This window comes from Rhinichthys klamathensis, unplaced genomic scaffold (assembly GCF_029890125.1).
Source record: "Rhinichthys klamathensis goyatoka isolate OS25496 unplaced genomic scaffold, OSU_Roscu_1.1 h1tg000404l_1, whole genome shotgun sequence".
NCBI lineage: Eukaryota > Metazoa > Chordata > Actinopteri > Cypriniformes > Leuciscidae > Rhinichthys > Rhinichthys klamathensis.
The window spans coordinates 1,093,660-1,579,508 of record NW_026606905.1 but is presented as its reverse complement, the minus strand read 5'-3'; the positions used below and the strand labels follow the sequence as shown (position 1 = coordinate 1,579,508).

At 39.8% G+C, this 485,849-nt stretch overlaps 5 protein-coding genes across 6 annotated transcripts; 2 read left to right on the top strand and 3 right to left on the bottom strand.

Moving 5' to 3' along the window:
• Positions 1–34,321: 34,321 nt before the first annotated feature.
• On the top strand, positions 34,322–234,440 carry gnal (guanine nucleotide binding protein (G protein), alpha activating activity polypeptide, olfactory type). Of its 2 annotated transcripts, XM_056234746.1 has the most exons (12): positions 34,323–34,754; positions 34,937–35,009; positions 35,715–35,769; positions 35,897–36,016; positions 94,959–95,056; positions 165,682–165,736; positions 165,814–165,887; positions 187,233–187,291; positions 188,201–188,321; positions 190,595–190,725; positions 232,868–232,935; positions 233,123–234,440. In XM_056234746.1, exons 1-12 carry the CDS (start codon positions 34,616–34,618, stop codon positions 233,267–233,269), a joined length of 1,140 nt encoding a protein of 379 aa, XP_056090721.1. In that variant the 5' UTR covers positions 34,323–34,615; the 3' UTR covers positions 233,270–234,440. The 2 variants fall into 2 exon arrangements, with proteins under 2 accessions (XP_056090722.1, XP_056090721.1); XM_056234747.1 differs by lacking the exons at positions 187,233–187,291; positions 188,201–188,321 and having other exon boundaries at positions 34,322–34,754.
• A 2,124-nt stretch (positions 234,441–236,564) lies between these two features.
• Positions 236,565–337,045, bottom strand: mppe1 (metallophosphoesterase 1). The gene is made up of 9 exons (XM_056234736.1): positions 336,486–337,045; positions 335,927–336,035; positions 318,175–318,278; positions 316,741–316,821; positions 316,551–316,659; positions 281,969–282,037; positions 281,676–281,798; positions 280,719–280,859; positions 236,565–236,768 (listed from the first exon to the last, which is right to left on the bottom strand). Exons 1-9 carry the CDS (start codon positions 336,710–336,712, stop codon positions 236,586–236,588), a joined length of 1,146 nt encoding a protein of 381 aa, XP_056090711.1. The 5' UTR covers positions 336,713–337,045; the 3' UTR covers positions 236,565–236,585.
• An 11,285-nt stretch (positions 337,046–348,330) lies between these two features.
• Positions 348,331–371,134, top strand: LOC130070364 (uncharacterized). Its single transcript, XM_056234738.1, has 2 exons — positions 348,331–348,731; positions 370,005–371,134. The coding sequence occupies exons 1-2, from the start codon at positions 348,497–348,499 to the stop codon at positions 371,132–371,134; spliced, it is 1,365 nt and encodes a 454-aa protein (XP_056090713.1). The 5' UTR covers positions 348,331–348,496.
• A 50,892-nt stretch (positions 371,135–422,026) lies between these two features.
• LOC130070366 (E3 SUMO-protein ligase ZBED1-like) lies at positions 422,027–422,802 on the bottom strand. The gene is made up of 2 exons (XM_056234741.1): positions 422,688–422,802; positions 422,027–422,566 (listed from the first exon to the last, which is right to left on the bottom strand). The coding sequence occupies exons 1-2, from the start codon at positions 422,755–422,757 to the stop codon at positions 422,190–422,192; spliced, it is 447 nt and encodes a 148-aa protein (XP_056090716.1). The 5' UTR covers positions 422,758–422,802; the 3' UTR covers positions 422,027–422,189.
• Positions 422,803–423,001: 199 nt separating this feature from the next.
• Positions 423,002–424,624, bottom strand: LOC130070360 (E3 SUMO-protein ligase ZBED1-like). The gene is made up of 2 exons (XM_056234733.1): positions 423,645–424,624; positions 423,002–423,485 (listed from the first exon to the last, which is right to left on the bottom strand). Exons 1-2 carry the CDS (start codon positions 424,622–424,624, stop codon positions 423,002–423,004), a joined length of 1,464 nt encoding a protein of 487 aa, XP_056090708.1.
• Positions 424,625–485,849: the final 61,225 nt, after the last annotated feature.

The following is a 485,849-nucleotide window of genomic DNA, read 5'->3' as shown; positions in this document are numbered from 1 at the left end:
CTGAGCATATTGATATAACAAAATTATTAATATGACACAAATATAAGGATATTTTACAGAATTAAAAGACCCCTACTGATTCAATTAGTTCTCAGTTATAAACAAAATGTCAAACATAAAAGGTTATTGTCAGATTTAACAACCTTAGTGCTGCATTTGAAATGTATTTGTTCTGCTTTCATTTTAGACTCTCTGAGATGAAGCCTAACACTCCATCCACGGCTTGTGGACCAAATGTGTGGGTTAATAAACTGAAAGCTGATCTAGAATCCAGGCTTGATTGCAAGTTGGCACGTACACTAGCCAGAGTTGTCCTTTAATGAAAAGAAAAAGGTGAAACAGTTAATAAAATTACATCAAATATCATAAACGTACATACAGTAGCTGTGCATTAAGAAAATATACTGTACCTGGTCACTTCTGCATTGTGGTCACTTATGTCTTTACGTACCAACTTTGGACTGACATTTTGACACAGGCTTTTAGTTAAACCAGTGGCAAGGTCTGAAGCCTCGCCCTCTGTTAGTGCACTAAAAATGCTTGTCTTAGTCTTCATTTTCTTGGGAAGATTGAGGACTTATTCAGGGAGATTTTTTTTGCGCCCCTTAAGAAAAATGAACAGTAGTGCTTTAGAACTAAAATAAAATTAATAGAGAGATGAAAACAAATATAAAACATAACTGATAACTTAATATATCGACCTTATCAATTTAAAAATCAACTTACTCCTAGCAGATCTCTGAAAACATTAGAGGACATATTCTCCCCTTCTATTCTGCGCTGAATTTCTTCTTTTGTGACAACATATGGGGACTTTCTCTGACCAGTGAGGACTAAGCGTCCAAAAACTTTGATGTCTTTAATGTCGTCTGTGGGGTTATTCAAAGGACAATCTCCGCTGTCTCTTGCCTCTATTTCCTCATTTTCAAAACCTGCATCCTTGCCAGTGTCAAAGGTTTGTGGCTGTCTTTCTTCCTCGCTGTCTTGTTTTTCCCCCCTATCTGGTGAATCACTTGCCTTTCTTTTTTTACACTTTGATTTTTTTTTTTTTACTTCCACTTTTTCTGTTTTGTGAGTTTCCCTTTTCTCTTCTTCCTCTTGTTTCCTCTCATCATCTGGAGGTCTTCTTGTGCTTTCCTCTGTCTGCTTACTTTCTCCTTTTTGTAGATGTTTAAACAGTGTTTCCTTCACCTGCTATTTGAAGCATCAGCATAAACAGCAATGCCATTTTAATCTCAGGAGGAATAATTATTACATCTATAGAAAACATTAAAATGGGTGTACAACTAAACTTGTACTGGGATACATCATCCTCTATACATCTACAATTTGTGGACTCTACCAACAGTTCTGAAGTCATACATTATAAGGAACAGACCAAAACAAAACTGATTATTAACTAATAACATTCCCCTCTTACTTCAGCAAAACATACACTTGTAACTTTCTGAGATTTGTCTAAATGCATAATTGTATTTTTTGTGTTGCTAAGACAAGAGCTGATGTAAAAAGATAGTATGCACACAAAATTGGTAATGAAAAAAGTGCGTCACCAGAGGTCAAATACCTTCAGTAGTCAAAGCACTATTAGACTATTGAAAAGACTGTTCCAGAAACAAACTGTACAGCACTGCATAACATGCATATAAACATACCCTTATTCAAACTGCCCATTCAATTTAAAAAATATCCTTAAATTTGCTTTGAAATATAGTATGTAACATTAGATACTTGTTTTGATTTTTGTAGGAGTTTCACCGCAGTTTCCACAACTTGCTCTTTTAGCCTGCACATTTTATACAGTGTGTTGAATAGCTGTTTGTTCTTGGAATTGAAATTACTTACAAATTACACAGATGCCACATGGTTTTCGCAGACATCTCAAATGGCTGTGTGCACCGCATTCCTGACAGCACACCTAAAAGTGAAACAATGCTTGGTTGCTTGCAATTAATTACAGTATCAAACAGATTCTTCTATTTACCTTCTCTTTCATTAGGACACTCCAGCACACTGTGCACTTTACTCCTCTATCTGCAGGGAAAAAAAAAATCATATATTAATAATCAAATGAGTAGTTTTGCCTTGGCCATGAGATATTAATTTGTCCATGAGATAATTTTGTTGAGGTAGTGACATTCTTATTGTCACGAGGTGGCAAGGAAGAGGAGAAGCAATGATCCAAAACCGATCGGTCTGTGCAGCGCTGCTTCACGTTGAACATATACAAATATGTCTTTCTCTCAACTTAGGATCTTGAGGCCACAATTTCACATTGCATGGCCAGAACATAAGGAATAAGGATGTTGTTACTTCAACAAAAATATCTTGTGGTCATGACATATCACATTCTCACTCATTATTATTAATTAATTAGCCATTGCCGCTGTCGCTTCTCACCTCTGGCTTGCTTAGTTGGAGACATTTAATATTCAATAATATTATTGATCTGCCTTCATTGACACCATTGATTAAGAACTGAACTGAGCTGGATGATGACGTCACTGTTTCTCCAGAGCTGATAGATAAATTAACTGAATTAAGAACTATTTTCTTCTAGAGCTACAAAAAAATTACAGCCAAAATTATCTTCCCTCTATCAATGTAAAGCTGCTTTGACACAATCTGCATTGTAAAAAGTGCTATATAAATAAAGGTGACTTGACTTGATCTAATATCTCATGGTCACGACCAAACTAAGTGAAGGGGGTGGTGATGGCGCAGTGGATACACCACTGTGAGACACCAATGTGTCCCTGAGCAAGACACTTAACCCCTAGTTGCTCCAGAGGCGTGCGACCTCTGACATATATAGCCATTGTAAGTCGCTTTGGATAAAAGCGTCAGCTAAATGAATAAATGTAAATGTAATGTAATGAACCGAATGTCCCCCCAAATTTATAATATGTATGTTTTGCTTTAGTTTTTATGAAAGTGAGCACCTAAAGAGGAAAACAGAATGTTGCAGAACTGTTCCCTCAGCTGGGGTATATCCACGGAGGCATATCCATCCACGAAACCTTTTCCCTCAAGCAGGGCCTGAGCAAACTAAAATATAAATTAAGTTAAGTGGGCATTTTAAATACTTTATGAGAATGCATAAAAATAAAAGTACATCGACCAATTTTAGAAAATTAGAAAAAAATACCATTAGCACATGGACCCCACAAGAATGTCCATCCTCTTGTCGTGGGTGGGGCACATGATTCCATGTCCATTTCCGGGCACATCCCTTAGCTTTGGCAAAATAACTGAAAAAAAAAAAGCTTAAAATTAGGTCTTTGTTCTGAATGTAGTGTTGATACAGTATGTTGTTGTTTTTTCATATGCTTGGTCATTTAAGGTAATGTTTCACTATTATACTAAAATCCATTAATAATTTTGTTGTGTAGCAGGACTTTAAAAACAACACACTTTGGCAAGTATCAAGTACTAACTAAATGAAAGTAGACCGTAGACCTCCCTAAAAGTTTAACCCCTTAACTGTCACCTTCCCGGTACCGGGACGCCTACGTTTACTTCACTAAAATAGATATTTTAGCACTGTTTTTTGTTACAAATTATGTAGGAACTTATGAATTTATGACAAGAGTGCACCTCAAAAAAATCATCATGTTTCATAATTTATGATCAAAAACTTTTCTAATCTTGACAAAACACATATTGTCAGAAAGGTCTGAGTCTCAATGTTTCCATATTTTGTGAAAGAAGTGATATTTGGACAGACATGTATTAATTTGTTAAGGCAGAATGCATACAATTCGATTGGAATGTATGTCACCAGGTAATATTTTTTTTATATTACGCCTAAACAAAATCTCATGGTAACTTCAATTTTTGTGTTATCTACTTCAAATTTGGAACACAACTTGGTAAGATATATGGCTTTGATTTTATAGTAAAAAATAAAATAAAGGGGGGTGAGAGACATTGAGCTTCCCAGGCACTATACCCATCTCTATAACTCAAGACGATATAGACCTTAGTCAGGGTAGTGCCATTTAGCATTTTGTGTATGAATGTGTGTATGTGTGCCTGTCAAAAGATCGGAAACATTATAACATTTTTATTTTTTTAAGCTTCTTCTGCTCATCAAGGCTGCATTTATGTAAGAACGGTAATGTTGTGAAATATTATAACAATTTAAATGAATTGTTTTCTATAGTAATACAATTAAAAAGGTAATTAATTCCTGTGATGCAAAGCTGAATTTTAAGCATCATTAAATATTGTTATGAGACCGTAAAGGCATCATTTTCAAAAGCTTGTGTTTTCAGGCTCCCAAAACGCTGTTGTCATGTAAATGAACGGCCAAACGGACCAAATGATTACAGCCTTGAAATAAAGAGATACTGTCAAAATCTAAAGGTTATTATTTGTTAATCTACTACCTCCAATTCTTCAGAATCTCGTTTTTCTTTCCATTGGCTTCACCAAATGGATCCATGTATGTGACTTCTTGTTGTGTGAGGTCACAGAACTACAAAATAAGATCAGAAAATTAGTAGATTAAAAGAATCAATCATCAAATACCAATCCTAATGTGTAATTTTATTTAATTTATTTTTAAAGTTTGCGCAAGGTAACAGTCAATTGTAAGAAATAATAGTTCCCTTTCAGTCGAGAACGTCAGACGTAGTCGACATCGACTGAATGGGGATCATGCTAGGGAGCCTATCGTCTTCGAGTATCTTTAGAACAAGCCAATGCACATTGGCGTGCGAGATCTGCATCTCACACTCCGCCCCGCAGTGCGGGTATAAATACGGAAGTAGATGCACGCACCATTTGCCTTTCTCTTCGGAGCCGAGCTTCATGTTCAGGTCTTCTGAAGAGTGTTGTTATACAACGAGCGAGTGTGTCGTAGCTTCTTCTGGAAGTCTCTTCTGGAAGTGTTGCTGTTTACAGCGCAAGTGCAGCTGTGATCGCAAGCTTTCGAGGTCTCAACTGCTGTTCTCATAACACCCAAATTTCTGTTTGTGTTGGATGATTGGTATCTCGAGATGGGCCGTGCTGGTTCTCAGCCCGCCGCCCCAGTACCCTTCTTTCCCGAAGTGCATGGAGAGCTTACTAGATCGTGGATGGCACCTTTTACTGCCGAAAACTGCCTGCGTGGTTCTTCCCCCCTCGCTACCTTTAAGGGAGGAGCGGTTATGAGGCTATCCCTCCAGTGGAGCGGTCTATTGCGACACACCTGTGTCCAACGGCTGCTGCATCTGGGGGATCCTTGTCTCCCCTCGCAGGCCTGTGAGCTCGCGTCAGGTTTGACCGTCAGAGCTTACAAAGCTTGCGGGCAAGCCGCCGCCTCATTGCATGCCATGGCGTTGTTGCTGGTCTATCAGGCCAAGACACTCATGGACATGCACAAGGGTAGTCTAGTGCATGCGCTCATGAGTAAGCACTCAGGGGCACGAGTGTCACAGCGTGCGTGGTCGGTCTAGTGATGTCCACCCTAGTGGTCCAGGAGCGCCATCGTTGTCTCAGCCTGATTGAGATGGCGGATGCGGACAAGGTTTGGTTCCTGGACTCCCCAATTTCCCAGGTTGGGTTGTTCGGCGGCGCAGTGGAGAGCTGCACCCAACAGCTCTCCGCCGCTCAACCGCAGATGGAGGCCTTCCGACACACCCTGCCCCGGCGGCCCGCTGTTGCTTCCACCCCGCCGCCAGTGGCAGTTCATCTGCATTCGCCTTATTATGCAACCCTTATTGCGCCATGGAGACAGGTAAGTGTTGTGACGTACACTCAGACCCTGCTTCGGGTCACCCCTGGGCCTTCGGAGCCAGGTCCCTGTCCTCCACCTCGCTGCCCCACCTCGGGTACATCTGTGGTCTTCTGGGCCTGGTTCGGAGAAGCGGAAAAGGTTTCCGAACCGATCCGGACCAGACCGTGACCATCAGACTCGGCTATGCGATTCATTATCACTCTGCCCCTGCTCAAGTTCAGTGATAGTCATCACACTTAGGTGTTGACCAGATATGCTCCTGAAGCTCAGTGATATTCATCACACCTAGTGTTGAGCAGTGCTCCTGTCTTGTCCGCGCATGTCGCTGTCCTACTGGCGAAGGATGCGATATAGCCGTTCCCTCCAGCCGATATGAAGGCCAGTTTTTGTAAACTCGTTCTTCATGGTACCTAGTATGTGGTGGGTCGTGACCATCTTGGACCCGTGCATTGGTTCTAAAGATACTCGAAGACGATTGGCTCCCTAGCATGATCCCCATTCAGTCGACGTCGCGCGAACAAGAACGTTCTATTGCATTTAGTCTGGTATGGTTTCCTACTGAACCAAGCCTGGCGTATTCAGAACGTTATGATTTGGCCTACTTACAAAAAGGGTCCAGTGATTTTCATTTTCCAGGAGGGCACCAATAACTTTAGTGTAGGTTTTAAATAGGTCTTTCTGGAAAGATATAATTATTAATTGAATCAAAAGAAGTCTTATGTGGAACATCATGTGTTCTTCTTTTAAAGGGGCTCTAGGAAAATTTAAAAAACTCTTGTTATTAGCGACACCTGTGGCCATGAAGTGAACTCCAGCCAGCAACTTATTGCTTGTGCTTGCGGTCGTGCTCGCAATCCATAGTTATTCGAGCAAGACTTGGCCAAAACAGTAGCCGACATCATGTTGACAGATGACGTTCATTAAAATTACACTGTTAAGATAGGTTCCTTTGGATTTTTCCGGCTGGTCCGGGATCGACAATATCAAATCTACCCCGTATTGAAGTGATCATGATGGTCCAGGATCAACATTATCGAATCTACCTCGTATTGAAGTGACCATGATGGTCCAGGATCAACATTATCAAATCTACCCCATATTGAAGTGATCATGATGGTCCTGGATCAACATTAGCGAATCTACCCCGTATTGAAGTGACCATGATGGTCCGGGATCAACATTATCGAATCTACCTCGTATTGAAGTGACCATGATGGTCCGGGATCAACATTATCAAATCTACCCCATATTGAAGTGATCATGATGGTCCTGGATCAACATTAGCGAATCTACCCCGTATTGAAGTGATCATGATGGTCCTGGATCAACATAAGCGAATCTACCCGGTATTGAAATGATCATGATGGTCCTGGATCAACATAAGCGAATCTACCCCGTATTGAAATGACCATGATGGTCCTGGATCACCATTAGCGAATCTACCCCGTATTGAAGTGATCATGATGGTCCTGGATCAACATTAGCGAATCGACCCCGTATTGAAATGATCATGATGGTCCTGGATCAACATTATCGAATCTACCCCGTATTGAAATGACCATGATGGTCTTGGATCAACATAAGCGAATCTACCCCGTATTGAAATGATCATGATGGTCCTGGATCAACATTAGTGAATCTACCCCGTATTGAAATGATCATGATGGTCCTGGATCAACATTAGCGAATCTACCCCATATTGAACTGACTATGATGGTCCTGGATCAACATAAGCGAATCTACCCCGTATTGAAATGATCATGATGGTCCTGGATCAACATTATCGAATCTACCCCGTATTGAAATGATGACATAGCAATTATCAAAATTTTGATTACAATCATATTCAAAAAGCAATTATTCTACTGTTTTTTTATGTCATATACTTTGTGCACACTTTATTCTGACTAAAATCACAGTAGTCTGTTTTAAAGACCTGGAATTTATTGACATTGTTATAAAATTGTATTAAATATTAAATGTGTATTTGTGTATGAGAGAAAGAAGACTTTTAGAGGTTATGGAGTAAAGTAAGCTTAGCTATTAGCTAAACGGCACATGGCTGTTGTATGTATGTTCAGAGTTGCATTACATTAGGCCATTTAAGTGTTCTATTTCAGTATTTTTTAGTGAATAAATACATTTACAGAGTCAGATTTTTAGTTACAGAGAGGGTCAAAGAAAGAGGACAGACAAAATAACTTACCTTTTGTCAGTCAGCCGAGGTAAAAGAGGAGGGAAAATTCAAAATGGACTGATTGCATTTAGTCGGCACACACTGATGACATCAGAGGCTTGTGATTGGTTGATTAAATGTTGATCCAGGATCAACAAAATTTGTTGATCCAGGATCACATCTTACTTGGCAAAATCACGGTGACCTTCCTGGTCAGCATCTCATAGACCAGCACATTTGTCACTTTTCCCCCTCACAGGAAAAAAGTTCAGATGGGGATACACCGGTAGTAACATGAGGAGTGGCACGGTAACTCTGAAGAAACTCAACTACTGACGGTCTCCAAGCTTTTCTCATTTGTTCCGCAGATAAGATACACTCTTTCAGTACTCTGTTCCAGCGTTCAACTGCACCATTTCCTTGTGGGTGATACACACTTGTACACAGGTGTTTGATACCACGTTCAGAAAGGAAATCCGAAAAAGCTGAAGATAGAAACTGAGGTCCATTGTCCGTAACAACAAACAAAGGGTTTCCTTCTCGTGCAAACACAGAATGTAAGAAAGAAGAAACAACCTCAGTAGTGACATGTGAAGAAAAAACAACTTCTGGCCATTTGCTGTAATAGTCCACCAATGAAATTGTGAAATGACAACCTGATGCAGCATGTTCGAAAGGCCTGACGATATCAAGACCCAGTTTTTGCCAAGGTCCATCCGGCAAATCTACAGGTTGTAATGGAGCAGGAGCTGTCTTTATCATTGAGTTGACAAGTAAGACAGGTTGAAATCACTGAGTTAACTAACAAATCCATTTTCGGCCACCAGTAGAGTGCACGTAACATGGTGTGTTTCGTGAGCCAGCTTCACCAGGGTTGAACAAAGAGAAACAGGAACAACGACAAGATGGTCACCTCGCATGATCAATCCGTTGTATACTGACAGTTCATCATGAATGAAAAAGAATGATGATAGAGCTGGATCTACATCCTTCTTGTTGTGTGGCCAGCCATTCAGTATTTGCGTTCTAAGTAAACACAGCTCAGAACAAGATTCGTAAGCTTTTGTGAAATCCTCCATGGACACTGAATGTAACCCTGAAAGGACTGCGGCAACCATTTCTGGTTCCTCAATGTAATCAGTCGTCACTGGTAAGGGTATTTACCAACAGTGCGTTCTACACCATCTGCATGGAGTTGAGTCAGTACTAACCCATGACCATAGTCCGAAGCATCAGTTGACACGATCGTAGGAAGAAAAGGCTCAAAAAGTGCAAGCACTGGGCTCTCCACTAGAACAGCTTTCAGTTTGTTAACCCTCTGGGGACGGCAAACGCACCGGTGCGTTTTGGCAGTTTTTTTTCACATAGCAGAAAAATAGACTTAAACTACTCCATCATTACTGGTCATACAGAGTTAAGACATATTAAAAAATAAACTGTTAAATGTCTACTTTTGTATGTGCCCACCTACAATCGAAATAAAATATTGTGCTTTTGTAAAATAAAGAAAATAAACGGGGTGTGCGTTCTGCCTCTCCATGTCCGTGAACTTTTTTTCTGGAGCACGTCTCTAAACTTAAACAAAACTCAGCGAATACTATTCACCCAGACATGAGCAATATATGTTTATGATCATTTAAGTTTGTACTTTTAAATTATCTAATTAAAACTAAAATAAATATTCTCTGTTTATGTAATCTATATAAAAAGAGAGAGGTGTCAGCCGTTCTCATTATCGTTCTCGCATCTCATTATTCCGCTAATGTGACACGCCCACGGAGAGCGCGCGCTATTCAAACGCTAATGATCTGAAGCAACACATTGAGACGTGTAAACGCCCACATAAACTCGGTAAACACACTATATTTAGTCAGATTAATGTACTGTCGTCTTGCGGCTGTGAGGAATAATCCTGGGACATTTACCTACCTCAGAACAAGTGCTGGTTTATTTTCACTTCGAGGAGCGAGCTGAGCTGTAAGTGTTTTTATTCTTGTGCTTTGTTCTAATCGCGATATATTATAACAAACTCATACTTCTATGAGTAAAGTTTACTATAAATCTGAAAGTCTTTTGGGGAGGGATCTGCATACCAACTTCTCACAATCATAAAACTGGTTGATGCCAAAAAAGAACATTAGGACAGGAAAATGCTTTACTTCGTAGAGATATATTATGAGAAAAGAACAATAGTGAAACGCACAATAAACCCAAAACCCATTAGCATACCATAATACAATAATACAAAGTCCTCAACAAACAGAGTGTAATGTTGGATGCAACGGATAAGGATATACTTGTATATCACAGTCCATAGGTGAAAGAAGAACCCTTCTAGCTGATGTAGATGTACATAGTTAGTGAATCCTTGGTAATAGTCCAGATCAGATTCAATACTCCACACAGCAAATCCAGACACAAGTAGAAAACAGTTCTTATCCTCTTCATTAAATATCCCGTTTCGATGACCCAAGGCCAATGAGATATTATGCAGGTAGATTACTCCTTTCTATTCCCAAAATGTACCATGTAGTAGGAAAAAGCATCATTGGTACAAAAAAGGGTAGGTACAAGGAGTCCTTCTACAAACAAAATATTAAACATTATTATAAACCCTACCAACAATGGAATACAATTTGTACAGCACAGCCACCATTGAATATATTAAAAAAACCTTACTTTGATTGAGCATAAAACGGTAAGTTTCCCAATCAGGACATCAGTAAAGGTAAGGTTACCAGAGGGAAGCCATGCTTTCCTCTTACCAAACATCTCTCCCTTCTTCTACTCCCTACCGGTATTTAAACAAGCATAAACGAACCATGGTGTCCCCTAATGGTGGGTAGTAGAATAACACCATAAGTAACATTTAACTGTTACATACCCCCCTGATCAGAAAGAGATTTGTCATAACCATAACAAGTTTTCAAATTCTGCACATGATAAGTCTCAACGTTTTCAGAATCATTAAGGAAAGAAACAGAATAGTTGACAGGACCAAGACATTTGACAATCTTAGTTGGACCCTTCCACTTTGCGGCTAATTTAGCCATAAAGCCTTCTTCAGCTCTGGATAAAGGGTGAGATCGGACCCAGACTACATCTCCCACCTGAAATTTACAATACTTGCGTCGCAGGTCATAGTAGTATTTTTGTCTATGTTGAGCTCGTTCCACATTTTTCTTCACAAGATCAATGAGGTGTTCTTGTCTTTCCAACACACTATAGGCAGGACTACAAGGAGCCGGAGGTCGATTTAAAGCTCTCTCTAACGGTCCCTTTAATTTCCGTCCCAGAGCTACTTCGGCTGGTGTGAATCCTGTGCTCTCCTGGAAATTAGTATTGATTGCAAACCTAAATTCAGGTAACCACTGATCCCACTGGCGATGCTGATCTCCCACATACGAAGCAATCATTGTCTTTAGGTTGCGATTGATCCGTTCTGTCATATTCGTTTGTGGGTGATAGGATGTGGTCAATTTTTGTATTACTCCCCACTGTTTGCAGATTAAGGAAAGTAGCTGTGAAGTAAACTGAGCTCCGCGATCCGACACTAGATAAGCAGGGGTGCCCCATCGAGTAAAGATTTCCTTTACTAGAATTCTGGCTATTTGGGGAGCTTTCGCCACTCTCAAAGGGTATAACTCCACCCATTTGGAACAGTAGTCAACGATAACTAAGAGATGTTCATTTTGCTTGACACTCTTTGGGAATGGACCAGATCAACTCCAAGCATATAACCGGGTTCGACTACTGGTGTGGACTGTAGATATCCAGATAACTTGGTTAACACAGGCTTATACTTTTGACATGGCTGACACTCTTTACAATACTTCCACACATCAGTTCTCACATTTGGCCAATAGGCTATGTCCAGAAGTCGAAGAAGGGTTTTTAATCTTCCAAGATGACCACTTAATGGGTTATCGTGTACATATTGCAAGAACTCTTTACGAAAACACATTGGTATGACGAGCTGTAGTTTCTGTCCCTTATTTCCATCAGGTACACTGCGAAACAGTACTCCATTCTCGAGCAAGTAATGTACTCTTGAAAGGTCCTGAGAAGTTTGTGAACTAGCCTTTTTACATATCTCCTGGATCTCCAAATCATTCTGTTGTGCAGTAGTGATCTGATCAAGATCTACAGGTAAATTTGTTGGAAAAGCAGTCGACTTGGTAGCTTTAACTACAGCCAGCAGCTCTGATGATCCTGGATGTTCTTGGTTTCTAGACAACACATCGGCTACGACATTACATATACCTTTTCTGTATTTAACTGTGAACTGAAAGCCTTGTAGACGTATAGTCCACCGTGTGAGACGAGAGTTTGGTTTGGGATGCTGAAAAACCCATGTGAGAGCTGCATGATCTGTGACGACTTCAAAAGGTTGCCCTTCCAAGTAATGTCTCCATTTCTCAACAGCCCACACGACAGCCAAACACTCTTTCTCAGAAACTGAATAAGCTTTTTCTGCTCCTCTTAATAGCCTAGAAGCATATGCTACCACATGTTCCTCTCCTTCTGTTTCCTGGGTTAATACAGCCCCCAAACCAGTCTCACTAGCATCGGTCTGTACCTTGAATGTCTTACTGAAATCTGGAGGAGTTAGTACTGGTGTTTGGGTAAGGTCTTTCTTTATTATCTCCAAGGCACGCTGACATTGATCAGTCCAAATCCATGAAGCTTTCTTTTGTTTAAGAGCATGTAAAGGTGCAGCTTTTGTTGAAAAATTTGGGATAAAACCGTGGTACCACCCTGCCAAACCCAAGAAACGCTGAACATCCTTAATCGATTGGGGTATCGGAAAATCCTGGACAGCAGCTACCTTCGCTGGATCAGTTTTTACTCCTTCTGCTGAAACAATGTGACCAAGAAAAGTCAGTTCTCTTTGGATGAAGTTGCATTTTTTCAGATTTAGAGTGAGGCCAGCATCCTGTAGACACTTGAAGACCTGGTTTAAATGTTGAATATGCTCCATTTCGTTCCGAGAATACACCACCACATCGTCTATGTATACCAGACAACATTTTCCTCTTAACTCCCTGAGTACGTGTTCCATTAATCTTTGGAATGAAGCGGCAGAGTTTTTCAATCCAAAAGGAAGCCGTAAGAATTCAAATAACCCTGAGGACGTCACAAATGCTGTTTTCTGGATACTATCTGCTTCCATCTCCATTTGCCAATAGCCACTTTTAAGGTCGAGTGTGGTAAACACAGCAGCTCCATGTAGTGACTCTAAAATGTCTGGAATTTGTGGCATGGGATAAGCATCAAGATGTGTCTTCATATTCAGTCCTCGATAGTCAATACAGAATCTTGATCCACCGTCCTTCTTTGGAACGATTACCACCGGAGAAGCCCAAGGAGAGATTGAAGGACGTATGATTTCTTGGGCTAACAACTTGATTTCAGTACCTATGAACTGCTGCTTATCCCTAGAAACTTTGTAGGCTCTTTTCCTGACCGGTATTTCATCTGTGGTAATAATGCAGTGTTTTATTAGGTTTGTATGTCCAATGTCGTGGGTACAAACGGTTGGCCAGTCTAACATAACATTTTCTAGATTCCTTTTAATCCAGGGTTGAGTGTCAGCATTTTGAACAAGTTGCTGAATTGTCTGCAAAGTGCCATCAGGAACTGGAAGATTGGGTATAGCAAGATAAAAATGCACTGTGGAACAGACATCATTGCTCAAAAATGAAAAAAAAAACATCTGGCTTAGCTCCTATGGCAGAAGGCAACGCATACTGAGCTTTTTGGAAGTCTAACACGATTCCCGTCATCAGTAGAAAATCCATGCCTAAAATGATTGGCACGGTCAAATCAGTATCCCTCATAATGAACAATGTCAGATCCACTTGCGATCCTTGAATTTCACCTCTCCAATTTACCTTTCCCAACGCTGTCTGCCTCTGTCCATTGGCTAGCATGAAGGACTGTCCTTGGCACTGCTGGTATGGTTCTGCTTTACACAGTTGTTTCCAACAGGATTCCTGGATAAGGGATAAAGTGCTACCAGTATCCACCATGGCTGAAAAATATCTGTCTCTGATAACTATGGGAATATAGACAGTTTTAATGTCTGGTCGTGTTGAATTTTGAGTGGATTGCATGACTCTGGTATTAGCTATATGAGGTTTTCGTTGAGATTCACGAGAGGTTTGTGTCCTCCTTTGTTCTTCACCATTCACCTGACTCCAGTATCTTCTAGACTCCTCAAAATCTCGCTCTATCTGTGTGCCAATTCTTACCAGTTCACCCATATCTCTCACAGTTCCTCTCATCAGACTCGCTAACCGTGGATTACAATTCCGTAGAATAGCCTGTACTACTTCTCGTTCAGTCATCTCCTTTTTCTATCTCATGCACAAAGCACGGTAGTGAAAGGCAAAGTCTCGAATATTTTCTTTGACTCCTTGTTTCCTTTCTAATAACTTTCTTGCAGCCACTTCTTCATAATCTTCACTCAGAAATGAGAGTAAGAAAGCTTCCTTAAATTGCTTCCAATTTCTGACATTCCTTCTTTCAGCCATCCACCAATCTTTAGCTGTTCCTTTCAATACAGTCGTTAAGGCAGCCAGTATCTCAGAGTCAGAAAGAGGACGAACAGCAAAATACTCTTCACATCTTTCAATAAACTCTACAGGATCTTCATCTTGAGTATTGCTAAAGTCAGGAAAGTCGATTTTTACAGGAGGGTTGTATTGCATTGAAGACTCATATCCAGTTACGGGACTAGTGAGCTGCACATCAAAAGTTTGATCTCTTCCATTCTTGACTGGAGTGGGTAATGAGGAACTTAGATGGGGCTGTTTGGGAGTAGACATGTTTGACATGAGAGATTTGAATTTTTGATCAATCTGGATATCTCTCCTTTTTAGACAGTCTACCATGGATCTTCCTAAATCTTGTATAGTAAATTCCAGCTGTTTCTTAACTCTGTCACATTCACGTTCTACAACATAATGTAATCTTGCTTCGATGGCTTTACATTTGTTTTCCATCTCATCCTGAGAGACACATTCATCCAATCTCTGATGACAGTCTCCAACTCGGCCTTCAAGTGATGTTACTCTTCCATCCAGTCGTTCATTAACAGGTGTAACAGAGGGTATTGACTGTCCCAGTTCTCTATCATCTTCAAGTGGCGGAGGGGGCGGTAAAGGAAAATTATCCAGATCCTCACTGGAGTTATCTTCCTCAGAGTCCAGGTACAAATCACTAAATGTATTGATTAGTTCTTTGAGTGGTTCTCTGTGAGCGTTGAAAGACTCTGATGAAAACTCCAGGCTAGGTACGACCTCATCCTCACCCAGAGTATTATGGCTTGTCATTCTTAATAAAGACTCAAAACACAGTAAAACATTCGTGTGTGAAGTTAATTAGTATGTCCCTGTTCAGGCGCCATTATATAACAAACTCATACTTCTATGAGTAAAGTTTACTATAAATCTGAAAGTCTTTTGGGGAGGGATCTGCATACCAACTTCTCACAATCATAAAACTGGTTGATGCCAAAAAAGAACATTAGGACAGGAAAATGCTTTACTTCGTAGAGATATATTATGAGAAAAGAACAATAGTGAAATGCACAATAAACCCAAAACCCATTAGCATACCATAATACAATAATACAAAGTCCTCAACAAACAGAGTGTAATGTTGGATGCAACGGATAAGGATATACTTGTATATCACAGTCCATAGGTGAAAGAAGAACCCTTCTAGCTGATGTAGATGTACATAGTTAGTGAATCCTTGGTAATAGTCCAGGGGCCGTATTCACAAAGAATTTTAAGGCTAAAAGTAGCTCCTAACTGGCGAATTTAGGAGCAACTCCTAAAAATAATGGGCGTGTCACTCCTAACTTTAGGACTCCTAATTTTTTTCACTAAGAGTAATTCACGAAGCATTTTAGCCCTAAAAGTAGCACCTAAGTCTGGGACAGCTTAAAAGAAGTCGAGAGGACTCCTAACTCACGAAGACCTATTCACAAAGGATTGTAGCGCATACCACCGCCTCTCGCAGTCGTCCGGGGTCCGCGACACAAGCGGGAATGCTGCATTGATCTGCAAACAAATCCTCTCCCATTCTCACGCTTAGTTTTGCTTGATATCCCAGTGCCGAATTTCACTTTTATTATGTTTTTGGGCCAGCAGCAGTAACTGATCCTGCGTCCAGTTGGGCTTTCTTTTCCGTTTTGGCGAGTTCATAATCCTCCGTCATTCAACTATTATGGTGTGTTCACACCGAACGCGAATTTAATTATTTGCGCGAGTAGATTACATACAAAGTCAATGCAAAGACGCGAATAGGCGCATCATTCGCGCCGGGCCTTGCAAATGACGCGAATTGGGCGACGCGTTTGCCGCGAATGTCTTCCGCGGAAGTTGAAAAATTTGAACTCGAGCGAATGTTCAAGCGATAGACGCGTATTTGACGCTTTATTCGCGTTCGGTGTGAACACACCATTACATTACTTCAATAGGAGTAACATTTCCTTGCTTTAAGTAGTCTATTTAGGCTAATAGGATGTCAATTAACCAAGCAAGTGTTAATGCAAGTGTCGTTTTTTCATTATTAGGCAAGTGGCGGTTTTCATTGGGGTATTAGGCTACCTTGATTTAATTTAATTTAATTCACGACTTCTCTCTCTCTCTGCCTTGTTAGAATTACACTTCACTGGGGCCTACACAAACATTTCGATGACATTACTATTATTATTTTGTGTAGGACACAGACATATTTAGATGTCCTAAATCCATGATTTGTTGCGTCTGTGTTATGTTCCGCATGATGGCCCTGTCATCTAACAACCAATCACCGTGATCATTGCGAGGAGGCTCGTGCATGAGAAGTGACGTCATCCATAGCAACGAAGACTCACTCTTAGTTTAGGAGTTGTCATTTTTCCTTACTAAGAGTAGGTCTGAAAGGCGTTGTGAATAACTTTTAAGAGAAAACTCCTAGCTAAAATATTTTAGTGCGATTTAGGAGTACTCCTAGTGGTAAGATAAAATTCTTTGTGAATACGGCCCCAGATCAGATTCAATACTCCACACAGCAAATCCAGACACAAGTAGATAACAGTTCTTATCCTCTTCATTAAATATCCCGTTTCGATGACCCAAGGCCAATGAGATATTATGCAGGTAGATTACTCCTTTCTATTCCCAAAATGTACCATGTAGTAGGAAAAAGCATCATTGGTACAAAAAAGGGTAGGTACAAGGAGTCCTTCGACAAACAAAATATTAAACATTATTATAAACCCTACCAACAATGGAATACAATTTGTACAGCACAGCCACCATTGAATATATAAAAAAAACCTTACTTTGATTGAGCATAAAACGGTAAGTTTCCCAATCAGGACATCAGTAAAGGTAAGGTTACCAGAGGGAAGCCATGCTTTCCTCTTACCAAACATCTCTCCCTTCTTCTACTCCCTACCGGTATTTAACCAGGCATAAACGAACCATGGTGTCCCCTAATGGTGGGTAGTAGAATAACACCATAAGTAACATTTAACTGTTACAATATAATAACGTTAGTGTCTGTAAACGCAAAAATAGCCTACTGGGGCCCGTTCTTCGTACGTTGCTTAAAACATCCGAGATCAAACGAGACATCCAAGATAATATCATCGTGCTCATCATGATCCGGCTAATTAGGTTCTTCGAACACTCCTGCCGGTTATGATTAGTATCGCTGGATTGAGTTATCTGAGATAATTGCGCGTTCATGCGCTGGGTTAAAAGGGGATATGTATCGATAGTTGAAACATTGATCAGCAACGCTGCTATTGGCTGCTCACCGTGGCCAAAGAGCGCGCTCAGTTTTTTTCTCCACAGAAGAGCAAGAGTTATTGCTTGAAGGATATGCAGAATTTGAAAACTTAATTAAAACGCCAGGGAACACCTCAAAGTGTGCAAAAGCCAAGAGAGAGGGCTGGCAAAACGTAGCAGACAAATTAAGTTTGTAGTTAGATGTTTTTATCACTTATTACAGTATATATTTTTATATTTTAATAATTTCAAAATAATTAATAACTTTGTTCATTGTAATGTCAGAGTCACCACCCACTACTAGAACATGGGAACAAGTAAAAGTGAAGTACTAGAATATTGTACATAATAGTAATTTGTACTAACTAATCTCTTTTAAAAAGGCACTGTTAATAAATGTTTGCCTGTTTATAAAAGCAACCAAGAAAAAGGCTGAGAAAAAAAAAGAAAAGAAAAACAAACAGGTGGTGGTCCTGCACCCCCACATTATACCCCGGCAGAAGAGCTGACCCTTGGGTTGAGTGTGAACCTTGTGGAGGGCATCCCTGGGTTCAGCTCTTCCTCAGACACACAGCCAGAGGCAGGAGCAGAACACCTTCACTGCTGGTAAATGAACTTTAAATGATCCTACACTGTAAAATAATTTGTTGCTGCATTAAATTAAGTAGGCCTATAATCCAAATGGCTGCCCAGTCATATCAGCTGTTAAACCTTGAGTAGCAATGAATTGCTTTGACTTGTGAAAGTCTACATGAGTGACTGTGAAACTACATAGTTAATGTAAAAAAAAATATGTTGCCATAAGTTATTGATCACATTTCCCCCCAGTGTACTTCATTGTAATGAAATTGTGTTTTCCTCTTTTGTGCAGTATTAAACAATACACCAACACTTTTATGTGTTCCCAAGCATATGCAGTAAGTGGACTTTTTCTAATGTTACATCAAAAGGGAAGAAAGTAGCTAAACACTTTGTAATGGCCATTTTTTCCCCCAATGCACAGGACAGTGAAGAAACCCTCTCAGGTATCTTAAAGTGCATAAATAACTTTACTTAATTTACACTTGAGTACCTATTATTTCTAATATGAGTTGCAGGAGTCCACATCTACAGAAGAGCAGTGATGCAGAGGTGGGCAGTGTTGTACTTTTCCTTTTAATTTTTGATGCATGAGCCATGTGTTTGACAGGTGTACCCCTACCCCTAGAAAACAGAGTATTTTGAAAATACTTGACAACTTAAAGAAAAAAAAAACTGGCACTAGAGATAGAGTTGCTTCATAGGAACTTCAGAGTAAGTGCTAATATAGGCTATTATTTCACACAGAGTACAATATATATTATTTGCAGGCAAAAGATGACTTGATCACTGGCTTTTCTTTACAAAGAACAATTAAAATTAAAATCAAGGAACTAAGCATATTTGTCTTGTCTTTTATTAAACATTTAATGAAATGTTTTATATTTTTTCTGATGGTGCAATGTTGTGTAATATGGCCCATGTCACAGGCCCTGTCAGGTGCAACCCTCAGACTTTTCAGACACTTTAGTTGGCTAAAGTTCACTTCATTGTGTGCCCTTGTCCTGCTAGAGCTGCATTGCAACTGGTCTGGGGTTTGGGTCAGGGAATGGGGTCATAAAACACCTGTCTCCAAGCAGGATCCTGTTGTAATCACCTGTTTAATGGAAAAATTCAGTTCTGTTAGGATAAGCATGTATGTAATACAGTGAGCTTGATATTTATATTTTTCCTTACCATGTTCAAATAATGTGCATAAATCTCAGAAAATTCTTGAGTCATGCACAGATCCTGGCCATATTTGTGATATGGAACTAGTCACACACCATCTAAGAGATTTTAGTCAGTCAACTGCCTTTTTAAAATTTGATATAATACTAATCTTAGTATTATATCAAATTTTAAAAAGGCAGTTGAATCTGGATAAGAATCGCAATAGTAACTTGCCTGCTAGTAAAGCCCGACTCCGACGAGTCGAACATTTAACTTATGCGTTTCCAACAAATTAATGATGTAAACGACATCATCACGAGTCATGAGAAAAATGATATCTCTCAAAAAGTACACTATCGCGCTGCGCTAAAAGACTTCCCGTATCAGCTCCGCTTATGAAGCCGCGATCTAATCCTGTTAAGATGAAATAAGCCTGCTCGCGAGCAGGTTCAAGCTAGCGCACCTGTTGCTATGACAGCAAGTCCAGGATGAGCGTCGAAGAACCAAACAATCCAAGATCATGCCAAACCGCCAACAATCAAATCCAGCTAACTGAGTTAGCGACGTGAAGAACAGGCCCCTGTTTAAATTTGAATCATGTTTCTGTGTGTGTGTGTGTGTGACTAGTTTTGGATAGATTATAAAGTTTTAACTCTAAAATAGACATCAAATAAGCTTTTGTTAGCAGTTTCTGCTCATATGTTAAATATATAGTATGTTTTGTCAATAAACTAATCAACTAAGAATAGTGTTTGTTCCTATTTTGTTTGCAAGCTATATCAAAATAATGAATCCTTAACTTTGAAATATGTATGATAAAATGTATTGGCCTACTAAGACATTTATGGAAAAAGACAATTTTCTTTTCAAGATGTTTCCAACTCTAACTTTGAACCAATTCTGTAGAATGGCCCATATAACCTATATTTGAACAGGATTTGTTTCCAGGTATGACTAAAAATGTGCTTTTGACTTTCATTTATATTTTGATTTTATATATATATATGTATGTGTGTGTATTGTCCTTGCATTCTTTCTTGTGTGACACGCCTGAATGAAAGGCTCATTAATATGCGGGATCTTTGTCTTCTCAACCACCTAATTATTCACAATGGGATTGGGCCGTTCACGCCCATTCGCATATTGCCTTGGCTAACAAAAAATGTTTTTCACAATTTAAAAGAATCTATTGTGTTATGTGAATGATTAGACAGGATGATTTTCAGATCATTTTGAAGCAAAAACTCTAGGCCACAACTTCCATTAGTCAAAAGTCTTGTGGACACATATTTAATATGTGTTTTGTGGCTTTATTTCAGAAACTTTCATTTTTAGTTTTTTCAATAACCATGCATAAACAATATTCCCTCGAAAATACAAAAATGTACATACATGTTGCTCACATATTATGGTAGCCCTGTTTGTGCTAAATAGAGTGTAATTTCACCTGTGCCATTAATATGTTTATAAGCAACTGAAAAAAGCACAAATGTCAGGGCATGTCAAAACATCTCAAGGACCCCAAAAACACCTTGGTCCCCAGAGGGTTAAAGCAGCGGTCTGCAGGGACGTGCACAGGAATTTTGAGGGGCAGTTGCTCTGACCTGAAAAAAGAACTGAAACCTCGTATTCAGTTCTGATGGTACGTATGGTAACTGGGAAACTACGCATGATTTGTAGTATGATTGCGTAAAGGGAACAGGAATTCCGGTAGGGAACAGAATCGACTGCTACACCGGTTGCGTGCAGCGCTGCAGCCACGTAAACAGAGTTTGCCCTTCCCCTACTGACTTTCACTTTCGGTGCCCGAACGGAAGTGAATGAGGCTTTGCGATTTTTTTTTTATCTAGGCCTACGTGAAATTCTGCATCCATTGTACAATTTATTTATTTATTTATTCCCCCTCGGAAGGGCAACGTGAGTCGAGAAGGGCATATGGGCAGTTGCCCGGGGATCCTGAGCAACCCCCCTGTGCACGTCCCTGGCGGTCTGCTTCTGCAGTCCATTCGAACAAAGTTTCAGGAGCATTTCTCAGAAGAGCATGTTATGGTTCCACCTCCGTGGCAAAGTTTGGGAAGAATTTACTGTACCACGAGATCAATCCAAGGAACGAACGAAGAGAAGATATGTCGTGTGGAGTAGTAGCATCGACTATAGCTTCGATATGAGCAGTATCTGGTAAGATTCCTTCTTTTGAGATCACGTGACCAAGGAATTTGAGGGAAGTCTTGTTGAATGTGCATTTCTGCATGTTCAGTGTCAAACCAGCATCTGTCAACAAATGAGTTACTAGGAGTGCTACTTGGGTGTTGAGAGGTGTGTTCCTTTGGTGCTCTTCAGTTTGGAGATCCAAAATGTTTCCCAAATAAACAGTAATTCTGAGGCACTCAAAAGGAATATAAGTTTAAAAAGCCTTTATTTAAACTTGGCTATCCATTAAAAAACATTTTCTGAATTACAGTGTGAAGAGTTTTGTCTTGTTCAATCTGTGAAGCGGCGTAAACTATTATATCGTCCAAATAGTTTCTTACACCTGGAACAACTTTTAGCACCGTCTCCATCATTTTCTGGAAAGCTGAAGGAGCAGAAGCTAATCCGTAAGGAACACGAGGGAATCTGAAAAGACCCTCATGCGTAATGAAGGCAGTTAAGTCACGGCTGTCAGCATGTAAGGGTAGTTGATGGTACGCGCATGCTAGATCAATAGTCGAAAATACAGCTGCACCCCTCAACTCACTCAACAGCTCAATCATATGGGGAAATGGGTGTTTGTCAACTAATAGTGCTTTGTTCGGTCACAAAGATCAACACAAAGTCTAATTTTTTCTTTGTAGTGACTACTATTGACGAAACCCAGGGAGAAGCATCGATTCACTCGATAATACCTTGATTCAGCAGAGATTGTAGCTCCTCTGGGACTGCATTACGTAAAGAAAAGGGAAGTCGACGGAGTTTTTGGTGAACTGGCACTGCATCATCACAAGCTTTGACCTTGTGCATGAAGCCTTTCACACACCCCACGGGCTCAGTATTCGCAACACTGTGAACTGAAGCAGAGGTAGTAGAAACAGTAACAGAACAGTCATGGTTAATTGTACATTTCAGTGCTTTAAGTACATCCATGGCTAATAAGGCAGATCCGTTTTTCACAACGTAGAGTGGAACGGTAGCAGACACTCCATGTAATGGCACATTAGCTGTGAGACATCCTAGAACTGGAATGTGTCCTCATGTACGTGACCAATTGGACACTCGGCGCAGACAGTGGATATGTACTGAAATAATCCCTCTACAAAGTCTCTGGCAAAATCGAAACTACAGAGCCTGTATTCACGACAAACTCGGTCTCCATAGACTGCCCTGTGTCAGTAGAAATGTGCACACAAGACTTAATCCTGTCATCAGAATTTTTACAGTTCATATTGCATATTTGTACTTCGAACGGATGTTGTCAAACGGCATACTTTCGTAAAATGTCCTGTTTTGCCACATAAATTGCATTTAGCTTTAGATGCTGGACAATCAGATGCGTTTGCCAAGTGCTTATTAGAGCCACATCTGTAGCAAGCACGCTGTGACGCAGTAAACTTACTCGGTTTAGTTTTAGGTCTGTCTTGTGTAGTCGGTTGATAATGAGAAGTCTTTGAACTCACCGCCTGTACCGGAGCAGTATCTCGAAGTAAATTCACGCTGTGCAACGCTTGCTCAATCTGGCACGCAACAGTTACAGCAGCCCCCAACGAAGCGGGCTGATCCATTAGAAGTTTCTCGCGCACCGTTGTAGCATACGCTTTCTCGATGAGCTGATCCCGAATCATTTCATCCTCTACTGTACCATAAGCACAATCGACTTCCAATTCTCGTAACGCTGAAGTGTATTGCACAATCGTTTCATCCGCACGTTGAGCTCTCTGTCTGAACTGGTGACGTGCAACAACCACGTTGACTTTCGGAATGAAATACGCTTCCAAAGCGGACATTGCGTCATCATAAGTCGTACCTGTACCCGTATTCGGCAAAGTGTAGAAAATACGTTGTCCTTCTGTCCCCAAGCAATGTAAAAGAACTGCACGTCTTCGAGCAGCCGTCCAGGAATCTCCTGACGCATTAATAACCAGCATGTAGTTCTTGAAGATTCTTTTCCACATGCAGAAGGGTATCGGTGAATCAGAAGCACATGGCAGGAACGGAGCAGGTGTGGGAAGACTCGCCATCGTCGCCAATTGTTGTATTTTGGTAGTAATATGTAAGTAAGCAGTTAACTCTAGGACATCAATGTATTGACAAGGTAAGTAGAATGATTTAACTTCTTTATTTCACACTATTTCACGAACTCATATCAACCATGACTATTTGGAATTCTCCTCCTCCTCTCTTTTTCTTCTTGTCAACTTGAACTCACTAGTGCCCTCTAGTGCAATTACACAGAACACAACAAGTGTGTCTATTACAGGGGTGTCAAACTCAGTTTATGTAAACCCTTACATGTACTGATTTTGACAGATACAACACTGACAGACACAACCCTGCAGAGTTTAGCTTTAACATGAATTAAAAGCACCTGATCCAGCTAATTAAGTCCTTCAGGCTTATTTGAAAACTACTGGTAGCCTATGTTTGTTGGTGCAGGGTTGGAACTACACTCTATAGCAGTGGTTCTCAAACCTGTCCTGGAGTACCACCACCCCTGCACATTTTGTATGTTTCCCTATATCTGACACACCCATTTCAGGTCTTGCGGTCTGTAATAATGAGCTCATGAGTTGAATCAGGTTTGATAGATGAGGGAGACAAAATGTGCAGGGCTGGTGGTACTCCAGGACAGATTTGAGAACCACTGCTCTATAGGACTGTGGCCCTCTAGAAACTGAGTTTGACACCCCTGGTCTATTATTAGTCCTTCTTTAAGGCTTTCAATTTAATTGCCTTGTTCTTGTTTTTATAGGATACTCTGAATTTCTTTAGTCATTTATGATTATTACATAACAGTAATGTAGCAAGACTGCATTTTCTTATCAGCTCTACTAGAGAACACAGATTGAATGAACCTGCAGTCTCCGAATAAACTGTGAATAAACGTACTTTGATCTGCAGTGTTTTGCCACTCAAAAAAAGCAACCCCACACATGGATGGTCTCAGGATGCTTCACTGTTGGCACGACACAGGCCTCATGGTACACTGGCTACGTTTACATGCAACCAAATAATCCGTTAGTAATCAGATTGACGGCTCAATTGGACTGAAAAGCCTTCATGTAAACCCCTTAATCGATCCGATTGAGCTCGATCCGAATAAAATTTCGATCTGATTAAAAGGGGTGGTTTATTCCTTTTCCTATTCCACTTCCTATTCCTAATTGAGAAACCGAAACTGAAATGACTGCTCATGTGCAATGACGTAGAAATAGCGTAAAGACGTATGACGTAAGGAACGAGCTGTTCTTCTTGTTGAATAAAGTGTCAGATAAATGAGTGTCCCATCATTCTAAAATTCTCCTTTCACTCCTCAGCATCTCTGAAGTGGAGCAGGACAACGTTCCAACAGTCCTTGTTTTGGATTCTCATCCACAGACGACTGGTTTTGGGCGTGGGGAGAAAAAAAGCAACACATGGGGGCGGGGCATCTTTAACATGAGCCCTCGTTTTCCAGCAGTAAGTGGTCAACGGAATTTCTTCGTAACTCCTACCATCTGCATCTACTTTGAGTGCCAAAGAAGGAAACTGTTCAAGGTAAGTTTATTTCTTTGTTGTTATTTTATTATGTTGCACTTGTAAAACCTCCCTTTTCATGAGATATTTTTGACTGTACTACTTGGTGCGAATCACTTGTTGCAGACAGACAGTTTTCAATGGGTGATGCATTTCATTAGTCAATGTTCTAAAAACTCAGATTTTAATGCTAGGTTTAGAAATAATTGACCACAGGCTATTAGAAAAATAATGCACATCCGATGTTGTAATGCAGCCACGACTCGAAGTGCAATTCAACGGCCTGTCGTCAGGTATTCCTCCTCGGTCACTACACTCAAGACGTATTTCAGGACATCTGTGTAATTATTTCTTACTTATTACACGGCTCTGTGGAATACTTAATTCTGATTGGTCAATAGTGCCATCCAGCGGTATGTTATTCCCAGATAACAACTGCTCAAAACAGATAACCCAGACTCATCCGGGTTACTGAAGTCAGCAGCACAATAGGAACTTTTTTTCTTCATGGAAGTTTTGCATTTGGTAAGCTAATAAAGTATTAAAACTCAGTCGAATCAATATTTTGTGTACAGTTATTTAATTATGCCATCCAGTATCGAGGACTCGCTCTCTCTTGTTTCATACAAACACAGCTTCATTTTGTGACTATTGTTTTGTACACTGTTGGATTATGAGATACAAACAGGTACAATTTTAAAACAGTTTAATCTGAAATCAACATATCTTATCCCCATAATTATTTATGTGGCGAAATGCTGTGTAATAAGTGGTATGATACGTTACCGTATCTCTTAAATGTCCGTCTAGTTTGAACTTGCCGCGCTAGCAACTGCTCTCTCCACGAAGCTTTGCGTTTAAAGACCTAATAAAATATTTCAACTCAGACCAATATTTCGTGTCTAATTATTTACTTATGAGGCAAGTAGCCGTGTAATAAGCGGGATAACGTACATCCAGCCGGTTGTTCTCAGAATAACCCCTTTCAGGCTGATTAAGCCCCTTCCTCATCACCCTGTCGGGGGTTATTCTCAGAGAACAACCGGCTGGATGTACATTATCCCTTACATATCTCATCCTAAGCCTCCGTTGCTAATTCAAAATGTCATTTTAGAGCTAGTAACGAAGCTGTAAGTGCTTCAAGAAACAGCGATATTGCTACATGATACCGTTTGAATTGTCTGAACGTTCATGTAACGTTAATTCTTCTATTGCAATCAAAGCATCGTTTTCTCACAGCATTTGTTTTTATATACAGCTTTCATACACCTATTGTTTTGCTACATAAGACATTAATTGATCAGGTTGTGCATGCATCACTTATGGACTTTCCAAATGATTTCATCCTTTCATTTTCATGGTATGCATCTACAGATCTTGAATTTCTTTCTAAAAATGTTTGTGTTCTGCTGAAGAAAGGCAGTTGTATCTGGGATAGCATCAGGGTAAATGAATAATGCAAATAATTTTGTTTTAATTGGTCCTTTTTTAATGGGTCCAATTGGTTAAAGCAAGTGCTATTTTCTTTTTCTTAACTAACTGTTTGTATTTATGCTGAGAATCAGTTTGGGTCAGTTTCAGCCAATTTGTCAATGCCTATTTTTTTGCCTGTGTTTTAATAAATAGAAAATTATACTACACCATACCATAATCTATTTATTTTCTTCCATTTACCATTTACCATTTATACTTATATATTTACTTCAGTTTAGTTTAGGGTCCAATTCTCTCTATTAATAACTAACTTATTAGCATGCATATTACTAGGATATTGGCTGTTTATTAGTACTTATTACACATTATATTACACTTATATTACACATATTAATATATACACATATTAATGCCTTACTCTGCATGACTATTTTCTGGCGCTCTTCATTTGGGAGTCGAGTCACACTTGTCGTCTTTGCAGTCAAAAAGTGACCGAACCCCTGAAATGTAATTTTGTTTTTCCCCCAGTAAAATCAATGTAATATATTTTTGTTCAATAATATTTTTCTTTTGTATTTTGAGAGAATTGTATGGTACTTATTCATATTTATGCAATAATTATATATTTTTTCCCAATGAAAAAATACAAAATTTTCCCCACATATTTTTCATTATTTTTCAATTAATGCAGTATTTCCTGGTTAAAACAGAGACTAGGCATTTAACCCTCTGGGGTCTGAGGTGTTTTCTGGGCCCTGGAGGTGTTCTGACATGCTCTGACATTTGTGCTTATTTCTGTTACTTGTGACATTTTATGGAGTGAATTATGTTCCATAATTAAACAAACAAATCCAGGATTTTGCAAACAAAATCGATCTGCTCTGCAAAGGAAAACTCGACTCGCAAACAAACAGAAAGCAATGTTCAAATACAAAGGTCAATTTGAGCGAAAACGCTGTGGAGTAACACATATTGTGTTTAACAAATATAAATAAATGAGCCTAGATATTTCACAAATAAATACAAACCATCCTACAAATTGCATGAAACCTTTGAACAAATACCAAATCTAGAGCACACAAATGCATATCTGTCTGTTACGATTGTGAGACACTTGGCTTTTTATGAGATCTCTCGGCTCGATTTTCTCACAAATGTAGTTGAGCAACTTCCTCTTCTGAAACAGTAGATGGCGCTAAAATATGGGGATTCATTTAGCGCTAGTCTCCCGGGAGAAGGACTGATTTGAAACGCGCTTGCCTTTGACTACAGCTGAGGAAAATGAGCGGTGAACAGGTGAGTTTCTGTCTTACTATACCTATAATAAACATTTTGAGGTTTTCTTTTGCAAAATGTTTATTACAAGGCCATTGGGTCTGCTTGTTTAACATTGTTGAGGACAAAATTCCACATGAAAAAAAGGTAATTAGATCTGTGATTTTACACAGATATGAGACAACATATGAGAACGACAGAAATAGACTTGTTCAGTGTAGACATAATCACTGCTTTTGTCATTTCGCACGTGTCCAATGTAGAAAAAATCTAAAAAGCAACATATAATGGCAGAGCTTTTAGCTTAGATTCCCCTATCCTAGAGAGAGTGAAGTGCTACTAAGTGCTAATGTGGATTTCTGTCTAGATATATAATAAACATTTTGCAAAAGAAAACCTCAAAATGTTTAACACAATATGTGTTACTCCACTGCGTTTTCGCTCAAATTGACCTTTGTATTTGAACATTGCTTTCTGTTTGTTTGCAAGTCGAGTTTTCCTTTGCAAAGCAGATCGAGTTTGTTTGCAAAATCCTGGATTTGTTTGTTTAATTATGGCACATAATTCACTCCATAAATAAATACATATATAGCCTACATAAATAAATGTGAAAATAAATAAAAGTGGAAATATATATATATTTTTTTTTACATTTCTTCGTATATTTATTTATGTAATTATTTATTTATTATTAAGTCAGGTTTGGCATTCCATAATGAAGCAATCCACAAATGCGTTCAGCCATCCACAAATCCACAGTAAGCGATTCAAAAATGACTGCCAGGCAGGGTTGTGTTTATGGCATGAAACATGTTTGTATATATATATTTTTTTTCAAATTCCATTTTATTTATTTGTGAAATTAATTCATTTTTGTGAAACTCCTTACATATACTTGTGGATCTGATTCTATTTATTTGTGAATTTGTTTATTTTTTGTGAATCTCTCTACATTTATTTATGGATCATAATTAATATTTAGAATAAAAGAACGATTTTAACCTCATAATTACCCAGACCAAGAAAAAAGCCCCTATACTGTCTTCTATCTAAAGTACATGACCACCCACAAAAGTGTGAGTAATAATTTATATTCATTAATGTTTTCAAACAAAACATCCATAAAGCTAGAATTACTCCATAGATATAATAAAAACAACAAAAACCACTGGTAATAATGCACTATAATAAAGAAAGAGATCCATTGTGATCCAAAAGAGATCCAAATTCTGCCATGCCTAATGTCCACCAGGGGGAGACTCAGGCTCTTTATCAGTAAAGCCATAGTTTCCATTCTGCACACTAGTCTCGAATCATATTCAGTAGTGTCAGTACCCATCATTTGCATTAATTGGGCACTATTCGTGGCCTTGGAACTCTTTAAGATGAATTTTGCATCTAATTTTCATATGTTTTACATTTAAGAATCTTCCCATTGTTCCAGCTAGTGTTCACTTCTGTGTATCCTGGTGTGATAAGAATTATCCTCCAAACATTCAGAACATATATTACAATGTATATGGTCGCATTTGAAGGCATTAACAAACAGTCAACTTGAATCATTTTTGATGATTAAGAAGGTACTTTGCCACTTAAATGTTTCATTATGTCCACGTGCTTCATCACTCTTTACATTTGACTAATGCTGCAGTAGGGACCGGAGGTTGATAATATTGTCATCAGAAAGTTTATTCAATTTCAGTTTCTTATTCGCCTCCTTTTTATTGGGACCTCACCGTTTGACCAATATGCAATATGTCTCTATTTTAGCTATACACAGTGTTGAGCTGTAGACAATGTTATGCAAAGTAATAAACATAGTTTGCATGACATTCATCATATTTGCAACATGGCATTTTCCCCCAAGACATAACTGACGTTCATTTTGGAATGTTGAAACTTTAGCTTGTTATCATCAACACAGACCTGTTCCATAAAGTGTGTTTAAAAAATTGTGGATTAAATCTTGACTTAAATTAACCTAACAAATCAGTCGGGTTAAAGCGGTTACATAAAAGACAATTTAAGTTCACACAATCCTACTAATTTGACACAGGGTCAATGAGTCAAGATCATTTGATGTGCATTCTTAAGCAGCCCTAAAGGTTGATCATGGATCAAATCAATCCACCATAGCAAATAGCATATATTTGTGCTGTTTAATGAATTTGAGACATGTTTTTTTCTTCAGTGCATAACTTACATTTCACAGGTATATTCTCTATCTGTAAATGTTAGAAATTCATGCAAATATTTCCATTTTGCTGTCATGAGTAGACGAGGCTTATGCAAGAGTATCCGCTAAACTTCACAGTGAATGAGCGCTGCTGCGCACATTCTTGCAATACGACTAAAATATAAATTTTGAACATTAAATGTGCTTTATTTGGAATTTTAAACCTACAATACAAGTGTATTTTTATGATAGCATTAACTGCTAAGGGACCATTGTAATGGGGTAAATCAAATGTAGGCTAATATAGGCCTGATTACTAAGCTCAGATGAGTTGATGTGTGTTCCTCTTACCACTTAAAATTTAGTCTGTGCTTTTGTTATTATTTATTTTCATTTTTCATTTAGTTTTAACTTCTGCTTTTCGCTCTTGAACAGACAAAAACACACAAAGGTATGCCAAAATGTCCACGAGTATCCCTGTAGCACAGTCTTAAATTAGTTAAATAAAGTCTTAAAGGGGTCATATAATGGTACATGCACTTTTACAAGTTGATTGTACTGAAATGTGTGTTGGCAGTGCCTGTACACAACCATCATAAAATGATAAAATCCATCCAGTGTTTTTGTTTTAATCTCCTTTAATGTTTTCCCCTGCCTCAAATTGAGCCGTTCGATTTTGTGACGTCACACGCTCGGAAGCCCCTCCCACGATTGTTGATTGACAGCATCGTTTCAACACAGACCCGCCCTCGCTCATGAGGGAGCTGTCAATCAGTCTGCGCGGACCGGCACGGTCATTGTTGATATGCTGGAGCACTGTCTATGAGCAGAATGGCGTCTAAGCGATTGTGGTGTTCTGTTCTTGGGTGTAATAACGAACACAGCAGTCATTTTAATGTTCCTAAATCCGAACCGCTGAAGATGCAGTGGCTGAGTTTGTTTTCGAAGGGAATATTCCCCACTAGCAACGTCAATGCTCTCATGTTTGCGCGAATCATTTCTCACCAGACTGCTTTATAAACGAGGATCAGTATGAGCTGGTTTTGCTAAGAAGCTGCTCATGAAAAAAGGATCGGTACCAGCTATTCGTGTTCCTGCTGAACCTCTAGAACAACTGAAGTGAGTGTAACGTTTTATTAAACTTTATATTAATATTTATATTAATCTTTGCAAATCGCTAGCTGCACGCTTCACAATGAATGCGTCTAAGGTTTACACTTAGGGTACATTACGGCATGTTTTCTATGTATGATGTTCTCAATATAATTCATAATCCCACGTTTATACTGTACAACGCGTTATGGTTATTGTGTTACAAACGGTGTACACACAGAACAGAGAGGCGGGGTGAGCAAAGCTCATTATCATTTAAAGTCATATGCACTAAACGGCGTGCTGAAAACGGAGATGTTTTTGACCAAGTAAAATAAGTGTTTTCTTACAATACTAATGAGAATTTTTAATTAAAGTATATTACAAACTTTTAATTTAGACCCTAAAGAATCATACTAGCTTGTACAAAAATTGCATTATATGACCCCTTTAAATGACCATAAAGAGTTGTGAGGACAACGGAGGTGTGTCAGACGTCAGGTCTTAAAGTGACAGCAGCCTAATAAACCCGCTGCTGTGATGTCAGTCATTAATGTAAATCAAAGAACAAAAGAAAAAGAGAAAATCACTCACTGCTCTTGACTGAACTTTTGTAGCTTTAATAAGGATTAATCTATTTAATTTGTAATTTATGCAGTGAAGACTGTTTGATAACTTTATTCAATTTCTGCATATTTCCTACCTGTTAGATCAGATAAAATATATTGTCTTTATGTTGTTTCTACATTAATTTGGAGATTAAATGTGAAATTATTACAATATAGAAATATATTAAAAACTTTAATGCTAGGTGCGATTAATCACGATTAATTACAGAAAAATGTGCAATAATAATTCATTTAAAGGTGGGGTATGTGATTCTCTTTTTTGTAAATTTTTTCAAAATAACTTGAAATCCTATTCCTAACCCACTTACAGCCACTGAGTTAGAAGCACTGAAATGAAAATTAAGCAATTTAATCATCTGTGGAACGGGCAGGACTCGAAAAACTCCAGCCAATCATTTCCAAGACCATCAGAATCATTGGACAGTAAGTCCGTCAATCAAACGGTTGTACCACACCCCCCTCCCCCCAGCGCGCGTGACCCCCGTCGTGCGCATACTCAAAGTTTGTGACGCATCATGCGCATCTCGTCAGTAAAGCCGGTTCCATGATTAGTAGCAAAGAATGTATATTGACAAGAAGTGAAAGCCAATAGAACGTTCCATTGCAACACCAGCGCCCAGCAGCAGCGCTACGTGTCCGCCATTTTGGGGTGAAAGCGACTCGGCAGTCATATATTATACATATATTTAGTCCAGTGCAGAGGTCATTTTTAGGTTGAAATAATTAGGTGATTATTTTAACTCACAACAGTTAACGTTATAGCAGTTAAAAAGAAGGTGCTACTTAACCAGGCTTTTTCCCCACAATGAGTGGCTGTGTTTTTTTGTTTACTTGCTTTAACGGTCATTAATATAAGATAGTACTGCAAAAAACAGTTTACTGTAAAGCTATTCTATTGCTGTTATATATTTATTGTCCAACATTTACATTTTAGTACAATTACATTTATTTGCTGAATTCATTTATTTCATTAATAACTTATTTTTGTATGTAAGGTTATGTGTACCTCCTGGAAACGGTCTAACGTTATTATAACTTTATGAACTGATATCACTTTATTCTTACCTGTCACACTTAATGTAGAGAGTAATATAATTAATTAAATCCTTAAACTTCCCTGTCTCAAGTTATGTGGCCCGTGGCAATTATATGATAACGGACAATGCATCATGTTAAGATCATCATGTTTGTAGCATGATCCAGGGGATTAAAACGTACAAAATATATTTCAGGCCTAGTGGAGTTGGTAACTAAATAATAGTAGTAAATGTGTAAAGTTGCATAAAATGGAAATACTCACTAATGCAAGAAAAAACTACCTCAACAAACTGTTATCTGTGCTGTTGTCCAGTAACTCCAGTTGGAATCTTCACCCCAAAATGGCGGCCGCGCTACCGAAGCGCCAGCTAGTGGCTGTTACCAAAAAAGCATCAGAGTTTCGCCTCTTGTTCTTCTATACTCTTTGTTAGTAGTAAATCGTCATTACAATCTCTCGCGCATCTGAGTTTTCGCTCGTGCATGATTGCGCGTCCATGTTCTTCGAATGGGTGGAGTCAGAGCCGGCTTTGGAGGAAAGAAGGTAGGACCATTTGAATTGTATATTTTCAAAATCTGCCGGTCGTTTTCCAAATCACATACCCCACCTTTAATTTGTTATATTTATATAGCTTTTTTTCTGGGTACTCATGGAAGGGGGAATCTCCTCAACCACCACCAATGTACAGCATCCACCTGATGATGCGACGGCAGCCATATTGCGCCAGAACGCCCACCACACACCAGCTTACTGGTGGAGAGGAGACAGAGTGATAGAGCCAATCAGTATATGGGGATGATAAGAAGGCCATGATGGACAGAGGCCAACGGGTACATTTGATCAGGATGCCAGGGTTACACCCCTACACTTTTTCGAAAGACATCCTGGGATTTTTAATGACCACAGAGAGATATTTTTAGTATGTTAGTGTATTTGTTTAGTATGTTACCTTTTCCATTTTTCCATCCTGCTTTCACACACAGTATGTTTTAGATGTAGGCCTACCGTATCGTCTTCCTGGCAATAGCAGTGGAAAACAATGGTTCATACCTTTTTTTTTCAATACAGAAATTGACATTGCCCTGAGAAATGTGCACTAGTGTAAAAGTATTACAATCACCTTTGTTTGCCCATAAAAATGTGCAGTTTTTGTAATGCTGTTGAGAAAAGAATGAAAACAACATGTTACTTTTTTGTTTTATTGGAAACATCAGTAATGTAGACAGATAAATTAATAGAATAAATGGAGTGGTTATATATTGCATTTTAGTAATAATTTATGTTGTGAAGCCTAGCTGGGGAAGAGGATTCTGTAACAAACTCACTTATGAATGACGCCTTTAATGATGAATGATTGCATAAGCTTAAAATGCAGTGATGTAGTGGGGATATGAGAGGCTGACCTGGGATCAGCAGGTTGAGTGTGGAGTGTCACTTCCTGCAAGTGCAGAGGGAGGCAGTGCTGAGTTAAAGACACAAACACACATTACAACAAAATAGCGAGAGAGAGAGAGAGAGAGAGAGAGAGAGAGAGAGAGAGAGAGAGAGAGAGAGAGAGAGAGAGAGAGAGAGAGAGAGAGAGAGAGAGAGAGAGAGAGAGATGATCTGAGCCTCAGTCGCTTCATGTCTGATTTTCAAACATTGATCATGAATATATCGAGGAGATCCGACTGATTCTGTCGCTCGGGTGTGTGAAGGGGTCAAAGCGAAACCTTTTTTTTCCCGTGGCGCAGGGATTTCTTGCTCTATTTATCAGCCTGATACATTTTAAATCACCATTATAGGAGACATTTGAGATATTATTATTATTTATTGTGTGTCTGAGGAGTAAGAGGCTTTTGAACATGGGATGTTTGGGCAACAGCAAGACAGAAGATCAGCGCATCGACGAGAAGGCGCAACGAGAGGCGAATAAAAAGATCGAGAAACAGTTACAGAAAGAGAGACAGGCGTATAAAGCCACACACCGCCTGCTCTTATTAGGTAAGATAGGAATCTATAACTAAAACATTAATAACAAATAGATATGTGTCATCATCATCTGATCAGAGATATGTATATATTTTCATCATCATCATCATGGATGGATCATTTCTTCATGGCCCTGGAAATACTAATATTTAGGCTATGTATCATCTCATGACTTTTTTTTCTATGATTTTAAGGCGCTGGGGAATCCGGGAAGAGCACTATAGTCAAACAGATGCGGATCCTGCACGTCAACGGCTTTAACGCAGAGTGAGTGTTTGATTATTTAGCGTTATTACTGCCACTGGGCCTTTACTGTGTTTATTATAACGGATGCGGCATCCATGTCTGTTGAGGATGTTAGAATGTTGACGGGGTTCAGATGTACGCCTCTGCGTCCGGTGCGTTTTTATGGCTGACTCTAAACCTAGTGAGCTGCCTACTTAGACAGCATTTTGGGCATCATAGGCGTGTGCAACATTCTTGGGCCTCATTTTTGGTCATCATACACGCATGCAGCATTTCCGAGTCTCAAATTTGAGCGCCCACCTATACAGCATTTTTGGATATAGGTGTGCAGCATTTTTTTCAGCATTATTTTTTTTTGGACTGCGTATAGACAGCATTTTTGGCATGCAGCATTTTTGGATCTTATTTCTGGGCTGTTTACCTAGACACAGTATCTTTGGGCCTTATCTCACGGCAAATAAAATAGTTAGATAATAACTGGATTGATTATATATAAGAGTTATGTGCCGTTATTTCAATGTTCACTATCAGGATGAGGTCACTGTGTGCAGAATGTGCTCTGTTGTGACTTTAATCACAGTTTGGCCTTTGATAAGGACCACCTTTGAGTAATATGACAATCACATTCCTAATTTATGGACAATTATTATGACACTCCTAATTTTGAAATTATGTCATTCAATGTTTAATGACAGTTGCCTCCTATTTTCCTCCTCTTCTACTCAGAGAAAAGCAGCAAAAAATATTGGATATCCGGAAAAATGTTAAGGACGCCATAGTGGTAAGTCATTTTTGTGAATAAAAATTGCGCCCAATTCAATGTTTTTGTTTTGTCTCCAGCAGTTTTGTCTAGCTGATTAGTTTGGTTGAATTCATCCTGCTTTTACATCTATGTTTCTATTTTCCAGACGATAATATCTGCTATGAGCACCTTAACACCCCCTGTGTCAATCGCCAATCCATCCAATCAGCCTAGAGCAGAGTACATCAAAAGTATAGCTCCACTCTCAGACTTTGACTACACAGAGGTAAGACACTGTATCCAAATCTGTTGCAGCACTAAGCGGAAGACATAAAAAGTTTTTTTTTTTTAAATGGGAAATTGATGTCACATCGTTGGACAGAAACCTGGAATGATTGATTACACTGAAAGGGGGTGTTATAGTCTAATGACCTTATAACCAGACTGATTTTGGACCAAGTTATTATTGAAATGTTGGTTATTTTGTTGTTTAGACGGTAGGGCTGGGTATTGACACAAATTTCACAATTCGATTCGATTTCGATTCACAAGCTTGCAATTCGATTCGATTTCGATTCAATATTGATTATTTTGGATATCAGGTACAATACATGTCAAATTTTCTCAAGGTAAACAAATCTCTTAACTAATGCTGTAAACTATGGGAGTCTGCGAGCCTACTAGGCTTCATTAGCCTACTATAATATTGAAGGTAAAAATGAACTGATCTGTATACAAACACTTAAATTACACTTTTATTTATTTTTATAATAATAAAGTTATATGAAATATAAGTCGACACACTTTCAGATGCTCATTCATATTTATTTCGTGCTGTAACTGGTATTATTAAGGCAGAAGAGAAGATCATGTGCGCTCCGCGCTGCTGCTTCTCTTGAGCTGAGCTGCGCCAGAGCGATCTCATGCTACAGCGCCAAAACGGTATTTATGTTTTTGAATTTCGTAAGAAAATGGACATAATTTGAAATCTGAGACTTTGTTTCATATCACAGTAACAAAGCACAAAGATTATTGCGATTTATTAGATGGGATGCGCTACAATGTTCCATTCATTCATCAACTGAAAACAGGATGACTAGCCTAATCGATTCTTGGGATTTAAGAATCGATATCTGTTCATAAAAATGAGAATCGATTAAAATCGAGAAATCTATATTTTTTACCCAGCCCTCTTAGACGGTAGTTCTTTGTAAGTGTTTCCTCATAATTGAAGTGGTGCACAAATTCCCTTTTAAATCCAGTCAATGGTTCAGGCACATACTGCATGATGTATTTACTCTAGTAGCAGAGAACTTCTGCCATAGATTCTTATATGTCCTTTGTCAATGTCTGCTCATGAGAGCTGACATAGATGTTGTCACTCAATTTCATAACTTTGTGGGTCCATTGTTTTGGTATTATAGGGAAGATCACATTATGCTAAATTATTTTTATTTTTTTCAGTTACATGAATTAAAAATACAATGGTTTAATTTTGTGCTATTTGACTTTTTAACTAGTCACAATGTGCACACAAACACACTCTTGTTAATAAACAAAAAAGAAAAGCTTCCTTAATGGCTTAATTATAATGAAATCCATAAAGTAAATTTGTTTGTAGTCATTGACCATGTACACTTCATTCTCATTCATTTAATAATATTTTATTAACAAAATTCGGGAGGAGCACGTTCAGATAATTAACCTGATTAACACGAGAGGAGCGCATTCAGTTAATCAAATCAATTAACGATAAGAGGTATATATACAGCAGACTTCCCTCTGTTCGTTGACAGTTTATAGCATCCGTTCACCGCCCCATCTCTTCATTCTAGTCCTAACTATTCTTATCACAACCGGGGGGAATACTTTGGGTTCGGGCCAAAATTCCAAACTTTGAGCCCTCCCCTCGAACAGCACCCTAAATACGCAAAACCCTTACTCTACTTCATTATATGTAAGTGTGAACTTAACTATAACACTGAAGTGTGTGATGGCCAATACATTTTTTTAATGCTTGTAAAATATCCTAAGTCTCCTAACTCCAAAAGCATTTTTTTTCAATAGTTTGACTTTCAACAACTGTCCAATTGAAATACCATATAAATTAATGATCAGCTTATATGATGGAATAAAGTATTTAATTTAACAGGTATTAAAGGGTTAGTTCACCTAAAAATGAAAATTCTGAATGAAATAATTTACTTTCTGTCATGTTGTTTCAAGACCATACGATTTTCATTTATCTTTATAACACAAAAGAAGATATTATTAACAATCTCACCTTTTTTGTTAATCCATTGAAAGTCCACACAGGCAAAGCTTTCACACATTAAAAGTACAAAAAGACATTCACATGAATCAAGCAGTTTTATCCAATGAGGTTTGTTCTCACTCGTCAAGCCAGCACGGTTGAGTCTCCAGAAGACTTTTCTTAAACTGCTTGATTCATATGGATTACTTTTACAATGTATTTTTGTACTTTTTGATGCATGAACATTTTGATTTTGTGAACTTTCAATGGATGGACATAGTTAATGTACATAGTTATATGACTGTGAAGTGGCTTCATTTACAATATAGTACAGCCTCAAATGTCTACTATTTTTATAAAATGGTTATTATATAGTAAAAATATTAGGACACATTTTGACCACACGGCATAGAGCATGAGAACTATCTATTCTATAATATTGTATTTTCATTTAGAGAACCTTAATGCATTAAAAGTGAATACATTTTTTGGAAGAACGGCCCTAACATTTCCACATTGCCCTTAACATTACAGTGTTACCCAAATTAAAATTGTTTATTTTATTCAGAGGAGTATTATCTGCATGTTTTTGTCAGTATCAAACCATGTGGCAAAACCTTATATTTTGTTTGTGGTTTGTTCAGGATTGGAGGCCTGGTTATAGAGTCTAACTGTCTCCATGACCTCACTCCTGTTTGCCTCTGGTCAAATGCAACAGTTTTCATATTTGTCTCATGAAACCCAAAGCAAATATGTCCTCTAATTTGCAAATGTGTTTATTCAAATGGTTGTGGACTCAAAGATGTGGTGTACAAATAAACACTCATGAATACATGTTATAATGATTAAATTATTCATAAACAGATCTTTATTATCTTTATGATATTTATGCAAACATTTACAGAAACTTAAGCATTATTTTAGTGTCTTTCTCTTACAGTTATCCACAAAGGAATGTCAGACACCATGAGTAAAAAACAACAACTTTCCAGCATTAGGTCTAGGCAATATATCAAATATTCACAATACAGGTGAAACTCGAAAAATTAGAATATAGTGCAAAGGTTAATTTATTTCAGTAATTCAACTGAAAAGGTGAAACTAATACATTATATAGACTCATTACATGCAAAGTGAGATATTACAAGCCTTTATTTGTTATCATTTTGATGATTATGGCTTACAGCTTAAGGTTTTCATAGCTGTAATCCATAATCATCAAAATTATAACAAATAAAGGCTTGAAATATCTCACTTTGCATGTAATGAGTCTATTTAATATATTGGTTTCACCTTTTAAGTTGAATTACTGAAATAAATGAACTTTTGCACGATATTTTGCACGTTTTACCGATAATACAGAATTTATCTTTAAGAAATGCTCACAACGACTCAGTCTTCTTAGAAGACTGAACTGCCTGGGTGTCAGTGCTCAGATTACTGAGCTAGTGTATATTACACATATTGAAAGTGTTTTAACTTTTCACCTCTCTGCTTGGTTTGACCATTTAAACTGCAAGCTAAAGAAAAAGCTCAACAGGATAGTGTCAATGGCTAGTAAAATTGTAGGAAAACCACAAAAACCACTGTCCCAAATATACATTGACAGAACGAGGAATAAGGCTAGGAAAATCACTGCAGATAGTACTCACCCCCTTTCTAGCGAGTTTGAACTAATGAAGTCTGGGAGGCACTTCAGAGAGCCTCTGGCTAAAAGTTATTTTAGAAAATCTTTCATTCCAAATGCCATTAGTATCCTTAACCAAACAAAGTAACAATAACAAATGTGCTGCTATTTTATTGTATAAGTATATTTATTCTTAATAAGATGTGTTTTTATTTTATCTTATTAATCTAGAAATGTTTCTTCATTATGTCTGAGACATTTGTATATTTTATCTGTTTTTGTACTGTATGTTGCGGTGAGCCAAAGAAAAATTTCCACCCCGGTGGACAATAAAGATTTATTCTATTCTATTTATTCTATTCTATATTCTAATTTTTCGAGTTTCACCTGTAGATCTAAGCCTATTCACTATGATATTGCCAGTGAAATTACATTATGCAACGCTGTGAATATTGTAATGTTTTAATGCTCTTTTTATTTGACATTGACGCTTCCTAAAGATCATATCATTAGAACAGTTGGTCACGCTTTATATTAGGTGTCTTAAGTAATTGCATAAACAAAAAAACAAAACAAAAATTGGTACTTTACTTTGTTCATGTTGTTTTGCAAAACACTTGCAGCTATTGAGGTGGGATACAGGTAAGGTTAGGGACAGGTTTGGTTGTATGTGAAGTTTAAGGGAGTGACTGAGAATTCCCTTTCCCATGTCAAAGCATTCTATAATCACTTGTTGTAATCCATTTAATCAGTAGTGAGAGGAATCCATTCTGAGCGATCATGTAGCAAGAGAAAACATAGATGTTCTGACTTTCAAAAAACCCTTGTCACTTCAGGCAAATCCGCTCTATACTCCACTTAGCAAATCTAAAAATCTAAAACAAAAGCAATTGAAGTCAAACATGAAACAGTGCTGTTATACTCTAATTTATCATATACATACTAGTGCACTGCTGCTTGGTCTATCAAATTGGAGGACCAGAACTAATTGATGAAGTGAAAAATGATTATCATTTTTAATTGTCAGTTCTGTGTCCATTAGTGAAAAAACAGCAGAAAAATATGCCGTTTTGCCTGTATTATTACTGTAGTTCACTTTTGAATGTTCTGAATCTACCTGTTACTGATGGCGGTTGAGATCACCATTTTAATTATTTTCTGAGTGATTTAATGATACAAGCAAATACAAAAGTATACTGTATGTGTGGCCCAGTCATATGCTATAACCCGTTTCAAGGCTAAAATAATTTATTATGGAATGGAGAATATTTTGCACGTAAGAACAGATGTACACAGTCAAAGATTTTAATAGTAAAAGATATTGAAAGATTGTGTAAAAAAATCAATTCAAAATCCACATATTCCATACCAGATGGGGGCAGTATACCTCCAGAAAGTTGGCCTACTCTAGTCTGTTTTTTAGTTTCGGGTTGTTAATCTTCTAAAACCGTCAAATCGTCCGCTTTGTCCCGCCAAAGCCTATTTTGATCGGTGAGTGATGTAGAATAGAATGACTGCTGCGCTTGACAGGGCGCATAACGAGCAGAGAGAGAGAGAGAGAGGAGCGCCCCGGCCGCGCGCGCGCACTCTCACGTCTTCAAACAACACGAGCGCTGTCCTCCTGCTCTCTCTCTCCCTCGCGCATATTAATCAAATCAATTGACACGATCGTAAGACCGCAGTTCATTTGGAGATTTTTAGAGATTAGAGACTCAATGAACAACATCTCAACACTAAATTATAAAGGCCGGTCTCATATAGACCATAGACAGTATAAGAAATGGACAGAGCCATCTCATTGGAACTCAGTTGAGACAGTTGAAGCCCATTTTTAGCGATTTCTGAGCACTTCCGTTCCTGACGCGCAGACTCAAACCGACTCAAACTAAGCTTGATGACGTGAGCAACCTGTCTGACAGACGTTAATCTTCTAGTAGCTGTGCGTTAAAATTGCCAACGTTAATCTTGCAGAGACGGGGAACTTGAGCAAAGAGTTCTTTGGCGTGAGTGAGCAGGAGTAAGTATTCCGTTGCTTTTATGGACTCATTATCTATGGGCTTCTCCCAGGGCCGGCTCTAGCCCTTTGGTTGCCCTAGGCGAGATTGATTTTTGCGCAAAAATGCTCTTATAGTCACTCCAAAACTTCAACAAGCAAATTATGACTTGAACTATAATAAATTGTTTATACAAATGCTGAAAAAGAACGTTCAAGGATATTTCAATCATCCGACATAGTTGCATTGTTTAACTTGTAGTAGATAAATTACAATTACTACCACCACTACTATTATTACTAATCCATTAGGCTGCTACAAGGCTAGGGGTACGGGGGCATGATCCCCCGTAAGGAAATTTTGTGCATTTTAATGTTAAATTCATCAATCTGGTGCACTTTGAGAGTTCAAAATTAAAAGCTCCAACCCATATTCAGTGTTCAAATTAAACAAAGAAAAATTCAAACCTCTTTTAGTTAGTGTCTGTCTACATTACATAATAATAGTTATAATATTAGTCCCATGATAATACTCATTGTAAAACAATGCACTGAAAAATAAAGGAAAGTTTCATAAGTTTTGTACTAATTTCTATTCTAATAGAAAGAGTATTTTTCTGTACTTCACATTAAAGATGTGATTGGGCCAGCCCAGTGTCAATCAAGAAAACAACCAATGGGCCGCTGATCTACGCGTTTCATGCGGTGTCAGAAAAAAAGCTTTCTTTTTTTTACCAATGCATTACACCAGCACTAACCCAGCGCCGCCGATTAAGCAAAACAAAACGAATGGGCTATTTCTATTTTAGCCACCGGGCGCTTTTTTGCTTTATCTATCTTTTTCGACGACAACTCACTACTCGTGCCTGTTCGCTCAGCGCTCACGGCGCCCACGCCCGCTCGCGATATTATTGGAGGGGGGTCCCCTGTCAAAATTCTATGATGAAATCTTATGAGGGCGCCTACTCCGCTACACATACCGGTTTACCCACTTTTTGCGCCACTGGCAGGCTTATGTAATTGCTCCACTCGTTGCAGTGTTAATGAAGTACAATAAAAGCGGAAAGTTCCTTACTGTTCCCCTGTCAAAATTCTATGATGAAATCTTATGAGGGCGCCTACTCCGCTACACATACCGGTTTACCCACTTTTTGCGCTACTGGCAGGCTTATGTAATTGCTCCACTCGTTGCAGTGTTAATGAAGTACAATAAAAGCGGAAAGTTCCTCTGGCTCTGGCGCCCCCCCTAGGGTTTAAGGCGCTTGCGCCCTTAGCATTTGCCTATACTGCCTATGCCACGGGTCGGCCCTGGCTTCTCCCTTGACGGGACGTCCCCCCGATTGCCTGCGAGCTTCTCCTCCTGTCTGTGCGGTAATTTCTGTACAGCGCGACAGAGAGTCGAGTGGTTATGACGCAATCGTTAGCCTATTTTTACTAAAACTGTTTCTACGGGGCCAAAATGTAACATAGAAGGTAATGGAGCACTTTAAACATTGTCGTGTTTCTTTAGAAATAAATAATGGACAAATGGAGTCTTTAAACGCCTCAGATGTAAAGTTATTCGCTGTCAAAGTGACGCCAAAATGAATGGGAGTCAATGGAAATGCTAACGCAAGTGAAGTTCTGCTACAACATGGCGGCACCCGGCCGGCTTCAACTTCCGGTCGATGGATTACCCCCTTGATATAGACGCGATTGACATCAGGTTCAAGTACGCCCACAAGCCGTGCGAGTTATTCGTGTATTGGAGTTTGGCTGGTGGTTATGTATTTTGCCCGCATACCGCCACCCATGGCCGAAACTGGTATTATGACACCGGCCGGGCCGGGGCTAGTAATTTAGCATGCTAATTCAGGTTTATATCTCGGCAGCACTATAACTTGTCATTTTTTTAATGACATCATTGCATTTATTTCTTCTCATTCTTTTGATACGTGTAGCTCATTTGTTGGATATTTTTACCTCAATTTTTACATATGGCACCTTTAATAGTGAAAGAGCACTATTTAATGCAGAAGGCATGAGTTGCCACTATCACTTGTGTGAAGTTATGGATGATTTCTAAATAGATGCTTCTTTCAGAGCCAAAATAGTTTGTATTTAGTAACTAGTGCTACAGGGGAGATGGCATTAGTGTGCACAGCCACGTGTGTGTGTGTGTGTGTGTGTGCTGCTGTTACCTAATTAAAATCTCTTTCTATTGGGTCGCAGAGTGCGGTCGGGCTGTCATGAGTTTTATAAGGCTGATTTGATCAGAGTTCAAAGTGGCAGCCAGCTGACAGAGGACACACACACACACACACACACACACACACACACACAGACACAGAGCTCTCTTTAACATTATTGGACTCTTTTTCTTGGCCGTTTCGTGCAAGATGATGCTGATTATGTCATTAGTACAGATGTTAAACAGCAGTGAGTTCATAAGGGCTGTAACATTGGGCCTCATTCATGAAACTTTCGTAAATATATGAGTAAATTCTGAGTAATTCTCAAGAACTCTCTTCCGGATTCACAAATGCTTTGTAAACACCAGATTTGATGGTTAAATGTGTGAATATATATATTTGCACGTGCATTCATAATTAGCATGATCCCCGTCTATGGATTACAAATACGGAAATTGTCCAGGAACGCTGTGAAAACTTCTGGGCTCCCTTCTCAGGTTTGGCTCCAGTATAGCATAAATGCAAAATAGACTAATTGGCCATTTGCTTTACAAAAAAATATTCAATTAAAGTGTGTCTACCTAAGCGTTTTTAGCCAGCTGAAAGCGGCCAGCTGGGGGCACTTGAGAGTACTGGAGGGACAGCATTTTTCCAGCTAAAGCTTTGGTTGCTATGATTACCGACATTGATTGTGGCTGATGGCCGATATAAAACTGATATATTTATAATTTATATTTGTTTTAATTTTTGAATAAGTTGGAAATAAAATATTTTGAAAATGAATACAAAAACAAATCTGTAAAAAAACAGACTTGTAATTTATTGATTCAGCTTTTTGATTCTGAAACCCTATTACAGTATTTTTCACAAATAAAAAAATTGTTAAAATAATATATGAATAAAAGGAAGTAAACACTGTAACCAACAGGGCAGTTTGTGCATTTTGGGAAACTGATTTTTTCAAATAAAGACAAGGTAACACTAATTTTACAAACTAATGAAGACGGAGAATGGGAGCACTGTGGGCTCTGACACTGGTGTTATCAGCGCCATACGAACCATCGGCCAAACAGAAAAAAAGTTTTGGCCGATATTTAAAAAATGCCAAATAAATGCTGGTCAGCAATCTCAATAGTTTCAAATTACCTAGCTCACAAACTCGTGAAATATCACTGTCATCAGTTTGCCAAATAGAACACAAAACGAAAATACAACACGAAATTTCAACATTTTGAAAATACAAACACTTTCATAAATCTGGATTTACGGAACGGAACAGAGCGGCTTTATGAACAGTTTACATTAAAAAAACATTCTGCTTGTGTTTCATGGATGAGGCCCATTGTGTGTTATTAAAGAGAAAGACAGTTCTGCTCTTAAATGTCTAAAACAAGTTTGAGCTGCAAATTAAAGTTTTTTTGAGGTGTGTTTATGAGTTGATGGGGTTTGTGCATGTGTTTTGGTTGCAGTGCTGTCTCCATTAATTAGGCTCTTTATGTAATGTTATATTGATTTTTTTTAGTAAACATGCTGGTCAAGCGCTGGGCAGATAAGAGCAGTGGGGGGTTGTCCATCCTTCTGAACCAAAGCATGTGTCTGCCAGAAGAGAAAATGCTCAGTGAGGGCGGGATGAAATATAGGGAAAGAACTTTAACATCATAAATCATCTTAAGCTAAAAGAGAGGCAGCGCATTGTGTTTGTGACACTTCATACTGTCATACATTCTGCAACAGTAAAAACTGCACAGAAGGAACATGACAGAGATGAATTACTTAATATTGACAGATTGTTTTGTATTGTAGAATATAAATAACAGGTTCTTAAAAAATGCCTGTAAATCTAGAGGAGTCTTGTTATCTGCATGTTGTGTGTTTGCAAAGAATTTAAAGGGATAGTTCACACAAAAATGAAAATTCTGTCATCATTGACACCCTCAAGTTGTTCCAAACCTGTATGAATTTCTTTCTTCTGCTGAACACAAAAGAAGATATTTTGAAGAATGTCAGTTTTTTTTTTATGAACCAAACAGTTGATGGGCCCCATTGACTTCTTTTGAAAGTCAAAGAAGATATTTTGAAGATCATGTATAAAAACACAATTGAAGGTTGACCTATATTCTTCAAATTATATTGTTTTGTGTTCAGCAGAATGAAATTAGGGAGTGTTTCAATATATTCTCTAGCTTTTGCTGCTTGTTTGAGAGAAGGTTTTGTTGGGCAAACAGTTTGTAAAACAACTGGAAGTGTTTAGTAAGAGTGCTGTTGATTAGCGGAGCTTGTCGATATGGCAACATCAAGTTAGGACAATTCAACACTTTGGCTTGGCATTAATTTCATCCCTATGAAATGCTGTTGTGTTGAGAAATGTAGCTACTATTGCAGTTGCCTTAGTGTTGAACACTAGCATTTTGTCTTCTGCTAGAATGAACAGTAGTGAAAGGTATTGTTGTTAATAATGTGTTTACCCGGGTAATGCCTTTAGTCCAGCTGGCAAAAAAGATTATGCTTGGTTCAAATGCTTCACCGTTTATCAGAGGATATAATTGAAAGATAGTTAATTGATAATTGATGTTGGCAATATAACCAAATTCTATGTGACAATGAGTAATTTTATTTCACAATAAGGATATATATATATATCACAATAGAACAAATACAATAAATAAAAAATACAAATGACAATGTAAGGTTTTCAGCTACAGCAAGAAAGTCTTTTTAACAGTAGTATTCAAGCAGGAAATATTACTGTTAAATTGAATAAAAACATTCTGTAGTCTTAACTGTATTATTCATTAAACACTGTTTCTTATTAAAGCTACAAAAGTGATTCAGTTAAAAGCAGTAAGTGATTTTTTTCTATTGTTGTTTTAGTGCAAAAGTGCTGCTACCAGCTTATTCTGATGATATTACTGTTTTAATTAAATATCAAAATGATATAACAGTGTAACCTATGCACGGGTATGGTCCTCTGCATTTAACCCATCCATGTTAGTGCACACAAATTAGGAGCAGTGAACACACCCACACTGCAAACCATGGACACGCACACCCAGAGCAGTGGGCAGCCATTTGTGTCCAGGGAGTAATTAGGGGTTGGGTGCTTTGCTCAAGGGAATCGAACCAGCAAACTTCAGGTTACAAGTCTGACTTAGGCCACAATACCAGGAGGTTTGTCCTGGAAAAGAGATCGGATAAAATATCTAGTAGTTTATCATGGCATCAATTCTATGTTGAAATAAATTTGGAAAGACTTTTAGAAAAGGTAAAAGGAAGGCTAGAAATGTTGAAGTGTCTCTTGCAACAACAAAAAATATATATTTTAGAGGCAGACTTACAGTTATCAATAACTTGACTGCATTGATATTATGGCATTATTTGGCTAGTTTTGATCTTCTTACTGGGCTTATGTTGATCCTCCTACTGGGTAAAATACAAGTCATTATAGTGGAATTTTTTTTAACAGATTTCACTAATCGCCCAGAATGTACTTAATTTTTTTAGGGAAGAGGGAGGACTGGTGGAGCAGAATACAGATAAGCAAATGGGCTTCCGTAATGCGCCTAAACGTGTACACTCAAATGTATTCACGTAAACACAGTGGGTTATGTCTTAAGAAAACATACATAGTTGAGAAAGAATACACATGTGTTGTGTGTACACATTAATGACAACCAACATCAAATGACAAAGGATAATCACTCACTGATCTTGACTGAATAACTTAAGTAGCTTTAATATACTGTAGATTTATCTATATTTAATGTGTACAGTAAGACTATGCATTGTTATTTTACATTTGATTATCTTTTTCTTTTGTTACTGAATATCACTGTTATTACATTTATTTAATTTGTATTTTTGTTCTGTTGTATTTATTTCTCCATTTTGTTTGTAAATAGTTTCTTTGCTGACTGTTTACTTGTCTTGTGTTATTAATTTGAGGACCTTTTTCTTACGTTAGTTAACCTAGTATTAGTTTTTGCTAATTAGTTTTGATAATGGTGAAATTTCACTGATATTTACAATTGCTCATATTGGGAAATAAGACTTTGATCATATCACCCCACCAATAATTGTGTTTAATAATAGTGATTTCAATACTGACCAAAAAATAATAATGATTTTTGCCATAATCGAGTAGCTATACAGGAGGAAATAGCTTTTAAAAACTTTGCTGGAAGCTTTTGATTGATTTTAAGTTTTTTACTAGTTAATTAAGGATTTTGGAAGCATTTTGCTTTAGTGGGGTGAAGCTATTTGCACAGCAATAGATATATTTTTTTCTTCAGAACTGGAAAAGGTTTTGTTTTTGAGAAAGTATTATGTGTAAACTTGATTGTAATCTAAAATTAAGTTGCGTTGTTCTTATGATTAAATAATGTTGTTTTTTTCTAAAACACCCTAGTAACCACCTTAAGTGTAAAAAATGTTTTGCTACATGTAATGTTGTTTTCCGTCACTCAGTGACATCAGCCAGATGAGCGAAACCAAAGTCCCTTTCAAGGAAAGTTTGTTCACTCGGCGGCCATATTTGCAACGCCTCCGGGCAGCTATTTTGGCCATCCAAGACCAAGTCCTATCTATTTGAATGGGAGAATTCTGAAATCTCAAAAACTGCTTGCCAAACTCACAATTAAATAACATTATTTCAAATCAGCAACAAAATCTGACATAAACTGTCCCATAAATGTTGTTTCTTATGCTCAGAAAGCGTTAAAAATGATCATTTTTCAGACTAGACCAGCTTATGCGCTGTGTTGGGGAGTAACTAGTTACATGTAACAGCATTACTAATTTAATTACAAAATAATTGGGTAACACTTTATTTTACAGTGTCCTTGTTACATATGTTACATGTACTTACCATAACAGTAAATTATACATGATTACATGCAGCTAACCCTCAACCAAATCCTAATCCTACCCTAACCCTATAGTAAGTACATGTAGTTGCTTAATATTACTCAGTACTTAAATATATAATTACACTGTAACAATGACACCTTAAAATAAAGTGTAAACAATAATTGTAACTGTAATCAGGGGTTCAAGCACGAAATGCTGAAAACCTATTGTAATTAAGATTTTTTATTATTAGGGGTTCAAGCACGCAGTGCTGCAAACCTATTGTAATTGTTAAGATTTTTATTATTATTATTATTCCTCCGTAAAACTGATCGGGCAGACCAAACCGTAAGGCCTAGAGACTTGAAACCTGGCCAGGTGGTAGGTCTGAATTTGGATAATTATAGATTTATATCATTTGCGTATTCTCCATCATGGATATTTTATGGTTTCAGGCCTACATTTCGGTTTGGCCTAGAGCCCAACAGCATAGTTGGAATGAAGGTCTTAAATGCTTGAACCCCGTAATTGCTGCTTGCAGCTCTATTCTGTTACTGTTATTGTTACTGTTACCTGTTCTGTTACTGTTATAAAAAATCATTCAACTTCACAAACACTCACAGATGTACACATTACAAAATATTTTTTTTTAGAATTTAGAATAAGATACAACATACCCACTAATGTGTGCAACTTTGGTTTGCACATAGCCATTTTTTTCAACTGGACTTTAAACGAGCTATATGTAGGGCATTCTCTCAGTGTTATAGGAAGACTATTCCACAGGTTCTGAGAGAATGCCCTACATATAGCTCGTTTAAAGTCCAGTTGAAAAAATGGCTATGTGCAAACCAAAGTTGCACACATTAGTGGGTATGTTGTATCTTATTCTAAATTTTTTTATTTTGTAATGTGTACATCTGTGAGTGTTTGTGAAGTTGAATGATTTTTTAAGTTTTATGTGAATATTGTATATAGGATTTTTGATAATTTAATGATAAATGATGTAGATGTAAATTTTATTCTGTAATGTTTTGTGATCTTAGTACGTGGGACTACGGATGGAAATTAGCTTGTAGCTACAATCCGGCATGTTTACATGCATGTATTCCATGTTTGTTCATTAACATGCACTGTCCCAATCAAATAAAATAAACGCTATTATCGAGAAAAAATGTGCAATTAAATGAGTTACTTATGAGAATGTTAATGATCACAATTGGGGTTACACGATATGTTGAATGATATTAATTTGTTGCTTTGCCTGTTTTTGATGTGCATGATGCCTCCTGTCATCTGGCCGTTTATTGAAGCGATGCTATTCTGATGCTCATTACCGACGCTCCCTAAACGCAATTACGCAGTTTGTGTAGTGCACCAAGTCCCCAGGGGGCACCATTTTCGTTGCTCAAAAAAGCCCTTTCATTCTATATTAATATCAACATAAACAAATATATATATATATATATATATATATATAAAATGCATTTATGGTGAACACAGTAAGCACATGCCATTCATTCCTGCATGTGCGTCCCGCCCCACCTCATGTTTGCAGCTGGCTGACAGGTTGTGAGAACTATGCCCGGGAAAAGACAACAGCTGAGAAGAGAAGAAAAAAAAAAATCCCAAGGTGAATCCTGTGTGTTACTTTCAGGTAGCCTATGTATGTTCACAAACATGTGAAAGTTTTGGCTATTGAAGTTAATGGGTGGAATTAATTATACGTGTTCAACGCATTAATAATTTGACCACCAGCAACGTTTTTTGCTTGATTTGATACTAATGCAATTTATGTCACATAATTTCAATTATTTTAATGTGTGTTTTTAGCTATGGTAAAGATATCTGTCTTGGGCTGTCAATACCAGAAGAGGAGAATTCCACGGTCGAGAATCCATTAAAGCAACACCAAGGAACTTTTCCTCTGCGGTCGCCCTACAGGTTGGAAGGGGAATTGTCCATTACCGCTGTCGTAAATAATTTAGCCTACCGCAGCCTACTGTCGCACGCGCACGCTCGCTGTTTATCCAGCACCGGCTTTCGAATCAACAATGGCAGACATCCCAACCTGCAAGAAGTCATTTCAGGGAGGTATATCTTGGTGACTGGATTGTTGACGGGGGGGTGGCGGGTTGACTAGCTTTCGTGAGGCACACTCGCAAGGTCTCTCGCTCTCTCCCTCTCTGCCGTGCTCGCGCTATGTATGTTATGCGCGCAGTATGTTCTGTCTTGCATTCGCGCTCTAGATTCCGGCAGATTTGAACTAATTTGCGGGCATCAGGGAGACGCTATAGACTTGGGATGTCTGCAATGGCCATAGACAATTTAAGGAAGGGGTGGGGGAAGTGACGTATGCCGTAAAGCAATCGAGTTTTGTAGTTCTTTTTGTGCTCGGGTTACTACCCGAAACCCGAAGTTACATAGTGCGAGTAAAAGCGATACAGACCACGTCAGGCTATGGCAGACGTGTCATTTAACCTATTGTAAGTCGATGTACCATCACAAGGGTCTTGGAAATATATTATGAAGGTTGAAAAGTTCCATAGTGTTGCTTTAACCGCATTATTATTTTCTACAGCTGCAAGATTTATTAAAACCATTTAAAAAATCATAATACAGCATAGCATAATACTATCACAGGATAATTCTAAATATGCAAGTTGTTGTTCATCGTGATTTCAAAATAAAAGTTTAAACCCTCGCTCTGAGCTTGCATGTTTTGAATTTTGATGTCCACATGTTCTTGTTCAAGAAATTACAGTGGCTGTAGCATGTCTATCGTAAAGTTGGCCAAATATTATTATTTTTTAATTAATATTAAATATCAAAAATGACATTTTTAATTAAATGCTGTATAATTTGTAATGCTTGTTTGTCCAAAACCAAGGATTTGATCATGCTGTGTAACAACAATTACCAGACCATTGGTGCCCTCTGCAGGCTTTTATTATATTACATAATTTATACTACGTACATTAGATTATGTATTTTAACAGTGTTGTTCATTAAACCATAAAATTACTTGCTTTTGGTACTTTCTTTGAACTAATTATATTTTAATAGTGTTGTTCATTAAACCATAAAATTACTTGCTTTTGGTACTTTCTTTGAACTAATTATTATTGCTTATTTGTTATTATATGCACAACAATATAAATCTGCTTAGGGCACCCATTTGTCCAGCAACGGCCCTGTTGATGCTTTTGATTGGTTCTCTTGTTTGAATTTGCAGCGCAAAACGTCTGACAATTACATCAATCCACTAGCCTGGCTAACGTCAGACCCAAGTCTCATTGAGATTTGGGTCTGGGAACCACGTGTTCATTTTCTCGTATTTGAGGCGTGGTTTACGAATGCCCAGAGCCATTTATTGGGTGCTAAGAATGTCTATCAAATGCGCCTGTACGTAGCTCATAGCCAATCGTTTCAATTATACCAGATGGCGTATGTAGAGCGACAGAAATTAGACGAGGAAGAAGACGATAGGTCCGAGATTCATGTGTACACGATGGCGTGTATCTAACGGCCGTTTCACACAGCATGAGCGGCGCATTCACACCGGGAGCAGGAGCAGCGCGTGAGCGTCGAGCAGGAGCGGCGCGTGAGCAGCAGTGAAGCGGGGGTTTCGGTGTCGAATCTATTTTTGCTGCACTGCTCACGCTAAATTAAAGTGAAAGCACACTTTTGATGGACAAAAATAAATATGATTAAAACTCTGTTACACCATACAGTTTTTTTGCTTATATTTATAAAATACAAATATCATGCATTTCCATTTTACACTAAGGAACAAAATAGTATCCAACAGAACGACTTTGCATCTGTATAATAATAGGCTACCAATCGTAATTTCAAAAGCAGTTCTGTAAAAAAATTTATTATATATAGCATATGTATATATATATATATATATATATATATATATATATATATACTATATATAATTTTTTTTTTTTCAGGGCTGCCAACTCTCACGCATTGAGCGTGAGAGTACTCACGCAATTGACCCAAATCTCACGCTCTCACGCCACACCCCCGATTTCTCACGCTGAAGTGTCAACCCGGTCGGTCAAATTCCTAAAAGATATAGTTTATCTATAGATCTACCTGTTGAGCCACTCGTGATCGACTAGTTATACCGCAAATTAGTTAAAATATCCCGTAATCTATCTAGAGCGAGCGTGCATGGGAGACAGATATTGTGCTCCAAACCATGCGCGCGCATGGCAGAGAGGTCTGTTCCCTACAACCTAGAGTTTTTAAAAACATGGTTTTAAGTAAAGTGTGATTTGCCAGGGGGACTGGGATTTCCTTCTGGTCTAAACATCCCTGCTTCTGCTGAATTATTTTAATCCCCTCATATAGGCTAACGACAAAACAGTATATCTGTCGTCTCTGTCTCCGGGAAATGCGCGTCACAAAAATGAACCGAAAGCCACTTCAGCTCAGTCACGATAAGAAATCGGCTATGTCTAAAGCCTTTAAATGTCTAAATATTTAGGCTAATAAATGTTATCTGATTGTGTAGGCTAATCCATATGAAAACGAGAGGTACAGAGGATCTACTCAAACATGTAATGTAAGCGCTTCCCAATGAGAAAATGACAAGACAAGGGTGAAAATCTCGCTCTAATTAAATGTAGGCTAAATCGCCCTGAATTAAAATGTAAAAACAGATCAAGTAATGTATTTGTCGAAATGTTGCGATATTGTTTCATTTAAGTTCATAATTATTCTATAAATGTTATTTAATTTAGCAGCATTACCACGAAGCACCGTGTTTCGATATTTATTTGAATAATACAAAATAAAATAAAAACTTAATTCACAAATTGCATGCCTGGTTGTAAGGATCCAAAGATCCCTGTAGACTTTAATATTGAGTTGAATATTTTGTTCATGACAACAAATTAACAAATTAGTTTTGCTTGGAAAAAGCTGGCCCAAACCAGTTTTATTTCATCAATTATTGAAATAATGAAATATTTAGTAATAAACTTTTATGACAGAAATATCACTAGGCTACATGTAACTTAAATCATTTAATTCCTTCATTATCAACACTGTCTATGTCACGGTTTCAATGTGTTTAGTTCTGTTTTGAGATCTTGTTTCCCCCGTCTTTTGTGACTTTTGGTTCAGTCCTGTTAGTTTTCCCGCTATGTCTGATTAGTAATTCCCTTCACCTGTGTTCTGTTAATCATCCCATTAGTCCCTGTTCATTTAAGCCCTGTGTTTTCCCTCAGTGTTGGTTGGTCGTCGTCCGTGTATGGTTGTGTGTTTTGAAGTCCTGGAGTTCCTTTCCCTTTGTTTTTGTATGTTTCTAGAAGTGAAGTTTGTAAATAAATACCTATATCGTAGATACCGTGTCCTCGTCTTCAGCAGCCTACAGCAACCTGACAGAACGACCAACCCTTACAAAAAAAAGAAGAAAGGAAACCGAAGATGACCGAGCGGGAGAGAGGACATCCATTTGCGGGAACCCGGTTGGCCATATTTCGTGGGACCCGTGGAGGCCGCAGTGGAGGAGGTGGTCGAGTGGAAGCCCGACACCACTCTATATTCTGGCCTTTTTTCGACCCTGGGTTGGTGATGACCGAGCCTGAGCTTCCCTGCACGCCTGCCGAGCCTGAGCTTCCCTGCACAGTTAAGGTTAATTACGAGTTTGATGACTTCACCGATCTTCCTCCTCTCATCGGTCCCGAAGTGCCAGAGTTTCCTTCGCCGCTGGTTCCGTCCAGCCCAGCCAAGCCCGCACCGCTGGTTCCGTCCAGCCCAGCCAAGCCCGCACCGCTGGTTCCGTCCAGCCCAGCCAAGCCCTCACCGCTGGTTCCGTCCAGCCCAGCCAAGCCTGCACCGCTGGTTCCGTCCAGCCAATCTGAGCCCGTCGCCTACCCGCCAGAGCCTGAGCCCGTCGCCTGCCCGCCAGAGCCTGAGCCCGTCGCCTGCCCGCCAGAGCCTGAGCCCGTCGCCTGCCCGCCAGAGCCTGAGCCCGTCGCCTGCCCGCCAGAGCCAGAGCCCGCTGATCCTGCGCCAGAGCCCGCTGATCCTGCGCCAGAGCCCACTGATCCAGCGCCAGTCCTGTCCAGCCCAGAGTTTCCTTTGCCGCTGGTCCTGCTTAGTTCAAAGTCCTATTCACTGCTGGTCCTGCCCAGCCCAAGACTCTCGTTGCTGCCGGATCCCCCCTGTCCTGTCAATTTTCCCATTAAAATTTTGGGGGGGCGCCCACCCGAAGGGTCGTCACCGCCCTGGCCGCCTGAAGGGCCTTCACCACCGTGGCCGCCTGAAGGGTCTTCACCACCGTGGCCGCCTGAAGGGTCTTCACCACCGTGGCCGCCTGAAGGGTCTTCACCGCCATGGCCGCCTGAAGGGTCTTCACCGCCATGGCCGCCTGAAGGGTCTTCACCACCGTGGCCGCCTGAAGGGTCTTCACCACCGTGGCCGTCCGAAGGGTCATCACCGCCCTGGACGTCCGAGGGTCCGACAGCTCCACCCTGGACGCCCGAGGGTTCGTCTGCTCAGCCCTGGCCACGCCCACATCCAGCTCCGCCCTGGATGCCCGAGGGTCCGACAGCTCCACCCTGGACGCCCGAGGGTTCGTCTGCTCAGCCCTGGCCACGCCCACGTCCTGCTCCGCCGTGGCCACGGCCACATCCAGCTCCGCCCTGGACGCCCGAGGGTCCGACAGCTCCGCCCTGGACGCCCGAGGGTCCGACAGCTCCGCCGTGGCCACGCCCACAGCCTGCACCGCCCTGGCCACGTCCACAGCCGGTTCCACCCCGGTTCCCCAAGCTACCAGCTCCGCCCTGCAGGCTTCCCGTCCCTGCATCACCGTGCCCTCGTCAGCCTCCAGGGCGCCCACCCTCCCACCCCTTTGGATGTTGTACGGCGCGAGGTCGCGCCTTCGGAGAGGGGGGGGTACTGTCACGGTTTCAATGTGTTTAGTTCTGTTTTGAGATCTTGTTTCCCCCGTCTTTTGTGACTTTTGGTTCAGTCCTGTTAGTTTTCCCGCTATGTCTGATTAGTAATTCCCTTCACCTGTGTTCTGTTAATCATCCCATTAGTCCCTGTTCATTTAAGCCCTGTGTTTTCCCTCAGTGTTGGTTGGTCGTCGTCCGTGTATGGTTGTGTGTTTTGAAGTCCTGGAGTTCCTTTCCCTTTGTTTTTGTATGTTTCTAGAAGTGAAGTTTGTAAATAAATACCTATATCGTAGATACCGTGTCCTCGTCTTCAGCAGCCTACAGCAACCTGACAGTCTAGAATAGCGATTTAAGTGTGAATTGTGACTTCTCTTTGTGTTAAAGCTGCCGTCGGCAACATTTTTTTGATCATATTCAGTGAAATCGACACTATAATCTGAGAGAACAACATAAATAAAGTGGTTTTAGAAAAAACCCCGAGCTTCTAACTCCACCTGGAGCGTGTTATTTGTTTTGCAAAAATCCACAGCTCCCGGTTCATCATGTCCAATCAGCGCAGGGGGGTGTGAGATCTGACTGTCAATCACAGATCGGGCACACGCCACCCCTCGCGCACGTTACAATCACATGCACACGCCTGAAGTTCGCGGAAGTTCGCGCAGTAACGAAGAGTGATGGCGGAAAATCAAGTAAGCTCATTTAGAGTATAAATGACGTTAGCAATTGCAATCTATCGGTACATTAGCCAGGACAGCATACCTCCAAATACTCCATGGTGTTGATGGATGCTGATGAGACGGGAGCGTTCCAGGGCTCTCAAGTTTTGAAGACAGGTAAGAGTGACACCCAGCCGACGGGGGGTTGGATACATTTTTGTCATTGGTTGTTGCGTTAAATCTTAAGATACAATAGTGCTATTTTCTGATTGGCTATTGTGTAGCTCGACGAACAACACCAGAGGAAACGCGCTTGATTCATGCCGGTTCTACAGTGAGAGCGGCGCGGCCAGAGTTTTGGGCGCTGCGGCATATTAAATATATTACAAATAGTTTTTCAGCGTGAGAAATACAATGTGTGGCGGGAGTGCGTGACAAAAGACCGAAATGAGTGACTGTCACGCTCAATGCGTGACACTTGAGAGCCCTGGCGTTCACTGAAAATCTGGTGCACACGCACTGACCAGAGCTGGCACTGACGAGCATGAACTGGGTGGGAGGGTATCCGTTGATAGTGGGGGAGGGGCATGAGAGTTGTAAACATTCAAAATTTTCCTAAATCCACTCAATCTGCCAGACTTGCCGACTGGAGCTTTAAGTCAGCCTCAGACTCCGATAGCCTGTGGGGGGTTGGAGGGCCAGTTGCTGGACAAAGGTGTTAATGTTCCTCTTTCATATGGAGAGTGTCGGATAGCCAGCCTGATGAGCAGGCAAAATTATTGTAAGGATAAATCTGTGTCCAAATGTAGGCCCCATATCTTATTAAATTATAAATATTGTAGTTTATTTATTGTAGCCTATTTAAAGTTTTTTTCACACAAAATTTCAATTGAAGTTATTGTAAGGTGAATTCAACAAGGCATGCTGTGTCTTTGAAGCAACAATTAAAGGCTAAATAATTTTTTTCGTGATTTGTAGGCGTTGGCTGACACGTAGCGACATATACTGTATTATCAGCTGTATGATGTGTTTTTACCCTGATGTTTAATTTCGAGAGATACCCAGCGCGCGCAGCGAGGGAGACTAAATAAACTTGTTAAAAAGAGATCCAGCGCGAGAGAGGCAAAGAGAAACGCATGTTTTTAATTTAATTATGTTTCTTTGGACAATTTTCGTTTTGTACTGTTTTAATTGTTTAATTTAGCTGTAATTTCTTTGGCAATACAAATTTAAAATGTCGCAAGAATAAGATTAGCCTAGTGTTTCTTATTTTGCATCGCAAAAGAAATAAACTCTAAACCCGATGCAACCCTGTTTTAAATTTAAAAATTTAAACCTTGAAATGTTCGAACTTGGTTTCAAACTTAAGTAATTTTAGTGTTCTTTTACATTACACAATAATTTAGCAGACTAAAGACGAGCTTCTTCATTTTCATTTTCTGATGCAATCGGCTGACAATCTTCCTTCATCAGTTTTTGTCGTTTGTGCAGCGGCTGCGGTTCTACAGGAATGTAGCAAATTTATGTTGTAATGATAATCAAACAAAACTCTTGACTTTAAATAAGTAAACAGTTATAAACAGTTACCTATTTAAGCATCAAGGTGGGAAAATATAAACGCTGTAGGACAACATCGGTTAACAACATGTAGGCCTATGCTACATTGAGATTCGATCTCGGGTCGAGAGAAGCTCCTCGAAGCTCGTGCTGTTGCGTTGATCACTGAGCTACCGTCTGTACGCTGTTAAAGTTGTAAAGCCTCATTGATGTAGCCTAAATGTTTTTATTGCAATGTTTTATGTTGAAATGTTTTCATTATTTATTCAATTACATTTCAGTAGCCTAATTTCAGTATTGTGATTATGAATTATTTTAACTACGTTTCATTTGTTGAATACATCTGCTACCAGCTTTCAATCGCTCTGAATCAGCCGCGGTGCGGCAGCAGATTACGCATTAGAGAGAATAAACCGGAATAAACGAACACTTTTCAGAGTCTATGATTGTAGCGCCTCTTAGCGGTAAAAGGCAGCAAATACACCACACATTTTACCGCCGCGGTGGAACGGCTGATGTGGGCATTGCCATGGCATGCCTCGACATTTGCGTTTGAATAGCGCGCGTCCTCCGTGGGCGTGTCAGATTAACGCGTAATGAAGTGTAATGAGCTGGGGAAAAAAATACTGACAGCACTCTCTTTTCATACAGATTGCATAAACTGAGAATATTTGTTTTTTATATAAATTACTTCATTTAAAAGAAGAGAATTCAAGCTTCATAAAGAAAAATCTCTCGTGCCTGTGTGACAAGTAATCGCGGAGTTACAGTTAATCTTAGGACGCGTTTCAGAATGGACTTCACTGACAGAGAGAACGCAGAACTCGCATCATGTTTGTTTTTCTTTATTTGGTGAAAAGCACAACACTTTGTTTTTATTGTGAGTATCCACAAAAAAAATAGAAACTTAAGAGGATCTAATGATGTATAACACTTAAATGTAAGATCAAAATCAACCGAGTATTTTGAGTCTCTTTTGCACTGATAAGAAAAAAGCGAGCAGATCACGCCGGCGTGATTGCTGACCCCAGAGAGTTAAAGGGCCCCTATTATGCTATTTTAAAGTTTCCTAATGTTGTTGTGGAGTCTCCTACAACATGTTTACATGCATCAAAGGTAAAAAAAAAAACTGTTTAATTTCCTCATAATATACATTTGCACATCATCACATTTTCAATGATTCTCAAATGACTCGTCAAATGAATCAATCCCCCTAAATCCCTCCTTTCCGCGAGCTACTCTGATCTGATTGGCAGCTCAGCCTGTTGTGATTGGCCTACCGTGTACAGCACGTCGAAATCAAAAACGCCCATTGCCATAACAACGTCAGCTCTGCTTGTCCTGAGGCTTCCTACACTGTAAACTAAACACAGTAACGAACAAGCACGTCGATTTGACCATATCAATGCGAGCACGAGTCCGATGATTAAACACTGGAAGAGCTAGTTGTTCAACCCGAACCTCCATCGCAAGGACGACTCGAGCAGGACGTTTCTTGGTGATACACTACCGGTACTCAGTTTGAGGTACATTATAAGATGTTGCAACTGTAATTCCTCACCATCAGCATTAACAAGTTCATATCTATCAACTAACCGATTATTTTACTTGTACTAATTTATTTATATGTGTAAACTGTGCATGTATGCAATGTACATTAGCCGAGCTCTAGAGTGAATGATCTGATGTAACATGAACATTGGTAAAACAAATATTTCCTCAAAGTAGTGAGAACGACAGACAATCTGCATTAATAGACACAGTTTTAGGTAATAGTGGCCCACAGCTGATCAGCAGAAGTATTTTAGTAAGACAGTAATGATATGAGTTAGCCAGTATCCTGCATTTTGCGAATCCTGCATTGAACTCCGAGATTTGAGAAGCAGTTGTCAGTAAAATAAAGGGAACACAACAAAAGTTTAGGATTATACTGCTATGATATCATGGTAAAGATGAATTTTAACCACTGATTCTTCACATGCTCGTCCTTGGGCAGTGAAAAAAAAAAGGCTTTACCTTCACATTATAGAGCACAGCGTCTTCTCGACATGATGCTATCCATTATCCACAGGAATCAGCTGCAGTGTTTGAGTGTTCAAGTTTTCCCTGGTGTCTGTGCATGCAATACGTGGGCGGGCAATATACTAATGTTTCGTCTTGACGTCACAACGAAACGCCTTATGACTCGTTTGAATAACGATTCATTTAATTGACTCAGAGTCGACTCTTACTTTTGAAAGACAATAACTTAATATACGGTGCACTTTCAGATTTAAAACTTTGCAGAATGTTTTCATTCACTTAGAGCTATGTACACACTACATGAAAGGTCATTTTCAAAAATCCATAATAGGGGCCCTTTAAAAGACAGTTGCGCTCGCACCATGGTGGAGTATTTACATTGCGGAATTTGCAAGTGGAAAGAGTGACGCTTCTCTAGCAAGGAAGCGGATCAGCTTGTGCGCGAGGTTAAAGCGCACAAGCAGACCATCTACGGGACAAGCCAAATTCCACCATATTTTTATGTACACAATATTAATCTTTTACATTGTTAATCCTTTTATTTTTAATATTTGGCATGTTTGTGTACTGCTGCGCTATATAAATGTATGCGTCCCTATGTGTGTAATATTACAGTGTACCCACGTTGTGGACCCGCCTATAGGCGCACATTACTAATGCGCCCTTTAAATAACAAAAAAAATACTGCGCCATTGACTTTAGACCAGGTTTTTGTTGGTCAATGGTTGGTCTATTTCAGTTGCCTCAAAATATAAATGCGCCAACAATGCGCCTGAACACCTAATTTTTAGACCAGCACGCCCATGGGCAAACAGATGGGCGCAAATGCATTTGCTATTTAAACAGCGTGGTGCAGGACATGAAAATTATAACTTTGCTGAAACTAGCAAAAAACACTTGCGTCGCGCCTGGCCTAAATGTGTTTTATTAGACAGGTGAGCAACTGTTTGCTTACATTCATTGACAGAAAACTAATCATTGTTATATAGCTCAACACAGTTAGTCAGTTTTTTTATATAGCTCAACACAGTTTTTTTTTCAATTTCTTGATTTACCGAGATTATCATTTTGACCAAATTTGACCAACTTTTTACCAACGGCTTTCGTAACGTTAATAAATCTTTAATACATTGGCGGTCATCCATGAATATGATTTCTGCTCGAGTCCCGTCGTATTCTCCACCGGCTGTAGAGGTGAAGACAACTCCCATGATTCCGTGAAATCAAGGCGTCATCAAGCTACGTCTTTGTTTTGAATAAGCGACCACTATGGGTGAAAAATTACATGTTGTGCCTTTAAATTATTATAATCTTAATTCAAGTGATGCAGTATTTTAAAAGTCTGACAGTAATGAGTGTTGAGTACTACTATAAGGTTTAAATGTTTGAAAATGATTAGCAGTTAAAATTTAGAAAAATAATCAAAAAGTAATCAAATGTAATCAGTTACATTACTTTAATAAAGTAATTGAAATATTTACACTACTTATTACATTTTAAATAGGGTACCTTGTAATCTGTAACCTATTACATTTCCAAAGGAACATTCCTAACACTGCCAATGCGCATGTGCAGTCCTAAGTGTAAGTCTTGGGTTTCTATGGGAACCAGAGCTTCTAAAGCCAGGGACAAACCAAGCCGACGGTCAGCCGGATTAGTTTTTTCGCACTGTTGGCTCTACTCGGATGCTGTCGGTTTTTTTGCCGATTCAACATGTAGAATCGGATGCCATCGACCCAAACTGCGGGCCATCGGCAAGAGATAGCACTCTGATTGGCTGTTCAGTTTAATGAACGAATCAGTGCACTAGAATGAGAGCAAAAGTGATAAAAGCGAGCAAAGAAGTCAAAACGGCACAGACAGAAGGCTGTTCTAATTTTACGTCATCTTACCAGAGCATTCCAATGCGCAAATATTTTCATTATAACATGAGCGGAGTGGAATAAAGAACGTGATTAGCATGATTGATATTCAAAACGGTAAGCAAGCGCTGCTTTGTTAATGGTTTGTATACCTGCAGTCTTATTTTCGCTTTCTCTTTTTGAATGACAAATCTAGACAAATACATTGTCAAGTCAATTCACCTTTATTTATATAGCTCTTTTTACAATACAGATTGTTTTAAAGCAGCTTTACAGTGATATCAGGAAAATAATGCAACAAGTTTGTTTCTGGTGTACAGCAGATCTAGAAGAAAATAGCGTCATAGTCCAGCTTAAGTAAGTTCAGTGATAGTTCATATTTGTTGCAAAAAACGTATTAATTAAGTTCATTTATATATATATAACCGCTCAGGAGAAAAAAGTGATGTCATTGTCTAGCTCAGTTCAGTTCTCATATAATGGTGTCAATGCAGGCAGATCGATAATATTGTTGAATATTAAGTTTTACAACTAAGCAAGCCAAAAGCCAAAGGCGACAGTGGCAAACTCCATCAGGTGACAAAATGGAAGAAAAAAAAAACTTGGGAGAATCCAGCTCAGTCAGGGTGCCAGTTCTCCTCTGGCCAATGAACGAACAGTGTATGATTATGATTCAGGCAGCATTACAGTTCAGGAGTCATCACGGCGATATGGAGACGGGTTTGTTGAGGATCAGTGCCGATGGCTGTCGTGTCGGTGAGGCCTTCACAGGGGAGAGGCTAGTTGACACAATTTCTGCTGACTCTTCAGGAATGCGTTGTGGTCGTGTCTAGGTCCAGGTCCACCATCTGATCTGGATATGGTCCGGGTCTGGCTGATTACATTATGCGTTGTGCTCGTGTCTAGGCACAGGTCCACCATCTAATCTGGATAAGGCCAGGATCCGGCTAACTACAGTAAACCTCGGAATAAACAGAAAGACTAACATTAGTGTAGATGCCATTAGTGTAGATGCCATGAATAATAATGAACTGATTTGAATAATAGAGATTTATAATGTTCTATGTGTATGCCAGGTTAAAGAGATGTGTTTTTTGTCTAGATTTAAACTGACAGAGTGTGTCTGCTTCTCGAACAATGCTAGGAAGATTATTCCAAAGTTTTGCTGCTAAATAGGAAAAGGATCTACTAGGCCTGTCACGATAATTAAATAACCGTCTGATCGTGATAATTTGATCTAACCGTGATTGTTTCAGACAACTGCGATTATTGCGCTCTTTTATAGGCCTACGGCACAAGGGGGAGTCATGGACCGAAAGAAATAGACAAGCACTAATTAAGTTTTCCAGGAATATATTCAAAGTCATCTGAAGCCATTCCATAGCTTAATGTGAGGGACAGAAGTCTATTTACATCATTAAATTAAAGTTCACGGAAACTCGTCTTCCCTCCTCTGTGGCTGTCAATCATTCTCCATTCAGCATTCAAACAGCGCGCCTCGTCCGGTTACAGCAGGATGCATGGTAAAACTCTCTCCAATATTATATATTCACGTTATAATGCTTGATCTGTAGATAAATGGCTTTGGATTTGCATAAAATTACTTTATTTTGCTGGAGTTTATTGCCATTTCTAAACGACTCGCTACCGTGTGCCTGTTAGATCACACACATCACAAGGACTAGGAATTGACATCAAACGCACAATAACTGGAATTTAAAACCGTGAAGAAACAAATGATCAATAAACGGTTGGACAGATATACACTAGGATTTGTGCGCTCGACATTTCTTTGCTTTGTACTGTGAACTTTTAAATGCGCACTTGTGCAGCGCTGCACACTGTGACGTTTCATATTATCATGGTTTTGCACACTGAAAGATAATTAAAAGCCTATATTTTTCTGTCTGATCTATCATATCTTGTTGCCCCATTAAAAAGCTGCTCAATACATTTAAAATAAGCATAATTTAATTGTATATTATTTGTGTGTAGTGTGTGTGTGTATGTGTATATATATATATATATATATATATATAGATTCATATATAAATATAAAATTGTTAAATATATGAATGCATGAATACATTTTATAAGAGTACTAATAGTAATTTGTTTTTATTAACATGTTTAGATTTTATAAAATTACTGTGCAGATTTTTTCAAGAAGCTGTGAAGCTGCTTTGATACAATCTGTATTGTAAAAAGCGCTATATAAATAAAGGTGACTTGACGTTGATTTTGATATCTAGGTATTATCAACTGGCCAGAATTTTGAAAGACTATAATGCGTTAAGAGCTCGCTCAAGTACTGGGGAGCTAAATCATTTAGTGCTTTGTAAGTAATCAGCAATATTTAAAAATGTATACAGCCAATGCAGTGTTGACAGAACCGGGCTAATATGGCCATACTTCCTGGCTCTAGTAAGAAATCTAGCTGCTGCGTTTTCAACCACCCAATAGAGCATTACAACAATCTAGCCTTGAGGTTATGAAGGCATGAACTAACTGTTCCACATTTTTCATTGAAAGCATATGGTGTAATTTAGATATATTTTTAAGATGGAAGAATGCGGTTTTACAGATGCTAGAAACGCGGCTTTCAAATGAAAGATTGGTATCAGAGCACACCCAGGTTCCTAACTGAAGACGAAGACTTGACAGAGCACCCATCAAGTGTTAGACAGTATTTTAGGTTACTACATGTGGAGGTTTTTTGCCAAATAATTAGAAACTCAGAATTAAGTAGTAGGAAATTACTAGTCATCCAATTTTTTATCAGCTATGCATTCCGTTAATTTTGTGAATTGGTAAGTTTTGTCGGGGCGCGAAGAAATAGAGGAAAACTAATGCCATGCTTCCTCACAATATCTCCAAAGGGTAGCATGTACAGGGTAAAAAACGGTTCTAGTACTGAGCCTTGCGGTACTCCATACTGAACTTGTGATTGATATGACATCTCTTCATTTACTGCTACAGACTGATAACGGTCAGATGAGTATGATTTAAACCACGCTAATGCAATTCCACTAATGCCAACATAATTTTCAAATCTATTCAAAAGAATGTTGTGGTCGATGGTATCAAATGCAGCACTAAGATCCAGTAACACTAATAGAGAAATACAACCACCATTGGATGATAAGAGCAAATCATTTGTAACTCTAATGATAGCAGTCTCAGTACTATGATTCGGAATAAATCCTGACTGGAAATCCCCACAGATACCATTTCTTTCTAAAAAGGAACATAGACTGCTAGACTTAGACTGCTCGTTAAAGTTTTTGCTGGAAAAACGTTTTAATTCCTGGTTAAAATTTCCAGCTCTCACTGGATCCACTCCTCGGCTACCACGAGAGGAACGTCTGCACCTCGTCTACTGACCCGTCACCACGATTCACCAAGTTTCTTTTTTAATTTTTTCAAGCAAGTTGTTTAATGAAAATTGTGCTAACAAATAATACTGCGGTGGCTGTTGCTGACTGTTTTAATCTAGCGGGTTTGGTGTCTCGTGTTGCAAATCCAATGACGCTGGTAGTGACGATTCTCTCTGAACAATCAGTGATCTGTAGTGTTTTCACGTCACATTTTACTATCAGTACGGTATGCTTGGAACCTCAACAGAGTTGAGACCATTTAAAGCGAGCCGTACCATGCAGTGGAAAAGCGCCACAAAGTGAACCGAGCCACGCTGTACCGTACCATGCAGTGGAAAAGCGCCAAAGTGAGCCTTACCGTACCGTACCGTACCATGCAGTGGAAAAGAGCCATTAGAGGTTTAATAAGAGACAGCTAAAATGTTTTCGGTACATATCCTAAAGACAAAGATCTTAAGAAGTCTATGACCTCTGGAATCATCTCTTTCAGTAGCTTAGTCTTTATAGGGTCTATCATACATGTTGTTGATTTAGATGATTTAAATAGTTTAGACAATTCTTCCTCTCCTATAGCAGCGAATGAATGGAATTTTTCCTCAGCGACACTACAATGTACTGTCTGATGCGATACTGTAGTAGACGGTTGCATAGTTATAATTTTCTCCCTGATATTATCAATCTTGTAAGTAAAGAAGTTCATAAAGTCATTACTGCTGTGCTGCTTGGAAACGTCTGAAGCTTTATTTTTCGTTAATTTAGCCACTGTTTCAAATAAATACCTAGGGTTTTGTTTATTTTCTTCTAATAGGGTTGCAAAATAAGCATATCTACCAGTTTTTAAGGCCTCTCTGTACGCAATCTTGCTCTCTTTCCATGAAATGCGAAAAAACTAGTTTTGTTTTCGTCCAGTTGTGCTCCATTGTTTCTGGCTGCTCTCTTAAGGGCCTGAGTGTGCTCGTTGTACCACGGCATTGGACTATTTTCTTTAATCTTCTTTAAACCCCAGGGGTCGACCAGCGCGACAGCCTCGCTTTTTTTCTTATCAGTGCGAAAGAGACTCAAATAACTGTCGATTTTTTGTCATACATATAAGTGTTATATATATAATTCAAAACTGTGAATGTCTACTTTTATTCGCGTTCACTTATAATAAAAACAAAATGTTGTGATTTTCATAAAATAAAGAAAACAAACATGATGCTTGTTCTGCCAGCTCTCGGTGTGAAGTCCATTCTGAAACGCGACAGAAAATGAACTGTAACTCAGCGAATACTTGCTACACAGCAAGTAGGGGTGTAACGGTTCACAAAATTCACGGTTCGGTTCGATACGATACACTTGTGTCACGGTTCGGTACGTTTTCGATACAGCAAAAAGAAAGAAATGCCAGAGAAATTTCCTTGATTAAATTTTTTTAATTATATTTTTGTTAAAACTAACATCATAAAGTATGATATTTTTTTACTTTGAGCAATGATGGAGCTATACTTGACTTTTCTTAGGAGCATATAAAACAAAACAGCTCCTTGGACAAAATGAAATGTAATATTGTAGTAGTTATAAACAAAGGTTTATTTTAGTTCAGATTAACATTTGAGGGCAGCAATTGTATTTATGATGTCAAAATAAAACCGACGTAATGTTACTTGAAAGCATTATAGCCTACTATTCCTGCCAAACTTCCATGGTTACAGTTAGTAGTGTTACTACAGTAAATCCATGGTGAATGTTGATCTGTGGACACTGAATAGTTCATTCATGGCTAGGGTTGGGTACCGAAACTCGGTGCCAATAGGGAACCGGTTCCGACGTAAACGGTAGTAACCAGACCGAATAAGAACGACAATTTCGGTGCCTGATTTCGGTGCCTGACTTAATTAGGCACACACACACACGCACAGTCTCTTCTGTCTCGCATGCGCGCTCTTGCTCACAAGGTTTGGCTGCATTTCACGTGTAAAATTACGAGTCAAAATTAAACGTGTGCCGATAGTCTGAATCCATATAGAATCAAGCCAATTCATTGGCTAATGGTGCGGGCGCCGCCTCGACGCACTTACGTCGTCATATTATGTTGGCGCGCGCGCGCCATCTGCTTCTCAGATTTCTTTGCCGAAAAAGGAAGCTGGTCGGCAGCGCGAGGAGCTTGGCAGCGTCTCGTTCCCTATTGAGAGAACATAGGTTACACCAGTAACCAGAGATGTTCTCTTTCATAGGTTCACTCAACGCTGCGTGGCTAAGAAGCAGTGGATTTGTATTTGTAGGCTGCTGTATCACGTGCCGTTTGAACTGACGCGCTACAGCGATCTGTCACATTTCAAAGAGCCAAAACGTTATTGTGTGAATCTCGTAAAAATATTGACAGAATCTGACAGCTGTGGATTTGTTCCATATCAAAAGTAACCTTGTCTGTCGGTGTCAGTGTCCTCTTTGTCCGCGATTTTTCTCTGCGTGAGAAAATGGATGTGTGGCGTGCGTGAGAGCGTGTGAAAAGGGTCAATTGCGTGAGTCTCACGGTCAATGCGTGAGAGTTGGCAGCTCTGCTAGTAATCTCTATTAATCTCCAGTATTATTACATTGTTTGATACAATATTGTTTTATTTGATATTATGTAAATGTGAATTTTTATTTTATATTGGTTTTATTATTATTTGTATTTATATTGTTTAAAGATTTAAGTTAATATTGTGTCCAGTTTGATTAAGATCGGCTTGTGCTGCATTGGTCCAAACTGATAAACGGTCCGTCAACCACACAAAAATGAGTAGCTCAGTTTCGTTCCGCTTACATTACATTTGCCATTTGATGTTGGGCAATGTTGTGGTCACACCAGAATCTCTTACATTATGAGCGCGCTTGCCACGGGCGACGCGCCTACATTTGAAATAACAAAATTTTGGTCAGCAGGAAAAATGGTCCAACGAACCGTTCGGTTTAAAAATGCGTACGGAAAACCGAACGAAAAGCCTCGTACCGAACGGTTCAATACGTGTATCGTTACACCTCTAACAGCAAGTCTAACATATCTTTAGAAAGCTTGAAGTGTCTATTTTTAAAATAGAGGATATTTGTTTTTGATATGAATTATATAAGTAATCCGTATGAAACCAACAAGAGGTACAGGTTCTCAAGTGTCTGCTCATCTCTAATGTGACCACCACACCCACTCGCGCACAAGCGATTCACATGCGATTCACACATAATCGTCCACGTGGAGGAACCTGTAAACGCCCCAATCACCTCAAAACAAAGCATCCAACTTCATCATTCCTCTGCTTTTCATCGAGTTTGAAAGACACGCTGTGAGTTTACCTTGGATTTACCTCAGAAGAACAACACGATTTGAAGATAAGAAAGATTTCTAAGGTAAGAAATGTATTCTCATGTATTTTAGTTAGCGTTTTATTGTTGCATAAACTTTGTATTGTAATAGTTCAACTGGTGCCAGACTAAAATCTATGTAATCGACTGAAACATGTTGAAATATGAACTATAGACGGGTAGGAAACCTTTAAATGCTAAATAAATATACATGTACGGCACAAGGATGTTTTTTTGCTCTATAATATAAAACACAACCTGATATAAAATTAGGCTAGTATGAGTGTTTACACTAACATGATGAATATTATAATGTTTAGACCAGTGTGTACTATGAAATACTGTATTCTTGGATATCTGCTCAAACGTAGATGTTTATAATGTGTTAACAATAATGTTTCATGGTGAGGAGCGGCTCGATCGCTTCAGTAGATGGTCTCTGCAAGCGCCGAGTTTGGGTCACTCGCGCTGTCTATTAAAATAAAAAAGATGCGTAAAACATTAGGTTTTTACTCCAATCTCATTTTATAACATACGAATGAAAACATTTGAAGTAACATGATAATCCATATATTTAACTCTAGTGTAGTGTACTGAAGTGTTCCTTTCTAATGATTTATAGTTATAGGTCCGCCTGCATTTCCCCACCCAAAAAATAAAGGTTTTCTGTAAAGCAAAAATTATTATTAGGGGCTAGGCACTGAAAGGCACCTATTTGAAATCGTTGACATTCTTCTTATTATTATTTTTCCGCTTCTTCCGCTCTGGAAGTCTATGGCAGCCCATAGAACCGCTTTTGGGAAAGTTATGAAATTTGTCACACTGATAGGGGACAGTCTAATCTGTCACCATAGCAAAATTGAGTCTCCAACTAGGTTTGCCAACCGTTCCGTATAATACGGAATCGTCCCGTATTTGACAAATAAAAGTCTTGTTCCGTATTGAACTGATACTGAACGCACTTTGTTCCGTATTTTTGAGAATCAATTCAGTGCAAATCCATGACAGACACATAGCTTCTAATATGTCAGACAGACTATGAATGAACGAAGACCTGCTATATTGGCAAATTCGGGGACTATTATAGGCTGAGGCCACGTCCCCTTGACGGGCCCTGCGTGTAATGACGTAGAGTTGGCTCGTTGGTCGCACGTCAGAGGCGCCCGCGCCATTGGATGTGCAGTTGCCGCAGCACAGCCTATGAGCGAGCCAGACGCTCAATGTCCTAGCTGTGCAGCTGCAAATGCGTTTTACATATTGGCTTCAGTAAATCGAGGAAAAGGAGTTTGTAGGCTATGATAAGAAAAACTACTAAATTAAAAATATATTTTTTTTGCACTGGAAAGAACATTCTAGAAGTCTAATTCTATTGAATAAGTTCGCACAAGGCTACAGAAAACTGTTGTGTTTATTTTTCTTCAAATGCAGTCTAAGCCGATGAGTTTTGAATGTTATATGTTGTATTTGTTTAAGTTAAAAATAAAACGTATTATAAACTATAGGCCTACTAAGTTGCATTATAATATGCTATAATGTATGATAGCATACAATATTCACCAGAAGTCATCATTTCAGGGGTTATTTTTCAAAATGTTCTTCCGTGGGGGCATGTCTGAGTTGGCAACCCTATCTCCAACTCAATCCTTCTAGCTCCACCAACTGTCCAAAGTTGCACTCATGTTTATGCTAATAACTTTTGATTCGTTAGGGCTATAAACAAAAATGTCCTCTGATTCATTGGCTCAAGCGGATTCGATTTCTATGACGTCATTTTCGGTCATGAAAATTTTCCCACCATTTTGAATTTTCAAAAAAACTACTTTTTCGAACTCGTCCTAGACGATTGCTCGGTCCGATTTGTTCTCGAATACCACGCAAACAAATTTTACGTAATGGATGTGGAAACATACATCGCCGCAACGCTTTATCGTATTTAGACCAATCTTGGTACATTTCATCACAAGCATGACCTGAGGTGACATGCTGCGTTTTGGCACAGTGCCACCTGCTGGTCCGGAGATACAAAAAATGGCTATTTTTGCTAATAGCTTCTGAACGGTTTGTCCAAAAATCAGAATTGTGGTCTCGTTAGATTTGGGCCGTCATGTCGAGTCAAATGATTTCCAATTTTATCATATCGGCCATTTTGTCCGTCGGCCATTTAGAATGTTGTACTAAAATGCTGTATTTTATGATAGCATGAATGTATTGTTACAAAACTTGGTATGGGTCATCGGCACGATGCCCTGAAAGAGTAGGACTGAAAGTTTCTATGTTGATAGTAATTAGTAATTGGCAAAAAAATTTAAATCAAAGTCGCCCATGAGTAATTTTTTATGCTCTCATTCAAATAAATGTCTATAACTCCAAAATAAAATTAGATATTTTCATCAAATTTGACATGTATGGGCTCACTCTGAGAACACATAAAAATAGTGGTGGAACTGTGCTACTTGGTGGCGCTTTAATAGAACAAAACAAGGAAATGGTCATTAATTACAATATAATATCATATGAAATACTACACTTTACAAATGTTTTGTTGTACCATTACGAAACTTCGTCTTCGAGTCTGAAAGTACTCAATGTTTCGGGGCAGCGCCACCTTTTGGTCAAAAGTTATAATGCAATTTCCAAAAATGCTAATGAATTTTGAATAAATTAGCCTATTGCAATGAAACTGATCTTAATAGATCTCTTGGGTCACGCCGAGAACATAGATAGCAAGTTTGTCATATTTGGCCGAACTTCCTGGCCCCCCATCTTGATTTTCATTCAATATCTTCTTTTTCGAACTCCTCCTAGTCCGTTTGTCCGATTTTCCCCTAAATCGTGATTTCGTGTCGATGGATGTTACCGTTTTCGTAGACAGCAGTCATGACTCAGTATCTCTGCAATTCCTTGACATATTGACACCAAACTATGAATGTGTCGACCACCTATTGGTCGAAAGTGATAAACCATTAAATCATATTATAATTGACTATATATATGATTATTCAGCCATTTTGCCTAAAATCATCTAAAAATGTCTTTAATTGCTCCTTGCTGCAGTTGGTCTGACACTCCCTGCCATCTTGGCATGTCTTATCGTCGTCTTTGCGCTTGGCCCCGATAATGGCTGCTTGCAGCTATATTTGCTATTATTATCTTATGCAGCCTACAATATATATGCCTACAAGGAACAACAAACCTGGTGTTCTTTATATATATATTTGTGAATTTTAAAATCGCAATTTTAACTAGAAAAATCACAATTAGATTTTGTTTCCCAAATCATGTAGCCCTAGTTTATCCTTATATCAGCATGTTAACAGTTTTTTTTTTTTTTTTTTTACAGGGACCAGATGCCACTGATGAGTCCTACTGACTTAAACATTCACACGAGTCTCTGTGCATGAACATGGTAAAATGAAAAATCAAACACCTTGGAAATGACAGGTATGGTATCTCTGTCTTTAGATCAGTGTGTTCAATAATGTGTCTTTTTGTCCTTTGTTATGTATCTTTGGATTATGTTGTGTTGTAAATAAATCCAAACAATTAAAAAGCCATTATTTTAATCTCTCCACTTTCTTTGTTCTAGTTCCCCCACAATCCCACCTGATAGGGCCATTAGGGGAGGGTCTTTGTCTTCCCAGGTGTGAAAAACATCAATATTCATGACGATTCACGCCCTTTTCGCATACAGCTTTCTTACACAAAACATGTCTTACAAATTTTAAATCAATTAATATTGACATATTGTTTTATGTGAATGAGTGGGCAGGATGATTTTCACATAGTTTTGAAGCAAATATTCTAGGATACGTGATTCAGTTGTCAAAAGTCTTGTGAACAAATAATCAGTATGGGTTTTATGGCCTTATTTCAGTGACTTAAATTTATTTTTTACAAACCACGCATAAATGTAATTTTCTCAAAACTACAAACTTTTACATACATGCTGCTCACATATTATTGTAGCAGAGTTTGTGCTGAATAGAGGGTAATCAGACTTTAGCCACAAACATGTTACAAGTAAAAGAAAAAAGCACAAATGTCAGAGCATGTCAGAACACCTCCAGGGCCCAGAAAACACCTCAGACCACAGAGGATTAAGCGCAAAGGACAACTGTTTCTAAAGTGTAGGAAAAGAGCTCTTAATAGCTCTTCTAAGCTATCTGGGATGCTGAGGAGATGAAACTGATCAGGAAGATTATTTATAAAGCAATCTTTAGTGGCAGAAGTGATAGTTCTACCACATTTGTAACAGTGAGTCGGCTTTGCAGCCTTGGCTAAATGAAGTATACTTTAGACTAGATTTACATTTACATTTACATTTATTCATTTAGCTGACGCTTTTATCCAAAGCGACTTACAATTGCTATATATGTCAGAGGTCGCACGCCTCTGGAGCAACTAGGGGTTAAGTGTCTTGCTCAGGGACACATTGGTGTCTCACAGTGGATTCGAACCCGGGTCTCTCACACCAAAGGCATGTGTCTTATCCACTGCGCCATCACCACCCCGATAATGATCTGATATGTCATCGCTCTGCTGCAGAATTTCGACGGCATCACCATTGATTCCACGTGTCAATATTAGATCTAAAGTATGATTACGACAATGAGTGGGTCCTGACACGTGTTGTCTAACTCCAATAGAGTTCAGGATGTCTCTAAATGCCAATCCCAATTCTTCATTATCTACATGGATATTAAAATCACTGAGGTTTACAACAATTAGGTCTTTATCTGCAGCCAGTACTAAGCCGATAGAAAATCAGCTAATTCTTTGATAAAGTCTGTATGGTGCCCTGGTGGCATTTATACAGTAGCCAGCACAAATGTCAAACGGGATTTATCATTTACACGTGATAGTGTTACATTAAGCACCAACACTTCAAAATAATTATATTTGAAACTAGACTTCTCAGTAGTATTCGTATAATGAAGATATTACTATAAATTACAGCAACACCTCCCCCTTTGCCTTTCAGACAAGGCTCATGTTTATAACAATAATCTTGGGGGGTGGACATATTTAAAGTAATGTAATCGTCTGGTTTTAGCAAGGTTTCTGTCAAACACAGCACATCTAGCAGGGTTCCAGACTGCGACCAAATTGGTCGCATATGCGACCATTTTTTGAGAATGTGCGAGTTAAAATGTTATGTGGTCGCATTTGTGCGAGTGGACGCTTGAGCAACAGAACGCCGTTGTATCAGCTGCTGCAGTCCGTAACTTATGTTCAAAATGAACGAGTAGGCTACATCATGAATCTATTTTCCAAACCGTGTTTTTGACTTATTCTGAATCACTACGGTACGCCTATAATAAGTGTTTATATTCGGACTATTTTATCCCGGGGTCGTCTCGGCTGCGGAGTAGCTCAGTGCCTGCGTGACTCGCCATAGACATTAACGGAGAGAAGTTCCGTCTACAATGTTCTTCCGCAAGACACGTGCAGTTTATTTATTGACGAACGTAGACGTCACGCGCATTGCACACTGATGGTGAAACGCGCCAATTACGAATTCACGAATTATGATAAATGATAAAATGATAATGATAAAAATGGTCTCACGAAACACAGAGCCCCCTCCTCCTTCGTCTTTTCAGCGGTTATATTTTCCTCTGTCGAGCGATTACTCTCATGATCGCTCAGAGGAACAGAGGACAGAGGAAAAGGAAATTATTATAAAATGCAGAAGGTAAGGAGTGTGAGATTTCTGCTTTTTGTTACAACTATAAACTTTGATAACGAAAAATCTGTATCAGTTTATTATAATACTCTAATCTTTTAAAATGTAATGCATACATTTGAATGTTTAATGATTTTTAAAAGATAGAAAGATGATAATAGATAGATAGATAGATAGATAGATAGATAGATAGAATATGATTCAAATGTAAATAGATAGATTGTATATAATTCAAATGTAAAATGCTTAAAATTACAGATTAAAATTACTGTCCAAAATCCATGAAAATCCTGAAATTTGGCAATGATAATTAATATATTACAGGTATTTCTGCGGCAACCCAGAAAGCCTTTGCTAGCCTTGGTCCATTAAAACCACTATTCATCAGCATGCATTGATTAATCCCATGGCATGTAGCAAAAAAAAAGAAGGTGCGACCAAATCATATGCTGGTGCGACCAACTGAGAAAGTTGGTAGCACCAGTGCAACCAGTGGAAAAGTTAGTCTGGAGCCCTGTCTAGGTTATGATCTGTACTCATATCATTAACAAAAAGTGCTTTTGAAGAAAGGGATTGAATATTCAGCAACCCAAGCTTTATCTTTTGTTCATCTGTATTATATCGTTTTTTTATTTGTTGAACACCAATTAAATTTTTACCCCTAAACGGGTTTGGCAGTTTTTTGTTTTTCCTAGTTCGGGGAACAGACACAGTCTCTATATGATGATATCTAGGTGAAAGAGTCTCTCTGTGATGGGGATTTATCTGATTCTGTGATGTGAGACAGCCAGCTGAAGGTCAGTTTAGCCAGTCTGTCTGCTTCCTGACCTGGGCCCCAGATAGTCAAGGATCAACTCTAAGACTAAGTGCCATATTACCAGTGTTGGGAGTAACGCGTTACAAAAGTAATGCATTACAGTAACATATTACTTTTTGCTGTAACGCAGTAGTGTAAGGCATTACCAATCAATTTTCAGTAATATTTTACTCGGTACATGTTCAGTAACGCTTCCGTTACAACACACTTTTAGCCCAAAATTTTATTGTAAAAAAAAAAAAAAAGCAAGACTGCGAGACGAGACGAACGAATGAAAGATGCAAGTTATTACCTGTTCGTGGTCAGTCAAATAGCCGCGTGTGGTGTCCAAGTTTGTAAATAAAGACGACTAAATGACAGCTTCTGATAAATTTGTATAGCGATTTATTTAATCTCCCTCTATGTGTGACATAGCCCAGTCCAGTGAAGGCGTGGGCGTGTTTTACAGGAGTGCCGCGACTCCCGCGAGACATGATTTCGGCCTCTGTGCTCGCGCTGGCCAGTGGAAGAGTGGCTAATGGGTAAAGATGGCAGAAGACTGTACATTCGCGAGATGGACATATGCCCAGTGGCGTAACTTTGTTTTAAAAAGTGGGTGGGACATGTGTGTATAAATGAATGAATCACGTGACACGTGAATAAAAACATAGATCCAACTTTACAACATGTGTCCTTTAATGGTCCAGTGGTAGAACTTTTGCCGAGCATGTCAGATGTCCAGGGTTCTAATCCGCAATCATATATTCGCGCTCCACTCAAATCGCCAACCCGCTCGCTCCAAAAAAGAAAACAAATCTACATTTACTTCACTTTTAGCTTAGACCACAGGCTCACCTCCCAAAGAACTAAAGAGCAACAACAACATTTTCCAAATAGAAATGTTTTATTTCAAATTAGAAATTAGGCCTAGCCTGTAAGAAGGAATATAGTCTATACAAAAAGTCCTGTAAAATTAAACGAATAAATTGACCTAATAATATGAATAAAAATTAGGCTATATAAACAAAAATATACAAACAAGTTTTAAAAGTAAATTAACTATTAGGCCAGAATTTTGATAACTGATTTTTTTGCGCAACGCGCACGATTAAAATTTAAATTGGCTTATAGCCTATCCATTGTACACACAAACTGCTGTAAAATTAAACGAATAAATGGGCCTAATAATATAAATAAAAAGTATATAACCAAAAATGTAAAAAAAATATAGGCCTACATAAACATTTTAAAAGTAAATTAACTATTAGGCCAACATTTTGATAACTAAACTTTTGCACAGCGTGCACGATTAAAATTAAAATATGCTTATATCAATTGTACAAAAAAATGCTGTAAAATTAAACGAATCAATGGGCCTAATTATATAAATAAAAATATACAGGCTATAGGCCTACTGTAGGCTACATTAACGTTTTAAAAGTATGCTAAATGAACTATTAGGCCAACATTCGTATAACTGAACTTTTGCGCAGACTGCACGTGGATTACAGTTTAAATGGCTTATGTTGTCAAACTTTAAAAAAAAAAAAAAAAAAAAGAAAGAAAGAAAATGAATTGCTTTCCTTATCTACAGTTCTTTTGAGTTCACCTTCAAGAACACAAGTTTGGACAATGTCTGAGGCTTCAGACTCATGCGGTGGTTGCGGAGAAAACCCTCTCTGCGCTCGCAGACCCGCTTGGGATGCTGAACACAATGCGAGCTTCTTTAGCCAGGCGGGGAAAAGACGTGGAGTCAGACTCGTGGTGTGAGCGGAGTGAGCGGAGTGAGCGGGCGACGCTCCGTCCTTTTAAAAATGCCGCTCTGCGCTCTGTCCAAGATCCGCCCGCTCGCTCCCGCTCCACTCCGCTCACATGCTCTGCACCAGAACGAACAAATAGTCTCCGAAACGGATTGAAGCGCGTGTGCATGTGAAGACTGTGCGTGAGCCACGAGATAGGCCTACACTGTAACCGCACCACCGATCGCAGGCGTCAAGGAGCACTTTGATCACTTGATTTAAAAAACAACGTATTTCAGGGCTAGATAGCTTCTTTTATTTAACAAACGAACGAAATGAATGGTCTGCCAGTTGGAGATGTTTTATTTATTTCTACTGGTAGCTATCCGTGCCGCGAGAGGTTTTAAAAAGTGGTGGGGACAATATCGACCCTGGCAAAAAGGTGTGGGGACATGTCCCACCCGCAAATTACGCCCCTGGATATGCCCATTACTTCGAGTTTGTCTGCTATATTGTTAGTAGCCTGGATAGCCCACAATCATTATGCTACATCATATTGCCTTCTACTGGATGTAAAATGCTCTGTAGTAGGCTACATTTTGTCTTTTTATTTTTTATATTATAACTACATCTGTAGTTATTTTGGTGAAAGTAACTCAAAAGTAATACAGGAGTAATGTAACGCATTACAATTCTGAGACAGTAATATTGTAAGGTAATGAATTACTTTTAAGTAACAGTAACAAGTAATCTATAATGTATTACAGTTTGGAAGTAACTTGCACAACACTGCATATTACTAGAGAGAAGAGTGGCACCATCCCAGGAGGGATGAATACCATCTCTTTTTAACAGGTCAGGCCTGCCCCAAAAACTTGTCTTGTCTATGAACTTGTCTATAAACCCTATATTATTCTGCGGACACCACTTAGACAGCTAGCCAGTGAGTGAGGGCAGTCTGCTAAGTATCTCATCACTCCGGCGAACAGTAAGGGGGCCAGAGCATATTACAGTGTCTGACATCGTACTTGCGAGTTCACACACCTCTTTAATGTTAATTTTAGTGATCTCTGACTGGCGAAGTCAAACATCATTAGTGCCGACGTGAATAATCTTAGAGAATTTACGATTAGCATTAGCCAGCACTTTTAAATTTGCTTTGATGTCAGGCGCTCTTGCTCCCGGCAAACATGTGACTATGGTGGCTGGTGTCTCTATTTTCATGTTCCATGTAATAGAATCGCCAATCACTTGGGCACTTTCAACAGTATTCTCAGTGGGTGCGTCACTGAGTGGGGAGAACCTGTTTGATGTTCTAATCGGAATGAAACAGCCGTGTTTTGTTCCGCGACTATGCCGTCTCACAGTCAACCAGTTGCCCTACTGCACAGGCTAAGCTAGTCGCATCCAACGCAGTATCTAAAGCCCTTGCATTCTTGCTATCCTCGATTAAAGTTTGGATGCGTGTCTCTTGTTCTGAAATCTCCTCCGTCAGTCTGACTATCTCCCTGCATTTATCACACGTGTAGTCCTCAGCGCTAACAGAGAAGGCTATACTAAACATTTGGCAGGCAGTGCTGTGTGTTTGCCATTGGCTGCGGCTGAGAAAGTTGGTAGCACCAGTGCAACCAGTGGAAAAGTTAGTCTGGAGCCCTGTCTAGGTTATGATCTGTACTCATATCATTAACAAAAAGTGCTTTTGAAGAAAGGGATTGAATATTCAGCAACCCAAGCTTTATCTTTTGTTCATCTGTATTATATCGTTTTTTTATTTGTTGAACACCAATTAAATTTTTACCCCTAAACGGGTTTGGCAGTTTTTTGTATTTCCTAGTTCGGGGAACAGACACAGTCTCTATATGATGATATCTAGGTGAAAGAGTCTCTCTGTGATGGGGATTTATCTGATTCTGTGATGTGAGACAGCCAGCTGAAGGTCAGTTTAGCCAGTCTGTCTGCTTCCTGACCTGGGCCCCAGATAGTCAAGGATCAACTCTAAGACTAAGTGCCATATTACCAGTGTTGGGAGTAACGCGTTACAAAAGTAATGCATTACAGTAACATATTACTTTTTGCTGTAACGCAGTAGTGTAAGGCATTACCAATCAATTTTCAGTAATATTTTACTCGGTACATGTTCAGTAACGCTTCCGTTACAACACACTTTTAGCCCAAAATTTTATTGTAAAAAAAAAAAAAAAGCAAGACTGCGAGACGAGACGAACGAATGAAAGATGCAAGTTATTACCTGTTCGTGGTCAGTCAAATAGCCGCGTGTGGTGTCCAAGTTTGTAAATAAAGACGACTAAATGACAGCTTCTGATAAATTTGTATAGCGATTTATTTAATCTCCCTCTATGTGTGACATAGCCCAGTCCAGTGAAGGCGTGGGCGTGTTTTACAGGAGTGCCGCGACTCACGCGAGACATGATTTCGGCCTCTGTGCTCGCGCTGGCCAGTGGAAGAGTGGCTAATGGGTAAAGATGGCAGAAGACTGTACATTCGCGAGATGGACATATGCCCAGTGGCGTAACTTTGTTTTAAAAAGTGGGTGGGACATGTGTGTATAAATGAATGAATCACGTGACACGTGAATAAAAACATAGATCCAACTTTACAACATGTGTCCTTTAATGGTCCAGTGGTAGAACTTTTGCCGAGCATGTCAGATGTCCAGGGTTCTAATCCGCAATCATATATTCGCGCTCCACTCAAATCGCCAACCCGCTCGCTCCAAAAAAGAAAACAAATCTACATTTACTTCACTTTTAGCTTAGACCACAGGCTCACCTCCCAAAGAACTAAAGAGCAACAACAACATTTTCCAAATAGAAATGTTTTATTTCAAATTAGAAATTAGGCCTAGCCTGTAAGAAGGAATATAGTCTATACAAAAAGTCCTGTAAAATTAAACGAATAAATTGACCTAATAATATGAATAAAAATTAGGCTATATAAACAAAAATATACAAACAAGTTTTAAAAGTAAATTAACTATTAGGCCAGAATTTTGATAACTGATTTTTTTGCGCAACGCGCACGATTAAAATTTAAATTGGCTTATAGCCTATCCATTGTACACACAAACTGCTGTAAAATTAAACGAATAAATGGGCCTAATAATATAAATAAAAAGTATATAACCAAAAATGTAAAAAAAATATAGGCCTACATAAACATTTTAAAAGTAAATTAACTATTAGGCCAACATTTTGATAACTAAACTTTTGCACAGCGTGCACGATTAAAATTAAAATATGCTTATATCAATTGTACAAAAAAAATGCTGTAAAATTAAACGAATCAATGGGCCTAATTATATAAATAAAAATATACAGGCTATAGGCCTACTGTAGGCTACATTAACGTTTTAAAAGTATGCTAAATGAACTATTAGGCCAACATTCGTATAACTGAACTTTTGCGCAGACTGCACGTGGATTACAGTTTAAATGGCTTATGTTGTCAAACTTTAAAAAAAAAAAAAAAAAAGAAAGAAAGAAAATTAATTGCTTTCCTTATCTACAGTTCTTTTGAGTTCACCTTCAAGAACACAAGTTTGGACAATGTCTGAGGCTTCAGACTCATGCGGTGGTTGCGGAGAAAACCCTCTCTGCGCTCGCAGACCCGCTTGGGATGCTGAACACAATGCGAGCTTCTTTAGCCAGGCGGGGAAAAGACGTGGAGTCAGACTCGTGGTGTGAGCGGAGTGAGCGGAGTGAGCGGGCGACGCTCCGTCCTTTTAAAAATGCCGCTCTGCGCTCTGTCCAAGATCCGCCCGCTCGCTCCCGCTCCACTCCGCTCACATGCTCTGCACCAGAACGAACAAATAGTCTCCGAAACGGATTGAAGCGCGTGTGCATGTGAAGACTGTGCGTGAGCCACGAGATAGGCCTACACTGTAACCGCACCACCGATCGCAGGCGTCAAGGAGCACTTTGATCACTTGATTTAAAAAAACAACGTATTTCAGGGCTAGATAGCTTCTTTTATTTAACAAACGAACGAAATGAATGGTCTGCCAGTTGGAGATGTTTTATTTATTTCTACTGGTAGCTATCCGTGCCGCGAGAGGTTTTAAAAAGTGGTGGGGACAATATCGACCCTGGCAAAAAGGTGTGGGGACATGTCCCACCCGCAAATTACGCCCCTGGATATGCCCATTACTTCGAGTTTGTCTGCTATATTGTTAGTAGCCTGGATAGCCCACAATCATTATGCTACATCATATTGCCTTCTACTGGATGTAAAATGCTCTGTAGTAGGCTACATTTTGTCTTTTTATTTTTTATATTATAACTACATCTGTAGTTATTTTGGTGAAAGTAACTCAAAAGTAATACAGGAGTAATGTAACGCATTACAATTCTGAGACAGTAATATTGTAAGGTAATGAATTACTTTTAAGTAACAGTAACAAGTAATCTATAATGTATTACAGTTTGGAAGTAACTTGCACAACACTGCATATTACTAGAGAGAAGAGTGGCACCATCCCAGGAGGGATGAATACCATCTCTTTTTAACAGGTCAGGCCTGCCCCAAAAACTTGTCTTGTCTATGAACTTGTCTATAAACCCTATATTATTCTGCGGACACCACTTAGACAGCTAGCCAGTGAGTGAGGGCAGTCTGCTAAGTATCTCATCACTCCGGCGAACAGTAAGGGGGCCAGAGCATATTACAGTGTCTGACATCGTACTTGCGAGTTCACACACCTCTTTAATGTTAATTTTAGTGATCTCTGACTGGCGAAGTCAAACATCATTAGTGCCGACGTGAATAATCTTAGAGAATTTACGATTAGCATTAGCCAGCACTTTTAAATTTGCTTTGATGTCAGGCGCTCTTGCTCCCGGCAAACATGTGACTATGGTGGCTGGTGTCTCTATTTTCATGTTCCATGTAATAGAATCGCCAATCACTTGGGCACTTTCAACAGTATTCTCAGTGGGTGCGTCACTGAGTGGGGAGAACCTGTTTGATGTTCTAATCGGAATGAAACAGCCGTGTTTTGTTCCGCGACTATGCCGTCTCACAGTCAACCAGTTGCCCTACTGCACAGGCTAAGCTAGTCGCATCCAACGCAGTATCTAAAGCCCTTGCATTCTTGCTATCCTCGATTAAAGTTTGGATGCGTGTCTCTTGTTCTGAAATCTCCTCCGTCAGTCTGACTATCTCCCTGCATTTATCACACGTGTAGTCCTCAGCGCTAACAGAGAAGGCTATACTAAACATTTGGCAGGCAGTGCTGTGTGTTTGCCATTGGCTGCGGCTGGATGTAACCGATCGGCGAGAGTTGCTGCATGCAGGCGGGGAGGAGCCACAAACGGAGATGTGAAGTCGAACACTTTCAGCTTCCCGTAGTGACTCTTGCACTGCGTTTGCATACTTTATCACAGCTGAAGTGAAATAAATGCAATATTTGCAATACATTTTCATTTAATACTTCAATTTCTTTTAATACTTTACTGTTTAATACAACATCTGTTTGCACAAAGAATAAAGTTCAAAATACTATTTAAATACCAATTTAGTGAGGTCTATGTTTTATTTTGATAAACATGACACAATGTAACATCACGACTACATGAAAAGAAATTTTACTGTTTACAGGGTTTTTACAAGGTAGCCTTCATTCTTTCTTGTTGATGTGTTTCGGGCAACAAGTTCATAGGCACGATGGATATTACCGGTAACTTGTATTGTTCAGCCCATGGCTGTCACATCGTTTGGTTTTTTTATGCTGCCAATGATCTAAAGGGGGTCGCACACCGGACGAGAAGCGCAGCGTCGCGTCTATGACAACTCGAGGTATCGCACACCGGACGCTCACTTTGTCAGTTTATGGCCAGCAATATTATGTTTAAGGATATTATGAAATCAAGATCATGTCTGTACTATGTTATGATTGGACTGTACAATTAAATACAATCGTTGCTTAGTCTGCAGTCTGAATTCACTATCTCAGAGCGTCCGTTAACTGAATGAATTGAGAATATCACCTGAAAATCCGATAACATCAGCAATTTTCATTCAACCAGCTGATTTCTGTAAAAGAATGTAAAACTAAATGTATATTGCAGCACAGGGTGAAGTCAGTATGTACATAACGACGATTTGAGACAAATAAATATAAATTTAATATAAATGGCGCTCTGTGGCGCGGCAGGATTTTGAACAAGGTCCTGAGCAGTTGCCGTCGCTGCGCTTCTCGTCCGGTGTGTGACTCCCTTTAGACATATGGTAATGTAGTAGGCTAATTCTTACATTAACTGATTTGTTAAACACATTCGAATTATCAATAAAACGTAATATAATGTGGTAACCTCCGACTGTCAAGCTTTCCGTCTATCAGCCTATGCTATTTGGATCGTTATCTCTAGGCCTACACTCAGTGAACAACATCTCAACACTAAATTAAAGGTGTTGAGATGTTGTCTCAAATACAAGCCGGTGCAGTTCGGCGATTTGGGAAAATAAAAGCCTATTATTTGAAGTTTTACGGCAAACAGCGATTGATAACGGAATGATATTTCTGGTAACGCTGTTGAGGCTCGCGCTGCCTGTGAGAGACTTAAGTGGAGAAATCAAAACAAATGAGTGTAAGAGCACACAAAGAAACTCAAAGATGAAGTGTACTGAGGTAAAAATTGTGGTTTTTTATTTATAACATGATATAGTTAAGTAACATAACATGGCAAGGGAGCTATTTTGCCGAATATTCTTACGATTGCAAATGTTACATTGATTTTAGTTAAATAAACAAATAGGTAATATTAAATTACTTACATTTTAGACACAATATTGACTGTTTTTGTTCCAAAAAATAGTTGTTAACAAAAATAGTTCCAAACAAAGAACAGAGCAGAACTATTGAGCATCTCAAAGCAATAGTGGTGTCTGTGTCTTAGTTTCTTGTTTAAAAGTATGCATTTTTTCCAACATTTCTTATGTTGGAAAAATGTATTCAAAATATTAATCTCATAACATTATTTATTGCAGTTGTAATTTTGTAGTGTACAATATTTAATTGAATTGGTAACAGCCCTGTAGTGGATATTGAATTAATTTATCAAATGTAAGAATTTGACATGAAAGATGACATACATTTAATAAGGTTAAAACAAACAAATGGGCCTTTATAAAGGTAAAGAACGTCCTGGGGTAAAAATAAAAAATATGCAGGTTTAAGTATGTAAAAGCTCATAGTACACTGATGAAAATATTTCTTCAGAATAAACTGAATAAACTTTTTATACAACCAAAAATCTCTGTGATGCGGTGCTTTTGTGGTATTTTTTGTATATGATATTATCTGCTGATATGAAAAGTTCACTGTATATCATAATAATAAATAGCATTTATGACAGTGATGATATTTTGTTTTCTTATTACATTAAACATTAAATATTACATATGCGTATGTAATATAATGTGTATTTCCATTACAGGTTTGGTATAAATTTCATACAAGGTGGCATTAAAAAGTTCTTAAAAAGTCTTAAATTTAACTTGTTTATATCTGTAGACACCCTGAATTAGTTGTTTTTAGTTTTGTGTGTATATATACACATACACTCAAAAATATATGTATGTTATAACCAATACGATACCAATTATTTGAACGTTTATGTGCCCGATAACCGATATATAGAACCAATATTTATTTGTTGTTTTATTTCTGTTTACAACTATAACAACAGCACTGAACTGAACAAACTGTTTTATTTAACACTTTTTTAATACTAATCATGAACCCATGATTCTTAATACTGTGTGTCATTACCTGGATGATCCACGACTGTTTTTTTGCTTTGTGATGGTTGTTCTTGAGTCCCTTGTTTGTCCTGAGCAGTTAAACTACCCAACGTTCAGGTCCCGAAAATTCTTCAGTTTTCCAGTATTTTTTGCATATTTTGGACCCTTTCTAGCTGATTTTCAGATCCATCTTTTCACACTGAGGACAATTGAGGGACTCAAACGCAACTATTAAAAAAGGTTCAAACATTCACTTATGCTCCAGAAGAAAACACGAAGCATTAAGAGCCTTTAACTTGTGAACAGGATGAAGATTTTGTTTAAACAATTTTTTACTTACAAATACATGTTTTTACTTACAAATACAAGATACTTACATGTTTCCCGGAAGACAAATTAAGTACAATTTACCTTAATCTTCAAATTCAAAAAGTTTTCACCCCCTAGAATGCATTGTTTCTCTTTCTGGAGCATCAGTGAATGTTTGAACCTTTTTTTAATAGTTGTGTTTGAGTTTAACTGCTCAGGACAAACAAGGGGCTCAAGAACAACCATCACAAAACAAAAAAACAGCCGTGGATCATCCAAGTAACGATGCACAGTATTAAGAATCAAGGGTTCATGAACTTTTGAACGGGATCATTTTTATAAATTCAGCTATTTTTTTTGTCTTGTGGACTATGTGAACATCTTTTATGTAAAACACCTTATTCAGGACAGTACTAAAAAAAACATGCATTTGTATAATACAAAAATATATATATTTTGTTAAAATTATTCACATTTTCACAGATTCTGCAAGGTGTTCACAAACTTTCAAGCACCACTGTATATATATTTATTTATAAATAATTTATTACTAGTTAATTTACACTAAAAATAAGGAATATTAGCTGAAAAGCACTCTAATGTAATAGAGTTTTCAGTTCCATGACTGTGCTGTGAGATTGTCATTTGTTGTATCGTCATATTCACCTGCTTGTGTTTGTTGTCTATGATATTGTGCACAGCATTTGTGTGCAACCAGACAAGCCTGTGTTTCACACTGTACAGGTGTGTGTATGTGAGTCCCAGGGTGTGTATTTTGTGCTCAGTGGTGACAGTAGCGCTGGGTGTTTGGGAGGCTCTAGTGAGCTCAGGCTGTCATTAGCATGCTCTCTCGAGGGTCGCGAGCACCCCGCTTAACTCCCTTCTAATGACTCTTTTGGCTTCCTCTCTGACTAATGAAGGTGCAGGTAGAGAACATCTGTGCTAAATGAAAGGCCACTAATAGTCGTTAAGGTTTGTTTTCATGTTTTTCTCTTGTTCGCTCTCCCTGAGTGCACCAGCTCGTCACACTGAATTTTCCAAAGGGATCTCATCCTCTCTGACTGTGAAGAAGTTTGTGTAACAGGAGGAGAACACTGTTGTTACAAACAAAACACTTCTGTTTTGTGTCCTTGTGTTTCTTTGTGAAGAAAGCTTTCGTAGAAACTGATTTATGTGTGTCTGCTAGGGATGGGTGATATGACCAAAAATCTTATTTCCCAATAAGACACTTTATTTCACTATAGACACTTATATATAACAATATAGTTAGTTTTGTTATTTTATTTATTAAAAATAAGAACAATGAAGCAAATAATATTAACAATAGGACAAATACAATAGAACAAAGATACAGATTAAATAAACTTTCAGGTAATACCCTACAGAAATGTAATAATCAAATGTAAAAATAAAAAACACATATTCTATCTGAAATAAGTATTAATGGATTTTTATTAAAGATACAAAATTTGTTCAGTCAAGTGAAGTTTGTGATTTTTCTCTTTGTCTATTGTTGTTTGATTAATGACAGAGACGTCAGCAGGTTTATTAGGCTACTGTCACTTTAAAACCGTATGTACGGACCAAATATACTGATATACATCTGTTTTTTGCCCAACTGATTACATAGATTCAAGACATTTGTGAATACTGCACACAATGGGCATTTTGACATGCTAGTGTGCAAGCGCAGTATTTCGTTCCCGCTTTTTCAGGAAACAGGGTTACAGTCAAGTAACCCGAGACGTTCCCTTTAAAAAGCTACACTCAATGCTGCACGAAAGCGCTATGGGGAACAAGAATACCAACTCCACAGCACTGGAAGTGTCTGGACCCCTCAAGGTTGTGTAGTGTGTGCGCACAAACATGAGAAGGGCCTCAGCATGAGCTTGGGATGTCAACTCAAGTATGTGAGGGTCCAGAGTAGCGTGAACATTCAAACTATAAAATCTGATAAATGTACGCGGAGAGGACCAGCCTGCCACATCACATACTTGCTATAAGGGGGCGTCTCTTGCTAAAGCCCTGGAGGATGCAACCCCCTGATTGAATGAGCCCTAATACCTAGAGGCAAAGTTTGACCGCGTGCCTCATAGGCTAGGGCAATGGCATCCCTCACCCAATGCGTCTGTTTTGTGGCGGCCGCCCCCCCCGGTTATGGCCCCCATAATAAATGAACAGCTGCTCTGATTTACGGCACTGGTTAGCACGGTGGACATAAATCTAAAGAGCACAAACTGGACACAGTAAGTGGAGTTTCTCCTGCTCCGGCTTCGCGAACGGCGAAGGACAGAAGGCTTCAAGAATGACCAGATATATGGGTCGAGAATGGGACTTGGGAAGATAGTCAGGGTGAGACCCCGTCGACCAGAGTGTGGCAAGCCACAGATACTCTGAGAGTAGCAGGACATGTGCATGCTGATAGCTTTTCCTGCAGAACCTCCAGCACTGAAACAATCTGGCAGTGGACTGGCTCTACGTTATGTATAGTGCATCACCTTTCAAAGACGTGCCACTTAAAGGGCACCTATTATGCAAAATTCACTTTTACATGGCGTTTGAACAAATGTATGTTGGCAATGTGTGTACACAACCACCCTATAATGATAAAAATCCACCCAGTGCTTTTTTTTAAATCCCCATAAATCATAAGCACTGTCTCAGAACAAGCCATTCTCAGATTCGGGGCAATGTGACATACTTTTGCACAGGCCCCTCCCACGACTGTTGACTGAAACTGCAGTTTTAGCGTAGACCCGCCCTGAGTGAGCTGTACACAGTCCGCCATTGGTGGCAGGGCGCACTTCAGAAGCGGGCTCGAAGGACCACACAATCTGGTGAAAGAGAGAAAGGGGAGGACCTGTCTCCTGCTCTTCACACAGAGCCCCATGAATGCGTCATCGAGGACGCGCACGCTCACTCTTGTCTGACATGTGCAAGCCTGGAGCAGAGCACTTTGACAGGAAGTGTCTCGCAGTGCTCACACTCTGCATCCTTGAGGGCTGATAAATCGCGTGGTTCCCCAGACATTCTATACAGAACTCATGCGGATTGTCATCCGAAATGGGCTGTGAGCAGGGCGGCACGCATTTCTTTGACTCTCTCGACATGATTCCCTCTCTTTTTTTCTACTCTTTTCTTTTCGTTACAGAGAAAGAAGAGTGAGAAAGGCTTTTTTCCTGCCTGACAAAGCTAACTCCTAAAAAAAGGGATAGTTTGCAAGAGATTTTAGGGCAAAAAACGGACAATGCGGTTCTGAAGATAAAGGAACCTGATGAGCGCACCTGTCACACGTCGATTTATTGCCTCTGACGTGCTCATTCCAAAGACGTCATCATCAGAGGTTATTTAAGCCAAATTCTTTGGCATTTTTGCCACACATTAGGGCTGTCAAAAAGGCTGAAAAGCTAAATTCGAATTGTTTTCTTAAAGGGGAATTTGGCAACTATTTCAACTTAATAAAACCTTTTAGAAATCATTTGGATGGTTAAATAACCTGTTCCGGTGAAAATGGTGACTTTGCACACTCCCCCTAGCATTCCCAGGCGGAAAACCAACCTTGCAACATGGGGACTAACATCCCGGTAAGTTGGAAATAGGAAGTCTCGTGAGAAGCGAGAACGAGCGAGAAACACAAACTGCTTTACGGCAATTCGACATAAACACACACGCCCCCCTTAATACCGGTTAGTATTACCCACCTCAGTAGACATAGCTCCACACGATAAAGTTGGCCGGCTCCTATAATAACAAATGCACATGAGCAGCGGTAGAAAGGGGGAGGAGGGTGCCGCAAGGGAGTTTTTTTACGACAGTGTTGTGAAATATACGCCCCACAACTGTAGGGGGAGCTCGTTAAGAAAACATGCGACAACAAAAGTGAAAATCAGCGAAGAAATGGCTAGAGTTGCCAAGTTCCCCCTTTAAATATTAGCTAAATTCTAATTATATTCAAATTCTAAATGCAATACTTAATGTTACAGGGAAAAAAGTACTGTATTGTCTCCTATGGCCACAAGAGCGCAATTAGCAAATATAAACCAAATCAAGCATCGCATCTTTTATTGAAATAACATTCACTTTTTAAAGTGCATTAACTTTTGAAACAATTGTTTTTAAATAAAAAGTTCCTTAATGTGCATGCAAGGAAAATTAGGTTACAATAGTGCATAAAACTGTGTAAGTGCATCAGTAAACTGAGAAAACACTTCAACAGAGCGCAATGTACTACATGAACACAAAATTGCAAACTATTCAGAAGCAATCCACTTCTACTCACTACACATCTACATATTGTTTGTCAAAAACACCAGACGGTCAACTTGATCTGCAGTGAGTGCTGAGCGCTTTTTGTTGACAATGTTTTCAGCTGATGAAAACAAACGCTCAGCTCTGACCTTTATCTCTGATCTTAAGCTAACAAAAACAAACCACGTCAGTTACGTAGTCATCATCATCATGTCTCGCGCGCCTCTTGATACGCCAAAAATTCTAATGGTTTTTGCATTCAAATGTGCAGGGTTTTTTTTTAATTCGACAAATATTCGAAATTCTAATTTTTTATTTGACAGCCCTACCACACGTGTTCACAACTGGTCAAACGAAGAAGTTTTCCCCATAGTGCTTTCGTGCAGCATTGAGTGTAGCTTTTAAAAGGGAACACTTTACAACTACGTTATGGTTAACATGAACTAACAGTGAAAAATTATTCTAAAGCATTTATTAATCTTAGTTAATGTTAATTTCAACATTTACTAATATATTAAAATAAAAAGTTGCATCTCTTAATATTAATTAATGGACCTGAGCTGACAACCATCCATGAGTAGTTGTATTTTTATTAACAATTTTAACTAACATTAGCAAAGTAATAAATACTGTAACAAATGTATTGCTCAATGTTAGTTCATGTTAGTTAATGCATTAACTAATGTTAACTAATGTGACCTTATTGTAAAGTGTTGCCGAAATTATAATGCAGCAAAAAAAAGAGAAAATATTTTTTCTTATTATTATAAATTATTTTATTAAAAAAATAAACAGAATAGGCAAAGCTTCCCTAGAATTTGGCCCCTCGATTTGAGTTCTATTTTGCAATTTTGGATCAGATTTTCTTTCTCGGGTGTTGATGGCATATCAACCAGACGTTTGTGAGATGTCTTAGAGAGTGTGTAGCGTTGTTCATGAGCTGTGATGCGTTTGTTTTGCTTCTCTGTATCCATTTGTTTTGCTGTATTGTGATGATTATATGATGGGCCCTCACCAGGGACCTAATTATTGTATAGCTGTCTGTATCCTCTGAGGAAAAGGTGCAAAAAACAAGTATGCTCCCCAGAAACCCCCTCCCTCGTCTGCACTCACTCCTTCAGTGCTGCAGAGAAACTTTCTTTCAATGTTTTGTAATATGCCTAAAAAATATCCATCATTTGTCCGTCAATTTTACATTTTCAATAATAATATTGTTATTATTCTAGAACAAGTCTTATTCATTGATTTTATTCCAGAGCAGTTTAAATGAGCAAGTGGATCAGAGAAAATGAAGAAAAATAAGTAGTGAATAGGGCTGCACAATATTGAAGAAAAATGCGATACGCGATAACTTGTTAAATAATGCAATATTTGATGTGCAATAGGATAAAATGTAATTATATTGAAATATATTTAAAAACTGAAAATTATATATCCAACGTACACATTTCACATTCTTTTTGTGAGAAGAAAACATCCCTACAACTTCCGAAAGTGAACAGCAGTGTTTTACTGTAGTGTTACATAAAAAGTAAGTGTCATTTTACCATCAGGGAAAACCAGAGGGTTTAGGGTTGCAAGTAGGCCTACATTAGGTTTATTTAACAACAGAAATTGAATAATCAAATGTAAAAATAAAACACTGCTTAGTCTACACTGTATGAATTAAATATGTATTATTATTAAAGGACAAGTTCGGTATTTTACACTTAAAGCCCTGTTTAAAGATCGTTTCTGATGAAATAGAACGGTTAAGATTGAAATTTGGACACATGCTGCTGGCCCGAGAATTTTCGGTTTCTGTGGTTGCACCCCCCCCACCTCCACAATGGTTGCATAGGTGCACTGGAACAATCTTTCATAAAACGCATTAAACTTTAGTTTACAAAGACGTGAAAATCACCGAGTGGTCTGGGGTGTTCACTGATATGCTCACACAGAAATCGCTGCAAAAGATGCTTTCCAACAGGTTTTATCGTAGTTTTTGTCCAACTCCATTGACTTGACTTTGACAAAAACTACGATAAAACCTGATGGAAAGCATCTTTTGCAGCGATTTTTGTGTGAGCATATCAGTTTTATGAAGGATTGTTCCAGTGCACCTATGCAACCATTGTGGAGGTGGGGGGGGTGCGACCACAGAAACCGAAAATTCTCGGGCCAGCAGCATGTGTCCAAAGTTCAATCTTAAAGGAGCTGTATGTAAGAAATGTATTTCAATTAATCATAAAATGGCCCTGATGTGTCTCTCGACATTAAGAAATCATGTTCATTTCAAATACTTATATCACTGACAACAGTAGTACGGCCACGATATTGTCATTTAAAATGTGAAGTTGCAGCCCTCAACTGATGTTGATGTTGTCATGTTGTGTTTTGGCCTGAAGCCCCACCCTCCACCTATCTACCAATCACGAAGTCAGTAGTGTTTCGGCATCCGGGTTGCCAGCTTTGCTCTAGTTGAAAGCTCCTTGTAGCAGCCTACGTTCCTGCTGGATCCTGCAGCCTATCTGGCAACCTCGAGTCAGGGGGGAGGGGGAAGGGATACACCGCTCTACAGTAATTTGAAAGTGATTGCAGTACCAGTTTTGGCCACAATCTTACATACAGCTCCTTTAACCGTTCTATTTCACCAGAAACGATCTTAAAACAGGGCTTTAAGTGTAAAATACCGAACTTGTCCTTTAAAGTAAAAAAAATATTCCATCAAGAGCAGTGAGTGATTTTCTTTGTCTTTGATTAACATTAAGCACACAGACGGAAGCAGGTTTATTTGGCTGCTGCATGCATGGATCCATTATATTGTTACACGTGTGCTTCTTTCTCAACTGTTTTTACTTGAATACTCACCAAGATAGACATTTTGACATACATTTGTGTGTATTTGGCCATATAAGCTGCGGAAGATAACTGAATTCAGGATCACACACAGCGTGAGTGAGAGGCAGCTTTCTGTGCCCGTGAGTACTTCTCTTATGGCATTTAATATAGGGATGCACGATATATCGACCACATTCCACGATATCGTCCGATAAATGGTCATTTTTAATGTTATCGTTATCAATCCGATAAGAAAATTAGGCCGATATATTAAAGCCGATAGATAATGGATTATTTACTTCAGCTCAGACACTTGCACGATGTTCGCCATTATGGTTTTGAATTGCTTGATATGATTGGAATCACTTCGAAAAGGAAGAAAAGCCAAATCTGTCATATAGGCTTCATAACATAATGAGAACACGACTATAAAAGAATGTTGTGAATTCTTGTTCGCCAGTGTTTCAACGCAACAATCTCGTTGTAGCGAAAAGAGCGTGTCTACGGAGTCAAGCCTTCATGACAAGCACAGTCAAGTTCGCTTGAGCTTTCGTAACATTTTGTGCCATTTGTAAGTTGTAGTGTGTGTGTGTGTGTGTGTGCGTGTGTGTGTGTGTGCGTGTGCATGTGTGTGTGTATATATATATATATATATATATATATATATATATGATTAATCTCATATAGGACGGGATTGGTTGAGTTAATGAACGATGCAGTAAAGCGCTACATTGTACCGGTGATCATCTTTAGCTTTAGCGTGCACAGCTCAAACAGCAATGCACATTTATAACTATGATTGGGACTGTCATATACAATGACATTATAATGAGAACACTATTGTAATAAGACGTTGTGAATTATCTGGGTTTAGTTGCCGCTTCAGCGTGTTTTTGTGGGAATGGCTAAAACAGGGGTTACACATTCTGACCAGCACAGTCAAGTTTGCTTATGCATTCGCGTCATTTTGTGCAGATATAAGTCGTGATATTAAGTTTGTTATATAAATATCTGATTAATCTCATATAGGATGCGTTTCGTTGAGTTAAATAACCCGCTAGAAAAGTTATTCAGTTTCCCCGTGCTCATTCTCTTCAGCTTCAGTGTGCGCACTCAAACAGCAATGCAAAACATTAAAAGCTATGATTGGGACTGTCATACACAGTACATATCATTATAATTGTATACATTATTATTGTAATACATTTTGGGGTTAGTTGCATTCTTCAGCTTCAGTTTACGGGTATTCGTTCTCTTCAGCTTTAGCGCGCGCAGCTCAAACAGCAAAGATGTCATTTGAAACAGTAGGCCTAATATTACAGATGTTTAAGTCAAGTCACATTTATTTATATAGCGCTTTTTACAATACAGATTGTTTCTAAACAGCTTTACAGAGATAACAGGAAAATAATGCAACGAAGTTTGTTTACAGAAGAAAATAGCATCACAGTCCAGCTTAAGTAAGTTCAGTGATGTTTCAATTTGTTGTAAAAAAGTTATTAATTTAGTTAATTTATATATATATAGCCGCTCTGGAGAAAACCGTGATGTCATCGTCCAGCTCAGTTCAGTTCTCATATAATGGTGTCAATGCAGGCAGATCAATATTATTGTTGAATATTAAATTAAATGTTAAATTTAATGTCCCCAACTAAGCAAGCCAAAAGCCAATGGCAACAGAGGTGAAAAAGGCGACAAAGGCAAAAAAGGCGACAAAGGCAAAAAAGGCGACAGTGGCAAGGAACCAAAAATCCATCAGGTGGCAGAATGAAGAAAAAAAAACTTGGGAGAAACCAGGGTTGGGTTTCCCAAAAGCATCGTAAGCTTAAGTTGATCGTAGAACAATTGCCACCAATGGTCTCTACGATCAACTTAGGCTTACGATGCTTTTGGGAAACGCAGTCCAGACTCAGTCGGGGTGCCAGTTCTCCTCTGGCCAACGAACGAACAGTGTATGATTATAATTCAGGCAGTGTACTATTACTGTAATATTAAGCGTTATTTTTTTTTTTTCCAAAAACATTGATGCATTATTATTAATAACTATCACTTCTCGTATTATTTTCAGCAACAATATGGTTTGATTAAAATAATTTCCTTATTGTCCGTGCGGAGGCTATTTCATTTTATTTGTCCATGGCACATGCATTTTGTTTCTTTATATGCAGCCCAATGTTATTCAATGACTTGTTTGCATTATTTAGGTAATTTGTTTAATTTTAATTTATTGTTAGATAATATATTTTTTGGGAACACTTTACAATAAGGTCTCATTTGTTAATGCAACATGAACATTTTATTAACTAACACTAACAAAGGTTATTGCTCTCTGTTAGTTCACATTGCATTAAATGTTAACAGATACAACTTTGTATCTTAAAAATGTCTTAGAAAATGTTGAGATTAACATTAACTAAGATTAATAAATGCTGTAGAAGTATTGTTCATTCATTGTTGGTTCATGTTAACTAATGCTAACAAAATTAAACCTTATAGTGGTACCATTTTTTAATAAAAAAATTTGGCTATAGGAGTGTAAAATAAATTTTAAAAGTTAAGGAATCTTACACTGGTTCAAACTAGGCTATTGCATATGTTTGATTTATGTTGAAGTGTTTGGGACATGGCTTTTAATGGTGAGCCTTTTGTTTTTGTAATCAGGCTATCAAAGTATATCAAAATTTGAATTTAGATTTATCGGCCAATAAATCAAAATTTGAATTTAGATTTATCGGCCAATATATTGGTTATCGGCTTTTAAATGTAAAGAATTATTGGTATCGCACGTATGTAACAGTTATATCTCCAGTCTACTTTTTGTAATCTTTTGGAGTATTAAAATCATGCAGTAGACATCGGGATATGTACATTTGCGATATTTCGATGCTTGTGTTAAACATATTAGTAAAGACATCAGCATCATAGTTCATGAGTATATGCCTTAGTTTTACAGATCAACAACAGGAGTCAGGTGGTGAATTAGAATGATAATGTACAGTAAAGTGGTCTTTTGCCCCTGACAACTTCCAACTGTACAGTTTTACAGCAACTACTTTACTTAATTGTGGTTTGTTGATCACCGCATTTTCTGCTAAAAAAATGTTTTTCTATAATGTTTATTTGTTTGTTACTGTCAAAAGTTGTATATTTTTTAGTTAAGCAGTCAACGTTTTTATTCCCTTCTTACTTTTATTTTGTGTTAATTACTGTCACATAAATAGATGCTAACTCAATATTGTGTGGTGTTTCTACTTTTTACAGGAGTTTTTTGAGCATGCAAAGCATCTGTGGGATGATGAGGGGGTGAAGGCCTGTTTCGAGCGCTCAAACGAGTTTCAGCTCATCGACTGCGCAAAGTAGTGAGTATCTGTTGATATGTGTCAGCCTTACTCCTACAGTAGTGTTGTCAACTGTCATAGCGTGTCTCTGCTGAATTTCTGTGATGATTGCTGTGTGGAGATTTCTTGTTGTGTGCGGCACAACCCATTAGATTATGCAGAGTGGATATGTGTATTTGTGCGACCCACTAGTGCAGTGCAGTGTGTCCAAACTTTCTCTTCGTCCCACTTTTTCAGTATTTGGATACCTATACATCTCATGAATCAGTAAGATAAAACTTTTATAAATGCGTTATTTACAGAAATCGAGCAAAGAGTGCTCCCTCTATAATCACTGAAGCTGTCGATCACTTCAGTTCACCATGGGCTCATTGTCGGTTAAAAAAGCTGTCTACACTGCACAATGAAACTCTTATTCACATCATGTTTATTCTTTGGTTGTTATGAAAAGATTAGTGCAAGTGTGTAAAACTCAAGCTCACACTTCTGTTTAGAGATATTGAGTGGATTTGTACTAACTTTAACATTGGCCATTGCATTCATGCCCTCAAACGACATCTGTGATTGGCAACAATGCAGTGGATGCAATGTGTTCATCTGTTGGCCAGAACTGGTCCCTCGATTGAGCCTGGTTTCTCCCAAGGTTTTTTTCTCCGTACTGCTACCTGATGGAGTTTGGGTTCCTTGCCACTGTCGGCTCTGGCTTGCTTAGTTGAGGACACTTAATATTCAACAATATTATTGTTCTGACTGTCCTGACACTGTTGTATGAGAACTGAACTGAGCCTCGATGACGCCATTTTTTGCAGAACTGCTTTATATGAAATGAACTAATTTAATAATATTGATGATCTTTACAATGGATCTGAATCAACACTGAACGGACTTCAGCCGAAATGCATCATTTTTCCTGTTTATCTTTGTACAATAACAACTTTGAAATAGGGCTGCCACTAACGACTATTTTTGTATCGATTAATCAAAACGATTAATTTCCCACCAAAAATCAACAATTTAACGTAAGAACATTTTATGTCTTGCAACTTTGGCATTCAATAGTGTAACATTAAAAAAAAGTATAAATGTAAACTGTTTCAATTAAACCCCAACAGTTGGGTTTTCACATTAAACAAATGCAATGTTTAGAATCCACTGGAATCAAGTATTAAAATGTAATTAAAAAGTACTCTCAGAAATGTGTAAACAACAGATTTAAACAGACATCTCCAGCATGATGAAAAAAATAACAGAGAACTTCAGTAGTGAAACTCCAAATGGAATCCAAATTTCTATGAAATCCTTTAAAGCAAAAGTAAAGTTGGGCTGCAGCTATCGATTATTTTAGTAATCGGGTATTCTACCCATTATTCCATCAATAAATCGAGTAATTGGATAAAAATGTGGTAATAAAGATATATCCAAGTGAACAACAGCCTTTAAAATACAAATGTATAATAACAAGTAATAATAATTGGTTCAAATAAAGTATCAAAGTAATCATATGGGTTTTATTGAACAACAAAATACACCATGTAAAAAATTATATAAACTAATATAAACATAACTTATAATACGTGATGTATAACAAATGCCTGCAAAGGGCGACAACGGCCTGGTGATTATTGTTGTTACACTACGGCATGACCAAATCCTTGTTTAATATTGACCAAACAACATTTAATTCAATGTCCACTTAATCTTTAATATTTGGTCACTTTTGTATGATAGACATGCAATAGCCGCTGTAATTTCTTAAAAAAAGAACATGTGCACATCAAAACATGCAGACTCAGAGCGAGGGGTTAAACTTTTATTTTGAAATCGCAATGAACAACAATTCACATATTTAGAAACACATTTATGTATTCTCCTGTGTTGGCGTAGATTTACAAATGAGTTGCGTTACAAATCTTGGAAATGGCACACTGCGTTACCAGATGAACGTTAAGCAACCCAAACTCACAGCATGAGAAACCAGAGACGCGCTCCACACATATAAATAACAGTTGTTGCTGTTGAAAAAAAAACCTCACTGAGTTCGAGTGAGTGCCAAAATACACACAGGGACAGGGAGTATTAGCTTTCCGTGTCAGAAACGCATGTCAAACTGAAAAATATCAGGCTTTTATAAAACCCTCATTCTCTATCGAGCAACAACGCTGACGGCTGTTGCCAGTAGGGCTGCACGATTAATTGCAACGAAACTGCACGTGATTTGGCAAAGGCTGCGATTATTTTATGCACAGCTTGTCAGTGCAGTGCGGCTCATCGGTAGTAAATGCTGCTTCATCTGTGTCAAATTTACCTCAGAAAAGCCATGCTCAATCTCGTTAGTCAGCTAGAAATAAAACTATAGAAAGGGACATTTTGCTAAATATATGCACTATATCACATAATCCTTATATTTTCACCTAACCTGTTGTCTACATGAGAAAGAATGGAAGGATCTAAAAATAAAATTCAACATCGCCCATATAATTCCATGTGAAGAGCTGCCTTTCACCAAATTTACCTCTCAGATTTTAGTAATGAAGACATTTTTTTTGGGTGTGTGCAAGACATACGACAATGTTTATAGGATGCATTAGGAGGAGGCCAAACTACACTCATTGGCCAAGTGATGCTGACATTATTATGGTCTGTGACACTCTCAGATTCTGTGTAAAGAACAATTCTTTGTGACTATGTTCTCAAGTTGGAAAAGCAATTCGCCTTTGGCTAAGCCACACCCTAGAATGTAGATTGACCAATCACAGCGCAGCCAAGAACGAGCTCCCACAGAGGTCCGACACTTTTTCACAGCGCTCCATTGACTTTAACACAGCCGTCTCATATTTTTGGTCTCGGCAGGCTATTACCGTCGTAGTTTTATCAAAAATATGGTTAAACGTTGTGCCTGGGGCATTTGTAACACAGATACGCGTTTCCCAGAGAGGTTGGAGGGGGGTGTGCGTTTTTTTCCCTTCCCAAAACCGAAGTCAAATCCTGACAACTAAAAGTGTCGTCTAGCACACGCTGCTAATAAATACAACGTTATACTCGCGTAGTCCGTTTGCTTTGTAATAACGATTATAGAAGTGAATAGAGACCTACCCAGCTTTGCATGAACAGTGTTGCTCCTTGATATTGTTAGTCCCAGCCTCCGTCTCGATTAGTACGATATGCGGTGGTTCATTTTTTGACTGTGACCGGTATGCATTGCCTCTATTTTGGATGCCTTGTTGTTCCTTGCGTTTCACCTGTATGTCATGAACGTATGCCTTCAAACGTATATCGCAGCCCCTTTTGACTACTTCTATCGGACACTTTATTTGCTGCTTTATAAAAGTTTGATAAAATTTCAGCAGGAAGAGCTGTCACAGCATAAGCCATGTTGATACCAGAGCCCAGATGAAGTTTGTTTGTCGGACGTAGCAACAGTAACTAAGGGGGGCGGGGCCTAGCCAAAGGCGAATTCAATTCCTATTTTAAGTGAATCTCAGTCCCCAGGACATCCACAAGATGGATGAAAATGCTGATGCTGTAAAAGGAAGACAGACGTGACAACACATGACAAAATTAAAACATTTATTATTTTGTGGCACTTAAAATTATTTGGCGAATATGCAGAAATATAGTAACATCGTAATGACATGGAGTAACAACATTAGTCCTTCATTCCGTCCCCTTGATTGCCGATGTTAAGCAATTCAATATAAAATATACATACAGTATATTTAGGAGCAAGATATAGTTATTGATATTAAATGTGTAACGGTTCAAACTGCTCACGGTTCGTTTTGTAAGTATTTTGTAAGTATTTATTTTAAATGTTGACATGTCCTCAAAAAGATGTGTAGAAAATAGGCCTGTAATTACCATAGACTGTATAAAACCAGGCACCTCAGCTCCACCCACATCCCGCCTCTTTGCCTATTTTTGGTTATCCGGGAGTGACGCGCTACCAAGATGGTGAGGGCTGGCTCCACCCACTTTGGGCTACAAAAATGCTCTTCAGAAACCTACGGGTGACGTCACGGACACTATGTCCATTGTTTTATAAAGTCTATGGTGTGGATGGTAAGTTAGTTTAAAATGTTTGTGATACTAAAGTTTCACGTTAGAGAAGTGTCATGTTTAAATGTTTTGCTACTTGCTTGAGGATCTTATTATAGAAAACTATATATAAATAATGTGCTGAATATATGTTGTTTATATTTGTGTTTAAAGCCATGGACCAGTAGTGCACTGTAAACAGATCTTCTCTGAAAGCTATTATCGTGTGCTGCTTCTGCACCGCATACGTACTACAATACATACGGCATACGTACTGCAAACGGACCATGTGTGAAACATGCTTAAGAAGCGTGCCTGCAGTAATCACAGTGACCATCAAAGTTCCCTCTATGCTGCGCGCATAATTGAAGGTCCTGCGCAGCGCAATTTTAGACTGCACAAAAAATGTAACAACTACAGAGTAGGTGCGTCCACTCAGTAAGCAGCAATGTCAACATCTTAAGAAAAAGGTTTGTTTGACTTTCAAACAAGAATGGCTTAATGAAGTTCATACGAATACAAGTGATGGTCTTGGTAAAACAATTAAAATGTCTGACATATTCAGCTACAGTTAGTGGTATTGTGTGCAAAATTGGCTCTGAAGGGAAAACCAAAAGAGAGTTTTCTGCCAGGAAAACGTGGACAGAGTGGAAACTTGACTACCTAAAATGACACTTAAAAGGTAGGTATAAAGGAGGTGTCGGGAAGGAGACCCAAACTTGTGACATCTGAGAAGGACTGTACTTAGTGTTGATACAAAATCCTCAATCTCCCCAGGTTGTCCGGTCAGAACAATAATGAGGACGACTTTTACACTCTCATGCCACTCTTTAATGAAACAGTTTGATATAGATGTGAGTTTTGTTCATGGTTTCTAAAACAAACAAAAATAAATTTTCTCTGTTGCGTTCAGTGCTTCTCTTCTGCGCTCAGTGCTTTCTTCCGGAAACAACGGACCATATGAGATTCCAAGTCACAGTTCAGCTCACATATCACCGTGTTCGTGGTTTGACTGATCGAGACTGTTTTCCAAGATGGGTCCTGTCTGTATGCGCTAACTGTACTGTCTGTGTAAAGTATCTTCTTATTAAACTGTCTATACACTTACAAAGTTCTCAATGCTTCGGTTTGCATGTAAGGACACTCATTATGCTAACGTGTTAGTGTGGGGCTAATTTCAGCCTTGTTAATGGTATTAACTAGCGATCTCTTTTTGCTTACTCGATGCCCAATATACTAGCGTTATAAGCTAAACTGTTTTTAGAGATAAAACTCTTTATATTCGATTATCATGAAAACAAATCTCAGGGAACGATTTAGTCTGTACCAATGTGTTATTACACCCGAGGTTCATTTTGCGCCGGAGTTCTCCTTTAACAGTAGGGTAGGCAATTTTTTTATTAACACTTTGTTATACTGGTTGAAAAATTCTTCAAATCCTGATAGCAATCAATTATAGAATTGATCTAAATATTAAAAACTGTACATATATCTTCTGTGGAAGTCTCAGGACCAAAAAATGCTGCAGGTTCAAATGCAATCATACAATGTCTTACCTGCCTGTCAAAATATGTATTTTCATACCTCCGTGCACCCTGCTCGCACATGCAGCGAATTGCTGCCTTATTTTACTTTTTGAAGTCCTGGTGCATGTTACTGCGACTGTTTCATGTGCATGCTCTCCCGAATGTCAACAGGATTTTGGATAATATTTGTTAACATAATTCTGTTTTATTATGCACATGACTAACCAAGTTAACATGTTAGCGAGTTAACCTATTATGATGTGTGGCGTGAGAGGGCCATGACTTGTCGGACGTAGCAACAGTAATTAAAGAGGGCACTATGTCACAAGGATGAGTCGTAGATCCAAATGCAAGTTAAGCAGTTTTATTGACAGACAGAACAGGAGAGTACTCAAAACACCACGTTTAGCAGGCGGGCGACCTGGAAGACAACACTCCGACTGGAGACGTGAGACGGGGAATCCACAGTGAAGGCTAGCTCGAAGGCAGGTGAATGGACTCAGGCGATCTCCCAAACGGCTGGATGCGCAGTAAACAAAGACATAAACTCCGCACGGAGACTAGGACACAGGAACTGTGTGAGAGACACAAACAAGAGTGACGAACCGACACCAAGCACAAACAACTCCAGCGATATAAAGACAGCTAACAAGCATAATGATTAGCTGCAGCTGAAGGCTGATAAGTGATCAGCTGGTGCTAAGCAACAAACAGGTAGTACACACCCACAAACCCACGCCTACAAACACACCAACAGAAACTCAGAACGAACACCCGGATTGATGAACCGTGACAGTACCCCCTCCCCTAGGAGTGCCTCCTGGCACTCCCAGGAGAGCTTACCTGACGATTGTAATCATCGATAAGGGAGTGATCCAGTATGTCCCTAGCAGGAACCCAACTCCTCTCCTCCGGACCGTAACCCTCCCAGTCCACCAGGTACTGGAATCCGCATCCCCTCCGTCTCGAGTCCAGAATACGATTAACCGAATATGTAGGCTCCCCGTCTACGAGTCGCGGCAGTGGGGGAACCGGGGTGGGCGGATTAAGGTCAGAACGAAAAACAGGTTTCAATTTGGAGACATGAAAGGCGGGGTGAATTCTCCTGTACGCTTGAGGAAGTTTGAGGCGGACCGTCACCGGACTAATGATCTTGGTGACAGTGAACGGGCCGATAAATTTAGGAGCTAGCTTATTAGACACGGAACGGAGCGGAATATTCTTAGTAGAAAGCCACACCTTTTGACCCACGACGTACACGGGAGGCCTTGACCGGTGGCGATCGGCCTTAGCCTTGGTGCGCGCCCCCACCTGGAGCAGAGTCTCACGGGCTCTGGTCCAAGTGTGGTGGCACCTCTGGACGAAGGCGTGAGCCGAGGGGACCGCGACTTCGGATTCCAGACTGGGAAGGATAGATGGCTGGTACCCTACGCTACACTCAAACGGAGATAGGCCCGTGGATGACACTGGTAACGAGTTATGTGCGTACTCCACCCATGAGAGCTTCTGGCTCCAGGAGGAAGGATTCTGAGAAACCAAACATCGCAACACTCTCTCCAAGTCTTGGTTGGCACGCTCGGTCTGCCCGTTGCACTGAGGATGAAACCCAGAAGAAAGACTGACACTCGCCCCCAACAAACGACAAAACTCTTTCCAAAATTTGGAAATAAATTGGGGACCCCTGTCAGAGACCACGTCCACCGGGAGGCCATGTAACCGAAAGACGTGGTCTACAACAGCAACCGCTGTCTCCTTGGCAGACGGTAATTTGGGCAAGGGAATGAAATGAGCCGCCTTCGAGAACCGGTCCACTACAGTCAAAACGACCGTATTGCCCTGGGAGGGCGGGAGGGCAGTGACAAAATCTAGCGCGATGTGGGACCAGGGTCTCGAAGGGACAGACAGCGGTTGGAGTAACCCATCCGGTGGGCGATTGGAAGTCTTCCCACACGCACAGACTGAACATGCCAAAACAAAACTCCGAACATCACGAGCCATGGAAGGCCACCAGAATCGTTGCTTGACCAAAAAACTGGTGTGATTGACTCCTGGATGACATGCTACATTGGAACAATGACCCCACCGAATAACGTCGGACCATAACCCCTCCGGTACAAATAAGCGACTCTGTGGACACCCGGGCGGAGGCGTTACCCCTTCTAAGGCCGAGCGGACCTTCGACTCGATCTCCCAAATGAGTGTGGAGACAATGAGTCTCTCGGAAAAAATGCACTCGGGAGTGGACGGGCGAACGGAACGGTCAAAAATGCGAGACAAAGCATCGGGTTTGATGTTCTTGGACCCCGGACGATACGATAAGGTAAACTCAAAACGACTGAAAAAAAGTGCCCACCGAGCCTGCCTGGAGTTGAGTCTTTTAGCAGACCTAATATATTCAAGGTTCTTATGATCGGTCCAGACAATAAAGGGTACCCCCGAACCCTCTAACCAATGGTGCCATTCCTCCAATGCTAACTTGACTGCCAGCAACTCTCTGTTACCAATGTCATAATTACACTCTGCCGGAGATAAACGATGGGAGAAAAACGCGCAAGGATGCATCTTGTCATCCGCGGAATTAATGGAAATTAAAGTCACTAGTAGTGTACTGGAAGAAAATAAATGGATTACAGTAGTAACAGGAGTTCCCACGGACGTAACAGAGGAATCGATCAAAAAGAATCTGTCAGGAGCAGAGGTGATAACTGTAAAACGATTGAAGATGATCAAGAATAAGGAGAGGAAAGATAGTCTATCAGTCATGCTTAATTCCAGAGAGGAACAAATGCCCGGTAGGGTATTTCGGTAACACTTTACAATAAAGTTCATTAGTTAATGTATTAACTAACATTAATTAAAATTGAGCAGTCCATTTGTTACTGTATTTGTTAATCTTTGTTAACGTTAGTTAATAAAAATAGAGCTGTTCATTGTTAGTTCATGTTAGTTCACAGTACATTAACTAATGTTAACAAGATTTTAATAAAGTATTAGTAAATGTTGAAATTAACATTAACAGATTAATAAATGCTGTGTACGTGCAGTTCATTATTAGTACATGTTAACTAATGTAGTTAACTAACATTAACTAAGAAACCTTATTGTAAAGTGTTACCGGTATTTCTTGGTTTCATTAGTTATGCTGTTTGTCCATACATTCCTCCTTAGATAAGATGTTTTAAATGTCAGAAGTTTGGGCATGTGGCGGCTAGTTGTAAAGGGAAACAGCAATGTGCTAGATTTGGTGGAGAGCACGAATATGGTAAATGTGACAGTGCTGTGCGCCAGTGGATGCCAGGTCAGGAAAACGGCTGAGGAAATTCAGAATAAAAAAAGTTCTGGAAGGAATGACATGCGGAAACAAGTGTTCAGTTTCGGAGGACAGTTCAACAGAAAGTACAAGAAAATACTGGTACAGCAGAAATTGAGAGTAGCAGCAACCAATATAGTGTGAAAGAGTCGTTGATGATAGTGGACAAGGTTTCCCTCATTGCCTTCACTGCGGAAGTGTTAAACTGTTCAGCGAAAAGTGATAGTATATCTGAAAGAATTAGAATAATCACAAGGGCAGCTGGGAGATACTTGGATGTAGAGGGAATAACAGGCGAGCAAATAAACTAAATGCTAAAAGTTCAGACTTCAAATTCTCAAACTGCATGTGGTAGTTTGTAATGGTATTAATAATTCTTCAGTGGAATGCTAGAAGTATTATTGCAAATGGTTTGGAATTTAAGAAATGTATAGATGATTTTGATGAAAAACTTCAAATAATCCGCGTGCAAGAATCATGGTTTAAATCTCATCTGCAGTTTGGGGTGCACGGATATACGGAAGTACGAAGGGATAGGAAAGATGGAAATTAGTGGTGGGGTGATAACCTTTATTAAGCAAGGTATACGATTTAGAGCTTAAGATGTAAGCACGAAGATTGAAGCAGTAGCGGTGGAGGTATGGGGTGGTAATCAGAATAAAAGAGTAATTCATTTTTATAACCCATGTGAAAAGTTAAGGAATAATTTATTAGGAAAGATAGGGGTGATGGAAGTAACGGGCTGGTGTGTTGTGGAGATTTGAATGCACATAGCACATTATAGGACATGTGTAGTGTCAGTTGGAGATGAAGTATCCCAACGTTCTGAAATCATGTGGAGTTCAGCAGGGTTCCCTGTTAGGAGGACCAATTTTGTTCTCAGTCTATATGCTTCCACTAGGTGCTGTAATTAGAAAACATAATAGAAAATTTCACTGTTATGCATATGACCTACAGTTATATGAAGATAAAGATAAAAATCTGTCATTTTCTTTGTTATTAAAAACATAAGAACAAGGTACACATTACACATTACACAAAGTATTTGATACACTGCCAATTTTGCAGGTTTTCCCACTTACAAAGCATGTAGAAGTCTGTCATTTATATCATAGGTACTCTTCAACTGTGAGTGACGGAATCTAAAACAAAAATCCAGAAAATCACATTGTTTGATTTAAGTAATTCCTTCGCATTTTATTTCATGACATAAGTATTTGATCACCTACCAACCAGTAAGAATTCCGCCTCTCACAGACCTGTTAGTTTCTCTTTAAGAATCCCTCCTGTTCTCCACTCATTAACTGTATTAAATGCACCTGTTTAAACCCGTTACCTGTATAAAAGACACCTGTCCACACACTCAATCAAACAGACTCCAACCTCTCCACAATGGCCAAGACCAGAGAGTTGTGTAAGGACATCAGGGATAAAATTGTAGACCTGCAGAAGGCTGGGATGGGCTACAGGACAATGGGCAAGCAGCTTGGTGAGAAGGCAACAACAGTTGGCGCAATCATTAGAAAATGGAAGAAGTTCAAGATGACGGTCAATCTCCCTCGGTCTGGGGCTCCATACAAGATCTCACCTCGTGGGGCATCAATGATCATGAGGAAGGTGAGAGATTAGCCCAGAACTACACGGCAAGACCTGCTCAATGACCTGAAGAGAGCTGGGACCACAGTCTCAAAGAAAACCATTAGTAACAGACTACGCCGTCATGGATTAAAATCCTGCAGCGCACGCAAGGTCCCCCTGCTCAAGCCAGCGCATGTCCAGGCCCGTCTGAAGTTTGCCAATGACGATCTGGGGCCGTATTCACAAAGAGTTTTATCTTACCACTAGGAGTCCTCCTAAATCGCACTAAAATAGAGAGTTTTCTTTTAAGTTTTCTCTTAAAAGTTATTCACAACGCCTTTCAGACCTACTCTTAGTAAGGAAAAATGACAACTCCTAAACTAAGAGTGAGTCTTCGTTGCTATGGATGACGTCAATTCTAATGCACGAGCTTCCTCGCAATGATCCCGGTGATTGGTTGTTAGATGACAGGGCCATCATGCGGAACATAATAGATGCAACAAATCATGGAATTACGACATCTAAATATGTTTGTGTCCTACACAAAATAATAATAGTAATGTCATCGAAATGCATATCATGTTTGTGCAGGCCCCAGTGAAGTGTAATTCTAAAAAAGGCAGAGAGAGAGAGAGAAAAGTCGTGAATTAAATTAAATTAAATCAAGGTAGCCTAATACCCTAATGAAAACCGCCACTTGCCTAATAATGAAAAACGACACTTGCCTAATAATGAAAAACGACACTTGCATTAACACATTAATTGACATCATATTAGCCTAAATAGATTAGCAAGGAAATGTTGCTCCTATTGAAGTAATGCAATAGTTGAATGACGGTGGATTATGAACTCGCCAAAACGGAAAAGAAAGCCCAACTGGACGCAGGATCGGTTACTGCTGCTGGCTGGTTGGTGCTGGAAAAAAAAACATAATAAAAGGGAAATTCGGCACTGGGATATCAAGCAAAACTTAGCGTGAGACATGGGAGAGGATTTGTTTGCAGATCAATGCAGCATTCCCGCTTGTGTCGCGGACCCCAGACGACTGCGAGAGGCGGTGGTGTGCGCTACAACCCTTTGTGAATAGGTCTTAGTGAGTTAGGAGTCCTCTTGATGACTTTTAAGCTGTCCCAGACTTAGGTGCTACTTTTAGGGCTAAAATGCTTTGTGAATTACTCTTAGTGAAATAAATTAGGAGTCCTAAAGTTAGGAGTGACACGCCCATTATTTTTAAGAGTTGCTCCTAAATTCGCCAGTTAGGAGCTACTTTTAGCCTTAAAATTCTTTGTGAATACGGCCCCAGGATGATCCAGAGGAGGAATGGGAGAAGATCATGTGGTCTGATGAGACAAAAATAGAGCTTTTTGATCTAAACTCCACTCGCCGTGTTTGGAGGAAGAAGAAGAATGAGTACAACCCCAAACGTGAAGCATGGAGGTGGAAACATCATTCTTTGGGGATGCTTTTCTGCAAAGGGGACAGGATGACTGCACCGTATTGAGGGGAGGATGAATGGGGCCATGTATCGCAAGATCTTGGCCAACAACCTCCTTCCCTTAGTAAGAGCATTGAAGATGGGTCATGGCTGGGTCTTCCAGCATGACAATGACCTGAAACACACAGCCAGGGCAACTAAGGAGTGGCTCCGTAAGAAGCATCTCAAGGTCCTGGAGTGGCCTAGCCAGTCTCCAGACCTGAACCCAATAGAAAATCTTTGGAGGGAGCTGAAAGTCCGTATTGCCCAGCGACAGCCCCGAAATCTGAAGGATCTGGAGAAGGTCTGTATGGAGGAATGGGCCAAAATCCCTGCTGCAGTGTGTGCAAACCTGGTCAAGAACTACAGGAAACGTATGATCTCTGTAATTGCAAACAAAGGTTTCTGTACCAAATATTAAAGGTCTGTTTTTCTGATGTATCAATTACTTGTGTCATACAATAAAATGAATTACTTAATCATACAATGTGATTTTCTGGATTTTTGTTTTAGATTCCATCACTCACAGTTGAAGAGTACTATGATAAAAATACAGACTTCTACATGCTTTGTAAGTGGGAAAACCTGCAAAATCGGCAGTGTATCAAATACTTGTTCTCCTCACTGTACAAATTAAATAAACAGTGCTTTATTTTTTTCAGATACAGTAGGTGTATTTAGCAGTAGCATTGAAGTAAGTAATTAAATGAACAAATATGAAATTAAAACATTACATAGACTTCACTGTATAAATTATACATTGATTCTTATTAAAGCTACTATTAAAAGTTCTCAGTCAGTGAGTGATTTTCTCTTAGTGTTTTGTTGTTTTATTAACATTAAAGGGTTCCCCTAAAATAAAATAAAATGTCATAATTGACTCTCTCAAGTTGTTTTAAACCCTAATAAGTTTCTTTCTTCTGTTGAAAATAAAAGTTATTTTGAAGAATGTGGGTAACCAAACAGTTGCTGTGCATAACTGATATCACACACCCCTAGTTGTGATAATTGGTCAGAGCTCAAGTAAAAATCAGATTGAGCTTGCTCTTAATGGGGTTTTCCCGAATATTAAGCAGGTAGTAAGAAATTTGGGTGTATATTTTGATTCCAATCTAAATTTTGAATTTCAGAAGAAGTTGGTCCAGTTTTTTTTAATTAGTTAAGAAACATTTCCAAGATGAGGCGGTTTTTGAATTTTAATGATACAGAGAAGCTTATTCGTGCTTTTATTTATTCCCGCCTTGATTATTATAATGCTTTGTTCTCTTCTTTGAACCGTCACACTTTATCACGTTTACAATTAGTGCAGAATGCTGCAGCCAGATTACTGACAAGAACAAAGTTATTTCACCATATTACATCCGTTTTAGCTTCTTAACATTGGTTACCCATTTATTTAAGGATTGATTTAAACATTTTATTGTTGACATAAAGCTTTAAATGGTTTGGCAGTTGGCACCTATATATTTAACTGAGCTCCTGAGACCTTATGAATCAGGGAGATGTCTTAGATCTTATTTCAATAAGCTGCTGGCTGGTCCAAGAACTAGATTTGTAACTAAAGGGGATAGAGTGTTTGCAGTGAGGGCTCCAAAACTACGGAATAGTTTGCCAGTTGATATTAGATCATCTGAATGTGTCTTTGTTTTTAAATGTCGTTTGAAAAAGTACTTGTATAGACGTGCTTTTAATATTTTGTGAGGTCTTCTGTGTATTTTGGGTTTTGATATTTTTTGTTTCTTTATGTACTGTGTATAGCTCTTTATTAATGTATTTTAATGATTGTATTTTTATATTGTGTAAAGCACTCTGTGCATTGTTGCGTTAAAAGTGCTATATAAATAAAATTGTACTTACTATCAGTGTTTGAACTGCCCCATAATAGTAAGTGATATGTAATGGAGGAAATACTTGACAAAAGTAGTCTGGTTTGTATTAATGATGAAAGTTTTACAAGAATGGATGCCGTTAAAGGGCATTATTCCGCAATCGATTTGACAATTATGTCACAAAGTTTGGCAAAGGAAAGTGTATGGAAGGTTTTGTAAAGTAATGCCAAATGTTTTAGAAACAAAAAAGCTTGTTGAATTGCACTACTTGAAAAAAATATGCATTTTATTAACCATGCTTGCATTTTAATGCATTGTATTTTTAGGGCTTGCATTTTTATTGGCTGAAATTTAACATGGTTGAATATTTAAGCTGTGAATATTTCGATTCAAAACATTTCAAACATTTTCATTATTAAAAATGTAATAATCCATATTCACCTTTCATATTTCACTTCCAAAATATTCGATCTGTTTAAAAATACAACCTATAATATTCAACAGGCAATTTTCGGTCCATTTTATTTTGCTTTACAAATTCGCTTACACAAATTCAGTGGTTCAAATTCAAAAGTAAGTTCAACATTGACATCCAGAAACTGCAGGAAAAGCAGTAGATTACCCGGCATAATTTCCATCTCCATCTCCATCTGCTATTAGTCGACCTCACCAGCAGGTGGCAACAGTTAGAGCAACCGTTCATTCATAAAAACTTATTTAGAGGAAATTGAGCATGCTTTAAGTTTTTGTGATGATTATCTGGACCAGTATATATGTGGAAAAGAGATTATAAAGACACAAAAGCTGTTTGTTTAAAGGACAACTCCGGCGCAAAATGAACCTTTGGTCTAATAACACATTGGTACCGAGTCGACCGTTCTCTGGGATCAGTGGCGGCTGCTGGTCTTTCAAAGAGGGGAAGCTCTTTTTCTTTTAACTCAACTGTCAGGTGTGGGGATGGTGAAAAGAGTGAGGACTCAAGTGCAGAGTTGATGGGCTTTATTTTAATAATAATAATAATAATAAATAAAAAAATAATACAAATAAAAACTACAAACCACCACAGGACTGCAAACACAAGGAGAATAAATAGGGAGCAAACAAGGCAGGTAACGAGGGAGGACAGGTGGGGCAAATTAACTAATAATCAGGAAACAAGATGGGAGTTGACACAATCGACAGGAGACCACATGCACAAGGAAAACACATGACAAGCCATGTGCTCACACCAAACATGACAAAAAACACAAGCACATGGCCAGTAAAACAAATTACAAGCAATGTGCTCACACAAAATGAGACATGACGAACAATGAGAAGAGAACACTCATAAGCCACGTGTTCACACAGAACATGACAACATGAAAGCACACAGCTAGTGTAAAACACAAGCTGTGCTACACAGCACAAACATGACATGAAAGCACGTGACCGATGTAAACACAACACACTTGCACAGAGCGAACACAAACCCGCACACTCACACGACATGACAGAACGTTATGCACGAGAACGAGCGTAAGCTCATCCTGTGCGCTCACAACAGAAAACAAACAAACACGAGGAGCATGAATGTCCGAATCCCGACACAAAACCGAAACCAAACTAGACAGATGTGCCGTGATTCAAACACCACGCCCGCACATGTAACAAGGCACCTGACATCGACGGAGGAAATGTGGGAATTAGGTTAAACTGTGAAATGTGAAATGTAAAATGTATTGCAAATACCAAGAAATATGTTACCGCAGTTTGTCTTTCGAGTACACTTGTAAAATCCGCGATGGGACTGAGCTCGAAATCTCGAATAGCTTCCGCGTCAGCGACATTTTATTGGACGAAATCGCTGTCAATCAAAAGGAGATGCAATCCTCCAATCATCACGCAGACGCCCGGACTCCAGGCCAGCCCACTTCTCTATTCACCCCAGAGACGCTGAGCGTCCGGGGGCGGGACATAATCGCAGCATTTATCCAATGACCGTCTAGTTTCGAAGCACTGAAAAAAACTGTTCAAAGCAGCCCCATTGAAGTCAATGGACGCTCGGCTTCAACGGGGAAATGCCATAGGGAAATGCACTGTGACGCTACGTGAATGTATGAGAAGGAAATCGAGTCCGCCGACCTGCTATATCGAGCTGATTCTGAACGAACTCGTCTTCGAGATGAACGTGTTCTAACGCATTATTAGTCAATAAAATGTTAACACAATAGTACACATTTGACCATTAATCTTTTGACATTATAGGGGAAGCTGAGCTTCCCTTGCAGTCTTAAAGAAATCGCCACTGTCTGGGATTTGTTTTCATGATAATCGAATGTAAAGAGTTTTATCACTAAAATCTGTTTAGCTTAGAACGCTAGTATATAGGGCATAGAATAAGTAAGGGTGTCACGATTTCGACTTTAAATCGAAATCGACTGAAATTAATTCACAATCTCGAACTTCGAATAAAAAAATGGAATCGTCTATGCTGTCACGTCCGGTCGGCGTGCCAAGCGGAAAAAAACACACGTGTTGAAGTGCTGCGAGTCTATGGTCAACCTCCTCTAACTTAGCTACAGCCATTCAAAAGATAGCATGGCAACTGCAGATGCAGGAGACCCATCGACAGAACTTGAACCCCCTCCTCTTTCATTGAAGTCGCAGGTGTGGACGTTTTTTGGATTTCCAGTGAGTTATGTTGACAACGTTCGCGCTTCAAAAAAGCCACAGTTTGCAGACATCCCAAGTCTCGCGGAAGTTCTGGGAGTCTCCCGCATATTGATAGGGGCTTCCTGATGCACGCAAATTAGTTCAAATCTCTCGGAATCTAGAGTGGGCGAGCAAGAGCGCTCATGCGAGACAGAAAAAAACTGTGCTCCAAACCGTATTGCGCGCACGGCAGAGAGGGAGAGAGCGAGAGACCTTGCGTGTGTGCCTCATGAAGCGCATGTAAGACAGAGAGCATCCTGATTGGCCGGTTTTGGCTTTAAAAAAAATAAATGTAAAAATCGAGAATCGAATCGAACCGTGACCTTAGAATTGAAAATGTAATCGAATCGAGGATTTGGAGAATCGTGACACCCCTAAGAATAAGTAAAACAAAATCGCTAGTTAATACCACTAACAAGGCTCAAAATAGCCCCACACTAACACGGAAGCATAATGAGGGTCCCTACATGCAAACCGAAGCATTGAGAACTTTGTAAGTGTACAGACAGTTTAATAAGAAGATACTTTATGAAGACAATACACTTCGCGTATACAGGCAGGAGTCATCTTGGAAAAAGTCTTGACCAGTCGAACCATGAACGTTAATGTTATACATATAATCATACATTTTACTGTATGCTCATATACATATCTGGCTTGGTCAGACCAAGAGGATTCTGAAGGTATCAAGAACCTGATACCTTCAGGCATATGAGGGCATATGAATACAGAGATACATCTTAATGCATAATTACAAGCACTTACAGTTCATTTAATACTATGATAAAATCATAGATACCCCAATATGATATGGGCAAGCAGGCAAACATATCAAATATATCTTAGTAATGTCTTTATATGAGGAAGTTAATGAAAAGTCCATGTACGTGTGTGTGTGTGTGCGTCTTGGAGGGAGCTTTGCTTCGGCCACCTGGAATTCCTTTCTTGCCGGGGAGGGGGTGTTGAGCGATACAAATCTGTTTGAGGCTCACGCGTTCGAGTTTATGGCTGTTTGTTTTCTCTCGCGTATGCCACAAAAGTGTCAATGGGAGCAATTAGACGCCGGCTCTCTGGCGCCCTACTTGTGAGTTACCGGACAAAAGTCAGGGGTTAGAACGGTTTCCAAGTGTTGGAATTGTTACGAACCGTTGTGGGTCTAGGGCTGGTACCGCAACATTTATTTATTGAGTGTACTGCTGGAAGTGGCGTGTGGTGCAAAAACACATGTCAGACTCATTTTAAAGAGAAAAAAATAACTGGAATTTATTTCCATAAGCCAAAGCCACTGAATCCAGTCAAATAATAATGTGTGCTATATACAATAAATGATAGGGTGAATAAACAAACAATAAATAGGAAAAGAACAAAAGTGGCGCCAAAAGAAAGAACGCAAGATAACAAAACACTCCTTAATCTAAACCTAATCTAACCAAAGCAAAATGTAGAAAATAAACCGAAATCTTCGGTGCATCCGGCACCCTAACTAAACTATCTAATAAAACAGAAATACAAGGAGTGGCGCTCACTTCTTACCTGGTGTGTCTAACAATTATCTGCTACGGGTGCAATGTATATCGCGATATACTTGCCTATGTTCTTTCCCCAGAAAAGCAAACAAAAGGTAGACAACACAAATGAATCTCACCCATCCAAAAGGAAAACATGTCAAGTACAAAGCACATAGCACAACACTCATTCAGGCAAAAGCATACACAAACTCATTCCGCTACTAAGAGCACAGATCACTACAAAGAGCACAGATCACTACAGAGAGCCATAGTTCGCTACAGAGAGCACAGAGTTTGCTACCCAAAAGCTACAGAGAGAGAGAGTGCATCAATGAACAACAACATCCTTTTAACCAGCTAGGACGGCCTCCAATTAATCATCAAGCCCCGCCTTAAAGATGAATGACGTCCGACTCGGCCAATCACAGCAACCTATAAGCAGAGATAGGGTGATAAAGACAGAGAGAGGATAATGAGCATAACGACCAACACGTGATAAACACACCAACGTGCACAGAATAATAAAAACATAACACACACACGCGTGGAACGTAACAGAATGCATGAGTCAGCCTGACACTGTCCAGATACGCTACAACACGGTCATAGAACACATCCGATCTGTCACATACGAGCAAAAAATCGGAATTGGGTCATATTTCACTGACAGTTTAAACGAGGCCTGATTCTCTGGTGCTCAGGTTGCAATTTCAATCACACAGCACGGAGCACGCGCAGTGTAGGCCTACAGGAATATCTGGAGCACAGCCAATCAGAGGCAAAGACCCACCCCATCTCTGTCTCTGATTGGTTTAGACCACGATATGATCCAACCATGAGTGTGAGTTCCGTCAAAGGAGAACAAGCGCTTCGTTAATGGAGAGGCAGCGGATATGAGGACGTTAGGTGCACCGGTGCGACCTAGGAAAAATTTTAGTCTCACCCTTACAAATTTTGGTCGCATGTGCATTGAAGTATTGAGGGAAACACTAGTACTGCAGCACAGCGCCACAATATAAAGTTAAAGGTTCTCTAAGCGATGTCGGGTGACGTCACTTCTTGTTGACGTTTAAAGTATTGTCAAACAAAACGGAGGCTAGCTAGACCCTCCCTCCTCCTCATCCGCGCACTAACCCCCCAAGTCCTTCTTGTCGGTGATTGGCTGAAACTGTTTGTCATGTTTCGTGGAGCGGGTTAGCCCAGTTTGTTTTTGTTGCTGTTTGTGGAGCCTGGGCTGTCTATAGAGATCGCGTTTCTTTACAGTGTGTTCAGGGGACAGGCAGCCAGCGGATAGTGAGGAGATGTTTGCTGTATGTGACAAAAAATGTTTTGGCCTAAAAAACGTGTGACATTGCTTAGAGCACCTTTAAGGAAACTAAACCAAGAGAAAAATATGTCTACCTCATATGTAACATTTGATCTGTACATCATCATCGGGGGAATAACATTATAATCTCGTTCACGGTAGAGAAAGATGCATGTAGGCTACTCAGGGAAAGTAACCGTGAAGACACTGAATTAAACAAACACAGCCCTCATAATAATCACAAAAACACTTACATTTCTGTAAATCAGAAATCAGCTGGTGAGGTCGACTAACAGCAGATGGAGATTATTATAGAATCTACTGCTTTTACTGCAGTTCCTGGATGTCAATGTTGAATTTACTGTTGAATTTGAACCACTGAATTTGTGGAAGCGAATTTGTAAAGAGAAATAAAATGGACCGAAAATTGACTGTTGAATATTATAGGTTGTATTTTTAAACAGATTTAATATTTTGGAAGTGAAATTTAAAGGTGATGTATATAAATATAAATTTTTAACAATGAAAATGTGTTTGAAATGTTTTGAATTGAAATATTCACAGCTTAAATATTCAACCATGTTGAATTTCAGCCCATAAAAATGCAAGCCCTAGAAATACAATGCATTAAAATGCAAGCATGGTTAATGCAATGCATATTTTTTTCAAGTAGTGCAATTAAACAAGCTTTTTTTGTTTCATAAACATTTGGCATTATTTTACTTCCATAGTTTTGGATCATACATCTTTGGGTAGTGATCACTTCCCCATTATAAGTAAAAAATTAGATAAGCTTAAAGGGACACTCCACCCATTTCAACATTAATCTTTATTGAAAGTGGGTCATATATGTAGTCGAAATGTAAAATAAATTTTGAATTTGGTGCCCTCTTGACCGAGAAAAGACAGAAAATAACTTTAGGGCGCATTTGTATGTAAGACAACAACTCCCACAATGCACCACATTGCACAGCTCCGCAAGCCACTCCCACTAATCCAGAACAGCGCAAACATCAGAGAAATCACTCTTCTGTCTACAAGGCTAGCTGCCAAAAGAGTTTGAAATTCATTTCACACAAAATGTCTAGTTAGTTGGCTGTGGCGAGCAGGACGAGGGCGAGGGACGTGAGAGGACGGCGCGAGTGATAATGAATGACACCTGTGAGACACAGCGGTCTCATATCTCTCACGGAGGAGCGGAAGCACAAAAGGAACAGGCCTGATTTTATGTTGTGTTTTGTTTCTGTTGTGTGTGGCCAGCTGGCTTATACTTTTTTTTTTTTTTTTTTTTACTATTAAAATGTTTAAATGTTCGCCGGTTCCCGCCTCCTTCTTCCCACAACAACGAACCCCGTTACATTGGCAAACTCATTAGCAAATTACTCCTCGTTTGTATTTCTTTCTATATGGTGAATTATTGCATGATACCTGGATGTTCAGTCAGAACATAATGCGGTGCGAAACTAGGATGGTTCACATCACAACACAAACGTCCGTGTGCTCGTCTGATTCAGAGATTTAGTCCAGGAGAAATTGCCATAGTTGAAATTCTCTGCAGCAGACGGACTCTATCTGTGTCCGTAGCGCACAGCGAGAGCACAGGCACCAGCAGTCCGCCCAGCTCGAGCCAGTCCGGGCTCCTCGTCCGCGACAGGCAGCCACCTCCTGTTCCTCCATCAGCCTCAGCTGCTCTTCACTATATTGCGGCTCGTAAAGATAGCCACGAACAGCGGATTCGAGCAGCAGAATTTCAAAATCCTCTTCTTCCATATCATGTTTAGTTTCTTCCGTCATTGTCGTAACTTCTTATCTCCACAGCGCTTGTTAGCTTAGCTTATAAACAAGATGGCTGATATTGATTTCAGTATCTGCAAGTGAAGTCCCACCCACTGATCTGTGATAGCTCTGTTAGCGCATTAGGTCCAACCCACTATGGGCGGGTTTGAAAGGGTGGGAACTAGTGCTTGTAGTCTTTACAGAAATCCCCCCCTCTTACACTTCCTCCTACAATGACGTAAAATGATGATTTTTGCGTCATTGTAGGAGGAAGTGAAAAAGGTAAATACCGGATTTCTCTCGTCTCAGGGGAAAATGAGAGAGTGTTGCACGACCATTCAATAGTATGACTGGGTTTCTAACAATGGAAAGCCTAATGCAAATGGGTGGAGTGTCCCTTTAATTGGAAAATCAGTGGAATTGTGTAAAACTGCAGAAGATGTGATAGGAAAAAGCAAAGGAAACAGGAAAAAGAAAGCAGCACCATGGTGGACAGAAGATTGTAGAATGGCAATTAGAGTCAGAAATAGATTAAGGAAAGTAAGGAAGACTTTTTCATTTGATGATTTTATTTTGTACAAAAGAGCTCAGGCAAATGTTAGGAAAGTGGTTAGAAAAACAAGAAGTCATTGGAGAGAATTGTGATAAAATAGGTGACTAAATAGATATTTCAGATGTATGGGGAATGATTAGGAAGATGGGTTGGATCCAGGGGTGTAATAGTATTCCTGGTTTAGTAAATGAAGGAAACATTTTTATTATTGATAGTGAAAAGGCAGAAGTGCTAGCAGAGCAGATTTGAATGAATGATATAGAGAGTTTGAGGAAATACCCAAACTTATTAGACTGAAAACTGAACATTAATTGTTCCTCCATTACTGTCTTTTCTATATGAACCTAAACAAGCCCTATTGAATGTGAGACATTCAATTAATTGTGTTTCTTGAAATGTTTCATAACAAATGTCATCCTTCCCTGGGGTCGATGTCACTTTAAGTCTTTTTAATTTTGATTAATAGATTAATATTGCTCATACTTTGGTCTGAACACACGAGGTGAGGGAACGCTGGCGCGCTTGGCTGCCGTTCCTTTCTCCAATTTGTTTTTTTAAGCTATATTATTCTCCGCGCCTTTGCGGTTGCAATGTGGACATACCATTTTATATACTTTGGACTGCTGTTTTTAATTGTGTACTCCACCTGGATTAACCTGCAACGTCTCACGGAGAATTCCCTTACCGAGAATCAACGCAGTGCTTTGGCGGTGTACGTAGTGCACGAGGACTCTGTGATACTACGCTCACGGTGTGCATCGAGGATTCAACGCTGTGATCCGGCTGTGTACGCGGACTTACTGACTATGGCCCTGAGGTACTCTGCACGACAACTTCTGAGCTTAAAACGAAACTCTTATCGTTTAGTTAAAGACTCTTACGAACACTGTCGAGATGCTGGCTTGCTGCGTTCTAAACGATATATTCACCGGGGCTCGAGGTGCAGTTTTTCCGTCTCATCCTCTCCTAATGTTTTTGTCCCTGCATGCCGGCGTAAGAAAAACTACCTGCCTTACGTTGGTGCTGTTCACAGACATTTAATATTATTTCCCCGTGTGGAGACTAAACTAATGTCGTCTCCTACTCAGAGCCTGGCCTATGCTGCATTATTTAATGCCTATTTAATGCCCGCTCTGTGAATAACAAGGCCCTTTTTTTATCGGATTTTATTTCGGATAGAAACCTGGACTTGATGTTCTTAACTGAATCATGGCATAAAGAGAATGACGGACTTCTGTTTAACCAGATAACTCCTGCTGGTTTTGGAGTTTTAGATCTCCCGAAGTCATCTGGCAGAGGGGGTGGCATTATTGTGGTTTACAACCAGCAGTTCAATTTAAGCACTGTGTCTGTTCCTCAGTTTTCATCATTTGAGTGCTTGGTTTTGAGTATTTCCGCTCCTACTTCTACAATCATTGCGACCGTCTACAAACCACCTAAGACTAAGCCACATGCAGTTTTTATGTCAGAATTAGCTGATTTTCTGTCAATGCTGTCCTTAAAGTTCCACAAAATTCTTATTGTCGGGGACTTCAACATTCATGTGGATCAAAGTGATTCAACGACGGCTAAGGAATTTCTATCGCTGCTTGACTGCTTCAATCTCTCGCAATTGGTAACTGGCCCGACTCATTGTAAAGCCATACTTTGGATCTTGTGATTACAAATAGCTCATTTGTATCACAGTTATCATCTGTTGATATTGGATTATCTGATCATTCAGCTGTCTTTTTTAATCTGGTATTGCACAATTCATGTGTGCCTGCCACCCGAACGGTAACTTTTCGGAAGTGGAAGTCTATTGATCAGACAGTATTTTTCGAATTCTGTTGTTTCCACTTTCGGTGATCTGCACTTCACATCTTTGGAGGAGAAAGTCTCACAGCTGAATAACGCTCTTGCTGTTAATCTAGACACTTTTGCTCCCCTGAGGTCACGCAAGGTTACTCGCACTGCTCCATGGTATAATGACAATCTGCGCACTAAGAAGGCGGCCTGTCGGAAAAGGGAGCGAAAATGGCGTCTCACTGGCTTGCATGTTCATTATCTAGCCTGGAAGGATCTTCTAAGTGACTACGGAGCATTAATTGAGATTGAAAGATCTTTGTATTTCTCTCAGACTATTGAAAACAATCAAGAAAACCCAAGACATCTATTTAAAACTATAAACAGACTCCTTCAAGTTAATGCTGCTACTACCACGCCTGCTTCTCAGCCGCTGTGTAATTCTTTTCTTCAATTCAAAAATTGATAGTGTTCGTAAACAAATCTCTGTTTCATCTGTTTCTACTGTTTCATTCCATTGTCCACCTGGGTTCACTGGTACTTTTCTAACTAACTTTCCTCTTCTTGATACTGAGACTCTTACAAGGGAGGTATCAAGCATTAAAGCTTCCACTTGCTTGCTTGATCCTCTTCCCACATGCTTATTTAAATCTTGCTTTGGGGTCCTGTCTCCGGTTGTTCTCAGTATTATGAATGACTCTTTGCAGACTGGGGTTGTTCCAGCAGCATTAAAGATTGCTGCGGTAACTCCAGTACCAAAAAAAGAGAATGTTGCCCTGGATGATTTTAATAATTATCGTCCTATTTCAAACCTTCCGTTTCTGGCAAAAATACTTGAGCGTATTGTTGCCTCTCATTTGTGTAAAGATCTCACAAGTAATAACCTCTTTGAACCACTTCAGTCAGGATTCCGTAAATTTCATAGTACTGAGACGGCTCTGGTTAAAGTCACCAATGATCTGTTGATGGCTTCTGACTCTGGTGCAACATCTATTCTCATTCTTTTAGATTTAAGAGCCGCTTTTGACACTGTTGATCACAGTCTAATGCTTACATGTCTTGAGAGAGTGTCTGGTGTGTCGGGGACAGCTTTGAAGTGGTTTCGGTCCTACTTTGCTGACCGTTCCCAGTTCATCTCAATGGGTGACCATAGGTCTGAGATTAGCCCTGTTCTCACTGGTGTTCCCCAGGGGTCAGTTCTGGGCCCTTTACTCTTTAACATCTATCTATCACCACTTGGCTATCTCTTGAGATCGCTCTGCCTCCATTATCATTTCTATGCCGACGATACGCAAATTTATATACACTCAAAACCAGATGAGCGCTCCAACGTTGATTTTCTTTCTGGTTGTATTACTGAAATAAAAACCTGGATGAGTAATAATTTCCTGTGTTTGAACAGTGATAAAACTGAAGTTATGCTCATTGGTTCTCGTCATCAAACCTCCAAAGTTGGTTCTCTGTCTTTTAATCTTGATGGCTCTGTTTTGGGTATCCAGAGTAAAATGAGGAACCTTGGAGTTATTTTTGATGCTAATCTTTCATTTGATTCTTTCATTCAGAGTACTGTTAAAACATCTTTTTTCCATCTTAGAAACATCGCTAGATTGCGGCCTATGTTAACTTTTCCTGTAGCTGAAAAGCTGATAAATTCCTTCATCGTCTCTCGGATTGACTATTGTAACGCTCTTTTAGCCGGAGTTTCTAAATCTACACTACACAAGCTTCAACGTGTACAAAATTCTGCTGCTAGGATCTTAACTGGGTCCAGAATATGCAACCATATCACTCCGGTTTTGGAATCCTTGCATTGGCTCCCAGTTAGGTTCCGAGTCGATTTTAAGATTATGATGCTTACATATAAGTCCTTGCACGGCCTGGCTCCAAATTATCTATCTGAACTGTTGCTCCCCTATCCTCCGAATCGCAGATTGGGCTCCTCACAATCGAGCATGCTGGTGGTTCCTAAAACTCGCTTAAAATCTATGGGTGACAGGGCTTTTTCCTTCTATGCACCTGTCCTTTGGAATTCTCTGCCTCTTGAACTTAGGGAAGCCCAGACTTACCGTAAAACTTCAAATAGTAGCCCGGGCTTTTATTTACCCAAATCGTCGAACTGCACCGGCTTGTATTTGAGACAGGCGTCTATATGGGACAGGCCTTTATAATTTAGTGTTGAGATGTTGTTCATTGAGTGTATAGGCCTGTCTCTAATCCCTAAAAATCTCCAAATGCTCCACGTGAAACTGCGGTCTTCCGACCTATTACTATCGCGTCAATTGATTTTGATTAATATGCGCGAGGGAGAGAGAGCAAGACAGCGCTCGTGTTGTTTGAAGACGTGAGAGTAAGCGCGCGCGGCCGGGGCGCTCTCTCTCTCTCTCTCTCTCTCTGCTCGTAACGCGCCCTGTCAAGCGGTCATTCTATTCTACATCGATCAAAAAAAGGCTTTGGAGGGACAAAAATTTACTTTGGCGGCCGACAAAAAGCGGACGATCTGGCGGTTTTAGAGGATTAAATACAACCCGAAACTAAAAAACAGACCCGGCCTCTATTTGAGACCGGCCTTTATTTACCTAAACCTGCAGCCACACCAGGCGTGTAAAAGAGACAGGCGTCTATTTGGGACTCGGCTATTATTTGAAGTTTTACGGTATGCCACTTTTAAAGGTCAACTTAAGACATACTTTTTTAAACTTGCATTTACCTGTTGATGTGTTTGCTTTTAACAATTGTCTATTGTGTGTACAGTGCTTTGAGAAGCTGCTTTTAAAGGCGCTTTATAAAATAAAGGATATTATTATTTTTATTATTATTATTATTAACATGATATGGCAAGAAGGAAAGTTGCCATCCGCCCGGAAACATGGAGTTATCATACCAATAGCAAAACCTGGGAAAGTTCAATCAAATCTATTGAATTACAGACCTACAGCCCTAACATCAAACTTGTGCAAGTTAACCCTCTGGGGTCTAAGGTGTTTTTGGGGTCCTTGAGATGTTTTGACATGCCCTGACATTTGTGCTTTTTTCAGTTGCTTATAAAGATATTAATGGCAAAGGTGTAATTACACTCCATTTAGTACAAACAGGGCTACCATAATATGTGAGCAACATACGTACATGTTTGTATTTTTGAGAAAATAATGTTTATGCATGGTTATTGAAAAAACTAAAAATTAATGTTTCTGAAATAAGGCCACAAAACATACTAAATAGGGGTGTCACGATTCTCCAAATCCTCGATTCGATTACATTTTCGATTCTAAGGTCACGGTTCGATTCGATTCTCGATTTTTACATTTATTTTTTAAAAATGAGGCATGAGGCACATGCGCAAGATCTCTCGCTCTCTCGCTCTCTCCTGTGCGCGCGCTATACTGTTTGGAGCATAGTTTTTTCTGTCTCACATGCGCGATTGCGCGCTCTTGCTCGCTCGCTCATTCCGGGAGATTACAGCCTTGTTTATACTCGACGCGTCCGCAAGAGCGCGAGTCTCCGCTGACTGCGCGCGCGCCTCTCCAAACGGACGAGGCGTTTATACTCGACGCGCTCGCCGTTGTGCTAGTCTGTGAAACGACAGGGGGCGACTAAAGTAATTGTCCTCTTAACCATCAGGAATCAATGTGAGAAGCAGAAAGGTCCACACGTTACAATGTTTATTTTAGTACATCACCACCAATAACACTACAAAAAGAATCGTGTAAAACCCAGTAAACCCTGAGATTATTATTGTGACATTAGAACAAAATATGTGGATATAAAAACGTATGTAGGATGTAGGCTATACAACTCAATTAACGATCTTTTAAATATTTCTTATTTCACTAAACATTTAATTAAGTTTAATGGACATTTTATAAAACATGGAACTTTATTTTTATTAAAATGGCTTATGTTTGCTATAGACTCATTTTGTAAATGTAAGAAACTAATTTAAGACGCACAAACTGGATGCCGGTGCGGTGAGACATACATGCTCGGCCAGATTCGGCTCGAAGTCGTTCATCTTCGGATGCGGCGTCGCGCGCGCTGTTACAGCTGCCGATGTTAAGTTCTGTCGATGGGTCTCCTGCATCTGCTGCAGTTGCCATGCTATCTTTTGAATGGCTGTAGCTAAGTTAGAGGAGGTTGACCATATACTCGCAGCTTTTCAACACGCGTGTTTTTTTCCCGCTTGGCACGCCGACCGGACGTGACATGGGGGCGTGGCAGTATCGACGATTCCATTTTTTAATTCGATCGATTCGTAAAAAAAATAATTTCGATTGATTTCGATTTAAAATCGAAATCGTGACACCCCTAATACTAAATATGTGTCCACAAGACTTTTGACTAATGGATGTTGTCGCCTAGAGTTTTTGCTTCAAAATGATCTGAAAATCATCCTGCCTAATCATTCACATAAAACAATACATTGATTTAAACTTTGTAAGACACGTTTTGTTTGAAAAGGCAATATGCGTGGGGACGTGAATGATCATGAATAATGCTCTGATTCACACCTGAGAAGACAATGACCCGCATAATGAGCTGCATAATGAGCCTTTCATTCATGTGTGTCACTGGGTACCACAAGAAAGAATGTGAGGACTTATTTTGTATGCATGCAAATTGTATAATATCCAAGGTAAACATTTCTAGTAACTATGCAGTTTATTCTCATAGTGTATTTTCAGAAAGTTTTGGAATATATCCTCTCCCCAAATGTGTCACTAATAAAAAACAATAATAAATAATTTAATGAGAAGGCTTATATTGACCTATTAAGATGTTGCTTACATCTACCCATTTTATTAAGTTTTCACTGTAAATCAACAACAATTACAATTTTAACAATATTTCAAGTGTAATCTTTCTTTCTAAAAAGTATACATTATATCATACGCATTTCAAATTTAAGGATTCATTAGTTTGAACATTTGAACAAACACTATAAAAACATCTTAGTTGATAATTCAATATACTTTATTTTTGACAAAACATCCCATACTATATATTTAACATATGAGCAGAAATTGGCGAACAAAAGCTTTTGATGTGACAGTAGTCTTTTTTACAGAAAAAACTGTATAATCTATCCACAACTAATAAACGAAATCTTGTCTAAACATTCATATTTCGTCTGTAACAGTTTTTATGATATATTAGCATATACATGTTAATTTGCAGTTTAATATGTTGCTTATAATGGCACAGATGCAAGCTGTTCTGTAGTAAACAACAGCACGCATCTGTGCAGTTCATTCAATCACACACAGACATGCGATTCATATTTAAATAGTCTTTTTGCGGTTTACAGACACTATTGCATATCGCGATTAGAACAAAGCACTTAAGAATAAAGAACTTACTATTCCACCTCAGTTGGAACCGTTGCTCCTTGAAATTAAATTAAACCGGCACTTCTGAGGTCATTTTTCCAGGATTATTATTACGATAGTATTATTCCTCGCAGCGTTGTAAAGTACATGAGTCTGATTAAACTTGATGTGTTTTATCGAGTTGATGTGGGCGTTGGCACGTTTGCATGCATTGCCTCAGATTATTTGCATTTGAGTAGTGCACGCTCTCAGTGGGCGTGGTCACATTAGCACTTAAAGGGTTAGTTCACCCAAAAATGAAAATTCTGTCAGTAATTACTCACCCTCATGTTGTTCCAACCCCGTAAGACTTTCGTTCATCTTCGGAACACAAATTAAGATATTTTTAATGAAATCTGAGAGCTGGATCACTCCTCCATAGGCTTCTTAAGGGATCGAAACTGGCCGGCCCAAAAGTTATGAAAGACATCGTTAAAATAGTCCGAGTGACTACAGTGGCTCAATCTTAAGTTTATCAAGCGACGAGAATACTTTTTGTGCGCAAAAAACAAACAAAAAGAACGACTTTATTCAACTACTCTGTAAGGCCGTGATATTTCACGTAGTGAAACTACGCAAAGCTTCTAGGTTGCACGTCACACGTAGGCTCACTATTGGCCGACGCTGGTCATGTGTGTGATGCGTGACGTACAACCTAGAAGCTTTGCGTATTTTCACTACGTGAAATATCACGGCCTCACACAGTAGTTGAATAAAGTCGTTCTTTTTGTTTGTTTTTTGCGCACAAAAAGTATTCTCGTCGCTTGATAAACTTAAGATTGAGCCACTGTAGTCACTCGGACTATTTTAACGATGTCTTTCATAACTTTTGGGCCGGCCAGTTTCGATCCCTTAAGAAGCCTATGGAGGAGTGATCCAGCTCTCAGATTTCATTAAAAATATCTTAATTTGTGTTTCCGAAGATGAACGAAAGTCTTACGGGGTTGGAACAACATGAGGGTGAGTAATTACTGACAGAATTTTCATTTTTGGGTGAACTAACCCTTTAATGAGCTATAATGAGCTGAAATGAGAACGACTGACATCTCTCTCTTTTCATACAGATTACATAAACTGAGAATATTAGTTTTTTATATAAATTACTTAATTTAAAAGAAGAGAATTCAAGCTTTATGCCTGTGTGCCTGAATGCCTGTGTGACTGAGTATTCGCAGAGTTAATTCATTTTCGGACGCGTTTATTTTTCTTTATTTGGCAAAAAGCACAACACTTTGTTTTCATTGTGAGTATACACACAAAAAAAACACTTAACAGGATCGAATGATGTATAACACTTATATGTAAGATCAAAATCAACAGAGTATTTTGAGTCTCTTTTGCAATGATAAGGAAAAAAGCGAGCTGGTCACGCCGGTGTTACTGCCGACCCCAGAGGGTTAATGGAAAGGATGGTATTGACTCGTCTGATATATATATATATATATATATATATATATATATATATATATATATATATATATATATATATATATATATATATATATATATATATATATATATTTTATTTTTTATTTTTTATTTATCTTCATTTATATAGCGCTTTTAACAATGCATTGTTTCAAAGCAGCTTTACAGAGATAAACAAACAATTTAACAAAAATAATTTAAGGTAACAGAGATTGTTTTGGTTTTATAGCGGTTCTTGAATAATGTTATTTCCAGCTAAAGTTAATTTTGATTGATTCACCTCCGTCGAAATGATCAGACTTTAAACACGAACCTGTGATTAACGTTGACGGCGTTCACATGCACATTCAGAATTGATTCTATAGTTATGTGCTTTTGAAAATATGTGCGCAGGTTTGTAATTCCATACAACCCATGCCTAAACAAACTACTTGTCTTGCCTATAAATTTTGATACAGAATTTTGTTTTATTTTATCACTTCGGGGTACGCGAACCGAAATTCACAACGCTTTATCTGTAGAGTGGGAAAGGGATCCTCCATAGGGAGAGGATAGTTGACACTTCAGCACTGCATTGTCATCGGGTCCAGGCGAATCTCCTTCGTCAGATCTGGATACGGCCTGGATCCGGCAGGCTGCGGGAAAACCTCGGGATAAACAAAGACACTAAAGTTAGCGTAGATGCCATTCTTCTTATGATGTAACGAGTACATCAAGATTTAAGGGAAGTGTTCCCAGTTCCGGCTGACCTAATCTATGCAGCCTAACATTGAATTATAGAAGTCTATAATGTATTATGTGTATGCTAGGTCAAAGAGATGTGTTTTTAGTCTAGCTTTGAACTGACAGAGTGTGTCTGCTTCCCGGACAATGGTAGGAAGACTGTTCCAAAGTTTTGGTGCTAAATAGGAAAAGTATCTACCGCCAGCAGTCGATTTAGATATTCTAGGTATTATCAACTGGCCGGAATTTTGAGATCGCAATAGGCGTGAAGGACTATAATGCGTTAAGAGCTCGCTCAAGTACTGCAGAGCTAAACCATTTAGTGCTTTGTAAGTAATCAACAATATTTTAAAATTTATACGATGTTTAATAGGGAGCCAATGCAGTGTTGACAGAACCGGGCTAATATGGTCATATTTCCTGGTTCTGGTAAGAACTCGAGCTGCTGCGTTTTGAACTAGCTGTAGTTTATTCATTAAGCGTGCAGGGCAACCACCCAGTAGAGCATTACAATAGTCTAGCCTTGAGGTCATGAATGCATGAACTAATTGTTCCGCATTTCCCAATGAGAGCATATGGCGTATTTTTGATATATTTTTAAGATGGAAAAATGCAGTTTTACAGATACTAGACACGTGGCTTTCAAAAGAAAGGTTGGTATCAAAGAGCACACCCAGGTTCCTAACCGACGACGAAGATTTAAAAGAGCAGCCATCAAGTGTTAGACAGTATTCTAGGTTATTACGTGTGGAAGTTTTTTGTCCAATAATTAGAATCTCTGTCTTTTCAGAATTTAGTAGTAGGAAATTACTAGTCATCCAATTTTTTATATCAGCTATGCATTCCGTTAATTTTGTGAATTGGTAAGTTTCGTTAGGTTTTGAAGAAATATACAGCTGAGTATCATCGGCATAACAGTGAAAGCTAACTCCATGTTTCCTAATGATATCTCCTAATGGTAGCATGTACAGAGTGAACAGCAACGGTCCTAGTACTGAGCCTTGTGGTACGCCATACTGAACTTGTTATCGATAAGACATCTCTTCATTTATTGCTACAAACTGATAACAGTCAGTTAAGTATGATTTAAACCATGCTAGTGCAATTCCACTAATGCCAACATAATTTTCTAGTCTATTTAAAAGAATGTTGTGGTCAATTGTGTCAAATGCAGCACTAAGATCGAGTAACACTAATAGAGAGATACAACCACGATCGGATGATAAGAGCAAATCATTTGTGACTCTAATGAGAGCAGTCTCAGTGCTATGGTACGGTCTAAATCCGGACTGAAAATCCTCGCAGATATCATTTCTTTCTAGAAAGGAACACAGTTGTGAGGATACTGCTTTTTCTAATATCTTTGACAGAAAAGGCAGATTCGAGATCGGCCTGTAATTGACAAATTCTGTAGGATCAAGTTGTGGTTTTTTAACAAGCGGTTTTATCATAGCCAGTTTAAAGGTTTTTGGTACGTATCCTAGAGACAAAGATGAATTAATGATATTAAGAAGAGGATATATGACCTCTGGAAACATCTCTTTCAGTAGCTTAGTCGGTATAGGATCTAACATACAAGTTGTCGATTTAGATGAATTAACGAGTTTGCAGAATTCTTCCTCTCCTATAGCAACAAATGAATCAAATTTTTCCTCAGGGAGACTACAATGCACTCCCTGATGCGATACTGTGGTAGACGGTTGCATAGTTATAATTTTGTCCCTGATATTATCAATCTTATAAGTGAAGAAGTTCATAAAGTCATCACTGCTGTGTTGCTTGGACACTTCTGAGCTTGAAGCTTTCTTTTTCGTTAGTTTAGCCACTGTTTCAAATAAATACCTTGGATTATATTTATTTTCTTCTAATAGGGTTGAAAAATAAGCAGATCTAGCAGCTTTTAAAGCCTCTCTGTAAGCAATCGAGCTCTTTTTCCATGAAATCCGAAATACCTCTAGTTTAGTTTTCTTCCAGTTGCGCTCCATTTTTCTGGCTGCTCTCTTAAGGGCCTGAGTGTGCTCGTTGTACCACGGCGTTGGACTATTTTCTTTAATCTTCTTTAAGCGCAACGGAGCAACTGCGTCTAAAGTGCTGGAAAAGAGAGAGTTAAAAGTTTCTGTTGCAATATCAAGTTCTTCTAAGCTATCCGGGATGCTGAGATGATGAAACTGATTAGGAAGATTATTGATAAAGCAATCTTTAGGGGCAGAAGTTATAGGTCTAACATATTTATAACATGGAGTCGGCTTTGCAGCCTTGGCTAAATGTAATTTACATGAGACTAGATAATGTTCTGAGATGTCATCGCTCTGCTGCAGAATTTCAACAGCATCAACATCTATTCCATGTGATAATATTAGATCTATAGTATGATTACGACAATGAGTAGGTCCTGACACGTGTTGTCTAACTCCAATTGAGTTTACAATGTCTTTAAATGCCAATCCCAATGCATCTTTTTCATTATCTACATGTATATTAAAATCACCAACAATTAGTACTTTATCGGCAGCTAATACTAATTCTGATACAAAGTCCGCAAATTCTTTGATAAAATCTTTATGGTGCCCTGGTGGCCTGTATACAGTAGCCAGCATAATTCTCAAATGTGATTTATCGTTTACACTATATATTTTTACATTAAGCACCAATACTTCAAAAGAAGTATATTTAAAACTAGATTTCTTAGTGGTTTTGAAAATATTACTATAAATTACAGCAACACCTCCCCCTTTGCCTTTCAGACGAGGTTCATGTTTATAACTGTAATCTTGTGGGGTTGACTCATTTAAAATAATGTAATCGTTTGGTTTTAGCCAGGTTTCTGTCAAACACAGGACATCTAGATTATAATCTGAAATCATATCATTAACTATGAGAGATTTTGAAGTAAGGGATCGAATATTCAGCAACCCAAGCTTTATCATTTGCTCATCTGTATTATATCTGTTTTTTATTTGTTGAACATCAATTAAATTTTTACCCTGACGTTTTTTGGATTTCCAAATTCGGGGAACAGACACAGTCTCTATATGATGATATCTAGGTGAAAGAGGCTCTATGTGATGGGATTTATCTGACCTTGGTGACGTGAGGCCGCTAGCAGACGGTCGGGTTTAGCCAGTCGGTCTGCTTCCTGACCTGAGCCCCAGATTGTCATGTTTTATCTCTAAGACTATGAGCCAAATTACTAGAGAGAAGAGCAGCACCAGCCCAGGAGGGATGGATACCATCTCTTTTCAACAGGTCAGGCTTGCCCCAAAAACTTTTCCAATTGTCTATGAATTCTATATTATTCTGCGGACACCACTTCGACAGCCAACCATTGAGTGAGGCCAATCTGCTAACTGTCTCATCACTCCTGCGTACAGGAAGGGGGCCAGAGCAAATTACAGTGCCTGATCTCGTACTTGTGAGTTCACACACCTCTTTAATATTAATTTTGGTGATCTCCAACTGGCGGAGTCGAACATCATTAGTGCCGACATGAATAATGATCTTAGAGAATTTACGATTAGCATTAGCCAGCACTTTTAAATTTGCTTTGATGTCAGGCGCTCTGGCTCCCGGCAAACATGTGATTATGGTCGCTGGTGTCTCTATTTTCACGTTCCGTGTGATCGAATCACCAATTACCAGGGCACAATCAACATAATTCTCAGTGGGTGTTTCACTGAGTGGGGCAAATCGGTTTGTTATGGGAATCGGAACGGAAGAGTGGTTCTTTGATCCGCGACTAGAACGATCTCTCACTGTCACCCATCTGCCCTGCTGCATGAGCTCTACTTCAGCCGGAACCGAATCATGTAAAGAGTTCACTATGCTAGGCGCATCCAAAACAGTATCTAAAGATCTAGCATTCTTACCATCCTCAATTAAAGTTTGGATGCGTGTCTCTAATTCTGAAATCTTCTCCGTCAGCCTGACTGTCTCCTTGCATTTATCACATATAAATCCTATATTGCCATCGGAGAAGGCTATACTAAACATATGACATGTGACACAGGTGACAATAACAGGACAAGACATTACTCACCGTGTTTATTGACTGATTCTTACTTACCTGGACTTTATGAACTCAAAGGCGCGGGCGCGCGAGAGAAAATAAATAAATAAATAGAGCGCACGGGTGGCGCGTTAGCAGGCTAACGTTAGCGAGTTACTAGCGTGCTGTGTTAACAATAACGGAAGCTAGAGATGTAAGGTTAATCTGAGATGTTGGGTAAGCTGTATTTAGTAGTATAAACAACTAGATAGTAAATGATGGCTCAAAACAAAGAAATACGAGGCTCAGGCGGAGCTTACAACCTCGGAGCAAACCTTGAAGCAAACAAACACACAGCAGGCAGCGAGGCAGACAGGAGCAATCGATCAGCGATCAGCAATCCTCCTGATATATGTGTTGGAAAGTAAAGTGTAGAGTGTTTTTGATGTAGAGAAGTCTTGGTTACGCATGTAACCCTTGTTTCCTGAATGAGGGAAAGGAGACGCTAGTTGGACGTACCGTACTGATTGGATCCCGCTTAGGGAGCCTGTCATCTTCGAGTATTGATAAAACGAGCCAATGTACATTGGAGTGCTAGATTTGAATCTTGCGCTCCACCCCACAGCGTGGGTATAAATACGGAAGCGGATGCACGCACCATTTGTTTTTCACTGTGGAGCAGAGCGGAGCCCGGGGTCAGCGGTGGTCCAGCAATGGTGGTGATGGGACTCACATCTCCATTCCCTCCTTCAGGGTACTGATTGGGATCCCAAGTAACACGCCACCTAGTGCTGCCACCTTCCAGTGCCTAGCGAAATGCTCCTGCATACGAGTGTTAGGCCTGGTGTCGGACGGTCCGCCACGTCGGACTGCCGTGGAGGAACTCAATAGGATTCGGCTAACGGGGAACTCAACTGGAGCAAGAATGACGCACCTATCCAGTCCATAGGAGGGAAATGGCGCAGCAAGCCGACACTTCGAGAGGGGCCTACAGTGTTGACTGGCTTCTATGAGAAGAGAGCACACGGGAAGCTCGACATGAAGGCTATAGAATCTAGCGAACGTATTTGGTTTCACCCAGCCTGCAGCTCTACAGATTTCTGTCAGCGAGGCACCCTGTGCCAGCGTCCAGGAAGAAGCTACACTCCGAGTGGAGTGAGCTCGCAACCCTAGGTGGCATGGTGCGTCTTGGGATTGGTACACCAAGATGATGGCATCCATTATCCATTGGGCCAACCTCTGCTTGGAGACAGCTTTTCCCTTCTGCTGGCCTCCGTAACAGACGAAGAGCTGGTCTGAGGTCCTGAAGCTTTGCGTTCTTGTCCACGTATAGGCGCAGAGGGCGGACGGGACCGATAAAAGCCAGGGCTGGGTCTGCTGCTTCCTGGGGGCAGAGCTTGCAGGTTCACCACCTGGTCCCGAAAGGGAGTGGTAGGACCCTTGGGCACATATCCAGGCCTGGGTCTCAGGATGACGTGAGAGTCGGCCGGCCCGAATTCCAGGCATGATTCGTCGACCAAAAATGCATGCTGGTCCCCTACCCTCTTGATGGAGGCCTAAGCAAGCAGGAGAACTGTTTTTTTTAGACAGGACTTTTAACTCAGCTGCCTGCAATGGCTCAAAGGGAGTTCTCTGCAGTGCCGTCAGCACCAGAGATAGGTCCCAAGAGGGGGGAGAGGGGGAGGCGGATTCAGTTTCCTCACGCCCCTTAGGAACCTCGTGCTTCCTCAAGGATTTCCCATCAACTGCATCAATAGAGGGAACATACACTTTTAGGGTGGAGGGAGACTCCTTTCTGCAAGATGGGTTGGAGCGAAAGCTAAGCACAGTACGGATCAAACATCTTCGGGGATCTTCTCGGTGAGAATAACACCACTCAACGAAAGGTTCCACTTCAGAGCGTAAGCATGCCTCGTACAGCTTGTCGTAGACGCAGCTCAAACAAGGGAATTTATAGTAATTTATAGTGCTGATGTTAATTAGCAAGTCCAGGAATGGCTTGGGTATGCAGAGCATTCACAGCTTATATGGACCGCACGCCACTGACATACAGGTTACAAAATCAAGGAACAAACATTCTCATGTAGAGGTAGAAGGGAACGAGGAAGCTGATGCTTTAGCCAAAAATACCTTGGAAAAATTCAGAAATAGGACTAAATATTACATCAAGCAAATTCGAAACCAAAGGGTTAATAAAAAGAGCAGTAACATGAAGGTGGCAAGAAATATGGGCTAAGGAGGAAAAGGGAAGACACTTGTATAGTATACAAAGGGAAGTAGGCCATAAGATAATGGTGTATGGAAATAGAAGGGAAGATAGTCATTTCTTGTCTCCATCTAGGACAGGGGTCGGCAACCCAAAATGTTGAAAGAGCCATATTGGACTAAAAAAAAAAAAAAAAAAATCTGCCTGGAGCCGCAAAAAATGAAAAGCTTTATATAAGCCTTATAATGAAGGCAACACATGCTGTAAGTGTTATATTAGCTTTATTAGTATCAAAATGATAAGTAGGCTACAAATTAGAGCTTAGATCGGGCCCAAAAAATCAAGCCCGCCCCGGCCCGACACATTAAACGTAATTATGAGCCCGAGCTAGGCTTGCTACGGTAGTCGGTGTTACCGGTGTTACACGGTGTTCAGGCGCAACACCGGTTTCATCACTTGTCCACCGCGACACCGAAAAAAAAAATATATAGGCATATATTTATATATTTAACGCAATTACGCAGTATCCGTTTTTTTCTGTCACCCGTTGACTACCGTTGTATGATCACGCTCTTATTAATGTGAATGATATTAAGCGCGACAAGACTAAAGAGGGCGCGCTGTCCTGCCTACACACCATAGACTGTGCTACACACACACGCGCGTGCGCGCGCCGACCCACAGAAAAGACGCGTGTCAGTATCGAGTTCTCTCTCGGGCTTGAACAAACCATAACACACTCAAATTATGCCAAAATGTCAGTTTTGTCGAGTGTCCTCATAAGAGCAGTCTTAAATGATTTAAATAAAGTCTTAAATTAACGTAGAGATTTGTGAGAAAATGGGACGCGTGTCGATCGCGTCTCTGTCAGCAGCTGGTCTTATAGTGTCATTAAAGTTAATCAAAGAACAAAGGTAAGAGAGTAAATGACTCACTCAGACCCGGAGCCAGGAGGATTATTACACCGGCATCCTAATAATCATGAATGCACACTGCTATCTTTAACACATCTCCGGCGAACGGCTTCTTCACGCAAAAGAAAAACTCTTCATGAAGCGCAGTGAAATTCAGCGACCTATGGCGTTTCCTGATGGATCGAGGTTGTTCGTTAACTTAATTTTATACGTGCAACTCACGTAGCCTATAAGGACACTGACAACGTGATGACAGACAGGACCGAGCAGGTAATATTTAATATGAAACAAAGTCTCAACTTTCAAATTTGGTCAGTCAAAGAAAATTAAACAATAGGCCTACCGTTTTGTGGCTCTAATGTGTCGTGAGAGATTGCCTCAGTTAAAGACAAGTTCAAATCCACCGACGCTAATGTATATAAGTGAAAGTGAAGTGCACACTGCTGCACCAGCTTTTTATAAGCGATGTAAAAAAAATTAGTTTTGTTTTCAAATAAGCGGCAATTCAGCGCACAATAACAAAACAGTGTTGCTCCGCACGACCACCATTATGCATGCATGCCCGTGCAAACGCGCGCATTTTACATGTGCCTTTAAATTAGCGATTTAAAAGCCCCCGCCGGTGATACCGGTATTACCGGTGTTGTAACACGTCGATTAACCGGTGTGAAAAAATCCTCACCGTCACATCCCTAGCCCGAGCCCGATTTTAACCCGACCATTTTTTAATGCGTGGGTCGTTATAACTGACGTTCTCAACTTTCTTTCTCCCGCCCGCAACATTTATGTTTTGTCCCGCTCCCGCCCGCAAATAGACTTTTTTCTGTACCTCCAAATACTTTCAAGTTAGCCTATGTGTCGCCACCATACATCCTCCTGATAAATTATTTGTTATTAAAGCATTAAAACACAAACCACTGTTAATTTAACGTAAAAGCAAGCAGTTTACTGCGTGCATGGTTTGGCATGACTGAATGCGCGCAAAGTGCGCTCTCTTAATAATTCTCTAAATAAAAAAAGCTGACAATTCATCGCGATCTCACACATCTCTGTTATTATCAATGAAGCTGACTGCACAATGAATCTTTCATAATATCCACACTTTGTTCGTTATAATTAGAGGATTTGCCAGCATACAGCATTCAGCACTGAACAAAAAAGTCAGTTTTGAGCGGTGAGGGGAGTCTATCTTAAATGCTTCTGATTGGCCATTGCGTTCAAGAAATCAACACATATGTCTGTGATTGGCTATATCGCTCAACGCTGCAAACATGTTATGTATACAAATTCTGGCCTGTAAATCGTTTCTATTTTGTTTTAGTAGAGTGAGTGCATTACCGCCCGCGCTCGCACTCGGCCATCAAATCTAGTCCCGCGCCGCCAGAGCCGGCTCTCCCTATAAGCGAACTAAGCGGCTGCTTAGGACCCCGCCGCCACTAGGGGGCCCCCTAACTACATATGGTAGTCGCCGCTCAAAGTGTGGGGCGCGCCCCACTGGTGGGGAATAGAGACGTGACAGGTGCGGCGCGCCAACGGGAGGAAATTTTCCTTTTTATGCCTTTATATCTTTATTCGTTCATGGCGAGTCCGCATCGTCAACTTCATCAACTTCATCTTTGTAACGACGCAGAAAACACCAGTTTATTAATAAACAATTAAATGTCTCCTTGCTATTTTTTACACATTCATAATCATTAGCCTATTTTTGCCGGTTCGTGCGCTTGAGTGCGGCTTTATAACACTCGTGTATAGCCTATTTCAGTTATTAAATCAATATAAAGGGGCGATTTGTCCACTAATGTCCACTAAACAACTACTAGTCGACTAGAAGAAAACTTTAGTCGGAGGCAGCCCTTATTCCACATATTTTCGAACCAGCAGGGTTGAGCACGCGACCCTGAGCGGAATGAGCGAGCCGAGGAATATTCAGAAATGCGCTCTCCGCTCACATGCTCTGATCGGAACAAAGGAATATTAAAATAATAAATCATTAGTTTATATCTCATACACTGCCCATCATTTTAATCCCATATCAAACACAGTAGCCTATGTTATGTTTATTATTATTATTTTTTAAATAGACCTCTTGCCAAATGGATTTCTCTTCTTTTTTTTTAACAGATTGCAAAGTGGCACTTTTATTTCTTTTCTATTTTTGAACTTGATACACATTTTGACACAGCTGCACTTTTATTTTCTCTATTTTTGAATTACATGCAAGTTATGACACAGCTGCACTTTTATTTTCTTTATTTTTGAACTTGCTGTTATGTTATTTGATGTAGATAGTTAGTTTGTATTTAGATACTACTTGTTACTTCAATAAATTGTAACATTTTAAGCTTGTTGCATATTTTATTAGCATTGCGTTTGGGCGATGGGGCAGTGGGGCTTGAAAATTCCCCCTTGTCCAAAGTGGGGAATGACCGAAAAAGTTTGAGAACCACTGCGTTAAGTCAACCAACCGTGTCAGATCGTTGTCTTCCCTGGACTTGGAAATTTGACCGCAAAAATTAAACGTGTCTATCCATGCAGAAAAAAGAAGAATATGTTTAAATCACTTTAGAAGGAAGCAAAGAAATTACTGGTCCAACTTCTCTCTCTTTTTAAAGTGTGGAAAAGGGAAAAGAAGTTCAAAGATCGAGACTCCAGCAACACCTGTAGTATATGCAACAACTTTATTGAAGATTTGTTAGATTGGGGTTAGATTGTATACAGTTGCTGGTTTGCGGTGGCAATACTCCATTATTTACTGCAAGACAGGGCCCCAAAATTATCCTGCTTAGGGCCCCCAGATTTACAGAGCCGGCCCTGCGCGCCGCACTCTATTGCGTTGGGAGTGCTCAGCTATCTTTCTCTTTTTCCCCTTGGGATCCATGGCCCATGACACACCCGCCGGTTTGTTTGTTTGTTTGTCTGTTTGTCAGCCACCGGTCTGACATCACGCCGATCTGACAGACACGTGTGTCACAGTCTATGACGTAAATTCTTCGTTGACAGAAATGTTGAAATTAAATATTTATTATACACATTTTTACAACGTTGAACAACTTTAAGAATATTTGTCATGTTTTTCCTCCTACAGAATTATATTAAAACAAAAAAATATTTTTTCCATTTTCAAATTTTTGAAAAAGCTCCAGGGAGCCACTAGGGCGGCGCTTAAGAGCCGCATGCGGCTCTAGAGCCGCGGGTTGCCGACCTATGATCTAGGACATACTGCACTCAATCATTCTTTACGTATAATTGGGAAAACTCTCACCCAGAGAGAGTGGAGCATGCTTTATTTCAGTCATCAGATATATCTGATCACATCTTCATCAGATATAATGAAAATTTAATGTTAGAAAATCAAATCAAGTCATTAGGTATAAATGGTTTATCAATTCAGAATTTATTAATAAATTCCAAGATATTTCCAAGATGTTCCTAGATTTTTTAAAAGCAACAGACCCATTTAAAATAATTTAGTTTTATTTAATTCGTTTTTCCCCCTGTCTCTTTTGTTCTTTTATTTGTTTTATTTTATTTATTTTTATACATATATTTTTATTTACTACACATTAATGCTCCACACTCCCTCTCAGTAGGTGGCAGAAATGCACTATACGTTTGCTTGCCAACCACCACTAAATCGACAGAAGAAGAAAACACAGACGGAGCCGGATTATTTCTATAATGACCAACGCAATCTACCAGTTAGCATCTGGAATTGATATTTGACTTAATATTTGAATATTGTACCACTTACTGTCCTTCCTTAAGTGAAATTTCTTAATTAGCGGAGGAGTTGAACAAGCCTGTCATTGGTCTCTGAGCACCAATTCTAATGTCAGAGGAGTGCATGGACAGCTATTACCAATCTGTGTGGTGACAATTTTACTTCCATTTTAAAAATTTTTGTCAATTGATTTAAAGGTGCAGTGTGTGATTTTTAGCGACATCTAAGGGCTAAGGGCTCAGCCCACTGCTCACTCCTCCCTTCCGAAGAAGCTACGGTGGCTAAAACGGGACAAACATATTGTCGTCTGGAGACAGCAGAGAATAGCCAGAGTAAGCCAAGAGTGTGTAACATTGTCACTGTTTCTGTACTAGTGTTGTCAAAAATATCGATATTTCGATAAATATCGATACTGAAATATCTGAACGGTACCAATACTAATTTCCCGAAGTATCGATACTAGCCGAGCAGTCACTTTCACTTCTCTCAAAAGGCGCGTTGACAAACACCACACGTGACGCACTCGTCTCATTCGCTCTGGTTAAATAGCAAAAGTGAAGTGAATGGAAAGATGGCGAGGGCCGCGCCCCAGCGACCGGGTTTTATTGATTGATAAAGAACACCACGAGCGGGCATGTCGGAGAATAGCGCGGACACGCGTAAAAAACACACCGCGAGCGGGCATGTCGGAGTCGGAGAATAGCGTGGACACGCGCTACACACCGCGAGCGGGCATGGCGGAGAATAGCGCGGACACGAGCTACACACCGCGAGCGGGCATGTCGGAGAATAGCGCGGACACGAGCTACACACCGCGAGCGGGCATGTCGGAGAATAGCGCGGACACGAGCTACACACCGCGAGCGGGCATGTAGGAGAATAGCGCGGACACGAGCTACACACCGCGAGCGGGCATGTCGGAGAATAGCGCGGACACGCGAGCGGGCTGCGGGCACCCAACAGATTGTTTGACTATCAATAATCCCTAACATCACTCATTTTTTTAAATTATTGTATAGGTGAAAACAGCCTTAAGGAACAGGCTCCAGGGGTAGGCTACTATTTAGCAGCATATGCTCAGCATCAGGGGTGTTTGTTGTCTGGACAGACCTGCCCCCACTGCTAAAAAAAAAATCCTCAAGGAAACACTCTTCCCATTTGAACTTTTCTGAAACATTAACCAAGATGGCCTAGTATTGTTGTTGATAAGAGTCTGTGTTGTCTCGTTTTAATTCTTAAAGTTAACATAGCCTAATCTGACTGAGGAATCTTAGACAAGTACATATTGTAACTGTGGTCAAATGTAAATTAACTGGTGCCTATTTAACTTTATTCAAAAATTATTATTTAATTCTGCAATTTTCCTTCATTAGCTATTATCATCAATTTGATTACACAGATATTAATTAAACTAAACAGACAATGGCATCTCTAAATTCAATAATGACATGCCTTAACTAAAAATTGAATGTTTAATCGTATTATTATACATTACTGACTCTCTATCCTCCAATTTGATACTGTTAAGTGCTTTTTTGTTACAGTATATTTTAATCTTTGATAACAGTAGGTAATAAAAATACATCATGTTAGCTCTGGTCCAATTAAAAAATATAAACAAATAGAACTCAGGACATGTGTGTTCATGTAAAATATACCTCATTGTCATGTTCTAGACTTGTTATATTTAGCTTTAAATTTAAAAAATACCCCCTTAATATTGTGGCAGTTTTTTCTCCGTGGTATCGAAAATGGTATCGAATATCGATATTTTTCAAGGTATCGTATCGATGTTAGAAATTCTAGTATCGTGACAACACTATTCTGTACCACAGTCCATTATAAACCACATCATGGATAAAGTTTACAAAGCCATAGTCAGGTGAGGATCAAGGGTCTTAATATATAATATAATAATAGTAATCAGCTGATTGTCTCACAAACGTAACCAGCACATTTCTCCCCACATAGCAAACCCATAATACAGCGAGGGAGAAGAACCACATGAAACTATGCAACTATATATGTTTTCTAACAGGGTAGTAAAAGTTTAGCTGGCTAAATATGAGCTGTTACTGTGGCTGAGCTGGTTAAAGCGTAAAGCCTTGTTTAAACTCGACGCGTCCGCATGATATGAGCCCAAAGGTGCGTGCGGCAAAAATGACATGATTGTAACAGCGCGTGCGACTCCGCATCCCCTAGACACCATTTACTACACAATAGGTTTTTTTCTCTGATTTTGAAAACTCTTCGCGATCGACTTAAAATGCTTCCAAGATCGACTTGTCGACCGCGATCGACGGGTTGGTGATTCCTGTAACGTTACTGTTTACGGTCAATGACAAGAGTACTAATCAGCTGTCTCACGAACGTAACCAGCACATTTATCCCCACATAACACAGCGAGGGAGAAGAACTAAGTTACATGAAACAGTCCAACTACATATTTTACACCACTGACAAGGGAAAAGTCACTACTCACGGTGTTTATGGCTAGCTTCTAGGTTTCTGCGGCTTCTCTTTCAAGGTAGTGACGAAACGCGGTCTGTAGCGCTGTTTGTTCGCGTCCGGCTACTGTAGAAACATGACGTCACAATATGTCGACCTTCATAGAAGGGGGTGCCCGCGGAGATAACAACCGGCTGGATGTACATTATCCCGCTTGTTACACGGCTGCCACATAAGTAAACAATTAGACACGAAATATTGATCTGAGTCTAAATATTTGACTAGGTTTGTAAACGCAAAGCCCCCGCTGAGAGAGCAGTTGCTAGCGCGGCAAGTTCAAACAGACGTACATTTAAGGTATACAGTACAGTCATACTAATTACACAATACTTCACCAAATAAATAATTATGGGGATGAGATATATTGATTTGCCATAAAACTGTTTTAAAATCATGCCTCTTACAATCCAACAGTGTACAAAACAATAGTCGCAAAATTGCAGCAGCGACGGTTGTATGAAACGAGAGAGCGAGTCCACGATACTGGATGACATTATTAAATAACTGTACACAAAATATTTGGTAACGCTTCCTTTTACAGTCCTGTTAACCATGTACATACTATGTACTTATTATAGTAATTACAATTACTGGGTAATAACTAGGTACTAACCCTGAACCTACCCCTAAACCATGTGCTTACCTTCTATTAGCCAGTACTTTCTAGGTAAGTACACGTAAAGGAAGCGTTACAGCTCACCAAACGCAAAAGCGGGAACACGGTAATGTTACTAGGTCCCCAACCCGGCATCAATCCCAGGTCGTGTTTGCGTTCACACAGAAGGCGTTCTGGCGATTTCCCGGGATCAAAGCGCTGTGTGAAAGGGGCTTAGGTCGGATAATATACACAGAGAATTTTTTTTTTTTTTTATTCCTCAATGAAAAGCTTTTGTGTTTCACAGAAAACAATTCAGAAAGAAATTCAGAAAAAAGCTTGCCACTGGGGCATATGGATATGACGTTTTATTTATATTATATCCTATTAATACTTCTGCATTAATTTCGATCATTGGCTACACTGCTTTCTAGATTTTGGTATTAGCTGCAAAAAAAAAAAAAAAAAAAAAACCTGTTGGTCAACCACAGAATTTTTTTTTTTTTAGAAAATGGGTATAGACTTTGATCTGACAATAAACACTGGAACAGGAGATATATTACCACTAGTACAGACCAAACACGAACATGTGTGGTTATCTTTTCAACTCTTCATATATCTCACTTGGTTTCTGAAACTATTCCTCTCATGTATTTTGACCTTTTTTTCCACCCTTAATGTCTCTTTCTCTCTTAGAGCAGATATGTGTCTGTGTTTTAATTGATTGCATCTATATTCGGCTGCACATTCAGGCCACTGGAACATTCAGAGTGCAAAGTCAAATGTGCCATATAGAAACAGAGTGGCGTATGAACTCAGAGAATGAGTGACCAGGGGCAATATCTGTCCCTCATGGATTTACCTCTCAGATTTACATTACACAGCAACTCCACCTCTCATGGTAGACTCGCATCAGGAACGATCACCTCAAAAAAAAAAAAAAAAAAAATGATCTGACTCACAGCTGTGAGTTAATGTTTGATCAGACTGCTAACAATGACTGTCATCTTTCGTTGATCTACAAAAAAAAGATACATGTGGAAGTGGTGTTTTTTTTTGACTAAAGGGTTGTCATTGCAAATGTCAGCTGCTTCAAATACTGCACCTTTACGCTGAAAGTATGATAGTGACTGCCAGAGCGTGCGTGCGTGTTGCTTTGTGGTCATTTGTAGGAGGAAGTTGAGCATGCGGATGGTTCAGGTTGATAACAGGCAGAATGACAAAGAGCTCACTGTAATTTCTGCTGCTGCCTTCACGGGTCAAAAGCTTTACTACAACTAAACATGACACAGCTAGAACCCAGAGATGCAAAGCGTTTAATTAAATGTTTACTTTGGACTTGAGGTGGCACCTTATGTCATCACAGTTGGCACAAAATATAATAATTGTACATGCTGCTAAGTGTGTGATTTCATGTATTGGTTTGTTTGTTTTTTCTCAGTCTGCCAGTGTGTATAGTGTATGTAGCTTTAGAGGACATTTCATTTGATTTATAGACAGCTGTGTGGGTGTGTGAATATCAATGACATTGTATACATTTTAATCTAATAACATTATCTGGGCTTTGCCTCTTTCAATGTCAAAAAACAAAAAAACAAAACAAACAGGTGTACACACACCAAAGCGTATTGTATTCATGGAAATTGCCTACTAATTTGAGCTTCTCAAACAACACTTGCTTTGAGATGACCATTATTGTGTTAACTACTCACCTAAAAACATAAAGCTGTAAACAACAACAACTGTTTTAGCCAGTTGTATGATTAAAGACAGGATGAGGTGATTGTGCTCAAGACATTCATAACTCTGATAACTGTGGAAAAAGTTATGATTGTTATGCCAGCTCAGTCTGACTGTGTGTGTGGTTAGATGGGGGGTGTTTGAATCAGGGTCCCTCTCTTATGTAAAGTAGATGTGGATGGGGCCAACTGCTTTATTTTTAGCCGTACTGCGTGGAGCTCTATCAGGCCTGGGTCACGTGTTGTGTGCTTGATGAAAGCGAAGATCCTAGGAGTTCAGTAAACACAGGAAGGGTCGGCTGCAGGTGGAAAGATGAGCAGGTCTTTTAGGGTGTACTCACACTAGCCAGTTTGAACCGTGCCCGAGTGCGTTTGACCACCAAAGCGCGGTTCGTTTGACTAGTGTGAGTGCTGCGAACCGTGCCCGGGCGCGGCTCGATTAGCCGGCCCTGGCCCGCTTGGAAGAGGTGGGCCAGAGCACGGTTTGGTTGGACTCGGGCGCGGTTCGCATGCAGTGTGAGCGCTAACCGTGCTGGAGCACGGAACAGGACGCGTGGCGTCATGGTTTTGCGACGCTCCAAAACCAACACAGTCCGTAATCAAAGCTGCAAAGTCCTTGCTGCACTTCAGCTGGTCCCTTGCAAACCTCCTCATACGAGCAGCACGATTACGTGAAAATTTTCGCGCCACTAAGGCGACGCATCTGTTTAACAACAGGCTGTGGACCACCGTGGACCAAACGACACAAAATTATCCACAAAAAAAACAGAGCGATGGACTTCATTGTGTTCAGAGAGCGCCGCTCTTCTTGTTTATCCCGAAACCGTCGCACGCACCATAATGACGTAAGCGTGCTCCGGCACGAATGCTGAAACCCTATGTGAGTGCAGGCCAGAGGGGGAGTGGGGAGGGGGGACAATCGTACTCGGGCCCGGTTCATGGCAATCGTGCCTAGTGTGAGTACACCCTTAGACTCCATCACACAACACACACTTACATACATGTATCAGAGGAACTTCACACTGGCAGACAACTGATGTTTTTTCTAAAGGCTGTTTGAGTGTCATTGTATAATCTGACAGGTGTTGTACATGAATGTCACTAATAAACACAAGCACACACAAAGCTGCTTGTGAAATGTTTTAGTGTGTTTCTCAGTGCTGAAAAAGAGTGCAAGTGTGTGTACATGCGTGTGCAATAGATTTGTCAATAAGCATGTTGCCTGGTTTGTAGAGCAGGCAACATTTGACCACAGTCAGAAACCCCCTATATGCTTGGATTTTACGTAAGATTTTACGTACAGGCTGTTGTACAATTGGATGATTCAGTGTGTGTAGGTGATCAAGAAAAAGCAGCCAAGGAGTTCTGACTATTGACCCAGCTGTCAGTTTTTCCATAGTTATCCAGCTGCTCTGTCTATCAGTCTAAACAGCTGTGTTGGTGTATATCTTGTGAGGGTAAGTTCAGTGTCTGTAGTGTCCACTTAGTCTCAAAGTTAGCAAGAACATGAAGATCAGCAAAAGAATATGAGACATACATCTAGGAGTATGCGATATGTATCCTCTACAATAATGTCTTCAGTCATTAAACTCTAGATGGCGCAGTCTGGCTGATAGGTCCTTAATGTAATCAGCTAGCTATCACATCATTCACTGCATGGCACAAACTAATGGTCTCTGTTGCATCTGCAGCAACACATTGAAATAGTTTGGTTCAGTATTTGCGGTAAGCAAGTCTTGCAAACCTTCCATCTTCCCTAGCTCCACCTGCTATTTATGCACTTGTAGTATATGTCTTACGTGTTCACAGCAGCATGTCTGTGGATGTATTGGTAGTAGCAAGTCTCTGTACTAGCTTTATTAAAACAGCACATCTACAGATGGTCCTAGAGTAGAAAAAGTTTTTTTTGCCACTGCTTTTGACCGCTAAGTAGTCACACACCTAAAAACACTGAGACATGGCGGCCGGCGGCACTGCTATTGCGGTGGCTCTAAATCCACTTGTTGACAAGAAAGGAGGAAAGAGCCACATATGGAAATATTTTCGATTAGGCTAATGTCACGTTGACGGGCCGGTCACATAGCGCGTTTTTTGCGTGTGCAAATTCGTTATTTCAAATGTAGGCACAGCAAGTGCACTCATAATAGAAGCGACTCGGCGTGCTCGTTTTCCATGGTTGCATAGCAACGAAAGACGCCACTGGAGCACAGTTCGTACCGCTTTCTCCTTTCCACAAGCGCTTGCCATGAAGACAAGGAAGTATCAGCAAAGAATTAATTGATTTCTAGCCTTTAGCTTTACTACTAGAAATATTTATGGAGATGAGAAATAAAAAGCTGCCCTGTACAGCTATGATCAGCTGTTCGGCCGAGCTTTCGATGTTGTTACAGAAAGGCCGAAGCTGATCGGTTGGTTTGTGTCACATGACCTGTTGAGATGAGATGTTTTCATCTCGCCACGGCATAGCCTTGAAGTCATAACACTTCTATTATGAGCCAGCACAGCACATCTACAGATGGTTGTTGCGTAACAACCTCCGGCACGTAACAGCACCACTGCTGGAAACATTTCTAGGGGAAACACTGGACTTTTACGATATAGATCTGCCGGCAATGCCACAAACATGCAAGTAACCATGTTTATTTGAATGCCTGATCTGTGATCAGTGATTTCTGTTGTGTTTTCAAGTTCAGACAGATTATCTTTCTCTTAAAATCGTTCAATATGTTTTATGCATCAGTAAATCAAGCCTGTAACTAAACGATCAGCTTCACATCGTTTCTCCTAGTAGGATGAAAATAATCTTATTTAAACTGTGATTAAATTATATACAGAAAGTGATCAAAGAATGATCGCCTTCCAATCACCCAAATTGTCAATCACACAGCGCAAGTTTATCTGGACACTTCCAAAACTCGTTATGTAATAATGACGCTGTTACACTGCACAACAAAGCTCTTAATGTACTTACATTGTGTTTGCATTGTTATTTGGTGAAAGCACTCGTGAGAGTGTAGAAATTGGGTTGCAATGATGAGATCACTTCATTTGATGCTACAACAGACTGTCTGTCATCTGCTCAATGCTCATCACTGCAACCTTTCATGTGATGGGAATAAATCGAACTAACTCACAATTCGTTAATCTCGATAGCTGTAATAGTAAAAACGTAGTAAAAGATTGAGCGAGTTCCACATGTAATACTAGCTATTTCATATGCAAACATGTCAGACATTCACAGCAGTGGGTGTTTACACTGAAGTCTCACAGCAGACACGCCCCTTCAAACAGAGCGTTTAAAACAGACTAAAATCAGGTAAGGAAAAATGCCTTTTATTTCTAGATGACAATTTTTGATGTAAAAAACATACTAAAATTATAAGGGCACCCCAGGAAACAAAACAATAAAATAATCCAGTTCATGACCCCTTTAATGAACCTAGCAGCCTGTCAGACTTCATACACTGAGCTGCTGAGAGAAGGTATAAACAAGTTGTTTTTGACTATTGTAAGTTAGTTTTCATAGGTGATGTAAAATGATGTTTACCGAGATGTAAAAGTCAGGCTGTCGGTGAGCGTCTGTCAGCTCCAGTTGGGCTCACATGTAGGATTTGATGGTAAACCAAACACAAATTAATCCCCCAGATGATTCGTTCAAACATAATTCCACACAGAACTCAACACTCCAGACCCCAAATCAACAGTCAAATGGAGTGGGCTCCAGCCAGTCGGAGCTAACCAACGAAAAACCCCAGAACTTTACGGCCATGCAAGCTTCAAAGAGATGAGCCCAGCTAAAGGAAGAATGGTCAACGTTAGATAGTTTGGAAAAGACTAATTGCAGGGCTCGAATTTCAGCGGCCGGGATTGCGGGTATTGCGCATAATTCTAATCATTCCCGCAGGTCTCCCATTTATAATGCGGGAAATTCCCGCAATCGTAATCCACACAGATTATAAAATCAAATCATTCTTTTAACAACTATCTGCCAGACGCAATTTCACAAACAGTGTGAGTGTTCAGCGGTGCCGCGTCTTCTATCTCTTCTCTCAAAATGTGTTGTGCAAGGCATCAAGCGCTGCGGCGATAATACACACTCGCGTTTAGGAGTCGGGACATAACGGAATATTCACTTGCACAATCGGGCCAGCAGTGCATCGTGACTGAAGTTTACCATTTGCACGTCTTTTTCAGTCTTACCAGTTTAAACATTCAAGCGATTTTAAACTGATTAGTGCTCACGCGCTCTCTGAGAGATTATTTTCTAAGCGCACATTCATAGAAAATCCGCCTCAAAAACAGCTGGCCAGTAACAAAAGTTAGTTTTCGCGGATTATATTGCGGTCTTCGTGAGTATACTCTAAACATAGTCGCTTTTGTCTTTAATAAGCATAAAACGCATGCCAGTATAATGAACACAGGATCCGTGCATTAGCTCTTAAAGTGACGGCAGCCATATGTGTGTGTCATTCATTTTGTTGTCAAAACAACAAAAGATAGCTTTAAGTTAAAGGAATCAGGATTAATAGCCAATGCATTTAATTTATTCAGGACTAAAATACTACCCAGTGTTATTTTCCATTTGATTACTTTATTCAGTTTCTGTATATGAATACTAGTGTTAGACCTATTAAAAAACTTTTCTCTTTATTTTTATCTTTATTCTATTGTATTTATTTGTGCTACTTTTTTCAATTTAATTAAACAATTTAAATCAAGCTTCCTTGTGTTGTGTAAATTTACAACCCCATTGTAAAAATGCAATGAGCGCAAACATTTAGGCAAGATAAATGTAATCATTTTGTTTGGAAAAAAAATGCTGTCTAAAGACTGTCTAATTGGTCAGAACTCATCCAGGAGGCTGAACATTTGAGTTTAAAATCTTAGGACACAAACAAAGCATTAGAAGATACTTAGAGTAGCCATGGAGAAGCCATAACAGAGCAACCAGACAGACGAGTAACCATGTAGACGAGCAGACGAAAGAATCCAAATCAAGATCAGAAGAACATGGATTAAACAGCTTCATTCAAGCCATCTAACTACTCTCGTCTCACTTTTCTTTCTCTTACTTAGTTTTCTTTTACCGTTGAGAGTCTTGGTTCTAAGTTAAGTTTTGCTGCAAAGTTTCGGTCAACGATTCGACTGCCAGGCCCACTTCCAACTTCAAAGACTTTCCATCCAACCGCCAACACATCACGTGATTGGCCGCTCAAGACATCAATCCAGGCACGACAAGACCGCCAGCCAATCAACAAACCCGAACGCAGACAAAGGAAACCCCCTTTTCGAGCAAAGGAACGCAACAAATGCAAGTAGCCTCCAGACTCTTAGCTGAACTAGTGCATTGATATACTTATACTGTAAGTGCATATATTGCTAGAAACTTGGATGAGATTTCATCATCTCACTTTTAAAATGCAGTCTTTCCTCACTTTCTTTCCTTCAGCAACTCGTATGAATGTGTGTGTGCTTGTTTGTGTTTGTATTTTAAAGAGAAGTGTTCTTGTCAGGGTTTCCGTTGTCCGGTAATTGGCCGGGAAAAAAATGAAATGTCCGACAAAAATAAATCTCTCCGGTCAAATTGTCCGATTAAAATTGCGTAATAATCCCGCCCCCCTAACACAATATGAATTTGAGAATAAGCCTAAAATGTATAAAGCAAAAATACACCGACCTTTGGCTATGTTATGAAGGAACAGGCTCTACCGTTTGAAAGTTATTAAACAACATCGCATGCTGCATTTCAAATAAAGCGCACGCCTAGAACGGCTGTAATATAGACCTAAACAACGAACGATTGAGTGAGACGTTTCAAATATGGCCAGGCAGGCTAGCCTTAAAGGAACACACCACCGTTGTTTTTTTTTTTTTTTAATTGGGGTTATTCACGGTCTCCCCTACATTTAGATAGGTGGGCAAATGCATTTTTAGAAGAACAGGCGAAGCACTGCTACTTGGGCGCAGAGATATCACGCAACACCTGAAATAAAGCTTGCCACAAATAACCGGCGAAAGTATGATTATGCATGAAACATTTGAATTATTGATAAAGTTGATAAATTGATAAAGTTGACGATGCAGACTCGCCATCTTCGCAGTAGTGAACGCGCGCGCCTATAGAGAGAAGTGTGCACGCGCCGGCGCCTCTGTGTCCTGATTATATTGTCCACTAGGCCTATATTTGCTTCTTATTTATTAATCCAGGCAAATTTGTTGATGAAACATTGATTAAAATTAAGATACAATTTATACAAAACGAAATTTTCAAGCAAAAATAATATTCGAAGTTCGCTGGGTTGATTATTATTCGAAAATCGCACCCCTCCACCACATGCACGCACACATGCATTAGGCTACACACCAGAGCATGTGAGCAAAGCGGAGCGGTGTGACGCTTATTATAAGTTAAAAAACTTAAACATACGTTTCACATTTATAAATAATATAATGTTATTATTTTTTTATTTCATCTATGTTGATTATATGAAAAGGGAACCGCATGAGATGAGTAAGATAGGATCATAAGATGACCAATATATCGGAAAACATTTGGAATGGGTCAGATTTTGACCACTTATTTAGCTTTGTTTTGTAGAAAGCCTTTCTTTAAAGTTTATTTCGTTTTGTATAAATTGTATCTTCATTTTAATCAATGTTTCATCAACAAATTTGCCTGGATTAATAAATAAGCAGCAAATATAGTGGACAATATGAAGTGTGCATTTCTCCCAGGCGCGTTCACTACTGGGAAGATGGCGAGTCTGCATCGTCAACTTTATCAATTTATCAACAGTTCAAATGTTTCATGCATAATCTAGCCTGGGAAAACCCAGACAACTTCCGGCAAATTTAGATTTGCTCTGAAAGTTAGTCTGGCAAAGAGCTCATTCAAGCCCATTTCCAATCCGTCTAAATCGCGGCACCAATCAGAAACGTTGGGGCGGGCTTTACACGATGACGACAGCGCTGGGATTTTGAAGCAGATTTTGTAGCCTACATTACAAAGATGGATGCCGCCGTCGAACACCACTCGTTCGATCAGCTATCGCGTCTGTTTTAAGCGATTTAAACGTTTCCTTTTTGTTAAAAACCGAGCAAAGAACAACACTCGGAGATGTTTCTGCCGCTCTGCATACGTCATCTCCTTCATCGCTCTGATTGGTTTTAGGTCTATCCGCGACGTCCGTTGGTGACGCCCCTCTGGAAATGAGTTGTCTATGACGCTTTGCCAGACCATAACTCAGTTACAACTGAGAATGGTCTGGTTTTAACCAGGCTATGCATAATCATTACTTTCGCCGGTTCTTTGTGGCAAGCTTTATTTCAGGTGTTGCGTGATATCTCTGCGCCCAAGTAGCAGTGCTTCGCCTGTGTAGAGTCTCCGCAACGGCGATAGATTGAAACGCGCGTCCGAGTGAAGATTGCGCAACTCGCGCAGCGCGTCGTCCATGCAACTGATAGCAGCGGACACGAGCGCCAGGCTTGATTTAAAAAACATCTGATTTTAGCGCTAGATCTCTTATTTAATAGCGAACTAAATGAATGATCTGCTAGTTAACTGGAGATGTTTTATTTATTTGTATTAGGTACATCCGTGCCTCAATGTTTCAAAAAGTGAATGTGTGTGAAGTGAAACCACTATTTCCGTCTATTTGAAAGTTAGGCTAATAATAACATGTTGCATTCTATACGGCCTGATTATGTCATTTTTTAAGTTACATAGCCTGCCTCCAGTTTTCCTTAACTTGACTAATTAAGAGGCGATATTTGACCGGCATATCATCAAAATGTCCGTTAAACGAAACCTCTGCCGGTCACTTTGACCGGCACCATTTTTTTCTAGCGGAAACTCTGGTTCTTGTGTTATGTGCTTACAAATTTAATGTCTTAAACTTCTGATCTAAGTTACCTTGCGAAAAAATTGTGTTTTCACAAGTTTGGATATTTATATCCGCTGCAGAGTTGATAGTTACGGCCCGAATGGACGAGTCATTTGCTCGGCCGTATAAGTGATTATTTCAAGATTCCCTATAAATTAATTAATTCCCTTTTAGCTAAATTGACCTGTTTGACCCTTACACACGTTAGGGCCGTCACTGAGAGAGATCATTCCGATTGACTATTCAGTTTAGCAAACGAGTCAGTGCATGAGAATGAAAGCAAAATTTATGAAAGAGAACAACGAAATCAAGACGGCACAGACAGAAGGCTGTTCTAATTGTACGTCATCTTACCTGAGCATTCCAATACGTAAATATTTGCATTACCTGCATTAGCTACCAAATGAAGAAAGTGCTGATTTGTTTACGGTTTGTATATCTGCTGTCCTAGTTTCGGTTTCTCTTTTTGGATGACAAATTGATATCTATTGATACCTGCTAATATAGACTATTTCCTAACACGCAAGCACAGAACGCATGTGCTACTTGGTCGTTGGCTATAGTCTTTGCCGTGTGTTAGCCCAGACGCTGCTGATGCGAGATGTCATATTTAACGGTTTAAAATATTGTACATTTTAGTGTGTTTTCTTATTAGTACCGTATTTTCCGCACTATAAGGCGCACTTAAAAGCCTTTAATTTTCTCAAAAAACGTCAGTGCGCCTTATAATGCGGAGCGCCTTATATATGGATGGTGAACACACGTTCACCAAGACGGGGAGACAGCGCCGGGCGACTTACGCCACTATCTGGCAATGGATCGTGGATGCCTGGGCTGATATATCAGTCTCCTGTGATCCGAGCTTTCACGAAGGCAGGAATAATCCCTTTATTCAGCCAGCTCACATACCCGTATTTACTTCCTGTTTTCGGCCGAAGTCCACAGTAGTTGATTGTCGAGTTCGCGCGCGCGCGATCAAACCTCCTCCGTGTGTTCAACATCTGATTCGGATGAACCAGAGCCGTGGCTCTGGGATGAACTATCCATTTGAGCTGATATTCCCAGAACACCACACAGCACCGTCATCGGCTGACAGCTGACAGTCTGAGTCTCCACTGTTGCTTAGTTACCAATGATAGCGCGCGCGCACTCGACAATCGCCTACTGTGGACTTCGACCGAAAACAGGAAGAAAATGGGGTATGTGAGCTGGCTGAATAAACATCATTTTTATTCATATCTTTCACATTTACTGGAGTCAGATTCACCGTGTTCACTCACATGGCTGTGCACTTGTAATGCCACATTAGGGTTGTTAAGAGGCTAAAAGCAGGTTTAAAACTTTTCCCGTTTAAGTCAACAGGGTGCAAATTTTAAAAATAGGATAACACGGTGTAGGCAACACCGGTTTTTGTCGTTGTTATCTGTACTGACAGCACTCCAAATTTACAAAAAATGAGCTCAATGTTAAAATTGACCGGAGTTTTCCTTTAACGTTTGAACAACGTTACTATGGGAGTGAACGGAGTTGTCAGAACGCTTAACCCTCTGATGGTCTTCGGGGTCTATTGGACCCCAAATGACTTTTGCTCAAATTAAAAAAAATGTTCTCTTTGTCCAAATGGTTTGAAACTTTCTACGGCTCTCAACACTTTCTAGATCTACAAAAAAAAAAAAAAAAAATTATGATATCTGTTTTTATGTTGGCGTGACAAAAATAGTCACACTCGTGGTCTTCGGGGTCTATTGGACCCCGCAATCAAAATAGACAAAATAACATCATCAAAATCAGAAACAACGTAGAACACATAGACAGAAATGACAGAAATAAAGTGGCACACTTCCAACAATGCAAAAAACATCCACAATCCAAAATTATCATGCTCACCACAGGCGCACACACACACACAAACACACACATAAAGAGGAATACATTTATACAGGAATACATACAGACTATAAAAACTGTTCTCTTATCATTTGTAAAATAAAATAATCTAAAATGCAGAACCACCAGAAAAATAAATTGGTAACACTTAGACGCATTGAAAATGTGCGCACACACACATACACACACACACACACACGCACACAGACACACAAACACACACACACAGGAATACATTTGTAAGGCTATAAAAAGTCTTATAATTTGTCAAATAAAATCATACAAAATGAAGAACCACCACAAAAATAAATTGGTGACACTGTACACATAAAAATAAAAATAAAATGTACACACACACACACAACAACAACAACAACAGTGAAGTGCCAAACCTGCTCCAACCCTGTCTGCAGAAGTCATGCGGTTTACCATTCATAGTGTTTTTTCAGAACAAAAAATGCTAAATTGACAAAAAATATATTATTTTTGTTATAATTGTGATTTTATAATATTTAGATATGAATCCAACTGAATCCAACTTTAGAAACTATATATTTCAGTAATTCAAATAGCAAATAGCATATAATGGAGCTCTATAGCCATCTAGTGGTTAAAGTGATTTATTACAAATTTTAACCTGTATTTTCCAAAAAATGGGCAAAAATCTTACATTAAACCTTGTAAAATTATCCATGGTATCCCCAGGAATGAAAGTTAGAAATCTGGGTCTTTTGTAAAGTTTATTTAACATAAAATGCTGTTTTTTTGTAAAAATCCTATTTAATTAAATATTTATTTATTTATTTATAGAAATTAAAAAAAAAATCACAAATTCTCCAAAAACTGCACAACTGTTGAGTAAAAACATTAATAAACAGAGTAAAATTATATTTGTTAAAAAAAAAATATATTGTTCAGTTACAAAATTAAATGTTGTTGTCTGGGGTCCAATAGACCCCGAAGACCACGAGTGTGACTTTTTTTTGAAGACCATCAGAGGGTTAATAAAGTTTGACTTTATCTGACTGTTTTGTTGACATTTGTTGACATCTAGTGGATGCATAACGCAAACCCAGTCAAACGTTTGACTGCAGTATCTTATGCGCCTTATAATCCGGTGCGCCCTATATATGAAAAATGTTCTAAAATAGGTCATTCATTGAAGGTGCGCCTTATAATCCGGTGCGCCGTATAGTGCCGAAAATACGGTAGTAGAAATAATAAGAACTGAAGGAAACAATAGAACCCATCTCCACAAGGTACATAACAGATGTTTATTTCTCTTTCTATCCAAGTCTGCAATGGTGGCACATTATTTTTAACTTCTCAAATCATCTCAGGTTACGCATGTACCTAAGCCTAACAGTCAGAACCTCTATTGGCAGCCCTGAAGAGTGGAGGCCTCAACAAGAGGCCTACGACACGAACTCCAGGGCAGTACCGAGAAATCACAGAAAGGAGCTAAACTCAGTCTGGCCCGTGAAGCTCCGCAGAGTGGATACGATAACTCTCATAACGAGAGGAGGCCTAGCAACATCCACTAAGGTCAGTAGCTAAGGAGCCTCCCAGTGAGCCTAACGACCTAGCATACTACCTTACTGCCAAGCTACGCTCTAGGAGCAGAGGCCTCAGTATTGATAACTCTCAAAAGGAGAGGAAGCCTGCAACACTTAACGCTCAGGACATTTTGCAATGAGGCTCACAGAGGCCTACCACTCACAATGCTATCCTAGCGGAGCTCTGAAGAGCAGAGGCCCCAGTAAATAACTCTCAGCGAGAGGTCTAATGACGCTCGCGGCAACCAAGGAGGCTCACAGAAAGCCTAACAACTTGGCATGCATATGCCGAGCTATGTGGACGGAGGCCTCACCATGACTCTAAAAGTGCCTACTATGTCCTACACCTAGGACAGTTATCAAGGAGGCTTACAGAGAGCCTAACTACTTGACATCACTATCCAGGCGGAGCGGAGGCCTCTAAAAAAGGAACGCTAAGCGAGAGGAGACCTGGCAACACTCCATAAAAGAGGCCGTAGCCAAGGAGGCTTAGAGGGAGCCTAACTTATTATTTCCCCTTGGGGATTAATAAAGTATTACTGAACTAAACTGAACAACTCCGCGCTGCTGCCTGATCAAGCTCTGAGGACGGAGGCCTCAGCATAATGACTCTGAAGTGAGACCTAACTATGTCCTACACCCAGGACAGATATAATGGAGGGTCAAAGAGAGCCTAACTACTTGATATCGCCATCTAGGCTGAGCTCTGAGGAGCGGAGGCCTCTATAACTCGACTCTCTATAGCGAGAGGAAGCCTGACAACACTATCTGAACGGCCTACTACGTCCTACACTCAGGACAGCTGTCAAGAAGGCTCACAGAGAGCCCAAATACTTGATATCACTATCCGGGCGGAGCTCTAGGGAGTGGAAGCCTCTATAAAGCAACTATCTAAATCTAAAGCGAGAGGAGGCCCTACTATGCTCGGATGAGCGCAGAAACTAAGGAAGCTCACAGGGGCCTACAACTAAGTCCCTGGCTGAGCTTGCAGTTGTAGGTGGAGCTCAGGCTCAACAGAAAGCTCAAAGAATAGTGGAGACCTAAACTAGCTCCCATTCCAGGGTCTGCTACTCAATACCGCTGCCTTCCAAGTTCTAAGAACGAAACCTCAACAGCTCTCGAAGCGAGGGGAGGCTTACCCACGTTCACACTAAGACAGCCCCAAGGAGGCTCACAGAGAGCCTACGACTCATAAGGTGAGTGGAGCAGAGTCTGACACCATGTTCTAACCAGCCTCTGTGCCAAACTGTCTGTAGGGCAGATGATTAATGCTCTGCGACAAAACACATCATGGGTTCAGCTTCACATTACAACTATAATAATAATAATAATAAACAACTTAGACTTATATAGCGCCTTTTAGGCATGTGCCGGTATCAAATTTTCATGCTGCGGTTAATTGATTGAGCTTTTATCACGGTATACGGTATTATCACGATGTTTTAATTGCTCAAGAGAAACAGATGGATTGTGGGTATCTAAAAAAACAACAACTTGCATCACAATGTGTAATTGTGATTTTCAAAACATATGGTAACTAAACAGAATTTTATTAAGTTTAGTGACAACATGTTACAATGTTTACGTGGTACAATGACTGGTAGGCTACTGTTTGTATTATTCAATTAAATTCTTGGATTTGATTTCAATCTTAATTCAATATTGACTCATTTGGATAAATATTAGGTAGGCTACAGTCTGCATGTTAATTTTTCTCAAGAAAAAAATATATCTCACATAATGCTGTAAACATACAGAGAGAAATTAAATATAATGCAGTTTTCATTATAATAACAATTATGTAATGACAAGTAAACATATAATAAATATGTAATATAGTGCACTTATTTAGCAAAATACTCCTCGCTATTTTTTCTATTCAACTAATGTGCTGGTCATTAACTGGCTTTCCTGAGGTAAATGTAACGTTCTGTGACATAATTGTTCTCCTGCAGTTCTCTTACGAGAGGTTCTCTCGTATTGCGTAAGCTAGCTTACGCTACGGGAAAGATTCATCTTTTCTGAGAAATTGAAGCCAAAAAATCTGGGAGACTGAGGAAGCCGGCCGTCTTCGCCACCTTCAGCCGACCTGCAAGCTAGCGCCATCCGACGACGTATCCTTTACAATTGTATTTTGTTTGTGTACCTTCACAAAAGAGCAGCGAGCGTCTTTTTTAAGATGCCTCGCACACCTGCGGCTCATGCCGCGTCCCTCTCAGCGCCAGAGCCCGCCTTCTTCTGCGCTCTCTGCCTGGGACTGGAACACGCAGAGCTTTCTCTCGCCGACGGCGGATGTTTCCTCTGCAAATGGGCTTCTGTTGTCGACCCTGCGGGCTCGACTCGAAGCGTTACGCCGCCTCCCCCTCTCACCGCCTACGAGCGCTGAATGGGGGACGAGCCGCTTACAGCTGTGCCAACCGCGGCTAGCTTTCTTTACTTTACAAGAGAGCTAGCCCGGCCCCATGCATACGCATCACCGGCAAGTGGGTTTATAGTGCGTTAGTTCCGTCGAGGCCGAACTAGTCGCTGCTATCACACCCTCTTATCTGCTCGCGCTATTAAGCCTGTGTCTTCCCCCTAGCTCAGTGGTGGAACACAAAGCTTTTCGCGCCAGAGATCCGCGTTCGATTCCGGCTCTCGCAGATAATCTTTATTCAGCTCTGAGCTCGCGCCCAGCTCTCTTACGTGACAGAAAGCGGCCGCGCTCTCCCGCGCTCATGAGAAACGTTCTCATTTCCGAGCATAAAGCTGGACAAATGGGTTATAGTGTGTTAGTTCCGCTGAGGCCGAACCTGTTACTGCTATCACGCCCTCTTATCTGCTCGCGCTACTGTGCTTGTGTCATTACCCCTGTGGCTCAGTGGTGTATCACAAAGCTTTTCGCGCCAGAGACCCGCGTTCGATTCCGGCTCTCGCAGATAATTTTTATGCCGCGCGCATCACAAGTCCAGCCTCTGCAGGCTAAAAATAGTCTCGTGCCCGCTTGCAGCGCTCACGTTTCTAACACGCACTTGCACGCGACGCGCGTCACAAGTGCAGCCGATTTCAGGCTATATATATATCCCGCTGCAGGCCGCTCACGTGACCAGCCTCAGCTGAGAAAAGGACGGCTATTTCTCGCCATGGCCGAACCGCCATCAAAGTTTCGCCCTCTGTCAGTCCCCGTTCACATGGCTACTGCAGCAGTGTACACCGCCATCAACAAGCCGGTCTCTTTTCCCGCTTGCATGTGCACAAACGCCGTTTTCACCGCGACCCAGAGAAATCTAAAAAAGTGCATAAAAGCCTCTTGTGTAGAAAATGTGCCCACAACACTGTGTTCACTCATACACAAAGCACTGCATGTGCACAAACACCGTTTTCACGGCGACCCAGAGATATCTCAAAAAGAGCATAAAAACCTCTTGTGTAGAAAATGTGCCCACAACACTGTGTTCACTCATACACAAAGCACTGCATGTGCACAAACACCGTTTTCACGGTGACCCAGAGATATCTCAAAAAGAGCATAAAAGCCTCTTGTGTAGAAAATGTGCCCACGACACTGTGTTCACTCATACACAAAAGCACTGCAGCTCCCGTGTCTCACACAGAGTCCACTCTCATAAAGCGGTTCCAACCCGCTCGAGTTTCAGAGTGCATAAGCGCGCCCACGAGCCCGTGTGCGCGTCCCACCTCTGCTTACTCGGTGACACGGCCCATAAACTCCTCTCCGAGTGTAAGTCCCGCTGTTATAAACACTATGAGCGCGCTCACGCAGCCCGCTATGTGCAGCGACGGGAACCATGTAGCCATTCACCCTCTAGCGTTACGCTTCAAAGCGTGGGAAGCTATTCCGGGAATTTCCCAGTGGGTGCTAAACACAATAAAGTTAGGCTATCGCTTACAGTTTCACCGCCGCCCTCCACGTTTTCGAGCGCGGCTAGAAACTATTGTGAACCCAGAAGCAGTGACGCTGCTCCGTTCAGAGATAGCAAAGCTATTGTGCAAAAGGGCTATAGAGAGAGTTCCTCTGTCTATGAGCGAGTCGGGGTTTTACGGCCGTTATTTTCTGCTTCCCAAGAAAGACGGCGGCCTCAGACCAATCTTAGACCTCAGATTTCTGAACAAAGTTCTCATGAAGAGACCGTTCAAAATGCTCACTATCAGAAAACTCCTCGCGCATGTGCGCCAGGGGGACTGGTTCATTTCACTAGATCTGAAAGATGCTTACTTTCAGATTCAGATAAATCCCCCTCACAGGCCATTCTTACGTTTCGCCTTCGAAGGCCAGGTTTATCAATACACCGTCCTTCCGTTCGGCCTATCCCTAGCACCCGGTACGTTCACGAAGTGCATGGATGCGGCGCTCTCCCCCCTGCGGAGTCAGGGGCTGCGAATACTGAACTATTTGGACGACTGGCTGATTTTGGCACAATCACAGAGAGAGCTACTGTCTCATCGTACAGTTCTCCTCGACCATCTGAAAGCTTTGGGCCTCTCTGTCAACTGGACAAAGAGCGCACTACAACCCAGTCAGACCATCTCCTTCTTGGGTATAGAGCTAGACTCGGTCACGATGACGGCTCGTCTGTCAACACAGCGCGCGCGCCGTGTTCAGCGTCTCGCCGCATCTTTTCAGATGAACAGACTCACACCTCTGAAAACTTGTCAGAAGGCGTTGGGTTACATGGCCTCAGCCTCCGCGGTGCTCCAGGTGGGGTTACTGCGCATGCGCCCGCTTCAGCTCTGGTTGAAGAGCCGTGTGTCTCACCGTGCGTGGACCACGGGCCGCCAGCTGATAAAAGTAACGCAGACCTGTATCACAGCTCTGCAGCCATGGACTGTGGCAGAATGGTTTCAGCGGGGCGTTTCCATGGGGACCTTTTCTCGCCGAAAAGTCATCTCGACAGACGCATCCAACTCGGGTTGGGGTGCGGTCTGCGAGGGCTCACCGGCCTTCGGCCACTGGTCAGCTCAGGAGAGCCTCTTCCACAAACTGTTTGGAGATGCTGGCGGTCGAGAACGCGCTCACGCGTTTTCTTCCGCGCATTCACGGTCACCACGTGCTGATCCGTTCGGACAATATAGCCGTGGTCTCCTATCTAAACCGTCAGGGCGGAGTCAGATCCAAGAATCTCTTCCGGCTGACAGAACGCATCTTAGTTTGGTCTCAGTGTCACCTGCTCTCGCTCAGAGCGACGCACGTGCCGGGCCATCTGAACGACGGTCCAGACAGTCTGTCCAGGAACCCCATTCCCCCCGGGGAATGGTCCATGCACACTCTTACAGTCCAAAAGCTGTGGCGAATATTCGGCAGAGCAGAGGTGGACCTCTTCGCCTCAGAAGAGAACACCCACTGCCCAATATTTTTCTCAAAGAGCGAGGACGCGCTAGCCCAGACCTGGCCCAGCCGCCCGCTTTATGCATTCCCTCCGGTTTCTCTGCTACCACAGGTGCTTCAGAGAATCAGGGAAACACGCCACTCGGTGCTCCTCATAGCCCCGTGTTGGGAGGGTCAGACTTGGTTTCCGGAGCTCACTCAGCTGTCACAGACAGCCCCGTGGCCCATTCCAGTCAGAGCAGATCTCCTCTCCCAAGCTCGCGGCACGATCTGGCATCCCCACCCAGAGCGCTGGGCGCTACAGGCGTGGGTGATCAACAACTACCTGTTGCTTTGCCAGAGGGAGTGTTAAACACGATCATGCAGGCTAGAGCGGCTTCTACTAGAAGGCTCTAAATGGTCTGTGTTCTCTAAATGTTATCCGCTTCCTCAGGGGAGCTAGAAGGATTAACCCCCCACGCTCCCCTTCGGTGCCGATTTGGGACCTTTCCATAGTTCTCGAAGCTATGAAAGCTCCCCCATTCGAACCGCTAAACATGGTGGACCTCAAATACCTTTCGCTCAAAACAGTTTTTCTGCTCGCGTCAGTAAAACGTGTGGGAGACCTTCACGCGCTGTCCATTAGCGCTTCCTGTCTCGAGTTTGGGCCCAATGACTCCTTAGTCGTTCTCAAACCTAGACATGGTTATGTCCCAAAAGCGATTGGTACCCCGTTCAGGGCACAAGTTATTTCCCTATCGGCTCTGCCTGCATCCGATAGCGATTCTGACTCTAATCTCCTGTGTCCGGTCAGGGCCCTGAGATTATACATTACTCGCACTGCTCCGGTCAGACGATCCGAGCAGCTTTTTGTTTCGTTCGGTGGGCGCACCAAAGGGTCGGCCGCCTCGAAACAGACTCTATCCAAATGGATAGTTGATGCCATTGCAGCCGCATACGCATCAAAAGACCTGCCATGCCCTCTGGGCATCAGGGCTCATTCCACTAGAGGCATGGCCTCATCGTGGGCATGGTCCAGCGGAATTTCCATTCATGACATTTGTGTGGCAGCGGGATGGGCTTCCCCCTCCACCTTTGTCAGATTTTATAATCTGGAAGTTCCCGCCTTGCAGGCTAAACTACTAGCAGTCTAGTATGTTACAGCTCTTCTGGTTGAGCTGCACTATAGGGAGTTATTCACACAGACCGGTTTCGCTCTGTCCCTCTCTATCATGTGCTTATGTACTACACAATCTCCGGCCCGCTCTGCTGGCCTTTGTCACATGTACATATATTTATTCCCACTCATAAGGGTTCCCTGGGGTCTCCCCTGGGACTCATAGTGGATGCTTAGCACGCACGGCGTTGACCAGGTGTTCCCGTAGCGTAAGCTAGCTTACGCAATACGAGAGAACCTCTCGTAAGAGAACGAATCGGTTACCTAACGTAACCTCGGTTCTCTCTAGATGAGGGAACGAGTATTGCGTTCCTGGCCGTGCTTGTGCTACTAGCGTTCTCGCTTCATTCTATGAAAACCAGAGTTTACAGCCTAGGACGCCAGTAATATACTCTCTGACCACGCCCGTTTCGGCGGGCTCTGACGTAATGAGAGCATGTCAGACTCTCATTGGCCGAGAGTTCATTCGCGTCTCCTCATAGGCTTAAGCAGTTCTCTGTGAGCGAACCAATGAGCTGCTAGCTAGCCCGCTCATGGTCTTCTGCAGCTGAACTGCGTTGACAATGGATACAAAATTATAGGATAATTTTTTGGCTTCAATTTCTCAGAAAAGATGAATCTTTCCCGTAGCGTAAGCTAGCTTACGCAATACTCGTTCCCTCATCTAGAGAGAACCGAGGTTACGTTAGGTAACCGATCCGTTTTATTGACCTCTTTCCGTGTTTGAAAAAGACTGATCGATATTATGTATGAGGCATATACCTTTCGGTAAGTTGTACTGTATCTTTAAATAAAAAGTAACAGATGATCGATTTGATTTTATTTATTTTTTTCATATCAAAAGTAACCTCAGGGGTCAAAGGACTGAGTGAAAAGAAATGTTTTGAGAGGCATTTTGAACATGGGCAGGGATGGGGCAGAGGGGACGTGGAGGGGTAGACTGTTCTGAGAGCACTCAGTTTTCTGCCCACCTCGGCTGCAGCAGGTCCTGAACCGCGGGGCACAGATGCCTGTCCCGATTCCCTTGAGAAAAGGGACAAACGAAACAAAGTTTCCTCAGAGGAAAATGCTCGCAATGCACACATACAGCCCCCTCAAAGACTGAGCAGACATGCTCCTCACCCATATATATAACGTATGTGTCATGAGGTGTCACAAAACGCTGACACGGATGAACACACATTCTAAAATTCGCAGTGCTAGTGCTGGCCATATTATAAACTTGCCTGTTTAGATCGCATGTTCAAACACAGTCACCTGAAGACAATAAAAGGATGACGTATTGCACAGGTGCTGTTTTATACTCTCGATCTCACCTGTAGTGACGTCATAGGCTGCCGCCTGCCAATGTCAAGTTCATTATTGTGTTTAGATTTCCACTTCAGACACCGGTCACGCCCAAGGCATTCCCCATAGCGACCCCTAGGGGACGCAGCACGAGTTCCCTTTTGAAAGGGAACCATTTTTAGCCTGTCTACTACTCAAACACTCTAAAATAAAATAATCTGCTGACTACTGAAGCAGGCACTAATAACTAGGGATGACCCTATCCGATCCACGTCATCGGTATCGTGCCAATACTGTCCCAGAACGCTAGATCGGAGATCGGAGGGGAGAAAAAAAATATGATCCGATACCTATCCAGCAATGCTTGAATATTAGCATTTCCCTTGCTGCGACATCCAGTTAAGCGGTGCAGCCTGCAGATTGGGCGGTTTCCCGGGTGGATAAAAATTGGGCTGGTTTCGGATCAGTTCGGCGGGTTTTTGTAGCCGAAACACCGGCACTTCAGATCCTTCTTTCGGCGACCCTCTGTTGAGCAGGCAGCAGACTCACTCACTCACTCACTCACTCACTCACTCACTCACTCACTCACTCACTCACTCACTCACTCACTCACTCACTCACTCACTCACTCACTCACTCACTCACTCACTCACTCACTCACTCACTCACTCACTCACTCACTCACTCACTCACTCACTCACTCACTCACTCACTCACTCACTCACTCACTCACTCACTCACTCACTCACTCACTCACTCACTCACTCACTCACTCACTCACTCACTCACTCACTCACTCACTCACTCACTCACTCACTCACTCACTCACTCACTCACTCACTCACTCACTCACTCACTCACTCACTCACTCACTCACTCACTCACTCACTCACTCACTCACTCACTCACTCACTCACTCACTCACTCACTCACTCACTCACTCACTCACTCACTCACTCACTCACTCACTCACTCACTCACTCACTCACTCACTCACTCCCGGGTTTGGCCTTAGAAAACCAGTAAAATCGATTTTTTTTTTCATATTAATTTGTAAATATTTTAAATGTTTAATAAAGGGGCAGAAAGTCATAAACAAACATCTGAAAATACGTCAATATTTATTTTTTTGCGCAGCATTTGGTGTGTACAGTTCAAATTCCAATTTTGGTGTTCAACTTTGCGTTTTAAAAATACAACAACTGTTCATTTTTCGTTTTACGGGTTAAAAAGGAAAAACGAATGGAGGCAAAAGTACACGGTTCAATGGGTTTTTTTAAAGCTTGTTAATGATTAACTTTAAACCTGTTGGTAGCTTTAAGTACTGAAGTAGCATACCTGTATTTTTATTTATTTATTTATTTATTTATTTTTTGTAGTGTTTGAATAAAGGGTGGCAGTCTTTCATAATCAACTGTTGTTGTGGACTATATACTAGTATACTATATACTAGTAAGTATTCTCCAAAAAAGTGTTCTCCATTTGAGTGAGATATTTTTAGGTGGCTAATTGAGCAAAGTGCTGCCATTATATTTTATTAGTATTAGTTCAAGAATAAAATAAAAATCTCAGATTGATATCGGTATCGGCAAATAGCCAAAGCTGCGGCATCGGTATCGGAAGTGAAAAAGTGGTATTGGGACATCCCTACTAATAACCTACTAATAAAAGTTTTATTTCAGACACTTTAGTGGACTTTTCAGGCAAGTACCCCTTTAGAGCATGACTGTTCATCTGTCATGGACTACTGTTAGACAACCAGTCCTACAGCTATTTTTAGTGAGTGTGAGTGTGAGTGTGAGTGTGAGTGTGAGTGTGAGTGTGAGTGTGAGTGTGAGTGTGAGTGTGAGTGTGAGTGTGAGTGTGAGTGTGAGTGTGAGAGAGAGAGAGAGAGAGAGAGAGAGAGAGAGAGAGAGAGAGAGAGAGAGAGAGAGAGAGAGAGAGAGAGAGATATGCAGAGGTGCATGTCTTCATGTGTTTAGTAGAGCTGTCAGGATTTAAAATGGTCTTGTCTCTCCTCACATAAACTCTGTGGTCTGCCAGGAAAGAGTGAGACCGAGAGAGAGAGAGGGTGAGACAGGAAGACAGGATAGACACTCAAGATGTCGGTGTGACTGATGCTGTCAGTCTGTGTGCATATTGATGTGTGATCACCAGCTGCATTACTGCTGTGAATCTGTGTCTAGCGATCCGTTCACATGGCAGCTGGAACAGGGCAGTGTGTAAATGTGTATTTACTGAAGAAGATAACAGTGCATGAACGGCTGCAAAAGAATTGTAACACTTATTGTTTGTTGTCTGCTGTACTTGAGAATCAACAAACAGTGCTGGGCATTGCAATGTTAAATTTAGTGTCTAATTAAATTTATGAAAAATGACCAATCACAATTAAACAGGCAAATATTGCAGTGATATCAGATGTAGGTTTTGATTGCGGAACATTCTGTTAATGTACATACATTGGGAGATCTTATGAAAGTAAAAAGTAAAAAGTTTACACAAATCAGAAAAGGCACACTTACAGTAAGACTGAAATCTATAAAAACTTTGAATTGCGTGTTAAGCAGTTAATATTGAGTTATTCTTATTCATAACAAACATGCCTAAGTTAAATGAAGTTCTACACGTCAGATGGTGTTCAGCACTCCTCTCCTTCAGTCAGCAAACACAGGGCTGAGGTCTTTTTTATGTTGTCTACACTGATTATAGTCGTTTGTTCTTTTTCTTTTAGAATTAAGCTATACGTTTCAAGAGGTTGTACTATATTGTAACATTGCAGCATGAACCTATATTGTTAAAACAGTCACAGCTAATGGGCACAACTTAATTTTATTAAGCTGCTATGCTAACAAATAAAAAAAAATTGCGAAGGGTGCTGTGCAGTGAATTGTGACATGGTCATTTCCTCTATTGGTCACATGCAAATTTGCAGTTTAGGGTTCACCTAATCTCGCATAGCCAGACTTTTGTCTAACAATTTAAGGTCTAGGCTCTATAGCCACTGCAAGACAGCCCACTTAGTCAGGAAGAGGCCACCTGACGGCCATGTAAAATGGCAATCACAGTTTTGTTTTGTTTAGGGGCGGGTACAATAACAGACCAGCATGCTGGTACAGACTATCAGTTCTTTCATGTTTGTCTGCATATACCACAGATATTCCCTAAATTGCTACACACAAGGAGAGACCATAACACAGTTTTTAGTTTTTTATTTGTGCATTAATCTTTTTGTACATGCTGTGAAGGGGCAGATGAATTTGACATCAGTAATGGTGAAAAAAATCAGTCATGACTCATGCTGCCAAAGTCGCTTTGAATGATTTTTGTGATCTGATTATGTGTCCATCTAAGTATTTGTCCATCCAACTTTTCCAGCCCTGGAAACCACAATTTATATATCCCAATATATTCTGTAGATACCTTATTTTTGTCTTTATCTGCGTGTATTTTGTATGTAGGCCGCTCCATTTAAAGTGGCCATTCAAAAGGTGGAAATATCGATTGACACTTCCCCTTCAGCATAAAGGGGCCACCCTTTTATTAAAGGTCAGCTCAACTCCACTGTGCTGCTGTAGTGAATCAGGTCAACTACCGGTAAAAGACATTGATAATATGCTTTAAATTGTTCATGCATTCATATATGTATTGAGCATGAATTCATAAATATGTGCTGTCTGGCGGATAATGTTAGCCCAAAATGACTTTATTCTTTGACCCCCATACAGATACAGCAAGATGTGCATTTCAAAAACAGGTTATTTTGTAGCGGTATACGGTATCTAACAACTTGCAGTGCTCACCTCATAACCTTTACAGTTGCAAAAGATATGTAAATATATGTAGTTGTCAGGTCAAAAATTTAAGGCACGGAAGCAGGGCTGAAGTGATCTGTGCTAGAGCTCCACCTGGAGGCCAACACTGACACAGCACAAGACAATAAAACTTTAGAAAATGAAAAAATCATTTAAAATTCATGTTTTAGGTAGTTAGTGCAGAAAGTGTAGCATTTGTGACTAATTGTTTGGTGTAATATATATATATACACACATCTGTATCTCACGCGCTTAATCAAATTCATTAGTAATACGATAAACACACACACACACGTTTGTTTCACTATAAATGTATTACTTTATAAATTACATTTATTTATTTTTTCCATTTCTGTCAATGGAGTTCGGGTTCCTTGCCACTGTCGCCTTTTGGCTTGCTTAGTTGGGGACACTTAATTTTCAGCAATATTATTAACTTGAATGCACTCACACTATTGGATTAGAACTGAACTGAGCTGAGCTGATGACATCACTTTTGCCTCCAGAGCTGCTTATAGATGAATTGAACTCATTTCATAATTGATGAACTACACAGTTGAACCAAACAATCAACACTAAACTGATTTCAGCTAAATAACAACTGTTTACTACTGTCTTTTTAGAGCTGCTTTGAAACAAACTGTATTGTATAAAGTGATATATAATTGACTATATATTGATTTTATTTCAGGTTAATGATATTTAATCTATCGCCAAACCCTGCCCATTACAGAAACATGTGCAAAACACTAGATTTAAATGAAAACTCTGTATTTTTACATTTTAAAATAATAATAATAATAATAATTTAGTATGATGTATTATCTGTTTTCTCATGTAAAATAAACACGCAAATAATATGTCCTCACGGTCAAAAAAAAAAATGGTATTACTAACCTTGTGGTGACATTTGGTCCTCACTACATAGGGTTTACTAGGTTTACTAAACACACACACACACACACACACACGTCTTTTCATATCCAGTCAATCAGAGCAGTGCTTGTGAACCCAGTATAAATGACATAAAATGAATTTCATGATAAACTCCAACCCCAAACCCCATTCAAAAAAAAAAAAAAGTTTTAATATCAATCATATTATATAGTGGATTATTATAATTGTGTTTATTATTGTAAACCATTGTGTGGTGTATAATGTTAATTTGTCTTGTACCTATTTTCAGCTTCCTGGACAGAATTGAGTCTGTACGACAGAGTGACTACACACCGACAGACCAGGTGAGGGCACTGTCACACTGGATTTTTTTATTATTAGTGTTTAGTGTCAGTGAACAGAGTTTGTGCATTTCTTTCAGGATTTGCTACGGTGCCGTGTTTTGACTTCAGGGATTTTTGAAACTCGATTTCAAGTAGACAAAGTCAACTTTCAGTAAGTCAACATTTTGATATTATATGTTTAAATATATTTACAATAAACTATTTTAATGTACAGTGGGCTGTAAAAGAAAATATTTAGTAATTCAGTTTTAGGACTATAAAAAAATAATAAACAAATGAATATATGTAGTATGATTCTGCCATTCCTAGATCAAATCAAAGTAAATTTGTGACAATGACCTTGTAAACTCCTTACAGTACAAAAAGGCATATTTTTTGAAAATTCTCAAATCGTGCTGGAAAACATGGATCAGCATGGATTTTGTTCATGTCTGCTCAAGTTCTGTAGTCATTCAAGCAAAAGGGGCAAATATCAAAATACTAGATTTTTCAAATCCATGTTACTTTTCAGCCTGACATTTCAATTATATTTTTATGATAATGTAATTTGTAAAAAAAAAAAAAAAAAAAAAGTAGTTGCTGAATACTGAAAATTACAGTATTTAAGTTAAAATATTAATAATATTAGATCTGTAATCCATTCTTTGATCGGAGTTAAACTTTTTAATCATGAGCTGCCACCAAAGATGTCTTTAGAGAAAGTTAATGAATCTACAGTTACAAGAGTGAAAACGCTTTCTGAGGTTTTTTAACATTAACCCTCTGGGGACCAGAGTGTTTTTGGGGCCCTTGGGATGTTTTGACATGCACTGACATTTGTGCTTTTTTCAGTTATTTATAAACATGTTAATGGCAAAGGTGTAAATTCACTCTATATAGCACAAACTTGGCTACCATGATATCTGAGCAACATGTATGTACATGTTTGTATTTTTAATAGAATAATGTTTATGCGTGGTTATTGAAAAAAATAAAAATGAAAGTTGCTGAAATAAGACCACAAAACACATATTGATTATTTCTTCACAAGACTTTTGAAAATTGTATCACATAGCCTAGAATATTTGCTCCAAAACTATGTGAGAATCATCCTGACTACTCATTCAGATAAGTCAATAAAGTCTTTTACATTTTTAATGACGTGTTTTGTTTGAGAAAGCTTTATGCAGGAGGCGTGATCTCTCATTAATACGTGTGGCATTCCACACCTGAGAAAGACAAAGACCCTCCCCATAATGGCCCTATTAGGTGCTATCAGGCCCTATCATAGCCTTGCACAAAGAATGAGGAGATTTAAAAAAGAATGGCTTTTAGATTGTTTGGATTTATATAAGGAAAATACAGGGTGCATACGTCTGGACACTTCTATCACACACCCTTCACCATATAGACATGGTTTTATTTCAGTTCAAAGTTAGAGTTGGAAACATCTTGAAAAGAAAATTGTCTTTCTCCATAAATGTCTTAATTTGATCATACATATTTCAAAGTTGAGGATTCATTATTTTGATATAGCTTGAACAAACACTATAACATCTTAGTTGATTAGTTTATTGACAAAACATACTATATATTTAACATATGAGCAGAAACTCCTAAAAAAAAGCTTATTTGATGTCTATTTTAGAGTAAAAACTTTATCCAAAACGAGTCAACGAAATGTTGTCTGTTATTTAGTCTGTAACAGTGTGTATCTGTGCGTTCATTCATTCATTCACACACACACACAAACATGATTCACATTTTTAAACAGTATGCTATTTTTCCGTTTACAGACACTACGTTATTCTATATCGCGATTAGAACAAAGCACTTGCAAAAAACACTTACTTCTCAGCTGAATCTGTTCATCCTCAAAGTGAAAATAAACCCAGTGGTAAATGTCCCAGGATTGTTCCTCATATAGCCGCGCAAGACGACAGTAGATTAATCTGACTAAAAAATAATGTGTGTTTTCAGAGTTTATGGGCGTTAACGCGTCTCAATGTGTTGCTTCACATATTTGCGTTTGAATAGCGCGTGCTCTCCGTGGGCGTGTCACATTACCAGAGATAATCAGCTCGAGAACGATAATGAGACGGGCTGACACGTCTCTCTTTTTATATAGATGACATAAACGGAGAATATTAATTTTAGTTTTGAATCGGATCATTTAAAAGTACAAACTCAAATGATTTAAAAGATATATTGCTTATGGCTGGGTGAATAGTACTGTATTAGCTGAGTTGTGTTGAAGATTAGAGACGTGCTCCAGAAAAAAAGTTCACGGTGACTGAGAGGCAGAACGCACACCCTGTTTATTTTCTTTATTTTACAAAAGCACAATATTTCATTTCGATTGTATGTGGGCACATAAAAAAGTAGACATTTACCAGATTATTTTTTCATATTTCTTAACTCTATATGAACAGAAATGATGGTAGTACTTTAAGTCTATTTTTCTGCTATGTGAAAAAAAACGAGCATTAATATTAGTTCCCCTAGCCTGTATTTGGTCCCCTCGTGTCTAGAATTTTCAATCGGTGTAAACCGAGCTTTGGCTATTTTTCTCTTCTCTGCAGCTCAGACGCGCTGATCTTGAATCTCCTCGTTATGACGTCATAACGAGGAAAGGTTACCTCCCCTTTCTCTGCTTTGCCCGCCCGGAGAATTTGGCCCGCCCATGAGAAAACGAGCTAGGAACAGGAAATACGAACGCGCCGGCGCGATTTTAGTTTTTCCTAGAGAAATAGCTTTGAGATTTGAGTTTTTCCTCGAGAGATATCATGGCTTGCAAATGAGCGAAGCATGGCAGTTGATCAGTGTTCGGATGTACAAATGAACACAAAAGTATTTTTTAGTTCCTTCATCCGAGCCTCTGAAGAAACAATGGGTTAACTTTATTTTCTCTGGAAATGCGCCGACACAACTTCCCAAAGTTTTGTATGGTCCAAACATTTCACCGACGACTGTTTCCTCAACTCGATGAACGTCTGAAAATAAATCGATCGAGCTACCAAGCAACAATTTCTGATGTGTAGCCTAATTGTTCAAGTTCAGACAGGTCAGTTAATCTTTGTCTCAAAATCGTTCAATACTGTTTATGCATCAGTAAGTCAAGCCAGTGACTAAAATATCAACTTCACATCGTTTCTTTTAGTAGGATGAAAATAATCTTATTTAAATTCTGAACAAATTATACAGAAAGCGATCAAAGAACAACCTTTCCACACAGCGCGAGTTTATCTGGACAACTCGTTATGAAATCAATGACGCACGTTACACTGCTCAACGAAGCTCTTACTGTATGTACATCATCGTGTTTGCATTGGTGAAAGCATTAGAGAGAGTGCAGAAACTGCGTTGCAATGATAAGATCTTGATTCTCGCGATCAACAGACTGTCATCTGCTTGCTCAATGCTCATCACGGCAACATTTTATGTGATGGGAATAGATCTAAATACTTTAAATACTTCTCACGATTCGTTAATTTCGATAGCTGTAATAGTAAAAACGTATAATAGCTGTAGTAAAAGTATTCGAGAGAGTTTCACATGTAATACATAGCTATTTCATATGCAAGCATGTCAGCCAATCACAGCAGTGGCTGGCTACACTGAATCCCACAGCAGACACGCCCCTTCAAACAGAGCGTTCAAATCAGAGGCTAAAATCAGGCTAGGAAAAATGCCTTTTATTTCTAAATTATGACTGTTTTGATCTAAAAAAAACATACTAACATTATAAGGGCAACCCAGGAAACATTATAAAATAATAAAATAACCCCATGTCAGTCTAGGATCTTAATTTTTGGTGACTTATTTGATCAAACCATCTCAGAAAAAAGTCAGCGAACCAGTTGGAAGATAAACTCAGAAATCACAAATATATTTGTTATGATCTCATGATAAAACATTGAGTAAATATTACCGCAAGGGAAGAATACCAAGAGGGTTGCATATAGAAAAAGCTCCTACAATTGGTCAAGATGATGAGTTTTTTTAAAAGATGGAGTGAGATTCTCAGCCATTGTTCTTTGGATTTGATGCTTTTGATCATTGAGTTTTCAACTAAAGAACTGGCTGTTATTGAGAACTCTCTCAACGAATGTGAAAAATAAATTGAAGCCACTTATGATCAGAGTAAGCTGGAAGAGTTGCAAAAGAAAATTCAACACGAACTGGATGAATTTCACAGCAGGTAAACTTAACTTACAACCACTGTCCACAATAGTGGCATGCAGGTATATATATATATATATGAACAACAGGAGGGGCCCACCAACTATTAACTTAACGCTGCTAAATAATATCTTGGTATGTTTCCCAGTGTGTAGCCACAAACAAAGACAAGAATTAACTTTGTATACCTTTATGTAAATTGAAGGTGTTAGGAAAACCAGAAGAAATAAACAGAACAGTACATTTATATGAAAATGAATTGAAATAAAACCAATCTAGCGTATGTAAGCAGTATACACACAGATGGTCTGTAAAGTAAGGCTTAATCAATAGAAAACGAATGACAATAAAATAAAAAAATAGAGTGATTCTTTGGGTATGGAATCATTACAATGAAAATTTAAGTAGTCAATGTTTATGATGATGTCCAAGTCCCGTTGATGATGAATCAAAAAACCCACTCACACAAAAATAGAAAATACCCCGTCAAGTGCTCTTCCAATATTCCAAGAAAAAACAGATAGCCCACAGACACATCCTTGTACTTGGGATATTTGATAATCCACAAGGTAATGCAGTGAGAACAATCCATTGGGTAGAAACCACTTGATGTCCATATCAGTAGAGCCTTAGCAACTCATACTGATTCAACACCCCAAAATTTAAGGTAACATTTAAAGAGTCCATCTACAAAAAAATAAAATAAATCTGGCATTAGCTAGAGAGCCCACCCATAAATTATATACATCAAGTGAAAACAAATGCACAACATAAGGAGAAACAAAACTTACATGATTGAACTGGAAACAATGTTTATCAATCAGGACTCCAATGAGTGTTGCTGGAGGTGCTAGAATAAAACCATGCTTCCCTCTTCCAAACAAACTGACTTTTTCTTCTTCTTCTTCTCCTTCTTCTGTGAATTTTATTGGCAGTTTGCAATCTATGTGCATTACCGCCATCTACAGGAATAAGGTGTGATCACATTGGGACATGAAATTACCCCCCATTTTTTTTTGATGAAAGTAGAATAATTGACATATTAAATTAAAATCCTTTTCTGGACCATTATCTACGGATGTACGGTTGAGTTTTTTAAGATGTTTAAACCCAAGAGTACATTCACTTCTTAAACAACTAATCCTTCTGTAAACATCTGGTTGATGATGATGTGAATAAATTGTTAAACAAGGAAAACTGACACTACTCCTTTTTTAAAATTAAAATACAATATTAAAATTATGCCAATCTCTTTATGGAGAGATTATGTTTAACATAACAATACTTTTTTAGGAAATGTAAAGATGTGGTGGTTACGTAATATTGACAATTGTTTCCTTATTTGGACATGGATAAAAAAAGAACTACTGGAATTCGTAAACTAAATTCTAGACTAGATTCTAAATATGATTAATTTGCTAGATGTGCTAATTGTAAAAGAAAATAACAACTTCAAAACTACAGTTTTTCAGAAACCTACAGATAGAAACAATTATTATAACAATTACTATCATCCTCTTTCACTAAAAAAAGGGTCTGCCGTTTAGACAATTTCATAGATTACACAGAATCTGTGATTCCTTGGAGAGTTTTAAAGAACAATCTCATATAGTGTTTAATCAGTTTAAAACTTTAAATCCACATTATTGGCTTCAATCAGCATATAACAAAGCTAAAGAATTAAATATGCAACAATTATTGAATCAAGTTTAGGAGACAAAGAAAATCACAAATAAATTCTAATGAAGTATAATTAGTATTAACCTCTTAACCTGTTAAGCTTCAAGCCCACTTTTGAAAAATCCCCAGAAATGACATACCCAAACTAAAACAGATGCAGTTCATGAACCCTTTGCACTAAAAGCACAAGTATGATCTCATTTGAAAGCTGACACCTGGTTGTTTATTGTAAATGTAGAATTAATTATTGTCATAATGAAAAAAACAATTTTAAATAGCTTCAAAGTTTTGTAAAGTTATTAGAAATTTATTTTTATGAAACATCTTCATGAAAATAAAATTGAAGTTGGCCCTGGAGCAATCTAGAAATGCACTGCAGCTAAAGCCACATGTCTGACCATTTTATATTTAAAATCTGAAAATGATAAGTATAAAGCTCTGTATTTAATTAAATGTTTTTCAAGATCATGTCAAATTACTTTATTTTGATTAGACTCTATTAGCAAACTGATGTTTAGTCATCTTCTGAGTCATCTATTCAGTCTATTGTCTCTATTGTTTTGTGGTGCCCCATTCAGTCTCAGTCTCCCCTGCACACATTTACACCTCTCCAGACTGGTTATTATGGCTCTAAATATGCATTTCTTTTGTCTGCATTATAGCTACTAACGACTGGCTATTTTCAAACCCTAATTTCTTTTATCAAAGTTCTCACTAAATATTTGAAACTGGTATCAAATGCACTGAAACATTTCAGTAAGCATTCCTATTTAGAAAAAAATCATAAAACAATAACTGCTGTTAGCAGGTGCACCTGGGCTAGCTAGCATGTTAGCTTAGCACACCATCAATACACGACCATTTATGAGATTAAAACTATGTTTGCGCTCCAAACTCACTATATAACGCAAGTCGAGTGTTTTAAATAATCTTCTGTGATCTAACTTGGTTTCAGATTAAAAAAAAAATCAGACAGAAAATGTATTATTTAGTGTTCTGAACGATGATGAAATCTATATCGATTAGCATTACATTATAAATATAATCTATTATTATGAAATACCTGGCATGGCTTGAAGAACACAGGTAACTCAAATATCATTGCAATCATGTTTATTGTCTTCAAAACATCTTTATCTGCATGTTACAGCGATCTCTGTACTTTCTGTATCACTCAGTGACGTCCTGGAATGTCACATGACTATGGGTCTTCTTCATGATCCATATATGGACTTTTATTGGACATAATAGCGCCCCCATGCTATTGGTATGAATGGAAAACACAGCACATCTCAGTAAGAAGCGATCATTATGATTACATCGACGCATTTGGGTATAAATTCAATAAATATTATTCCTGTCTATAGAAATATGATGTGAATCTATGAGAATATATCAATATTTCTCCACATCTGCACATTGTTGAGCTAAAAGCCCTCAGGGACGTTGTTTTGTGAATCGCTGTCATGACGACAGCACGGAGTGTTTTTTATGAATGGACCAGCTGACGCTCATAATTCATATTAAAGGTATCGACTCATTTTTTTCATTTCATAACTCCTGACACAAATTAAGACATAACTGTCACTATAAGTTTCTCAGAATACAATAGTAGTCAAATACTGAATCTTGAGTCTTATATCTTTTTAATGATGTATAGTTTGTCAAGGTATAACATTAAATCTGATAGTATATTTGAACTAAATAAATAAAAAAACGCTTCAGTGCGCCGACGCTCTGGACAAGGTTAAAGGTATTCTAGGTAGGATTTTTATAAAAAAAACTCTTTTCCAAATTTGTTTAAACTTTCTGTATATATCAATGCATAATTAAAATGTAAGTACTCTGAAAAAGAAAGTATAAAAATCGAGTGTCTGTAGACCTCTCACGACTGTTTTAAAGACAGCTCATTATTTCCATCACTCCACCCCCTCCCTTCTGGGCTCCTTCCAAAGTCACGCCCCCAAAACACATGAACTCGCGACTCCGACCGCTGAGCTGAAGACGCATTATTTACCTGAGACGAGCGGAGAGGAAGGAGTGCAGTGCATGTTGTGACATCATGTCAGAATCACATGTAATAAAAAAAATCTAACTTTATCATTATGAAGATAAACAAATAAGATGTATTTTTGTACTCACTATCAAGCTAGCATATTGATATTGGTAAAGTTTAAAATATATATTTATTGATTCGCTAACGAGCTAGTTATCTATAAGGCAAAGCTAAAAACAGGTTGCATGATACACGTTTTTCCATTGCCATCATTTACACTGTGATGAAGATGAATTTCGTGTAAGATTCATAACATATATGGTGTTCTGCATGTAAGAGTTTCCATGATGAAAGCATTGTTGACTCTGATGAGGACTATCTGATAATCACTCTCCAGAGACAAGTACCGCATCGTCAGCTCGAGGACAGATAAATCGTTGTTTATCCAAAGACTTTTTGTTCATTACCTTTTCTAGTAACGTTACTGTCTTCCTTTTTTTGGCTGGTTTGCCTTCGCGAACTGCATATGTGAATTTTGATTGGTCTTTCTCTGCCATTGTTTTGCTATTCCTAGGTTCCGTGCCTCTTGAATTCCTCAAATCAAACGGGTACGCGCAAGTGGGCAGGTCCTGTGTGGCAAAAGGGTGGTTGCCATGGTTGCGAGAGAGTGACAGTCACCTAAGCAAATCCTTTGTTTCGTCCCGGATGGAAATAATGAGCTGTGTTTAGTGCAGATTAAACGGTCTAGAGTCACTCGATTTTTATACTCTTTTTATCAGAGTACTTACATTTTAATTATGCATTGATATAAATAGAAAGTTTAAACAAATTTGGAAAAAAGTTTTTTTTTATAAAATTCCTACCTACAATACCTTTAAGTATAATATCAAATTAAGGATATTATAAAGAAATATTGGAATATTCTTTTGACTGATCCTTCATTAAGAGATTTCTTTAAACACTCTCCTTTATTTATTCACAAAAGATCAGGTAACATTGCAAATAAACTGGTAAAATCTGATATAGGCACAGAAAAGAAACCAACCTTTATAAGAGGTTGATTTCCATGTAGAAACTGTGCAAGCTTACATGCTCTAAGACACGTAATCTACACGTTAAAATGCCCTTGTCCATTATTTTACATCTGAAAAACGACACATCCATTAAAAACTTGTTGAAGCGAACATAAATTTGCCATCAGGAGATGGGATGTCAATTCACCAGTTGCCAGAGTGTAATCATGATAAAACAGTTAACTTGTATAGGCATTGAAAAAGTAACAAATTCCAGAATAGGTTGGAAATGTAGAAGAAAAAAAACTTTTACAATGAGGAGCATACTCGATATATCGGTTAAAATCCTTTGGGTCTTAGCGAAGACTTCAACCTCTTGTGTTTTCTGTTGGTTTTTTTTTTATATAAATTTATTGTTGCACTGAGACTAACTTCAACCGCAATGAGAGTGGATGACGATATTGATTAATGAACAGCAGTTGTTGCCTGATGTGTCAGACTGTCTTCCATTTGTTTTTTTATGTAGTTTTATTTTCAGTTATGATACATGAAACAAAAAATATATACATAACATAACAATTGACATTTTTCTTTTACAAAATCAGACTACATAACAACCCCCCCTCCCACCCAAAAAAAAAACCACGCAATTCAGACCTCACTTATTTCGCTACACTAATCATATAAAATCTAAAATGTAAGGAATGTGATTGCAATTAATTTGCAATAAGAGAAGGTAAATGCTCCAAAAAAGATCCCCAAATTTTTCCAAAAGTTTTCGGTGAAGTTTTCCTAACATTGAAAAGGATTTTCTCAGGGGTGCAATATGAAATGAGTTCATTGATCCATTGTTTTCTTGATGGAGAATGAGTCGATTTCCAGTTCACTAATATACATTTTTTCCCCGCAGTTCCTGCCAATAGTGTGAAATACTTTTTATGATGAGAGGAATTTAATAAATCAGTATCCCCTAATATCCAAATCCTAGGATCATTACTAATTGGGATACCTATAACCTTTGAAGAAATATCAATTATATATTCCCAAAAGTCATTCAAAATAGGACAATTCCAAAGCATGTGGAGTAAATCGCCTTCAGCCCTCTTACACCTTTGACATTTTGCAGGTATGTCCGTATTAAACATGTGAAGTTTCTGAGGAGTATAATATGTTCGATGCAGAATATTAAATTGGATTTGTCTATGTTTGGTAGATATTAAAATAGTCTGCATTCTTTCCATAACACATTCCCACTCCACCAGATCATATGCACAGTCAAGATCTCTTTCCCACCTCTGCTTCAAGATTACGTTGTCAAATGGTTTAAAGTTATTTGTTAATGTGCTGTATCCTACAGAAGCAATACCTTTTGGGGAGGACACAATCTTGTTAAACATAACATTTTCAAATGGCGACAGTGTTGGAATTTTAGGAAATGTCTGGGGGGTGATCTCTTTGACCCAATGCCTAACTTGCAAATATTTGAAGAAATTATGTTTGGGGATTTTATATTTCTGGGATAGCAATTCAAAGCTCATTAAAGGGTTATTGGCATACAAGTCGTCCAGTGTCTTTAAACCTTTACTCGCCCATGTTTTTAGGGTTTTCACAAAGGGGTGAATGTGTAAGTGGAGCAATACTAAGGCTGCATAGATTATGCGATTCCATCCATGCAGAAAAAGTATGAAGTATTAACGGGTTTTTAGTTAATTTAGACAAACATCTTTTTGACCCCAAAAAAGGAATTACCTTTAGTGGGATGGAACCCATCTCCCACTGTTCTATCACTGTCCAGTTAGTATCAACCTTATCGGGATGTAACCAGACCCATATAGGCCGAAACTGCGAAGTTAGGTATTAGTGTCTAAAATTGGGAAGGTTTAGCCCACCTTTCTTATACGGTGCTTGAAGTTTAAGAAGTTTGACTCTAGGGTTTTTGCCTTTCCACAGAAAGCCAGAAAGCGCTTTATCTAGTTCCTTAAAATAAGACTTAGGGATATTCAAGGGGAGACACTGAAATGCATACATATATGTAGGTAAAATTACCATTTTTATAACATTGACTCTGCCAATTAATGATAAGGGTAATTCTTTCCATTTTAGCATATCATCTTTCACTCTTTCCAGAAGTATGGAGTAATTTTTTTTGAACATGTCGACATGTGTTAAATCAATCTGAATACCTAAATATTTAAACCCATTAGTGCACAGTGTTAGTGGTGTAATCATATATTTTAACTCATCTGGTATATTGATAGGAAATGCTTCACTCTTGTCATAATTCAATTTATAGCCAGATATATCACTGTATTCCTCAAAAACACGTAGCAAGGGGGGAATAGAGAATTGTGGATTGGTCAGGTATATCAACAGGTCATCAGCATAAAGGGATAATTTGTGTTCATTAGAACCAATTTTAATTCCCTTTATTACCGTATGGGACCTTATTGCGATAGCGAGAGGTTCAACAGCCAAGGCAAATAATAAGGGAGATATAGGACAGCCTTGCCTACAACCTCTAGATAATGCAAAGGTGCTTGACATAATACCATTGGTGTATATTTGTGCTTTAGGGGAATCAAAAATAGCTTTTAAATATCCAATGAACTTAGAACCAAAGCCCATAGTTTCTATGGTTGCAAAAACCATAGAAGTTTTGAGCAATATCAATTATATGTAATAGCTGTCACGACACACACGGGAGATAGACAGCAGATCCAAGTGCAGTAAGGATGTTTTAATGGGTAATCCGTAAAGCGTAAATCCAGTCCAGGCAAAGGTCAAATACCGTGTAAACAATCCAAATACAAAAATAACAAAATACAAGGAACAATCAGGAACAGACCAAGAAGTGTCAGACATAACAAGGACTCCGTGACATGCACTGAAACAGACAGGGTTATATACACAGGGATTTGTCAATGATAATGGGGAAATGGCTGAGTGCAATAATCAGTGATGAGGAACAGCTGAGTGCAATGACAAGACCAGGATCGTGGGAAATGTAGTTCCTGAAGTGACTGACACCGTGGGAAAGGAGGACATCTAGTGGACACCTGGGGAACACAAACCCAACACTGTGACATAACCCTCCCTCTACGGAGCGGCTACCAGACGCTCCAAGACAACAAAAACCACAAAACAAAACAAGAGTCCAGAATGGGAGGCAGAACAGTAAAGGCTCAGGGGGAGGGATGGGGGGCCAGGTCCGTGGAGGGGAACATGAACAGGGGGTGACAAATTAGTAGGCGGCCGGGGCAATGCAGACAGTCCGTCAGGGACCCTGGGCGGAGAAGACCCCTCGGGCGGCCAGGGCGGTGAAGACCCTTCGGGCGGCCAGGGCGGTGAAGACCCTTCAGGCGGCCAGGGCGGTGAAGACCCTTCGGGCGGCCAGGGCGGTGAAGACCCCTCGGGCGGCCAGGGCGGTGAAGACCCCTCGGGCGGCCAGGGCGGTGAAGACCCCTCGGGCGGCCAGGGCGGTGAAGACCCCTCGGGCGGCCAGGGCGGTGAAGACCCCTCGGGCGGCCAGGGCGGAGCAGAACCCTCGGGCGACCAGGGCGGAGCAGAACCCTCGGGCGGCCATGGCAGTGACTCAGGCGCAGGAACAGCGGACACCGGCTCAGGAACAGCGGACACCGGCTCAGGAACAGCGGACAGCGGCTCAGGAACGGCAGGCGTGCAGGTAAGCTCAGGCTCGGCAGGCGTGCAGGTAAGCTCAGGCTCGGCAGGCGTGCAGGTAAGCTCAGGCTCGGCAGGCGTGCAGGTAAGCTCAGGCTCGGCAGGCGTGCAGGTAAGCTCAGGCTCGGCAGGCGTGCAGGTAAGCTCAGGCTCGGCAGGCGTGCAGGTAAGCTCAGGCTCGGCAGGCGTGCAGGGAAGCTCAGGCTCGGCAGGCGTGCAGGGAAGCTCAGGCTCGGCAGGGCTGCAGGAAAGCTCTGGACTGGACGGAACCAGTGGCGAAGGAAACTCGGGGCTGAGTTCATGGGCTGTAGATGTGTGTGCTGCCCACACACACAAAACAGCCACAGACACCACAATGAACTGGACGGTCTCTGGCTGGACGGTCTCTGGCTGGACGGTCTCTGGCTGGACGGTCTCTGGCTGGACGGTCTCTGGCTGGACGGTCTCTGGCTGGACGGTCACTGGCTGGACGGTCTCTGGCTGGACGGTCTCTGGCTGGACGGTCTCTGGCTGGACGGTCTCTGGCTGGACGGTCTCTGGCTGGACGGTCTCTGGCTGGACGGTCTCTGGCTGGACGGTCTCTGGCATGACCGCATGCTGCACAGGGACGGCCTCCAAAACGACTGCACACTGCATGGGGACGACCTCCGAGACGACCGCATGCTGTACAGGGACAGCCTCTGAAATGACCGCATGCTGCACAGAGACGGCCTCCAAAACGACTGCACACTGCATGGGGATGGCCTCTGAAATAACCGCATGCTGCATCGGGACGACCACCGGGGCGTTGGGGAGATAAGAGGCCCTTCTTCTCCTCCTTCCTTGATGGCGAGGTGCAGCCTCAGTACTAGATGGGACCAGCGGTGAGGACCTTGGGCTGGACGAAACCAGCGGCGAGGGCTTTATGATGGACGGAACCAGCGGCGAAGATCTTGTGCTGGACCAGTTCAACAAACTTAAATTCAAAGGACTTATTATACTAACGTTAGACTAACTGAACAGTCAACACAACAGAGTAACAGAGAACATTGTAATCTATCAACTTTGAGTGATGTAATTTGTAATGACCTTCTGTCAACGATATTAAAGAAGAAAATTCAAGTCTGATACTCAACTCACATGGCATGGGATCTTCATATGAAGGACATTAGAGAATAGCAACTTAATTCTCATTCAGGAGTAACAGATTCTGTGTCCTTGCTTTGTGAATCAATAAAGTTCTTAACCTCAGATGGCGTGGAGAAGATCTTAGCTTTACCCTTGTGCAGGATCCGAAGTTTGGAAGGGTATACGAAGGAATACTCGATTTCCCGATCTCTCAACATTCGCTTCACCTCCGTGTAAGCCTTCCGATCGTTTTGCAGCTCCGCGCTAAAATCAGGGAAAAAATGAATGTGCCGGTTTTCAAGGTATACTTTACGTTCTCTCGCCAATTGAAGGATTCTCTGCTTCTCTCTGAAGTTCAGGAGTTTCGCCACGATTATCCTTGGAGTCGTTCTGTGCGACGAAATATTCCCTGTTCTGTGCGCCCTCTCAATTGTCGGAGGCGATGGAAAGTTTTCGGCGCCAAGGATCTCTGGAATAATGCGTTCCAGAAACGAAACCATATTGCCTCCCTCGGATTTTTCCGGCAAGTTAACAATACGAATGTTAGATCTCCTGCTTCTGTTCTCCAGATCTTGCACTTTTTCTTTAAGGTAGGAGACATCTTTCTCCAAGCAACTGACTGTCGAACGAGTGTCTCTCAAGTCGTCCTCTGTGGCGCTTACTCTAGCTTCGACCTCGCCCATCTGTTCAGATAATGTTGTCATAGATGTTTCGATACGGGTCAATTTGGCCTGAATGTCAGTGGTCATCCGATCAATTTTTTTGCTAATGTCCTCTTTGCTGGCTTTGATCTCCTTCCACAGAGTCTGTAGTGATATTTCACCTTCCACATCTTCGGCCATTGTTAGTGATGTTACGTCTGACACCGACGCTCCGAAGCTTGCTTCAAACTCGAACGGTCCTTGCAATGAACCACTGCTTCGGAGCTTGTATCATTACGTCATTAGTCACGTGAAAATGACGTCTGAAGCAAACACACTAGGTGTGTTCGACATCGGCTGCGGCTGGATGTAACTGATCGGCGAGAGTAGCCGCGTGCAGGCGGGGAGGAGCTGCAAACGGAGACGTGAAGTCGGACACTTTCTGGTTCCCGTAGTGACCGCTCACGTGGTGTTTGTATACTTTAGCACAGCTGAAGTGAAATAAATGCAATATTTGCCAAATACACAGATGTTTCAGAGACATTTTCATTCAATACTTTATGTACTGCTTCATACAGCGTTTGTTTGAACAAGAATAAAGTTCAACATAAGCCTACAGCTACTATCAATGAAGTGGAATCAACGTTTTTTAATCAGTTTTATTTTGATAAACATAACACAATACATCGCGACTACATGAAAAGAGTGTTTACTGTTAAAAAAAAACTGATTTGTGAGCTTTAGTGGAACTAAAGGTGTGTGAGAATAAACCGAATAAACACGAAACGCACGTGATCGTTGTCATGCGGTGAGTCCGGCCAATCGTGGAACAGCTGTGTCGTCATCAGAGCTCGTGCAGCCCAGAGCAGCCGCTCTTCAGAAGCTGCGCTGGCTGAGTTCTCCGGCTACTCTCGAATCGCTCTCGCGGTACTTTGATGGCATACGTCACAGTCACGTGGCGTCGGCGCTGTATCAAGTCGGACAAAATTTCTAACCGGCATGCACTGCTTCAAGTCTGCCGCCGATCGGTCTGCGCAGAGCTGCATGAAGTCGAACAAGCCTACTGCTTCACTCCTGTAGTGAACCACCTGACTGCTTTGACAGCCCAATCCAGTGTTGACAGGTTTGAAACCTGGCGGCTGTATTTCTTATAAAAGTGAAGCCAAACCATGGCAACACCGTGGGTTGTAGTAGTCGGTGTTTGGATTGGTGTTATTGTTGAGGAGAGTGGATTGAGTTTATTGTTGAGGAGAGTTTATTGTTGAGGAGAGTGGATTGAGTTTATTGTTGAGGAGAGTGGATTGAGTTTATTGTTGAGGAGAGTGGCAAAGAAATAATTACACACACACACACATCATGCTTAATGTTTTATTATCAAGGTGAACACATGAAATTCATCAGTGTCTGTAAACTTCACCTACATAAATGAGTTTCACAGCACTACACTGTTTCAGCTTTGATCACCTCGGTAAACACGTCATAAACGGGGCGTTAACATAAGCCTACTGGCATTTTATGGTTGTCAGCTTTGTTGCATTACATTTACTTCACCAGGAGATGGTGCTGCAATTTCTATCTGAATGAAGCTTCGAGTAATGAACCATTTTCGACACAATTGTATCGGAAAGCAATAATGCTTCGAAACGCTTCATTTGGCCATCACTAGCCATTGTTAGCGTGTCGAGGTCGTTAGTTTCGGCAGTTTTGCTAATTGCTCGTGTTTTACGTCCTTTTCGCCGTGGATTGTGTTCTGCCATAAACAATAATGGATTTCCAGATACTTAATAGACTCAAATTTCTACCAGTTAGTAAGATTAATGAAGGATTTTCGATGAATAATATAGCTAGTCAGAGGAGCTCACTAAAGCACGTCTTTCCTCACCGGCTGCATCACGTGGCCCCCTGTCTTCCATTTGTATCTTTAATTGTAGGTTGGGAGAGTAATGTGTTTTGTTAGTATGTGAATTTTATGTTGTAAGCTAATGTATTAATCAAATTTTTGGTGATTTCTTGTTAACTATTGCTAATTTGTCTTTTGTTATTCTAGACGGTGATGGTGGATTTGTTAAAGGTGCTCTACGTAACTTTTAGCGGCCTCTAGTGGTGATGTTTCAGATTGCAACCAAATTTTATAAGAGCGCTCGTGCTCGAACTCATAGACAATACTGTCTATTACGCAAATATCTCGGCGAATACTTGACGGATTCGGCGAGCACCGAGCTCGTTGGGACCATCTAGTCGAGCTGAAAAGAACCATATAAGTTCCATAGTTTTTGGTGGTTTTTTCGCGGAGATATTAGCAGAAAACCATCGGGCGCGCTGCAAAATTGCGGACGCCGGTGACGTCACGATCTCAGAAGAAAATCGCTCGTATCTCTGGAACGCAAAGACCCAGAGAGCTCAAATTCGGGGGAGGAGGTCCCAGGGGTTTCCTTGCCCGAATGCTAGAGTGGCGGGACTCGGGGATGCCCCCTACCGGATCGCCGTTCACTGGGACCCCCGATTTCGAACGGCTATAACTCGGGGAGCCGGGCGAGTTGGACCTCGGGGGTGGGCTCGTTCGAAAGGCCCCGTCCAGCACTACGAACGATTAGAGTCTTGGGAATATTGATCAAAGATTGACTGAGATATAAGCCGAAAAACGTGCGCCTTTAACCGGACGTAACTCCCTGACCGTCTACAATAGACTGTATATAAGGAGAGAGGCTCGGGAGCGCGCATGCACGTCACATCCGTTGGATTTCGCGGTAAATCCGACCCGGAGACTTCACATAGAAATAGGAATACTGGCCTTCAGAGGTAATAGCAAAACTCGACAAGTGGATCATTTTAATGTGTGATTACAACCCCTTCACACACAGGCAATAAAAAAAGGATTCATTTTAGTAGAAAAGTTACATAGAGCACCTTTAATATTGGAAGAAAATTATACATTTGAATACATTTAAATCTTGTCTAATTGATTAAATAATCAGTGATTGAGTAGTGTTTGTCAAGCACTTGTGATGACAGGCTACGCCTGGTGACCATTGGAATTAACAATTAATGATTCACTGAAGGCAAATAGGCCTTCGCTGAAGGAACGCAGTTAAAAGCTTACGTTAATCAGTTTCTTTTGGATTATTAACACGTTAGTCTATATTTGGTGTTATATCGCTAGTAAAGGTACAGTAGGACTGCATTGTTTGTGGAATGTGCTTTACTGCGGAAAAAGCGTGAACATCTCTATTAGCTACAAAGTACTAGTCACTGCAGGGCGCAAAAAAAGACATGTCCCTGGCTAAAACTTCTACGACAGCTCTTGCAGCTGATTCCACCTCCGATTGACAATGCCTATCAAAAGCTCATTTTATTATCACTATATGTGTGAGGGGAAACAATTACATCGTACTTTAAATCGTTTATCCTGCAGTGACTGAATCCTCATTTGTTTCATACCTTTAGAAAAAAAAATTACAGTTCATGTTATGCTTTTAAAGTACACATGCTGTTACTCTCTCCTGCACTGAATAATTTCATAAAGCTGTCACTTTCAAGCCGTTACGCTTTCTCCAATGGTAAGAGATACATGCACCTCTCACCTCCCTCTGGTTGAGATTCTTGAGTCTGTTCAGTAAGGAGCGTTTTGATTGGTGGATTTAAAGCTTAAAGCTCGCGATTGGCTAAACAGAACATCCTCCAAAAAAAAGATATTTATGAATCTTAACCTGCCAGGAAGGTCTCAAAAATACTGCACACATATTCAAAGCAGCCCACGCACGTGTGACAATTTCCAAATGCAGATTCAACGATCCATAAATACATGTAACATCATTCATAAATGTGTGATGGAAATTAATTCAAGAACTTTATTTGTGTAAACATTTTAAATGTATTCAGGTAAGATGCATTTGTGTGAGGATTTGGGGAAATATTTATGCTTTTACTTGTGTATTTATGAATTGTGTTTTGAATTTACGAATCCGAAATTGTAAATGTTAATTGTGCTGTGCATTTATGAATTTTGTTTTGTAAATGTATTATTTTTTAGGCTGATCTGGCTTCATAGTATGGTTTTAAGGAGAAAATACTCAGCAATGGTGTTGACTTATGAATTTGCACATGGTTTGTCAGTCTTAAAGCATATTAAAAAAAAAACATAGACATATAAACAAAATTAAAAGCTGGATTTTCACCACAGGGCAATGTTGTGGCCTCGAATAAAAAAATCAGACAGAAAATGTTATTTTATAATTCTGCACATTGATAAAGGCTATGTCGATTAGCATTGTTTTATAAATATACACTATTGTTATGAAAATAGCCAACATGGCAGGAAGAACACAGGGAAACCTAGAGGTAACCACAGGTAAAACTAAAATACATTGTCGCAATCTTTTGTGTTTATTGTCTACAAAAAGTCTCTATCTGCATATTACAGCGATCTCTGGAAGCCTTGTTTATGTAAAGGAGTTCCTGGAATGTCACATGATATGCCTGTTCATCACGAGTTCCATTTGTGGACTAAATGAGCATAGAGCGCCCTCAGGCTGCCAGTATGAATTGAAAACACAGTAAATCAGAGTATCCAGCGCTCATAATGATTACATCAGCGCATTTTGGGTAAAAAAATTACTAAATATTATTTCTCTCTATAAAAATCTGACGTAAGCATTTGAGAATCTATCAATATTTCTCCAAATCTACACAATTTTGAGCTAAAAGCCCTGAGGGACGTTGTTTTGTCAAGCATTTCCATGACGACCATACAGGAGTTTTTTTCCTCAATGGATGCTGCTGACATTCATAATTCATATTAAAGGTATCGACTATTTTTTTCATTTTCATAACTCCTGACACAAATTAAGACATAACTGTCAATTATATAGGTTTCTCAGAATAAAATAGAGGTCAAATACTGAAGCTTGAGTCTTATATCTTTTTAATGATTTATAATTTGTCAAGGTAATAACATTAAATCTAACAGTAACTTTAAACTAATTTAAACAGAACATAAGCAGAATATTGCCCAGAGTCTGCCTTCTTCCCATAGTGTGTCCTGCTGCCATCTCTTCCCCACATAAACAATTTACAATGCAGCCATCCAATTGATCTAAAAGAAAACACGATTCATCAGACCAGGCAACCTGGGTGCAGGACACAACAAGTCTAGAGAAAACAGCACATAAGGAGTGTATGACAACGAATTGGCACAGGGAGAGGAAATAGGCAGAGTAATGAGGGAGAGCGGGAGGGGCAAATGAACCAATAATTAGGTAACAAGAAGGGTGGGGTTTAGACAATAGACAGCGGAGCACATGGCACATAGAAACAATCAAAATAAAGCCACATAAAAAACATCGTTCAGACTGTCAGTCCAAATCTGACTTTTTTGCACATCCGATTAAAATCCGATCAGATTTGGCAAGAGTGAACGCCAGATAATCACATAAAAAGCTACAATTATCTGACTGCTCTGATTGGATTTCGCAAGGTTTATGACTTTCTCACGCCACGTAAAACATAAACTTCAGACATTGTTATATGAAACATGGTGAAAGTCGACATGGAAGAAACAAGGTGTGTTGTTGCAAAATGCCGGACGAGCTGGAAATGACAATATAATGGAGACATGTTTTGAAACCGGCGGAGATGTCAGCAGCTCAGAATAAAGCCACGCATACCAGCCTCCTGCGTTTCTGCGTCTGCCTCAAGACGCAGTTGTCCAGTGCGAGGCTAGAGGGGTTTGCAATACAGATGTTGTCTTAATTACAACATAATTCATGTTGTAAATTCTCCCCTTCTGGCGCGAGGCCGGTGGCGTGATTACTAATGAGCGACACCTGCACGACGCACCGGTCTCGCAACGACGGTGAAGGATGAGAGAGGCCAGGCCTGGATTTTATTTGATGTTTTGTTTTATTATGTATGGCGGCAGTCGACCGTGAAGGACTGCCATCTTTACTTTCGTTTTTGTATTTATTTATTTATTAAAATTGTAAAATTAAGATTGTTCGCCGATTCCCACCTCCTTCTTCCCATAACATCTAACCTTGTTACATATACACAAATAATCTGATTTGGACTGACAGTCTGAACGTAGCCAAAGAGCTGTCACTAGTCCATACAATACATGACAACATGAAAGCATGTGGCTGATGAAAAACACGAGCCGTATGCTACACAGAACAAAATAACACAAAAGCATGCTGCCATTGTTGAGCATGAGCTGCATGCTACACAAAAGGTGACAAAATGAAAGCACGAGGCTGATGATAAACATGAGCCGAATGCTACACAGAACACAATGAAAACAGAAACCAGGTGCTCAACAAAACATACAAGACAAGAGTGCACGGTGAGTGAATGTACACTCAACCTCTGTACATTTTTGTACTATTTTGAATAAGTAATTACTTCACGACAGCTGAAAAAGTATGTTCTATATAATATGAATGTGTGTAGAATGTATTTTGGACGTTGTACATTCGCCATGTTGGCTTTATCACATGACCTACCAGCATCAGTTGCGTCGCGTCACTGCCATTAACAAATCTTTTCCCGTGGCCTCATAGTAAATCTCAATCTTCACAATCTCTCCGGAAGAAGTAGGCCATCCGGGTACTCTTTGCCTGCTTTTTTTGAGTACTGTGAATTCAGACATTCTTCTTTTGTCTGATTCTGTTTTTTGCCTACTATATAGTAGGGGGAAGTATGTGATTTCGAATACAGCCATGGGGAATGAATGTCGGAACCCTGACACTAAACCTAAACCAGACTAGACCGAAGTGCCCGTATCTGAACACCATGTTCCACACATTCAACATTTCACGTAGATGAAAGAGTGTACGGCCCGAGCGAACTCAAAACCGCATGCTCACACAAAGACAAGACGGAGTGTCAGAGCTCTGTCACCAAAGCAAGAGTAAACCAGACCGAAGTGACAGAACCCTGACAGTGCTGAATGTGACTGAGTTGGCAAAGACAAAATTCAGAAGTGAAAGTCCATTAGAGAGGAACTGAAGCATTTAAACTAGTGATCACAGACCTTTGGACCTCACTATTTTACTAAAATTGTATTAAAACTTGTGTGTTCAAAACCTTTTTAACCACCAATCTTGTTTTTGCTATTTTAAAATCTAATGATTCAGAACTGCATGCAATCACTACATTGTAATTACTTTTTTTTTTTTCAGTTGATATACAGAAACATTTCTTATTTCTTTCTCCTTGTGTGTCAGTATGTTTGATGTGGGTGGTCAGAGAGATGAAAGGAGGAAATGGATTCAGTGCTTTAATGGTGAGCTTGTATATTCCTCAAGCTTTGTGGTAAAAATGTAAAATTCTTTGTGTTTTTTTCCGTAAATAAATTCCTGAAACCTGTTTTTATAGTTAATATATCTAAAAGTGACTACTGGTATTTATGTTAAAAGGATAGTTCCCCAAATATTTACATTCTCTCATCATTTACTCACCCTCATGTCTTACCAAACCTATAAGACTTTTGGTTAAACACAAATTAATATATTTTTATTGAAACCTGAGAGGCTTCTATACCATTCAAAGTTCAGGTAAGCAAAACTTAGAAGATCAAAAAAGGTCATTACAGTATTATAAAACAAATCGATATGAATCCAGTGGTTTAATCATTGTCTTGTGAAGAGATGAAATAGCTTTATATGATGAACAGATTTAATTTAGAATTTTATTTACATCGAAACAATGATTGACACATTCACACAGATATTTACATGTAAGCTTGTCTGTGAGTTGTGCATGCATCATGCACTTAAACAAACCTTATTGTTGTTTTTTTTGCATCATGCACACACAAGAACCAATGAGGTTTGTTCTAGCGCTTCCGTGTTTACTATATATATGTATGTGTGTCTAAATGATGTCTAGCGTATAAAGTTATCGTATCTCTTCACAATATTTGAAGATTAAACTGCTCAACTCATATGGATACCTTTGACAACGCCTTTAAAACATTTTTGGATCTTTTAAAATTTGGTTACCTGCACTTTCAATAGAGGGACAGAAACTTTTTCATTAAAAATATAAAAATTGTATGTTTCGAAGATTAACCAAAGTCTTATCGGAACGATATGAGGGAGAGTAGATGGTGACAGAAGTACAATTTTTGGGTGAATTATCACTTTAAGTGTGTGCTTGGCTATTATATATTTCTTCCTTTCTATATTCACAGATGTGACCGCCATCATCTTCGTGGCAGCCAGTAGCAGTTATAACATGGTCATAAGGGAAGACAACAGCACCAACCGGTTGCGCGAATCTCTTGATCTGTTCCGCAGCATCTGGACTAACAGGTTTCACAGTTCTGCTGTTTCTTGGGAGTTCTCAGTTCCCGTCCCAAGTGCTGCAGAAGTTATCCTGAAGTGCATCTATATGTTTGTAACAGTTACCGATTATTTTTATTAGAGGTCAGCAATAGGGCTGGATGGTGTGCTGAATATTCACAGTGTGTATATATATATATATAGATATATATACACACCTGTTATGACAACTTTCAGCAGATAGGCATGGTAATAAAGATTGGCATGGTAATGGATTTGTAAGACATGCTGCTTTTTACAAACTGTTCCGAGACTTGAGAGTGAAAATCCAAGTGCAGCATTTATTAGGACAGTCCAGAAACACTCAAAACAGCAGGCAATGGGTCAAAACACAGGCAACAATCCAAATAAACAGCAAGGCAAGAAACAGACAAAAAGGGTAATCCAATAGACAGGCAGAGAACCCAAAAACCAAGGTACATGAAATCATGAATAACGCTCAGAGATGCAGTGTAACACTAGGCAAAACCTCGCAATAAATGACAGAGTGACAGAATCATAATCAAAACAGCAGGCAATGGGTCAAAACAGGCCAACAATCCAAATAATAACTCTCAGAAATGCAATGTAACACTAGCTAAAACCTTGCAATAAATGACAGAATGAACCAGGCTTTTATAGACAGAGCTAATAAGTAACAGCTGTAGACAATCAGTGAGGATGAAACGGATCATAGAATTATGGGGGATGTAGTCTTTGATGGAATGGCAATGAACACTAGTCCGTGATGGAGTGCCCCCTGGTGGCTCTCAAGGGCACTCCAGCGGGTGATCGTGACACTACTGCTGCTGCTGCACATGTAACACACATGAATTAATCCCCCGTAGCAGATCTATACAGGTGGAGGGTTTCTGGAAGCGTGCTGCAGACTACTAACAGCATCACAACCAATATTTGAATGTTGAGCCGCAGCTCATTGGCCACAGCTCATTGGCTGCTCATCATTATCATGTAGATAATGATGTTGATCCTGGATGTTGTCACCTGCAATCGTGATGACCGTAACATTAGGCGTCTCCCGCTTGCATTTTGATCTGTAAACCCTCGCTTCCAAATTAATCTTGTTACCCACCATATTTATTTTAAAATCCTTTATATATTATATATCTTTATAAATATATGGCATATTTAAGTCCCACTTGAGTACTCCTCGACGAGAGGTGGTCCCTCTGTGTCCAAAATTGATCAAAAACATCTTGGGACAAGGTTTTAACTCCGTTTGTTTGTCCGAGTTAGCAACAGTAACTAAGGGGGTGGGGCTTACCGACAGGTCAATTGCATAAACGCAGCAGCTAATATGCTTTGTAAATTACTCCACAGACTGTTAAACATAACACTAGATTAAACATTATGATTGCTCATTTAATAAGCAAACCACACAATATGGGTGGGATATAGAGTATGCACAGGGATATGGAGTAAAAGTGTCATGTGTGGTTGCAGGAAGGCAGAAGAAGTTGAGGATAAATTTCCAACACGAAGGTTTAATGGTAATAATATAAAGGATAACAGACAGGCAGCAACACACAATATATATACATCATAGATCAGACAAAGATTGACTGAACAGACGGAACTTAAATGCAAACACAGATGACGATGATTAACTGAACACAGGTGATACAGATGAACTGAAAATGACAATGAAGATGACACGTGACATGTGATGACAGGCAGACATGTCCAATGAAAACAAACTAAACAAAACACAACTGAGACAAAAAGAGTGTTCACTTTTCTTAGTTGTTGATTTCAGATGCTTTCTATAAGCGTGTTGCAGACTGCTAACAGCATTGCTACCAGTATTTGAAAACTGGCTGATGCAACAGCAACCAATCAGCTGCACTATTTAGATAATAATGTGATCGCTACCAAATGATTTAAGGACCTAATCAGCCTGTGCCATCTAGAGTTTCATGCCAGAACTAGGTATATATATATATATGCAAATCTTTGATTACCACATAAATATTCCACATATACCATACATATATATTATATTTTTCCAGCAAAAATAACTATACAGTTATTGTGATGTAAAAATTCCTACAGGGATCTTTTTGGTCATTGCACCCATGCCTAACATTTTATTTTTTAAGTCAAAGAGAGAAGACAACTTTAAATACAAAGGCTTATCACGTAAAATGCTGGCTCAAAGCTGCGGCTGAACGTCTAGAATTGTCATCAGATATATAAATATAAAGACATGCTCAAACCGTCTCACTCTGTGTGTTTTCAAACAGGTTTTTAAGGACCATTTCAGTGATCTTGTTCCTCAACAAACAGGACATGCTGGCAGAAAAGATCCTGGCAGGAAAATCCAAACTTGAAGATTATTTTCCAGAGTATGCTCGCTACACACTTCCTCCTGAAGGTAATATCCTGTATATGATCGCATATCTAACTAGAGATAAAGTGGTATGAAAATATGTTGGAAATGTGTGCTGGAAATATTCAGAAAGTATTATAAACACATTAAAATCATTTTAAGAAGTATTATATTAAACCAACAAATAAAATCAGCAGCAATATGCAGTTTGTGTCTGCATTAACATAAAAAAATTATAACATTAACATGTACCATGACAGGTAAAAGTTTCCCTAGTGCAGGCTTTAATAAACAGCCCTAAAGGTACAGTAAGCGATTCCTGGTAAAACAAAACAAAACACGCCCCTACCTAAAAGGATCACACCTCTGTCTTGATTAGGGTTGGGTATCGGTTGGGTTTTATCCGATACCAGTACCTACTCGGTATTTTTTAAACGGTTCCGGTGCTTAAACGGTTCTTGAAACGGTACTTAAGAAAATGAAACCGCACACACTTAAAAAATAATACCCTTTTATTTACAGGGCAAAACTGGATACAATATTAACTTAAATCTTTAAACAATATAAATACAAGTAACATGGTAATAATAAAACCAATATAAAAAAAAAATTACAAACAATGTAATAATACTGGAGATTAATAGAGATTACTAGCAGAGCTGCCAACTCTCACGTATTGACCGTGAGACTCACGCAATTGACCCTTTTCACACACTCTCACACATCCATTTTCTCACGCAAAGAAAAATCGCGGACAAAGAGGACACCGACAGACAAGCCAGAAGGTTACTTTTGATATGGAACAAATCCACAGCTGTCAGATACTGTCAATATTTTTACGAGATTCACACAATAAATAACGTTTTGGCTCTTTGAAATGTGACAGATCGCTGTAGCGCGTCAGTTCAAACGGCACGTGATACAGCAGCCTTCAAATACAAATCCATTGCTTCTTAGCTATGCAGCGTTGAGTGAACCTATGAAAGAGAACATCTCTGGTTACTGGTGTAACCTATGTTCTCTCAATAGGGAACGAGACGCTGCCAAGCTCCTCGCGCTGCCGACCAGATTCCTTTTTCGGCAGAGAAATCCAATATTATGAAGCTGCAGACTCGGAGCCTGCATCTACAGTCCCCCACCGAGAGTCCCGCATTCTCAGACCCCTCGTTTTTCGAACACAGCGCCTCCTGCTGTTCGAAAGATCGTATAACACCCGAACACAGAGTACAGCGCACGCCTATCCAAATGCAATTAAAAACAATAGAATGCAATATTACGGTCTCCAAATAAATGATCCAATAAATATTTGCGTTCCCTGCTTAATGCATGTGCCCAAAAAAACTCATTGCGATGGAAGGGATACAATTACAGATTGAACTATCTTCTGAAAAATAGTATGTGATATATTATATTGCTACAATGTTTTTTTATATTCTTTTTATTCAAATTCCAATTTTTCTTTCAGTTCAACCTATAATGGTCTAATTAACATTACCATGCTAACATTACAAAATCAGTTTTTTGATATTTTTAATGCGAAGCAAAACAAATCAGAATAGACAAAACACCAATAATAAACAATTCTGTACTTTATTTAATGATCACCTAAACATCATCTTGCTGTAAAGAAAAAAGGAAGAAAAAACTGTGTTCGTGACTTTACTTTTCGTCTTCAATTGCATTAAAAAAAGTATAAGTCGTTTTGCATAATCATAAAATGATATGTTGCTGGGTTCGGCAGGGGCGACTCCATCGATGTATGGTGTACCCTGGAATAGCCTACAACAGTATAGGCCCGATAGCACATGTCTTATGATGTTTCAAAAAGAAAGAAAAAAAAAAAGAAAAAAGATGTTTGCAAATGTTACCTTCATGTTGCACTGGTCTGTTGAAGTGTCCCTTGAGATGTTTTTGAACTTTGGACAACTTTGTGGGTTTGAAATATATGGGGGCACAAAATGGGCAGTGAAAATCACTGCAGCATTTATGACATATCTACAAAGAGTCCAAGGTTAAAGGCTAACGTTAGCTATCAAAACATTTTCGGGAGGAAGAGGGCGAAAAAACATACATTAACGGCTCAAATCTTGTTACAAACTATCTTTACAAATATTAAATGGACTATTCATATGTTGTATCGATGAGCTAAATGAGTTTTATTAAAAAATAAATCAAACGAGTAGGCTACTACGATTCGCTAAATAAAATTGAAGATAGCCTACTAACGTTTTGGCTTAAGTTCTTCACATGTTCTTCACATGTTTATCCGATACAATTTGATAGGAGGCGCAGTCTCGAAAAACGAGGGGTCTGAGAATGCGGGACTCTGGGTGCAGGGGGACTGTAGATGCAGGTCTCCGAGTCTGCAGCTTCATACTACTCGAGAAATCTGAGGAGCAGATGGCGCGCGCGCGCCAACATAATATGACGACGTAAGTGCGTCGAGGCGGCGCCCGCGCCATTAGCCAATGAATTGGCTTGGGATTCAGACTATCGGCACACCCAGAGGGCGTTTTGACGCGTAATTTTACACGTGAAATGCAGCCAAACCTTGCGAGCAAGAGCGCGCATGCGAGACAGAAGAGACTGTGCGTGTGTGTGTGCGTGTGTGCCTAATTAAGTCAGGCACCGAAATCAGGCACCGAAATTGTCGTTCTTATTCGGTCTGGTTACTACCGTTTACGTCGGAACCGGTTCCCTATTGGCACCGAGTTTCGGTACCCAACCCTAGTCTTGATGCCTCCGCCCTGCCTCCGCCCCCACATTCACGTACACGCTATGCAACACAGTCAACATCTAAGGCGGAATCTGCTGTGCCTGCCACCCAAGAGTATGATGTCATCCATAAGTGAAAGTAATTTGTGTTATTATGATAATTCAGGTTGAATGTCTAATTGTTATTTAGCTTCTCTACTCCTTTGATAGCAAAGTCATGCATTGCATCCCAAAAAACAAACAAAATTTTCACGAACAGCTCTCTAAAGCTGCGTTCACACTACAAGCGACTTTGTTGCTGCAGGTCGCCAGTGGCTGCGCTGGAGGGCGTTCCCACTACTGGTTGCCTAGTAATGTTTGTGAGTGACATTCACGGATGTTACTCTATGTTAGACAACAAATACGTTTTCTTGCCGCTACAAACAAACATTTTGGAAGGAAAAGTCTAAATATAAATGGAATCAGTACATAAAATGCATAATATTAAAGATGAACGAGAAACAGTGAGTGCTCTTTGCCATCGCGGCTATTTAACTGCAGAAAACGGGCAAATACCGGTCTATCTGGGTTCCCAAAACCATTCAGGCACCGAATACCACTGTATGTACACGGAGATATATCATAAATTATACTGCTAAAATGAGCTTCTCGTTCAACTTGCCTCGATCAGACTCAGCACTGAAGAGTGACGGATCACATGCGCTCCACTGACCTCACTCCTATTGGTTGTCGCTCCCGAAAGTCGCTCTTCATTTGCATAAAGTTAAACAGATCTCAACTTTGTCGCGTCGCCAGACACGCCCCATCCGGTCGCCAACGCGCGTCGCCTAAACGTAACCCTTTTGGGTATTTTCTCTGCCATATCTCTCTTTCTATAGTCGTTCTGTCTTGTGCACTGAGCTCTCTCTCCTCCCCCATTATGAGTGTATATGACCCTTACTGCTGATTGGCTACAAGTATGTTTTGGTGACCGATCCGATCCACTTTTCAACAGCGTTTTTCAAAAATCACTTACGCCTTTAAACAAGTCAAATGTTCATGTAAAAGCATGTAAGAACATCACAAACATATAAGGAATGGGGGGGGGGGGGTGATGTTTCATTTTTGTTGTAAAAACGTTATTAATTTAGTTAAATTATATATATAGACCATAGACTGTAAAAAAAGATGGACGACGCCCCTTCGCTCTCTTCCATTGGTCAGAAGTGAAGCCGCCAGTATCCCGATATGGCGCTGACATCTTGGAACTTGAGTCTGCACAGTAGCGATTTCGGGACCAGACATGCGCAGTAGCGAGCAGGAAGTAAAGCCGCGAAATCAAGGCCCCGCTCTCACTCTCGCAGAATCAATCGCAAGCACACGCTCCTGCACTTATTATAAATTAATTATAGAAATTTAGATATTAAATTTAAAGCTCCAATCTCCTCAGTCCTCCGAAGATCCCGAAAAAAAGATCCTTTGCATGGTGATTGGTGCTTCAGTGACTACTTCGCTCAGAGAACCTGTCAATCACAGCTTGTCAATCATGACGTCACACCACCGCATCAAATAACTAACTAAAAACAAACTTATTTTAAAAACAAACACTTGAAATTACATCAGCGTGATAAAAACTACAGTAAATGACAGAAACCATCTTTGGAAAAACGATATTTGAAGTGTAATTTAATTGTTTAGTTGATCTCACGTGCCGTTGAAAAACATGGGGAGGCGGTGTTTATGACCTATACTAGGACCAGCCACCGGGGGGCGATCGAGACGTTTTGGCTTCACTTTTCAGGGCTTGTGCGGCACGCTTTCCGCTCTGGAGAAAACCGTGATGTCATCGTCCAGCTCAGTTCAGTTCTCATATAAAGGTGTCAATACAGGCAGATCAATATTATTGTGGAATATTAAATTAAATGTTAAATTTACACAAGATAGACGTAATATTAAAATTTACATCTGCAAAAAAAGTGCACTTGACATGAAATTATTTTAAAGCATTCTGTTTACCAAAAAATATGACGGAAAATGAACACTGCTGGATTATTAATAATAGGGGTGTAATGGTACTAGGGGTGGCACGGTTCACAAAACCCACGGTTTGGTTTGTATCACGGTTTTAGGGTCACGGTTTTCGGTTCTGTACGGTTCTTGTTGTTATTTTTTTCTTTTAATCTTTAACACTCCATAAATGTACTTCAGCATATGATATATAGCTTAATTATCCACAATTTAGGATACAGTATTAACAAAAATGTTATATCATGCAATCATGCACAAACTGAATTTGACTTGACTTTAAGCACATTATTGGGACCATCTCCGAGGAAAGCTAGGTGAGATTTTGATACAGCAAGAGAGAAGACATTGATGACATGCTTTTCGTTTATTTGGCAAAAAAAGTAGAATGTGTATCACTATCTCTACAGGAACTTATGTGCATTTTTAGCACACAAAGATGCATGAAGCTGCAGCTTCAAAATACATGAATTACACTTACGAATAACAGTTAAAAGCTGCAAATATTTTTTCCTTACACTTGAAGGGTGATTTACACCTTTACAAATCTTCTCTTGCGCATGCAAATTTATTTTGCGCTTGCAATCTTATGTACTCTTTCACAAATCTTACCCTGCACATGTGATTCTTTATGACATAATTTTACCTTCATACTATGGTCCTAAACCATACGGTACGGATGTCAAGGTTCGGTGCATATCATACGACACAACGAATACATTCAGTCACAGGTGATCCACATTCCAACCCAGAAGGGATTGAAACACAGTTTGCTACCAGTAAATAGCGTAAAAAGGTTATTTACTTAACCTGTTAGTAATGTATTGATTATTTAATGCATGTTTAAATAAATTTGTCATGAAAACAAGTTATGACAACCACTGTGTAAATGATTATTTGTCAAAAATGAATTGGAGTAGAAAATTAACATTATAATTAAATTTTGCAGGTAATGCAAAACCTGCCTTATGTGCGATTGACTTTTTTTTTCTTTTTCTTTTTTTAGCATTGATTATTATATCTAAAAATAGCAACTGATTTTAATAATTTGGGCTCTGTTGTTAATTGTAACCTTTAATATTATAGTAATGTGTCATTAAGGGCTCCCTATATTATAGCATTAGCCAAGATAGATTCGATTTTTCCTTAATAAAATTAATTGAATTTATTTAAACACAGACACATTTGTTAAAAAAACACAGTTTAATAAAATAAAAAAAGATGAAAGAAGCAATTTTGTGTTTAGTTTACACCTCCGTTTTAGGTACCTCCGACCCGTCATGTTTGTGTATCGTTACACCCCTAAAGAATAATGTAAAAAAAAAATAAACATTTAAAAGGAATATGATTGTTTCAAATAATCCAATAATAATTTTTGAGCTGCTTGAGCTGAAGCTGAAGAGTGAATGAACACTGGTAAACTGAAACACTTTGGAAGCGGGTTAATTAACTGAACCAAACACACCCTATACTGATGATGACTGGTTAACAAGCATCAGCTGTCAGTCAGAATTTTTTTTTAAATGAACAACACTTCTTATATTTCAACTGAACCAACTGAAAATGTTCTGTGCATCAAGTCAACATAAAATTTTGAGATTGTCCTCCAAAATCTTTAGTGTGTTTGTGATGGCAAGAAATATACAAAGCAGCCAAACAGGTTTCGGTCTTTAGCATCCAACTAGGGACCAAGTTCATTTTGTTTAATAAAATCATTATTCACTGTATAAAGTAGTGACCTGAAATTGTTACCTTAAAGAGCTATTTCTGTTTGATTTATCCCATAAACCCTAAAACCCCTTTGATTTAACCCTTAGTTATTGCCATAAAAAATAGTGTAATACGATTTTGGAGGTCAAAACTTTTACATAAGAAAAGTTTTATGTTGATTGTTGCATTGAAAATCTACGGAGCCCGGGAAGTCACCTGTTGGAAAAAAAAAACAATTCGTGGCGACGGTTTTGCAATCCGTCCGCTCAGTTTATAAACCGTACTCACGAATTCTCAATCTGTTCCCTCGGTTTAACAAATCGTGCTCACGGATTAATAAACCGTACCCACGAGTTCCCAATCCGTGCTCTCAGATTTGTAAACCGTGCCTTCAGTTTTTGCAATCTGTACCCACAAATTCATAAACCGTGCCCACGCTTTCGCAATCCGTACTCACGGGTTTGTAAACTGTACTCACGGATTTGTGGCCTCTCCCCCAGTCTGTGCCAACCAGGCCTTCTGCGGGATGCATTTAGGCCTATTATGTTTAAACTTAATTCTTTTGATGGATAATTTCTTGAATTTTCTAAAAAACGACATTTACTTGTATCTTTAAAGTCCATTTGTTTAGGAGGAAAAAGCTCAGTATAATAGAATAAGCAAAAAAAGACTTCACATATAAAAAAGAAATATAACACAAGGTTAGGTTATATAAAAATAAAACATTCATAAATTATTTTATGATTAAAATATTACTGTCTTCAGTGAACTCATTTATAGTTATAAACACAAATGATAATAATATTATTAGCCTGCATAGGCCTACATATTTAGAAGGCGCTTTTATCCAAAAAGGAACACAGCAATTAATCAAATGTCAGTCATAATACAGGTTTGACAATAATAATACAGGGCTAAGATTATCACAAATAAACACAAGATTTTGAGCATATCCAAGTGTGTGTGGGAGTGTGGAGCGCGCACTGCATGGCACGGGGGCGCGCGCGTGAACACTTGCATTTTCTTATCAACAGTGGAAACAACTTTTACTCTATCATTTCTGGTCATACAGAAAAGAATAATACATAATTTGCAACTACTTTTATTTGTCCAAACTCACATTACAAGAAAATGTAATACCCCTTTATTAAACATTTAAAATATTCACAAATTAATATGGGGGAAAAAATCGATTTTACTGGTTTTCTAAGGCCAAATTAGAACCTGGAAATAATATTTTTCCCGCAGTGCTGAATGAGAAGAGCCATGTCTCTGGAACCATACAGAGAGATGGTTTATAGGCTAATGCTAATAAATGTGTCTGAAAAAATAACGAGGCATTTTAATTGTTCGTTTAAAAGTGAACATTTCAAGCTTTATATAGGTAGGCTATGCTATATTTTGTTTCAGTTCATTTCACGGAGATCATGAAAGCGCGCCTGATTGTTTTATTTTACAAAAGCACAACGTTTTCTTGTGAGTTTGGACAAATAAAAGTAGTTGCAAATGATGTATTATTCTTTTCTGTATGACCAGAAATGATAGATTTCCACTGTTGATAGGAAAATGCAAGTGTTCGCGCTGGCGCCTCCGTGCATATAGTGCGCGCTCCACACTCCCACAAACACTTGGATATGCGTCAAAATCTTGTGTTTATTTGTGATAATCTTAGCCCTGTATTATTATTATTGTCAAACCTGTATTTTGACTGACATTTGACGAATTGCTTTGTTCCTTTTTTGGTAAAGCGCCTTCTAAATATGTAGCCTAAATGTAATAGTAATAATATTATTATCATTTGCGTTTATAACTATAAATGAGTTCACTGAAGACAGTAAAATTTTAATCATAAAATAATTTATGAATGTTTTATTTTTATATAACCTAACCTTGTGTTATATTTCTTTTTTATATGTGAAGTATTTGTTTGCTTATTCTATTATACTGAGCTTTTTCCTCCTAAACAAATGGACTTAAAAGATACAAGTAGGCTAACCTAAATTCAAGAAATCATCCATTAAAAGAATTAAGTTTAAACATAATAAATGCATCCCGCAGAAGGCCTGGTTGGCACAGACTGGGGGAGAGGCCACAAATCCGTGAGTACAGTTTACAAATCTGAGAGCGCGGATTAGGAACTCGTGGGTACGGTTTATTAATCCGTGAGCACGATTTGTTAAACCGAGGGAACAGATTGAGAATTCGTGAGTACGGTTTATAAACTGAGCGGACGGATTGCAAAACCGTCGCCACGGATTGTTTTTTTTTTCCAACAGGTGACTTCCCGGGCTCCGTAAAAATCTTCAGTTGGTTCAACAACTAAAGTGTTAATATTAACCCTCTGGGGTCGGAGGTGTTTTCTGGGCCCTGGAGTAGGGGTGGGCGATATCTCGATATTTAAAATATATCGAGATATTTTTTAAACACGATATGGATTTTGACATATCGTATATATCGATATATTGTTTATATTTAATCCTGATTTCGCCACTTTGCTTGTTTGCCTTCTCTGTGCTGTGCTCGCCCCCGCCTCCTTGCTTTTGTTCCCCCTCACCTCGCGTGTTGTCTCATTCAACAATTGTCTCATCCGCAACCAGCCCGGAGGCTACAGAACTCCGAGTGTGTCTGCGCGCGAGCGACAGAGCACGAGAGAAACCGAGTGTGAGCATTAATTGCATTAGTAAATTGGTAGCCTACATACTACAATATATAATTACTATATAAGAGGCATGGAAGTTCGATTAATGGACTCCAGTAATCAGAAGGCTACTACAAACGTCTTGTTTTAAACTATTGCAGGGCTCGAATTTCGGCGCGGGTATTGCGCATAATTCTAATCATTCCCGCAGGTCTCCCATTTATAATGCGGGAAATTCCCGCAATCGTAATCCACACAGATTATAAAATCAAATCATTCTTTTAACAACTATCTGCCAGACGCAATTTCACAAACAGCGTGAGTGTTCAGCGGTGCCGCTTCTTTCTCGTCTCTCATAATGTGTTGTGCAAGGCAAGCATCAAGAGCTGCGGCGATAAAACACACTCGCGTTTAGGAGTCGGGACATGATGGATATTCACTCGCACAATCGGGCCAGCAGTGCATCGTGACTGAAGTTTACCATTTGCACGTCTTTTTAAGTCTTACCAGTTTAAACATTCAAGCGATTTTAAACTAATCAGTGCTCGCGCGCTCTCTGAGAGATTATTTTCTATGCGCACATTCATAGAAAATCCGCCTTAAGAACAGCTGGCCAGTAACAAAAGTTATTTTTCGCGGATTATATTGCTTTAACACGCAAAATTGTCAATTTCGGTCGTCGTGAGTATACTTTAAACATAGTCGGTTTTGTCTTTAATAAGCATAAAACGCATGCCAGTATAATGAACACAGGATCCGTGCACTACCTCTTAAAGTGACGGCAGCCATATGTGTCATTCATTTTGTTGTCAATACAACAAAAGATAGCTTTAAGTTAAAGGAATCAGGATTAATAACCTATGTATTTAATTTATTCAGGACTAAAATACTACTCAGTGTTATTTTCCATTTGATTACTTTATTCAGTTTCTGTATATGAATCACGTGATTAATAATGATGACGAAATTCAGGCCCTGTGTTTAATTTTTCTCATTTGGTTACATTCTGTTATGGAAAATTAATTTTCTATTGATTGTAGGCCTATATTTTGAGTTGTATTCACATCCATTTTCCTGTAAAGATATCGAGATATATATCGAATATCGAGATATAGCAAAATATATCGAGATATATTTTTTGCTCCATATCGCCCAGCCCTACCCTGGAGGTGTTCTGACATGCTCTGACATTTGTGCTTATTTCTGTTACTTGTGACATTTTCATGGCTAAAGTCTAATTACACTGTATTCAGCACACACTCTGCTACAATAATATGTCAGCAGCATGTAGGTAAAAGTTTGTATTTTTGAGATAATGACGTTTATGCGTGGTTTGTAAAAAAAAAAAAAAAGAATTGTCACTGAAATAAGGTCATGAAACCCATACTGATTATTTCTTCACAAGACTTTTGAAAATTGTATCACGTAGCCTAGAATATTTGCTCCAAAACTATGTGAAAATCATCCTGACTACTCATTCAGATAAGACAATAAAGTCTTTTAAAAGTTGTATGACGTGTTTTGTGTAAGAAAGCTTTATGCGGGGAGGCGTTAACCACCCATTAATACAGTGTTTCTCAAACTTTTTCTGCCATTCCCCACTTTGAAGGTAGGGAAGGGTTCGTGCCCCACCTGTCCTCATGCAATTGCCCCAACAAAATCTAGGCTTTAAGTTAAAATGTATTTTGTTAACATGACATTTATAAAACATGAACATGACAGTAGATAAAAATAATGCAATTGTGTTTGTATTTTGCCTCTGATAACATCAAATTCAGAAACGGAGAAAATAAAAGTGTGGACTAGTTGTGCTTTGCTTTACTATTTTGTCACTTCGCAAACTGCATGCAAAAAGAACAAACAAAATTGAAAAAGAATAATAATAATCTCAGGGTTTTTCCTGGCTCAAAACGAGGCGGAGGTGGTAAAATCCTAATGTACGTATTTTAGGTAATTTTATAATAATAATAATTGCATTTTGTATTTTTCGAAGACTATCATATAAGCTACTGTGTTTCCCACAGTATTTTGTGGGAAACACAAAATACTGTGTGGTGTGGACCTCTGCACCCCTAGGGGGCCCGGGGGCATGCTCCCCCGGAAGAAAAGTTTGTACGTTTTAAAGATAAATTCATAAATCTGGTGCACTTTGAAAGTTCAACATTAAGTGATTAACTAATTTAGTGTCTGCAATGAGCCTGTTTTGTAGTAGGCTACACATATTTTCTGAGCCAGAGACGGAGAGCGCTCACCGCTTGACATCACAACTATTCAGTGTTTTCAACCACATAATGTTTATTTTAGGTTTCAGACATTTAAATTCACATAAGTACTAAAAAAGCAATACATTAGTTTGTCAAATACACACTTATGTCTATGGAAGCGGCAATAATAATTATTTCCATTATAATTAGACTACACGTATTATTCATATCAAATACTCATCGTGTAAGTAACTTTCAAGTTTACTCTATGCTTCTCCCAGTTCACCGGCCACTTGCTTTCATGTATTTCGGGAGAAATGGATAAATTGACATTTGTTAAATCCAACAGATCCGATTCTCTAAAATCCGGCATAAACTAACGCCCATCGCGTATAACGTTAGCTCAACTAAGGTGTTTAAACAACAAAACGCATCCACTGGCTCATATTTGACAATCGGAATATCAGATATTTCCTGCTATAGCCAACAAATTTGTGAAATAAAAGCAGATAATCAGTCATTCAGCGCTATAGGCTTTATGCCGAGCGTCACGTGACCAAGCCGGAAAACAGATCACATCGCTTCCGATTCAGGTCTTTTGTATGTGCTTCATGAAATTTTTTGCGGTTTTACTCAAGATAACTTAAAAGGAGCAAGCAAAAATGAGCATAACCAATGTCCCTCGCATGTGCAGATTGATATTTAAAAGTTTTTAAATTTTTCTTCTTCACACTAACGTTTAGATATTTAAATAGCATAAAACACCAATAACAAAGTGAACTTCGTAGGTTAGCTGATTACCTTAAAAATCCATAGATATCGTAGTTAGTTCTTACGGCCGTTAGCACTTTCTCTGACAAGCGGATGCAATGAGACCCGTTTTCCGGTTTGGTCACGTGACGCTCGGCATAAAGCCTATTGTGGCTGCGGTGTGACAAGCAATGACGCGTCACCATGGAAACCATAAAGGGATACGATCTAAATAACGGGCGCCTCTAAAAACTTTTAAACTTACGTGTGAAAAGGTTAAGTAAGGCTTAGATTGAAATGTGTCGTTGTTTTGTTTTGAGTTTATGCTCAATAAATAAAGGAATTAATAGAGATGGGCACAAAAATTACCACATTTTCTCCCGTTTGTCGCGCCCCACTTGTCATGTTTCCATTCCCCACCAGTGGGGCGCGCCCCACACTTTGAGAAACGCTGCATTAATGTATAGTGTTTCACACCTGAGAAAGACAAAGACCCTCCCCTTATGGCCCTATTAGGTGCTATCATTATGAGGATCCTTGCACAAAAAAATGAGGAGATTTAAAAAAGAATGGCTTTTAGATCGTTTGGGTTTATTTACAACACAACATAATCCAAAGATACACAACAAAGGACAAAAAAGCACATTAGTAAACACACTGATCTAAAGATTGAGGCTTGAACAATCACAACTTTGTGCCATTCCTGAAACATAGTACATACCCGTCATTTCCAAGGTGTTTGATTTTTCATTTTACCATTTTCATGTACAGTCTCCTGTGAATGTTGAAGTCAGCAGGACTCATCAGTGGCATCTGGTCCCTGTAAAAAATAAAATAAAAAAATAAACACCTGTGAACATGCTGATATCAAGAGAAACTATATGGCTGCACGACTTTGGGCATACATTGTAGATTTTTCTGGTTAAAATTGCGATTTTTATATATATATATATATATATATACACACACATACACACACACACAGTGCTTAGAATAAGTGAACACACCCATGCTAAAGTTGACTAAAAAATCATCTTAATGCCTTAATTAAAAAAATGAGGAAAACTCCAACCTTTAGGGACACCAAATTTTCTTTGTGAATGAATAATGTATAGCAAATAAGGCAAGGCAAGGTAAGTTTATTTATATAGCACATTTCATACACAATGGTAATTCAAAGTGCTTTACATAGGAGAAAATAAAATAATCAAAACAAATAAGAATAATTAAAACAGTTTAGAATAAAGAATAAAATAAAGTACAGTAAAAACAGTCGGACGAACAGTGGCACAGTGCTCATTCAGTAAATGCATAGCTAAGCAGATGTGTTTTGAGTCTGGATTTGAATGTGACTACTGTAGGAGCACATCTGATCTCTTCTGGAAGCTGGTTCCAGCTGCGGCTGGCTTAATAGCTAAAAGCGGACTCACCATGCTTAGAGTGAACCCTTGGTATTTCTAGCTGATGTGATCCTAATGATCTGAGTGATCTGTTTGGTTTATATTCAGTGAGCATATCTGCAATATATTGAGGTCCTAGGCCATTGAATGATTTATATACCAGTAATAATACTTTAAAATCAATCCTAAATGTAACTGGGAGCCAGTGTAAAGACCTGAGGACTGGTGTGATATGTTCATATTTTCTGGTCCTGCTCAGAATCCTGGCAGCAGCGTTCTGTATGAGCTGCAACTGTCTTATGGTCTTTTTAGGAAGGCCAGTGAGGAGTCCATTACAATAATCCACCCTGCTGGTGATGAAAGCATGCACAAGTTTCTCTAAGTCTTGACTGGAAACAAAGCATCTAATTCTTGCAATATTTTTCAAATGATAGTATGCTGATTTAGTAATTGCTTTGACATGACTACTGAAACTAAGGTCTGACTCTAGAGACACACCAAGATTCCTGACTTGATTTTTAGTTGTTAGACCCCTAGAGTCAAGGTATGCATTCACCTTGAGAACTTCATCTTTGTTTCCGAACGCAATGACTTCAGTTTTGTCTTTGTTTAACTGAAGAAAGTTTTGGCACATCCAACCGTTTACTTCATCAATGCATTGGCACAGGGAGTCAATGGGGCTGTAGTCGTTAGGCGATAGGGCTAAGTAGAGCTGTGTGTCGTCTGCATAGCTGTGGTAAGAGATTCGGTTCTTTCTCATTATTTGGCTCATTGGGAGCATATACAGGTTGAATAGGAGTGGTGCAAGAATTGAGCCTTGGGGGACTCCGCATGTCATGGATGTCCACTCAGACTTATAGTCTCCTATACTCACATAATAACCTCTCCCTTCTAAGTATGACCTGAACCATTTTAGGACTGTCCCAGAAAGCCCCACCCAGTTTTCCAGCCTGTCAAGAAGTATGTTGTGATCGACAGTGTCAAATGCAGCACTGAGGTCGAGTAGTACCAGCACTGATAATTTGCCTGTATCAGTATTTAAGCGAATATCGTTTATTATCTTTATGAGAGCTGTCTCTGTGCTGTGATGCGATCGGAAACCAGATTGAAAATTGTCAAAGTATCCATTCAAGCTTAAGAATTTGTTCAGCTGATTGAAGACAACTTTTTCAATGATCTTGCCTATGAAAGGAAGATTTGAGATCGGTCTATAATTGCTTAAGATGGTCTTATCCAGATTGCTCTTTTTCAGGAGGGGCTTGACAACTGCAGTTTTCAGGGAGTTTGGAAAACTACCAGAGAGAAGTGAGGCATTTACCTCTTCTAGGAGATCTGCTTCTAAGCTGTTTAACACACTTTTGAAAAAGATGTGGGAAGTGCGTCAAGGGCGCAGGTTGATGTTTTAAGGTGCTGTATGGTTTCTTCCAAAATGTTGCCATCAATTTCTTCGAAAACAGACATAGTAACTACTTTCTCAGGTTGTGGTCTGATCTGTTTGACCCCAGCCTCAAGGATGAGCTGATCACCTTTCTGATATTATTGATTTTCTCAGAGAAGAAAGAAGCAAACTCACTGCACTTGCTGTCTGAGAGCATTTCACTGGGAATCTGGCTTGGGGGGTTTGTCAGTCTCTCTACAGTAGCAAAAAGAGTGCGTGTGTTGTTTAAGTTGCTGTTTATAATATTCGAGAAGAAAGTCTGTCTAGCTTTGCCTAGTTCCATATTAAAAGCATGGATGCTGTCTTTGTAGATGTTATAATGGACTACAAGTTGTCTTTGTAGATGTTATAATGGACTACAAGTTTTGTCTTCCGCCACATGCGCTCTGCTCTTCTGCATTGTCTTTTCATGTTTTGCACAGCTGTTGAGTTTCTCCAAGGTGCTTTTTGTCTACCACTATTTTTGCTGACTTTCACAGGAGCAATATCATCAATTACACTTTTAATTTTTGAGTTAAAAGATTCAAGGAGAAAATCAACAGAGTCAGCAGATATGCTTGGTTTTAAAGATATAGCCTTCATAAATAGCACACTAATGTTCTCATTTAAGCATCTCTTCTTGACAGACACAGATCTAGCTTCAATGGCAGGAGTGATCAATATATCAAAGAAAATACAGAAATGATCAGACTGTGCTACATCCTTAATAACAATCGATGAGATGTTTAGACCCTTACTGATAAGTAAATCTAGAGTGTGTCCACGATTATGTGTGGGTCCATGTACATGCTGAGTCAGATCAAAAGTTTTGAAAACAGTTTTGATTTCTTTTGCCATATTGGTTTCTGCATTATCTATGTGAATGTTAAAATCTCCAGCAATGGCAAAACAGTCAAACTCAGAGGAAATTGTTGATAACAGTTCTGTAAAGTCCTCAGCAAAGGCTGGAGAGTATTTTGGAGGCCTGTAAATAATGATAAGTAAAATACGTGGAGCACCTTTTAACACAATACCCAGATATTCGAAAGACGGGTAATTCCCAAATGATATTTGCTTACATTGATAGACATCTTTAAAAAGAGCAGCTAAGCCCCCGCCTCTCTTACCCGCTCTGCAAACACTCATAAAAGTAAAGTTAGGAGGGGATGATTCATTGAGGACTGTTGCACTGCTGCTCTCTTCTAGCCAAGTTTCATTTAGAAACATAAAGTCCAGGTTATATGTGGTTATTAAGTCGTTGACTAGAAGTGATTTATTTTTAAGTGAGCGGATGTTTAAAAGTGATAACTTAACAGTCTTACTTTTTGTCCCCACAGCGATCTTAGTTTGGCGTGTAATAGGCACCAGATTAGATGGGTTTGCTGTACGGCTTTTGAAGGCCTTAGATTTTCTATCATGTAATTGAACAGCAATAGAGAAAGATTCAGGCACACTGGGTTCCCGCTTGTTTTGTAAACATTTAAGAAAGTTACTGTTATCATAGCGGGGACCCGACACATATCACTGAGAGTTGGTATCAGTTGTTTTTGGTTCACCGCGAGCCGCTGGAGGATGGTGTGGGCCCTGGCGCTGTGGCAGAGGCCGAAGAGCTCTCACAGGAGGAGAAGGAGGGCGAGCTGGGCCCGCAGGCTTTGGTGGTTGTGGGGCCTGTCGTTTTTTGGTTGACATCTGGGGGCTTGCAGCAAAAGAGTGGGATAGTTTGGTTCCAGCATACACCAGTTGTTCCATTTTCTCTGAGAAGCACAGAAGTGGAGTTGCTGGAGAGAGGGATAACGTGTCTGGTGAGAGGGGCTGTTGTTCTGGTGTTATCGGAGGCTGTAATATGCTGTCCTGTATTCCCTGGCTGTTTTCCAGAAAGTCGTCCTTGGGTGCTGAATCTTCTAGCAGTTCTAGTATGTCACAGTCTGTTTGTGGTGAGCTCTGTGGGCAGGGCTCAGCTGAGATTGTGTCCGTGAGCAGAGGTTGTTGTGGCTGAGTGGTGTTATCATTGTCCTTGTGTGATGTGTCGGCCGCATGTCCATTCAGGTGCAGAAGTGAAGTCCTGTGGTCATTCATACTGTGTCCAGGTGTGTGTGTGCCATTCAGGTTGAGTGGATTGGCACACACTGCAGAAGGATGATGGAGGGAGAAGTAGATATCGTCCTTTAGCACTCTTGAGCCAAGTTTGTTTGGGTGGAGCCCATCCTGTTGAAACAGTTGCCTCTGACTCCAGAAAAGATTGAAGTTGTCAATGAAGTTCACTCCTTTTATATTGCAGGTTTTTTGCAGCCATGTGTTAAGCCCAAGCAACCGTGAAAACCTGTTTGTTCCTCTTGCTGGGAGTGGTCCACTGATGAATGTCTGAACTTTCAGTCTTTTAAGTGTTTCAAAAAGTTCCTTGAAATCCTTCTTAAGGAGTTCTGACTGCTCTTTATGAATATCATTCTTCCCCACATGAACTATGAGTCGATTTGCAGTCTTATGTTTCATCAGAATGTTCTGAAGTTCCCTGTTTACATCAGAAGTCGTTGCTTGTGGAAGGAAGCATGTAGTTGTGTCGAGCTAATAATGTTTCTGATTATCGAGTCACCCACTATCAGAGTCCTGGGCTCGGCTGCGCTCTGAGCTGAGTGCCGCTGTCTGCTCGACCTTGAGCGCCAGTTAGCATTAGTGTTAGCTACTGGCTTATTCATTCTGTGTTCGATTACTTTCACATTCAGGGATTCCTCATTCATTAATACTTCAAATCTGTTCTCAAGATGTATGGAGGAGGTGGTAGGAGACCAGTGTTTGCAATCCTTGTCAGAGCCGTATCTGGGGTAGAGGATGCTACTGCGGCAATGTGTGATGCTCGTGACAATCTGATGTCTCGAGTGCCTTTGGGTCTCGCTCCCTGTTTGTGCCATCGATTTGTAAGTCGATCGGCTTGTTTCTCTACACTTGGGGCCTGCCGTTTTTTGGTTGCCTGTATTGGAACACTAGATTCATGGGACTCACCGGCTGTATACTGAGGGCGTCCATGATGAAGCTCTGTTGTGTGTTCCGTCTGGTTTGGTGGTCCCACAAGTAACTTTGTTTCAAGAACTGCAATCCTTTGTAAAAGTCTCTGGCAGTTAGTGCAGCAAGTAGATTCCAGAAGAGGCATTTTCTCTTATCCTTATGAATGTAGGCAGTTGTGTTTTCTCTTCCCCGGAATGTAAGCTTTCAGTGGGAGGCTGGTCGGAGAAAAGAATTCTGCTTTTTTCTAGTAATCAAGCGTTTGAGCACTGTGCTGATTTGCTGAAGTTAAAATTAGGTGATAAAAGGAAATAAAATATAAAAATATAAACGATAGAGCAATAAAAAATATAAAAGCGATAGAGCAAAGCGCGGAGCAGTAAGCAAGAGCGTCCGAACAGTAGCTGAGCAGGAAGTTGTCTAAATAATTAAATGTTTTTTCTTAAAATACAGGGTGCATACGTCTGGACACCCCTATGTTAAATTCCCATAGAGGTAGGCAGATTTTTATTTTTAAAGGCCAGTTATTTCATGGATCCAGGATACTATGCATCCTGATAAAGTTATCTTGGCCTTTAGAATTAAAATAGCCCCACATCATCACATACCCTTCACCATATAGACATGGTTTTATTTCAGTTAGCCTTATAGCTGGTTTGATTTGCATTGAGAGATGATCTTATGGAAAGTACCCCATGCTAATCTCTAGGTATGGTGAAGGGTATATGATGATGTGCGGCTATTTTAATTCCAAATAATAATAACAATAGCCTTTAGCATGCGGCCTATAAATCGTTAAAAAGGAACACTTCAGTACACTAGAGAAAAATATATGTTTATGTTACTTCAAATGTTTCCATTCGTTATTTAACAGTAAACATGGTTCTAAACATTATAATATTCACCATATTAGAGTAAACACTGATACTAGCCTAACATCATGCTGTGTTTTATTATCAAACATAAAAACATCCTTGTGTCGTATGTATATTAATTTCCTGCCTGTCTAAGCTATAGTTCATATTTCAACATGTTTCCGTCGATTTCATAAATTTTAGTCTAGCAACAGTTCAACTGGAATGTTAAGTTTATGCAACAATAACACTAACTAATATATTTCATAATACATTTCTTACCTTACATCTTTCTTGTCTTCAAATCGCGTTCTTCTTCTTCTGAGGTAAATCCAATGTAAGCTCACTGCGTGTCTTCCAAACTCGACGAAAACCAGAGGACTTATGAAGTTTGGTGCTTTGTTTTTTAGATAATGAGCGTGTTCGCATTCCTGCGTGGAGATTTGCATATCAATCTCTTTTGCGCGCGTGGGCGTGGTCAAATTAAAAATAATGAGCAAGCGTTTGAGAAACTGGACATCTTGTTGGTTTTATACAAATTACTTAAACAGAGAAAATTTGTTTTCGTTTTGAATCAGATCATTTAAAAGTACACATTTAAATGATTATAAAGATATATATCTCATGCCTGGGTGAATAGTATTCGCTGAGTTTTGTTTCAGTTTAGAGACGTGCTCCAAAAAAAAAGTTCACGGTGAGGGAGAGCCAGAAAGCACACCCTGTTTATTTTCTTTATTTTACAAAAGCACAGTTTTATTTCGATTGTAAGTGGACACATAAAAAAGAAGACATTTAACAGTTTATTTTTTCATATTTCTTAAGTCTTTATGACCAAAAATGACGGAGTATTTTAAGTCTATTTTGCTGCTATGTGAAAAAAATCGAGCAAAACGCGCCGGCGCGTTTGCCGACCCCAGAGGGTTAAAATACATTCAGTTCACATGATTTAATTGAGATAACTGACAATTTTTCAATGCAGCAAGTCAACTTAAGATTTTTAAATTTCATCTTCAAAAAAGGTCCCATTAAATTGTAAAGAGTGACATATGTTTGGTTGCCTTTAAATTGAGCAATATAAGTTACATAATGAAGACAGACTTCACTGCCAGTTCACTTCACTTTTCACACACACACAGTTCCATTGTCCATTCCATTGTCACAGTTCCAAATTCCGTCATGAAAATTTGTCTGCCATTTTGAATTCTCCGTAAAACCTACTTTTTCGAACTCCTCCTAGGCTGTTGCTCCGATTTTCACAAAAAATTGAACCAGATCATCTTCAGACCATGGCGACAAGAAGTAATTGAAATTATGTCGATTCGTCAAACTGTTCTCGAATACCGCGCTAACTAATTTTACGTTGCGATTGCAAAAACAGATGTAAGGCTGTATCTCTGCAACGCTTTATCGTATTCAGACCAAACTTGGTACATGTCATCACAAGCATGACCTGAGGTGAAATGCTGCATTTCGGCGCAGCGCCACCTACTGGTCCGGAGATAAAGAAAATGGCTATTTTTGCTTTTAACTACTGAACGGTTTGTCCAAAAATTATAAAAGTGGTCTCGTTAGATTCAGGGCGTCATGTCAAGTCAACTGATATCCAATTTTCCCATATCGACCATTTTAGGTGTCGGCCATTTTTAATTTTGTACTAAAATACTGTATTTTATGAACGCATAAACGTATCATTACAAAACTTGGTATGGGTCATTGGCACGATGCCCTGAAAGAGTTTGAGAAGTTTCGGATCAGCGCCACCTAGTGGTGAAAAAATTATTTACATGCTTATAACTTTGGATTTGGTTGACTTATTTTCACGGCATTTTCAAAACATGCTAGGTTTGGCCTTATGGTTAGCACAACGTTGTAAATTAGCGTTTAAAAAACTTTTGCGAACATCTTTGAAACCGTTAGTCCGTTCGAGACAAAACCACTGTAGGAAATTCGGAAACATAGGTCGCTGGCGATATGCTAATGCCCAAATGTCAAAATTTTGATAGTAAGTGCTAAAAAAAAATCCAAAGTCGCCCATGGGTCATTTTTTATGCTCTTATACATAGTGTGTGTGTGTGTGTGTTTCAGTTACACCCTTGATGGTTTAGAGTTTAACCCTTTCATTGATGTGTGCTTTTGCCTGCATTAAAGGATAAGAAATGTCTAAGGCCTTGTCTTTTTCTAAGTTTGAATGAGAAAATAAAGCCAAGAACCATTTTATTTGTAGTGCACTGACAATATATATATATATATATATATATATATATATATATATATATATATATATATATAACAAAACTTACGATAAATACTTATGTAACTTATTACAAAACTTTGAGCTGCAAATGATAACTTCTCACTCATTTGAAAGTGACCTATGACATGAAATTCATCTAAATTTAAACGATCTCATGTATGTGGCTGTTGTGGTTCACAGTCATAGTGGCCAGGCTGCTGCTATAAATGTGGTGTATTCAAATGATTTTGACATAGTTATTTTACATTTACCTGCTTAAAATGCACATTGCTTGCCGTGCACAGGTTTCCTAAAGCCACTGGGGTGGCGGGGCTTGGACCCGCCATCGCTACTTGCAGCTATATTTTTTCTTTTTCTTTCAAGGTTTTGGCCAAGTTTGTGGCCCTTGACATGCTCAAAAACTCTTGAAACTTTGCACACACACTGGCCATCAGGTCTGGGCACAAGTTGACATGGGGGGGTCATTGGGGGGCTCCATAGCGTACCTTTTTATATGATTGTATTTGAGGGCCTCTGTAATGCACCCCTTTTGACATACAGTAACCAAACTTCAAACACATATAGATCTCATCAAGCCGAACAACTTTTGCGCTCTAACCGCCGCCGACTTGAGCGTCAAAGAAGCTCTGGCCGCCCTGTCAAGGACGCTTGTCAAAAAGTACGGGGAAGCTTGTTGACGCTTTGAACGCTCTGACGTTGCAGGGAGAATAGAAGTGTCACAACATGAAATGTAATAAACAGAAAAAAACAAGCAATACATTGAAGAAACCTTTTATAATGACAGCATTTTTATAACCGTTTTGGTCACATTTGGTCGGAAAAAAAAGAATAGTTAGCTATTATTATTATTATTATTATTATTATTATTTGCGGTCAAATCGGTGTCACCGTGAGCAAATGAATTGCATTCCCGCTTTAAAACGAGCGTTCGTAAATATTTCAAATAAAAGTTGCGCTCATGCTATGAGCAAACAACGTCATGTCATAAATGATAGGAAACCCAGCAACGGTGATTATTAGCTTCTCTTCCATTTTCTCGGAACTAATGTTTTGGTAGGAACGAAAGTTTACATTGTATGTTTCTCCGGAATCAGTCAGCGCGAAGGACGTCTATATTCCGATTGGTTGCTGGCGTTTTGCCGCTGCTTTCCGCTGAACCGCGTCACAGCTTATTACCATAAAGTTGCAGGAAGGCATGGGCCACAATCCGCCGCCTCGGCGAAGACCATACCACTCCGCCCACACTCACAACAGTCACAGCAAACTCAGTTGCAGCACAGCTGGTGGCAAACGGTCGCAGCCAAAACCAGCGCAGACCCACAGGAGAATACCGCCGGACAGCGGTACCGGACCACCCACAACCAGCCAGAGCACTCACCAAGCCTTTCGATCTACAAGAACTTGAAGCTGCAATGAGCATGCTGAAACCTGGGAAAGCAGCAGGAATCGATGATGTACTGTCAAGACTTGGCTCTTAGAAATGCTGAACTCATGCATGGCAGAGAAAGTAATCCCACCGGTATGGAGAAAGGCCAAGACAGAATCAGAATCAATTTATTGCCAAGTAGTGTTGTGCACATACAAGGAATTTGCTTTGGTAATAAGGTGTTACCGAGGCAGCTATAATAAGCGCCAACTTGAGAAAAATACAGCATGACATGAGGAAAGGTGAGGAGAAAAAAAAGGCAACCCCCAGACTATGCTCCTGTAAGGAGAACAGTCTGGGAACAGGAAAAAAAAAACACCTCAGCAACATTAGCACATAAACAGTACAAACAAGACATTGCAACACGGTTGGGAGTGGGGGATGGAAGTAGTCCAGCCCAGGCAAGCAGCATCCGGTCCTGCAGCCATTATGGCGCTGGTCACAGACCCGCCTGTCAGACTGGGGGTACGAAGCGGCGAAGGCGTGGGATGGGGTGTGGGGCAGGTGCATATCTGTGTATGTGTAAGTTCATGTATGTGTAGGCCTGGAGAGAGTCGCTAAGCCAGCACCATAATCTAGGAGCCTCAGTCCGCAGGATTGTCATAGCGATACACAGCAAGTTGCCATGGAGACAACCTTGATCATGTCCCAGGCAGAGTCATCAATCACCAGGTGTCTGAGGAGTCGGGGAAGGAATGCAAGAGCGGCTCACTGCAGTGCTCTTCCGGGAGTTGTTGATCCAGCAGCGGCCTTGGCCAAGGCCAGTGCTGGTAGTGGGGTGCCAAAACAGATAAGATTGGGATTGTTTGGTCTTGGGGCGAGTAGCCGCATTCAATTTATACAGGCTATTCTCCTGGTCCATTTTGGTCTCTGAAACGATCCATTTGCCTTTGCAAAACTGTGAGCTTCTCCATGATGTTATCCATATTGTGGTTCATAGACCCAGTCTGAGTGCTGACAGCTCTGCCCACCGCTTCAATCATCACGGGCAGCCTTGCGGGGCTTTTGACAGCTGTCACCGTTTGCTTAGTTCCTCGATAAACCAGGGCAATGCCTAATCCAATCAGCAGAAGACCTGTTATCATGGTGCCGAATAGGTAGATATCTTCAATGTCCTCCACGGAAAGAGCCGCCAGACACACGACCCGCCACCTCTCCCACGCGTCCATCGTGTAGCCTGCTGCGAACGTCCCGGCAGGGCAGTCAGGTTCCCCCGAACCCAAGCTTCTCGTCGAGAAGATGGTGTCAATTGCGTTGAGAGACCAGTTGATCAAATCCATAATTTCTTGGTTTTGGAGAGCAGTGTAGCAAGAGTCTCTCAAAGTACAAGACAGTAGACGTGACGAGAGAAGCAAAGCAGGAGAGGTAAGGGGAGGGAGAGGGAGATAAAATGCGACCGCCTTCGTTGAGAGCCAAGAGAGGCAATAACCTGCCGCATTAGACTGTTGCAATTCTCAAACCTGGAAAGGATCCATCATCCCCAAAGAGCTACAGACCAATTTCCCTCCTCTGCATCACCTACAAGCTCTACGAGAGGCTACTACTCCAACGCCTTATGCCACTTATAGACTCTAAGCTTATTAAAGATCAAGCTGGTTTCCGTCCTGGCCGCTCCTGCACTGGACAGCTACTGAACCTCACCCAACACATTGAGGACGGTTTTGAGTGCAAACTCATCACGTGAGCTTTCATAGACCTCACTGCTGCCTACGATACTGTCCAGCACCGCACCATGATTAGGAAACTTTTTGACATGACTGGTGACCTCGACCTCTGTCAAATCATCAAAAGCATCCTTAACAACAGGCGCTTCTTTGTACAATTAAACGACAAGAAGAGCAAATGGAAAGCCCAAAAGAATGGCCTACCACAAGGCAGCGTACTGGCCCCCCTTCTCTTCAACATATACACTAATGACCAACCACTTCACCCACAATGCCGCCGTTTTATCTATGCGGACGACCTCTGCATCACCACCCAACAGGAGAACTTCCAGAAGATTGAGCCTGTCATGGAAAGTGCCCTCCAAGAGATGACAACTTACTACAATAACAACCACCTGAAACCCAACCCATCAAAAACCCAACTATGCAGCTTCCATCTTAAAAATCGAGATGCGAAAAAAGAACTGAGCATATCATGGGATGGATACAAACTCTCCAACCACCCTCACCCCGTGTACCTGGGAGTCACACTCGACAGGACACTCTCTTTTAAAACTCATCTTCAGAACACTAAAGCCAAGATTAACACCCGTAATAACATCCTGCGCAAACTGGTAAACTCAAAATGGGGCGCTGATCCACCAACCATCCGGGCAACTGCCCTAGCCCTGTGCTTCTCCACAGCTGAATACGCTTGCTCAAGCTGGAGCCGCTCCCACCATACCAAACTGATTGACACAGCTCTCAATGACACCTGCCGCATTATCACGGGGTGTATAAAGACAACGCCAGTCCCGTGCCTCTACGCCCTATCCGGCATTAAGCCAGCAAAAGGGAAACAAGGAGTGTTATAACTTCTGCATACATTAACCCTCTGGGGTCTGAGGTGTTTTCTGGGCCCTGGAGGTGTTCTGACATGCTCTGACATTTGTCCTTATTTCTGTTACTTGTAACATTTTCATGGCTAAAGTCTGATTACACTGTATTCAGCACAAACTCTGCTACAATAATATGTGAGCAGCATGTATGTAAAAGTTTGTAGTTTTGAGAAAATGACGTTTATGCGTAGTTTGTGAAAAAACAAAACAATGTAGTCATTGAAATAAGGCCATAAAACCCATACTGATCGTTTTGAAACAAAAACTCTAGACTACGTGATATTTTGATCACGTAGTCTAGAGTTTTGTGACTTTTGAAAATATCACGTAGTCTAGAGTTTTTGTTTCAAACCGATGTGAAAATCATCCTGTACACTCATTCACATAAAACAACATATTGATTTAAAATTTGTAAGACATGTTTTGTGTAAGAAAGCTCTATGCGAGGAGGCGTGAATCATCATGAATGTTGATGTGTTTCACACCTGGAAAGACAAAGACCCTCCCATAATGGCCCTATCAGGTGGGACTGTGAGGGAACTATAAACAAAGAATGAGGAGATATTTAAAAAAGAATGGCTTTTTGATTGTTTGGATTTATTTACAACACAACATAGTCCTAGGAGACAAAAGACAAAAAGGCACATTATTGAGCACACTGATCTAAACAGAGAGACGTGACCTTTGTGCCCATTTCCAAGGTGTTTGCTTCAGACTCGTGTGAATGTTTAAGTCAGCAGGGCTCATCAGTGTCATCTGGACCCTGTATACATTTCCTTTTAATTAAAATAAGACAACTGTGAACATGCTGATATCAGGAGAAACTATAGGGCTGCACGATTTGGGGAAGAAAATCTAATTGTGATTTTGTGTAGCCTAATGTTTGGCGCATTTTGCTTTCAAATGCACAGCCTGAGTGACCCAAACTTACAATGCTTTACATTATTGTTACCACATTAAATAAACATCTACATTTGAACAGATATCCACGAACACAGTATTTAACAGTAAACATGGGTCTAAACATTATAATATTCATCATGTTGGTGTAAACACTCATACTAGCCAACTTTTATATCATGCTGTGTTTTATATTATCAAGCTTAAAACATCCTTTTGTCCTACATGTGTATTTATTTAGCATTGAAAGGTTGGCTACCTGTCTATAGTTCATATTTCAACATGTTTCCGTCGATTTCATACATTTTAGTCTGACACCAGTTAAATTAGTACAATGTGAAGTTTATGCAACAATAACACGCTAACTATAGTAAGTGATGTCTTACCTTAAACATTTTATCTTCAAATTGCATTCTTCTTCTTCTTCTGAGGTAAATCCAGTGTAAACTCACAAAGTGTCTTCCAAACTTGATGAAAAGCAGAGGAATGATGAAGTTTTATTCTTTGTTTTGAGATAATGAGGGCGTTTATAGGTTCACGTTCCTTCACGTGGACTATTTGCATGTGAGTCCCTTGTGCGTGGGTGTGGTCACATTAGAGCTAATGAGCACACGCTTGGTAAAACTATCGTTGCTTTCATGCGGATTACTTAAACAGAGAATATGTGTTTTTGATATGATTTACATAATTTTAAAAAAGACACTTTAAGCTTTCTAAAAACATCTGTCACGTATGGGTGGCAAGTATTCGCTGAGTTACAGGTCATTTTCTGTCGTGTTTGAGAATGAACTTCACACTGAGAGACGGTAGAACGTGCATCATGTTCATTTTCTTTATTTTACGAAAAGCAGAACATTTTGTTTTTATTATGAGTGTACACAAATAAAAGTATACATTTAACAGTTTTGAATGATGTATACAACTTGCCTGTATGACAAAAATAGACAAAATTATTTGAGTGTCTTTGATAAGAAAAAAAGCGAGGTGATCGCGCCGGCGCGACCGCCGACCCCAGGGGTCTAACTGATTTTGATGAAACAGATGTGTTCGTTGTAGGAGGCCGATCTCATGGATGTAACTATTGTGAGTAAAAGTCATATCGCCACCAACTGGCAGCAGGAAGTGTCACTTTCAAAATGCTTTAAAAATCACCCTATTTTTACTCAATTTGCTTCAAACTTCATCAGAATAATGTCAAGACAAGGCAGATGTAGACTTGTGTAAGGATTCTTGATATCTTAAATACTGTTGCCATGGTAACACTTCAAACTTTAATATTATTTTTGGGTGCTTTTTAGACTCTTAAATGCATGAAACTCGACACACACATAACAAGAGTTTTCGGCCAGTAGACATGGGCAAAGCCTTAGAAATAGGTGTTGAGGGGGGGCTCTGTGGTGCCACCTTTTGACAAACGTGGAGGGGGTTAGTTTTGCCTACAGTCACCAAACTAGGTACATATATTGTTCTCATCGAGCCGGACAACTTTCTAATTTACAGTCATTAACTCCAAACCAAAACACAAAATAAAGTAAATTTGTAGTAAAGACTAATTTGTCTGACAACATTGTTTTTTTTTCAAGGTTTCTATAGACATTGTGATATATTGTTACTGTGAATTCTTTTGGCCACGATAACCATGGCGTGAAAAATCTGATATCGTGACAGCCCTATATGTGTGTGTGTGTTTTCTGTGTGTGTGTTTGTCAGTCTCATATTTTGTGCATAATATGGCTGCATTTATACAGCATTCTGTTTTTTACGAGCTGACGTAGGTGTGAGGCTGTGAGACGCGCGGCTCAAACGTACTCTCTGAAACTGATTACAAAGCATTTTACGCTGTTGTTGGTTATTTAAAATATCTAATGGATGAACTCATGCATCCACTGGACTAATTTATTTAATTACACACTGTGAATTGTGGTAAAACTCCACGGATTTATGGACACCGCCATGTTTGATACTGTCGCTATAGTTACCGCTGTAGTTAGTTAGAATGAACATATTCAAGCTGCTACTTTAATCTCCTGAATGAGCACGACATTTCAGGATTCACACTTGTAAGCAATTGCCGCTGTCAATTTTTTAAAATTGACAGTGAACGCAGCCATAGTAAACACCTTTCCTAATTAGGCCTACACTGCATAAACCTTATCTTTTGTGATGAATAATATCATTGGGTAAAAGTTCATACATAGATTTGTTACAGTTATTATTTATTGGTAAATTATTGGTTATAATAATTGGTTGACTATTCAGAAAATAAACAGATTAACCGAGAAAAAGGCCGATAATAATCGTTAGATTCATCGATTAATCAAAAAATAATAATAATAAATAAATAATCACTAGATTATAGAAATTTCGGTGCATCCCTAGGCTGAACAAAAATGTTTCCCTGGTAACTGCGCTTTTGAAAACACTACTTTATTAGGCATTAAACAGACGTAAGATGAAAAGATAATGCCATCAAAACTGTTTTTAATACAGTCGGTTCCCTTAGAGATACATTCACATAATTCATTCATTCATACATTCATTATCAGCACTTGGTTGTAAAGATTGTAAAAGGTTGTATAGGTTGTAAAACCATGTATTAAATATAAAGCCATGTTTTCACACAAAATGAAACCTGCCTTCTGCCATGTTTTCAAACAAAATGCAAGACTGTTGCTTTACTTTGCTTAAAGGTGCAGTAAGCGATTTTTGAAAACAAAAGTGTTTAAAAGGGGATCGGGCTGAGCAGCAAAACAAACTTCTTACCGATCAGCAGTAAGGGGTGTATACACTCATTGGGAGGAGAGAGAACTCAGTGCACAAAACAGAACGAATATAGAAAGAGAGATATGACAGAGAAAATACAAAAGAGGAAAATGCCAGGGGAATATAACTTTAAAAAGAAGGATTACGATCAGTCAGTTCGTGTTCCTTGTTTTTAAAGCCCTGTCAAAGTCCCTTTCAAGGAAAGTCTGCGCTCGGTGGGCCATATTTGCAAACTCTCTGGGCAGCCAAGTCCTATCTTTTTGAATGGGGGAATCTTGAAATCTCAAAAACTGCTTGCCGAACTCACAATTAAATAACATATTTAAAATCAGCAACACAATCTGACATGAACTGTCCCGTCTATTTGAATGGGGAAATCCTGAAATCTTAAAAACTGCTTGCCGAACTCACAATTATATAACATATTTGAAGTTGCAGTTTCTCCCATTCATAGGGGTGAATCGTCTTTCCATATGGAAAGATATATACAGTGTATCTGGAAAGTATTCACAGCGTTTCACTTTTTCCACATTTTTTTAGGTTACAGCCTTATTCCAAAATGGATTAAATTAATTATCTTCCTAAAAATTCTACAAACAATACCCCATGATGAAAACGTGAAAGTTTGTTTGAAATCTTTGCAAATTTATTAGAAAAAAAAATATATAAAAAAATAAATATATATATTTTTTTTTTAAATCACATGTACATGTATTCACAGCCTTTGCTCAATACTTTGTTGAAGCACCTTTGGCACCAATTACAGCCTCAAGTCTTTTTGTGTATGAAGCTACAAGCTTGGCACATCTATTTTTGGGCAGTTTCTCCCATTCTTCTTTGCAGAACCTCTCAAGCTCCATCAGGTTGGATGGGGAGCGTCAGTGCAGAGCCATTTTCAGATCTCTCCAGAGATGTTTAATTCAGTCTGGGCTCTGGCTGGGCCACTCAAGGGCCACCCGTAGCCACTTCTTTGTTATCTTGGCTGTGTGCTTAGGGTCGTTGTTCTGTTGGAAGTTGAACCGTCGCCCCAGTCTGAGGTCCAGTGCTCTCTGGAGCAGGTTTTCATCAAGGATGTCTCTGTTCATTGCTGCATTCATCTTTCCCTCTATCCTGACTAGTCTCCCAGTTCCTGCTGCTGAAAAGTGGCTTCCGTCTGGCCACTCTACCATACAGGCCTGATTGGTGGAGTGCTGCAGAGATGGTTGTTCTTCTGGAAGGTTCTCCTCTCTCCACAGAGAAACGCTGGAGCTCTGTCAGAGTGACCATCGGGTTCTTGGTCACCTCCCTGACTAAGGCCCTTCTCCCCCAATCGCTCAGTTTTGCCGGGCGACCAGCTCTAGGAAGAGTCCTGGTGGTTCCAAACTTCTTCCATTTACGGATGCTCATTGGGACCTTCAATGCTGCAGATTTTTTTTCTGTACCCTTTCCCAGATCTGTGCCTCGATACAATCCTGTCTCGGAGGTCCACAGACAATTCTTTGGACTTCATGGCTTGGTTTGTGCTCTGACATGCACTGTTAACTGTGGGACCTTATATAGACAGGTGTGTGCCTTTCCATGTCCAATCAACTGAATTTACCACAGGTGGACTCCAATCAAGTTGTAGAAACATTTCAAGGATGATCAGTGTAAACAGGATAAGCCTGATCTAAATTTTGAGTATCATGGCAAAGGCTGTGAATACTTATGTACATGTGATTTTTTAGTTTTTTTAATAAATTTGCAAAGATTTCAAACAAACTTCTTTCACATTATCACTGTGGGGTATTGTTTGTAGAATTTTGAGGAAAATAACGAATTTAATACATTTTGGAATAAGGCTGTAACATAACAAAATGTGGAACAAGAGAAGCGCTGTGAATACTTTACGGATGCACTGTAGTCTTTGGCCCCGTTTACACAGCCAGCGTCTGTAGCAGGCTGAGCCAGAAGGTGTTTAGCTGGTATGGGACGATGGCTGATACGTTAAGCCATGTTCACACTGCCAGCAACACGCAGCGACCAAGCAACATGATCCGATTTATTTTCAATGGAGAGCTGGCGACTAAAAAGATATCATCCTAATTTCACTTTAAAGAATTAATGATCATTCTAATTAGACTTAAAATATTTAAAAGTAGCATTCAAAATACAAATACAGCAGTGCTCAGTCCATTAAATCAACCAGATTAACTATCGACCAATAAATTAAATAAGTTTAAATATTAAACTCACTCATACTGGCAAAAGTTACTAAAATGTCATTCAAATTTGACTGATGTTCTTGTCCTAATAATCAACATAATGCAGGGGAAACTGTAATATGAACTGCAGTAGTGCTAAACTGCTCACTGCATCAGTCTTCACTCCTCTTGTTTGTCACTCGTTAAATTTGCTGCTCATTTGCTTAAAGTCCAACTTTTTGGAACTTTGTCGCGTGACTCCTACATTCTGTCACTAATGGTTGTCACTGCCAGTCCCATTTATTTGCAACGAGCCTGCGACTTCCGGTGACACAACCGACAGTAACCACTGGCAACAGAAAGTAGCCGTGTCAAGCAAGGTGAGTCATGCAACAAAGTTAGAAAAACATGATAAAAAATATTTCATCATACCTTTAGCCTCAGTAGAGCTACATTCTTTGTTGCGTGGGATGTTCTTTAACTAGGTTAGTGTCAAATGTGCCAATCAAAATGTGACTTTGCGAAACAGACTGTCCTTAATGTTGCTATAGTAGCCAAATATTAATGCTAGAAAGCCTATGCACTTGGCTTTTTTTATTTATTTTTTTATATTTCATTATTAAAATCCATTTCACATTCATCTTTACTGAGGAGGCAGGATAGTCCGGGTGAGGGGGCAACCCTCACGCCCCCCAAACATGCGATTGTGAATATATGGTTAATCTTCAAGCCATCTCTGGTATATTCATAAAGAGCAAGGTATATTTATAATTCAGTGTTAATCGACAGTCTTTATTACAGTATAGAATGCTATAAATTAATGTTTTCTGCCTGACACTTCAATTCATGAACTATCTATTTTAGTTTCTAATTTATTACAATATGTTACATGAGCCAAAAACAGCAAAACAATTATTTTATTTTAATTCTTCTTTTTTTTTTTGGTGGGGCCAGTGAAAAATTTGGCAGGGCAAGTAAAAATGTTAACCATGCACTGGCCTGACCAAAGTTATTAAGTTGCTTATTAATATTACTATTGTCAATACATGATTTTAATCATTTTCATTGTTTAATTCTCAGTCGCTTTTTGCATTCACTGGCTTGTCCTGGGGCCTCATTTATAACCATTGCGTACGCACAAAACAGGCCCTGAAAGAGGCGTATGCCACTTCTGACGCATAAGTTGTGATTTATAAAAACAAACTTGACAGGAAAATTTGCGCACCTGCACGCAAACTCTGACCCATGCGTACGAACATTTTGGAGACAGAGCAGTTTGGCGACACCGATGGTGAGCTGAGGGATTGATGGCATATGAAGGAAAACCACTTAAACCACTCGTTAAATCATCTAAATCGACAACATGTATGTTAGACCCAATACCGACTAAGCTATTGAAAGAGATGCTTCCAGAGGTCATAGATCCTCTTCTCAATATCATTAATTCATCTTTGTCACTAGGATACGTACCAAAAACTTTTAAGCTGGCTATGATTAAACCACTTGTTAAAAAAACACAACTTGATCGTACAGAATTAGTCAATTACAGGCCAATCTCGAATCTACCTTTTCTGTCAAAGATATTAGAAAAGTATTCTCACAACTATGTTCCTTTTTAGAAAGAAATCATATCTGCGAGGATTTTCAGTCAGGATTTAGACCGTACCAATTGCCGTACCGAGACAGCTCTCATTAGAGTCACAAATGATTTGCTCTTATCATCCGATCGTGGTTGTATCTCGCTATTGGTGTTACTCGACTTAGTGCTGCATTTGATACCATTGACCACAACATTCTTATAAATAGACTAGAAAATTATGGCATTAGTGGAATTGCATTAGCATGGTTTAAATCATATTTATCTGACCATTATCAGTCTGTAGCAGTAAATGAAGAGATGTCTTATCGATCACAAGTTCAGTATGGAGTACCACAAGGCTCAGTACTAGGACCGTTGCTGTTCACTCTGTACATGCTACCCTTGGGAGATATCATTAGGAAGCATGGCATTAGTTTTCACTGTTATGCTGATGATACTCAGCTCTATATTTCTTCACGCCCTGACGAAACTTACCAATTCACAAAATTAATGGAATGCATAGCTGATATAAAAAATTGGATGACTAGTAATTTCCTACTACTTAATTCTGAAAAAACAGAGATTCTAATTATTGGACAAAAAACTTCCTCACGCAATAACCTAGAATACTGTCTAACACTTGATGGCTGCTCTGTCAAGTCTTTGCCGTCGGTTAGGAACCTGGGTGTGCTCTTTGATAGCAATCTTTCATTTGAAAGTCACGTGAATAGTATCTGTAAAACCACATTTTTTCATCTTAAAAATATATCTAAATTATGTCATATGCTCTCATTGACAAATGCGGAACAATTAGTTAATGCGTTCATGACATCAAGGCTAGATTATTGTAATGCTATTATGGATGGTTGCCCTGCACGCTTAATAAACAAATTACAGCTGGTCCAAAATGCAGCAGCTCGAGTTCTTACCAGAACCAGGAAGTATGACCATATTAGTCCGGTTCTGTCAACACTGGATTGGCTCCCTATTAAACATCGTATACATTTTAAAATATTGCTGATTACTTACAAATCACTAAATGGTTTGGCTCTGCAATACTTGAGCGAGCTCTTAACGCATTATAGTCCTTCACGTCTATTGCGATCTCAATATTCCGGCCAGTTGATAATACCTAGAATATCAAAATCGACTGCTGGCGGTAGACCCTTTTCCTATTTAGCACCAAAACTTTGGAACAGTCTTCCTAACATTGTCTGGGAAGCAGACAGTTCAAGCTCTGTCAGTTCAAATCTAGACTAAAAACACATCTCTTTGACCTAGCATACACATAACACACTATAGACTTCTATAATTCAATTTAGACTGCATAGATCAGGTCAGCCAGAACCGGGAACACTTCCCATAAATCCTGATGTACTCGTTACATCATAAGAAGAATGGCATCTACGCTAATATTAGTCTCTCTGTTTATCCTGAGGTTTACCGCAGTCCGCCGGATCCAGGCCGTATCCAGATCTGATGAAGGACCTGCCTCTGGACGCGACGACAACGCAGTCCTGAAGTGTCAACTAGTCCCTCCCCTGTGAAGCCCTCCCTCCCTCCCATCCCTTACCTCTCTACAGATAAAGCGTTGTTGGGATAGTTCCGGTTTGCGTGGCTACGCCGAAGCGATAACAATTCTGTATTATAAATTTTAAGGCCAGACAAGTAGTTTGTTGAGGGTTGGTTTTTTAGGGAAGGACTACATGCCTGCGCACATATATTCAAACACACATACCTGTGGACTGGGCTCTTAATACGCGTGCACACCATCGGCGTTCTCACAGGTTCGCGTTTTTGAAGTTTGCGTAGAGAGAACTTAAGAGTTTTTTGTTAAAACGGTGTCGTGTTAGCGGCCCCTAAGTTAATAACTGATGATCGTTGCAACGGAGGTGAATCGATCAAAGCTGACTTTAGCTGGAGATTAACTTTATTCTGGAGCTGCTGTAGAACCAGAACAATCTCTGTTACTTTAATTTCCTATTATCACTCTAAAGCCGCTTTGGAACATTCCTTTGTTAAAAGCGCTATATAAATTAAGATGACTTGACACTTTAAATCTTCATTATGAGTCCTAATCATAAATACAGTGCATGTTCACAATAACAGTTTAGATTCAAACTATCTGATATACACATTTAGATTAAATATGCCATTCTCATTAATAAAGTTAAGCACTTAAATTACACGAAATCATTAGCAAAAAGTTACAATATTTTTTATATTCTAATAAATAGAAATATTTGTAGTGGATGCGATGCTTTTGAACATTTTTCCTGTGGCATGCTGTGTTTTAATGTTTTAACTACAGCGAGGATTGCTTGGCGCATGATAATAGCAGAACTCATGGTCTGAGAAAATATTTTTGCAAAAATGCACAATAAAGCCTATCTGTTTCCATTAAAAATATAAAGCAATTAAGAATACTATTTGGCCAGTGGAGAAGATTAAAAAAACATTTCTCTGAAATGTATTTTATACTAGTTGGTTTATTTATTCAAAAACAAGGCAAGGATAGGCTACTAAATGATTTTTAGCAATGTAATGTGACGGCACATTCGTATCTCATATTTTCCTAATGTCTTGTACTGTTAAACATGGTATCACGTGGATGAATATGCATATGCAATTGATATGCAGATGAGGATATGCATAGTAAAACTATTTTAAGCTCCATATATGGTTATTTCGGGGTGGAGACGCATGTGCGCACAATCTTCCACTGAATGGGATGTATAAAAGTAATTTTGCGCAGGTTCTGGCATATGTACGATTTTATAAGTCTGAATATTTTTTGCCGTACGCCATTTTTGGCTTTCGGGCGCACGTACACTTTTAGTAAGGATCCTATGCACAGTTTTATAAATGAGACCCCAGGACAGTAAAAAAATCCTTGGCATTGAGCCCTTTGTCGGAGAGGGCCACATTGCTTTTGCCTTTCATATAAAATTAAGACAACTCCACTCGAGCCTCGCTTGCAACTTGGGAGTGCGTTTTTTAAGCTAAATTAACTTTCATGAGTTCACATCTACATATAATTATTATGGTGAGGGTTATGCGTATTTGGCGTGCTGTCCGGGTGGAGGGCTCAGAGCTCGGAATTTCTGCCCGAACCCAGAGTACTCCCCCCGTTGGTAAGAGTAGATGGAACTAGAGATGGAACTAGAAGTGAGGAGATGGGGTGGAGGTGGGATGCTGATAAACTGTCAAGGAATCAAAGGAGGGTTATGCTGTTATTTATCTTGTCCTGAGTTGATTACAGATTGATCTCCACCTGTGCTGATTGGGTTAATCATCTGCACCTGCTCCTCCCGAACCTTGTTAATAAAACATCATTTCACGAGTTCACATCTACATATAATTATTATGGTGAGGGTTATGCATATTTGGCGTGCTGTCTGGGTGGAGGGCTCAGAGCTCGGAATTTCTGCCCGAACCCAGAGTACTCCCCCCAATAAGCAAAAGAGCAAAAGGACAGCCGCCAGACTATAACCCCCAAAGATGCAGGGAATTTGGTGGGCTGGCGTTTCAATAAGCTTGATCGCTTGACCGGGATATCTCCATGGCGTTTAACGGGTAAGTCCTGCCGACCGATGGACGGGGAGCGGCGGGGCTCGAAAAAACGGCTCACCGGGAGGGCCCATGTAGCTTCTGACATGAACGGTTCAACGGCTTTGGGATATTGGGCTCTACCGGCCGCCTGCGAGGTGGAATGAAATTAAAAAATGCCGGCTGGGCAGAAAAGATAGATGCGTGTCGAGTCCGCTGGGAGACCAATGCTCGCTGGACAGAGGTAATGGAAAGATAGATACACGCTGTGTCCGCTGGGAGACCGGTTCTCGCTGGTCGGGAGAGAGTAGAGATAAGTGCACAGTACGTCCGTTGGGAGACCAATGCTCGATGGACGGGAGAGAATAGAGATAAGTACACAGTACGTCCGCTGGGAGACCAATGCTCGCTGGACGGGAGAGAGTAGGGATAAGTACATAGTACGTCTGCTTGGAGATCAATGCTCGCTGGACAGAGAAAGAAGAAACATAGATGCATGCAATGTCCGCTGGGAAACCAATGCTCGCTGGACAGAGAAAGAAGAAACACAGATGCATGCAATGTCCGCTGGGAGACCAATGCTCGCTGGACAGAGAAAGAAGAAACATAGATGCATGCAACATCCGCTGGTAGACCATTGTTCGTTGGACAGAGAAAGAAGAAACATAGATGCATGCAATGTCCGCTGGGAGACCAATGCTGGCTGGACAGAGAAAGAAGAAACATAGATGCATGCAATGTCCGCTGGGAGACCAATGCTCGCTGGACAAAGAAGAAACAGATGCATGCAACGTCCGCTGGGAGACCAATGCTCGCTGGACAGAGAAAGAAGAAACATAGATGCATGCAACGTCCGCTGGGAGACCAATGCTCGCTGGACAGAAAAAGAAGAAGCATAGATGCATGCAACATCCGCTAGGAGACCAATGCTCGCTGGACAGAGAAAGAAACAGATTCATGCAACGTCCGCTGGGAGACCAATGCTCGCTGGACAGAGAAAGAACCATAGATGCATGCAACGTCCTCTGGGAGACCACTGCTCGCTGGACAGAGAAAGAAGAAACAGATGCAAGCAACATCCGCTGGGAGACCAATGCTCGCTGGACAGAGAAAGAAGAAACATAGATGCAAGCAACGTCCTCTGAGATACCACTGCTCGCTGGACAGAGAAAGAAGAAACATAGATGCAAGCAACATCCGCTGGGAGACTAATGCTTGCTGGACAGAGAAAGAGGAAACATAGATGCATGCAACGTCAGCTGGGAGACCAATGCTCGCTGGACAGAGAAAGAAGAAACAGATGCATGCAACATCCGCTGGGAGACCAATGCTCGCTGGACTGAGAAAATCATCAATTAGGGGTTTTAACAGGAATATTAATTCTGAATAGTGAGGAACTGGAGAGAAGACATCACTGCTGCAGCAGTGGAGAAACTTACCTGGAGAAATTGAGCTCCTGCAGGAGCAGAGGAGACATCACTGCTGTGACAGTGGAGAAAATTAGCCAGAGAAACAGAGCTCCTGCGGGAGCAGAGGAGACATCACTGCTGCGACAGTGGAGAAAATAGCCAGAGAAACAGAGCTCCTGCGGGAGCAGAGAAGACATCACTGCTGCGGCAGTGTAGAAAATTAGCCAGAGAAACAGAGCTCCTGCGGGAGCAGAGGAGACATCACTGCTGTGGCAGTGTACAAAATTATCCAGAGAAACAGAGCTCCTGCTGGAGCAGAGGATACATCACTGCTGCGGCAGTGGAGAAAATAGCCAGAGAAACAGAGCTCCTGCTGGAGCAGAGGAGACATCACTGCTGCGGCTGTGTAGAAGATTAGCCAGAGAAACAGAGCTCCTGCGGGAGCAGAGGAGACATCACTGCTGCGGCAGTGGAGAAAATTAGCCAGAGAAACAGAGGTCCTGCTGGAGCAGAGGAGACATCACTGCTGCGACAGTGGAGAAAATAGCCAGAGAAACAGAGCTCCTGCTGGAGCAGAGGAGACATCACTGCTGCGGCAGTGGAGAAAATAGCCAGAGAAACAGAGCTCCTGCGGGAGCAGAGAAGACATCACTGCTGCGGCTGTGTAGAAGATTAGCCAGAGAAAAAGAGCTCCTGCGGGAGCAGAGGAAACATCACTGCTGTGGCAGTGGAGAAAATTAGCCAGAGAAACAGAGCTCCTGCGGGAGCAGAGGATACATCACTGCTGCGGCAGTGGAGAAAATAGCCAGAGAAACAGAGCTCCTGCGGGAGCAGAGAAGACATCACTGCTGCGGCGGTGTAGAAGATTAGCCAGAGAAAAAGAGCTCCTGCGGGAGCAGAGGAAACATCACTGTTGTGGCAGTGGAGAAAATTAGCCAGAGAAACAGAGCTCCTGCTGGAGCAGAGGAGACATCACTGCTGCGGCTGTGTAGAAGATTAGCCAGAGAAACAGAGCTCCTGCGGGAGCAGAGAAGACATCACTGCTGCGGCAGTGGAGAAAATTAGCCAGAGAAACAGAGGTCCTGCTGGAGCAGAGGAGACATCACTGCTGCGGCAGTGGAGAAAATAGCCAGAGAAACAGAGCTCCTGCGTGAGCAGAGGAGACATCACTGCTGCGGCAGTGGAGAAACTTACCTGGGCAAATTGAGTTCCTGTGGTGTGAGGCATAGCGAAGGGAGGAGTAGATTGGGGCCTGGCGGGCCGGGCCGATGCTCGTCTTCTTGCGTGTTAATCAAAGACTCGAGGAAGAGGAGGTGAGAGATTAAATCCTTGCAGGATTATGCGCATCTGAAGTTTAAGTGGCCGAGCAAAGATAGCAGTTCGCGTTTAGAACAGTGGAAATCAACTGTATCCAAGTTAATGCCCAGAATTCAAATGGACGAGGCTGAATCCATGGTTTTAACTTGTGCAATTGGAATCCCGAGCTCAGCAGAAACTGTGCGGGGCTGAGAGATCGATTATTAAACGTTTGAAAATGGTCTTATTTTCTCAGTTTATTTAGTTTATTTTCATCATTTCCATTTTTTCCGTTTATTTAGTTTATTTTCATCATTTCTATGGGTCACATTCCCTGCCGATTTGTTCGTTCTGAATCAGAAAAACCAACAGTGAAGCTGTGGGCTTAAATTACTTACTTCTAAAATAAAAATACATTTATGCTATAACTTTAAGTTTCGAAGCAATTTTGTAAATAAATTCCAGGACAGTGTTAACGAAAGGTTCTTAATGATTCTGTGTGCAATCTGCACGTAATGTGCGACCTACTGTTTACGTGTGAGTTTACGCCGCAAGGAAGCATCGCGTTAATGAATGATTTCATCGAATCATCGAATCGAAGATTCTTAATCGAACGGGAAGAGCGCGATTCGGACATGTTAGGAAGGTAGGCTACTGCGGGGCCAAATGCTGATAAACTGTCAAGGAATCAAAGGAGGGTTATGCTGTTATTTATCTTGTCCTGAGTTGATTACAGATTGATCTCCACCTGTGCTGATTGGGTTAATCATCTGCACCTGCTCCTCCCGAACCTTGTCAATAAAACATCATTTATTGTAGAAGTCTATCTAAAAAAAAAATATTTTCTGCATATGCAACATTTGATTAAATGTGATGACGTGTGTATGTTAGCTTTCACTGTTACGCTGATGATACTCAGCTCTATATTTCTTTGTGCCCCGATGAAACTTATCAATTCACAAAATTAACGGAATGCAAAATTGGATGACTAGTAATTAATTCTGAAAAAACAGAGATTCTAATTATTGGACCAAAAAACTCTGCACGTAATAACCTAGAATAGTGTCTAACACTTGATGGATGTTCTGACAAGTCTTTGTCGTCAGTTAGGAACCTGGGTGTGCTCTTTGATACCAATCTTTCATTTGAAAGCCTCATTTCTAGCATCTGTAAAACCACATTCTTCCATCTTAAAATTATATCTAAATTACGACATATGCTCTCAATGACAATTGTGGAACAGTTAGTTAATTTGTTCGTGACCTCAAGGCTATATTATTGTAATGCTCTACTGGGTAGTTGCCCTGCACGCTTAATAAACAAACTCCAGCTGGTCCAAAAACGTAGCAGCTAGAGTCCTTACTAGAACCAGGAATTATGACCTAGCCCAGTTCTGTCACTGCATTGGCTCCCTGTTAAACATTGTATAAATTTTAAAATCTTGCTAATTACTTACAAAGCCCTAAATGGTTGAGCTCTTAATGCATTATAGTCCTTAACGTCCATATCAAAATCGACTACTGGCAGTAGATCATTTTCCTATTTAGCACCTAAACTCTGGAACAGTCTTCCTAGAAGCAGACACACTCTGTCAGTTTAAATCTGGACTAAAAACACATCTTTTTATCCTGGCATAACACATTATCAATTTCTATTAGCGGTGTGACAAGACAGTTAGCTCACGAGACGAGACACAAGATTGGGTTCATGAGAACGAGACAAGATTTTTGCACTGATTTTTTTAAGAAATCCTCAATGACAAAATTCATGTCTGCAGGTGCATTTTGAAATGTTTTAACTAATCATCTTGTAATGAATGTCAGTTCAGTTTCAGTATGAATTATCATATACATTGAAAGACAACAATATACAAGCACAAGCACGGTTTTGCCACAAACTCAACTGACTAGCTTCTCTCCTGTATGATTTCATATGAGTCTCTTCAGACCTTACTGTACATTAATTATGAGCTTCCAGAACTTCTGATTGAGGCTGTGTGTGATCTCCTTATTGAACTCGTTTTCACAAATTGAACATAGAAATAAAAAGTATAAATGACAAAAATAAATAATGTTTTTTCTTAGTCTTATTAAGTGCAAACAATAAGTGCAACCATAATCAAAGTACTCTCTCAATAATCAAAGTACAAACAGAGACCAAAACTAAGATGTGGTCACAACTACACAGCCAAGCCTAAGATGGGTTTTATATTCGGAGACAGGCTATTGTATGTAGCCTATTTGCATCAGGGAGCTGGCGTTTTACTTTCACTTTCAAATTCGTGATCGCGCACGTGATCGTGATTCCTGCTGCACTGTGTGCGACTCTGCAACTCGTGCTGGATGAGCAGACCAGACGTTTAATTGAAGTTACCATTATCTAACTAAATTAAATGGCTTTTATTTCTGTAAAGAAAGCAAAACGACAGTGGAGGTGGTGCCGCGGTGGGCACCGTAATGTAATCGTAGCTGTGGCATATTCTATGCTAATTTCACCCTCACACTCTATCATGCGATATCGCGAGAAACCTTTTCCCGTGACGAGAAATCTCGTCAAATTTTTTATCTCGTCACATCCATAATTTCTATAATTCAAATAATTTAAAATGATTGTTAGGCTGCATAAATTTGGTCAGCCGGAACCAAGAACACTTCCCATAACACCTGATGTATTAGTTACATCATTAGAAAAAAGGCATCTATGCTAATATTAGTCTCTCTGTTTATCGCGAGGTTTACCGTAGTCTGCCGGATCCAGATCAGATGAAGGATCTGCGCCTAGACACGACCACAACGCAGCTCTGAAGTGTCAGCAGAGACTGTATCAACTAGACTATCCCCTCTGGAGGCCTCCTCGGCCTCCCCCTGCCCTTTCCATCTGTACAGATAAAAACATTGTCAGGGTGATTCCCGTTCACATGGATCCACGTAAACTTGTAATTTCGCAATGTCACTTTGCAAAGAAAGACTACGTGCCCGCGCACATACGTATTCAAACGCGCATACCTATAGACTAAACTCGTAGTACGCATGTCCATATGCCGTCACCATTTTTTGCGGATTCACGTTTTTGAGGTTTGCACGGAGATGATAACAGTATCGTTTTCAAAACCTATTTCAAAGTTTCCATTCTCAGGCAACAAACACCGTTGTCATGTAAATTAATGGCCAGAACACATTAAAAGTTTTCGTTTGAGGGCGGTGTCGTATAAGCATAGTTAATAACTAATGATTTTTGCAACAGAAATGAATCAATCAAAAACGTACTTAAACTGGAATATGACTTTCTTCTAGAGCTGCTCTACAGCCAAAACAATCTTTGTTCCATTCATTTCCTATTATCACTGTAAAGCTGCTTTGAAACAATCTGTATTGTAAAAAGCGCTATATAAATGAAGGTGACTTGATTTGACTTGTCTATGTAAATATGCAATTTACAACAGCTGTGTGGTGCTGGAAAAGCTTGAAAATGCACCTTGAAAATGGTTGAAAAGTGCTTTCATTTGACTTTGGAAAAAGTGTATGAACCCTTTGAAACTCACCTATGACTGAGATTTTTCAAATTGTTCCGATGGATTTGCATGCATTAAACAATAATCTGTTTTCTTTATGTGCACAGCGACACCTGACCCAGGAGAAGATCCGAAAGTGTCCAGGGCAAAGTTTTTTATCCGAGATGAATTTTTGGTATGAATAATTATGTGTTTATGTTTTCCTTATTGTCACTATCTATAATGTTAAGTCACTATCAATGTTGGTATAACAGATATGTATGAGCTGTAGTAAACTTTTAAACAATAAAGTTAAAAAGTGTACTACAGCTCATACACATCAGTTGTTGCCTGACATGACGTGTGTTTGCATGAACCCACAGAAAATCAGCACAGCGAGTGGCACAGACAAACACTACTGCTATCCTCACTTTACCTGTGCCGTGGACACGGAAAACATCCGTCGTGTATTCAATGACTGTCGTGACATTATTCAGAGGATGCATCTCCGCCAGTATGAACTCTTGTGATTAGCTGCCTGGATCGGTTGTTCCTCCAATCAACACTTCTCCAGTCCCACATCACATGGGCTGAACTACTGAAGAGTGACAATGTTGTAATGTTTTTTCCTTTTTCTGCTTTTCACTTGTTTGCTTTCCTTTTTTTATTTATTTTAGTCTATATATGAGATCTGAAGTGAGAGGGGGAAGAATGATATGAATGTGTGTGTATAAGATGAAATTAGTACTATTTTGTGTTTGTGTCACTCCCAGGTCATTCCTTTCTTTATATTTTGTTTTGTTTTTCAGCATTGGCTGGCTTTAGATGAGGTTAGATTAGATGTGATTAAACCAGCTGATGTAATGAAAACCTGTGGTAACCTGTGACCTGTGTCAGGGTGGTTTGACCTTTCCCCTCCACCTAATGAAGGGGATATTGGAGTACTTGACATAGGAGTGAAGGGGTACATGAAGGGTTTAATTTTGCAGGAGGCAAAATTCACAATGTAGCACCTCTATATTTATCCTTTTTTACCATTTTTTTTAGTCTAGTTTCATTTTTAATTGCCTTTTTTTGTTGCTTTTTTTTCTGCAAAGCGTGCAGAAAGGACTTCAGGGCTAGATAGGAGTTTGTAACCAATTACAGAGCACAGAGCGTAGTGTAGGAGCAGGGGCCTGTGGGATTTGCATTTTTTGCGGCAGCAAGCGTCCATCTTGGGAGATCCGCCACTGGCCAACCGATGCCTCCTTTACTATGGGCAGCCCCCATTTTGGAGGTAGTCTTAAATATAGATAAACAGAAAAACAATATATTTTCAAGGGGTTTGTTTTGTTAATCCTAAAAAATGTGCAAGGTCACTCAATCTTGTACAGGACTTCAAAATGTTATTTTGTATAACTTCAACAAGAAAGACAACTTTGACTTGTAGAAGCTCTTTGTGCCTTTGAGTATGGCTGTACCTGTAAATGAGGATGAAGTATGTGTGATGGACAGCGCTGTACAGCTTGATGTCAAATATTACATGCAGCACAGCGTGCTGATGGGAAATCTCTCTGTAGACTGAGTTTTTTTTCTGGTTTATAAAACTACTTAATGTCTTTTACTATAAAATGAAGAAAAATTAGGCAAAAAATATTGTATACAATATGCAAAATTAACCACTTTGTTCAGAAACTGCAAATACAATATGTCTTAAAATTCTTTCTTTGAATTTCTGTTTTCGTCAAACGGACTCAGCTTTAAAACATTGGAAATCTTTTCAAAATTTCCAAAATTTTGTCCGGTTTCAGGAAGGGCACATTTTTAGAAGCCGCGTATTGCAGACTGTACGCAGGGTCGTGCCGGTGAAAGCGTGTAGATATGTGTGATTGCATGCGTGTGCGCATACACATGCAGATACTATACCACATTGTACTGTACATCTGCACCCTATGTGTACATATACATTTATAAAAACGTGAAAACATATATTCTATAAATATATATGTACAATTATTCATAATAATATGTGTGCCTATATGTATACATATTTATGAATGTTTAGCGAGGTTGTATGCATAGCTATGCATATACAAACATAATATAGAAGGAATGAGGAAGTAAGACTAGCGATTCCTTACTGGCCGTCCTGAGCGCATGCTGACTGCGCTGGCATTGTGAATGTGAGCACTGATAGTGTAAACCTCACAGCTTGAGTGGGCCCATACGGTCTCTCTCACTCACCAGTGGGACAGTTATCATAAGTCAAAGTAATAGTGCACCCCAAAATTTTTATATTTTTCATCATTTGTATATCAAATGTACATCAAATGTACAGAAATAACTGCATGACAAATCACCAAAAATACAATGTGTATTCAAAAGATAAATAAACAGCATGCAGATTCAATTTTCATTTTAATGAAAAATATTACTAATATATTAAACACGAGTGACTGCCTAGATTACTCATATTTAAAACACTATAAGCACTCGAGTCCATGCAAAATGCCCCATAAATTGTTAATTTGGATCCTTGACTGTACTCTTGCGGTTCAATTCTCAACTGGTGAAGTGCAGGGACAGTGTGTGGCGTAACTTTAGGCTGTGAATGGCTGTAACACTGGTAGATAGGCTTTATTCTCTTTACTCTACTCTGCAGCTTTTACATGTTCAAATTTATTTCAGAAATTTAAATTATAGTGACAATAAAGAAAAATTAAAAATAAAAATAAAAACTATTCTTTTTCATTTCTTAACGATTATTTTAATAACGAGGCACATTAGAAGACCTTGGTCTTTGTTTAAAATGGAGATGTGGGAAGAAATGTAATTTTGCAAATAAAATACCTCTAAAAGAAATCCGAGTTTACCTTTGAATTGAGTAATGTGTGATGATCGCCACTTGAAAAGTTGGATGTTTTTTCCTAAAATCTGTATTTTCTTTTCCAGTTGCTAATCATCTAATACTGAAGCCATTGTTTCAAAGCTCTTCATACAGTCTGCATTTAATCTTACTTCCAAAACTTGCTCAAACCACCACAGCTTGTTCGACAAATAACACACTCACATAAAAAAACAGCACCATTAACAACAGAGCATTACATTAACTTTTAAAGTTTATTAAATGATTTTTCACATAAATTCTGGAATTTGTTTTTTGCATATAGTACAAACAACAACAAAAGTCCTGAAACCAGGGCTGAAAATATTTTTTTAAATGTATAGTATAACAATTCAGGGTTCTGGTCCACTCTCTTGCTGTAAAAAAAAAAAAAAAGTAAAAAAAAAAAAAAAACACAAATCTGACACCTGTGTAGTCTTTTCGCTGAAATTACAATTAGCCATCATATTGTAAATGTTCTGCTATACATTTCAATATAACTGTTGAAATGCACATGTTATTTTTTTTATACAGAATTCTTTAATGTATTTTTAATAGTTTGGAAAGGAGTCTATACATTTGCACCACATTTTTCAAATGCTAAAAGTATTTTACAGGTGGTGGAGTATGAATGACAAAAGTGTTCATGGATTTTTGGAGATGTGGACATTGAATGCATTTTTGTGTGAACATGATATATTTACCAGTGTTGTCCACATAGACTTCTGTTTAGCTGACTATGAAGAGTTTTGACAGTGTGACTTCAGTGTGGACCAATGCAAAGTAGAAACAACAACAACAAAAAATACTACTTCACAGTTTTAATTGTGCATCAAAAAAATTATTTTACATTTTAAATTAGAAAAAAAAAGACACTGAGCACATCCAAACCAGGAAACTCATTGATACTCAACATTGAATTGTATCAGAAGAACAGTTCATGTTCACAGATGTTGCAGTGCCACAAAACTGTCTTGTGCATGTTACAAAGTCTTGTACTTTGCTAGAAAGCTATTTGTCAAGTGCAGTGATCTTCTGAACATCTTTAGATGGATGAGTGTTATCATTGCAATGATCAGACAGCTGATGCAGTAAAGCGCTAACACGCTCCTCTCCTCTGGCAAAAAACACTTTGACAACCTGAAGTTGGACCTGGAGAATATTCCCTACAGGAAGTGACAGAATATACAACAACATTTAGTTAAATATCAGTTAAAGTTCTTCGACTATTGCTGTCACTAATGCTGTCTGTAATTAATGTTAATCAAAGAAAAATGACGCGATCAGAAAAAAAAACTATGCAGTCGACCACGACGACAATGCAGTCCTGAAGTGTCAACTAGTCCTGTGAAGGCCTCCTTCCCTTCCCTTCCCTTCCTTTCCCTTCCCTTTACCTCTGTACAGATAAAACGTTGTCAAAATGATTCCCGTTCACATGGATACGCGGAAGTGACAAAAAATTCTGTCAGCGTTTTCACAGATTCGTGTTTTTTAAGCTTACGCGGAGATAACGTTTTTTCAAAAAAAATTCAACACTTGCACCTTGGAACCTATTTCAAGGTTTGCGTTCTCGAGCCACCAGGCACTGTTGTTGTGCAAATGAGCGGGCTGTTAGAACGGTGTCTTGTAAGCGGCCCCTTAAGTTAATAACTAAGGATCTTTGGAACGGAAGTGAATCAATCAAAACTAACTTTAGCTGGACAATAACTTTATTCTAGAGCTGCTGTAAAGCCAAAACAATCTGTTACATTAATTTCCTATTATCACTGTAAAGCTGCTTTGAAACAATCTATATTGTTGAAAAGCGCAATATAAATGAAGGTGACTTGGCTTGACTAATGCTGTCTGTCATTACCTTTAATCAAAGAACAAAGGTAACAGAGAAAATTACTCGCTGCTCTTGACCAAAGCTTTTAATAAGGATTAATCTATATTTAATTTATAATGTATGCAGCGCAGACTGTTTGATAACTTTATTCAAATTCTGTATATATGTTAGACAGGTAGGAAGGGCACAAGTAAATAAAACAATCCTTACATAAACCCATAATAAATGTCATAAGTTCACTTAAATTAAAAAATATATATATTTTTGAAGCCTAATAAATGTAAAAAAAATAAAATAAATGGATAGCTTTCAATTACACTAATGTTGAATGGCTATAATTAATGTTTAAAATTGGGGGGGAAATCAATTCATCAAGACATCAGTAGCAGGTATTAAAATCAGTGATACTGGCCTTCATTCATAAAAAGATGTCATTAAACAAGTATTTAAAATATTCTGTCTTTGTGTTGTTTCTATATTAATGTGGAGATTAACTGTGAAATTATTACATTATAAAATCTATAAAAACGTAAGTGTTTTTAATTGCGATTAATTGCCCCAGGAGGGGCCAAGTTTGAATTTTATGTTTACAAACATTAACTGAAAATTTCGGCATTGTGCACCTTTAAGTAGCAAGTTCTACTGAAATGCACCCCTAAACCGTTCAGTCTGGATCTAATTGAGCTGGAAGTGATGATGATTGTTAACTGATCTAACATACTGATGATTGTTGCATAAACGACTACATGCAAAATAATCAAAACAATCTCTAAACTAAAATTGAATACTAAAAATCAGGTATATTCTGAAAATGATAATTGTATTTTGGATTAAACAAAGGCAGAAAGGGATGATGGACAACAAGAATTTGCCTTGGATTTACTCTACTTATCCTTTCAAGTCTTAAGCCAATAAAATACTTTTGGGTGTATTTGCTGCCCAATAATAATGGTTAAATTGGGGTTAAATTTGAATCTGAAGAAAATCTTTACATATTTGAAATGGTTTGATCCACATTGACAAAATAATCAGTATGTCTGAGAAAACCCCAGCCCGTTCTCATACCAAGGCGTCATACATGTGACGCTTTTGACATTTCGTCGAAATCTTACGCACATGGCATCCTTTAGCATCAATATGAGACGCAGAACCCAAGGCGTAATACAGGTGACGCTCGTCTAAATCCGACGCACATGGCATCCTTTAGCGTCAATATGAGATCCCAGATCCCAAGGCGTCATAACCGTAACCCTACCCCAGACCTAAACCTACCCATAACAGTGTGTGTTATATTGACGCTAAAGGATGCCATGTGCGTAAGATTTCGACGAAATGTCATATGGCGTCACCTATATGACGCCAAAGGATGAGAATGTGTTGGAAAACCCGCCTGAAAACATTCCACAAAAAAGAACAAATTCCACTTCTGGATTCGCTATAGTATTTCTGTTCCCTTGTGAATAGATACAATGGGTCTGACAACAAAACCCTCATCATGGTTCTGCATTCAAAAGGTCTAAAGGTTTGTTTTCTATATAATAGCTCACCTTATGACAAATGTGAAAACAAAATGGCTAAACCTAAAAAACTAATATTGCATTAAGACAATAAGTCATTAAGTTCTGCATCACTGAAAAATATTCTCACATCTATTTCCTTGGTTTCTCTGGGGGTGCTTTCACTGTCAGAGTTTGGTTTATTTGGATGATGTGAACGCAGTTTTCCGAAATCAGGTGTGTACCTGCGAACCGTATCAGGGTCTGCCTTAAAGGGTGGTCTGGGGTCTTCTTGTGAACTCTGGTACGCTTCACTGATGAAATGAACAATCTTACTAAATCGAGGAAGTAAACCACTATTAATGACGTATGACTTGATAAAATGTCTGCATTACGTAGTGCAAACCATGGAACAAAACGCTGCGTCTGATATTGTCGCTATGGGGAACGCCATCCGTGTGACGGACTGTCGTCAGCCAACAAATTGGCTTCAGACACCGGTTTCATGACAAGCTGGGCGCCCGTAGGTGTAAAAGGGCACCTGTAATACACGTCATCAACTCTTTCGTCTGAAGGAGACATGCAGGGAAGCCCTAGGCATGGCAACAAGACTCGGCGGCGAAGTTTCATTTCAAAGGGAATGTCTAGGTTACGTATGTAAGCCTGGTTACCTTAGAAGGGAAATGAGACGCAGCGCCGCTATGGGGAACCAATGCCCACTAAGCCATGCTGCGGGAATGTCAGCCTAACAAAGCTGTATAATATGCACAAACATGCAAACAAAGCATAATTTGACTCTACGGATTATTTAATAATTGCAAACAGTTCAGAGTGCATCCAGATGACTTAAGCCCTATTCGCACGGTATAAGTATTACCTGGTGACCTCTAGTCATTTGTAATAATTGCGGATCTGTGATCTTAACCCCCTGGGGTCGGCGCTTTTTTTCTTATCAGTGCAAAAGAGACTCAAAATAATCTGTTGATTTTGATCTAACATATAAGTGTTATACAACGTTCGATCCTGTTAAGTGTCTATTTTTTTTTGTGTATACTCACAATAAAAACAAAGTGTTGTGCTTTTTGCCAAATAAAGAAAAATAAACATGATGCGCATTCTGCCATCTCTCTCAATGTGAAGTCCATTCTGAAACGCATCCGAAAATGAACTGTAACTCAGTCACTCAGGCATAAAGCTTGAATTCTCTTCTTTTAAATGAAGTAATTTATATAAAAAAACTAGGGCTGTCAAATGATTAATCATGATTAATCACATCCAAAATAAAAGTTTTTTTTACATAATATATGTGGGTGCACTGTATAATTATTTTGTATATATATAAATACACACACATGCATGTATATTTAAGAAAAAAATATTATTTATATATAAAATATTTATATTTATATATAATATAAATCTATATACAGTATATACATGAAAATATTTCTTAAATATATACAAGCATGTGTCTGTATTTATATATATAAAATAATTATACACAGTGCACCCACATATATTATGTAAAAAAAACTTTTATTTTGGATGTGATTAATCATGATTAATCATTTGACAGCCCTAAAAAAAACAAATATTCTCAGTTTATGTAATCTGTATGAAAAGAGAGAGATGCCAGTCGTTCTCATTTCAGCTCATTAAGTGCTAATGTGACCACGCCCACGGAGAGTGCACGCTATTCAAACGCAAATAATCGGAGGCAAGATGCAAACGTCTCAACGCCCACATCAACTCGATAAAACACATCAAGTTTAATCAGAGTCATGTACTTTACGGCGCTGTGAGGAATAATACTATCGTAATAATAATCCTGGAAAATTTACCTCAGAAGTGCCGGTTTAGTTCCATTTCGAGGAGCAACGGATCCAGCTGAGGTGGAATAGTAAGTTCTTTATTCTTAAGTGCTTTGTTCTAATCGCGATATGAAAAAGTGTCTGTAAACCGCAAAAAGACTGTTTAAATATGAATCGTGTGTCTGTGTGTGAATGAATGAACTGCACAGATGTGTGTGGTTGTTTAAAACAGAACAGCTTGCATCTGTGCCGTATAAGCAACATATTAAACTGCAAATTAACATCTATATGCTAATATATCATAAAAACGATATGTTACAGACGAAATATGAATGTTTAGACAAGATTTCGTTGATTAGTTTTGGATAGATTATAAAAAATGTTACTGTAAAAAAGACTACTGTCACATCACGCCAATTTCTGCTCATATGTTAAATATATAGTATGGGATGTTTTGTCAAAAATAAAGTATATTGAAGTATCAACTAAGATGTTGTTATAGTGTTTGTTCCAATGTTCAAACTAATGAATCCTTAACTTTGAAATACGGATGATAAAATGTATACTTTTTACAAAGAAAGATTACACTTGAAATATTGTTAAAATTTTAATTGTTGTTGTGAAACATGTGAAAACTTAATAAAATAGCAAAAAATATAGTAACAAGGTAGATGTAAGCAACATCTTAATAGGTCAATATAAGCCTTCTCATTAAAATATTTATTATTGTTTTTTATTAGTGACACATTTGGGGAGAGGATATATTCCAAAACTTTCTGAAAATACAGTATGAGAATTACCTGCATAGTTACTAGAAATGTTTACCTTGGATATTATACAATTTGCATGCATACAAAATAAGTCCTCACATTCTTTCTTGTGGTACCCAGTGACACACCTGAATGAAAGGCTCATTATGCGGGTCATTATCTTCTCAGGTGTGAATCAGAGCATTATTCATGATCATACACGCACCCACGAATATTGCCTTTCCAAACAAAATGTGTCTTACAAAGTTTAACTCAATGTATTGTTTTGTGTAAATGATTAGGAAGGATGATTTTCAGATAATTTTGAAGCAAAAACTCAAGGCGACAACATCCATTAGTCAAGTCTTGTGGACACATATTTAGTATGTGTTTTGTGGCCTTATTTCAGAAACTTTAATTTTTAGTTTTTTCAATAACCATGCATAAACATTTTTCTCTCAAAAATACAAACATGTACATATGTTGCTCACATATTAAGGTAGCCCTGTATGTGCTGAATAGAGTGTAGCCCTGTTTGTGCTGAATGGAGTGTAATGACACCTATGCCATTAATGTTTATAAGTAACTGAAAAAAGCACAAATGTCAGGGCATGTCAAAACATCTCAAGGACCCCAAAAACACCTTAGACCCCTAAGGGTTAAACTAAATAACATTTATAGAATAATTATGAACTTAAATGAAACAATATCGCAATATTTCAACAAAGAAATTATTTGATCTGTTTTTACATTTTAATTCAGGGCGATTTACATTTAATTAGAGCGAGATTTTCACTCTTGCGTTGTCCTTTCCTCATACACATAATAAACATGTAGCATATTTGTAGCGCCACTCTGTGTGGTGTGCCAAAATACTTAACTATAAACTTCAATATTTCATCCAAAACGCTTTGTGACATTTTGAAAAGCCGTGCATGCATCAAGGCCACTGGAACCAGGATCGTAACTGAAACGCGCTGCATGTTATCTCTCAATACAGGAGCAGAAGCGCTGGTTCTTATTTTATTGTTTATTGTTTAAACATGCGTGTTGGATATCTTTATTATATCTTATATTTTATATGGTCTATTGGTGAAGTATAGCATTGATTACTGTGGGGGGGCTAATACAAATAATTCAGCAAAAGCAGGGATATTTAGACCAAATGGAAATCCCCGTCCCCCCCTGACAAATTGCACCTTGCTTACAACCATATTTTTAAAAACTCTTTCTGTATAGGGAACCACATAAAGGTTTTTTTTTTTTTCTGTTTTTAACAGAACTGCTTTTGAAATTACTGGTATTATACAAATGTAAATTCAGTCATTCTGTTGGATAACATTTGTTCCTTAGTGTAAAATTGAAATGCTTGGTCATTTTATTTTATAAATAAGCAAATAAAACTATATGGTGTAACAAAGGTTTAGAACTAGACAAATCTCTCTCCATTAATCTTCTGTTGCCCACCGACATCTACAATATGAAATATAGGCTATATTGTTGTCGTCTCTATTTTTTTACTTTTGATTCTATTTTTCTGTTCTAAAAGTTTGTTCTATTCGGTTTAAAATGTACTTTTACATATTTAATTTTTGCTTTCCTTAAATGTAACCAATTCTGTTGTAGCCTAATAGGCATATTTAAAATAAAAAACTTGTATTATTTTTTTTGTTCTAAAAGTTTGTTCTATTCTTTTTTATTTGTTTAATTTTTTACATATGTAATCAGTCTCATTCTTTTCGTTCAAATAATAGTCTATATTTATGCATCGTTTGTTTAAACATCTTTATTTAATAATAAAATTATTACTTTATAACATGCAGTTTCAACTCCACCAAATTTTAGGTTGTTTCATTATTGCACAGCAAATGTCAATAGTTTTTTTTTTTTCATGTTTGTTGTAGGCTTATTTGGAAATTACCATAGTTGTAGTATTTTTCATCCTTACTGTTAATTGACATTAGCTCCACTTAAAGGTGCTATATGTATTTTTTAGCGACCTCTATCGGTGATGTTTCAGATTGCAACCAATTTTTACAAGAGCGCTCGTGCTCATGCGCGTGCTCGAACACAAGAGCGAGCACTCATGGTACCGGCCACACTGAGACTTTCAACACACCGGAGAAAGCATCACACAACATGCTGGAAACTCATGTAAACTCCCACTGCAACGTTACAATAATAGGCTACTTTTATCAGCTTGACGTTGAACTAATGCTCCATGCTCGTGCCATGATAACGTTACATTGACTGCATTTAGCCGACATGTGGTGTTATCTAGCACAACACATTTCACTAACTATTCGTGTATCTTTCACAATCAGGCAGCAATGTCAACATAGCCTAGACGAATGTATAATATGATAACGAAAATGGTTAGTGAACTAGACAGAACAATTTCAGTGTAACAGTAAGATCGTAGGAAGTAACATTACTGTACTGAACGTGTCTGGAAATGTGTATTATAAACAATATGATAGTAGTGGGATGAGTGACGTTAGACAGTAGATCTAGTACATAAAATAAAAGTTACATCCTAAAGCACCTTCTTTTTGTTATCCTGGAACAGTCTTTTGTATTCATTTCATGTCTCATGTATGTTGTAGTTTACCTTGCTATTTCATTACAGTTTACCATTATTTATTTCAGCATATCTGAAAACTTGTAATTTATCACAATAAAAATAGCGGAGGTCTCTCCATAATTCAAACGCTCTGCCGATGTTGATCCGTGTTTTCGTCCTAAGTCGATCCGATTCACGTTTGGCCTGACGAGCTTCAGCAGATACATTTTTGTTTTGTTTTGTTTTTTATATTTAGCCTATGTGCAGTTTGTGTTGGAGTCTGTGTTGTGCTGGAGGCAGGTCGTTTTTTGGTGTTATCAGACTCATGTCGTTAGCTGCAGTGCCGTCGCATAGACTGTATATAAAAAGGAGAGAGGCTCGGGAGCGCGCATGCACGTCACATCCGATGGATTTCGCAGAAAATCCGACCCGGAGATTTCACATAGAAATAGGAATACTGGCCTTCAGAGGTAATAGCAAAACCCGACAAGTGGATCATTGTAATGTGTGATTACAACCCCTTCACACACAGGCAATAAAAAAAAGGATTCATTTTAGAAGAAAAGTTACATATAGCACCTTTAAGTTTAAAAATGCGGCAATTGCAACTGTTTTTCAAAATGTCCCTTTGCACCACCTGGTGGTCATTCTGCGAACAACTTTGAAATGCGACTGGTTTATTTTTGCCTGGTGACTTTAGCCAACTTTGACTTTTGCCTCTGGCTTCCAGTATGAATTAAAACGACGCATGTTTAGAGCTCAGTAATGCTCACTCCATCCTAATATGTGTAAAAATAGGAAAAATAATACTTCTCTCTAAAGAAATTTATGATAATCAATAATTTTTTCTCAAGTGTACAGAGTTTTTTTTTCAACAGTGGATGCATAAGAGGCTTATATTTCATATTAAAGACATGGACTCGTTTTTGATTTTGTATACCTCCAGACAAAAATTAAGAAATTATTGTGTCAGATTTTTATAATAATAATAATATAATATTTTTTATATATATTCTAATGATTTATAGTCAGCCTGCATGTTAACAGGTAACCCTGCAGTTTTTCGTAAAATATAAATATTTTATTATTATCTTATTATTATATTGTTATATTTATTCTTAATTACTCTTTTTTATTTTTTAATAATGAAAATGTTACTGCAATAGCAATATTTCTTATTTTGTTTAATATTTTTATTTAGCAATAATAATAATAATCATAATAATTATTATGTAATTATTATATAAGCACAAAATGTTGGGCCAAATTGTGCAGCCCTACAAACAAGCACAACAAACCAGGTGTTCATATATATTATTTATATTTGATTTGTTAAAAAAAAAGAAAAGAAAAGAAAAACACATTTTAAAATCACAATTTTAACCAGAAACATCGCAATTAGATTTTTTCCACAAATCGTGCGGCCCTAATGTCAAGCAGGTTCAGCCACCACTACCATCACTGCCATTCTACGGTCTGGTCTCTGTGGTACAGCGAAATTCAGCCCTCTCTCAGCAGATCAGCCTGGTAGGCTTGCAAAACAGCCATTGGGTCTCATTCATGAAACACGAGCAGAACGAATTTTTGTGTAAATCGTGTGTAAAGTGGATCTGGCGTAAATTTTCGGATTCATTAAAATGTTCGTATTTTCCAAATGTTAGTTGGTACGAAAGAAATCGATACTCGGTTACTGACGTACCCTCGGTTCTCTCTAGAGAGGGAACGAGTATTGCGTAAGTTTAGCTTACGCTACGGGAAAGATTCATCTTCTCGAGATATTGAAGCCAAAAAATTATCCTTAATTTTGTATTCATTGTCAACGCAGTGCAGCAGCTAGCAGACCTAGAGCAGGCCATCTCGCGTGCTCATTGGCTGCCCTGCTGGCATCTGCTGCAGCCTACCAGTGAGCCCCGCGTGACGTCACGCCCAATGAAGGGCGCTCGCGCCTTCATAGCGTCACAGCCCGCCAGAATGGGCGTGGCTTAGCGTATAAAAGAAGGGGCTGTAGGCTGACTTCCCTGGTTTTTCGACGACTGAAGCGAAGTCGCTCGTGGCGCGAGCACGGCCGGTTACGCAATACTCGTTCCCTCTCTAGAGAGAACCGAGGTTACGTCAGTAACCGAGTATCGTTCTCTTACGAGAGGTTCTCTCGTATTGCGTAAGTTTAGCTTACGCTACGGGAACACTTTGTCAACGCCGTGCGCGCCAAGCATCCACCATGAGACCCCGAACTTTCAGGGGAACCCTATAAGGTGGAGAATAAGGTGGCCAGCCAAGCGGACAAGAACATGTTGGTCCTGTATGAACGGGAGGAAGCGCTTCAGCGCATTCTCGACCGCTATCATCTCCAGACAGTTTATGTGAAAACACCTCTCTTGGTCTGACCACTGGCCGAAGACCGGTCTGCCCTCGAACAGCGCGCCCCAACCCCAGTTGAACGCGTCTGTCGAAATGACTTTCCGATAAGAGATGGTTCCCATCATCACTCCCAGCTGGTACCAGTCGGCCACTAACCAGGGCTGCAGAGCCGCTATGCAGGTCTGAGTCACTCTGATTTTCTGACTGCCAAAAACCCAAGCTCGGCGGGACGCGCGAGCATTCAACCAGCGTTGGAGCGGGCGCATGCGCAGTAGGCCCTATGCCATACAACCCAACATCCTCTGAACTGTTTTCAAAGGGAGAAAGCTGTCCTTCTGGAAAGACGCGGCTAGGTGGCGAACACGGAGCGCGTGCTGTGCCGATAGACGAGCCGACATGGTCACCGAGTGCAGTTCTATTCCTAAAAAGGAAATTGACTGGCTGGGTAGTAATGAGCTCTTGGTCCAGTTGACCGTGAGACCCAAGCTTTCCAGGTGACTGAGAAGCACTGTTCTGTGAGATAGCAGCTCTGTCTCTGACTGTGCCAAAATCAGCCAATCGTCCAGATAGTTCATTATTAGCAGCCCCTGACTTCTCAGGGGGGCGAGCGCCGCGTCCATGCACTTCGTAAATGTACGGGGTGCTAGAGACAGGCCGAACGGCAGGACGGTGTAATGATATACCTGACCGTCGAAGGCGAATCTCAAAAATTGCCTGTGACGGGGTATTATCTGAATCTGGAAATAGGCATCCTTCAGATCTAGAGAAATAAACCAGTTCCTCGGGCGAACGTGCACGAGGATTTTCCTGGTCGTAAGCATTTTGAACGGTCTTTTCACAAGCACTTTGTTCAAATGTCTCAGATCTAGGATAGGTCTGAAGGCTCCGTCCTTCTTGGGTACGAGAAAATAACGGCTGTAAAAGCCTGACTCACTCAGAGAAGGCGGCACCTTTTCTATAGCCCCTTTGCACAGCAGCTTTGCTATTTCTGCGTGAAGTAGGTGTGCTACTTCACTATCACTTCACTATTCACTATCGTCGCGGTCCGGGCTCGAAAGCGCGGGGGACGGCGAATGAATTGAAGTGTATAGCCCTGCTTTATTGTGCTCAGCACCCATTCTGAAATCCCTGGGATAGATTCCCACGCAGCTATGTGAGCCGCTAGGGGGCGAATGGCCTCCGGGTTCAGATCGCCGCCATTTGCGGGCTTGTGAAACTGAGCCGGAGCTGAAAGCGCGGCGCGCGCGCGCTCTCTGTTCTGGGCAACGGCTGCTCGCTGAAAGCCGAAACCGGCTGATTTGTGTGAGATGTCCCAATCATAAGGGATGGGGAACCTTTTCTCCTCACTTTTTGACGCGCGAGCGGCGCTTTGGGCGGAAAAGCGTTCTGTAAGCGTGAGCGCATTTGCGCGGGCACGAGACTTACACATGTATTTGACGTCCCGATCAAAATGGATGGGGAGCGTCTTATTAACGCCCTGCGTTTTGTGATAGCACTTAAACGCGCGGGCGGCGCCCGGGGGGAGGTTTGTGTTAGTAAGCGTGAACGCTCTCTGGCGGGCACGGGACTTACATTCATAACCTGCTTTCTTGACCGTGTAACAGAGCGGGCAGATAGTGGGCACAGCCCTGTGGACACATTTCTTATATTCAACACTCGAGCGGCTTTTCTGCGCTTTATGAGAGTGTGCTCTGTGGGTGACACGATATTTGACGTGCTTGTGTGTAGGGGTGAACACTGACGGCGTGAGCCGGACCAGACATAATACTCTTTTTGAGATTTCTCTGGGTCGCCGTGAAAACGGCGTTTGTGTGCAGGCGAGAGGGTGGACAAACCGGCTCGTTGGCTGCTAAATGAACCACTGCAGTAGCCTGGTTGAAGGGGACTGACAGGGAAATAAGCTTTGACGGCGGTCCGATGGCTTGAGCTGCGGTTTTGGTGGCGCGGAGAGAGAGATCCATCGCGCTTCTCAGATCTGTAACTGCAGCTGGATCCCGGCCCTTCTCATCCCATTCACGGAGGAGGTCGGCTTGCAGGATCTGTAACACAGCCATGGAGTGGAGAGCAGACGCGGCCGACCAAGGCGGCTTGAGCTGCGGTTGAGCTCCGATGGCTTGAGCTGCGGTTTTGGTGGCGCGGAGAGAGAGATCCATCGCGCTTCTCAGATCTGTAACTGCAGCTGGATCCCGGCCCTTCTCATCCCATTCACGGAGGAGGTCGGCTTGCAGGATCTGTAACACAGCCATGGAGTGGAGAGCAGACGCGGCCGACCAAGGCGGACGTGGCTCTGCAGGCTTTCGACGGGAGGGCTGACCGAGACCGCCATCTCGCGGAGGGCGGGCAAAGGTGCGCTGCGACCGTCTCTTCCACAGGGGGAATAGCCGTGTACCCTTTCTCGGCGGCGCCGTCCACTTGGGAGAGCGACACGGAGGCCTGGGACTGAAGTCTCGAGGAGAATGGTGCATTCCAAGACTTCGTCAGCTCCGTATGAAGTTCCGGCAGGAATGGAGCGGGCCTGCTTAGCTGAAGCTGCACGGCGGCGACTTTGAAGGAAACAGCCGTCGAGCCTGTTCGGCACGGGTTCCTTTGGCAGCGACCACTCGAGCCCGAGGCGGTCGACGGCCTGCGTCAGCAGGCGCATAAGTTCCGCGTCAGCTCCAGCGCGGGAACGGCTGGATTCCTGGATCGACGAGAAGCCGGAGTGAAGCGACCATTCCTCGCTGTCCGATGCCAGGATGGAGCAGCAGTCTCTCGTGGCGTGTTCCTCGGCCTCCTCCTCAGACGCGACGGCAGTGAGGCTCGTGAGCGGCAGCTGCGCGTCGGGGAGGGGAGGCGGGGAAGGCGAAAGCGGGGCTCGAGGGAGATCCTCCGGCGAGCGCGTCGCTGTGGCCACGGGCTCCGGCTGCCTCAGGGAACGGAGCTTCTTCCTGCGCGGTCCCCCGGAGGGCGGAGCGGCTGCATCCGGGTTGAAGACTTCGAGTCGAGCCCGTAGGGTCGACAGCGGAAGTGCTTCGCAGAGCTCGCAGCCCCCGGACGCGAGGGCGAGCTCTGCATGTTCCAGGCCCAGGCAGAGAGCGCAAATCACGTGGCGGTCTCCAACGCTGAGCGGGGCTCTGCACGAGCCGCAGGAAGTGCGAGGCATCTTTAAAAAGACGCTCGCGCTCTTTTAGAAATAGAGTTTGCAATGTAAAAGGATACGTCGCCGGATAGCGTAGCTCGCACGGATGGCTGAAGGTGGCGAAGACGGCCGGCTTCCTCAGCGCTGTCCTAAGCTGGCTGTTCGCTGTTCGACGGCGGCGGTGGCTTCTCTCTGATCCAGCGATGCGGAGAGCTAGCTGAAGAGTCGAAAAATCAGGGAAGTCAGCCTACAGCCCCTTCTTTTATACGCTAAGCCACGCCCATTCTGGCGGGCTGTGACGCTATGAAGGCGCGAGCGCCCTTCATTGGGCGTGACGTCACGCGGGGCTCACTGGTAGGCTGCAGCAGATGCCAGCAGGGCAGCCAATGAGCACGCGAGATGGCCTGCTCTAGGTCTGCTAGCTGCTGCACTGCGTTGACAATGAATACAAAATTAAGGATAATTTTTTGGCTTCAATATCTCGAGAAGATGAATCTTTCCCGTAGCGTAAGCTAAACTTACGCAATACAAGAGAACCTCTCGTAAGAGAACTACACTTGCTCCCAGCCACGCGTAAATAGTGAGTTTAACATCCGAACGTTTTGCTCATTAATAACTAAGGCTGCATTTTAATTCACCTTAATCGGGTACATATTTACACAGCATTTTGAAAAAATATTATATATAGTAATTACATACGGTTTTTCTTTTTACTTCTGGGACTGTTTGATTAACAGATGAAACTCCATTAACTGCATCTGTAATATGCTGCCAAGCTTCCTTTTTTTTAGGACCTGATATGCCACTATGTAGCCTATGCTTGAAAATAAAATGTGGTGTTTTGAATGAACTTCTGATAATAAAACTTCGATTTCTGCATCTAAGAAATTTTTCTTTTTCATTCGCTTTTGAGAAGACATGTTGAAATCCTTCGTTTGGTGTCATAATATGATGCCCATATATAGTTGTCAGTCGGATTTAATGGGCGGGATTTATGGTAATTGAGAATGAGCGTGCACGCGCGTCCCATTTACGACTGATTGGAATTCATTAACACACACACACATTTCACTATCACATCTGACGTTTACAAAGTATTTGTGAATCAGGAGATGAGTTTTCGGGAAGGTCTCTTTACGCGCAAATCACTCTCATATTTACGAATGTTTCATGAATGAGACCCATTGTGTGCAAAGCACTGCAAGCCTGACTCACTGCTGCATACGCCTTGCCAATTAAGTGCGAGGTGGTCTGCAGTAACTTGGATGGCAAGACCGGAGCCTTATGTCTCGCCCTGTGAGAGATAGCTGGCTAGAGTGTTTTTAACATGGGGCATCTTCACGTATCCCTGCTCCTGTGATCCCTCCACATTCACATAATTGGAATGTGAATTGACCGTTCGCAAAGACCCGCCCCCCTTAGTTACTGTCACTATGTCCGACAAGCTACGCTGCTCTCACACACACACACCATGTTCTCACGCACTGAAAAATACATTGCGGACTGACAACACGCTGACAGACAGGACAGACCAGGTTACTTTTCGGTTACTTTTGATATTAAACATATTAAACAAAGTCTCACCTTTCAAATTTGGTCATTTTTTTTAAAAGAAATTTAAACAATAAATTCCATTTTGTGGCTCTTTAATGTGTCGTGACAGATCGCTGTAGAGCATCAGTTAAAGCTGCTCGTGATCCGATCATCTCTTCCTTCTAGTTCATTTATAGCATCAAATAAACATGAATGAACATAAGGAATGTTGTTTTAACCGCAGAAAGGCATCAGTACATTCCGTTTTTCAAGTTCAAATCCTCCCATGTTAATCTACTAACTCTCCTGACTGCTTTGTCGGACAAAATGGCAGATGGCGAAGTATGATTGGTCAGATCACCTGTCAATCAAGCTCCCTGCGAAGGGTCAATTGGATAAAACATGAGCTGAAAACGGTTTAAGGGTACAATATGTAGGATTTTTGCAGTAAAATATCCAAAAACCACAAGGCCAATGTTATATATTTTGTTAAGTTGATTACTTACAATATCCCAAATGTTTCCAACTATTTGTAAATTGTGAGAAAATTGCGATTTTAATCAAGGAAACGGGACGTGTGAGCAGGCGTGAGGAGTCGCCAGTCAATGGCGTCATATCCGCGTTACCCTTGGTTTCCGCTCGTACTGCCATAGTAACCATGGCGACAGACGTGGACAACTGGGTTATGCCTAGCAGGACGCTCACGCTGTTGTTGTTTTGTTCAAACATTATGGACCATGGCAAGCAGACTTTGAGACAAAAAGAGGACTAAAACGAAGATCAACATCTTTCGAGATGCCGAGAGCTCCACGTCCGCGATTAACTTCGACTTGACAGAGTGTTGCAAGTACTTTATTAGACAGGTGAGCAAATGTACATAAAACTTAATGTTATTTAGTTTAACATGATGAAATGTTAGAATATGATCTGTATGTTATTCTAATGTTGATCTAGCTTACTGCTAGTCTCATACAGCCAACAAACAACCTAACTAACAACATTCAACACACTCAAATGCCGTTTAGTGTGATGGTGTAACTGATAGAGAAAATGAAACAGCGCTGCAGTGCTTTATTTAAGTTTAAATAAACTGACCTGTGTGAGTAATTCAGCACTTGCGTGTAGTTCGGTAGAATGAAATGTCCTCATTCCTTTATATCCACGCGACTCGCGTGTGGCGCTGGTATAAGTTACGTCTCTCATTAGCAATCGCAACCTGCTTCATACCAATCATGTTATGTTACAAACGTCAATGTATTCACTCATCCATAAAAGATCCATCAGCTTGACGACAAGATCCATAATTCCGCTTAATGTTTTGCGTCATCAAAATACGCCTTTGTTATTGTAAGAGGTTAGCGACCCCTGGTGGCGAAAAATCCTACATATTGTATTAAATCCTACCACTGTGAATTTAGCAACATGCAATATACACTGCTCAAAAAAAATTAAGGGAACACTTAATCACAGTATAACACCAGGTCAATTAAACTTCAGGGATATCAATTTGTCCAGTTAGGAAGCATAAGTGATTGTGAATTAGTTTCACTTGCTTTGGTATAACTGGAGAGGCAACAGCAAGACAACCCCCAAAAAGTGAAAGATTTTGCAGGAGGTGGCCATAGACAATTGTTCTCTCCTTATTCTTCCTGACTGATTTGTCTTTAGTTTTGTGTTTTGTTAGGGTCCTTGTCACTGTCTGTAGCATGAGGCAGTACCTGCAACCCAATCAGGTTGCACAGACAGTCTTGTTCCTCCAGGATGGCACATCCATACATGCTGTTGCAGGGAGGTTTGGTGTGTCTCCAGCACAGTTTCAAGAGCATGGAGGAGATATCGGGAGACAGGCCGTTACACAAAGAGAGCTGGATAGGGACCTAGAAGGTATCTGCTCCCTGCTCCTTTCTGCAAGGAGGAACAAGAGGAGTACTGCCAGAGCCCTACAAAATGATCTCCAGCAGGCTACTGGTGTGCATGTTTCTGACCAAACTGTCAGAAACAGACTTCATGAGGGTGGCACGAGGGCCCGACGTCCTCTATTGGGACCTGTGCTCACAGCTCAGCACTTTGCAGCTCGATTGGCATTTGCCAGAGAACACCAGGGCTGCGTTCCAGTCCACTTTTAGACACGCACTTGTGAACTTCCCTAAGCACTTCACCTCGGGGGAATCCCTGCCGCCATTTTGAAGTGCGTTCCACTTCGTGAAGTGGACGAGGGAAGTTTATATGGACAGACACTTGTTCCCTCGATTTTGACCGAGGGAGCGAGTCTACTTCATATGTACACTTCAGGCAGTTCCATATACCACAATGCAACACAATTGTGACGTCACCACAGATCTCGTCTAATCACCACCACCACAAACAACTCTGATATATTAAATATATATTTTTAATTTAAAACAAACCAAACACACCTATATACATTTGAATGCTGCATTAAACAAATTCTTAAAGGAAAAAAAAATGTAAATAATAAATCAACTCCATGGCTGATTCCAAGTGATCAAGGGCTTAGGACGTTCCAATTCAGCCAAATGCAGTCTCCGCCAGTAGTGGGCACTCGTGCAACATAAGTAATGACGTACATCTGAGTGAACAAGACGGAGGGAAGTTAGCGAGTGAAGGGCATGACAATTTTGGACTGGAACGCAGCCCAGAACTGGCAAGTCCGCCATTGGCACCCCGATCTCTTTACAGATGAGATCAGGTTCAGACCGAGCAAGTGACAGACGTGAAAGAGTTTGGAGATGCCGTGGGTAACGTTATGCTGCGTGCAACATCATCAAGCATGACCAGTTTAATGATGGTTCAGTAATGGTCTGGGAAGGAATATCCTTGCTACCCAATTGTTCCCTTACTGCTTTTAGGTACTGGGATGAAATCCTCAGAGCCATTGTCAGACCTTATGCTGGTGAAGTAGGCCCTGGGTTCCTCCTAGTGCATGATAATGCCCGGCCTCATGTGGCTAGAGTGTATAGGCAGTTTTTAGATGACAAAGGCTTTCCCCAGACCTAAATCCAATTGAGAACCTCTGGTACATTATGTATCAGAGCATCCGAGGCCGCCAAGTGGCACCACAGGAGCTCACTGATGCCCTGATCCAGATCTGGGAGGAGATCCCCAGGACACCATCTGCCATCTCATCAGGAGCATGCCCAGACATTGTCGTGAGTGCATACACGTGGGGGTGTACACACTACTGACTTACATTATGAGTTGCTGTGATGAACTTAATGCAAGTTGGATCAGCCTGTAACTTCAGTTTTTTACATTGAGAGCCGGATTCAAAATCATACCAAAAATCAGTGTGTTGATGATTTTGGTTTCCATTGACTGTTGTCACAATTTTGTTCTTAACAAATTATAGAATGTATATAAATAGAGATTTTCAAATTGAATATTTCATTCATTGAGATCCAATGTTTGATTTAAGTGTTCCCTTAATTTTTTGGAGCAGTGTAATTTGGTTACAATATTGACTAGAAAATTAGGCTATATCACTGTTCCCATTTAGGCTCACATAAAAATCGACCTTTTCTGCCATTTTATGTATTTAATGGCATAATGCACACCTCATGTAATAATCTAAAATAATGGCTACAGTAAAATGTAAGCACACTTCATGCACTCCCGTCACTGTAATATTTCACTGTAGTCAAATGATGGAACATGTTGTATTCGTATATAAACTGAGAAAGTAGAGTACATTGAATTTAGCATTTAAGGTTATAACGATGATATCAGCTATTAACCCTCTGGGGTCTGAGGTGTTTTTGGGGCCCTTGAGATGTTTTGACATGCCCTGACATTTTTGCTTATTTCAGCTACTTACAACATACCATTGGCCAACATGTATTTTTTCTGTATTCAGCACAAACTCTGCTACAATAATTTGTGAGCAAAATGGATGTACATGTTTGCATTTTATAGAAAAAAAATATTATGCGTGGTTAGTAAGTTTTGGGGAAAAAATTGTCACTGCAATAAGGCCAATTAACACATACTGAATAGTTGTCCACAAGACTTTTGAGTTACCATTCTTGTAGGCTAGATTTTTTACTCCAAAATGATGTGAAAATCATTCTGACCACTCTTTCACAAACAACAATATAACAATTTAAATGTTGTAAGTCAGTTTTTGTGTCAGCACTGCTGTATGTGTTAATGGTCATGAATATTAATGAGATTTCCACCAGGGGAGACTAAAGACACTCCCCCAATGGCTAATGCCCCATCAAGGTGCTGTGAAGGCAGTCTGAACAAAGAATGAGAGGAGATTCAAAGGTTTTGTTTTTCAATCTGTTTTATTGTAATTCCTCTATGTGGAGGAACTAAATGTTGTGCCTCACAAGACCAGAGTGCTACATATATAAACATATAGTACCGGTGAAAAGTTTGACCACATTACTATTTTTAATATTTAAAAGAAAAAAAAAATTAAGAGTAACACAGTCACACATCTTTATGCCACTCTTGAAAACAGTTCCTGTTCAACTGAAGACATAACTGAAGACAAGTGAGTGTCACATTGCATGCCTGGCATTTCCATGGTGTTAATTGCTTTTTATCACGCACTGCTTTGCAATGCACACATGTGCGGCAAGTGTGGCAACGTCCCTGTCATCTGATGTCAGCTCAGCTCCTGGAACAGGTACATGGTCACTATTGGTCCGTTTTGGTGGCGTTTTCTGTGACACACCACAGAGCTCTGTGATACACCACAGAGCTCTGTGATAAGTTGCTCCATAAACTCTTTATGGGACACGTTACCATGTAGCTCTTTGTGCACAATGAAAGAGTTGGTGGAAGCAATGTCCAAGAAGTGTAGAAAAATCTTTCTGTACCACTTCATGGTTTTGTGCTGTGTTGTGTAGTACTGTAACAGCTGATCAGACAGGTCAACGCCCCCCATGTGTTTATTGTATGCAGTCACAGGTGCAGGACATGGAAATGTCTTTGTCCTCCATGTATCTTGTGTTTTCACCCTCCTCTGTGCAGTGTCTCCCGTATAAGCAGGATGGATGGTAGAACAGACAGATACCTCTCGTGTGTCCATCTACTTCACAAATACAAGAGGTCCATCCTGAATCCACCTGATGGATCCCCTGGCAGATTTTTTAGAGAGTGAATTAGCTGCATTCCGAGGGCAGTCCTTCCTGTTGTCCCTGTAAGTCCCACATGCACCAAACTTCATTGCAAACATGTCTTTTAGGAGCTTTGGACTTGTATAAAAATTGTCCATGTACACATGGTACCCAGAACCCAAAAATGTGCGTTCTAAAAGAGATGTTACAGCATCATATGACAGTCCATGGCCTGTGGGAAAGTTGTTCTTTCCTGTGTATACAGAAAAGTCCATAGTGTATCCATTCGATGAGTCTGCAAGAACAAACAACTTGAAACCCCACCTGGTTGGCTTGGCTTTCATGTACTGTGTCATACCTGTGTGTGCTTTGCATGCCACCATTCTTTCATCCACAGCTAAGTTTCTTTTAGGATGATAGATGGCTTTACAAGCATGACGAATGGTGTCCATGAGAGGTTTGACCCTGAAAAGACGGTCATGTTCAGGTGTGCCCCTCTTCCTGTCATTCTCCTTATCTGTATCTGGGTGACTCATGTGCACATTCCATGAAATGGTGCGGTATCTGTCCCTGGACATAATTGTGTCTGGAAAGGGTACGGAGAAAACCCTGCTTTGCCGCCAGTAGTCCCTGATGGAGCTGACCTTCACCATGGCCATGTAAAACAGCAGCCCAATGTAGCGGTACATCTCACTGATGCTGACATCTGTCCATTTGTATTTGCAGCCTGAGCATTGGTGTTGTGGCACAGAGTTGACACAGCACTTTTTGAAAAAAATTGTTTGAATAGACTCATGGGCGAATGCGAGTCTACAGAGCTCAGTTGCGGTCCAGTTTCCCGTGCGGGAAGGAATCGCAGTGTCTGGGGAACCATGTCAACATCAGTCTCTGTTTTTCATGATAGAGTGGACTGCCTGTTGCTTGCTTGCTTGCTTGCTTGTTTGCCTTGGCTCTCTTCGGAACTGGTGGTTGGACGTGTTCATTGTCACATCTGTTATAAAAAAGAAAAAAGCGTGAGCATGCTGATAACACAATCAAAGAAACTGTATTATTATCATTATCAATCACTAATTGCCATGGATAATTTTTTTTTTGTAATTTCACACAAGAATAGGTACTTTTACATTATGACGATGTAAACACAATTAGGCTAAATTTCATCTGTAAAATATTATGTCTGTGCACTTACTCAGTATGATTCTCAATCGCACTGAGAACTGAACGACACCTGCGTGTCCCTCTGCGAGGTGCTGGAGAAGGAGAGCATGATGCAGACACATTCCTAAAAAAAAAAAAAACCTGTTAGCATACATTATCCAAAGTAAACTGATGGACAATTAATGGGTATGGATGCACAATGTATGTATATATCTGTTGATGGGCCATGGGACGGAGAAATATCTGTTGATGGGCCATATAGACCGCACGCATTTAGTGATACACTCAATGAATGGATAGTTCGTGAATGACACATCACTACATGTCAAACATTTACACCTGTATTCAAAAACATCTGTGCACAAGGCAGTAAGCATGATAGTGTCATAGGTTAACCGAAACTGAACATTTATATCTGTTGATGGGCCATGGGCCGTAGACCGCGTCACCGCGAGTATCTGTTTATGGCCCGACCGCACGCATTTAGTGATACACGCAATGAACGGATCGTTCGCGAACGACACATCACTACATTTCAAACATTTACACCTGTATTCAGTTATTTACGCATGATATAGTGTCATAGGCTAACCAAAACTGAACATTTAATTATATAAAAAATATATTGTATTTAGACCTATTTTACCAGAGCCTGAAATATATTTCTCTCAATCACATTATATAACCTAAGCAGTTATTCGCAAACAAAATACATTACACATAAGGCACTATTTTAGCATAAGTAGTGTCATAGGCTAACCAAAACTCATCATTTATATATAAAAAATATATTGTATTTAGACCTATTTTACCAGAGCCTGAAATATATTTCTCTCAATCACATTATATAACCTAAGCAGTTATTCGCAAACAAAATACATTACACATAAGGCACTATTTTAGCATAAGTAGTGTCATAGGCTAACCAAAACTCATCATTTATATATAAAAAATATATTGTATTTAGACAGTATCACATATTTTACCGGAGGCAGAAATATATTTCACTAAATCAATATATAACCTAAACATGCAGATATTTGCAAACAAAATACATAACGCATAAGGCAATATTTTAGCATGATAATCAGTGTCATAAGCTAATCAAAACTATATATATTTAATATACAAATATGTTTAGAGAGTAATATCACATTTAAAAAGTTTACACGAGCGTATACACGAATGTTAGGGATATTGTGAGGCAATCTTTTCTGTAAGATGTCAAAAGCTAGGCAAAATATAGTCTGAAAATTCATTTGAGCTCTATATGATCAGAAAAGGAATTATATAACACTAAACAACTTACTCCGAACTTGTATCCTCGGCGGGATCAATTAGTTCTTCAAAATGCAGCCGTTAGTCGTCCGAGTTGCAATCTTCCTCTGAGGAAAAGGTGAATTCTTCCTCGCTGTCCAGAATCATCTGAAGGGCCTCTTTGTCGGAGTAGCGTGCCATCCTCAAAACGCGATGAACTATCAGTGAATCTGATGAAGAAACTTCGTGTTTTTATGCCATTGATCGGTGGGCGTGTGCTATGCATAACGTTAGATCACCTATTTACCATGTGAAAAGCGCTGGGGGCGTGGCGGCCTCAGCTCATTAAAGATAATGAACTGAGAACGAAAAAACTGTACCTCTCCTTGGTTTCAAACGGATTACATAAACTGGAAATATTTCTTTTTTTAATAAATTACTTCATTTAAAAGAAGAGAATACAAGCTTTAAAAAGACACGTCTCGTGTCATTTTTCGGACGCGTTTCAGAATGGACTTCACTGACAGAGAGAACGTAGAATGCGCATCATGTTTATTTTTCTTTATTTGGCGAAAAGCACAACACTTTGTTTTTATTGTGAGGTTCCACAAAAAAAATACACACTTAACAGGAACGAATGATATATAACACTTATATGTAAGATCAAAATCAACAGAGTAATTTGAGTCTCTTTTGCACTGATAAGGAAAAAAGTGAGCTGGTATCGCCGGCGATACTGCCGACCCCAGAGGGTTAAGCAGAGTTTCCAGCAAGAGATTCCTGCCAGTCCTGTTCTCTCTATTGTAAGTTAAATGAGTCAAATTACTGAGACTCTCTCCCTTTGTCTTTAATGACTCTTGAAGCCCCTGTCCCAGTCATTTAATAGTCAGGCTGATTGGATTAGCATCTATCCATTTGAATGACACTGTTATGCTGATGAGATCAGGGCTGTAACGAGCTGACTCCCGTACTTCATTTACATGATTTGTTTCCGAGTGTCTCCACCTCTATGTAAATCCCTCCCCCTTGAAAGGTATATAAACTACAAGATACACTGCCTTAGTTAGACTTGGATGACTACAGCGACGCACAGCGAAGTCCTCAATAAAGCAACATGACATCATGACTTTGCGTAAACATACACGCCACTTTCAAGTCAAGTGGCGTGTTATCTATACGCATTTTGAGCTATCCGCGTGTGTGTCCACGCCGAAACGAACCGTCATCTTTTGCGTGTATGTGTACGCCGTTAAATGTCCGAGTGATTCCGCGTGTATGTACACGCCGTTAAATGTACGAGCGAAACGAAGCAAAATGTATATTTACATCTGTGGAACAATATTTTTTTTCCTAGGAAGGTAGGGGAAGACTCATAAATGGTATTAACCCCAGTGACGGGTAGGTTTAGGGACGGGGTTGGGGTAGGTCATATATTTATATATACAGTAATGTAACGTTAAGTCAAAGCGTTGATAAACACGCTGAAAAGCGATTATGCGTGTTGATAGCACGCCAAAAATGGAAATACGAATTGGCGTGTCATACATACGCCATTTCATGAGATCAGTCTGCAATAAAGAATAACTTCTATTTGAATAACGTCTCCTGGTCTCTGCTTCGAAGGAAAAGTTTCCAACAGAACACTAAGCAATAAAATTTTATATTACTATAAGGCTACTGTTATTATTATATTATTATTATTAATATATACAGTATATATTATACTGTTATAATTTATTTCATTATTTTTTCTTCATTTACAATTAAAAACTTCACAATTACAGCCTTAAGGCCTGTTCACACCAAGAACGATAACTATAAAGATAACTATATTAGCGTCCACACCAGCGGACGATATTGTTCTGTTTATTCTAAAGGTGTGCTTGTCTGTCACTTTAAATGCTCAAGCTCGTTACAGTAGGGAGGATTCTGATTGGCTGTCAATGGTTTTTATCATTCATCAGCTGGATAAAATTATTCTGAAAGCGATTCCAACGATATCGCTTCTCTGTGCCATTATCGTTATAGTTTTGGTGTAGAGTTATATCTTTATCGTTATCTTTTATCTATTTCTAGATATCGCCCTTGGTGTGAACTCATGAACGAGTGTCACATGTGACTGGGTTGTATTTAACACTGCGGTGGCGGTAAATGAAGCGGTAATAGGCATTTTGGTTGACTACCTATTTCTACATTTAGTTACACTCTATTTTAAGGTTACGTAGTTACATATGTACTAAGTACTAAGTGTTGCTGTTGGGTATTTATGGAATGGACCACCGGAGGAAATGTCTTTTTATTCTTTGTTGAGTGGAGGGTCATCCAACTTTTTTTAGTCTAGGGGGAGGGTCACCCAACTTTTGTATTCATAAAAACAGCAACATTTCAAAGTGGCTTGTTTGGTGCATATTTTTCCATGTAGCTCCATGTAGCTCTCTCAGTCTCGGCTAGGGTTGGGTACCGAAACTCGGTGCCAATAGGGAACCGGTTCCGACGTAAACGGTAGTAACCAGACCGAATAAGAACGAAAATTTCGGTGCCTGATTTCGGTGCCTAACTTCATTAGGCACACACGCGCACACACACACACACACACACACACACACACACGGTCTCTCGCTCGCTCTCTCTCCGCCGTGCGTGTGCTACACAGTTTGGAGCACAGTTTCTTCTGTCTCGCATGCGCGCTCTTTCTCACAAGGTTTGGCTGCATTTCACGTGTAAAATTACGTGTCAGAACGCCCTCTGGGTGTGCCGATAGTCTGAATCCCATATAGAATTAAGCCAATTCATTGGCTGATGGCGCGGGCGCCGCATCGACGCACTTACGTCGTCATACTATGTTGGCGCGCGCGCGCCATCTGCTCCTCAGATTTCTCTGCCGAAAAAGGAAGCTGGTCGGCAGCGCGAGGAGCTTGGCAGCGTCCCGTTCCCTATTGAGAGATATGTTACACCAGTAACCAGAGATGTTCTCTTTCATAGGTTCACTCAACGCTGCGTAGCTAAGAAGCAGTGGATTTGTAGGCTGCTGTATCACGTGCCGTTTGAACTGACGCGCTACAGCGATCTGTCACATTTCAAAGAGCCAAAACGTTATTTATTGTGTGAATCTCGTAAAAATATTGACAGAATCTGACAGCTGTGGATTTGTTCCATATCAAAAGTAACCTTCTCTGTCTTGTCTGTCAGTGTCCTCTTTGTCCGCGATTTTTCTGTGTGAAAAGGGTCATTTGCGTGAGTCTCACGGTCAATGCGTGAGAGTTGGCAGCTCTGCCTGCTAGTAATCTCTATTAATCTCCAGTATTATTACATTGTTTGATACAATATTGTTTCATTTGATATTATGTAAATATGAATTTTTATTTTATATTGGTTTTATTATTACCATATGTTACTTGTATTTATATTGTTTAAAGATTTAAGTTAATATTGTGTCCAGTTTGGCCCTGTAAATTAAAGGGTATTGTTTTTTGATAAAGTGTGTGCGGTTTCATTTTCTTAAGTACCGATTTAAGAACCGTTTAAGCACCGGAACCGTTTAAAAAATACCGAGTAGGTACTGGAATCGGATAAAACCCAAACGATACCCAACCCTAGTCTCGGCCCCCCATCACTAGCCAGTCCCTCCAGAAAAACGCGATTATGCGATCGCATGATTTAGTGCATAATCAGCCAAAGTCCGCATATTCATGCAGGGGCCGCATTTTTTCAAATACGCCGCACTTTCGCCGCATAAATTGCCGATTTCCGTGCAAAATATGATTGCATTTTATGCGAGGATTTTATAATCCTCGCATTTTCGTTGCAAAAAAGTCATGTTGCGTTTGCTTCACACAAGAGCAGCCATTTCCCCCTGTTGCCATGGGAACGTTATGAAGTGACGTAATTACGCGACGTGAACATCATCGAAGAGCTGTAAAACAGGAGCACACTATTTTTTTATATTTTATTTATTCATTTTTACAGAAGTTGTAGCATATTCCTTTTGTAAAGCTACAGAACTTGTTTGACTCAATGTTTTGTAAGTTTGATTTGTTTATTAAGGTCTTGTAACGTGTTGTGTCGGGAAGAAAAATAGGGATAGCTCACAGCTGAAGTTAATGCAGAGGCCAGACAGACTCACGGAGGCGATTGGCATCTCACAACTCGCACTTTATTCCCAAATCGAACTCGTATAACTGTCTGTCACACGTTCTACCGTCCACATTGTTACTTAATAAACAAAATAAGATAAAAGAAGTAGCATCAAACAGAAATTACCCGCACACATGGGGTGTTCAAGGCGCATGACACATACAATATAATACTGCAGACAGTTCAACAGGGAGCGCGCAGCTCTTAAAGGGGCCACACCTTATTTCCACTCGTTACAGTCTGAAATAAAACAAGATGAGAACAGGGTGTTGGGGGAATCACTTTTTTCTCTCTTTTTCATCAAACCGCAGTTTTTGCAAGTTCCCGCAATTTTTTCATGTTCCCGCAATTTCATCGCATAAAATTGCATAAATATCCCGTATATTCCATCGCATTTTTAAAGAAAACGGGCTGCATAATCAAGGATTTTTGTCCACAACAATCACAAAAAAACTCCGCGTTTTTCTGGAAGGACTGATCTAGCAGATGGGTCTGACCCAACAAAAATCAGACGCGAAAGATAAATTTCAGTTTGGCGCTGTTTGACAGTGTGCTCAGAAAAAGTGCATCATGTCAGAACAGAACGCCAATGAAATGTTTACCCGGCAAAGCTTTAAAGTAAGAGCAAATAATGATAAAATAAACAAATAAAGCAAATAAACTTTTGTGATTGCGAATAAGTGCAGTGTCCTATGAGTGTAACTCTACCGCTGCATTAACATGTGATGTGAATGTACGTCGAGTTTTACAGTATTGGGCCTTGTTTATACTTTCGCCTGGCTCCACAGCGCTGCGCGCGCACCTCCCCAAACGGATGAGGCGTTTATACTTGACGCGCTCGCCGTTGTACTATTCTTTGAAACGACAGGAGGCGACTCGGAGTAATTGCCCTCTAAACCACCAGGAATCAGCGGTGAGAAGAAATAAGGTACACAGGTGAATGTTTATTTTAGTACACTTCACCAAAACCACACTACAAAAGAATTGTGTAAAGAAGTAAACCTTGAGATTATTACTTGTTACATTAGAAAAAAAAAAAACTATTCAACGATAACTTACATATTTTCAAATTTCACTGAACATTTTCATTTAGTTTTGAGAATTTTTTTTTATAAAACATGGACCATAATTAAAAGGGCTTATGTCTGCTATTGTAATCAAGTTTATTTATATAGCACAATTCATCCATCAAAGCAATTCAATGCGCTTTACAATGAACAATGAAACAGACACAAGAAAGATTTAAAACAATAAGATAGAAAGACGTAAGAAACTGTGAGGCTGAACAGTACAGCTAGGTTTAAGACCTCAGTCATAAGCACGTGAAAAAAGAAATGTTTTCAACTTGGATTTAAAAATCAATACGTTCGGGGCACATCTAAGATCTTCTGGTAGTTTGTTCCAGTCGTGTACAGCAGAGATGCTAAACGCAGCTTCTCCATGCTTTGTTCTACCTCTGTGCTCCACTAGCTGACCTGAGTTCATTGATCTAAGAGCCCTGCTTGGTTTATATTTTTGAAACATTTCAGAAATGTACTCAGGACCTAAACAATTCAGTGCTTTATAAACTAAGAGCATCACTTTAAAAACTATTCTATAACTGATTGGGAGCCAATGCAGAGTTTTAAGAACCAGAGTGATGTGCTCTATTCTCTTAGTCCTGGTTAATAATCTAGCAGCAGCATTCTGAACAAGCTGCAGCTGGCTTTACAGTCTTCTTCGGAAGTCCGGTTAATAGGCCATTACAGTAGTCAACCCTACTAGAGATAAAAGCATGGATAAGCTTCTCTAGGTCTTTTTGAGGCACCAAGCCTTTGATTCTAGATATATTTTTCAAATGATAGAATGCTGTTTTAGTGACCGCTCTGATATGACTGTTAAATGTGAGATCTGAATCTATCATAACACCAAGATTACGCACTTGATCCCTGGTTTTAAAGGCACGAGAATCTAATTCTTTAATAATACTTGTTCTTTTATTTTTGTTGCCAAACACAATAACCTCAGTTTTGTCTTGGTTTAGTTGTAAAAAATGTAGATTCATCCAGGTTTTTATTTGCTCTATACAGTGGCACAAAGAGTCTATTGAACTGTTGTCGTCTGAATCAAGAGCCATATATATTTGAGTATCATCGGCGTAACTATGGTAATTAATGTTATTGTTCTGTAGAATCTGGCCTAAAGGTAACATATAGAGATTGAACAGAAGCGGTCCAAGAACTGATCCCTGTGGAACTCCGCATGTCATGCCCACCCTATCAGATTCAGAATTTCCAATGGTAACAAAGTAACTCCGATCATTCAGGTAAGATCTGAACCAATCAAGGACCGTCCCGGAGACTCCTACCCAGTTTTCCAGCCTATCTACAAGAGTTCTATGATCAACTGTGTCAAATGCTGCACTTAGATCTAATAGAGCCAAAACCAGTATTCAGCCGTATATCATTTAAAACTTTAAAAAGGGGGGGTGAAATGCTATTTCATGCATAGTGAGTTTTTTACACTGTTAAAGAGTTGGATTCCCATGCTAAACATGGACAAAGTTTCAAAAATTAAGTTGTACGTTTGATTGAGTATTTCTGTTCTCAAAATACTCCTTCCTGGTTGTCACAAGTTTCGGAAAGTTTTTTTCGAGTATGGGCACGTATGACGTCAGATGCGCCGGAATTTCCTTATACGGTCCTAAGGGCACTTCTCTCGGAAGGGCGCGCGCGCAGCTGTAGAGCGATAGCCGTAACCTATGCCCATCAAAGCGCTGTGCATCGGCTGCGCTCAATATGTCACCAAAGAAGTGTGTTTTCGGTTGCCAAGGCAAGACAACACTGCACAGATTCCCAAAGAATCAAGGGACCAGTGGATGGAGTTTGTTTTTCCAGAACATCAACACAGTTGTGCAAGTGTTCTTGTTTGCTCCATGCATTTCGAGGATGATTTTTTTATAAACAAGGCCCAGTTCGAAGCCGGATTTGCTAATCGTTTAGTTCTCAAGGATGGAGCAGTCCCAACACTAAAGGTTAACGGTCTTGCGTTGGAACCGCAGGCGGTGAGTAGAACTGCTTCAAATATCTGTGTGTGTAACTTAAGCACAGCAAGTAGGCTAAACAACATGATAACATATAGTTAATGTATCTATGGAGCATGTGATGTATGCGCGTGTTTGTTTAAATACATTTGTTTAGGTGGCTACTGTAGGTGTCTGTTTGTTTATTGTAAAACCAAATCATGTCTTCATAAACCGTACTCGGTTACTAACGTAACCTCGGTTCTCTCTAGAGAGGGAACGAGTACTGCGTAATAGCTTACGATAGGGGAAAACCTCTTTTCCACGAGATATTGAAGCCAAAAATTATCCTTAATTTTTTATTAATGTAAAACGCTTTGCAGCAGCAAGCAGACACAGGCGAGACAGCTCGCGCACCTATTGGCTGCTCTTGCGGCAAATGCAGCAGCCTATCGAGAGAGACTCTGCGTGACGTAATGACCAATGGGGGCAACTCGCGCCCATATCGTCACGTCCCGCCAGAAAGGGCGTGGTCTCACTCTATAAATATGCTCGTTAGGCTGGTGCAAGCTGGTTTTCATCGCCGAAGCGAACCAGAGCGTATTCCAAGCACGGCAAGATACGCAGTACTCTTTCCCTCTCTAGAGAGAACCGAGGTTACGTTAGTAACCGAGTACGTTCTCTTACGAGAGTATCTCTCGTACTGCGTAATAGCTTACGCTAGGGGAACACAATGCAACACGCCGTGCGTACAGGGATCCAACACCAAAGTCCCAGGGGCCGAAGCCCAGGGCTCATATAGTGCATAATCACCATAAACTCACATAGAGTGGAGGAAGAGAGTCTGGAAGCGTCATTCCTTATAAAATAGCACCCAGCGGGGCTATCATATGACAATAAAACGCGCAGCCAGGGTGAAAGCTTTCAGCCTGATCTGAGCGGCCATACGTGTGTCAACACTCATGGGGCTGCAGTAAACTCAGCATCTGGGCCGCACAGCGGGGCAGATAGCACTGAATTTTAGACCGCCAAAAGCTTAGCTTGTAAGGCGGGTACCTCCAGGTTATAGTATTTTATAAATGTAGACGGCGAGGCCCAGCCTGCGGCCGTACAGATATCTTGCAGGGAAACCCCGCTAGACCATGCCCACGAAGAGGCCACGCCTCTCGTGGAGTGCGCTCTGACACCCAAGGGGCACTGCAGGCCCTTTGCAGTGTAAGCGAGCGCAATGGCATCCACTATCCATCTGGATAGGCTCTGTTTTGAGGCGGCAAGTCCCTTGGAGCGCCCGCCAAACAAAACGAAAAGCTGCTCAGTCTGTCTGAAAACAGACGACCGCGACACATAAGCTCTTAATGCCCTGACGGGGCAAAGGAGACTCGCGTCCTCCTCCTCATTGAGAACCGGAAGGGCGGACAGGGAAATTACATGGGCCCTAAACGGTGTATTGAGGGATTTCGGCACATACCCGTGCTTAGGTTTGAGAATGACCTTCGAGTCATTAGGCCCAAACTCCATACATGACGCGCTTACTGAAAGCGCCTGCAAGTCCCCTATGCGCTTCACTGAAGCGAGAGCCATGAGAAACACTGTTTTGAACGACAGGTGTTTCATGTCCACCAGCTGGATTGGCTCGAACGGGGCGCCTTTCATGGCCTCCAGGACCGTGGAAAGGTCCCACGTCGGGACTGAAGGGGGCCTGGGAGGGTTTAGCCTCCGAGCTCCCCTAAGGAAACGCACGACTAAATCGTTCTTCCCCAGCGACAGGCCAGACACCGGTTTTGCAAACGTTCCTATGGCCGCCACATATACTTTGAGCGTGGATGGGGTCCTGCCCTTATCCAGTAGCTCTTGAAGGAAGGAAAGCACTTCCGAAACCCCGCATTCCACAGGTGAAAAGCTCTGGGCTTGACACCATGCAGAGAAAACAGACCATTTCGAGGAGTAGAGCCGCCTGGTAGACGGAGCTCTAGCCTGCGCGATCGTGTTTAACACTCCTTCTGGGAGGCTAGCGGGTACCCGTTGATGGCCCATGCGTGCAGGGACCACAGCTCCGGGCGAGGGTGCCAAATCGAGCCCCCCGCCTGAGAGAGGAGGTCTCTCCTCAATGGTACAGGCCATGGGGCAGAGCTGGTCAGCTGCATCAGGGCAGGGAACCACGTCTGGTTTGTCCAGAGCGGAGCTACGAGCAGCACTGGGCATCCGTTTTCCCTGATTCGTTCCAACACCTGAGGCAGGAGCGAGACAGGAGGAAAAGCATATAGGGGGCAGCGGGGCCAAACATGAGCCAGCGCGCCCTTGCTTTTCGAGAAAAACTTCAGGCAATGAGCGTTTTCGTGGGACGCGAATAGGTCCACCTGTGCTCTGCCGAACGTTTTCCACAGCAGCTGAACCGTCTGCGGGTGCAGCGACCACTCCCCTGCTGGAACATTGTTCCTGGACAGTCTGTCTGGTCCCACATTCAGGTGACCAGGCACGTGCGCTGCTCTCAGTGAGAGCAGGTTGTGCTGAGCCCAGACCAGGAGGCGTTCCGTCAGCCTGTGAAGGTTTCGTGACCTGACGCCGCCCTGGCGATTTATGTATGCCACCACTGACATGTTGTCCGACCGGACCAAGACATGGTGGCCTGTTACCTGGGGACAAAAACGCCGTAGCGCTTTGTCGACTGCCATCATCTCCAAGCAGTTTATGTGAAGGAGCTTTTCCCGTTCTGACCACAGGCCAGCTAGCGGTCTGCCCTCGAGCAGCGCTCCCCACCCCGAGGTGGAGGCGTCCGTAGACACCACCTTCACACTCGAAGCGGTCCCCAGACTCACACCTGACTGATACCAGTCGGTTATTTTCCAAGGTTCCAGAGCTGAAACACACAGTAGGTCGACCCTGAGGCGAAACAGACACGCTGTCCATGCCCTGGGTGGAACCCGCGCTTTCAGCCACATCTGCAGTGGGCGCATGCGAAGCAAGCCCAACTGGAGTACAGAGGCCGCTGAGGCCATCAGCCCCAGCATTTTCTGAAACCTTTTGAGCGGAACTATCGAGCCGTGGCTGAATATTTAGTCCGCGCTCTGGTGACAGGCGTGCCGTCATGGACAGCGAGTCTAACACTGTTCCCAGAAAGGAAATTTTCTGACTGGGAGACAGTGAGCTCTTTGCCCAATTGACTGTGAGGCCCAGCTCCTCGAGGTGCTCGAGTAATGCGGCCCTGTGTTCTATGAGCTCCGATCGTGATCGAGCTAGAATCAGCCAATCGTCCAAGTAGTTCAGGACTCGCATGCCCTGAAGTCTCAGGGGTGCGAGCGCCGCGTCCATGCACTTCGTGAATGTACGAGGTGTTAGGGACAGGCCGAACGGCAGGACTGTGTATTGATATGCCTGGCCCTCGAAAGCGAATCTCAAGAATCGCCTGTGATGGGACGCTATTTGTATTTGGAAATAGGCGTCTTTCAGATCTATTGACATAAACCAGTCCCCGTGGCGCACTTGCGCGAGGATTTTTCTGGTCGTAAGCATTCTGAACTGGCGTTTCACAAGCGCTCTGTTCAGCTGTCGCAGATCTAAAATGGGTCTGAGACCTCCATCTTTTTTCGGTACCAGAAAATATCTGCTGTGTAGGCCCCCCTTTGCTCTGAGCTTGAGATAAAGGTTCTATAGCACCTTTGCTCAGTAGTTTCGCTATCTCGGCTCGAAGTAGATGAGATACTTCGTTTTTCACCGTCGTCTCGACGCGCGCCGTATAACGGCGGGGACGTTGAGCGAACTGTAGCGAATAGCCTCTTTTTATAGTGTTCAGCACCCATTCTGATACCCCAGGAAGCTGTGCCCACACGTTCGTGTGAATAGCTAGGGGTAGAATGAGATCTGGGCTCTGGCCGAGACATAGTGACGGCAAGGGAGCTCCGGCGTGCTGTAACGCAGACACTGTGTTTACAGTGTGTGAGGCGGGGGGCGCGCCGATCGCGGCGGGCAGCCTGGCCGCGCTCAAAACCCTTATAGCAGTTTGCTGAGGGAGAGAGAGCGGGGGGAGCCCCGTGGGGCTTAACATGTCTGTGAGTGAATGTGGGCGCAGGACAGCGGGCACATTTACTGCACTGAAAAACACCGTCGAGCTGAGCTGACTGAATGCGTGTTGGTTTCTTTTTTACAGAACCCGTGGGACATGTGGTGTGTAGTGTTTGTGGGCACTGAGACGTAGGCACATTCACTACATTTAGTGCACAATCGACATGAGGCGATTTTGTTTGTGCGAGCCCTGCATTTTTGCGGGCTGTGTTTGTGTGTAGAAATGAGCCCTGGGTTGTGGGCATTTTCAATACACTCATAACACCATCGGCTGTGGCCGGAATACCAGAAAATACACCGTTTATGTGATTTATCTGGGTCGCCGTGGGAACAGCATTTGTGTGCAGGCAAGCGGGCATGGTACTGGTTTGCTTACAGCAAAATACACTGGAACAGTCACATTTTCTGGAACTGAACGAGCGAAAATTTCAGTGGAAGTCTGGCCACGGCGAGACTGAAACACCGTCGATTTCCTAGGAAGCTAGGAAGACTTGTGTTGGTTTCGTTTTACAGAAACCGTGGTAGTGTTTGTGGGCACTGGGTTGTGGGCACATTCACTACATTTAATGCACAATTGACATGCGTCGATTTCATTTGTGCGAGCCCTGTACCGTGGCGGGCTGTGTTTGTGTGTAGAAATGAACACTGGGCTGTGAGCATTTTATTACACTTATAACACCATCGGCTGTGGCCGGAAAACCAGAAATACAATGATTACATGATTTTTCTGGGTCGCCGTGGAAACGGCCTTTATGTGCAGGCAAGCGGGCCGTGGTACCAGCTTGTTTACTGCAAAATACACTGGAACAGTCGCATTTTCTGGAACTGAACGAGCGAAAAGTTTCGGTGGAAGTCTGGCCGCGGCGAGACTAAATTTTTATCTGCTGCGAGAGCCGGGATCGAACACGGGTCTCTCTTGCGCGAGGGCTTCGGGTTCTGCCACTGGGCCACAGGGAGAACTACATTAGCGCAAGCAGATAAGAGAGCGTCATCACAGTTTTGTGTGTGTCGGCGTTTGTATGCAGGTGTGCGTGTTATACAACAGGCTCATTGCTGCAATAATGACATTTTCAGCCGCTCAAACTTGGAGCTGAGAAATGTTTGAGAAATGGAGATTAGTCCGGCCTCGGCGGGGACTAAAACACACTCTTTTCTCATTTGCCGGTGACGCACGCCCATGGGGGGCGGGGTAGATTTCTTATAACGTAAAGAAAGCTAGCCGCGGTTTTAGGGCTCGCGGTCTTGATGCTGGCCCGTTTCCCTGACGACTCGCGGACAGAAGGGGGAGGTCCACAGACTCGCCTGTTGCGCGGCGGTTGCGCGGGCGCCTCCCAGTCGAGGCCAATGCTTTCCACGGCCTGAGAGAGCAGACGCATCAGCTCAGTCTCAATGCCGGCTCTCTTACCAGTGGTTTGGCGGGAAATGCTAGCGGAGGGGAGGTCCACGGAGCTCGCCCAATCCTCGCTATCAGATGCCAGAAGAGAACACGCCTCGGTGGGTTCGTCGAACTCGTGGACGGACGCGGCGGCACGCGGCGGCCGTTGTCCGTCAGTGAGCGACTCGAGCGAAGCCGGCGAAGCTGGCGGGCGAACCGGCGAGCTTTGGCGGGCTGGAGAGAGCTCGGGAGCGCGCTGGGCGCGGCGCTTCTTGCGGCGCGGCACAACGGCGGGCTGTGGTGAAGGCTCGGAGAATGATGCCAGGCGAGTCCTCAGAGTCACCATAGGCAAAAACTCGCAATGAGGGCATCCGCCGTCAGCGAGCGCGATGGCCGCATGATCCTCACCCAGGCAGGACACACAGATGACGTGACGGTCCCCGTCGCTGAGTGGGGCGCGGCACGAGCCACAGGATGGCATCTTTAAAAAGACGCAGCTCTTTTGTGATGAGAAGTGTGAGTCGCGTCAAGTAAGCGAGCAAACACTCTCAGCAGAGTAAGGATACAAAGTGATATAAAAGGATATAGAACGCCGGAAAGCGCAGCAGGTACGGCAGTTGAAGGCGGCGAGGCCAGCGACTCCAGAGCTCGTCCCGCTGAAAAGCTTGCTTCGACGGCGCGGCTTCTCACTCCGGATCCAGCGATGCGTGTGCTTCGCTGAAGAGATGAAAATCAGCTTGTACCAGCCTAACGAGCATATTTATAGAGTGAGACCACGCCCTTTCTGGCGGGACGTGACGATATGGGCGCGAGTTGCCCCCATTGGTCATTACGTCACGCAGAGTCTCTCTCGATAGGCTGCTGCATTTGCCGCAAGAGCAGCCAATAGGCGCGCGAGCTGTCTCGCCTGTGTCTGCTTGCTGCTGCAAAGCGTTTTACATTAATAAAAAATTAAGGATAATTTTTGGCTTCAATATCTCGTGGAAAACAGGTTTTCCCCTAGCGTAAGCTATTACGCAGTACGAGAGATACTCTCGTAAGAGAACACGAGTAGACACACACAAATGTTCTAAAACTCGCGCATGACATGGTGTTCTAAAAACACAGCGCTCAAGTTCAAATCATTTATAATTTTTAAAAACACTCGATCTGATTCTGGATCAAAAATGTATGGCTGAATTTGATTGTTAGCCATTGTTTGTTTTAGTATGTCACAGCTTCCAGACGCTCTCAACGTAAAAGCTTCGCGCGCTCGTGATTATTTAGCTCCGCCCACACGGCACACCTCCACCCGCTCGGCTTTTTCCGGAAAGACTCGGTGCCTATCTTTCTTTTATAAATATAATAAAACTAAAGACTTTTTGGAGATTTGATGGATGCAATATTACTCTATAGGTACTCAAGATTAACATGAGATTGACTGAAACTGAGTGTTTCACCCCCCCCCCCCCCCTTTAATTAGGGCAGTTTCAGTACTATGCTGTGGTCGAAAACCTGACTGAAATTTATCTAAAAGACCACTTGAAGTCACAAACTCATTTAATTGAATAAATACAGCCTTCTTAATAATCTTGGCTATAAAAGAGAGATTTGAAATAGGTCTATAGTTGTTCATTATAGAAGCATCCATTGTTCTCTTTTTTAATATAGGCTTAAATGGCAGCGGTTTTCAAGGACGTTGGAAAAATGCCTGATTGCAAAGAACTATTGACTATTTGCTGCAGGTCTGTTACTATAGAGCTAAGAATTGTTTTAAAAAAGTCTGAGGGCAGTATGTCTAGACAGCACGTGGAAGATTTAAGATGTCTAACTATTTCTTCTAGGAATTTTTGATCGATTACATTAAAATGTGACATAGTAACCAAGTTATGTCTTGGTGTGTGTAATAACGGTAGAGAGTCAGTGTTAGACTGTGTAGTACTGATAGTCCCTCTAATATTTATAATTTTTTCACTAATAAAACACACAAATTCATTACATTTCATAATAGATGCGAATTCTGATGTTTGCTGTATTGGATTTGTAAGCTTGTCAACCATGATAAATAAAGTGCGGGTTTTATTAATACTATTATTGATCATTTCCGATATATGTTGCTGTCTGGCCCTGCATAACTCAATATTAAAATTGCCAAGGCTTTGTTTATAGATGTCGTAATGAATTTGTAATTTAGTTTTCCGCCACTTGCGTTCTGCTTTCCTACATTCTCTTTTAAGGGCGTTTACCGCCATGGTGGTTCTCCATGGTGATTTTTGTTTGCTCATATTTCTCTTTACTTTTACCGGTGCAATACGATCGATGACATTCAATATTTTAGCATTAAAATTATCTAGAAGTGCATCAACTGACTCAGCACTTATTGTTGGGGATCTGGCTATAGCTTCTATAAACTGAGCATGAGTATTTTCATTAACCCTCTGGGGACGGCAAACGCGCCGGCGCGGTTTGCTGTTTTTTTTTCCACATAGCAGCAACATAGACTTAAAATACTCCGTCATTTATGGTCATATAAATAAAATCAATACATGATTATAAACTATAGAGGGTCTTCTTTTTTTTGTGTACACTCACATTAACATCAAAACCTTGTGTTTTTTTTTTAAATAAATAAAATAAACAGGGTGCGCTTTCAGCTCACTCTGTCTCCGCAAAAATCTTTCTGAAACATGTCTGGAAAATTAACGGAAACTCCGCTTAATACTTATCACACAAACATGAAACATACGTCTAAAGAACGCTTTAAATTTCTTCTTTTAAATAAAACAATTCACATTTAAAACAAATATTCTCCTGCAGTGTAATCTGTATGAAACCAAAGAGAAGTACAGTTTCTCCTGTCTCAGCTCATTATCGTTAATTTGTTCACACCCACTCGCAGAGCGCGCTATCCATAAGATAATGTGTTGAGGCCATATGCAAAATAGATAAACGCCCCCAGGCAAATGCTGTAAACTCTGTAAACACACTATATTTTTTAGTCAGATTAATATTCGGCTATGAGGAATAATCCTGGGACATTTACCACAGAAGTGCTGGTTTATTTTCACTTCGAGGAGGAGCAACAGATTCAGCTGAGAAGTGTAAGTGTTTTATGCTTGTGCTTTGTTCTAATCGCGATATAGAATAACGTTAGTGTCTGTAAACGGAAAAATAGCATACTGTTTAAATGTGAATCATGTTCCTGTGTGTGTGTGTGTGTGTGTGTGTGTGTGTGTGTGTGTGTGTGTGTGTGTGTGTGTGTGTGTGTGTGTGTGTGTGTGTGTGCGTGTGTGTGTGTGTGTGTGTGTGTGTGTGTGAAAATGAATGAATGAACGCACAGATACACACTGTTACATACGAAATAAAAGAACATTTCGTTGACTAGTTTTGGATAAAGTTTTTCAAATCAAATAAGCATCAAATAAGCTTCAAATAAGCTTCAAAATAAAGACATCAAATAAGCTTTTGTTAGGAGTTTCTGCTCATATGTTAAATATATAGTATGTTTTGTCAATAAACTAATCAACTAAGATGTTTGTTCCAATGCAAGCTATATCAAAATAATGAATCCTCAACTTTGAAATATGTATGATCAAACTAAGACATTTATGGAAAAAGACAATTTTCTTTTCAAGATGTTTCCAACTCTAACTTTGAACTGAAATAAAACCATGTCTATATGGTTAAGGGTGTGTGATAGAAGTGTCCAGACGTATGCACCCTGTATTTTAAAGAAGAACATTAAATTATTTGCGATACATTATTCATTCACAAAAAATTCAGGGACATTATTCATGTCCCTAAAGGTTGGAGTTTTCCTCATTTTTTAAATTAAGGCATTAAGATTTTTTATTCCTCTTTTTAGTCAACTTTAGCATGGGTGTGTTCACTTATTCTAAGCAGTGTGTGTGTATATATATATAATTAAAAAGCAATTTTAACCAGAAACCAGTCCTTTGTTGTGTATCTTTGGATTATGTTGTGTTGTAAATAAATCCAAACAATCTAAAAGCCATTCTTTTTTAAATCTCCTCATTCTTTGTGCAAGGCTCCTCATACTGATATGGCCTGATAGCACCTAATAGGGCCATTATGGGAGGGTATTTGTCTTTCTCAGGTGTGAAATGCCATACATATTAATGAGAGATCACGCCTCCTCGCATAAAGCTTTCTCAAACAAAACACGTCATTCACATTCTAAAAGACTTTATTGACTTATCTGAATGAGTAGTCAGGATGATTCTCACATAGTTTTGGAGCAAATATTCTAGACTATGTGATACAATTTTCAAAAGTCTTGTGAAGAAATAATCGATGTGTTTTGTGGCCTTATTTCAGAAACTTTTATTTTTAAGTTTTTCAATAACCATGCATAAATAATATTCTCTCAAAAATACAAACATGTACATACATGTTGCTCACATATTATGGTAGCCCCGTTTGTGCTATATAGAGTGAATTTACACCTTTGCCATTAACCCTTTAGAATCGGCTGTGTCGTCGCCGACACAGACCAGCAAGCTGTATTCATTGTACCGTAACTCTGCAACCGTTCGCACTATCAAAACCATTCAAATTGCCCCCGACAGTAGACAACATGCGCTTTTCGGCAATATACGGCTTATTACGGTAATTCCGTCTGCAAATGACAGCAGCTTTCTGGCAGAGCGGGAAGGAAGGATTTGAACAGAGAGATACGAAGTGCGGCAGGTTAGAGTGTTTTGGATTGCATAAAATAGTAAAAGAAACTAACAAATACATCGCGAAAGAAGTGGTAGACAGCAGAAGAGGGGATTGGGATGATTTTTAATTAAACTTGGGAGGCGGATGGTCGTTACTCGTTCACGTATCTTTATATGTGGTGTATGCATGTGTGCCTATGAATGGACGCATTTGTATGTGTGCGTGTATGAAAAAAGTGTCCTAAATGAAAACTGTGCAACCCAATGTCACAAAAAAGACTTGTATCTGATGTATTATACTTCATTTTTCAACTTTAAAGTGTTAGTTCCTTTCGTTTGTGATTTTTCTGTTTTTTTCTAAATAAAAAATCAGAAAATTTATTATCGTTTTTTAAAACTTTTGTCTATTTAAATTCTATTTACAAACTCACCACACACAATAATGGTCAATAACTGTAATTTGTTGAAAGCTAATCTTTTTCTGAAAAAGATGACACCTTGCACATGAAGATAGCACATTATTTTAGAATTTTACAGTCAAAAAATCAAAATGTGTGAAAAACACCTATTTTAGATTCAGGTTCTAAAGGGTTAACATGTTTATAAATAACTGAAAAAAGCACAAATGTCAGTGCATGTCAAAACATCCCAAGGGCCCCAAAAACCCCTTGGTCCCCAGAGGGTTAATGTACCTTTTCTTAATAAAAACAGTTTACTGGCAAATTAAAGACACAAAAATGATCAGACAGGGCTAAATCCTTAACCATGACAGATAAAATATCAAGACCTTTAGAAATAACCAGATCTAAAATGTGACCATGAGTATGTGTACGCTCTTTCACATGTTGAGTGAGGTCAAAAGTGTCTAGAAGTGCAAAAAATTCTTTGACATTATTGTCTGTACTATATTATCTGTATGAATATTAAAATCCCCTGTAATAATAAACAACTTAAAATCAACCGATATAATAGAGAGTAATTCAGCAAAATCTTCAATAAAATTAGCAGAATATCGCGGTGGTCTATAAATCGTTAAAAACAAAATTTTGGGAGTACCCTTCAATATAAAACAAAGATATTCAAACAAAGTAAAATGACCTAATTTATTTTCTTTACACTGATATGTATCTTTAAATAAGGCAGCCACCCCTCCTCCTTTCCTACCATTTCGACATGTAGTCAAATACGCAAATTTTTCAGGAGCTGTCTCATTAAGGATAGTAGCACTACAGTCCTCTGTAAGCCATGTTTCAGTGAGAAACATAAAATCTAAGTTATAGGATGATATATTATAATTTCCCAAGAATGATTTGTTGGCAAGGGATCTAATGTTAAGTAAGGCCAATTTAATAGATATAGTGGGGGATCCTAAACTAGTAGGTTGACGTGGTACAGTTAACAGATTAGACAGATTTATTTTATTAGTTAGTTATTTTATTAGTTTATTAGTCATCACGATTCCTTCTATTTCCAATCATCACAGGAATAGAAATACCGGGTCCTAGCTTATACTCAACACAGTCAGCAAAGTTATTTTCACAATGGCAGGGACCCGGAACACATCACTTAGTGTTTTTTGTGCTCTGTATAGTTAATGGACAAGATGCTTGATGATGTGGCAGTTGTCTAAGCACTCGTTTTAAAAAACGGGGTGGGGAGGGACAAAGAGAAGATCGAGGTTTGCTCACTTTGGTTAAAACTAACTCCCTCATAGATGAATGTCATGAAGGAGAGGAGGGTGTATGTAATAATTGCGGGGGATGCGAATGAGGTAGAAATGGTAGTGAGAGAGTTGGGTGGTGTTTCTGATTCTGAAAGCGATTGTTTGTAATTGGAGAAGCTGGGATGAGTGAAATGGATAATCTGCCTATGAATACTGTCCTTGTTTCTTGTCTTATTTGAGAAAGGCATCCCAACATCATGACGTATATTAGCACCAAGCAAACGGCACCCCATGATATTTGGATGTACCCCATCTGATCTAAAATGGTCTTTACAGTTCCAAAAAATATTAAAATTGTCAATGAACCTTATCCCATGGTTGAGGCAAGCCGATGTCAGCCATGTATTCAGCCCGAGGAGTCTGCTAAAAGATTCAATTCCTTTTCCCATAGTTGGAAAGGGACCTGAGATAAAAACTTGTTGTTGGAGATTATTTATTTCCTTCAATAGCAAAGAGAAATCCTTTTTTAGGATCTCAGATCCCGTTTTCCTTTGTAGAATGTCGAAAGACCCAGTGTGGATAATAATCTGCATGTTGCTTGGATATGTGGAGAGAACAACTGGCAACATTTCTGTTAGCTCTCTAACCGATGTATCAGGCAGTGTTAGATTTTCAGTCTTTGCCATTCTGATATGTTTGGTTATATCATCCCCAATCAAGATCGTATCTAACTTATCCGTAAGGTTAGCAATGTTTCTTCTTTCGCCCATACTATAGTAGTTTTAGGGCCATTCCTTAGATTTTGTTTGGACCTTGTGCGAGTACTGTAGTATGCGTCCCTATACATTTCATTCTGAGTCAAAGGTTCGTACCTATTTTGTAGCACGATTTTAGGCGGTGATCTGAGGACGGGCGCTCTCATTCTTGATTTCCCGTTTGACTTATCCCTGCGTCGCACAACATCAGACCAGGTCCCCGCTGGAGTTGACGCCTTCGGTCTAGCCCCGTACCTGTGCCAACAAGACGAGCCACTGGGGAAGGTCGACTTGAAAGCCTCCCCGGCCAAACCAGTAGGCTCATTTTGTAAATTTAAGCAACTACTAGACGCACAAACTGGGTGCGGATGAGGAGTCAATAAAATTGACGAGTGTCTGTGACCCGTTAAAAATACAAACACATTTTTTTCACGGGTTTATTTTAACGTGCAAACAGCAGAACAGATCAACAACATAACCTGGATTCACATTAAATGTTCACGCACTTGGCAGTGACAACAGAGAAAAACAGAATAAAATAATATAAATAAAAAACATAAAATAGGCCTACACTAAATATTTTTTTTAACTTAAATAATAAACAAATTAAGATGACAAAAAGAAATCACTGAATCTGTTTGAAGCTTTGAAAAAACTTTGAAAGCTTTGAAGCTTTTTTCCCTCTCCAGACTAAGTTTTTTCTTCAAATAAAAATAGCAGGCCTACCTCAATCCACGCATTGTCTAGTTTTTATTTAAAAAAAGTAACATGTCTACATGATGTGGGGTTAGTCTGGAGCGCAGCCTGGCTGTTGAGTTAGACCCACGGCAGAAAGTACCCTCTCCGATGGCACAGATGTCCCGGGAACAGCAGATGTCTCGAGTGGCCAGCTTCGGGAAGCTACTTTCATTTGCTTGTGGATGTTTGCTTCGCAAGTGATATTGCATTGTACTTGTAACCACTGCTGTATTTAAATACCGCGTAGCATATTTTGCAATTGACTTCGTCGCCCTTTCTGTCGAAATGGTCCCACACAGTAGGCCTACTACTTCGCTCGCTCGCTTCATTTTGCTTGCTCATCTAAATATGTCTGTAGGCACGTGTGGTTGCGCGTCGACGCGCCCCGTGAGGTAACAAATATAGGCTATATGGTATTTTTTTAACCATGCAGCAAAAAATATATATATATATTTTTTAACTTTCCGTTTAACTGATCAATATTAATCGGTCAAAAATTTTACTTTCGGTTAACGATACTACCATATTTCTTCAAAAGCAGATCGTGGAGACATTAAATCATCCACGATCAAAAATCGTGATATTGCATAAGCACAAGTATAAAACGACTGTTATGTCTGAAAACAAACAAGTAACGGAGTTTACAAAACTGTATCGCACGCGTGCTACAGTTGTACATTTATTCATCGCACAGACCAATCTTTTCGTTGATATATGTCGCACTGTACAGCCCTGTACAGGACCCTTTTTAACAAACGTTTGGTGTAGGTCTACTAGGCATAGAGATATCTGAACATCTTTGCCAAGCGCAAACCAGTACAGAAGTAATCAATAAATTATTGGGGAGGGTCATGCTTTCATTCACAGTCATTTTGTAGGGTCATAGAAAAATGTATTGCTGGCAAAGGGAGGGTCAAGTCTATTTTGACTATAGATCTCAAAACTCCTCCGGTAGCCCCTTAAATAAAAAACGAACAGTCCCCAAGTAATATTAATTAACTACATGTACTTACTATAGAGTTATAGTTAGGGTTTAGGTTTGGTTTAGGGTTGTTACTTGTAATTATGCATAATTTACCGTAATTACTATAGTAAATACAGGTAGTAATGTGTAACTACGTCACCTTAAAATAAAGTGTTACCCTAATTTCTGCTCACCTTCAGCAGAAATGGTATCCCACATTCTTTAGAACATTTGCAGTACATTTGTGGCAGATAGACACAGGTGTCATTATGTGCTAATCTACGCTTTGTAAACAAAGCGAAAAACGCTAAGCATTTTGACAGCTTTGCCTTTATTGTTACCATCAAGCAACAGGGATAAACAGCGGCTGCAAATTAAAAAATACAGTGTGAACACAATCCAGCAGGGGGAGGGGGAGTTCGAATTTGGGTTCAGACCAGGTGTGATCTGACCAATCAAACTGAGATTCAGTCCTCTGTTGAGAATGTAGGTAATCACCGCAATACTGATATAGAGCCATATTGCCCGATTTGATGCATTTTTTTCTTATCTATCTGGTCTAGCAGGGTTTAAATTTGCACTGTCAATGGGTGTTGATATGGTCATGCTCTGACAGATGAAATGAAATGACTGATTAATTATTTATTCTTTTTTATTGGCTGCTACCATACTGGGGTTTACTTCAACATAACCGTTATGTGGTCAGTGCAATGTGGTCATCTCTGTTTGTGTTCCATGGAAGAAAATTAGACCTACAGCTTTGAAGCGACATGAGGATGAACAAAATTAAAACTCATGCTTTAATTACCAGGATGAAGCTGGGGTTGTTGCGGTTCCTCCAACTGAAGGACGGGACACTGATCTCAGGGTAGAGTTTCTCATGCAGTACCTCACAGCCATTGTGAGTATGGCCACTCAGAATGAGGCGGGGTTTGAACCACCACAAGAGCTGTTATTGAAGAAGATTGTCTGCTTTTATTATTCATATATTGTATATAACGTTTTTGGCTTATTCTGGTCAAGAAGACAGACATCTGAATATCTTTGAAAGAGTTGATGCCATGAACCTCAAAGACTTTGTCAAATGCAGCTTTTCCTCAGAAGCGATCATTCGTTTCCACATGGTTTGATATAAATATGTGCATCGCTAAATCCCAGAAATTGTATCAACATATGATTTTGGAAAGCTTGTCAGAGGGTAAAGACTGAGGACGAGAGTACAGCACCCCTCGATTAAAAGTAGCTAATCTGGTTAACGTCACGTGTCACCATATCCGGCTCCCTGACCAAGTCTACACGCTCACAAATGTTCTAATTATGACAAACAAAGTGTAAACACAGTAAATAAGATATTCACTGTGCAGTCTGTTTCTTTGATTATAATTATTTTTGCAATTGACAGCCAAGCATTTTTTGCTGTATATATTCCATTCACAATTTCATTAAAAGTTTTGTTTTTCATGCTGCTAAGAAGACCAACAGCTATGTATACTACAAAGTTTCAGGAGTGACAACCTTATTTAATTACGGGCTTGAGTCTGATATAGTCTTCAACAAGCATGCTCAGCATAACACTATATTGGTCTAAAAGAGATAAGTGAGAGCCACAGCTAGCTAAGGTGAGAAAGTAACGCAAATTTAGTGCATTACTTTCCATAAAAAAAATAACTAATTGTTTTGTTTTTTTGGGAGTAACACCATATTGTAACGCATTACACTCCCAACACTGCTTAAAATTGTGTTTACTGAGCATCTTGTTTTTTACCTTTTTAGAGGCATTCTTAGATATAACATCATAACGTTCCTGAAACAGCTGGTACCGTTCATCCAGAGGGGCTGCGTCCACACCTGTACACATGGCATCACTCACTCTATACAGAGGGTAATGCTAGGAAACATCAATGCATTATTACAGTGAAGAAAATAATACTGCAATTTCTAAATAAATGCACTTATTAGAAATACCATAAAATACTACACCTTACTAGAACTACATGTGAATAATAAAAATCTATTTTAGTTATCGTGATATATACAGAAAAATGCACACCATCTCACCTGTAGTAGAACAGGCGCTGTTGGGGCAAAATTCTCTGTGTCCCTGCACTGGCCATCATGTTGTGCACCCTAACAGAGTTAAAAGTACACAAGAACACCCGCAATAGAATCAGTCAACATCTGCATTACAACATTTTCACATATCCATAACATATTCACAAAAAAATCTTAAGGCTAAAAGTTGATCCTAATGTGGAAATTTAGGAGCAACTCTTAACAATTAGGGGTGTGTCACTCTTAATTTTTTAGAACTTGTACATTTGTCTTTTAATAGAAATTCACAAAGCATTTTAACGCTAAAAGTAGCTCCTAAACCTAGAGAATCTCAAAAAAGATCCGTAGCACGGCTGCTGTTGTCAATACGTGTGTCACATATAGTGGAATATTACATTGACTTTTTTAAAAGGCATCACCTGTATCGCAAGGGTATTTTATGTGCAGTTACTCCAGTTTGGCTTTCTTTGTCTTATCTTTGGCGGTTCTGTATTATTATTCATCACTATATGCGTTAGTTTAATTGAGTGAGGGAAACTGAATAGAATTAGCCGTAGGAGCGTGCTCAGAAAAAGTGCCATTCTCTATATTAACAAGGTCAACCCTGAGTAAGCTCTTATTTTAAGAGTTGCTTAGTAACACTTTCTCTTATGAGTTTTGTGAATAGGCTTTAAGCTAAAACTAAAATGCTAAGATAGTGGCAAGATAACATTATTTATAAATATAGCCCCTGATGTGGTTTTCATAACAAATTCCATCTTAAATCTTCACTGATATCTACAGTTTATGAAACAGGTTACAGTAGTGCATAATTGTGCCAAAAGGAACTAGCTTTCAAAGGAAACTCCCTCTTACTGTTAGACTCACAGATAAGTCCAAAAATTATTAGGGGTTTAAGCACGAAGTGCTGAAAACCTATTGTAATTGTCCTGATTTGTATTAGGGGTTCAAGCACGAAGTGCTGAAATTTTCATTCAATTTTCACCTACTTTTTCAAACTCCTCCTAGACCCTTTGTCCGAATTTTACCAAAATGGAATTGTATCATCTCCAGACCGTGCCGACTAAAAGTAATGGATTCCGTGACGATAGACAAAATCCTCTTCGTATACCGCAGCATCAAAGTTGAGGCATGCTGCTAAAATGACTATTCAGGCTTTATCTCTGCAGTGCCTTGACATTTTGACACCAAACTTTGTATGTGTCATTGTCACCACACTCTGACCACATCACATTGATTTCGTAACTGCGCCACCTATTGGTCGAAAGTGATAATCCATTAAATCATATTTGTAGTTACTGTTTGTGATTTTTCAGCCATTTTGCCAAAATTCATCTTTAAATGTCTTTAATTGCTCCTTGCTGCAGTTGGTCTGATGCTCCCAGCCATGTTGCATATGTTATCGTCTTCTTGCGCTTGGCCCCGATAATTGCTGCTTGCAGCTATATTTAGGGGCCAAGCACTGAAAGTGCGGAGGCACCTATTGTATCTGTTCCCGTTCCTATTATTATCATTCTTCATTCTTCCGACTGGGAGTCTATGGCAGCCCATAGAACCGCTTGCGGGAAAGTTGTAACGGTTTGACATTCTGATAGAGGACAGTCCCAACATCAAATACACCAATTTTGGTGTGTCTAACTCATTCCCTCTAGCGCCACCAACTGTCCAAAGTTTCACTCATGTTTATGCTAATAACTTTTGAACCATAAGGCCTATCAACAAAATTTTCTTCTGATCCCTGAGCTTACGACGATTCGATTGCAGCCTATGACGTCATTTTTCATCATAAAAATATGTCCGCCATTTTGAATTGTCCAAAAAACCTACTTTTTCAAACTCGTCCTAGACGGTTTGTCCGATTTGCACGAAAATCACACCAGATCATCTTCAGGCAGTGGGGACAAAAAGTTATGGAATTCAAGTTGATTCGTCAAACCGTTCTCGAATACCCTGCAATCAAATTTTACGTAGCGCTTGCAAAAACAGACTTAAGGCTGTATCTCCGCAACGCTTTATCGTATTCAGACGAAACTTGGTACATGTCATCACAAGCATGACCTGAGGCTACATACTGCGTTTCGGCGCAGCGCCACCTACTGGTCCGGATATATGAAAAATGTCTATTTTGGCTTATAACTTTTGAACGGTTTGCCCAAAAATCATAAAAGGTGTCTCTTTAGATTCAGGGCGACACGCCGAGTCGAATGATAATTTTGAATTATGTGCTAAAATGCTGTATTTTATGAACACATAAACGGATTGTCACGAAACTCTGTATGGGTCATCACCACGATGCCCTGAAGGAGCCTGAGAAGTTTCGAAACAGCACCACCTAGTGGTGCATTTTTTCTCTCCAATAGCTTATAATTCTTATAACTTTGGGTGTGGCCTACTTTTTCTCACGAGACTCATCTCGTTAGACTCCTGAATACTTGCCGAGTCCAACGATACCACCCATGCTAGGTTTCGCCTTACGGTTTGTGTAGCGTTGTGATTTAGCGCTTAAAAAACATTTGCCAGTATATTCGAAACCGTTAGACCGATCGAGATGAAACCACCATCAGAAGTTTGGAAACATAGGTCGTTGGCTATACGCTAATGTCAAAATGCCAAAATATTGATAGTAAGGGGTTGTAAAATCCAATCAAAGTCAGGTGTCAGTAATTTTTTAAGTGTTTCTTCATATAAATGTCTATAACTCTGAAGCGAATTGAGATATTTTCACCAAAATTGACACAGATGTATGGGCTCACTCTGAGGACACAAAAAAAAAATGGTGGGATTGAGCCTCTTGGTGGCGCTATAATAGAAAAAAACATGAAATTGCCATTGACTTCAATACAGTTCTATACAGTTCAATACAAATGCCATACTTAACAAATGCATTGCTGTAACATTACGAAACTCAGTATGTGCCATAAGCACCATGCCCTGAAGGTAATCAAAAGATTGAAACAGCGCCACCTTTTGGTCAAAAGTTATAATTTAATGTACAAAAATGCTAACTTTTGAATAAATTTGCCTATTGTAATGACACTGATCTTAATAGATTCCTTGGGTTATGCCGAAAACATAGATACCAGGTTTGCCATAATCAGCCAAACTTCCTGTCCGCAATCTTTATTTTCTTTTAAAACCTTCTTTTTCGAACTTCTCCTAGACCGTTGGTCCGATTTTCACCAAAATCGAATCGTGTCATCTCCAGACCGTGCCGACTAAACGTTATGGATTTCGTGACGATAAATGAAACCGTTTTCGTATACCATCAAAGTTGAGGCATGCTGCCAAAATGACTATTCAGGCTTTATCTCTGCAATGCCTTCACATTTTGACACCAAACTTTGTATGTGTCATTGTCACCTCACTCTAATCACAACGCATCGATTTCATAACTGCGCCACCTATTGGTTGAAAGTGATAAACCATTAAATCATTTTATAAGTTATATAATTTAAGCCATTTTGCCTAAATTGATCTTTAAATGTCTTTAATTGCTCCTTGCAGCAGTTGGTCTGAAACTCCCAGCCATGTTGGCATGTCTTGTCGTCTGCTTTTGCGCTTGGCCCCGGTCATGGCTGCTTGCAGCTATATTTTTTATTATTATTATTATTATTATTCCGCCGTAAAACGAATCGTGCAGACCAAACCGTAAATGCTAGACTTGAAACTTTGCCAGATGGTAGTACAAAAATCGAGGAGAGGTTCAGAGAATATGACCCAAATTGGCCCATAGGTGGCGCTACAGCAACCAAAAGCGCGAAACTGAAAATAGGCGTGGCAAAATACACTCAAAAGCCTATAAATCCTAAACGAAAACTCAGAACTTCACGAAAATTGGTGGGCATATGTGACATAACATCCTCAACATGCATGGACAATTTTATGTAGATCAAACCATAGGTGGCGCTATAACTGTTAAAAACATTTGAAAACCATATATTTCCTATGGTAAATTGCCTGTCTTACATTGTGAGTAACATGTCTATATATTGTGTGCACACAGTAGAAACTTCACAAAACTGTGTAGATATGGAGAACAACTGATTTTGACTGGAACTATAGATTTATATCATTTGCGTATTCTCCATCATGGATATGTTATGGTTTCAGACCTACATTTCGGGTTCGGCCTAGAGCCCAACAGCATAGTTGGCATGAAGGTCTTAAATGCTTGAACCCCGTTAATTGCTGCTTGCAGCTATATTTATTATTATTTTAGTGTTTTATTTTATATGTGATCATAAGATGTGGTTTATGATAAACATTTCAATTTAGATTTACTGCATGTCATAAGCTGTCACAGGTCAATTCAAATAAGTGTAAAGTTATTGTGTGCAGCTCAAAACTTTATAAGTCGACAAGTATTTATCTTAATGCCCTTTTTCATTTGTATTTATTTCTATAATTAATATGTGTGGCCTTCTAACCTTTTAACCTGTGTATTTTTGTGGACTGTTCTGTGTAAACTCTAATGAGAAAAGTTTTGTAGAACTCAAACTACAATCAAGAACTTTAACAAGAATCAATCACTTTAATAAATATATCATCAGCTCAAAATAGCTAAAAGTATTCCTAATATGTTGGACTTTTTTATTGAAAGTAGCCTACATTTACCTGTTGAGAGACATGCCTTCACAAGCAACTGTATGAGCTGTATTAGTGATGTTTGAGTTGAGGCATTCATCGGCTTAGGATGCTTAGGGCACAATTTAAATGTATGCTGGAAGTATTTTTTAAATTAAGAATTAAAAAATACATATTAGTAGTCAATAATAAATAAAAATAAGTAAAATATAATTATAATGTAATTAAATAAAGTATAATAAATAAAATTATATATATTATAAGTAAATATAAGCAAATTGATGAATTTAACAAACGCATAGACTATCGATTAACAACCTTGGATCGGATTATCAGCCATATCCACCTGTAGCCCAAGACTGGTTGCCCACTGAAGCTAAGCAGGGTTGAGCCTGGTTAGTAATTGGATGGGAGACCTCCTGGGAAAACTAGGTTGCTGTTAGAAGAGGTGTTAGTGAGCCCAGCAGGGAGTGCTCACCCTGTTTTCTGTTTGAATCTCTATTGACTATCATTCCTTGCTGTTCTTATTTGCTAAATTTAACTTATTCATCAACATATATTAGATATTGTCTAATATAGCCTATCACATTAATCTGACATCGCTAGCTTTTATCTAAATCATTATCGCTAGCACAACACGCTAGCATCTCGCTAACCTGTTAACCTGCCACCCGTGCTTGTCGTTTTTTTTTTTCTCGCGCACTCGCGCCTTTTATGAGTCTATCAAGCAACTCAGGTAAGTAGAATCAGTCAACAAACACGGTGAGTAATGTCTTCTCCTGTTATTGTCACTTGCACTTCGTGTCACATGTATAGTTTAGCATTCTCTGTCAGCATTGAAGGATTTACATGTGATAAATGCAGGGAGACAGTCAGGCTGATGGAGAAGATTTCAGAACTAGAGACACGCATCCAAACTTTAATCGAGGATAGTAAGAGTGCAAGGGCTTTAGATACTGCTTTGGATGCGACTAACTTAGTGAACTCTGTACATTGTTCGGTTCCAGCTGTAGAGCCTGTGCAGCAGGGCAACTGGGTGACCGTGAGACGTTGTAGTCATGGGACAAAACACCGCTCTTCCGTTCCGATAACAACACTAAACAGGTTCTCCCCTCTCAGTGAAACACAGACTGAGAATCCTGTTGAATGTGCCCTAGTTATTGGCGATTCTATTGCACGGAACGTGAAAATAGAGACACCAGCCACCATAGTCACATGTTTGCCGGGAGCCAGAGCGCCTGACATCAAAGCAAATTTAAAAGTGCTGGCTAATGCTAATCATAAATTCTCTACGATTATTTTTCAAGTCGGCACTAATGATGTTCGACTTCGCCAGTCGGAGATCACCAAAAACGTTAAAGAGGTGTGTGAACTCGCAAGTACAATGTCAGGCACTGTAATTTGCTCTGGCCCCCTTCCTGTTCGCAGGAGTGATGAGATACTTAGTAGACTGTCCTCACTCAATGTCTAAGTGGTGTCCACAAAATAATATAGAATTCATATACAATTGGAAAAAGTTTTTGGGGCAGACCTGACCTGTTGAAAAGAAATGGTATTAATCCCTCCTGGGATGGTGCTGCTCTTCTCTCTAGTAATATGGCACATAGTCTTAGAGCTCAAACATGACAATCTGGGGCTCAGGTCAGGAAGCAGACAGACTGGCTAAACCGACCGTCTGCTAGCTGTCTCACGTCACAGAGGTCAGATAAATCCCATCACATATCTTTCACCTAGATATCAACATATAGAGACTATATCTGTTCCCCGAATTAGGACATACAAAAAACTCCTAAACCCATTTAAGGATACAAATTTAATTGATGTTCAACAAATAAAAAACAGATATAATACAAATGAAAAAATGATAAAGCTCAGGTTGCTGAATATTCGATCCCTTACTTCAAAAGCACTTATTGTTAATGATATGATTACAGATTATAACCTAGATGTGCTGTGTTTGGCTAAAAACAGACGATAACATTACTTTAAATTAGTCCACCCCGCAAGATTACTGTTATAAACATGAGCCTCGTCTGAAAAAAGAAAAGGGGGAGGTGTTGCTGTAATTTACAGTAATATCTTCAGAATAACTGAGAAGTTTTAAATTTAATTATTTTGAAGTGTTGGTGCTTAATGTAACACTATCTAGTGTAAATGATAAATCACATTTGAGATTTGTGCTGGCTATTGTATAAAGGCCACCAGGTTACCTTACTGACTTTTTCAAAGAATTTGCTGATTTTCTATCAGAGTTAGTACTGCAGATAAAGTCCTAATTGTTGGTGATTTTGATATACATGTAGATAACGAAAAAGATGCATTGGGATTGGCATTTAAAGACATTTCAAAACTCTATTAGAGTTAGACAACAAGTGTCAGGACCTACTCATTGTCGTAATCATACTCTAAATCTAACATTATCGCATGGAATCAATGTTGATGCCGTTGAAATTCTACAGGAGAGCGATGACATCTCAGATCATTATCTAGTCTTGTGTATACTTCATTTAGCCAAGGCTGCAAAGTCGACACCGTGTTACAAATATGTTAGACCTATCACTTCTGCCACTAAAGATCGCTTTATTAATAATATTCCTGATCAGTTTCATCTCCTCAGCATCCCAGATAGCTTTAGAATAACTCAATATTGTGACTTTTGACTCGCATTTTTTCAGCACTTTAGACACAGTTGCTCCTTTGCGCTTAAAAAAGATTAAAGAAAATAGTCTAACGCTTTTGTTAGACAGTTTCTGCTCATATGTTAAATATATAGTATGTTTTGTCAAAAATAAACTAATCAACTGTTATAGTGTTTGTTCCGATGCAAGCTAGGCTATATCAAAATAATGAATCCTTAACTTTGAAATATGTATGATAAAATGTATTGGCCTACTTTAAAAAAATAATACTTTATAAGAGATTTATGGAAAAAGACAATTTTCTTTTCAAGATGTTTCCAACTCTAACTTAGAACCAATTCCATAGAATGGCCCATATAACCTATTTGAACAGGATTTGTTTCCAGGTATGACTAAAAATGTGCTTTCGACTTTCATTTATATTTTGATTACATGTATATATGTATATATATATATATTAGGGCCGGGACTTGATTAAAAAAAATGTATCTAATTAATTAGAGGCTTTGTAATTAATTAATCGAAATTAATCATTTTAATTGCATAAATATTTGACCTGAGAACAGTGAGAAGTCATTTTTTTCACATGGATTTTTAGTATGAATATTGAATAATGACTGAATACATAAGCTTAAGCAACAAAATAGTTTATTTTTGTTCAACCAAGTCCAGCAGACCAGTGCAATTTTTGCCATCGGGCTAACGTCCACGCTAGCTGCTATATGTTTTGCGTTGAGGTGATACTTGAGGTTCGATGTACTGCGGTGATATGCGAATTCCTTGTTGCATAGCTTGCACACAACCATGCTCTTATCGACGCTTCCATCCGTTCGTTTTGTATAACAAAATTTCCCATCCACGGGGCCAACCAAAGCAGTCTTGTCAGCTTCTTCGTTCATGTTCACTGTGGTTTGTTGTTGTCTGAAGTCATGAACGCTAGTTGGTGCTCCAGTATAATCGGTCCGCCGAAACTCATCCAGTAAGAAACGTTCAGCGGTGCAAAAATAAGTGTGATTAAAATGCGTAAAAAATGTTTAATGTGTTATTTTTTGTGTAATTAATTAATCTTAACGCGTTAAAGTCCCAGCTCTAATATATATATATATAGATGTGTGTGTGTATATATACATGTATATATACACTCACCTAAAGGATTATTAGGAACACCTGTTCAATTTCTCATTAATGCAATTATCTAATCAACCAATCACATGGCAGTTGCTTCAATGCATTTAGGGGTGTGGTCCTGGTCAAGACAATCTCCTGAACTCCAAACTGAAATGTCAGAATGGGAAAGAAAGGTGATTTAAGCAATTTTGAGCGTGGCATGGTTGTTGGTGCCAGACGGGCCGGTCTGAGTATTTCACAATCTGCTCAGTTACTGGGATTTTTACGCACAACCATTTCTAGGGTTTACAAAGAATGGTGTGAAAAGGGAAAAACATCCAGTATGCGGCAGTCCTGTGGGCAAAAATGCCTTGTTGATGCTAGAGGTCAGAGGATAATGGGCCGACTGATTCAAGCTGATAGAAGAGCAACTTTGACTGAAATAACCACTCGTTACAACCGAGGTATGCAGCAAAGCATTTGTGAAGCCACAACACGCACAACCTTGAGGCGGATGGGCTACAACAGCAGAAGACCCCACCGGGTACCACTCATCTCCACTACAAATGGGAAAAAGAAGCTACAATTTGCAAGAGCTCAACAAAATTGGACAGTTGAAGACTGGAAAAATGTTGCCTGGTCTGACGAGTCTCGATTTCTGTTGAGACATTCAGATGGTAGAGTCAGAATTTGGTGTAAACAGAATGAGAACATGGATCCATCATGCCTTGTTACCACTGTGCAGGCTGGTGGTGGTGGTGGAATGGTGTGGGGGATGTTTTCTTGGCACACTTTAGGCCCCTTAGTGCCAATTGGGCATCGTTTAAATGCCACGGCCTACCTGAGCATTGTTTCTGACCATGTCCATCCCTTTAGGGCCACCATGTACCCATCCTCTGATGGTTACTTCCAGCAGGATAATGCACCATGTCACAAAGCTTGAATCAATCGTCTTCTATCTCTTCTCTCAAAATGTGTTGTGCAAGCCAAGCATCAAGCGCTGCGGCGATAATACACACTCGCGTTTAGGAGTCGGGACATGACGGAATATTCACTTGCACAATCGGGCCAGCAGTGCATCGTGACTGAAGTTTGCCATTTGCACGTCTTTTTAAGTCTTACCAGTTTAAACATTAAAGCGATTTTAAACTAATCAGTGCTCGCACGCTCTCTGAGATGATTTTCTATGCGCACATTCATAGAAAATCCGCCTCAAAAACAGCTGGCCAGTAACAAGTTATTTTTCGCGGATTATATTGCTTTAACACGCAAAATTGTCAATTTCGGTCTTCGTGAGTATACTCTAAACATAGTCGCTTTTGTCTTTAATAAGCATAAAACGCATGCCAGTATAATGAACACAGGATCCCTGCACTAGCTCTTAAAGTGACAGAAGCCATATGTGTCTGTCATTAATTTTGTTGTCAAAACAACAAAAGATAGCTTTAAGTTAAAGGAATCAGGATTAATAGCCTATGTATTTAATTTATTCAGGACTAAAATACTACCCAGTGTTATTTTCCATTTGATTACTTTATTCAGTTTCTGTATATGAATACTAGTGTTAGACCTATTCAAAAACTTTTCTCTTTATTTGTATCTTTATTCTATTGCATTTATTTGTGCTACTTTTTTAAATTTAATTAAACAATTTAAATCAAGCTTCCTTGTGATGTGTAAATTCTTAACAACAATATTATCCCATTGTAAAAATGCAATGAGCGCAAACATTTAGGCAAGATAAATGTAATAATTTTGTTTGGATAAAAATGTATCGCACAAGGCAGTGCATTGTAGTCTCCCTGAGGAAAAATTTTATTCATTAATTTAGCATTTAGGAGAAGAATTTTCTAAACTCGTTAAATTATCTAAATCAACAAATTATCTAAATCGACAACATGAATGTTAGACCTTATACTGACTAAGCTATTGAAAGATATGCTTCCAGAGATCATAGATCCTCTTCTTAATATATCAATTCATCTTTGTCATTAGGATGCATACCAAAAACTTTTAAGATGGCTATGATTAAACCGCTTGATAAAAAAACGCAACTTGAATTAGTCAGAATTAGTGAATTACAGGCCGATCTCGAATCTACCTTTTCTGTCAAAGATACTAGAAAAGGCAGTATCCTCACAACTATGTTCCTTTTTAGAAAGAAATGGTATCTGCGAGGATTTTCAGAAAGGATTTAGACAGTACCAAAGTACTGAGACAGCTCTCATTATAGTCACAAATTATTTGCTCTCATCATCCGATCGTGGTTGTATCTCTCTATTAGTGTTACTTGATCTTAGTGCTGCATTTGATAACCATTGTTCAAAACATTCTTTTAAATAGACTCAAATTATGTTGGCATTAGTGGAATTGCATTAGCATGGTTTGAATCATACTTATCTGACCGTTATCAGTTTTTTGCAGTAAATGAAGAGATGTCTTATCGATCAAAAGTTCAGTATGGCGTACCACAAGGCTCAGCTGTTCACTCTGTACATGCTATGCTACCATTAGGAGATATCATTAGGAAGCATGGCATTAGTTTTCACTGTTATGCTGATGATACTCAGCTCTATATTTCTTCACGCCCTGATGAAACTTACCAATTCACAAAATTAATGGAATGAATAGCTGATATAAAAAAACTGAATGACTAGTAATTTCCTACTACTTAATTCTGAAAAAACAGAGATTCTAATTATTGGACAAAAAACTTCCTCACATATTAACCTAGAATATTGTCTAACACTTGATGGCTGCTCTGTCAAGTCTTCGTCGTCGGATAGGAACCTGGGTGTGCTCTTTGATACCAATCTTTCATTTGAAAGTCAAGTGAATAGTATCTGTAAAACCGCATTTTTCCATCTTAAAAATATATCTAAATTACGTCATATGCTCTCAATGACAAATGCGGAACAGTTAGTTCATGCGTTCATGACATCAAGGCTAGATTATTGTAATGCTATTATGGGTGGTTGCCCTGCACTATGACCATATTAGCCCGGTTTTGTCAACACTGCATTGGCTCCCTATTAAACATCATATACATTTAAAAATATTGATGATTACTTACAAAGCACTAAATGGTTTAGCTACCCAGTACTTGAGCGAGCTCTTAACGCATTATAGTCCGTCAGCATTGGCTCCCTATTAAACATCATATACATTTAAAAATATTGATGATTACTTACAAAGCACTAAATGGTTTAGCTACCCAGTACTTGAGCGAGCTCTTAACGCATTATAGTCCGTCACATCTATTGCGATCTCAAAATTCCGGCCAGTTCATAATACCTAGAATATCAAGATCGACTGCTGGCGGTAGATCCTTTTTCTATTTAGCACCAAAACTTTGGAACAGTCTTCCTAACATTGTCTGGGAAGCAGACACAGTCTGTCAGTTCAAATCTAGACTAAAAACACATCTCTTTGACCTAGCATACACATTATATTATACTTTTATAATTCAATGTTAGGCTGCATAGATTAGGTCAGCCGGAACCGGGAACACTTCCCATAAATCCTGATGTACTTGTTACATCATAAGAAGGATGGCGTCTACGCTAATATTTGTCTCTCTGTTTATCCTGAGGTTTACCGCAGTCCGCCGGATCCAGGCTGTATATTGATCTGATGAAGGACCTGCGCCTGGACACGACGACAGCGCAGTCCTGAAGTGTCAACCAGTCTCTCCCCTGTGAAGGCCTCCTTCCCTTCCCTTTACCTCTGTACAGATAAACGTTGTCGGGATAATTTACGGTTCCCGTGGCTATGCGGAAGCGATAAGGCTTGTACCTTGGAACCTATTTCATGGTTTGCGTTCTCGAGCCACCAGGCACTGTTTTATGCAAATGAGTGGCCGGATCGCATTAAGGGTTTTCTGTTAGAATGGTGTTGTGTTAGCGGCCCCTAAGTTAATAACTAAAGATCGTTGCGACGGAAGTGAATCAATCAAAACTAACTTTAGCTGGACAATAACTTTATTCTAGAGCTGCTGTAAAGCCAAAACAATCTCTGTTACTTTCATTTCCTATTATCACTGTAAAGCTGCTTTGAAACAATCAATATTGTTAAAAGCGCTATATAAATGAAGGTGACTTGACTTGATTACACGGCTACTTGCCACAGATCAATATTTCGTGTCTAATTATTTACTTATGAGTTGACATTGACATTCTTCTATTTTTTCATCACACTTCTAATGGAGGCTCAATTCTCTACTTCTATCTGATTCAGCATTTATTTTCAGTATATTTCTACTTCAATAGATGATTTTCTCCTTACTAATCAGATGATTTTCTCCTCCTTACTAATCGGACCGATTCAATCTCTTTTTTACTTTGGCAAACTTTGAAGGCCTTTTTTAAGAGGACAGATAATCTCTTATTCTGCTTATGTTAATAAAGAACAGAAAAATAGGATAAAAAAGTTATCTGATAATATTCAAGTCTTAGATAATAATTATAACAATAATTTTAACCCATCCAGTCAAATTTAGTGCTGTAAACATCAATAGCAGCTTTAACTTGTCAATGCTGGCAAATGACCATGGTACAAGTGAGATACAAACACACAATACTTACATATACACTATCTCATAAAAGTGAGTACACGCCTCACATTTCAGCAAAGATTTTAGTATATCTTCTCAAGGGACAATACTATAGAAAAGAAACTTGGATATATTTTAGAGTAGTCAATGTGCTGCTTGTATAGCAGTATAGATTTACTGTCCTCTGAAAATAACTCAACATACAGCCATTATTGTCAAAATAGCTGTCAACAAAAGGGAGTACACACTAAGTGATAATAGCTGTACGTCGTTTAACCATGCAAAGCAACATGACCTATTCATCATGTTCATGTTTTTGTCTGCTTGACAGGACCATACAAATTTGTGTATCTTGTATTAGAGCAGTTGTGCTTTGAGTACAATTCTGTCATACTGACCACTGGATGTTCAACATAACATTTAGTGTGTTCATTTCATGGGTGTTGTGCATCAATGCAAAGTAAGTGTATTGTATTTGATCTCTAGCAATCATATGTGCAATCCTAGACCTGTTTAATATTTAGTTTGCCGTTATAACGGGCATTAGCTCGTTGAGGTTAATTATAGGAATTTTCACGTCTTTGGAATGATGTTGCGCTGTATATAGGATGTTATATATCTGCTTAGTTGTTTATATTGATGTCATTTATGTATATTTCATCGGTGTTTGGTGCATTTAAATTGTCAAAGACTGCGTTTGAGGTATTCTGAAGTTGTTAACAACTTAATACGTGTGCGTGGAACAACAAGCCCAGACAGAGCACCGCTGACAAACTATGTGACGCAGATAAAACTGTTTAGAGTTTAATTTAATGTATGACATTTTTCTTTCTTTATTAATCTCATTTCTATATTTTGTTCATACTCATCATGTATCGGTTTTAAAACATTTAAATGTTATTATCATGCATTTTACACTTGCCTACATTTTCTGTTTTTATAGAAAAACCACACCTACTTATACACCTTGATTAAGGACAACTGCTTTATTATCTGAGTTGATGTGGTGACGAATAAACAGGTTATTCACAAATATCGGACATCTACTGACCAGTCTCTTACCAGACACCCTGTGGCGGATTTTCAACTTAACTGGCAGTTTAAATAAATGTGATTGAGCTGTCATCAGCCAACTCATTTCTTCATTTATTTATACCACTTCATTAGGGGTGTAACGATACATCCAACATCAAATTTCTCAGTTATTTAATCTTAGATCTCTATTAGATCAAACAGTGCTGACGTGGTAACCAGGAGAAACATTGTGCCATGAATGAAATGGTTATAGGCTTTAAGTCCACAAATCAGCAACATTCATGGATTTAATGTAGTAACACTAACTGTAACCGTGGAAGTTTGGCAGGAATAGTAAAAAGTTTCAAGTACATCAAACATCTTTTTCTAGCACTTTAAAACTCAAATATTATCATATTTAAATGTTATTTTTAATGTGATGACCAAAACATTATTTGTACAGCAATATGTTATTGCTTCAAAGATAACCCCCATTTATAAAACAAAAATTTCAAGATGTAGGAAAACTCACACTTATTTAAAAATAAAAAAGACATTAAATTACCATTGTTATCAGTAGGTGGCTGCCATTTCCACTCCCATATATATATAAATATAAATATATATTTGGTAACACTTTACTTGAAGGGGTGTGCTTAAGAATGACATGACACCTTCATAATCATGACATGACAAAGGTTTTATGCATGTTTATGACAACTGTCATTAAGTGTCATTCGCTCAATTATGACATTTTTAATGCAAATATGACATTGTTTGAGATGTCTTTGTTATGACAACTTGACATTACTAAGACAACACAACCTGTCATAAATATGTCATAAACATGACATAGCAGATTAATTATCAAACTTAAGAAACCACTTAGCTTTATGGGTTAACATTACATCAAACTGTCATGTGGTTGGTTTTGACATAGGCTGTCATGAGGCCATTATAACTGTGTCATGAATATTTTTCTTGACCTCAACTACAGTGGTACAAATTGAATTTGTCATTAAAATGTTATAATGGCCTCATGACAGCTAATGTCAAAACCACCTACCTGACAGTTTAATGTAATGTTAATCCATAAAGCTAAGTGGTTTCTTAAGTTTGATAATTAATCTGATATGTCATGTTAATGACATATTTATGACAGGTTGTGTTGTCTTGGTAATGTCAAGTTGTCATGACAAAGACACTGACAGGTTATGATGTATTGGTTTAAATCAAGTTGTCATGACAAAGACACTGACAGGTTATGATGTATTGGTTTATGTCAAGGTGTCAAAGACATCTCAAAAAATGTCATATTTGCATTAAAAATGTCATAATTGAGTGAATGACACTTAAGCCTAGTTCACACTACATGATTTTAAGCCCGATTTAAGCCCGATTTGCAAATCGTTGAGTTCGCCGACAGGTCAGGGTGTTATCGCGTGCAAATCGCGGGGGATTAGCGGGCGATGAACGCTCGCCAATCTGTTAGTATGAAAGAGCCAACAACGCATCAAAGACGCTCGCAGACGCCTCGCAGACACGTCGCCGAGCCCAGAAAAATATCTAGCATGCTAGATATCCAGAGCTGTCGCACGACTCAAGCTCACGTGATGTCATGAGCTACAGCCAATCAGAGCAAGGCATGTTCGCGTGTTGTGTTCTTCTTCATCTTCTCCGCTGGGTATTGGCACGCGTGCTGTTTCGCGTCATTTCCGGTTTGTTTTATCGCGTGATTTTTCGTGACAAAACGTGGTTTGTAGACAAGATAGACTCGTTGGGTGACAGAGTTGTTGTCAACTCGTGTAGTGCGTTACCTCCTGTTGCAGATCAATCACGTTGTGTCGTGTGGTGTGAACTAGCTCAACAACTTGAACACTCCTGATTTCACAGAGAGCAAGTCATGTAGTGAACCGCACAGTTCAGCCCGACGTTTTAAAATCATGTAGTGTGAACTAGGCTTTAATGACAGTTGTCATAAACATGCATACAACCTCCTTCATATTCATGACATGTGTCATGTCATGATTATGAAGGTGTCATGTCAGTCTTATGCACACCCCTTCAAGTAAAGTGTTACCATATATTTTTAATTGTTTTGCTTTTGAATTATTATTTCGACATTATGAATAAAAATTCTGCCCTCAAATGTTAATCTTACGGAAGCCCTGAACTGCAAAAAAAAAAAAAAAATCAGTAAAAAACCCCCCAAAAAAACTAGCATTTGGAGATTAAAGTTGAAATATTTCGAGAATAAAGTCGAAACATTACGATAATAGTCTTCAATAGAAGTGTGTGCATTCATAACAGTGCGCGTCCACTGGCTCAGAGCGCGTGTGTGTGTGTGTGTATGTTATCTGGGCTTTCAACAAAATTCTACACAGGTGCTAATCTACCAACAGTAATTGCCATGGCGTTGCCTATAGACGAGCGCACAGACTCCGCCGGAGTAGGTATCACAATGGTCCAAACTTTATGTGGCAGTGTTTTTGAAGTGTTTTCGTGCTCGTCTAGGCAACACTATCTGGGTCGAGAACACAACAGTAACCGTTCTGTCTCCCTCTTCACCGTAAATACGTTCTGGATACATTTTAAGTGCATCATTCTGTATCCAATCATTTGGCCGGATCCCGTGATTTCCTCAGATTTAATAACCACTAATGTTGGTTGAGGAGATATTCTCTGATATGATTGTAAAGCGCTTTGAGTGTAGGCCTTGTAGACATATGAAAGCGCTATATAAATGCCTCATTCATTCATTCATTAAGCTGGATATCTCCATCCAGTCTGAAAAGTGTTTTCCGGGTTGGTTTTCCTATAGGCTAAAGTCTATTCCGGTGCAGTATATTTTATAACGTCCTATAATGGTAGCCTAATGCTGGTAGATTGGCACCTGTTGAATTTCCTTAACAAAACACACACACACAAACACACACACACACACACACACACACACACACACACACACACACACACACGCACAGTGTGAAACATTCGCTATGCAATGCACCATTATAAATTATAAATGGCAATGTGAAACAATGGCAAGCACACGCAACTTCTACGGAAGACTGTATTCTTGTACTCTCTAAATGTTTCGACTTTAATCTCGAAATGCTAGTTTTTTTTGTGTGTTTTTTTACAGATTTTTTTTTTTTTACTTTGCGGTTCAGGGCTTCCGTATAATCTGGAGCCTTGCAAAATAAAATATATAAATCAATAAAAAAAAAATTAAATAAAATTGCACATTGTAATTTCTGTAAGTTAAGTCTATTTATTACCAAGGCATTTGTCAGTAATAAAGTCAAATTGGGGGAATGGCAGGTTTATTTAAGGTGTGCCCCTAAATTTTCTGCTTGTGTGCCTAAAATTTTTAAAAGTCTGGAGCCCTGTACATGACAATAGGCTACACCAGTGGGAATACTTCAAACATGTCAACTCATTTACACCGACATCACCCCAGAGTGTCAATGACTGGAACTAGACGAAAACAAGGAGAAACACACACGTTACAAACTATCCCAGCAGGATTTAGTGTACACTCATCTTTCTGAAGAAAAAAAATTAAAAATTAAGTAAAAGCACACTGAGTTCCATATAAAAACAAAATAGTTTTTTTCTTTGTATTTGTTCATAACTACTACAATATTACATTTCATTTTTTTATAAGGAGCTGTTTTATGTGCTGCTAAGAAGACACCCCAGAAGATGGGTCAAGTATAGCTCCATCATTGTTCAAAGTAAAAAAAGATCATACTTTATGATGTTAGTTTTAATAAATAAATAAAAATTAAAATCAAGGAAATTTCTCTGGCATTTCTTTCTTTTTGCTGTATCGAAACGTACCGAACCGTGACACCACTGACGTATCGTAACCGAACCGTGATTTTTTGTGAACCGTTACACCCCTACACTTTATACAATATAGCCTAATGCTTTAAAGCCACAAATATCATAACTACACAATTTATACAAAACAAAATTCACTTTAAAAAAAAGCTTTCTACAAAACAAAGCTTAATGAAGTGGTCAAAATCAAGTCTGAACCACTCCATGTCTCCCGACAGGCTACATCATAAGATGCGCAGTATCTTACTGATGCTGGTCACTTTTCCTAATCAACATGGATTCAATAAAAAAAATAATCGCCTGTTATAATATTTAAACATAAATATGAAACTAAATATGTTTTCTTTAATGACTACAACATGTATAGTACAGTACAGAGAAATTTCATGTCGGAGCGGGATTTGAGCAAATGTCGTTTTATCAGTGAGCATGAGCGGTTCATGAGTGGAGCGTTCGCTTGGGCCATGAGAAAATGAGTGGAGCGCGCTGGCATAGAGTCACTCCTCTCCGATGCTCTGGTGCCGATTAATCGGCAACACCGATCAATCAGTCGACCTCTACTTGTCACAGCACATACTTATTGCTGCCCTTTTGTTGGTTTATTTGCTTCTATTGTTCTGCTCATTTGAAAGTTGCTTTGGATAAAAGTGTCAGCTAAATGATTAAATGTAAATTTAGGGCTGTGACGATAACCGCATTACCGCAGTAATGAGATGCCTACTGCGGTGTTGATCGATTGCTCCTGTCTGCCTCGCTGCCTGCTGTGTGTCGTTTGCTTCGAGGTTGTAAGCTCCGCCTGAGCCTCGTATTTCTTTATGTTTTGAGCCATCATTTACTATCATTTCTAGTTGTTTATTCTACTAAATACAGCTTACCCAACATCTCAGATTAACCTTACATCTCTAGCTTCCGTTATTGTTAACACAGCACGCTAGTAACTCGCTAACGTTAGCCTGCTAACGCGCCACCCGTGCGCTCATTTATTTATTTATTTTCTCTCGCGCACCCGCGCCTTTGAGTTCATAAAATCCAGGTAAGTAAGAATCAGTCAACAAACACGGTGAGTAATGTCTTCTTGTCCTGTTATTGTCACCTGTGTCACGTGTCATATGTTTAGTATAGCCTTCTCCGATGGCAATATAGGATTTATATGTGATAAATGCAAGGAGACAGTCAGGCTGACGGAGAAGATTTCAGAACTAGAGACACGCATCCAAACTTTAATTGAGGATGGTAAGAATGCTAGATCTTTAGAAAGTGTTTTGGATGCGCCTAGCATAGTGAACTCTTTACATGATTCGGTTCCGGTTGAAGGAGAGCCCGTGCAGCAGGGCAGATGGGTGACAGTGAGAGATCGCTCTAGTCACGGATAAAAAAAACACTCTTCCGTTCCGATTACCATAACAAATCGATTTGCCCCACTCAGAGAAACACCCACTGAGAATTCTGTTGATTGTGCCCTGGTAATCACGGAACGTGAAAATAGAGACACCAGCCACCATAGTCACATGTTTGCCGGGAGCCAGAGCGCCTGACATCAAAACAAATTTAAAAGTGCTGGCTAATGCTAATCGTAAATTCTCTAAGATCATTCTTCATGTCGGCACTAATGATGTTCGACTCCGCCAGTCGGAGATCACCAAAATTAATATTAAAGAGGTGTGTGAACTCGTAAGTACGATGTCAGGCACTGTAATTTGCTCTGGCTCCCTTCCTGTTCGAAGAAGTGATGAGATAGTTAGTAGATTGTGTTCGCTCAATGGTTGGTTGTCTGAGTGGTGTCCGCGTAATAATGTAGAATTCATAGACAATTGGAAAAGTTTTTGGGGCAAGCCTGACCTGTTAAAAAGAGATGGTATTCATCCCTCCTGGGCTGGTGCTGCTCTTCTCTCTAGTAATTTGGCTCATAGTCTTTGAGCTAAAACATGACAATCTGGGGCTCAGGTCAGGAAGCAGACAGACTGGCTAAACTGACCGTCTGCTAGCGGCCTCACGTCACCAAGGTCAGATAAATCCCATCACATAGAGCCTCTTTAACCTAGATATCATCATATAGAGACTGTGTCTGTATAGTGTCTGTTCCCTGAATTTGGAAATCCAAAAAACGTCAGGTTAAAAATGTAATTGATGTTCAACAAATAAAAAACAGATATAATACAGATGAGCAAATGATAAAGCTTGGGTTGCTGAATATTCGATCCCTTACTCCAAAATCACTCATAGTTAATGATATGATTTCAGATTATAATCTAGATGTGCTGTGTTTGACAGAAACCTGGTTAAAACCAAACGATTATATTACTTTAAATGAGTCAACCCCACAAGATTACAGTTATAAACATGAACCTCGTCTGAAAGGCAAAGGGGGAGGTGTTGCTGTAATTTATAGTAATATTTTCAAAACCACTAAGAAATCTAGTTTTAAATATACTTCTTTTGAAGTGTTGATTCTTAATGTAAACATATAGTGTAAACGATAAATCACATGTGAGAATTATGCTGGCTACTGTATACAGGCCACCAGGGCACCATAAAGATTTTATCAAAGAATTTGCGGACTTTCTATCAGAATTAGTATTGGCTGCAGATAAAGTACTTATTGTTGGTGATTTTAATATACATGTAGATAATGAAAAAGATGCATTGGGATTGCCATTTAAAGACATTGTAAACTCAATTGGCGTTAGACAACACGTGTCGGGACCTACTCATTGTCGTAATCATACTCTAGATCTAATATTATCACATGGAATAGATGTTGATGCCGTTGAAATTCTGCAGCAGAGCGATGACATCTCAGATCATTATCTAGTCTCATGCAAATTACATTTAGCCAAGGCTGCAAAGCCGACTCCGTGTTATAAATACGTTAGACCTATAACTTCTGCCACTAAAGATTGCTTTATCAATAATCTTCCTAATCAGTTTCATCATCTCAGCATCCCAGATAGCCTAGAAGAACTTGATATTGCAACAGAAACTTTAAACTCTCTCTTTTCCAGCACTTTAGACGCAGTTGCTCCGTTGCGCTTAAAGAAGATTAAAGAAAATAGTCCAACGCCGTGGTACAACGAGCACACCCAGGCCCTTAAGAGAGCAGCCAGAAAAATGGAGCGCAACTGGAAGAAAACTAAACTAGAGGTATTTCGGATTTCATGGAAAGAGAGCTCGATTGCTTACAGAGAGGCCTTAAAAGCTGCTAGATCTGCTTATTTTTCAACCCTATTAGAAGAAAATAAACATAATCCTAGGTATTTATTTGAAACGGTGACTAAACTAACGAAAAAGAAAGCTTCAACCCCAGAAGTGTCCAAGCAACACAGCAGTAATGACTTTATGAACTTCTTCACTTATAATTTTGTCCCTGATATTATCGATCTTATAACTATGCAACCGTCTACCACAGTATCGCATCAGGCAGTGCATTGTAGTCTCCCTGAGGAAAAATTTGATTCATTTGTTGCCATAGGAGAGGAAGAATTTTCTAAACTCGTTAATTCATCTAAATCGACAATTTGTATGTTAGACCCTATACCGACTAAGCTACTGAAAGAAATGCTTCCAGATGTCATAGATACTCTTCTTACTATCATTAATTCGTCTTTGTCTCTAGGATATGTACCAAAAACCTTTAAGCTGGCTATGATAAAACCGCTTGTTAAAAAACCGCAACTTGATCATACAAAATTAGTTAATTACAGGCCGATCTCGAATCTGCCTTTTCTATCAAAGATATTAGAAAAAGCAGTATCCTCACAACTGTGTTCCTTTCTTGAAAGAAATGATATCTGCGAGGATTTTCAGTCAGGGTTCAGACCGTACCATAGTACCGAGACAGCTCTCATCAGAGTCACAAATGACTTGCTCTTATCATCCGATCGCGGTTGTATCTCTCTATTAGTGTTGCTTGATCTTAGTGCTGCATTTGATACTATTGACCACAACATTCTTTTAAATAGACTCGAAAATTATGTTGGCATTAGTGGAATTGTATTAGCATGGTTTAAATCATACTTATCTGACCGTTATCAGTTTGTAGCAATAAATTAAGATATGTCTTATCGATCACAAGTTCAGTATGGCGTACCACAAGGCTCAGTACTAGGACCGTTGCTGTTCACTCTGTACATGCTACCATTAGGAGATATCATTAGGGAACATGGAATTAGTTTTCACTGTTATGCCGATGATACTCAGCTGTATATTTCTTCAAAACCTAACGAAACTTACCAATTCACAAAATTAACGGAATGCATAGCTGATATAAAAGATTGGATGACTAGTAATTTCCTACTACTAAATTCTGAAAAAAACAGAGATTCTAATGATTGGACAAAAAACTTCCACACGTAATAACCTAGAATACTGTCTAACACTTGATGGCTGCTCTGTTAAGTCTTCGTCGTCGGTTAGGAACCTGGGTGTGCTCTTTGATACCAATCTTTCATTTGAAAGTCACGTGAATAGTATCTGTAAAACTGCATTTTTCCATCTTAAAAACATATCTAAATTACGCCATATGCTCTCATTAACAAATGCAGAACAATTAGTTAATGCGTTCATGACATCAAGACTAGATTATTGTAATGCTCTACTGGGTGGTTGCCCTGCACGCTTAATAAACAAACTACAGCTAGTTCCAGGAAATATGACCATATTAGCCCGGTTCTGTCAACACTGCATTGGCTCCCTATTAAACATCGTATAAATGTTAAAATATTGTTGATTACTTACAAAGCACTAAATGGTTTAGCTCCGCAGTACTTGAGCGAGCTTTTAAAGCATTATAGTCCTTCATGTCTATTGCGATCTCAAAATTCCGGCCAGTTGATAATACCTAGAATATCAAAATCGACTGCTGGCGGTAGATCCTTTGCCTATTTAGCACCAAAACTTTGGAACAGTCTTCCTACCATTGTCCGGGAAGCAGACACACTCTGTCAGTTCAAAGCTAGACTAAAAACACATCTCTTTGACCTAGCATACACATAATACATTATAGACTTCTATAATTCAATGTTAGGCTGCATAGATTAGGTCAGCCGGAACTGGGAACACTTCCCTTAAATCCTGATGTACTCGTTACATCATAAGAAGAATGGCATCTACGCTAACTTTAGTGTCTTTGTTTATCCCGAGGTTTTCCCGCAGCCTGCTGGATCCAGGCCGTATCCAGATCTGACGAAGGAGATTCGTCTGGACCCGATGACAATGCAGTGCTGAAGTGTCAACTATCCTCTCCCTATGGAGGATCCCTTTCCCACTCTACAGATAAAGCGTTGTTGAAAATCCGGTTCGCGTACCCCAAAGTGATAAAATAAAACAAAATTCATCATCAAATGTATAGGCAAGACAAGTAGTTTGTTTAGGCATGGTTTGTAGGGAAATTACAAACCTGCGCACATATATTCAAACGAATATAACTATAGAATCCATTTTTAATGCGCATTTTTAATGTGCATGTGAACGCCATCAGGTCTCAGGTTCGCGTTTAAAGTCTGTTTAGAGAGAACGCCGTCGTCTTAGTGGCCCCTAATGTAATAACAAATGATAATTTTGCTGGAAGTGAATCAATCAAAACTAACTTTAGCTGGAAATAACATTATTCAAAAATTGCTATAAAGCCAAAACAATCTCGGTTACCGTAAATTGTATGTTTATCTCTGTAAAGCTGCTTTGAAACAATCTCCATTGTTAAAAGCGCTATATAAATGAAGATGACTTGACTTGAGATCATCACCGCACTTTTTTTTTACTTTTTGGTGTGTTTTTTTTTTTTTTACGATAATGTTCAATTAAATACACTCAAACACAGGCATAAAAGACAAAAGCATAACGTAAACAGTTGGAGTTCGATTTTAATTGCAAGTGCTTATAGCGATACTTCTCTTATGTGGTATAGGCTAAGTTACAGTTAACTATTTCTTTAGACATTGTTTTTGGGTAACAGTCTGTGGATGTAAACGCACTCGTCCAAACGCAACTTGTTGAAACGTTGAATAATTTATTGTACAAAAAATGGGTTACAAACGATGACAAAAACTGTTCCATAACAACTATTAAACTCAAAAGATATCGAAAAAACAACAAAGTTATAGAAATAAATATCGCCCAAACCCCGCTCCGACATTAATTTTTTCTGTACTGTAGGCTTCTATACATGTTGTAGTAGGGCTGGATGATTAATCGAAAAATAATAGAAACCGAAATTCAGAGCCTATAACGGACGTAATTTTACCATGTCGGTTATTTCGGTTTTTTAATCATATTAATATTTCCGCCCACTGTGTGTTAATGTACTTTCCCCTTAAAACATATTACCGCGTGTGTAGTCACATAAGGGCCTGCTCACATATCGCGTCTTTTGTGCGCTCAAGTTCGTTATTTCAAACAAGGGCGTAGGTTTAGGGGGGGACGCTAGGTACTAGTCCCAATCAATATTTTGAGATGACAAATTTGTCCCCACCAATATTTAGCAAGCTCCTTTGAACTGCTATTTTGATATTTGCGCTGCTATTTGGATCGATTCCAACGGCCAGGACGACGACAGTACAAGATACGCCGTAATTTGATTGGCGGCGGGGTGTCTGACAGGCAGGCTACACGCGCGGGCCGGGACTACTTTTTGTGCTTGCACTCACTGGCAGCGAGCGGGTGGTGTGTGCGTGTGTGTGTGTTTGTGTGTGTGTGCGCGCGTGACGACGCCGACGGTAAGTTACCAGGGCTGTCTGTCTCTCTGCATGCCATATACAAAGGCCAGGGTAAAACATTTTAATATTCCGTTTTTTGCCCCTTTTTGTACTTTGTAGATCAGCTATGTCACCCAAGAAGAAGAAAGGGGACATACGAAGCTTTTTCATAAAGCAGAGTGTAAGTAGGCAAAAATAACTAGCCACACAAATAACTAGCAGTAGTAGTGAGTGACTGACCATGCTTTCAAATGCAGATTCTACTGTGGAAAATAGTTTTAACTGGTGATTCTGGTTACCCAGGATATTGTTACAGTTAAACCTAGCTTCTGCAATCTTTCAAGGTTAGGAGCATTAATTAGCGGTGTGCAGCACGGATAGACTCATAGAAGTCGCACTATCATGATAGACGTTAGCAAGTCACTGAATGTTAATTAGCCTACCTTAACTTAGAATCTTGCAGTCATAAACAGTGGATCATCTCAGACATTTTTCGTTTCTACATTCTGTTTATGTAATGTATTTGTGAGTGTAGCCTACTTGCTAGACACATGTCTGGAAAAACATGTTGGCAATGTTAAAAAGGCAAAAGTAAACACTGTTGGTTATTCAAATATAATGAATCATTATTTGTTTGATAATATCCACATAACAATATCTGGTAGGAGGGTTAAGATGGGTCAGATGGGATGTCCCCACCAAAGCTGAGACCAAACCTACGCCCATGATTTCAAATGTAGGCGCGTGGTATGCGCGCTCATAATGTAAGCATCGCTGTGCGACGCGCTCGTTTTTTCCAAGCGCATCCGCGCCGCATCGAGATAAAAACATCTAAACTTTTCAGAATGCCGCAAGCGCACTATAAGCGCACCGTAGCGAGCGTGAAACGCCAGCGTGAAACGGTACGTAATGAGCTAGTTTATGATCGAATGCACAAGCGTGGTTTCTCACAGCTCATAAGCAAACTATAGACGCCGCTGAGACATGTCACGTGTCTTTGCAGGTTGTGTGTGAACGCACTCTCTGATTCCGGAAAATCACTGGCAGTGTGAATGAACCAAAGTCAAACGAACCCGGGTCAAATCCCGGGTCACTTTTAGCGTGTATTTTCCGGAATTTCTGTGTGAAAGGGAATTCAAACACTGAGTCAACTCAGCAACAGGAGCCGCTTGTACCAAAGAAACAGCAAAAAAAGAGAGAGACTGACAAACGCCCAGCAACAAGTGCCTCCACTCCACAAAGCAGGTTTCGATAACACAAGCATTTACAAATGCTACACAATATGAAAAAGATTAGTTTTTTTAGTTTTATACTAGTTTTGTACTTTTTGTAAGTTATATTTTACTTTTAAGATGGCAATATTTACAATAATTTATTTTGTTTACAAAAAGAACTATTTTCTACATTTTTAGGAAACTTTCTTTTTACATTAAAACTTAATGACTTTATTTCAAGCATTGTATGCTTTGTTTGATTCAATCGTTTGAAATATTTTATAAATAAGCATTAAAAGCTATGTGTGTTTCCTTATTTTAGAATCACAAAGATAGGATTATGCACTCTTTCATTAGAAAAAATAACCGTGAACATATTTACAGTATAAGCCTTGCCAGTGACATATGAGAAAGAAAAAAATAATAATCGTTCAATAATCGTAATCGAGATAACTTGTTTGATTAATCGCGATTATGATTTTAGCCAAAATCGTCCAGCCCTATGTTGTAGCCATTAAAGAAAACGCATTTATTTTCATATTTAAATAGCCAAATATAGTTTTTTTTTTTTTTTTTTTTTATCTATTTTGATTGATTATATGAAAAGTGAACAGCATGAGTAAGATAGGATCATAAGATGCCCAATAAATCGGGAGACATATGGAATGGGTCAGACATGATTTTGACCACTTCATTAAAGCTGCAGTCCGTAGCTTTTTTTGGGTTAAAAATGATCCAAAATACATATTTAATACATAACCAGCCAGTGTTCAACGCTATCTGCTTGCCATAGCTCGATTCAAAGCGGTAAGCTTGTAATAATGTTTTTAATTCCAGTGGTACTGGTGGATTTCCGCGCGAAATTCGAGCTTGTCTTTGCGTCATTACATCACATCTGTACACATAAAGGAGTCTCGGCTAGTAGGCTATATTGCGTGTGAGGATGTTGGAGGTGGAGATTTATAGCCTTTTCTCACAGCACTTGATATAATTAAACTTATCAATTTGATGGCGGATCCAGAAAGGTTCAAACGACAATCACCAGTGACAACAGATTCACCCGTTGTAAAAGAGACTGCAACCGGACCAATGTGAAAACAAGGATACATATCGGAAGGACATTACATGTAGTCACGCAATGCTGACGTTGTTAACATTAACAAGTTGAGAACAAAGTATAATTTGCACGGTTTTGCGTGATGAGCGTTTTAGATTTAATCAGTGCGATTTACTGCAATGTCAGAACCAGAACAAAAGTGGATGTTACTTACTTGTTCAGATGACATTTTCCGGTGAAAATTATTGTTAGTCATACTTCCAAAAAGAATAATCTGTGATTCTGAATGCCAGTATCGACACCGGCGCGGTGACTGACAGCTGCACACTCTCCTCAATGTGTTCATCCGCGCTGTGCGGTGTCGAACTACAACTCACGTAAAGTTGATAATTCCGCGAATGACTGCAATTGCAGATTTCGAACAGAGATCTCGATTTCGAAGAGGAAAAAATGCGGACTGCAGCTTTAAGTTTTGTAGAAATCCTTTCTTTAAAGTGAATTTCGTTTTGTATTAAATTGTATCTTAATTTTAATCAATGTTTCATCAACCAATTACCTGGATTTAATAAATAAGAAGCAAATATAGCAGACAATATAATCAGGACATGACGACGTGATCTGGAGCTCGTCACATAAATGAACCGAAACTCTGCGTATAAGTTACTTGCCTCACAGACATGAGAAATATATATATATATATATATATATATATATTAGGGATGTAATGGTTCACAAAATTCACGGTTCGGTTCGATACGATACAGTGGTGTCACGGTTCGGTACGTTTTCGATACAGCAAAAAGAAAGAAATGCCAGGGAAATTTCCTATTCATTGAAAGAAAAATGATTTTTAAATAAATGTGAGTTTTCATGTTGAAACTTTTATTTTTATAAATGGGGGTAATCTTTGAAGGATGAGCAAATAATGTATAATATTTGTTAAAACATAATATTTGAGTTTTGAAGTGCTGGAAAAAGATGTGTGGTATTATTGAAAGCATTTTACTATTTCACGGTTACAGTTAGTGTTACTACATTAAATCCATGGTGAATGTTGTTGATCTGTGGACTTGCGGCCTATAACTAGTTAATTCATTGCACCATGTTTCTCCTGGTTTGCACGTCAGCGCTGTTTGATCCGTTAAAGGGATACTTCACCTCTGGAAAGATGAATGTGTATTTAAAATGGGTCATTTATGTAGAAGAAATGTGAAATTATTTTTGAATTTGGAGCTTTCTAGACTGAGAAAAGCCAGAAAATGTATTTTTGGCTTATGTGGATGAAAGACAACAACTCCCAGAATGCACTTGCTTCGCTGCCCTAGGAGGCCACGCCTACCGGTAACGGAGCGCAGTAGTTAAACAACACGTCTAGGCTACTAGTGAGTCTCCGTGATGAGTCTGCCCGGGATTTCGAGATCGCCCAAAATGTCCGGGATTCGGCTTTTGCGTTCTACAGTCGTCATTCATTATGTTTACTGTGCAAGCAGGACGAGGCAGAGGGCGTGATTACTGATGAGCGACACCTGTGAGACGCACCGGTCTGGTATCTCTCACGGAGGAGCGGGAATTTTCTTAGCAATGTTAAAACGCATATCAACCGATCACTTGTATAGCGTTCATGTAAACACTACATTCAGATTCACCAATCAGAATGAATTCAGTTAGATTGAAACAAAAGGTGTGCATGTAAACAATGAATGGCGACTGCAGAAAGCAAAAGCTAAAAAAAAAAAGAGGATGAATGGTAACCCCTACCACTCAGCTTTCTCCTACTAAGTTACTCCGCTTTCTCCACAGAACAAGAGCCTGCTAGCTTAGCTTCCAAAAAAGATGTCTGACACTATGTGTACATTCTGTGAGTGAGATCCCACCCTCTATGGGCGGGTTGAAAACATGCGGAACAGCTCCTTCTACTGGCTGTAGTCTTTAGCCTCTGGCCAAAAAATCTTCCGATGACGCAAAATGACGATTTTTGCGTCATCGGAGGATTTTTTCCAGACAAAAAAAACAAATTTCTCGTCTCAGGGGGATATGAGGGTGGAAAGCACGGTAATTTGAAATTACTACAGGTTTTCTACTAATACAAAGCTTAATGTTAAATCCTGAAGTATCCCTTTAATAACGGAGACATTTGAATGTTTCTCACTAGATCTCGGAATCGCAGCGATGTTATTACTTCAGTGGCGAATTCAAATTTTTTCTTTACTGGATTTCGCTGTGTAGTAACAGTGCTGCTTGATTAAGATCTGCTCGCGCTGCATTTGTCCAAACTGATAAACGGTGCGTCAACCAGACAATAACGAGTAGCTCAGTTTCGTTCTGCTTACATTACATTTGCCATTTGATGTTGGGCAATGTTGTAATCACGCCAGCTTCTCTTAAATTATGAGCGCGCTTACCACGTGCAACGCACCTACATTTGAAATAACGAAATTTTGGGTCGGCAGGAAAAATGGTCCAACGAACCGTTCGGTTTAAAAATGCGTACCAAAAACCGAACCGAAAGCCTCGTACCGAACGGTTCAATACGAATACGTGTATCGTTACACCCCTAATATATATATATTATATAGAAAGCTTGAAATGTCTACTTTTAAACAAAACAATTCAAAACGAAAAGAAACAGACTACTGTTTCTCTCTATAGGCGCATTCACTACTGCGAAGATGGCGAGTCAGCATTGTCAACTTCATCTTTGGAGCCGACACTGACACAGAAAAAAACAGTTTATTAATAAAATGTCGCCTTGCTATATTTGACACATTCATAATCATTACTTTTGCCAGTTCTTTGGTGCTTTTAGGTGTGTCGGCGGGGCGGGGCGGGGTGGGGCGGGGAAGGGCGGTTAACCCTCTGGGGACCAAGAACGCGCCGGCGCGTTTTGCTGTTTTTTTTTTTCACATAGCAGCAACATAGACTTAAAATACTCCGTCATTTATGGTCATATAAATAAAATCAATACATGATTATAAACTATAGAGGGTCTTCTTTTTTTGTGTACACTCACATTAACATCAAAACCTTGTGTTTTTTTTTAAATAAATAAAATAAACAGGGTGCGCTTTCAGCTCACTCTGTCTCCGCAAAAATCTTTCTGAAACATGTCTGGAAAATGAACGGAAACTCCGCTAATACTAATCACACAAACATGAAACATACGTCTTCTAGAAAAATTTCTACTTTTAAATAAAACAATTCACATTTAAAACAAATATTCTCCTGCAATGTAATCTGTCTGAAACTAAAGAGAAGTACAGTTTCTCCTGTCTCAGCTCATTATCGTTAATTTGTTCACACCCACTCGCAGAGCGCGCTATTCATAAGATAATGTGTTGAGGCCATTTGCAAAATAGATAAACGCCCCCAGGCAAATGCTGTAAACACACTATATTTTTTTGTCAGATTAAGATTCGTCTTGCGCGGCTATGAGGAATAATCCTGGGACATTTACCACAGAACAAGTGCTGGTTTCACTTCGAGGAGGACCAACAGATTCAGCTGAGAAGTGTAAGTGTTTTATGCTTGTGCTTTGTTCTAATCGCGATATAGAATAACGTTAGTGTCTGTAAACGGACAAATAGCATACTGTTTAAATGTGAATCATGTTTCTCTCTGTGTGTGTGTGTATGAATGAATGAATGAACGCACAGATACGCACTGTTACAGACGAAATAAAAGACAAAATTTCGTTGACTAGTTTTGGATAAAGTTTTTCAAATCAAATAAGCATCAAATAAGCTTCAAAATAAAGACATCAGCTTTTGTTAGGAGTTTCTGGGGATAGAAGTGTCCAGACGTATGCACCCTGTATTTTAAAGAAGAACATTTAATTATTTGCGATACATTATTCATTCACAAAGAATTCAGGGACATCATTCACGTCCCTAAAGGTTGGAGTTCTCCTCATTTTTTTAATTAAGGCATTAAGATTTTTTATTCCTCTTTTTAGTCAACTTTAGCATGGGTGTGTTCACTTCTAATTCTAAGCAGTGTGTGTGTGTGTGTGTGTGTATATACACTCACCGGCCACTTTATTAGGTACCCCATGCTAGTAACGGGTTGGACCCCCTTTTGCCTTCAGAACTGCCTCAATTCTTCGTGGCATAGATTCAACAAGGTGCTGGAAGCATTCCTCAGGGAGTTTGGTCCATATTGACATGATGGCATCACACAGTTGCCGCAGATTTGTCGGCTGCACATCCATGATGCGAATCTCCCGTTCCACCACATCCCAAAGATGCTCTATTTGGTTGAGATCTGGTGACTGTGGAGGCCATTTTAGTACAGTGAACTCATTGTCATGTTCAAGAAACCAATTTGAAATGATTAGAGCTTTGTGACATGGTGGAAGTAGCCATCAGAGGATGGGTACATGGTGGCCATAAAGGGATGGACATGGTCAGAAACAATGCTCAGGTAGGCCGTGGCATTTAAACGATGCCCAATTGGCACTAAGGGGCCTAAAGTGTGCCAGGAAAACATCCCCCACACCATTACACCACCACCACCAGCCTGCACAGTGGTAACAAGGCATGATGGTTCCATGTTCTCATTCTGTTTACGCCAAATTCTGACTCTAACATCAGAATGTCTCAACAGAAATCGAGACTCATCAGACCAGGCAACATTTTTCCAGTCTTCAACTGTTCAATTTTGGTGAGCTCTTGCAAATTGTAGCCTCTTTTTCCCATTTGTAGTGGAGATGAGTGGTACCCGGTGGAGTCTTCTGCTGTTGTAGCCCATCCGCCTCAAGGTTGTGCGTGTTGTGGCTTCACAAATGCTTTGCTGCATACCTCGGTTGTAACGAGTGGTTATTTCAGTCACTGTTGCCCTTCTATCAGCTCGAACCAGTCTGGCCATTCTCCTCTGACCTCTGGCATCAACAAGGCATTTCCGCCCACAGAACTGCCGCTCACTGGATGTTTTTTCTTTTTCGGACCATTCTCTGTAAACCCTAGAGATGGTTGTGCGTGAAAATCCCAGTAGATTAGCAGTTTCTGAAATACTCAGACCAGCCCTTCTGGCACCAACAATCATGCCACGTTCAAAGTCACTCAAATCAACTTTCTTCCCCATACTGATGCTCGGTTTGAACTGCAGGAGATTGTCTTGACCATGTCTACATGCCTAAATGCCTAAATAAGAGTTGCCGCCATGTGATTGGCTGCTTAGAAATTAAGTGTTAACGAGCAGTTGGACAGGTGTACCTAATAAAGTGGCCGGTGAGTGTATATGTATATATATATATATATATATATATATATATATAATTAAAAAGCTATTTTAACCAGAAAAATCTACAATTTATGCCCAAAGTCGTGCAGCCATATAGTTTCTCTTGATATCAGCATGTTCACTGGTGTTTATTTATTTTTTTACAGGGACAAAATGCCATGAGTCCTGCTGAGTTCAACATTCACAGGAGACTGTAATGAAAAATGGAAATGACAGGTATGTACTATGTTTCAGGAATGGGACCATGCTGTGTGACTGTGCAAGCCTCTGTCTTTAGATCAGTGTGTTTACTAATGTGCTTTTTTGTGTATCTTTGGATTATGTTGTGTTGTAAATAAATCCAAACAATCTAAAAGCCATTCTTTTTTAAATCTCCTCATTCTTTGTGCAAGGCTCCTCGTAATGATAGGGCCTGATAGCACCTAATAGGGCCATTATGGGAGGGTCTTTGTCTTTCTCAGGTGTGAAATGCCATACATATTAACGAGAGATCACGCCTCCTCGCATTAAGCTTTCTCAAACAAAACACGTCATACACATTCTAAAAGACTTTATTGACTTATCTGAATGAGTAGTCAGGATGATTCTCACATAGTTTTGGAGCAAATATTCTAGACTATGTGATACAATTTTCAAAAGTCTTGTGAAGAAATAATCAATATGTGTTTTGTGGCCTTATTTCAGAAATTTTTATTTTTAAGTTTTTCAATAACCATGCATAAATAATATTCTCTCAAAAATACAAACATGTACATACATGTTGCTAACATAATATGGTAGCCCCGTTTGTGCTATATAGAGTGAATTTACACCTTTGCCATTAACATGTTTATAAATAACTGAAAAAAGCACAAATGTCAGTGCATGTCAAAACATCCCAAGGGCCCCAAAAACCCCTTGGTCCCCAGAGGGTTAACCGCCAAACCAAGTGATTTGTTGCTTCTTCACTGCGGTTAGAAAAAAATCCCATACCGTCACAGCCCTAATGTAAATGTTGTAACTTTGCAGACCTTTTTCATGCTAAAACACTTCATTACACATGAAGGAAAGTTGAAAAATAGCACAATAGGACCACTTTAATTCATTTTTAGGTTTTCATCAACTCTCAAATCCCCTGCAGTTCCATTACAAGCCCCCCAAGTAGGCCCGTCACGATTATGAAATTCGGCTGACGATTAATTGTCTAAAAAATAATTGCGGTTATGCCGATTAATTGCCAGTTTTAGGGCTTTGGTGATTAAATGTCTGTTTTAGGGCTTTGACGATTATGCCGATTAATTGTCTGTTTTAGGGCTTTGTCATACATTTTTTTGTGTGCTTCATTTATTAAATGATTGTGATGAATTTAATCCTTTGTAAGTTATTATTTTGCAGTGTAAGATTACAGTTAAAACCTTTAAATATTAAATAAATGTATTCAATAGCTATGACAATTTTTTTTATTAAACTTAGTGAGTGTATAAATCAGCAGCAAAAAGTAATTCTTGAAAAAATCTGCACAGTAATTTTATAAAATCTAAACATGTTAATAAAAACAAATTACTATTAGTACTCTTATACAATTCATTCAGGTATTCATACATTTAACAACTTTATATTTTTATAGCTTTTTAATGGGGCAACAAGATATGATAGATACAACAAAAAAAATATAGGCTTTTAATAATCTTTCAGTGCGCAAAACCATGATAATATGAAACGCTTCAAAACAGAGCAGCACAAAGTGCGTATGCGCATCGTGGGTACAGAATGATGTGCTTAAAGCAACATGGAGTCACAGTGTGCAGCGCTGCACAAGTGTGCGTTTAAAAGTTCACGGCACAAAGCGAAGAAATCTCGAGCGCACAAATCCTAGTGTATATCTGTCCAACAGTTTATTGATCACTTGTTTCTTCACAGTTTTAAATTCCAGTTATTTTGCGTTTGATGCCAATTCATAGTCCTTGTGACGTGTGTGATCTAACAGGCACACGGTAGCGAGTCGTTTAAAAACAGCAATAAACTCCAGCAAAATAAAGTATTTTATGCAAATCCACAGCCCTTTATCTACAGATCAAGCATTATAATGTGAATATATCATATTGGAGAGAGTTTTACCTTGCATCCTACCATCCTACCGGACGAGGCGCTGTTTGAATACTGAATAGAGAATGATTGACAGCCGCAGTGGAGGGAAGACGAGTTTCCGTTAACTTTAATTTAATGATGTAAATAGACTTCTGTCCCTCACATTAAGCTATGGAATGGCTTCAGATGACTTTGAATATATTGCTGGAAAACATAATTAGTGCTTGTCTATTTCTTTCGGTCCATGACTCCCCCTTGTGCCGTAGGCCTATAAAAGAGCACAATAATCGCAGTTGTCTGAAACAATCACGGTTAGATCAAATAATCGCGATTAGACGGTTATTTAATTATCGCGACAGGCCTACCCCCAAGGGGTTTGCAACCCCCTGGGTTTAAAACAAACAATACCAGTTGTGGTAAGTGTGCATCCTAGAAAATAAATGCAACCAATTACAGAATGCAGAATTAGCATTAATACATCAAAAAGAAAAAAAAAGAAAACAGCTGGTTATAGTTACGAAGAGAAATTCAATAATTACAGTTACTGATGAAACTATTATATCTAGAATCTTTATTACCTGAAAAGAGCAGTTAAGAGCATGTGAGAGTTTGTATAACTCCTCCTCTACGCGTTGGCAGATGGGGCAGTGATCACCATGTAGTGCAACACTATTCACCAGCAAGAAACTGTGAAAATAAACAAGTAATACAGAGACAAACTATTATAAATCTTGGTGGAGGAATTGATGAAAATGCTTAGAAACTTACTTGACTCCTCTAATGGTGAGGATCCTTGCTGATGTCACATTAAATACTTGCTCAAACCGCTCCAACTTCTGCTTAGTCATTCTGCCAAAGTAAGAGAAAGACAATAAAGGAACCACACCTATATAAATCAGGCACCTGTACACACCTACTGAAAATGGCTTGAATATAAAATGACCTCTTACCTCCTGTCAGTCTTTTTTTTTTCAACAGTCTTTTTTGATTTTAGAAACATTAACAATAAAACATTAAACAGGAAAAAAACACAACAACAACAATTATACTATACATATGTCAAAACAATGGTACATTAATATCATGACGTGGTGCATGCTTAGCCAGGTTACACAGAAAATAAATAATTTTGTTCAGCTTTATCAAAAATCATATAAAGGGATTCCACAAGTTTTTTCAAAGTTTCAGGTTTTCCCTTAACAATATATGAGATAAATGAGAGCTTTCAGAGTTTTTCCAAAGACATTTGCCAAAGAAGTTTTGATTATAATAAACAGAAGATCAACATATTCTTACCAGAGTAAGGTAAAGTGCAAGTTACAGGGAAAATATTTAATTTACAAAGTTCAGGACATTTGGGACATTCTGTTTCACCACCAGTGATAAAAAAAATCTAAAACCTTTTCCCAAAAAAGTTGAACTTGGGGACACTTCCATAAGCAATGATATAAAGTTCCTATTTCTAGGTTGCATTTTATACATTGATTGGGAATGTTGGGCTTACATTTATGTAGTCATTCTGGAGTTATGTATACTCTCATAAACTTGTACTGCAGAAGTTTAAACCAGGTATTAATTGTCTGGGTTTGGGCCTTTAAGCAGATACTCTGCAATTCATCTTCTCTGTATTTTTTTCCCTGCAGTTATTAATTCCTGAAAAAACATTGCTAAATAAATCTGGCACCTTTAAACCTTTTGATGCCCAGATTTTAAACCAGCATCAATGTGTCCCTGGCGTAAAGATAATGTTTCCCCAAATAAGGGTAAATTGTAATAATTGTAAAATCTGTCAAAGATGTTTCAAAGCTTCATACCATACCACAATAGTATTTTTTAAAAAGGCATTGGAAGTGGCTTTTTTCAAACACCCTGTCAGTCTTACTGCTACATACTAATCTGATATGATGCTGACAGCATGCTACAATAAACATTTAATTTTCAAATCCACATTCTTGAGTCAAAATGTATTACAATTTCTCAAAAAAGATAACATTCAAGTCAAGTTAACATCACTTCAAAGTAGGACTATGCGATTTGGTAAAAAAGTGGTTATTTTTTAAATATTTTTAAATTTACTGCAATCCTTAATGAAATATTATACAGTGAAAACATTTTACTCTGACTCAGAAGCTCTAATAGACAATATGGGTGAGTGAAAACCACACATTGGCTCTGTAGGTCAATTATAACCCTTAAACTCACTCGTTATGGAAGCCGATGTCATGATTTCCTATAAGAACCACAAGCTTTGTGTCACTAGGATGACGGAAGATCCATTTAAAACGTCTGACATCATCATCCCAGTCCTGAGTGGAGAGCACAGCACAGTCATAATTACACTTACCATATAAATGGATATAATCAAATGATAAGTTGAAAAGAAACTGTCGACAGTCTTAATGAAATGATTTCGGCTTTGCTGCCTATTGCACTTCAACTGTTTAAAATACCCATTTTTTAAACCACAATGCTTAAAAACGCATGCAAACATTACGTTTTCGTGACTCGCATGCAGCACAGCAATGTGAGTCACATGAACGTAACGGCGTTAGAGAAAATAGTCCAAGATTTCTACCGGTTAATCTTGTCTACCGGTATATCGCCCACTCCCAAGCGCAAGTAATATTAACCCTTTAGGCGCCAGAGGTTTTTTCCTAAAACGTTCGATTTTGACATCTTAATTTCAAAAGGCTATATCTTAAAAGTGATAAAAGATAGAGACTTTCTGTAAATTAGAGAAATATTAAGGATGACCCAAAGTTTATGTAGGGATTACATTTTCCCATCTAATTTGCATATTATGACGTCATATGGTAGCGGCAATCTTGGATTATAGAATTTTCATGAAAAGTCACATTTTTAAATGATAAAATGCAGCACTTCTTTCCCCCCAAAATGTCCATCACCTTCTGTATGCTATATTGCACAATACTGAATGCTCAGGTAAATAGTAAGTAGTAAACAAACTGTGTAAATCATTACTAATAAATGGTAGAAACAAACCGAATGCATGTAGTGGTTGGCCTTTTGCTGTAGAGATTTTCTATTTACTAAATACAGTAGGCACTCTGATTCAATGTATGGGGCACATATATATTATTCATATGACATACAAACACAAGTGGACAAGACCTGTTTAGTTCAAAAGCTCACTCGCCACGGCAAGGCACAGATCATGAGTGAGATGATACGAGCAGCACGGCCAGATCTGCCTCGCGCGGGCCGAGTGTGCACAGTTTGGACTACTGTCATTGTCATTGCGAATCCCCACCCTACCTCCACGTTGCCCCCTAACTGTCCTATGAATAACTTCGACCTCGTCTAACATACCCAGTGGTATTAGACAAAGTCTCCACCACAATACTGTCGCCGCGATTGCAGAGAGGCTCTGATAAAACGTCTCACTCGCACACTAGGTCCGCTTTTGATCGCACTGATTCAATGCGCTCTAACTCGAACATTTTGTATAGAAGCATGATGTTTTTTTGAGTCGGGGATAAAGTATGACATGTCTGCCATCCAGTGGAGAGGAGGTCGAACGAAATTTGACACCCAATTTGACAAAATCGTCCGTTTTATTCAGTGCCGCATCTTGTCGAGTAAACTCGACCGTGGCGCCTAGAGGGTTAATGAGCCCAAAAATATAAGTATGCATTCATACATTTTCATGCACGGTAGCAACATTTTAGATTAAACTACTATTATGAAGTTTTATCATAAAAAAACTGCTTGACACTGTTAGATTTTGGTGTATTTGGTGAGCAGTGGTTTGGGTGGCTCGCCAATGTATTAGATTTCTCCAATACATAAAATAAGTAAGCTTGACCAGTTCTTGTGGGGAGAAGAATTTATTGAAGGTTTGTAGTGTAGCAGTCCTTCAGCAGCGATGTTAGCATGTCGACCTTCAACAATCTTAACCCAAAGTTCTGTCTGTGAGACAGAACTTTATACATGAAGACAAAGCCTATGGGCTACAAACAATAGAAACCTGTTAGGACCTCCCACAGGAGATCGATCTAACTTGCTAACTTGGGTGGTGATGGCGCAGTGGATAAGCCTTTGGTGTGAGAGACCCGGGTTCGAATCCACTGTGAGACACTAATGTGTCCCTGAGCAAGACACTTAACCCCTAGTTGCTCCAGAGGCGTGCGACCTCTGACATATATAGCAATTGTATGTCGCTTTGGATAAAAGCGTCAGCTAAATGAATAAATGTAAATGTAATCCACTCTGATTCTTCGTCATTCACACCAATCAGTTTCTGTGGGCCATACATCTGAATGGGCCATTTGGCACACACCTTTGCAGACACAGACATCTGTGTCTTTGGATTACATCTGATACAGAGTCAAAATGTAAATGAATCTGATGACTGAAAATACAAAATCTATTACTGCTCACCATTGCGCAAAGCAAGGTCCATAAAGACATGGATGAGCAAGTTTGGTGTGGAGGAACTTGACTGGCCTGCACAGAGTCCTATTCTGCATGTAAAGGCAGACGTCCCAAAACTTTTGGCAATTTAGTGTATAAATGAACTAAATTAATAACTTTTTTACAACAAATGAATCCTCACTAAACTTACTTAAGCTGGACTACTATATACTTTTAAATCGGATGTACAGCAGAAACAAACTGTTTATGTATTATTTTCCTGTTATCACTGTAAAGCTGCTTTGAAACAATCTCGATTGTAAAAAGCGATATATAAATAAAGGTGACTTGACTTCATTACAGAAAAAATATGTGATTAAATTAACAGAATAGTGAAAGTAACAGAAGCTCATACAATAAATTTTAGCAGGCTTAATTAAGCATGAACAAAACTTGCGATTTTCAGAAACAAAATTATAAAATGTACATTAATATATTTTCATAATTTTTCAGGATTGATTGTTGAAGATATTTTATCATTGCTTTGACATATGATGGTTATTAAAAGTAAAAGGGAAAAAGGTGCCACCATGTATTAGGGGTGGAACGGTACACAGAAGTCACGGTTCGGTTCATACCTCGGTTCAGACATCACGGTTCGGTACGATTTCGGTACAAGGGAGTGAAAAGCAAAGCAAAAATGCAGAAGGCATTTTTATAAATGTCTTAAGCCTTGTATTTTTTTAAATAAGTTTTATTAATAAAGGCATAGGACCAGTTTATTTGTAGTGCACTGACAGTAGTTTTATATAATTAGTTTATTAATTAAATTATTAAAAAGACGAAAAGACCTTGAGATATGTTTGGTAATTGTACCTGAATGAATTTAAAATTAATTTGCTATTTCAGATCAAGATATTTGTTTTCCTTCATTTTAATTAACTAACTTTATTCTCATCTGAATTATAAATAATTGATTTCCGTATAAAATAATACTACCATAAAAACTTTTGTTAACAGGTGTAGGTTACAGTTTGACAAGAGTTTAGAGTGTGACAAAAGCACAATGTTGTGTTTTAGTTCGAGTGTACACAAATATAAGTAAACAATTTGCAGTTTTAATGATGTCCTGTATGAAAAAAATGACGGAGTATGTTTTTACGTTTCCACTGTTCGATCGCCCGTGCCTCTCTCACACACACACACACACACACACACACACACACACACACACACACACACACACACACACACACACACACACACACACTGTTCATCGCGCGATTCGCGCCCGCGCCTCTCTCTCTCGCGCGCGCGAACACACACACACACACCGCGCCTCTCTCTCTCGCACGCGCGCGCACACACACACACACACACACACACACACTGTTCGATCGCGCCTCTCTCTCTCTCGCACACACACACACTGTTCATCGCGCCTCTCTCTCTCTCTCGCGCACACAGACACACACACACACTCCTGCATTGCAATCTTGATCGCAGCCTGTTCATTGCTGCGTTCACAGTCACACCAAAAGCGAATAGAGCGAAATTCATCGCTATTTAAGAGGTTTTTTTTATTTGTACCGTGTATTCTGCGTGCAAATTCGTGCACCGAACCGTGACGCCCGTACCGTTTCGGTTCAATACGAATACATGTACCGTTCCACCCCTACCATGTATATATATATCTATATTTTTTTTATTTTTTTTGAGTAATAAGTAGCCCTTGAGGGAGCCCTCACTCACAGAAAGGTTGGAGACCCCTGGTTTAAGGATTACAATTGCCTATTGTTGTGAACCATAGTTGTAGATCGAATAGTATCCACTGCTAAGGGAAATATTTACTGATAATACCACAAACTTTGACAAATTTAAGGGCTACCACACTTGAAATAATTAAACCTGGCTAATTCAAAAACCCAGGTAAATGGGATTCTGGTTTATCCTATTTTATGTTTCACACTGTTCATATTTTAACCAGAGTTAACAATTAATCCTGGTAATTCATAATCTGGCATAACACACTATACATTCTTAAACCCTGGGTTACTCTTATTATTATCTTATCTTATTATTTGCCTATACACTCACCTAAAGGATTTTTAGGAACACCTGTTCAATTTCTCATTAATGAAATTATCTAATCAACCAATCACATGGCAGTTGCTTCAATGCATTTAGGGGTGTGGTCCTGGTCAAGACAATCTCCTGAACTCCAAACTGAATGTCAGAATGGGAAAGAAAGGTGATTTAAGCAATTTTGAGCGTGGCATGGTTGTTGGTGCCAGACGGGCCGGTCTGAGTATTTCACAATCTGCTCAGTTACTGGGATTTCCACGCACAACCATTTCTAGGGTTTACAAAGAATGGTGTGAAAAGGGAAAAACATCCAGTATGCAGCAGTCCTGTGGGCGAAAATGCCTCGTTGATGCTAGAGGTCAGAGGAGAATAGGCTGACTGATTCAAGCTGATAGAAGAGCAACTTTGACTGAAATAACCATTCGTTACAACCGAGGTATGCAGCAAAGCATTTGTGAAGCCACAACACACACAACCTTGAGGCGGATGGGCTACAACAGCAGAAGACCCCACCGGGTACCACTCATCTCCACTACAAATAGGAAAAAGAGGCTACAATTTGCAAGAGCTCACCAAAATTGGACAGTTGAAGACTGGAAAAATGTTGCCTGGTCTGATGAGTCTCGATTTCTGTTGAGACATTCAGATGGTAGAGTCAGAATTTGGCATAAACAGAATGAGAACATGGATCCATCATGCCTTGTTACCACTGTGCAGGCTGGTGGTGGTGGTGTAATGGTGTGGGGGATGTTTTCTTGGCACACTTTAGGCCCCTTAGTGCCAATTGGGCATCGTTTAATGCCACGACCTACCTGAGCATTGTTTTTAACCATGTCCATCCCTTTATGGCCACCATGTACCCATCCTCTGATGGCTACTTCCAGCAGGATAATGCACCATGTCACAAAGCTCGAATCATTTCAAATTGGTGTCTTGAACATGACAATGAGTTCACTGTACTAAAATGGCCCCCCAGTCACCAGATCTCAACCCAATAGAGCATCTTTGGGATGTGGTGGAACGGGAGCTTCGTGCCCTGGATGTGCATCCCACAAATCTCCATCAACTGCAAGATGCTATCCTATCAATATGGGCCAACATTTCTAAAGAATGCTTTCAGCACCTTGTTGAATCAATGCCACGTAGAATTAAGGCATTTCTGAAGGCAAAAGGGGGTCAAACACAGTATTAGTATGGTGTTCCTAATAATCCTTTAGGTGAGTGTATGTGGTGTCAACAGTCATGACTGAATAAACACAAAATCACATTTGGTCTCCAACCATTGAAATTGGCTCAAATTTAACAATTTGGACACAAATCTGCATCGATTTTTCGATGAATCGTTTTTTTTAAATGTGGTCTATTCTCAACGGCCATGAATCGATTTTTTCCATATTCAGGGCTCACGGTGCTGCGTCTTCTCTCTCTGCACAGTGCACAAGGCAAGCGTCAAGCGCTGCAGGCGTCGATACACACAAGTGTTTAGGAGTCGGGACATGACGGAATATTCACTTGCACAATCGGGCCAGCATTGCATCGTAACTAACGTTTATCATTTTCACGTCTTTTTAAGTTTTACCAGTTTAAACATTCAAGCAATTTTAAACTATCCTGTGCTCACGCACTCTCAGAGATGTTTTTCACTGCGTGCACATGTAGTAAAGCCTAAATCCGCCTCACAAACAGCTCGCCAGTAACTAAAGTTCTTTTTTGTGTATTATATCGCTTTAACAGTTAAAAACACACAAAATGATGTCAAAACTCTGATCTTGGTGAGTAACCTCGTAAAGACAGTGGGTTATGTCTTAAATAAGCATAAAACGCGTGTGACAGACAGTATAATGAAACCGTGCAATAGTTCTTAAAGTGAACGCAGCCATATGTGTCTGTCATTAATTTTGTTGTCAAAACAACATAATATAGCATTAATTGTAAGGAATCAGAATTAATAGCCTATGTATTTAATTCAGTCAGGACTAAAAGACTATCCAGTGTTATTTTACATTGGATTACTTTATTCAGTTTCTGTAGTATTTCTGACCTACCCAAAAACTTTTATTTTTATGTCTCTTTATTTGTGTCTTTATTCTTTTGTATTTATTTGTGCTACTTTTTTCAATTTAATTCAAAGATTGAAATCAAGCTTCCATGTGTTGCATAAACTCTTAACTACTTGGTTACTCACGTAACCTCAGTTCCCTGAGTTAGGGAACGAAGTATTGCGTAGCTATACGCAGTGGGAAAACTCCTTTTCCTCGATTTGCTGAAACCTATATGTAAAACGCATTTGCAGCTGCACAGCTCGCCCATAGGGTGTGCTGCAGCAACTGCACATCCAATGGTGCGGGCGCCTCTGACGTGCGACCAATGGGACCACTCTACGTCATTGCACGTCAGAGCCCGTCATAAGGGCGAGGCCTCAGCCTATATTAGTCCCTGAATTCGCCATTATAGCAGGTTTATACGACTGAAGCAACAACTATCCAGTAAAAACAGTGTGGCTGGCTACGCAATACTTCGTTCCCTAACTCAGGGAACTGAGGTTACGTGAGTAACCAAGTAGTTCCCTTTCGAACGGTCACTTCGTATTGCGTAGCTATATGCAGTGGGAACGCTATGTAAAACGCCGCACTGAGTAACTGGTTGCCACTGCAACTCAGGATCCCTGAGCATACAGAACAAGCCATAACCCACATAATTATGTATACCAGACCAGACACTGTCAGGCCTAGGAGAATACATCAGTAATCACAACATATCATACCCATAGACCCCGACACCGTCTGGGTCATAGCATATGATAACACCACCAGCCTAAGCGGGTTTATAATGTGAAAATATAATTATATCTCTTCAGGCTCTGGTGTGAGCCGCGCTCTCATCGTCACCGAGATCTAAAACTATGCCCAGAAAGATCGCACTCTGGAAATTTTCGGGTCCTAGAAATGTTAGAAACTGCTGGGTCTCATGGCAGCAGCATCACCAGTACTCCGCATGGGATTACTGCGCATGCGCCCGCTGCAGCACTGGCTGAAACGCCGGGTGCCAACACATGCATGGCAGTCAGGCAGCCTGCGCATCAGAGTGAATCACGGGTGCACGGCTCACTGCTGCGGGCCTGTTTACAATAATAAAATCCCCATCCGCCTGAACTGAACAGGGGGCTGTGGGAAGTTTTGTTGGCTTCTTTGAGGGTGGTCCGGCCAGCGCGGGACACTCGCCCTCTCTCTTCGTGCCGCATGCTAGGATGACTTCGGCGGCGCCGGGGCGAGCACGACGCTGGGCCGCGGGCCTTGGCGCCGGGGCATCGGGAAGCGCTTCGCAGCTCTTGACTGGCGCTGGGCATCAGCCGCAAGGCGGGGCTGAGAGGCCTGTTTCGTCGGTTTCGCTGGCTGAGGCGTAGACGGAGCTGGCTTTGGTTTGCTCGATGCAGAGCTAGAACGTTTTGGCAGGAAGTATCGCATGGCCTGGGACGCCTTCTGTGCCTCCGTGTACCTCTCCGCGAACCCCTTCACCGCCAGGCCGAAGAGACCGGTGCTGGAAACTGGGGCGTCGAGGAACCTCGTCTTCTCCGAGTCTTTGATATCGGTGAGGTTTAGCCAGAGGTGGCGTTCAGTCACGACCAAGCTCGCCATGTTCCTCCCGATCACCTGCGCTGTGGCCTTGGTAGCCCTCAAGGCCAGGTCCGTTGCGCTGCAGAGGTCCCGAAAGGCCTCTGGATCTGGGCCAGCCTCGTCCATGGACCGGAGGAGTTTGGCCTGGTAGACCTGCAACACGGCCATCGTGTGCAGGGCTGATGCAGCCTCCCCGGAGGCGGAATACGTGCGTCCGAGGAGGGCTGACGTGCTTCTGCACGGTTTGTTTGGGTGCACGGCTCTGGTTCGCCAGCTAGCAGCCGTGTTCGGGCAAAGATGAGCAGCCACGGCCTCTTCAAGAGGCAGCAACGACTCATAGCCCTTCTCCGCCACGCCGTCCACAGAGGAGAGTGTTGCGGAAACTGCAGAGCCTCGTGATGAGTAAGGAATGCGCCAGGCCTTGGTCATGCCGCTGGTTTGTGACGAGGGGCCTGCTGGTGCCCCGGCAGAAACCATCCGTCCAGCCGACTCCGAGGAGGCTCTACGGGCGCGAGATCGAGCAGGAGAGAGTGAGGCACGCGGGGACGTGGCCGGCGCGCAAACACAAACATCCATGCTCTCGGGCTGCCATTGGCTGCGGCGCTTCTTCCTCGGCTGAAGTAGGGCCGCGAGAGGAGGCGCGGGTGAAGCGGCGTCTTCGTCCCGGGCGAGAGCTAGCCGAGTCCGCAGCGAGGAGATGGGCATGCTATCAAAGGCCACACATCCGCCGGAGGAGAAAGCATTCTCCGCGTGGTCGAGTCCCAGGCATGAAATGCAGCTAGCGCGGTGATCGGCCTCGTGCAGCTTGCGTGCGCACGTGGCGCAGGTTTTTACACAAGGCATTTGAAACAACGCCTCGCGTGTAGCAACAGTAAAAGGATATCGCCGGATAGCCACAGGTGAGACGGCGTCAGGAGACACACGGCTGAGAAGGCGTAATCTGCTGAAATAGTAGCTCGCTCAGGCTGAAAAGCTTGTTCGACGGCGAAGGCTCAGTAAACAGTCAGAGACGTGTAGTTTGTCGCTGAAGGAGTAAAATCTGCTATAATGTCAAATTCAGGGACTAATATAGGCTGAGGCCTCGGCCCTATGACGGGCTCTGACGCCCAATGACGTAAAGTGGTCTCATTGGTCGCACGTCAGAGACGCCCGCGCCATTGGATGTGCAGTTGCTGGAGCACAGCCTATGAGCGAGCTAGACGCTCAATGGGTGAGCTGTGCAGCTGCAAATGCGTTTTACATATAGGTTTCAGTAAATCGAGGAAAAGGAGTTTTCCCACTGCGTATAGCTACGCAATACGAAGTGACCGTTCGAAAGGGAACAAAAATATTACCCCATTGTAAAAACAAACATTTAGATGAGATCAATGTAATAAAACATTGTCTAAAAAATTATAACTGATATTTATTTATCTATCTATCTATCTTAAACATAAAATAACCTGATCCTGTTTGATCAAGGCGTGCGACTGTTCTGACTTGTCCAATTTTCAGCATCAATTTTGCATCTTGCATCAAAATCCTGTCTATTCATTGTATGCATTTAGTGTATAGTGTACCTAAAATAAAAAGAGTTTTATATACAGGTTTGTGGCTCTTAATTTCTTTGTATTAATTAACCACTTGTAAACTTATGTCCACTGTTCTTTTTTATAAATATAGGATTTGTATTACATCTATATTCATTATAGTCGAATCGAGAATCGAATCAGGAATCGAATTGAGAGCTTGCAAATCGAAATCGAATCGAATTTGAACATCTGAATCGATACCCAGCCCTAACCAAGATCCCAATATATCTGGGCTATCCCAAACATAAGCCCCTTTCACACAGAGATTCCGGAAAATACACGGATAAAGCGACCCGGGATTTGACCCGGGTTCGTTTGATTTTGCTTCATTCACACTGCCAGTGATTTGCCGGAATCAGAGAGCGCGTTCACACACAACCCGTGTATGTTCCGGAAAGACACGTGACATCGATGTGACATGTAATGTCTCAGCAACGTGTATAGTTTGCTTATGAGCTGCGATTTCTCTCTGGAGAAACCACGCTTGTGCATTTTTTTCTCTGATTCGATCATAAACTAGCGCATTACGTACCGTTTCACTAGTCTGCTTTCACTTCACTTCAGCGTCATCATTACGGCTTTTGTTCACACAGCGCGCGTTCCGGGTCTGAACACGGCAATGTTACTAGGTCCTCAACCCGGCATCGATCCTGGCATCAGTCCTGGGTCGTGTTTGCGTTCACACAGAAGGCACTCTGGCAATTTGCCGGGTTCAAAGCGCTGTGTGAAAGGGGCTATATAGGCTATGTGCACAAGCGTAATTTCGAACTTCCGCTATTGTCAGAAGTCGGCATGTCAGTTTCCGGTTTACGGCTGTTCATCCGCATCCGCTATAAACGAACAAGATGAGTGCTGCTGTTGTACGAAAAAAAGAGTTGTTAAACACATCTAAGTTTCTAAGAACTGTAGGTGGATCTATCATCTAACGCCCGTTTCACACATACCCCGTTTGCAGTGCGTGTTGCGGTGCAGGAGCAACGCGTGCTATAGTGCTTTCACATATGATGCGTTTGCAGTGAATAACTGATCCGCGGCTGTACCACAAACACATACTTACTATTTTTATTTAAAATCCAGAAGTTGTGCTGCAACTTTTATTTCAAAAAAAGTTGTCAGCATTGCGATTCTCTTTGTACACACTCTTTAATGGATGTATGCACGTTTAAACACAATTTAAACAACGCAAGTTAGGGCTATTATTCCATGCATTACTTATATTAAGTTGCTCAAGCAAGTGGTCAAATTTACTATATTAAAATGGCAAATATTTTAAATTAAAACTTAAAATTGGCAAAAACAGCCGACTCACATGCCTTTTCTTTTGCATTTAAATTGTAATAGCCTACAATAGATCTTGCATGTCACAAAGAACTTGTTTTTCCAGCTCCACGAATGAGACGAGTGTTGTTCATTATGTCGCCTTAATTGTAGTTTTCCTTGATTTACCCCGGTCTTCACAGTCTTCAGATGACTGTGAAAAATAGTAGTACCGGTATATTAAATGCATTTATGGTGAGATTACTACATTTTATTTAATGAAACGCATTTATGGTGAAATTACTACATTTTCAGGTCAATCTTTGTGCATTTTGACCACGAAACATGCGGTGTCACTTTAATGCAGCACAGCAGAAATAGATTCGGTGCAGTAACGATCGCTGTACTGCTGTTATACGTGCCGCATCTGGAACGGTGTGAAAAGTGAAAGCCCTAACCTGTTAACATGGTGCGTTAGGAGCACTGCTGTGTGCCACTTTGCTCTGCTTCAAGTCGCTAACAGCCATTTGAGCTTCCACCGCTTCCCGAAAAACACCAACCTTCGTGTGCAGTGGCTGCACAAAATAGACATTTTGGGCGACGCGCAAAAAAAAAAAAAAAAAAGTAAGTATGTGTTTGTGGTAGGCTACAGCCGCGGATCAGTTATTCACTGCAAACGCATCATATGTGAAAGCACTATAGCGCGCGTTGCTCCTGCACCGCAACACGCACTGCAAACGGGGTATGTGTGAAACGGGCGTTAGATGATAGCTCCACCTACAGTTCTTAGAAACTTAGATGTGTTTAACAACTCTTTTTTTCGTACAACAGCAGCACTCATCTTGTTCGTTTATAGCGGATGCGGATGAACAGCCGTAAACCGGAAACTGACATGCCGACTTCTGATAATAGCGGAAGTTCGAAACTACGCTTGTGCACATAGCCTATAGGGCCTTAAACAAAGATTCCAAAAGAACCATTTCTTAGGGCGTTTTTACACACGCGTTTTTGTTTTTGTGGTCTGAGTTAGAGCGCGATTGTTCCGGGTGCCCTCTGCAGTGTAGGTTCTGGTTTTACAAGCAACTTAATTCTATCGAACTCCTGGTGCATTTGAGTTCATCTTACGTCATCACAAACGTCCACGGCACATGATAGAAAAGAAGTGCAGGTCAATATTATTGTGTTTTATTTATTTGGTGCCATTATGGCTAGCTGAGTAATCGACAGTTGAGACTTTGAGTCCATGTTGCTTTCACATTCATGCAAATCGCGGCAGAGTTCGAGTGCAACTGAACTCAGACCACCTCCTTCAGGTAGTCTCGGGTTCAGTACCCGGTGCACACCCGGGTCCGCATGACAGCTTTCACATTACTAATTTATCATGCGAATTTCATTCCCCATTTTGAACTAAACTGCCAGTGTGAAAACACCCTTAGGAACCAGAATCTAAAATCATATTAAGACATCTTTAATACTTCTTGAGTTAAAGGCAGGCAAACTTAAGAAAAATAACAATTTTGCACTCAGACCTCTATGTTCCATGCAATTGTTTTAATACAGGGGAACAACATTTACTACATGTAACCCGCATTTAGTTAAGTCTTTTATTTTGGCGGGCCGCCCACTTCCTGCGGTTTCCCCGAACTCCCAACTTCCTCAAAGTTGCGCGTCACGAGAGTTCACTTTCTCTCTGTCACTTTCTCTCCACTGTGGCTGTGGCATGGTCTGTTCGGCGTCTCTAAACAAAGTTACAAAGTGCTTCAACTTTAGCCATTCAAGCTTTGAATACTCGTTGTTGCCGCTTCTCAACCAGAGCCCTGTCTGATTCCGCTCTGTTTAGACGTTGGGCTGCACCTAGATTAACCCCGCGTTAATCATTCCGATTTCAAAGGTCAGGTTTTTTTTCTGGACCAATCAATCCCCATTCTTCATTTATGGACTTTTGAATTCTCGACTGTCCCAACTCAAGGACTCCAATCGAGATGGCGAGCCAAAAGAACTCGGATCTATACGTGGTAGGATAAGCGGACTATACATCCACCGCGACTGAACCTACCTGGATTATTATTGCTCAACCAGTAATTAACTGACTTCTGACCGGACTCTGTCTCGGCCGTGATACACATTGCGGTTTTATTTTTATTTTCCCCTCTCCTTTCTGTTTTTTTTCTCCCTATTCGTCGGCAGCATATCATCCTGCCATTGAACTGAACTTTAAGTAGCATTGTGTTTTGTATGTGTCATTGACGACATTTTGTTCATGTTGTTTGTTTTCTTATTTTTACTGAATACACACACTAAAATCTATGACTCCAGTGTACTCATTCACAACCCAGGCTCCGTGACGATCCATCTTCTGTTGCTACATAGCATCCGCAGTCAACTGCCTAGCATATGAGTGTTACATACACTTTACAAAAATGTTTCATTAGTTCACATCAAGTCCCCTTGTGGTGAAAATAAACATTTTAATCTTGTTTATATGCCTATGTGATGTTTTTAATATGCTTTAAGACAAACCATGTGCAAATTCATGTCAACACCATTGCTGAATATTTTCTCTTTTAAAACTGCATTGATCTAAAGACAGTCTCAAAAACGAAACAGCTGTTTTTTCTGACGTCACAAACTACCTTGTAAACGTGCCGACGGGCTTTGGCATTTCATTAACTATGACCGTTCTGAAGCAGTGAAGTCTCAAGAGAAGCCTGGTTATTTGGGTTTATTTTTCTGTTTATATGAAAAATCAGTTACATTTAGCAATAAAGTGGGTGTATGATGTATATTACGATGTTATGATGAACTATATGCCTTTCTCCACTAATGTTCTGAGTTGCTCAAAGCGTTTCTAAGGATACTGATTGTTACTGAAGGCAGCTGTCTGACTGTCTAATGGTCAGTGGTGGACAGTGACGAAGTAAATGTAATTCGTTACTGTACTTAAGAAGCTTTTTTGCGTATCTGTACTTTACTCAAGTATTTAAATTTTGGGAGACTTTTACTTTAACTCCACTACATTTCAAAGTCAAATATCTTACTTTTTACTCTACTACATTTTCAAAATCAGTCGTTCCTTTTTATTTATGAGTGGATAAAAACGTAACTGGTCAAACGAGCCACCAATCACAGTACAGCGCGCGCGCTTTGTTTTGAACTTGCCTTGGCGGAATCTACTAAGCGCGAACCAGGGGTGCGTTTCCCAAAGCCAACTATGGTCGCAAGTTCCGTCGTCACCAATAGAGTTCAATGGAAATTGCGATCATAGTTGGATAACGATGCTTTCGGGAAACGCACCCCAGAGCCGTTAAATATGAGAGTTGCGAACATAGATGGTTGTGACAGTGATCTCGCCGCCGCGCGGTCACGTTATTCGTGTAGCTCTCAATAGTTCCAAACAAATCGCGTTGACAATGATTTTAAGCGGGACAGAGAGCAGCAGCTATTATTGCAGCAATTATCGGTAAGTATTGACGCATAATGTACTGCTTACGTTGCCACTAAAATGACTTGCATATAATAGCTTTTTTTTCTGGGGAGTAGCCTAGCAGAAACACTGCATTAATACGTTTTTGTGTTTGGAGGGAAATTGGCTGCTCCCATAACATAGAATATAGAATATATATATATACATAGCCTATATATGTATGTGTGTGTGTGTGTGTGTGTGTGTGTGTGTGTGTGTGTGTGTGTGTGTGCACGCGTGTGTGTATATATATATATATATATATATATATTTAATGGCGTCGTGCAGGTTTATGTGAATGTATCATAACATTAAGATGTTAATAATTATGGAGAGAAAAATATATACAGTAAATACTGTAAATGTTTTATACCTTATGGGAACAGTCCCCTTCCCTCCAAAATTAAACACACAAAAAATTAATTCAATTCAAATACATATATATATACATACAGTATATATATACATACAGTATATATATACATACAGTATATATATACATACAGTATATATATATATATATATATATATATATATCAGACTAATTAATGTCATTTCATTAATAGATCGGTGTGCCAAGAGTGACATTAGTCTTCACTTAGACTGAGTTAAGCAAGAGTCTTGTGACAAATTATAATAGGACATTATAGCCATAAAAAAAATCTAAGTACTTGGATACTTAAGTACATTTGAAGGCAAATATTTTTGTACTTGTACTCAAGTGAATGTTTAAAGGCAGCACTTCTACTTTTACTTGAGTAATATTTTACCTTGAGTATGTTTACTTTTACTCAAGTACATGGTATGTGTACTTCGTCCACCACTGCTAATGGTGAACAGGAACATGGTTTGTGTAACATTAACAAAACATTAGCTGTTTGATAACGTAGTGAAGCAAAAGGCATAATCATATTAATTACCCTTAAGTAGGGGTGGGAATCGCAGCGGACTTTAATGAAAGTAAAGAGTTGTGAGAAAATGTGATGCGGCAGGTCTTAAAGGCTACGTTCACACTGCGAGCCTTAGTGCTCAATTCCGATTTATTGCTCAGATCCGATTTTTTTGTATAGCTATTCACATTGTTGTTTTAAATGTGGCCAATATCAGATTCCAGTGCGAACAGATCACGGTCCTGAACTGACCAGCAATGTTGATCTACATTGAAGTAAATGTCACATGAATTGTGACTGTTCAGACTGTGGTTGCATTGCAAAACATCTGATCTGTATCGGATTTAGTACCACATATGGAAGTTGCACAAATAGGAATTGAAAAGATCAGATTCCATGTGGTTTGTGCTGTTCACACTGTCATGAGAAAAACAGATATGAGTCTCATGTGAGCAAAAAAATGCAAGCACTGTTAATGCAATAGATATTATTTCCAATTAGTGCAATTCAACAAGCTTTTTTGTTTCAAAAACATTTGTCATTATTTTACTTCCATATCACTACTCTTGAATGAATAACATTTGTAGCTTTAATAAGGATTAATCTTTATTTAATTTATAATTTATGCACTGAAGACTGTAGTGTTTGATAACTTTATTACATTTCTGTATCCTAACTGTTAGACCTACCTTAAAATCTTAAAGCACTGTTTACAAGGTTACATGGGTCAAAATCGATGAAAACAATAACTTTTTGTGCATTTTAACAGCGCAAGTAAAAATCTGAACCGGTCTGACTGCGCCACTAGAAAAAATTGAGTCCCGATTTATTGAAGAGCACAGGTAAATGTGACATTTATTTTTTGTTATATATTTGTTATTTTTTAAAGCCATATATAAATGTCAATTAAATGTTAAATTATACTGTAATGCTGAATGCCTATAATTAATGGCTAAAATATATATTTCACAGAGACATCAGTTAGCAGTATTGGTATCGGTGATACTGGCCTTCTTTATTTAAAATATAGGCTACTGTCTTTATGTTGTTTCTACATACATTTGTAGATTAAATGCTAAATTATTACAGTATACAAATACCGGTATATATTTTTTGAAAACTTTAATGTTAAGTGAGAATAATCGCGATTAATTTCAGAAAAAAATGTGGGATTAGTCAGAACAAACAATGAACAGCTGTATTTTTCTTAAAGCTGTAGTCCGTAACTTTTTAATAATTTTTATTAAAGGGTTAGTTCGCCCATTTAAGACATGAAGTTGTATGCAATCCTTACCAGCACTATAGTGCATACACACTGACCCACTCTGTTGTCACCTCCCTGGTCAGAGTTCTGGCCGCTGGAAGTTTTTCAATAAAGTACTCCCGGTTATTTTCCGGGGCCACAAAACTGTCCGTTTTTACGTGAAAAAATGATTTGCGTTTCAAAGCTTGATTAATTTACCACACAAAAAACACGCCGGTCAAAATTCATACCTCAGTTTTAATCTGCACTATTTTCTATCCATTTCTATCAATCCGCGCTGCTTTCAACGTCAACAGTGCGCACGTTGTGTGTATGCACTATAGTGCTGGTAAGGATTGCATACAACTTCATGTCTTAAATGGGCGAACTAACCCTTTAAAGTACATAACCAGCCAGTGTTCAAAACTATCAGGTTGTCTTAACTCGATTAAAAACGGTAAGCTTGTAATAATGTTTTTAACTCCAATCATACATAATTGGTACTGGTGGATTTCCGCGGGAAATTCGAGCATGTCTTTGCGTCATTACGTCACATCTGTACACATAAAGATGGTGTCTCGGCTAGTAGGCTATATTGCGTGTGAGGATGTTGGAGGTGGAGATTTATAGCCTTTTCTCACAGCAATTGATATAATTAAACTTATCAATTTGATGGCGGATCCAGAAAGGTTCAAATGACAATCACCAGTGACAACTGGAGATTCACCCATTGTAAAATGCAAAAGACTTCGGAGTGGCTACAGAAAAAAAAAGACACTGCAACCAGGCCCATGCGAAACAAGGATAAATATCGGAAGGGCATTAAATGTAGTCACGCAATGCTGATGTTGTTAACAGTAACTATTTGAGAACAAAGTATAATTTGCCCGGTTTGAAGTGATATGATAAGCGATCGTTAGACTTAATCAGCGCGATTTACTGCAATGCTTTTTTTCCCCTTAGTTGGTCAGAACAAAAGTGGATGTTACTTACTTGTTCAGATGACATTTTCCACTGAAAATTCTTATGTTGGTCATACTTCCAAAAAGTAGAATCTGTGATTCCGAATGACAGTATCCACACCGGCGAGGTGACTGACAGCTGCACATTCTCTTCAAAACATTGGATTAATTCGCGCTGTGCCATGTCGAGGCATAACCCACATAAATTTGATAATTCTGTGAATAACTGCAATTGCAGATTTCAAACAGAGATGGCGACAAAGAGGAAAAACTACGGACTGCAGCTTTAACTAACATTAACTAATATTAATAAATACTGTCACAAATGCTCATTGTTAATGCATTATTTAATGTTAATAAATTAGACCTTATTGCAAAGTGTTATATGCATGCAATTATTTTAGACTCAGCCACAGCTAATTGTCATATTTTGCAACCAGTTTTTAGACAAACAGTCTCCTGCTTTGTGTTTGTATGTTGTACCATCAACTGTACCTGACTGGAGCTCCACTTGCCCTCATCAAATACGTCTCCTAAAATGAAGACAACTTCTGGATTTAGAAGCCACAGAGATGTCTGGAACGCTCTTTCCATCTGCCATTCTCTGCGAAAATATAATAAAAAATACTCATAATAAAAATGTGCAGAGCTTCCTTCAATAAAAAAAAAAATTACTTTGCCCAATGTAAAAAATGTATATAATCTTTTGTAATGTTCACAGACTGTTTTTTTTTTTGTCTTCATAAATGAAAACTTTTAGATGGATTTTGAACCCGTCTATTTGATCAGTTTATAATTAGTTGAAGTGTACTGCTAAATGTTTAGGTGATTACAGTCCTGTTCTAAACATGTCCTACAGCAAAACCATGGTACAGTGATGATATGTGATGGAATCATATTCATGTAACGTTACTGTGGCATTTAATACAGTAGCCTACTCCAATGTACTGTAACAAAAATGTCTCAAAAACACATGGCAGGCCTATTAAAATAAAACTTTTTTTCTAGCATGTTTAGATAAGCAGGTCGTACGCTTCTGACACCAGATAAATACCTTCTGAGTTTGTCGAGCCAGTGTCCTCTGATGGCCCCTAATAAGTGAGTATCAGAGAGAAATAACGCCCGCAAAGGTGAATGTGAATCTTCAGCTTCAATTTGCGGCCATGAGCAACGCAGAATAACAGGATAATAGATCACATATTCACACAATACAAACACGCTGACAAAAACAAAAATCAGAGACACAGCTAATCTACCACTCGATCCAAACATCGAGATCATTGTACGAACCCGTTGTATTACTGCAATACAACACGATACACGAGTTAAATCTGTTGGCGAAAGAAAAATCGCATCTAACTAGCGTGCTCGAAGCAATATGCTCTTCTCCAGCTTCATTCTCAATAACATGTCATTTTTACATGAAAAAAACAACAACATCGAAACGGAAGAGACATTACAATATGTTTTCTCATAAGGTCGCTGTATATCTTGATGAAAAATGCATCAGTGTATCGCAGATCGCGATGTTTTTAAATCCTCTCAGGGTAACCAGCAATGTTGCAAGAGCAGTTTTGCTAAACAGACAAACGTCACAGCTGTGCGCGTGTGATGAACATCTGAGCGGACATTCAATTCATCAGATTCTGTGCGCGCTTGAAGAGTGCCATCCAGTGGTCAGTCATAATATTACGACGTTCCATTAAAAAGATTCCCTTTGAACCTTTAAACCTTTAAAGGGATACTCCACCCCAAAATGAAAATTCTGTCATCATTTACTCTACTCACCCTTAAGTTGTTGCAAACTTGTATGAGTTTCTTTCTTCTGCTGAACAAAAGGACGATATTTTGAAGAACGGTTGGAACCAAAGAGTTGTTTGGCACCATTGACTTAGAGAAAAAAAAAATACTATAGCTAGTCATTGGTGCCAAAGTTCCAATCGTTCTTCAAAATATCTTCCTTTGTGTTCAGCAGAAGATAGAAACTCATACAGGTTTGCAAAAACTTGAGGGTGAGTAAATGATGACAGAATTTTCATTTTTGGGTGGAGTATCCCTTAACCTTCAAGTTTTAGATCAGTAAGATTTTTTAAATGTGTTTAAAGGAAGACTCTCATTTATTTGTTCCAAAATACAGCAACAACAGTAATATTGTGAAATATTTTTTACATTTAAAATAACTTATCTATTTGAATATATAGCCTAAAATATAATGTCTTCCTGTGTTGGCAGAGCTGAATTTTCAGCATCATTATTACTCCAGTCTTCAGTGTCACATTACAGAAATCATAATATGCTGATTTGCTGCTCATGAAACATTTATTATTATTCTCAATGTTGAAAACAGTTGTGTGCCGTTTTTCAGGATTCTTTGGTGAATAGAAAGTTCAAATGAACAGCATTTATCTGAAATAGAAAATTTTTGTAACATTATAAATATCTTTACTGTCATTTTTGATCAGTTGAATGCATTATGCTGAATTATATTATACTTTCTTTAATTCCTTTACAAAAAAATCTTACTGATCCCACATTTTTCAACAGTAGTGTATAATGTCTATGTCTATTTCAGATAAATGCTGTTCATTTGAACTTTCTATTCATGGGAGATGTTCAACTTCACTTTCATGTTCATCAAACCATTCTGTCACAAGTCTTGCTGTATTATTGGTGCATTATCATGCTGATACACGTCACCCCCCTTCAGGGTACAATGTTTGAACCATTAGCTGCACATGGTCCTCCAGAATGGTTCGGTAGTCCTTGGCACAGGAGGGAATGAAAATATATTGCACCCCAAACCATCACTGATCCACCCCCTGGGCTGTAAAAAGTGAACGTTCAGTTGGTGCTTAAAGGAAGTATTTATATCTGATTCTACAAATTCTCATTTTGTTGTTGTAACCTATAATCAGTTTTATGTAACATAAAACAAGGGAAAACTGTTATAATGTAATGTAAGTCAAATATGTTGACTTGCATTGGGCCAACAAACAATTTCCAATAAAGCTCAGGATGGACACATGTGACACATGCGCATTTGCTCCTTGCTAATTGTCAAATTTTGCTTCAAGGAGAAATCTTGATTTGGAGTTATTACACATTATGTTGCATCAAAGTGAAAATCGCAATTGACAGCGCTACTCTTCAGCACAGTGGTAACCTCAAAATTCAATAAAAGAAACTCCTAAATGTTCAACATAACTGAACATTAAACATTAACATAAACTACCAACATCCTTCCCTTTATTGAAAAACACATTAAATAACACGTAATCCATAAATGTACTCTCCTAATGCAGTCCCTTGCAAAGCATGCTGGGTTACCATTGTGCTGAAGAGTAGCGCTTGTTCATGGGCCCTCAGTCTTTACTCACACCTTACTTTGCTTAGTAGTTTATTATATACAATGTGCATAATGATACAACTCTGTTGACTGCTGATTATATTGAATAAACTTAATTAAGTTGTGTGTTAAAATGTCTTCAATTAAAGAAGGGTAATTCATTATTTTTGAGTGTATTTACATCAAGGTGGAAAAGGACTTTCATCATATTAAACAAAAAATATTATATCAAACTTATTAAGTCATTTTATCTAGTTGGATAAATCAGGTTATATCTACTGACACGACAGTTATGCTTCAGAAAACGACTCGGTTACTAACGTAACCTCGGTTCCCTGAGAGGAGGGAACGAGTATTGCGTAAGCTTACGCTATGGGAAAACTCCTTTTCTCGAGAAATATTGAAGTCTTTATGTAAAACGCATTGCAGCTGCACAGCATACAGCAATGAGCGAGGCAGCTCGGTCATTGGCTGTGCTGCGGCAACTTGCACGAACCAATGACGGGGCGACTCTGAACCCGCTTCCAATGAGCGTGCTTCGCGCCCACGCGCGTCAGAGCCCGCCAAGATGGGCGTGGCCAAGGGCTATTTATTGGGCGCCCCGTCATCTGAGTTCTTTAGGTTCAATCGACTGAAGCAAACTGACCAAGCACAAGCACGGCAGATTACGCAATACTCGTTCCCTCCTCTCAGGGAACCGAGGTTACGTTAGTAACCGAGTCGTTCCCTTTCGAGAGGTTCCTCCTATTGCGTAAGCTTACGCTATGGGAACGCCATGTAAAACGCTGTGCGTGCTGACTTCGCTTCTATTAAGCCGGAGGCCGGTGCCTGAGCCTTTGAGCGAAGTAATTATCCAACGAGCCAGCCGAAGGCGGGCTTTATAAAAGGACAACGTGGAACGGCCCGATGGGCGTCCAGAGACACACACAAGCACATTTTTATGTACTGTCATGTATGAAAAATCCTCCACATCAGTTCCAAAGATGTGATTCTATGAGGGAGGAGACAATGCTCAGCATGTACACACCCCAGCCTATGCATAGTTAGACCGACAGTATGCTAGAGTGCAATGAGGGGACCTGTAGGTTATAAAACCTGATAAATGTGGACGGTGAGGCCCAGCCTGCAGCCGCACAAATATCTTGAATGGGTATCCCACTCGACCACGCCCACGAGGAGGCCATGCCTCTCGTAGAGTGAGCTCTGATGCCCAAGGGGCACTGAAGGCCCTTGGCTTCATAAGCCAGCGCTATAGCATCAACTATCCAGCGCGATATTCTTTGCTTTGACACAGCCAGACCTTTAGTGCGGCCGCCAAAGCATACGAACAACTGCTCTGTCTGTCTGAACAGGGCAGAACGTTCCAAATATACTCTGAGTGCCCTGACCGGGCAGAGTAAATTAGCGTCACTTTCGTCTGCTGGGGACGATAGCGCGGCCAAAGATATCACCTGTGCTCTGAAAGGAGTAGAGAGCACCTTAGGAATATACCCGTGTTTTGGCCTGAGGACAACCCTGCTGTCGTTAGGTCCAAATTCCAGGCAGGTAGCGCTTGATGACAGCACGTGCAGGTCGCCCACTCTCTTGACCGAGGCGAGAGCCAGCAAGAGAGCAGTTTTGAGCGAGAGCTGTTTAAGGTGCACAGTTCGGAGGGGTTCGAATGGGGCACGCTTAAGTGCGTCCAGGACCGTGGCCAGGTCCCAAATCGGCACCGAGGGGGGGCGTGGGGGATTTATCCTCCTGGCGCCCCTCAGGAAACGAACAACTAGGTAGTTTTTCCCTAGTGTGCGTCCTTCGACCGGTTCATGTGATGCCGCTATGGCAGCCACATATACTTTGAGCGTGGAGGGAGTGCGGCCTGCCTCCAACAGCTCTTGTAAGAAAACGAGCACACTCGGTACTTCGCATGTCTCAGGATTCAGGTTCCTGGATTTACACCAGTCACTGAACACCTTCCATTTCTGGGCATATAAGCGCCTTGTAGAGGGCGCTCGCGCCTCAGTGATGGTTCTCAACACTCTACTGGGGAGGTTCCCGGGAATCCGTTGAGGGGCCACGCATGGAGGGCCCACAGATCGGGGCGGGGATGGAGGATCATCCCGTTGGCCTGTCTGAGGAGATCTAGCCTCAGTGGAATCGGCCATGGGGCAGATTGCATCATCTGCATCAGTTCTGGAAACCACGTCTGGTTCTTCCAGAGTGGGGCTACCAGGAGCACTGCACATTTCTCCTCCCTGATCCGACTGATGACCTGAGGTAGCATCGCGACCGGAGGGAAGGCATACAGCGGGCGGCTCGGCCAGACTTGGGCGAGCGCGTCTGTGCTCTTTGAAAAGAAGAGAGGGCAGTGCGCATTTTCCTTGGAGGCAAAGAGGTCGACCTCTGCTCTGCCAAAGGTTTGCCATAACCACTGAATCGTCAGGGGGTGGAGAGACCATTCTCCTGGGAGAACTTTGTCTCTGGACAGCATGTCCGCTCCCTGGTTCAGAACACCTGGCACATGCGCTGCTCTCAGCGAGCGCAGGTTGCGCTGGGACCACAGGTGAAGCTCCCTGGCCATCGAGTGCAGGGAGCTCGATCTGAGTCCACCCTAACGATTTATATGCGAGACTACCGTCATGTTGTCCGTTCGGACTAGGACGTGCTCGTCCTTCAGGTACGGGAGCAGGGCTCTGAGAGCCAAAGCGACCGCTTTCAATTCCAGACAGTTTATATGTAGGCGCTTCTCCGGGTTTGACCACAAACCGGAGACAGGCCTGCCCTCGTAAAGGGCCCCCCAACCTATTTTGGAGGCATCTGTCGTGATCATTTTTCTCCTTGTGTTCACGCCCAAACTCACGCCGGACTGATACCAGTCGACAGCTTTCCAGGGCGTCAGGGCTTTTATGCAGCCGTGATTTGCTCTGATTAAAAAGTGGCCCGAGCGCCACGCGTGAGTGGGGACACGGCTTTTGAGCCAGCGTTGGAGAGGACGCATGTGCAACAATCCTAGCTGGAGTACAGCTGATGCTGAGGCCATGAGACCGAGCATCCTCTGAAATCGCTTGACGGGGGCGCGCGCACCCGCTCTGAACGATGTTGCAAGGCGCCGGATAGTGAGCGCGCGCTCTGATGAGAGGCGCGCCGTCATCTGCACTGAGTCTAGCACTATTCCCAGAAAAGAAATATTCTGGCTGGGGGATAGCATGCTCTTTGCAAAATTGATTTTTAGACCTAGGCACTTTAGATGACTGATAATCCAAGACCTGTGTGTCACTAACTGGCTCTCTGATTGTGCTAGTATTAGCCAATCGTCGAGATAATTTAGTATTCGCACTCCCCGCTGTCTCAGGGGGGAAAGTGCTGCATCCATACATTTCGTAAATGTACGGGGTGCCAGTGACAGGCCGAATGGTAGTACTGTGTACTGGTATGACTGTCCCTCGAAAGCGAATCTCAGAAATGGCCTGTGATGAGGCGCTATTGGAATGTGAAAGTAAGCGTCTTTCAGATCCACTGACAGAAACCAATCCCCCGGGCGAACTTGCGCGAGGATATGCTTGGTTGTTATCATTCTGAACGAGCGAATCATTAAAGCTTTGTTCAGATGTCTGAGATCTAGAATGGGGCGGAGACCGCCATCCTTTTTCGGGACGAGAAAATAGCGGCTGTAAAAACCTGCCTCGCTCATAGAGGGGGGGACTGTTTCTATAGCGCCTTTCTCTATCAGTTTGAGCATCTCGGTGCGTAGAACATGTGAAACATCTTTTCTCACTTTCGTCTCTACCACTGCTGTGAAGCGGGGCGGTCTGCGAGCGAATTGAAGCGAGTAACCGTGTTTTATTATGTTCAAAACCCATTTCGGCATGTCGGGGATATTTTCCCAAGCTTTCGCTCGCACAGATATGGGCTGAATGCTGGCCGGGGGCGTGTCGCAGTGACGTATGGCTCCCGCCAGCGAATCGTTCTGTGTTAATACCGAGCTTACAGCTCTCAGCGGCGCGGGCGCGCGCTGAGCAGCTCTGTTGAATGCCGAGTACAGGGGTGCGTGTGAGATTATAGGCATGCTCGCTGTAATGCTCACAGAGTGAGATGGGGAAATGTTTAACACTGTATGTATAGTGCTTATGGGTGGGGGTGCATAGACTGTGGTAGGCACGCGCGCCACTTTCATAAAACTTCCCGCTCGTGGCGGGAGGTTTTTGGCCATATAAACAGTGTTTGTGAGTTGGGGTGCGTGCATAACAGCGGGCACACGCGCTACTCTTATACAACTTCCCGCTTTTACTGGGGAAGTGTTTATAACTGTGGGAACAGTGCTTGTGTGTAGTGGTGCATACGTGACAGTTGGCACACAATCTACATTTATGGGGCGTCCAGCCTGAGCTGGGAAAACATTTGGCACTGCGTTGACAGTTTTGATATGTGGGAATGCGCATTTTGGTGTGGACACGTGACCCTTTAATGACACAGGCAGAAAATAGCTCTTTATGTGATTTCTGTGTGTCGCCGTAAAAACGGCATTTGTTTGCAGGTGGGCGAGCTGTGTGGCTGGCACATTGGTTGCTGTATAGACATTTCCAGCCGCCTGTAAGGGGACTGGGTAATGCTTTAAACGTTTTGGAGAGAACGGTCCGGCTCTTGCGAGACACGCGCTCTCCCTTTTCCTCCCTGTAGCTAGGAGGACTTACGAGGCTCTGGGTTCAGCACAATCTTGGGCCGAGGTCCCCGTCGGTCGGGCGGTTGCTTCCTGTTGGCAGAGCGCGAGCGGCGTCGAAAATCCGTTTCAGGTTTGGGCTGAGAGACGGGGGGCGCCGTCTTAGCTCGCTGCTGCTGAGGCGGCCGTTGGCGGCTCTGCGATGAGCTAGATCGCTTGGGCAGGAAGTGACGCATAGCCTGTGAGTCCTTACGGGCTTCGGTGAAGCGCTCGGCAAACTCCTTCACCGCTGGTCCAAACAGGCCGCTTTGGGAGATAGGCGCGTCGAGAAATGACGCCTTATCTGCATCCTTCATCTCTGTTAGCGTCAGCCACAGATGGCGCTCAAGGACAGTCAGGTTAGCCATAGCACGGCCGATGGATTGGGCGGTGGCTTTTGTAGCTCGCAGCGCTATGTCAGTGGCGCTGCGTAGGTCCTTAAATGCCTCAGGATCGGGTCCAGACTCGTCCATACTGCGGAGAAGTTTGGCTTGAAACACCTGGAGGACAGCCATAGAGTGAAGCGCTGATGCAGCTTGGCCGGCGGCGGCGTATGCGCGACCGGCGAGAGCTGAAGTGGACCGGCAAGGCTTCGAGGGATGAGAAGCTTTAGCTTTCCATCCAGCGTTGGAGGGTGGACACAGATGATTGGCCACAGCCTCCTCGAGGGGCGGAGTCCCCTCATAGCCTCTTTCTTTCGCGCCGTCCACAGAGGAGAGCGACAAAGAAAAAGAAGGCTTCAGGCGAGCGGAGTGCGGGGCTTTCCACGACTTCGTGAGTTCGTCGTGAACTTCCGGGAAGAAGGGGGAGGGTCTTTGTCGAGGGGCCTGTCGGCGCCCCTGCAGGAACCACTCGTCCAGTCGGCTGCGGGCGGGTTCTTCCGGGGAAGACCAATCGAGCCCGAGGTCTTCCACGGCCTTAGAGAGAATGCGGACGATCTCTGAGTCCATGCTGGTGCCCGCGCTCGTGCCTGCTAATGTCGATGGCGCGGGGTCGAAGGACGAGCCCGGCCAGTCGTCGGATGCAGCATCACAGGAAAAACTGTCATCCTTATCATCGTCATCCCCTGACGCGCCAAACGAGACGAGCCCATCGCTCCGCTGGAGGGGTGCTGGTCCGCCTGTGTGAACTGGACTGGCGGCGGGGAGTCTTCGGGTGGTGGTGAAGCACGCGGGGATTGGCCCGGCGTGACATCACTGCAAACCGCGTGCTCCGGCGGCCTCTGTGAGCGGCGTTTTTTCTTTCGCGGCTCGACCAGAGGAGATGGCAGCACGGAAGAGGTGGGCTCTTTCGCGGTGAAAATGGCGAAGCGAGCGCGCAGCTCGGTGAGGCCCAGGGCGTCACACTCGGGACATCCGCCTCGAGTAAGGGCAGCCTCTGCGTGGTCCGGTCCCAGGCAGCGGGCGCAAATGATGTGACGATCCCCGTCCTGAAGAGGGCCTCGACACGAGGCGCAGGAAGGCATTTGAAACAACGCCTTGTAAAATTTGCTCTTTTAGAAAGTGTCGCGGGGGCGAACACTGAAAGCTTTGTAAAGGATATTCAGATGATGCGCGCCGGATGGCTTAGCAGAAGGGCGATCGAAGGCGGCTGAAGGCGCCGGCGTCCTCGAAGCAGTCCTGCTGTAGGCTTGTCGACGGCGGCGGCGAAAAGACTCCAACAAATCCGGAGGATCCAGCGAAGAGAAGGTTCTTTGCTGAAGGAGATTAAATCTAAAGAACTCAGACGACGGGGCGCCCAATATATAGCCCTTGGCCACGCCCATCTTGGCGGGCTCTGACGCGCGTGGGCGCGAAGCACGCTCATTGGAAGCGGGTTCAGAGTCGCCCCGTCATTGGTTCGTGCAAGTTGCCGCAGCACAGCCAATGACCGAGCTGCCTCGCTCATTGCTGTATGCTGTGCAGCTGCAATGCGTTTTACATAAAGACTTCAATATTTCTCGAGAAAAGGAGTTTTCCCATAGCGTAAGCTTACGCAATAGGAGGAACCTCTCGAAAGGGAAACCTTGTTTTTTCAGGTTGGTTGAATTCAGTTATAATCAGTAATCTTAAATCATTTATTTAATTTCAACAAAACCAGTTTTTCAGGTTGGTTGACCTCAGTTATATTCAGTAATATTAAATCATTTATTTCATTTTAATAAAACCAGTAATTGTAGATGTTACCACATGAAATTGAGCGTCAGCGTCAGTTCTGGCAGGCCAAGTGTAAAAACTAAAGGTGCCTCAAATATGCTGTCGGATACTCAAGGAACTTAAAAATGTAATTTAAGTGCCTCAAAGCTCTTTCTCCTATAGTAGGGTTACTGGTGGAGCACTGACAATCTTTGCGGTTCTTGCTGGAACTTATGGGATCCTTTAAGCACTTTGTATTCAGTTCAGAGGTTCTGGAGTCACCTTTTCATTACCACGAGACCTCGAAGTGCTTTGGGGGAAATTAGAGGAACTTGAATGCTATAAAAGGGTTATTGTACGATCTTTTAACATTTAAGTGGTTCCTGGAAGATCTCTTATGTTAAAGCCAGCATCTGGAGGAACCCAATGGTTCTTGTGAGGCCAGAATACGATTATTATTATCATATTATTGTTATAGGCTACTTAAGTTTAAAAAAAATGTTATAAATATATTTCATAAATTATACTTCTAATTCAGTATACTTACATTTATTTAGTATAGGCAGTAGCGGAGATAGCGTGGGTGCTTGGGTGCGGCCGCCCCAGAGCCCGTGCCAATTAGGGGCCCCTCAAACGCCGCCGATCTTGCGTCACTGGACAGGAATGGGGCCCTCGCCAGCAGTGATGCCGGTAACTTTTTTCAGTAACGAGTAATAACGAGTTACTATTTCCAAACCAGTAATCAGATTAAAATTACTGATTACTGAACTGCGTTACTATTTTTTGTCATTTTCTTTAGTAGAAATGATGGCTGATATGCGATATGAAACCAAAATGTGAGTGAGAAGGCAGAATCGCGACACACTCCAACTCCCAGCGTTATCCTTCCCGTCCAGATCCAATGGTACCACATCTTTAAATTACTATTAGTAGGCTATTGTTTGAAGTTAACATTATAAAATACGTAGACCTACCACAGTTGAGGATAATTTCTTTAAAATTGGGCAATTCCAGCGTTATGGACGTGACATTTGGTAAAAAACTTGAAATGTAAATTCTCAGAAAATGCATTTAATACCAATATATTGAAACGTCTGTTTATCCTCCTTAATAAAGGAGTCCATACTCCAGACATTAGAAAAATATCAGTCTACACATGCGTTTTATATTTAATATGAGGGAAATACACGGACGTGACACAAAAAAACTTTAACTTTTAGGTGGCAAAAGTACAAAAAGTAATACCCACCGGATGAAGAAGGGCTGGCTCTCCACAGAACAAAATATTCATTTTGTCTTATTTTTCGTGTTCGCATTTATGAGGGAAAAACAATGTTACGAGACAGTTCCCCGTTACGGACGTAAGCGCTCTGAAAGCGGCACTGAAAGACTGCTTTTAAAATTTTCCCAGAGACATCAAACATAAAGTACAAAGCCATTCATTAAGGCGACTTTCGTTTTGTATTAATTGTATCTTAATTTTAATCAATGTTTCATCAACCATTTGCCTGGATTTAATAAATAAGAAGTAAATATAGCAGACAATAGATAATCGTGCCGGCGCGTGAACTGGAGCTCGTCTTGTGAGTCATAAATGAACCGAAACACAGAGTAGGCCTACTTGCCTTACACACCTGAGAAATATATCTATAGAAAGCTCGAAATGTGTACTTTTACAGAACAATTCAAAACGAAAGAAAACAGACTGTTCTCTGAAAAGAACGAGATAGCCTTTGTGTTTTATTTAACATATAAGCTTACTTGGCTCAACAAGTGACACATTATTACATATGCATTCATCAGATATTTTACGTTTTTTTTTTACGGTTTTAATTTTAAAATGACTTGGTAGCAGAGGGCCCCATGATGAAGCTCCGCTCCCACTGTACTGAGAGTCTAGCTCCGCCCCTGAGTATAGGCCTATTTTATTGATTAATTTAAAACTTAAACAACTACCATAAATAGTAAGTAGCCTAATAATAATGATAATATGAAGAAGAAGAAGAAGAAGAAGCAGGAGGAGAAGAAGAAAAAGAAGAAGCAGGAGGAGAAGCAGCAGGAGGAGAACATTTTTATCTGTCACAAAACTGCTGCTATTCCTCTGCTGTCATCGCTTCAGTGAATCTCGCGCTGCTCGCGCGCAACACAGATCAGCTGATCATCATGGGGTTTGAAAGTAACGGCTCCCCTCACCAAAGCTTCAGCTGTTTGTTCGGCTCTCCGTTACAAGGTTTGTAAACTCGCCAAAGAAATATAAATACAGAGTCTACTCACTATATGTTGTGAATTTGGTCCTTTTCTTTAATTTTACCTTTTTTTTTTCTTTTTTTTCATATATATATATATTTGTACTACATATCCCACAATTCCAAGTATACTACACTACATTACCCATATACCTCCTGGTCGAGGTCTATAAGTAGACCTCACTTCCTTCCTTTGTTTCTTTTGTATTGGTGAGGTGTGGGTGTTTGAATGGACACCCAACCATGTCCTTTCCTTAGGATGCGTTAAGTAAGTTTGTTTTGCCAATTGTATTGTTTGAATTTGTTTATTTGAATTGTTTAGATTGAGTATATGTTGTTGATATGTTTATTGATGAATTATATGAGTTTGATTTCCTTTATTATATTGTTTGTAGTGACTAAAGACCATCTTGTACATCCGGTTCATCCTGTCCATCCATTAACATCTGTCCATTGGCATCATGTGTATCAGTTCCATGTGAATTATGGAACTTCATGTCATATGAATTACCTAAGACTTAAGCATCCTGAACTTAAAATAAAGGAGAGCAAAGGACTGGTATTTGTCCATATGTTTTAATCAGACACGCCATCAAGTTTCTGCAACTCCAACGAACTTTGAATACATTTAACATCTGAGATTCAACAAATGGTCCTTCGAGCCGGAGGTAGAAATTTGGTGGAATGGATTACCATGCAAGACCTGCAATCCGGCGCAGCCAAAGAAGGAGAAGACCTCCTGCCCGTTTTGTTGACTGTATGGTGAGAGAATATGCTCCTCCTCCGCCTCCCTCACCAACACTAGTTGTAAGTGATCATCACCAAACCCAGTATGAAAATCCATCTTTAAGACATGCCCCAAGCTCATCTGCCCATTGTGAACAGTCTCAACATGATTTGCTCGATATGGATGTTAACCCTCTGGGGTCTGAGGTGTTTTCGGGGTCCTTGAGATGTTTTCGCATGCTCTGACATTTCTGCTTTTTTCAGTTGTTTATAAACATATTAATGGCACAGGTGAAATTACACTCTATATAGCACACACAGGGCTCCCATAATATGTGAGCAACATGTATGTACATGTTTGTATTTTTGAGAGAATATTGTTTATGCATGGTTATTGAAAAAACTAAAAAATAAAGTTTCTAATATAAGGCCACAAATAACATACTACATATCTGTCCACAAGACTTTTGACTAGTGGATGTTGTCGCCTAGAGTTTTTGCTTCAAATTGATCTGAAAATCATCCTGCCTAATCATTCACATAAAACAATAGATTGTTTTAAATTGTGAAAAACATTTTTTTGTTTGCAAAGGCAATATGCGGATGGGCGGAACGGCCCAACCCCCTCATGAATAATTAGGCAGTTCTCACCTGAGCAGACTGCATACTAATGAGCCTTTCATTCAGGGGTGTCACACAAGAAAGAATGCAAGGACAATATATATATATAAATAAATAAATATTTATATATACACACACACACACACACACACATATATATATATATACAAACAATCAAAATATAAATGAAAGCCAAAAGCACATTTTTAGTCACACCTTTTAGCCATCCACATACCATTTTTAGCCATCCACCGCAGTAAAAATAAACCAGTCGCATTTCAAAGTCGTTCGTGAAATGACCGCCAGGTGGCACAAAGGGACATTTGGCAAAACGTAAGTGGGGCTAATGTCTATTAACAGTAGCCTAAGGATGAAATACTACAAGTTATGGTAATTTCCAAATAAGCCTACAACAAACATTTATAGCCTACTCCGTAATTGTTGGTCATACAGATAAGATATAATCTTTTAAAACTGTAAAAGGCTAAAGTAGGCCTACACTCACAGGCTAAAGACAAAACGTTTTCTCGCTCATGTGAGAAACAAACGTTTGGGTATTTCTCAGTGAGAAAATTCACAGCCGAGCGGTAGAACTTACGGTTCATCATCAAGATGACATGGGTTCAAATCCCGCACAAACATCTGCTGTAAATTTCATATTTATTAATGCAGAGAGATTTGTCTAGCTCTAAAACTCTGTTACACCATACAGTTTTTTTTTGCTTATATTTATAAAATACAATTATCATGCATTTCCATTTTACACTAAGGAACGAAATAGTATCCAACCGAACGACTTTGCATCTGTATAATAATAGGCTACCAATCGTAATTTCAAAAGCAGTTCTGTAAAAAAATAAATTATATATAGCCTATATATATATATATATTAGGGTGCATCAAAAAACACAATTCTTGAATTTTGATATGGCTGGGTGCTAAAAGTGTTCCAATATATGTAGAAACAACAAATGCAAAATATTTTTCCAGTACATGATGATTTAGGGGTGCCACCGTACATCTGTTTTTGTTGGATAAAGTGGTTAACAGTGCTCAATGGTCGCCATTGAGATCTGAGGTAAACAATACTACAGCTCAAGAAATCTGAGGTGATCTTTCTGTTTGAGGTGATCTTTCTGTGTTTGGTATGTATTATTACATATTACTATCATATCTGGAATTGTATCTTTGTATACTTATTTATCATAAGTCATTTAAGTCATATTTATAGGTATTTGGTGCTCATTACATCTAGCTAACGTTAGCTAGCAACAGTTTGCTAACCACAGTTAGCTATCTATGTTAGCTAAGCTATTAAGCTTAACATCAACAGTATTCTAGAGTGGACAATGTCATATTCACAGTATAGATGACTCATGTTTATTGAGAGTAGCATTGTAGTTGGTGGTAGACTTAGTCAATGCTAACAACAAGCTGCGGAAAATCGCCCAGACCAATCGCTCCAGTGAGACTACAGCGAAACAATTGGAGAAAATGGAGTGCAGACTTGATGCCACATTTCCGCTGTGGCCTCCAAATGTTGAAAAGCTGATTGATAACCCAGAAGACCAAGCTTTCTTGGCCAGCATGAAGAATGAGAGAGTGGCCACATTTGGGGCCGGTTTCACAAAGCTATTTTAGACCGGTCTATAGTGTTAGACAAGTCTAAAATTTGCTCATAGACTAGTCTAATGCAAGTTAGACTGTTTCACAAAAATAAAGACTGACTTAATTTAGACCAAAAAAATTAGACGCCTTCCCCCCCAGGCTAACTTAGGTCTAAGACTCTGTTACCTTGGCAACCAACAGTAACAATCAGTTACATTACAAACAGCCAAAAGCAAAGGGAAAATGGCCCTTTCCAAATTAAACATTTCTTCTTGTTACTACATTCTCCGCTAAATTTCCCAAGTAAAATGTCCTTGTAACTGTTATACTCCTCCAACAAACATATTTTCCGCTGGGGTAAACTGCACTGAGCGGATGAATGCGCTTACTCGATCCGCCATGTTTTTTGTTTTGAAAAGTGTCTTATTTTACCCAGAATGCATTGCAGTGTAGTCCTACTTAAGATAGTCAGAGTCTCAAGCGCTTTGTGCAACGGCCTGATTTAGATGTCTATGTGAAGTCTGACTATCTACTATATCTAAGCCATAGTCAAAGTCTATCTTTGTGAAACCGGCCCTTGGTGTATTGGACAAAAAGCTGCAGCTCAAGAGGCGAGAGGAGCGTCAAGCTGCCGCAGCAGCCAGGCAGTCCCGCTGTGAAAAGGAGCTGGAGGAGATGACGGCAATGTCCAGCTTGGAGTCGGAGAGTGATGAGGAGACAGAGGAGGATACTAACACAGTCTATCCACCATCTGAGGGCGAACCATCCCACAAGCATAAGACTGGACAAACGTCTTCATTCCACATGACATCCTTAGCCAACACAATTTTCACAAATTTCACAAAATTTCACAAAGCGTGTTGAGATTATTTTGAATGAAATATTGAAGTTTATAATTAAGTGTTTTGGCACACCACGCCGACTGGCCCTATGCATTTTTCTAAAGTCGGGTTGTATTCTGGCATGGTGAGTTAGTGTTCGACAAACGCGGCGGCGCGTTCATTTAGATTAATTTATTTTTCTCATCAAGGATCCAAAGATCCCTGTAGACTTTAATATTGAGTTGAACATTTTGTTCAGGACAACAAATTAACATGCGTTTTTTCAGATTATATTTAGTTTTGCTTGGAAAAAGCTGGCCCAAACCAGTTTTATTTCATCAATTATTGAAATAATGAAATATTTAGTAATAAACTTTTATGACAGAAATATCACTAGGCTACATGTAACTTAAATCATTTAATTCCTTCATTATCAACACTGTCTAGAATAGCGATTTAAGTGTGAATTGCGACTTCTCTTTGTGTTAAGTCAGCCTCAGACTCCGATAGCCTGTGGGGGGGTTGGAGGGACAGTTGCTGGACAAAGGCGTTAATGTTCCTCTTTCATATGGAGAGTGTCGGATAGCCAGCCTGACGAGCAGGCAAAATTATTGTAAGGATAAATCTGTGTCCAAATGTAGGCCGCATATCTTATTAAATTATAAATATTGTAGTTTATTTATTGTAGCCTATTTAAAGTTTTTTTCACACAAAATTTCAATTGAAGTTATTGTAAGGTTAATTCAACAAGGTATGCTGTGTCTTTGAAGCAACAATTAAAGGCTAAATAATGTTTTTGTGATTTGTATGGCTGACACGCAGCGACATATACAGTATTATCAGCTGTATGATGTGTTTTTACCCTGAAATGTTTAATTTCGAGAGAGACCCGGCGCGCGCAGCGAGGGAGACTAAATAAACTTGTTAAAAAGAGATCCAGCGCGAGAGAGGCAAAGAAAAACGCATGTTTTTAATTTAATTATGTTTCTTTGGACAATTTTCGTTTTGTACTGTTTTAATTGTTTAATTTAGCTGTAATTTCTTTGGCAATAAAAATTTAAAATGTCGCAAGAATAAGATTAGCCTAGTGTTTCTTATTTTGCATCGCAAAATAAATAAACTCTAAACCCGATGCAACCCTGTTTTAAATTTAAAAAAACTGTCCCGACACTTTATTTAAACCTTGAAATGTTCGAACTTGGTTTCAAACTTAAGTCATTTTAGTGTTCTTTTACATTACACAATAATTTAGCAGACTAAAGACGAGCTTCTTCATTTTCATTTTCTGATGCAATCGGCTGACAATCTTCCTTCATCAGTTTTTGTCGTTTGTGCAGCGGCTGCGGTTCTACAGGAATGTTGCAAATTTATGTTGTAATGATAATTAAACAAAACTCTTGACTTTAAATAAGTAAACAGTTACCTATTTAAGCATCAAGGTGGTAAAATATAAACGCTGTAGGCCAACATCGGTTAACAACATGTATGCTACATTGAGATTCGATCTCGGGTCGATTGAAGTTCATCGAAGCTCGTGTTGTTGCGTTGATCACTGAGCTACCGTCTGTACGCTGTTAAAGTTAATGTCTTATGCTCTTGTAAAGCCTCATTGATGTAGCCTAAATGTTTTTATTGCAATGTTTTATGTTGAAATGTTTTCATTATTTATTCAATTTCATTTCAGTAGCCTAATTTCAGTATTGTGATTATTAATTATTTTAACTACGTTTCACTTGTTGAATTCATCTGCTACCAGCTTTCAATCGCTCTGAATCAGCCGCGGCGCGGCAGCAGATTACGCATTAGAGAGAATAAACGAACACTTTTCAGAGTCTATGATTGTAGCGCCTCTTACCGGTAAAAGGCAGCAAATACACCACACATTTTACCGCCGCGGTGGAACGGCTGATGTGGGCATTGTCATGGCTTGCCTCAACATTTGCGCTTGAATAGCGCGCGTCAGTAGTAAATAGCCTATACCTCCTGTCAATTTGATTGATTGACAGGTGGGCGTGTCTATCCTTTGATCTTCCCCCGCCCCTTCCGGTTCCTCCCCTTCCTGTCCCGCCCCTTGTCCCGCCCCTTCCGGTTCCTCCCCTTCCGGTTACCTTTGACCTAGTTCCGCCCCTTCCTGTTAAACTTTCTGTCAAAAATGATGGATTGTTTGAAGTTTGTTTGATCTAGTTCCGCCCCTTCCTGTTAAACTTTCTGTCAAAAATGATGGATTGTTTGAAGTTTGTTTGATCTAGTTCCGCCCCTTCCTGTTAAACTTTCTGTCAAAATTGATGGATTGTTTGAAGTTAGTTTGAACAAGAAAAAGGGGTGTATAGGATGTGTGACAGATAGTTTGATCGTTTGAACAAGAAAAAGGGTGTATAGGATGTGTGACAGATAGTTTGAGATGTATTGGCTTTGATGTGACAGTTAGTTTAATTGTTTGAAGTTAGTTTGAGATGTATTGGCTTTGATGTGACAGTTAGTTTAATCGTTTGGAGTTTGTTGTTACAGTTACAAAGCGATGGATTGTTATTATTTAGCGCATCCCCTCGCTATGCCTAAGCTTATCATAGCAGGTGTGTGTGAAAGTGATAAGAAAAAACTGTAAAAGTGTATCTGTTCTGTAAAAGAATTTAAAATAAAATCTTACTAAAACCTCACACAAAAAGTTTAAATAAAATGGAACCACAAAAATATTGCAAACAGTTAAAAATGTATTAGAGAGTTGAAGAAAAAGAAATACAGCTTATAAACCAGAATGATCTCACACTGCCTTAAAACAAAAAGAGGTGCTCTATGTGTGTGTGTGTGTGTGTGTGTGTGTGTGTGTGTGTGTGTGTGTGTGTGTGTGTGTGTGTGTCTTTGTCAGAGCAGTAAAGGATGCGCCGCATGCACTTATCTGTCTGTTTAGATAAAATAAAATAATCTTACATGTTTTACAGAGTTGGAAGAAAAATCCCCCGCTAGAGTCGGATCTCTCTGAAAACTATCTCCAATTATATATTTTTTTGGACCGTAGGGAGTTAGGGAGTCGTTTGTGTGTGTGTGTGTATGTGTGTGTGTGTGTGTGCACGCATATGTTGCAGCGGCATGGATCTCCTCCCCTCCCTCCACATTGCTGGGGACCTTGAAAGTTTATCTCACACAGAAGTTGAAAAACCATGTTGTTCATTTAAAATCTTACTAAATTACTGAAGTTGAAAAGCATTCTGTTCCTTTAAAAGTGTATAAATTAAAATATATCATATATAAAATAAATAGTATACTAAATTACTGAGGTTGAAAAGCATTCTGTTTATTTAAAATAAATATTTTACAAATTTACTGTACCAATTATGTTAGATTTAGATAAAAATAAAATCATCTTACATTTTCACCAGGGTTGAAGTAGCTCCTATCACATAGATGTCCATATTGACCATTTAAAGTTGAAAAGAACCCCAGAGTATTTCTCTCTTTCTCACACCAGCGTTTGACAGTTAGAGGGGTGTGTTCAGTGATCAGAATGAGACTGTGAATGTTTTGCTAAATTTATTTTCATAGTGTATAAGCATTAAAAGTTTGAAATAGACCTTTTTAAAAATATGATTTTAATTAAATTCATAAAAAACAAATATGCTATATCGATGGTCTCTGAGGAAAACTTGACTATATTTTTTATTTATCAGGGTGCATGTAAAGAACTTTGAAATTTGCGGCTCTCACAACTTATCACACACATTGTGTGAAATGTTTAATAATTCCTCAAGTAGTATCTGTGAGAAAATCCCCACATATGGCTATAGTGAGAGAGCTACAATGAAGACTTTTAGAATCTGTGATGCCTCAGGCCGAGCCCCATTGATAGCCTGCTTATAAGCTCCTTCCGATCACCAGCACATCTTCAGAGAAATACGTTACTTTACAATAATGTTAGCTTCAGGATATAGGGTGACAGAGCAGATGAGCCTCTGTGCATCATGTAATGTTAGTCTGCTAACGCCTTTCCAGAGCCAAAGTTTTGTTCGTACTAAATTTATTTCAAAGCATAATCGTAAAAGTTTAAATATGATCTTTTAAAAATGAAAAGATTGTTTAAATTAAATCTTTATAGTTTTAATACATTCGTATGTTTTAGAAGATTACTGTAATGATTTTGTTTAACGGTGACCTAAAGTATAATTGTTATTAATATAGCCATAATGATTTTTGAACTGTAACAGCATATTCTACCCCATACACGACCATCACAGAAAACTACATTTTTACATTGTTTTTTACATACTGTTTTGCACTGGTTCCATAAAATCAAATAAAGTATATAACTCAATGTATAATGACAAATGTATTCAAACAATTTAACCTTAGTTTTAGCTAAATTAATATATATAAAAATTATATATATAAATATAAAATAACTCACACTCACAATAGAGACGAGAGGAGTGACAGTCCAGATGAGCCTCTGGGGTCACAATGCCCCAGCATATGCAATGCTAGTCTGCTTTTCAGAGGTTTATTCATATTAAACTCGTTTAAAAGCATAATCTTAAAAGTTTAAATGAGATCTTTTAAAATTGAAAAAAAACTGTTTAAATCAAATCTTTAAAGTTTTATTAAAATCGTATCTTCTATTTATCTTCTTAGAAGACTTCTGTATGATATAAATGATTTTCATAAAGCTATTATTTTTTACTAAACATTGTTTGTTCAAAAAATAAAAAATGTTATAAATCAAGAACTGTGCTTTGGCGTCTTAGATCTTATTTCAAATAGTTTTTGTCCATGCGACATGAAAGATGTTGTCAAAGTTTGTCACAAAGTTTTTTTGTTTTAAAAGAAATCCCAGGACTCTACATTGCTCTTATTTAGATTAAGTTGTATCATTTAGAAAATCACCACACATCTTCAGAGACGCAATGTGCCTCTGTGCTCCATGACGCAGCATAAGTTTGTCTTGAGCGAATATTTAATTTTACTCGTCTTAATTCAAAGCATGTTCTTACTTTTTCTGCGGTAGCTACGACCTATTGTACGTATAAGATATATCATATTTACTTTTCTTGCATCTCTCAAACTATCCTTATTCATTGTGGAAGCACACAGGGTGAAACCCTTCACTGAGAATATACTATCGGTTATCTACTCAAAATATATGTAGAAGTTTAAAACCTCTTAACCGTCTCCAGAGCGTCGGCGCACTGAAGCGTTTTTTTTTTTTATTTAGTTCAAATATACTATCAGATTTAATGTTATACCTTGACAAACTATACATCATTAAAAAGATATAAGACTCAAGATTCAGTATTTGACCACTATTGTATTCTGAGAAACTTATAGTGACAGTTATGTCTTAATTTGTGTCAGGAGTTATGAAATTAAAAAATGAGTCGTTACCTTTAATATGAATTATGAGCGTCAGCCGGTCTCATTCAGAAAAAAACTCCCGTGCGATCGTCATGACAGCGCTTGACAAAACAACGTCCCTCAGGGCTTTTAGCTCAAACATGTGCAGATTTGGAGAAATATTGATAGATTCTCATAGCTTTACATCAGACTTCTATAGACAGGAATAATATTTATTGAATTTATACCCAAATGCGTCGATGTAATCATTTTGAGCGCTGTATACTCTGTACTGTGTTATCAATTCATCCTGAAAGTGAGGGCGCTGTTTGCACAGTAAAGTCCATATATGGATCACATGAAGAAGAGCCATAATCATGTGACATTCAGGAAGTCCTGCCACAACAAAGCTATCCGAGATCGCTGTAAAGTGCAGATAAAGATGTTTTGAAGACAATAAACATGATTGCAATGATATTTGATTTACCTGTGTTCTTCGAGTCATGTCAGGTATTTTCATAATAATTGATTATATGTATAATGTAATGCTAATCGAGATAGACTTTCAAATTGTGCAGAATACAATAAAATAATATATTTTCTATCTGATTTTTTTATCTGAAGCCAAATCAGATTACAGAAAGTTATTTAAAACACTCGACTTGCGCTATAAAGTAAGTTTGGAGAACAAACATAGTTTTATTCTCATAAATTGTCGTGTATTGATGGTGTGCTAAGCTAACATGCTAGCTAGTACTGAGCACCTGCTACCTTACTTCGGTGTAATTTTTATGATTTTTTTCTAAATAAGAATGCTTACTGAAATGTTTCGTTTTTCAAAAAGGGCATTTGATACAGTTTCACTGTGAAGTGAGAACTTTTATAAAATAAATGAGGGATTGAAACAGTGTGAATTGCTAGTCGTTAGTGATTATAATGCAGACAAAAGAAAAGCATATTTAGAGCAATAAACAGGCTGGAGAGGTGTGAATATGTGCAGGGGAGACTGAGACTGAATGGGGCTCGTTTTTGCAACACAAAACAATAGAGGCAATAGACTGAATAGATGCTTATAAGAAAACAATAAACACCAGTCTAATCAAAATAAAGTCATATGACATGATCTTGAAAAACATTGAACTAAATACAGAGTTTTAGACTTATCATCTTCAGATTTTAAATATAACATGGTTAGACATGTGGCTTTAGCTGCAGTGCATTTCTAGATTGCTACAATGCCAACTTCAATTTTATTTTCATGAAGATGTTTCATAAAAATAAATGTATAATAACTTTACAAAACTTTGAAGCTATTTATAACTATTTTTTTTCATTATGACAATAATTAATTCTACATTTACAATAAACTTCCAGGTGTCAGCTTTCAAATGAGATCTTACTTGTGCTTTTAGTACAAAGGGTTCATGAACTGTATCTGTTTCAGTTTGGGAATGCCATATCTGGGGATTTTTCAAAAATGGGCTTGAAGCTTAACAGGTTAAAATGTTAGCATTTGTTGATGCGACAGGCCACATGAACAGACTTCGGGGAGAGCTGATGATACTATAGCAGGAAACATGCCCCTTTGACCTCCTCCATTTTTGTAGGCTTTTTGTTAAATACCCCATAGCTTAGTCCTTAAAAGCTACGCTGTGTAGGAATTTCCCCATCTAGCGGTGAAATTGTATTTTGCATTCAAACGCATAGTGCTCTCTAGCGCTTCGCTTTTTCAAATGCATGTTGCAACTACGGTAACCGCTATGTGCCAAGAAGCTACGACATGTCGTCCAATTGCGCTTCATCGAGTTTAACTATACACGTTCTAGCGTTATGTTGCCTATATAATGAATTACACAACCACGGAATGAAAAAGCTTGTAATTTAGACCATAACACTGACTTAACTGTCGACGAGAAAGCAGGACTTCAGTGTCCCTTTCAAAGTCTTTCTCTTTCATTAGCTCTATCCACCTGGGAAAAGCTATCCCGATATTTACCGTCGTTTTGAATTTGCCGGACACGTTTCACTTTAAATTAATTTTTTAAGCTTTATCATGGCTACGAGGATTGCATTATGAAGTGCCGTGCAATCTTTCAAATTTGCCGGGGGAGTGACAAGCGCCTCTCACTGACCTTCTTGTGTCCGTTTCAGATGGTTTCAGTCAGCCGGCTCTAAACGAAAACGTGTTGAGGTAGCCTAGTGCTTTTTGTCCCTCTCCGCTATTATAGTTTTTCAAGATGGCGGAACGACATGGAGGCCTCCATGGACTTATCCGTCAGAACATCGGCAGAGCTAATTTTACACCAATGAGGTCATATTTATGAATAAAGCCATTGAGCTATTAAAATACTTTTTTAAAATGTATTTAATTCCCCTTAAAACCAAAGATTAAGTTTAATGACACAACGGTCCACCCAAAATCAAATACTTTATACGATTTGTATTACACTTTTCAAAGGTTAATCTTACTTTAAAGTTTGAAAAAATGTAAAAGCACTTCTTCATGTTTGCTGTGTTCTGACACAATGCCATTAATTGGTACTTTTTTCCTTTAAACTTCTTTTAAAATATACTTTTCTTATTTATACAAAGGTTCAATTTCAATTAATTTCCTAGCAAGTATAAAGTAAAAAATATGATATATGATATGTCTGATGCAAAGTTTTTTGCAAAAGAAATATGTGCCGCAAAACACCAAACAGTTCATCTCAGACGTAGACTAAAAATTCCCTTGGCTAGAAAAAATCTCTACAAAAGATCGTTTCTTCCTATGGCAGTGATTATCTTACATCGTACAGTGTTTTAATTGAAACAATAGAGCAACTGTTTAACTATATTATTTTTTGTATTTGTGTTGTTGATATGTGATGTGTCTTATGGTACAATGTCAAAGAAAAATTTCCACTCTGTGAAAACAGACTGGACAATAAAGTTCAATCCATCAATCAAACGTAAGGTGGTTTTTCAGATTTTCCGCCAAAAATCAAATACTGTATTATCCTTTTCAAAGATTAATCTAGCTTATAAAGTTAGAATAAAAAAACAAACATATCTTCATACCTGTTGTGTTCTGACACAAGGCCATTAGCTGATTCTTTTTTCTTTTATAAATTTACTGTCTACAAATATCAGCCTGATAAATATGTACTTAATACACGATTAAACAAGATAATCATGCTACCAAATACGTCTGACACAATGTTTTTAAGAAAAAGCAGTGTTTTAAAATGCAACTAAACAAGATGATTTTTCTTTTGACAGACCTACAGAAATGGTTGTTGATTACTAAGTTTCAGGCATAGTGCAAACATGCAATGTTTGAGAAAGTGTAATCTTTGTTCGGTCTCACCCACAAACGCAAAACTTTGTGTTGGGTGATTCGGGCATAGCTTTTTACTAAAAGAAAATATTATGGAAGTCATAATCAAACCGTAATTATATTTTATTTATTAATTATAGGGCTTCGTGCTGATTTAAAGTTTTTGTTATTAACTAATACCTTTATTTTTTTTTTACATCCAGCACAATTTTTTTAAAAAAAAAATTGTTCTCTAACCCCAAATAAACAGATAATGGAATGTTCACAAGCTACAGTTAGATATTATTCTGCTTAGTATGTGTGTAAATAGTTGTGCTTAAATGTTTGGATGTATTTTTACACGCCAACATATTTTGGTCACACCGTAGTGATGCAAAGTTCCACACTCTTGTAAAGACTATGGTCTAACTTTAAAACATAATCTTTATACATGAATTCAAAAAGACCAAATCACTAAGAAAAGCACCGTTTATAATAATAATAAATATACAAAAGTTCACAAATGATGGTTTTATTACTATTCAGATAGCAGACGACACTGGTTCACATTTTGAATGTGTGTCTGTTTTAGGTGAAGACTTTTCTTTGAGAGCCGTCAACATTCATTGTTTATAGGAATAAATGACCATTAATAATTTAAGTGTTTGTACTCTGAAGTATTTCTGTTTGAGAATGTTTGACTAAATTGCAACTTTCCCTCTATCTACGATGTGGAATCACACAAAGTATTAACGCAAAAAAAGTATGTGCATGCTGTTTTACACGTAAACTATTACAACAGAATCACATATGACTATTGCACTGAGAGAGACCTATTCATTAAGACTGTTAAACAAAGTTCGGTGTTTAAAATTAAAATTGCACAAAAGTAAATGCTAGTGATCAACTTGCTAAAACGTAAATACAACATGAGCCATACAGAAAAGCCATTCGTGAGCAGTTTTGTATGTTTGTAATTGACATCATGTTTCTTTTTGTACAGTTTGCAAAAACTATAGTCTCCGAGCGTGGTCAAACATATAGGAATTTATGAAAAACATGAACAGATATTTCTACATGAGATATTTATTTTAGAACATATTTCAGCTATGTCTACGAAACATCGACATGAAAGATGAGTATTGCTGTTTTTCTGTTACCTATAAAACTATTATACTTCAAACTCGTCTAACTATTGCCCATTTCACAGCACAGTCATAGATACATCGTTATGTTGTGTATGTCGCTAAACAACGGTTAAGCTAATGAATTACCGTTGAAAGGCGGGATGATTCATTTTTTATTCCGTCAACACCGATACTTTGACACTAGAGTTTTAGTCAGGAGTCTTTTAGGCCTGATCCAGAAAACAGGCATTGTGTTTTATGTCTTAATAATCGTTCTTCTTTTTATGAAAAGTAAGCAGTTTTTTGGCCTCATCATCAAAAATGTTTTAACATATTGTAAATATCAATTGTTATATAAATTATATATGAAACACGCTCAGTCGCATTAGAGTCGGATTCTTGTTTAAATTGAACATTGTTATTGAACCGCTAGTGTTCTTAAATTGTTTACCACGGTTTCATTTTTAACAACACTATCGTAACACTTTTCGTATTTTGTACGATGTTTTCTTTCCCCCCATGGATATCCGTTTCCTACGGTTAGCTGTAATGTTAGTGAACTCTAGGCCTTCTCTTTTTTCATATACGACAGTATTTGCATGAATCGGCTTGATTTAATAAAATGATGGTTTAAACCACAGTGTAATTTTATACCATCCTAGTTTTTAAATATCTCTTAAATTTTATATTTTAACCCTTTATGCGAATGCGAATATAGAATATCACACAAGGATCTCTAAAATATTTTTTTTCGTGTAAAACATCTATAGCCGCGTTTCCACCGCAGGAACTTTCCCCAGGAACTAGGAACTTTGGGGTGGTACTCCGTGTGTTTACACCGCAGGAACCAGGGTCTAAATGAAGTTCCGGGTAAAAATTCCCCCCCCCCAGAAAGTCCCTGCTGCCGAGGTAGTACTTTTTCAGAGTTCAGGAACTTTCGGGGTTGGACTTGTGCGCTGAACATGCTGATTGGTTCTTTTACCTTGTTCTCTCTGCCGGATGGCGCGCGTTCGTCCCATCCATCTCACGGTCATGTCCGCTAGAGCTGATAACAAACGTTGTCTATCTAGCATTACGAGCTTTCTGAAATGAATACGCTTTGGTATAGTGTTCGTCTCTTTTCTGCCGTTTTGTTAATTACCTCGTTAGTAAACCAATAGATCGCACACAAAAACAGCACAGCTTGAATCTCCTCAATACTTAAAACTCAAAACAAGTACGCGCAGACTGGGAGGAGCAGTCGCACGCAGTTCAACGTCACCAGATTAATCTTCCCGGTACTTTAGTCCACGGTGTAAACGCAGTGAGCAACCGTTCTGGGGCAAAAAAAGTTCCAATGAAAAAAGTTCCTGGGACAAATAGTTCCTGGTAATTGCGGTGGAAACGCGGCTTATGTAGGTCATAGATCTATCTATGTTTTTAAAAATACAAATACATCTTTCTCTAAGTGACCCTCAATATCTGGGGATAGCTTCCGTGTAGCTATGATGATTGATCAGAAAATTACTTTTGTCGCTTTGTTTGAAGAAACACTTTAATCAGCTGGTGCTTGATAATTATTAAACAACCCTCAATTCGGTAATGACGTGTTTTACGCGAATTGATATCGCGTTTTAATTTAAACTCAATGCGCTAAAGTTCTATAACTGGACTTAATATTTGGTAAAGCCTTACTTTCTAAATGATTTTTACAGAACTTGTTGCAAACAATTCATCCCCGTCTTTAACCTCTTAATCTTTAATGAAAATATCATTACTGGATTAAGAGAAAATATTTGTCTCTGTCAGGAAAACAATGTTTCCTACATTTAGTCGTGATGCTAGCAAGCTCTTGGTTTTCTCGGCATCTCTTTGCTTGTATACAACACTTGATATGCATTCATTTAAATAGTATATTATCCTAGTTTATTACTATAATTATATTTTGGTGCGGTAAGTGGACATCGATCTGGCGGCATATGCATAACTTCTCCATGACTTTACTTATGATTCAATGAGGCTTTAATCCTACGTAGCGGTTTACGACGTCATGACGATGACACCCCTATACAACTCCTCCTGCGGGGGTGGGCTGAGCACTATCAGTTGTCCTGATAAACTCTACAAAGAGCCCAGCCTGAGTTATAGCACACAACCCCTGGCTCCAGCTCTAATTACAAACATACAAAACTGCTCACGAATGGCTTTTCTGTATGGCTCATGTTGTATTTACGTTTTAGCAAGTTGATCACTAGCATTTACTTTTGTGCAATTTTAATTTTAAACACCGAACTTTGTTTAACAGTCTTAATGAATAGGTCTCTCTCAGTGCAATAGTCATATGTGATTCTGTTGTAATAGTTTACGTGTAAAACAGCATGCACATACTTTTTTTGCGTTAATACTTTGTGTGATTCCACATCGTAGATAGAGGGAAAGTTGCAATTTAGTCAAACATTCTCAAACAGAAATACTTCAGAGTACAAACACTTAAATTATTAATGGTCATTTATTCCTATAAACAATGAATGTTGACGGCTCTCAAAGAAAAGTCTTCACCTAAAACAGACACACATTCAAAATGTGAACCAGTGTCGTCTGCTATCTGAATAGTAATAAAACCATCATTTGTGAACTTTTGTATATTTATTATTATTATAAACGGTGCTTTTCTTAGTGATTTGGTCTTTTTGAATTCATGTATAAAGATTATGTTTTAAAGTTAGACCATAGTCTTTACAAGAGTGTGGAACTTTGCATCACTACGGTGTGACCAAAATATGTTGGCGTGTAAAAATACATCCAAACATTTAAGCACAACTATTTACACACATACTAAGCAGAATAATATCTAACTGTAGCTTGTGAACATTCCATTATCTGTTTATTTGGGGTTAGAGAACAATTTTTTTTAAAAAAAAATTGTGCTGGATGTAAAAAAAAAATAAAGGTATTAGTTAATAACAAAAACTTTAAATCAGCACGAAGCCCTATAATTAATAAATAAAATATAATTACGGTTTGATTATGACTTCCATAATATTTTCTTTTAGTAAAAAGCTATGCCCGAATCACCCAACACAAAGTTTTGCGTTTGTGGGTGAGACCGAACAAAGATTACACTTTCTCAAACATTGCATGTTTGCACTATGCCTGAAACTTAGTAATCAACAACCATTTCTGTAGGTCTGTCAAAAGAAAAATCATCTTGTTTAGTTGCATTTTAAAACACTGCTTTTTCTTAAAAACATTGTGTCAGACGTATTTGGTAGCATGATTATCTTGTTTAATCGTGTATTAAGTACATATTTATCAGGCTGATATTTGTAGACAGTAAATTTATAAAAGAAAAAAGAATCAGCTAATGGCCTTGTGTCAGAACACAACAGGTATGAAGATATGTTTGTTTTTTTATTCTAACTTTATAAGCTAGATTAATCTTTGAAAAGGATAATACAGTATTTGATTTTTGGCGGAAAATCTGAAAAACCACCTTACGTTTGATTGATGGATTGAACTTTATTGTCCAGTCTGTTTTCACAGAGTGGAAATTTTTCTTTGACATTGTACCATAAGACACATCACATATCAACAACACAAATACAAAAAATAATATAGTTAAACAGTTGCTCTATTGTTTCAATTAAAACACTGTACGATGTAAGATAATCACTGCCATAGGAAGAAACGATCTTTTGTAGAGATTTTTTCTAGCCAAGGGAATTTTTAGTCTACGTCTGAGATGAACTGTTTGGTGTTTTGCGGCACATATTTCTTTTGCAAAAAACTTTGCATCAGACATATCATATATCATATTTTTTACTTTATACTTGCTAGGAAATTAATTGAAATTGAACCTTTGTATAAATAAGAAAAGTATATTTTAAAAGAAGTTTAAAGGAAAAAAGTACCAATTAATGGCATTGTGTCAGAACACAGCAAACATGAAGAAGTGCTTTTACATTTTTTCAAACTTTAAAGTAAGATTAACCTTTGAAAAGTGTAATACAAATCGTATAAAGTATTTGATTTTGGGTGGACCGTTGTGTCATTAAACTTAATCTTTGGTTTTAAGGGGAATTAAATACATTTTAAAAAAGTATTTTAATAGCTCAATGGCTTTATTCATAAATATGACCTCATTGGTGTAAAATTAGCTCTGCCGATGTTCTGACGCATAAGTCCATGGAGGCCTCCATGTCGTTCCGCCATCTTGAAAAACTATAATAGCGGAGAGGGACAAAAAGCACTAGGCTACCTCAACACGTTTTCGTTTAGAGCCGGCTGACTGAAACCATCTGAAACGGACACAAGAAGGTCAGTGAGAGGCGCTTGTCACTCCCCCGGCAAATTTGAAAGATTGCACGGCACTTCATAATGCAATCCTCGTAGCCATGATAAAGCTTAAAAAATTAATTTAAAGTGAAACGTGTCCGGCAAATTCAAAACGACGGTAAATATCGGGATAGCTTTTCCCAGGTGGATAGAGCTAATGAAAGAGAAAGACTTTGAAAGGGACACTGAAGTCCTGCTTTCTCGTCGACAGTTAAGTCAGTGTTATGGTCTAAATTACAAGCTTTTTCATTCCGTGGTTGTGTAATTCATTATATAGGCAACATAACGCTAGAACGTGTATAGTTAAACTCGATGAAGCGCAATTGGACGACATGTCGTAGCTTCTTGGCACATAGCGGTTACCGTAGTTGCAACATGCATTTGAAAAAGCGAAGCGCTAGAGAGCACTATGCGTTTGAATGCAAAATACAATTTCACCGCTAGATGGGGAAATTCCTACACAGCGTAGCTTTTAAGGACTAAGCTATGGGGTATTTAACAAAAAGCCTACAAAAATGGAGGAGGTCAAAGGGGCATGTTTCCTGCTATAGTATCATCAGCTCTCCCCGAAGTCTGTTCATGTGGCCTGTCGCATCAACAAATGCTAACATTTTAAACTTCTACATATATTTTGAGTAGATAACCGATAGTATATTCTCAGTGAAGGGTTTCACCCTGTGTGCTTCCACAATGAATAAGGATAGTTTGAGAGATGCAAGAAAAGTAAATATGATATATCTTATACGTACAATAGGTCGTAGCTACCGCAGAAAAAGTAAGAACATGCTTTGAATTAAGACGAGTAAAATTAAATATTCGCTCAAGACAAACTTATGCTGCGTCATGGAGCACAGAGGCACATTGCGTCTCTGAAGATGTGTGGTGATTTTCTAAATGATACAACTTAATCTAAATAAGAGCAATGTAGAGTCCTGGGATTTCTTTTAAAACAAAAAAACTTTGTGACAAACTTTGACAACATCTTTCATGTCGCATGGACAAAAACTATTTGAAATAAGATCTAAGACGCCAAAGCACAGTTCTTGATTTATAACATTTTTTATTTTTTGAACAAACAATGTTTAGTAAAAAATAATAGCTTTATGAAAATCATTTATATCATACAGAAGTCTTCTAAGAAGATAAATAGAAGATACGATTTTAATAAAACTTTAAAGATTTGATTTAAACAGTTTTTTTTCAATTTTAAAAGATCTCATTTAAACTTTTAAGATTATGCTTTTAAACGAGTTTAATATGAATAAACCTCTGAAAAGCAGACTAGCATTGCATATGCTGGGGCATTGTGACCCCAGAGGCTCATCTGGACTGTCACTCCTCTCGTCTCTATTGTGAGTGTGAGTTATTTTATATTTATATATATAATTTTTATATATATTAATTTAGCTAAAACTAAGGTTAAATTGTTTGAATACATTTGTCATTATACATTGAGTTATATACTTTATTTGATTTTATGGAACCAGTGCAAAACAGTATGTAAAAAACAATGTAAAAATGTAGTTTTCTGTGATGGTCGTGTATGGGGTAGAATATGCTGTTACAGTTCAAAAATCATTATGGCTATATTAATAACAATTATACTTTAGGTCACCGTTAAACAAAATCATTACAGTAATCTTCTAAAACATACGAATGTATTAAAACTATAAAGATTTAATTTAAACAATCTTTTCATTTTTAAAAGATCATATTTAAACTTTTACGATTATGCTTTGAAATAAATTTAGTACGAACAAAACTTTGGCTCTGGAAAGGCGTTAGCAGACTAACATTACATGATGCACAGAGGCTCATCTGCTCTGTCACCCTATATCCTGAAGCTAACATTATTGTAAAGTAACGTATTTCTCTGAAGATGTGCTGGTGATCGGAAGGAGCTTATAAGCAGGCTATCAATGGGGCTCGGCCTGAGGCATCACAGATTCTAAAAGTCTTCATTGTAGCTCTCTCACTATAGCCATATGTGGGGATTTTCTCACAGATACTACTTGAGGAATTATTAAACATTTCACACAATGTGTGTGATAAGTTGTGAGAGCCGCAAATTTCAAAGTTCTTTACATGCACCCTGATAAATAAAAAATATAGTCAAGTTTTCCTCAGAGACCATCGATATAGCATATTTGTTTTTTATGAATTTAATTAAAATCATATTTTTAAAAAGGTCTATTTCAAACTTTTAATGCTTATACACTATGAAAATGAATTTAGCAAAACATTCACAGTCTCATTCTGATCACTGAACACACCCCTCTAACTGTCAAACGCTGGTGTGAGAAAGAGAGAAATACTCTGGGGTTCTTTTCAACTTTAAATGGTCAATATGGACATCTATGTGATAGGAGCTACTTCAACCCTGGTGAAAATGTAAGATGATTTTATTTTTATCTAAATCTAACATAATTGGTACAGTAAATTTGTAAAATATTTATTTTAAATAAACAGAATGCTTTTCAACCTCAGTAATTTAGTATACTATTTATTTTATATATGATATATTTTAATTTATACACTTTTAAAGAAACAGAATGCTTTTCAACTTCAGTAATTTAGTAAGATTTTAAATGAACAACATGGTTTTTCAACTTCTGTGTGAGATAAACTTTCAAGGTCCCCAGCAATGTGGAGGGAGGGGAGGAGATCCATGCCGCTGCAACATATGCGTGCACACACACACACACACACACACACACACACACACACACACACAAACGACTCCCTAAATCCCTACGGTCCAAAAATATATATAATTGGAGATAGTTTTCAGAGAGATCCGACTCTAGCGGGGGATTTTTCTTCCAACTCTGTAAAACATGTAAGATTATTTTATTTTATCTAAACAGACAGATAAGTGCATGCGGCGCATCCTTTACTGCTCTGACAAAGACACACACACACACACACACACACACACACACACACACACACACACACACACACACACACACACACACACACACACACACACACACACACACACACACACACACTCACACACACACACACACACACACACACACACACACAGACACACACACACACACACACACACACATAGAGCACCTCTTTTTGTTTTAAGGCAGTGTGAGATCATTCATACACTGGTTTATAAGCTGTATGTCTTTTTCTTCAACTCTCTAATACATTTTTAACTGTTTGCAATATTTTTGTGGTTCCATTTTATTTAAACTTTTTGTGTGAGGTTTTAGTAAGATTTTATTTTATATTCTTTTACAGAACAGATACACTTTTACAGTTTTTTTCTTATCACTTTCACACACACCTGCTATGATAAGCTTAGGCATAGCGAGGGGATGCGCTAAATAATAACAATCCATCGCTTTGTAACTGTAACAACAAACTCCAAACGATTAAACTAACTGTCACATCAAAGCCAATACATCTCAAACTAACTTCAAACAATTAATCTGTCACACATCCTATACACCCTTTTTCTTGTTCAAACGATCAAACTATCTGTCACACATCCTATACACCCCTTTTTCTTGTTCAAACTAACTTCAAACAATCCATCATTTTTGACAGAAAGTTTAACAGGAAGGGGCGGAACTAGATCAAACAAACTTCAAACAATCCATCATTTTTGACAGAAAGTTTAACAGGAAGGGGCGGAACTAGATAAAGGTCGTCATCCATCATTTTGACAGAAAGTTTATCAGGAAGGGGCGGAACTAGGTCAAAGGTAACCGGAAGGGGAGGAACCGGAAGGGGCGGGACAAGGGGCGGGACAGGAAGGGGAGGAACCGGAAGGGGCGGGGGAAGATCAAAGGATAGACACGCCCACCTGTCAATCAATCAAATTGACAGGAGGTATATGCTATTTACTACTCGCGTCCTCCGTGGGCGTGTCAGATTAACGCGTAATGAAGTGTAATGAGCTGGGGAAAAAAATACTGACAGCACTCTCTTTTCATACAGATTACATAAACTGAGAATATTTGTTTTTTATATAAATTACTTAATTGAAAAGAAGAGAATTCAAGCTTCATAAAGAAAAATCTCTCGTGCCTGTATGACAAGTATTTGCGGAGTTATAGTTAATTTTCGGACGCGTTTCAGAATGGACTTCACCGACAGAGAGAAGGCAGAACTTGCATCATGTTTATTTTTCTTTATTTGTCGAAAAGCACAACACTTTGTTTTTATTGTGAGTATACACAAAAATATTAGACACTTAACAGGATCGAATGATGTATAACACTTGCCTGTATGACAAAAATCGACGGAGTATTTTAAGTCTATTTTGCTGCTATGTGAAAAAAAATCAAGCAAATCACGCCGGCGTGATTGCCGACCCCAGAGGGTTAAACAAGAAATACTTGGACTTAAGGGTATGCTTGGTGAGATGATGTCTAGAATGTCACAGTTAGTAGTTTCTTCTAGACATTCTGAATTTTCTGAGTCTTTTGATGATGCTTCTGAGGATGATGATAATGCCTTTGTTAATCCATCTATTGTTCAAGAATTGTGTGCATGTATTAAGACAGCTGAACAGAAACCTACATGTGAGAAATGTAATTCCTCAGCTGTTCCTTCACTGCTTCCATTGAGTAGGCCTAGTTCTCTGCCTCTTCCTCCTTCCTCATTGTTACGTAGTCCACCCCAACATATGCACACACATGATATAACATCACAACTACAATCTAGTATGTTACAACCTTCTATTGTTCCATTGGTTCCTGAGCCTTCTAATTGTCATTCCCCTCAAGTGCAAACATCACCAGTGTTGGTACAACCAACTGGTTCACCACAGCCAGTTTTACCATGTAGTCCCTTTTCCCCCGCCATGGTTCATACTCAGTTATCCTCACAAGTAACATCAGCACAGTTACCTCCTCAGCCTCGGTATGCTGTTTCTCAGTATTCACAGCCATTAGGACCATCTTCTAGCTTGGCGATTCCTCGTGTATCCTCAGCTAATGTAGGCCCTCATATTCAACCACACTCTGTAGGTCAGGTAGGGAATTATGTTGCACAACCTCCTGCTCCATATATTCAACCAATTGTTCCCACTACCCAGACAACCGCAATTCCATTCCTTCATCCTTATCCATATTCCCAGCCATATTATGCTCCATATCCTGTTTCTTCCTATCCTACTTCTCGCGTTCAGGGACCTTCCTTTCCTTTCTTGGTGAATGATGACCCCCAAGAATTTGCAATGTTGCAGCTAGATTTGGCAAATTTGTTGTCACCCCATGAGCCAGAACATTACAAATTCCATATCTTGCTGGATCATTTAAAATTTTCTCCAGCTCGTGATCTAGCTTTGGCTTATGCTAACGATCCTAGGCCTTACGGTATGGCTCTTTTTGCACTACAGCAGAAATATGGGCAACCCCACCAACTAGTTTTGAGAGAAATCAAAGCCATTCTAGCTCTCCCCAGGGTGAGACCAGGTGACAGCAGAGCATTTAGTAGCTTCGCACTAAAGGTTTGAGCTTTGGTTGGCATGCTCCAATCTTTGGGCCAAGAGCAAGTTAAATCTGAATTATCCTGCGCTTCTCATGTACAGCAACTACTCAGTAAACTGCCCACAGAGCATGTGACCAACTTTGCCCGTTATGCCCGTACGATCCTAAAGGGTCAAAGCTACAACCTGATTAGCTTTTCCGCTTGGCTCCAAGAAGAAGCTAAGTGTCAAGCAATGGCGGATCAGGTTAGTGACTTTCCAAAACCATTCCTGAGTAAACCTCAACCAAAGGCCTACGTTAACACTCGAACAGTCTTGTACGGAGTTAACAGTAATTCTGTTGTGCCAAGATCCACCGATAAGCAACCCCAGAATGTAAGACACGGAGAATGGAGTTCCAAGTATTCATGCGCATATTGTCCCAGTAGAGATCATTTCATTGGCCTGTTGCCCCTCTTTTAGATCTCTAGAAGACACCAGGAAGGATGCCTGGATTAGAGAGAACAAAAGATGTTGGTGATGCGGGCTTAACCATCTAGCTGTCAACTGTGACTTGAAAAAACCCTGTCCACAGTGCAAAGGCAGACATCTTGGTATCCTTCATGGAGTCAATTGTCGTGATCAAGATAACGGTACATTCCATCTTAGTCGCCTTGGAGGTTCTGGCAGGGTACTGCTTAAAGTTGTTGAAGTACTTCTCCATTATAAAGGAAGATCCTTGCAAACCTATGCCATCATGGATGATGGATCAGAACGTACCATGTTGCTACCTCAAGCATCTGATTCTTTGGGCCTCAATGGGGTAACTGAGTCCCTAATAGTTATAACTGTGCGTCAAGATACTCTTGCACTTGAAGGATCTTCTGTAACCTTTGAAATATCCTCCATGATCAATCCAGAAAGGAAGTATTCCATTTCCAATGCCTTTTCTGCTGCCAGATTGGGACTGGCAGAACAGACGTATCCTGTTGAGATCTTGCAGAGACGTTTCAGACATCTTCGAGACTTACCCCTTCCAGCCTTCACTAATGTCCAACCACTTATTCTTATCGGTGCAGACTACCCACACCTGATAAATCCAATTGATCAGGTTTATTTCGGGCCTCCTAAATCCCCAGCTGCAATCCAGACCAGGTTAGGCTGGGTACTTCAAGGCCCGATACCGTTTCCTAACACTGATGAGATGCAGCGTCTTTTTACCATCGCTAATCCAGAAGAAGAACTTCGCCATGATGTGGAGAAATTATGGAAAGTAGACATCCTTCCTTTCAGGAATGGGAAAGTCATTACTAGGTCAAAGCAGGACCAAGCAGCTATGGACTTGTTGGCCTCCAAGTCTAAAAGAGTTGATGTGGATGGGGTGCAAAGATATGCCACTCCGTTATTGCGTGCTGCATCCACCATAAGGCTACGGGCTTCACCAAATGCAGTTATGTCTTCTCTCATATGTATCGAACGACGCCTCCAAAGAAATCCTAAAACTGCTGCTGTATATGACCAAGAGATTGCTAAGTTGGAGGAGTCCGGTTATGTTTCCAAAGTGGAACTTCCTCATGACTCATCTGATGAATCGTGGTATATTCCTCATCATATTGTGGAGCATAACGGGAAAAAAAGAATCGTCTTCAACTGTTCCTATCAATATAAAGGTGTGTCACTTTAACTAACAGTCAACTTCTTCCTGGTCCACAGTTGGGCCCTTCCTTACTTGGTGTCTTACTCCGGTTTCATCAGTGCCCAGTGGCTATTAGTGGGGATATAAAATCCATGTTCCATCAAGTTAGGCTATTACCAGAAGACCGATCTCTTCTACGCTTCCTGTGGCGGAATATGCAGAACTCAAATCCACCTGACATCTGAATGGCAAGTTTTGCCCTTTGGCACGGTGTGTAGTCCATGTTGTGCAACATATGCTTTACAAAGGCATGTCCATGATCACCAAGAAGGATATGAGGATATAGCGAGTTCTGTACTTCAGTCATTCTATGTGGACAACTGTTTAGAGAGTTTCCCAAATGTGAAATCTGCTAAGAACTTCTTAGACCGAATGCGTTCTTTACTGATGAGTGGAGGATTTGAAATCAGACAGTGGGCAAGTAACCAGCCTGATGTTGTCAGACATCTTCCTCCTGAAGCCAGGTCTGAGAGTGCTGAACTATGGATCAATCAAGACAGTTTGGATCCTAAAGAATGAGCTCTGGGTCTGAGTTGGCACTGTCCCTCTGATTCATTAGGGTATCGATCCCGAACTGGGGAGTATAAAACAACGACCCTGCGCAATATATATAAAGTCCTCGCTAGTCAGTATGACCCATTGGGTTATATAACCCCCTTTACAACGCGAGCTAAAGTCATCATACAACAATGCTAGATGAAGTCCCGGGGCTGGGATGATCCCCTTATTGCAAATACTATTCAACAGGCCTGGAAGGCTTGGGAAACCGAGCTCCCTGACCTGTCATTGATACAGCTTCCTCGTTGTTATTTAACTTTACCTTCCAACCAAATCACATCCAGAGAGTTGCATATTTTTTGCGACGCCTCAGAGAGCGCATACGGGTCCGTAGCCTATTTGCGAATGGAAACTGACAAGGGTGTGGTACATACTTCTTTCATCATGGCAAGATCTCGAGTTGCCCCCAAAAGGCAAATATCTATCCCTCGTCTTGAACTTTGCGCTGCTCTAACAGGTGCACAGCTTTGTAAGCTCCTGCAGAATGAATTGACTCATCCTTTGACAAATATTGTCCTATGGTCCGATTCGACAACTGTCTTGTCTTGGCTGCATTCCCTCTCCTGCCGTTACAAAGTTTTTGTAGCTAATAGAGTCACTGAAATATTGGAACTCACTGATCCCTCTTCTTGGAGGTATATTCCATCTGCACAGAATCCAGCAGATGACATTACGAGAGGCAAAACTCTTGTTGAGCTAGCCAAACCTGATCATAGATGGCGACAAGGTCCAACGTTTCTGAAAATTCTTCCACATGAATGTCCAAAAAAATCTAGTATCTACACCTGCTAGTCCTGATCCTGAGCTCCGTAAACCACTCTTTTGTGGGTTGACACAATTGGATGATGTTGTACTCCCAGATCCTGCCTGTTTTAAATCATGGTCAGAGTTACAGTTCGCAACAAACGTGTTATTGCGACAACATAGGGAGGACCCCTGTGACGCCTCTTCAGTCCAAAACCTCCTTTTGAGATAAGTCCAGCAACAAAGTTTTCCCTCTGAGTACCAGTGTTTAAAGAAAGGATAGCCCATTGAACCTCAAAGTTGTCTCCTTACACTTTCTCCCGAATTCAATGAAGAAACAGGATTTATTGTAGTGGGTGGTAAACTCAGACGTGTAGAGGATATGGAACCTGGAATGGTTCATCCAATCGTCCTCGACCCCAAACATCCATTATCCCATTTAATTATTAAGGATTGTGACAAGAAACTTTTCCATCCCGGTCCAGAGAGAGTTTTCTCAGAACTTCGGCGCAATTACTGGATAATTAGAGGGAGACAAGCCGTAAAAAAAGAAAATCAGTGGTCTTGTTTGCAATGTAGGAAGTGGAGAGCTAAGCCATCTATCCCTCAAATGTCAGATCTTCCACTCTCCAAGCTCCGGTTGTTCAAACCTCCCTTTTTGGTCCACCGGAATGGACTGTTTTGGTCCCTTCCATGTCAATATTGGCCGTAGAACGGAGAAGAGATGGGGCATTCTGTTTAAGTGTCAGACCACTCGATGTCTGCATCTTGATTTGTTGAGCAGTTTAGATCTGGACAGCTTTTAATGGCCCTACGTCGCTTCATATCCAGGAGAGGTAGGCCGTATGAGATTCTTTGTGATCAAGGAAGCAATTTCCGTGGAGCTGCAAGAGAGTTAAAGGAAGCTTTCCAGAACCTTACCACTGAGTTACAAGTCAAGTTGGAAAATCAGCAGATTAAATTCAAGTTTAATCCACCACAAGCTCCTCATTTTGGGGGGTCATGGGAAAGAGAGGTCAGTTCGGTTAAAACAGCTTTGCGGGTGGTACTTGGCAGTCAAACAGTATCAGAGGAAGTGTTAAATTCGAAGCCACTTGGTTACGCCTCTTCAAACATTTCAGACCTCGACCCCATCACTCCAAATCTCCTCCTCATGGGGCGGTGAGATTCTTCTCTACCTCAGGTGATTTATGCCAATACTAAGCTCCTTGGCCGCAGATCTTGGCGCCACAGCCAGGCCCTCGTTGACCAGTTTTGGACATCATTTATCCGATATTATTTACCAGGTCAGCAGCTCCGTCACAAATGGAATCGAGAACAACCTAATCTAAATGACTCTGCTGTCGTGTTAGTTATTGATTCTCAACTTCCAAGAGCATCATGGCCCATTGGCAGGGTAGTACGCCTCTTACCTAGTCAGGATGGGCGTGTCAGAGTAGCTGAGATTGATATTAATGGAAAGATGTATGTACGTCCAGTTGCTAAGTTGATTCCATTACCTGAAATAGATGAGTAATAGCAAATACATGACTGTATTTGGGGGCGGCTGTAGTGAATTTGGTCCTTTTCTTTAATTTTACCTTTTTTTTTCTTTTTATATATATATATATATATATATATATATATATATATATATATATATATATATATATATATATTTGTACTACATATCCCACAATTCCAAGTATACTACACTACATTACCCATATACCTCCTGGTCGAGGTCTATAAGTAGACCTCACTTCCTTCCTTTGTTTCTTTTGTATTGGTGAGGTGTGGGTGTTTGAATGGACACCCAACCATGTCCTTTCCTTAGGATGCGTTAAGTAAGTTTGTTTTGCCAATTGTATTGTTTGAATTTGTTTATTTGAATTGTTTAGATTGAGTATATGTTGTTGATATGTTTATTGATGAATTATATGAGTTTGATTTCCTTTATTGTATTGTTTGTAGTGACTAAAGACCATCTTGTACATCCGGTAGGGATGGGGAAATGAAGCCTCGTGAATCAATGAGGCTTTCCCCTGACTGTTCCGGGAAAAGATTCAAAGCTTCGAGAGTGTCGAGAACAGCGCCATCTGGTGCTTATTTAAAATAAAGCAGCCATAAGCCTGTGTTAAAAGCTCTGTCAGATGAAGCAACCACAACACACTCCATAATTTCAATGTTATGTGTAGAAATAAAAAGCCTTACACGTTTGTGTTTGATTTGTCCATTAATAAATAAATTATTTTACCCATTAAAGTGTGACAATAAAATATAAAATGAGCATATGATTTAATAAGATTTAATGTAGGCCTACTCTCTCTCTCCACACACACACACACACACACACACACACATAGTGAATAAGGACATTGTGTGATAGGATCATCTGTTCATCTGACACTTGGCAGTGATAGTGCTTATGTAACTGTAGGAATGACAGAAAGGTGATAAAGATTTTAATTATTCTGTAATGCCAATGTATATAGATGGGGCTAGACATGTTTCTGCATTCTCCAGTATTCAAGTGGATCTTCAGCTCTTTGTATGTTTGTCTCTGTAAGGTATTTATCCACTTCTACGAGCGCATCAGAAGTGGCATTTGAGCTTTGTTTGCGCTGTTCTACAGCACTGTCCAACAGAAGCCAAAGGTTTCCACCTCAGAAGTTTGAGGATACATTTTTTTTGTTGGGAGTGACTGTACATGTACATTGACTGAATATAAGACACATCAACGGTCAACAATTATAGAATACAATGATAAAAAATAAAATAATACCAAATAAATAAATATTTCTTTATTTCTTTTTTAGAAATGCATTCATACAGTGGAAGCTATAAGCTCAAAATATTCCCAGTTAGGGGAAGTCTTCCTTTTTTTGGCTGTTGCCATTGCTGTAAATACAAACCCGTCACCAAACATCCAAATACCAACACCAAATTACCTAAAAAACACCAAAAGTGCAACGATCTTACAAAAACAAAAAGACACAACAACAACAACAACAAAATAATAAGTAGTTTTGGTTATTTAAATGTAATGTATTGATTAACTTTCAAAGTACAGCACTCTCCTCACAAACCCATCAACCAGACTGAGCCAACAAGGACCTTCGAGCCTTCTGACCATAGCTTCTGACACCCAAAGCGAGACGCGCACGTGATTGGACAGAAAGTGAGGCTTCGTTTGTCATCGATCACGTGACCTCTGGGAAACCAATACACACCCCGATACGGGGCTTCAATAGAAATTGCTTCGCTTTCGCGATACGCACATCGAAGCTTCAGTGTCATATGTAACATCACTAACATCCGGTTCATCCTGTCCATCCATTAACATCTGTCCATTGGCATCATGTGTATCAGTTCCATGTGAATTATGGAACTTCATGTCATATGAATTACCTAAGACTTAAGCATCCTGAACTTAAAATAAAGGAGAGCAAAGGACTGGTATTTGTCCATGTGTTTTAATCAGACACGCCATCAAGTTTCTGCAACTCCAACGAACTTTGAATACATTTAACATCTGAGATTCAACACTATTTATTCAAACACATACAAACTACATTTTTTTTAATTATTTATCGTTTTTACAGTGTTTACCACTCGTTTATAGCACAGTATGTGGTATGAATGTTTTAATCTGGTAATGAACTAATGGAAACTGTTAAAGAACAATGGAAATCATTGACTTATTGTCTTAGATTGTTTTAGTCATTCACTTCAATGTATTCTACAACTGTGTCTTCAAATTGCTGATATAACTAATTAATAGCTGATTCCTGCTGTCTTCATTGGCTTTTGTTATGAATAACACAAGTGGATAGGCCTATAGTTAAGGTTAGTGTAAGAAATGTATTCTTTGTTCCTCAGCTTTGTCTAGCAGAATAGCCACGTCTGCACATTCTTTTGTATGGATGTAAGTTAAACATCTGGTTTTCATTAATAGAGGAGTGAGCTCTTCACCCCTCCCTTCTTTTTCTTTCTGTTCGTTCCCTATACAATGTGCATTGCAAAGCCTTCCAGGAACCCCAGGGTTCGAAGGAGATTCTTGCCGGAAACGGCCCATATAAAGATGTCGTTACATAAAGTCTATATGATATCCAATGATCTAATGTATGGTTCTATTGGTTAAATCCAGATAACTCCCCTTGTTATTTCATATATATTCTGGGATGCCACGTATGGAGTTCTGAGCTATTCTTTTGGCTTCCCAGCGCTGGTCACTTTTAACTTTAGCCGCGTTTCCACCGCAATTGCCCGGAACAATTTGTCCCAGGAACTTTTTTCCCAGGAACTTTTTTTGCCCCAGACCGGTAGCTTTCTGCGTTTACATCGCGGTCTAAAGTACCGGGTAAACTGCGCGCGACTGCTCATTGCTTGCTTGTGACGGACAGTAGACTGTAAAAGACAGTAATCAGTTTTGAGCGCCACATTTATAATAAATATGGAAGAGATTCACACTGTGCTGCAGTTGTTTGAGATGTATTGGTTTACTAACCAGGTAATTAACAAAACGGCAGAAAAGAGACGAGCACTGATACTAAAGCGTGTTCAGAAAGCTCGTAATGCTAACGTTAGATCTAAAATTAGACAGCGTATGTTATCAGCTATTGCGGACATTGACCGTGAGAAGGCTGGGACGAACGCGCAGAAAATTTCTCTTCCGCAAATACGCTTAATAAAGCCTGAATCTCGTCGTCGGTCCAGCTGCCTTTTTTATTTTTATTAAATTCCATATTTGCAGACAGACAACTCTTACTGCATGGAACTTCATTACTGCATGAAGCCACGAACTGCAATAGATTCTAAAAATTCCGGTTAAAATAAAATGCTGCGCGGAGTTATCCAATCATAATGCGGCGTGAACACAACCAATCAGCATGTTCAGCGCACAAGCCCCACCCGCGAAAGTTCCTGAACTTTGAAAAAGTACTACCTCGCGAGCAGGGACTTTCAGAGGGGGAAATATCTACCCGGAACTTCATTTAGACCCTGGTTCCTGCGGTGTAAACACACCGAGTACCAGGCCAAAGTTCCTAGTTCCTGGGTAAAGTTCCTGCGGTGGAAACGCGGCTTTTGTATGGTTCATTCACGATTTAATAAAGGACGGAGAGAAAAGGCACTTCAGTGTTGGAAGACTTTTATTTCTGACAGATTTGGGGGCTACGTCCGGGATGTCTCCAAACGGTAGGAATTAATTTTTTTCTCTTTTCAAAAAAGAAGGGAGGGAGTTGATTCTTGCTGTTTGCTGAGAAAAAATTATTGTTGTAATTTTAGTGCCGTGAAGTTTTACCATATTTGGTAAAATCCTCGTAATCGATTGGGAGAATGGTTATCCTCGTGTTTGAATTAACGCGGGAAGAGCAAAAAAGGGAGGATTGATCCCCCTCTTGTTTTTTTGTTAAAATTTGATTTCTCCTTATATCGTTGCGGGATGACGTTGTTCCTCGTGTTTTTTTTATTAAAAAAAAATGCGGGAAGAGCACAAAAGAGAATTGAGCTCCCTCTTTTGATGTTTGGGTTTGACCTCGTGTTTTGATAAATACGGGATAAACAGAGGAAATTGATCACTTTTCTCAGTTTTTTAGGAAGTATCTTCGCGAGATATTTCACAGAACTCCGTTCTTTTGAGGTTGTGAATGAATGATACATAGTTTTTTCTCTTTTCTATCTTTTTCCTTTTGTTTCCTATATGTACTAACAATTGAAACTACCTTTGTTTTCTATTTTACTATTTTGAAATTTGTATTAGCTTACTTTGAATTTGAGGAGAAATTTTTGTGTGGCTTAAAATGGGAAATAAAATAATTCCGCCGTTAATTGATGAAACTCCAAAAGATTTTATGATTCGGAAAGATCAAGCATTCTTTACAGAACCATTTCTTTCAAATTTATCTGGCTGGTCCTTTGGGAAATTACAGCTAGATCCGTTTCCTCGTGAGGGTTCGTTCAAAGATGCGGACATGCAAAGCGCAAAAGACATGATTTTTGGAAATTGGGGTGATCCAAATTGGGATTTTGATTATATGAAACGATCCTATAAAACGTGGGAAACGATGAAAAAATACTGGAATCGCGGACCAGAGATAGATAAAGCTGCAGAAATAAATAAAGATCAAAAAATTTCTCCCCCTCGAGCTGCACTGAGCGCGCAGCCGGAGAGAGAGACTCAGACTGCTCAGACTTCAGTCACACAGACTGAGACAGAGAAAAGCTTCTCACACACCGCTGACGTCAGCGTCCCCCACCCTCCTAAATATGAGTCCATTCAGACTCCAGCAGCGTGTGTGCCTGTGAGAAATAAACTGTATCCTGATTTAAAGGCTGCGACTGCATTTCCTTTCGTGGAAACTTCAGACGGCTTTAAGGTTCATCCGTTGCCTCTTGCTGACGTTCTAGCGATCTGTAAAGAACTTCCAGATCCAACTAAAACTCCCCATCAGTTTGTTTCGGTTTTGAAGCGTGCGACGGCGTATAGCCAGCTCACAGGACGGGATTATAGGTTTATATTAACTAAAACTCTCCCTGCTGAAATTACCGAAGACGAATTAATTGACGAGGTTGATCTTTTACACCCAGCCAACGATGCGCCTCCAGCTCGTAGCTTGGTGATAAAAGATTCAGAACCTGTTGATCTGTCTAAACCTCTCCGTGGATTTAGGGTGATGGATGATGATGATTACGATATTGATTGGGTTTGGGCCAGTTCGGGTACTTTAACTTTAACTTTTTTTCAAACAATTAACGACATTTTTGCTGAAATTGTCATCTTCTAAACAAGATATCTCTCATGCAGCAAATACAAAACAAAAAGCTGGCGAGAGTCCAGTAGCTTTTTTCAACAGATTTAAACATGCATGGATTTATGAATCAGCTATTCCGGTGGATGATGATAACTGTCAGTTGTTTGTGAACACGTTTCTGAACAATATGCATGACGAGACTGCTCAATTAATTCGAATTACCACGAATAATTTTTTAACGATGTCGATTGATGACCTTGGCAAACGTTTGCGTGAGCTTTCCTCTGCAGGAGCCTTTGCCCCCACCTGAGGAAAAACTCCGATAATGTTGCAGGTTGATGCAGCTCAGAACCGTCCGTTCACTAACAAACCAAAACTTCTAACGTGTTACTGCTGTGGCTGCCCTGGGCATGTTGCCAAGTTTTGCAGACAGAGAACAGAAATGCAGGAGCCTAATAGGAACCAGATGCGTCGGCGCTCTGATGGCTACAGGCCAAAGCCCCCTCCGTCGTTCTCTCCAGGTCAGAGGCCAAAGCCTGCGTATCCAACTGAATGGAAACGTGCCTGACGGTTTTTGATCAGGCAGGAGTCTGAGTTTTCACTAATTTCGATTCAATATCCAAATAAATCACATGTTTTGCCATTTATTGAATTGAATGTTGATCATAAACCATATGTTTTTCTCATAGACAGCGGGGCAAGCCTGTCATCATTGTCTTCTGATGTTTACACAGGCTCGGTCACGGGAAAGACGATTCGATCTGTTGGAATAGATAATGTTCCTTTGATTTGTCAGATGACACCACCTTTACCGGTTACCTCTCAGGATGTACCATCATTGTTCAAAATGCATGATTTTGCAATAATACCAAATTCTCCATTCTGCCTATTAGGTAGAGATTTGATGCACAAATTGGGTGTTAAACTTGAATTTGACTCTGACTCTCTGAAACTTCTGTTTCCTGCAGTTTATTCCGTCACGACTGAAACAGGAAGTGCTCTCTTCGAGGATGTGCCTGCAACTGAGCTCGAACAGGAAGTTACTGATGTCAACCCTCAATTGTGGGCGGAACACAAGGATGACGTAGGGTTAATAGATGTCCGGCCCTATAAGGCGAATCTGATAACCGATAGGCCTGTGTTTCAAAGACAATATCCGCTTTCAAAGGAAAAAGAGGAGGGAATTCGACCCCTCATTGATCAATTCTTGGCTCAAGGCATTCTGGTCCGCACTCATTCACCTTATAACACACCAATCAATCCAATTAAGAAAGCAAATGGTTCTTGGCGTTTAACGCAAGACCTGAGAAAAATTAATGATTTGGTAAAACCGCTTGCACCAATTGTGCCTGATGTACAGACGATAATTAATTCTATTCCTGCAGAACATATCTTTTATTCTGTTATTGATTTAAGCTCTGCTTTTTTCAGCATTCCTGTTGATCGTGAAACTCAGCCACTGTTTGCGTTTTGTTTTCAGAAATGCCAATACAGTTGGACGAGATTACCCCAGGGATTTTGCGGTTCCCCCGGCTGTTTTTTCTGCTGTTGTGCACGCAACGTTGAAGGATGTCAAACTTCCTCCAGACACCTGCCTGCTCCAGTATGCTGACGACATCCTGGTCACTGGTGCCTCTGCAGAAATGTGTGCTGCTGCCTCCACAATTGTCTGCAATATTCTGGCTGAGGCTGGTTTCAAGGCATCTAAAGAGAAACTTCAGTGGGTGCAGAGAAAAGTCACCTACTTAGGACATGAACTGTCACAAGGCAAAGTTCGTCTGTCTGCGGACAGGATCAAAGCCATTGCTACATTCAAGCATCCAGCAACACGGAAGCAAATGCAAAGCTTTCTGGGACTGGTCAATTACTGTCGACTGTGGGTGCCTAACTGCTCAATGTATGACAAAATCCTGCGAGAAGCTATGCTGGGTGATACAGAGGACATTGTATGGACAAATGAGATGAATCAAGCATTCAAACATTTGAAATCCTCCCTCTTAAGGCCGCCTGCCCTCGGCCTGCCATGTTACACTAAAGATTTCCAGTTGTACGTGCACGAGGGTGGAGGGACAGCCGCGGGAATCCTGGCCCAAGAGCATGGGGGTACTTTCCGTCCAGTAGCATATTTATCTAAAACCCTTGATTCGGTGGCTAGGGGACTCCCTGCCTGTTTGCGCGCAGTGGCTGCTACAGCTATCATGGTACAGGATGCTGAAAGGGTTGTTTTATCACATCCATTAACTGTACATACTTCTCATCAGGTGGGAGCTATTATGCATAATATCTCTACACAGCATATGACTGCCCAACGCCGTTCAGGCTATGAGGCTATACTGTTAGCAACTGCTAATTTAACGTTGAAAGTAACCTCTGTTCTTCATGGCCCTACTGTTCATTTGCACAGGTTGCTGACACAAGGTGAATTTGAGAGTGATGACCACGACTGTCTGAACAGGATCCAAACTTCGACTGCCTGCAGGCCAGACGTTTCGTCGTCTGTCCTGGAGGAGGGGAAGCATTGGTTTGTTGATGGATCCTGCTTTAAGCCAAACGACAATACATATCTGTGTGGTTATGCTATTGTTGAATTGCCTGATAAAGTCATTGAAGCGTATTCGTTGCCATATAAATCAGCACAAGTTGCAGAATTAATTACGTTAACGAGAGCTTGTCAATTGGCAAAAGGTCAGTGTATCAATATATACACTGACTCCAAATACGCGTACGGTGTAGTTCATGATTTTGCTAAATTGTGGGAGGAAAGAAATTTCAAAACCTCCGACGGAAAACCAATTTCGCATCATAGCATTGTGGCCGAGCTCATTAGTGCAGCACAGCAACCATCGAAACTTGCTGTTATTAAAGTAGCTGGTCATAAATCAGGTGAATCGGATGATGCTAGAGGAAACAGATTTGCAGATGAAGTAGCAAAATGGGCAGCACAAGAAGCGATGTGTAGTCCGCATGTAAATGAACAAGGCAATGAAGTGCCGATGATGAATTCATCATTGATTAATGATTTGGACATTAAAGTACTGCAAGCTAATCCTACTCAAGATGATTTGAATCATTGGGCAGCCAATGAAGTAAAACCAGATCAAGCTGGTATCCTGAGAGATAAACAGGGTAGAATCGCGCTACCTGCATCCACCGTTGTAATGCTGTGCAGGCATTATCATGGTGTATCGCATGTATCAAAAGAGAAAGTGATACAAAATTTGAATCAATCGTACTGCATAGCACATGTTCGAAGAAATACTTTGTTGATATTGGATGCTTGCCTGGTGTGTGCACAAACAAACAGGCACAAGGCAATCGCTCATGATGCCTTACCGCATCCTGAACTTCCTTTCCAATATTTACAGATCGATTTTACACACATGCCTCCATGTGGAAATAACAAATATCTGCTTGTGATTATTGATAGATTTTCTAAATGGCCAGAAGCTTTTCCGTGTGGCAAAGAAGATGCAAAGACAGTTGTAAAAGTTCTTGCAAAAGAAATTATACCGCGTTTCGGTATTCCAACTGTTATAGCAAGTGACAATGGAACTCCGTTTGCTTCTAAAGTCACACAATTATTAGCCAGAGAACTTAGTATTAATTGGCACTTCCATATTCCCTACGCACCGCAATCATCAGGGAACGTGGAACGTACTAATAAGACGATTAAGGACCGTCTCAATAAAGCATGTCTAGATACGGGCAGAAATTGGGTTGATTTGTTGCCTGCCGTACTGACAGAAATGAGAATGTCTCCATCAGCCACTACACAAATGTCTCCCTTTGAAATTTTCCAGGGAAGACCTTTTCCAACCCCTTGGGTCCGAGGTCGCGCTGGCAATCTTTCCACAGGTGACACGGAGGTGATCATCGCGGATTACGTGGATTCCCTTGTCAGAACTTTAAATGGCATAAATGGTGATGTTTCTCTGTCTCTCCCTCTTCCCTCAGAAAAGCCAACTCATCCTTTTGTTCCAGGACAGTCGGTGCTGATAAAGTGTCTAAAACCCACGAGACTTGGGGAACCAAACTATCTGGGGCCTGCCACGGTGATCGCTGTGACGAGGACTGGTGTTCTGACTGACTTCCAGCCTCAGTGGATCCATGCGAGTAGAGTCAAGGCGGCGCCACACCAGGGGAACGCATAAGCCTATGCGGAGGTGGACATCCAGCACTGATCGAAAGGAGAACGAGGAAGAGAAGTAGACGAAGAACGAAATTGCTGATTGAGATTAGCAATAATTATCATTGAATCCATTAAGCCATGTCTGCAAAGTTGCTATTACACCTGATCGTGCTGACAAGCATGCTCATTTATGCACAAGCGCTTGTTAGCAGTGGTAATGAAACTTGGCTGAAACATGAAGATGAACCACATGCGTTTGCCTCCAATATGTGGTGGAGATTAGCCAATTTCACTGCTAAGTCCACAGGAAAAAAGAGTGACTGTTATGTTTGTACAAAAATGCCACAAAGTGCTTCTGGACCTCATGTAAGTGTTAAATCACCAGAGACAGAGGAAGAACTGTTTTGCCCCTTATTTCTTAGTACTGTGGGAGCAATTGCACCTCAAAATTCATCTGTGAATTGGACTTGTCCTGATAGCAGGAAACTGACAGTTGCAGTACAAGTACATGCTAAAGTGGCAACTGTAGGTCCCATTCCAGACTCATTGTTCTGTATTGAAAGAAAAGTAGGAGCCGCAACACTGGGTTCAATTCCTGAGAGTAAATGCAATCAAATATATCGCCGTTGTGAAGTACGAAACACACCCTGTTGTGTTCGCTGTTTGGGGGGAGAAGGAAAATTTGACTTGGAAGACTGTTTAAAAAGGTCTCCTCTTCCGATTTCAGCTGCGATTGCTTACGCCAGGGCAACACCTGAGCTTCGAGAGTTATGCGATGAGTATTGTGGACTTTACTCGGGTAAAAATTGTAATAGGTATGTTCCATCTGTAAAAGGAACAAGAGCTTTGGGAGATTGGTTCTGGTTATGTGGACACGGGGTTTATACCTCGCTACCCTTTAATTGGAGTGGACGATGTGCTTTAGTAACCTTAGAAGAATATTCCATGATTATTAGACCACACAGAGATGGTAATGTGAGGAACCAACGAAACACACGCTCCCTCTCTGACCGCAGTTCAACTAGTAGTTTGGGTAGAGATAATCCAGTACCAAAAGAACACCGACTATGGACTGGTATGGAAAAATTCTTTGAAGGAATATTTCCAGTAATAGGAGTTGCCAGTCTTCAAATTGAAGTAGAAGTTACAAGATATGAATTGATTTCCTTTATTAAAACTACAAGGGACACCTTAGCTGGTGTCCAAGAAGAACTGCGCGCACTTCGTTTAACTGCGTTGCAACATAGACTGGTCTTGGATCAGATTACAGCTTCGAGAGGCGGAGTCTGTGTAATCGTTGGAATCTCATGTTGTACGTATATACCAGAAAATGACGAAGATGGTCATATCATAACTGATGGAATAAACAATATGACAAGAATTGCTGATGAATTACAGAGAAGAGAAGTGAGTGATAGAGGTGGTTTTGGAGATTGGATCACGAGTTGGAAACAAATGCTTGTATCTGCTTTAATACCAATAGGGGTTATCTTGTTAATCCTCACATTTATTGTTTGCTGTATTATTCCATTTATTAGGATGTTGATTTATCGTTCCATGAATACTTTTGTATCCTCTCAATATTCTTTAGCAAACAGAACTATCAAGTATTAATGATTTTGAAGGAAATGGTTGATTGAAGGATTTTTCATGTATTATTCTGTAATAATGGACATGCTGAGAATAATGTAATGTGATAATTATGTTATATGATAACTGTCATTATCAAAGGGGCCATTGTAAGAAATGTATTCTTTGTTCCTCAGCTTTGTCTAGCAGAATAGCCACGTCTGCACATTCTTTTGTATGGATGTAAGTTAAACATCTGGTTTTCATTAATAGAGGAGTGAGCTCTTCACCCCTCCCTTCTTTTTCTTTCTGTTCGTTCCCTATACAATGTGCATTGCAAAGCCTTCTAGGAACCCCAGGGTTCGAAGGAGATTCTTGCCGGAAACGGCCCATATAAAGATGTCGTTACATAAAGTCTATATGATATCCAATGATCTAATGTATGGTTCTATTGGTTAAATCCAGATAACTCCCCTTGTTATTTCATATATATTCTGGGATGCCATGTATGGAGTTCTGAGCTATTCTTTTGGCTTCCCAGCGCTGGTCACTTTTAACTTTGTATGGTTCATTCACGATTTAATAAAGGACGGAGAGAAAAGGCACTTCAGTGTTGGAAGACTTTTATTTCTGACAGTTAGTTTGGTCTGTTTTTGTTTATTTACTACAGGTACCCTGATTCTTTCAAATACCATTTAAAGCCCTTTACTGGCCTATAAATATTATGTTGTGAATGGATATAATCAGCTTTGTTCTTTTGTTTCCCCAGAACAACCACTGCATTTCTAAAATCATATGAACATTTCAGAGGCAACATTGAATTACAGTAAGTTACCTGCACCACATGCAAGTACATTATTACTATGAACTTTTCTGTGTGAATTTGTTTTGTTTGACAGTGTACTTGTGTTTTTTAATCAGTTATTCTCTGAAAATCTTCCTTGATGCTCTCAAATCTCATTCATATTACTCAGAAAACTTTTCTGGGACATTTTTGGAGCTTAACAGAATATTTAACCATTTTTACATAAATTGTTGCATTGAATTGAACTAGACAAGTGTACATAAGAATGGTTTCATGAATGATTTACACAATTCTTTTCTGCTTGTCTCATGTAGTGAAATTGAATGATGACTGGGGTTGCATTTTGCCTGAGATCTGCTTTTGGGTTCCACAGACAGAAAGTCAAACAGATTAGGAATGTTACAAGGCTAAGGAAATTATTTTAAGTTCACAACTATCACTTTAATAACATTGCAAATAGTAATTTTGGTTCTTTGCAGGGACCTCTGTAAGCTGAAATACAAGTTTGAACAAGAATAAAAATCCTCCTGTAGACCTGAAAATCATTGAAGTGCCTGGACCATCCACCAGAAAAGAGGGAAAAACAAACGGAAAATTAAGCTGCTGCATATTTTACTCGTTAAGTACCTCACATGTCCCTTGTGAAGATTTTATCATTGATTGCATTTTATGTTGCAGCGAGTAAAGGTGCGGTCACATTTTTGAAATTCCTGAAATTACACAGGCAAAAAAGTACATTGACCATTGTCAGCAGTGTAACGACGTAATGTATGAAGCACAGCTCACACAGCAGTCACTTTCAAGCAGCTTGCTTTTGGTCAAATCCAGCGAATTCCAATGACCAACTTGGTCCCATAGTGATATTTTTGACCACACACGTAATTGCTGATTGTGTGGATTCTTATTGAAATGACTGGAATTCACCAGTGAAAATTCAATGAACAGCAGATACCCAGCTAGAAATTTTACGTTCCCAGAACGCAGAGGTGGGTAGTAACGAAGTACATTTACTTCGTTACATTTACTTGAGTATTTTTTTGGAAAATTTTTACTTTTAAGAGTAGATTTAATTGTGGGTACTTTTACTTTAACTCGAGTACATTTCTAATGAAAAAACTACTTTTACTTCGTTACGTTGGGCGACGTTCCTCTCGTTACTTTATTTTAATGCAATATGTTGTTAAAAGCGTAGTTTATTCTAAGCGCGCGCTCTCTTTTTTCTGGGCATGAGCGATGCTCAATTCACAAATGAATCACTCTTTTGAGTCGATTCTGTTCAAAGACTTCATCAAACAAGTTGGGCAGATCTGTCTAAATCGGTTCGCGAATCAGTTTGAATGATCTGTTCAGTTTCCTTCACGCACTGAATCGTCTCGGAGTCGTAACATGAAGATTTAAGAACATCAAGAGGGTTGTATGAAGTGGCGGTCCACAGTCTACAGTACAGTCTAGAAAGTAAATCTGCAAATGCATCATATTTTTTGCCAGCGATGAAGATCTTAATTAGTTGAACATCTTCGTATGTTACTTCGTAGCTGTCTGTGAATGAATTATTCCACACGACGATACATTCGATTTCATTTCATTCAGGTAATACATTTTACAACCAAACAGATTATTTCACCATATAGCACTACTACAAAGTATGGCATTACCCTTTTTTTGGACATATACATTACTTTATACATTAAATAAGCTATCATCGTTCAGTTAATGAATGTGTGTACACACACAATGTGTGTATTGCGCAGTGGCGTGCGAACTCGACTTGAAAACGAATGCCTTTGCCTGCCTTATTAGACTCAGTTAACCAGTTTAAAGATGCTTTCATAAATATAGCCTACATTTAAATACATTTTGGAGAACAGACAGAAGAAGATCCGTGTATTTGATCGTTGTTTGTGTTGGGCATGACATGACTGCGAGCACATGTGAAGAGTTTTAACTCTTTCTAATCTGTGTCAATGGTTCCCATCCCTTTATGAATGCAAAACTCCATAGAGTCACTTTATTCCGACATTGTCTAATAATCCAAATGTAGTTGTATAAGTTACTATTATACAAACCAAAGGACAGGCAATGATTTTCGGGCTATAATACAGAATACAGAAATAATGTTTGTCTCTTCTGTTTTTGTTGCAAAGATAGCTTATCTAATTATGATGATAATAGTCATTTAAATGAAAAAATATCTAAATAATATCATGATATATAGGCTATATATAGGCCTATGTGATCCAAAGTAACTAGTAACTAACTACTTGAGTAGTTTTTTCATTGGATACTTTTTTACTCTTACTCAAGTAACTTTTGAGATTATTACTTTTACTTTGAGTAAATATTTCTATAAGTACTTGTACTTTTACTTGAGTACAGTTTTTGGATACTCTACCCACCTCTGAAGTACCTATTGAATAGATACTAGTACCTATTGAATAGATAGTACCTATTAAATAGATACTAGTACTTATTAATTAGCTACTAGTACTTATTAAATAGATACTAGTACCTATTTATTAGATACTAGTATTTATTCCAAATGTTACTAGTAAGATTTTTTATTTTACTAGTAAGATTTTTAATTGAACTCTACAGTGGCCGTTCTGACTAGTCATAACATAAAAGTAGTAAAAAAGCAGTTTTGACTAGTAAGATAAGAATAGTTACTAGTAACAATTACAAAAGATACTAGTATCTAAAACATAGGTACTAGTATCTATTTAATAAGTACAAGTAGCCAATTAATAAGTACTAGTATCTAATAAATAGGTACTAGTATGTAATGAATAAGTACTAGTATCTAATGAAAATAAGTACTAGTATATATTGAATAAGTTCTAGTAGCTAATGAATAAGTACTAGTATCTATTTAATTGGTAGTATCTAATGACTCCGTACTAGTATTTATTGAATAAATACTAGTATCTAGTAAACTAATAGGTACTAGTATCTATTTAATAAGTACTAGTACCCAATGAATAACTACTAGTAACAAAAGAATAGTTACTAGTAGGGATGAGTCGCGATCTTCGAATAGTCGAATAGTTGAACTGCGTTCGAAATTCGATCATAAAATTGCTTATTCGAATATCGTTATATTTTGGCGCAATTCCAATGTGACATAATTGACGGCGCGCCTACTGTCCTAGATCGCGCAGCAGGGTATTTTCCTGTCGGGACGGGGACACAAGGTGCCACTAAGTAAGGGATAATCCACGGCTAGCCATGCATTAAAGGATTTTAATGCACGACGTAGAGGCGAAGAACCACCCGACGCGAAGCGCATTAAAATCCTTTAATGCATGGCTAGCCGTGGATTATCCCGCTTATACCTCGGTTATTTGCCAAGTTAAAAAGAAGTTAAAGCAGTAACTGATGTTTACAATGTAATTTTTTTAACAGACGTGTAAAAATGACGGTTATTTTCTTAAGTTACGGCTCGTTAGTTCTAGCACTCCGTCCGCTTTAAATAAAGTAGAGCCATCGGATTGCTTTTATTTGAATGTATTATCACATTTATTTAAATTCATTATTAAAAGAGAGAGACAGAGAACTGAAAGAGAAGGAAGAGAGAGCTAAAGAGAATTAAATTAATTAGCTGTATCTGTATGTCAAACCAAACGTTTACACGGATGATGAACGCTGGTGTCTTTTCCATTTTTCCTGTAGCGCTTTAAAACTGATTTAAAGACGGCATTGCTTGACTTGAAGTCTTGAAGCCCATATGATGTTGTATTTTGTAATGTTACGGTTTATACCTGCTCTGAGACACATCAAACTTGCAACACTGTATTCGCGTCCAGCGGTAGACTGAACAGAGGCATAAAACTCCCGCAATGTCTCATTTAAAAGAGACGCAGAGTAGGTCTCGAAATCACAATTGTTCTGTCTTTGACGCAAAAAGTCACTGAAAGTGTTAACTGCCCATTTAGTTGTCTTTTTCGTATTGACCTCATCTTTGTCGTCTTCGATCTTATCTAGCTCTGTCTTTTCCCTCAAAAAAAGCCTAAAACTTAAGTAGCCTAATATACAGTATTTCGTTGTCACCCTGCCTCTCCAAATGCAAAACTGACATTAACAAACTGCAATAATGCAGTAACAGCTGAAAAAGTACTTGGGTGTGTGTTTTATTTTATATTTACCGGTCAGTAATGCAATCGCTGCTGTCTGTCCCATAGAAGAACAATGACAGCCAGGGTATGTTTTGGAACTATTGGGGCTTACATGAACCACGTGACAGCCGTCGCGGCGACATCAAAGAGCGTCGTAACTCTTTCTCTCTATGGCTCTGAGCCTACCTAAATAAACATTTTCATATGTGTCTCTCTCTCACTCTTTTGCAAGTGTAACTCTGTTACTATGGTTACCAATGTTTATAGTAGCGGATTAATTTCGAACTGTAATCAAACTGACTGGAACTACCTGTGCATTAAACGGTTTTACTGCACACCTTCCACTCCAGCCAATCAGAATCGAGTATTTAAACAGCCCGTGGTATAACATGAATGAAACCCCCTCCTGCGCGATCTAGGATACCAGCGTTTTATACATAGTGTAAACAAACAACAGAAGAAGAGCATTGTTATGACCGTTAACTCTGCGCCCAACAGAGGTGGGTAGTAGACTAACCTTTACTGTCTAAGGTAGTAACCGTCTATGGTAGTAACAAAGTAGGCTACATTTACTTCACTACGTTGGGCGACGTTCCTCTCGTTACTTTATTTTAATGCAATACATGTTGTTAAATGCGTAGTTTATTCCAAGCGCGCTGTATCTTTTTTATGGGCATGAGCGATGCTCCATTCACAAATGAATCACTCTTTTGAGTCGATTCTGTTCAAAGACTTCATCAAACAAGTTGGCAGATCTTTCTAAATCGGTTCGCGAATCATCAATCGTCTGAAGCGCTTTCAATTCACACTCGACATGGAGTCGTAACAGGAAGATTTAAGAACATCAAGAGCGTTGGATGAAGTGGCCGTGGACCTACAGTTTAGTCTAGTAAAAGCAAATCTGCAAATGCATCATATTTTTGCCAGCGATGAAGATCTTTATTAGTTTAACATCTTCGTATGATGTCTGTGAATGAATGATTCCACAGGAAGATACATTCGATTTCATTTAATTCAGGTAATACATTTTACAACCAAACAGATTATTACTCGACGATAGCACTACAAGTATGATGACATTATCCGTTTTTTGGACATATATATTCATTTATAGGCTACATTAAATAAGCTACCATTGTCCACAGTTTATGAAATGAACACCCGCCATCCCACGGTAATGTGTGTGTATTGCGCAGTGGCATCACACGAATAGTTTTGATTGAAACTAATTTGTTTAAAAAGTAGGCTTTTGCAGTAACAAGGCAGGTTTGCATAAAATCATTATGACATTATTTTTTTATCTAACGAGCATCTGGTTTGGCGATGCAAAAACGGACTGTCCTGCTTATTGTTTTTTCTTCTATGTTAACTACCGGTAAAAAAATGATGAAAACATGTTACTTGTTCAATTAATAAAGTTTGTTTGATGACAAATCGCTAAAGATGAAATTGGCCTCCCTTTCTGTCATTGTGAGTGCGTTTTTTTTTGTTTGTTTTTTATTTTCGAACGATAATCGACTTTTGCTCCTCGATTTTCGAATGGCATTTTTGGCAGAAATTCACATCCCTAGTTACTAGTCACTATTGAAATAAGTACCAGTATCTAATGAATAAGTACTAGTATCTTTTTAATAGGTACTAGTATCTAATAAATAAGTATTAGTATCTAATGAATAAGTACTAGTAACTAATGAATAAGTACTAGTATCTAATGAATAAGTACTTGTACCAATTTAATAGGCACTAGAATCTAATGAATAAGTACTAGTAACTAATGAATAAGCTCTAGTATCTAATAAATAAGGACTAGTATCTAATGAATAAGTACTAGTACCTAAAGAATAATCACTAGTATCTAAATAATAGGCACTAGTACCTAAAGAATAAGCACTAGTAGCTAATGAATAAGTACTAGTACTTAAGATACCAGTATCCAGGGCCGGCTTTAACCCTTTGGTTGCCCTAGGCGATATTGAGTTTTGCGCCCCCCCCCCCCCCCCCCTTAAAAAATTATAAGTATTTATTAAACTAAACAAAAATGCTCTTATAGTCACTCAAAAACTTAAACAATAAATTGTTCATACAAATGCTACAAAGAACATTCAAGGATATATCATAGTTGCATTGTACAAATATATTTTATCTGACCATAACTTGTAGTAGATTACAATTACTACCAGCACTAGGCCTACTATTATTACTAATCTATTAGGCTGCTACAAGGTTAAGGGGGTTTCGGGGGTATTTTCTCCGTAAGAAAATTTTGTGCATTTTAATGTTAAATTCATCAATCTGGTGCACTTTGAGAGTTCAAAACTAAAAGCTCCAACCCATATTCAGTGTCCAAATTGAACAAATAAAAATTCAAACCTCTTTTAATTACAGTGTCTGTCTACATTACATACACTACTACATAATAATAGATATAATATTAATCCCATGACAGTAATAGCCATAGGTATATATTGTAAAACAAATGCACTGAAAAATAAAGGAAACTTTCATAAGTATTGTACAAATTTCTATACTTGAAAGAAAGTTATATATTTGGAAGTAACCCAGCGCCGCCAATTAAGCAAAACAAAACAAAACGAATGGGCCACCGATGTAGGCCAACTAGTTTTATGGGCCGTTAAAACAAAAATAGAAAAATAAAAAAATAAAAGTAGGCTATGTATCGGCCCAAAAAGCACGTCGGCCCCGCGGGAATCTCCCGGTAGTCCCGATGGCCAGAACGTTTGACACCTTAATGGTTGAGATGAGAAGACTTACTTCTATACTGGGCTTTCTTTTTATCTTGTTGCTTTCTCCGTTTTCGTCCCTGTGCACCAGAGGGTTTAGACCGCTTCATTTTCGATCAAAGCGCCAGCAGCTGAGCACTTGCCTAACGTAACCATAGAACGTAACGTAACGCAACTAACCCCCGCCCCCCCTTTAGGAAATGATCGACAATAATCATCCATTCAATCTAATAATCAGGTTGACAAGTAATTAAACGTATGGCTGAGGGGCGCCTTAGGATGTTTAATAAACATGTTTTTGTTTCCCTTGTCATTCTAATTCTGTGGGAAATAGGCCAAGGGCGACACTAGAGGGCGCCCGCGCCCCCAACACATTTGTCGCCCTAGGCAACCGCCTAGTTCACCTATAGCAATCGCCGGCCCTGCTAGTTTCTAAAAAATAAGTAGTAGCATGAAAATAGAGACTAGTAGGTTTAAATGATTAAATGTTAAAACGGCTTGCCATATACTAGTAACAAAAGAATAGTTACTAGTCACTATCGAAATAAGTACTAGTATCTATTTAATAGGTAGTATTTACAGTTTTTTTCGATTGCTTACACACTAAAATTAGAACTTTCCCACAATTAGCAAAACCTTACACTCAAGGAGCAAAACACCGGCCTAGATTTGCACAACTGTAAGCACATTGTCAGCTTCACACTTTTTGCAAAACATTACACACAGTAATTTGCAAAACACTAAACACACTTGTATGCATTTGACACAGAAATTTATCATGATGTCATTTCCTTGCAATTTCAAAGCAAAGGCTTTCAAATGAACACACCCATGAACCAATTGGTTAAACACAGAAACCAGGTGTGCACACACACTGGTGCTTAATTGTAGACACACAAATCAGGTTTAAGTACTATAAAAAGGCAACAGGTAAGTTCACCTGTCTTCAAAATGGACAGTGTCAGAGGAACAGGAAGAGGAAGAGGGAGAGTGCGGATGAGAGGGGGAATCCGGAGAGAACAAGGTGGAGGTGGAAGTGGAAGTGGAAGTGGAAGTGGAAGAGGAAGAGGGAGAGGGAGAGGAAGACCTGGAGGAGTGGTAGGACATGCACAAAGAAGAAGACAACCAAATCCAAGGGCGTAGGTTTAGGGGGGGACGCTAGGTACTAGTCCCAATCAATATTTTGAGGTGACAAATTTGTCCCCACCAATATTTAGCAAGCACCTTTGAACTGCTATTTTGATATTTGCGCTGCATTTGGATCTTTGCGCTGCTATTTGGATCGATTCCAACGGCCAGGACGACTACAGTACAAGATACGCCGTAATTTGATTGGCGGCGGGGTATCTGACAGGCAGGCTACACGCGCGGGCCGGGACTACTTTTTGTGCTTGCACTCACTGGCAGCAAGCGGGTGGTGTGTGCGTGTGTGTGTGTGTGTGTGTGTGTGTGCGCGCGTGACGACGCCGACGGTAAGTTACCAGGGCTGTCTCTCTGCCTGCCATATACAAAGGCCAGAGTAAAACATTTTAATATTCCGTTTTTTTTTTTGCCCCTTTTTGTACTTTGTAGATCAGCTATGTCACCCAAGAAGAAGAAAGGGGACATACGAAGCTTTTTCATAAAGCAGAGTGTAGGCAAAAATAGCCCACCAAAGCTGAGACCAAACCTACGCCCATGACCAAATCTGTGTAACGAAATTCGTGCAACAATTGTGGACCATGTAATAAACCACGGACTAACACTGAGGGAGGCTGGACTGAGAGTACAGCCTAACCTAAGCAGGTTCACGGTGGCATCAATACTTCGGACATTTCGTCAAGAGCACAGGTGAGAAACTTCTCTTCAATCAACAGAAAATCCATTGGTTACTGCATGTATCATTTTACAGTAAGCTATGTATTTTGTTTGGCCAACATAGGATTGAACGTCGTGAGCACCAAGGAGGGAGGGGCCCCATATTCACACAAGAGCAAGAGAGAGAGATCATAAACCTCATTTTGGCCAATAATGCAATCAGACTTCGAGAAATTCAAGCCCATATTGTCAATGATCACCTCATTTTCAATAATGTCCAACAGGTCTCTCTGTCAACAATAGCCCGTATCCTTAAAAAAACATCAAGTTCTGATGAAACAACTGTATAAAGTGCCATTTGAAAGAAATTCAGACAGGGTGAAGCTCCTGCGGCGTGAATATGTGGTGGTACGTTTTGTTCACTGACTGTAGTATTGTGTACTGCACACATAACCTTTTTACTGTACATGTAATTTTACTATATAGCAGACCTACAGCATATTGATCTACACAATGTGATCTTTTGCTGTATTTCAGAGAGTTTTGCAAATGGATGCGGAGGAAGTCCCGCATGAGTTTATATACATTGATGAGGCTGGATTTAACCTGACAACAGTGCGAAGAAGGGGAAGAAACATCATTGGCCACAGGGCTATTGTCAATGTACCAGGGCAACGTGGGGGTAACATTACCCTTTGTGCTGCCATTACACAGAATGGGGTCATCCACCGCCATGCCAACTTAGGTCCTTAAAACACTGTCCTCATTCTTACATTTTTAGACAGATTACACGATATTATCACAGCAGCAAACCAAAGGGACCAGATGCAATACATAGTCATCTGGGACAATGTAGCTTTCCATCGTTCTGCTCTGGTCCAAAACTGGTTTCATCAACACCCACAATTTACAGTTCAGTATCTTCCACCATACTCCCCCTTCCTAAACCCCATCGAGGAGTTCTTCTCAACATGGCGGTGGAAGGTTTATGATCTCCGGCCCTATGCCCAGATGCCCCTCATTTAAGCTATGGAGGAAGCATGTGATCAAATTGAAGCAGCATCCATACAAGGGTGGATTCGTCACTCGAAAAGATTCTTCCTACGTTGCCTTGCAAATGAAAATATAGCCTGTGATGTTGACGAGGCCCTGTGGCCAGAACCAGCTTGGCGGAGAGATGTTTAGTACTGAACTGGATATGTAATTTGTTACAGTATTACTGTAAGCTTAAAGTACAATGGTTCATTCAGTAATACTGTATGAAAACTGGAAAATGTTTTTTTGTTGAAATGTTTACTATTGACTGACTTGAGTACATGAAAAGAAATAAATATTTTCATTAGTCTGCTAAATTTGTGTCATGTGGTGTTAGTGAATTTATTTTTACACTTTCTCTGTAAATGCTAAAAGTGTTTTAGGTTGAGCCCAGGAGTGTTTAACTGATTCAAACAGAGTCAAACCATATGATGGTTGTGTTTATGTTATGACAACAAAATAAAGTTTTTATAAGACATTGAATAGTTTTGACAAAAGTGTTCCATTTTGCAAATGATCTGGGGCCGTATTCACAAAGAATTTTAAGGCTAAAAGTAGCTCCTAACTGGCGAATTTAGGAGCAACTCCTAAAAATAATGGGCATGTCACTCCTAACTTTAGGACTCCTAATTTTTTTCACTAAGAGTAATTCACGAAGCATTTTAACCCTAAAAGTAACACCTAACTCTGGGACAGCTTAAAAGAAGTAACTCCTAACTCACTAAGACCTATTCACAAAGGATTGTAGCGCATTGTAGCGCAAAAACATTTACTGCTAATAATATTATCCACGTGGAGACATTTCCCCGCAATGTAACGTTAGGCTATGAATAACAGGACACGACACACACATAAGCGCGCGCATACACACGACACACACATAAGCGCGCGCATACACACACACTGGTCCACTATCTTTGTGGGGACTCTCAATAGACGTAATGGGTTTTATACTGTACAAACTGTAGGCCTTTATTCTGTCTCCTTACACGAATGAATTAGTTTGTATGAAAATTTTCATTGTTTTTTTCTTGTATACTTTTAAGTTCTATTTATTTGGTGCTTTGTTCAATCTCAAACCATTATTTTATTTTTATTATTAAGATGTCTGCATAAGAGTTAACTGTAATCTGTGCAAACATTAAACTTAAATTAAACGTCTCGCTTTGGTCTACACTGGAAGTGTTCGGCTCGCTCTGCTAAAGCTAAACTATAATTACTAAAACTGAAACTAAATAAAATAAAAACTATATAGAAATGTGTTTGCAAAATAAAACTAAATAAAAACTAACAAAACCATTAATGAAACTAGCTAAAACTAAACTGAAATTTAAAGCAAAATTGAAAACGATATTAAAATAAAAACTAATTTAAAAAAGCAAAACTATAACAACAGATATTCCCGGAGACAGAGCACACCCGAAGACGGCTCTCACTCAGAAATCAATGAAGTCTTCATTCGCTGCCGGTTCTCATTATGACAAGACGCGCAAAAAGTGGAAAGACATAACAAGTGCATTCAGGCCTACCTCATGTTGCACGTTTGCACTTTTTGAGAAAAAAAATGGCACAAAAAAAAACAAAAAACATTTCAGGTCTATGTCCAATGAAATGCCTCACCTGTTTCTAGTTATCTACTGTTAAAATACATATTTTGCCTGTAATTTAACTAAGGTGTACTAAAATGTGATTCCAATTTTTTTTCTCATATCGCGATATAATATCGATATCGTCCGGACAGTGAAAAATATCGTGATATGAATTTTTGCTCATATCGCCCACCCCTAGTAACAAGGCTGTGTTATGAAAATGTGGACATATATGGATATAACGTTACAGCAGTGTTTGTATGTTCGCGCCCGGTGACGTCATCTGTGATTACCAAAGTCACGTCGAACAGAGTTTTATTTTTAGTTCTTTGAACATTTTTGTAATGTTAGATAGTTTTGAAATGTATGAGATTGTGTAATGTGTGAAAAGCTAGTGTTAAAACTAAACGTTTTATATTCTAAAAGTGGTTTAAAAACAAGTTAGAAGTCTGTCAGCTCATGCATTGTGGAAGAGTAAAAATGATGCTAGTTGAAAAGGCATTTAGGAATTATATGCAAGTGGTAACATGAGCTAGGTTCTATATTAAGTTGAAAAGAGACAACTTACAAGGTAACAGAGGTTTTTGTCATTTTGATTTATTTGATCATACACAATTTATATCTCAGTAATTGCTGAAAGATGAAAAAAAAGACAAATTGTATTTTATTTTTGAAACTGTCTATTTCATGAGAAAACATTATGTGTTTGTAACCAAGTAGGATTTTAATTGTGATTTGTGTAATAAATCCTCTTGGCTCTCTTTCTGCTGAGCGAGATGAAGGACGGACGCAGACTTTGCCCTGTCTCATTTATTTCTCCTGTTTCAGAGCGAGAGCATATAAGCCGTTTACATGATACCAGCCGGTACCTGTAACATATATATATATTCCTTTTAAAGGATTTGTTAATGAGAAATTGGTCAAGTTGAAATGTTAATGTGTTAAAAAGGGAATTGATTGTGACTAATTGTATCTTTCTGCCTTGTGTTGCAAGGTTGCGTTTTTTTTTTCTGTTTTTTTTTTTGTTTGTTGTCTTGCTATTCCCTTTCCTTATGTCGAGTTCCTGCTGTGATGACTTGTGGAATCGAACGAGAAGTTTGAGCTGAAATCTGTCTCTGCCGTCAACGAGGTCAGCTCGGTGTTGGTGGATACTGGCGAGCCAGCCCTGATTTTACTGAACTTGGACATTTCCATACACGTTCATCGAGGTGGTAGGACCACACGTGTATATGCCTTTGTGTTTTGTTTTTTTCTCAAGGACATCGTTGCATCAGTGAAGTGAGAAGGAGTTTCCCATCTCATTGGTTCACTCTGAATTGCTTTGCAGTTCATAAAGGACATTGAACGAGTGAACTGAACATTGAGTTGAAATTTACTCATTTGAGTCAATCCTGATATTATTCAGTGTGTCATTGAGTATTGTGCTTTGAAGTCTATTGTTGTTTTTTATTATTTTCTATTTGTTTTGAAATTTCCTTTGAAAAGAGTCCACAAAGTTATCAAGTTAACTATTCATCTGGTTTTGAGTGAAACTGATTTCAAGAAATTATTTTGAAGGTTTTCCTGTGAAATTTACCTGGAAACTATTGTTTTATTTTAGTTTTTTTGTTGTTTTGTCCTATTTCCCTTTAATCTGAACTAATCATTTCAAAGTAAAAAAGAAAGAAAGAAAAATACTTACCATTTTTTATACTACATCTGTTTCATGTCGTTCTTTCCCTCTGTCTTGCTGCAACACAGGCTTCCGAACGTAGTAGTCTTCTGAATCTGGTCCGAGATATAGAAATTAATTCTGTGCTAAGACCGCTAAGCGCGCGTGTTACATAAGTAGTAACTAATGAATAAGTACTAGTACCGTAATTCCTCAAATAAAAGCCGGGGCCTTTATTTACCTGAACTGCAGAAAGTAACCGGCTTTTATTTGACGCAGGCTTTTATTAGAGGCAGGCCTTTATTTCTAATTCCATCTTTTTGATAAATAATAGGATTGGGCCGATAGACGATGCAGTCTTTCGTGATGGCTGACAGACATCACACTATGTTGAGACGGCAGCGCGATCCCCCCCCCCCCCCCCCCCCCCCGCTCGCCCTGTTTCCATAGTGACGCGTCATGCTTGGGCCATATATTTAGGCCATGAGACGGGACCCCAAATTTGGGCTACCGGTACCATTTTGAGGGATTAAATTTCTTTTTGATTTTCATGAAGGTACACATCTCTAGTGTTGGAAAATGTGTGATAGCATCCGATCCATGGTAGCTTTCATTAGAAATCAACACTTATATCATCCTACCTCAAGGTAAGGTGTTCAGTGACTACAAGAGAGAAAAATTTATCCTTTTATAATTTAAAAAATTTATTTTAAAAAATTATAGTTTTTTTATTATAAAAATTTATAACATTTTATAAAATTTTAAATTTATATAAAGATAAATTCATTTATCCTTTTTCTTGACATATGTTTGAAAATCGTCCTCCGTAACCAAAAACTACCTTGAATCTAATGCTATCACACATTTTTCAAATATAGGGTCATATACCTACACAAAAATCACCATGCGGTTTAATCCCTCAAAATGGTACCAATCAACCCTCTGTCTCACGGCCTAATTGTGAAAAGTATGTGAAAAACATTGTAATTAATATTTTAGAATAGATATAGTGATTAAAAACACTCTACTCTACTACTAGATTTACTACAAGTGTTCTACTAAAGTCTGCACATGGTCACTCCCTCCTCGCTCTATGTGAACATCCCCAACTTACATCATAATTGGAATCATGAGAACATAGTTTTTGTAACAGACTGTGAATGTGTCAGGAATTTGTGTTTTTTTTCATTCAGAGGGACAAAACCAAAATTGTGCATGGTTTATCTTCTAGTCTAGTTTAGTCTTTAATTATATGATGAATAAAATTATATATATCATTATATACTTTTTTTGAATCCTGAACAAGAAGGTATGTGCTTTACTCATTTAATTTATTTTACTGTGGGGGGATATGTTATTCCTGTGACCTAGTTTCATTTATTACATGTAATTTTATTATCCTTAATGTAACATATTTTACACACACACATTTGCACATTTTTTTATATAATGTTATGTTATCATAATATTACAAAATGTCAGTCCTATCTTTTGATTCTTTAATGTCAGTCCTATCTTTTGATTCTTTAATCCTTCTTTTAGTATTTAAGATAAGCTAAACATCATGAGACGTACAGTATAGGCTTGAGTATATGAGGGTGAAGGACATTTTTGTAGTGATTCAATTATTAAAGTAATTCAAGAACACCGAATGAATTTGTTTTAGTACACGGTCAGGCACTAATCTAACTGTAGATACTGTTTTGTTTGTCTTTATTATCAGGCATTTTATCTGTCCCTCCCTGATGTTCTGCACACGAGACCATCTGACTTTCTTTACCTCATAGTTTTAGTGAAGCATGTTAACTTTACTGCTTCAGGAGGAGACATTTTTTTCAGGATGATTTTAGGTAAGTTTCAATGTCAACTTTATTTATATAACACCATTAAAAACAATGATTGTTGACCAAGGTGCTGTACAATATGTAAAAAAAAAAACTTAACAACATAACAGATTACAGACAAAAAACTACACAAATCAGCTATGACTAGAGAAAATAGATATGTTTTGAGCTTTGCTTTATAATCGTGTAGTGTAGGGACAATTTTATTAAAAACAGGTAGGCTTTTCCATAGTTTTGGTGCAGCAACAGCAAAGGCACGATCACCCTTTCAGCCTAGCCCGAGGAACATTTAGCAGTCTCTGGTTGGACGACTTTAGAGAACTTACTGGATTGTAATATCAAAATTTATAGGCAAGACAAGTAGTTTGTTTAGGCATGGTTTGTAGGGAATTACAAACCTGCGCACATATATTCAAACGCACATAACTATAGAATCAATTCTTAATGCGCATGTGAACGCCATCAGCATTTATCATAGGTTCGCATTTAAAGTCTGTTTAGAGAGAACGTGTCGTCTTAGCGGCCCCTAATTTAATAACAAATTATCATTTCGACGGAAGTGAATCAATCAAAACTAACTTTAACTGGAAAATAACATTATTCAAGAACCGCTATAAAACCAAATCACCGGATCAAAATACAGGTGAAGAAGAAGCAGAAACAAGAGATAGAAGATTGCAAATGTAAAATAACGCAATCACCAAACATTAAACAGCATTTAAATTCCAAGCTGTCTAACGTTACCGAATTAAATGTCGACTCAGGAAGGGTTAACAACTGTGAGGCTTTGGGTGCTCGATGTTGATGGATTCAATCTACTCCATCTGTGTTTTGATCATCATTCTGAATCCCATCCGGACGTATAGTCTTTGACAAAAATGTGTTTTTCTCAACTTTTTGTTGAAATTTTTTTCTAAGTTCATTTGCCTCGCAAGAAGGAATGAACAGAGGAGAATTCGAAAAAGGAAAAACAAAACTTAAACAAACAAGAAAAGTTAAGATCTCCGTGGAGGAGATCACTAAGAAGAAGAGTTACATGATGAAGCCACGCGGAGAAGGAAGAGCTAAGAGAGAGAGCTGATCTTGAGGATCAGTGATTTTAAAGCGTGAAGATGTCACACCCTCTGGAGGTGTGTGAGCCAATGAGAAACTGCCCCTTGGGAGGGAGTTTTATGGCTCTCTGTCTCCTTGCCGGGCATTTGAATGTTCAATTTCATTGGGAGTTTACGAAAAGAATCTACAAGAATTCATAAAGTTAGTGTAATGTAAATTAACAAATGGGGGACGAAGATTGGAGTTTATAGAGACTAAACATGCTACACATATGATTTTGGGTTAATCATAGTATGCAAAGTATGCATTAGGAACAGACTTTCTGGCGCCCGCTGGTGAATTATTAGACGCGAGTCAAATGTTAAAAGCTTTTTACATTGTAGAATTGAATGAGTCCCAACTGACACGGTCCAGATACCCTACACCCCCTTTCGCCTTCAGAACTGCCTTAATTCTATGTGGCATTGATTTAACAAGGTGCTGAAAGCATTCTTTAGAAATGTTGGCCCATATTGATAGGATAGCATCTTGCAGTTGATGGAGATTTGTGGGATGCACATCCAGGGCACGAAGCTCCCGTTCCACCACATCCCAAAGATGCTCTATTGGGTTGACATCTGGTGACTGTGGGGGCCATTTTAGTACAGTGAACTCATTGTCATGTTCAAGAAACCAATTTGAAATGATTCGAGCTTTGTGACATGGTGCATTATCCTGCTGGAAGTAGCCATCAGAGGATGGGTACATGGTGGCCATAAAGGGATGGACATGGTCAGAAACAATGCTCAGGTAGGCCGTGGCATTTAAACGATGCCCAATTGGCACTAAGGGGCCTAAAGTGTGCCAAGAAAACATCCCCCACACCATTACACCATCACCACCAGCCTGCACAGTGGTAACAAGGCATGATAGATCCATGTTCTCATTCTGTTTACGCCAAATTCTGACTCTACTATCTGAATGTCTCAACAGAAATCGAGACTCATCAGACCAGGCAACATTTTTCCAGTCTTCAACTGCCCAATTTTGGTGAGCTCTTGCAAATTGTAGCCTCTTTTTCCTATTTGTAGTGGAGATGAGTGGTACCCGGTGGGGTCTTCTGCTGTTGTAGCCCATCCGCCTCAAGGTTGTGCGTGTTGTGGCTTCACAAATGCTTTGCTGCATACCTCGGTTGTAACGAGTGGTTATTTCCAGAGGTGGAAAGTAACGAATTACATTTACTCGCGTTACGTAATTGAGTCGTTTTTTTTGTATACTTATACATACTTTTTTAAGTAGTTTTTAAAATCTGTACTTTTACTTAAGTACGTTTTGTTTGAAGTATTTTACTTCGCTACATTTGAAATCATATCCGTTACTGAGTAAAAAATAATAATACAAGGGATAAAAAAAAAAATCACACTCCGGAAACTACTGCATTGATTGAAGGGCGGGAGAACAAACGGGCAAAAAAGGTGACGCAGACCCAGCTGAAGCTGAAAGCGAAGCGCCCTCGAATTCTTATGAAGCGGATTATGGCCAGTATGGAAATACTTTGTAGAAAAAAAGCGTGGTTATCCTCGAGGATAGATATCCTATTTGCAAAAAATGTGGACGCAAAGTGGCTGCAAAAGGAGGATACATAGGACACCATCCCTCCTGCAGATAAAGGTATGTCCCGATTATAACTTAAGGCCGAATGACTTGCGTGATGCAGAGGGAATCCTGGAATCCAGTCACGCAAAATAATGGATGGATGAGTACATGGAACTGTGTAGAACTGTGCAGTAAATCCAATCACGACATGGTCTGTGAATATTTAAGCACAAAAATACTGCTATGTAAATATATAACCTATTTGTTCTGCTGAGCTGCGCCGCTTTGTCTACTATATACAGAGCCGGCACGAGCCTTTTGGGGGCCCTAAGCAGAATTTGATTTGGGGGCCCCTCCCACTACGCGGAGTCACATGTGCTTGACGATTATTGACACAAATATCACGCAATAATGATACATTATAAATTAATACAATGAGGTTATGTATAAATACAAAATAAATACTTAATAAAAAATAGATAGCCTACTTAAATATTTTTTTTTACTTTTACTTTACTCTTTTACTAACTCTTTGAAACTTCTTAAAACAAACTGTCTCAAAACATATCAAAAAAATTATTTGCTAAAAAAATGACAACTGAGAAATTAAAAACATAATAAGAGCAAGGGTTCAACAATGACAATTATTGTTGAAAACTGTAAAAATATTATTATTTCTCAACTGTCTCAATACAGTGTAACTGTCCACAAAATCTTTTTTATTATTATTATTATTATTGTAACAGACTTTGTTGGATTGTACATGACAGAATCCAACAAAGTCTGTTACTATAACACCGGTAATGATGTACTGGCGCTCGTTGTATCTGTGTGTGTATGCAATGTATTTTTCCCCTCTGGGCTTGCCGTAGATAGGAATGGTTCAATGCTGCTCAAAACATACCGTAAATAATCATGCAAACATACTTTTATCTTGCTCTTTTTTTTCTCCTCCTCTGTCATTTTCTTCGTTCTATTTTCGGGCACCAGAGGGAAACTGTTTTGTGACATGGCTTAACATTACCGCGAGTCCGCGACTATGCGCAGTTGCGCACGAATTGTCTATGCACGCGCGAGGTGTCTAGATTATGCGCATGACTTAAACGCTGGCAGACACAGCAGCAGTTGTAGGGAGGTATATTGATCATGAAATCTGAATTTTCTTGTCTTTAATTATTCATTCATTCATTCATTCATATTAATTCATTCATTTATGTCACTTGTTTAAGTCATCTAAAAAAATATTTTTCGATTTTTCGACTCGATTGGGGGGCCCCCTGGTGGCCAAGGGGCCCCAAGCAGCCGTTTAGTTCGCTTATGCCTCGGGCCGGCCCTGACTATATACTCAAGTACGCGTGACGTTCATGGTGTTTTCAGCGTCTCACAAACAATTTGAGGACATGAATACATGAACATTTCCAAAGCTGCTCTGAGAGGACGCCTAATGAGCATTTTCATAATTTTATTTGAGAAAAACCATTGTCAAATACACTTTGAAACAGGTCTTCACTACAACCTGTCAAAATAAAAGTTCGGTTTTACTAGGAGAAATTCTGACAGAAATATATTACTATTGTAGGCATACAATAGAACGTACTTCTCAAAATAATAATAATAATAACAACAATAATAATACATTTAATTTAAACATTATTTAAAGGAATATATTTTTTTGTCCATGATTTAATTTATTAAATCTGTTTTTTTGCAGCGCTTCCCCAAAAAATAAAAGGACACAAGTTTAAATTTACATTTGATTACCACCGTTTTTGATAATATATTTGGATTAAATCATAAAAAGAAACATTAATTTTCTGAATAAAATACATTTCATAGGACTATATTATTCTTAAACATTTTAATAAATTATTAATGTTAAAAATAAGTTGTTAATCTTCATTATCAATTATTGAATTTAATTGATTAGACATGTTTTATTGAAATTTTAATAAACAAAACAAACAAATGGTTTCAAGTTTGTTATAGTAAAAGCATTTGTTCAACCAAAAAAACCCTGTTTTCTTTAATGATTTCCATTACACGAGAGTAGATGTTAAAACTTCATGCTGATTTGTACTCAGCTTTCGCCAAGATAAGCAGAAACTAAGACGTAGCTTTACAGTAACCTATGCTTCTCCATCCATTTACGCTTCCTTCTATATGGTGATGTGAATCTCCTTCTGTCCGGCGTTAACGGCTGCAGTGTACTTGGCGCGTCAGCACACACAACGGCTGCAACTATAGTGTGGTCTCCCCAGTGGACCAGCACGACAACTGTCTGGATTGAGCCGAGTAGGGGACATCTCTAGGGTCTTCAAGTGGGCACCTTACGTCCTCAGTGTTTCGTCGACTAGCCTACGACACCTCAAGAGGGCTCGACAGTGACTCTGGCGTCCCAGAGTCACCCCCCTCCGTCCCCCACTCAACTCAGCCCAGCTTACTGACCTTTACATCCCTCCTGCTGCTGAGGTTTCTCCTTCCTCGTAGTTCACATGTGACTTAACCACAATCTCTCCGCAACCCAACCATACGCGCCAACCCGTTTGACTAAGGCTGTCGAGCCCCACTGTCTTCGTAAAAGTACGTTCAGTGGCAACGGTTCCGTATGGCATACTACCTACTGCAAAACACCATATCTGCCCAATCACCAACCCTCATTCACACAATATACACAGGAATGTAATAAGTCAAGTCAAGTCAAGTCACATTTATTTATATAGCGCTTTTCACAATACAGATTGCATCAAAGCAGCTTCACAGTGATAACATGAAAGTAGTACAACACAGTTCAATAATATTGTTGAATATTAAATATCCCCAACTAAGCAAGCCAAAAGCAAGGCGACAGTGGCAAGGAACCAAAACTCCATCAGATTGGATGGAGAAAAAAACCTTGGGAGAACCCAGGCTAGTCAGGGGCCAGTTCTCCTCTGGCTAACAATCATAGGGTTTTAAAGAAGCTTTACAGTAAGTCCATATCAGAGAGTACCTGGAAAAAATACATTTAGTTAATCATGTAATATTTAGGGGATAACATATCGCCGGCGTTGAGTCGTCTCTTCGCAGGCGTTGAGTCGTCTCTTCACAGGCGTTGGTCTTCTCATCACAGGCGTTGAGGCATCCGAAATCCCCGTGAGAGGCAGGATACCAAACTGGAGCCTACGAACGCCATTTTTCTCGGGACAAGCGTCCCGAGATAACAGCAGAAAGGCAGATGGGAAATAATTAGCATAGCTGATGTTCATAATGATTTCCATTACACGGGAGTAGGTGTTAGAAAACCATAATCTCACAACTCTCCGTAACCCAAACTCTCCGCAACCATACGGACCGACCCGTTTGTCTATAAGGCTGTCGAGCCCCACTGGTGCGTTAAGCAGTTTCAGTGGCAAACGGTTCCGTATGGCATAGCAAATAACTGTAATTACTATGCAAACTATACAAATAAACCAACAGACTCTTCGAGTTTTTCAAGAATTCTACGAAAACGTAGCGTGGCGGCCTGTACACAGCCAGCCAGAATCTTTCCGTCTCAACCACAGCCAGTTGCTGCTCCTCTCTGCTGCTTCAGATAAGTTCTTTACTGTGCGACGCAACTCTTGGCCACTGAATCCGACGTCTCTGAGGAACCGGGTTGTAGAGTGTGCCACATTCCTCGACAACCCACTTCCACTGGATAAACCTGGACTCTCCATCCTCGCTGTTCTGCTTCAGTGGCCAGATGAGCATACCGCAGTTTCTTCCTCTCATATGCCTCATCTACAGCATCCTCCCATGGCACTGTTAACTCTATCAGTTGAACAATGCGTGCTGATCCAGACCACAAAACAATATCTGGTCGTAGGTTAGTGGTGACAATCTAGGAAAAATAAGCCTTTGCTCAATAAGCTTTTGCTTTCGCACCTTGTTGACTACCAGCTTCCTCCTTTGAGCTGGGCCTGCCTTGTGCCATTTAGGAGGAGCTAAACTGAGCCCAAAACCCCCTCTTCCATGCTGTACCTGTCTTACGATATCACCAATTTGAAGGGCAGCCTTTGCCTCTACCACAGATTTCTTTGCTGACCACTTTCTAACAGTTTGACCTTGGCGCACTTAAACTCCTCGGTTAAAGCAGAGACTGGCAGCTGCAATATTCCTTTACTATAAAGTCCCACTCTGCTGAGGCAGCGTGGAACTCCCAACCATTTCCTAATGTATGAACTTATTAACGCTTCCAGCTTATCCACTCTTGTCAAAGAAACCTCGTACACAGTCAGTGGCCACAGCAACCTCGGCAATAGACCAAACTGAAAGCACTAGAGTTTTAGTTTGCCTGGTAGAGCACAGCTGATTATGCTCTTCAACCCTTCCACTGCTTGTCGTCTAATTTCTCCCACTTGAACTGTGTCCTTTAGATCCCCATCGTACCATCTCCCAAGACTCTTCACTGGCTTCCCAGAAACTGTTGGTATTGCCTCACCATTAATGAAGAATGTTTTATCTACTACCTTTCCTTTAACTATCGAGATGCTCCTTGATTTAGAGGGCTTAAATTGCATTCGTGCCCATTCAATATTATCGGTTAACTTACCCAATAACCGATTAGTGCAGGTTACTGTTGTCGTCATGGTTGTCATGTCATCCATGTATGCTCTGATTGGTGGTAGTCGCATCCCAGAAGCCAATCGCTCTCCTCCTACTACCCATCTTGATGCCCTAATTATTACTTCCATTGCTATGGTAAAAGCCAGTGGAGAAAGGGTGCATCCTGCCATTATTCCGACCTCTAAGCATTGCCATGTAGTGCTGAATTCTGGAGTTGAGAAACTAAATTGCAAATCTCCAAAATAGGCTTTCACTAAATTTGTTATTTACATTGGTACTCTGAAAAAATCAAATGCTGCCCAAAGAAGCTCATGTGGCACTGAACCATATGCATTAGCCAAATCCAGGAATGTCACATGGAGCTCCTTCCTCTCCTTTTTAGCTGATTGAATTCGTTGCCAGATAACATTGATGTGTTCTAAGCATCCTGAGAACCCTTGAATGCCCGCTTTTTTAACTGAAGTGTCAATAAAGCCATTTTTTAATAGGTAGGTGGACAATCTCTGAGCAATAATGCTGAAGAAAATCTTACTTTCAACGTTTAATAGTGAAATAGGACGAAACTGACTGATGCTTGTAGCATCTTTTTCTTTAGGTATAAAGACTCCACCTGCTCTGCGCCATGCTCTAGGTACAACCTGTTTTTCCCATGCTACTTTTATCAATTTCCACAGAATTCGTAGAACTCCTGAAGCACTCTTGTACGTGCACAGGAATTTTGAGGGGCAGTTGCTCTGACCTGAAAAAAGGGCACCCCCCCCCTCCCTCCCTCCCTCACCTCACCTCACCTCACCTCACCTCACGGGCTATATGAAGGAATATATTCAGTTGAATTTGTCCCCTTCCAAATTGCCTTATCTGACCGTGTTTATGTCCAAACGCAATGCCTCATATTATGGTCTTATTATTATTTATAAAGATTGCAAAACGTCAGAGATGAGACACATGAGAAAAAGAGTTCCTCATATTATTGTTTATTGTTTTTTTAATAATAATTTATTTATTTATTTATTTTTTAATTTGAAAAGAAATAATCTGGATTGAATGGAAAAACTCGCTTCTAATAAATAAATAAAAAACGCTTAGATTTCAGGAAAAAATACAATCCTTTTTTAACCTTTTGGCTTCCCGTACATTCAGTTGTGCTTCTTGCTCGTATTCAGTTCTGATGGTAGGCTACGGGCAACTACGCATGATTTGTAGTATGATTGCGTAAAGGGAACAGGAATTCCGGTATAGGGAACAGAATCGACTGCTAAACCCAGTGCCGATCCTGACCTCCCCCTGGGGCCCTAAGCAAAATTCTGCTAAGGGTCCCTCTACCTGACCTGTGACGCCGTGAGCTATGTAAAACATTTGCCATTGCCACACAGTCACACCTGACACTTCAGTGCTCCCAATACAATCCTCCCTCCTTTAAACAAAACAGTCAAAGAATAAGTACAACAATATAGAACAGAATGAGGTTCAAACAAACAATATTTATTGAATAGAGTATTTTCTATAGAATGTTAAGATAACAAGTGAATATTAACGTAAACATAAATAAGAAGAAAATAATAAATTATAACCCTGAGCTTTGGCTTTTGGGATTAACTTTGGTTCTCTCTACAGCCTGGGTATTTTCGGCATCAGTATGATTTTTTTATTTTATTATGCATGTTGAAGCAATTCTTGATTTATGGTTATTTACTGAGAGATGTGCATCCATATTGACCAGTATGTCCAGCTAATCAACATTTTAAATTCAATATAGCCTATAAATCAATAGTCAATCAATGTCAAATTGTCAATACATTGCTTTCTATCTTGCATAATTAGTGCAGTTGTTTAGAGTTTTTAACTGCACTGAGACTAGATAATCAGTGTCTTGTTTTATAATGTGTACTTTGATTGGGAGTGCCATCATTCACGTGCATGTATTGTACAGTATGTCTGGTCTCCACACATATTTCTGCTTGAGTTTCATTTCGTGCACGCGCATATGAACGCACGATAACACACGCGACGCGGTTATGTTTTCCGAGCTGCAGTAAACAAACACCGTTGCACTTTGTCGTTTATCAAAAACAAACATAATAAAATAATTGTATTTTACTCTCACTTTTGTCAGGCACAAAGTGATGCAAGAGATGCACTGCCTGCCCAGCTAGGTTAGCAAGACCGAAAAACATCAAACTTTGCTGACATCAAACTTAGAGAGGAGAGAACACAAGTTTACCTGATTGTTGTTCCCGCAATTCACTCTCATGGTTTTTCTCTTCTTCCTCTTTTCGTGACCAGAAGGATAGTTTCGCTTAATTTTGTCATGGATGTTGTACACATTAATTGACGCGCTATGACACGAGATGGAGGCGGGGCCTTAAGTAATTTGCGGGGCTTTACGCACCGGTCGCGTGCAGCGCTGCAGCCACATAAACAGTTTGCCCTTCCCTTACTGACTTTCACTTTCGGTGCCCGAATGGAAGTGAATGAGGCCTTGCGATTTTTTTTTGATTTTTTTATTTTTATCTAGGCCTACGTGAAATTCTGCATCCATTGTACGATTTTATTTCTTTTATTTTTTTCTCGGAGTAATGGAGTCGAGAAGGGCATATGGGCAGTTGCCCGGGCAACCTGAGCAACCCCCTGTGCACAGACCTCCATTTGGTATTCTGGTGGATTGATAGGTGGGATGTCTGATAGAATTGACATAGGCTCATGCCTTTTTGCATCTGTATGTGTTTCCTCCAAATATCTCTCTAGCTCAACCCTAGATGCTTTTAAAATGTCATTCTTCTCACTGGTGATTAACTTCTTTACGAATTTGAATGGGTCTTTATAGAAATTAGCCCTCGCACGTTCCTTCTTTTTGTAGCGTTTCCATAGGCGCTCAGCTCTGCGTAATGTTGCCAGCTTATCTTTTATGGCCCTTTGTAAGAGATTGAGTCTCTCCTTCTGACTTTATTCTGCTCTTTTCCATTGCTTCCTCAGCTGTCTCCTTTCTCTAACTAACCCTTCAATTTTCTGCTGCCGTCTAGACATTCCAGGAGTAGTTTGTACTTTTTCCTTCCTTTTTTCCACACCAAACCTCTCACTTCCATATGCGTAAATGATGTCCCCAAATTTATCCCGCTTCTTTTCAACTGTACCAGTTCATCTTTCCAATGCAAAGCATAGATCTGTGTTTACCGTGTCCCATGCAGTTTTCTCACAAGCTCTTGGCCATCTAACTCCAGGCCTATGCCCGTTGAGGTTCTTTTCTCTCTTATGCTGGTTAGTCTGACCGGGTTCACAAGTATCAATATGTTCATCACTAACTGTGCAAACCCTCCTCTCCTCTATGACAGGGGTGCTGATATCCTGCGAGCTGTGGTTTGCTTCCTGTCGCTGGATTTCATTCGACTGACTTGACTGACTTCGTAAGAAGTACTGATCAATGCGAGGCCCTTGTCCCTTCTCCCTCAAGCATTTCATTTTCCCTTGATGAACCTTCAAACCCCTGACCGTTGTCGCCTTGCTCCAGCCACAGACACAAGCTTGGAGTTCAATGACTTTACTAACTGCAGATCTTGAACTAGTCTTACTCTCCATAATCATATCCGTTTCCATTCCTAAGTCGTTAACCATGTTGTCCAACATTGAGTCATCTTCCGCCCCTGCTCTCGCAGACTCTAGGGGTATTTTTTCTCTTTATTTTCTCAGAAGCCTTGGGCGGGTGTCTCCAGCATCCTGTAAACACGGAGCTTGGCGGCCTGTACACAGCCAGCCAGAATCATTCCGTCTCAACCACAGCCAGTTGCTGCTCCTCTCTGCTGCTTCAGATAAGTTCTTTACTGTGCGACGCAACTCTTGGCCACTGAATCCGACGTCTCTGAGGAACCGGGTTGTAGAGTGTGCCACAAATCCTCGACAACCCACTTCCACTGGATAAACCTGGAATCTCCATCCTCGCTGTTCTGCTTCAGTGGTCAGATGAGCATACCGCAGTTTCTTCCTCTCATATGCCTCATCTACAGCATCCTCCCATGGCACTGTTAACTCTATCAGTTGAACAATGCGTGCTGATCCAGACCACAAAAAAAATATCTGGTCGTAGGTTAGTGGTGGCAATCTCAGGTGGAAAAATAAGCCGTTGCTCAAGATCAGCCAGCATTTTCCAGTCCCTAGCAGCTTCCAGTTGTCCTGGGCGAGAATTGGTTTTAACACCTTTTCTTGGTGGTTGCTCGCCTGGGCGGAGGAATATTGTCTTCTGTGTGTAATGTTTTGCTAGAACAGGTGGCAACTTATTGGTCATGTTACGCTTGCCTTCCAATGCTAAAGCCAAACATCGCAGTACTTGGTCATGGCGCCAAGTAAACCGACCTTGGTTAAGAGCCACCTTACATCCTGTCAAAATGTGCCTTAATGTGGCAGGTGATGAACACAAAGGACAAGAGGGATCCTCTCCTACCCAGAGGTTTAGGTTCTGTGGTGATGAGAGATTAATTTAACTGTCATTTTAACTGATGATAATAATAATAACCATAATTTAATAATACCGTTTATTTATTTAATAATTGATTAATACTGTAAACCATGATATTTTCTGAGACGTTATCATACTGTGAAAATCTCATACCATTACAACCCTACACGGGAGAGTCCCCCACCCCCGCTGTTAAAAAAGTAACTCAGTAACTTTTACTCTGAGTACATTTTAAATGAGCTACTTTTTACTTTTACTTGAGTAGATTTTTAGACCAGTAATTTTACTTGTACTTAAGTCAAATTTCATTGAAGTAGTAGTACTTTTACTTGAGTAGAATATTTTATTACTCTTTCCACCTCTGGTTATTTCAGTCAAAGTTGCTCTTCTATCAGCTTGAATCAGTCGGCCCATTCTCCTCTGACCTCTAGCATCAACAAGGCATTTTCGCCCACAGGACTGCCGCATACTGGATGTTTTTCCCTTTTAACACCATTCTTTGTAAACCCTAGAAATGGTTGTGCGGGAAAATCCCAGTAACTGAGCAGATTGTGAAATACTCAGACCGGCCCGTCTGGCACCAACAACCATGCCACGCTCAAAATTACTTAAATCACCTCTCTTTCCCATTCTGACATTCAGTTTGGAGTTCAGGAGATTGTCTTGACCAGGACCACACCCCTAAATGCATTGAAGCAACTGCAATGTGATTGGTTGATTAGATAATTGCATTAATGAGAAATTGAACAGGTGTTCCTAATAATCCTTTTGGTGAGTGTATATTGTTACATTAAGCACCAACACTTCAAAAGAATTATATTTGAAACTAGATTTCTTAGTAATTCTGAAAATATTACTATAAATTACAGCAACACCTCCCCCTTTGCCTTTCAGACGAGGTTCATGTTTATTACAGTAATCCTGGGGGGTGGACTCATTTAAAGTAATGTAATTGTTTGGTTTTAGCCAGGTTTCTGTCAAACACAACACATCTAGGTTATAGTCTGTAATCATATGATTAACAATAAGTGCTTTCGAAGTAAGGGATCGTATATTCAGCAACCCAAGCTTTATCATTTGCTCATTTGTATTATATCTGTTTTTTATTTGTTGAACATCAATTAAAGTTTTACCTTTAGATGGGTTTGGAAGTTTTTTGTATGTCCTAATTCGGGGAACAGATACAGTCTCTATATGATGATATCTAGGTGAAAGAGTCTCTATGTGATGGGATTTATCTAACCTTGGTAACCTTGGGATTTATCTAGACAGCTGGCAGACGGTCGGTTTAGCCAGTCTATCTGCTTCCTGACCTGAGCCACAGATTGTCATGTTTGAGCTATAAGACTATGTGCCATATTACTAGAGAGAAGAGCAGCACCATCCCAGGAGGGAAGAATACCATCTCTTTTCAACAGGTCAGGTCTGCCCCAAAAACTTTCCCAATTGTCTATGAATTCTATATTATTTTGCGGACACCACTTAGACAGGCAGCCATTGAGTGAGGACAGTCTACTAACTATCTCATCACTCATCACAAGGGGGCCAGAGCAAATTACAGTCCCTGATATCGTACTTGCGAGTTCACACACCTCTTTAATGTTAATTTTAGTGGCGGAGTCGAACATCATTAGTGCCGACGTGAATAATAATCGTAGAGAATTTACGATTAGCCAGCACTTTTAAATTTGCTCTGATGTCAGGCACTCTGGCTCCCGGCAAACATGTGACTATGGTGCTGGTGTCTCTATTTTCACATTCTGTGTAATAGAATCGCCAATAACTAGAGCACATTCAACAGGATTGACTGAGTGGGGAGAATCTATTTGTTATGGTAATCGTAACAGAAGAGCAGTGTTTTTTCCTGCGACTACAGCTCCTCACCGTCACCAAATTGCCCTGCTGCACGGACTCTGCTACAGCCGGAACTGAACAATGTACAGAGTTCACTAAGCTAGTCGCATCCAAAGCAGTATCTAAAGCAGTATCTAAAGCCGTATCTAAAGCCCTTGCACTCTTACAATTAACCTTGATTAAATTTTGGATGCGTGTCTCTAGTTCTGAAATCTTCTCCGCCAGCCTGACTATATCCCTGCATTTATCACATGTAAATCCTGTGCTGACAGAGAAGACTATGCTATACATGTTACGTGAGGTGCAAGTGACAATGAGAGGAGAAAATGACATGACTCACCGTGTTTGTTGACTGATCCTACTCACCTATGTTGTTTAATGAAACTCGTAAAAGGTGTAAGAAAAAAATAAATGGAGAGTGCACGGATGGCACGCTAACAGGCTAGCGATTTACTAGCGTGTTGTGCTACCAATAACAATTTAGATAGAAGCTAGTGATGTCAGGTTAATGTGTGATGTTGGGTAAGCTATATTTATCAGTATAAACAACAAGGAATGATAGTAAATATTGATTCAAAACCGAAAGATATACGAAGCTTACAGACGCAAACCAACACAATAGCAATGAGGCAGACAGGAGCAAATGAGCAATCGATCAGTGTTCACCGCATTTAGGTTCAGCGCACCTAGAGCAGTGCAGCAACCGTAGGCTACAGTTTAGAGGAGTGCACGTTCGCAACGGGGAAAGCATTGGAGAATACACATATGTACTGGGCGGATGACCGGTCAGTACAACATACAGAATGTCAACAAAGGGGGAGACTCAAGCGGACAGTGACGGCAGAGCAGGTTCTGCCGAGGGAAGACACGGTCATCCCTCCGCCACCCTAGGCTGGGTTCATATGTTGTGATCCCTACAGCGATCCTATATGTGTATTCTTCCACGGTACGGTTCCTTCTGGCAAAGAAGGAACCGTACCGTGGAAGAATACACATATAGGATCGCTGTAGGGATCACAACATATGAATCCAGCCTAACGCAGGTTCCACCAGTGCATACGAGTGCACTTCATGTGAAGGGAACCCACAGAAAGCAGCGGTTCGACACATAGGCTAGATTCTAGCAAACGTGATAGGTGTCGCCCAGCCCCAAACTTTTTATAACATCTGTCAGTGAGGCACATTGTGTCAACGCTCAGGAAGGAGCAACTCTCACTTTGGACCAGCTCACCACCCAGGTAGGCACGTGCATCTTGGGAATTCTACCAAGATGAAGGCAACCACACAGTGGGCAAACCTCTGCTTGGAGATAGCCTTCCCTTCTGCTGGTCTCCGTAACAGACAAGAGCTGGTCTGAGGTCCAGGCTTTGCATTCTGTGCACGTATAACCGCAATGGAGCGGACTGAACAGAGAAAAGCCAGCACTTTTAACTTCGGCATCTCCTCATGGGGAGAAGACTCAATTTAACCAAGGGTTCCACTTCTAAGGGGGGAGCAAGCTCAATTTGAGAGGGTGCTCTCACAGAAGTGATGATCTCTACGGCATTAAAAATTCTTGCGGTAGTAACCAGAAACTCCACGTCCCGTTCTTTTAGAACCAGACCTGGAGTCTCTCCAAGGTCTGAACGCGGGTGCCATCATGCCCCGTCCCTGAGAAGTGCTCAGAGGAAGGAGTCAGGAAGGGCTGTCGAGAGGAGAGGGTCTGGTTGGGCCAATAAGGGGCAACTAGCAAGACCTGCTCCATCTCCTCCCTTTAGCACAGTTTTGTGCAAGGCGGCTCACTGGGGAACGCATTTCTGCAGGGGCCAGAGTCTTTCCGTGTCGAGGGATGGGAAAAGAGATCTTCAGCCCGTGGGTGAGTTTACTCTTTTCCAGTTGACCTGAGGACCCAACTGGCTATGGAGCACTCGAAGGGTAGGACATTGTACTGATACTTCTCACGCAAGAACACAGAATAGCCTGTGGTGCGGAAGGAAGAGATCTGAAGTACATATCCCTCAGGTCAGACGCTGCAGACCAATCTTGGGGACGGAGCATTTGGGAATGCATCTCTGTGTTTAACAATTTGAACGGAGACTTTCGCAAAAGGGTCCGTGTGAATTGACACAGGTCCAAGATGGTCGTAACCCACCAATATCTAGGGTACAATGAAGTATGGGCATATAGAAGCCAGTCATCATATCGGCTGAAGGGGGCGGCTACATCGCGTCCTTTGCCAGTAGGACTGCGATGTGCGCACACAAGACAGGAGCACTGCTCAACACCTAGGTGTGATAAGTATCACTAAATTTAGGAGCATATCTGCTCAACACCTAGGTTTGCTGGTGTGAGAAAATATTCTACATGTGTGCAACTCTCATTGGATGAATTCACATACTGATTTGCGAATGACCAAAATTTGTCCTTAACTTCACATTTTTTGATGCGGGTGTGTGAATGCGCTTTGCACCATATTCACTGCAGCAAAAATGTGAGCGTATGAGTTTCTTAATTTGTGATTTATAGAATAGGATTTGTGCACCTGCAATAAAGAACTTGAGAAGGTGTAGCTTGTGTTGTATTTGTGGGAGAGAGAAAAACATTTTTTAAAGTTTGCAACTCTTAAAACATTTTTCTCTGTGACATCAAATTTACTCTATACACATGTGTAGCTATTCTCTACAACAACAAATTCCACTGTCATAGGCGGTCAGTTGATTTACCCCAAAAATACCGTCATACCGATGTCCTCACAACTCTTTACGGTCATTTAAGACTTTATTTAACTCAAGACTGCTTATGAGGATATTTGACAAAGCGGACATTTTGGCATACTTTTATGTGTTTTTGCCCGTTCAAGCATAAAAGAGAAAATGCGGCCGCTCACTGTCTGTGTGCACAAGTGTGTGTGTCACACAGACAGCTGCGTTCCATTCGACAGGGTGCCTACGGAGTGTTGACTGCTCCCTACTCCCTAAATACAATAATCGCCCATTTGGAATGCCCTTCAACGTCAAAGAAAGGCAACATTGGCGTCGCGCAGATTATGATATTGTCACAAACAGAACAGGACAGACAAGTTTAAGTGAGTATAATAACACTTTATTAAAGGAATGGATGAGAAAGCACAGTGGGAAGGCGACACTGGCTAAGTCAACTGGTAGCAGATAATTCGATGAAGACTTAACTGGCTGGTGACAGTGTTTCTCTGTGCAGGTGAAGGACTGGTGCGGAAAGCTGGTGAGCAGATGAACAGGAGATCAAGAAAGAAGACGATGAACGGATGATGGCAGACAGAAGACGGATCAGGTAGTATAGGTAAGTTTCTCAGGTGAGTATTCGGTAGGGTCTGTAGAGCTTGTCGTAGATGTAAAGACGAGACCAGACAAGGGTGTAAGGGTGATGACGGTAGATATAGATATAGGCAGTGCAGGGAATCAGTTTTCGGGTGATTATCTGCAACAGGTGTGGTGATGGCTGGCGGAGTGCAGGCGGGGACCAGGAAGGAAATGTAGTGCTGAGAGGTTACTGAGCTGGTGACTGAGCTGGTTACGGTGACAGGGAGACGGAGTCGCCCTCTCTGGACTCGGGACGGGAGACGGAGTCACCCCCTCTGGACTTGGGATGGGAGATGGAGTCGCCCTCTGGACTTGGCGGCAGCCATCTTGACGCAGGGCCTAGGCGTGGCGGCCATGAGGGGATGAGACTCTGGAACGGCGGTCATCTTGGGACGAGATTCCGGAACGGTGGTCGTCTTGGGACGAGATTCCGGAACGGCGGTCATGACGGGACGAGGCTCTGGAGTGGCGGCCATGACGGGACGAGACTCTGAGAGGGCAGTCATGACGGGACAAAACTCTGGATGATGGTCAGGGGCTGGTAACAAGACCCGAGCGAACCTGTGGATGAGTGATGGTGGTGTCCTCATCGACCTCACCAATTGTGAGGGACAAACATAGCCACAGTACATAGTCAATATAGCTCTCCAAGGAACAAGTGGTAGCTGTTGCTGGTACCTGGTTATAAAGATCGTCGTCTAAACCGCACCAAAACATGATTTTCATGGAAGTATCATTTAATGATATTTGGTTGGAGAGCTCAAGAAAATCCTGCACATACTCCTCAATGGGACGACCATCCTGGAAGATGGAGATGATTTGATTGGCTGGACTGTTAGGGGCGAGGAAAAGGTTCATAGTGCTTTTTTGGTTATCGTTGTAGTGGTCTGGTCTTCTGTCACAAACAGAAGAGGACAGACAAGGTAAGTGAGTATAATAAAACTTTATTGCAGTAATGGAATGGTTTCCAGAGTGGGAAGGCGACACAGGTAATTCAACTGGTTGCAGATGAATCGATGAAGACTTAACTGGCTGGTGACACGGTGTTTCTCTGTGCAGGTGAAGGACTGGTGCGGGAGGCTGGTGAGCAGACGAACAGGAGATCAAGGAAGACGACGATGAATGGATGATGGGAGACAGAAGATGGATCAGGTAAGTTTCTCAGGTGAGTATTCAGTAGGGTCTGTAGAGCTTGTCATAGCCATAAAGACGAGACCAGACAAGGATGTGAGGGTGATGATGGTAGATATAGAGTGTGTTGATGAGGGAGTGCAGGTGCAGTGAATCAGTATTCGGGTGATTTATCTGCAGCAGGTGTGTTGATGGCTGACGGAGTGCAGGTGGAGACCAGGAGGGATGCTGGGAAATGTAGTACTGACAGGTTACTGAGCTGCTGACTGGTGACTGAGCTTGGTTACTGTATTGGTTACAGTGGCTCAATCTTAAGTTTATCAAGCGACGAGAATACTTTTTGTGCGCAAAAAACAAACAAAAATAACAACTTTATTCAACTATTCATTTCCTTCTCTGTGGGCCTCGAGATTTCACGTAGTTCTGTGTTGTACGTCACAACTACGTGAAATCTCGAGGCCCACAGAGAAGGAAATGAATAGTTGAATAAAGTCGTTATTTTTGTTTGTTTTTTGCGCACAAAAAGTATTCTCGTCGCTTGATAAACTTAAAGGAACACTCCGACTTTTTGGGACTTTAGCCTATTCACCTTATCCCCCAGAGTTAGATAAGTCCATACATGGACTTATCTAACTGCTGCTGTAGGTAACTTTTGAAAAAATGTGTTTGCTAAAACTGTCATTATGTCCTGACAGTAGAATATGAGACAGATAATCTGTGTAAAAATCAAGCTCCTCTGGCTCCTCCCAGTGGTCCTATTTCCATTTGCAAGAAATACACGCTCCCGGTCAGAAACAACCAATCAGAGCCAGGAAGAATGTCTTAGCAGTGTCAATCACGCTCGTGTACGCGCTGATCACACCCCTCTCTTGCACAGCGCGAGCCGTCGTTCAAACTCAAGATTGCCGGCGTGCTGCAGCTGTGTTTATGACGGAGAAACAACCTAAACTGCCAATTCTCGAGTGACACCTGCTCATAAAACAAAGAGGTAAAAGGAAAAAGACTGATGACGATAAACAAGCGAAAAAGAAAGAATTACACAGAGCCCATTGACTCGGTGTCAAAACTGTAGCCGCATAACATGTAGATAAAATATCACGCACTCTGCTAAGCAACAATTGAAACCTGCTAATTCACTGGCTTGTCATGTTGCTGAAATAATGTACTAGCACACCTTATCTAGCATTATATATCGCTAGAATAATTACTTACATACTGTAACGTTAGTTACCGTTATCTTACTAGCTATTTATAACTTATAGAAAGCGTGCAACGTTATAAAGTTACATGTAGGCTATTGCAAAATACATAATGATTTGAGGACCAAGTTTGTAGTCAAAGTATGGGCAGGCCATAGTCAATGTAAAGCATATTATTGACGTTTAGTCCCTATTAGTGAATGTGCCATATAACTTTTTATCCACCGTCATCGGTGGCCCTGTTTACCAGGGCTGTAGCGATACACTAATCTCACGATACGATACGATACACGATATTCAGCTCACGATACGATATATATCACGATATTCAGCCTACGATACGATTCGATACGATTCGATATAATTCGATACACTTACATCATTTTCTGAAAGATTTAAAGGGGACAGAGTGATTTTGGTGACATCTTGTGAGTGTTTCATTTACTTGGATTAATTTAAATGAAAACTCAAAAACATCAGACAGCTTGCAAAATAAATGCTGGACAAAATTAATCAAAGATGTGTTGAGAAAATTAGTTCCATTTATTGAAACAGTGCAAACTGTAGCTTACAAGACTTTGAAAAGTAAATAAAGTGCAACATTGCAATTTGCAATTAACAATGAAGAGTTAATGAAGCAATGAAACAATGAAGGTGCAAGCCGCCAGGTAAGTAAACATAGTAGTACCATGGCTTCTCCAAAACATCAAATAATTCAAGTCAATAAGAACATTTAACTTAAAACTTAGCTGAGTATTTTAAGGCATGTAAGCCTACACGTATGTGAGGTAGCCAGTCTAGCCAGCAGAAAAAATAAACCATGGCAGCCAGACAATAATTCAAGTTGAATTTTTTTTTACCCATCTTAGCAAAGTAGCTTAAGGCCTTAAGTGAACACTAAACAAACTCTCCTCTCCACATAACTGCAGACCAAGTGATCTACATTGTCTTCAGATTTTTGTTTAGGAAAATAATTTGATCCACATGCTCTGGGAGAAGTGCGCTTCTCTGAGCAGTGATGATATCTCCGGCTGTGGAAAATACCCTCTCAGAGGAAACGCTAGTGCCAGGGATACAGAGGTACCTTTTAGCAAGTTGTGACAAGAGTGGATACTGATACTGGTGCTCCTTCCACCAGACCAGTGGATCTTCTTTCACTTCCAGGAGATCTGCCTCCTTGTAGCGGGTCATCTGCTCCTTGGCCTCGTCCTCTTGGGTATTTTTCTTGGTTCGTGCTGCACTACCACCGTATCGTTCACCAAGAAGGGCAGCCAGTGGACAAGAGGGCCTTGGATTCCTGGGTGGAGGACGCTGACCTTCAAATAAATAAACAATAAAAACAAAAAAAACATTACTTATAGTTAAGCACATTCCATACTTCCTGCACAGAAGTTCAGACAACACACAGTGCGGATAACAATGGGTAATACTACTGACCTTGACTGCTCACTCCTTCCATGAAATGCTCTCCTTCATCCACAGCGTCTTTATCTTCTTTAGATGCCATCCCCTCATCATGAGCATGAGCATTTGCTGTGCCCTCTTCATCCACACTCCAAAGTGACTAAATTAAATAAGTCAACATGAAATGAAATTCATGAGCTTTTATTGTATAAATCTTTTAATTACTATATTAAATATGCATTTAAACCTGTTAACATTATAGTATTTAATTATGCTTTTAAAACTATTTAATATTTATCTATTTTAAACTGATGTCGGATTTGCCTTTTAAACTAGTAGCAGTACCATCACTGCCTTACCTCTGATGGCTGCATGCTCAGTCTTGCAGCCTCTACAATCAGTCCATCATAAACTTCCTGTCTTTCATCTTCAGTCAGGAAGGGAAGACTTTTGAATCTTGGATCCATCGCTGAACAGGCATGGAGAGTTGCCTTGAGGTCCATATACCTCTTCTGAAGATCCCCAGCCATGGCAGCCTTCATCTCTTTTATGACTGCAGATTCACCTTCGATCGGTTTCAGTCCGTTGATCAGTGTGTCCTGGAGGGGTGCGACGACTGACAGTGTGGGGGTCTTCTCCTTGGACATGTACTGTGTTGCCTCTTTCATAGGCTTCAGAGCGCTGACTACTTCTTCAGCTGTTGTCACATCTGACTCAGTCAGTGTGCACAGATCTTTCTCGGTCTTCCTGACTTCACTCGAGAGCAGGGTTGCGCAGATGGCCGGTTGTTGCTCCAGGAATCTTTCCAGCATGTCATGCGCACTATTCCATCTGTAGTTAAATAAAATAAATATACTTTATTTATATTTTATTTATAGACAGCATGGATGCTTTACATAAAAGACTAAACAAATTAAATAATAATGTAATTAATAAATGAATAAGTAATAAAAAAACAAATAAACTATTGAAAAGTAACCACACACTAACCTGGTAACTACATCCGTCATCAACTTGTGCTCTGGTAGTCGTAGAAGCCTCTGTTTTTCTTTCAGCATGTGGTTGGCTGTGGTGCTCCGTCTGAAGAAACTCACAATGCGTCTCACCCTTCCCAGCAGGCGTGCGACTGCTGTGATTTTGAGGGCACGCTGTGCAGCTAGATTTAGTGTATGAGCATAACATTTGACATGAAGTGTGAATGCTGCCTCCTCAGCTGCGATTGTCATATTTGAGGCATTGTCAGTGACGATTACTGGATCCTTTTCTGTGATTCCCCACTCAGCGAGGGCCTTTCTCAGATGTTCTGCCAGGTTGTGTCCGGTGTGGCTCTCGGGCATGTCCCTGGTTTGTAAAACATACGTAACGAGCTCCCATTCCTCGTTGATAAAGTGGGCCGTGATGGTAACATACGCTTCAGTTGTGCGCGAGGTCCAGCCGTCGCACGTCAGGGCAACTCTCTCCGCGCTGGCCAGGGAGGCTTTAACGTGTGCCCTTGTCTGAGCGTACAGCCCGGGAATGGAAACCTTGGTGAGGTGTTCGCGGGTTGGAATCGGATAGCGGGGCTCCATCGCGTTCACCATGCGCCTAAAGCCGGGGTTTTCCACCACTGAATATGGTCTCAAATCCTGGCAAATAAAGTAGGCAATGGACTCTGTAATTTTCTGCGACCTTGGTGAAGCAGACGGAAACTTGTGGGAACAACCGCCATCAATGTCCAGCGTAGTTTGTTTTGGGTCACGCGGCCGCTGCTGCTTTGGGTCCTCCGTAAGCATAAACTTGTCCAGGTGGTGACGTTTTAGGTGCGCTCGTAAATTTGTGGTATTGCCGGAATACTTAACTTTAGTGCCACATAGCTTACAAACCGCGACGCTTTTATCCAAGTCGTTGCTTTCCTTTGTTTTTTTAAAACCAAAGTGCTCCCACACATCTGCTTTTAAGCAGGCGGGTGCCGGATTTATATTCGCCGCCATTCTATGAATATCCTCGCTCTGACTTGGTAAACAGGAAGAGTTAGACGTCTGCGTCTGTGTACATTTTGTACGGGTAACTTGCTCTACAGCAACACTAGCGGCTGGCTGACCAAATCGCTCTTCCTGCAACACGAACGGGGGTAAACACAGGGGATTTGAATGGGACGTATGTATCGATACTCGCGGCTAAAAAATCGATACTTTCTTTGGAAAAAAAATATCGATTTATATCGCAGAATCGATAAAATCGCCCAGCCCTACTGTTTACTAGCCTGCGCGTTCACGACAGGCTCCGCTGTGGAGGACGAGCTGTGGAGGGAGGGCTGTAGCGCAGCTGAGAGCAAGGGGGTGGGACCTGTAAGTTGTGCTTGTTCAAATTTTCAGGCCAAGTCAACGTTTTCTCAAAACTCCCTACTGCAGCTTTAAACATTTATAATAAAGAATTATTTATCGCTTCCCTGTAGCCAAGTGAACCGGAATTATCCCGACAACATTTTATCTGTATAGAGGTAAAGGAAAGGGAAGGAGGCCTTCACAGGGGAGAGTCTAGTTGACACTTCACACTGTAATAAGTTGACTTTACTAAGAAAAGCTGTGGAAACTGATTGCCTCAAATTTTTCAAGCAAATTAGGTCATAATTTTTGACTTGATACTACTGTCTACTTCTTTATAGAGTTAACTTGTGTATTTGTAGAGGTTACCATAAAACTTGAGTACAGGTAACTTAATAAACTCAAGTTTAGGCAACTTACAGATTTAAGTTGAGATTTGTAAGCAGAACTTAAACAAAACAGTTAATTTAACATGTCTGCTTGTTCATTTTACTAGAGGAATGTGTGGAAACTGATTGCCTTAAATTTCTCAAGCAAGTTGTACTCAAAATTCTAAGTTGAGAATACAAAGACAGACAACACATTTGGCAAAACACTAGAATGTTTATTTGTTCAACAATAATAATGTTAAAACATTACTGGCCCGCCAACAACATTTTAGAAATAAAGCACATAATGCACTCAAGAAAAAACAAAAAAACTAAAGACAATAAAGACATCAATGTTTCTTTGTTTTTAACATCTTTACAAAGTGGTTGAAAGCAGAGCATGTAAGTCACAGAGTTTGGTACAGAATGCCTTTCCTACTGCAGTTCTCTTTAAAATTATCTTCTTATAAAACTCTATTCTAAAACCAAACAAGTAAACTTGAAATTTAAAACATCCTGTTAAATATGGATATTTTTTTTTTTTTTTCATTTTCAACAATTGGAAAACACTGACGTATCTGTAAAACAGTACTGAACAATTTTCTTTAGAGTTCTCTTAAAGGGGTCATATAATGCCATTTTTGTACAAGCTAATATGATTCTTTAGGGTCTAAATTAAAAGTTTGTAATATACTTTAATTAAAAATTCTCATTAGTATTGTAAGAAAACACTTATTTTACCTGGTCAAAAACAGCTCTGTTTTCAGCACGCCGTTTCAGTGCATATGACTTTAAATGATCATGAGCTTTGCTGACTCCGCCCCTCTGTTCTATGCGTACACCAGAGCTCTGGCGTACACCATTTGTAACTCAATAACCATAACGCGTTGTTCAGTATAAACGTGGGATTATGAATTATATTGAGAACGTCATACATAGAAAACATGCCGTAATGTAACCTGAGTGTAAACCTTAGACGCATTCATTGTGAAGCGTGCAGCTAGCGATTTGCAAAGATTAATATATTAATATAAAGTTTAATAAAACGTTACACTCACTTCCGTTCTTCTGGAGATTCAGCAGGAACACGAATATCTGGTAGCAGCTACCGATCCATTTTTCATGAGCAGCAGCTTAGCAAATCCAGCTTTATACTGATCCTCGTCTATAAATATGGAAGTAAAATAATCCCAAATGTTTTTGAAACAAAAAGCCTGTTGAATTGTACTACTTGAAAAAAAATATGCATTGCATTAACCCTGCTTGTATTTTAATGCATTGTATTTTTAGGGCTTGTATTTTTATAGGCTGAAATTTAGCATGGTTAAATATTTAAGCTGTGAATATTTCAAATCAAAACATTTCAAACACATTTTCATTAGTAAAATTTCAATAATCCATATTCACCTTTCATATTTCACTTCCAAAATATTCAAACTGATTAAAAATACAACCTATAATATTCAACAGGTGGTTTTCGGTCCATTTTATTTCGCTTTGCAAATTCGCTTCCACAAATTCAGTGGTTCAAATTCGACAGTAAATTCAAGGTTGACATCCAGGAGCTGCAGGAAAAGCAGTAGATTACCGAGCATAATCTCCATCTGCTGTTAGTCGACCTCACCAGCAGGGGGTGCAAGCGCGTGTTGTTGACGAAGACCAGAGCAACAGTTAGCGCAAGCCATTCATTCATAAAAACTCAGCATGCATTATGTTTTTTGTGACGATTATCTGGGTCAGTATATATGCGGAAAAGATGATAAAGGCACAAAAGCTGTTTTTATGTTTCATTCATTGTTACTTTCCCTGTGTAGCCTTATGTTATCAGCCTTTTCTACAGTGAACGGGATTATAATCTGTTTCCCTCAATACATCATCATACTCAAAGATTCCCCGAATTCCGTCAGGACAAAGCGCTTAACGTAGCTTAATGGACTACAGTGATATAAAAGACCAATTAATGTTTTTTTTGTCCATTAAGCTACGTTAAGCGTTTATGTCCAGCAGGGGAATCCTGACATATTGAGGGAAACCCTAGTACTGCATGCAGCACATCGCTGCAATATAAGGTTAAGGCAACTAAACAACCAAGAGAAATATGTCAAATGTAACACTGGATCTGTACATCCGCATCGGGGGAATAACATTATCGTTCATGGTAGAGAAAGATGCATGTAGGCTACACAGGAAAAGTAATCGTGAACACACTGAACTTCACATAAAACAGACGTCATAATAATCACAAATACACTTACATTTTTGTAAATAAGTTTTTATGAATGAATGGCTTGCACTAACTGTTGCTCTGGTCTTCGTCAACAACACGCGCTTGCACCCCCTGCTGGTGTGGTCGACTAACAGCCGATGGAGATTATGCTCGGTAATCTACTACTTTTCCTGCAGCTCCTGGATGTCAATGTTGAATTTACTGTCGAATTTGAACCACTGAATTTGTGGAAGCGAATTTGCAAAGCGAAATAAAATGGACCGAAAACCGCCTGTTGAATATTATAGGTTGTATTTTTAATCAGTTTGAATATTTGGGATGTGAAATATGAAAGGTGAAAATGGATTATTGAAATTTTACTAATGAAAATGTGTTTGAAATGATTTGATTTGAAATATTCACAGCTTAAATATTCAACCATGCTAAATTTCAGCCTATAAAAATGCAAGCCCTAAAAATACAATGCATTAAAATACAAGCAGGGTTAATGCAATGCATATTTTTTTCAAGTAGTACAATTCAACAGGCTTTTTGTTTCAAAAACATTTGGGATTATTTTACTTCCATATATAAAGCAGTCTGGTGAGAAATGATTCGCGCAAACATGAACGCATTGACGTTGCTCGTGGGGAATATTCCCTTCGAAAACAAACACAGCCACTGCGTCTTCAGCGGTTCGGATTTAGGAACATTAAAATGACTGCTGTGTTCGTTATTACACCCAAGAACAGAACACCACAATCGCTTAGACGCCATTCTGATCATAGACAGTGCTCCAGCATGTCAACAATGACCGCGCCGGTCCGCGCAGACTATGATTGACAGCTCTCTCATGGAGCTGATCTCACCCGCGAGGGCGGGTCTGTGTTGAGACGGTCCTGTCAATCAACAATCGTGGGAGGGGCTTCCGAGCGTGTGACGTCACACGGTCGAACGGCTCGATTTGAGGCAGGGGAAAACATATAAGGAGATTAAAACAAAACCACTGGATGGATTTTTATCATTATATGATGGTTGTGTACAGACACTGCCAACACACATTTCAGTACAATCAACTTGTAAAAGTGCATGCACCATTATATGACCCCTTTAAAGGAACACTCCACCGTTTTTTCATATTAAACTATGTTATTCCCTTAACTAAGACGAGTTGATACATACCTCTCTCGTCTCAGTGCGTGCACTCAATCGCTCTGGCGCGTCGCGACACTTTGATAGCACTTAGCTTAGCCCAGTTCATTAATTAGGATCCAAACAGAGAAGCGACCAAACACCTCCACGTTTTCCCTATTTAAATAGTTACACGAGTAGTTACACGACCGAGAATGGTGTAAGATGATTACACCACTGTAAAATGGATAACTATAATGTATGGCTGAATAGCACTTGAGAGCACTTCGACTCGGCGCAGTAATATCATCACTCCTAAAAAATCCTCTCATCATCAGGAGTGATGATATCACTGCGCCAAGTCGAAGTGCTCTCAAGTGCTATTCCGCCATACATTATAGTTATCCATTTTATACGCTTAGAAAAGCGCCACGTTTTATTTTGTGTCACCATACTTGGTCGTGTAACTACTCGTGTAACTGTATTTAAATAGGGAAACCGTGGAGGTGTTTGGTCGCTTCTCTGTTTGGATCCTAATGAATGAACTGGGCTAAGCAAAGTGCTAACAAAGTGTCTCGCGCGCCAGAGCGATTGAGTGCACGCACTGAGACGAGAGAGGTATGTATCAACTCGTCTTAGTTAAGGGAATAACATAGTTTAATATGAAAAAAACGGTGGAGTGTTCCTTTAAAGACAGCTCTATTCACTCAAAGCATCATGGCTATGATCTATTACTGCATCAGGCGATTTTTCAGTGATTGGATTTTAGGTTTGAGTGACTTGTGGCCAAGGGACAAAATCACTCTCTGTATGAAGTCGAATGTGCTCTTCAGTGCTGCAGGATACTCTAAGTTTAGAGCATAAATTAGTCCAAAGAGCAAGCACATTGCTTGTGGAAGATTTTCAAGATCATCCACAACCACTGTACCTTCCAGAATGATTGCCGTTGTTGTGGCAACAAGATGCAGGGAGTAGGGTACGGCAGCGGTTGCAGACGACTCGGGAATCACTGTCAGAATACCTATTTCAATGTTGGACTGGACATATCTTCATTGTCATCAGTCCTAAAATGGGAATAGCATATAACAAAAATGAGGTCAAAGAAAGCCACAAAACATATTTTAAAAGGAACACTCCACCATTTTTTCATATTAAACTATGTTATTCCCTTTACTAAGACGAGTTGATGCATACCTCTCTCATCTCAGTGCGTGCACTCAATCGCTCTGACGCGCGGAGACACTTTGTTAGCACTTAGCTTAGCCCACTTCATTCATTAGGATCCAAACAGAGATGACGTTAGAAGCGACCAAACACCTCCACGTTTTCCCTATTTAAATACAGTTACACGACCAAGTAAGGTGACACAAAATAAAACGTGGCGCTTTTCTAAGCGGGTAAAATGGATAACTATAATGTATGGCGGAATAGCACTTGGACTCTGTGCAGTAATATCATCACTCCTGAAAAATGATATTACTGCGCTGAGTTGAAGTGCTCTCAAGTGCTATTCCGCCATACATTAGTTATCCATTTTACTCGCTTAGAAAAGAACCACGTTTTATTTTGTGTCATCATACTTGGTCGTGTAACTACTCGTCTAACTGTATTTAAATAGGGAAAACGTGGAGGTTTTTGGTCGCTTCTAACTTCATCTCTGTTTGAATCCTAATGAATGAACTGGGCTAAGCTAAGTGCTAACAAAGTGTCTCCGCGCGCCAGAGCCATTGAGTGCACGCACTGAGACGAGAGAGGTATGTATCAACTCGTCTTAGTAAAGGGAATAACAGTTTAATATGGAAAAACGGTGAAGTGTTCCTTTAAAGGGATAGTTCACCTAAAAATGAAAATCTTGTCATAATTTACTCACCCTCAAGTTGTTCTAAACCTGCATGAGTTTTTTTTCATCTGTTGAACTGAAAAGAAGATATTTTGATGAATGTTGGTAACCAGACAGTTGAGAGTAGCCATTGACTTCCATAGTAGGAAAAAATACTATGGAAGTCAATGGGTAATCTCAACTGTTTCATTACCGACATTCTTCGAAACATATTATTTTGTGTTCAACAGAAGAAAGAAACTCATACAGGTTTGGAACAACATAAGGGTGAGTAAATTACAGAATTTTTATTTTTGGGTGAACTATCCCTTTAAGAGCACATACTCATTAAAATGTGAAACAAACAAATAAATAAAACTTATCTTTCACTTTCTTTTCTCTAACCCTTACTTTGTTTCAATGTCCTGACTGTTTTTCTTGCCTTCACAACTCTTCTTGCCAGATATCAACTGTTTGAAGAACAGTTTGCCTGTTAAATAAGAATCACATCAGAGAAGAAAATACTTACAAAACATGTCTTGTAAAAATCAGTGGGGTCCTCTCCGAGAAGGAGTGGTAGGCCATGAAGAATGGCTGTTTGTTCCGCATTGATGTTGGATTTCTGCAAAGTTATAAAAATGTATATTGAATAACGCTCGACACTAGCACAACAGCAAAAGCAACATGGGCCTATGTTTTGCTATCGAAACATAATTGTGATATGTCGATGAGCTTACGTCATTTTAATCTGCTGCAGCCAATGTCTCCACATTTAGTCTTGAAGTTATTGGTGAAACGTTGAGTGAATCTGTCACAAAATAAAAAGACAAAATAAGCTACCTGCTTGTTAGTTACACTATTTTAATTAATGCATCGTGTTGTTAATTTCCATGTGAACGACATGTGAGCATCGAACTTTCTAGACAGAATGAAAGTAAAGTTAGCTAGCTATAGGCCGCACAGCCAGGATTTTTACATATTATTAATGATAATCCCCGAACTTATAAACGATTAACACAGCTTACAAACTGTACATAAAACAGTGTTCAGTAAAAATCGATTTTTGCAACCTAACGTTAGCTAGTAAGCCACTTGTCTCAACTGGTCTCATTCGACATAAAACTAACGTACTTCAGTGTGCCTTTTCCTCTTACTGCACAATGAGCTAAATCAATTCTGTTTTTAACCCTCTGGGGTTGTTCGGCCCAAATGGACCCGAATCATTCAAATAAAAAAATGTTAAAAATCACAGCTTCTTCGGAATGGTCCGAAATTTGGTGACTTTGTTGGTATTTGGTATGTGAACACCCAAAAAAATTGGGGACAGGATGTGAACAGTCTAAGTGGTTGTAAAAAAAATTGTCACACTCAGGACCTTCGGGTCCAAATGGACCCCCATAGGAAATGAATGGGAAAATGGCAAAAATGTGAAAAAACAGTTTTTTGGGGCGTACAATCTACAAATCAGCCACAATCCATAAAAAAAGCACACAACAGTGAAGGGGAGAGTCTATAAAACATCAAGAGTGCAAAACAGACACATCCACACACAAACACAAACACACACACACTTTTATACACATACACACTCATAAATTCAGATTACTGTACATAAATCTGTTTTGAATTTTTAAAAATCACAGCTTAATCGGAATGTTACGAAACTAGGTGACTTTTATGGTATTAGGTATGTGAACACACAAAACAAATGGGGACTGGATCTGAATAGTCTAAGTGGTTGTAAAAAAAATAGTCAAACTCAGGACCTTCGGGTTCAAATGGACCCCCATGGGAAATGAATGTGAAATTGTCAAAAATATGAAAACACAGATTATTCAATATGAAAACACAGACTATTCAAATAGAATAGTCTATTTGAATAGTCTAAGTGGTTGTAAAAAAAATAAAAAAAATACTCACACTTAGGACCTTCGGGTCCAAATGTGCCCCATTGGAAATGAATGGGAAATTGTCAAAAATATGAAAACAGTTTTTTTGTGCATACAATATACAAATCAACCAGAATGCAGAAAAATGACTCAACGGTGAAGGGGTGAATCTCTAAAACATCAAGAGTGCAAAACAGACACACACACACACACACACACTGTATTATATATTTATAATAATCTGTATTATAAAGTAAAACTGGCACTTCAAATTACCATTTAAACCAAACAAACAAACAAAAAACAAGACAAAAATAGTCTTTGAGAATCTGTTATTATATTTTAAAAATCAACAACCTGAAAAAAAATTGGTATATATTTGCAAAAATCACTAGAATCCCCAAGCCTTTCTACAGAGAGCTGTAAATCCACTAGTGGTAAAAATGTGCTATTGCGTGATAAAAATGCTCAGTGTGTCCACCAGATGGCATCTATATTTTTTTAAAAATTGCTTTCATGAGGCCTAGGCTTCACTCTAAAATGTAATACAGCTTTGATAAAAAAAAAATAAAAAAAAAATAATAATAATAAAAAAATTCTATTATGTTCAATGGGAAAAAATGGGTCATAATTATTGCATAAATATTAATTATAAATCATAAAATATCTCAAAACACCAAAAAAGAAAAGAAAAAAAATTATAGAAAACAAGTTAAAAAAAAAATTATGATTTTCTTTTTTAAAATATGAATCCTGCCCTTTGGGTCCATTTGGACCCGAACACCCCAAGTGTGACTGTTAAACTAACAACCCCAGAGGGTTAAGCAATACAATGACATTAAAGTTGATAAATAGTTGTTCAAGAGGCTAGCATACCTAGTTTTGCTGCCGCATCCCGATCCCGAACACGAGATGAAGTTCTTCGTCGATGTCATCGTCTTCAAGTTCAACCGTCCAATTGCGCAAATGCGCATGCGCGAGATGAAAAAAAAAAACGAGTTGTTTCGTCTCATGCTGAAACTTCATAACCAACGAACAGTAAATATATAAAGCTCTGTAATACAAATAAGTACTGTGAAGCAGTAGCAGCCGATGGGCTTGCAAATACGCTTTAATCTTCCCAGTTATTTTATAGGTGAAAGAAAAAAAGATTCAGAACCTATTAATAAATAAATACACACGCACACGTGTGTGTGTGCGCGCGCGTATATATGTATATATAGCTATAGCTATCATCAAACCGTTTCTAATTGTATGGTATTTACTAAAAACGTTATTCATTTCATTATTATTATTATTATTATATGCAAATTCTGTGCTCCAGAAATTTGCAACAGTGTGAACATGCCTTTAGTACAATACACTTACCAATCTTAAGTACAATGTACTAGATTTGTTTAGTTTAACTATTGCATCCACCTAAAAGTTCACAGTACACAGTGTAATCAAGTTAAATCAACTGAGTTTTCAAAGTAAGTTAAATTCACTAGTTTTTCTTAAGTAGAATCAGCAATTACTTTTTAGGACTGCGTTGTCGTCGTGTCCAAACGCATGAACTAATTGTTTCGCATTTGCCATTGAGAGCATATGACATAATTTAGATATATTTTTAAGATGGAAAAATGCCGTTCTCTTACGAGAGGTTCTCTCGTATTGCGTAAGCTAGCTTACGCTACGGGAAAGATTAATCTTTTCTGAGAAATTGAAGCCAAAAATTATCCTATAATTTTGTATCTATTCACAACGCAGTTCAGCTGCAGCAGAGCATGAGCAGGCTAGCTAGCAGCTCATTGGCTCGCTCACAGGGAACTGCTTAAGCCTATGAGGAGACACGAATGAACTCTCGGCCAATGAGAGTCTGACCTGCTCTCATTGCGTCAGAGCCCGCCGAAACGGGCGTGGCCAGAGAGTATAAATTCGCCTCTCAGGCTGTAAATTCAGATTTTTCATATCTTCAGCGAGGCTACACGCATCTGCTGATCCTGAGAGAAGCCGCCGTCGTGGAAAAGGCACCTTCTAGCGAGCATCTGGGAGTCTGAGGAAGCCGGCCGTCTTCGCCACCTTCAGCCGTCCTGCAAGCTAGCGCCATCCGACGGATTCATATCCTTTACCAAAAAGCTTCTTGTATTGTGTGTGTATCTAAAAGAGCAGCGAGCGTCTTTTTTAAGATGCCTCGCACACCTGCGGCTCATGCCGCGTCCCTCTCAGCGCCAGAGCCCGCCTTCTTCTGCGCTCTCTGCCTGGGACTGGGACACGCAGAGCTTTCTCTCGCCAACGGCGGATGTTTCCTCTGCGATTGGGCTTCTGTTGTTGACCCTGCGGGCTCGACTCGAAGCGTTACGCCGCCTCCCCCTCTCACCGCCTACGAGCGCTGAATGGGGGACGAGCCGCTTACAGCTGTGCCAACCGCGGCTAGCTTTCTTTACTTTACAAGAGAGCTAGCCCGGCCCCATGCTTACGCGTCACCGGCAAGTGGGTTTATAGTGCGTTAAGTTCCGTCGAGGCCGAACTAGTCGCTGCTATCACACCCTCTTATCTGCTCGCGCTATTAAGCCTGTGTCTTCCCCCTAGCTCAGTGGTGGAACACAAAGCTTTTCGCGCCAGAGACCCGTGTTCGATTCCGGCTCTCGCAGATAATTTTTTATGCAGCTCTGAGCTCTCGGCTAGCTTTCTTACGTTACAGAAAGCGGCCGCGCTCTCCCGCCTGCATATAACGCCGCTACATAAAGCGTTTATAGTGTATCAGTTCCGCTGAGGCCGTACCTGTTTCTGCTATCACGCCCTCTTATCTGCTCGCGCTGTTATGTTTGTGTCTTTACCCCTGGCTCAGTGGTGGAACACAAAGCTTTTCGCGCCAGAGATCCGTGTTCGATTCCGGCTCTCGCAGATAATCTTTATGCAGCTCTGAGCTCGCGCCCAGCTCTCTTACGTGACAGAAAGCGGCCGCGCTCTCCCGCGCTCATGAGAAACGTTCTCATTTCCGAGCATAAAGCTGGACAAATGGGTTATAGTGTGTTAGTTCCGCTGAGGCCGAACCTGTTACTGCTATCACGCCCTCTTATCTGCTCGCGCTACTGTGCTTGTGTCATTACCCCTGTGGCTCAGTGGTGTATCACAAAGCTTTTCGCGCCAGAGACCCGCGTTCGATTCCGGCTCTCGCAGATAATTTTTATGCCGTCACAAGTCCAGCCTCTGCAGGCTAAAAATAGTCTCGTGCCCGCTTGCAGCGCTCACGTTTCTAACACGCACTTGCACGCGACGCGCGTCACAAGTGCAGCCGATTCAGGCTATATATATATCCCGCTGCAGGCCGCTCACGTGACCAGCCTCAGCTGAGAAAAGGACGGCTATTTCTCACCATGGCTGAACCGCCATCAAGGTTTCGCCCTCTGTCAGTCCCCGTTCACACGGCTACTGCAGCAGTGTACACCGCCATCAACAAGCCGGTCTCTTTTCCCGCTTGCATGTGCACAAACGCCGTTTTCACCGCGTCCCAGAGAAATAAAAAAAAATAAATAAAAAAAGTGCATAAAAGCCTCTTGTGTAGAAAATGTGCCCACAACACTGTGTTCACTCATACACAAAACACTGCATGTGCACAAACACCGTTTTCACGGCGACCCAGAGATATCTCAAAAAGAGCATAAAAACCTATTGTGTAGAAAATGTGCCCACAACACTGTGTTCACTCATACACAAAGCACTGCATGTGCACAAACACCGTTTTCACGGCGACCCAGAGATATCTCAAAAAGAGCATAAAAGCCTCACGTGTAGAAAATGTGCCCACAACACTGTGTTCACTCATACACAAAAGCTTTTCAGTTACCGTGTGTCTCACAGAGCCCACTCTCATAAAGCGGTTCCAACCCGCTCGAGTTTCAGAGTGCATAAGAGCAGAGTCCCACCTCTGCTCACTCTGTTACACGGCCCTTAAACTCCTCTCTGAGTGTAAGTCCCGCTGTCATAAACACTATGAGCGCGCCCGCGCGGCCCGCTGTGTGCAGCAACGGGGACCATGTAGCCATTCACCCCTTAGCGTTACGCTTCAAGCGTGGGAAGCTATTCCGGGAATTTCCCAGTGGGTGCTAAACACAATAAGGCTAGGCTATCGCTTACAGTTCCACCGCCGCCCTCCAGGTTTCCGAGCGCGGCTAGAAACTATTGTGAACCCAGAAGCAGTGACTCTGCTCCGTTCAGAGATAGCAAAACTATTGTGCAAAAGGGCTATAGAGAGTTCCTCTATCTATGAGCGAGTCGGGGTTTTACGGACGTTATTTTCTGGTTCCAAAGAAAGACGGCGGCCTCAGACCAATCTTAGACCTCAGATTTCTGAACAGAGTTCTCATGAAGAGACCGTTCAAAATGCTCACTATCAGAAAACTCCTCGCGCATGTGCGCCAGGGGGACTGGTTCATTTCACTAGATCTGAAAGATGCCTACTTTCAGATTCAGATAAATCCCCTTCACAGGCCATTCGTACGTTTCGCCTTCGAAGGCCAGGTTTATCAATACACCGTCCTCCCGTTCGGCCTATCCCTAGCACCCCGCACGTTTACGAGGTGCATGGATGCGGCGCTCGCCCCCCTGCGGAGTCAGGGGCTGCGAATACTGAACTATTTGGACGACTGGCTGATTTTGGCACAATCACAGAGGGAGCTACTGTCTCATCGTACAGTTCTCCTCGACCATCTGAAAAGTTTGGGCCTCTCTGTCAACTGGACAAAGAGCGCACTTCAACCAAGTCAGACTATCTCCTTCTTGGGTATAGAGCTAGACTCGGTCTCAATGACGGCTCGTCTGTCTACACAGCGCGCGCGCCGTGTGCAGCGTCTCGCCGCATCTTTTCAGATGAACAGACTCACACCTCTGAAAACTTTTCAGAAGGCGCTGGGTTACATGGCCTCAGCCTCCGCAGTGCTCCAGCTGGGGTTACTGCGCATGCGCCCGCTTCAGTTCTGGTTGAAGAGCCGTGTGTCTCACCGCGCGTGGACCACGGGCCGCCAGCTGATAAAGGTAACGCAGACCTGTATCACAGCTCTGCAGCCATGGACCATGACAGAATGGTTTTAGCGGGGCGTTTCCTTGGGGACCTTTTCTCGCCGAAAAGTCATTTTCGACAGACGCATCCAACATGGGTTGGGGTGCGGTCTGCGAGGGCTCACCGGCCTTCGGCCCCTGGTCAGCTCAGGAGAGTCTCTTCCACATAAACTGTTTGGAGATGCTGGCGGTCGAGAACGCGCTCACGCGCTTTCTGCCGCGCATTCACGGTCACCATGTGCTGATCCGTTCGGACAATATGGCTGTGGTCTCCTATCTAAAACCGTCAGGGCGGCGTCAGATCCAGAACTCTCTTCCGACTGACAGAACGCATCCTAGTTTGGTCCCAGTGTCACCTGCTCTCGCTCAGAGCGACGCACGTGCCGGGCCATCTGAACGACGGTCCAGACAGTCTGTCCAGGAACCCCATTCCCCCTGGCGAATGGTCCCTGCACACTCTTACAGTCCAAAAGCTGTGGCGAATATTCGGCAGAGCAGAGGTGGACCTCTTCGCCTCAGAAGAAAACACCCACTGCCCAATATTTTTCTCAAAACGCGAGGACGCGCTAGCCCAGACCTGGCCCAGCCGCCCGCTTTATGCATTCCCTCCGGTGTCTCTGCTACCACAGGTGCTTCAGAGAATCAGGGAAACACGCCACTCGGTGCTCCTCATAGCCCCGCGTTGGGAAGGTCCGGGTCTCGTTCTGTCCCTCCTTATTATGTGCTTATGTACTTCACAAATCCCCGGCCCGCTCCGCTGGCCTTTGTCACATGTACATATTTTATTCCCACTCATAAGGGTTCCCCGGGGTCCCCCCTGGGACTCATAGTGGATGCTTAGCACGCACGGCGTTGACCAGGTGTTCCCGTAGCGTAAGCTAGCTTACGCAATACGAGAGAACCTCTCGTAAGAGAACGAATCGGTTACCTAACGTAACCTCGGTTCTCTCTAGATGAGGGAACGAGTATTGCGTTCCTGGCCGTGCTTGTGCTACTAGCGTTCTCGCTTCATTCTATGAAAACCAGAATTTACAGCCTGAGAGGCGAATTTATACTCTCTGGCCACGCCCGTTTCGGCGGGCTCTGACGCAATGAGAGCAGGTCAGACTCTCATTGGCCGAGAGTTCATTCGTGTCTCCTCATAGGCTTAAGCAGTTCCCTGTGAGCGAGCCAATGAGCTGCTAGCTAGCCTGCTCATGCTCTGCTGCAGCTGAACTGCGTTGTGAATAGATACAAAATTATAGGATAATTTTTGGCTTCAATTTCTCAGAAAAGATGAATCTTTCCCGTAGCGTAAGCTAGCTTACGCAATACTCGTTCCCTTATCTAGAGAGAACCGAGGTTACGTTAGGTAACCGATTCGTTTTACAGATACTAGAAACGTGACTTCCAAATGAAAGATTGGTATCAAAGAGCACACCCAGGTTCCTAACCGACGACGAAGACTTGACAGAGCAGCCATCAAATGTCCTTCATCAGATCTGGATATGGGCTGGATCAGGCGGACTGCAAATAAACCTCGGGATAAACAGAGAGACTAATATTAGCGTAGACGCCATCCTTCTTCTGATGATACAAGTACATCAGGATTTATGGGAAGTGTTCCCGGTTCCGGCTGACCTAATCTATGCAGCCTAACATTGAATTATGGAAGTCTATAATGTATTATGTGTATGCTAGGTCAAAGAGATGTGTTTTTAGTCTAGATTGTCTACTTCCCTGACAATGTTAGGAAGACTGTTCCAAAGTTTTGGTGCTAAATAGGAAAAGGATCTACTGCCAGCAGTCGATTTTGATATTCTAGGTATTATGAACTGGCCGGAATTTTGAGATCGCAATAGACGTGGAGGACCATCCCATCCTCCGCTCAAGTACTGGGGAGCTAAACTATTTAGTGCTTTGTAAGTAATCAGCAATATTTAAAAATGTATATGATGTTTAATAGGGAGCCAATGCAGTGTTGACAGAACCGGGCTTATATGGTCATACTTCCTGGTTCTGGTAAGAACTTTAGCTGCTGCATTTTGGACCAGCTATAGTTTGTTTATTAAGCGTGCAGGGAAACCACCCATAATAGCATTACAATAATCTAGCCTTGATTTAATGAACACATTAACTAATTGTTCCGCATTCTTCATTGAGAGCATATGACGTAATTTAGATATATTTTTAAGATGGAAAAATGAGGTTTTACAGATACTAGACACGTGACTTTCAAATGAAAGATTGGTATCAAAGAGCACACCCAGGTTCATAACCGACGACAAAGATGCCATCAATAGACAGTATTGTAGGTTATTACGTGTGGAAGTTTTTTCTCCAATAATTAGAATCTCTTTTTTTTTCAGAATTAAATAGTAGTATCTTCAATTACTAATGAAGATATAAAAGTACATGGGTATAATGTTTTTTGCAGTGACAGGCCGAAGAAAGGTGGTGGCGTAGCTGTCTATGTTAAGTCAAGATTTGGTGCATCAGTTGTTTTGTCTGAATCTCTCTGTAGGCAAATGGAGTTTTTGGCCTTGAATGTTGAAATATTTAAGTCCCTTTCAATAACTGTTGTGGGGTGTTCTAGACCTCCATCGGCCTCCAGGGAGGCTTTATCATCTTTAAATCTTCTTTTGTCCAGATTAAACTATAGGGAACTTTTATTGGCAGGGGACTTAAATTGGGACTGGCTAAATGTTGTTTCTGATGATTTTAAATCTTTCTGTGATTCTATCAGTCTTAGCCAGTTGGTAAATGTACCTACAAGGCCTAATCTCAAAAATCCTGACAAATCTACTTTAATTGACTTGATTCTAACAAATGTCCCTCATAAATTTTTATCTATGGGTGTTTTTGTAATGATCTGAGTGATCATTGTGTTATTGCTACTTTGAGAGGCAGTAAAATACCCAAATGTAAATCGCAAATTATTAGAAAGAGGAATTTGAAATATTTTAATGAACAAGCCTATCATCATGATTTATCTTTGATTAACTGGGGACAGCTAGGCCTGTTGCCTGATGTTGAACTTGCCTGGACACTTTTTAAGGAGAATTTTGAGAAAATTGAAAATAAACATGCTCCTTGGACAAAGCACAGAGTGAAGGGACGGGAAAACCCTTGGTTTTCTCCAGAGTTGTCAGACATTATCCATCAGCGAAATGTGGCATGGGTTAAAGCTAGAAATGGTGATTCTGCCACTGACTGGTCCATTTTCAGACAACTAAGAAACAAATGTACCTCTCTTATTAAAAAGGCTAAATCAGAATATTATTTATCAGTCACAAGTGAAAATCTCAATAATCCACAGAAATTTTGGAAAGTCATCAAGTCTCTATCTGTGAATAAAAGTAATGAAGCCCTCCCAAAATTTGTCTTAAAAAACTCTCTCCCAGTCTACGACAGAGTTGATGTCTTAAATTGCTTTAATGAGCATTTTGTATCAGTTGGTTCTCTGTCCGAGTCGACAGAAGTAGTCGCTGTCACTGCATGCACATACTCCCCAGTGTTTTCTGGAGAGCCTTTTTAGGGCCCAAGCCTTGAAAAGGCGAAGGCCCTATTGTTTTCCTAAGGATTGTTAGGGCCCCAGCCCTGAAAGCGCGCAGAGCCCTATTGTTCTTCTTAGGATTATTTGTTATTCTTCTTTATTAGGGCCCAAGCCCTGAAAGGGCGCAGAGCCCTATTGTTCTTCTTAGGATTATTAGGGCCCAAGCCTTGAAAAGGCGAAGGCCCTATTGTTTTCCTAAGGATTATTATTAGGGCCCAAGCCTTGAAAAGGCGAAGGCCCTATTGTTTTCCTTAGGATTTTTAGGGCCCAAGCCTTGAAAAGGCGAAGGCCCTATTGTTTTCCTTAGGATTATTAGGGCCCAAGCCTTGAAAAGGCGAAGGCCCTATAGTTTTCCTTAGGATTATTAGGGCCCAAGCCTTGAAAAGGCGAAGGCCCTATTGTTTTCCTAAGGATTATTATTAGGGCCCAAGCCTTGAAAAGGCGAAGGCCCTATTGTTTTCCTAAGGATTATTATTAGGGCCCAAGCCTGGAAAGGCGAAGGCCCTATTGTTTTCCTAAGGATTATTATTATTAGGGCCCAAGCCTTGAAAAGGCGAAGGCCCTATTGTTTTCCTAAGGATTATTACTAGGGCCCAAGCCCTAAAAGGGCGCAGAGCCCTATTGTTCTTCTAAGGATTATTAGGGCCCAAGCCCTGAAAGGGCGAAGGCCCTATTGTTTTCCTTAGGATACATTTTTAAAAAATGTTCTATCGACTATTCGGGCACTTTTGGGGCCCTTAACGTGCTCGAAAACTCTTGAAACTTTGCACATGGGTCAGAACCTGTGGCCATCAGGGCCGGGCTGAAGCTGGTACCCGGGTGTGGCAGGGGGGCTCGACAGCGCCCCCTGGAACGGGGTTTGAACACTTGGTCCATAAATCCAACACGCTTGCATGTAATAATATGAAACTCGGTACACATATAGTGAAGTCGGCTATTTAGGGTTGTTTGGAAAACGCATGCAATGGAATTTGAAATACTCCTCCTAGAGAATTCAAACACACGGCACAAAACTCGGTCAGCATGAAGTCAAGACATTGAGGATGACAAATTGCCAGGGGATTTTTGATATCTCGAACGATTTGGCCGTGGCGAGGAAGTCAAGTCAAGTCACATTTATTTATATAGCGCTTTTCACAATACAGATTGCATCAAAGCAGCTTCACAGTGATAACATGAAAGTAGTACAACACAGTTCAATAATATTGTTGAATATTAAATATCCCCAACTAAGCAAGCCAAAAGCAAGGCGACAGTGGCAAGGAACCAAAACTCCATCAGATTTGGAAACGAAATTATGGCGCGAAAAGAGAAACAGGAAGTGTGTTATAACTTCTTTATACATTAACTGATCTTGGTGAAACTTTAGCAGTGTGTTCGTTGTAAGAGGCCGGTCACATGGATGTGACTATTGTGAGTCAAAGTTATAGCGCCACCAACTGGCAGCAGGAAGTGTGTCACTTTCAAAATGCTTTGAAATAACCCTCTTATTTTTACCCGATTTGCTTCAAACTTTGTGTATAATGTAAACACACGGCAGATGTAGACCTGTGAAAAGATTATTGATATCTTAGATACTGTTGCCGTGGCAACGCATCGAACTTTAATATTCTTGTTTGATGCTTTTGAGACTCTTAGCATGCTTGAAATTGCATAAAACTCGACAGACACATTACATTTATTAGCCAGTAGACATGTGCAAAGTTTCAGAAATGGGCGTGGTGAGGGCTCAGTAGCGCCACCTTTTGTCAAAAGTGGGGGGATTAGTTTTATCTACAGTTACAAAAATGGGTATGCATATTGTTCTCCTCGAGCCGGACAACTTTCTAATTGACAGTCATTAGCTCCGAACAACACGAAGTCAGATATTTTGGTTTGAATATGGTGAGCCTCTCTCGGAGCCTACGTCTCTGTATGGCAAGCCCTTTTAACATTTAAAAGCTAAGTTTGACTATCTGGAATTAACATTGTAGATATCAACAACGTCTTTCTGACTAGTCGTAATTACATTTTGGATAGTTTGTATTATCATTTAAAATATCTGTAACGTAATTGTGACTAGTCGAAACGACAGATAGAGATGTCTGTAATTCAGTTTTGACTAGGCAAAACTGAATTACAGAAATCTGCAATGACGTCATTGAAAACGACATTCAACTCGTCACACATCTTAAATGACAATCCAAATTAATTTCAAGATATCTATAACTTGATAATAAATATCTACAATTCAATTATGACTATCCCTAACTCCAGTTTGAGATCTACAACGCCATTTTGACTAGTCATAATTCCAGTTACAGATATCTACAACGTAATTTCGCCTAGTCAAAACTTAATTTAAGATATCTGAAAAGGAACATGTAGATATCTTGAATTGAGGTTAATTAAAGATATCTTGAACTGGAGTTATGACTAGTCAGAATCAAATTGTAGATATCTCAGGAAGAATGTCTTTGTGGAAATCTGAAATGACAATTATGGATAGGAAGAATGTAGTTGAGGATATCTGAAATGTTCTTTTTGACTAGGCAATACTGAATTACAGATATCTGCAACACATATCCAGTCTGGCTGTTAAATGTTAAGATGGCTTGCCATATCTCTGTGTCTGTGCCTGTCTGTGTGTGTGTGTGTGTGTGTGTGTGTGTGTGTGTGTAGGGGAAGGGGGAGGGGGCTAGATTAACCATTTCACTGCTGTGTGGTTTGGCCTGCATTAAAAAAGAAAATAAATGTCTTAAGCCTTGTATTTTTTAAATAAGTTTTAGTAATAAAGTAAAGGCATTTAACCAGTTTAATTGTAGTGCATAGACAATAGTTTTATATAATTAGTTTATTAATTAAATTAACTTGGTCCATAAACTTGGTCTGAATATTTGGTCCATAAATCAAACACACTTGCATGTAATAATATGAAACTTGGTACACATATACACCTCATCGGGCCAAACAACTTTCGTGCTCTAAGTTTTAAGCCAGCCCAACAGGAAGTCGTCTATTTTGGTCTGAATGTGGATGTTTTTCTGTCAATATTGGAACGTGAGTGAAGTACAAAGCCTATAATAAAGAATAGTTTAGCATCCAAATACATCGCAAATGTTAAAACAGTTTGATTCGAATGAGAGAGTAATGTGAGCCCAACACAGCTTACTTTCACTTTCGCTTTAAATTATTTCGGTTATTTATTGTTTATAGTTTTTTTTATTCTTGTTTTGTTCTGAATATCATTAAATTTAAATGATTGCTTGTGGAATATTTTGAGTGTATCATAAAAGCAGCTCGAGGGAATTCCTTTGGAAGTAGGAATGAACTAAAAAACGTTCGCTCTGTTCTGCTCGCTCATCGTCGTGGACGCGCACCGTTATGAATGCCTGTGTGATGCAGCATAACGCAGCATAATGAACAGGCTGCGATGTCAAGATTGCAATGCTGGAGTGTGTGTGTGTGTGTGTGTGAGAGATTGTGTCTGTTACAGTGACAAGAGTTTAACCCTTTAAGGCCTTGTCTTTTTGGATATATATTTTTTTTTTTATTACAAAATGTGCATACAACCCATATAATTTAAATGTATTGTTTGCTTTAAATTAAATTAAGATTGTATGTTTGGTAATTGAACCTAAATAAATGTAAAATTAATGTGCTATATTTCAGATCAATATATTTGTTTTCCTTCATTTTAATCAACACTAACTTTATTCTCATCTGAATTATAAATAACTTATTTCTATTCCAGAGCGCACCATTTCTACAACATCATCAGTGCTGAAGCGGAACTACCAAAGCCATTCGGCAGATAGCGAGCAGATATTTTGATATTTTGTGTCACGTCGTGCACAATAACCCTAAAGGCACCAGGGTGGCGGTGCCACCGGCTTGGGCCCGTAATCGCAAGCCTTGAAAAGGCGAAGGCCCTATTGTTTTCTTTAGGATTATTAGGGCCCAAGCCTTGAAAAGGCGAAGGCCCTATTGTTTTCCTAAGGATTATTAGGGCCCAAGCCTTGAAAAGGCGAAGGCCCTATTGTTTTCCTAAGGATTATTAGGGCCCAAGCCTTGAAAAGGCGAAGGCCCTATTGTTTTCCTAAGGATTATTTATTAGGGCCCAAGCCTTGAAAAGGCGAAGGCCCTATTGTTTTCCTAAGGATTATTCTTTATTAGGGCCCAAGCCTTGAAAAGGCGAAGGCCCTATTGTTTTCCTAAGGATTATTAGGGCCCAAGCCTTGAAAAGGCGAAGGCCCTATTGTTTTCCTTAGGATTATTATTATTAGGGCCCAAGCCTTGAAAAGGCGAAGGCCCTATTGTTTTCCTTAGGATTATTAGGGCCCAAGCCCAAAGGGCGAAGGCCCTATTGTTTTCCTTAGGATTATTTATTATTATTATTCTTATTATTTTTCTGCTACCTTTTGGACACTTTTGGAGGCCTTAACATGCTCAAAAACTCCTGAAACTTTGCACACTGGTCAGAACCCGCGGCCATCAGGGCCGGGCTGAAGATGGTACCCGGGCGTGGCAGGGGGGCTCGACAGCGCCCCCTGGAACGGGGTCCGAAAACATGGTCCATAAATCAAACACGCTTGCATGTAATAATATGAAACTCGGTACACATGTAGATCTCCTCGTTTCATATATACTTCACACTCTTACTTTTTACCCCAGCCCAACAGGAAGTCGGCTATTTAGGGTTGTTGGTAAAACACACGCAATGGAATGTGAAATACTCCTCCTAGAGAATTCAAACAAACGGCACGAAACTCGGTCAGCATGAAGTCAAGACATTGAGGATGAAAGTTTGCGAGGGGATTTTTGATATCTCGAACGGTTTGGCCGTGGCGAGGAAACAAAATTATGGCGAGAAACGTGAAACAGGAAGTGTGTCATAACTACTGCATACATTAACTGATCTTGATGAAACTTCACCAGTGTGTTCGTTGTAAGAGCCCGATCACATGGATGTGACTATTGTGAGTCAAAGTTATAGCGCCACCAACTGGCAGAAGGAAGTGTGTCACTTCCTAAATGCTTTGAAATCACCCTCTTATTTTTACCCGATTTGCTTCAAACTTCACTACTATAATGTAAACACACGGCAGATGTAGACCTGTGAATGGATTCTTGATATCTTAGATACTGTTGTCGTGGCAACGCATCAAACTTTAATATTTTTTTTTATGCTTTTGAGACTCTTAGCATGCCTGAAATTGCTTAAAATTGCATGAAACTCGACAGACACATCTCATTTATTAGCCAGTAGACATGTGCAAAGTTTCAGAAACGGGCGTGTTGAGGGCTCAGTAGCGCCACCTTTTGTCAAAAGTGGGGAGATTAATTTTATCTACAGTAATAAAAATCGGTATGTGTATTGTTCTCCTCCAGCCAGACAAGTTTCTAATTTACACTCAATAGCTCCAACCAACAGGAAGTCAGATATTTTGGTTTGAAAATTGTCATTTTATGTCTCTCTCTCTCTCTGAGCCTACGTCTCTGTGTGTGTGTGTGTCTGTGAGTGTGGGGAGGGGGAGGGGGGCTAGATTAACCATTTGACTGCTGTGTTGTTTGGCCTGCATTAAAAAAGAAAATAAATGTCTTACGCCTTGTATTTTTTAAATAAGTTGTATTAATAAGTAAAGGCATATAACCAGTTGAATTGTAGTGCATTGAAAATAGTTTTATATAATTAGTTTATTAATTAAATTAACTTGGTCCATAAACTTCGTCAGAAAATTTGGTCCATAAATCAAACACACTTGCATGTAATATTATGAAACTCGGTATATAGATCTCATCGGGCCAAACAACTTTAAGCCAGCCCAACAGGAAGTGGGCTATTTTTGTCTTAATGTGGATGTTTTGCAAAACCAGGCTCTACATTTTTACCCACTCCTCTTAAGTGGTTTATTTTATTCCCACCAAACTTTTTCAACATGATGAAAATACATTAAAGAAGCATAATTGTGAATATCTATTGAATATCTCTAATTGTTTTGCTATGGCGAGGGATTAAAATCATGTAAAAAAAAAAAAAACACTAAAAGCCTCATATCTTCTAAAAATTTAATTATACACCATTTATTTCTAGATAAAATTATACAAATATCACAACTAAACCCATTTTATTCTTGTTTTCAATTTAAGAGTAATGTACAAGTTTAAAAACAGCCAGGATGCACTATTCAGTTAAAAAAATAAATATATCAAATAATACATAGGGCTATACTGCCCTCTTGTGTTCAAAATCAGGTAGGCCTATTGTATTTAAATATATTAGGTAGCCTATGTGACTCCGAGAATATTTTCTCACCGGTTATTTGACGTGTAAAACGTGTTAAATCGCTAAGTTAAAAGTGAAAGTAAAGTAAGGACGTCCGCACGGACATTTATAGTGGTGGCGCTCACAGTGCGCTCGAATGAATTTCTATGGAAGTAGAAATGAAAAAACATTCGCTCTGTTTTGCTCGCTCGTCGCCATGGACGCGCACCGTTATGAATTCCAGTGCAGCCGCATACTTTTTAGTGTCACTAAAATTAGTGCCATATCGGGGACCGATTGCTTCCGGTTTTCAGGGAAAAGACAACAACAAAAGAGTAAATGACAGATTCGCTTATATAGGCGCTTTTACACAAAATATTCCGTCATAATTTTTCCAGTCAGCTCTTCACTCTCGTGATTAATGAATTTTGACTCCTGTTGCTGATCTTTGCTGCAACTTTCGTTCTGCTCACAATTTAGTAAGCAAATACGTTCAAGTTTTAATTGTAGTGACTAAATGATTTTATTATACACACACCAAATTGACGGTGGGGGGCCATGGTATATTTAAATCTGCCAATTGTAATATCTGCTGGGCACCCCTAGTCTAGTCTTATTAAATGTATGCTTCATCTTTCATTTTTAATTTGTAAATTTGATCAATAAATTCAATTATTTAGAATAATAAGACACTATATGGCTGTTACTCTAGGTAGGGGTGATCAAATTAAATCGTTTACACTGAAAAATAACAATGCATTAAATAATGTGAGATTGTTTTAAATATGAGTTGGAAAGAATGATACTTTTAAACATAACACTAAACCGTCATTAGGTGTCGCCAGGCGACCGTCTTAATGAGTGAGTCATTGATTCATTCGTTCAAATGATTCGTTCGAACGACTGAGTCATTCATGAATGAGACAATACATGTTTATGGATTGGTCATTGAATCTTTGAGTCAATCGATTCGTTCAAAATGCTGAATCATTGTGTCTCTTACAGCGACAAGAGTTTAACCCTTGTTCAAGTTTAAGGCCTTGTCTTTTTGGATATATATCTTTTTTTTAAATTCCAAAATATGCATACAACCCATATATTTTAAATGTATCGTTTGCTTTAAATTAAATTAAGATTGTATGTTTGGTAATTTAACCTGAGATGAATGTGCTATATTTCAGATCAATATATTTGTTTTCCTTAAAATTTGAACTAACACTAACTTTATTCTCATCTGAATTATAAATAACTTATTCCTGTATAAAATAAAAACACATTAGAATTTTCTTTTTTAATCAATGTAGAATGTGTAATTGAAAAATAAACAGATTAGGGCTCTGAGGACAATAAATGAAAATCAATGCGATATGGTGAATGTCCAAAAGATGGCTCCCACAGACTGTTTTAAATGGGGTTGGATAAATATTTTTTGCTTTTAGACAGTGTGTGCGTGTGATTTTAGTTGGGTGACAGTTGTAGGTTACAGTTTGACAAGAGTTTATAGTTTGACAAAAGCACTTTGTTGTGTTTTATTGCGAGTGTACACAAATATAAGTAAACACTTTGCAGTTTGAATGATGTCCTCTATGAACAAAATGACGGAGTATGTTTTTATGTGTAACAGTTCAATCGCACCCGCACCCGCACCCGCACCTCACCCACACACACACACAGACACACAGACACACAGACACACACACACACACACACACACACACACACACACACACACACACACACACACACATATTGAAACCTGAGTGAAGTACAAAGCCCATAATGAAGAATAGTTTAGCATCCAAATACATCGCAAATGTTGAAACAGTTTGATTCTAATGAGAGAGTTACGTGAGCCAAACACCACCTACTTTCACTTTCGCTTTCAATTATTTCGGTTATTTCTTAATTATAGTTTTTTTTTATTCTTGTTCTGTTCTGAATATCATTAAATTTAAAGAATTGCTTGTGTAATATTTTGAGTGTATCATCAAAACAGATTAATTCTCTCGGTTTAGTGATTCCCTAGTTATTTTTTTATTGTTTTCATTGTTCTAATCCGGTAAGGCAAGTGATATATATATATATATATATTTTTTTATTTTTTTATATATATATATAATTATATATATATATATATATATATATATATATATATATATATATATATATATATATATATAAATATAGCTGCGAGCAGCGATGAAGGGCCAAAGCCGGCGGCACCGCCACCCCGGTGCCTTTAGGTAACTAAAGGAACCGGGGTTGCGGTGCCACCGGCTTGGGCCCGTAATCGCTGCTCGCAGCTATATTTATATATATATATTTATTATTATTATTATTATTATTATTTTATCGACTATTCGGGCACTTTTGGGGCTCTTAACGTGCACGAAAACTCTTGAAACTTTGCACACTGGTCAGAACCCGCGGCCATCAGGGCCGGGCTGAAGCTGGTACCCGGGCGTGGCAGGGGGGCTCGACAGCGCCCCCTGGAACGGGGTCCGAAAACTTGGTCCATAAATCAAACACGCTTCCATGTAATAATATGAAACTCGGTACACATATAGATCTCATCGGTTCATATATCCTTTGTACTTTTACTTTTTACCCCAGCCCAACAGGAAGTCGGCTATTATGGTTTGTTTGGAAGCGTATGCCCCTGGAATTCGATATACTCCTCCTAGAGAATTCAACCAATCGCAAGGAAACTCGGTCAGCATGATGTCAAGACATTGAGGATGAAAAATTGCCAGGGGATTTTTCATATCTCGAACGGTTTGGCCGTGGCGAGGAAACAAATTTATGGCGAATAATGGAAACAGGAAGTGTGTTATAACTTCTGCATACATTAACTGATCTTGATGAAACTTCAACAGTATGTTCGCTGTAAGAGGCCGATCACATGGATGTGACTATTGTGAGTCAAAGTTATAGCGCCACTAACTGGCAGCAGGAAGTGTGTCACTTTCTAAATGCTTTTGACAAAAGTGGGGGGGTTAGTTTTATCTACAGTTACAAAACTCAGCGTGTATATTCTTCTCCTCAAGCCAAACAACTTTCTAATTTAAAGTAATTAGCTCCGACCCTCAGAAAGTCAGATATTGTGGTTTGAATAGGGTCATTTTCTCTCTCTCTCTCTCTGAGCCAATATGGCAAGCCGCTTTAACATTTAATCATTTTAACCTACTAGTCTCTATTTTCATGCTACTAGTACTTATTTTTTAGATACTAGTATCTATTCCATTAAGTACTAGTACTTATTCATTAGCGACTAGTGCTTATTCTGTTTAGAATATTCAAAGTGCTTATTCAATTTTTTTGCTTATTTATATTTTCAGAGCAGAAAATCCGATTTTTCTGCTTATTCAATATTGCATCTAAAAATGTAAGTGACTTGACGTGTGTGTGTGTGTGTGAGAGAGAGAGATGTGTCTGTTACAGTGACAAGAGTTTAACCCTTTAAAGCCTTGTCTTTTTGGATATATATTTTTTTTATTAAAAAAAATTTGCATACAACCCATATATTTTAAATGTATTGTTTGCTTTAAATTAAATTAAGATTGTATGTTTGGTAATTGAACCTAAATAAATTTTAAATTAATGTGCTATATTTCAGATCAATATATTTGTTTTCCTTCATTTTAATCAACACTAAAGCCGCGTTTCCACCGCAATTGCCCGGAACAATTTGTCCCAGGAACTTTTTTCCCAGGAACTTTTTTTGCCCCAGACCGGTAGCTTTCTGCGTTTACATCGCGGTCTAAAGTACCGGGTAAACTGCGCGCGACTGCTCATTGCTTGCTTGTGACGGACAGTAGACTGTAAAAGACAGTAATCAGTTTTGAGCGCCACATTTATAATAAATATGGAAGAGATTCACACTGTGCTGCAGTTGTTTGAGATGTATTGGTTTACTAACCAGGTAATTAACAAAACGGCAGAAAAGAGACGAGCACTGATACTAAAGCGTGTTCAGAAAGCTCGTAATGCTAACGTTAGATCTAAAATTAGACAGCGTATGTTATCAGCTATTGCGGACATTGACCGTGAGAAGGCTGGGACGAACGCGCAGAAAATTTCTCTTCCGCAAATACGCTTAATAAAGCCTGAATCTCGTCGTCGGTCCAGCTGCCTTTTTTATTTTTATTAAATTCCATATTTGCAGACAGACAACTCTTACTGCATGGAACTTCATTACTGCATGAAGCCACGAACTGCAATAGATTCTAAAAATTCCGGTTAAAATAAAATGCTGCGCGGAGTTATCCAATCATAATGCGGCGTGAACACAACCAATCAGCATGTTCAGCGCACAAGCCCCACCCGCGAAAGTTCCTGAACATTGAAAAAGTACTACCTCGCGAGCAGGGACTTTCGGAGGGGGAAATATCTACCCGGAACTTCATTTAGACCCTGGTTCCTGCGGTGTAAACACACCGAGTACCAGGCCAAAGTTCCTAGTTCCTGGGTAAAGTTCCTGCGGTGGAAACGCGGCTCAACTTTATTCTCATCTGAATTATAAAGAATTTATTTCTGTATAAAATAAAAAATCCCGAATAATCCAGACCAACCAGAGCGCACTATTTCTACAACATCATCAGTGCTGAAGCGAAACTACCAGAGCCGTTCGGCAGATAGCAAGCAGATATTTTGTGTCACGTCGTGCACAATAACCCTAAAGGCACCAGGGTGGCGGTGCCACCTGCTTTATATATATATATATATATATAAATATATATATAATATATATATATATATATATATATATATATATATATATATATATATATATATATATATATATATATATATATATATATATATTATATATATATATATATATATAAAGCAGGTGGCACCGCCACCCTGGTGCCTTTAGGGTTATTGTGCACGACGTGACACAAAATATCTGCTTGCTATCTGCCGAACGGCTCTGGTAGTTTCGCTTCAGCACTGATGATGTTGTAGAAATAGTGCGCTCTGGTTGGTTTTTTTTTTTTTTTTTTTTCTCTTTTATTTTTCTTACGACTTTTCGGGCACTTTTGGGGCTCTTAACGTGCACGAAAACTCTTGAAACTTTGCACGCGGGTCAGAACCCGCGGCCATCAGGGTCGGGGTGAAGATGGTACCCGGGCGTGGCAGGGGGGCTCGACAGCGCCCCCTGGAACGGGGTCCGAAAACTTGGTCCATAAATCAAACACGCTTGTATGTAAGAATATGAAACTCGGTACACATATAGATCTCATCGGTTCATATATACTTCATGCTCTTACTTTTTACCCCAGCCCAACAGGAAGTCGGCTATTTAGGGTTGTTTGTAAAACGCATGCAATGGAATTTAAAGTACTTCTCCTAGAGAATTCAAAGAAATGCCTCGAAACTCGGTCAGCATGAAGTCAAGACATTGAGGATGAAAAATTGCGAGGGGATTTTTGATATCTCGAACGGTTTGGCCGTGGCGGGGAAACGAAATTATGGCGAGAAACGTGAAACAGGAAGTGTGTTATAACTTCTGCATACATTAACTGATCTTGATGAAACTTCACCAGTGTGTTCGCTGTAAGAGGCCGATCACATGGATGTGACTATTGTGAGTCAAAGTTATAGCGCCACCAACTGGCAGCAGGAAGTGTGTCACTTTCAAAATGCTTCGAAATCACCCTCTTATTTTAACCCAATTTGCTTCAAACTTCATCTGTATAATGTAAACATACGCCAGATGTAGACCTGTGAATGGATTCTTGATATCTTTGATACTGTTGCCGTGGCAACACATCAAACTTTAAAATTCTTTTTTGATGCTTTTGAGACTCTTAGCATGCTTGAAATTGCATGAAACTCGACAGACATGTCACATATATTAGCCAGTAGACATGTGCAAAGTTTCAGGAACGGGCGTGGTGCAGGGTCTCAGTAGCGCCACCTTTTGACAAAAGTGAGAGGGTTAGTTTCATAGTTTTACCTGCAATCTTAAAACTCGGTAGGCATATTGTTCAGATCAAGCCGGACAACTTTCTAATTTACAGTTTTTGGTTCCGAACAACAGGAAGTCAGATATTTTGGTTTGAATGGGATGTTTTGGAGTAATCTCTGTCCCTCTCTCCCTCTCTCTGCATACCTCTGTGTCTGTGGGGGGAGGGGGATGTGTCTGTTTGAGTGACAAAGCTTTTAATTATTGTTGATCAAGGTTTCGGGGGCTTTTGGGGCCCTTAACATCCTCTAAAACTCTTGAAACTTTGCACACGGGTCAGAACCCGTGGCCATCAGGGCCGGACTGAAGCTGGTACCCGGGCGTGGCAGGGCGGACCGACAGCGCCCCCTGGACTGGGATTCGAACACTTGTCCATAAATCAAAGACACTTGCATGTAATAATATGAAACTGTGTACACTTATAGATCTCATTGGGTTAAACAACTTTCGTGCTCTAAGTTTTACGACATCCCAACAGGAAGCCGGCTATCATGGTTTGTTTGGAAACGCATACCCCTGAAATTCTATTTAATTCTCCTTGGGAATTGATCGGATTTCAAGCAAACTCGGTCAGCATGACGTCAAGACATTGATGATGCTAAATTCCGGAGGGATTTTTGATATCTCGAACGGTTTGGCCGTGGCGAGGAAATTAATTTTATGACTAAAAAAGGACACATAAAGTGTGTTATAACTTTGCTCGTTTTACCTACAGTTACAAAACTTGCCACGCATATTGTTCTCATCAAGCCAATCGACTTTCTAATTTAAAGTCATTAGCTCAGAGCAACAGAAAGTCAGATATTGTAGTTTGAATGGATTTCTTGTCCCCCTGCCATTCTGTTTGTGTGTGTGTCTGTGTGGGGAGGGGAGCAGAGGGGAGGGGAGGGAGGGAGGGTTGGTGTCTGTGTTTATGTGTGTGTGTGTGTGTGTGTGGCTGGCTGTATGATTTTTCCTGCATTAAAGGATAAAGAAATCTCTAAGTCCTTGTCTTTTCGCATAACAATTTTTGTATTTTTTTTTAAATGACAAAATATGCATCACTCCTCTTAAGTGGTTTATTTTATTCCCACCAAACTTTTTCAACATGATGAAAATACATTAAAGAAGCATAATTGTGAATATCTATTGAATATCTCTAATTGTTTTGCTATGGCGAGGGATTAAAGTCATGTAAAAAAAAAAAAAAAACACTAAAAGCTTCATATCTTCTAAAAATGTAATTATACACCATTTATTTCTAGATAAAATTATACAAATATCAGAACTAAACCCATTTTATTCTTGTTTTCAATTTAAGAATAATGTACAAGTTTAAAAACAGCCAGGATGCACTATTCAGTTAAAAAATAAATATATCAAATAATACATAGGGCTATACTGCCCTCTTGTGTTCAAAATCAGGTAGGCCTGTTGTATTTAAATATAGGTAGCTGCTATGTGACTCCGAGAATTTTTTCTCACCGGTTATTTGACGTGTAACACCGGGGGCTTTTATATCGCTAAGTTAAAAGTGAAAGTAAAGTAAGGACATTTATAGTGGTGGCGCTCGCAGTGCGCTCGAATGAATTTCTATGGAAGTAGAAATGAAAAAACGTTCGCTCTGTTTTGCTCGCTCGTCGCCATGGATGCGCACTGTAATGAATGCCACTGCAGCCGCATACTTTTTAGTGTCACTTTAAAATTAGTGCAATATCGGGGGCCAATTGCTTGAATTGTGAGTTCAATAGTCTATTATTTTTCACGGAAAACACAACAACAAAAAGAGTACAATGACAGATTCGCTTAAATAGGCGCTTTTACATAAAATAGATATGCGCTTTTTTCTAATCAGATCAGGCAAGTAATATTCTGTCTTGGCACACTTGATTTAACTTTCAATCTTGTGTACTTATTTCATGTGTCCATTAAGTCCATGAGACCGTAGGGTGTCTCATTTTTCATTTTAGGTTTCAGAAGGTTGCTCACGCATATGATATGTGCCCTCAATGCACACTTTTGCAGAGCCCACACCAATGCAAGCTCTACAGTACACATCTTCTCAACAGTCAAAGCGGGGTTAAGTTATTGCCCGTCATGCACAGTAACCCTAAAGGCACCAGGGTGGCGGTGCCACCGGCTTGTTTATATATATATATATATATATATATATATATATATATATAAATATAGCTGCGAGCAGCGATGAAGGGCCAAAGCCGGTGGCACCGCCACTCCGGTGCCTTTAGGTAACAATAAGCCTTTTCAAGGCTTGGGCCCTAATAATAATAAAATATATATAAACTTTATGTGTATAATGTAGACACACGGCAGATGTAGACCTGAGAAAGGATTATTGATCTCTTAGATACTGTTGCCGTGGCAACGCCTCAAACTTTATTATTCTTTGTTGATGCTTTTGAGACTCTTAACATACTTGAAATTGCATGAAACCCGACAGACACATCACATTTATTAGACAGTAGACATGTGCAGAGTTTCAGAAACGGGCATGGTGAGAGCAATTAGAGAATAATGTTTAAGTTTAAAAACAGCCAGAATGGTTGTTTAGTCAAAAAAAATTTTTTTCCAAATCATACATAGTGTTATACTGCCCTCTTGTGTTCAAAATCAGGTAAAAAGCGAAAGTAAAATAAGGACGTCTGCACAATTCATTAATAATGGTGCAGAGTAGAGTGAGCTTTTTCAATTAATTCCTATGGAAGTAGGAATGAACTAAACAACGTTCGCTCTGTTCTGCTCGTCCCTCACCGTGGGCGCGCAGAGTTATGAATGCCCGTGCAGCCGTGAGAATTTTAGTTTCATTTTAAAATTAGCGCCATTTCGGGGGACGTATTACTTTAATTTATTTAACAAAAACACAATGTTGTGTTTTATTGCGAGTGTACACAAATATAAGTAAACACTTTGACGTTTGAATGATGTCCTGTATGAAGAAAATGACGGAGTATGTTTCACTGTTCAATCGCGCTGAGCCACCCAGACCCCCACACACACACTGACACACACACACACACAAACACACACACACACACACACACAATAATAAAACATTCAACCTAACATATACAAATTACACTGCTATGTTGAAATAGTCAGTAGTACAATTTGTATCATTCACAGTAAGCACCGCTCCACTGTGATTTTTCCAAGCACATTTTTGCACAAGTGAAGAGGATGATTTTTTCCGTCGATATTGGAACGTGAGTGAAGTACAAAGCCTGTAATAAAGAATAGTTTAGCATCCAAATACATCGCAAATGTTGCAACATTTAGATTCTAAAGAGAGATTTACGTGAGCCTAACACCACTTACTTTTACTTTTGTTTTAAATTATTTCATTTTGGCTTTATTATAGTTATTTTTTTATTCGTGTTCTGTTCTGAATATCATTAAATTTAAAGGATTTGTTGTGGAATATTTTGAGTGTATAATCAAATAACACTAAACCGTCACTAGGTGTCGCCAGGCGACCGTCTTAATGAGCGGGTCATTGATTCATTCGTTCAAACGATTCGTTTGAACGACTGAGTCATTCATGAATGAGACAGATGTTTATGGATAGGTCATTGAATCTTTGAGTCAACCAATTTGTTCAAAATGCTGAATCATTCAGTAATGAGAAAACACGTTGCTGTGAGATGCAATGGTTCTGCTGTGATCTTTGTTTAACTATTTTCGCTGCTGAAACAGAAGAACAGTCAACATTGCATCTAAAATGTAAGTGACTTGACACGTGTGTGTGTGTGTGTGTGTGTGTGTGTGTGCGTGTGAGTGCGTGCGTGCGTGCGTGTGTGTGTGTGTGTGTGTGTGCAATCAATCCCAGGTAAGAGGCATGAATAATGAGAATTGGACTTCTAGGAGTGAGGTTAATATTCCGGAGACGGTTCCCTCGGATTGTGAAAAGGAGGCGGCGCGGGAGTGGCCAGGCATTGCGCTACTTCTGTTTCAAAGTTTAAAACAATGCTAATATCATTTTTTTGAACGATTTCATTACAAATGTTTATTTTATATATTTATAAAATATTATAAAATATAATAACTATGTTTTGTCCTATTAACAAAAGACAGGCAATGTACTATTAACAAATGTTAATAGTTTTTTAAAAGTTAAAATGATACTTTATGCATTTGTTTTGTGTCAGATGATTAACAATATAAATTAAACAAAGCTTAAAACAAACAAAATAATAAAACGAAAACAAAGCTTGAACATTTTATTTAATTGAAAAGCCTTTTTGAAATAAAATGTGTTTTTTTCCCTCTGAAATAGCAAAAGCATCGCACACTTAGCTGTACCTGCTCTAAATAAATAATAGTATTTAAATAAAAATACAAAATCGAAATAAATAAATTATATAAAACAAAATCAAATCAAAGAAAATAAATCTTATTAAAGTTATGCAGGCACACATTTAACAATAATTTTCAAGTGACAAATAAAATCAATCAAAATTCCTTACACATGGAGTTAATCCTGACGATTCCTGAGGCGCCTTTCCTCATGACACTCGCTTTTTTTTTTCGAAGATATATTTTCTTTGGTTTGATTTTGTTTTTGTAATAATTTATTTTATTTAGTTCGATTTTGTATTTTTATTGAATTACTATTTTTTATTTAGAGCAGGTACAGCTAGTGTGTGATGCTTTTGCTATTTCAGAGGAAAACAATAATTTTATTTAATTAATAATTTTTGTTTCAGTCCACCATATAATTATGTTGTGTTTGATCTATGGAAAAAAGTTAGTTGTGAAATGGTTGAATATTAACAAAAGTTAATAGTTTTTTACAAGTTAGAATAATACGATATATATATATAAACAAGCCGGTGGCACCGCCACCCCGGTGCCTTTAGGGTTACTGTGCATGACGGGCAATATCGTAACTCCGCTTTGACCTTTGAGAAGATGTGTGCTATAGAGCTTGCATTGGTGTGGGCTCTGCAAAAGTGTGTGTGTGTGTGTGAGGCGTGATTGAACAATGTAGACATATATATATATATATAAAGGCACCGGGGTGGCGGTGCCACCGGCTTGTTTATATATATATATATATATATATATATATATATATGAATATAGCTGCGAGCAGCGATGAAGGGCCAAAGCCGGCGGCACCGCCACTCCGGTGCCTTTAGGTAACTAAAGGCACCGGGGTTGCGGTGCCACCGGCTTGGGCCCGTAATCGCTGCTCGCAGCTATATTTATTATTATTATTATTATTTTATCGACTATTCGGGCACTTTTGGGGCTCTTAACGTGCACGAAAACTCTTGAAACTTTGCACACTGGTCAGAACCCGCGGCCATCAGGGCCGGGCTGAAGCTGGTACCCGGGCGTGGCAGGGGGGCTCGACAGCGCCCCCTGGAACGGGGTCCGAAAACTTGGTCCATAAATCAAACACGCTTCCATGTAATAATATGAAACTCGGTACACATATAGATCTCATCGGTTCATATATCCTTTGTACTTTTACTTTTTACCCCAGCCCAACAGGAAGTCGGCTATTATGGTTTGTTTGGAAGCGTATGCCCCTGGAATTCGATATACTCCTCCTAGAGAATTCAACCAATCGCAAGGAAACTCGGTCAGCATGATGTCAAGACATTGAGGATGAAAAATTGCCAGGGGATTTTTCATATCTCGAACGGTTTGGCCGTGGCGAGGAAACAAATTTATGGCGAATAATGGAAACAGGAAGTGTGTTATAACTTCTGCATACATTAACTGATCTTGATGAAACTTCAACAGTATGTTCGCTGTAAGAGGCCGATCACATGGATGTGACTATTGTGAGTCAAAGTTATAGCGCCACCAACTGGCAGCAGGAAGTGTGTCACTTTCTAAATGCTTTTGACAAAAGTGGGGGGGGGTTAGTTTTATCTACAGTTACAAAACTCAGCGTGTATATTCTTCTCCTCAAGCCAAACAACTTTCTAATTTAAAGTAATTAGCTCCGACCCTCAGAAAGTCAGATATTGTGGTTTGAATAGGGTCATTTTCTCTCTTTCTCTCTCTGAGCCAATATGGCAAGCCGCTTTAACATTTAATCATTTTAACCTTCTAGTCTCTATTTTCATGCTACTAGTACTTATTTTTAGATACTAGTATCTATTCCATTAAGTACTGGTACTTATTCATTAGCGACTAGTGCTTATTCTTTAGTACTAGTGCCTATTCTTTAGATACTAGTCCTTATACTTTAGATATTCTTTTGAATGCGTATTAGTAGCTAATGAATAAGTACTGGTATCTATTTAATAGGTACTAGTATCTAATGACTCAGTACTAGTATTTATTTAATAAATACTAGTATCTATTAATAGGTACTAGTATCTAAAAGGTCATTTTCTCTTTCTCTCTCTCTGAGCCAATATGGCAAGCCGTTTTAACATTTAATAATTTTAACCTACTAGTCTCTATTTTCATGCTACTAGTACTTATTTTTTAGATACTAGTATCTATTCCATTAAGTACTAGTACTTATTCATTAGCGACTAGTGCTTATTCTGTTTAGAATATTCAAAGTGCTTATTAGTTTAACCCTTTAAGGCCTTGTCTTTTTGGATATATATTTTTTTTTATATAAAAAAAATGTGCATACAACCCATATATTTTAAATGTATTGTTTGCTTTAAATTAAATTTAGATTGTATGTTTGGTTTTTGAACCTAAATAAATTTCAAATTAATGTGCTATATTTCAGATCAATATATTTGTTTTCCTTCATTTTAATCAACACTAACTTTATTCTCATCTGAATTATAAATAACTTATTTCTGTATAAAATAAAAAATCCCGAATAATCCAGACCAACCAGAGCACACTATTTCTACAACATCATCAGTGCTGAAGCGGAACTACCAGAGCCGTTCGGCAGATAGCGAGCAGATATTTTGTGTCACGTTGTGCACAATAACCCCAAAGGCACCAGGGTGGCGGTGCCACCGGCTTTTTATATATATATATATATATATATATATATATATATATATATATATATATAGCTGCGAGCAGCGATGAAGGGCCAAAGCCGGCGGCACCGCCACCCCGGTGCCTTTAGGTAACTAAAGGCACCGGGGTTGCGGTGCCACCGGCTTGGGCCCGTAATCGCTGCTCGCAGCTATATTTATTATTATTATTATTATTATTATTATTTTATCGACTATTCGGGCACTTTTGGGGCTCTTAACGTGCACGAAAACTCTTGAAACTTTGCACACTGGTCAGAACCCGCGGCCATCAGGGCCGGGCTGAAGCTGGTACCCGGGCGTGGCAGGGGGGCTCGACAGCGCCCCCTGGAACGGGGTCCGAAAACTTGGTCCATAAATCAAACACGCTTCCATGTAATAATATGAAACTCGGTACACATATAGATCTCATCGGTTCATATATCCTTTGTACTTTTACTTTTTACCCCAGCCCAACAGGAAGTCGGCTATTATGGTTTGTTTGGAAGCGTATGCCCCTGGAATTCGATATACTCCTCCTAGAGAATTCAACCAATCGCAAGGAAACTCGGTCAGCATGATGTCAAGACATTGAGGATGAAAAATTGCCAGGGGATTTTTCATATCTCGAACGGTTTGGCCGTGGCGAGGAAACGAATTTATGGCGAATAATGGAAACAGGAAGTGTGTTATAACTTCTGCATACATTAACTGATCTTGATGAAACTTCAACAGTATGTTCGCTGTAAGAGGCCGATCACATGGATGTGACTATTGTGAGTCAAAGTTATAGCGCCACCAACTGGCAGCAGGAAGTGTGTCACTTTCTAAATGCTTTTGACAAAAGTGGGGGGGTTAGTTTTATCTACAGTTACAAAACTCAGCGTGTATATTCTTCTCCTCAAGCCAAACAACTTTCTAATTTAAAGTAATTAGCTCCGACCCTCAGAAAGTCAGATATTGTGGTTTGAATAGGGTCATTTTCTCTCTCTCTCTCTCTGAGCCAATATGGCAAGCCGCCTTAACATTTAATCATTTTAACCTACTAGTCTCTATTTTCATGCTACTAGTACTTATTTTTAGATACTAGTATCTATTCCATTAAGTACTGGTACTTATTCATTAGCGACTAGTGCTTATTCTTTAGTACTAGTGCCTATTCTTTAGATACTAGTGCTTATTCTTTAGATATTCTTTTGAATACGTATTAGTAGCTAATGAATAAGTACTGGTATCTATTTAATAGGTACTAGTATCTAATGACTTAGTACTAGTATTTATTGAATAAATACTAGTATCTATTAATAGGTACTAGTATCTAAAAGGTCATTTTCTCTTTCTCTCTCTCTGAGCCAATATGGCAAGCCGTTTTAACATTTAATCATTTTAACCTACTAGTCTCTATTTTCATGCTACTAGTACTTATTTTTTAGATACTAGTATCTATTCCATTAAGTACTAGTACTTATTCATTAGCGACTAGTGCTTATTCTGTTTAGAATATTCAAAGTGCTTATTCAATTTTTTTGCTTATTTATATTTTCAGAGCAGAAAATCCGATTTTTCTGCTTATTCAATATTGCATCTAAAAATGTAAGTGACTTGACGTGTGTGTGTGTGTGTGTGAGAGAGAGAGATGTGTCTGTTACAGTGACAAGAGTTCAACCCTTTAAGGCCTTGTCTTTTTGGATATATATTTTTTTTATAAAAAAAAATGTGCATACAACCCATATATTTTAAATGTATTGTTTGCTTTAAATTAAATTAAGATTGTATGTTTGGTAATTGAACCTAAATAAATTTTAAACTAAAGTGCTATATTTCAGATCAATATATTTGTTTTCCTTCATTTTAATCAACACTAACTTTATTCTCATCTGAATTATAAAGAATTTATTTCTGTATAAAATAAAAAATCCCGAATAATCCAGACCAACCAGAGCGCACTATTTCTACAACATCATCAGTGCTGAAGCGAAACTACCAGAGCCGTTCGGCAGATAGCAAGCAGATATTTTGTGTCACGTCGTGCACAATAACCCTAAAGGCACCAGGGTGGCGGTGCCACCGGCTTTATATATATATATATATATATATATATAAATATATATATATATATATATATATATATAAATATAGCTGCGAGCAGCGATGAAGGGCCCAAGCCGGCGGCACCGCCACCCTGGTGCCTTTAGGTAACTAAAGGCACCGGGGTTGCGGTGCCACCGGCTTGGGCCCGTAATCGCTGCTCGCAGCTATATTTTATTATTATTTTTTATCAACCTTTCGGGCACTTTTGGGGCCCTTAACGTGCTCAAAAACTCTTGAAACTTTGCACACTGGTCAGAACCCGCAACCATCAGGGCCGGGCTGAAGCTGGTACCCGGGCGGGGCAGGGGGGCTCGACAGCGCCCCCTTGAACAGGGTCCGAAACCTTGGTCCATAAATCAAACATGCTTGCATGTAATAATATGAAACTCGGTACACATATAGATCTCATCGGTTCATATATCGTTCGTGCATTTACTTTTTACCCCATCCCAACAGGAAGTCGGCTATTTTAGGTTGTTTGGAAACGCATGCAATGGAATTCGAAACACTTCTCCTAGGAAATTCGTCCAATCGCCACCAAACTCGGTGTGCATGAAGTCAAGCAATTGAGGATGAAAAATTGCCAGCGGATTTTTGATATCTCGAACGGTTTGGCCGTGGCGAGGAAACGAAATTATGGCGAATAATGGAAACAGGAAGTGTGTTATAACTTCTTCATACATTAACTGATCTTGATGAAACTTCAGTAGTGTGTTCGTCGTAAGAGGCCGATCACATGGATGTGACTCTTGTGAGTCAAAGTTATAGCGCCACCAACTGGCAGAAGGAAGTGTGTCTCTTTCAAAATGCTTTGAAATCACCCTCTTATTTTTAACCCGATTTGCTTCAAACTTCACTAGTATAATGTAAACACACGGCAGATGTAGACCTGTGAATGGATTCTTGATATCTTAGATACTGTTGTCGTGGCAACGCATCAAACTTTAATATTCTTTTTTTATGCTTTTGAGACTCTTAGCATACTTGAAATGGCATGAAACTCGACAGACACATCACATTTATTAGCCAGTAGATATGTGCAAAGTTTCAGAAACGGGCGTGGTGAGGGGCTCAGTAGCGCCACCTTTTGTCAAAAGTGGGGGGATTAATTTTATCTACAGTAATAAAAATCGGTATGTGTATTGTTCTCCTCGAGCCAGACAACTTTCTAATTTACACTCAATAGCTCCAACCAACAGGAAGTCAGATATTTTGGTTTGAAAATTGTCATTTTATGTCTCTCTCTCTCTGAGCCTACGTCTCTGTGTGTGTGTGTGTGTGTGTCTGTGAGTGTGGGGAGGGGGGCTAGATTAACCATTTCACTGCTGTGTGGTTTGGCCTGCATTAAAAAAGAAAATAAATGTCTTACGCCTTGTATTTTTTAAATAAGTTGTATTAATAAGTAAAGGCATATAACCAGTTGAATTGTAGTGCATTGAAAATAGTTTTATATAATTAGTTTATTAATTAAATTAACTTGGTCCATAAACTTGGTCAGAAAATTTGGTCCATAAATCAAACACACTTGCATGTAATATTATGAAACTCGGTACTCATATAGATCTCATCGGGCCAAACAACTTTAAGCCAGCCCAACAGGAAGTGGGCTATTTTGGTCTTAATGTGGATGTTTTGCAAAACCAGGCCCTACATTTTTACCCACTCCTCTTAAGTGGTTTATTTTATTCCCACCAAACTTTTTCAACATGATGAAAATACATTAAAGAAGCATAATTGTGAATATCTATTGAATATCTCTAATTGTTTTGCTATGGCGAGGGATTAAAGTCATGTAAAAAAAATAAACACTAAAAGCCTCATATCTTCTAAAAATGTAATTATACACCATTTATTTCTAGATAAAATTATACAAATATCAGAACTAAACCCATTTTATTCTTGTTTTCAATTTAAGAATAATGTACAAGTTTAAAAACAGCCAGAATGTGCTGTTCAGTTAAAGCTGCTGTCCGTAACTTTTTTGGGTTAAAAATTATCCAAAATAATAATAATTAGTTCAAAACGGACGCAAGTTCAAAACGGACGCAGAGACGGCTTTTTTTCTTTTAGGACAGGTAAGACATTTCAATAGTTCAATCGTGTAACAGTAGCACACTTGTTCGCTTAATTCACACAGTTACGGAGTTTCCTGTCTTTATTCGTTTAGCTATTATGGTAAATATTTTGTGCTAGCTATGAGAGGGAGCAATTCACCTCTACTCCAAGCAAACCAAACCGGCCTCCTCCGAAATTATATATAGTTTTAAATATGCATCGGATTACAGATACGTGTTTTTTTTTCTTTTCTTTTTTCTCAAAGAAAACCAGTAAAGAAACATTAATTTATTGGTATGACAATTAGAAATTAGACTGCACAGAAATAGAAACTGAACTACAGGGTAATCATAATACACATTAAATGTAGTCACAATGCTGATGTTGATAATTTGAGAACGAAGTATAATTTGAAAGGTTTGACGCGATCGTTATATTTAATCAGCACGATTTACTGCAAGGCTTTCCCCCCTTAGTTGATGTGGATGTTACTTACTTGTTCAGATGACATTTTCCGATGAAAATTCGTATGTTGTCATGGTCATACTGTAGGCCTACTTCCAAAAGTAGAATGTGTGATTCTGAATGCCAGTTTCCACATCGGCGCGGTGACTGACAGACTCGCAGTCTCAAAACATTGTGTTCATCCGCGCTGTTTCATGCCTATGTGCAACTCACGCAAAGTTAATAATTCCGCGAATAACTGCAATTACAGATTTCAAACAGAGATGGCGACAAAGAGGAAAAATTGACGGTGGGGGGCCATGGTATATTTAAATCTGCATATTGTAATATCTGCAGGACACCCCTAGTCTAGTCTTATTAAATGTATGCTTCATCTTTCATTTTTAATTTGTAAATTTGATCAATAAATTCAATTATTTAGAATCATAAGACACTATATGGCTGTTACTCTAGGTAGGGGTGATCAAATTAAATAGTTTACACTGAAAAATAACAATGCATTAAATAATGTTATGAGATTGTTTTAAATATGAGTTAATTAACAATCGTTGGAAAGAATGATTGTCACATGTCTGTCCTGTCTTGTGTTGCACATGGGTGGTTGTTATGTTGGGCCATGTGCCTCTGTCATTGTTTGATCCCTCCCGCTCGTTACCTGATTAGTGTTTGAGTTTCCCCACCTGTTCCCTCTTGATTTGTTCCCTTTATAAGTCTCCTCATGTTTGCAGTCTTGGTCGGTTCGTTGTTATTGCCAGATGTTTCTCTGTTCCTGGTTGGTGTTCCCTGTATTCTTGACCCAGTGTTTGTTTCATGTTCATTTATTATGTTTTTCCCCTCGTGGGTTTTTGATTTGTGTTTGTTCTGTTTTTGTAAATAAACCTTCCTTGTTTTGCACTTGAGTTCTCCTTTTCCTAAGTGTGAACGTGACAGAACGAACCGACCATTTTTGAACTCAGCAGCAAGAAGGATTTTATTTATTTATTATTATTATTTTTTTTCTCTGAAGAAGCATGAATGACATGTATATGGACGACGATGATCTGGATTGCCCGGACTACGTCATCTCCACATTTGGAGCAACCCAGTTCCGTCCTATCGGCGGGGACCGAAGGACTCGGCCCGGTAAGGAATCCGGAGGAATGAACATCTTCCAAGCGTTCGCTTTGATGGCTCATCAAAGGGAGGAGTCGGAGCGCTTGGCCAGGGTTTCTGAGACCCGTGGAGGTCACAGGAGAGATTTTCGGGGGACCCGCCAGGTAATTTTTCGTGGGACCCGGGGAGGTTGTAAAGGAGGAGGAGGTGGTCGAGAGGAGCGTCAACATCACTCTCCATCCTGGCCTCCTTACGATCCTGTACCAGTGGAGGGCAGTTCAGAGCCGGCTTCTCACCGTCATGGACGGAGGAGAGGAAATCCATCTGCCCAGCGAGAGACTGCTCACGTCCCGTCTGCCCAGCGAGAGACTGCTCACGTCCCGTCTGCCCAGCGAGAGACTGCTCACGTCCCGTCTGCCCAGCGAGAGACTGCTCACGTCCCGTCCGCCCAGCGAGAGACTGCTCACGTCCCGTCTGCCCAGCGAATGACTGCTCACGTCCCCTCTGCCCAGCGAGAGACCGCTCATGTCCCGTCTGCACAGCGAGAGACTATTCACGTTCCGTCTACCCAGCGAAGGACTTTTCGCGTCCCGTCTGTCCAGCGAGAGACTGTCCACGTCACGTCTGCCCAGCGAGAGACTGTCCCTGAGCCGGTGCCTGTCCCTGAGCCGGTGCCTGTCCCTGAGCTGGTGCCTGTCCCTGAGCCGGTGCCTGTCTCAGAGCCGGTGCCTGTCCCTGAGCCGGTGCCTGTCCCTGAGCCGGTGCTTGTCCCTGAGCCGGTACCTGTCCCTGAGCCGGTACCTGTCCCTGAACCGGTGCTTGTCCCTGAGCCGGTGCTTGTCCCTGAGCCGGTACCTGTCCCTGAGCCGGTACCTGTCCCTGAACCGGTGGTTGTCCCTGAGCCGGTGCCTGTCCCTGAGCCGGTGCCTGTCCCTGAGCCGGTACCTGTCCCTGAACCGGTGGTTGTCCCTGAGCCGGTGCCTGTCCCTGAGCCGGTACCTGTCCCTGAGCCGGTACCTGTCCCTGAACCGGTGGTTGTCCCTGAACCGGTGCCTGTCCCTGAACCGGTATCTGTCCCTGAGCCGGTGCCTGTCTCAGAGCCTGTGTCCGGCCCTGAGCTGGAAGATATGTTTGTGTCTGTATTTGTTTCTGTTATGTTGACTGTTGCTGTTTTAGTATCTGTCCCTGAGCCAGTGTCTGTCCCTGTCCCTGAGCCTGTGTCGATCCCGGAGATTGTGTTTGCCCCTGAGCCGGAATCTGTCCCTGAGCCGGAATCTATGTTTGTTTCTGTATTTGTTTCTGTTCTTATGACTGTGTCTGTGTTAATGTCTGTCCCTGAGCCAGTGTCTGTCCCTGTCCCTGTCCCGGAGCCTGTCCTTGACCCGGAGCCGGTGTCGGTCCCAGAGCCTGAGCCTGTGTCTATCCCAGAGTCTGAGCCTGTGCCTGTCCCAGAGCCTGAACCGAGATCTACACCGCCCTGGCCGCCCGAGGGGTCTGCACCGCCCTGGCCACCTGAAAGGCCTGATCCGCCCTGGCCGCCCGAGGGGTCTGCTCCGCCCTGGCCACCCGAAGGGTCTTCACCGCCCTGGCCACCCGAAGGGTCTTCACCGCCCTGGCCACCCGAAGGGTCTTCACCGCCCTGGCCACCCGAAGGGTCTTCACCGCCCTGGCCACCTGAAAGGTCTTCACCGCCCTGGCCACCTGAAAGGTCTGATCCGCCCTGGCCACATGAAAGGTCTGATCCGCTCTGGCCACCTGAAAGGTCTTCACCGCCCTGGCCGCCCGAGGGTTCTTCACCGCCATGGCCGCCCGAGGGTTCTTCGCCGCCCTGGCCACTCGAGGGTTCTTCGCCGCCCTGGCCGCCTGATGAACTCTGTCTCGCCCTGGCCGGTCGATGTTCCGCCCTGGTCTGTCCCCCCTGTCCCGCCCTGGTCTGTCCCTCCCGTTCCGCCTGATGTTTCCTTCCTGCCCCGCCCTAGCCTCATGGAGCGTCTGGTAGCCGCTCCGTAGGGAGGGGGTTATGTCACATGTCTGTCCTGTCTTGTGTTGCACATGGGTGGTTGTTATGTTGGGCCATGTGCCTCTGTCATTGTTTGATCCCTCCCGCTCGTTACCTGATTAGTGTTTGAGTTTCCCCACCTGTTCCCTCTTGATTTGTTCCCTTTATAAGTCTCCTCATGTTTGCAGTCTTGGTCGGTTCGTTGTTATTGTCAGATGTTTCTCTGTTCCTGGTTGGTGTTCCCTGTATTCTTGACCCAGTGTTTGTTTCATGTTCATTTATTATGTTTTCCCCCTCGTGGGTTTTTGATTTGTGTTTGTTCTGTTTTTGTAAATAAACCTTCCTTGTTTTGCACTTGAGTTCTCCTTTTCCTAAGTGTGAACGTGACAATGATACTTTTAAACAACACTAAACCGTCATTAGGTGTCGCCAGGCGACCGTCTTAATGAGCGAGTCATTGATTCATTCGTTCAAACGATTCGTTCGAACGACGGAGTCATTCATGAATGAGACAGGATGTTTATGGATTGGTCATTGAATCTTTGAGTCAACCGATTCGTTCAAAATGCTGAATAATTGTGTCTGTTACAGTGACAAGAGTTTAACCCTTGTTCAAGTTTAAGGCCTTGTCTTTTTGGATATATATATTTATTTTAATTACAAAATATGCATACGACCCATATATTTTAAATGTATTGTTTGCTTTAAATTAAATTAAGATTGTATGTTTGGTAATTTAACCTGAATGAATTTAAAATGAATGTGCTATATTTCAGATCAATATATTTGTTTTCCTTAAAATTTGAACTAACACTAACTTTATTCTCATCTGAATTATAAATAATTTATTCCTGTATAAAATAAAAACACATTTGATTTTTCTTTTTTAATCAATGTAGAATGTGTAATTGAAAAATAAACAGATTAGGGCTCTGAGGACAAGAAATGAAACCAATGTCCAAAAGATGGCACGGACAGACTGTTTTTAAATGAGGTTGGATAAATATTTTTTGCTTTTAAACAGTGTGTGTGGGTGAGATTTTGGTTGGGGGACAGTTGTAGGTTACAGTTTGACAAGAGTTTATAGTTTGACAAAAGCACTTTGTTGTGTTTTATTGCGAGTGTACACAAATATAAGTAAACACTTTGCAGTTTGAATGATGTCCTCTATGAACAAAATGACAGAGTGTGTTTTTATGTGTAACAGTTCAATTGCACCCGCACCTCACCCACACACACATTTGAATGCTTTTATTTGGATCTGATAGTTTAGCATCCAAATACATTGCAAATGTTGAAACAGTTTTATTCTAATAAGAGAGTTACATGAGCCAAACACCACTTACTTTCACTTTCGCTTTAAAGTATTTCGGTTATTTCTTGTTTATAGTTTTTTAAAAATTCTTGTTCTGTTCTGAATATCATTCAATTTAAAGGATTGCTTGTGGAATATTTTGAGTGTATCTTCAAATAAGAATAATTCTCTCGGTTTAGTGATTCCCTAGTTATTTTTTTTATTTTTTTCATTGTTCTAAACAGGCGAGGCAAATAATATATATATATATATATATATATCAGGGTTTCTGTTGTCCGGTAATTACCGGACATTGGCCGGGAAAAAAATGAAATGTCCGACAAAATTAAATCTCTCCGGTCAAATTGTCCGATTAAAATTGCGTAATAATCCCGCCCCCCTAACACAATATGTGTTATATACTTTCTAGTTATTTCGGATCGAACCACACAGACACCAGATATAACTTCCATCCGTCCTTTATCTCTACTTTGTACGTGATGACGTCGATGACGTCACATCAATACACAACATCCCCCCTCTACTTGAATATGAACTTACCCAAATTAAACATTCACATTTTCTTACAGATTAAGACCGTTCAGAACATTCAAAGTACATGTAACACTGTACATCTTGATAGAACATCAGCAATGCTTTCTGAACAGATGCATCGCACCACAACATAACTCTTAATCTGATTTTTACTTGTTTTCCTTCTTACATAGCCTAACCTTTATCAATCACTCAACAACATAGTCTCTAAACCTTTCAGGGAATTTGATTTGTCTCTGGGGTCTGCAAGGTTTAGGAATCTGTTCCTCTCTCTGAAATGTTTCACAGTTCCCTTTGCATTCCTCCGCACTTCCCTTTTGCTCCTTATCATTACTTGGCTCCTGAGCACATATCATTTCGCCATCCAATGTTGGTGTTTCCGCAGACAGAAACTTCTTGACAAATGTTGTATTCCGTGCATACTTTGCTCCAGTGGGTGACTGAACAACAACGCTGTTACCTTCTCTGCGTACAACCTTGTGAGGAGTGCTGTGAAATGTTGTTGTGAATTTGTCTGTTTTATCCTGTTTCACAAGCACTTGATCTCCAACCGATATGCCTGATGTCTTAGCGCCTCGTCTGTGGTCTGTGTATATCTTGGCTTTTCCTTTCTGCTCCGCGTCTTTGTCTCGAGCTTCAAGGTCACTATGTGGAGTTGTGATGTCTGGTAACTTCCCTCTGATCTTCCTCTGAAAAAGAAGTTCCGCTGGGCTTTTGCCCGTTGTGGCGTGTTGTATGGACCTGTAGACAGTCACATATTTACGTAGCTCTCTTTTCCAATCCTGGCCCTCAGCATGGGCAATCCGTACTCGTTTCATCAGTGATGCGTTTTGTCTTTCCACTTCTCCATTTGCTTGTGCCCACTTTGGAGTTGTTCTGATATGGTGTATTCCGTTCTCCTGACAAAAAGCCTGAAACTGACTGGATTTGAATTGTGGGCCACAATCTGACCTGATTGTTAAGGGAAGTCCGTGCCGACTGAAAATGTCTTCCAAACGGTCAATCACTTTTTCTGCTGTTGTTGACTTGAGGATTGCATATTCATAGTACCTGCTGTAATAGTCGACAACAACCAGAATCGAATGTCCATCCGGTAAAGGACCAAGTAAACCTGTGGCTAAGTTTTGCCATGGCCCTTCAGGCATCACTGTGGGCGACAGTGGTTCAGGAACATCTGGTTTCGCTACCAACTGACAACCATGACATGTCCTCACAAGTCTTTCTGCGGCCCTGTCCATTCCGGGCCACCAAACCTTTGTTCTCAGGTGTTGTTTTGTTCCTACCACACCAAGATGACCCTCATGTGCCAACTGTGATGCTCTTCCTCGCAGCGACTGTGGCAAAACAATTCTTGTTCCTCTGAGTATTATTTGGCCAATGACACAGAGCTCACCTGCAATATGTCTGTATGCAGGACAGTCATCAAAACAACCTGTTTGAATAGCAGTCCTCAGTCTCTGTAATTCCACATCATTTGCTGAGATCTGCTCGACTTCCTTGGTGGTCAGGGCGCTGGGTGTGGCACAAACTGCTATAAACCGCACATATTCCTCTGCTTTATGTGTGTGCATCTCACCTTTGGCTGATGGGCCCAGCAGACGTGACAGAGGATCTGCGATGTTGTGTGTTCCAGGTATGTGAATCACCCGGAAATCATAAGGCTGTAATCTCAAGACCCACCTTTCGATTCGTGCGCATGGTTTTGAGCGAGGGCTATAAATTGCTTCCAATGCTTTGTGGTCTGTGACGAGATCAAACTTCCGACCATAAACGTAAGGGTGCAATCGTTCACACGCCCAGACCAGAGCAAGTGCTTCGCGCTCTGTTTGCGAATACCTTTGTTCGCACTCTGTCAAGCTCCTGCTCACATAGCAGACAGGAACCATTCCTTCACTTTGGTCCTGAACTAGTACTGCTCCAACACCCTTTGGTCCAGCATCAGCAATAACTTTAGTTGGTGCGTCCTTGTCAAAGTAAGCCAGTGTTGTGGCCTCGGCCAATTTATCTTTGAGAGTTTTGAAAGCTTTCTTCTGATCAGTTCCAAAATTAAATTTGGTGTCTTTTTTTGTTAGTCTGCACAGAGGTTCTGAGATGCTCGCAAACTGAGGTATGAAGCGGCTACTATAGCCAGCTAAACCGAGAAAGCTTCTCACCTCTGAGACGTTTTCAGGCTCTCTTGCCTCCACAACTGCTCTCACCCTCTCTGCCGTCGGGCCTATGCCTTTCACTGACAACAGCATGCCCATAAACACCAATTTGTCCATGTTAAACTGGCACTTCTCTACATTCAGAGTCAAGCCGCAGCTTTCCAGTCTCTTTAGTACTGCATGCATTCTTTTCTCATGAGCCTCTTTGTCGGGTGCATGGATGATGATGTCGTCTGATATGTTCTCTACTCCTTCGAAGCCAGCTAGAACAGTGGCTATTTCGTGCTGGTACTGCTCACTTTCTGATGACACTCCAAACACCAGTCTTTTGAACCTATATATGCCATTATGAACGGCGAACGTGGTGATGTCTCTTGATTCCGGGGTCAATTCCAGCTGATGGTACCCCCATTTCAGGTCTAGTTTGCTGAAAACGACTGACCCATTCATACCTTGCAACAGTTAATCCACTGTGGGGATCGGGAACCGCCCACGAATGATTGCAGTGTTTGCTTGTCTCATGTCCAAACACATCCTTATTTCCCTATTCGCTTTGGGTACAATGACAACTGGGTTTACCCAAGGGGTTGCGCCATTGACTTTTTCGATAATGTCCATGTGGAGCAGCTCATTTATTTTTTCCTCAACAGCCTCTCTGAGGTGGAATGGGACACGCCTAAGGGGCTGTGCAACTAGTGTCACTGTGCTGTCTATGTGCAGACTAATTTGTTTTGTGTTTAGTTTGCCTACTCCACAGAACAATTTGGGGTACTTCTGTCGTATCATGGAGTTCACATCACTCACCACAGCAACATTAGCTCCAATCTTCAGCACTCCTAATTTAACTGCTGTGTCTTTTCCGAGCAGTGGCTCCCCTCTCCCGCAAATAACTGTAAATTCAGCTGTTGTGCCGCGTTTTCCGATTCCGACCTCACACCAGAAAATTCCTTTCACTGGTAAGGGTTCACTTGCTGAGTATGCATACAGTTTTTTGTCCGATTTGGCAGAGCTGCACTTGATCTTTTTTTCTTTCAGCATTTCCCACGTTCCTTCATCCACTATGTTGCTTGTTGCTCCTGAGTCAACTAACATGGGTAGTCTGACACCTCCAACTGAAAATGTTATTCTGTCCATGTTGCTTTCTTCTCTTACAACAAATGCAAAGTCTTGATTTTTCACATCTGATTCAACTCTTTTCACGGTCTGTCTTACACTTTCCTTTGTTTTACACATTTTTGCAAAATGATCTCTTCCATTGCACTTTCTGCATGATTTTCCACGTGCGGGACATTTATAATCTTTTGCAAAATGTTGCAAAACCTGTCTGTCCGCATCTGTAGCAGGATTTGTTTGAATCAGCACTACTTTTACTATATTGCATTCGTTTTTTCTGATCTCTCACTCCTTTTCTGGACACAAGACTCACCGTCTCTTTCTCTTCAGTGTCTGGAGAAATGTGCAACGCCGCCATCTGCAGTTCAACACGTTCGCACTGCGCTGCGATTTCTAGAGTGCGAGCAAGTGTCAAAGCCGTTCCTTCCTCCAGCAGTTTCCTACGCACGTATTCAGAGCTGCACCGACTCAGAACAGCATCCCTAATTTGATTGTCTTTATCAGCTCCAAAATCACAATCTTTTGCCGCTTGCCTTAAACATGTGGTAAACTGTTGCACGGTCTGTCCCGTTTTCTGCTTTAGCTGATAAAACGACCGTCTTGCAAACGCCGTGTTTACCTGAGGCACAAACTATGCGTTCAGTGCTGTTACTGCCTGCACGTAACCAGTTGGCCCTCCTGTGTCAGCGAGTGTGGAGAAAATATCCTGCACATCTGTCCCAGCGTGATGTAAGAGCAAGGCTCGCCTTCTTTGCTTTGTAGCGTCAGGTGCATCGTCAGTCAGGATCAAACCCTTTCCATCGGCAAAAAGTTTGAATGCCTTTAACCATCTTGTCCATCGCGGACCCAACGTGGCTGGATCACTGTAGCAGTCGAACTTAGGAACAGTACCATCCATCTTTAACGCGTGCTGTATCAGACTTCAGTTAACTGAGATAAACTAGTCGGCGTGACGCACCTCTAACTCACTTTCAGATTTAACTAACGAGTGAGTCCTTGTTGTAGCATCCTCGTCGCCAATGTTATATACTTTCTAGTTATTTCGGATCGAACCACACAGACACCAGATATAACTTCCATCTGTCCTTTATCTCTACTTTGTACGTGATGACGTCGATGACGTCACATCAATACACAACAATATGAATTTGAGAATAAGCCTAAAATGTATAAAGCAAAAATACACCGACCTTTGGCTATGTTATAAAGGAACAGGCTCTACCGTTTGAAAGTTATTAACCCCCTGGGGTCGGCTATCGCGCCGGCGCGATTGTCTCGCTTTTTTTCTTATCAGTGCAAAAGAGACTCAAAATACTCGGTTGATTTTGATCTTACATATAAGTGTGATACATCATTAGATCCTGTTAAGTTTATATTTTTTTTGTGGATACTCACAATAAAAACAAAGTGTTGTGCTTTTCACCAAATAAAGAAAAACAAACATGATGCGAGTTCTGCGTTCTCTCTGTCAATGAAGTCCATTCTGAAACGCGTCCTAAGATTAACTGTAACTCCGCGATTACTTGTCACACAGGCACGAGACATTTTTATTTATGAAGCTTGAATTCTCTTCTTTTAAATGAAGTAATTTATATAAAAAACAAATATTCTCAGTTTATGCAATCTCTATGAAAAGAGAGTGCTGTCAGTATTTTTTTCCCCAGCTCATTACACTTCATTACGCGTTAATCTGACACGCCCACGGAGGACGCGCGCTATTTAAACGCAAATGTTGAGGCAAGCCATGACAATGCCCACATCAGCCGTTCCACCGCGGCGGTAAAATGTGTGGTGTATTTGCTGCCTTTTACCGCTAAGAGGCGCTACAATCATAGACTCTGAAAAGTGTTCGTTTATTCCGGTTTATTCTCTCTAATGCGTAATCTGCTGCCGCACCGCGGCTGATTCAGAGCGATTGAAAGCTGGTAGCAGATGAATTCAACAAGTGAAACGTAGTTAAAATAATTCATAATCACAATACTGAAATTAGGCTACTGAAATGTAATTGAATAAATAATGAAAACATTTCAACATAAAACATTGCAATAAAAACATTTAGGCTACATCAATGAGGCTTTACAACTATAACAGCGTAGCCTACAGACGGTAGCTCAATGATCAATGCAACAACACGAGCTTCGAGGAGCTTCAATAGACCCGAAATCGAATCTCAATGTAGCATAGGCCTACATGTTGTTAACCGATGTTGTCCTACAGCGTTTATATTTTACCACCTTGATGCTTAAATGAGTAACTGTTTATAACTGTTTAAGAGAGAGTTATAAGGGCACAAGTCATCAAACTGACAGTTTTATTGCCCCCCCATAATTGGTTCCCACGCTTAGCGCCGCCCCTTTTTATCCCTCCCACCCACTTCCGGTCTGAACACCTGGACCGTGGGAATTTCCCACGGTCTCCCCTCCTCTTTCCACCTCCACCCTCCCACTTCCGGAGAGGTCATGTGACCGCGGGAATTCTCCCACGGTAGGAAACCCCTCCCATCCGACCCGGTTCCGGAAAGGGCACCTGCTGTACACCTGTTATGGGCATCTGTCTTGTTCGATGTAAAAATGTTCAAAATGATGGAAAAAACATTCAAAACAATACATTTTCAATCTTTTTAAGAAGGATGCCAGAAAACGTATAATGAGAACATAGTCAGAGATAGGTTTAGTGTTTTTATTAAAGAATGGTCCTTTTACACACATCTGAAAGTGTTCAAAATCATGTTAAAACAATGTATAAAAGTGTGTTTTTAGCGATCTCCATACGCTTGTAAAATGTTAAAAACGTTTAGACATAAAAAATAAATAATTAATAAATTTAAATATATAATTCAATAATTAAATAAAAAGTTTTAAATTGTGTTTTCTTAAAGTTAACAAAATGTTCTAGTATTAAAACATCTAATTACTATATTTGAAGATGTACTTTTTCGCAATAACACCGGGTTTAAAGGGTTATAAAGTTAAAATACATATGTCTTAGTGTTCATACACTTGTAAAACGTTAACACATTAATGAAAAAGTTTAAATAGTGTTTTCTTAAAGTTATCAGAAATGATGCATGTTATATATATATATATATATATGTATATATTTGTCATCTGGTGTAAATACTTGTTAAACTCTGCTTACCTATCATTCTGGTAAAATTTATATTTATCAAATACATATATTTTCTAACATACATATTAAGAAAAAGTCTTACTTTTCACATAACACGTATAGTGCTTAAAACTATTAAGCCTATATATATCATTAAGACACAGTACAAGCATTTAACCTTCACACATTATTTTGTAAAATGTTCCATTTTTTACATAAAACATCTGTTTTAAAAAAGGGATTTTCAATCACAAAAATAAGTAAAACCGCATGTATTAAAATTTTATATCAAGCAATGGATCTATTTTCTAACATATATTTGAACAAAAGTAGTAGTTTCAAGTGTTTAAAGGTATTAAAACGTTGTATAAAGTTTAAAATACACATGTCTTCGTGTTTTTACACATTTGTAAAAATGTTAAACATTAATGAAAAAGTTTTCTTAAAGTTATCAAAATGTTTTAGTATTAAAACATCTAAAACAACATTTTAAAAATGTTAAAACGTTAAAGAGTCAAAGATCAGTCATTTACAGAAAAGTAAAACAAGTTAAGAGAGTTTTTTCATTACAGAAAAAGATCTATTTCTAAAACCATCAATTTAAAAAAAGACTTAGGCCTACGTTTACAAAACTGCGTTTTGAAGAGAGAAGAACAAAAAACTTTGGCGTGTAGAGCATACTGAAACACGCCTGTTCAGCTCGGTGTCAAAGACAGCAATGATCGACTGAAAGTGAGCGTAGAGTCCCACTCAGACCCCTCCCACGACACTCCCACACCACGCGACTTGCGTGGGAAAAGAGTGCATACAGTGCCCACGCGTCCGCACACGCACACACATAAGAAGACCCAGCCCCCGTATCATGCGGCGGTCTGTTTAAAAAAGCCACAAACTCAACGTGCATTCACTTGAGATTTTACGCTACTGCAGACCCCAAGACTCCCGAGAGATGCCGTGATGAAGCTATGATGGATTTAACATTAGCTCCACGAAAATTACATGGATCGTGCTTAACACAATTAACCAGCGGAACACGTGGAATATATTTTTTCATTTGCGAAGTCAGATTGGCCAACGTGGATATAACGATTGAAGATTTACATGGAATAAAACAGTCACAGAGCGCGATATTGGATTTTATTTTTTACCACGTTATGGATTGGCTTGAAAAGACAGAGGAGACGGATTAACAAATGGGGAATATACAGACTGCTCGCAGACTACTACGTTAATAAATACCCACGTATTAAATAAATATATCTATTTAATGTAATAAATGATAAATATAACGTTACTTTCTTTGCAGTGAATCTGAGAGGGTGAAAAGTAGATGACTATGCCTAAACACTATATTGTTTTAACCGGACATCATGTAGCCTACCCATGTAATTACACCGAAGCAGAAAAAGTTAAAAGTGAACAACATATATGGTCCTTCGAAACGGCAAACATGCCCGTACATGTCCCCTGAGACACAGTCGAAGTCTACACAACATGCATATACCATGACATACTCTACAGATAACACGGGAGGGTGGTAATAATATAAAGTGCAAACATTTCTAAAGACGGAATGCCTCACGATCTAAATTCTCTCTCTTATGAACGTATTATACAATAAAATATGCTCATGTGTTTACAATTAGTTGCACGCACACACATATTCCTTAGTTAACAACACTTGATTTTAACTATTATTTACATGAACACAAGAGCATCTGTAACGTTACATTCTCTCCATTAGATGTTTTCAAACACCCGGAAAGTTTTAGAACAGTCCAAATCGCGAGCAGAGGCGGGGATTTTTGGGAGAGTCCATTTCCAAAGGGCTTTTTACTGTTTTATAACAAATAACATCATGTCGCAGGAGAAATTCGCACACACACAAACACACCCCTACAATGTATTGTCTGTGGAAAGATCAGGGAGTTGTTTTTAATTAAAGAAAGTTTCGTTTTTCACATATATTTGAAAAGTTCACCGTCACATTTTAAAACATTTAAAAAAAAAAAGCTGTATAAAAGTTAAAATACAATGGATGGTATACGTACATTTTAATACGTCATCAGAAAATTTAGTTAGAGAAAGTTTTTACATATTTTTTAATTCTGTATTTTTACAGACCTAAAACCATGAGGCTTCAAAGTATGGAATAGAAGTTTTTGAACATTAATACATTTTTGAACATTTATAATGTTGTGTGTTGCAAAAGCAGAAGTCTATTTTCTTTAAATAAAGATTTACCCTTACTTATGCTTTAATTTCTTTAAATCAGTCTGATGACAAGCATTATTTCTGTGATTAATTGATTAGTAATGTAGCGAGGTGCTTTTCTCACACGAGGATGTGTTTGTGACAAACACATTGTATTTACTTAGACTTTTTTTTAAATGTATTTAACATTTTAAATGTTTTTTTGTTTTTCTTCTGACCAACTCAATTTCATATGAATTCCCTGAGGCGTTTAACAACCACATATAGGGAATGCATGTTGATTAGTGCACTGTAGCAATACCACCACTGTAGTATTCTGAGGAAATATCAGTTACTTACTTGGGATAATATCATTAAATTGAAAAACATTTGTTTAATTTATAAAATTAGCACCTTCGCCACCATGTGATTTTATAGATTTTAGATCTAGTGAGGTTAGGGTAACCAGAGGGGCAGTGAGGGAAGATTTCATCATCCAGGCTTGTAGAGAGCCAAACATGTGGGGGCTAATGCTTTCTGTGTGCATTTAAACATTATATATTTATTTTATATGAATTTTATTTCTTAAAAATTTTCATAATGTGTTGTATGTAATTTTATTTTTGTGATTTTATACCTGTGGTTATCTTTAAGGTTGCCTTTTATTACACCCGGCTGGGTACATTTACATTGTTTTAATGTTGATTAATGTACAATGTCCCTTTTCAATTAAAGAGAAAATGAAAATGAAAAAAAAAAAGTACGTTTCAGGCATAGTGCAAACATGCAATGTTCGAGAAAAGCTCATTTTGGTGTAATCTTTGAGAGGTCTCATGCAACCCCACAAACGTGAAATTTTGTGTAGGGAATATCCAGGCATAGCTTTACTAAAAGAAACTTTATGGAAGTCATTTTCAAACTGTAAGTATGCTTCGACATGTAACTATACCATATTTTATATATTAATATTACGGTTCCATGTTGCTTTAAAGCCTTTGTTTGTTTGTTTGTTATTAACTAATACCTTTTTAACTAACACCCCAACAAATTAAAGAAACATATGAGCTAAGTAGCTAAGGATGTTCTCTAATCCCAAATAAACAGATAATGGAATGTTCGCAATCTACAATATGTTAGATATCACTCAGTATGTGTGTAAATAGTTGTGCTTAAACCTTTGGGTGTATTTTACACACCAACATATCTTGTCATCGCAGTGATGTAAAGTCACACACTCTTGTAAAGCCTATGGACTAACTTTTAAAACATAATCTTTATACAGAAATCACATGTGTCCAAAACAACCATACAAGATTCAAAAAGACCAAATCACTAAGAAAAGAGGGATGAAAAGCATTGTTTATAAGAAATACACAAAAGTTTGCAAATGACGGTGTATCGCTAGTTTTTAGTCATCTTGCTCAGATAGCACATGACAGCGTTCACATCTCGTTTCTCGGATTGTATGTGTTTTAGGCGAAGACTTTTCTTTGAGAGCTGTCAACATTCAGTGGTTATAGGAATAAATGATAATTAAGAATTTAAGTGATAGTCTTTCTGTTTGAGATTGCTTGACTAAATTGATACTTTGTTTACTGCAACTTTCCCTCTATCTATGATGCTGAATCACACAAAGTATTAACACGAAAAGTAAGTGCATGCTGTTTTACATTTAAACTATTACCGCAGAATCACTTCTGACTATTGCACCGAGAGATGTACTCATTAAAGCTTGAGTTAATTTAAAACCAGACGTATCTTCATACCTGTTGTGCCAGACACAAATTGTTCTAACAAATCTTTTTTGTTTTATATGTAGCGGGACGAGGAGAGGGGCGATCACTCCCTCAACCCATGTAGCTGACTACGCCACCCTGTTAAACAGGGAAATATTAATATTACTATTATTTAACCACCTACGAAAAAGGACACAGGAGCGTGGTTATCGAAGGAGGGTCTGAGATGTGGATACCAAAAGTACAAAAAGTTTTATTTCAATCATCAAGCAGCAATCTAAAAAGACACATTAAACGACTGAAGGACCAGGTTATCACATACATTAAATACTCCAAACACGAGAAGGAAGCCGAGGCTTATCAATGGCAGAAACAACTAGCTTAATGAGCACAAGGCTCCTGTACCACCCTGTGCACCGATCTCACCACGACACACGCACACCAACAAGGTCAAGCACAGCACTCCGTGACAGAATCCCACCACCGCACACGAGGGCCTATGAGTGGCCTGCCCTAAAGCCTCGGCTCCTGTAACAAAAACACAATTAACAGTATAATTTCCAAATAATAAGATAACAATTGACATTTAAATCAAGTTACAAACGAAAGAAAACAAATACAAAAAACAGTTATTTACACACTAAAGGTTCATGCATCAAACCACGCTGAGGATAAGGATTTGGGCACCGAAACTGGGTGGATATTCACTCCACTTTCATGCTTCACCAGCAACCCGGCGATCACATAAAAAGATGCTAGAAAGCAGATGTTACGATACACTTAAAATGAGCGCCCACGCCAGTTTGATACATGGGTAGACAAACAAACGAGATAAAGCAATAACACTTAAAAATAAAATAAAATGTACAAAAGCAAAATACACAAACACATGAACCGAGCGCACACACGCTCATGAGCGAGTTGTCCAAACGAAACCAAGGTAGACAAAGCAGCAGCTTCAACTAGTGTTGCCCCGCAGGCCTCATTGTCCGCACTCGTTTCCGCGAACAGATTATTCCTGTCAAGATTCAAACAAAATTACAACAAACATACATAAACGTTGCGCAGTAGCGGTAATTAGGCATACCTTTACTTCATAGCGGGTCGCAAATCGGAGTCACACACACGGACGAAGGTGTCGCCATAACAACGGCACGGGAAGGCAGGAGGGGCATATAAATAGCCACCGACAACAACCCCCAGCAACGAACCATCTGCCATAGCTATAGACCAAATGACCATTACATAAAGTCACAAATCTATGCGCTAACTAGTTAACCAAACACATACCTAAGGCGGACGAGATGAAAACAAACCGGAATGGGCGGTCCCCGGCAATGACGCACAGGGGGTGACCCACACACCCACAAACGTGCATTCGGTTCCTTTTAAACGCTGCCTCGCAGAATATGATTGGACAGTACATTACCCGCGAGCATTGAATTAAAAATAACGAGACTCTGTACGTCCCACTACATATAAATACACTTTTCTTATTTCTACAAATATCAGGGCTATATGAAGTTAATACACAATGAAACGAGAATAATGCTACCAAATACGTCTGACACAATGTTTTAAGAAAAAGCAGTGTTTTAAAATACAGATGTTTTTTTTTCTTTTGACAAAACCAATAAAACCTACAATTCCAATGATCTCATCCCCAGTTCTTTATGCAAAAAAGCAAATTAACTAAAAACAACAACAATACAAATAGTGTAAGCTGACATAAACAAAACACCCCCCAGATCATCCCATAAGTTATAGTAAACATTTACAATGTGTAATTATGTCAGTTTGACATGACGTACCTGTACCACATTATTGTAATGCAAACACATTTGGGGGTTAACGTTACCTGTCCTTGTAAAGGCTACGGATAAAATTCAAAGATTATGTTTGCACGAAGGTGAACTCTAGAGGTCAACTTGCTAAAAAGTAACTACATGAGACAATTAAAATGAATATAGAAAAGCCACTTGTGATCAGTTTTGAATGTTTGTAATCAATATTTTATATACTAATCGATTACGATGATTACATCTTGTTTAATTTTATTTTTGTACAGCGTGCAAAAACTATAGCAAGAAGCACTGAGATAATGTCGAGTAACACAAAACAGATCTAAGAACTCGATACATTACATTGTCATTCTACAAATAATGGTCTTCGATACATGTAAACACTTGGCATTGCTTAAACTCAATTTAAACAGCTTGTTTAAAAGATTTATTGAAAAGACACAGTGTAACACAGATATGGGTATAATACGAACCATTTGTCCATTTTTTAATATGCAGCTAAACAAAAGAATGAAGATCATTTAATTATTATTATTATTATTATTTAATACCTCCTAATGGTCTGGATTAGGGTTGCATGTTGTACAATACGGTTTTTATGATCTCAGACATGACCACAAAAGAAAGATTTTTTTAAAACAATTTATTTAAACAATATATTGAGAGATCAACAGTAGGCTATATTCATACATTGAAACGTTATACAATATATTCATACATTGAGGTGTTAAAAAACAATAAGTAAAAGTAAAACAATAGTAGGCTAATGACATTAAAGTTTGTCTAACCAGAAAATACATTTTTTGCAGTCTGTTTTTAGATTTTTAGAACAAAACTTCATGGATGGTGTAAACTTTGTCTCCTATTCGATGTTGAAAGATTCGGATAGTTCCTGGAATGTCATATGATTGAGTCCTTGCGGCACAATCATCCAAGTCTTGTGCTTTAACACTCTGAAGTTTGGGGTTATGGGTCAGATCCTCCATAGTGATGTCAGTCGAAGAAGCACAAATCGTTTCATGCTCAGATATACAAGAATGTTGAAGCATTCTTTGGTTGTCCATGTAACAATCAGACAATGTTCCTTCTACCTTTGATCGCTGAGATGTTGTAGTAGTGAAGATGTCCACGCTGGAGGTTGTACTGTCCTGTTAGGTCAGCTCTGTCAGGAGGTCACCGGCTCTGTGTCTCTCTGTGAGATCATGAGGTCGGGTATACAACACCGCTGGAGGGGAGGGGGGGGGGGGGGGGGGTATAGGGGTGTAGCCGTCATGATGTCGTAAACAGTGGGCGTAACTGTTGTTTAGTGACATACACAATGTGCATGATCCCTGAGAGAACTTTATTATTTTCACTCCAATTACAAAAATTTGATTAAACATTACAAGGTCGAAAACATATGCATGGTGGTTTGTTCGTAATAAGAGGTGTAACAAGCATTTAGAAAGTAGATAGGACGTATTTCATTTTGCGTAGGCCTTATAAGTTAACTTTTACCAAATATTAAGATGTTAAAGTTCAGTTATAGACCTTTAGCGCATTCAAATGTATCGACTTAAAATTAAAACATGATATATCACATAAAACACGTCATTACCGAATTCAGTGTTGTTTAATAACTTCAATAGTTATTAAACATTAGTTGTTTTAAGTTTTTTTTCTTCAAACAAAGTGACAAGTAATTTTATGATAAATCATCGTACACGGATGCACTGTGTAATAGTCGGACGGGTTTGAAGTATAATAGTTTTTTAGGGGACAAAAAACAGCAATACTCATCTTTTATGTCGATGTTTCGTAGACATAGCAGAAATATGATTTGTTTAGTCTTAAACACTTGTGTAAGGACAGTCATTTAATTCTCTGTTGTACGTGTTTTTTCATAAATTCCTATATAATCATGTTTGTCCATTCTCGGAGACTATAGTTTTTGCACACTGTACAAAAATAAAAAGATACAAGATCGAATATTATATGTAACATTTTGAACATTTTGTTTTTTATGCATCTTTGATCTTGTATGGATCTCTTCTGAAACACTGTTTTGAAATTGTTTAACATCACCATTCTCAATCTATTGCAGCGTGTCTATTTTCCTTACGCTTTGAAAAACAAACTTTGAAAACAACTATGTTTTCTTAGAATGTCATCAGCCGTAGAAATGTCTGGCGTAGGCTACGTCTCTCACACACCTATCGCAGGAGTTTCCTGCATCATCTAATCTACAGCAAAAGAAAACATTTACAATAGTTGTGAAATGCGCCTTAAATTGAAGAGCCCCTAAAAATCTGTGCGTCCAACAAAACACAGTGCATCCGTGTACGATGATTTATCATAAAATTACTTTTGTCACTTTGTTTGAAGAAAAAAAACTTAAAACAACTAATGTTTAATAACTATTGAAGTTATTAAACAACACTGAATTCGGTAATGACGTGTTTTATGTGATATATCATGTTTTAATTTTAAGTCGATACATTTGAATGCGCTAAAGGTCTATAACTGAACTTTAACATCTTAATATTTGGTAAAAGTTAACTTATAAGGCCTACGCAAAATGAAATACGTCCTATCTACTTTAAATGCTTGTTACACCTCTTATTACGAACAAACCACCATGCATATGTTTTCGACCTTGTAATGTTTAATCAAATTTTTGTAATTGGAGTGAAAATATTTTTTTTTTTTTTATTTCAATTCAAGTTCTTTATTCAGTCATGATGTTATTACAGACACAATATTAATCACATCAACAACAAAATAATAACATTCAATGCTGAATAGGAGCATGAGGAAGACCTAGTCTTATAATTTCATGCCCCTTTTTTCAATAATCTTAGTTGACACAAAACAGATGGCTCGCCGTTTTTTTTTTTTTTTTTTTTTTTATCGAGGTAGGCTACAATATTACTTCACATCTAAATAATTAACAATTTCAAATTTGTCAAACCTTGGTTCTTATGCTTCACTGCCTTCGTATTTTCTAAGAGCATTTTTTTTATACATTTTTTTGAATTCAACAATCGTGTTACATGTTTTTTGCACAATGTCCAAAGAGTTCCATAAATTGATCCCAATTGCAAGAAACCCTTTTTGTTTTTGTGAGGTGCGTGAATATGGTACACAAAAATTACCTTTTCTTCTGTTGTTACTGTCTGTAATTAGCATGAATTTGTTTTGAATATGTATTGGCACCAAGTTATTTTTCACTTTCCACATAATTTGTAGTATTTTAAATTTGACCAACTCTTTTAATTTCAAGGTCTGCAATTTTATAAACAGTTTGTTTGTGTGGTCTCGTAAACCTTTATAAGTCACAATTCTTATCGCTTTCTTCTGAAGTAAGAAAAGCCTTTCTGTATAACTGGTGCAAGCATTACCCCACACTTCGATACAATATGTTAAATATGGAACAATTAAGGTTATGTATAGAAGCTGTAATGAAGCTTCATCCAATATGTGTTTAACTTTATAAAGAATACCAATATTTTTACTAACTTTACCTTTGATATGCTCAATATGAGGCTTCCAGCTAAGTTTGCTGTCTAGGATAACTCCCAAAAATTTGATTTCTGAGACACATTCAATATTTACATTCTCAATAACTAATTTTGTGCATCCCTGTTTTCCCTTTTTTCCAAAAACCATATAATTTGTCTTATCCCAATTTAGAAACAATTTATTATAATCAAACCATTTTTTTTAATTCTACCATTTCCTTTTCAATAGTGGCCATTAATTCATTTAAATCTGTCCCAGTCTTAAACACAGTTGTGTCATCAGCAAACAACAAAAAATTCATGTCTTTGGAAGCCTCAAATATATCATTAATAAATAATATAAAAAGTTTAGGGCCAATTACTGAACCCTGGGGAATTCCGCATACAACAGTTTTACAGTCCGAGTTATAGTTTTTAAATTGAACATATTGGCTTCTATTACTTAAATAGCTTTCAAGCCATTTATATGTCTGACCTCGTAATCCATAGTGTTGTAGTTTTGTCAACAATAAGTTGTGGTTGACAGTGTCAAACGCTTTTTGTAAATCCAGGAATATACTCACAAAATACTGTTTTTTGTCCATTGCAG

Coding starts and splice junctions, on each gene's coding strand:
- LOC130070360 (XM_056234733.1), bottom strand. CDS start 424,624: ATGGCGGCGAATATAAATCCGGCACCCGCCTGCTTAAAAGCAGATGTG. Junction 423,486..423,644: donor ATGACGGATGTAGTTACCAG/GTTAGTGTGTGG, acceptor ATTTAACTACAG/ATGGAATAGTGCGCATGACA.
- LOC130070366 (XM_056234741.1), bottom strand. CDS start 422,757: ATGGCATCTAAAGAAGATAAAGACGCTGTGGATGAAGGAGAGCATTTC. Junction 422,567..422,687: donor GGAAGGAGTGAGCAGTCAAG/GTCAGTAGTATT, acceptor ATTTATTTGAAG/GTCAGCGTCCTCCACCCAGG.
- LOC130070364 (XM_056234738.1), top strand. CDS start 348,497: ATGGATTACCATGCAAGACCTGCAATCCGGCGCAGCCAAAGAAGGAGA. Junction 348,732..370,004: donor GCTCGATATGGATGTTAACC/CTCTGGGGTCTG, acceptor AGAGGGTTAAAC/AAGAAATACTTGGACTTAAG.
- mppe1 (XM_056234736.1), bottom strand. CDS start 336,712: ATGATCTCGATGTTTGGATCGAGTGGTAGATTAGCTGTGTCTCTGATT. Junction 336,036..336,485: donor TGGCTCGACAAACTCAGAAG/GTATTTATCTGG, acceptor ATATTTTCGCAG/AGAATGGCAGATGGAAAGAG. Junction 316,822..318,174: donor GACATCGGCTTCCATAACGA/GTGAGTTTAAGG, acceptor TTACTTTGGCAG/AATGACTAAGCAGAAGTTGG.
- gnal (XM_056234746.1), top strand. CDS start 34,616: ATGGGATGTTTGGGCAACAGCAAGACAGAAGATCAGCGCATCGACGAG. Junction 187,292..188,200: donor ATGGATTCAGTGCTTTAATG/GTGAGCTTGTAT, acceptor CTATATTCACAG/ATGTGACCGCCATCATCTTC. Junction 232,936..233,122: donor TTATCCGAGATGAATTTTTG/GTATGAATAATT, acceptor ATGAACCCACAG/AAAATCAGCACAGCGAGTGG.